This window comes from Diabrotica undecimpunctata, chromosome 4 (genome assembly GCF_040954645.1).
Source record: "Diabrotica undecimpunctata isolate CICGRU chromosome 4, icDiaUnde3, whole genome shotgun sequence".
NCBI classification, from domain to species: domain Eukaryota; kingdom Metazoa; phylum Arthropoda; class Insecta; order Coleoptera; family Chrysomelidae; genus Diabrotica; species Diabrotica undecimpunctata.
Genome location: NC_092806.1, coordinates 25,499 through 602,214, shown reverse-complemented (window position 1 = coordinate 602,214; position 576,716 = coordinate 25,499). Strand labels below are relative to the sequence as shown.

At 32.5% G+C, this 576,716-nt stretch overlaps 1 protein-coding gene across 1 annotated transcript; it reads left to right on the top strand.

Moving 5' to 3' along the window:
- The first annotated feature begins 236,966 nt into the window (after positions 1 to 236,966).
- On the top strand, positions 236,967 to 557,741 carry LOC140438043 (uncharacterized). Its single transcript, XM_072527757.1, has 18 exons — positions 236,967 to 236,982; positions 237,203 to 237,265; positions 349,586 to 349,620; positions 409,789 to 410,043; positions 413,593 to 413,768; positions 423,536 to 423,582; positions 449,150 to 449,298; positions 527,209 to 527,370; positions 532,498 to 532,554; positions 534,633 to 534,702; positions 537,079 to 537,427; positions 539,037 to 539,322; positions 541,499 to 541,682; positions 542,420 to 542,571; positions 543,292 to 543,649; positions 546,551 to 546,751; positions 549,404 to 549,730; positions 552,216 to 557,741. The coding sequence occupies exons 1-18, from the start codon at positions 236,967 to 236,969 to the stop codon at positions 552,410 to 552,412; spliced, it is 3,084 nt and encodes a 1,027-aa protein (XP_072383858.1). The 3' UTR covers positions 552,413 to 557,741.
- The last annotated feature ends 18,975 nt before the right edge of the window (positions 557,742 to 576,716 follow it).

The window sequence follows — 576,716 nt, the reverse complement described above, 5'->3', positions numbered from 1 at the left end:
AAAAATGTTCTATTCCAATTTCTGTTCTGGTTTCAGTTGTCGTATTACAAAGGATAAAGGTTGTTTCCAATCTGCATATATCCACTTCTCTAAAACACCAATCCTTTTCTTGTCAGTTTTTTTTCTGTACCTTCAACTTAGTTCTCTATTTCATTACGTTTTTTTCTTTCGACATGCTTAATAGTTCTAGCTATAACTGAATGTGGTCTTAAGTAGCAGTCCTATGATCTTTAGGTAAGATAAGTATGCTACGATCTCATTAATTTCTAAATCATTGGGGTCTCCTTGTGTTTTCTGAATAAAATTAAGGTGGCGAGGTAGAGTAAATATATGATGATTAGATCGATTGAGAGTAGTGAATCGATGTGAAGAACTGCTATTTGATAACGCTCTCTGTGACGCTTTCTCGTGGCGCTAGTTTTGTGACGCTCACCTCGGAATTTTACTACAGAAAAAAATAAAAAACCCCAGTATAGAAGTTCCGCTTAAAAAAAAATCTCTTAAAATATATACTACTTAATTTATTCCACACTTTCCATATATTCTTTCCCTTGTGTACGTGTCACTTTTCCACATACACATTTTTATTAACTGTGATCCGTTTGCTTAGATTTTTATGATATTCTATCAGTTTTTCTTCTATATTAACAACACTATTTTTCTTCCTTATGGTGTACTACTACGAGCCCCTTCCCATATCAGTTGGCCCACCTATGGAATTTGCAGTTAAGTCGATTACCATAAACCGATTATTTTCTGCATGTTTTTATAAGTTCCCATATTAATTAATATGGCGTTTTTAATAATATTTATTAAAAACATTACCCTTATGGTTTTTTATTTATTTTCAACAATAAAAAAAAACACTTAACCCTGGCTATGCATTCACTTATGTCAACATACGATGATTTTTTGATAATTACGTTAAAATTGAAAAGTAGCTATGGAAAAATTACATCGAAACAAAAATATTGTCAGTTAATCTCAAAATGTATTTTGTAGTATAGAAAAGCTTTTTGTCGTTTGTGGGTTATACAATGGGTCGAGGTAAAGTTATCGATGAGAAATTTGGTTTAATCCAATCCGCGAATATGTTGCAACTGTCACGCTATAGTGTACGAAATTTAGTCAGAAGATACAAAACTACAGTTTCGGTCGTCACAAAACCTAGAAATGTATATGGAATTAAGCGTTGTATGAAGTGACGTTATTGAAAGACACGTTTCTAGATCAACAGTCACTGAAAGGCCCAAAAATTAGGATTTGGTACTTACAAAGTAAGTTTTATAGTTGAAAAAATTAGTACGAACTGTTTTTAATATATTTCATTTTATTTTAGGCTAAGCAAAAGTCACTTTTAACACTACAACAAAATAGACCAAGATGGTCAAAAGAGCATAAAGATTGGACTCAGTCGCAATGAGATTCAATGCAATGGAGTGATGAGTCCACATTTGAAGTGTGTGTTGAAGACAGTAGGAGTCGCGTCATTCGCAGGAAAAATTAAGCTTTTCATCCAGACTGTCTAAAGAGAAAAGTCAAATTTCCTGCAACTGTCATGATCTGGAGCACCATGTCGTCTAAAGGTATGGGAAAGTTATATTTTATCGATGAGATTGTAAACACGGACAAATATTTGAATATTTTAGAAGAATATCTTTTACCGATTATGGAATACCATTTAACATCAGCGAAAGATTTTGTCTCCTAACAGGACGGCGCAGGTTGTTATACCTCACAAAAGAGCTTAAAATGGATTGAAGACCATGGCATACCACCTCTGGAACGGGTTTCTAACAGTCCCGACTTGTCCTCGATAGAGTGGCGCAAAATAAAAAAAGCTTCGAGAAAACATTTTGCAAGGTCCGTCAATAAATTGAAGGACAAATTGCAAGAAATATGAGATTCGTTTACATTAGAATTTTGTCAGAACTTGGAAAAAACTATGCCTCGAAGAATTGTGGATTTCATTAAAAATAAAGTGGATGTAACTCGATAGTAAATTTTTTTTGTTAATATTACATATTCTATGCGTTTTTTTAAATTCATTATTATTCTGTTTAATCAATAGTTTTCATTACGGTATAAAATATTTTCTATAAGTAGGAAATTCAAAAATGTTGACCGATGCATTAAAACTTCTAAAATTTACACTGGCTCTTATTTTGTTCTCTAAAATTTAATTTTCTTATTAATATAACGTTGGGTCAACTGATATGGGAAGTGGCTCGTGTAGGGGGAGTTTTAAGTGTTAAACTTTGAGTTTGTTTCTTTACAGACTAAATTTTTGTTCTCTGGTTTATTAATTAATCAAATTACTCGTTTTGATCTTTTCTTTTGTGTTTTACGTTTATTGATCAGTGTTTCTTTAGTCTCTATTTTAAGTGATTATATCTTATATTAAGTTATAAAGGCGAGTCTAGTTCTAAATTCGACTTTGGATCAAAATCGTTTCAAATACTATCTCGAACGGTGTATATTTTGTTGCTGAATGTACTAAAAAGTTGTAAAAAAAATCTTTGTCGTGATCTCCAAACGCTTGAGCTTTTATAATATTTTATTATAAAAAATTCTTATAATAATCACTTATGATATAGGTCAAATGTACTAAGTGAAGCAATTTTTTTAATGGTTTAAATCCAAGAAAATTTTAGGGACGCTAACAATAAAGTACTGAATGTGTCTTAGTAAGTATTTTAGTTCGAACAGTCTACTATTCGTACGGTTTTTTACTCACGTAAGGCGAGTCCTGTCCTTCATCGTCCCACAAACTAAGTTCTTTAGAGTGAGCTTAACCCATATACGTATATATTGAACATTACCGAACCATAAAGAAAGAACTTTGATGGCCATACCTGACTAAACTGAAAATATATTGGATTAAAATCAAGGGGATATCTCGAAAGGCGCCAGGCACGCGAAAAGAAAAACAAAATGAACTCAGCTTATATACGCTTTAAAGGGGGATTGAAAAACTGAAAGATACAATTATTGTAACGTTCAATTTTTTCCTAGTACCTATACAGTTCATGATTTTGTACGTAACATTATTTGAATATAAAACTTATTACAACTGTACTCACTATTTGATGCTCATTAAAATGCATTGTTTATAAATTATGTATACGGCCATAAAAACTTCTCGTCTCAGATAACTTATATTATAGACTACAAAGTAATAAAGTTAATTTATATACTGATATTGATACGTAGATAATGAAATGTATTTTATAGATCCCAACAAACAGTTTGATGAATTTTTAAAAGTAATAAATCCTTTTTTTATTCTTCTTCATTAAAAGATTTGGCAATTTGTTGCTTCAAACTTAGCTCCATCTTCTCCAATAGGCATCCTACACTTTTCCGTCCTTCTGGTTTGCAATTTAGTTGATTTTCATCAATTAGGTTTACATCTCGTTATAAGACATTCTTTGATAAACTCAGTGATACACAGATATAGAAATAGAAATCTCTAACAAACATTTTGACATTATCGTATTAACTACAGAAGGAATGAGCGTGAGTACAAGAGACATCGCTTGAGAGTAAAATGTAAAAGGTAGTGAAATTATCGTTGGATATACGAAAATGTGTGTAAACAAAATAGTGAAAATGAAACCATAATCCAGAAAATAAAAAATGTAGTAATTACGAAAGACACAACGATAAGGAAAATTTGTATACGAATGTATGTATAGCGGTAACAGGCCATTTAGGCCGATTGCTGGATGGATAATTTCCATCGTTTTCTGTTCTTAGCTATCTGTTTCCAATCTCTGATTCCCATCTCTCTGACAACACTACATCTCTCCATTGCTGTCTTGGTCTTGCCGATGTCTGAGCCATCCTATTCTACGTTTTTTCACTACTTTTGATATTGTAGAGTTAGCATAAAATTGGTACACTTCTTCATTAGTTTGTCTTCTCTATTCTCCCTCTACTACTTTTCCACTAAACATTCTACGAAGTATCTTTCTTTCCCATGATTTCAATCTGTTCTGTATGGTTTTGTTCATAGTCCTTGTCTCGCCAACGTATAGCATTGTGGGTCTAATTATATTTTTCTATACACTTATTTGTGTATTACGAAATATATCTTTGGATTTAATTATTTTGCTCATTGCTCCAGCACATCTGTTGCTCTTGGTCAGCGTTTCTATTAATTTGTTTCTGTTTATTGTATCGTAGGCAGCTTTGTGATTAATGAAAAGTACTTCTGCTGAAATGTTGTATTCATAGCAATTAATCAGGATTTGCTTTAGCATAAATTTAGCACTTTGTATATTACCTCTGACAAGGATATTTCTTTATAGTTTGCGCATTCAGTTTTTCTTTTTTTGTGTATAGGAATTATAATGGACTTATTCCATTCTTGCATTTCTTCGGCATCCCATACTTCTAGTATTAGCTCACTAAGTTGGTTTAATAAAGCCTCTCCTTCATATTTTAGGTTTTCTGGCACAATGCTGCTTTCCTTACTGTACACGAATAAGGCTTATAATAGGATGACGATTGGACATTGGAGTGTTAAAGGGATTTTAAAACAGGAGCATTAAAAACTTAACAGCTACATTGGAAAAATATGAAAGAGATACGTCAGTCATTCAAGAGACAAAACAAAATGAAAATTTCTGCACAGAAATGAAAAATGACATATTTCAAAATGGAGACATAAATGATTCTTCTGTAGTTGGATTTCTGAAAAATTTCCGATTTGTTGATACTTCTTGAAGCAGCCACAAGCAGGTAATAAGCGTAACTAACATGTTGAGGTCGAAGGAAATATTTAAAGCCACAAAAATACGTATATAATTTAATTACGCGAGACCTAGATCATCATCCTCGTGATACAACTTTTCGTGTCCACTGCCGAATATAAGGCTGCCCCATACGCCTTCGCAAAATTTTACTTTACTCAAGTTGCGTCCAGTTCGCTGATTCTCCATCGATCTACTTCTGTCGATCGCGTCGGTGATCCTGCCCGGCTTCTATTTTGCAAATCTCCATTTTAGCTTAAATATTTTGTCCCTGATGTCTTCCATTCCCGTTCTTGTGCGAATCTCTTTGGTCTTAATGCGATATGTAAGATTAATTCCATACCTTTTTCTTAATGTTCAGAGAACCAGTTCCTATTTGTATTTTTTGGATATGGTTGTCTCTGGTCATTATTAAGTCATGATTAAGATATCTGTATTGTGTAACCTCTTCTATGGTATTATTTTATAATTTTATTATTCCTCCAATTACCAAGTTTCTTCCATTCGATTCTATCGTATCAAAAGCCTTCTGGAAATTAATAAAAAATAGTACTAGTGGATGGTTCTATTTTATGGATTTGTCTGTTAAGGTTTTGTGTAATATAAGATGATTATAAGTACCGAAACCTAAGGAAAAACCGCCTTGTTCTATTGATTGATAAAGGCTTAGATTATTTTCTAGTCTACAAGTGATATTTTGGTACACAGTTAATACAAACTTATAGGCGAGAAGGCTTATAAGTCTATAGTTTTCAATTTCCGTTTAGTCTTCATTTTTAGATTGATATTATTAAAGCGTTGGTCCAACCATTTGGAATTATGCTGTCGTATAGACACAAGTTCAATATCCCAAATTTTTTCGAGGAGAACTTCGCTCCCAAGTTAAATAGCTTCCATTACTATACCATCATCCTCATTGCAGATGCCACGGAGGATCCCGATTTGTTCAAAGAATATAAACAACAAAAATGTGAATATAATCGGCAATTACAAAATGCTAAAAAGTCAGCTTACTGTGATTTTATTACTAATTCAAATAATAAACCTAGAGACTGCTGGAAAATAGTAAATTTTGAAAGAAACAAGACAGGATCTAGTTCGGTACAACCTGATCTACCTCCAGATAAAATAAATCACTTTTTTACGACAATTGCAGAGAATATAATTAAATCTCTTTCTACTATTAATGTCGATGTCCTCTTTATGTATAGAAATTGTCCTTCTCCGAACAAGTCCTTCTTTTTCGTCCTGTTGTAGAAGAAGAAGTCTCTCAAATAATAAAGTCTCTTAATAATTCTAATTGACGTTCAGACGTTCACGAAATTAATAGCAAAATTTTAAAATAAACTTACCAAATAGTTTTAACACCTTTCAGTCAATACAGACCCATAAGCATTGTTTCTACTTTTGGTAAAGTAATCAAACTGCAATTATTTTATTTCTATTTTCAGTCAAAATATTACTTAAACAACTCACAATATGGATTCAGAAGCGCTCGTTCTACTACGAACGCGGTATTTAATGTTGTGAGCGAGGTGATTTAGGGGTTTAAACGCGGCATCGCATAGAAATTTCTCTTTGCGACTTGTCGAAGGCTTTTGACTGCGTTTCACACGACATTTTGCTCCACAAATTAAATTACTATGGAATCAGAGGTATCAATCTTAAGTTTAAAACTTCTTATCTATGTGGCAGACACCAGGCGGTAGTGTTTAAAGGTCATCTCTCCGATTTTTTAATCGTAAAACATGGAGTCACACAAGGTTCGGTCTTATGACCTCTTTTGTTTATTATTTAGTTCAACGATTTGCCTAAATTCATATCTCCGTACAAATCCATACAATGCGCAGATGATACGATATGCGTTATATCGGAAAAAAATAATGAGAAAGTTTCTACTAAATCTAACACATGGTTTCCTGCAAACAAACTAAAACTTAACTCTGATTAAATGCAAAATTTGGTTATATCTTCAAGTAATTTAGACAATGATCGAAATAACAAAGAGACTGTTAAACTATTGGAAATAAGTCGGCTTGCCGGCTCATATCTCACTACTAAAGAAAAAGCTATAAGTTCATTGTTTGTTATTCGCCAACAACTAGCAAGGTTTGCCAACTTTGAAACATTAAAAATGACATATTTTCTTTATTCCACTCTCAACTAAACTATATATTAATCATATAGGGTAATTCAACAAATGCACTTCAAATGCACTACTCTGTTGATATTTTAATTTCTAACTGAAATTCACAGAAAATGACCCCATTTAATAAAGAAATCTGATGTCCACGCTCACAATACGCGAAACTGTCACTACCTACGAACAAATCGCTGTAGAATAAGTCTTTTAGAAAAAAAATTCATTAATTATAACTATTAAAATGTTTAACAAAAAGTATTAAACAGCTAAGCTGTAATAGTTTCGAAAAAGTTATAAAAAATATCTTCTGAAACATTGTTTTTACTGCTCAGAAGAATATATTATGACTTATTGCAGAACATCCACTGAACTGCTCACCGTAGCTTTCGACATAAATCTTTTTCTGTTTAATGTGTGTTCTTGTTTGTGATATATTTAAGTTACGTTTGATATTCCTTTTTGATACACTATGCATTTTTTTGACTTACTACAAACAGTATTTGTATTTGTTATGTAGTTAAATAAACTCTAACCCTAACACTAATCTTCTCCGGGTGCTTTCCCATTTTCATTTTTTTTTGAGCGTATGTTTTATTTCGCCCTATTAATCTCTAGTTAGTCTTCTCAATCCTGGTTAACCACTTCCTTCCTTTTTACTATTTCTTCGGATGTGCTCTGTATCTTTCGTTGGCTTTTATTAGGTTCTCGGTAGAATTCTTCCACGGTTGTAAGGGTTTTTATTTCTGTGAGATGTTATTTCACCCTTTATGTTTTTCAGCTTTATAATTTCTTTTCTCTCGCTATTTAGATTTCTTCTCAGAACTTTCATGCTTCCATTTTGATCGATTGTGTGTTATATCTACTCTATATTGTAGTGTCTAATATCATTTTGGATACTTCTGGAGATCTCTTTGTGTATACACCTTATTTCTTAATTTGTTAGGTTGTTGCGATTTAACCGTCTTTGTTGTGTCATTAACGCTTTGATGCGGGAGCAAATTTTATTCTCTTTATCTCGCTTTGAGCAATATTCGTTTATTGCCTTTATCAATGTTTATGTTATTGTCTTGTTTAACTTGTCATTGTCTTCTTTTCTTTATTTTCTAGTGCTTCAGTTACAGTTTTTTCACACTTTTGTGAATTTTCTGGATCTTGCTATGTTTTGCTTATCGGTTTTTTTATGACTCACGACCTTTGCTTTGAAATTTATACGTAAAAACTTAATAAATTTATGGAGCTAGAATTAATTAGATAGCAGCTAGGAATCATATAGGAGGTTTAAAAGAGAAGAATGCAGAGGAACTTAAAAGACAAGGAGACAATCAAAAATAACATTACTCCCCTAGTCACAATCAGATATTAAAATGGACCCGTCACATAGCTAAAGAAGAAAGAATTCTTAAAAAATTAATAGATATTGAGGTTGGTACAAACAAAAAAAATGGTCCTGAAGAAAATCGAAAAAGTGAAGGTACAAAATTAGAAGAACTTAGCACAGGACAAAAAATCTGAATTATCATAGTAAATATGAATGTTTTTAAAAAGATTCTAGTCTCCTTTACTGAAAATTATCGACTCTACTTTAGCAGTGTTTGCATATAAATAAATCTTTTACAATATCGTTTTACAACTGCCTCTCCCTTTATAGAATATGTTCCAATAAACACAAAGTTGCGGCACACTGATTTCTAGATGTCGAGATTTCATTGCGCCAATTTCCACAAACTCAATAAACGAATTGTAAAGAAACTGTAAAGATAAATTAAACTTGTAATCTCGTATCCAGTAATGACACTTATTATCAATCAGGCACAGTAATGCCGCGGAAATCTTTTATTTTAACCGAGATAGACAATAAGGTACATGGTCGGAATGTCATTAAAGGATCTTATTTTGTCGTTTATTGCGACCGAAGCTAATGAAGGAATTTTGCGATGAGTATTATTACAATTAGAGTGAATTTTAGTGTCGTAAAATATAGGATGGAAATTTTAGAAATTAATTTATTATTTTTGGCTTTTAAAGAGCAGAAAAAAATAAAAAACTAAAATGGAATATGGATCGAAAAATTTTTAATTTTTGTTTAAATATAATCTTCCAATAAAATGCTGTTGTTCTTGTACTGTTTTGTATTTATATGCTATGATCTAAAAATATTTTTTTTGTTTATTTCTTTGTTTTCCTCTGGTATTTTGTAAGTATTTGTCCTATGCCGGGTTCTTTTAAATTACTATATTTTTCACTTGCTTATGTGTCGTAATTCTTTTGTGCTTCTTATTTTCTGTTGCTTGCCTATACTCTAAACTCCTTTTTCAATACTCTAATTGATAAATTCTTCTATTCATCAGTCAATTTGTCTATAAATCACCTCTTATAATTAGCTGATCTATTTTGTTGTAAGTGCTAAGTATTTTTATAAGTCATTTGTACAGATCTATTATATATGTAATACTAACAACCACCTTAGCAGAAATACTTGGACGAAGAAATATATATTTCGTGTCATAAAATATCTCCACATAGCAACGAAAATGGTATAGATAAAATCGGGAAAGTATAACGATGCTTCCATACACGAGCTTGTCTAGTAATCTCTCCAGTAGGCAGAACAGTTGTCAGTTTTTAATTTACAACAATTGGTCAAATTGAACTGGAATATGAAAATGAAGCACAACTAACATGTTTTTAATTTGCTGCGAACAATGATAAAAACATTAGCGTTTTTTACAATTCTTTCGATCAATTTTACAATATACCGTAGGTAACAATAATGTATTATCACAAAAATCTAAACATTAAAATTATTTGATTTACCAGGATTGTTAAAATTATGCAATAATTTTTTCGCTTTAGGATAATATTTGACAGATTTATCTTTAGACATTTGACGAAAATGTCTGTAACAATCTCAAAATAATCTAATTCAAAGCCTCTGCGGATCAAAATGGCGAGCCATTTGGTGTCAAGGATAAAAGTATTGAAAAATACAGTCTAAATGAAGAGTTAAACGCCAACGGGATTCGTCGGACATTCTTAGTCGCCGCGATAAACTTTAATAAATAAAACAGGCAATAAGGTCCATCTCAGGACGAAATAAACAGGTGGGATGATGCACTTAGAAAACAAATTCATAAAACCGATATATAAACATTTAACTAAGTAAAACTCACCTTTTAAAATGCCCAAGGTTTGAAGAACATCTTCAATTTAAATATATTATAACTCATTGTTAATTGAATGGAAAGTGTTTTATTAAAATGGCACTATTGGTTATACAGCAGGAGTGTGGCGTTAATAATCGTGACACTTTACATTTTAAATCATAAAACAATCTATCTATACGATAGTACATATTTTCATAATGTAAAATTTTGACCCAAATTAATAATAATGTCCCTGGCGTTACATGTGGGACATCAAAAAATATTTTATTTTTTCGTGCCTTTACTTTGAAATGATATAATAGAATTTAGTATTTTATACTCCATATAGTATATTAAAAATCTCGATATTATTACAGCTTTAGCGATTTTATTATAGTTAATACCAACCTTTGACCTTCTAAAAATCTCTACAAAGTAACAGATTAAATGGCACATTATTTCACAACGTTATTAAACTTAAATCCTTTATCCCACAGGATCATAACAGACAATCATATAACGGTATAAATGTTCTAGTTATATCCTAGAACTGTCTGCGACGATAGTAATAAACTTCTAATAGAGCCGTTTTTTTCTTTTTCGTTCTATTAAAGTCCTCCTCACGTACGAATATAATTCAAATCACATCTCTATTAAGCCAGCTAGACCGAGGCGTCGCAAGCCACAGCCAACGGCGGGAAATCTCTCTTTACCACTCTTCTTAAACTACTCAATAATTCAAAGGAGGTTTTGAACTGGTTCAATAATTAACATATTATATCTTTCACCTTCCTTCTATTAAAGGAATCTCTAAATATAATTTGCGATAAAATTTGTGATATACGTAATACGTCTATTAAACGCATAGTTTAACTATTCTGATAATTATATTACCATAGGTATTTTAGCAATGTATATTTTTCTCTCCACGAATAGTATGTCGGGAAACATTTATATTAATTTTTCTCCTACTTAAAATATCTGTTGTTTGTGGTAACCACAGAACAGTTCTCCCTTATTTACTCTGTAAATCATACCCTTTCGTCTACCTATTATTCTTCTCCCATCTGGTACTTTGTAATGTATATGTTTTCTAAGTTTCATGTAATTCATTCTCTTTACAGATCGCACCCTGTTTATTTTATTAAATTATATAGTATTGGGCCTTCATTTTTCTTATCCGGAATAGAGAACCTAAAATGAGTTGAACTTTTTATGGTATTATTAGCAAAGGACCAAATGAACAACCAAATAACGAAGAGCTTCTGCAATGCCATAAACACCACTTAAAAGCTGCATCTGGTGGACTTAGTAGAAGTTTTAGTAGAAAGCTAAAGGATATCAAGAGTCATAAGATTACAAGAGATTTGTTAAAGAAGTACCACAGAACATATTATATAAGTTGATCTTCATTTCTGATGAACATTTCTGTTAATTTCAAATTTAGTTAAATTAATTTCGGTTCCTAAGCTCATCACCAAAGGTCCTGTAACATTGCAAGTGGAAATTTGCATTGAAATAGATACAATTTTTATAAAATAGCCTCTGCTTCCTTTCTTAATGACGAAGATAATGAGGAAGTTAAAAAGCCAATAATTCCAATTGGAGCAGCATAGACGCAAACAAAGGAGGTGAATGTCTATTAAAATATTTGTTTATTTGTAACATCTACATCTAGTAACATATTTTTAGATTATACAACGACAATGAACGCAGATTTATCACTGCAATTGGTAAAGAGTTTCAGTTTGAAATTAAATCTTAAACGTCTTTTCTATAGACTCACTATTGTTCATCCAAGAATCAGAAATGCCAGATGATGTTTAAAATAGTAAAGAAAGTCGAAATAGTTTCGTTGGTCGAAATACGTTGAAGGATGCAATAATAAACTGTTATGAGGAAGGTTGTCGCATTAGAAACAAAGCAGTTAATAGTATGCATTGGTGGCAAAATCCAAAGACTAGTGCACGGAGAAGCTTCTATAAAGTCAAAAGTTCAGCTAATTGGGAGGACTATAAAAAGGGTATAACAAAATATTACAATAAATTAAAAAGGTCCAAAATAAGAAGATGGAGGTAATTGAGAATGCAAACAGAGATGAAGTTCTTTAAATAAGAAAATAATAAATGCATATAATTACAGAATACATTGGTGTATTAACTGATGACTACCGAATTGTAAGACTCATGGTACATACGATGAAAGCATTCTTAAAATTGATACATGCTAAAATGTATTAAAAAACAAATTTGAACAGGATATCCGCGGAACTCAATTGAGTTGTCGAAATGGTCCCCATGAATTGTTATATGCATTTAATGTTATGTCTCAAACATGTCTAGAGAGGCACAAGGAAAGACAGAAATAGCGCTAAAAAACGAAGGAATTTGTACTGACTAAAAAGTGAGCTTTACCTGAAACACATTATTAAATAAGAAAAAATCAATAACTTTAACCTAAAGTGCTCACAAAGATAAATGAAAAAATAACAATAAAAAGCAGAATAGCTATCTGTTTAGAACAATAGTCTTAAAAATATTTCTCAAAGAAATGTACTTCATGATAAGAAGATCAACATTTTTATAGTTCACTAGCATTTCATACCTTATACTTTAAACATAAAACTTGGCAGTATTCTTACAAAAACCCTTGACCGAAAATGGCGTTAAAAACTCCTTCTTATTCTACGACACATTAAACCCAACTTTCTTCTTAAAACTTTATATTTGCTTTTATAACTGGCGTTTTTACGGCCCCAATATCCGTAGTTATCGAAGTGGAAAAAGCTATCTCTAAATGTTGCATTTAATCTGTTGTTGTTTTTATCACCCTCACCGAAAAGTTGCGCACAAGAGTTGGAGCATTGTCTCTACTTTCTTAAAACTTTTCAGGGGCTGCTAAATAAAATTTACGTAAAGGGGTCAAAGATTTTAATAAAACGGTACAATCAAATCGAAACTTACTTTTTTATTAGTTAAAATAACTGGCTGTAAGTTAAAGAAAAGAAGTTTAAGTTTGTGAAGTTTCTGCCAGCATTAGTTGATGCTTTGTCATAATAAACTTTAAAATGATTTTTCTGGATTAGAGATTTTTTTATTTTGTTATTATACATTATTAATAACATAAAATATGTCTGAAGTTTTCTCAATCGTTTGATCCTTAAAGTTTATGGTTTGATCTTTTCTTAAAAATCTGTACTCCTAATTTATTTTAAAACATTTTAATTTAAAAAGATTTTTACACTTGGGTTGAGATTTATAAATCTTATCTTCTGTATGATGCTAAATGATGCCTTCGCCTTGCACCATGGAGAAGTTATTTTAATCTAGGTCTATGATGTTTCACTACATACTTTCGATCATAAATAGATTTTTTAAACCATCCGACTTCTGTCCGTTTTTTTACTAGTTTTTTTATTGCATTTTTTAATATTTCATATTCATCGACATTAAAATTATCAAAGTAATTGGTCTAGAAACATACAGCCCTACAACAATTTAACGCCTATCCGGCTCACTGCGGGGCCCCGTTGGACGCCCACGTTGTATTGTCAAAAGTTTCTAAAAGGTTTTCCTTTGGAAAAACTTTGCGGCGGGTGCTTTGGGATTTAGGCATGCGAGAGAAGGACGTAAAGAAGTTAGAAAGTTTTTTAGTGGTTGCCATGTAAATACTTGTACGCAGTGTTGATGTAGAGAAGTTGGGATGTCGAATAATGAAAACGTGTCTCATATAAACACTTTATATCGAACGAAAACTTTGGTTTCGAACAAATTATGTTTAATATAAAATGTAAGACAGAAATTTTTGTCTCGCTTAATGTTTATTATAAAATAGGAAGCTTATATCATTGGCAATGTTGGTTTTGTTGAGATGATTTTATCTTTGAGAGCTTTGGAATTTTGCAAAAGTTAAACAAATATAAAAATTCATGTCATAGGTGACTATAATGCAATAATTGAAGAAGGTAGAGGAGATCAATGTCGAGGAAGTTAATTCTTATAGTGTAGGAAGTTTTAATGAACGAAGAAAGAAACTGTTTGAAAGTATGTGAAAGAAATGCGATAATCAGATCAAAAATCTGCTATAAACTGCTCAAACGACTCGTAGATATACTTGTAAATGAACGTTTTATATAACTCTATATAAATACGTATAAACTCTAACACATTGAACAATAACAGGAAGATCGAGCACCGGGAAGAAGTTTTACCATCTTCTGCGATTGGAAGAGAATAGATGGTCCTGTACAGTAGTTGAAGTGTATCTAGTGTGCCAAAATTTCAATATGAAAATATCAAAAAAAAAAAACGAAACCTATGACATTTAATGGTAAATACCTTACAAGACCAAAAAAATTAACGATCATCCACTAGAGCAAATCAATCGCTTCAATATATATGCGGTATTAACGGAACACTAAAAACGAGACAAGAAATTATACAAAGATAAAATTTTACAAGAAAATGGCGTCACCTACTCTGTTTTATGGACCATATAAAATGAAGATAGAAGATAGATAAGAACTATTAATGAGAACATAAAATAATACAGAACAAAATTGAAACAAGTTATAAACAGAATAGGTAGAATTCGAGCAACTAAAGAGGTACAAAAAGTGCTCCTTGAATGAAGTGAAGGTTGGAATTACTGAAATGAAGAAAAATAATTTCTGCAGAATAATTTCTAGTGTGAATCACAGTTTATTTATCTAGTTACAAAGCTGAGCAGGCTTTGAATGCCTAGGGCTATAATACAATAATTATAATACTATATTACAAAACTTATATCAACTATGGTGACTTCTTGTCCAATCATGCTCCCTGCCTACTAAATTAGCTTACTATTCTTCTCCATTCATTCCTGTTTGTTGGTTTTTCTTCTCAATCAATAATTCCCTCTTTTCTGATGTCTTTCTGTAGGCTATCAAACCATCTTTGTTTCGGTCGTCCTTTCCTTCTTTTCGTGATGGGACTTCATTTTAGAATCATCCTTGGTATCCTTTTCCTATCCATTCTCATCACGTGCCCCATCCATCTCACTCTCTGTGTCTTTATGAAGCGACTGATGCTTGGTTCGTTATACAGTTCCTCTGACTCCCTGTTTGTTCGTCGTAACCAACCTTTTACCGTGCTTTTGCCACCATAGATAGCTCTGATCATTCTGATTTCCCATCTTTCCAATTTCTTCGTATTTTCTGTTTTCATTGTCCATACTTAACTACCGTACATCACTGTGGACTTTACTGCTTCTTAGCTTTGTTTTTCTCGATATATTTGGATTTCATTAGTGATGTTAGGTTCCCCTATATATAATATTTTTATTTCCTTTTGCCAACCTGGAATTCAGTTCACATTCTTCCTGGTCTTTCTCTTTTATAATAACCTCTAGATAAGTAAAATAGACTACTCTCTCCAAATTATATTTTGCGTATTCTTTTGTAAATTACCAACTCTGAACTACAGTTAGTGATTTATGTAAGTTTATTTTGCAACACTTTACAATTTGCACTATATATTTTATTAAATAAGATTTGTAGTATATTTAATCTTTACTATTTACAAAAATTATATGAAAAACGACCGAAGATACAATGGTGATGTTATGTTTGACGTTTCTTCATCAACATTTTTTGTATCCCTGAAGTAAGTCCTTTTATTTCGTTAAAATTGATTTTTTTTTTCTAACCGTTGCGTGAATTTACGCTTTTAATATATATTTTACCCTGCCTTTAACCCGCATTTTTGTGTTGCGTAAGGTTTTACATTTAACTCAAACGACGACCCAATTCTTTCCGTGCGATGTGCTGTTTAAACCTGACATACCAAAGGAATCACATTTCATAAATACTTGATGCTTTTTTAGGTTATTTTTCTCATTTCCGCTTTCCTTTTATTTCCCTTTCTTTCGGAACGCTTCATTATCGACTCATAATTAAAGCACCTTAGCCGCTTTGTTATTTAGAAGTTAGGTTTTTTTCCAATTAAAATCAATATGGCAGCAAATTGAATTCTTCTGAACGGGAGAAGATGTAAACTCTAAAAATACACTCTTAAATGGCTGGAAATGGAACACAAAAGGAAAGCTGTTGTTTGAAAATACACTGTGGTTGAGTTTGTGTATTTTTTAATTCGAAAACACAGATTAGGTCAGAAAAAGAGATAAAATGCAGTAAAATGTGTGCAGGTAGTTTTACTCAGTTGTAACGGATTAATATGGTGTTTACAGTCGAAATATTTTATGTAATTCTTCACATCCATCAGTTAATCTTCTTAAAGAAAAGACAGTCTTATACTGCAGTACGTTACTCTTTTAGCTATGTCAGTGTAAGATTGCTACCCTGAATTTTCAATTGCAAAGTAAAAAATTGCCTTATAGAAACAATATAAATCAATCTTAAATGAATTTTTACTATTGCTATTATATCCTAAGATATATTTTATCTGTGAGTTCTGGTCTGCTTGCTTTAGTAAGAGAAAAATACGTAAGGATGAGTTTATAAAAAATTCTGGTATCTCCCGAACAGCTGTGTAGAAACTTATTAATGGTAGACATAACAATAATGCCACTGTTATACATCAAGGCAGTTAGTTCTATTTACCAATTCTGATTATCTGATCTACTGCTGAGAGATTAACAGAGGAACTTGAGCTTTTTCAGTTAACTCTGGATACTATATGGAGATTATACCAGAGAGAAATATTCCGTGTTTTAGTTTTCAGCCAGTGAATTTTTATTTATTGTCATTACATCCAAAGATGTGATCTGTGAGTTCTTGGATTCTTCCCTTAGCTACCTAGACAGCTATTAACTTTTTCAAATCTTAGGGCACTTAATTAAATTATTCACCAATTTAAAACTAAACAAATGACAAATTACTTATGTTTCGAAGATTTTCTAATTTATTCGTTTTTCTAAAATTACCATAAAATATTTCGTACCATGCAATATCCCAGTTGAAATAAAAATGTAAGATTTGATACCAAAACTTTACAAATGAAATTAATTTTACTGTTTTTGATCCTGAACTACAAATGTTACATATTATTAAGAGACTTTTCTGAATTGTTATAAATTTGTAAATCAATATAGGTATGTATATTATTTACTATCCCAAAATTTGGAAATTTTTTTTTATTTTATTATGAATTTCATATTAAAACATATCTAAACACACAAATATATTATAAAAAAATACATGAATACATTTTACAACTTTTTTACACTTTTTAACACTTTTTTAACTGTTGGTGATTTTCACAGCTGTCAAGTGATTTATGTTAAGTTTGGTTTAGCATTTCATCATAAATAGACTTGTCGCCTGTTTAGAAATTATATTTATATTATAATGTCAAAAGATTATCTTTCGAATGAAGTCAATTTAATGTCAATTTATAAAAATCATCTTTGTTTTTCAAAGTTCTATACCTCTAAAAAAACAGCCTTTATAACAAAAATTTATTCTACAGAAAATACGATTTTTTTTTTGAATTGCTGATAAAAATATGCAAACAAGAAGTTGTTTTCCTGTCGGAAGATGCAAAATAATCACTGCAATCATTGAATTTAAAATGCAGCAAAGTAGCAGCCGATATTCCGATGAAACTTCTCAATTTTATGTTACTTCGATTTAAGTGTAGAATCAGCAAGTTTCCGGAATATTTGAATAATTCGTATACAAATGGATAAAATAAGCTCCACTCCTACTCCTACATTTGATTACAGTCTCAAGTTGCACCAAAGTGATTTATATACACTGTAAGTTCACGTTCCATGAGCAGAATCCATAAATTTAAAAGTTCCCGTTTGAAGGAATCTTTTCTTAAAAAGAGAAGCCCGCCCGCAAGCCAAATTATTTGCAGTGTATGTGGATTAAATATGCATAGATCCACAGCTCGCTTCTCGCCGGTTAAAGAGAAGTTCACTTCGGAAACCGCTGAGAACTGTTAACTTTAAGTCGTGGGACGTAGGCCATTCCGTGGACACTATCCATGAATTTCAAATTGCAACACATCAAAGTTAAATCATAATAATGTTACCAATCAAGATTAAACGGACTAGAAAAATTACTAAAATTACATAAATCGTCAATATCACAAAATAAAAAAAAAACAAAATATTTAATTCATTGCAAAATTTAACTAAATTGAAAATTGCGTAACAAAACCTTACGACTTGTTTACGAATCATGTGATACCCAAATATATATAAAAATACTGTAGTTGATTGTACCTAAACGTACTGTACTTTCTTAATTATTGATTAAGAAACTCTTCTACTGAATAATATGGTCTTTTAGATTAATCGGCTTTTCTCAATTTTCCGAAACTTAATGAAAAAAGTTGTAGATTTAAGTTGCAAAGAGAGATGGTTGTATAATTTTTTTGCCGAATATAATATAGATTTTTCTACTAACTCGGTAACTACACATCAAAGATTGACTTTCTGGTGGAGTAGTCATGATTAGGTCTTGCTATAAAAACATGTAGGTGTTTACGAATTAAGCAAACAGTTTCTAGAATATATAAAGAGGTAAAAGTTAAAATCCCGTGATTTTTGAAGTAACTTCTGCAGTGTGTTATTCTACTGAGGCCAAAAAGATATTGCTCTTTTTAGTAATTAAAAAATAACATCAGATTAGGCAGCTGTACTAGAACTCCAAAAAGGAAGGCCATATAGAAGATGAGACTCGAACAAAGAAAAATATGTTATTTTGGAAGATCCTAAATTGATTTCCTTCGAAACAGATCATATCGCATAGCAGGCTGAGGCTAGTTTTTTACATAACAAATCGATATGAAGGGGCCATTTAAGGTTGCTGTCTATAAAAATATCAAGAAATTTTACAGAATCATTGATACTGATCTGGCTGTTATTAAGAAGCAAGGGTTGAAGAGCTCCTTTATAGTATAATTATTTATCAGACAGTACCATTATGGAATAATGCTACTGTCTGATACACGTTAAAAGAGAGTAACTTAGAGTCGGACTAGGTTTAAGTACATCAAAAGTTATAATTGCATGAAGAGTTGCAATATTAGAGTTCCTCCGGGTAATTCTGGTATCATCATCAAAAAGAAGCATTTTTTTTATTTCATTTTAAGCATTTCAGAAAAGTAGAGGACCCAGTACTGAACCTTGTGGTACTCCAAATACAATGCATTTGTGACTAGAGTCAGTATTATCTGCTTTTACTTGTTGTTTCCTATTCCTCAAGATTGGAACCAATTCAAAGAAATACCTCGAATTCCATAGAAATTTAGTTTTTTATCAAAATGTCGTGATTTACACACAAAAAATAGTGGTAGTGCATAGCTTATTATTAAGTGCTTGATAGACTTCATGTAGTACAGTAAATGTACCAGCGATGCTATGTAATACATAGCATCGCTGGTACATTTATTAGATAAAAAGTCGAACTGACTTTGTGATAAAATGTTCGCAAGATGGGGCAACCTGACACAAAACACAGGTTACAAGAAGACCTAGCTCAAATGAAAAATGTATACGTTTTTGTGTAATATCTGTTTGATTTTAAGATCATTGAATATATTCATATTATATTATATTATACGGTATATCGGAATTAAATACCTGCATATCTTTGTATACTAAAGGCAATTTCCAGATAGACCATCTTCTACTTTCAACCTCTCCAATACTGGCCTACGTTTTTACTTGGAGTAAATACTCTGCGGGAATCTTTTTCGGACTCGGCTTCATTTTAAAAAATTCAGCAATGCGAATGTGTATCAATTTCTTGGAATTAATTCAGGGAGTTGCTTCAATTTGCCAACTCAAATACCTCCTTCAATATTCATTTCTACTGAAAGTCGGTCGCGTCTCTGAGTTGGGACGAGATTGGTCGATGAAATATAAAGTAGGAATATATGATATTTATAAAAAATTGAATATACATACATATATACATATATGTATATATATATATATATATATATATATATATATATATATATATATATTGTTGTAGTTCTAAAATAGTTCAGAAATAAAATTAATATTTGTATGCAAAAAAAAATATTTCGGGTTATTTAGAAAGTCACTAAATACTGTTTAAAATGTTAAAAATATTTATACACAGGCTTTTAAAAAATAAAAAATAAATTTCCGTAAAATAATTATTTGAAATCTCGCTTCAAAAGTGAATCCAAAAAATACACTTACAGAACTTTCATCGTTAACAATTTTGCATTTGCAAATAAAATATTTTTTATGATTGAAAATATTGTGTTATCAGATGACAGATGCCCAACCGAGACTCAAATCAGAAGATTTCTTTGCAAATGAAGGAAGTGTGTAACGAAATATTGCAGGGATATTACAATTGTCGAAGTAAGAGTTTTCCATATTATTGAAAAAGTCTTCTAATTTATCCATGATTGAAAATTATTTAGAGGGAAAAGATCATCACCCTATATATTAATACGTTCAGATGTAGCTTTTTATTTCATGCTAAAAAAAAAATTGGTCAAATAACATAATTGCTGGAAAGTTTTCAAAATAACTAGCTGGAATACTAGCTCTATATGGAAGGAATGTTTAAATTTTCTTGTAAAAAGTCAGTGTGTGGTCTGAATCATTTATCCCAAATATCTTTATCATGTGTCCTTTTTAATAATTATTTTATTATCTGTAAATTTCATTCACAAGTAAACATTTGTTTTGATTTGTGTTTATTCCTGATGAATCTAGTTCAAAATTTTAGTCTATTTTAATTTTCAAATGTATTATTATGTTTTCTAAAGCAATTTACTGATGAATTAATTCTATTTGTTGTATTTCATTTTACCAACGTCGTTTTTGACAATACTTAATAATTCATTGGAATGACCTATTAGGCCCCATTTGTGATTGAAAATATTTATGAGCTTTATGCTATATTTTTTCTTTAAAATTTAAATAAATTTTGATCAAAAAAATTAATTATTGTTTTTTCTTTTCTAGGTAAGTTAAATTTCACTGACTCAATGAAATATTTCTGGTAAGTAAAAATCAATAACATATAATAATAAATTTTATTTAACATAAGAAGTGCATTTAGTTACATAGTCATGTAAATCTGTAATGTAAAACACACTATCAATGAAATATATTTTTTCTTTATGTTCTAGCCGTCCTATTAAACTTTTTTCATCTACTCTATTCTAATCGTAACAAACAACAGCGTCGTTTCTTATATCATAGATATAGCACATATTTCCGTGCCAAATCGAGTGAATAGATGCCAATAACCCTTCAGAGATTTTCCTTTAATAACTTCATAAAGCATCCCTCTGATATCTTTTGTTGCCTTTCGGCGTTCTTGTGCTGTCCGGGAAGTTGGTACACTTCTTAGAGAGGACGCATTATCTGCACATTTTGTTAGTCTGGGGGTTTATTTGGCTAATAATTTGGTCACGTCATTTTATACAAAATAAACTCATTACGAAAATGATTTATATTAAGCAAGTGAGCTAATGACATTGAATTAAAAAATATTATATTTACCATAAAATATCAATGACACAAATGTCATAAGAGTTATAATTTACAAACTAAATACTAATTATAAAAGACCAAATACAACTCGTATTTGGGCATACTCGTACCGGTAGAATAAACTAACGATCCTTTTATCCCTATACATTTAAAAGACCAAATTCCCAAATTACAGTTTTATGACTGAGCAGCGAAGTCGCTACCAAAATTACTTTTTGGTATAATTATCTAGACACCTTGGTGCCTTGATACGTGCACTGGAAAATATTTTTTTTTTCGGAAATAATCGTGTCGAAATGTCGTTGGCGTTGATTGAACTTATTTTATGTAAATTTCGAATTTGGTTTTAGTTTTACTGCATTTTTAATATAACTGTGGGATGGTTAATCAACTCTATTTTGCGTTAGATTCCTACGAGTTTTGTTCTTCCTTTTTGATATATTTCTGTTGTTTTAATGAATAGGTCTTCTAGATATCTTAAGCTAGTTTTATTTATAGTCATATCTTAGTTTGGTACTGAATATTTTCACATTTTAAAGATTTTTTAAGAAAAGCGCATAATTTTATGTTTTATGGTAGATAGTACAGAAGTATATGAAAATTGTAGTATGATGCTACGATAGTAATTAATATCAGTATCCATAACGACGTTTTACAAATTTCCACTAAATATTTAGCAGCGAAAAAAACGGCACATAACATGTGGTTAATTACAAAAGACAGAGAAGATCAGAAATACTGCACAAGATGCTGTAGATGTCAAAAAAGCAGTGAAGCCAAAAACTAAAACATGAGACAATAAATGTTAACACATGGGCCAGGGCATAAGCTTTATCAGACCAAGAGAATCAGGAAGAACAATAAAATCCCTAAGAATGGTTGGAAAGTAAAGAGTTAATATCACCCTAATACCGCTAAAATATTGGAAAGATTCTTATTCCAATAACTGAAATTATTGGAATTTAATCCTTGGAAATTTTATTGATTGAAGACATTCCACAGTTTCTTACTGGAGATAATGACCAGTCTTTTATTCAGAGACATTTTTTATAGTTGAAAACTCAATAACACCAACAGAAGTAAAGAAAATCTTAATGGCAATGAAACATGGACCAGCTTCTGAAGCTACAGATTTCCCCTTTGATCTTTTAAAGTATGGACCGGACTCACTTCTGCAACTGCTTGCTTTTTTTGTTTAATTCTTTTTTAAAAGGCAAAGATCTGCCACCTCAATGAAAAACATCATTTGTATTGAACATTCATAAAAAAGGTGACAGAAGAAAGTGTTGCAACTATAGAGGGTTAAGTGTAACAAACTCTCTTTCTAGACTTTACTGCGAAATTATAAGAGAAATAATAGAAAATCAAGTTACAGAAGAGGAGTAGCAAAGTAGATTTTTTGTACTAACAATCTATTTGGCCTAAAATAGCAATCTCAAAAAAAAGCAGAAATTTAATAAGACATATGATATTCGTATATCTATAGAAGCCTATGAAGTGTCAAGGTCAGGAAAAAGTAAAAAAACGACGAAAAATTTTGAAAGAAGAAAACAATAGAAATGGCTTGACAATATGAGATTTTGTATTCAGTTTCAAGGTAATCGGCGCTAAATGTAACTAAATGTCCATATTATAAGTATGTATTTATACTTATAATATGGACTATAAGAATAAGTGTTTGTTCCTATCACAGCGTTTGCTTAATTTCTATTAATCCGCCGTACTAAAATGTGTATCCTTTGTTTTCGAAGTTGAACAGTAAAGAAAACCGTTTTTGAATGCTTTTCTAATGACGATATTTACAGACGTCCCGCGGGAATACTGAAGGTCTGCTAGGATTTTTCTTTAGTGTTGTTATCAGTGTTATCTATCTTTTCCGAGATGGGCTACGATTCAAACCGGGATGTAACTCCAACTTTTTACTTGTTTTCTCTTTATTCTCAAAAGCGTTTTGGTGACTTTCTTTCGTGCTAAAGGTGTTTTTTATTTTTTTTTACGATGCATTCAGTGTGATGATTATAGTTTACTTAATACTATACGTGAGGTGGTTTATATAAACAAGAAAAGGGCATAGAGTATAAGGAAAAGTCGTTCAAAATGCCGGAATGTTGTTGGCGTTTGTTGGGAACGTAAATTGGGTGGAGTATTTAGGCTTTTTTGTTTTTTATTTCATTGTTTTTTTTTTAATTTTATTTATTTAACCTTAAAGAGATCACATTAAAAAAAATAATTCCAATCGAAATAATTTATTTATATCAGAAATTGAATCTCTAGACTATAAAACTGTAATCTTTTGTTTAGTGACAGGGCATAGCCGGATAAGAATGTTAAAATGGCCCCAGGGGAAACTTGACATTAAATTTTGGGGTATTGTTCGGCACAACAAAAGATGAAATTTCACCAAATTTTATTCCAAAATATTGGCACATCGGCACGGAAAATTCAAATTGATTTGAGCGTATGAACATTTTAAACGCATATAAAAAAAATAAAAAAATATGGATGTTTTATTTTTTTATAGGCGTTTAAAAGATATATAATCTCGAAAAAGATATTTGGAATGGATAATCACCAAAACTATTTTCCAGAATTTTTTCAGAATTTTTAAAGTAATAACTGGAATTTTTGGAAAATGAAATGGAATAATAAGACCTATTTGGGAAAAGAGGGGGAAATTGCATTGCAACTATTGCTAACGTATAATTTAAAGTATCTTGAATCATTCGCATAATATAATGAAAGAATCGTTTATCAACTTTTTTTTATTAATTTTGAAATAGATGATGATATTCTCTACAAATTATTCTTTCACGTTTAAGAGAATATATACCAATTCTGTTTCTTTTCATCATCATCATCATTCTGACTTTACAACCGTGCGTGGGTCTTAAGAATTGCTCTCCAGTCGTTCCTATCCATCGCCTCCCTCCGCCAAGAAATTTAGATTGGACAGAATCCAGAGGACATTTTCAGAAGACGACATTTTACTAGAAGTTCTTAAGGTAAAAATTTGCAGGATTTTTCTCGCTTTTACAGGTATTTACTCTGTTAGTATACAGGCGCGAGACAACGTTGCAGATCGGCACTGATTGCCGGTAAGCGAAAATCTGCTTTCACCGCGTTTGTACTCTTATACTTCTAATTAAAGAGACGCCGTTCTAAGAGCCATCAATCGACATTAATATTTTTAATTTGAATCCCGAATGAAATATTTTGGACTCTTCGAATAGGAGTTGTGATGATTTAGAAGACAAAAATTTGATTAGAATCTTCTGTTTTTGGGATATTTCGCCGGTTTGTGTTATATTTTTAGTTAAGTTATTATTCAACTAACTTTTTTTAAAAACTGAAATCAAGATCTTAAGTTAAACTATAGATTTTGCAATTTTTTGCTATTCTGATTCGTAGTTAGTTTTTTTTAATATTCATATATAAAACATTTTCTCTGCGTAGCTATGTTTCTTTGAAATGGTAATGAAACATATTTAATGTGATTTTCTTGTATAAAATACTATTTAAATACGGAGCCAGAAGACTAAAAAAGCGGTTGGAGTGTCGGAAGATTCTTGGCTACGTTTTACATCTTGACATATTTCGCTTCTGAAGTCAACTTTCGTTTCCTTTCAGTTTCGGATTCTGATTTAACAATTTTATTACTTCCTGGTATATCTGGAAAAAATCCCGCAACTTACACGCTTTTCAACTGCACTGTCAAAAGATATTCTAAGTCTGCAATAAAACATGTTTACATATCAAATGCAAAAAAGTTTTTCACAATTTTTGTGGTCCAGCCCATCACATAGATCTGTTGGTAGTCCTCAATATTTTCTTTCAACTGCAGAGGACACTCTATAATCATATTCTTTACAGTTTTGATGGCTCACAACCTTTGTAAAACATATAATAGGGCAGTTTTCTAGTATACAATTTTACACCAGTTTTTTTTATAGTTCTACGTTTTTTATATATTTCATTTTGTATAATGTTTCCCTAACATCAAAATTACTTTCGAATTCAGAAATCTTATACTATATGAGGGAAATATATTTTTCGTTTCGCATATCAGCGCAAAAAATTAGAAATGAAGTTTCCAAATTGAATTTCTCTGAAGCAAGCACAACACATTTCTTAGCACTTAAATCAAGTAACCGCATCAACAGTTTGAAGCTCTACGATGAAGTAAAAGAATTTTCGCAACAATAGCAATTTCTGGCAAACAATGCACAATGGCGTAGAACTAAGTCGTAAATTCTATATTTGGGATTTTAGAGAACATGACATTAATTTTAAGGTCATAATGTACGTGGACATAATGTCTTATTTCGACTTTTTTAAGTTGTTTTTCAGTTACATTTTAGATTTTTCGGAACACAAACGTCACTATTAAAATACAGTCCAACGAAACAAAACCAAGAAAATAAACCAATGACTAAAACAAGATTATATATATATATATATATATATATATATATATATATATATATATATATATATATATCATATCTATAAGATATTTTAAATTATAACATGAATTTTATTAAATGTACAGTGTCATCAACAATAATGTTATTTTAGTATTAATTTTATTTATGTGTATAATCTTTTAATTTCTGTAAGTATTGTAAATCTAAGTGTACGTCAGTGTTTTGAAATGTTTGTTTTTTACAGTTACTCCCGATGAAGCCATCAAATAAATGGCGAAATATTGAGCTTTAGAAAAAACAAAGATTTTTTATTTAATAGACCACATACCCGATATTTCCAACATATTTATATATATATATATATATATATATATATATATATATATATATATATATATATATATATATATAAATATAATATAGATAAATGGCCAAATAGAAATATATCTCAAGAACTAAAGGTAATTGAATCATGAAAATTGAAATAAAAGGGTTTTAAAGAGTGAACTGTTTAATTAAAATATTTTGATCTATTTGCTACTTTCGGCTATAACTTATTTTTTAACTTTAGAAATTTTAGAAATATTCACGTTATTCTGAACATTTTTGTTAATACTCTTTTTGAGTTTTTATATGAAAATAACACTTTTCTACCATTTATATAAATATCAATATCTCTATTGTAATTTTAATAAAAGTTTAAATTCCTTACAAATTTATTAACCACATATAGCTTTATCGTTTACAATTTAAAGCTGCCTTTTTCTTTATACATGGTGCTGGCATAAATCCGGCATCATACATTTTCGCCTAATTCCTTTTGTTAAAAAATGGACCACACTGTAGTTGATTTGTGATTTTAAAAGAATACGTTTCTCATTTTCGATCTATATTAGTATTTCTTATTCCTATCTCTTGCAGTTTTCAAATAAAAAAACTTTATACATTTTTGTCACAAAAAAATTACTTATCAAGCAGCCTAAGGAAGTATTAACAAAACTGTTTAGAATGACGTACTTCACTGGTACATTGTTTATTGTTCACTGCATTACTGCTGCTTATAGTCGAGAGTGGTCCATTTACATCGTCAACCGGGTGACTTCGCGTCTATTATCGAGACAACTAAGGCGATTTTCGATCTCAACGGCTTCTCTGATAATTCTTGGTTTATAAAAATTCTGGGAGCGATACATCAAATTTAAAAAAATTAATTTTGTAACCTATATGAAAATAACGTTGGTCTAGGACTGAAACAATCGAAATTGCGAACGGAAATTGAATATTTATAGATCTGTTTGGATTCTTTCATTAGTTTGGAATTGCATAAACTCCGTGTTGTTCCTTCGGGATTCGTAATTTTTAACTTATTGGACAAAAAATGAAAGTTGTTGGTGAGAAGTAAATTGTGTCCTTAATCCATTTGATTTGAGAATTTTGTTCATTTTCTCAGTGACAATTTGAAGAGAAGGAAGAAAAACTTTCGAATTTTTGTATTTAGGTACTAATATAATACTTCTCTATTTATTTGGCATTTATCCCAATTCCATAATTCGTTTAAACAAATCTGTTCTATTTGCTTCACTTTTTTCTATTTTTGAAGTGCCTGAAGAAGTTCCTAATTTGTTGCAGGAAAATGTATTAATGTAAAAAATTTAAAATATATTTCTTAATAATTTACGAACTAAGAGATGTTTAGACCTTGCCCGGTTTAAAAATGAAGCTTTGTATGAGTTTAAATATTATTGTAAATAGTTTTCTGTAATTATTTCGAAATAATGGACAGGCAAAAGCGTACGGCACTGACAAACACACAAGATTATCAATTACGAATTATCTTTCTCGGAACTCTGGCTGATGCTTTTTCGCAACAAGAAAATGAACTTTGAAAAATTTATTTCGCTGATAGCACAAAGAGTTTGTTGTTTGGAATAGCTGTAAGGTAATATATTAGATGAATATATTAGAAAACGTTTACTACGTTCTGTTAATAATGGAAGAAAATATTAATACTGTAATTGCTACTAAGACATTCCAGATGATATTCTAGAAAAGTTTAGTAAAAAAAAATTGCATAGATAGCGGTAAAAATTTATAAAAAAAATCACTATATTATATTTTGTGTATAATAGTTACTAACGATGAAATAATTAAACAATTCTCGAAGATTTGAATATCTTGGTGTCGAACTATATAGCTATGGAGATATTAAAGAGAGTTCTGAAAGCATACAGACAAAGCATCTTACGTGTTAGGATGTCTAAGGGATGTAATTGGAGAAATAAAGTTCCAAAGCTGAAAGGAAAAGCACGTATTATATCAATCGTGAGGAAGACCAACAATGACTAAAGCGATAGAAACAAAAGGTGTGAAGATCAACAACTGGGAAAATACTAAGAGATAGAATACGGAAAGACTGAATAAGAGATCTTTGTAACATACAAGACATAGTACGTTGGAAAAGACAGAGGAAATGAGAATGAAATCAGCATGTCACTAGAATGGACAGAGAGAGAATAGCCCAAAGAGCAAGAGATTAAAAATCAACAGGCAAGGGACCACTCTACTAAGACTTTTTAAAATGTGGTGGGATAGTTAGCAGTCGCTTCTTGATAGAACCATTGATCAGATAATATCGATGAAGACATGAGATATATGGTAATAAGTACTTGGTGGAGAAAGACCATAAATAGGGTCGACTGAGAGAAATTCTTAAGAAGGCTAGGCTACAACCCTCACAGGGTTGTAAAGCCACTTGGCGGTTGACATCACAGCTAATAGTATAGTACTAATAGTACGAGCTCAAAATTGGTGAAGAACAGACTAAGGAGCAAAATAGTATGATATAAACATTAAGAATGTTTTTTAAGCATTTAGAATGGTAACAGAATATAAAAAACAAAAATACTAAAACTAATAGATTATTGGGAAATCAAGAAGACCAATAGAAGAATAGGAGATAGAAATGTATGCACATAGAAGCTAAAATCGGCTACCGCTTACATATTTTAGGTGCAAAAATATAATGTACTAAAAAAACATAAGAATACTGCGGAAATAAAAAACTGGGCAATATGTTGATGACAATTAAATGATATGAATGTATCCTCTAAGTATTTGAAAATTATGAGAGGTAGATATGATGGAATAACAACTAGTTCTAGAATAGATATTGTCAAGACTAGAATAGATATTGTCAAGAATAGATTTCTTATTATGATAGTAGATGTTGTGTTCAAATTGCGTAAAAGTTGTTATCTCTTAAAACAAGTTTATTTCCTCAATTAATACGCCATACACTACACTTCTATTGCCATTGCTTAGTGTTGCATCTTTAGGAATTTGAAGTGATAATATTTTTTCAAAAATGGTCAAAATTATGTATTTCGCAATTTTTAACGGTATGTTTGCTGCTAATAAAACCTTACATAGGTCTTGATTAAACAAATCACTTGTTTTGTTTTAATGTACTTTCCAATAATTCTTTCAACTAATTTGTATTATAGATCTATAATTTTACCTTCCTCTGGATCCAATAATTGCGATAAATTTGTCTTTATAATACTAAACCATAATATTTATATACTAAACCACTTTCTAATTTTTCTTTATTTCTAAGTTTTTGAAACAAACAAATTCGTTAACTTTACGCTAAAATTTGACTTCCAAAGCTTATTTCCTCAAACCATAAGATACCTTTCAATAAAAAGCCACCCCCGTTGAATCACTTTAAGAACAGAAAAACGCAAACTCCCAAAAACCAAGCGGCGACCCAAACATCAGACTGATTCCATAAAAGTAATACTAAAATGTCCCTACATCTTCTATATTCCTCTGAGGACTCCGTCCTTTGGGAAATCGAATCCAGCAGTCGCGTACAGATCCCCTTCGTGGCCGTCATCTTGTTACCTTTACTTGTCGTCACTTGTCAATACGGTTGGGGATGACGAGGTACCAGTAAAAGGGGATTTGTTCTTACTATTATATTTGGGGTTTTATTAAAAACATAGTAGTCAGATAATGCAGCACATTAATATATTTATCAAATTTATTACATTTATTTATTTATACCTTCAAAATCTCTAAAAAATATTATTTCTAAGTTGTTTTTAAAATCTCAAGAATGTTAATAGTCTTAAAAATGTTCTAGATTATGAGATTATACAAAGCGTCTTAGTTTTGAACCTCTTTCCTATATTAGCACGTTAACAATTCGGTTTACACATGTACTATTGTTATTCTTAAAATAAATTCTTTCAATTTTTCTCTTAATGATATTGCTATTTAACATAGTGTTACACTTGTTTAAAATAACTTTATTTTAACACCAACTTTTTTACAATACTTTAACACAAACGTCAACTGGAAACTACGAAAACTCAAATACCACTTCCTCTTTTTCGCCTTTTTCTATGTGGGATAGATCTTACGAAACTTTCGTAATAATATTTTCAAAATGATATCTCCATTTGGTTGTCAATTATTTTCTGCTGGTAATGACCACATCTCTTTTTCGCTATTGATACAAATTCAACATAATTTTGACATTAAAATAATTGACTTCCACGAGTATACTTTTGATATATTGTTAAAATTCTCTTTTTCTTTCTGCATACTGCTTTTACATTCTCATAATTTATTTTTAATGTGATTAATGTTTTTCCAACATTTACCTTTTATCGTAGACCTACAGCGTGGCTTCTTCCTGAGCATTACAGGAAACAAATAGGTATTGGAAGAAGAAAAGTCACGGCGGATATCTCCCTCAAGTTTCCCATAAGCCGTAGTTATTACTACTACATACTTGAGTTTCAAAAATTTGTGAGCCATAAAGAATTTTATTAGACCATCAAAATATATGTAGATATTTAAGCGACTACCAAAACTTTGGGGAACGACTTTCTAAAAGTTTGCAATTTCGTATTCGGTATCTGATGGTTGTTATTGAAGTATTATTAGTTAGTCATGAAGATTTAAATGATCATAAATTTGTTTTATTTATGGCGCGTTTTTAGTTTTTATTAATGTAAATTACTACAAGTTTTAGTGATAATAAAAACGCTTGTGTGATGCTGAATTTAATCATAATAAAATGCAGGTTTTATTGTTTTGTAGGATCTCAAGTGTCGCATATAAAACTTTAAACGACTTAGATAATGATTAGATGAGAATATATTAGTTGGCGTACATTTATATGTCGGCATATATATATATATATATATATATATATATATATATATATATATATATATATATATATATATATATATATATATATGTGTGTATACACGTTGAAAAGCCATTGGAAGTAGCGTCAGGAAACATATTCTACTATTGAGGAACATCAACGTGTATAACAGGCGGTATTGGATCCTTAATTCGCCCGAGATATAAACGAAGAGTTTTACAAATAACTAGTTTCTCGAATAGAGTAGCTAGCTTAACCTATCAACTATCAAAGAAATATAATATAAAAATGATCACACTGACGAAGAAATAGAGGAACTCTACAGTAACATAACTCAAGCATTAAATAATAATAAAAGTCACTATAAGTATGTAATTGATGACTTTAATGCCAAAGTGGGAAAGAAAAACGGCAACGAACAAGTACTGGGAAGGTGTGGAGTGGGCCTATTCAAATTACAATATTTAAGAAAAAGTTAAACTGAAAATTGACTTTATTTTAACCAAAAAGATTGCTACAGTTACATGACTACATAATACAACAAGATTATATGACCAAATCAACAGCTCTCAAATAATGTAACGAAATCGAAAGATCGCGACAACAAACTGAACATAAAAAACTGTCTAATCAAACCAAATAAATGCTAAAACAAAGAAGGGACATGTTAGTAAGTTGTAAGTAGCAACGTACAGAGAATACAATACACAGAACTTTGTAAGACAATAAGGAAATGTAATAAGGAGGATATAAGAAAATACAATAAAAGATTGGTAGAAAATGCAATCGAAAACAAAAAAAAACTATAGGAAAAGCAATAATCATTGGAAAGAAGCAAATCGTTGTCCTAACAAACGAAAACACCAGAATTACAGACAAAAATAAAATAATACAACTCTGTGACTAAATTTTACAGCGACCTATACAAAGCCCTGAAACACTTGAAGACGCAATAACTAACGAAGAAGATGTATCAGAAGTCCTAGAGCTAAAGAATATCACATGTTCAGGGAAATGTCCCTCGCCAACCCCGATCAACTTGCCCTCTTGAAACAGAATAATCCAAAATTATACTGTTAATGGGATATAAAGAACATGAAATACCGCTAGCATTTTAACCTTTATAGATTTCGAGAAAGCTTTCGATTCTATATATCCCAGGACAGTAATAGAAGCTTTGAACAATCAAGGCATTGACAAACCATATATAGAGATTTTACAAATATATACGGACAATCAAAAGCTAGGGTAAAAATTTAAGAAAACATAGGGATTAGACAAAAAATCAAGGCCAATACTGTAATGCTCAGGATTAAATCTTTAAAATGGCAGTGGGCGGGACGTACAACGAGAAGATGGGACTATGACATAAGGGAACAAGGTGGTACAACATGAAATAGAAAAGCGAATATTAGACAATCGTGGGTAGAAATGCAGGATGACTATGTAAGGGAAGCTACACCATAATCGGTAGAATACGCTGATAATGATGATGATTATGATACACAATACAATAGTACAATATATTTAGCTAGTACCAAAATTGAGCAAGTTGGTCAAATAAATTACCTTGGATATCAGTTAAGCTGCAAAACAGAGAGTCACGGTGAAGTTAGATCCAGAATTGAGCAGGCCAGATCCGCCTACTTTGCTGCTACGTGTTCTTGATCTTACTTTATAGTTTCGAGTCTTGGCCGGAAATAAAAGTGATTTGCACGCCTTGAGGCTTTCGAAATCTGGTACTATAGAAGAATTTTAAAAGTTTTTTGTGCGGTGAACATTCGAAACTCTACAATACTAGAACGTCTTAGCAAGAGGTTATAAAAAGCATCAAAACTAGTACTACATTACTTCTACTGAGATTATAAAAAGCATTATCAAAAGATTGTAGAAAGCTGCAGTACTTTGGACATTATAATGAGAGGTCCCAAATATAGATCTCTTTAAAATATTATGCAAGGGGAAATAGTAAGCAAACGCAGTCTAGAACGAAGATAGACTTCATGGTTAAAGAACTTTTCAGATTGTTATGGTACTGATATGTAGGATGGCATCGAATAAAATTAACATATCTATGATGGTAACCAACGTTCTGAAAGGACATGTTACATGAAGAAGAATATGTAGTTTTAGGTCACAAAATTGGAGAAAAAAACAAAATGATATTATTATTTCGTTCTTTATTGAATACGTTTTGTATATAACTTCATATATATCATCAGTTCATTTAAATAAATCAATGAGCTTACATCCATACAGAAAATTACAAAAAGTAACTTAAAATAATTTACAGCTGTAAAAATATGGAAGTGAAGCATAAATTCATCTCAGGAACCATGGAATCAAACCTAGAGTTTGTTCAAGAACAAAACATATACTTATTATAGGAGTAGCAAAGAAGAGGAGTCTATAAAAAATTGTGTAGAAGAACAGAATACTTTATAACAAGGAGTCCAAAGAGAATCCAAAAACACTGATGTATCGTTAATAGAAGTATAGTATGGCCACGTTCCTTTGAATGAAAGCAAAGAAAAAGTTACCATATTATTCACAAAGCTATCACTTAAAGGCGCACAAAGAAATAGAACTCAACTAATCGTAACTTCAAAATTTAACGATACTTTATCCCATCACCAAACAATTAAGAAATGACACTTCATTTGATTCCAACAAATAATGCAATAATTTCAAAATTGGTAACATACCGGGGTATTACCAGTAGTAATTCGAGTTGACACAATTAATGAAGTATGCAATGCTTTATATACCTCTATTATAAAATTAGATATTAACATCAAAATATCAGATGAGCAGACAGTTTGTGCTAAAACCTATTAACATACTACACCAGTTAAATCTACAGCTCTACTGCCCTGCAGTCATGCAATGAGTAGTGCAGAAGAGATCCGGGCGGATATTTCTTTGTCTTTGTAATTGTAGAATCTGGTTTTCACTATCTAGCACTAAATTGTTAAGAGCAGTAGTAAATAAAGTAAAAATGCTTATGTTAGTATTAACATCCTTATCGGATAGGTATCTTTAGAAGACAGTCTGTATTTTATAATGATATATGGTGTTCGGGGTTTATAGTCTACAGTATGGAGTTGTTTTTTCCTCATCTTTCAACCGGAAGTAACTACGGTAAACATTAAGACAGGCGTGGCTAAAGTCGACTATAACTTTTGTCACTTTTTGTGTTTTTGTAATTTTAAGATTCAATATTGTTCTTATCTTTTAAATATTTTTTGCCCTGTTGCACCTTTCAAAAGGACATTATACTCTCCATTCAGATACGTTTCTCCTCTCAACACGCGTATTTCAAAGTTTTAAAATTGATTTCGAGTTACCCCTGCGAAACCCTTGTCGAACACCTTTAACATCCCCTCAATATAACAAAAGAAATGTAAGCCAGTCAGGGAGAGCCCACTTATCACCATCGCAGTGTTTTATCGGCCACCCATAAATGGAGGTCTACGCTCGATCCGTAGCGAAGTTAGTACAGGCGGGAAAGAAAGCATCAATTGCCATGAAACATGACCGCAATTTGTTCTGATACCCCGTTTTCCTATTTTCTCTACCTTAACGATATCAAATCGGAAAAGAATAGCACGACTCTATTTCACTCTGATTTGTTTGGGAGATGGAAGTTGGCCTTTTCCAAGCGTGGCACGTTGCAAATCTTTCATGATGTTTCATTTAACCGGAAATTGTGAAATACACACCGGATTTTGATCTCGTAACATCCAGGTGTATATTTTATGCTCTTCTAAAGTCTCTATAAAATGCAAGTCGATGTATCCTTACAGCGTTTCGAACAACGAACAAACATCAATATAGAACACATCGTAAATATAAAGTGCTCGTCAAAAGTTAAAGATATTATCTTTAGAATATTAGCTCTAATTCAAAAAGATTTTCAGTAAATAAAAATGCAGATTTTTAATAAATAAGATAAAAATGTAAATTTAAATGCAGAAGCGGTTTAGAAATATTCCAATAAATGACTCAACAGCTTGTGGTACTGAATAAGGGTAATGATTTTACATGAAGTAATTACACCAATACAGTGATTTTTGTATTAAACATTTCAACATGATAATTACTTAAAACAAAAAACGCAAAGTTAGCACTTCCTTCAATGTTTAAGTGATCTTCATAAATTATTTTTAAAGCTTCTATTAATTTACTTGATATACGTCAAAATGTTTATTATAATAAAAAAATTCGGGTGGATAGAAGACGATAATGAATTTAATATTTTCCCATGATGCCCTGGGGAAATTGTAATCACCGAGTCGTAGTGGATGATGAGGAAAACATGGACTACATGACTTTAGAAAACTAAAGAAAGAATATGAAAAATATGGCCTTAATATGAATATGTCAAAGACAGAGTATCTTAAAATAGGAGATGATGAGATGATCCAGAGTTAGAAATTCTTCTTCTTCTTAAAGTGCCCTCTCCTCAATGGAGGTTAACTACTACAATTTTAAACTCTTCTCTATCTTCAGCTGTTCTTATTAGCTGTTCAAAATTTAGCCCTGTCCATTGTCGGATGTTTCTGAGCCACGATAGTCTTTTCTTTCCTAGGCCTCTCTTTCCCTCGATTTTTCCTTTCACTATAAGTTGGGCATATTGGTACTTATTATTTCTCAGTATGTGGCCTAGGTATGTTTTTCTAACTTTTACTGTGTTAAAAAGTTCTCTTTCCTTGCCTATTCTATGCAGCACTTCTTCGTTTGAGTTATGCGATGTCCATGAAATTTTGAGTATTCTCCGGTAGATCCACATTTCAAAGGCCTCCAATTTATTTACGGTTGATGTTTTAAGGGTCCACGTTTCAACTGCATATAGAAGAGTCGACCAGACGTAGCATTTTGATAAACGTAGTCGAATTTCGAGTTTTATTCGAGAATCACAAAGCAGTTTTTTTATTTTTTCGAAAGATTTTCTGGCCTGTTCTATTCTCGATCTTATTTCTAGATCAGGATTTAGGCTGCTATCGATCCAACATCCCTGGTACTTAAATCTATTGACCTTTGTTAGAAATTAGTTAGAAATTAGAAACACAAAAACATGCAATGAATATAAATATCTCAGATCTATTATCTAAAGAAGGCACTACCAAAAGAGACATCAAAAAGAGAACGCAGCAGTTAAAAAAGAGGTAAACATTCTAAACTCTCTACTATGGTCTAAAGATATTAGACAAGAAACGAAATTGACAATCTATCTAACCTTGGTAGAGCCTATTATGACTTATGGGACAGAAGACTGGGAGTGCAATACCAAGACCAAGACCAGGTGTATTGGCGGAAGATCAAGATCAAGACTAAGTCTCGTCTTGTTCTTGCATTTGGGCAACACTACCTTGAATATTCCCTTTGAATTTTGATTTTATATTCTTTTTCTTTTGCAGCGCTGTCAGCCATCTCATTTCCGTGGATGCCGATATATGAGAAGGCACCCATATTATTGTTATTGAAGTCTCTCGGGAAGTGATTGAAAATGTTTTCTAACGAATGAATTGCGGATAAGGAATTCGTTCGTAATACTGTATAAGCTGCAGTGACAGAACAGCCAACTCCATTTGCGTTTCGGGATGCATCGGTTCTTCTTCTCTTCTTCTTTAAGTTCCGCTCCTATCGGAGATCGGAAATCATTCTGGCAATTATAATTTTGTTGGTTACGCGCCTGAATAGTTCAATTGAACTGCATCCAAACCATTCACGGAGATTGCGTAGCCACGAGATTTTACGTCTTCCTACGCTTCTTCTGCCTTTGATTTTATCCTGCATTATATTCCTCAGTAGTTCGTATTTTTCACCTCTCATGAATGTGCCCCAAGTATTCCAATTTCCAGATTTTTATGGAATATAAAACTTCGCATTGTTTTTCTAGTTGATCGAGAACTTTTTCGTTTGTTTTCATGGATGGATATCAATATCAAATATCATGGATGGATCGACCATGCGATCCATCCATGATATTTTCAGAATACGTCGGTAACACCACATTTTGAATGCTTCTAGGTTTTTAATGTTGGATTTTTTAAGTGTCCAAGCTTCAACCCCATACTAAAGGGTGGAGAAAATATAACATCGAAGCATTCTTATTCGGAGCGATATATTGATATCGCGATTACAAAAAAGTTTTCTCATTGTATTAAAAATTCACCGTGCAATTTCAATGCGGCATCTTATTTCTTTTGTCTGATCAGTATCTTCTGTGATCAATGCTCCAAGGTATTTGTACGAAGATATTTGTTCAATTTCTGTATTATCTAGTACTAGTTATATGGCACCTTTATATAACCTGCATCGGTTATAATGCACCTTTTATCAAAGTGGGATGTATTTACAATATCCTTGAAAGCTTGTCGAAAAATGATATTATTTGTTTGTTGCTTATTAAATTTACAAAGGCAAGTATTTATAAAAGGAGGTGTTCTAAACCATAGCAGGGATTCTAATTTTATAGATGCAAGTGTTGGCACACGAGTTGTGGGATCTGTGGGATTGAAAGTATATATCTGGGCGAGTTTATGAGTCCAGGTCTCGGCGAAGTCAGAAGATTAACTACAGGGTTAGTCGGATTCGACGAAATTCTGCTAACATAAGGTGTACAATAGAGACTTTTAGCGCGACTGGATCGAAATTATTACAAGTGGTAAAACCAAGTATAAACGGTGATTTCGAGACAGATTCCCGTTTGAAGAACATCCATCAGATTAGAATTAAGAGCTCGATTGAGAAATACCTCCAATGGGGAAATGTTACGGAGCAAAGTCAGTGAGTATCTAAATGAGTTAAAAAATACTGAGACATATTCGGAACATTTATTTAAGTAATTTAAGACTACAATATTATAAATTTATTTAGTTATATTGACCGATACCCTAATATACGTCATTCCACGATTAAAATAGACAGCAATAAAGCCGAAATTACCGATGCAAGTAAATTTATTAGATCTCCCCTGTTCGATATTGGACACCGATATATTAAACACCTTATTAGGCTACCAAAAGTGACGTTTTTGTGCGCCTCCCAATGGCTCGTCGTTGACCGATCAATAGAGACGTCGTGCTTGGGAAAAGTGTCATGTGAAACAAATAATACAAGTCCGTCAGATCGGTCGGCCGTTCGGCCGGCGGTCAGCTAGCCATATACTCGTACTCGTATTATAAGGCCGGCTGCGGATGCGACATTATCAGAATGAGTAGTATTGTTCTGTTATGTTACTGTTGCATAGCAAGGAGTTAGGAAATTGTTGTCGCCAGGATAAGCGGAAACGCCAGTTTGGTTTGCTAGGAGGATGTATAGTGCTTTAAAAGACAAAGCGTGTGGAGAGTAAAAAGGACCATAACAAAAAATGTTCGCATAATGAATTTCTACAAACAGTATCTTTACATTTCACTCCACGTTTTACTGTACAGTCGAGTCTTGCAGCTTTTGTTTTTGGTCATGTGATTGGGTAGTCGATAATTTATTTTTGTTATATCTGTGAGTACATTTATCAAAATAAAATGAAAGTTTAATATTTTTAAGTCGAACTGATTACAGAATTCCATCAATTGATCTGACCCGTTGATTATTTCTTCTCTGTATTTTCCTACAACTGTGGTATTTTCCTGCAAGGTCATTCTAACTTTAAAATAAGCTACCACTATAATATCTTGATGAAATTTTATATTACTGAAGTAATGTGAAAAGCTACAGTAGCACTGATTTTTGGTTTTTACTCCATTTAGAGCTAATTTTTCTATTGTGGTAGTCTCAGTTTCGAAGAAGTTCTGTTAGATACAAAACTTCTTGTAATACTTTGGGAGTAAAACTACATTTTTTTGTTTTTATGTACCAGTTTTAAGGTGCCAGAAACTCACCTTCTACAATGCTATACACTGCTGAATTCTATTTCTAAAATCTTGGGATCCAGTAGACATTTCTCAGAGTTTTATTAGAATTTGGATATCGGTACCCACTTTTATTTTCACGACCACAAAATTATTGTTTTTTCCCACAGTCTTAAATAACATTCAATAGACTTTTAAATAAATGGTCAGTTTTAATTTGCTTCCTTTGTATAATGCGGTGTCTATGGCTGCTAAGCCATTCAAACCATTTTTACTTAGGATAACCTTTTGTCATTCTTATGAATAATTTTCTTTCCAGTCTATAACTTATGGCAATAGAATCCATAACGAAAATATTAGTCGGGAAATATTTAATTAAAATTGGGAAGTTGTAAGACAAATTAAAGACAAATGAAGAAGCAGCAGTTCTCGTTTATAAAAACAACCAAGTGCAATTTTTATCATAAGGCAACTGAGAGGAATAAAGAAACAAGCGCTCATATGGGTGCACAATAAGAAAATAGGCCCCAGTAAGTGTGTGAAGATTGTGCGATTGTGGGATGTATGTATGGGAGCATTTATTTAAGTATTACGTAACGTAATTTTTAAAGATTTTTGACCCCCCTACCCCCATGTAATTCCACCCCACCCCCTAAATAAAAACGTTTCGTAACACCCAAGTGACCATTTTTATTTAAAAGTAACAATTTCGTTTATTGTCTAAAAAAAAACAAAATTTGTTTTAATTTTTTAATGTTTGTATTTTGATAATGATTTCCCAAGTGGAAATTGAAACGTAAATAAACTTATTTTAAACTTTAATTGTGGCTTATTCCCATTAAAATAATAAAAAAAAATAATATCGAATGCATATATCGCAAGTTAGATACGATGTTTTTCATTAAACTATATGCGTGATAATTCCATTAAAAGAATTGTTTGATCAATTTTGGCACTTGCATTATTCAATGAGTAAATTATTTTGTCCAGTAGTCAAAGCAGCTTTGAAAAAAATTCAATCGCATTACCTTGTATATTTAAATTTTGATATAAATATATATTTTTTCTCATCAAATTTGATATATCGAAAGTTTTTGTTAAAAAGTTTTTGAAATATCATGAAGTAGTTAATAAACAAGTTATTACCAGTTAGTAACTTATTCATAGAATTTTCAATACATATTTAAACATAGAAAGAGCAAACGACGTTCTTATACACCATTAAGAAGGACTAGTGAGATAAATGTGGACAACTAAATCGGACAGCGCCATTCTCTCTTAAAATATACCAGCAGTTTCTCCTTTAACTGCCGAATATGCTGCGAATATAACACCGCCAAAGTGTAGGGCAGTGGCAGAACACAAACATTGAAATTTAGTTGGAAATTTTACTACCACAAGATAATATAATTTGTCCTTCATCGTTCTAAGTTGGCTGTTGATCAAAATTAAACAGCTTTTATAACTACATGAGAGCTGCCACGAAAAGTAAAAATTCTTAGGGAACTCAAATTACGCTATTGTATACACGCTAGTGTCGGTAATAAGCGATCATAAGCCCAAATTTTTGTAATATTCTACTTAAGGATGTTTTACTCGTAAAAACAATCTCTTTAGCCTAGAGCTCATTGATCAACGCTTCACAGGTTAAATGTTTCTATAATAAGTTATTTATTTTAATAAATTACTGTAAAATGTTATGTCCTACCCGTAATTCTCAACAGAAAGTTATTTTACTTACTATCCGGGTACATATAATAGGTATCTTCTATTTCGAATTGTGATTTTATTGCCCTCAGGTAAATCAGTAGTTTTTATTTTTAAACGAGGTCTGCTTTTTCTTGCAGAAGATAAAACAGGATATTTTGTTTCTTTTTCGTATATTCTATACTGTTTTTCTCTCCAATTTAAGTGCAGTTACTACCCTCTAAAACAAAAGTTAAAATATTATCAATATTTTTAATTGAAATTAAAAAAAAAGCAGAAATAAAAGTTCCTAATTATAAATATTTTGTTATATAATAAAGTTGGCAAATAAATAATAATGATATAATATGCTTGTCGTTATTAAAGCTTTATAATAGTGTACATTTGAAAATTATACTCTTTTTACCTCTTAAACAGGTGACAACGGTTCCAACGGTCTCCCTTTTTTTTCTTATTCAGAGCAGATACTCGATTAAATTTAAAACGAGTTTTTGTGAGGTAAAAGTTTTTTCAGGTATAATCTAAAAAAAATCAATAAAATTCTGTCTTTTTGTCATTTATTTCACTTTTTCGGAAATTTAAACAAACCATTTCTTAACTGTGTGAATGAGGTTAACTTTGTATGTAAATTAATAGCGAGATAAAATACACTTACCATAAAATTTTAAACTCTAATATAAAATTAGTTGTTAAAAACAGCTAAAAGCAGTTGTTTGTGAAATATAAATAACTTATAAATGCAAACACCGGACAAAAAACAGTACAAAATTCAAAAAACTGACAGCCACAATAAACAAACCAGAAACGTCACAAATTGTACTTCATCCCCAAGCATCTTATTTGTAGCTATCTCTTTTCTGTAGCTAAGGCTACAGCGTTCATAAAAATAACATGTATCTTTACTAATAACAGGAGGTAGCTGGTTTGTTTTTGCTTTGATACGTGGAAGACAATGATGCTAGATAAAAAGTATGTGTTTTATCTTGCCAAGTATTAATGACGGGTGAAAAAAACATTGACTCGACTGTATATTGAGACGTTACATTGCTTAAGAAGGTATGTCATTCGCCTATCTCTTTGTTGCCGGTTACTTTGTTACAAAATTGCTTCTTAAGATCTCTGGCTGAAGAAAAATACTTGATGATCTTCCCTTTTAATTTAGAATCACACTATTGATTTTTTGTGTTTATTTCTGATATTTTGATCTAGTTTGACAGAAAGGGGTTTATCTAATAATCCATTAAAAACATACTATGTGCTGGTGGAAGGTTAAGAAATGTGCTTAGAACTAGGATCCACTCAAATCAAAAATATTTATAATTTTATCTCGGTGTGAGCGTTGCAAGTGACTGCCGGAATACAAAAGAAATAGGAACTAGAATTGGACAAGGTAATTCAGCAATGCAACTGAATAGCATACCTTGAAATAACCACATCACTAAGAACACGAAAGTTAGGACAGAAAAAAGTTATTCCACATATGACTCAGAACTTTGGGCAATAAAAATAAAAAAGATTTCAAGGATTGATTCTTCGTCATTGGTTTGTGACATTAAATTGCTGATTATTAGCGTCTTAAAAACTATGTTATATAATTTTCACTCGGAATATCCCTTATATTTTTGTCTACATAACTGGAATGCTTTTATTCTTGTCTTTATTTGAAATATTTTTGGGTATTCATCTTTTTTAATACAGCAAAAAAACATTATTCGAAATCTTCCTCATAATCCCTTTCTTGGAAACCCTAACGAACTACGTCACTGTGATTAACAATGCTGCATTGCATTACTGGAGTAACATAAAATTAAATGAACCACGTTAAAGCAGAATTTAATAGTGGCAACTGCGTTGCCACAAAGATTTGAGAATACGAAACTGTGTGCAGGAGTGACTGAAGATATTAAAACCAATACATCATTTTCTTGGCATACGGCAACGGAGCACCGTTGATACGGTAAAATCAGATCGTAAAACTTAAAATCTCTTCTGAAAGGATCGTTATTTTAAAGGCATGTATGATCTTTTTTGTTACTACACGGCAAGAAATTTGGATATGTTAAAATGCTGCGTTGCCACGTGATTTTAATGGAGGATATTTAGGATATTATTGTTCAAATTTTATTTGTGCTTCCGAAACAATTTATAGTGTTTCGTACTTTGTGCTATTAATAAAATGAAAATCGTTTATTTTACACATTTAATCAAATTGCTAAAGTAATTAGATTTATTGATGATGTTGATGTTCTCCTAAATCATCTTTCGCAAATTTGTCTCTTGCACACCTTAGACAGTATCATCTAACATGCATCCAACACAGCGATAGCTCAGTCTTGTCCTCTTGTCCAGGCTTTTAGTGTATTTTCCTCTTCCAATATACTTTTGTTAAAGTTCTTCTTCTTATTGCACCGTCTCCTTTCAAAGGCTGGGGATCCAAATGGCAATTGTAGCTTTAAAAACTGCACTGCAACTGCACGATAGATGTCTGTAGATGACCGATCAAACCATCTCTTTAGTTCTTTCAGCCACGAGTTCTGGCGTCTTCCAACTAATCTTTTGCCTGCACTTTACCTTCCAATATGATTTGGAGTAATTCACATCTTTCACATGTCAACGTATGTCCCAAGTATTGTATTTTTCGCTCTTTTAATTACGCTGAGTAATTCTTTTTGTTTACTCATGCGCCGATGTACCTTACCATTAGTAACTTTTTGTATTCATGGAATTATCAGCATCCGACTGTATATATACATCTTAAAGGTATCTAATATTTTTTCTGTTTCATTCATTGGAGTCCATTGTCCAAGTTTCACAGCCATACAGCAAAAACAGCTGAAAATATTCTGAGCTCTAGACTAACCTTCTAAGACTTCGATTCTTGATAGGATTTCTTTTTTTTTTAATTACACTGGCTGTTTATATTTACCCCCAAATATTTTATGAAAGTTACTTGTTCTATTATTTGTCCTTTGGCGTACAAATGTACGTTTTTTGGTATCTTATGGTATCCTATTTGGTATCTGGAAAATACTAGAATTTTAGTTTTGGAAATATTTAGATGTAAACCGAACATTTCGGTATGAAAAACTACCGCATTTATAATATTTTGTAGTTCTTGTACCTTTGTTGCTATAGGACGGTATCATCAAGGTTATAACCTCCTGTTTAAGCTCTTTACCTCAATTTTTTGTCGTTTTCGTCGTTATTCTGCTTTTTTTTACTTTATTCTTTACTATATTATATTCTTAATTGCTTCTTCACTACGAACTTCTATTACTATATACTAGTAGGTAGAACCAGTGCGTTCTACCACTCCTGACATATGGAGGAAACAACGTAAAATAGATGTTAATGCTTGAAACAAGCTTTATGAATATACTAACAAACGAGCAAGTTCGTAGACGAGCTGGTCTGAAAGATATTATCGAACATATTACCAGGCAAAAATGGAGATGCATGACCAGTTGCAAGAATTAAAGGCGACAGGTGGATCAAAAAAAATTGCTTAAGCAGCCGGAGAAGACCCCAAAGTGATGGACCGACGACCTCTAAAGAATTGTGACCAATTTAAATAACCAAACAGGGTTGATTGATAATTATTATTGTATGTATCTCTATGGAATGACTTGCTTCTGAAGAAGCTATCTTACAAGAATAAGTGTAAGTGTAAGAGTCTCCAAAAAGGAGATTGTCCAAATCCTTAACAGAATTAGTTAGGCGGGACACCAAGGGGCACAAATCTATGATTAATTTTATAGTCACTAATAGAAAAATCCACCCAAAGCAGATTCTAGATATACTTTAAACTCAGCCGACGCAGGGAGTGAACACAAAGCAAGAATAAGAATGAAAATAACAACAAAACATTTTCTGCAGGAAATCACCGAGGAAAAATTCAATGTAGAATCACTGTGGAACGACTCTACAAGAGAAATGTACCAAAGAAGGCTAGCATAGAAGACACAACTGAAACAAATAGACGACATCGAAGATATAAACGTGAGCTGAGAGAAAATTAAAAACAACATTGAAGAAGCAATAACAGAAGCTCTAGGAAAACAAAAGGTCATACTAAACAAAAAAAAAACAACAACAATACACCAAAGTTCAGAAAAGAAATATAAGAGAAATGTAAACTAACAACTTTATCAGAAGAACAATAAGGATTCAGATCCGAAAGATTCTGCGTAGACTCCGTATTTGTATTAAGACAAATCACAGAAAAGGCCATCGAGTCCAATAAACCAGCTTATATATGTTTTATAGACCTGACAAAGGCTTTCGATCGCATCTAAATCGAAGACGTCTTACACCTACTGTATAAAAGAAACATATTAATTAATATTATGAAAACATCTGTGTATAACCATTGTCGTAGTTATCCCTAGCTCACATTACGCATTTATAAACAAAACATGATCATATTGCATTATCCAAATACCAAAGGTATCGGAGGGTCATATTTTCAATTTTTTAAAACCAGTACCCGCAGTTTCCTATTAATGCCCAGCGTGTCGTTCAATTTAGGCGCATTACAAATTCTGAATATAAATTGATGTAATGAATATTATAAATATGTTGCATTATAACGTCGAGCCCTCAACAGGTAGTCGATTTAATTTGAATACAATGAATCTCCAATATAAAAAACAAGCAATCCCTTGCAGGGTGTTTATTTGTTAGCCGGTAAACAGTTTGAAGAGGAAGTCGAGTGGGTAGTTGTTTTAGAAAAATTAAGAAGGCATTTATTAGTTGCTTGGTTCTGGGTGTTCCACACTTTACGTATATGAATAATGAATTTATAATCAAAGAAAAACAACTGTTTACGGTAAGCTTTTGATACGGGTACCATTACAAAGAATAATGCTAATTGATTTTCTTGAATATTCGATAGATGTAATTTTACAAAGATTACTAAATTAATTTGATCGATTGGTTACTCTATTGTATAGTTTTGTCGCGTCATACTTAATCTTTCTATTATTGTCGTATATAATATCATAAGAGAGAAAATTTTCGTGAATTAATTTTGACAGTTAAATCGCGAGACTATTTCACAAGACAATTAATGCACCATATTAACGAAACATAATCTTTATTTATTTGTTAACAATTATAAATGTACAATTATTATAAGCTATAGTAGTTTGCCAATTCTTTTCTACCAAAGCATAATTTTGTGTATCATTAACCTGTAGCATTTGGGAACGCGAAGGTCCAGCTTCATTTGTTGTTTTGAGATTTTCGATTAACTTCCGATCAATCAAGCTGCAGATATGGTCTAAGAGAGGTTGCATTTGAGTGACTCGTTAATTTAATTAACTCCTATTTAGAAACACCTTTCTTGAACAATGCTGACACAGCTGAAGATCGATAAGAATGGTTTGTTATTTTATGTTTTTTTGTGTCTATTCCAATTTTTTTAGCTGACATTTTTGTCCACTTAGATACGGTGTTGATTCTAAGTGGACAGTTTTTTAATCAAGGTCCATCCTTCCAGTTAGAGTGATCGGTAAAAAAGAGTATGTCTGATAAAATCTTTGATCCCATTTTTCCATTAATTTCAAAAATAATCTAACTCGTAAAGAATGCAATCATTCGTCACTGTAATTGGACTACAGATAATGTTTGTTTTATTGGCTGATTTTTACCCTTTGAAAATTCTTCAGAACTATTTGCAGGTTGAGCATGGTAAATATGAATGCACATAGGATGCAATAGAAAACTTATTGGAAGATCCCGCTGCAGATGGGAAATATAGCACTATAATAGATGATTTATTTCGTAAAATGGTAGGACTTATAATATGGGAGCCCATCCCATCCTATACATAATATTATAAGTGCAACCAATAATTTTCCTAGTTTACATGTGAGGTAAAACCTCCTGCACTTATTTTTGATTTACGTTATCTTCTCGCTGTAATTAATTCTTTGCAATATAATACGTCAAAAGACTCTTCTTCGCATCCATAATTTTCTTTCGAGAAATCTACTTCTCAAATATCGCATCTGATTGTGTATAGTTCGTTAGATCAGCAATCCTCGACTTTACGTCATATCGATATAGTTCTCAAGGTGTTACCTAGATGTTAATGACCTTGGCAATAATGTATTTTCTGTTTTATATGTTGCGGTGGTAACGGCGAGTGACTCTTCCAAGACTACGGAGAACTCTTTAATGATGCACATCTCTCTGGACCTCAGGTCCATTCGAACCTTCAATCCATGTTCAAGGACTTTTCTTTGCAAGAGTTACATGATGGGGTGTTTGATGATGACGCTGCCGATACAGCTTCGCGTGGAGTTAATCGCGCAAAAATTCTTGTCGTCTCGTGACAAAGACAATTTTAAACATTTTATCAACTTAGATATTATAGAAATTTAGTATGTGTAGAAGCAACAAAATTTCTTTTTATTTTATCAAATTGAGTATCAGTGTAAACTTATCGTTTTTACTTTATACTCTGACTTTTCGTATAATGATACTAATATCGATGTGCATCCTGACAAAATTATAGGTAATCATTGTAAATTATACATATATATTATGTATTACAAATAACCACAACGTAAAAAAGACATCCAAAAAGTTGCATTGTATTACATTAACAAATTAAAAAAAAACCATACAATCGATACTTACATAATACGCTAGCTGAACTTAACACAAAAGGCACATAAATACACTAACGTTCTAATTCATAGAATTTAAACATTTATGTCAATAAAGTTACTTAAAATTCTTTCAGTTTAATTTTAACATTTAAAAGTATTTAGACATTTTTATTGTTAATAGAATAAAATAAAATATTCTCGAAAACACAAGCGAAACATAAACTCAACTGTCCGTTTAGTGGAAAACCGCCATTAGAGATACGATTATTATGTTTGTATAATTTCTTTTAGCAAATTTAGATTACATGTGATAGGATATATCCATTGGTTTTTTCTTCTTTATTCCCCAAGGCAGTGTTAAGAATATTTTGAATTGCAGTGGACCTAATAAAGTAAATACCTTCTTGGCCTTCTTTATTAAATTCTCTGAATAAAAAATTCTATAAAGCAGTTCTTTTCATTGGATTAATTTTACGAAGTAAAAGATAGTTATTTCGAGCGATCCTCGACAAAAGTAAACGTTGAAGGGAAAATCCTTTACTGAAATAACGGCAAAGCGAAGGAATACAAAGAAGACTATAACCTTGAAAAGGCTTTATATTCGACAAATCGTCAATTCCCTCGCAAAAACTCTGATCTTTCCTTATTCAGAATTGCTCAGTAAAAAGTCGAATGAACTTTTAAACTGTTTCAGAAACGAGTTGGAAAAAGTTGATACAGCGATATTTGACCAACATTTAATAAAAACTTCCTCCTGACAGAAGAACAATGAGTGAAAGAGAAAAAGAGAGGTAGAGAGAAATCTCATTCGAATTCCAAATTACGTTCGTCAGATTGTATTTAGCATACTTCAAATATTACAGGGCTGGCTTTACGATCAGAGCGGGATAGTATGTAGCAAAAGAACTAAAAAAATGTTTTTTTAAGGTTTTGTCTATCTTTTCTTATTTTATCCTTGTGTTATTTATTATTAAGATTATATAGATGTACTAGACATACAGTGTAAAGGCGATTTTAAGATATTAATTGTAGTAGATGAGCTCTGAAATATCAGTCAAAGTAAGGGAAGACGTGGACAGAGGCAATATCTTGTACTATCGCCAGTGTTGTTAAACGTCTACGTCTAACGTCGTAATACAGAATATCAGATTTTGCTATTATTAGAAACCATACATAAATGTGGGAGCAAAATTGTCTGTAAAAGCTTAAAACATTATGTCTTCCAGACAGTCCGAACTCTTTTCTGTAGCACCACGAAGTTTTATTAGAAATTAAATGCTCTGGGCAAAAAACTAGCCGTGGTTCAAGATATTTCTTTATATAAGATATTTAGGTTCTTCAATAATCTACTCTACTGACTAATTAAAGCTAATTAACTAAACCACATGATGATCAGTGTATACCACATGAGAAAAGAAAAAAAAAACGAAATACACTTAATAACCATACTACATCTGCTTTCTATAATTTTTGCCTTTAAAACAAATCTCGTTATATTTCATCTGATAGTTCTTGTTCAAACTTTAAATCTTCCGCTTGATGCCAGTATAGATTAATGATTTGTCCTATAATTCATCGTACAATCCAGCTGTTTTCAATACATGTAGCATTTTTGCATAAATATGTGTCTTCGAAAATTTTCAAAATAAGCAGGCGATGAATGGAACGACATGAAGAATCGAAAATTGCATTACATGGCATATGGGTTCATCTAGGCAAGAACTTTTCATGAATAATCCAAGTTTTAACCTTGTTTAAGCTATGGCGTTTTCAAGGAAAGGGCACCTTTTTTCCTGTGGAGCGAGGGGGTGTGGTAAACGTAAGGATGAATGCGTGTGGATTTATATAGGTGAAGTGCTAAAAAGTTGACGTTTAGAAGATAGCGTATTGTAATAAGGAGCGTACAAGAGGAATTATTGGTAAGCAAAACAAACCAAAGGGAGGTACTTCAAGGTGTTATCAGCCATACTGGGAACGGCTCTTAATTAGCGTTTTTGGCTTGCAGTTGTTAGCTGCGATATTTTATAGGGATTGATTCTATTAAATCAAAATACTCATAAGGAAGTTCGTTTCCAGTGTTATGTAGAAGTTTTGCTGTAGGGAATGGTTCTTTTAGAAACCCTGGTGAGTATTTGTCCTCGGCGATTGCAATGTGTTTTCAGTATTTGTTTGGCTCGGTTGTTCGAGCCTGCTGTAGTGCAAAGGACATACCTCCTGCTGAGGGATATGATTCTGTCTTTAATTGGTGTTACATTGGTTACTTGTTGTATGAGTGCTGACGCGTAGTCTCTGCGATTCCTCGTGCAGAATCTTAGAATTTTCCTTTCAGTGGCCATGATGATATTCATTTGGCAGGTATTAAGTGATGCGTAGATGCATGTCTTGTATTCGATTATGGGTCTTATGCAGGTTATATAGGTGTGCAATAGTGTTTAAGTTGACGTATTGCCCATTTTACCGGACAGCGCTGCCAGGAGTCTAGACCTCTTTCTTACCCTGTCTAGGGTGTTTTGTGTATGTCGGTATTCCAGTTGAGAATTCTGTTAAAATGAACTCCCAAATATGAAACCGAATTTCTGAGAATAAGTTGCTCTCCTAGTCTCGCTTTAGGTAGTTTTGAGCCCTTTCGAATACAGACATTTGTCCACGCACTCCAAGTGGGCCTGACGTGAGAAGCGTAGTGTCGCCAGCATACAGCAGAAGGGTTTCCGATCTATACTGAGGACGGAAGATGTCACTGTTGTAGACTTTGTATAGGGTTGGAGCAAGAATTGAGCCCTATGATATGAGCTTGTGGAGTGAATGGTGAAGATAAAGTGTTGCCAATTTTGGTCGGGATAGTCCGATTGGAGAGATAGGAATTCATTAATTTAACGAAAGTTGTGAGCAGTCCAAAAAAGTTAAGTTTTGCGATCATGCCTGTGTGCTAGACCTGGTCGAATGCTTTCTGAACGTCTAGGAATATGATTATAACGTGTTTTGTTGCTGCTTCAAGCAATTTATGTTGTGTGGAATGTCCAGCCAGTTTTATGAACTGCTTTCTTGTACTCAAAATACAAGTAAATAAAGATATACAAAAGACAGTTAAGATTTGATTTTACGTATAGTGCCTCTACAATTCGCTTAAACGTATTTCGTTGTAGCAGGTACAGCGACTGAGTAGAAGCCCTGATCGTGAAGTCAAATTTTTTTTCTTCATAGGAAGTAATAATAAAATAACTTCATACAGACGCATACTGCGCTATCTGAAAATAAAACAGAAAGTAGAAATCAGAAGATTTCTAGGTATTTGAAACCAAAATTCAGATTTTTGCCTAAATCTGTGCCTTCTACAATTTTCAGAAATCTTCGGATATCCACTTTCTGTTTTATTTTCAGATGGCGCCGTATGCATCTATATAAAATTATTTTATTATTATTTCCTTTGACGGAAAATATTTGACTTTAAATTCAGGGCTTCTGTCCAATTGATTTGGTAAGTCCTGCTAGGACGAAATACTTTAAAGCGTATTGTAGAGACACTGTACGTGAAATCAAATCTTATTTCTTTTCCATATAAATTTTGATTTATATCTCTGACTTCTCATACGAAAGCCACTATATCCAAACTGAGCATTACTTATTAGTTATTCTAATATCCTGTATGGTGTGTATTATTAACCTAATAATAAGGAGTATCCTTAAAATGAGAATTATTAGCACCACAGGCCTTATAAACTTCGATAATCTTGACTAGTTTCTTCCACTTTTTTAGTTCTTTCGTGAACTCCTTCTTTTCTTTCCATGTTCTCCTGCTTGCAGAGCTCTAAGGACTTTTTTGTGTTTTGGTATGCATAAAACAAGTATTAAACCAACCATCTAACTCTTTATGCCCCGATTTTCTATGTAATTTTGAGTCCCTATTAGCTCTACATTTTTTCTTCTGCGCCATTGCCCGGTAATCTACTTTATCACACAAGAAACTTTTCTCAAGATTTCTCTCTCCTAAATTTTTAACTTTTTTTCTTCTTTCTGTATGATTGACTAAGTTTCACATGCATACAACACCTTTGATCAAACTATTTTACCATAATATCGAGTCTTGGCTGCCCTGGATACGTTTTTTGTCTTCAATAGTGCATTTATTGATCCTATTGCTTTGGTACCTTTCAACAACCGTTTATCTATTTCTCTCTCTTCACCTCTTCCATTTTTAATTGTTACTCTAATATACTCCAATTCTGTGACATTCAAATTTATACGTTCTCTCATTCGTCCTTAGAGTAATCCATTTATTTTATTCTGCATTTTCCCTTTTTGTTTCCACATTTGGAAATGATTTTTTCTTGATTTATGGTAGACCATATTTTCTAGCTTTTTCAAATTTTGTGAAGGTAAATTCTATTCTTGAAGGTGTCAGAAATACTAAATCATCTGCAAAACCTATGCACTGTTGTCATTGTATTTGTTCACAATCGTGCCGCTTGTCTGAATCTTAGATTTTTTCATTATTTTTCTAGTACTACATTTTTAATAAGTCTGTTGACAGGATATCTGCCTGTTTCACTGATCTATTGTGTTGATCTATTGCTGATCTATTGTGTTTTATTTCAACGAGAATATCGTTTATTAAGTTTCTCGTTTTTCCATTAGGACAAATCCAAATTATTTAATGTACATTTTTATGATAAAATTGTATAATTGCTATCTTAAAGTTAGGTTTCATTAAAAATTCTGTTAGTTTTTTCATATTTTTTTTATAAAATTTTTTCATTTTTATTAAATTAATATAAATATCTTGTCCTCCTACTTTCGCTTTCATATCTCCCACGATCATTTTAGTGTTATCAGTTGTCATAGAATTTTATGTCAGTTGGCCATAGAATCCCCCAGGTATTTATTTGGTCCACCTATTTTAAAAAGAGTACTTTTTTACGACCTCATTTCCCAGTTGCTTTGTTTCTCGTAAGAACATTATTTCCATTCTATGGAAATCGCGTATTTCATCTAAATTTCTCAATTGTCTTTTCTCGTAGGTCCCATGTTACGTTCCATGTTTCCTCTTTCAATCCATTTTCACTTATCAGAACTTATTGTTCGGTAATCGCTGCACATCTGTGTTTTTTAATTGTGACCAAATTAGACTCAAGCATTTCAGTTGGTAATATCTCCGTGCCATAAATACTGTTTTACTTTTTTACCCTTGTAACATATAGACACTAAATATAACCTTACAAAAATTAAACCTATGTTAGTTTACAGTCCGGTACTGAGAAAAGGCCGCGGAAAACCACTTGAACATTATAAGTCGTCGTGCCGTGGCGTCGGTTTCTGTAATGAAAAGGGTGAATACTAATACGGAAAAAGTTTAGCCGTTACGGGGGTTCTACGCGGACTTTTAACAGTTCTTACCTAATTGCGTTTTTGGTCCCGAATAGCGTAATCGTTTTCTCTCTCACCGACCGCTGAACTACTCTCGTAAAAAAGTTTCATCCGAACTTTCGATCCGGGTTTGTGTGAAATTTGCTAGCACGTGTGATACGGTGTATTGTTGAGCGTGTTAACAGTAATAGTAGTGGTAATTGAAAATACATGTAAAATTTGGAATCGACTATTTTGCTAATTTGTTTGTTTTGAAGTGTGACAGTTTTATGCAAAAATAAAAATTCGTTCAATACATAAACAATATGATTAATTACTTTATCAAAAATCTGCATATATTTGTTCTTTATCGGTTTGGAACAATAGTACGACTGAATTATAAGTGATTTTTGGTGAGATGGCCAAATTTAAAAAAGGAATAATAACTGAAATAGTTACTTTTTTAAATTTTACTTTCCTTCACCATATACACGAAACTATATAGTCACGAAAATGTACATCGAACAAACTAACATATAAGCATATATGTTATAATATAATATAATTGTTTATTTTACATCAAGCATATTTTACATCCTATATTTTTTATCATCTGCATTAATTTTAGATGCTGTACTTTATAGAATGCCTTTTCGAAGTCCACCAAGCATGCAAATATGATTTTCTTTAATCACTGCATTTTTGCAATAGGATATTTAGCGTAAAAAGTGCCTCCTTAGTTCGCATAGCATTTCTAAAACAAAATTGAGTATCTTCGAGATCTTCTTTGCATTTGAGCCTAATTAGGTTGTGAAGTATTCTTAGCAAAATCTTAAAAGTGTGGCTCATTAGGCTAATTAATCAATATGCTGAGTATTTTCTAGCTTTGTGTTTTTTAGGAATTGCGACAAAAGATGGTCTTGAACCAGTATGTGGGAGTCAATGCAGTGTTATATATTACATTAAAAAGTTTTACAAAGTTTTGCTGGGTTACATTCCCTAACTACATTAAACTTTACCGACAAGTATCTCCCTTCAGGTGTTCTTTATACTTTTTTTGGTCTAATCTTCCCAGGAACTTGTAAAGCAGCAATTCTTCCTTAAACCATCAAATCATCCTATCAATCTTAAATTATGGTCTCTCATTTCGGCATCAGTTGCTATCACCCCTAAATTTCTCCTTATATAATAATTCTTGTTGTTTCTGTGTATGTTGAACTGTTCTGACATGAGCTGGTCTTATGACAGTTTTATAGAATTTTTATTTCGCTTCAGTTTCATTGGAATCTTTCGATCATTGAATATTAGCAACTTCTGGAGAAAGTGATTAAAAATTTTAAGAATCTTAAAATTTTAAAAGGAAGGGGTGAAGATTTTTGCAGGTGCAGGGTTTCGAGATCATCGTAAAGCTTTATTTTGGCACTTGGAACACTGATAGAAACTGATAAAAAAAGTAAGTTTACTATTAATTCTCGACTACATGATTATAATACCAAAATCTAGAGATTTCCTTAGACCATAACGTTTTAATAAATGGTAGAGATGTAATATCCTTCATAAAAATAGGTAGGCTTAGATGGGCTGGACATGTGTCAAGAGCAAATGAAAATTACCCACCCAGACGAACTCTATTATCGGTCTCAGTGGGAAATAGGAGTAGAGGCAGACCACAACTGAGATGGAGGGACGGTGTGGACGAGGACGCAAGGAAAATCGGCGCGGCAAATTGGCAACGATTGGCGATGAACAGAAACGACTGGCGAAATAGACTGGGGAAGGTCAAGGCTCAACTAGAGCTGTAGCACCACTGATGATGATGTTAACGTTTTAAACTGTTTTAAAACTTATAAAATTCAGCTGATACTTGTGCAACTATTTTCTGGGCGAATTAAAAATTTAAAATCACTCTTATTAAAATCTAAAATCCGAGTTTTTATCGTAGTATTTTGATTAGACAAAAACCAAATTAATATTCCAATTTAATTAAATACATTCTAATATATAGAAGTGTATTCTTGATTTTCTGGAAAAACCGTATGTCCAATGAAAAGCTTGTAGAACCCTATATAAAACATTGTTTTTAAAAGTTTGGAAGTCTTCCAAACAGTTTAAAATCGTAAGCTTGAATATCTAGGTCACTTAATGCAAAGTGACAACAAATATGAAGCATTACAACAAATATGCACAGATAAACCCGACAGAGAGAGTGTTAAAAGAAAAACAATTGCATAGATGAGGACATGGTTGTAATCAAATATTACAAATCTTGTAAGCGCCAATATTTTTATTCTTTTCCTAGTATTTGTTCTCATTATTTCAAATTAAAATGTTGAGCTCTCTATTGTATTCTTCTTTAATATAGTTATCGAATTATACTTACTCATATTCTACAAACTACTTCAAGGAACTATATTCAGTAATGTTTTTATGATAATAGTCTTTGTTAAAGTACACTATCGGCATCCGACTAATTCCTACTCGACAAGAACTTAGCGACGCTTAGAAATTGGAAATTAATGATCATGAGAGCTGCATAATAACCTCTTACACACATTACGAAAATTATCTAATGTGGTACATTATCGAGAAGTTATCTTAACCAGTGGAACACTTCTCGTAACTAGGGCAAGTAAATCTTAATGATAGTGGTAATGGAATTAGCAGATTTTGAGTACCTATTAGTTTTTCGAATATATAGTACTTTTAGAACCTGAAAGAACAATAAATAACTGAAAAAAATCTATAATGTAACAGCAAGTATTAAAATGTCGAAAAATATATGTGTTACACATTGCGGGGAATACGATACAGTATTCCACAGTTGATTTCCAGTTGTTGTGAACGATTAGGCTTTATTTCCTCGTTCCTTGTTACCTTTGATCACAAACTCTGTAATTTCCCTTGTAATTTAATTTCCTTTGTATCTTTTTTTACTTCAGTTAGGAATGTGAACTATGGTTATATTATTCTTTACTTTACTCTACTTTAAACTTAAAAACGATAGAAAAATGAATACAACAACATTCAAAACAACCAGTACACTGAGATCTTTTCTATCCAAAACCAAACTAAACAGTCAAAGAACTGCATCTATAAAACACCTTGTGAATGCAACAATTTTTATGTGGAAGAAACCGCAAGACCGTTCAAGCGCAAGTGTCAGAATAAAAGAAAAGGAAACACATCAAAAACCAAGACTTCGACAAATCCAGATATGCAAACATGCCTTAGATAATGAACACAGAGAACAGTGGAAAAATCCATCAATAGTCATAAAGGAAACCCATCAACAGAATGTAGCAGATTCTGGTTCCTTGGAAGACATTATTAGCAACATAAGAAAACTAAGAATGTTTTACGGTAACCTAGAACGTATAAATCCTCAAAGATTTACTCATTGCATTTACTTTTCAATCTCAAGATCACCATCTTATTCAAAATGAGTAAGCGAGGTCAAAAATATTTGCAACAAGAGGAAATGACTTCCCTTTCGCTTATATACGAAATTACATCGTTTAAAGTGAACTTAAATATTTTTATTACACATGTTTTAGATTGACAGTCAAAATTTTGCTCTAAATTGTTCATTATTACTACGTGAGACTACTTACTTTCAGGTTTTCACTGATAATGGTTTATTGAATGTCTTGAAAATTGTTATTCGTTTGGATATTATCAGTATTTTATTAATTTTAAAATATGCTCATTATACAAGGTGATTCAATGCAATTCTTGCAGCCGTGGTACAAAGCTGTTTACGACAAAGAGTAACATTTCTTGAGGTGTTGCTTCCACATCTTTGCGTATATGTTCTTTCAAAACCTTATGCAGCAAAATATTATGCAGCACGTTGTCGTTCTCATTGATACACTTAAAATATTTATTTATAAAATCCTAGTCAGGTGGGATAATCTCGAACATTAAGAGCTTGCACAATCTGGATTTTGTATGGATAATACTGGAGAGTTTTATGCAAAATTCAGCTCGTCCCAGATTTAATCTTTGTTGGCGTAGGGATCTTCAGGGAGGCGCGTGTAATAAGGTTTGCCCAGCTTCAATATTTTGCAGTGTGCGAACAGTTCTGACACTGCCAATTTTTTCTGTGATATTTAGCCACTCCTTTCAAAGTTCCTAACCTAGGTCTGAATAGAATTGTCAGACGAAACTGATGCGCGGAGTGGCAAATGGTAGTGTAAATGAAACGCTCGTTTTACACGCACAACACTCATACCATTTTTGTAATAAACTTTCACAACAAATGCGCGTTGTTCAACCGACCGCTTCTCCATGATAACTAAACTCCTCACTTACTAGAACGTTGCTAAATTGTGCCATTTCACTGAATCATCTTGCCGTATATTCACCTTATAAAAAGTTTCTACTTCATTGTAAAAGTAATTACTATTTCATCGAAAATACTTACCTACTAACCTTTTGGCATTAGTACTGCTTCCATTTATACCCCCGTCTTTTCTCTTTCATATCACGATCGGCCTATCTATACCAAATTTGTTGTCTTGATGACAATCTCTGTTTTTTTAATTGCTGTATTCCATACCCCTCCACTCTCACCATATGACTCAATAGTAAGAGATTTATGTTAAGCAATGGACGTTCGATGGACATCGTGAAATAATGTAGCTTATGGACGGTTGAGTAGTGGAGGTAAGCGAAAGAAATATACTGGCAATGTTTAGCATCTTCATATAAGGTCGATTGGATTATCTGAAGAGAAGAAGAATAAAATCTATCATTTGTTGATAAAAAAAATTGACAAACGGAAAAGAAGAAGATTTTTATGGAATTAAAAATGGAAAGGAAGGTAAGTTTAAAGGAGATTTGACATTAAAAGTTAGAGAAGTGTGGTTTGTGGCGGTTGATTGGTAAAAAGTATTATAAACTTGCTACAAAATGCTTTTTTAAACGAAACATGTAAAAATGTTTAGGTAACTACATTATCTTAACTGGATAGTCCATAATAAAATTTATTACTACTTATTTTATTTTATTTATTTACTTTTCACTTACATTCCTGTGTTTTTCTATAAGTTGTTTCTACTTTTTGGCAGGTTTATGGTTTAACTTGCAGTCGTTTTTATTGGAGGAATAGGAAAAAATAGCAGAAAGCAGTCGTACGAGATGGGTCGAATGTTATTTTTTGACATATTTAGGGTATAATTAGCAGTCGACTTTAATGGGAGAACAATTTTCTACCTAGAGCATATTTTTAGAGGATACGGATATAGAATATGACAAATCATATTAACAGAAGACATAACTTGGAATAACTGATGCAAGGTATAAATTGGGGAACTGGATCGACCTAGAACTAGATCCATCATGCAGTTAATTTTTTTGTTATAGTATACATAATACATATATTTCAGTCTGTTTTTACTTTATCTATAAAATTTTGTAGTGTCTTTTTTAATTACTTCCATCCAAATTTATATGTCTGTGCTCTTTGCTGTCACCTGCCATAAATTTTGGATAACAGTAATTCTATTGCCATTTTCAATAACCTCCTTAAGTTTTGGTAGTATATGAACACTCAGTATACTTGCTTGCTTTAAATTATTTTAAAGTTTAGTGAGGATTTGACGTTAGTTTCCGTACAACTTGCGATACATTCTCACCATCAGATTTCAGCAAGATAGAGTGAGAAAGAACACGAGATATCTTCCCGGCAACTTTCAAAACTCAACTCCCTGTGGCTTGTCTAACCTCATCACCCTACACCGCTCCTTTTAGCCACCCTGCGTCCCTTTTGCACCCCGCGAGGCGTAATTCTTCAGAAAGCAGCGCCGCGGAAAATTAGAATAGCATAGATTACTCGAATATGATAACGCGGCATCGTCTCAATGCCGCACGTTTCCTTCGTTTTTATTTCTTTCTATCTCACGTTGCCATGCGATCGCCCGTCTCTGTTCGACTGATATTTAAATACGAGTTAGTGAACAAACAATTCCGTGAGTCGGTTCATTGCGGTTTCATTACTTGGCGAATTAGTTTTAGTGGAATATTTAAACAAGCTCAGGATGGATCCAAATATAGTTCAGAGATTAGTTTTTAAAATAATTAAAGGACTGATTTATTTTGAACATACTTAGAATCACCGAAGAAAGATAAATACACTTCATCTTATTAGAAATATCAACTATAATTTTGTATTGCTAATCCAACGTTTTTAAAATATGAAAAATTAAGAAAAAAACAAAAACAAAAAAAACTTTAACATCGATATTATCAACAGATAACAAAAAATTAAAATTTTAATTATGGTTGGTTGAAACCTAAACCTTCGCAGTTCTATCAAATGTTGCTATGTTTTTAACTACTACAGTAAAATAACTATTAAATGTAAACAAATACAAATACCTATGTATCCTTCAATCTTTTATGATTCAAAATAAATTTTAAAGTTGATTTTATTCTTCTGATATTCAAATTAAACCCGAAATCATTAAAATGCATCAGTAAACAACTGACAATAAATAAAATCCGGAGATCGGATAACTCGTATGCATCACGACTATAAACACACCTTGACTATTTATTATTACGTTGAACATTGATTGGACAAACGGCTGTATAATTTGATAGATAATAAAAATCAAATTCGAAGAGGAATATTGTTTTATAGGGTCAGACGACGCTGTTTATAATGTGCTGGGTGGCGCTTCCATAGAATTTGTCTGGGTTGAAAAAGTTATTAAACGGAATATAAATTTATTTCGGTATTTACGATCTTTAGTAAAACATTCTTGTTATCTACTTTTATAAAATAAAAGTTATATTACGGGTTGTTTTATATTATTCTGTAACATGAGCAATGCAAATCCTATTGAACATCCAAAGATTTTCATATACTTTTGAAAATGAATCTTTATTAGACATGCAGTGTTTTGTTAGAGATAGTGTGTCTTGGGGGATTTGATGTTTAAAGTACAAGATGAAAATGGTTTCATCAACAGGAATGTTGGTGAACAAAGAAACAATGTCAAAACTAACTAGTATATCTGAGGGTGAAATAGAAATGTTTTCCGAAATGGAAAACAATTTTAACAAAGGGCGGGGCGTTTTCGGCCACTGGTTGTAAGAATAAGGCGAGATGTTTTGCCAATTTCTGAGTAAGGTAGTGGTATGCACTTACAGTGGGTCTTAGGGAGACATTGGGCGTATGGATTTTTGACAGGGCGCATATTCTTGGAATTCGGAATAATTTTTCTCTGCGAATTTCACAAGGTTACCAGTGGAAGGGTTATCGGTAACAATTTGGAAAACAAGAACAAAATAATCCTGCTACATTACTCTTATTGAAGATGTTTTGTATATCAATCCATCCATACACATTATCAGATCATAAAAATTTTCAGCTCGCAAAACATGGGAGTTAAGCTCAATTCAGGAACCATTGAACTAAACGTTCATTTATTCTGTGATAGATCATTACCTAATTCAATATTGTGCAATGCCTACATTTGTATGTATCAGTATCGTAAATATAATAATTGATGTAAGGCAAGTAACGAAATGTTTACAAAAATTTTTCTGAAAAAACTTATTAATGAACCAAGGCGTATAATTTGAATGATCTCTTATACCACAGTAAGTTTTTTACATTTAGGAAGGTATATCTCGAAAACTGTAAAAAAATAAAAGATATTTCTTGTTTTTCTTTTTGGTATTTTCTTATTTAGTTTTAGTTTACTTTCTATATATAAGCTATGAATGATGTTCGAGTGTTTGTTTTGTTACAAATGTAGCTAGCGCCAGACGAATTCTATTTAAAAATTCACACATCCGCTTTGAAAGTGAGATCATTTAACTAACGATATTCCCAAACGGCCCTACTATTATTTGAACAAAACAACAGCCCCTGGCAGTCATTCTCGTAGCTTTAATTTCAAATTTTCAAACTGAATACTAAACTACGGTCTTTAGTGACACATCATAGTTCGGTAGTGGTTGGCATCACCTGAAGTCACTCACCTGGCGTATCAAGGAGGTGAAGAGCAGAAGCCCCGGGCTGGGAGCTCTACAAAGGCAAGAGGATGTTGCTGACTTGATGGAATTCGACTTGACAAACTTCCTCGGGAACTGTCTGGAAGGCGATGGCGCGCAACATGCACAGGTATGAACTGGCTCCGGTAATAGAGTGGCCGCTCTGGTATGCCGCATTGTTAAATTAATGGTGTTAAGGCAATTACTTGGTTCGATTGAGCACAAAATGTATTTTATAGCTTAATTGCAAATGAGTTAAAAATATTGTGAATTTTAATTCATTTAATTAATTCTTTATGTTTTTTTTTATTTTTAAAGAAATATTAATTTGTATAGGGTTAAATCAAAATTTATTGTAATGAGACAAATGTTTTAGGTTTTTAACGTTTAACCTAAAAATGTTTACAAATTGACTCTTAAAATTTGCTAGATGGCATACTAAGCCTCGATCTTGTAAGCATTAGTCACGAGTGAATTTTGAGAGGAATTGTTGCATCTTTGAATTGTTATCAATAGAGAGCGGAATATATGCAACACATAAATTACCCGAATATGCGCATATATAATATATACATTAATTATACTAAAACAATCGAGCTATTTTTTATAAATCACCCTCTAATTATAAAAATATAATAGATTTGCCTAAATATGGAAATACATATTAAATTAAGATATTAAAATTAAGAATATAAAATATTATATTAGATCTTATATTATAAATATTTAATTTTTTTGCCTTCTATCACTGCAAAGTGTTGGGACACATAAAAAGCTTGTTCTACATATACTGACGTTATAGAGCAATATGTTAATTTAGGCAGTACAGTAATTTGACAAGTCTTAAGATCTTCAGAAAAATTGCCTTTAAAAATGCGTACACCTGTCCTTAGACAATCGAAGCCCTCATGTTTTCCGAAGACATTTTCTAATTTAATACATGTATTTTCGGGAATTTTTTGACAATTAGCAGAAAAAGTGTTAGCAAGATTAACTGAATCAGTTAATTGTAAATTTCTTTATTGTTGTTATTAAATCTGGGAAAAAACTAAAATTAACTTTCATGAACATAAGTTCTTTATAAATTTGTAAATTACTTAAAAGTTCTTAATTTTGTGTCAATTATTATGATATCAAAATGATTTGAGTAGAAAATTGCTACTTTAATTCATGTTCTCTATCTTGTAATTACGGCCTATGTAGGCAATATTATACCTGGTAATTTTTTTATTGCACACGATAAGGTCTTTTAAAAATACTTTATACGTTTAAAGTTAATTTATTGACTAAATCAAATTTACTTCTAAGGACCTCTCCGACAATTTATGCCATGTAGAAGTGAGGTGTACCATACTTGGATAAAATATTTTCAAATTTTGTCCTATATTTATCGTATTTATAAAAGAGAGCAGAGATTGTTTGCTGAATGAAATGGCTTACAGTAATATTATTGGTTTTTTACAGTTGTTTTGCAACTATTAAATAAGGTTTTCCCGGTTCTTCTTTTTTTTTAAAAACGGATTTTGGAACAGGCCTTTCAAAATACTTTATCCTCAGTTGGCGTTAACTTGAGAAAACACTTAATCAAAGCACTTTTTTGAATAATAGACATATTTATGGTTAAATACCAAACACTTTAAAAACACAAAAGACGATACAACGTTTACTTAAAACAAATGTTTGGCAAAAACTGAAAAAATAAGTAGAACCTTAAAAGTTTGTAGATGCCTTCCACTTGCTACGCTAATAAAATCATCGTTTTCTTGGAAAACACATAACTGTTAAATTGAAATAGCAATGGAAAAATCCAGATAGCTAATGAGCAATATATAATGAGGTTATATGTAAAATAAATTGTTTTTAGCTTAAATATTCAGTGATGTTTGAAGTGCGCTAAAATATTCAATATATGTTGTAACTCTCTGGTTATCAAATCCTGTTCTTTCTGTTAATTCGTTAACGTTGGTGTATTGTTATTGCTGACTTCTTCTTCATATAGTATATTCTTCAGAGTATATACTTCAGAGTATATTTTCTAGTTTTGTATGTAGTTTGAGAAATATTTTCTTTAAATTTTGTTTTTGGTTATTACAGTTACCTAGCAACCCAGGTATGTTCAGTGATTTAATATATTCCTTTTGCCACTACAAAAATTAGGACATTTTGCTTCTTTCGGACTATTATTGTCTTAGTTTATTTTCGTACATCTAATAGACTAAAATTATTTAACATGCTACAAGAACGATGATTTTTAGCAAGAGTTTTGATTTCTCGCCGAATTGTCGCTTTTCAAGCCTAATCCGTTTCTGCATATTGAACGATAGGGAGTTTAAGTACGGGGGCAGAAAGTGTTCTCGCGATAAAGGTTCTATGATGGAAATTTAAACAGGAATCGTCTGAATGGAGCGAATTAAGGGAAAAATTGGAATTTAGAATTGTGATAGGTATCGGCTGCAAGGGACTCTTATTGGAGGCAATTATTTGTCAGCAGTCAAAGACTTATCTGAGTTTTCACAAGAGTTTTGGATAATATAGCCTTCGGAATGTTACAGCAACTATATATATTTTTTAAATTACTTTTTTGACATACGCTTTGTATAGTTTTTATTTTGTAAAACATTTGATTATAAATGTTTTTTGTCTAAATTATTTAATTAGGCAAAAACTAAATAACCAAAAATAATAATTTAATTTAAAGAATGGAAAAGAAAAGTATTTTTGAAGTGTGTAAAATTTATTTCCTAGCCTAGCCCTTTCGGCTTACAAAGCCATCCTCAAAACTATAGTCAAATTTTCAAAAACATCTCTACTAAAGAGAGATTGTAGAAAAGTCCACAGTTTTTCTTTATAAAGGTTGTTACTTCTTAAGAAAAGCACATAAAAGACAGAACATTGGACTCCACAAAAAACACATTAAAAAATTTGTCTATGGTACTGGTGTAAGAACCCGATGATTTGGTTGGAATTGAGGTGGAAAACAGAATCTGTTAGTTCTGTGGTAAATTCACTTTTAAATTAACCGCTTTATTGACTTTATGTCAATCTAAAAGAATACGATAATTTAAATTTAAATTTGATTTAAATCATAACCCATAGTGTACGTAGATTTTTGAAACATAATTTGAACATATTGTCAATTTGAATAATTTCAATTTGTGATACACCACTTCATTTGGCTCTTTCCTGGCTTAAGGATCATAATGATTTCGGCAAACTTCCATATTATTGGAAAGTATAATACGCTTAGCATGCAGTTAAATATAATTGTTAGTAAAGTTGTGCCAAGATGAAATCATAACCTGAGTGCCTAGCCTTTCGTGAGTTTAGTTTGTTTCTAATCAGGAGGGACATGTGACATTAGTTAATTAATTAGTTCTTCCACTTCTTCATCAGGGTCTGCTGGCTCTATTTTAATACGGTTGTTAAGATGTTTAGCCAAGGCGTCCACTTTTTCTCTGTTGGAACAGGCCCATTCTCCATTTGGTTTACGGATGGGAGGGATAGTTGTGTATGGTGTCATAAGCTTATTAGTCGCCTTCCATAATGTCTGGTCATTTGCTGTAAGGTTTATAATGTAATGTTCGAAGGTTTCGTTGTTTGCGGCTTTGATGACTACTCCAAGTTGCCTACGTAGTCTATTGAATATATGTAGACCTATGTTGTTTCTAGATCTTTGCCAGGTTCTCCTCACACGACGTTTTTCAATAATGAGTTGGCGAATGTGCAGGGGGATATTTGTGGTATGTGTTAGTTTGCGTTAATTTAGTGGTGTAGATTGCCATGCCGCTTTTGCACAAGTGTGGTGAAGTATTGAGCTGCTTTATTTATATCATCCGTATTTATCTCACATATGTGTATAATCCGATGAAAGATCATAACTGGATGCTATTAGACAGTTGTTTCTGGACCCTCCTTTGTTTATGTAGTAATCCAGTAGATCTGGAAGTTTTTTGGGGTTACTCCAGTACGTAGTGATTCCGTTGATGTGGCAGTCATAGTTGTTGTTGGTCATTGCTTTTAGAATATTACGAACTTTTGTTGTTGTAAGTCTTAAGCCCTAGTCTGTGTGTTTCGCATTCCAGTCTCCTCCGGCTACGAATTTACTGTTAAGTAATTGGAAGAATGCTTTGTATTTATGTGTGGAGATTGCATATCGAGATGGGCTGTATATTAAAGATATGTTAAAGTGCCATGGCGTGGCATTTACTTGAACGATTGCTGCTTGTATTTTTTCTGTTGCATATTTCGGCAATTCATGATGTGATATGCAGCGGCGGATGATTACCGCCGAGCCACCATAAGCTGTACCATAGGAGTGATATGTGTTGTATGTGGTATAGAGCGGAATATTGAATGCAGTTGGATCGGTAAAGTGAGTGTCTAAAATAAGCAGAACATCGATTTTATTCGGGTTTAAGGAAGTAATTACTTCCTGCTTATGGTGTAGCAGGCCGTTAACGTTCCATGTGGCAACTCTAAGTATCTTTAATAATTGTTTTGGTTAATTATTGCGTTGAGTTTAATATCATACTATTTTAACTCATAAGTTGCGAGAACATCGTTTTGAACTCGTTTAGGAATGTCACTAGTTGTTTGTTCTGTATTAGTTTTAGGTTCTGATTCGTGGTTGGTTTGATGTGCTGTCACGTTTGCATCTGTTCTTTGATCGTTTTGTAGAGTGGTGTTTAGCTGATTTGTTTCTGTACATCCATGTGGGCTGTTGAATGTTGATCTTTGAGGCTGTTGGTTTTCTCTTTTTGGCATATGTCTGTTTTTTAGGACGTAAATGTAGTCCTTATTTTGAGTGAAACTGAGTATGGTCTCTTAAAGCTAAACCTTTTAACATCGACTTCTTGTTGCTTTAATATTAATTTTCAAGTCATTGAAAATGTGATCAAAAGGTTTCTACACCTTATTAAGCGGCTAGTTTCAATTGCTAACTATGTAAGTATTTACCATATGTTTTTTACTTTTACAGTCAACGTTTAACCTTTTTTGTTTTATTATACGAACGTTAAAAATACTTACTTTTAGGATCGTGGTTTTCTGAAGGACGAAAATATTCTGAAATTTGAATCCGTTTGAAAAATCTCAATTTTTTATTGAAACAATTTTTAAATATATACCATTTTACTTTAAAAGTTTTTAACTTTACTGTAAGTTTTTAACTTTACTGTAAGTTTTTTAAACTATGGTATACAACCAACGACTGAGATTTTTGGCTGAGGATCGACCCCCAAGCATGGACGGTCCCCCAAAAGTGGACACTTACAGATTAAAATAAAATGATTAAAATACTGGCAAGTATTTTTTAGAAAGATTGTTATAGACTCATCTACATTTCATTTCTTATTAGTTTTTGGTTCTACTTTGCTTACATTTGATTCACAACTTCATTCTACGGAGTATCACGAATTCTTTTTTTTTTTATTTAATCTGTTATTCTGTTTATCTCCACACAAAACAGAAAAATACAAAGTCCTTTTATATAGCCGAATATGTATTTGTAAGTGTTTTTTTATGTAAGTGTATTAATTCATTTGTGTTTTAAGTGTTTTAATTTAAAAGTGAAAAATATATATTTTTATAACTAATCTATTAGTTTCAAGAAAACATAAATAAGCATTTATTTTTGGTCTGATTTTTGTAGACACAAGCGTCCATTTCTAAAAAACAACCTAACAAATATAACTTTTAACATCACAACTCACTTCAGAAATCATTTTGCTGACTATTCAAAAACCTAGAAATAAAAACGAGTCCTTTTAGACCAAGTTTCCCAAACACGCTTCCGAAAAGCCTTCTCGAAACTTTCCTAACCAAACACCAGAAAGAACTAAGCGAGAAGAAAAATATGCAAAAGTTCGTGTCGAACAATTGTTCCCTAACCTTCGACAAACACAAATTTTCACAATCAATAACTCACGAACTCGCCGTAATGGCAACGGCAGGGACGTATTTCTATTCGCTTGGTCAATTAAAGATTTATTAGCTCGAACGCAAATAATCAAGGGGAGATCGGCATGTTGAAAAATGTCTGAAAGCTCGTATGCGTGTGGAATACTGCTTTATTAACAACCCTTTTTGTGCAATAATAACATTAGTAATTATATTTTTCAAACAAAACTCAAACTCATTCATATACAAATCTATACAAAAGGTAGAATAAAAAAGTAAAGTTTCACTTAAACTGATAAATATCTGCCCACTAATAAGACTATAGCTATTATTTATATTTCTTTTGTTTTGTTAGGCGAATAGCGTTGCCAGATGTTTTTGAGAAAAAATCGGAAAACTCTTTAATTTCTTTTTATTATCCGATAAATATTTAAAAATAAGCCGATAAAAACTTCTAAAAACTAATTTTGTGTATACTTTTTTTTCCTGACGTCATTTTCTCTTTTACCCGATCCTACTGCAGTCAATTAGCTTGGTATTTTCCAGAACCATAGGTTCTGGTCTGTAGCCGCTCTATATTTAGCTTAGGAAGAAACTACTTTTAACAAAGATTTGTTACACGAAATGACATCTTAGAACACAGTCTAACTAGCATTTATAATGAAGAAAATGTACACACAATTCACTTTTTTACAATATTTACAGCAAAATGGTTTCTTTCAGAGTCTAATTATTTCCCATGACGCTAAAATTTCGTTGCAGAAAAGTGTTGGGTATAGGAATTTCACTAGATATTAATACCTTGAAGTTGCCTTTAAGTTGAGAAAAAATACTTTAAAGAGCAGTCAGTTCTTCGTTAATATGTTCAGGGCGAGTACGCTGCATCCATGAGGACACCACTGCTTTATATAAGCTAATATTCTTCGGTAAATATTTTTTTTTGTAAAATATTTTAATTCGTGCGTTGAAAGACAGTTTTTCTTAATGCACTGTGGACTTTCGCGAAGTGAATTTGTCACTTATTTTCTTTGAAATTAAAACTGTAGAAATTCTGTATAATAAGCATAGGGTAGCATTAAAAGCTAAAACTCCAACGAAAACACAAACATAATATGTGATTTAATTCCAAAATTGGTAGAGTAGATCAGACCTTGTAGGGAAATGTGGCCTGAGGAAAAGTAATGAACGGAATAAAAGGATGTTTGATTTTTTCCAAGAACACAATTTATGATAGTTACAAACAAACACATGTTATATATAAATCAATGCGGTCTGTATACTTGGAGAGCTCCTCTAGATAATTCAACACCTGTAATAAGAAATCAGATATTCTTGTCAACAAGAGATAAAGCAAATAAAGGAAAAGCATCAACAAAAAAATTTTAGTATTTGATACGGCTGTTGATAAATAACATTCTATAGATGATAAAGTTCTTCTCATCAAAAACTTTATACACAGGGACTTAAAGTTTTTAATTATTCCTTGGTCTAACGGTTGACAATGTGCTGTAGTATTAGGTGGCAAAAAATTATCGATATGTTAAATAACTAAATATCCGGATGGAATGTTGCGTTGTCTAGGAATAAGAGAATTTTTCTTTTTTGACACATTTGATGCATTTTTCTGTAAAATTTGTGCAGCCAATTTGTCATGATATCTCTGGTCATACAGGCCTTCTTTTTGTAGTACCAGTCGACTTTGGAGTTTATCAACATGAAAATTTTTAAAACATTAAGGATTTTTACTTTTACCAATCACCAAAGGTTTTTCTTTTTCCCCATTTAAATTTGCACACAATAATACGGTTATCCTTTCCTTAGCAGATTTACCCCAATGCACTATTCATTACGAAATGTAAAAGTTTTACTTGGTAAGGCTAGATAATACAGACCAGTCTCGTCAGCGTTATAAATATCTTCAGTAAAATAGCCACTTTATAAATTTGGAAGATTTCTTTACCACTCTAAAAGGTCGTCAAGGTTAACATTTGCGGCTTTTCCAAAAATTGTTTGAAATTTAATGTTATGTCTTAAACAGAACTTGTCAAGCCAACCATTGAAAGCTTTAAAATTCAAATTGAGTTCTTTCGCATCTAAAGTTCTTTCTTTTATGATCGGTCCAGATAATGGAATATTCTTACTTCTCACTTTACAAAATCAATCGTACATAATTAGTATCGATGGCAACATCTTCAGTTTTAATATTCTTTTTTTTTTCTTGAACATTTCCACTTTCGCTATACCACTTTTTTAAATCGGCCTGTTTCTTTAAAATGTAACTTACTTGAGTTTTTCCTATTTGAAACTTTTTGGCCAAAACTCGAACAGTATAATTATTTTTTTTGGATGCTTCTATCACCCATATTTCTTCTTCCACACTTAAAAAGTTTGTTTTAGTCGAAGACACTGTTACTTAGACCAGAATATCGTAACTAAATTAGAAATGTGCACAATGGATGAATAAATTCTTCAATGGGTTTATCCAAATCAAACTAGTAAGTACCTAGTTTTATGAACATAAAGTACTTATATAATTAGTTTTATGGCTGCAATAAGTTATGTACATATTTGGATTTCCGGAACTAAAATTACAATAATTTCTTAGAAAATCTGAAGGTAAATTTTGTCCGTAGTTCTTGGGAAGAAGCTCCGTTGTTCGGAGGTGTCTTCCTATTAACCCACATATGAAATGTTCGGTGACATTAACAGAGGTGTAACATTAGAGAGGTGTTCATTAACAGAAGTTTTACTGTATTATCTACAGTAGACCTCCCTGCGTATAATTCTGCTTATTTTTCCGGTTGTCTATTTATAGTGTCTTCCTTGAAAAGTTCGTTCAAAATTCAGGAATAAATTCTTTCTACCGTTGGTTTTTCCTATATGCCTCCGTAGTTCCTGCTTTTGCGAATAGGTGAAATATAATTTTACATTCTTCTTGAACATCATCTCCGTTTAGACATCTTTTGAATAGTTTTCGGCGCATTTCTAGTAATTTTATGGTGTACTAGTTCTGGATTTATTTCCCTTGGACCTGTAGATTTCTACAGTTTTATTAATTTTACAGCTCTTAATAACTGTACTTCCTAATTTATTTCTTCTTTGTTTTTCATATATAATTAAATATGATAGAATACTAGAAGGTTTTAAGGTAAATCTTTATAAGGGCCCCCGGTAAATTTGAGATTGTTATGGCATAAATATTGATATTACACTTAGTGAACGCTCAAAATAGCAGTTAATGTAAATACCGAAAGGTAAGTAAACATTCGTGTTTATCGGAACCTCGGTTTTCGATAGAGGCTATTAAAATCTGATGGGTCTTTTGTACTTTACGGATTTAGTGGATATTTGTAAACAGAGTAAGTAAAACAAACTGGAGGTGCACAATAACAGATTAAAGGGCAATTTAAGTTAAACCCGTTTCCGAGAACTGCTTAGAGAATGTTACTTTATGTTTAACTCGGTTTATACGAAGGGATTTGCCTGCACTTTAGCAAGCAGTAAAAAAGAGTTAGCAACTTACGGTAATACAAAAATAAAAGAGGAAGCTGTGTGGAAAAGGTTTTATTCTTGATATGTGTATGCAACGTTTATTCGCTACATATTATTTAAGTAGTATTAGATTGCATGAATCAACTAAATAATAGAGGAAACGAAAACTTTATATAACTATATTTTTACATAATAAAGTTGATAGGCATGGTGCGAATGATAGTTCGCATATGATAGTTTGATCCGACGATGGTCGGACCAAATAAAGGAGATGACTGGTTACTCATTCTCCGAAGCAAACAACACGCACAGGAGAGAGATAATTGGACAGAAATAGTCAAACAAATTACATGACGCCACTACATCCTTACCAAGGAGAAAAGATTGAGAAGGAGGAAGGTTGTTAGACTTATTACAAAATTATTACGAAATTATCATATTACAAAAAATGTTGTCAAAGTTTACGGCAGTGAATGTGCTTAACTTAGATCTGTGGTGGTTTCAGAAGAAGGATCCTTACGCATAATCCAACAAGCATGAACGCCTAAGTTTTGAATCATGATGATGTCGTTGGACATGTGCTCAAAATATTTTTAAAAATTATATACCGGAAAATACACAATAAACATTGAGCAAGATATTAGCAACATAATTATAATCACCTTATCAAATTACTTGAAAAATCATTAGCACACTCTATTAGAATTGGACAGATATGGTAAAAAACCATTTTTTTTAAGAAATAAAAAAATACAAAAAAAAAGTATCATACAAAGCTTTGTCCTGTCTAATACTCTGTGTAATGTGTAATCAGAAGAAAAAATCTAGGAAGCTCGAGAAGAACTCACTTTGGGAATAAAAGTAAATGGTTGGCCTATCTGTTATACACGGTTCAACACTATCATAATAGCAATTTATTTATACTTCTCAAGTTTTATAAATAAACAACCGAAATGTTCTCAAACAAACATACAGTCATCCTTTCTTTTATATCGTGTTCTCTATTCCCTGCGGAAGATCTAAATATCCTATAAATCTCAATAATTTCTTTTTACGAGTCTCTTTATACCTACTCATACAATCTGCAACAACCCTTAGGGCACTGTCTTCGCCTTAGGTGAGGCTGACCCTTTAATCGTCTCTGAATGCCATCAGACCCTGCGAAAAGTTGATGAAACGTGACCTTTTTGGCAACTGCCATCAAACTTTTACTGTAACACGATTCTCTGCGAACAGGGATTTTTATAGATTGTGACAATATAACTTATTTCGGGCCTTAGAACATTTTCCTTTCGGCGCAATGGCGTAACCGTCGTAAAATCGCCTAAACAATAATTTTTTATTTAAATAGACGCACAAACATAAAACCGAATGAAATGTTGATAGAAAAGTAGTAGTATATCTATGATGTAATTTAAGAACGGGACTACGATATTTATTTAATATGCATATGCATCAAATAGTGACATTAACTGCAAAATATAGAATAATATTTCAAACCGATGCTGAGTACTTTGATATAAAAAACAAAAAGCTGGGTCGAGATCCTGTCCAGTTCTCTAAGAGTTCCCCTCGCCATATTATGTTCAACTTTCTACTAGTTTACTTGAATTTTCTTAAACTTTGTTTAGCAATATATTATTGTAGTTATCTTAGTACTTCTACCGCGTCTTTCTCCTTTTTATTACAGGATTATAATCATCGTATTGCCATTAAAAAAATCGTTATTAGATCAGTGATATATTGAAGTATCTTTTACTAAAATTAAAATTAAATTAGTATCAGGTGGAAATGTCTAGGTAGATATCTTCATGATAAACCAAAGGTTACTTACTATCCCAAACAAATTTTTGGCACATCTGGACGTCACAAAGAGTAAGGCATTTTGCATACGAGCCCCTTTCCACATCAGATAGCCCAATATAGATCGAAAAAAATCCAATTTTAGAGAACAAAAACAAAAGTCCAGCAAAAACTTTAAAGGTTTTAATTCATTGAGTATCATTTGTGGATTTACATAATTTTAGAAAGTATTTTTTAAATTAATGAAAACGAATAATTAAACACAATAAAAACCAATAAAAAACGCATAGAATATGTAATATTAACAAAAAAGAATGTAAAAGTTATTACTGACTGATATCTCCTTTATTTTTAATTATATCCAAAATTCTTCAAGGCATAATTTTTACAAGGTTCTGACAAAATTTTGGTGTAATTAATCTCATACTTCTGAGGTTAATCCAAATTGAGACTACCCCAACCATTACTGAAGGGCACTAAAATCATAGGTCCGGGTCCCACCGGTAGAGTGGATGTCCTTTACATGCCTGTGTGTCCCGGTGCTTATACCAAGTTGTGCCCAAGTGATCTCTTGCGCTTGAGTACCAGCTTAGACCTGACTTTGGGCGCTTCAAAAGCACTTAACGCTGCTTAACTGTCACAGCAGATGCTCCTGACTGAGCAAGTCCTATATATTATCTCCTAGGCACATACCAGGATTGCAAAGATCATAGCCTGAACGACTGATGCGTGAGGGCCGAGAGCTTGGCCAGATTCAAATCCGATTCTGCCCTCATATACTCCAGCACCTGCCCCCTCGTCCATTCTGGACCCATTCGTAAACTAGGTGAGTCCACTTCAACGAATGAGTGCAGGTTCCATCCAATCATATTATCGGTCAGGAAATTGAAACAAGAATGATGAGAACTCCAATTAGCGGACCATGCTGTCCTATACTATAGAGAGCATAGGACAACAATCGAGGACCTGCCTCCAGATGTCACATTGGCTCATTCGACCATTCATTATCAACCAGTATTCAGAGGTGTTGAGAGGATAGGTTGCCATCATGGCAAAGCCTCAAAAGCCGTTGTGGAAGTGGTCCTCATAGCTCTTGAGATGCAAATGCATGCCAATCGCTGGAGGTACGTCAACTAGGTCTTAACTAAAGCCAGTTAAGCGTGAGGTCACCATATAATGGCCGTCAGTATAAGCTTTGTCATGGATTGATACATCCAATTTAAAATTTTTGATTGCAGACCGAAATGGGCTCTGAAAGCTCTTTTTCACGCCCAGAAACCAGCCACAGCCTTCATGACCTTGGCATCTAGATGTTTCTTTTACGACAGTTTTAAATCCACGATTACTCCTATGTACTTCACTGACTTGAAAAACATTGCTCCGCAAATGATATCACACTCTCAATGAATACTATCTGGGTAAGGTCGTATATTCCTTACTGTAAAACAGACGTTTTTTCGTTATGCTGGAGGGTAAAGTAAGTAGGTGGAGAGTTCAAAAAATGGTCTCTCACAGGGAAGTGTTTTAGCACCAATGCTCTTCAATATATGCACAAACAACCAACCTACGCCGATCGGAACTAAGCACTTCCTTTATGCTGACGATCTTGCAATATGTGTTTAAGGAAATAGTTTTGAAAAAGTGGAGAAGAAACTCGAAACTGCCTTAAAAACAATGACAGCGTACTACCTGCAGAATTTCCTAAGACCCAATCCCTCTAAAACCCAAGTCTGCGCTTTTTACCTTCGCGCAAAGGAAGCCAAGCGAAAACTTCAAATTGCGTGGAATGGTAATACATTAGAATACACAAACCAACCTATATATCTTCAAGTAACTCTGGACCGGTCCCTCAACTACAGACAACATTGCATAAAAACGAGAGCGAAAGTAACAAGTAGAAACAGCATACTTAGAAAGCTAACGGGAAGTAAATGGGGCACACGTCCTGGCGTTTTAGAACAACGGCACAGGCACTGTGTTTCTCAACTGCTGAATAAGCATGCCCCGTTTGGGGCAGGTTACCCACACCAAACAAGTTGATACTGCGCTAAATGAGACCTGCAGAATAGTAACGGGGTACATGAAACCAACACCACTATCAAATCTAAATAAAGCAGCAGGTTTTGCCAAACCCTCAACACGCAGAAGCGTTGAAGAGCACATAGAGAAAATAAAACAAATCGCGGACGAGCGGCATGCCCTATACAAAGCTCGAATACCACGAAAGCGACTTAAATCTAGAAAAAGCTTCCTTCGAACAGTGCAGGATGAACCGCCTGAGTATTTTCCTCTTCCCCAGGTTCAATAGACCAGCCAGTCACCAGACTTTAAAACGTGGAAAACTATGAACAGAATAAGAACGGGAGTCGCTCCAGTAAAATCAAGCATGGCAAAATGAGGAAAAATTGACCAAGATGGTGTGAACTGTGACTGTGGAGAAACACAGAATACGGAACATCTTCTTACATGCAGAAACTGTTCTCATCGATGTACCCTCGAAAATTAATGGCTCGCCAACAAAGATGGAACCGACGTAGCCCGATACTGGACCGAAATTTAATGAATGACATGTCCGGACACGATAAAGTAAAGTAAGTACTGAGTTGAAAACCAATAAAATGTTACCATAGAAGGTAAGCTCACCGGTAGGTCCATTGACAGTTCTCTAAGTGAACATTTACCTTGTCTAGGAATAAATAGAATAAATAGAAATAGAAAAAGAAGAAAACTAGAATATTTGGGTCACATAACCAGAGGAGAAAAATATAAGCTGCTGAGAATTATTATGCAAGGACGGATCCAAGGAAGAAGAAGCATAGGAAGAAGACGCATCTCCTGGCTGAAGAACCTTAGAGAATGGTTTAACTGTAGTTCACTACAACTTTTCAGAGCAGCAGCCAACAAAGTGACCATAGCCGTTATGATATCCAACCTCCGATAGGAGATGGAACTTTAAGAAGAAGAAGGAATAAATACGACTCTATTTTCCTCCATTGTAAACAAATATACCCTACCGCAAACAGGCCCTAAAAATCCTGACCAGTGTGGGGACAATAAAGTACAGGCACTGCTGAATCAGAGTCGGCATAATGCTGTCCTCGTTTGGTGACTTGAAGAGGTCAAAACCCCTAACAGCCATCGCACCTTCGTATACTATTGTTACGATAAATATACTGGCCTAACTTTTATGACTAATTATTCTGTTTTATTGTAGAAATTTCGGTGGAAGTCCAGAACCAAAATTATGGTGAATGAGCCGGCTAAGCTTCTCGATCTTTCGATGCTGTTCTAGTATATCAGGATTTCGTATATAAATACAACATTTTTATATGGAGGGCCGGTTAATTCTCAAGATCCGCGCACGCGAATTTGTCACGTACGGATATAATAAATTATTGTCAGATAAGTTAAAATAAATAAAGAAATAAATTAAATCCGTAAGTGTTATAAATATTGAACCTTTTAATAAATTCACAACACTATACTACCTCCTTCGCCATCCGAAAATCTCCCATTCGCGGGAGCGTGATCGTAGCTAGGACGTTATCATCATCCGTGCCCTCTGGGAAGTGAGCGTCCAAGACAATCCTTAGGACCTTCTCGTCAATGAAAGATAGACTTCCACTGGGAAGACGCACCTGACCCACCCCCGGAGTCGGATCTTTAGAGAGGGCATGATGGAGCTTAGCTACAGTGGACATTACCTCTTAATCAGAGACTTGTACTTCCTCGGAGCCTCCTTAAAGGAGTTTTAGTGGACAGGATGACAAATCCTCTTGGCTTTGTTAATAATTTAACCTTATCAAATATAAATTTTTGAAATGACCCACTGACCAATAACTTTCACGTGTATATTCCATAAGTTTTATTTTTGTTCTGTATTACAAAATTGTTACAATTTAGTCTTAAAAGATAAAACTACCGACAAGTTGCATAAATGATTTTATTATCTTTTTAAATATCCAATTTTTTTTAATGGCTGTTTATTATAGAAAAAAAAGGATGTACAAGCACAGTACTTTCATAAAGGCCACGAGTTTTCCAACAGCTTTTTTTAATTAAAAAGTGTACGACTAGTGTAATGTCGAAAACTGTAGAATGTTTTTCAACAGATACATGGGTTTAAAGTTCTTGGAAATATCTTATAATTTTACTAATAATTTTTGTTAAGACTGACAGTAGTATACTGTAAGTCAAACAAGACTTCCATAGAGATAAATGATTTTCTTTAGAAATATTTTTTTAGAAAGATTTTCCGCTGTTAGAGACCTTAAATTAACATTATAAGAAATACCTAGAAATAAGTAGGTTCCACCGGTAAACAATCTTTCACCTACACTACCAAATCAAAAAAATGTCCAGAAAAAAAAAGAAAATATATAAAAATTACATTGATTTTAAATCACTAAATGGAAATAGGCACTAACACAAGATTTCATCATGTTGAAGAGTGAAAGAAAATCATAAGTTCCGTCCACTATTGTGTTTTGAAGTTATTTATAATTATAATTCGTTTCTAAAAAAAATATATAAATCATAGCAAATTTATCAATTTAACGTTAAGTTAAAAAATCAAAGTGCTCATAAAGTACCAATTTAAGTAATAATTGTTTAAAGTTTTAATTTTTTACACATGGTAAGCTTTGTTTAGCTCCGCTACACTCTGATGAAAAATATAAAAGTGTTCAAAATTTTTGATTTTACGGTTTTCGCTTTTACTACCGCCGACATCGTAAACTTGACACCCTATTTCATCCAAAACGTTTCAAGATCATTCGCATAATCGTTTCCAAAGAAAATTCCGATTGGTATTCATCCAGAGAGTTCGTTAACAATTTCCCAGTCGAACATTCACCTGGCTCTTTCCTTCCTCACATCAAATCCAGAATCCAGACCTCCTACACTTCACCTTCATCTCCGCATACAACTCTCATCGGATCCAGGACCATTTGCATATTTAACCCCATATCTTCCTATATTCCCCCACTTCCGATTTGATGCCTTCTCCTAATGGGTCCATTGACGGTGCTGGAGATCCATCAAGAGGGTTCAGCAATTGTATGGCAACACTTTTATATTTTTAATATATATAAGACACTGTTTTTTATACTTTAATAATAATATTAAAAAAGTAAAGTTTTATTAAAAATAAATTTATCGTAGTGATACTGCTGTTTGCGTATATAGGCCATGAGTTTTAAAACAAAAATGTAACAAGGATAGCATAACCTCTATGAAACAATAATACAAATAAAGCTGCTAGATGCAATTAAAATATTAATTATGACCCATTAGGAGGAGAAAAACAAGATTTAGTAAAGAATTATTCTTTCTCATTCTCCAAACAATCTTTGGAGGAAGACAAAAACAAAGCAAACTTGGTAGGGCAAGCAAATGAGTATATAGAAGAAACCAAATATTACAGCAAAAAACGAGCGCAAAGAGGCAAACAGTTGGAGAAGGAATAAAGGTATGGTTGGAAGCAATACAAAAATACTTGGGAAAATTCACTTAAGAGATTGAAAAAAATGTTTTCTGAAATTTTTAAATTTGAATATTATATTTAAAACTAAATTAAGTAATTTTATTATTTATTTATTTTTTATATTTTAAACAAATTCAATAAATTATTATTTGCTATAAATAATTTGAAAGCCAGGAGTCTACAGTGAGCAATAGTCTAATACATACATCTAAAAAAGGTAGGGTGTGTGTCTTCTTTCGGTGTCGTAGGTTTAGGTTTCTAGAATAATATTTCATTAAACAATAAATATTTAGTTATAAATAATTAAGTTAATATATTTCCTGATTATACCGATGTAATATATTAGCAAAATTAGATTTCATCAAAATTTTAAGTGCCTCGTGGTAAATAATTTAAAGGTAAATACCTTTGTTCCTGGAATATCAAAAATGTTGTGTTTCTAAATGAGACTTTAGAAACTCTTTGAAACAAAATATCCGCAGGTTTAAAGCAATATATCTCGCAAAAAGCATAAAAAAGGTATAAAAGACAGTCGTAAATATATATTTCTGATTGGTCTCTTATTGCAACGTAAACCAAATAATTCTTTGAAAACAGACAATTAGGTTTGTATAGCAGGAAAAATCGATATCAAGATGATACAGTTATCTGGATGTAGTATCATGAAGATAGTCGCAGGTGGCTAATTGACTGGAAAGTATAAAAATTCGAAACTGCGCTTATTGCATCGCTAAGCAAATCGCATGGACATAAAGTTTTACGATTTCCCTCGGAGTCTCTTATGTACGTATTTATTTTATTCTTAGTTTCGATTATCTGGAATGAGTCTGTAGCTACCGAGTTGCAAAAAGATCTTTTAACAGAAAAATTACATTGGCTTAGGTGACAACCCTGAAGAGGAATGTGTTATAACATATATATATATATATATATATATATATATATATATATATATATATATATATATATATATATATATATATTGAATTTGAAATTTCCGCGGGAGCTATATGTGGTTTCAGTTGTTTTCCGGGTTTGACTCCGCGTTAAATATTTTTGGTTTTTAGAAAAACCATTGTTTTGACGACGTTTCGGCAAGGTCACACTTGCCATTGTCAAGTCAGATTCTGCTTCGTCTTGATGTTACAGGCGAACTGATTTCTCGGTCGCTGCACGCTGAGTTTAAATATCTTGTTGCGCTTCTTGTCATTGGTCCTGTGCGCAGAGTGGGCGTGGTCTTCTTCGCTATTTTAATTTTTACGTTTTTCTGCAGAATTGTTTTCCACGTATTTGGGAGTCTTTGGGCATCATCTCTGGTGTTTAAATTTTTCGGATGTTTTTCGATCTCTATGGCTTCTCTGATTACACGTTTGGCCTTATTTTCGATGTTGGCTAGCATTGTTGTTCCATTTAAGTCTATTTTATGTCCTGTGTTTATGACATGTTGTGCTAGGGATGAAGTTTTTTCTTTTCTTTCGATGGCGTTTCGATGTTCTTCGCGTCTAACCTGTATCCTTCGATTTGTTTGTCCGATGTACGATTTATCGCAGTCTTCACACGGGATCCTGTATACGCCTTGATTTTCTAATGCAACTTTTGTTTTTGCTGATGGTAATATGGTTGCTATTTTTCTGTCGGTGTTAAAAATAGTTTCTATTTTGTTTTTTCTTAGAACTCTGCTGATTTTGTCTGTCGTACCCTTTATATAGGGCAGGATAGTTTTACCGACTGGTTTTTCTTCTTTTTCTGGATCTTTGCTGTTGTTTCGGGATTTATGTGCTTTTTCAATCATGAACATGGAGAAACCATTTTTTCTTAGACTTGTTTTGACTTTGTGCATTTCTTCATTCTTATGGTCCTCATCTGCCATGGAACGGGAGAATAACCAACAACTTCCATTCCTAGATGTGTTAGTTATTAAGAAAGAAGATGGAAGCATAGGACATACAGTATACCGAAAACCAACCCATACTGACAGGTACTTACACGCAGACTCACACCATCATCCTGCACAATTAAATTCGGTAATAAAAACCTTAATAACAAGATCTGAGAAACTGGCAGATGAGGACCATAAGAATGAAGAAATGCACAAAGTCAAAACAAGTCTAAGAAAAAATGGTTTCTCCATGTTCATGATTGAAAAAGCACATAAATCCCGAAACAACAGCAAAGATCCAGAAAAAGAAGAAAAACCAGTCGGTAAAACTATCCTGCCCTATATAAAGGGTACGACAGACAAAATCAGCAGAGTTCTAAGAAAAAACAAAATAGAAACTATTTTTAACACCGACAGAAAAATAGCAACCATATTACCATCAGCAAAAACAAAAGTTGCATTAGAAAATCAAGGCGTATACAGGATCCCGTGTGAAGACTGCGATAAATCGTACATCGGACAAACAAATCGAAGGATACAGGTTAGACGCGAAGAACATCGAAACGCCATCGAAAGAAAAGAAAAAACTTCATCCCTAGCACAACATGTCATAAACACAGGACATAAAATAGACTTAAATGGAACAACAATGCTAGCCAACATCGAAAATAAGGCCAAACGTGTAATCAGAGAAGCCATAGAGATCGAAAAACATCCGAAAAATTTAAACACCAGAGATGATGCCCAAAGACTCCCAAATACGTGGAAAACAATTCTGCAGAAAAACGTAAAAATTAAAATAGCGAAGAAGACCACGCCCACTCTGCGCACAGGACCAATGACAAGAAGCGCAACAAGATATTTAAACTCAGCGTGCAGCGACCGAGAAATCAGTTCGCCTGTAACATCAAGACGAAGCAGAATCTGACTTGACAATGGCAAGTGTGACCTTGCCGAAACGTCGTCAAAACAATGGTTTTTCTAAAAACCAAAAATATTTAACGCGGAGTCAAACCCGGAAAACAACTGAAACCATATATATATATATATATATATATATACGGCTTTACTGGAAGCGGTGGCTGATATATTTTATAAAATGAATAAATATAAATATGATGATCTGATATAAATATGATGTTAACTGTAAGAAACTGATCACAAGTTTGAAAATCCCAGTCTGGAAATCTTCTCCATACTTAGTGAGTGAAGAAAGTAGTCTTCTCAGTGAAATTTGAATATCACATAGTAAGTAAGCATCTTGACAATCATGGGCGAAGTAGACTAAGATTCAGCCACTAGATCATTTCATGGATACTTGAAGGCTTTAGAAGAACCATCGGGTTATAGACCAACAAAATGTGTTCACAAACAAAAAACGGAATGAGTTTCTTCAACAAAAGAAATTCCAAAACCTATTAGACTTTCTACGTGTTACATTTTTTTATATTAATGTCAGTTATTCATATGAGGCTGTATTTTTAGTTTTCATAACTACCGCGCTCCCAAGTACGTTATTAGATATTTTAGCGGTAAATTGTATGCCTCCTATATTCGATCTTTTAAGATTACCGCAGACCGTAAGTCTTGGATAAACAATATATTTATAAAACTTCCAAATCTTATAAAATTCTGCTAAGAATATTGTTTAACGATTCGATCCTTAGGATCGCTAATGTCAGAAAAAAAAGCTCTTATAATGTATTGCACTTTTATTATTATTATATACATATTTCCGATAAACTAATCGACTACCTGTGAGGAAATTCCCAAGCAGCGTCGCTGTAAATTCCATATCGAAGTATTCTCCTAATGTGTACGCCTATTATCCGTTGGGCGCCCGTCCTCGAAGCTCCCACGGGATCCTGCTAGTTTCGTCGTCAACCAAGCTACCGCCGATCCATCCGGCTCGATTCTCCTTCAAATCTCTTGCGGGACTAGTATAAATACCGCAACATGTACTGCCTGCTGAAGGGTTTAGAAGTGTGTCGATCGGGGAAGATATGTATATATAATGTACGACTAACAAGACATATTGTTTCGTAAATGGATTTTCGTTCAACAGCTTTTAATAAAGGATATTAATATACACGTAGGTACTCCCAAGGCACAAGGATCAAACGCTACAATACTGAAAAACAAACATATCTGCAAATGTAGGGGTATCAATTTTTTTAACCATATTTAAGTCTACAGTAACTACACATGATTAATACTTAAAATAAATATTTAATAATAACATTAGAATTAATCTTTAAATACAAAAATTCCACGCCGAGATTGGCCATCAAAAGAGCGTATTAATCAAATCTAAAGTATTAACTTGTTTAAATTGTACTAGACAAATTACGGACATATTAATAAAGTATATAAATTGATATTTAAAATTGTTAGAATATAATAACACAAAAGAGTAAGTTTAAAATCTCAATTAATGATTTTTTTGAGATGGCTCTATAAGTTCTGGTATGTTATTCAGAAATAATTTTCGATAGTTCTGGTTGAGGTCGATTGGTCTTCCGAATACAGTGTTTATGAGTAATCTGTCCTCGTATTTGTCTGTATGCTTTTAAGTTCTCCAATTTCCCTCATTTTTTATCTCTGTTCTCTATAAAGCTCCATATTTCCTTTTGTAATCCATAAAAGTCATGTTCCAGATCTTTTAAGAAGCAGTCTCAGTAGTTGTTTTGGTTATTCTTACAAAACCTATATACTGTAAATTCTCTTATAGTTTCCATATAAATGTGGTGTCTTATTATTCATGTATTCCAGATATATGCTTTTTCATTTCTTTGCATTTTTTTTCCTTACCGAACTATAATGTTTTGCTGTGGAATTTCTTATTTGTATTAGTTTTTTTTTTAATTTATTGATAATTAACGTAAACTTAAATCTCCTTTCAAAATAGTTAAAGGCGCTATTACTAATCTAGTTATACAAAAAGGCAGTTTATATCAATTTGTTTGGTTTGTTTCATTTTCATGGCACATCCTAAAAATGTATTCTAGCCGAACGTCGTAATTTGTAAAACGAACTAATAAAGTGGCTTTATCAAATTTAAGGCAGCTTAATGACGTTGAAAACTCGGATTAAAATTATCGTTTAAAATTAATTATCGTAAAGCCAAGATATATGAATAATGATGAATTTAACGGGTAAGCTCCCCTTTTTCAGAGGCAATTAAAGCCCCGCTGGGGTAACTTCATACGACTCTTCTAATTGGTATACAAGTATTAAGAGTTTTAATTCGTAAATTATCACAACACTAAAAAGACACTTAAGAGAATTTATTAAAGGATTATATTTAGCTGCTGGTGTATTTTGCTATAAATTTCCTTATAGTGGGGTAAACACTAATAAATTATTAATAATAGTTTTTAATAAATAAAAATATTTATTCTCCCGTTCTAATATACGTTCGGGAGGTCTCTCATAATTATTACAATTAAACCCAAAGCTAAGATTAATATTATTGGAAAAATTAATATTAAAGTCAAATTAAAAAAAAAGATGACAGAACCAGTTGCCTTCGTTACCATCGACGGTCTAAATAGACCATTCCTCGTCTAAACAAGTGAACAGTGTACAAGTAAAGTGATCTGGGGGCTCAGCAGACTGAGGCCCCGGAAAAACTGTAAAAGACGTCAGATAAGAAGTCGAAAGCTCGGTTTACTCAAATTTTTCGCGTTTCAGGTGATCGAAAACCAGATGATTCTGAAATTAATTTTTCTAGTAATATTATTTTTAGCTTTAAGTTAATTTACAGAAATGTTTGCTACATCAGTGAAATTTGTAATTAAAACTGCAAATAAAATATTCATTTATTCAAACTATGTGAAAAAGTATTTTTGTTATTCGTCTAAGAAGTTTATTCAGTACACTGGAATATTAGACGTTTAGAGAGTTAATTCAAAATATTAAAACTCACATTAGTAAAGTACGAGTATTTTTCTTAGTTTTCTAAATATTGTAAAAAACAGAAAAACGAGTTATCTAGGACATATTTACAGAGGAGAAAAATACAACTTCCTACGACTTATAATGGAAGGGAAAGTGGAAGGAAGAGGAGGTCCGGGAAGAAGAAAATGCTCCTGGTTGAAGAATATAAGAGACTGGACAGGCATGGACACACATTCGATACTAAGAACAGTTGAGCTGTTCTTAGTAAGATAGAGAGCAGTTGGCTGTAGTTATAGCCAACCTTCAGTAATGGAGAAGGCACCTTAAGAAGAAGAGGCAAGATTGACGCAACTAAATTTGTTAAAGGTTTTTATCCAAGTCCACGCATTCTCCTCTGCTTATATTAAAACAATATATGTTACTAGTTTAACTAAGATCTTTGGTCTACATTATTTAGGAATATTTAATATATATGATTTCGTAGTAATTATGACTTCAAAGGGGGCCTTTCTATATTGACGGTGAAGATGGTGAGACATATTTTAAATGTAGATACATTCGTTTTATTCACCTTCACCATTGAATTAACAATCTAAGTGAGTTCTTTATCTGGTTCTATTGTCTAGTTTATATCCTTTCTCAACCCAATCCGTTTCGTAAGCAGATGCCCATCTAGGAAGATATTATAGGTCAATATAAGCGCTACTTATATATTTAGAAATCATCATCCATGCGGTACCCATCATTTAATTTATGATCTTATTCTGTTCTGATCTAACCATTATGTTGCTCGATATTTCTCGCAGTTTATACTAATCCCACCTCCCCTAGTATAAAGATACACAAAGGAGATGTTGTTAAAGTGCCCCTTAGAGTCTCAATAATTTAAAGAAAAGCAACTAAGGATGTATTTGCACCTTGCTTTATTTGAAGGTGACACTTTTGGTCATCAGATCTTATGCGTATGATATTTTTAGTTGGACCACTATGTTGTTCTGAAGTTATTCTCTTGTAGTATCTAAATACTACTATGTTGTAAATTCAATATACCATGTCTGGTTTTAAACCTCACAATTGTTGTATGAGCGCTTCTAGCTGCCGTTAAAATAATTACAGGTATCTTTACTATTTGATCTATTGACCAATGAATCTAGCATCAACAATTAATTTTACAGAGGGCTAAGATAAATACTCCATCCTCATAGTTCAGGACATAATGCCTATAGTTGCTATCTACACATCATTGATCAAATAACACCAGAGAGGAGACCCTCTGTCTCTGGTTACATGCACTGACACTGTATCCCCCAGTAACGTTGTGTACATCCCATTGATTTTCAGCATGCAGTCTGTTCACCTGCACCTTCTAATATACCTTAATATTGTATTCATTTATTACATTCACCTTAAACTTATACTGCACTCTATCGTTAAAACAAAGCAAATAAAAAAGCATCCATATTTTGTCTGAATATTGTAGTTCTTTGGCAAATATACCTACGTTTGAATACTACCTGAATGGTGTCATACTCACTCTTGTGCTGCCGGAATTTTATTTTATTCAGGCGTTTATTTTACCGGAAAAGTCAAAGCGGTGACGCTTTTATATTTTCGAGATAGTTTTAGTGTTTCACAAGCCATATTACGTTTTAATTGCGAGATAAAAGCGGCAATAAAATAGCAAAAACTGGATTTAATATGTAGCTGCTAAAATCGAAAAGATATTATGTATCAAAGATTGTGTTATACAGGTAATAAAATCACTTTAAGTAATGATTATTAATAATTGATAATAAATCAAGCAATAGTCATTTATAGTTCAACATCAATTAAGTTAAATTATGAAGTATAATAAAATATTACAGCTTAGGAATATTTTTTTTTCATTCATTCATAACTGTTGCTTCACTTCTTCTACTACACTTCTAGAAATATATATAAAATAAAATTATTCAAAAGAAACTGGCATGTTTCAAATACTAGCGAAACAAGACAGCGGAAAACAAGAACTGAATAACTACACGATCAGTAATTGTAATGCGAATAAAAGAAAACAACAAAATGAAAACAACATAAAGATGCCAAAATAGATGATAAATGGCTAATCCCTTTAATAAAGAAGTAGAAAAAGACTTTTGTCTTACTACTTTAAAACTCACTAATGCATACTATGACAGAACAAGCAGGCTATCCATAATACCGAAGTTTAAATGCAAAGTAACTAAAACGAAAAAACAACAATACCAAAACAAACAGCGCATTTGTTTCATTATGATTTAACTTACTTTAACAATGGATCAACAAACGTGGTTTCAAGAACAACAGTAAAACTAAAAAACTTTAAGCAACCATCAAACCTAGGCATCACATTATCTAGTTCGAACGGAAAGCTCGAAACTGAAGTGGAGATCAAGTGAATAGAACAAACAGAGCCACAGGCTGCCTGAATGAAACAATATAGAGAAATAAAAATATTAGGCAAGAAATGAAATGCAGAATTTACAAAACAGTCATCAGACCAATAATGACAAACGCGGCACAAACACGACCCGACACAGAGAGGACAAAAAGGATGTTAGAAACAGCAGATATAAAAACACTTGATGGTAAGACACTATGAGACAGAACTATAAGTACAGATATACGACGTAGATGCAAGGTGCAGAACATCGAGAACTGGGTAAGAAAGGGAAGAGTAGAATGGAACGATCATATTATAAGCCGAATGACAACAAATATAGTAGTAAAGACGGGAAGAGACGGTTCCCCAATAGGAGGACGATCAGTAGAAAGACCACGAAAACAATGAAACGACAACTTACTGGATACACATTGAATAACAGATAGAGTCATGTGTATACAAAAGGAGGAAAAAAAAGAAGAATAGCGTACATAATACAAATGTGTTAAGTTGTAATAACGGATAAATTTTGTTGGTGTATTAAAAGTGACTAAAAACAAAAACGGTAACAGCAATTATAAGAATAAAAGGCATGGCAGTTTGCCTGGGTGGAATTACTTTAACCCAGACTATTTTAAATTTTAGACTATTCCGTCAGGTGTGTTCATTCAAGGTACCAGAATAAATGAAATCATCATTAACTCCACCTGGGGCAATTGATGGTTGGATTAAGTTGTTCATTAGCTGTCATTGGAGGTTTCAAGACCAGAAGGGAATCTTCAGGCTAGGTTAGAACCCTATTTGAGTATACAGCAGTGCTTATAGAACTAAGCATGTTCTTTGGATAAAATGAACGGATCTACTGAAGATAACCAATGTAAATAACCGGGCAATGCATAAAAAGAGAATATGATAATAATAATAACTTAGAATATCAAATCCCTGAACATAAAAAGACAAAAACTCATTAAAAACTAACTTATAGACATAGGTACTATCCAAGAAACGAAAAAAAAAAGGAAAAATGCCCAACCATATTTGACAACTAGCCTCAGAGTACTAAAAGAAATTCGATCTGTGGATAGAGTCGCTATATTAATCAATATAAAATTAATCAATACAAAATAAAAGAAAAACATGTTAATACTATAAGAATATATGCACCAAAAAGAGACGAGTATCTTATTTTTCTTCAATGTTTGAATTACCAGCTTTGAGTAACCAGCTAGAAAAACGCTTCTTGATTGTACACCCCTCCAAAATCGTACACGTGTGGACATTACCCTCTGTGGCAATTGGAAGTAATCACAAATTCATAGCAGGGAAAATACGAATGATCAAGTCAATAGACAACAAGAACCGACGACCAGATTCCATTACAAACATACCAGTTAAAAACATCAAGACGACTAAAAAAATCGCTTATACGAAACTAAACTAACAGATCAAGCAAAAAACAGCAAAGGAATCACGATAAACAATTTTTAGGCCAATAGCTACATTTTAAAATAAAAAAGTGGATTATATCCGAGAAGTAATAGATACAATAATTAAAAAGGATTGTGAACTAGATATGAACTAATACGGAGATAAGATATCGTTCAATTTTAGAAGTCACAAAGTTTAAACTGACTGGAGCATTTAAATACAAAGGAATTAGAATCAGGACAAGAATCCGTTAACGTTGTTTTTATGATATAGAAAAGAATATGAAAGCCGTAAAAATCAGATATCGAAGAGGGAAAATAGACAACGGGTAACAACGAAAGAATATTTTAAGACAAATATGAGTGCTAACAGAAAAAGAAGAAGTAAAAGCATACATAAATTGCTGATTTTAGTTAATTCTAAAATTCCACCATTACCTTAATAAGTAATTCTAAAACAGACTTCAGCAGTGATATATCTTTAAAGTCCTTGTCTTGACTTCCTTAAGTGTCCAACCGCAATTTAAACACATCCGAACTATTTTAACGTTCTTATCCCTGGATTTAAAAAATAAACCAACTCCTTAATACCCTTATCAAAACCGGCCAAATACGCAGTAGAATTTCTTTATCCTTTAGTAATTCTCCATTCTCGTCCCTTCTTCTCGGGCCCTTTCAACATCGGCGCGTGCCGTTCTCACAAAGCCCTTTCAACCATCTCGCCACCATCTTGGGATTAGTTTCCAATCGCTTGTCGGTTGTTTTTATGAAGTGCGATTAATTGAACAGAGATAAGATGATAACACGAAATTACATTCCTGACAAAACAACGCATCGCGAAAGCCGGCTTGTCTAGTTTTGGCGGCAATATCGGCTTTGCTCACTTTCGGCGTGGAACTTGGAAAAGGGCCCCTGTTTGAAAAGGCAGCAAGTAGAAAATTACTGAAATGAGGGGGTTACTTTGTGAAAGAACCAAAACAATTTGGAAGTGGCTTAGAAACAATCTAAACAATTTTAAGTTTAGTTTCTTTTTTAGATTATTTCAGATCTTCTTATATTCATTCCATTAATTTATACATAAACAGCACACATATTATATTTTTTTATATACTTTCAAATATTTCTCAACATTATCAATTAGGTTTTCCATAGATCATTAAAAAAATCCTCATTTTCCAAACCTACCCATACAGACACTACCACTTTTACAGCAATTTTGCCGACATATACATACACCGAGCTATTTGGACCTAATGGTGCTTTTAAGTCACTTATGTTTGTGCCTTATCAATTAATATTTTTTGTTCAAAATTCATAATTTCGCACTTAATTTCACTCTCATTAAAATCAAATTTCAATCTGCATACCATCATAATTGTATCATTTTTTCCACACTGTATATTTATTCTGTAAAGAGAGGACGACCACGGAGAAGTTGGCGCAACGATATTGATGAAGCAATGGCGGCAAGAGACTTGGAAGAGGCAACTGCATATGACAGAAAAAGATGGAAATTGGGGGCGGAGAAGCGGCGACAGCCGTAATAAATCCGTTATTATATATATATTTATTCTGTAAATGTAAATTTCTTTACTATACATATATAACTTTTATCACATAGAGATTATTTATTTTAAACCAATTTACGATATACTCTTTAAACTAGCTAGTAGCCATCCACATAGGATTTTCATTTATTTAATTTCCGTTCTCCTTTATTCATTAGCATACAGACATAATTATTTTCAATAAGTAATAGTTTACCTTACCATCAATTTTATCACATTACACACTCTTACCCAAGTTGGTAACGTCATGGCTCAAATGCAGGATCAGACATTGACTCTATTCATGCAATTAACTTGTTTTTGTTAGTTAACAATTTTTACACACAATATTATCATTGGTTTATTATTTGAGTGGTCGCCAAAAATTAAGTTTTAAGTTTTCACTTCTTCCACGACCTAATCAGTCGGCTGTTTCCATTAGTTGGACAAAGTTGTCTCCTCTTTCGAGCAGGGAAGATGTGTTTCTTTCATGTTAAATCTGATAACATCGACCTAGTGTCATTAAGATATTAAAATTCATCATAATTTTGATGTATCGGCTATAGATCACTCGGCTAAAATGTCTAGGTTGCCTTGTTTTGCTGTTGCTGTTTTCTGTTTTAGTTCCTTTTAAAACATCTTCTACTTCTTTTATGTTTATCCCTTCAAGTTCTTGGTCTTCTATATCCATTCTTTCTTTAATTATTGTTTTTATTAAGTGTGTAGTTTACAAGAATAGGAAATGGTGCTGAAATAATATTGACTATCAAGAGAAGAAGGTCAGTTCTTAGGACGTGTGATGAGAGGGCAAAATTCGAGGAAAGCGAAATGTGTGAAGACGAATAATATCGTTTCTTAAGAACTTGAGGGTATGATTTGAATGCAGTAGTGTAGAACTATTTAGAGCGGCAGTCAACAAGGTCCGCATAGCCAACCTTCGATAGAAGATGGAACTTGAATGATTACATTTGTTTGTTTCCTCTCGGTTTCATAAATAGATTTTATAGCCTCTAGAATCGTCCATTATTCATTATATATTTTTCGTTTATTATATTTCCAAATTCTTTCTAGCTTGTCTCTTTTGCTTATTTTATTTTCTTCTTGACAATATTTGGAATTTTTTGTCTACTGTTCTTGATGTTGACGTTTCGTGTTGTTAAATTTTCAAAAAAAAATTTCAAACAATTTTTTTTCCGATTTTTCTTATTTTTGATCACGATACGTACTTCTACTGCGGACGATCTAAAAATGTTAATTTCTCATCCAATATCATTCGTTATCCTCTGTTTCCTAAAGAGATCATTTGTTTTATATTTTTATTTTTTTCTTATTCTTGGTCTTCTAATAGGGACTTACGAAATTTGACAGTTGGTAGCGGCCATATTATTGAAGCTACAGCTGACCATATTCACAGTGTGGTGGATAAATTTGAGTCCACTGGTTCAGTAAACAATCAATAAACAACCCAATATACACGATTTACCGAAAACATTGCTGCTGTCTATGCGAGACTATGCAGAAAAATCCGATACCGTCGATTTCACGTCGCTGGGTGATCTTGGACGCACGTGATTTTGGTCGGGTAGCGATTATATTTTTTTTTTCATATTTTTTTTTAATCGACTTTCTCCAGGTCATGACCGTTAACGGTGAGCGCTACAGGTCGATGATTACCAACTTCTTTTGGTCTGAATTGGGTAATAATGATACCAACGACATGTGATTTCATCAGGACGGCGCTACGTACTACACAGCTTATGCCACATTGGATATTCTCGTTTTGAGTTCGTTAGACTCTTTTTGCGGGTCTACTTGAATAACCTACTAACATTTGGTAGCTAATGGTCTGCGATTTTCCTCACTTTTTTTCTGTTATGGTTCGTTCTTCAATGTTCATCTCTTTCTAGGTATGTCGCTTTCTTTTAACTTTGTATTGCTTTTATTAAGCACTATATTCTCTTTTTCGTTGTGATTTTCTGTTTTTAATTGACAAGTTCTATTTCCAGGTTTTTGTATTTTTATTTCCTTTTGACGATAATGTGTATTTCTTTATTCATAATCTGCTTTACTGTGTACCCTGTAGCTGTTTCTAATATTGCCTTCTTTAGACTGAGTTGTTGTTAGTTCAGATCGTTTTATACGATACTTTTTAAACATTTCTTCTTTTTCCCAATTTCTTTCCCTCTTTTTTGCTATCCTTTGAACTATTCATTTCTATTTTATTTTATTTTTATTTATTTAGATTGTTTTTAAATTCATTAAAAATTTTAAGGCAGACTGCCTTAAAGTTCAGTTCAAGCGTTTTACGCACTCTGCCGCTAGACTATTAAAATTCAGCCCTCTTATTGTATATATATATATATACATATATAGTAAACTCTTAAATATTGGGGAAATCTGCAAGACCTCCAATATTTAAGAGTTTACTATTTATACATATATATATATATATATATATATATATATATATATATATATATATATATATATATATATATATATATATATATATATATTTGGTTTTTAATAATTGTCTCAAGGTTTCTAACGTGACGTTGGTTCTGTCTCTTTTTTCCCGTTATCGTTAATAGATAATTTAGTACCTGATCTATTTCCTAGACTGGTTTTGCGGCTAATTTTAAGTTTATTGATAATGATACATTTGTTTTAGTAATTATGAACTTACAGCTATACATATATACTATGAATTTTAAAATATAAAAAGGCGCATGAGGTATAAATTTAAGCTGATAGTGCTAAGTAATTAAAGACTGAAATTTACCTTTTTAGAAGTCTTTTCTACTATACTAAATCTCTTTTTAGGAATAAAATATCGTTCATATCCCCTTTTATCAACTTTTTATAAAAGATCTGCTAGCTCAACAATTTTTCTTGTCTTTATAAAATATTTTACCATTTTTCACAGCGCTATTCCAAATTTCACAAGAAAACGATATCGTTAAAATCAAAACAACCAGCCAACGGCCCCTATCCGCTAAGTCTTATCATACAGCCCTAACAAGAGTCAACCAATTCGACAAAGCTTCCCTAGCCCTTAGCCCGAACATCGTCATTTTCAAAGCGATATTTCCACCACCGGCTCGCACAAAGCCCTTAGATCGACTCCCTTTGCTGGCCCAAGTCCTTTGTACTTTGTCGCATCTCTGTACTACTGGCCCTTTAAGAATTTCCTCTTCCGATTATAAGAGGATATAAATCGGTTAGCCCGAAATGTATTGGAGCACAATCTGAACAGCACAATTTGATGAAAGTTTAATGATGGTTAATTATTTCTTTTTAATTGATAACGAAAATTCTCATTCAAACCATTTTCTGCTAATGATAACTGTTAGTGCTAATGATAACTGATAAAGCCCGCCACTAACGTTCCAACGACGCAGGACGATTTTGTCAAATGCAATTGCAGTACAATAATGTTGAAAATCAGATGGGAACACACATGTACCGATTTTGCAGTATGAGTTTTACTTTTAAATCAGAAACATGTCAGATAACGATATACTTTTTGCGGCTCCTGCTCTTTGTAAACGAAAAACTACAAGAAAAAAAAAATACAATTGGTTGCTAAAAAGACATACATACTGTCACGTACATTTATTAGAAGAACGGCGATTATATCCAGATAATTTTAATTTCCTTTTGAAACATGTTCGAAAATTATTAATTTTCTTTTTTACCAACTCTTAATTAGTATCCGCTTTCACGTCTTAAAATTTAACAACCAAAATATTTTAAATTTAGCACCCATTATAATTATGATGTCGATTTTATTTTCCAAAGACACTCTTGTTCTTTATAAATGTCAAGGAAATCTCTTAAAAACTTCTATCAAATCTTCTATTAAATTTACTATCCAACCAACTCTGTCGTACTGCTGCAGACTGACTTGTTTGTCTGCCGTCAAATCGCTTCGGTCGAATGGTGCACATACACGATCAAATAACGTTCAATTTTGTATTAATCGACAAAATAAATCGTACTGCGGCGTTGTAACGTGAGCGACGGACTTAACAAAGTCTCAAATCTCGAAGGCGTCAATTCTTTTAATATCGTCCGATTTAAATCTGATCTCATATATGAATGTAGTAAAAGTGATAGCACATACTAATATCACTTTGGTGTTCTTCGACAAATAACGATCATTACACAGTTTTGATAATCGACTCACCATTTGGCCATTCCCATTCTTCTATGTATTTTGGTTTTAGAAGAGCCTGCATTTCTAGTGTAGGATCCTGGATAATTGAAATTGTCAACCATTTCACACTGGTCCGAGGCTCCCATTGTTTCAAGTGAGCTTGAATAATCGACAATCATAATTTTTATTTTTTGTCTATTTATTCTGAGACCACATCTATTGTTTTCGGTAGCCATTAGCTGTAATAGGCTTGACATTTCTTATTCGGATGTATATGGTTATTAGAGTTGTTTCGTCTGTGTATCGAAGGCTTGCGATAGAGATACCAACATTCCATTTGACAAGTGCTTTTTTTATTATACATATATTCTTCATAGAAGTTGAAGATACTTGGTGATAGAATACATCCTTGTCGGATTCTCCTTGTGACTAAAAGGGAGTTTAGAATACATCCTTGTCGGTTGGATTTACGGTTTTTCAGTTATTACTTTGGATTGATTATTCTTTTATAGGCTATTCATTAGAGCTGACAGATGATCAGGAACTCCCATTTAGTATAGAATTTTCTACAAAATTTTCCAGTTTACACAGTCAAATATCTTTTGGTAATCCAGAAAGTAGATGATCATAGAAACTTTGCTTTCCCAAGCTCTTCAATGAATTGCGTCATATTGAGAATTTGCTCCCTGTGTCTTATCCTAAATAAAACTTGCTAATTCTTATGGTATTTGTCAATAGAACTATTTCTGAATGCGACATTTGATAATTTTCAATAGAATTTTACGTAGGTGTGAAATTAGAGAGATGGTTTGGTAGTTACTATATTTTTCAGGCATGTATGAATTTGAATGAACATCACAGTACACCAATCACTGGACAATTTGCCGATTCTCCATATCTGATTGCACTTTCAATTCTTGTTTATCATCCATCACTAAAAAGAAATATTATACGGAGTAAATCTAGATAAGTCGGATAGTAGGAATATCTCCCCAAAGCGTTACATTTTTGAGTCGATATGTTTAAGTTATTTTCTAGGTGTCAGAAACTTGCCCTTCTATCTTTTCCCTCAGTTACATATTATACATTCATTGTACACAATCCATCCATTGGATACATACATTTGTTGTATGAAAATGATTCAACCTAAATTAAGGCTTTCTATTAACAGTAATGATTGTACTAGTACATAAAATACAGCTCGTTTCACATAATCCTATCATTATGCCCTTAAACGTTAAATTTTATATTACACAATTAAGTAACAAACATCTGGTTAACGAAATGTTACAAGTATATAAAATCTGCAACTTTAAAACATTTATATTCTGTAAAGACTGAGTAAAGTGAAGATTTTACGAGATAACTTTTTTATTGGAAGCGTTAACTGCAACACTTTACACGATCATCAGAGTGTCATCTGTTCTATTAAACCGTCATAAATATCTTGCAATAAAGAACACTATATATATATATATATATATATATATATATATATATATATATATATATATATATATATATATATATATATATATATATATATATATATATTGTTATGTTTCTTCTTTCCCAACCAAAGAAAAATAAATAAAAAGATCCATCGAAATAAAATTTCAAGATATCAATATAGACAAATTGTATATTGTAATTTAAGATAAGATTTAGTGTAGATAAGAATAGAAATTTGTTTGGCAAACGACCTGTTTCCGTTGCAAACAAAATTATCAAAAAACCTTTGTTTAGAATTAGAAGACATTTTACCTGTAAGTTAATCTCTTCATTGTTTGTAGAGTCGAGTATTAAATGACCATATTCTAATCTTTTGAAATATGTATAAATGATGTATTGAAAAAAACCAATTTTAAAGTAAGCTATTTAGTTTTCTCCGAAACCGAAATTAGGCTATTCCAATATCATAGTAAACACAATTTAAGCTTTTTGATTGGACGGTCGTTTTTAAATGGGAATTTGGGAGTCGATGATGAGACAGGAGAAGTCAGTCATATTTTGGTCATCGAAAGGAAACAGTCGTGTGTCTCAAGATAGGGTGTGGTTCGTGAGTTTGGATACCGGCGTAACGAAAAGAAGTGAATAGTTTGAAGAAGGAGATAACAAGTAGATTAAAAGAGGTCCTTGTATCTACCGTGGGCATTTTATAAAGTATATGTGAAAGTATTCTTACGGCATCAAGTTGACAAAAGGAGGTCCTGGTGTCATAAATAAGTAGCGGAGTTTGGAGAAGTGAATCAGGTGTTTTTTGTGTAGTCTGAAGGAGGTTTGCAGAGACGTAAAGAAAGAGCCGAGGTGCCAAAGAGGGGAGATCACATCTTTGAGGAGACTGGACTTTTCTGGGTATGTTCCAACATACAACTCAAGAAGAAAATAAACTGTAAGTGTTTGTACAATTGAATTTTATATCTGTGAAGGATCGCGTCGACATCATGGTCATTAGCATTCAAATTTATGAACTGAGGTTTTGTTAGGCTAATCAAAAGTTTAAAGTTTTGTGGTTTCTTTTTTTCAAGTAAAGAAAATTTTAAGTAAAATTGGTTTTTCACGTAATATAAATGTATGTAGCTTTATAATCTTATTATCATAATAATTTGATTTATTTTCTTGTATGCTGATTGATAAGATAACGACAGAATTTAATAATTGTTTTATTCGTTCATATAAAATAAAGAAACGTAAATCTTTGTAATATAATATATTTGTATTATTATCCTTTCTTCTCTGCCCGATAAAAGACAACTAGAAAATCTTTTGAATCCATCGAACACAGGTAATATAAGGATTATTTTACTTTTGATAACAGATAAGTTATAATTTTTTATTGGCTCAATAAACTAAGTTTGAACTCAAAATAAACAATCATAATAATATTATATATATATATATATATATATATATATATATATATATATATATATATATATATATATATATATATAAACAACACAGTTGATTAGGGTTGCAGTCAGAAAATTGGCCGGGATGTTAATGACACACTCTTGTGACTTTTTGTCTAGCTTTCGGAATGGCTTTATTCCTTTTTCAAGACACTGTAATAAGAAAAAAAAAATGTAAATATTTATAAAATATCACAAATTTTCAGTGCAACTTACTAGTCGTTGAGATTATTTATAAAAGGATAGACACTCAACATTATTAACACACATATAAAATATAAAATAGTGGACAAAATACATTTTAAAATTCTTTAAAATTTAGGTACAGATAGTAAAAATTTAGTTAGTCATCTTTTACTGGTGTGTTTTAACTCTGACACATAGAGAACAAATGATTAAAAAGTAATTAGGTGTACTTAATATTAAATTTCTTTTTAAGAAATACTAGAGGCCCATCTTAGGTGATTTTAATTTTTAAACCTGTCTTAATGGTATGCAACATGTTATGCATATAAGTGTAATTTGTGTGGGTACAGGTAGATATTAATTTTATTTTGGATGTTTTTCCAGTAAGTAACAATAAATGTTGCTCAGTTTATCTATGTCATAGATATAATATGATTTTTAATTTCGTAAAGCCTGAAACACACTCTGGCCAAAAACCATTAAGCTCATTTTATTGTCTTACGTTGACCCAGTTGATAATAGGAAAAACAAAAAAGTGAAAACCGAAAGAAGTAAAAATATAATTCCATTAAATTTTATCGCCCGAGAAATTTCGCACGAGCAGGAATTTTTGTAATTTAAAGCTATATATACGTATATTAACTCCATTTTTACATTTTCCAAGGTAGAGACCGGCCTCGCGAAGGATAATTACTTTAGGTCCATAAAGTCCGTCCGTTTCCCAACGGAAAAGCGGCTGTTATTTTTCTGTGGGCATTTATTATAATGGTCTGCTATGGGCGATTCTATTCATTATTTGTCACTGAGTAGAATATGCAACGTTTTGTGGAAAGCACAGATAAGGCAATAACAAAATAAAGAAACCGTACTCATTAAAAATAAATTAGGTTTTATTCGTGTTGCTTAAATAATTAACTTTATTGAATAAGTGTCGTCTCTGTAATAAAAGTCTGACTAATATCCGCTTATCCCGACGAATAAATCAGAGTTTGCATGGTAACCTTCTCAGAAACTTATTATGTGAGCTTCTTAAGTTTGTCACGTTTGAGGATATCCAGTATATGCATTTTTATGTAAGTACAGCAGTATTTCTATCAAACTTTATGTGAAAGATAGCCTAAATGAAAAATAATTAGTGCTATCTGGTTTAAAGAAAATTACTGTGAAACTAAAAATTAAGTGCACCAGGCACACCAAAGGCTGTCATACAAACTGTCTTTTAGACGAATTGATTTATTCATCTCTATTGTATTATCATCTCAATCCACTGTATGTCAACTATTGATTTTGTATGAGCAGAATTAAACTAAAGTGTCGGGCAAAATCAAAACGACGAACCATACAAGTCAAGAATAAACAAGCAGAGCCCTGGCAGATTTATTAAATATATCTACTTTTAATTGTATAAGATTGGGATCGCAGAAACCAGAAATCAGACACTATGTAAAACTTTGATAAATAACATCAGTACTAGACAAGTGGTAATCAAAAACATATGGCTAATGTGTAGACAAACTCACAAATTATTAATTATTCAACGTGCTATAGTGACTTTTCTATAATATACCGTAGTACCATAAATATAAGAATTAATAAGAAGAAAAGCTCTCTACAGTGCCATCCAGTGATCTCATAGACTTTTTAATGTGCCAACAACTTTGGTAAAACTAAATAATGCAAATAAACTGGTATTGAATGACTCTCCAATTCTGTTAGCTATAAGTGAATATATTGTCACTGAAGTTAAACCCAAACTAACAAACTGAACAAGCTTTCAATCTGAAGTTAATGAGAAAAGTAAATTAAATAGAAATTTTGAATAAAATCCTTTATAAAAAGGTATATAAAAAACCCAGTTGGGCTATGTTAAATTGGCAAAACGTTTTCGGAATAAGTATTCCATCATCAGTACCAAGTTGATGATGATGATGGAATACTTATTCCGAAAACGTTTTGCCAATTTAACATAGCCCAACTGGGTTTTTTATATACCTTTTTATAAAGGATTTTATTCAAAATTTTTAATATATGGTATACAGCCAAACACAGGAACTTAGTTTCCTTGTGGATTTTAAATTAAATAGGTTTATCTAAATGATAGAATAATTGGACCCAGAGAGTGAGCTTTATACGGCTACATGGCACCATACATCCTCAATTCAGTAGGAAAATCAGTACGAAATATCTACGTCAAAGTATATATAAGGAGAGGTAATAATTCAGAAAGCAATAAAAGATCGGAAAGTATGACAAAAGACGTAAGCAGCGAAAACTAAAAATAAGCTTAATAGACTTATTACACAACCAACTACAACCAATTACACAACCACTACAAAGAGAAATCACTAAAATTGAAATCAGTCGTATTACAATAAAGTCTGTTAGTAAGTACCTGAGTCAAATGGCCGACGATGATCCACTAATTACACCCGTTAGAATGATATCAAAATTATAAATAAGTCGATTCATCATATACCCTCTTTAAATAAAGGACAGGGGACATAACTTACTTATTCTGAGAACATACTATTGATTACTACGTCAGAACTAAAATAAGTTTTGACATTAATCAAGAGCAACATAAATTCAAAAACAACACCGGATTTAACTTGATCCGTGAATTATTGGAAGAGTTCTTGGGAAAGGCATAGTAAAATACGGTTTTGAAACATGTGAGATCTGTGGCAGACATTTGGGGCTATATAAAAAGGCAATTATAGATATATAGAAAAGATCCAGAATCGAATACTAAGGACTGTTGTAGGTACCTCTTGGTATTGTCGAAACAACGAAAAAGTTAAGTTTATCCTGAATAAAATTTAGACAGTTACCAAAAGACATAAAAATAGTCCACAAACATCCCAATATTGAAGTGCTCCAGCTTCTTGACAACCAACCCCAGATCAGAAGGCTCAAAAAAACTAAACCGTTTGAACTGGTGAACAGTTCATTGTAGCCACAACAAAAAAAGTGAGCCATTTAGGTTCACTTTTTGTGTAAAAAACTACAATTGACCACATATGATATCTAGATTACAAACTTTCTTTTAGGAGTAACAGTCTTATAGGTTAGGTGCATTGATAATACAAAAACTTTTGCATAATTGATAAAAACGTTGTAGCTAATATAATAAATTAATTAATAGTTTTGTGTCTTTTATTAATAATATTAAACTAATCACTTCTTTTTTTTTCAGGTAAGAGCAGCTATAACTACTACAAACAATGTTCGTTGGTAAGTCATCATACTTGTTATAAAATTAGAACGAAATCTTGATTTGTTGTGAACTTTAACAATTTAAAACAGTTTTGTTTCCCATTTCTTCTCTATATTTTCTTCTTTTCAATATCTTCTCTAATATTTAAAAAATAATGTGATTCAGTGCCCTTCGATTTCAGTATAATTTAATATTAGAAACTGTTTAAAAAGCAAAGTAAAGAAACTGTTACCGTTAGATCATCGGGTATCAAATAGAACAAGGCATGCTCCTCCTCAAAATCTATCGATTCCATCGCTTTTCTAATTCCTTCATTTCATTAGGGTAAAGATCTACCTTATTTTCTTCTTTTAGGGGGCTTAAAACTGTGAGGTTTTTGGGGCTATCGTTCGTCAGGCATTCTCAATAGGTGTCCAAACCATTTTAAACCTCTTCTTTCTATTCTATCAATGACCGTTTCTGTAGCATTTATGTTATTTCTTATAAATCCGTTGGTCTTCCTTTCCAGCCTTTATGTTCTAGCACTTCTTCTCATATAATCCATTTCAACTGCCAACAATCTTCTCTTCAGGTCTGCATTAATTCTCCATACTTCAGAGTCAGAGTATTTATACTCCAACAATTAACAAAAAGAAGAATAGCGGTTGGTACCGAAGTACATCTAGCCTTCATCGACCTAGAAAAGGCATATGATACAGTTCCAAGACTTAAATTATGGCAAGCTTTACAACAACTCGGCAGTAGTCCATACCTTTTAGGAATAATCACAGAAGTATACAGGGATAACACTACAATTTTATACTTAGTAAAAGTAATACTTTCCTCATTTTCTATTTATAGTTTTTACTAATTATACTTTTGTAACAACTCTGTAACAATAAACAAAAAATACTTGATTATCTTTTAAATTTTGATAGTAGAGATCGTTTCTTTAATTGTATCCCTATCTGCCTACTGAGCAAGTATCCAAGACTTCTTAGTAAAATGAAATGTCGGAAGAACACCATTGTGACGATGAACTTTGGCTTTTTCTTTAGCGGAGATTTTTTGTGATTTTATATCCGCTTATTCACATTGTATATTAATCGTACATAAAATGTTTATTCTTTTGAAAAACTTTTGTCGTTGGAAATTTAGATTGATAATTAAATTGTATAAGTTAGTTTGAATATCTATTGGTGTGTTTGATTTTCTTAAAGAAACTAGTGGCATCTGATTTTTAATAAAATTCTGTTTATATACGACGGACGGTAATGTTATAACAAGGATAATCAGGATTAAGCGTACGCTTCTACTTTTGGGGGCTTATTAGAAACGTAGCGTTGATGTTCTTTCATTCGCCGTACATTTGAGTACGCTATCCTCTGTCGTCGACAATAAATTTCGTCTTTTAAACCGTGATATTTTTCGCATGGACGCAACCGGATACGAACTATCCGATTCCGCCTTAAAACTGGTCCGTCCCTCACTCCTCTGTACCCTTTTCTGAGTTGTTTGTCGGCATCGCGAGAGAGAGTAAATTAATGCTCATGGTGGGTCCTTTGTTCCACCGTTTTAATGCCAAAACGCGATAATTAACGATGCCGAAGGACTATGGAAAGAGACTTTACTGTTTTCGCATACCGACGTCAAACGACGCTCACCGACTGGTTTCGGCCATATGCCGCTCGCCCGTTCGCCTTTATAGGCTAGTCAAAGTATTCACCAACACAATAGGATATTTGATTAGGTACATAAAACACAACAATTGGCTAGTGACTGATATATCAAGGCACAGTTGTTATAATAAGAATCATGTCATGGATTATATTAACAACCTAGTTCTTAAGAAACTTATCTAAACTTAGGACTTGTAAAAACTTTTGTTTACTTAATGTGTAAGATATTTATACTGTTACTATATTTCCATAAAATTATTGGCTTTTACGATGTTTTCACTTAAATATGGTTTCAATTATTTTGATTACAATTTATTGTGTATACGGTCTCCATATATCCGATTTCGAAATTTCTATTCCTACTTATTTCTATTCTTTTTCCAGTGTTTCCTATTTCATGATTTTTATGTCGTTTTCCATGCCATTCTATCATTCTGTTCTTGGTCTTCTTTTGCTTCCTCGTTAAATTGGGGTCCATCTCACTACTTTTTTTTAGCTTTTCGTCAGTCGTTCTCATAGTATTCCCATTTTTATCTAAAAGTGTTGTGTTGTGGTTTCTTTTTTTGCAGCCCTGCCATTTTAACCTTTTTATGTAGGTTGAATAGGTCGTATTTGTTCTGAAGATCTTCTATTTCTTTACATTTTTTCTCATAGTAAGTTTGTTTTGCCTCTCTTATCATTTTTATGATTTCATTGTTAATGATTTTGTAATTGTGACTGTCTTTGTTCTTAGCTTATCTTCTTTGGCCGATCCTGCCAAGTATTTCGTCGGTCATCCAGTTTTCTCTCTTTCTTATCGCTTCTTTTAATAATTCTTTGCAAAGAACTAGGAGGCAGTTTTTTAATGTTTCCCATTGTTGGTTTATCTTGTAGTTCGTATGTTCGTAGTTCTTGTAGTTAGTATGTAATTTATCAAAATTTTCGTATATTTTCTGTTGAAGTTTGTTTTTTTATATCAGCTTCTGTCAGTTTTCTTACATCTAATTTTGGAGTTCTTTGGGGATTTCTAATACGTTTAAGCATAAGAGTGACATTAGCGGTTAGTGGGTTATGGTTTGATGTGACATCTGCTTCTGGATATATTTTTACCATCGAGTTAGAATCTATGGAGAGGGCATCACGTGACTAAAAACGACCTCACTTCGGCCATATTGTTTTGCCACTTTTGACAGATCGTATATGTTTATTTACTTTTGTTATTTTTCGAATATTTTTAGTTTTATAATACTTTTATAGAAACTGTAATAATATATTGTGATAGTGTATAATAATGGTTTCTTGTTCTCAACGTAGTTGCAGTGGCAGAAGCAATATTAATAAAAAATCTTCAGGAATAAGGTTCTACAGGTTAGTATACAAATATGTAAACAAAGGAATGGCCCGTACTTCAGAGAATAAATTAAGAGTATTTGACTGTATTAATTTATCTTTATGTATAATATATCGTGTTTTTTGTGTTTACCGCGGGATAAATAAATCATAGTTTATTAAAAATGTATTGCACTTTGTAGATTATGATTAAATCTCCTGAATAACTACTCATATTTTTATAGTAGTTTTAATATTATTGAGTCCGGCCATGATCCCACCGCCATATTGGTTTCACAGTTAGCCACGCCTACCTACGCCGTTTTTAATACACACGTTAATATGCTCATAGCTTCTCCATAGATTCTAACTCGATGATTTTTACTGATTTGATGGTATTACGATGTCTCTCTTTAATAATTATAATATAATAGATTTGGTTTCTTACCACTTTTTCCGGTTTATCTGCTGGTGAGAGCCATGTATATAACCGTCTCATAGCTAATTTAAAGAACGTGTTTATGATGATTAGACTTTGTTCTTGCAGAATTGTATTAGACGATCTCCTGTATCGTTACATTCCCCTAGTCCTTGATCTCCCATTATTTTTCCAGCTCTTCTCCTGGCCGACTTTTGCATTAAAATTGCCCATAACTACCGTGATTTCCCTGATCTTTGTAATTTTTACTGCATCTTAAATTTGTTGTTAGAATGTTTCTACTTCATTTTCTGTTGCATCCGTAGTTGTAGCATATTGTTTGATCAAATTTATTTATGTGTATGATGTTCTTATTTGTAGTAGCATCACTCTTTCTAACATTGGGACAAAACCCCTCTATTGATCTGTTGACCTCTGTATCGACAATAATTGCTACTCTACGTCTATGCTGTTTGTCAATATTACTCGAGTAATATAAGGTACCGGTTTCTGTAGAAAGGTATCCTAAGTTAGGTCACCATGTTTCGCTTACAGCTAATATGTTTATATTCATTCTTCTCATTTCTTGAAGGATGTTATGCATTTTATCAGGTTGATACACGCTTTTGACGTTCCACGTACCTATTTTTGCTTTTGATAATTTTACCTTGTTTTGTTTCGATGTTTGACTTCCTGAGTTAGACATTCCATTTCTTATTCATCTTTGCTTTTGCTGCTTTCTTTTTATTTTTTGTCTCCTTCTTAGTCTATATATAAGTATAAGTAGTCTTTCCACATTTTTTTATATTGTTTGGTACATACTCTGTTATGGCCTTCTTCTTCTTCATTCCTCTCGCTCTACTCATTGACGTGTTTTATATTCGATATATGTTAAATTTATTTATTACCCATTCTTGACATTCTGTCATTTTAACAAACATCTTTGACTACAGTGTTGGCTACATCTTTACGTCAAGTACGTGGGAGCGAATTACAAGACGAAAAATACTATTAATAATAAAATTGCGTAGCTCTTAAACAAGCTTTTTTAAAAACAACGTTAATCGTGAAAACTTGCGTGCTTTCTTCAGTTAAGTTTATTGTATAGGATCTATCAACCACTTTTATACGAACATTTGCTTTCTGCCGATCTCGCGAGATGATGTACAGTTGTGTATGTCCAAAAACTGAATTTGGCAAATAAATTCCAACGCCCCGTAGTGCTCTTAAGCTTGTTTTGTTTGTCTTGAGTCTAATTAATTGAAGCTTGAATGAAAGCTCCATTTCTGACTGACACAAATACATTCTAGAGATATCATGATTTCCCGAATAGATTTATCCATCAAAACTACGATTTCAATCACAAGAATTCCCAAAGCCATACTAATTAATATGCCATACCGCATCTCGTTATTCAGTCCTTTTATTGTGAATAGTTTCTCAGTAGCATAGTAATCATTCCAAACTTGACCTGAAGGCGATATGATGGACTAAGACTGCTTAAATACTATTGTTCTTCATAGATAAGGTACTTTAAAAGCAATCATAGGACAGCGAAGCTTTAGTGGGAGCTTCGTTCGTTTTTTATTTCCATAACTCTTAATATTGGAACCAAATCCTACCACATTCAATTGAAGCAACTAACTTTTCGTGTCCGAGACACCAACAACTTAAATTTTATATTTCCAATGGTTAGCAACATAGATGACCCAGTCATTAACTAAAATTAGTCTTCATCTGCGTAGATGTGCTTTATGTTTATTGTTTATACATTTTTTTAGAAATCTTTTCTGATATCTTGGTCAGCTGAGTTTGGTGGTAATATAAGGGTTGAACTGAAAAGTTTTATTTGACGTTACTATATTTACTTTTAAGGGGCGTTTTGGCCACTTATAAATTTAACCAGCTTATTAGCTGTTTGACGCTATTAGTAGATTTGTTTGTTTTTTTTTTTGGAAAAATTTTTAACTCGCCAGGAAAAAACAGTTATAAATCTCATATTATATTGTATCACTATAATTGTTGCTTTAATAATTAGGTCAGATATTTGTCGAATAGTCCTCGTAGAAACCATCGGAAAAACAACAAACTTTAACTGGTCTATAACATGTCTCTTTTGGTAAATTCACCGCGTCCTTCATGACCATCAGACGGTTAGGTTATTTCAGGATGTGGATTTACGATGGCGCTCGACAACAACGAGATATGACTATCTGTTTTTTTGTTTGTCGCCAGCGAGGGTTGTTTATTAGTGTCCATCTTTTTTAGACGTCGCGATGCTGTTGCTTTTTGAGGAATGTGAAGCTTTGAAATATTCGGATTTGAATGGAGCCATTTGATATGGTTAAAGGGTCCATGTTGGACAATGGGACGAATATTTGCGCCCGTTGGATGCGGCGATAAATCAGTGTGAATTGAAATTATTGCAGATGCTTTATATTGAAAGTGGAGATAGTGCAGAAAAATTCAGATTACTTCTACTAAATTATATTGGTTGATTAAATACGTACAAGCAACTAGATCAGCTATCTTGTATGGAAATAAGAATGATTTAATGAACGAGTGGAGTTACAAAAAAACGATGAAATTAAGCATTGATACATTAGCAGAAGTAGAGCGATGGCACGAATTATTAGGTAAAAAAAGTTAAGGATGTTTAACGCCAAGATAATAATCACACATTACGAAGAACATTAACTTTATGGAAGGAAGTCTGGAGAAAGAAGTCTGACTCACAACGTATAATGGTCTTTCAAATCTGGTCGTTCTTAGAATGATGCTTATACCTTGGAAAGTACATCTAGAGGACAAGAAAAAAAAGACTGAAGAAGATTCTAGAGATGCTAAGGCAGTACTACGCTGTGAAGGGGATTGATACTAGATAACCCATAAACGGATAAATGCTAAAGTAATAGTAGTGATCTAGGAACCTTCATTTTTCTTCTGGGTTTGGAATAGGTATTGACATTTGCATTTATTTTGGGCTGGAGTTATTTAATGTTGTCCATTTTGTTCTATGAGTATTTAGTGTGCCCAAAGAAATCTTTTTTGTGGAAATTGTGTTGGATTTACGAGAAAAAAATAGTACGATAATACTGTGATCCAGCATGCATTATTTGTGCATCCAGCGCATTCAGCAAAACTTACATAAATTTGTAATTAGACCACCTTTGAGTACCTAGACTCAACTTAACCTGAGGGAACTCTTCATGGAACATGAAGGAATGGATGGAACTTGGATGGAACATCAAAATTTCTTATCCACAATCAGCAGCACGTTTAAAACTGTTGTAGTTTCACCCTTTAACATCTACAGGAAAAGAAGAACCATAAGTTATTCAGTCATGCCACATTTATGTGCTTTTAATACATATCTTCTTTTAGTTCATCTCGTAATATAATATTAGCAGTTTGGCATACAGTCAAAATCAGTTGCAGATGAAAAGTGAGAAAAATACTTTAAAATTCTCCACGCAAATACAGAAAATTAAAAACAAACAACAGAATGAATCGCTCAAAATGCGCCGATAAACGAACATATTATAGACATGAAAAGAGTACGATCAAGAACAAGGCAAAAGTGTCACACCAAAGGTGATTGAAATGACACGTTTGTTATAGAGTATGATGTTCTACTAAATGGTATTTTTGTAAATTTTCAAAATACACAATTTTTAGATAGTATGTATATTAATAAACTGTTTTAAATACAGTAAATTAATAAAAACGGTCTCATTTACATAATACAACTTTAGTCTCTGATGTACATTTTTTTCAACATCCCTTGTCTACATCCTTTGTCCAATAGGCTGCTATTTTGTCAATATATTGTGGACCCAGTGTATTAAATAGTGACAAAATACTCTCACATTACCCAGCGTCCTCCAAATTGAAACGAAACCGGGGGAATTCATATCCAAATATTTCCTTTTTCTTTACGTGCGCTTCAAGCCCTCGAGACGCAGCAATGGTTATTTAGAAAAAAACAAAGGGCCCAAACATCACAGGGAACAGTTTAGAAAGGCAAACATCCTTGAATCGTAGGAACTTTACACCGTTTTCCTCTCAGGAAGGACGAAGGGGGCCGCGTAAAGGGACTAAGTCGCGTAAAGGGACTAAACAGCCTAAGTCGTTGCCTCACAGATGCTATTTCACACCCTATGTCCTAACACCGCCGAAGAGTAATTTGTGATTTCGACTGGAAGTGGTATTTGCAATAAATTCTGCTCTATTTTTATCTGTTTTTATTTTGCTAGTGGTAAAGGGTGAATCTTATATAAATCCATAATTTTGATGAATATATATATATATATATATGTATATATATATATATATATATATATATATATTATATATATATATATATATATATATATATATATATATATATATATTGATATTGATATTTAATAACTTAATATAAACTTAATAATTTCAAAAAAGGAAGAAATCACTTATGACATTGAGCCAAAAGAGTTGGTTGTGTTCTGAATGTTTCAAGAATCATTGATTTAAAGATGCTTTTTTTTGATAACTTTAATTTAAGGTTCTTTAATTTTAATAGGTGAATTGCAAAACAGGCATATCCACATTTTATTCTGAATATGGATATTATATGTGTATGTACGTACAACAGAATATTTTGCAAACCAGTTATCACTAAGAATTAAAGGTTGTAACTAGTTATCACTTCTCACTCAGTGAGTGAATGAATGCAAAAGAAGGCAAAAAATCCAGCAGCAAGTAAGCAAGCAATAGTTTAATCCAGCATGAGAGAACTTGTTCCTCCCCTTAAGTATGACTTTACGGTAATATAATTTATTGGAGCGAAGCGGATTACCTCATGTAATCAGAAACCACTCTACCCGCCCCGATGATCCAGACCATCCAATTGTCCCTGATAGCGCTCTGAAACATATAAAATCAACATTAATTGTCTTCTTTTGATAGATCTAGACTTTATTATAAAATATGTTTGCTAAAGTTTCTATTTGGATCTTCCGTGCTTCCATCCATGTTACACATCACACCTTAATATCACTCAGCGAATTTAGTTCTGGATTTTTTCTTCATCATATCCAGTACCCTTATTTGTTTTAGGTCTCTAAATAGGAACCGTTCAGCAACGTATCTGGGCACGTTTGCAGCTTCTCTAAGGCAGTCATTGTATGCTGTTTGAAAAAGAATACTTTTTGTTGCTGGAACCTATGTGTTCCCATACAAGAGATGCATGTGTAATTATTGGTAGTATGATGCTGTTTATCAGTCTTAATATTGTTCTGAAGCTATTTTCTTATGGCATTTTAAAGTCATTATTATTTTATTGGGAATAAGCCACAATTGAAGGATAAAAATTTTTAAATTTCAAGTGTGGCTTATTTCCAATAAAATAGTAATTATTAGTCCTAATTTTGTTTTCATAATTAATTTGCGTCTTCGTTGTGTAAGTCTACGTCTGGATCTAAAAAATCTAGTTCAGAAGAAAAAAGAACAGATATCGCGTGTTTACTGTTCAGTATTCAAAGGCGTGTTCACTGAAAGCTGTAGAAGCTACTACTATGAAGTAGAAGACATAATTGAACATATCTCTTTGAACTATTAAAAACGATAGTTTCTTAATATTTCAGTCTATCTGTGAAAAAATCGTCGATTTTACGTAAAAATTGAATGCAGGTTTCTGAAAGTTCTAAAAGCTGTATGAGGGACAGCTGGTGACAAATCATTGAAGACTTTTTTATTCCACTGTTTGTGTTTTCATAAAATTCACTAATTTTCGTATAATTTTATTTTTATTCCTTTAAAATATTTACTTCAAATTTGCGTATTAGAAAGATAAATACAAATAATTCATATTTGACGTACGTTTACAAATCAAGGTGTTCAAACAGACGACAGACAGCCTCAAATTTTCCAGCAAATTATAAGATAGAGTTACAATATTTCCGCGGGGAATGTCTGATAAATATTTAATTATCTAAAACCTAAAATACGATTCACAAGAAGCGGCGCTAGACCAACTGCTTTCGGATTTATAATATAAACAACTGTAGGGCCTGTTACATTCAATTTAATTACTTCATCTTGTCCGTAGATAAAAGCTATTTGATATTTGTTTTCGTTTCCTTAAGCTTGGTGGAGTCTTTTTTGTTATGATTTAGTAGTTCAAGATTTAAAGTTGGTACTTTGCTGTGAGTGACTTCTTATTTTTGAAATATGTACCACGTTTGACAAGATCCCACATTATTATTGTGACGTTTATTTTTACAGCCTTTTACAGTTTTTATTTACAGCCCTTTAATGCTTATTTTAATTTATTTACAGTCGTCTCACGTTAACACAATTAATTTATTAATTTATATAATATTATTTACTTTAATACAATAATTGACTCTCTACAATTAAAATTCCTTTATATAATATGTTTGTCCTGTTATTCTGGAATTACATCGAAGTCTTTCGGTGGTCGGTCGACTAGTTTGACAAGTTTCTAGGGCCCCTAGTGACGTCACAGCACCGCTGTTTAATAATCTCGAATATCTACTTTATCTAAGAGTGTGGAATCATCTAGACAAAACAGTTAGCTTATTCGAACGTTTAGTCACGTCAAATCATCGCTATTAGGATGGGGGTCAGTAGCGTAGCGAGCAGGCTGACGTTGCATTATGTTGTAGGCAATTTGCTCTGTTGGGTAGGTAGCAACGGTAACTCAGTTACTCAACGCAACCAGAGGCGAATACTAACTACCAAGATGGGCATTTGGTCACAGTAACTCAACCACTTAACGCAGCCAGGCGTGAAAACCAAATGCCAGGACAGGGATTCACGTCCAACAGCTCAGAACACTAACGCGTCGAGAGGCGGGGAGTGAATCCCGCGCGTTAAGTAGTTGAGTTACTGTGACCAAATGCCCATCTTGGTAGTTAGTATTTGCCTCTGGTTGCGTTGAGTAACTGAGTTACCGTTGCTAACTACCCATCTTCCTGTCTTTTGTTTTCTTTTTTTCTTTTTTGTTCTCCTGAAGAAGCTACATACAATTGTAGCGAAACGTCGAGATGAACCCACTTTTGGGTCACTCACAAATGACACGGTCCAAACCCGGAAGACGAATAAACTATAATTCTGACTCTGGCCGTGGAAGCCTACGATTTCACTTTAAAATGCTTACAAGCTTTGTAAATGTAAATTTATGGAAGATCCTTAAAATATCCTGGACTGAACATGCACCAAATTAGGAGTTTCTTCCATGGTTCAAAAGCTATAGTTAATTTTTGTTACATAAAAAGAGAAAAACTAGGACCTTCATGGTTCATGCTACAAAAACAGTAGACTAAGAGCTTTTGAAGGTAATTATTAAAGGTAGAGTAGAAAGCAAGAAATCTATTAACATTCGAGCTGCAGAAGATAGATTTGGCCATTGCTTGGCTGAGCTTGTTACCATTCTTTAATGATCATAAAAGTAATGACTATAGATAAATATACTATAAAAAGAAGCAGCACTAAATATAGGCACTTTTGCTGCATTTCACTCCCGCAAAAACAAGTTCGAATTGCTTGGTTGTTTCAGTTTCTTCCTCTGGTGATTGTATAGCAGCCAACTGTGAGCAACCAATTCTTGTTATTCTCTACCTAAAGATGTTTTATCTAACTGATGACCTTATTAGCTTTAAAATCTTGATGCTTGTATTTATTTCTAAAGTACCATCAAACAATAATATTTCGCAGGCGATTGGTCCTTAGTCTATTATAAAATTTGTGTTGATGTTTAAGAAGATAATTTGACTACTCATTTTCTAGGTTTATTATACCGTATAATGATTTTAATTAAGTTAAGTTAAGTTGTGGAAATTTTTTGACTACATCAGCAGGCATTAAAAATATCTTTGATTTTCTTCAACAATTTCTACCGATTATAGTTGGCTCGATTGTTTTTTCCATTATATTCTATTATATTGAGTTTCCAGAATTTTTCTTCCTCTGCTGTATCATATATCATAACATTTTCTTTTTCCAGTTACTGTAACGGCTTCTTCAATCTTATAACTGGCTTTGACCATAACTACGAGATAAGTAATTGGTACAAAATTTATTATTTGACCAAAAAATTCGTCGACAATATCTTTCAAAGTTATTTCTTTGTAGTAGTCTTTCCTGAAGTTTGAGACAAGTAAACGCTGACAATCCTTTATTAGTCTATCGTTCATCCAGATAAGAAACATTGTGACTCCTATTCTCTGTTTTCGAATTTCTCTTAAATATCGCCTTCTTTAACAAACTATTTCTTTTTTTCTCATAAGCACACATTTTCTACAACTTTTCTCCCAAACAAAGTTAAATTCGTGCATAATTTTACAAAATCTGTCTATTGTTATGACTTAGAAAAACGCGTGATTAAAAAATGTGATAATTTATTAAAAATTCAATAATTTTCAAACCGATTATAATAAAAATCTTTTTGTATTATTTTATTTAAAAATTCTATAGATATTTCACTCAGATTGTGTTAAAACGTTCCAAACAGATCCTAATAAACAGTGACCAACCTACTTAACGTACAAGCTATCATAAAAAAACAAATTCGTTTTTATCTAAAAAGCATTTAAGAATATGCGGGGTCTATCATCATAAATTCCAACTTTATGGACTCCACCGGCGGATATTGAACTTTCCAAGCTATTGGTTAACTTCCGATAGTTTCTCGCCAGCAGAGGAAAGAGCATACTTTATTCTAGCCGGTCTACATTAGTTTAAAAAGTCCACCAGTCTCAATTTAAGGTAAACTACTAAAATGAAATATGAGTCTCTACAAGTTTCTGTTCACAATAGCATGTTTGCAAGGGCATTTGGAGTCAGAAGGTATATCGATTTTACTTAACAAACACTCGAGATGATTTACACTCCAAACAGTTTAAAACTGAAAATATTGTATACCAGAATCGTTCGAAAATAACAGTATAATAATTTTGACAAAATATTCTTCTCTTATAAGGGTAGGAAACGCAAAAACATACTTCGCTTAAAAATTATCGTCTCTAATTTTTACAACAATGAATTTAGGCGTAAGTTAATTTAAATTAAAAAAGAAGGCATTAAAGTTATAAGGTAGACAAACATAGCGCAAATAAATAACATTTTAAGCAGATTAGCAGCAGAGGGCTCGACAATTTTTATTTTTAGGACATATTTTATAAATATTTTAGGACATTCTTTAATAAATTGTAACACTCAGATGGTGTGGCCTTTATTCCTAATATCTTATATGGTAAGGGGCAATATCAGACCAGAAAAATTAATAAATAAAAAGCTTTTCTCGTGACACTCTTTTATACATGCATGGAAAAGTGACACAGTTTTATTGAAAAGGCATAGAAAATCCTTGTGAGTTTGTAAGATTGTTTTTGTTAATTTGTTGTTTAATTATTTCAAGAAGAGCGTCAAAAAAATGATTTTTTAAAAATAATCAATAATTTTTTAAAATTGTTTTATGTAAAATTGTATAAAACAATTTAAAATTTAAAATTGAAATTGTCTATGCCAGGAAGCTTTTAACTACAACGTTATTATGCGTAAACTGTAGGTCTACATACATTGTGAAAGCACCAAATCGAAGAGAAAAGCTGATTTTATTAAATTAAATCATTTAACAATTTAAAAATAGTATAAGATATATTTACAAATATTATGTACTGTGATTTTAGGCTTATAAATATTTAAAATATCTCACACGCATCAACATATAGGAAGTTAATTTTTTCTTATTCGAAAGTCGAACGTAGAACCGAGTTAGATGTCATAAATTCAATTTTATAAAAATCGTGATATTTTCGTAAATCAATAAGTAAAGTAAATTGTTTATTTAACCGAATAATTTGTTTAAACAATTAAAAACACGTATTTATTTTGCAAAATTTTTTCTTATTATTATTGGTAGAAAAGGTTGTGAAATGATAAGTAACTTAAATATTTATGCAACTTAAATAATATAAAGTACTGTTTCAAATAAAATCTAGTTTATAGACGGCTTGTGGCTTACTTTTAGAATTTTGTATTATCAATTTATTATAAGCAACATATTTTTTTTTATTATTTTTAAATGTATATTTACAATCTACTCATAAACAGTACATTAAGTAATTAGTAAATATGATGACAATATTGACTTGATTTGGGTACTGTCCAGCGACAGTTCTCCATTTTCACCTATGTAACCAGGTCTTCTAACCAAGTGCTCTTCAGTCTTCGATCCTCCATTGGTGGCTGATATAATTCACCAATAATTTGGCTGTGCTGCGACGAATTAAGAATTTTGGCCTTGTTGGCGTGAAGTGATATGACATCTTTTATGGTTGGTGCTTATGCTGGTGGTCATTGTGGATGGTTGCATTGCTCACATACTAAGGCGTTAGGCTTTTAGTGCTTTTGATTGGAAGGTCTGCAACATTTTTGTGTTTAAAGGCTTGCTACAGCCCCAGAGTTTTACGCCGTAAATCCATATTGGTTTTAGTATGACTTTGTAAAGCAGTATTTTGTTCTCCAATGACTGTTGTGACTTTCTGCCAAGTAACCAATTCATTTGTTTTAATTATATATTGAGCTGAGTTTTTTTGGCTTGTTGTTTCCAGATGAGCTTTCGGCTCACTGCAATCCAAAATATTTAACAACGTCTCTAGCAAGAATGGGGACATTCTTTAGACTAACTTGTTGACAAGTGCGTCTTATTGTTGTAAATGTGATTTGGGCTGATTTTTCATTATTGACTTTACTTTTCCATTTTGTCAAGCAATTATCTAATATATGCAAGTACTTTTGCAGTTTTGTAAATGCTATGTCTGGGTCTTTGTTTGAAACTAAAACGGCTGTATCATCGGCAGAAGTCGCCACTGTAACGTCATCTGTAACAGGTATGTCAGCAGTAAAGATTAGGTACAGGAATGGACCAAGAACACTTACCTGAGGAACTCCGGATTGGATTAAGTAATAGGTTGAGAAATCATTATTGATTTTTACTTGGATCGAACGTTCGTTAATATAGGACTTCAGGATAAGATACATATCGCTAGGCAGTAAAGATTTTAATTTATATAGCAAACCGTTACTATATCAAAACCGACTATATCAAAAGCCTGCTTAATATCGAGAAATACTGACGCCCACATAGTCTTCCCAACTTCAATTTTATTTACTATTCTATGACACTGTTGGATTGTTAAATATTTTTAAAGAAAACTAATTGATGAAGGAAACCACATCTATAAAATGTTAACCCGAATAATTACGACAAGACTAGAGAAAAAGTTAGAGTTCTACCAGCCCCGAGAACAAGCTGGCTTCCTGCTAACGATAACCTGCAAACAGTAAAAACCTTAATAGAAAAGTCGATAGAATATAACAGACCACTGGTACTTATCTTCGTAGACTTTTACAAACCCTTCGACACTGTGGAATTAGACAGCATTATTAACTGCTCTGAACAATAGTAGAAAATATTACCGGCTCACAAAGCTAGTACAAACATTATACCAAAACGCCACAATGCGTGTAAAACTACATGATACCACCAGAGAAATTCATATCAAATGAGGTGTGAGACAGGGCGACACTCTCTCACCTAAATTATTTATAACTGTCCTCGACTACGCCTTTAAAATGCTAAAGTGGGAAAATAGAGGAATAAAAATAGATGGAGAAATGCTCAATCATCTGCGTTTTGCCGACGACATAGTACTTATTACCGAAGATCTGGGTGAAGCACAACAAATGGTACAAGAATGATCACCTGCTACCAGGAAGTGCGAGCCAAGGGTTTGGAAGAAGCTGACGTATTCTTCAACTAGGATATTATGTCTAGATAATCAAAATATATTCTTTTTATTGTTATATCCTACTATTTTATAATGCTATGAATATATATATATATATATATATATATATATATATATATATATATATATATATATATATTAAGAAACGTATAAAAAGTTTAATTTTTAATTTGCATTTTACTCCTCCAAACTAATATATGATGTATTATGTGATTAACAAAAATCTGTTTTGTTAATCTAAAAATAGTTTCTAATTCTGTCTTCGATTTATTGCCAACCGGTAATAAAATATCTACACGCCTTAAAATCGCTTTAATATCTTAGAGCGGGACATAAATTGTACACCTTATTTCTCTGTACCAAAACAATCGGAAGGAAAAGCTCTATAATAAGACCCATGGACTATAAATTTCAGATATTACGACCTTTATTTTCGGAAAACGGAAGAAAAAAGACAGGAAACGACCGACTTCCTGTGGATTGGAGTGTGATGTGTATACGTTATTATGCAAATATCTCGAAAGAGTATAAATAATATGCATGCTGTGGGAAAACTAGATAAGAAAAGCAATTATTTGGTCTGGTGAACGCGTAGATATTATTAATCTCGACAAAAGGAGAGGAAAAGGAAAGAGACAGAAGGACCACAACATTCTGCGGCCTAAGTTTTGACTCTCTTAATCACCTTATCTTTATTATCGTTATGGAATTCCTGTGACTAGGGTAGATTCCAGGACTTGTTTTGGGGAAACGCAAGAAGCATTAGAATTGATGGCTTTGTTAGAAAATACCCAAGTAACATGAAAATTATGGTAGGGATTACAATCGGAAATAAGAAAATTGCAACTTTAACGAGAATATTTGAAAATTCTTAAAATGGAATAGTATTGTAAGTTGGAGCATGACAGAAAATTTTTTTTATTATTATGACAACTCGCAACCAGAAATGGCGAAAACACTTTATTAATGGGTGTTGTTTATTTAACAGCCTTTAAATATTTTGATATTTCTATTTAAAATTTCTTGTCCTGGTTATCCGATGCATTATCATTTTCTTAACTAAAGTACAGATGGGCACAAATAGCTGCAACCTTCAATGTCATTCTATCCGGTATATCGAGGAATGACTATTCAGTTGTTTGAAAATGAGCGAAGTGTAAACATCTATTTAGTTAATTCTTCTTCTTCAGGTTCCTTCTCCTATCGGAGGTTGGAAATCATCATCGCTATTTTAATTTTATTGGCCGCGCTTCTGAATAATTCTAATGAGCTGCAACCGAACCACTCTCTCAAATTTCTTAGCCAGGATATTTTGCGTCGTCCTGGGTTTCTCTTCCCTTGTATCTTCCCTTGCATAATTAATCTAAGTAATACGTACTTCTCGCCCCTCATTATATGACCCAGATATTGAATCTTTCTAATTTTAACAGTTTTTATGACTTCGCATTCTTTCTTCATTCTTTGTAACACCTCCATATTAGTTAATATTGGACACCAATTTAGTTAATATTGGACACCAATTTAGTTAATATTGGACACCAATTTTATTCGGTTTGCAATGTTGCCAGATGACTTCGTAATTCGTGAAATGTTTTTTGTGGAGTTTTGATACCAAAAACTAAAAGGTGAAATAATTTTTTATTAAAATGAATAACCTAAGTGCCGTAAAAAATTAGATTTTGAGTGCACGAGGTCGTAAAATCATTACTCTGTTCTAAAGTTTACGCAAAATCCTCAAAAATACAACTAGATACATGTGATCAAGGTATCTTACAGAGACAGATGTATAGTTTTCATCTTAGCGATCAACAGGTTCTTACAATTAAGAAAACTCATCAGAAATTTGTCATCGAACTGATTTGTGCAGAAAGTAGAGAAGTATGAAAATGGAATTTCATAATCTTGGGTTTCGCTAAAAAAAAACAGTCGACAATAGAAAAATGTTGATAGAAAAACATGTAGTTAGGCATCTTAGGTTGCAATGCCTAAGGAACATTAAGGAAGCTAGAAAAGCAAATAAATTTACGGTGTATACTGACGAGACTTATTTATTAACGAGTCATATTTCCAAAAACCATTGTTTTGACACCAGTAATAATGGACTTCAAAACCCGTGTCAAAAGGGCAACACTTGATTATTGTTGGGACAGGAAATGAAAAAGGTTTTGATCCTGGATTTTATTTGAGGTGGAAGTCGACGTCAAAATCTGGAGACTATCATGATGACATGAACGTAACAAATTATAAAAAATGGTTAAAAGAACAACTTTTAAGTAACTTGCCTCCAAATAGTGTAGTAGTGTTGAATATTGCGCCATGCCACAATACACAGAAAAATATAAATGTCTCATATCCTCATCGAAGAAGTGTGTTATGCAGGAATGGCTTCGAGGAAAAAATCTTCCATATACTGCTTCTATGTTGATCTAAGTCTGATTTGTATAACATAATTTGAGCCCTATTGAAATAGTTTGGGCAGCTTTGAAATTTTATGTGGGAGCCAGAAATGTAGACTTTACATTTACGGCAATACAGCAGCTATCGGACGAATTTTGTCAAATATTTCCCGTTGATAATTGGTAAAAAATAACTGAAAAACTCATCGCAACTGAACGTGAGTTAATATTAAAAGAGCCAATTATTGGGCTAGTTGTGGATAATATGGTTATCAATGTAGACGAATTTTTCAGACAGCGAAGATTTTGAATCAAATTCTAACAGCGAAAACAGCGATTTTGATATTTGTATAAAAACGGGTAAGTATTTTTTTATAAACTTTTACCACTAGCGTTGAAAACAATTTTTTAGCTAAATACTTTAATATTAGCTCTCCAATTTAATAGACTTCTGCTTATTTGAATAAATATGACGAATACTTCACTTAATGATATATTTTATCAATTACCTAATTTTCCTGTCAAAAACAAACCTCTAAAATAATAATCGATTAGGCAACGCTGCATAAATGACCCTCTCTATCGCTTCTCTTGTTTGCAGTTTCATATAAATATGTTCTACTGCAAGTGAGAATTATTTAATTACTAGTTTTCTTGAGATTTCTAAAGTATTTTAATGGATTCGTTGTTTCCTTCTTGTGGTTTAATGAAGCTTAATCGTTAACTTGGTATTTTACTATCTTGTAATATTTCCTCTACAATTTTGTCCCATGCCTACCTGGGTCTTCTTTTTTTTTCTATACTTGTTTGCCAAATCCGCTTTACTTGTCTTGACTCTTTTACACTTTGCAGATGACCCCAAAGACTTGATTATTTATTTCTATAAATTTTAGATTTGAATTTTCTGAGATAAACTTTTAAAGAGATAAAAATAATAAAATAAAAGACATTTATGTTTGTTTATTTTTAGTTTCATTTTTTATTTTCATTGCATAGTATCATATTTGTGTCTTATTATGTTTTTTTATGATTCTTGTCGAGGCCCGACACCACACATACCATCAAATCCAGATACATAAAGGACCTAATAAGTAGTGGTATTTTTTTAATATCACTGTGCGTTATAGTTGTTCATAACTTGCTCAGAAAGATAACAAAATTCAAATAGGTGTAAAACATAAAGTCCCAAGTAAATTTTGTTAATTGACTTTATCGGTAGTCTTTCGTCCATCGGCTCAGGTTACATATAAAAGAGGAATGTAACTTTCCCGCAATTACACAGAATTTATGTAATCTCCTGGTAATTTAAACGGTTCAGAAAGTCGATTTTCGTACAAAATATCTCAATAAAACGACCAATAACGACCTAAAGTCTCCAATAAACACCCCATTACCCTAAATTTTCCAAATGGCACATGACTTAACGTGATATATTCGCTACAATATGCAATCATGTCTTTATATGCGCCGTTCAATCTTCTACGTTATGAATGCTATAAATACGGGCCTAATGGTCACTAAAAACGTTTAACGGTGATTTTCTTTCAAGACATTTTATGTTTATTGAAATGTTTATGCCCTATACAACGAGCGCAGGGACTGCTGCGGTAGGAAAATAAGGATATATTTTATGCAAATCTTTGTAAACGGGATAAAGTACAAGATTCTGAGGGAAGACGATATTCTCGGGAAGTATACGGACGTCGGGCCGCTATCTTTAAACAATTTGTGCGAAACAGGTGTTACTGGTATACTAAAAACGTAAAGTTTATATTATGTTTGTATTAAAAAGTTTGACAAAAGAGAAGTGTTATTAAAAATATTTTGCTTTATGGGGTACTAAAATGAATGGAAATTATTTTTAACGCCGAATCTGACTTTCTTATTTAAAATAAATTATTTTTATTGGCTAATAAATATCGTGAAGTTTAGTATCTGATAGTAAAAACGTTTTACAACGATTGCAAATCGTGTTTTATAATATAGCATTAAATTTAAAACGTTGAGAGCTTGTAAATTTTGATACAGGGTTTGTCCAGTTATACTGCAATACATATAACTCAAGGTTATATGAATCAATTTGCAATGATTGCGACTGAGGTCCAAAAATATTAGAATGCAGTTTTATTTTGATTTAGATCCGAGAGTATTCCTTCTGAAACGAGTAAATGATAAAACCGAAAGCGAATGATATAAAACAAAAGAAATCAGCACTTTTTGAAGAATATCTGTAGCTATAACTTCCTCTAAGTTATCTTTGTGCAATGAGATTGGAAAATCACAGTAAAAAAATTTCCTTTCTTCTGTGTTATTGACTTGCAAAGTGTTCTCAAGGACATCTACTCGTTAGAAAGCTTTTTTCTAACTGAAGTCGGTAAAATGGTAGGGAAAAAGAAAGTTGAGTTACTAGATACTATAATTACTTTGTTCCATTCGTCTCATAGTGTGGTTTCCATAATTGTTATATTAGCATATATGTATGTGTGTCTTTCTTTGCCTTCTTTTCTCGTAGAATTGTTTGTTTTAAAATATTCTTAGTGTTTTCTCCCTGTTTTGGGTGCTTCTCTAATATATGTTTAATTGTTAACTTTTCATCACAGTTGTCACATCTTGGTTCATGTTCATTGGAAAACACATTGCTATTAGTTAATCGCGTATGACGCAGTCGGAGTCGCGTTACTATTACCTGGTCTCTCCGACTTGTTGGTAATTTGGGCCAAAGTTTTGGCGATTATTTACTATCGCGTCACTTGGCCTATGACACTTTCCACTTTTCTTCCCACATATATCACACTTTACATTCAACCGCCGCTTTTACGTCCGTACCCGTAAATGCTTTAATACACTCCGCACTATCACTACTTGCAGCTTCTTTTGCAGCGTTGTCCGCCTCTTCATTTTCTTGAATTTTCAATATGGAATGGTATCCAGAATAATATAATATTATTTCCATTCAGTTCAGCGGTATAAACTTTTTGTTTTATCTTGATGACCAAAGGATTAGTTGGATAGACATATTTAATTGACTGTACGAAACTTCGCATAAATCGCATAAAACGCGTGAAAACTTTTAAATACCTTGGCACCACAATCAATGACCAATCGGATCCACAACAAGAGATAAAAACCCGAATACAAATGGCAAGATAAGCTTTTGTGAAATTCAGACCGCTCCTATGTAATCAAAACCTAAATTTCGAAATACGCTACAGAATGGTCAAGTGCTACATATGGTCCATCTTGCTTTATGGCATGGAAACGTGGACTTTGAAAAAAAAACATCTATCAACAAACTTGAAGCATTTGAAATGTGGTCATTGAGAAGAATGATGCGCATACCTTGGGTGGATAGAGTTCGAAACGATGACGTCCTTAAGAGAGCCGGCGTGGAAAGAGAAGTCTTTGAATTAATTAAAAAACGCAAGATTGGTTACCTTGGGCACATATTGAGAGGAGCAAAATATGAAATACCACAGTTAATCCTACAAGGGAAGATCGAAGGTAGGAGAGGAGCCGGCCGCAAACAATTATCCTGGTTAAGGACTATTAAAGAATGGACAGGAATACACAATACAGGCGAGCTGTGTCACGCCGCCAAGAACAGAATTCTAGTAATGAGATAGTCGCCTACGCACTTTGGTGTATGGCATGTTAAGAAGAAGAATTACGAAACTTAGAGAGTTTGTGAGTATAATATAATTGGTATTATTGGATGCGTTGGCAGCAAGGGTGGCCTGGTATAGAGCATGTAGTTCAGCAAAGTAAATGGAGTAGTCTAAAGGGAGTTTGTATTTATTTGTCGATGTTGGGGTTATGACTACTACAGCACCAGTACCTTCACTTAATTTAGATGCCTCTGTGTGTATATATGTGTTTAATCCTTGTAGTTGTGAAGCATATCATTGAAGGCGGATTTGATTAACTGTGGGTTTGTTGAATGTTTGTTGAAAGAAATGAGGCAAGTTAGGCACTGAGGGTTCTTTATTTGCCATAGAGGAATTGAGGGCGATTGGGAGGGAAAGCATTCTGGGAATGTGTAGTTTAATTGATTTAAGTTGCGTCTAATCCTTGATTAGAAGGGTTTGGCTTATTTATGAAAAGATTTGGGAACTTTTATGTAAAACAATTTTGAATAGTAGGGTTTTTGAGTTAGACCTAAACCTGTTTCTTGTAACCAAAGTTCTAAGTGTTGTATAAAGTTCTGTGTGTGACAAAATATATTTTGTATATTTTTACCTTTGCAAAAAAACTACAAGATCATCCGCGTAGACGCGTGCCTTTATAGGCGATTTTAGATTTTTGAGAATATCATTGATTGCCACTATAAAGAGCGTAGGACTTATAATATATATAATAACCGAGCCTTGAGTAATGCTATTTTCTGGATACATTATATCTGATGTTGTGGTGTTTTTCCTAACTCTAAAAGCTTTATTTTGAAGGAAGTTTTTAATAAAGAAGAGGCAGTAACCTTGGATATTCCAACTATGTAATTTTTTTATTATATAATCGTGCCAAGCTGTATCGAAAGCTTTTGATATGTCAAAGAAAACCGCTATACATTTACTCCTTAGTGCGAAAGTTACTTGTTTTGTATTTTGTTGTTTTAAAAGTCCGAGATTAAAAAAGAATCTATCGTCCGAGCAGTACTAGTGGGCTTTTTATCTGCAAGAGCCTGATGTACATTTAACACAAATTTTACAGTCTTCAAATGCAATTTTGAATGAAACCTTAATTTTAGTATCAATAATTTTAAAACAGCATTTAGATAATTAACTATAAAATTTTTAATTATAAAGAGATCTTTTAATAGAATAAATAAAGTCAAGATCACGCAATGTATTGCATATGTTTTAGATGAACGTAGCCTTTGCTCTATCTTCATTCACTATAAAATCTAATGTGTTTTAAACTTAAAGCATATTAAAGGTATGATGGTGTTCATATAGCAGATTCACTTTTAATGGGACGCTTTAGCATCACCAATCAAAAGGTTTCTTAAATCAATCTCCCCAAACTAACCTTTAAATATGCAACAAAATAGATCCCAGTATTATCTCAAACGCAATTTTCCACTTATTTGATGCTTCTGGAATCTCACCGACTAAGATAACCGTCCTCGTGCATAATTTAGAGCTCCTTATTCTCCTTCGGCTCTAGCCGAGGTCTTCCATTATTAAAAGGACAATTTCGACTTCATTATGTGCCCTTAACGGTATAAGAGATTCAAATTTTCCATCCATTCGACAACGCAACGTTCAGATTCTAGACTTAACCGGGATGTTTCATTTTATGTCACATACACTTGCCTTCCCCGAGGTCTTTATTTTATGGGACTATATATTAAGAGAAAGGAGCTTATTGCGGGCTTTAATGAAACGGGCCTCTATTGTACAGTTTTTAATAGTTTTTTCTTATTTAAGTATTGAATATGTATACAGTATGAGAACATTTTCGTCTGTTTGTATTTTAGTCTTTTCTTATCTTTTTGTAACTATTCTATTTGTTCGAATTTGTCTTCTATAGTCTTCTAATAGAGTAGTTTGCTTCTAGTTGTTCTTACTTACTAGTATTCGTATCCTGATTTTGTCAATTCTTTTTACATGATTGTGCCTTGACCTTCGTTTTAGTCATCCCTACTTGACTATTCGTTGTCAAGTAGTACCAATTTTTCTACTTTATCTTTGGGCTATAAGTTTGGATATCCAAAGCGATGGAGTTAAGAAAAGCTGAGCAAAAATTAAAGCAAAAATCTTAGACCCATCTGGGCGAAAGAAATGTAAATAAAACCAAAGCAAAAGATAAAGGGAATGCAAGAAAATGAAGGCGATTTTGTACAAAGCTACTGGAAAATTCAAGGAAAAGAAAAAGGGTTACTTAAAGTACATGTTAAACAAGACACGACAAGCGTACGAAGATTATAGGAGAATAAGAAATGAAATACATGCACTTATAAAAAGAATAAAAAACAAGCAATGGCAACGCTTCTCAAAAGAATTTGAGCACGATTTTTATGGTTGAGGTGAAGGAACTAATAGACTCGAAAAACTGCTTTGCAATTTAGCACTTAAAAATTGTGTTGTTTCAATTTCACGAATATTGAGAATTATGAAGAAAATCAATTATCTGATACAGAACATGATGAGGAAGAAATATATTTTTAGGGTAAGATTATTTGTTAATCATATTTTTTTACTTTTTTTACGAAAAAAATTTTATATTTATATTTAAGAAATCATATTATAAATTTTATTTGATATCACACCTAAAAATAATATAAAACCCTAGGAGATGAGATCCACCCCGAGCACCAGGTAGCTCGAGGACCATCGGTGTCATAATATGCGTATTCAGCAACCTCGAAAATCTCTGAGTAATTACTTTCGACTGATTTCGAATGAAAATAATCCACCCTGGGCACCAGGTAGCTTGAGGAAGATATTCGTTATCATTTTTATGTTCAACGACCTCGAAAACCCCCCGAGTCATGACCGTCGACTGCTTTGGAATTATATTGACATACTCCAGAAGAAGAGGTCTACTCTGTTCACCAGGTGGCTCAAGGATCATCGTCGTTATCATATTCGTGTTAAGCGATCTCGACAACCCCTGAGTACCAAAATTGAACTCATTTCTGTTGATATTTTCCGAGTTACAAATGTTTAATTTTCTATGCCTTTTGAAAATGCATTTTCATTTCCATTTTACTACCATGAATTTTGTTTCCTGACACTTTCCTAAATAGAATGTAAAAAATTGCATGGCGATTCATCTTACTGCGGCAAATTGTTAGGTTTAGTGCTTCGTTTCTTTACCTAACACCTTTTGTTTACTAAATTCAACACATTAATCTAACAAAAAGAGGTTTAACATTCTTTATGTGTCTAATAGTAAAAAACTAGTAATACAATTAATTTAATGTAACCTCCCTAAAACTTATTGACACCAAATCACAGTACATTTTCGGTAATGCTGATAACAGAAACGAATGGGAATATTCACCGGTATTATAAGAAAAGAACCGCCTTCTTTTTAATACAATTAATGTAATGTAACCTTCCTACAACTTAGTCATACGACGATTATTGATACCAAATTACAGTAGGAACATTTTCGGTAATGCTGATAACAGCAACGAATCGGAATTTTCACAGGTATTATAAGAAATGAACCGCCTTCTTTTTACTTAGCTAATTATCTTTCGATACAAAACAGTGGGTGGACCAATACAGGTATCGTTTAAAACATCGATTTCTTTAATTCGTGTCTAGGTAATTTTGTAAAGTGGATCTTTATAGCGTCCTGAACTAAAAAAAGAACATATTTCTTGAATTTTAATTATTGAAATAATTTATTTTAAACTTAAATACAAGTCATTCTTTTGAAACAACTTTTTTTAATAATAATTTAAAGTTTTCGCTGTAAAAAGATTTTCAATTGTCTTAAACCGTCTAATATTCGGAAGATTCTGGAAAATTGGAACATGTCGGTTAAGTAATTACTATTTAAATGGGAATAAGCCACAATTAAAGGTTAAAGTACGTTTATTGACGTTTCAATTTCCAATTCGAAAATCATTCTCAAAATACTATTTATTTATTTTGAGAACGATTTCCGAAGTGGAAATTGAAACGTCAATAAACGTACTTTAACCTTTAATTGTGGCTTATTCCCATTTAAATAGTAATTACTTTAAAATGCCACAAGAAATTAGCTTCAGAACAATGTCGGTTAAGGTAATAAACTCAAACGGATTATCAATTATTTGTATATCCAGATTTCTATACTTGGCACTCTCCTCGTTACATTTAGCACGCACATTATTGGTTTTAGATCGCTACATTAGTTGAGTATTTTTTGTCTAGTTAGTTTATGTATTATGACATCCCGTCTATTATGTGCTATTGATTGGTCTGTGAATCCAGTACGGTCCCAGTATAGTTTTAAGTTGTCATTTGCAAGCATATTGTCAAAAACATATTGATAATAGGAGAGATGATTAGTTTGGACAAGTCTGGGGAGGAGCACCCCTTTTTCAACAATTTTCTTAAGTACTCCTTTAGTCAACTACTAATGTTACATCCTCTGTGTAAATAATTTTCAATATGTATTTGATTTTACATCCTTCTGGCTCCATTTAAATCGTCCCCGTATATTTAAAAAAATTAGTAGCAGTCCCTGTATATCCGACCAACTTTCCAACAGACTATTTCAATTTTTCTAAAGTCAATTCCAAGTTTGTGCGCCAATGTATACGGTACGAACGGAATTAACTTATATTTTATCTGTCTTAGGAGTAATTTGGCAGGCACACCTGCTGTCCCATTCTAAGGACTCTATTCCTACACCTACAAGGAAGACACGCGTGGACTTAATGAGAAGGGGTTTGCCTGATGGATGAACCACTCTCCATCCGTCGGTCGTTGAATTAGAGTCCGAAGATTGCATTTGAACTACTCTATCTTAGTGGCTTGCATTGTTGCCAAGTCTCTCGATTATATGATTAGAGGAAATAATCCTCCTTAACTATTTTTATAATAGAACATATTTGATGCAGGTTTTCCCTTTTTTATATGAACATAGTTTGCTTATTTTCGAGATTATACTACTGACACTACAATATCAGACTGCTCTGCTAATCATTTTTCTTTAGAGGTGTGATTTGTATGGTTGTTCTTCTTTGTCCTTTTGTTATAATTACTTCTTTATTTCACATATTATGTCTAATATTTGCGTTTGTAGACCGATTTGTTAGTGAATTTTTCTTATCTTTCAAATATTTTCCGTTATTTATGTAGTTTTAATTCAACGAAATATTTACAAGGATATATTAAAAAATTCGTAGATAACTATAGAAGCAAACAAATTTTCACCAAGTACAACTTGGTAAAAATATGAAACTTGGTGAAAACTTAAAAATTAATGTAAAGCTTACAACATTTTAATCAATTATCTAAATAGTTCTATTATACGAAGTGATGTATGAAATATGCTCTCTGTATTACACATTGAGTTCTTGTTTAGTAGCACCAAGCCAAATCTATTAATTTTTCTGCTCTTTTACAATTCTTTAATAAGCAGTTTTCTTGAGTATTATCAGATTTAACTCAAAAAGCTCTCTTGCTTTTGCGATTTCCTCCCTCCTCTATAAGGAATATTCACTCATCCCATATAATCGAAAAGATTCAGTACTAAGATGATTCTTTCAGTGTAATTGAAATGATAAATAAATAACAAAAAATTATTATCTGTTATGTTGGGACGCCTCTCAGATAATTAAGCTTTACCACTACGCTCTTATTATGAGTGATATTGAAACCATAGTCGGTAGAATTTAATAGCTGAAGTATGGGAATGAGTGATTAAGATCACCTAATTGATAACGTTAACGTTTTGGGTTGTGCGTTAGTCTTAAGATTATTACTAGATCAAAGACTTTATTTGCGTATTTAAAATATTCATCTGAGAATTTATTCTACTCATCCTTTTGATAGTTAAAATGGAGCTTTTGAATGGAATCTATAACCACTTGATTTTCGAACAAGAAATAATAGTTGGGATTTAGGTTGGAACTAGTTGCTGGTAAGCAGATGTTGGCCTGTGTGAAAACTTGCATTGTCTTGTTAGATGATAATTTGTTATAGGAATTGATTTTCCAAAAGTTGGTGATGATATTAGGCAAATAAGTGATAATATAATATTAAACATAAGTAAATAACAGTTCTTGTAGAAAATTTTTTTTTTCTACCTTGCTTTCCAGACAAATATTGCGACCTTGTAAGAGTAAATCTACGATTTAACGCTACTTATTTTTCTCCATTGGGCTCTATCTTCACCTGTTCTAAGAAGTTTGCAGAATAAGTTTCCTGCTGAATTCTTAATTTGGTCGGACCATCTAGTTGGTGATCGTCCTCTCGATCTTCTTCCCTAAACGTTTCTCCGGCACCACATATCAAAGGCATCAATTTTCTGGCGCTCGCGTCCGCGAAGAGTCCAAGTCTCTACCCCGTATAGAAATATTGAGAATACAAGGCATTCACCGGTCTCAACTTGATATTTTGAGAGATAGATCTATCTTTCCAAACTTTGGTTTGGCGACTCATCGCATTTTTTGCCATACCAATATTTCTCCGAACTTCTGCTTCCCAGTTGAATGATACTTTTATATGTCTAAAACAGAAACAAAAATGTTGAGGAGTTTTTACAATAAAAAAATTGTTTAAGGTTTACTTTCAATTTTCGACGAGTTTATAAACTTTGATAATTCTTTGTAGCTAGAACTCTGCAAAAATTGTATTGTAAAGATAAAGATTTACTTTTAATACTGACATTTTTTGGTATAGAAACAGAAAACTGGGTTATTATTTTAGTAATATAAAAAACATTTATGAACAAATATACATTAAAAACCACCTAACTAAGAAAAAGATGAGAATTGAAGAGAGAATTAGAAATAGACCCAAAGAAAAACACACAAAAATATGCTACCAAAATATAATTATAGATAGAAAACTATGAAATAAAATTATCATAAAAAATTTTAAAAAAAATTCAACTGGCCAGTAAATGGATACGAAAATACATTCATAAATCAAATGGGAACAGAAAAAATATAAACTTACTAACACAAAGCTTCACACAAAAGAAAGAAAGGAGTAAAAAATATATTAAAAGACGAATTTAACAACAAAATAATAAAATTTAAATCCATAAACTCAAGAATGCAAAATTAAAATTACTAACAGAATTAATCTAGTACAAAATGTACTAGTGTAAGGAACAAAAAAAGTTTTAGAATTTTATGAAGATATGTAATAAACGATAGATAGCGCAATAGAATACGAAAAGATCCAATCATCACACGCATTCAAACATTACAGCAGAGAAAAATAAGGAGAAAAAATGCTAGAATTTTGTATCAACAACGTATTGGTAGGAAAACAATGGAAGACCAAAGGTAGAAAAAATCAATCTAAAAATAATAATAGACTACACAAGATATAAGAAATAAAATCATAAATATAGTAATTGAAATAGAGGCGAAACGAGAAACAGAACAAAATTTATATTTGATCTGATATAAAATCATATTAAAATCTATTGACAATTCCGTTTCCAAACGTTGATAGATGCGTACAAAGTCAGTAACGTCACTGAAACTCCTCGAAACGTGGCGACATGGTTAAATTTACAAAATGAGTTTTCGGTAAAGGAGATTCGTTTCCCCTAAACTAGTTTTGATGTGGATTAAGGAAGTTTGATGCAGTTGAATTGCAAAGGGTTTTCGCCTTGTCTAAGAAATGAAGAGCGGTAATATCTGGCACGAAATGTTCAAATTGAGTTAAGAACAGTAACTGACAGTCAAGAGGTTTACGATCTAGTATATGAACTTGTGTTAACCGTTCTTAATAACGGTTTTACGTTTAGAACTCAAAGCTTTCAGTTGTATTCAACATTTAATCAAAAATACATTTATATAATAATAACCAAAAGATTTACAAAAAAATGATGTTGGTATTTGAAGCTAAGTACAAAAATTTATCTTTATAATTATGCACATTGTGGCTGAACATAAAACACGATATTGTTATTAGCTCGACAAATAAGTAAAGCAAAATTAAACAAAGTACTATCGGCAAAAACAATAAATAAAATTTACATAACGGGATATTATAAGATTTTAACTAATCTATTAACTATGCTTTTCTGACTACTCTTTTTTGAACTAGAAATCCCCGATCTATGTCTCTACAGAAAGCAAAAATTTTCTCCTTTTTTATTCTTTTTAATAGCAAAATAATAACAAAATGGACTAGGGTCCAAAGAGTGGTAATAACCAACTAAAGAGTTGGTTGTATCTAATAAATTTTTCGAGCTGGAAATTTGTATGTTCCTTTAAAAATTCAATCCTTTATCATCGACCTAGGGTCATAATAATCATCTAGTTTATTACTTTAATTAAGGGTAATGTAATGTAAGGGTCATGTGACCTTATTATGTGGCTAATTTTAAATACTATATAGACGTTTTCCATCCATCAAATCCACCTTGGATATTTTTTAAAATTTTGAATAAATTTTATACCATTAACTTAAGAAGTTTTTACTTTATAATAAGTTTTTTAAAACTATGGTACACAGCCAACCACTGGGGATTTCTCTTTTAAGGACATAGATGAAAATTCATTCATTTATTTTTTTTGAATCCTGAGAAAACTTATAAGTATATTTGAAAACCTTAAACGAAGAATGAAAGATTACGTTCTTACCGAGGGCTGAAAGTCCCTGAAATCTTCTATAATGTTCATTTTAATAAGTTACAGGGCTGAAAAACAAGAGAAGATTTAGTTTGATTTTTAATTTCAAATATCTCATTTAAAAGAAACTCTTTGGTTATTCTAAGGGACCTTCGGCTCTTGGTAATAATGCATTCTTTCCTTCTCTGTTTAAATTTTTCAAAAATACTTATTAGTTTACTCAGGATGCGCAAAAAATAAATACATTTAAAACGCATTGAGCATTTTGACAGGCGATATTTTGAGCCTATACCCTTAAATTTTAATATAGAATTTGTTTGTAAACTTTTAAATAAAGGTATAACTCGAGCAACATTGCGAACTGTTCCCCGAGTTCCCAAAAAATAGCAAAAGAAATAAAAAGGAAAAAAATTTACGAACAGGAAGAATTTTCTACGCCTAAAAATAAAATAAAAATATTGAAATGTGTAATAATATACAGGGCATTAGTTCTTCCAGCTTTTTTTTAGTTTATATCTAAAGTCTGAATTCCCCCATATCTTAAATTTAAAATAAAAATTATGTCTAGTAAGTTTCTCTAAGGCGTTTAATTGGATCCGACAAAGCTTTACATCTTGTACAGCAATTATATATGTTAAGTTCTAGAAAAAAATAAAGAACAGGCAAAATTGATAAAAACAACCAAAATACACAATATAGAGCCTTTCTTGTCTTAGCCACCCTTTTAGAACAAAAATAATGTACTGCATCCCTGTCATCGGAACGGCTTGTGTTAGCGTCACCCTCTGTGTTCGAATGATGGATAATACGAGTAAATTCGCCAACTTTTTACTCGCCCCTACCCTCATTATATTATCAAATGTTAATTTCAGATGAGTTGAGTCGTATCTACACCCTTCTTGTTTGTACAGGGATATAGGTATTGAGGCAAGAGTTTTTCGTAGCGGTTGAAATTAGCTGAAGTTGTTTGGAGTTTGCCAAATCCGATTTACTATAGCACAAGGTAATTTAAATATATTGGTAGTACATTTTTTTATATTTGTCTACACACTTTTAGATCAAAAAAGTTTGTTATAACTTTTTCAAAGATAGTGTACATAAATAAAACAATAAAACAATTATTTTTTATATATGTTTAATCGCATTATTAGAAAATAAATATTTACGAAAAAGTGAAACAAGATTGCTACATATTAGTAGAATAAAAAAAAACATTTATAAACAAATCTACATGAACAACGACCTAAGAAAGAGATGAGAATTGAAGAAAAAATTAGGAACAGAACCAAAGCAAAAATGGAAAAGAGAAAAAAGGAAATAAAAATATATGTTAACAATTTCAAGATTTTGTCAATGACCAAATTAAAGAGTATGGGGCTCAATGAATCCCCTGGTCTTATTCCGCTGCCTATATCTATAGGTTCTGTAAGTTTTCCATCTATTCTGACTTCCATTTTGTTGTTTTGGTAGATGTTTTTGATAGTTTTTATACTATTTAGGCGAACTTCTTTATAATACAGAAGATGGATTACATCTTTGAGTTTTACTCTGTCAAATGCTTTCTTTAGGTCAATCAGACACAGAAATGCTGGTCTATTATACTCTAGTGATTTCTTAGTAATATGCTTTATAACGAATATTGCATCTCTACACAATCTTCCACTACGAAAACCCTGTTGTTCATCTGATAAACTTATCCTCCGATTTATTAGCACTTGTAAAGTTTTAGCGTTGTTTATTTGTAAGTTTTAGCGTACTATTTAACAAGTTTATACTTCTGTAGTTTTCTGGCTGTTTTTTATCTCCCTTTTTGTATAGTAGAATTAGTTCGCTCGTTCTCTAATCTTCCGTTGTTTTATTGTGTTTTATAATTTTATTAATTATTAATGTTGTTAATTGTTCTGTCATTGCTGCTCTATAATATTTTAGTAATTCGTTTGGTATCCCGTCTTTGCCTGCTGCTTTACTGTTCTTTAGGTTTTTTTCGTACTTTTTCGTAGTATTTTCCGAACTTCTTGTATATTTAATTAAGTTCTTCATTTGTGGTAATTTCGGGTATTTCCGGTTCTAGCGTCGTTTCTTCTTCTTTTGCATAGAGCTTTTTTAGGTAGTCAATTATCGTATTCTTTTTTATGTGTTTTGGTTCTATTAGTTCCTTTACCTCTGTTCTTTGACCTGTTATGAAGCGCCATATGTCCTTTTGCAGATCGTAAAAATCATGTTCCATTTCTTTCGAAAAGCGTTCCCAGTGATCATTTTTTATTTTTCTTACAAGTGCATGTGCTTCGTTTCTAATTGTCTTGTAATTATGGTATGCCCCTTTTGTTTTGGTTGACACGTATTTCAGGTAAGCTTTTTTCTTTTCTTTACATTTTTCCTTCACTTTTGTACAAAACCATGGAGTTCTTCGCCTTGGGAAGGATTTATTTTTATTTATATTTCTTTCACCAAAAACTTCCTTGGCTGAGCTAATATCGTATAAATCTATATTTATATAAAATCTGTCAAACCATGTCGTTCTTCTACAGGTTACGGCCACAGAACAGTATAAAAAGTATTAAGGGAAGTATTAAACTTTATACAAGACATTCTTAAAAAATAGACTGAATTTTAAAGGCAGAAAAAACAATAAATCCTTACTCGTTGCCTTAAAGAAGAAGTGTATATTTTTATATATTGATATGCTATTGTTAACAACCTCCAATTCTATAGTTGTGGATTTTTTGTACATCAGTTCTATAAGAATTTCTTCAGTTCCACTAGTTTTCTACATTTTTATTGCGTTTTTTAGTCAATCATTTAATAAAAGATTAATTTGAAAAAATATATAATTTAGAGTAATTGTAAAATGTGTTAAACTAGTTCAACAATATTTAAAAGATAACAGACGCGATAAGTTTAATTTTTTTTAAAGATGTCTCAACTACATGTCAAAAGTATTCAGTGTTTCAACTTTATTTTTCATGACAAATAATCTCGCACGTCTTAAACCCTTGTCGTGTTCAATATGCGTGACCTGATCTTCAATATTTTACCTAAAATAAGACACCGTTTCTGTCACGCACCGTTCACTAGATTATTCATACAAAACATTCGTCTGTTTTCACGTCGCGATGCTCATATTATCGCGAAGGGTTTTTCCAACGCGCTTTCAACATCCATTTTCCGCGATGACGTGGCTCCAGTTGGGTTACCATTCAAAGGGACTAAAATATTATTTGGTGAAAGGTGAACGAGTGCTACTGTTTAAATATTTGGAAAGTTCCGAAAAGTGCAGAATTGATCTTTACTAATTAACACAAATAGATAACAAATTTTTGTAAAAACATTTACAAAGCAGTTTATCAACAAAATTCAGTCGTTTATTGACTGATAAGTTACTAATAAAAAAATTTTTAATCAAAATTAATAATTGGACATTCCCATTCTTCTTCTTAAGATGCCGTTCATTTCTGCGTAGGCGTCCACCGTACATGGGCTTTTCAGTTGAGGTGTAAGATAGTCAGGATTCAATTATTCCATTGTTAGCAGCATTGAAAAGGATTTCGCAACTGTGGATTCCTATCCATTGGCGAATATTACGCAGCTATGACTTTTTTTACGTTCTAGACTTCTCTTACCCTCCATATTTTCTTCTAGTACTGTTTGCTGAAAACTGTATCGTTCTTTTTCTATATGTGCCTTAAATATACAGTATTATATATTATTTTAATAGTAATCAGCAAAGAACCAACCAGATGTAAAATATAAATTGATGGCATTAGTATTGTACAAGTAATGGAAATAAAATAACTGGGAATTACATTGTCTAGCTGTGGAGACCTGAACAAAGAAGTGAGAGATCAAGTACAACAAGCAAATAGACTGGTAGGATGCCTTAATAACATTATATGGCGAAACAGATACATTAACACTGATATGAAGTCAAGATGAAGTGTAAGACCAATAATGACATATGCCTCAGAAAAAAGACCCGATACAGCCATAATGGAAAGACTACTGGAAACAGTAGAGATGAGAGTACTGAGAAGAATTACAGGAAATACGCTGAGAGATCAGAAAAAAAGTGAAGACATTAGAAGAAAATATAACGTACAGTCTATAAATGAATGGTCGCTAAATAAAAAAAAAAGAATGAAATAACCACGTAAGCGGAAGTCACCAATCAGCAGAAAAAGTATTGGACGACCGCGCAAAAAATGGAGTGACAACCTTCCATAGAGGTATTAATCCGCCGATGAACAAGCAGAGTTGCTTATAAAGAGGAAGAAGAAGAAGAAGACATATTTTTTTACATAAAGAAAAATTTCCCTTATGTGGAGGTCTACTCTTCTTATACTGCAACATTTCTGATTCTGTTCTTCCATGATATTCCAAGCATTCGGCGCAGACACCATATTTCTAAAACTTCCGTACAAGAAAACAAACCAAAAGTAAAACTTTAGCATCTTGTATCACAGGTTTAAATACAATTTGCGGCCAGTCAGCAATTGAGTAAGTTTCAAAAAAGCATTCATGGCTTCTCTAGGTTTCAACTATCATTTAGCAGACAACCCAAGTATTTGACTGCCTGATTTGTTCGATTTTTTCTCCAGCATATTTCTTCTTCTCCTACATATATCTGCTAACGGCAGTATATTTAGGGGTACTAATTGCGAATTCTATTTCCACAATATTCCAGTCCAGTATTTCAGTCAAGTAGTGGAGTGCCAGTGGAATAATGTGAACCTGCACTGGAATGTACCATTCCAGTGATCAATCCAGGCTAGTTGCTCGTTTGCCCGTTCTAGCGACACCGGACGATATGATAAGTCGAGTCCAGCTGGACTGGATTAACTTGCTGGATTACTGATCTGAAATAATGTGAACCGGCCATAAAGCATATTTGTTACAAAATTAGGTGCTATAATATTAAAAATATTCTTTGTGGTTTGGGATGAAGTGAGGATTTAAAAAAATTCAGATACAATCCATTTTTTTGAAGGTATTATGCTGATTGGTCTATATTTTAGAGATATAGTAACATGCACAAAGAAATAGTCAGAGAATCCTTCGATAGGTCTGTCGATCTGAATAGGTTAAAATAATTATGTATGTTTCGTCAATGACCTATACGTAAGGTTCATCATCAAATCTTACCAAATCGATTTTAATAAAATAAAATATTAACACTAAAATATTATCATTTATCTTAGAACAAACTGTATCACCTCGTTATCGGAATCAATAGTCTTTCTTTTCATTCCTTTAACTTTTTTGCTCATTATTATTATTTTCTTGTATTATTCAAAAAAATTGTCGATTTCTCTGATAATGGCTTTTTTATGGATAACAAAAATGGGAATGTAAAACTTATTCTCTTTTGTAAGTTAATCTTCTTCAGTTTGCAATGTTTTAGTTTTTAAAAATACTTTTTATTTTAGTCCTACCATATATATAACAAAAACCAAAAACTAAATCCAAGTCCAGCACAATCAAATTCATTGTAGACTTTGTTGTAAGTTTGTTTTTTGGCTTTTTTTGTAAGGTTTCGAAATTGCCCAATATAAGCTTGGAATGAATGTATGATCCGGTTTAACAGTTTCCATATTTCAGACCAAATTTATTTAACATATAATATCTCACCAGCAAGATAGTCGCTCCATTCTTATTCTCTTCTGGTTCAAAATTCCTCTAAAATTCTCACATGGTGAAAAAATAACCAAGAAATGCACAATTATTGATTCTATAACTCTCTCTCTATATCTAATATGAATCATAATTTCGTTCATCAAAATTGCTAAGTCAGAGGGGTAATCAAAAGATATTCGTTTCTAATCCTTCACCCAAAAGCGATCGTATTAAAAATAAATAGTATAATTTTTAGACCCATCTATTAATAACAATAATCCACGTACATCAACTCCTTAAATTGTAACTAAAACGAAAAGTATCGTCTCGTTCTTGCACTGAAACTTCAAAATTCATTAAAATGAGGATTAGAGATAATATTTTATTTACCATTATCATTTTACGATGGTTTTATCTTTCTCATAGCGTGTAAAAGTTTCAGCAGATCATGTGTATGAATATAATAGCGTTTTCTAGATAAAACTTCACTTCAAGTAAACGCGAGTTCTTGTTCTAAGAGCTCGGATGAGTTTTTGTTTTATAAACGCTTCTAAGTACCAGGAGTAAGAGGTAGAACTTTTCGGGAAGATTTTTTTTCAAACTTAAAAAGTAGTAGTTAGTAATAACAGTAACTTTTAAGTAAATATGAAGTACACCTTTCATTGGTGGTGAATATATAAGAAGAGGGGAAACGCGCGTGTTTCAACAGTACTAAAAGTCCATTGGTGCATATTTGAAATTCTTGTAGGCTAAATTTCGGTGAAGTTTGAAAATCATAAGGACAAAGTCAACGAAAATTTTACAGATTAAGACACATATATTTAAAATTTGCAAGTAAGGGAGTTTATTTTAAACCTTAAATTTTATTGGTTCTTGACCACTACAGTATGAGATTGTAAAAATTCGTGTTAAGACAATGGAGCGCTCGAACAAGTGGAATTGAATTGGGTTAGAGTTTCTAAATTTAAAAGATTATCATGGCCGCATAATATTTGTTTGGAATACGTCTGTTCAAAAAGAGCTTGGAAAGCTCACTCAGGGAACGAGTTCTTTGGGAAAATATCTTTGAATATAAGCGAAATAATTAGAGGAAATCTAACCAAAACAGACTTTCTACGATGCTGCACATTCTAGTAACTGAAAGGAAGAGTAGCTTTCTTGATCAAATATCTTGAAGAAAATTATTTGTAGGTATATGTCTATAAACCTATTTGAAATTAACTCTTCTTCTGCTTCTTTTTATGTAGACATGCCTCGGTCTGTTTTTTCAATGTGCCTCCAGTAAGTTGTCATTTCATTGTTTTCGTGGTCTTACTATTGGGGAACCGTTCTTGCCGTCTTTACTACTCTAGTTGTTGTCATTCGGTTTATATGATCATTCCATTCTTCTCTTTTATTTCTTACCCCTCCCTAATGTTCTCCAAATTGCATCTCGTTCGTATATCTGTACTTCTAGCTCTGTCCCATTGTGTTTTACCACCAATTTTTCTGTGTTTTTACCTCTGCTGTTTCTAATATTCTTTTTGTTCTCTCTGTGTCAGGTCATGTTTCTGCCGCGTATGATATTATTGGTCTGATGACTGTTTTGAAAATTCTGCCTTTCATTTTTCTCCCGATAATTTTATTTCTCCATATTGTTTCATTCAGGCAACGTGCGGCTCTGTTTGCTCTGTTCACTTGATCTTCCACTTCAGTTTCAATATAGCGTCGGTGCATGATCTTCCCGACCTTGTTGTTCTTCTGCTAGTGTTATTATTACATTCAGTTTTTTTTATCACTTTGGTTGTTAATTTTAGTGTTGTGTTTAAATATTTAATTTCTCTGTCATTTTCTGGATCCGATCTGGTCCTCCGTACTTAATTTCTTTCTTCATTATTCTTCATTATTCTTTATTAACAACATTCACCTTCGTCTTTATAAGCAGTTCTGCTATCTTCGGAAAAATACCAAGGTTGTCACTTCATCTTTTGCGCAGTCGTCCAGTAATTCTTCTGCCGATTGGTGATCTTCTGCTATTTAGTTTACGCTGGCCTCTCCCATTCTGTTTATGTGTGTATTTAATTCTTTTTTTCTATTTATTCCATTCGTTTATACACTGTACGTTACATTTTCTTCTAATGTCTTCACTTTTTTTTCGATCTCTCGTATTTCCTACAATTCTTCTCAATACTCTCATATCTGCCTCGGTGTTCTGGTTGTGTTGGGTCTTATTTCTGAGGCATATTATGTCATTATTGGTCTTACACTGGTTTTATAAATTCTTGAGTTAATCTTAGTTTTAATGTGTCTGTTTCGCCGTGTAGTATTATTCAAGCATCCTGCTAGTCTATTTGCTTTTTATACTTGATCTCTTACTTTTTTATCCAGGTCTCCATAGCTAAACACGTATTTTATTTTCTTGTTCAATACTGATGCCATTAATTTTTATTTTACATCTGGTTGGTTCTTTGCTGATTACTATTGTTTTAGTTTTCTGAGATGAGATTGTCGTATTAAATTTTTTTGCTATTATGTTAAATCTGTGGATCATTCTTTGCAGACTATCTTTATCTTGGGCTATCAATATTGCATCGTCTGCGTAACAGAGTATTTTTACTTCTTTATTCCCCATTCTGTATCCTCTTACTTTTTTAAGGTTTTTGATGATTTCATACATTTTCAAATTGAAGAGCATGAGGCTCAATGAATCCCCTTGTCTTATTCCGCTGCCTACTTCTATAGGTTCTGTAAGTTGTCCATTTATTCTCACTTCCATTTTGTTGTTTTCGTAGATATTTTCAATAGTTTTTATAATATTTAGGGAAATTTCTCTATTATACGGAAGATGGATTACATCTTTGAGTCTTATTCTATCAAATGCTTTCTTTAAGTCAATCAGACACAGAAATGTTGATTTATTATACTCTGGTGATTTCTCAGTAATTTGCTTTATAACGAATATTGCATCTGTACACGATCTTCCACTAAGAAAACGCTGTTGTTCATCTGCTAAACTTATTCTCTGATTCATCAGTTAACAACATTTAATTAACAACAATTAGGTTAACAACTTAGATTAACAACATTACTGGAGAAAATTTGCTAATATTTCTTGAGTTTTCTTGATAAGGTCCATTAATTTTGACATATTTTTAACTAAAATTATTTTGTTAAAAACGCTGCAGTCTTCCTCGCGCCATCTGTTGGAGATCTAAAAACTTAATTTTTCCGGCGTTCACTGGTAAAAATAAATAGGTAGTACAATACTTAGTGGTTATCGAGTAGGAAAATCTTAATAAAACAGAGAATGTGAGGAAGTTATAGAAATACTCGATTATAATATAGAGCTAGAGTTTCTTAAAGTGAAGTGAATTAAATTTTCTTTAAATTTATTGCTGTACCTACTATTTTTACATACTTTATTAATACACTGTCTAAGATCTTGTTTATTATAAATATGTATATTAACTTTATTATTATCGAGTCCATTAAACTGTTTACTATCGATAGACTTCCGCCGCTACAATAAGTTAGAATCGACATATGCAAATTGAATCGATTTCTGTACAAGTTCTAGAGCACTGTACTCACTCTTAAATTTCGTTAGCGTCACCAACAGCATCATTTGTTTTTCAAAGACCATTTGCTTTAGCAGAAACAACTAAAGTTTTCCGTCTGGTAACACCTTTTCCAGGCTCGGACTTTCCTTATTTTTAGTATCTTTAATCGTGATTTTAAGTTATAATGAGTTTCTAAATAATAAAAATAATTAATAATTAATAATAACAGACATTACCAAAAAGCAATTTATTATAAGAGATAATATATTATTATACTTTTGTACAAAAGAAATAGAAAAAGTTTATAGTTGATAAAATTGTTCAAATTTTAAATATTAATTATTACACAAATAATTTGCTTATCTCGGTGCTTTTTTTATAATAGGTAAATTAGAAAAGATCTTTACATACAAAACGCTACTGATTTCGTAGTTCATCATACGCACCAGATTACCAAAGCAGCAATTCCGAATCTAACACAACTTTCAAACACAAAATGCTATTGAAATTAAGCCACGTGTTAAATTTTTAAATAATTGGTATTATTTTTCTTCTCCTTCTTGTTTTCTTAGTCCAAGTATTTGTTTCCTGTTCTGGAATTAAACTTGGCTCAATCTGCTCAAGGAGCGTCCTATACAACTGTTTTCTTTCAGTTTATAATTTACAATTTCTTTAGTTATATTGTCCAGACAAATAATTTAGTGGTGGGAGATAACTGCAACCAAATATAAGATATGGATATCTGTAGAGCTAAGTATAAGAATGCTACATCGTATAAGTCATTGTTAGCTGGAGTCTAAAATACCTGGAACGTAGCAAATGGCACAAGTTATATTGCGTTTTAAAATGGCGCCTGTGATAATTGCAAACACTATAGAAGTATCAGCCTATTGAATCTAACCAGATGACTTCAGATGACAATATTTAAATCTGGACTTTAAACTTAAATGTAAGGAATATGTTTACTTACTGATTTTACGAACAGATTTTGGAACTTCCGTAAGTCCACATCATACACACCATAAATGGGGCTGTACCCAACAAGACAATTATACATATCTAGAAAATCTACGCTTGAAAATTGAATACTAAGGGATACCCTAGACACTTATTGGTGTGTTCTGAACAACGATTTACATGGAGCTTTCGAATCCAATATACTCTAAATAAAACTAAGATAGTCTTTACTACATATGAAAAGAGGCTATACAAACATCATAAACGTAAGCTCTAGCTTCCTGATAACTAACTCCAGAAGCGAAGACATACAAAAACTCAACTTTTTGATTTTGTATAAAACTAACTTATCATTTATACAAAGAAAAAGCCTGTACTATGAATAAAGAATTGCTCTTTTTTTTGTAGCCACAAGAATGTGAGCAGGTAATGAAAAGCAGAATCAGTGCTAGCAGTGTAGTCACAACATATAAGTGAGCAGTGTAGGTTAAAAAACTAGAAGGCAACTTAATTTAGGAAGTTTAGAATGCTGATTAATTTTATAGATTAGGTGCATTTCGATTGTTAATTAAATAAACAATTTAAGATTTCTTCGGAAACTTTGATATCTATAAGATATTAGCATTAGAATGATTTCAATTAAGCTAGCCCGATTCTGATCAAAGACAAACTTCAACGCGTGGCACTATCTCAACCGTCAAGGAGTTGCACTAGAATCGTTTATTTACCCGGGAGGAGATGGCGCCACGCAGCAGATAAAGTAAAATTGATGATGTAAACTCACCCCAATCTGTTAAGGTTGAGGGTTTGTAGTTGAAAAGTGACTAGCATTATCTAAGAAAATGTGATAAAAACGGATGAATGTTTGTGGATTTCGAATGAAATGTCTTGAATTTTTAAAAATGCTTTGAGTTTATAGCGTAGTGTGATGTTGACTACGGTGTTTACAGAGAAAACAGATTTAACTCTACTTATGTTTGATTAAACACAAATCTTGTTTGTGAAAAGAATAAATTGATCTCTACATAAACCAAACCGCCAGTTTGTGAAACCGGAAATATTTATGTTTTAATTTTTTTTATGCAGTTAAAATAATTATAGAAAACAAATTATTTTAGAAAAAAAACATACAGAAGTTAAAACACTTCACCATTGTATTTAGGTAAATAAAAATATATAGTTAAAACTTTTACAAGTGTCGTCAAGATTAATACAGTAGCAGCATAACGTTTTCGATCTAATCAGATCATTTTCAGTGCCTTATCTAACAATGAATTTGTGTCTATGACATCCATATATGGGTTTACATCTTTCCAAAATTAAATTATATGTTGACTTTAGGTCGATGACAATGGATAAATTTAATACTTGAGGAGCTACATGTCTCTCTGCTCGGTTTGTAACACGTGGTTCTTGTCAGTTAAGACGACACAGACTAACTGGCTGAGGTGACAGGAATATAATTTAAGAAGACAGCTAACATGACAAAGTATTGGTGTGTTCCGCGACTAATGTAATTTTTAAAAATTGTAAAATTTTATTTTGTTGTAATAATACCTAATATCTTACTAATGAACCTTTAATTAAAATTGAATCTGTTTAAATGATAGAAATTTTTCCTTTAAATCTGCAAATCTCGCTGCTCATTCGAATCCAGTTGGCACGAGAGAGGCTCCCTTTAACATGAAAGTGCTATTTCAACGATGTAGAGATGTGATTGCGATATTTATGCATACTTTATTGATTACAATAAAGCATTCGATACAGTAACGCACGACAAGCTAATGAAGATATTAACAAATATTGGAATAAACACGTGTGATCTAAGAATTATTAGAAATCTTTACTGAAATTAAACATCGACAGAGACAGGAAAATCCGATGATATCAAAATCAAACATGGGGTCCGACAGGGATGTATACTATCATAATTGCTCTTTAACATACTCTGAGAAAATTTTTCAAGAAGCAGTAGAAGATGTTAAAGCCGGAATTCGAATTAACGGAGAATGTATCAATAACATCAGATACCCAGATGACACGGTGATATTCGCTCACAGTTATGAAGCCCTTCAGGAGTTACTGAATAGAATCACAGAAGTGAGTCAGAGATATGAACTTTCACTGAACATTAAGATAACAAAATGTATGATGATCTCTAAGAAGGAACAGCAAATTGAAAGAATCAGTGAGAATGGTCAATTAATAGAAAGTAAAAACTTACGCCTACCTTGGTACAAACGTCAATGAAAACTGGGACCATTCCCTGAAATTAAAATCTAGGATAGAGAAAGCAAGATCTATATTTCAAAAAATTGCTAAGCTATTCAAATGCCACGATTTCTCAGTACCCATAAAAATCAGGTTACTACGATGTTATATCTTTCCTATACTCTTGTACGGAGGCGAGTCGTGGACTCTCACAGACGCTACCTGTAAGAAAATTAAAGATATCCTATACCGACAACGTTACTAATCAGGACGTTTTATTAAGAATGCAAAAAGCAAAAGAGTTCAACACAACAACCACAAATCTTTTCGGAACCGCAGTTTGCAAAATAAAGATTGCCATGATGGTCGCCAACATCCGAAACGAATAGGCACTACAACAAGAAGAAGAAGAACAATACTAATACAACCTGATCTAGTGACATTAAATAGTGGTAAAACAGTAAAACACTGCGAACACTATAACACTGCAATAAAAACTTTAGTCAAAAGGATATTTTGTTAACAAAAACCGTGCTAAATTCAGATCAAGTATCTGCACGATCTATAGATTTTGCTAGATAATAATTGCCTACATTATCCAATCAGTTTTTATTAAAATTTCTTGTTCCGAATAAGAAGCTTAACGAAGTAGACGTAAGCGTATTTCGGTGGCAAACGTTAACCCAGCTTTAGCCATTCAAACTAATTTCAAAGCGATACTCAGCTAAGATAACCTCAAACTCTTGTTTAAACCGCTTGGCTTGCGATATCCGGAAACCAACCGTGTTCTTGACGTGAAAACACTACAACTACGAACTTATCAGTTAGTGAATATGAGCCAGATAATAGCAAACAAAAGGTTTTCATTAAAGATCCGGGGGACCGCTTCGGTCTTTAACCCTTTCCCTCCATCGGCCGAGTGCGACATACCCTCATCAGTTTATAACTGTACCGACCCGCATTTCGCATCGACTCCGGTTAAATACGAGGAACGTTTAAAAATCGGATGGTTTGCTTTGTTTCTTCGAAAATTGGGTCAAAGTTAGTATCTACAAAAAATAACTATGAAGTAACAGCTTTAACTTTGAAATTAATTAACCAGGAAATTAATAAAAACAAAATGATTACTTCAAAAACTAACAGAATTTTTCGTTAAATACATACTTTACTTTCATATTAGAAGACTTCTCTTGTCATTACATTCCCTTAATATTACACTATAGTATAATGATCATTCAAAGTTATTGTAAAAATCATATAAATATATATCTTAATCTTAATATCGTTTGGGTATAATATACTTATTGAGCCCACTGTGGTTTTGTCTAGCGACGAACCCCCTATCCCAGCTACTGAACTTATCTGACACAGGTTTTAGCATCAAAAATAATAGTACTGTTGTGGTAAAGCTTAATCATCTATTGTATATGGATGATTAAAAACTATTAGCTTCCACTCGAAGCCTCCTAGATCAGATGCTGAAAACAGTAGAATATTTCTATAATGATATTAGTATGCACTTTGGTCTTGACAAGTGCCATGTCTTCAATATAATCAAAGGAAAGGTTCAGCCTGGCGGATTCGATATGCAAAATGGCCAGAACATCGAGGCCATGGGTAAAAAGGATATGTTGATAAAAATGATGTCAAGCTCAAGAAACCATCCAACATCTTACCGGAGGCTGTTAGGCATTTGCTGCAACTGAATATAAGAAAAGGCATGACACAGTAGGAAAGATCCTTCATCAAGGGATAGCCATCAGACCTCCCCAAACAAACCATCTCCCATATTATCAATACGTTCCTGAAAGTATACTTGAGAATGACAACTACAAGCTATACTGGGACCGCATTGTGCTCACAGACCAAACAGTGGCCAGAGATCTCATACTAGTTAATAAACTAAAGAGACAAACAACACTAATTAATGTGGCGATACTCAACAACAATAATCTTCGTGTTAAACAGAACGAAAAGATCGTCTAGTACAGGGATATGGAAATTCAAATACGAAGATAGTGGAGAATGAAAAGTACCCAAACAATACCTATTATTCTCTCTACTACTGGAGTCATTCCGAAGCACCTTCTAGAAAACATAAAAAAGCTAAGTCTGAATGAACATCTCTACAAGACCATGCAGAAAGCTGTACCTGATGAGTGTGATTATCACGGTCACATATTTTTTTTTATTTTAATGAATTAGTACCAAAAACAACCTGCCTCCCCAGACAACTATATTATAACTCATTTTACACTGTTTTTCAGCAAAATAAAAAAAAACAAAGACGTTTCTGACTAAAGATTTTACCCAAATTAAAATTAAAATCAAATTTAAAAAAATTAAATCAAATTTAAAAAAATTAAATCAAATTTGATTTCATTTTAAATTATTTCGTACAGGAATAATTTGTTAGGTTACACATGGGTCAACATTAAGCCTTATTGCAAGTCATATAGACTTGCGAGGAATTATATTGGATGGTTTGTGTCCAAAATGGATATAATATTAGAAAAAGAAAAACAATTTTTCTTGTTTACGAAGCTAGTAGCCATACAAAAATGGCTTATAACATTTCAAAATTAAATAGATTAGGCTTGTCATATAATAATGAATTTGATCTCTCATTACAAGGAAGATACATTGCGAGTCATATAGACTAACTTGTGAGGACTCAGATTGGATGGTATATGTCCAAAAAGGATATTATATCAAAAAAGAACAAGTTTTCTAGTTAACGAAGCTAGTAGCCATAGAAAAATGACTTACAAAAGTTCAAAATTATAATAAGGATAATGGATTAGGCTTGAAATATAATAATAAAATGAGGTCTTAACTGAATCTCTCATTCCAAAGAAGATTGGTTTTTTGTTAAACAGCACAAAGTTGCCCACTTAAGATGGTCGATCTTTTGTTAGAAGATATGTTAGAAGAACTAGCAGATAATAAACTGCTAGAATGTCAAAAACGGGGAAAAAAGAAACCAATTGGAAACAAGGCGTGACTAAAGCCATGAGTGTTAAAAATCTGCAAATATTAGACAAGGTAGACAGAAACAAATGAAGAGGACATAAATCATATAATTTTGATCATATAGCCAGAGGCTATTGTATTACATTTTTTATGCTACGCTCAATTCCACGTCACCTTCACACACTAAGGTTATTTTGAATATAAAAACGTGAGTTACGGCTTCATTTTGCTTTATAAAGAAGTACTATTAGAAAATATAAAGCGTTTTATCGTTAACTATAATTTTTTATTATTTTGCTAAAGTATTTAATAAACCTACAAACTGTAAGCGCCAGTCACGTAACGAGAAAAGCTTGGAAATAGCGCCGTAAATATCAGCGTTAAGGAGCTTTTTTCTTTGTAATCCCAAGCAATATTTAACAACATAATCTGTCGCGTGTTGTCGCAGGGACTGTTAAGGCGTACATACATTATTGTAATTTGGAGTTGGTAATTTCGATAAACGACTACTAACTAACGGTTTCTGTTTCCTCCAATTTACTCAAATCGGTGTTTGTTTAGCGGACGTCGAGTACTTAATAAAAGTAGTGAATTAGTTGTTTTTTTGGAGAAGGTTTTGTTTATTTGGACTTGAAATACCTTCATTTATTCTATTAAAAAAAATAATTTTTTTTACAAAAATACTGGACATTCTTTTAAGATTTAAACAGTAATGGCGGTTGTATGTTACGGGAATTATTCGATAACTGTGTAACTTATACAAATGTAACTTATTACGTTCCGTTTTTGCAAGTCATAAATTCCCGACCATTTACTTCCGCTCATATTACATAAAATTACAATCTGTAGCGTGTGATCTAAAATCATCTAAATTCGATGTCGTTCGATTTCTTAAAAATTCCCAAAGAAGAAGCCACAGTGAGAATGCAGTGTTGGTCTTACGGTGCGCAGCGATGCCGCTCATGTCGGCACAGTGGTAGGTGTGTGGTAGTTTGGCGATAGACTGAAAAATCAGGACCGTACGCGCTTCGTTTTAAAAATCTTTATTCAGTAATTTATATAAGTTGAATAAGAGAATAAACAAAAAAAAAACAAATTAATTCTATAAAAAAGTGCCTGTTTACATAAAATGTCTAAGGTCTCGTAAATACATATATACAAAGGAAATGAAAGTAGCTTACCCTATATGACACGATAAATATATATACTTAAAATACACAAAAATATCATAATTAAAATGTACGTACAATACTAAAAACACAAATGAGCATTAAATATGAGATATTTCTTATTAATTAATACTAATAGCAATCCTTATCTAAATCGTCCTTATCCTTTGAATCATCTTCTATATTTATTATCACCGGTTCAATATCTTCCTGCAAATTTACGTTATTTGAAGCCACATACCTTTTCGATTGAACACGCAATGATAAGGCGGCAGACTCAAAATCTTAATGCCATATTTTTCCGCAATTGTTTCAATTTTGTACTTGTCGTACTCGTCTCTAAATGCGGTTGCAGTATCCAGTAATTCACTTTTTAGGTAATCTTCCTCGAAGTTAATGTTTTTTCGATTAACCAATCCTTAATTTTTCTTCTGTACCATAAATTTTTCGGGAAATTAAATTTGCGGGATTCGTATGACGCGATATCTAAATTGACAACGTTTTATTTGTCTTTCGGCAAGTTTGGAATTAACGTCTTAACCCATTCTTCATAAAGATTCCCATCCATTTCGTCGTCGTAATCAGCGGTTTCCTTCTTGGACAAGAAAGTTAATTTGGCCCATGTAACAAAACCAGTTTCGCTTATAACGAACAAACCGTGGGGCTCTTTGGGTTGAAGCTTTCAGTCCCGTAGAGAATCCTTTTATGAAGGCATCTTGTGGATTCTTGTTCGTTGTGTACCTCCATTCCTTTTTAACTGAAGCAGCTACGTTAGTCGAAGACTTATCGGTATAAACAAGATTTACAGTATCCTTCTTCCTCAATGTTTTATTTGTCTGAGGTACCTGTGGCTATAAGATATGATATCTTTTCTTTCCGTCAATATCGAATCCCGACCTCTTTTAACTTATTCAAAACATATTTCATTTAGTGGCCTAAGCAATGTGGTTTTTGAAAAAACTGGTAGGTCTTTATCATTCTTCACTCTGTTCATTATGCTGTCGAAGGTTGGTGGAATGTTTTCCAAAAAAAAAATATCAACTGTCAATATTTTTTAAGTTTAGATGATAGTTCGATACATTTAACACCTCACGTTTTACTTGCACACTAAGAGTCATCTGTTTGAATTTTGGTCTAATGGCCAGTACCCAAATCGACAAAGAGACATGTTTGCTTTGCGTGGACAATGGGGATTAAAACTGATTCGCTTCTCCTAATAATTTTATAATGATCTTTATTTCCCAAAGAATGTGTTTATAATGAATTGATAAATATAGATAAACTATCGACAATGAGTTTGATATATTTTACTTTTTTTATATTATTTTTGTTCATGTTATTGTTTCGATCGACAATATAACTCTCTTATTTATACATCGATGCACCTGCACTGCAATCTAACTGTGGCTTCTACTATAGTGTTAGGTAAAGACACTAACTGTTAGTTCAAATTAACCCTCTCTTCTATTGTCTCATAACAGAATAGTTTTCTTAACACAAAAATTGCTCCTAAAAAAAGGTACAGGTAAAAACCTATATTTTATAACTTTGGCCTTTGTTTATAAAAAAAATAGGCTCGATATGACAATACTTGGATAAGTATTATGTGCATTAAGTATGTCTTACCTATTACTTAAAGCTATCAGATACCTCCAATAAATTTTCTCGTGAAATCGATCATTTTTTATTTTAGACTGAATTAATCTACGTAAGATATTAGGGGATGAAAAAATTTTGATCAAAATTACAATTTGGAGCTATGCGACTTTGCTTGACTTGACAACACAAGATGCTAAACTAGAAATAATTGCATCATCGAAGTATTCCTTTATTTCTTCCAAACATTTAAAAAAAGATTGTTTAAAACTGTCTTCATACTGAAGACGGTTCAGTATGAAGCTCATCTCCGCTCCGCTTCATATTACAGAGTCATTAGTAATAAGATAATATGTTAATAATCGGATAAACAAATCTTGTCAAAAAAAAAATAACTAAATTAAGTCATAAAACAGATAAAATAGATTGATGAAACTAAACAGTTCTACGGATGTTGAGCATACTTTGTTATTTTGAAAGTTACCCGACTCGTCGTTAGATTAAAGCGCCATTAGACTAACTAACACTTTTTCCTTTGTCTGCTTTAATAGTTTTCAATTTGTACTTAACGATAGTTAATGTCGAAGGCAAAAGAGATCTTCTCTATTTACAGTAAACATTTAACGCTTTGTGTCGGGAGACAAAAGAAGCTCTTAAGAAAATCCTCCAATTAAGACAATTAGTTTGTCCTAGTTTCCTCGAAGCCGTGACAATAAGCCGATTCTTTCGTTTTACTTGATAGTTTTAAGTGTAAAAAAGATCATTCAGTATATTCATTGGTATTACCTTATCTTGAGATTCTTTTTGCGATCTATTATGGAGTTTTTGCACTGATAGTGTTTATATTAGCAAACGAATTACATTACCTATTATTACACAATAAAGCACTATAAAGATGGCAAGAAGCCTAAGTTAAATGTTTATAAATTATATATCAAAACACTATAATAGATGCCACACTTAAGAATCTGTAACCCTTTTTCATTGACTTTTTACCTCTGACTTTTTTTTTGTTCATGAGATTTATACTGTGAGTGAAGATTCTAGTCTCTAGTAGTGTTGTTGATCATTCAGAAAACTTACGGTTGTAAAAAATCTGTCAAAATAGATGGAAACCTTTGGGTTTCTAATAGTCTGGCACAGTTTTTTTACAACTCTTTCGTCTAAGGTTCCCTCAACATTTCCTGTTTCTTTTACAACATAAATGTTTATATCATAAGCATAGCTTGTTTCTTCACTGTAGTTACCTAACTTTTCTGGTGCATTGAAATATATTTTAGCAGCTTTCAGTCTCCCATTCCCAATATATCTCTCATAGCCCTAACATTCTCGTTATAACTCATTATTAGTAAACAACCAATAACAACATCTATATCTCCAGCATCAGTATTTGTAATTGTTTTTTTTGCATGAAAAGCAAGTCTAAGATTTGTGTTTGTGGCAATTAATTTTAGTAAACGTTGAAGAAATATCTACTTTTTAGAAACATGTGTCAAGAACAATCAATATTTGTGTGACCTGTATAAAAACAATCTGGATTGAAAATTATTTTCGTATTTGGATCATTCAAGATTACTGACAAAATTAATATTGTTTGGTTGTTCTGGTACCAATAATTCAGGTTCCTTAGTAATTATATTTGAATCACTAATTTCAACTTACTGTGGTACCCAAAAAAAAGTTCTGCATTAGTTGCTTTAACACAATAACTTTCAACTTTAGAATTTGATGCGTTGTCGTCTGATACGGTACTAGTCTCCCAATCAATTGGCTAATACTCACATTCACTCTGTTGGAATATTTTTGCGGCATTTGACTTTTAGTTCATAAATGTTCTGTTTATTTTTCTGAAAAAATATTTTTCATGACTAAAGGTATTCAAATAGCCCAGTAAAAATTACTAGTGGGATGCATATATCCCACCGGTATAAAAATACGATAATAGCGGTTAAAAATGTTACCTGTCAATATTTATAATAAAGCCTTCCATAAAACCATGCGATTATTTTAATATCGTTGAACAGACACATACAAATGCTTAATTGTAACTGAACAGTAGCGTATTGCATTAACTGCACCATGCAATGTTTGTATGTTATGGCAAGTAAAAACCGTATTGTAGGGAATATCCGGAATAGTTTCTTATACGTAATGAACATTTTAGTATTTTTTAGTCTAATGGGACGTGTATAACCCATAAGGCGTGAAAGGGGTTAAATCTCAAAGCTATAGTATTTCCGAAAAACGTTGAGTACTAGTTGAATGGAGCCAGTTCATAATTGCAAAACTGCGAACTATACTTTTCAAGTAAAATGAGTTATTCAAAAACATTCAGCATGTTTTATCTCCTAGTGAAGGTTTAGCAATAATATTACCATATTATATTTTATATGATAAATATATATTTTGAATTTGGCTGTTGGAAAAATATTGTATACAACTTAGCATAAAGTATATTATTTTCACAGATTAAATTGCCGCAATCTTTTGAAGACTTGTACTGTCAACTTTCCATTTATAAATTATTATTTCTATTCTGAATATAAAAACGATCTTTCCTATATGGATAAAATTTTTATTATTACATCTACAACGTATATTACAGGTAAGAATTTTGACTAAATCGCTCTTGTTATAAACAGTACAGTAAATTATCAAGATAGTAGGTTAAGTTTACCACAAATGGGACTTGGGTGTATTGTAGTTTCCATGAGGTAAATATTTGCAGAATTTACCAATAAGCACATATTCAAAGTTTGTAATTACCAGATATTATCTACTGTGTAAACTTTAGACTTCATAAAGGCAACATGCAAACTGTTTTAACTAAAACTAATTTTATATGAAAATGAACACCGTACAAAATACGCGAAAAAAATCATGAAATACTTTTATATGGTATCAAAACTTTTTAATTAAGTATCTTGTAATATGGTAGTATCTTATGCTGAAATCTGTTATTTATTTTAATTCGTTCTTTGTTCGAGTGTACATTTATGGCTGCTATTATGTTGGTATAAACTGTTTAACACGGAAAACTTATAGAAGTGAATACTCCTTCTCCGTTTGATTTTTTGCAATCCCCGAAATAATATTTATCCCGAATCCCCGTGCAGTGACCTTGCGGTATTACAGTAATATTTATAATATACATATATATGCACTTATTATAAAAATAAAATGACGCCTAACAATCATCATTTTATTTTTTATGACTGTTTTTTTATAACAACTCCGGAACCGCTTGATCAATTTGGCTAATTTTGATTTTGAAATATTTGTAGAAGTACAAGGAAGGTTTCAATGGTGAGAACAGTAAAAACAACAATTTTATTTTCACAAACAGTTATATATACTCCTTTGGATTGACGTCACTAAAACCGTGGATATCTTACGTCTATTTACTTTTTTTACTTTTAACTCGAACGACTGGAGTTCGATGAACGGCTGAGGAGAAATTTAGATTTTTTTTTAATCCATTATAATGAAATATAATGATGATAAAATGATCAATTAATAATATGTTGTAACAAAATTTTTTAAATTTTAACGAACTTAAATGTGTGGTAATTTATAAAAAAATAACAATTCAGTAATAAGCAGACATAAATTAAATGAATCCACATATAGTAATTAAATATAGTAATAACGCGTTATAAAAAGTATTTACTTCTGTCGACACTGCCGAAGTGCCACCCTCCGTTTTTTTTATTCACACATATCTATCATTCCTATTCAATTATTGTTTATAACACCTTCACCATGTTGTCCAACTACTTTGCTGGTTTGTTCTTTGCCTCTTCTACTATGCTAAATTGCTAAAAATTTTTGGTTCCTACCAAAAAAGTTTTGTTCGATTCCAAATTTTAATATTTTTTTATTAAGTTGTTCGAAAAACTAAACTTTTTTTTTAATGTAGTTTTTTTAAAGTAGCTCAATGCTAATTGAACATTATCATCGACCATATTGATTGAAAAACTCCAATCCAAAAAACCTGAACCAAACTGTTAGTAGAAAGATTCGTTGTCCTATAGCCACTTTACCAATAAATTAAAGTAAAAAAATTGCTTTCAAAGGGGTTTTCTAGAGAAAGTACCTTTTTTTTGGGAAAAGGATAAAAAAGTCCAGCATTCACAACGAGAAAAAATTGTTGCAAAAAGTGTTTTGTTAGTTACACAAAAGAGTTAGTTTGTTAGACTTGAATGAACAAAAATTTTAACAATTTTTTTAGTTTGATGTAGTCTTAATATAATTTTGATATTAAAAGATTTTTTTTTGGAGCGACTAAGAGATGGCACTGTAATATATGATACATTTAAATTTACTATTTCATTAAAAAATTAAATTGTTGAGCTGAAATAACTTCATTAGCTGCTGAATATATAGTATTAGAAAAAAACTTAAACGCCGATCCTGCAGCTGATTTGGGAGATTTTTTCTAGCTGATATTTTTACTGGGTTCGCTGTTACGAGCGTTAAATTTTGAATTGCCTTTTTTACTACTTGCGTTTAAAATTCAAAACCGTGTTATTTTAAATTTCGTAAATTATTTCAGGCTTCGTAAAGTAAAATTTAATTAAGTGTTTAAATTTACAGTCTAATTCTGATTAAGTTTCTTTTAGACAAAAAAAAATATTAAGCGGCTGAAAAAATAGTTAATACTGGGCATATTTGTGTATTGAACCATTAGGTTTTTAATAAAAAGAGCAAATTTTTGTTAGAGCATGAGTTTTAGACATGAAAATAGCTACAAGGATATTTTTAGCAGGAAATTTCCAAAATACAGAAGATCGTCAAATCCTATCTCCTTTTTGAATTGTCTGTACATTTTTTATTTATTTTCATTCATCTGTATCTAGCAAATATAATAGGATTATCTATTAGATACATCTGTAGTTTAGTTTTTTCACTCTTCTATTGCCAAGGGGCTAATTTTAGTACTTAAATATTGGAACTTTTCTATTTTCTTACAGAGAAGTATATACTTGATGGTATATTTTATTAAAATATTTAAAATTTATCCAAAAAGATCACGACATCACGAATCTTCAAAACGTTGTCAATACAGTCGAACCATTATCAGTAAAACATTTTAAATTAGTTGAAACTGGCTACCAAAATAGGTGTGAAAACTTTTGAATTATGTGACAATCTTAGTAAATTGTAAATTTATAAGTACACAAGGTCGATGTTATAGAATTTTACATAAAGGGAACGTACATCTTCCCTGCTCGAAAGAAGGATGACTTGTAACCACAATTCTCACGTAACGGCTTTAATATTATTTTTTCATCTCTACCTATGTAGTTTTTGCAATTGTTATGGTTGCCCTTTTTGAACAGTGACATAACTTGTGCGTTTTAACTTTCATTAGGTATTTTCGATTTCAACTAACATTGATTAATATGATGTTGCATTCTTAAATATATTAAAAGGCCACCATACCTTATAAGTTCCAAGCTTATTTGGTATTCTCGGGTTGTTTTACCTCCATATATTATTGCATTGCTATATGGTCAATTCCACATGAAGATTGTTCTTATAACATTATACAATAACTTATATATCATTTATACAATTATTGCTTTTAACATAGATTCTTATTTTTTTTAATTTAATTTGGTTAGTTAATGATTTCCAAGTTTTTTCTTTTCTATCGTTATATTAAAATAAAATATAACGAAACTTTCTAATTGCTTCGATTTAAATATCAAGGTAAATATAAATTAAATAGGTCGACATAAAACTAAAACATAAATATGTATTGTCCATTAACTTATAATTAGACTAATATAAGTTTAACAACTCTCATATGTTATTGTCCGTAACCACCGCAGACACAACAAACTACCCAACTTTGTGGATCCCCAATCAGATAAAGTTCATTAAAATTAATGAAATGCCACATAAAGCGACATTTTGATTAATTCTAGTTTCGCCCATTTTTGATAAACGACTCCTGTACATCTTCACTCTACCGAGAGTGGTTGGTGTTGGTCAATCTAGACGAACATACACGCAGAAAAATAATTCGATAGTTTGGAACTTTTTTTTCGAAACTTGAAAATTGATAATTCAATTATTATAGGTTGGGAAATAGCTTTGACGCAGCCAATTGGTCTACGAGACTAATTTTTAATGTTAGTTTTTATAATTTTCCAAATTAGTCTACAATTTAGAAAAAATATACATATTTAAATGAAAAAGTTTCCCAAGCAGCTTCGACAATACTGCTAAAAGTGATATTGGTTTATATGAGAAGATTTATTTGGTATCATTATAACCTCAGCTATTTTCATAAATTTGGGACATATCCTAATCTAAACACAGCATTAATTAGGTTGATCACTTGTACTATGACTTTACGAGGCAGGTTTTTTAGCAACTCTTCAGTTAATAAATCATATTCTGCTGTTTTCTTTGGATTTATATTTTCTTTTATTTCATCATCTACTTCGTTTGGGGATGTTAGTTTGATTCTATTCTGTCTGATTAAGCTCTAATTCTTCTTTTTAATATGCCTATCCGTTCCGAATGTTGGCGATTATCATGGCAATATTTATCTTATCTGCAGCAGCGCGGAAAAGCTGCACAGATGTTGTATTGAACCAGATTCTGAGGTTCCTTAACCAAGATGTTCTTCTTCTTCCTGGACCTCGTTTTCCAAATATTTTTCCTTGCAGGATGGCTTGAAGGAGAGCATATCTGGATTTATTTCGCATAATATATCTGAAGAACTGTAACTTTCGAGAATTGATGGTGGTCAGTACCTCTCGGTTCTTATTCAACAAGGTCCACGATTCAACACCATAAAAAAGGACAGAGAAGATGTAGCATCGCAGCATTCTTACTTTTATATCAAGAGAGAGGTTGTGACTCTTGAGGAAGGCCCCCATCCGATTGAATGTGGATCTAGCTTTACCGATGCGTGCTCTAATCTCCTGGTTGTTGGTCCATTCTTCATTTATTATGGTGCCAAGGTAGTTGAAGTGCGTCACTCTTTCTACAGGGGATTGGTTGACGTGAAATTGACCTTCTGTTATTCTTTTCTTGCTAATTATCATAAGCTTTGTCTTCTCAACGTTTATATTGAGTCCATATTGTTGACTGTAATACGTAATTTTGTTCATAAGAACTTGTAGGTCTTCTAAGTTGTCCGCAAATACTATGGTGTCATCTGCATATCTTATGTTGTTTAGCCGGTAACCATTTAGTAGAATACCTTTTTCAGTTTCGTGCAAAGCTCTAATAATATTTGATTATTAATTGGGTCTTCATGCGGGTTCGATATATTTTCTAAATATGTGACAAATCTCTCTCTTTTGCTTAATGCTTCTAGCCGAGCTACTGTCTATAACTTTAATGGGTAGAGAATATGTAACTGGTCTTTTTAGCCTTTTTGTTGCTTCGATTAGAAAGTATATATAAGACGAACAATAGGGACAAGAAGGACAGACTTAAAAATAAAGAAATAGGAAACATACTTTGTTCATACTATTGATTGTTTTTATCAATTCAGTTGATAAATCAGATTTATCAACTGATCTTATAAAGAATGAACGTTCTATATTCTTTTTCATATTCTATTCTGTTTTTGGTATACCTCTCGTACCGGATTTTGGTCTTCAACATCAATGATCCGTACTTGATTCTTTGTATTTTGTGATGATTGTGGTAGTTACTGATAATAGGGCGATTTCTCCTTGCCTTCTCCATAATAACATACGGTCAAGCAAAACTTCTTTATTTTTGCCTTCTAGAATTCAAAACTGAAACGGTACAGGATTAATTCCTAAATGACACAGTATGGTACTGCAATCTCTGTTTTAGCTTGTATGCCAGTATACTACAATGTGTTTGAAACTTCCCCAGTTTATGACTTTCTTTGTGACCGTTTAAAATAATAAAAGGTCTTTAACAAAGCAGAAAAAACGTTTATCTACAAGGCAACAAAAATTAAATTGTTCAATTACATATTTCATCTGATTTATCATTTTCTTACTCATTTAATCACACTTATTTTAGATGTTTTTGGAGGTGTTCTCTTTTACAAATCGATTTTACTATTCCTTCCTTCAAATTTATCATAGTCGCGTACGCCCCTGTTATATCTGTCCTTGTGAGACACTAATTTGCATGATGAATATTTATAAAGAGAAAAACCTTCATTAATTTTTATTTGGTCCATTCGGGAGGAATTGTCACTGTGTTAATTCAAAGATGGTCCCTTTAATTTCCCGTAATTCTATTATTCACCAACCGCATATTGTGGCGTCGAGGCAAGGATCTCTTTTTTGTATACTTTGCATTTCAATTGAAGTGAATTTCGGCTGAAAATTTTGATGATCCCGAATGCTCGAATGGTGAGAGATGAAAATTCGGTTTTTATGCAAATCATCGCTCCTATTTTCGTTAACTACGCTGTATACGAGATTGCACAAATTACTTCGTTCCGTATGCTCTACGGCTGGCGGTTATTAGAGCTCTGGGCTAATAATTTTCCCGTGCTATCCATTGCTAGTTATTTTATAGTTATATTTTACAATTTTTGCTGATATTTAATTTTGTGTGTGCGGCTTAAAAAAACGAAATAAAAAAGTTAATCATGTTAACTCTACCGTCTATAAAAGATGGAAAATATCCTCGGGGTGGGAATCCACGGTGTGCATTTTATAACACGATAATTTCTAACAAAAATAATTTATTTTTAGCTAGTATTTGATCTACAAACAGGTTAAGGGTAGTTAGAAGTTTCGGTATCATAAGCTTTCTTTTTCCAATTTTTAAATTACTATACAATCAAAATTACTACGAACCAGACAAGTTAAGAATAAATAAAATTAAATCAAATTAAATAAAAATAAAATTAAAATTAAATAACAGATAGAATAAATAAATAAAAAATAACAAATTTATAAAAAATACACAACATTTGTTAAAAATAAATTATCGATTATTGAATTAAATTCAAATAATATTTTAGTAAGTTTTGACATAAATAGGTTTTTTACAAATATGCCATTAGATATAAGACTTTAAATATAATCAAAACAAAATAACAGAACGATCATACATAGGCAACTAGAACAAGATTAAATTTATTAGTCATAATGGAGACATTGACATTATGTACTGATAATATCTGTTTTTAACTAAATAATAATACCTCACACACCAACAGATATCAAAATTACAAATAAAATCACTACATTAATATTAAAAAGGGAATCATTAAATCCTTGTACGATAGAGCCAAAATTACTTGTTCTAACGAAAATTAGTTCTTAGAGAGTAACATTTGTTAACATATGTTTTATTAAAAAATGATTATTGTTTATCGTTTATAAATAAAGAATTATCGACAATCGACCGAATGGAACAGAACAGCTTAGAACAAGATCCTACAACATACACAGGGAATAATATGAGGAAAATAACAATAATATACATAAAAGAATTATCAGAAACACTTAAAAAAAAGATAGGGAATAAATTCAACATTTTAACAACATTCAAAACAACTAACATATTGAGATCTATTTTATCTAAAACCGTCTACAATGGAAAGAAAAATCAAATAATTATATTTATAAAATACCTTGTGAATGCGATTATTTTTATTTAGGTGCAACATCAAGGTCATTAAATGTTAGAATCAGTGAACATTAATGTTATATTAAAAATATAGAATTTGATAGCTCTCAAAAATCTCTCAAATTATTAAAAAATTTTTTCACCAAGTAACAAAAAACAAAATTTGTTTAATTTACTAATGTTTGTATTTTGAGAACGATTTCCGAAGTGGAAATTGAAACGTCAACAAACTTATCTTAAACTGAAATTGTGGCTTATTCTCAAAAAAAAATAGTATTTTATACGTTTTTGTGAAAGGCTTTTATGCAAGTACTCAAGTTTTTACTGATGATGATAATCCGTTTGAAGGTTTTCCTTATTTTAATGTTCGTTAACAAATATACCAATTATATTTAAGGTTTTTTACTTTGAAGTAAAATTTTTTTAACTGTAGTATACACTCAGATACTAGGAATCATCTCATTTTAATTTAAAAGTAAAAGAAAATCGAATGAACTGAGTTCGTAAATCTTTATATCTAAAATGAAATGACACAAAAAAGAATCTGCAAGAAACTAAAATTTTGACCGATTACATAGTGATACATACACAGTGAATACATTTAGTTTTATGGTTATAGAAACCTTCATAAGACAATGGCGATACCTATTCTCTTATTTGCTTGTGCATTAAATAAAAATATTAAACTTTTAAACATTTATTCAATGAAAATATAAGAAGTCATTCGTTGATTAAAAATAAAAAAAAATGTTTACCGTGCCTTCGGTACTAAATAAACCATCAGAAGCTGCAAAATACTTAAATAGTGACAATAAAGCAAAGAAATAAAGAATAAATTCTATGCATTTCCCGTACTATCTGGATTTCCCGGAAGCATTGGAGCGTAAAATCTCCCAAATACGTGACCCAAGTCCATCATAGCTGCAATTTGTGCACGTTCGGGCATGCACTTCGTGTTTGATTTAGACAAATCCTTTTCGAGGGATATGTACCTGCGGAACGGCGTAGCTTTATGGGTTTTACGGGATTTCACAGGGCGATCGAAATTTTAGATAACATGTGGGAATAGTTGCGGTCGACGCGGAGATTTCATAATGCACAATGGGAGTCGTGTCTGTACCGATCGGAATAGACGACGACGAAATATTGAACGGGATATCATCTTAAAACTCTTTCTATTCAAAGTTTGTATATAGGGACAAAGATTAACGGAAAAATTACAAATTTGCTACAACTCCTTTAATGTAATTAATAGTTTTTATATGTCAGCCTTATAATCACCAATGCCTTGCAATTGCTAGGAATTATGGCTAATGACACGGCGTTTTCTCTTCTCTTCATCATTACTTCTTATCTTTGCGTTTAACTTTTCAGTCCTTAATAATCATTGCTCTTATATCTTTTTCTAGGCATGGCTTTCTTTATCTTACTTCTAGGAAATAGTAATATTCTGCTAGTTATCCTTCTCAGCAAATCTATGTGAGGTCACCTTAGTAAGTGCACGTGGAGAAACTTTATATTGTTGCCTATATTTTCCTCCTATAATTAATTCTTTTAGGATTTTGGCATTTGTTTTTATTATTTTTTTTTTTTTTAATTTCCCGGTTACATTAGGGCCTAGTATATTTCTCATTATTATTCTTATAAATTTCATAATATCTTTCTCTTTTTTTTTGAGGGTTGCTGATTTCATTCCACACAAGTGTACACAACAGGTCTTATTAATGTCTATTCATTATATATGCTTTTTTGCCTTTCAAAATTGTTTCGTCTATTTTTTTTTTCGGGTTTTGCATTGAATCCTTTATTTTAAATTTGTTGGAAGAATTTGGTCGCCTTATTTTCTAGCATCATTTTATCATTCGAGTCAGGATCAAAGCCAGTTATTACCAAACTATTCTTATTTTTTCATTCTCTAATTTATAGGTATACTCTACAGGGTCAATCGTTGATTTTTTTTCAACCTTGCATTTTTTTTGTAGTTTTTTATTTATTAGCATTTAGTCCTTTTAGTGATCGTGTCATATTATTTTTCGTTTCCTGCATATTCTTTTATCCTCCATTTTAGTTAGCTATCTTCAATCATATTTTCCTGATTACATTTGCCAGATTACATTTTATATTCTTTTTTTCCTATTTGATACACATTTACTATGTTTTCACAGAAAGTTTAGCCGGTTTGAAAAAAAAGACTGTGTCACTATGAAGTACCAACCCCCAAGAGTCTAAGAGTTTACATCTATCATCATCTTTTGATGCTGATAATAGTAGTGTCAATTTTGCCCTAATCGGCGGCTGAGTAACCGAAAACACACATATTTCGGACAGAGAGGCATCGATTTAAGTTGATGGCTCTCTGTTTGAAACAAACATCTTTTCTTTAGGGACTTAAGTCAACTAGTCATGTTAGAGTAACTTATATATAGAGTTAGTAAAGTAAATAGGAAGGAAAACTAATATGTGTGCTACCCCTACAGTGAGGTGGCTTCACCACAGTAAAAAAAAAACAGAGGGTGTTCTATTACCCAGGGCACCCAAAGTACCTTTCAAATCATAAGCCTCCCGTAAGTCACACGTTGAGGAGGAGTGGAGCAAAAGCCTGGGGATTAGATAGATACCTCTTTAATAGTGAAGTGTGACCGGTTTGATCTTCGGACATGTGGATGCTACAGTACAATGGTATACACATGTTCCTAGGGGCACGGTTGATCACTGTGTGTGTGTGAATAGTAGCGTGAATTTCGCGAATGAGAAACAAAGAAATCAAAATACTCTGTTGCGCAGCCGATGCAATATTGACAGCCCAAGATGAAGATAGCCTACAAAGACTAGTCCACAGATTTACCATAAGAGCAAAAAATTTAATACGACAATCTGATCTCAGAAAACTAAAACAATAGTAGTCAGCAAAAAACCAACGATATGTAAAATAGAAATTGATGGCATCAGTGATATACAAGTAATGGACATAAAATACCTGGGAATTACACTGTCTAGCTATAGAGACCTGGAAAAAGAAGTAAGAGATTAAGTACAAAAAGCAAAAAATAGACTATCATTAACACTGAGATGAAGTCACGAATTTATAAAGCCAGTGTAAGACCAATAATGACATATGCCTCGGAAACAAGACCTGACACAGTCACAACGCAAAGTCTACTGGAGGCTGCAGAGATGAGAGTACTGAGAAGAATTACGGAAAAGATATTAGAAGAAAATGTAACGTACAATGTATAAATGAATGGACACAAAATAGAAAAAAAGAATGGAATAACCACATAAGCCGAATGGAGAACAGAGGACACCCGTGTCGTCAAAATAGCAAGAGATAAGTCACCACTCGGCAGAAGAAGTATCGGACGACGGCGCAAAAGATGGAGTGACAACCTTCCATACAGGTATTAATCCGCCAATTAACAGATTGCCAGTCAATGCGTTTTCAATGTTAAATAATTAAGGAAGAATAAGAGAATACTTCTTTGTGGGTCAGACTACATCATTATTTTAGTCTTAGTCCTTATTTGTGCTAATTATTGTTGAATCAGATTACAGCGAACCTACAGGGTAACATTACCTGATTCTTAGTATAATATGCTGATGATGCAGAGTTGGTAGGAAATACTTAAAGGGATTGGGAACAAAAACTGAAACAGTGAAGACAAATCTCTTGAGGAAAAAGTTTAAAATTTAACAGTACAAAAACAGCGTACTTAGAAGGTTTATTTAAAGATGAAGTTACTTTAAATAAAATGATAATTTTGGATGGTGAAATGATTTAACAGTTTTAAAGAAGAACTAAAGAAGAACTGGGAGAGACTCTTAGTCAGGATCTGTTGGCAAAGGGAATAAATATTGATATGACCTAACATGGAAGTTTATGAAGAACTGTTAGTAGATTACGATGATATGTTTATTTGCATTACACAATCATAACTTTATCTACACTTTTTCATTTGATTGCACGATTTTTTCTTGATTTTTTTATATGCACTTTTCAAAATTGTATTTATATGTAGCACCTCTCTCTAAGGAAAAAGAGAATAAAACATATACGTTGACCACCCTATATTAAACAGTTTTCTTAACTAACGCTCCTTATCTATATCGTCACGTTCTATTGTCAGCGCCTGCAAAGACCATTTAGTAAATTAATAATATCTGAAAGGCAATAAATATCTGGGTGAGAATGTATCCGAGAAGGCATTCGCGGACATCGTAAGAGATAAAACTTTAAACCGGAAATCGATAAGTTAACAGTAAATTACTCTACCGTTGTAGTTAAAAATTTACTGCTGTACCTAAGCTGAATTTATCTAAAAGCAAAAAAAGGCCAATAAAATCAGGCGGTACATATCCGAAGATAATGTTGCCCTTTTCGAGATTCCTTCAGTTAATTTTTTCTTAAATAAATGTCTGTTCCGTTTTTTCTTTATATACAGGTGTAGAACGCCTAGACCTCAACATACAATGTTTTTTTATATGATCAAATTTTTAACAAATGTTAATGTATTTTTTATCATTGTTTAGAAATATGCTTTATTGTCACTGAAAATTATACAATTTTATGGACAAAACTTACAAAAAGTCAAAAAAATACCCATAAAAATTAAAATTTACTAAAATTACATAAATCGTCATTGTCACAAAATACAACATAATAAACTATACAATCCATTGCAAAATTTAACTAAATTTCAAACTGCATAATAAAACCTTTATACCATAAGAACCATAAAAAACTAGTTTAAGAATAAGTTAAGGTTGCTGCATGTGATACCCAAATATATTATATAAAAATATTTTAGTTGTTTGTACCTAAACGTACTGTAATTTCTTAGTTATTAGTTAAGAAACTCTTTCATCGAATAATATGCTCTTTCACATAGATAGGCTATTGTCAATTTACGCCACTTAAGAGAAGAAGTTGCAGATTTAAGTTGCAAAGAGAGATGGTTGTATAATTTTTTTGCCAAATATAATATAGGTTTTTCTACTAACTTAGTAGACGGGATCGTTAAATACACATCAAAGCTTGAATTTCTGGTGGAGCAGTCATGATTAGGTCTTGCTGAAAATACATGAAGGTGTTTACGAATTAAGCAAACAATTTACAGAATATATAAAAAGGCAAGAGTTAAAATCCCGTGATTTTTAAAGTAGCTTCTGCAATGTGTTAGTCTCATCATTCAATCTTCGCTTATCCACTGCTGGACATAGATCTCCCTCATAATTTTCCATCTATTTCGATCTTGTGCCTCTTGCATCCAATTCCTATGACAACGTTTTAGATCGTCAGTCCAACGTGTTGGTGGACGACCTCTGCTTCGGTAGGTATCATCTCTTGGTCTCCATTCCAGTATCCGCTTTGTCCATCTATTGTCTGTCATTCGAGCCACGTGGCCTGCCCAGTTCCATTTTAGTGTTGCTACTCTCTCTACTGCATCAGCCACTCCTGTTCTTTGTCGTAGCTGGCGATTTGGGATCTTGTCTCGTAGTGAAACGCCCAACATAGCACGCTCCATCGCCCTTTGACACACACGGATCTTTTGAACTGTTCGTGTTAGTCTACTGAAGCCAAAAAGATACCGTATTGCTCTTTTTTGTAATTTAAAAATAACATTAGTTTGGGCAGCCGTACTAGAATTCCAAAAACGAAGGTCATATCGAAGATGAGACTGGAACAAAGAAAAATGTGTTATTTTGGAAGATGTCAAATTAATTTCCTTCGAAACAGATCTTTGCATAGTAGGCTAAGACTAGTTTCTTAGTTAAAAAATTGATATGAAGGGACCATTTAAGGTTGCTGTCTATAAAAATACCAAGAAATTTTATAGAATCAACGATAATGATATGGCTGTTATTAAGAAGCAAGGGTTGAAAAGTCCATTATAGGATAATGCTACTGTCTGATCCACGTTAAAAGAGGGTAAATTAGAGTCAGACCAGGTTTTTATTTTAAGTAGATCAAAAGTTTTAATTGCATGAAGAGTTGCAATATTAGAGTTTCTCCAGGTAATACTGGAGTTGTTTTGTTTAGAGCAGCAAGCTCAAAAATAAAAATAGCCATTATGATTGTCAACCTCCGTAGGGTGACGGCACTCTAAGAAGAAGAAGGTAATACTGGTAATACGTCAGCAAAAAGAAAAAATTTTTCATCGATTTTTAAGTTATTGATGTCATTTATAAAGATAAGGAAAAGTCGAGGACCCAGTACTGAACCTTGTGGCACTCCACATACAATGCTTTTGTGACTAAAGTCAGTATCATTTGCTTTAACCAGTTGTGTCCTATTCCTCAAGTAAGGTTGGAACCAATTCAAAGAAATACCTCAAATTCCTCAGAAATTAAATTTTTTTATCAAATTGCCGTGAATTACACAATCAAAAGCTTTGGCATAATCACAAAAAACAGTGGCAATGTAAAGATTATTGTTTAATGCTTAATAGATCTCATGTAGTACAGGAAACATAGCATCGCTGGTATATTTATTAGATAAAAAGCCGAACTGACTTTGTGATAAAATGTTGTTTTTAACGAGAAAGGACATAAGTGGGGCTTTTATAAGTCTCTCAATAATTTTGGATAGGACTGCTATACAACGATTTCTTTTTCAAAGAAATCGTTTTATATTGTGTTGAATATTATGCTTTCATATTGAATAAAATGAGATATTTGTTTGAAGGAGAAATAAGAACAGGGTTGCATTGAATTTACCAGTGAAACTGAGTTGTGAAGTTAAAACCAATAAAAACTTTACAATTTTTATATATTTGTTAATCGTCATAATTGTACTTACGAAATCCTCTGGCATGGCAAAATTCGTAAGTACAATTATGACGATTTACAAATATGTAAAAATGCAGTTTTGATCACTCCAATATATTAAAGTAATTTTTCAAAATTTTACAGTTGTGTCAATATATTTCCGGAACAGCGATTTACTTTAAAACAGATAACACAGAAAGTAATTTAAAAGAAAGAGACAGTACTTGTACTTCGTTTCTCTCGGTACTCGGTACTCTCTCGTTTACCGAGAAAAAATCTATGGAAAATAGTAAGAGAAAAAGCAATGGACAACAAGATATTAAGAATGATACAAAAAATTTACAATGAGGACAACCATGTCGTAATTAAAAACAATTCAACATCATCACGAAAGGCTCAACAAGGAGTAAAAAGATCAATGTAAAATTTAGAAATCTCAAAAGAAGTATATGCTTACGATTTAAAACTAATTGCAAAAATTAAAAAAGAACTTCATAATATTTACAAAAAAATGTTTACAAAATGCTTCGCCTGTAATAAAATCTGTCATATCCTTCAAATCTGTGCATTTCATAATCGAGTACATACTTTTAGGTACTCGGGCGATATAATGCAGTGTCGTGTAAACTTTAACGTCTTGACGTCCAATTTGTATCGGAACTTAAAATCTAATGGATATTTCTATATCGCATCTCTCTCATATTTTGTAGTTTCGTAAGAACCGTCAAACTCGTGAGGGGAAATACCTTTTGTAATACGTTTCCCAACGACTAAATACAAGCATCCGAAGCAATGGACCATTAAATCTATGCAAAACAACCTAAGCGAGTTCATAAAGTAAATGCAAATAATACGATAAGAGATACAATTTAGTTGTTTCTGTTTGGTCGCACACTTAGTGCAAACAACCTTCACGCATCGGCAATTGCTGCACGAGCTCTATAAATGCTACCGTCGCGCGTCGTTCACTCCTGCTGCCGTCTTAGTCGATGTTGTACAGGAGAAGGCAGACGAAAGAACGGAGGAGAAAAATTTGGTTTGAATAAGATACACTGCTCAAAGAAATAAGAATAAGGCACAGAATAAGAAAGCAGTGTCCGGTGAGTATGTGCAATTGGATGAAATGTATGTTTTAAAATAACAACTAGTGTTAGGACCAGTAAAAAAAGATTAATAAACTTTTTGTGATATAGGGTACATAAGTGCTTATTAGACGTATTTGTTTTGCATTTGTGCTGAATCAAAAACCAATGGCATTCCATAAGCACATTTCTTGATGTTTAATGTAATGCTGACGATGTGATGTTAGCAGGATATATTAAAAGAGAATTGTAGAAAAGATGGAAATACTGTAGGCAGGCCCTATATATCGAAATCGGGATATTAGATAATAAATGTTTAAATGATTATTTAAAATATTACGAACAGGAAATAAATACGATACAACAACAGTTAAAGCAACCAATCCATTGCGATTATTTTCATTCAAAACCAAACCTAATAACATACAGGAGAGATCATTTACATACAAAATACTTTGTGAATGTAATAAGTTTTGTCTGAGTGATTTCCTCTTTTTACATTTTTTTTCCTTTAAGCTTACAGTAACTTTGCTTCTGTAGTTCGTTCAAAGGTCTTGGAATTACTGTAATTTATTTATTTAACACATTTTGTTCCTTCACCAATTTCTCGCATTTCTATTCCAGGTCGGACTTGAAGATTTTGCATTATTACACTCTTCTTACAAAATTGACACCTGTTCTCTTACCTTTTCTATTTCATTTTTACTAATGACTAGTTGCTTCTTCAAATAAATAACTTCAGGTTGTTCATTATCACACACTCACATGTTTTATTTACATTTAAAGATATGCGTTTAGTTAAAGATCATATAGCTGTACTACTCTTTAGTCAGATCCTCGACAATATTTATAACTTGCTAAAAATGATTTACAAAATTTTTCATGAAAATACTAATCGCAACGTAATTGACAACCCGAATATTCGTAAAGATACTATAACCGCCTAATAATTTTTGGATCTAGCTAAGTAGTAGCAAGATCTAAAATAAAATAAAGTAAGGATGTCTCAGGGCGCAGACATTTTTTCATTGTGCTGAATATAATCGGTACACAATGAGGATAGATGAAACTAGATCATTAGTATCTTAGAGACCTTTGAATTTTAAACATTAAAAAAGCAAAAGCGCTATATGTGCATGACATATTAGTTTTTAATTGTCAATCTTTGTATTTATTAAGATACAAAAATATTAAGTGTCCTTTAAGCCATTATTAATTAATGTGCAGATTATCCGTATTTTTGCCATAACTAAGTGCCCACTTAAATGAAATTTCCTATCGTATTAAACGTAGACACAGGATGTTCACCCCACGGACAATGTTAATACCCTTCAAGGTGTACCTACATATTGAAAGTAATTAGACATGGTAGTCGTCGATTATTCTTAATGAGATTGGCGAACCGTGAATGTGGATGAGGAGAGCGACAACCCTTGATTTTCGGCCTAATGATTCGAAACCAACGAGTTGAAAGATTGCGATCGAAAAGGATGCCGCTCGAAGCCATATTGGATGAGCTTGTGCTCATAGCTATCAGCTGTTCGATTTGTTTGCATGCCTAATGAAAAGGGCCTGTGAAAGGTATCGTCTTGAAATAAAAATATAATTGAGGGTTCTGATATTCATTTCATAATTGCTACTAGTAAAATACTAAAAAAAAAAAAAAAAGAATATTATAAGATATAATGGAAAAATTTTTGGAAAAACTATTTACAAACTCAAACTTTGCTGTTAATTTGAGTTTGTTAGATTAATATTTTTTCAACATTTGACGACAATTCACGATTTTCTACCATATGGAAAGAAAATACTGAGTTTAGTTAAGAGGCTCTTTTAGGAACTTCACTGGAAAAATTATTATGAGTATATTTACTGCTAGGGCAAGTAATTAATGATCATTTGTTTCATTTACGGCAATCAGCGTAATGATGGGACAGTAATTTACATTTGTAATATTGGTATTCTTCAAATTTCAGAGAGATACACATTCCAAACATTTCTGAGACATAGTCTTATAATAAATTTCATTGCAATCGCTATTTAATTTGACTTTATCTTTATACGAAATTATCATAATCTTAATCTCTACAATAGTTCGTACTTATCTTCTTATATTTCGTTTTTTTGGTGTTTTCTATAAGACCCATTTTGTTGGCTGCTGCTTTTACTGATATGACTCTTGTTCATCGTTTTTCGGTGTTCCATGATCTGGATATTATCAGTGTTGCACATATTTGTTATATGTATATTGAGCCTGTGGTTGTGATTTGTGAAGTGCATATTTTCTCAACAATTTTTAAAGCATATTTTTGTTAACATTACTAAATCATTTGGTATACCTTGGTCTCTTATTGGAATAAATATCTCATCTTGATTTCTAGTGTTAGGCTTTTGTATGGTTAATTTCCCAAATAAAATTGTAAAATCAAAATGCCAAACATCTTTATATAATTTAGGTAAAGAGAAATTAATCAATTTATTTTACCACCAAATAATAAAATCTTTTACACATTTCAAAAATACTTCCCTTTTCCATCTTTTGATTTTCCGTCTTTTAATTTTATGTTTGTACCAGACAGTACCCTATACAGGTTATTGTAATTTCAGCATTTAGTTAGCCATGTGCCATTGACCTAAGGATGCATAAAAAATTATAGTATGCGAAACCGTTCTTCGGTGGTAGTATAAATTGATTGTGAGTATCTTTATTTCTCTTTACCTAAATTATATAAAGGTCTTTAGCATTTTGATTTTACAATCTTATTTGGGAAACTCTTTAACTAAATTTAAATGAACTTACACAAACAACATATTCAAGAAAAAAATCTTTACAATAGTTAATTCGTCTTCTTTATTCATTTATTTGTAACCTGGCTACCTTTATTACCCATGTGGTTAACGCAAATATTACAAATAAAAACTTTTATCTTACTGCTGCAATATATTAGCAGCTATGAACTTCCATACGGGCCATTACCCATAAAGTATTAACGCCCGCTCAGATTTAGTGTTAAACTGAAAATCTACTTTACAGGTACGTCTCTGTTATTTATTTAGAAGTTTACAGCATTATGCTTAAGGCCTGATGGATGTGTCTCATAGTACGAGAGAAAATTGGCTTTTTCTTTGGCATAATGTACTAAGTTAGTCGTGTAGAACCTGCTATTATGCTTATTATTTATGATAACCTTTAAAAATATGTAGTGCAAATTTAAATGTAAAAGTTTGTTAGTATTTATGTTAGTGATTTTTCTATCAAGGATAGCCATGAGACACTTAACGTCTTTTGAGAATGTTAATCCTTTGAATATTGGAATTTCAATGGACAGCAAATATTGCTTCTGCATAATAAGTTAAGACAATTTCTTGGACCGTTATCGAAGTTCAAAGCTTTCGTTGTGTAAATTTCCATTGTTCGTTCCACTTAATACACTGCACTGAAAGAGAACATTAAAATAAAGCTTATGTCTGCGGCTATACTACGTTCAGTCTCAAGATAAGCTCAAGAACACAGCTATCGGTGGGTATAGAAATCAATTTCTATCCTATGACAAACCGTCATGACACGACACACCCACCGATAGCTGTGTTTTCGAGCTTAGCTTGGGAAGGAACGTAGTATAGGAGAAAAAATCCACCTTGATATATCGAGAAATAAAAATATCGAGAAAAAAAGGAATACTCTCAATTCACTAAACAAAGTTGACTTATATTTGATTCACCATCGTAGTATGTTTGAAAAATTAATTGATAAAGCTAATCCATTTGCGGAACCATTTCTAAGAATTTCTCGAAGGCCAATAGTCCCATCTCTACCTTGCAGTTTCTCAATATCGGATCGAATCGCTAGCAATCGAGGCTGAAACGTGATTTGGAAAGAATCGCTGTCTACTGGGAGCAGATGACAGTTTTATTTTGATGTCGATATTGACGCTAGTTTTGAATTTATTGTAATTTGTTTTGTATTCAGCAGATAATGAGGACTGATTACCGCTTGTTTCGTTTGAAAATGTAAATTTAGAGCCTTTATGCGGTTTAATTACCCGACATTTGTTGTTGTTAAAATTATAATGGGTAGTAATTTGTTCTGTTGTATCATTTATATGTGATTATTAATAAATTGGAATTTTGTATCATCAGTAATGTATTTGTGTACTATCTATCATTTTATATTAAACGAATTTTCGCTTTGCTTACTTTCTTTGATCTTTATTATGGACCTTTTAGTATTACTAAAGAAGGAGTGACGACTTTAACATTCATTTTAAAGACTACAAATTTTTCTGTTATCATATCTCTTCATTTATCTATTAGTTCTATTACCCTTTCCTTTTTCGTTTTAAAAAAAGTTGTCAGTGATTAAAAAATACAAAAGGATGTGGTTCAGTGCGAGATAATAACTCAAGATACGGCACCAAAAAAAAAAAGATGCCTTGAGAACTGACACATTTTTTCTATAGCCAAAGCCACTAAAAAAGAACTTAAAATAATTGTGTTATTTTACAATCTGCCTTTTCATATTTACGAGAAGAAAAAACATCGATGTGGGCGATAAATGCAAGAATGGAACAAAAGAAAAAAATGAAGCCTGCAGAAAGATGCTTACCCGATGAACTAAAACAACTGTAGAGAATTATTAGACAGAGAGAAGAGAAGAAAAGAGGATACACAAATGAAAAAAACGAAACCACCTAAATAATAAAATTAAATATATAGAAAACCTCAACAGAGAGAAAGAATTCACAGTTAACATTAACAAAAAGGAATTCAAGGCAACCACAAGACAATGCAGAAATCAGAATGTCGACCTATTAACAACAAGGAAGGATGTATTGAATAGATGAGTGGAATACTTAAACCAGGCACTTAATATAGAGAAAGAAGAAGAAAACCTAGAAGACGAAAGAGATGAAGTAAGAGGAACAGACGAAAAGAAAGAGGAACCACCAACGATTTTTGAAGTTAAAGATGCAGTTAAAAAGCTAGCCAGAAACAAATCATCCGGAATAGATAATCTTTCAGCTGAACCATATAAAAAAGGTGATACCATAATGGATTTACACTACAGAAAGCTCTCTCCGATGATTGAAATATTGGAATACTGTGCACCATACACAAAAAGGAGATATCTTTGAATGCTTTAACCACAGAGGAATTACGCTTCTAAATGCAGCGTATAAAATATTTTTCACAGTACTATGTCACCGTATGGCAATGCAGAACGGATAGTAAGAAAATACCAGGCTGATTTCAGAGGTAGTAAATCGACAATTCATTAGATTGTAGCCCTGAAACAAATTTTGGAAAAACCTCTGACATATGGCATTTATACTCATCACATATTTATAGACTACAAAGCATTCTTCGACTCTGTAAATTAAAGAGAAATGTTCAAAGCAATGAAAGAGCTAGGAATACCAAATCAGTTAGTAAATTTAACAAAACTAACTCTTGAAAAAGTTAAATGGAGAATACGAATTCAGGAGGAACGGTCTAAACCTTTTAAAACAAAATAACGGGCTACGCCAGGGAGACTCTCTCTCCTGTATACTGTCCAATCTGGCTATGAAAAAAGTAATACGTATGTCACAAATTACAACCACTGGTTCAATATATAATAAATCAGTAAAAATTCTGGCCTATGCATATTATATTAATATTGTTGGGAGAACGGAAAACGTTGTACGAGAGACGAATGTAGCATTAAAAGAATCATCTAAAAAAAATAGACGATACAACTGTAAACTTTATAGAATATACCAGGAACCTGATATCGTAAAACATATTAAGATATGACGTCTGAGGTGGATAGGGCATGTAATGCTGATGGAACAAAATGACCCAGCTAGAAAAACGCTCTATGATAGACCCATTGGTCAGAACAGAAAAGGAAGACCCAGAACAAGGTTCCTTGATAACATCGATATAGACATGAGAAATATGGTAATACTTGCTTGGCGGAGAAAAGCGATGTTTAGGGACGACTGAAGAGAAATTTACAACCTACGCAGGGTTGTAGCCACAATGATGACGAAAACCATCGATGACTGAACTTAAGGAATCAGCTAAATATTGTTGTATGTTTATCATTGCAATAAAAATCAAACAGACAAATTTGTATAGATATTTATAATATTATGTTAAGATAAAAAAAGTGAAGTTAAACGGTTTGAACGAAAAATGCTGTGAAATAAAAGCACTACAAGATTTACATGTTTTATTTAACATACATAAACATATTCTTTACACGATTTTTTAGAAGGGATTTTTAATTAATCAGATCAGATTGGAGTTTCAAAGAACAAGTCCTTTATGTTTAAAGTATTTTTAAATGGTTATTAATATTTTTTTTTCAATCACTCCATGCTACGCCCTAAAAAATAACAATAACACCTCTAGTCTTGATTCTGATGAAATGTTGTCGCAGATGCCGATTTAACAAGCTTGACACTACATCCTGATTGACATCTGAAATTAAAGAGTTTTAATCAACTAAAATGAAATTCTTGATGCGAAAATAATAGTAAACGAAAGCTGTTGAAGAGATTTCCAAACGGAATTTTATGCCAGTTTGAAGGGTAGAGATTCTCATCAGTTTTTGTATCGATGACTGGAATAAAGTAAAAAATCTACAAGTACTTTGTGTGCTTTTGTTCTCTGTGTATAATAATTTTGTAGACGGTTTTTCCGTGAACGTTTTCTATTCTTTACTTTTATTAAAAATTAGTTCATTAGAAATGGACAAACATATAGCAAATACAAATAGACCTATAATATTTTTATGAACAAATAACAAAAATATTCATACTAAACATCAAGAATCAAAAGAACTTTTTTTTAGATTTAGTTGAACTTCCTTTTTTTCCTTTCTGTTTGTAGTTCAGTTCACGGCTTATGTCTCCACTTCTCTATGTTTCGCTAGCTTGGACGCTGGATTAATCCTCCATATGACTGAGTAAATGTGGAAATTTCCCTATAAAGTTTTATCACTGTATCGTTTTTTATCTTGTTCTTTATTGTTCTGTAAATTGTTCCGCATATATACTGAAAACTGTCAATTTTGTGGTCAATATCTTTATCTTTGCTGAAACTTCTGCAAAACACAGCTTATAGAGCTCTAATGGAAGGTACTATATATTTTTAGTGACTTGGTTGTCTACAAAAAATGTTGGTGTTTGGCCTTTTAGAATTAGCCACCACTGAAACCCTGCACAGACCCATTCAACAGGAAATACATAACAAGAGCAATCCCCCAAGAGTGGTTGCTATCCACTGCCGTAACACTACAAAAAACAGCACACGCAACAGAATATTACTAGTACAGAAAATATTCTTGATACGCCATACGTTTAAGATATTCCTGAAAACGATACACGAAAAACTGAGCAAAAAACTGGAAGAAGATATAGATGCTACCCAATTTAGATTCAGAAAGGGATTTTGTATAGGAGAAACACTTTTTCATTTTAATGTGATCACACGAAGATGTTTAGAGATGAATCAGGATCTTTCGGTTTGCTTCAATGTTCGACATGAACTTGAAACTTGTAGAACTACAGGACAAAATAATGTGAACAGTCTAAATATACGTATTATAATAAATTAATCGCTACTAGAATACAGAAACCAAAAATATAAAGATAGGAAGATGAGTTAGATAGCAAAGCTAAGGAACTGCTCTTTAAGGATCCATTTTTACAAGAAAACAATACAGCAAAACGGAAAAATCTTGAATGACATAAAAATCGCAGACGACATCATTATTTTAGCCGACAGTCTAGAATCAATACAATACGAACTAAAAACAAACGTGAGAAAAACTGAGTTTGTGATCATTACAAGGCACCATATACCAGGAAGTCCAGCCATCGAAGGAAAACAAGTAAAAAATAATGAAAATCTGGACACTGCAACTATAACAAATAAAGGAGTTTCAAGTTTTGGAAATGTGGTATGTGGTTGCCAATAAGCTACAAATAACTGTGAGTATAATCTGTGGCTGATTAGAATCTTAATGGTTTGAGCCACGAGAATTCTCTTTTTGACGAGTTGTCTAATAAGGACGGTTCAAATAGGTCTGGTGTCCTCTTGGTGTTACGAATGTCCATCAACCTTACTTAAATTTAACTTGGAAATTCTCCGCTGATTCAGTTACTAACTTATGTAAGTTTAAATGAATTTATTTGAACATAATTGTTGATGTATTAAATCCAATTTTTTTTATAAATATATATCCTATTAAATTGCATGTGTAATGTACCCAAAGAATGTGCATTCATTGGCACTTGTTGACACCGATTTTTTAAGATACCAAAACATCTCACCCAGCCCGCACTCCTTGTGACTTGTTAAAGTTTACAGGGCACTAAAAAGCACAAATAAAATCGATGTAAGGCGATTCATAAAGTTAAAGCCTCGCCCACGTGTCACATTGTATCTGTGACAAAACTGCGGTCACCTATCACAGAGGAATTACAACTGGTCTCGCCACTATCTCATATGAGTTCTTGGAGAATGAAAACCCATCGTTTGTTGTGGTGACAACAAATTTAACAGGACTGGATTAAAATTGGTACGAACGATGGTAAAAAAGACCAAAATATTTTTTTTAACACAACTTTTTTTTTAATAATGTCATATTATACAATTTACAAATATATTTTATATCGTAGTAAAAGTGAAACATTCCTGTACAATGAAAGGAACATAGAATTGGGAAGTGCAGCTTGTCTTACAAAGTATATTTAAAATTTTTTACTAATAGTTGTAGCATAAAATAAATTAGTAAAAACATGCCAATTTTAACATGGTTCAAGATGGAATGTTACAGTTTTACACTTTTTAAAGCAAGTAGCAAACTAAATTTTGAAAAATGTATATTTACAAAATAATGATGCATAAGCGGAACTTGATTAATCTTAGAGCCATAAAAAACAGCAGATGTTAGCTATTAATTTGATCAGGGTAACATGAGTGCTTTCAAAAACTTCAGGGTCATTAGTTGATAAAGTATAGCTATACAATGTATAAGTGGAATACTTTAACCAGGCACTTAATATAAAGGCAGAAGAAGAAAACCTGGAAGACAAAAGAGATGGGGTAAGGGGAACAGACGAGAGGGACGAGGAACCACCAAAGTTAAAGATGCAGTTAAAAACCTAGCCAGAAACAAATCACCTGGAATAGATAATCTCCCAGCTGAACTATATAAAGAATATGGCCATGGTACCATAATGGCATTACAGCAGCTTATAACAGAAATATGGACACAGAAATCGCTCACCAATGATTGGAATATTAGAATACTTTGCACAGCGAAATGCTGCGTATAAAATACCCTAAAGATTGCAACTCTGAAACAAATTTTGGAAAAAACAATGGAATATAACATTGATACTTATCACATATTTATAGACGACAAAGCAGGATACGACTCTGTGAATAGAAGAGAAATGTTCAAAGCAATGAAAGAGCTGTAATACCAAATCTTCTTCTTCTTCAAGTGCCGTCTCCATCAATGGAGGTTAGCGGTTATGGTGGCAAACGTTTGTCTATCTTCAGCTGTTCTTAAGAGTTCCTCAAATCCAAGTCCTGTCCAGTTTCTGATATTACGTAACCAGGACAATTTTTTTCTTCCAATTCCTCGCTTTCCTTCTATTTTGCCTTTTATTATCAACTGAGGGATGTAGTATTTCTCGTTGCGCAACAAATGCCCTAAATAACTGGTTTTTCTTCTTTTGACTGTTCTCAATAGTTCTTTTTCTAAATTGAGTCTCGCTAGTACTTCTTCATTTGTTTTTCGTGCTGTCCAAGGAATTTTTAAAATTCTACGGTACACCCACATTTCAAATGCCTCGATTCTATTCAGGCTCTTTATTTTTAAAGTCCATGTTTCGACTCCGTAGAGAAGAACAGACCAGATAAAACATTTTACAAGTTTTAATCTCAATACCAAATCAGTTGGTAAATTTAACAAAACTATCTCTTAAAAAAGTTGAATGTAGACAGATGGGGGACAGAGAGACCCTCTATCCTGTATACTGTTAAATGTGGCTCTGGAGAAAGTAATACCTGTCACAAATCACAACCACTGATTCAATATATTATAAATCATTGAAAATCCTGGCCTATGCTGATGATATCAATATTATTGAGAAAACGGAAAACCCTGTACGAGAGGCGTATGTAGCATTAAAAGAATCAGCTACAATAATGGGTTTAATAATAAACACCAACAAAACGAACTATATGAAAATAAGCACGCCACCACAAATCCTACGCCCACTTGTTATAGAAAACGACGTCATCGAAGCAGTGAACGAATTTATATACCTGTTTAAATCCACAATTATATCGAGAACTACAAAATAAAACTCTACAAACAATAAAAATGAAAATTTGTTATAGTGTTTCAAAAGGGATGTACTAAGGCGAATCTATGGAGCAGTGAAAGACAGTGGTGTGTAAAAAAGATGATACAAAGCCAGATATAGTCAAACATAGTAAGATGGGACGTCTAAGATGGATAGGGTATGTAATGCGGATGGAACAAAATGACCCAGCTAGAAAAACGCTCCTTGATAGGCCCATTGGTCAGAGAAGAAGAGGAAGACCCAGAGCAAGGTTCCTTGATAACATCGATGAAGACATGAGAAATAAATATCGGAATACGTGCTTGGCGTAGAAAGTCGATAAATAGGGACGACTGGAGAGAAATTCCTAAGGAGACTAGGTTAAGGAGACTAGGACCCACGCAGGGTTGCAAAGCCAGAATGATGATGATGACTTATACGAAAAGATTCAAAATGGGCAATAATACAGGAAGTTAGACAAGGATATATATTGCCACCACTATACTGCAGCATTTCTGTGAAAAATTCCTCGATTTCATGTAAAAATCTTATATAGGTTTTTAAAGGTTCTAAAATGTATATAAGGGAAGGCTGCCGACAAATCCTCAAGACAAACATCTGATTTTGCTATGTTTTTTAACGTGAACAAAATCAGCTGTACTTCTTCAAGGATTTTTTATCAGCTGTGCCTCATATATCTTTTAGAACTTTCAGAAAAGATTTTTCAGTTTTTTTTCTTTTCTTGCCTACTATTATTGACCGCCTACTGTGAAAGTGCAGTAGAAGCTGACTTGTTGCAACTTATTCTTCAGGGTAAGGTATTTGGAAAAAGTAGACTAAAGAGAAGAAAAGCTTGGCTTCAATACTAGAAAAAAAATTTCAACTTCTACAACCAGACTATTCAAATAGCTGTCAGTAAAGTTAGTATAGCCATGTCTGCCAACACTCGGAACGGATAGGCATCGCAAGTAGTAGAACGATTACACTGCAGAAATAAAACTTGAAAATAAAAAATCAACTGCCATATTAGAATAAAAAGAATTTGTTTCGGATTTGAGGTTAGTTCTAGATATACGATTGAATTAATGTTACAAAGAATTGAATTAAGGACTGCCTTGACAGGAGATGGGAAGACTCAACTTCTTTCAGATGTGGCCATATATAAAGTTTCTGAAGATCTTATGAGTGGGTCTGCACTTAATTCGTACAGAAAAATTCAACATGTTACATTCCATCGTCGAAGATAAAATAGACGCCTGAAGTGTGGGAAGTTTTCAGTAGATAATTTTGCAAGTGGTAAGCCTACTTATTGTATGTAACAGTTTTTACATTCAATTATTGTATAAATAGAAAAATAATCCAAATAGTGACTGTTTAAATATTAAAAACGTTAGTATAAGTCGTAGTTCTGGAAACACTCGTAAAGAGCTATTTAACATTTATTGAAGGCTTTGGTAATAGAATAAATTATACTGCACATAATATTTCGTGTTGTACCGACAAGCCCTCCCTGCATCGACATGAGGCATATTTCTCGAAGGCGCCATAAAAACACGTGTAATCCCACTTCTGTATTAACATATGAAACTCGATAATAAAACTCCCAGTCGGTGGTGAAGAGGGACCGGCAGCCGAAAAGAAACAATTGCGTCCTCAGGGAGAGAAAAGGACGTTGCTCGTGTAGCAGGCTTACAGAACGATAGAGAAGGCGAGCGAGATAGTCATGCTGCCGATGTTGGTGCTTTATGTAAATACGGCCTAACGAAACGCAAGCAACCTGCCCTCCTGCCCACTGTTGAGTAAATTTAAACTGCTGTGTGGAAGTACCTACATACACAGAAATAAATGTGAGTTATACTGTGGGTATTTTTAGAAGTCGCTGTGTTTGGGTCAGCTTTTTTAGTGCAAGCTGAAATTAATACTTTGGTATTAAAACGTGTCTATTGTGTTTAGAGAGGAACATTCAAAGTATATTTAAGTAATGGATAATAAAATTAGGATAATGGTTGTGTGTTTCCTAAAAACGTGAATATTTATATTTATGATACAAAATTCGTAATCCTTACAATGCATTACAAGCTGTTTTCTCAACAGCTTCTACGTGCTTTTTGTCATGTTGGTTTTCCACTACTTTTTCTTCTTTATACTCTATCTCCATTTCACAATGTAATTCATTTTTTTATCCCATTTTTACTGCCTTCTTATTTTATATCATCTCTTTTGCTTTATCTCTTAATTTTCTCTTTTTGTCCTTGTGTAAAATCCTCCAACATTCCTATTTTCACGTTTGAATTGTCGTCGGATTATTGACCTTAAATTCTGAGAGCTAAATGTGTAATCATTTTGCTTTAAATTTTTTTGCATGTAATTAAATTTAAAAAATATGTATAACCTAGATAATTTATGACTAAAATGTCACATATTTCTTTCATTATGAACTTGTATTTTTTTTTTTTTTTTTTATTTAAACAAATATACCCGCATCAACCACTAAGGGTTATTAGCGGGGGGACACACACAAACAGTAAGATACATATTGTTGTATAAAAAAAAAATATTTTTTACAATCTGGTATATAGTTTAGTCATTTTAAGATAACTTAATAAAGACTGTAAATTTGACGTTAGTATACTTTTTAAATTATCACTAAGGGCACACGCGATTCTTTCGTTCTGGTACACTGGACACTCAACAATTATATGTTTCACTGACAACTGAGTATTGCACTTGGTACACAACGGAGCAGCCTCCTGGTTGAAGATATGCTTGTGTGTAAGGAAAGTATGTCCTATTCGGAGTCGGTTAATGATGACTTGGTCTTTTCTATTATTTGGTAAGATGAGTTTGGTTCCTACTTGACTTAGACATTCTTTGAGTTTATTAGCAGTGTGATCCCAAGTAGTTTGCCACGCTCTGTATACGTGGGCTTTGATATTTACTTTGTGATCAGTCCAAGGCATTTGATTTATGATAGCAATACTTTGGTCGGTGGTTGCATTGCTTGCCAGAGAGTCCACTTCCTCATTACCACTTATTCCCATATGGGAAGGTACCCAGATAAAGGAAATATCTTTTTGTTGAGTCTGTAGATAAGATAACTCTTCTTTGATCTTGAGAAGTATGGCGTGAGTTGTATATAGCTGTTTTATTCCAAGTAATGCGCTCATTGAATCGGTGATGATAACAAATTTGCTTTCATTGATAGAACAACATTTTTTCACGGCCTGATGAATTGCCGTAAGTTCTCCGGTATATATACAACAATTTGTTGGGATTCGTATGGTAGACTTGACGTTTTCGTAGATGTAGGCTGCAGCATGTCCTTCATGACATTTGGAAGCATCAGTGAAGATTTGATGGGTTGTTGGGTATTTGGATATTACATTTTTATAAGCTTGCTGTATAAGGAAAGGATGTGTGGAATGTTTCGGGAGTTCTTTTAAAGACGTGTCTATTTTTGGATGTTTAATCATCCAAGGAGGAACATTTACATGAATAGGCATAGTAAGACTGAACTGTTCTAAATTAAGACCAATACGTTTTATTCGTTCGGGAAATGGTAGTTTTTTTATTGCAATGTTTCTGTAAAGATCGGACGTTATATTTGTTCTGCAAAGTATTGTTGAGTAGGTTACGTTGCTGTTGTTTGCTGAAATTCTGGCAACGTAATTTAGTGATAGGAGTTGCCTTCGTTGGCTTAAGGACAGTTCATTAGCCAAAACTTGTAAGCTACTTACTGGACTAGTTCTTGTGGCACCTAAAACTAATCTCAAGCACATATTTTGAATGTAGTCAAGTTTTTTTAAAGATGTTTTGTTAGCAGTATCGTAGCATAAACAGCCGTAGTCTAGTTTACTTCGTATTAGTGATCTATATAGAGTAAGTAAGGTTGTTGTATCTGCCCCCCAAGAGGTATTTGACAGCATCTTTAGTAGATTAATTCTGGATTGGCAAGAACGTTGCAGATTGGTGATGTGGGTTTCCCAGTTTAAGTTACGTTCAAAAGAAAGTCCTAAGAAATTTATTTCTTCTGCTTGTTTCAAAACAACTCCATTTAGTGTTAATTGAACATTAGGATAATTTTTTCTTTTGCTAAAAATTAAATAACGTGTCTTTTCTCTAGAGAATATAAAACCCGTGTTTTGCGACCAGCTTTCAATTGTGTGTAAGGTAGTTTGCAGTATATGTGTTCCCAGAGTTACATTGTTTGTTCTTAGATAAATGACTAAGTCATCTGCATATAGGCTAGTAAATACAGGTAGTTTTATTTGATGTATAATACTATTTATTGCAACTAGAAAAAGAGTAGGACTTAGAGTAGATCCTTGTGGAGTGCCGTTTTGAAGTACTCGTCTGGAGGATGTAAATCCATTGGTTCTGACTCGAAAAGTTCGTGTTTCTAGAAAATTCTTAATAAAGGACAACATGTGCCCTTGAACATCCCATTCTTGAAGTGTTTTTAGTATAAGATGTCTCCATGTTGTGTCAAACGCTTTTCTTATGTCAAAAAACACGGCAATAAGTTTTTGGTTGTGCAGAAAGGATTCATGTATACTTGATTCAAGTGTTATTAGATTGTCTGTTGTGGATCTACCCGTACGAAATCCACTTTGTCTGATACTTATTAGGTTATTGTTTTCGAGGTACCATTTAAGACGATAATTAAGGATTTTTTCTAAAAGTTTGCAGGTACAACACGTAAGTGATATTGGACGATAGGAATTTGGATCGTCTTTTGGTTTATTATATTTAAGGATTGGAATTATAGTTGCTTGCGACCATAGATCAGGAAAGTCATGATGAATAAAAATATTATTAAAAATATCAACTAATATTAGCTTTGCATTCAGAGGAAGATTTCGTAAGAAAAGAGGGTGGATATCATCAGGTCCTGGACTCGAATTTTTAGCACTTAAACAAAATTCTAATTCTTGAAGACTTACTGGTTTGTTTATTGGATTGCCACTCTCTGTGATTTGTATATTTGAAGACTCCGTTAGTTTTTTGTGCTCTAGAAAGGATAGGCTGTAATTAGAATCACTAGAATTACGTTCGTATATATCTGCTAGTATTTCTGGAATATCTTCTTTGTTTGAATGCATTTGGTTATTATATGATAGAGTATCTATACCTCGAAAGTATTTTGTACCTTTTATTCTACGGACTTTGTTCCATATGTTGCCTAAGGGAGTGGAAGGATTTATTGAAGAAACGTACTTTTTCCAACTTTCTCGTTTTGCTTTTTTGATTAATTGTCTGCTTTGAGCTCTGAGATTTTTAAACCTTAAAAGGTTTTCGATAGTTTTATGTTTCTTGTAAACGTTAAAAGCGTGTTTAGACAAAGTGAGTGCTTGTGCAATTTCGTTATTCCACCAAGGAACTGGCTGCCTTTGACTCGATTTTGTTTTTCCCACTGCGATTGTTGCTGCAGAAATAATAATGTTATTAAATATTTCCAGGTTTTGGTTTGCGTTATTGGTTAAATTATATTTGTTTGTTTGTTCTTCTATCAGTGTTCGATATAAATTCCAGTCAGCTGACTTTATTTTCCATGTCTGGTGAATTGGAAAAGTTGATTTATCATTAGTGTTTATGGTTATCGTGATAGGGAAGTGATCACTATCATATAAATACCCCAATGTGTCCCAATATAATAAAGGAGCTAGCGACGGACTGCATAAAGAGAGATCTATGGCAGAAAATGTACCATTGTATGAATTGAACCTAGTAGATTTGCCAGTGTTTAGTAAGACTAAATTTAAATTATCAATGAGATTATTTAGGAGATTGCCACATTTGTCGGTTTTGTTACTTCCCCAAGTACTGTTGTGACAGTTAAAATCGCCTAATATTATTTTTGGGTGTGGAATTTGGTTTAAAACATTGCTTAGTTCAGTTATGTCTAAATCAGTAGGATGAGGTAAGTATACATTGCAAATATTGATTTTCATTTTGTGGGTGACTGACACTGCAACTATTTCGAGATTTGTTTGTAGTTGTATTTCAGTTGACTCTATGTCATCCCTTACAAAAATTGCTGTTCCGCCGCTTGAGTGATCTGCAACTCGGTTTCTTAGAAAAGGAACATAATTTTTTAATGTCACACTTTGGTGCTTGAAATGGGTCTCTTCTAGGCATATGACTAAAGGAAGATATTCGTGTATAAGAAGCTTAATGGATTCTATATGTGTAAAATAACCGTTGGGGTTCCACTGTAATATGAATGTGCTTGCCATTAACTCTTTATGTGTTAACTATTTATTGTTGAGAACTTGATTCTTGGTCAGTTTCGTCAGTAGAAGAAGGACTGTTGAAAAGCAGTTTCTTCTTCAATCTGGTGATATTGTTTTTTAAAGTTTTATTTTGTATTTGGGAATATATAAAGTTTAAAATTTCTTTTATTTCTTGGCTTTCATTTGAATAATTTTTAACAATGACTTCAGGATATTTTGAGTGAAGGGAATTTGCCAGAAAATCACATATTTCATGAAAAGTAAGTGTAAAGGAAGGGTTTCTATTTTCAATTTTTTCTTTAATTTGATTTAGAATAATTGAAATATCTTCTTGGGTTTTAGGCTTTTTCTTAGGTTTTTGAGTATCGGGAGGAGGTAGGTCATTTTCAAGAATTTCAGGAGAGGATATTTGTCTTTTAGTTGCAGGAGTAATTTTAGTGCTTTTTCTATCGCTTTCAATTACTAAGGAGTTATCTTGGAATATTTTTGGTTGATTCAAGATTTGTTATTCATTGTTTGTTTGTGAGGAAGTGGTTTGGTCTTTTGTAGCTGATGCGTGATTTTGTATGGTATTGGGTTCTGGTTCCATTAATGTTTCGGTATCTTCTTGGTATTGGTTTCGTGGTTGATCTTGTAGCTGATTATATTTTTCATTGGTAGAGTTATGTATATTCACGTGGTGGTCAGTTTCCATTTGATTAATTGAGTTGCTTGATGATGATAAAGAAGGACAGTCAGAATCTTGATGTCCGACAATCTTGCATCTGGAGCAGTTTAAACCATCTATGGAAATGTATAGTCGATATGATGTATTGTCAAATGAGATTAGAAATGAGTCAGGAATTGATGCATTTTCTAAAGGACTTATGAACATTTGCCTCCTAAAGCTGAGTACGTGGCTGTATTCTGAGTCTTGCATGCCTACTCGTAGAAACGTCATATTGGAGGCGGATTTTATACCCATAGTTTTTAAGTGCTCTTCAATTAAGCTATTAGGTATAGTAGGACATACATTAGATATGATGAGTCTCTGGGCGGGGGTTATAAGTCTTCTTACTTCAATCTGGTTACCATCAATATTTATATATTTGTGGGAGCTAAGAAATTGATCAACTACATATTTAGAGGAGAGGTAGATGCAGATGCGGTTGTTTGATATTTTGGATGCCCAAACAACATTTTTGGGCTGTACTATTGATCCAACAGCTTTTATATATTCGAAAACTTTTATTCCTTGTATGGTTGAAAGTATAATACCTTGGTCTTTTGAAGGATATTTGAAACTATTTAATGCATTGGAGTAAGATATATGTGACGTAGTGGGTATATTTCGTGAGGTAGCAGCTGATTCCGGTTCATCCATCTTCCCGCTGAGAATTTACGTACATTGGCACAGAGGATCTAAAGCCGGACTTGGCCACTTAATAAAATTAAACAGCAGCCTAGCCTAATTACTTGTTAGTAGCAAGAACCAGCAAAAAGTTGTTGTCAATAATCGATAAGTTGAATTGAAATCGATAAAATATTTTGCCTTTTAAACTTCTGATTTTAAGGTTAATAATGCAGTTTTGTACTCACAGAATTCTACGATTTTCAGTACACTGTCACATTTAACTTTGAACAGGATTTTGATTTTAATATTATTCACTATTTACACGTTCAGAACTAAAGAAATAATAGTTTAAATATTTAAATTTTTAAGAGAAACTTTGAAATGCGTCTAAACACTTTGACAGTTTTTTGACCGAACTTGTATTTTATTGAGTTTTACTTCGTTGTATTATTTAGACATTTTATGATTAAGTTCGTTTTATTTCAATTATTAGGAAGTTACGAAATATTAAGAGTATTAAGAATATTAAGAATATTACTTCCGAACCAAAAAGCTTTTTCGGATGACAAATTATGGTTCATATTCCTTATTTATTATTTATAAATTTTAAGTAACAATTAATTTACTTTTTGAAGAATATCTTATTTTTGATTTAATCGAGGCTTTATTTTATCGACTATTTTTTGCTTTACTCGTACAGAGGTAAGCAGGTGAATTTTAATAGTTTGGCTTATGTAATGATTTGATATATTTTAACTATTTTGAGTCCTCTGGTTAAATTTATTGGCTCCTATCTTTGCTATTTAGCTGTATTTAGTATTTCTTGGCTTTTTAGATCAAATTGTTATCCATCAAATCTTACCCAGCCAATGACGCTCCCGACAATGAGCAACAACCTATTCGTAATGCTCGTGTGTACGATCGGCTTATTACCACGTAAAGTCACTCTTTGACCACGTAGGGATAATTATCGTTATTCTTTTTGGCTTCTACCAATGGGGTCTAATCTTCTTCTTCTTGGCCTCAAAATATGAAATTCGAGATGTCGATCAGTAGGAAGACCAAGAAAGAGGTAGATAAACTAAAACAAAACCGATACTTAAGAGATATTTATGGTGGCTAATTGAAGAAGAGCAGCCAAGGAAAGGAATGCTTGAAGATAAATGCTGTCGGAGGCCAGGAGCGACTTAGGCTGTAGCGCCAAAGGAAGGGAAATATTAGTTTTGTCTGATAAATAGTTTTCTATAATATTTGTCATTTATTCTCTCAGTTTGATTTGATATTTACTATTTATTAATACTAAGCAACATTTGATAAGGAATCACCAAAAATCTTAACAGGCAAACAAAATAGATATTGTAACCGTTCAGAAGACCAAGCAAGCAAAAAGGAAGTTCCTGCATAGAAATGAGGAACTAGGTTACAATAGTAAAGCTAGATAACCATTTAGGATGAATACCACCTACCACCAATAAAAATTACCATAGATACTGCCAGGTAGCAAACATAATCAATAGATTATCGCAAATAATACATTCCTGGCTGGTCCCAAAGTAACGAAGAGTCATACCATAGTTTCCTTTAATTTGTCGGTGAGCGTATAGTGGATGAATTGCATTACGCTTTGGATGTCGATGAAAAGCAAAAGTGGACCAAAACTCAATTCTCAAACATCTAGTAGGCACGCATGGTCATTACTGGAAAAACTAGGGAGCAATCTGACACCACGCTATCAAACACACTCGTAAGACAAGATGCTATAACTTACACTCAGTAAAGAAATCTAGGGCAAAAAATGTTAAAGCTCAATTTAATTGATATGAGAACTCAAAATCCTAAAAAAAGACATACCAGAGTTTCCTAAGAACACTAAAATAGCAGAGTCTTCAGGATTCGACAGTGTTCACACTGAATTCCTAATACATTGTATAGTTGGCTAGACTTTTCACGAATATGTTGCAAACTGACAATATTTGCTGTCACTTGCTGTATCTAACAAACTATTAGAGTGTTATATGTAACAGAATTGGTTCAGAATTGTTCCAGGTAATCCCAGTTTAGCCAGGAAAAATTTGTGTTGATCAGTTAGTGTCACTTACTACATATGGAATAATAATGACGTCAGTTTCCTGAAGAACTCAAGAATGGCTTATTATAAAGATCAATATTCGTCCCATTGTTGTGTAACTGTTTGTTTACTGAAGATCTGACGGAAACACAATCAAGATAATAAGATACGCTGACTATTGGGCCTTCACTATTCGCTCCGTGCGTGGCTTTTGTACTAAGCGTTACTTTGGATGCCTTGAGTAATGGGATATCCACTGTTTTACTTTGTGTGGTTAAGCCACCTTATTTTAGAGGTAGATAGACAAGTATTTCTCCCTATCAACTGGTCTTCTAACGTTCTTCCTTGTTTTATTTTTAATGCATTTGTGTTCTATCTCCAGATTTTCTTCTGATAACATTTCTTTTATTTCTTTCATTTCTGGTTTTTCTTTGGTTAATTAGCTGGTTAATTAATTGAAGGAATAAATACGGAAATAATATATATATATATATATATATATATATATATATATATATATATATATATATATCGAGAAAAGGAGTACGACCGTCAATCCAAAATAAACTAAGGTACACTCGAAGAGTGGTGGGTTTTTCGGTCAAAGTGGAGAAATAAAAGACAAAGAAGGTGGCTACTTCATCTATTTATTGAAGACGTTTCGCTTTCTGCTCAAAAAGCATCATCAGTTCATCTAAAAAGAACAATATGAAACCAAAAAACATCCAAGGAGAAATTACAACAAAAGTGTGTTACCTTACAAAGACATGTAGCAGTCAATGATGTTAAAAATATGAAAAAACTTACGAAACTGGACATTCAGAGTTAACGTTGTATAAAATAATTAATTGAAACTAGGTATAGTTTGCAATTTAACAAAATTAGCACAGCAAAAGAACATGTGATAAAAATACATGTATTAAAAAGTTATTATTAAAACTTAAGTAAAAAAAATTATATTTTCACGTGTTTTCGTGGGTGTTAAACTTGTAAATTCATTTATCGGCGAGTCTCAGTAAGCTAAAGACTGGTAACTTCATTTTATCTTATTACTATTATTCTTAATAACTTATAATGTTACCTAAAGTTAAAATTAAAAGCTAATTTATTAAATAAAATTGTTGGAAGTGCATTCGTATGATCTTTTTGGTTCTTTACACTTTAAAATTAACCTTAATGTTTTTTACTTAAGTTTTTATAATAACTTTTTAATACATGTATTTTTATCACATGTTCTTTTGCTGTGCTAATTTTGTTAAATTGCAAACTATACCTAGTTTCAATTAATTATTTTATACAACGGTAACTCTGAATGTCCAGTTTCGTAAGTTTTTCCATATTTTTAACATCATTGACTGCTACATGTCTTTGTAAGGTAACACACTTTTGTTGTAATTTCTCCTTGGATGTTTTTTGGTTTCATATTGTTCTTTTTAGATGAACCGATGATGCTTTCTGAGCAGAAAGCGAAACGTCTTCAATAAATAGATGAAGTAGCCACCTTCTTTGTCTTTTATTTCTCCACTTTGACCGAAAAACCCACCACTCTTCGAGTGTACCTTAGTTTATATATATATATATATATATATATATATATATATATATATATATATAATTGAAAATAATAGAACACTTAAAAAAAACTCACTTTCCTTTTGAATATGGTATATGGTACGAAGATGAAAGGCAGCTTATTATGAGAGTTTCGGCGTCATGGTACTGTAAGAAGATGATGATCGCTATAGATACGTTCAACAAGGAAATCGGCATCTTACACGCTTGACTTCAGATTTTCTCATCTACAGTACTTGTTAGCTACTGCTACAAACTGAATGGAACAAGATATACAAGACACAACTTAACAAAAAGAAGCAAGACAAAAATTAATTTGCAATAATAATGGACAACCAGATGAATGAGGACATCTAAAGAAGATAACGGTGTATTTTTGATCACAGAAGTACAAGAGAGCAAGTGCTAGAACGTAAATGAGAGGATACGTCTCTGTTAAGTAGGGTTAATATTGGTATCATCCGAGAAAGAAACTAGTGAAAAAAGGTAATTAGAGACGCCGACACTTGATAAGGATAATCGCAAAGAGAATGATGATAAATGAAATTTCCTGAACGATATTATCTCGATATTTAACCGCCAGTCGATCTGATGCGATTACAACTTTTTCCGTATCGAGAAATTAGTTTTGTATCGCTCTTCTCGAGAAAAATATAATTAGGCATTTTCCTGAAGCCAGTCTTTTATTTTCAGCAAGAATGTTCGATGTCGATTGGTTAACAGTTAATGTCAGCCGTTATTAGTCATGATCGAGATCGTGTCTATCACATGGGCGATCGACTTAATTTCATTTCGTATTTTCGCTTTCACTTGCCGCCTTTTCGCAGGCAGTGCCTCCGCCGGCAGACATGTTCACGTTTTCCCATCCTTTCTGCCTCTCTCGTTTTCTTGTGAATATTCAATTTTCGATTCGTTTTTGGAGCAGAGCTTTTGGGGAAATCTATTTAGATATTTATTAAAACGTTGCTTGTTTCTATTTGTCGAATAAGTTGCTACTAGATGAAAACTGTGAATATTAACGGAATGTTGATTGTTTGGTTAAATATTTATTTTGTTTTTTATCTAATAAATATAGCAACAAAAATAATCGATGTTTAAAGAATATGACAAATGATGAAGTAAAAAAAATACAGTAGGGAAAGAATTAAAACTATTAAACAAAATACCAAAATATTACAATTATTATCCGAAGTATCCTTAAACAAATATCCTATTCGGTTTATTTATTTATAATATATAGAATTTTATTTTTAATTTTATTCTGTTACTCTTTCTAAGCGCATGATAATTTGTTCTTTGTATGAAAGTTTTTTCTTTATTTTGTAGATAAAGGTTTTTAATCTATAAAAATAAATTATAAAAATAGCACCCACTTATGTCATTAAGAATCAACAATGGATGCAACATAAAGAGAATTTGTAGTATAAACCCAGCAGTTATATAGAAGAGGTCTTAGAAGAAAAAAGTTAATTATATAACAATGGCAGAATTTATGGAGGCTCTTACATAAAAAATAACAAAAAGAAACACTAGTAAAACAATACAGAACTGATCGAAACCCTACGTCAACATGGTGTAGACTGTAAAAATGGGCATATACTAGTTTGCTTCAACGCCAGCGGGTAGATTTTGATACCATACAGAAATGAGTCACAGGTAACGCGCTCCGGCCATATATTTCTTAGAAAAGTTGGTTTAACAATGTCTTTAGTAGGTACACAATGAACAATAATGAATAGCCAGGGTCAGCATAAATCGAGAATGTTGTCTTCATAGAGCAGGTACTTTCATACATTTTATTAATAAAATGTTTAAAAAATATTTCTCAACCTTTGTAGTTACCAAAATACGAAACTACGTCTTACTTAAAATTTTATAACGATATTATCACTAAAGTATTATAATGTTAGAGCTTATATTGTCTTGTTCAATATTTGATTGCGTTTTTCCGTGTCAGAAATTGCAAGTGATATATTTCTTAGAAAAGATTGGTAATTAGTATTTTACCTGGAATTTTTTAATAGGAACTAGGTTTACTTAATCTAAACCTCTTAAAAATGTTTTTATTATTACAAAAATGATATTATATTATATTCTCGCACTAAGCTTATAAACACTTAACATCATATCCTTTGATTTCAGCATACCGGATCCATGTCTCTCACCCACAAATTTTTGATTTCGTGATAATCTACAACATAATAACAAACTACAATAAACACAATTTATCTTCCAGATAATTTCTTATTCGGTACTTTATTTGGCCAATAAATATTTTACATTTTAGGTGTCAGATAAGTTTATTCATATCAGTTGATAGTTCAGATTTCTTTCCTCTATGGCGCTAGGTGTTTAAATCTAAACTAACATAAAGATTTTAATTATTTTGTTTATTAAATCTTATATTAAAATTACAGCAACCAATATTTTTGGAAATTTTTTCAAAAAAATTAGTCGTAGTATTAGCAATATTAATATGTAATTAATAATATTAGTTTTATAAATTAAACGTATCGTTTCAAGAACAAAATATAATTGAAATTTCAGAAAGTTCAGATTTATGTCTTTGATGGCGTAGTTACCCTACCTGATAAACAGTGTGACTTGTCATCCTAGTCTTTTATATAGATAGATACAAAGTTGTGTGAGAATTCTTTTTTAAAACTAAGCAATAATATCTGCTTCACTAGGTTTCTGTTGGTTTTTTTTAAGCTTTTTATTATACTACATTTGGTAGTTGCACTTTTTGACTTGGATCTTGATCTTTTGCGTATAATATATTTTCGAAATATTTTGCTTATCTTCCTAATTTTGCATCAATTCCATCTAATAAGTTTTTCTCTTCATCTTTATACTGTTATTCCTCTTCATATTTGTTATGAAAAATGAGACCAACGAGAAAAAAATTATTCCTTATGGTCTTAAATGGTGCAAGCAAATATACGGACATAGACACCTTTTAATTATTTGAAAAAGCACAAAATAAAGATCCCTTTTGCAGAAATTATCGTCAACATTCAGTTATCGAATACGCACTTTTTTATATATCCCAATATATTAACAATTTGTAATATAATTACAATAAGTAAATTGTCTGACAATATTTAACAATAAAAATATTATTTAAGAAAAAGTGTCGTGTATAAAATTGCCCATTGAGAGTTTTCTGTATATTCTTCTTTTTCTTTTTATTGCGCCGTCTCCTGTCGAAGGTTGGCATTCCAAATGGCAATTGTAGCTTTGGAAACTGCTGCACGAAAGATTTCTATGGATGAGTGGTCAAACCATCTCCTCAGGTATTTCAGCCACGATTCTGGCGTCTTCCAACTGATCTTTTGCCCTACACTTTACCTTTCAATATGATATCTTTCACCTCTGAATACATGACCCAAGTATTGTATTTTTCTCTCTGATTATGGTGAATAATTCTTTTTGTCTACTCATGCGCCGAAGTACTTCACCTTTGGTGACGTTTTGTATCCATGGAATTCTCATCATCCATCTGTATATATAAATTCATAGCCATCTATTCTTTTTTCTGTTTCAGAGTCCATTGTCCAATTTTCACAGCCCTACATCAAAACGGAGAAAACGTAACATTTGATCATTCAAATTCTGAGCTCTCGACTAAGGTCTGATCTTGTAAAAATATTTTTCATGCTCATGAAAGGATACTTCTGGAGGACACTATCCCTTGAGGTTTGTAAATGTCACCTGTGGAGATTTTGTGTCGATGGCTGAATAAGCATTTAAGAAGAAGACATTTTTCCTGTAATGTTTGTGTTTTGTTTGACCATATTATTATTTTTTTCTTTATTGTTTTTTATAGTTTGCGTGAGTCCATTATATTTCTATAACTTAGATACATTTTTGATGACACTTTTAAAATAAAAGTCAATAACAACATAAACATATCTTCCAGGGGAGCTAAGAAAAGACGCAAGTGGAAATATACATGTCGTATAAAATTCATGCAAAAGTGAATTTTGTATTATAGCATACAGCTAAATTTATGTTCTCCTTGTTTAATCAAATATGCGAATGGCAAGTTCGGTTGTTGGCTCCATAAATGTCCCTTTTTCTTTCCCTACGAATGTAAATTTATTGACATTGCCCTATTCTAAACTGTGAAAAATGCTCCGCCGAATTTCATTTCCCGGTTTTTGTTTTGGAAACATGCTAGCTTGTCTTTTGTTTCGCGAGGCGATGTATATTTACATCATTTGAAAATTTAAATAACACCGTTTAAAGTTTTATGAGAACTCGTAAAACGCTGCTGCGATGTTTTGTCAGTATCTTTTTTCAATCAGTTTTACACTTTTTTGTTTTAAGACCATAACTTTATTATAGAACTGTAAAATGTTGCATATTTACAATAAAAAATGAAAATATACGGTGCAAGTTTGTACACAAACATTAATTAACTCGAGTGATTGGTGCTTGAGTGTAATTTGTCATTAGCTCTGATTGGAGAACGCGTTTTCATGATCATGTAGACTGTTGTCTGTGCAAGCAACTTAAATTTTCATCATCATCATTATCTTGGTCTTTATGCCTATGCGGTGTCAGAATATATTTAGTCAGTATAAACTCAAAAATTGTGTCAGCAAAACTTACACGATTTTTCGATAGATGGTGCTAGTTAGGTAAGTCATTGTGTAATATTATTCTCTATTTGCTCGTCCCGCTCACTTGTATAAGCAAGCGCTACCCAGGCACTAGAAACTTCCGTTACAAACTTTTCTGTCATTTCCATTTAGTTTTCCATTTCTAAGATCCACTGCAACGTGTTTTCAAAGAATTCATTAAAAATGACAACTTTTTTTAAAGAGAGTAGCAAAGTTTTAGGAATTAGTCACCTGGTCATTAGCAAAATTTCACATTCAACTATTTTATTCGTTCTAAAGCCATTTCGGCTCAAATTAAATTTATTTATGTTGAAATTTATCAGAGCACATATTATGTATTGAACTGCAGCAGGGTGTGGTTTCACCACCAATCCGATGTTTGATTGAAATAAACTAAACTGTAAATTGATAATGACAAAACGAAATAATAGGCTGGCGGTATGTGTGTTTGCATATTAAACATGTTATTCCTAGCACGCGTTCCAGCACGAAAATTGATTGGGACATTTATCGGATGTATTTAAGTTACTGTTTGATGGAGACAAATATAAATTTGGACAATAAAGCCAATAGAGTTAGGCATCATTGCTGAAAGCTTAATGAGATATAATCTAATTAGATATGTAAAATACAGTTATGTTTCACATGACCAATCATTTATTTTTAATCTACAAAATGAAGGGGACTACATCATATTACTTAAACAGATTTGTCTTTACAAGGAATAAAGAAAAGAATTAAAAAAAAAGAATTAAAGAAAAACTAAAGTAAAGTAAAGTAGATTAGATCATATAAAGCTCCGTGATTAAAATTTAGTGTCAGATAAATGTTAAATTTATTGCACTACAAAACGTTTTTAAACCTATGCTGAAACTCTGAATTCTACGTTTCTGTTTTAAGAAAATCAGTCTCTATAAATGGGCAAAGTCAGCATAATATTTATAAATTTTGAAAGATTGATTAATAAATTATTAGCAAATTCAAAAATCCTAGTGTATTGCACTGTAATATTAAAACAGCTGATGCCATTTATAAAACCTCATAGCCCATATATATATATATAGTTAGGCTTATTCTTTGAAATGCCTCTATAATTCAGTGGCATTTTCGTAACATTGTAACAGGTGTAGATCTTCTCCAAACGCCTATTATATTCAGGGGCAATTATTGAATGATGTGTTCGCTCTTTGGGGGATGGCATTATGCGCGTTTCTCCATGGTTAACCGTTCTCAAGAAAGGTAAACCAGAGAGAAAAGAGCATAACGCCACCCCTACTAATGTAGCATCAACGCAGAAAGGCTTCTTGCAGATCCTATTTTTTAGGATATCCAAGGTCAAAAAACAAGTAAAACCTCCCTAACGTTTTGTCTGTGATTGCTGAGGAGGGAAGTAGCTTAAGGGCTAGGGAACAACCGTCTCTACGAGGGACCCTCTTTGATCTTCGTACATCAGAACATCTTATTCTGGTAATCTCATGTCCGCTGGAGCTGAGGTTTCATTTGTTACGTTTAAGTATTATTTATGTCAAAAATAAACCTAAGATGTTTGTATTGAATTACTTCACTGAAATAAATGAATGATACAATTAACTCCATCAATATTCTCCATAATTATTAATACATTTTAATAACATATTTTTAATTAACTATTATATTATGAAATCGTATTTTGCAAATAGGAACTCTTTATAGTCGCAAAAATTCTCTGTCAGACCACTAATCGATCAAAGCAGGAATTTCGCATGAAGGTATACTTACACAACGATTCCATGACAGCCTTAGAAAATGAAATGGTACAGATACTAGATAACAAAACTAACCCAGCCAAATGTGAGCAATCCACATTCAAAAGTCGTAAAATCTACCCCATTTATAAAATTTCCACATATATATTTGCCGCTGGAAAATCCTCTTTTCTTCTTCTTTTTTCATGTAGATATGATTCTGTGTGTTTTTCAATGTGCCGCCAGTAGTTGTCGTTCCGTTGTTTTCGTGGTCTTCCTACTGATCCCCTTCCTATTGGGAAACCGCCGTTTGCCGTCTTTACTAATCTATTTGTTGTCATTCAGCTTATATGATAGTCCCATTCTACTCTTATATTTCTTGAAGTTCTCCACATTGCATCTACGTTGTATATCTATACTTAAAGCTCTGTCCTATAGTATTTTAACATCAATTTTCTAAAACGTTTTCATCTCTTCTGTTTCAAACATCCTTTTTGTCCTCTCTGACTTAGGTCGTGTTTCTGCGCGTATGTCATTATTAATCTGATGACTGTTTTATAAAATCTACCGTTCATTTCTTTCCCGAAATTTTTATTTCACCATATTGTTTCCTTAGAGCAATAGAGAGCTCATTTAATCTTCCTGTCTTATCCCATTGCCAGTTTCAATAGGGTCAGTTAGTTTTTCTTTTATTTTTAATTTTATTGTATTATTTTGGTGGATATTTTCGTTCGTTTTTGATCATTCCTAGAGATATCTATCTTGCATATAATAAATGGATAACGTCCTTTAATTTAACCCGGCCAGATGCATTCTTAAAGTCCACGATACGTAGATATACCGATTCTCCAATTGCTGGTACCAAATTATCCTCTAGTAGCAAATCAATTCTTTATAAAATGATTCTGTAATCTTTTTTCCCACTAAAAGCAGTTTTGTTTGTTAATCGACGGAACCTCTATTAAATGACTCCATCTTTTGTACAGTTAGCCGAGACTTCTATCGTTTGGTGATTAATCTCTTACTATTTTGACCACTCTTCCATTCTATTTATATGATAAGTCCATGGTTTTTTCCTGTTCATTATCTACTTTAAGGAGAATTATAATTGAAAACTTTTGTATAACCGATAACCACCTTACAAACATTCTTACACAAAAAAAATAAAAGTAGAAAACGTCTTGTAATATAATGTCTTACCTATAGAAGACCTACAACATTTAATCGAAAGTCTAAGTATGAATAGTGCTGAGATGAGAGTTACTATAAACGTTAAAATACCGAAATATATACCAATTACAAAAAGACCACCAAATATACACCACATATTGACAATAAATGATAATGTTGTAGAACAAGTAGAAAAATATCAGTACTTGGGAGGGAACTTTGATGAACGAAACCAATGCATACTTCTTGCAGAAGTAAACAGGTGATCATCATTTATACGAATGAAGGCACTCCTATCATGTAAAAATCTTAATTTGGAAATCAGACTATGTACTATTCGATGTTATATATTTTCAATATTATTTTATGAAGCTGGTTATACCATAGAGTATTAAAAATATTATGGACTGATAGACTTAAAGAAGTACTAGAGAGATTTGGTAAAGAAGCAGAACTACTCACCACCATACAAACGAGTAAACTGGAATACCTAGGCCACGTGGTGAAGGAATTTTGAGATTTAAAATACAAGGAAAGGTTTAAGGAAGAAAATCTGTTGACTAAAAGCAGAATTCTTGTTTGAAAAATCTACGTGATTGGGCACTCTAAGTAAAAGTGTTGTCTTGTTTTGTACCTGTGGACTAGTCTTTGTAGACAATTTAATCTTTATCAAGATTGTTATGGATATCAATATTGTGTCGTCTACATAGTACGGGATTCTAAATCATCATTTCTTTACTTGCTTGGTAAGCCTAAATGCGTGCGTCATTCGCTCAAGCTGTGGCGACCGTTACTGATTAAATTTGAAGACACTGCTAGGCATAGGATACAGTGATACAATTGGGAATTACTAAAAGTTGACTAACTAAAAAATATTCTTAATTCAAACCGAAAGGAAAAATAAATGTATACTATATTTTATTTTATATACTCAATATTTACATATATATTTATGATGTGTCCTACATCTTAACTCCCTATTTATACGTCCTTATGTTATATTGAATGTAAATCTAAAACGACAATTATTATCACTGCAGAATCTGTTTAATCCGTTTATCCAATCAGCATGAACAATAACTTATTATCTTCAAGAATTATCTTCAAAACACCTTTGGGTTACGAAATTCATGAGTGATATTCAAATTTGTATATATGATTCATATACATATGCATATATTATGCATATATAGTGCATGTCGTTATTGCCGTATAATAATTACTTCACCTGAAACCCGCCAAATCCGCTTAATGTGGTAAATTCGATGCTGACGTCATCGCCGCTAATGCTTCTCGCTTATAACAATGGATTATTTAAATCAAGTTCATCTGCTGGATATAATCCGATATCAAAAAAGTATCAACTGCGTAGTATATACCACTGTAATGCTGTTATTGTTGTTTTTGCCCGAATGATTCAGAAATAGTATAGTTTATACAGGGTTTGTTTAAAAAGTGAAGTTTTTATCTTGATTAATTTGAGGGTGGTACTTTTTTGCCGCACGTTTGGTTACCATACCAGATGTCTAGTTTTAAGCCCCAAATATTTCCACAAATGAGTCTAGCTACCATTACTGTAGTCACTACTTTATGAGTTATTCATTCTATCTGCTGAATCCAAGTAAGATTTAACTTACTCTACTTCACTTTACCAGATTTATATTTTAACTATTTACGATTAAATGACCTAATCACTCTCTGATAAATTAGATCGGACTTCTGATAGCTTAATATTGATTTAAAGCTATTCTCTTGTGGCATGTTAAAGTAATTACTATTTAAATGGGAATAAGCCACAATTAAAGGTTAGAGTACGTTTATTGACGTTTCAATTTCCACTTCGGGAATCGTTCTCAAAATACAAATTTACTAATGTTTGTATTTTGAGAACGATTTCCGAAGTGGAAATTGAAACGTAATAAACGTACTTTAACCTTTAATTGTGGCTTTAAATAGTAATTTCTGATAGCTTATACTAATCCCTACATTTGAATTCCATTCTGTAGCTAAAGCTAAAATAATCTCTGACTGACTAATAAAATATAATCCAAAAATGTCTCCTCCGTTTCTTCCAACTGTTCAAGACATTTGTGAACCACCAACTCATTTTCATTTGTAGTATTCATTGCGCTTTTTAAGAACTTACCTTGCACAAGATTTATGACACCTACTGACATTGTTTTGTCAGGATTTCGTTTATTACACCAACAATAAGGACATCGGAAATCATCTGGTAAAACTGATCCACAGATTTTTGAGTACTTTTTTTGAAAATTTCGTTGGAAATGGCTTTATATTGAAATCCAAAAATAATTATCCCAAAATAAAAGTAATCGGGATAGTACCTACTGAAAAAATAATTATATTTTTAAAAAATGCTTCGTTTGTGTGCTTCTCTTTTTTTTTTTCTGACACCGAAAAATAGTACCTAGTATAAAAATTGGTCAATTAATAGTTCAATAAGTTTTGCGATTCGATAAGAAAAAACCCTATTTTATTGGTTTGACACACTCTATTATTTAGTATCGTCTCTCTAAACATCAAGAAACTTGTTCCGACGATATTTCAATTTATGAATTCCATTCTTGGAGTGAGAATATGAGAAAAGCTGCAAAATATGCTTCCTCAGCTGTTATGAGCTCATCATTTGATGCAAAATGCTTTCCAAGGATAAACTTTTTAGGTATTAAAACAGATAGAAGTCACTAGGGGCCAAATGTGGTGAATACGGTGGACACTCCAACAATTTGAACTTTAATTCAGGGATTTTCCACATTGTCAAAATGCTCATACGACACATTCATTGCATTGTCTAGATAAAGAAGCATTTTTTTCTTCCGCAAACCGGATTTTTTTACAAATTTTTTCCTTCAACTGATCTAAAAAATTACGATAATATTCAGAATTTATTGTTATACCTTGTTCAAGTAATCCACAAACAAAAGTTTTTTTGCATCTTAAAAAACTGATGCTAACACTTTATTGGCTGATATCTGATCACGAAATCATTTAAGAGCTAAATAACTAGGTTTACAACATTTCCTCTTGTATTTTGAAAACGTTTAAAATGTTGCCGATAAGTCGCATTCAAATTGATTTATTTCATTGTAGCGAATACGGCACCCATTGTGAACACAGCATTTTGAAACCCAATGATTTAGCTAATATATTACTTACACTGCCCAATGAGATGCCTGGGGCTTCTACTACATATCTTTCAGTCACTCGACAATTTTCCAATAAGATATTTTTTATTTTTTCTACGATATCTGGTGTTGTGACTATTTTTGGACGTCCATGACGTGGATCGTCTTCCAAGATTGTAAGACCACGTTTAAATTCAGCAACTCATCTTTCTACAGTACTAATTGATGGCGAAGGGTCCTTATATACCTTCAACATTCGTTCAGAAATTTTCTTTGCTTTTAAACCTTAAAAAAATAAAAATTCAATCACAATTTTTCCACTATAAAAATTATTGTGACACGTCGATACTTAATGGTTTGTAAACAAAGAATGAATTGACAGATTAAAATAAAACTTCACATACGAAGAGTCTACTTACACAACAAAAAAAAATTGTGTCGGAGATTCATTAAAGTGGACCACAGAATAGTAGACAGAGTAGCAGTAGATAGTGAAGTGAATATTTCAGTATGCTGAGGTTGCTTCCACCATCTACATAGTTAAAAGTAGAAAACAATTACACAAAACGTTAGAGTGACTTTTGTAGATGATATGTGTTATGTAAAAACTAGGTATATACTCAAATACTCTGTCAAAGTACAGACACAAAGCCAAAGTTGTTGCTTTGCTTAAACATGACCAAGATACCAATGACCAACTCTTTTAAAAACTGTGATATCACAGGAAACTCACTTGTCTTTTCAGCATCTTTTTGCTTAAAAGAAGAAATTAAAACCTTCGATATGGCTTGAAATTTAAACAAATTTTAAATAGAATCCGGAACACATTGAATACCAAACAATCAACCCTAATTGCAGTAATCCAAGTAGAATTTTATCAGTTATCAGTTCACAACGCAGGAGCCGAGAACTTATACGTACTCGTACTTATAATACATATAGCAGAGACATATAAAGTAAACAATAATTAATTCAAAATTTGAAACAATACATAATTTAGCGGAGCCCTAAGGGCTCTGCTTTGCGCGTTCTACATGCAAATTTAACTTTATAACCGTCTTCTCGTAAGACGTAATGGATTATTCGTGTATGTGCTTTTAGAATGTCGTAAAACGCACAAATGGGCCAAAAGGCCATAATAGAAGGAAAACTACAGGGAGGAGAGGGAGGCGGAAGTAAAGGGTTGGTTATCTTTTATATATCATCAAGAGTTGTATAATGCGTGCTATAAAACTTTTGATTCTTTAAACAAGGTTTAAAATTAGGTCACCTGTAAATTTTATACGATATAAATAATAATTGAATTAAAGTGAATATGTTTAATTTTGTAATTGAGTAGTTTTTTTATTTTTGACAATTCTTATAGTTAAAAAAAAATGTTAAAATCTTTTATAAAAGGTATATAATTAAAAAACCCTACCGAGGCTATGTCATTAAGACAAAACGTTTTCGGAATCCCTATTCCATCATCAGTGTCCTAAAAAGTATATAACCACTTTAATTAAAAAGAACGTGAAGTTTAAATTTTGACCATGGTTAATACAAAATGTGGTTAATATTTACCAGGTGTACATGTTTTGTGCCACTTAATATCTAGGTAAAAACCCGTTAAAAGTTATAGGTTAGAATTTAGTTTACATTATTCAAACTTATATATTAGGATGTTAAAGTTACCAGTTGATTTTATAACATGGCAACGTACGACTCCACATGAAGTTGCTGGTCCTGAGACAAAGTGATAGTGTGGAATTTACACCATAATAGTATGAGCGCTTGTTGCTTCTGGCGATTCAAAATAAATAAAATGCATGTATAATACACAATGGAAAGGTTAAGCCTGCATTGCCTCTGATGAGCCGCCACCGATCTTAATGCAATTACTATTTTTATTGTAACTAAGTCACAATTTAAGATTAAAATAAGTTTATTTTTGACATTTCGTTTTTGTATTTTAAAAACTACAAAAAAGACTGTCTATTGATGTGTTTGTTCCATTCCTTTTTTTTCTAAATACTCATTCATTTATAATATTGAGAACGTAAGATAACAAGTCAAAATCTACTAGATCAATGAGAAAATAAAAGAATAAAAAAACGAAAACAAGCCATCAATAGAATTGATGAGATTTATGAATCGTAATATTTTATAGGAATTGTATTTATTCTTATTTATCAGTTTGTAAATTTATATTTGGATTTATTAAAATTTACTTTTTAACCAATTTTGCTGCAAATTCGTAGACGTAGGTATTTAAATTTTTTTAGCGCTTTTGTTAAACGCGCTAAATTTTCTGTCAAAAAAAAATATTTTTTGCAGCAATTTACAACCATTTTCAAATCGTTTTTACAAAAGAGATAAATCAACAATGGAAAATTCACGCAGTTAGAATCCCCATTGGTACTAACTGCCGAATCAAGTTCACACATGCGGCACCACCGATTATGTGCAATTTTACAAAATTGCTCATTACAGTTCCGGTAAATAGTAATCACAATGTTGGCGCTGCTAATATTGCCAAAATGTATACAAATGCGTAATTTCACATATATCGCCGAAACAAATGAACGTTCAATAAAACGTATCTGCTAATTAGTTTCCAAATTTGCCGCAATTTTATCGAAATATGTTTACATGAGACTTTGTAGCAGGTATTGGTTTGCGATGTTGCCATATCTTAAGTCCTTATCAACATTTTTTCAAAACTTTTTCAACAACTTTTCAGTGGGCCTAGTTACAAGAGCGTGACAAAAAATATTAAAGTTATTATAAATGTCTATCAAACGGATTTTCTAATAACAATTTTGATAAAAAGTTGAAATTGTTTTAATATATCCTAAAAATTTAAGCTTCAAAGAATCGAGTGCGATCTGTTAAATACCTCGTTCGTTCCTAGTTCGTACGGGAGATTCATTATAAAGATTCTCTGCTTCTGTTCTAGCATCTTGTCTGGCCATGTCATCAAATATGATTTCAAACTGTAACCACACTGACCAACTATAAAAAATAGTACAAACCTAACAAAGTCTTCAGCTTCAAATCTTTGTATGCCACTATTACTAAATGTTATTTGATCATGTACAAGCAATTTTGCAACAGTATTTCTAATTTGTAAACACGTCACTTATTTTTTTGACATTTATTGCAAAAATTCTTTTTCGAAACGAGTTACTTCTGCATTTGCACCTTCATAATAACAAATTCGTATTAAAGTACAAATAACTGCACCTGAAACTCTTCTTCAACTTGGACCAATTCATAATTTCTTTGATATATTTTCAGTTCTTCACGCTGTTACTCTCGATATACCCATATAGTTAGCTACTGATAATTGAATTTATCAAGAAGCAAAAAATATTAATGTCAAAAATAACTGATGGACTGGTGTAACAGCTTTCCACTAAAAATGTGTGGTGAATAATATTTTCTCTATAGACATTATAATAGTAATGATGGTTGGTTTGACTTTTTAATGATTTTTAACCACCAATGTTAATGTGATGACAAATTTTATTATATCGTAATTATATTGCTTACCTTATTGTTACGAAGTTATATTAAAATTTTGATCTGTTTAAATAAAGTCGTAACTTAATCATTTGCCAAAGAAAACCTTACAGAGAAATATAAATCATTATAATATTTTATTCAATTCATTCTTTTACTGTAAACTTTTGAGTGGCGTACGTAGATAAATTCATTTTTGATTAATTTAAACTTGAAGAAAACTGAAATTTACACTTAAAGTGGACTTTTAATTTATTTAATGTTCACTTTGTATATAAGTCATAAACAGAACTATGTATGTAAATATAGTATAAGATGAGACTTCTTAAAATCTTATATTTAATAATATCTTATGATTTTCTGGAGACGTCAATAAGAGGTAACTTGGTATCATGTGCAAAATATAATTTAGTGCGTGACTTCCGATAAGGAATTATAAATGTCAAATAATAAACAACTTATTTCATCTTTTACAGTTTATTTATAAAAAGGCATTTGAAAGACTGAGATAATACAGAAAAAAAAAAACAGTTTCAGAGCAATAAACTCTTTCATCTTTATTGTAAAATATTCTTTTTAAACCGTTTAAAACGACTACATAATATCTAATTGGCAACAGCCGCTTTCGAATGTAGTTATAAATTTATATTGAAAACGCGTTCACGCAAAACTATTTAAAACATGATTACTAAATGAATGTGGTTTTAATTTGCCAATGTATATTGTTCCACAAGGCGTTTAAAACGGGCTTTATTGCGACAGGAACATTTGTATTACTAAAAGCAATAATACAACAAATTGTTTACAGTAGATAAAGTTTTTAACGAGCTTATTTGGACTTTCATTCCTACCACAAAATATAAATTAAGTTTAAAAGTAAGAAAGGATAATAAAAAAGGTACAATTGGTTTTATTACTGGTTCAACTGTAGCACTCTTTCTCTTTTTTTTAGTGGTTAAATAACGTTATATCGTGGACCTGATGATGGTCTGAAGTTTTTGTAGTCCAAAACTTTCATCCTAATTATAATAAAACCAATTGTAGATTATTCTTTCCCTTTTAATTTTTTTCTTTTTTTTTTCTTTCTATTTTTGCATGAATTCGATTTTGAACTAATTCGTTTGGACCCTTATATCTTTAATATCACAGTTAATTCTATAATAAATTTACACAAAAAAAAATGGACTACTTAATTAAAACCGAATTATACCCATATTTCATCTAGTGTTTATGATGTGTGAAAATATGTCTCAACAATTTACACAGATAAAATCCTATTAAAATAATGAACCACGGGTGTTAAAACCATCACGTTACAAAAATCCATAATCTTCTTTCACCGAGCTGGAGGGGCTTTTCTAGACTCAATCCGTACGTTTCATACCTTTATTATCTTTTTTCACTTTTTAATGTTTCCACAAACTTCACATAACGGACCACCGAGCAGCTTCAGCTCAATATGGCGTTTATTTTGCTGCAGCAGTCATATTTTCGAAAAGAAATTGATATATACAGGTCAGAACTAACTCATTTTTTTATTTCATATACCGTCTTTAACAAAATCAAAATTTCATGTAGATTAGGAGACGCTTGCAGACACTCCGTGAAAATTACGTTTGTCATTTCCTATGCCTATATATATTGAGAGAGAGAGAGAGAGAGAGAGAGCGAGAGAGAGAGAAAAAAAATCAAGGATTAAAGAAAAGAAACAAAGAAAATATCTAAGAATATAAGAGAATACATACCATCGTCAGAAGAAAGATAAGAGAAGCCAAAGAGAAACAAAAAACAGAACAATGTCAAGAAATGGAGGAGTATCAGAGTCTATATGATAACTTCAATGTCCATCGAAAGGTAAAGGAAATAGCTGGAAAGTTCCGAAAACGCAACAGCGGAAAAATAACAGATGATGAAAGAAAATAAAAAGAAAGTATGGGAAAAATACTTGTAGAAACTTTTCCATGACCTTTATTGAAGAAAATTCAGGGCCAGAAATCGTATCGGAAGAAATAACGGCAGCCGTCTTGATGAAATTCCTGCAGAATGAACTTATTAGATGCAAAGCAAATAAAAATAATAACTGAAATATTTAATGAAATATACAAGGCTGGAAAAATACCAGTAGAGTGATTCAAATCAGAGTTCGTACCATTGCCCAAAAAACCAGGAGAAAAAGTTTGTGAAGACTATAAAACCATAAGCCTAATGAGACATCTTCTGAAGCTGTTTTTAAAAGTCATCCATAAAAGAATTTACCGCAAATGCGAGGAACAAATTGCGCTCAATCAGTTTTGATTTGTGAACGTCGTTTGTACGAGGGAAGCGTTATTAAGCGTGCAGGTATTGTTTCAGAAATGTAGATATGTCATCTGTGATGTTTTTGCATGCCTGATTAACTACAAGAGGGCTTCATGTCTGACAAGAATCAGACATGAACAAATGATGGAAGTGCTAAAGAGGACAGAGATTGATGGTAAAGACCTAAAAATAATAGCTAACCTATTTGGAACCAATCAGTGGCGCTCCGAATAGATGTAGAATATACAGATCAGGTTAAAATCTTAAGGGAAGTGAAACAGGAGTGCATAATTTGACCAATGATGTACTCAGATGTGATCTGTGCTTGGAGCACATTTTTAAAGAGGCTGTAAAATATATCGATGAAAGCATCTCAATAAATAGAGTCAAACTCAATAACCTGCGGTAGGTAGATAATACAATAGTGTTTTTGCATACCATAGAAGGGCTGAAAATTTTAATCAACGAAATAACGAAAACAAATAGAACATACGGGCTGGACGGACGGATATAAACATCAGCAAAACCAAGCTAATGATCATCAGCAAGGAAATATTCCATATAGCAACCAACAAAGTCATCATAGCCAGAATGATCGCCAACATTCGGAACGGACAGGCACCCCAAGAAGAAGAAGAAAATAAAGGGTTTTGATCAATGTGTACTTCCAGTTCTTATCTAAATTAAATATATCCCTTTAAGACAGAGTTTAAAATCAAAATAGAAAAAAAACTGGTGTTACGGACGCATTTAAAATAATTACAACGCTGAAATGGAACTGGGCAGGATATGTTGCCAAGATCAGAGATGAAAGATGAACTAAGACAATTTTAGAATGGAAATCTAGACACGTTACTTATTGTAATCGAGGACGTCCTCCAACAAGGTGGTCAGACGACATCAAGCGCATCCAACACAACTGGATCCAGGGTGCTCAAGATCGGATGCAATGGAATTATTTACGGAAGGCCTATGTTCAGCTGTGGGCTCAAAACGGATAATGATAATGAAGAATTTGAAATCTTGTTCTGTATCTAAAATGTATGTGAGCACCTTTCTGGCTTCCAAATCCTAAAATCTACTTGACCAGTTTGGTCTCCGGATTGTATATATCGAACCGATGTAAATTACATATAAGGGATTCATGCTTATTATGTATATGTAGAGGTAGAAGGTCTTAATTTACCTTTATGGTTGAAGTAGAATACCATATCGTTATATCGGTTATTCCTACACAACTGGGATTCGGTTAATTGCAGTGACATTTAACATTATTTATATAGGTTTTTCAGAACAATTCATGAAACCTTGGGCGTTTAATTAATTTTTGTTAACGTGGTTTTCCGTCGATAAGTCTATTAAAATATGCTCCTAATGTCTTTCATGATGCAGCCATTTGGTTTTCGAAAATCTTTCATCTGGTGTAATTTGTATACAATCAAAAATGCTTTCCAATCAACAAGTTCTATAAGAGTATTAGTTTATATACTATGTGTTCCTATTATTGGTTTATTAGCTTTTTGGTGTTTTCTATTTTTAACTTTTATAAATGGTTAGTCGCGTATGGTATCTTGAATGCTTTTTATTATTTTTGAACCGACTTGGTTCAGCGTCAGGCAAACCGGTGAGACTATTTCCCTACCGATCACATGCTAAAGCACTCTCCAAGGTTTATAGATGCATTTAATGGATATATTATGGCAAAACAATTGTAAAATTTTTAAATTGAGCCTTAAACTTAAGCTAAAATTGAGCTACTTTTGATATGATTGTGCTATCGAAATAATAGTTATTGAAGTAACCACTGACTCATATAAGACTCAAATTAAAAATGTGTGAAACGCCTTAATATTAAATTCGATTTTCTAGAATAGTTTATAATGGTAAACGCTTTGATGACAAAATAACATTTTAAATACCACTTGCAGTTTAAAAACACGCCTGGTATAAAAGTTTTACTACCCGTGCAGTCTCTCCTAAATGCCCCTCTGGCGGTAATATTTTTCTGCACCTGAAAATTGTCGACTGGACTTCAACCGGATGGAATTAGTGTCGTCTGAAATAAAAAGGAATTTTCAGTTTTACAATTTATTTCTTAGTTTTAATTTGGGATCTTTGTTTGTTTTTTAAAGTTTAAATTAAATTTTTTGTTGGGCTTAGTTCCGGGTTTATTTCCTTAGATGGATAGACTCCATTCAGCTCTAATACGCAATTAAACGAAACAGGATTAGAGCGAAATGTTTTATTGGGTTACGGATGCTTTATTGCTGAATAAACTTTTAATCTGTTTTTCAAAGACTATCTTTTTAAATGGCGTTGGTATATTGCGTGGTTAAAACACTGGTTGACTTGTTAATATGTGAAAAACGAAAAGGTCTATCTACGTAGCAACTCATCGCTAAAGGAAAAATTGGATTGGATTGTCATTATACATAATATGATACAAAAAGGCTATATATAATGCTTACAGTAAACGGATATCATCTATCCAACAGAAATTTGTCCAAGCAGGTTTTATAGATAAACTACATACATAATGCAACATCTATGATAAATTTTAAAAAAAATTTAGAACAGAAAGACAGCCGGATCTAAATTAAATTTTGTTAGACGACCTAGCAGAAAGATTTCATGCGGTGACTTGAATATTAATTACGCTTATACTTGTGCTACCTAATTATCCTTGGTCAATATATTCGAATCGTATGGTTTCACAATGCAAGTTAATTCTCCTAAAAGAATTACTAAAACAATATCTACTATAATTGATTATATTGTCTCAGATTTCTCACCCATTAATGTACGCTCTATAATTATTAATGCACGACTATCTGATCATGAACCAGTATATACCAAGTTTAACACTCTTAACAAACAATCTTAGAAAATCCAACGTTTAGGTAGGATTTTTCTGCTCAGAACTTTCGTAAATTCCAAAATTTCCGCTTGACTTCTGGGTAACACTTTCTCTCTGTGGACGTAGACTTTAATTTCAGTGATTTTTTAGAAAGGTTTGTCTGTATTTTCAATTAGGCATTTCCTTTAAATACAATTAAGTCAAAACGTCACAAACTCTGGATTACCAAAGGTATCCGCATATCAGCCAAGAATATGCGTTCACTACTGTACATTAAGAAATTAACTACTAACGTCTTTATCGCTAAATATATCTCCAAGATACAGGAACCTATCTAAAACTTATCAAAACAGCTAAAAAAATGTACGATCAGAATCGTCTGGAAAGCTCTAAAAATGTTGCAAGAGAAACTTGGTCCATATCCATCTTCGAGATTTTTTTGTCTTCCAATTACTGAAAATCTAAATGAATACTTTGTTATTGTTAGTAAAAATATAACATCCACTATTTTGCCACAACGAGATCCTATTTCCTATCTCTCTAATTCAAGAAAGGTATCAAATTCATACTCTTTAAGACCAGTTGATAATTCTAAACTGATCCAAATAATCATTAGTATCAAAAGCAAATCTTCCTGTAGTACTGATGGACTATCCATTAAAATTTTCTTAAATCTCCCAAAAAATGTGTTGGATGTACTGGTCTTACTAATTAACGATATCTTTCAAAAAGGTATATTTTCAGAGTACCTTAAGACAGCTATTATTATTTCTTTTCATAAGGGTGGTGAAAAATCTAATGTCTGCAACTCTAGACCTATTGCCTTACTACCTGTCCTATCTAAAATTATTGAGAGACTTATAAACGTCTGACTTATGTCCTTTCTCGTTGAAAACAACATTTTATCACAAAGTCAGTTCGCCTCTTTATTCAATTAATGTATCAGCGATGCTGTTTTCTGTACTGCATGAGGTCTATCAAGCACTTAAAAATAATCTTTATAATGCCACTGTTTTTTGTGACTATGCCAAAGCTTTTAAATGTGTAAATCACGACAAAAAACTAAATTTCTACGGAATTCGAGATTCGAGGTTGAATTGGTTCAAATCTTACTTGAGGACTAGGAAACAACTAGTTAGAGCAAATGGTACTGTCTCTAATCACAAAAGTACTGGGTCCTTTACTTTTTCTTATCTTTATAAATGACATCCCTAACTTAAAAGTCGATGGAAAAATTTTTCTTTTTGCTGATGATACCAGTATTAATTGGAGGAACTTTAATATTGCAACTCTTCATGCAATTATAACGTTTGATCTACTTAAAATAAAAACCTGGTAAGACTCTAATTTACTTTCTTTTAATGTGGATAAGACAGTCGCTTTGTCCTGTAAAGGAGCTCTTCAACTCTTGCTTCTTAATAACAGCCAGATCAGTATCGTTAATTCTGTAAAATTTCTTGGTATTTTTGTAGACAGCAACCTTAATTAATGGTCCTTTCATATCAAATTTTTGTTTGTTTGTTTGTTTGTTTGTTAGGTAAAAAACTAGCCTTAGCCTTTTTGGTCTCAGTAGAATAACACATTGCAGTAACTACTTTAAAAATCACGGGATTTTAACTCTTCTCTCTTTATATATTCTAGGAACTGTTTGCTTAACTCGTAAACACCTACTAAAGTTTTTCCAGCAAGACCTAATCCTGACTACTCCACCAGAAATTTAAGCTTTGATGTGTATTTACCGATCCCGTCCACTGAGTTAGTAAAGAAATCTATATTATAGGCGGTTATAGAACCGTCTCCCTTTACATCTTAAATCTTCAACTTCTTTCCTTAAGTTCCGTAAATTGACAAAAGCTATCTATCTGAAAAACCATATTATTCAGAGGAAGAGTTTCTTAACCAATAACTAAGAAATTACAGTACGTTTAGGTACAAGCAACTAAAGTATTTTTATATATTTGCGTATCACATGCCGCGAATTAAACTTATTCGTAAGCTAGTTCGTAAGATTTTATTATGCAATTTGCAATTTAGTTGAATTTTGCAATGGATTGTATATAATTTATTATCTTTTATTTTGTGGTTGTGTTATATTTACGATTTATTTAATTTTAGTAAATTTTAATTGTTATTGTTATTTTTTTTTACTTTTTATAAGCTTCATAAAATTGTTAAATTTTCAGTGACAATTAAGCATATTTCTATTCTATTCTATTCTGTCTAAATAAACACCTGTAGAACTACAAACAGCACCAGAAAATTAACATATCTACGTCAGTACTATAAATAATGATAAACTTGTCAGGATAGACAGCTGGTATGATTTTCTTCGTTTTCTTTAGGTCTTCTATTTTATCTGTGATCCAATCCTTTTTCTTTATTTTGTCTATTTCGTGTTTTAAAACTTGGTTTCTACTGTAATTATGGTGGAATATATAATATTTATCTTTAGTTCAGCTCAAAATATAATATGGTTAGTTCCTACGTCTTCACTCTTTATGTTATTGGCGATAGAATACAATTTCTGAATCCTCTATTAATGATAATATGGTTAATTTAAGTTCTGAGTACCTTGTCATTTGATGACCTGGAGTATAAACCCGATTCAATAATATACGAAACAACAGATCAAATTTTACTTTCTTTGGGAAATGTTTTTGATACAGTATATAGGTGTGCTCAAGTGACTATATAACTCATACCCATAACCCATATTATTTTTATAAAATCTTGACGAAATTAAGACAAGAGAGCATTGATATTTATAATTCGTCAACTTTAAATAAAAAATGTCTTAAGACCGTTGTAATCTTCTGTCACAAAACTGTATGCACAGCCAAATCGAGTTTATTATAGACAAACCACATAAAATTGTTCGTTTAAGGCTACTTTTTATATTATTATGATTGTTCGTAAATGAACAGTTACATAAAAATAATCCTTAATAATTTATGTATTAGAATTTTATATGAAAATTATATAAATGAGATGTACTGCATATTTACTTCATGTTCACTTTTTTGCAGATGTTACAAAGAATCGATTTTCGAAAAAAAAATGCTCATCCTATTAAACCGCTCCATGTTAACGTCGGTAAAAAAACTTCACCAGCTCTTAATCAAGACTCTCCACCAACTCAGTTAACCCCGATCTAGTGGCCGGAGTGGAAATAAAAAAAAAGAAAAATAAAATTTTAAAAAATACGAAACCCAGCTACATGCCACGTATGCAACTGTTAAACGTAACCTCTCTCTAACCTATTTTCCTGCTGCTCCTGAATAATATAATATGTAAAACAACGTTGGAAAAACAATAAAAAGGAATTTAAAGTGGATTCAGTTTCCGTCACAATTTCGCGAACGTTCAGGCCCGGCTTATTACGAAATTTTATAGGTGTTCGTGCTCCTTTATTACTTTTGTTTGTCTCGTTCTTAATATATCTCTGCTGTGGGTGCTGGAAATGACTAAGTAATTCCTTCGCGCCCTAATTTTGTTTTTGTAGAAGGTTTTCGATTGTTTTTTGTATCAATTGAAACATACATTATACATGAGCAATATTTTGACTTTTTGACCACTTTTGTAAGATTTTTACCAAATTTTAGTATATCATTGTATTTAAAAAAGTAGTCTACTTTTATTTTTTAGTGCTCTAGGTGCCCCTGGGACTAAAATATGCCCCTCAAAAGTGTCAAAAATAGCCCTTTTTATACACTCGAAAAAAATTTTAATAACGGGTAAATAAAAGTATTTTTAACCTTTAACTACAGGCGCCCAACCATGAATCTCAAATACGGGCGCGGTGTACTCTATACACCAGTTACAAATAGCTACAGAAACAAAATTTCTTTAATAATAAGAACTATATTAAATTACACAATTTGTGTTTAATCAATAATTAGTTATTATATAATAAAAAATTAAACTAAAAAATAATTCAAAATGGTAAACCAGTGAGGAAAAACGAAAACAGTAATTTATTACATGTTGAAACACCAACCTAAAAAAATATGCGAAAATTTTTTAGTTTTTAACTAGGTAGAAAAATAAACACATACGAGTCTTTATTCACTTTCGTCTTCTTCCTGGTTATTTGAGTTAATACACTCAGGACAAATAATGGTGGAATGTTCTTTGCAAACCATTCTTATGCATGTCTGACACGAAATGGTTGTCACTCTATTTTTACGGCTTTTTCTTCCTGTTTCACTGCAGTAGCTTTATATTTCTTCAGGAATAGTTTTAAATCTAAGGGCAAACTCTGTATTTCAGCTCGTTCTGAAAGGTGTGGTCTCAACAAAGATAAAGATAATTCCTTTAAAAATATCCTTCTATATTTTGAGGATTGTTTATATTTGCAGCATTATACAGGATTTGGCTGTTAATTCGTGCGATGTTTAAGAGCTGAAAAAATCGGCCACCTTTGCGTTCTCCTTGATACCGAGTATGTACCGCACATTTTATCTACTACCGCCAAATATAATCTAAAATTATATTTAGCTTTTTTTTTCTCCGGATCTACTGCAGAATCATTATGTATGGTTTATAACAAAGGCACAGCTTTTTGCAGGGACATATAACACTATAGTTACGTCTTTTTGAAATCCGAAAAGGGACGATTCTACTTTTGGTTCTTTATGTGGTAGGAACTCCAACGGCAGCTCCCGTCTATTTTTCTTTAGTGTGCCAACCATTGTTACTTTATCTTTCAAAAGATCATTGGCCAATGAGTAACTTGTGTACCAACGATGTACAATATTAGCAGGTTTATTTGATTTGCTGTAAGGTCCTTGTGGCTGATTACCACAATACACCTCTAAATTTGTAACATAAAATGTCTGGGCATCACAAAATACAAATACTTTTAACCCATACTTTGCAGGCTTGGACGGGATATACATTTCGTCAATTTTTACTTCTTCTCCTAAACAGTAGTTATTGTTGCAGTTCTCCACAAAACGATCCAGTGTAACTCGAATAGCAGCAAGCTTATCAGTTTCCTTGCGTATCCCTCTACTATTTTTGTCATCAAATCTTAGAGCACCAAGCAAAAATAAAAAGAGTAGTCCGATAAATCCCATAATATTTGTTTTTGTTGTGTCTTTAGCCCGTCTCGGCCGGTTATACTTTATTCGCATATTTGCAGCTTTCTAAACTCTCACCATCGCTCTCGTTATCTGAATCAGAAGACTCTTTATCATTTAGTTCTATCTCCGACTCAGTGTTATAATCGTTGTCTTCTGTAATTTCTTCCTCTTCTTCTGACGAACTAGTATCCTTTTCTCCCCTAACTTCTTCCTCAGGTTCTTCTTCGAACAATGCTTCAGCCATAGCTCTAAGCTCATCTTGCGTGAGACTTTTAGGGTTTCTAACACGCACTCGATCCCTGTAAAAAATATTTCTCCTAAGTTTTCATTTCACATTTTTGTATAAAAAGTACAATGTAACATTTACTACACAGAAAATAACTCAATTGTAGGTAATTTAAAGTTTAACATTCGTTAAATTTACTTACATAACTATGTGCGTGGTGTACTGAAGGCACCGTTCGGGAACTCACTTTGATATTTTTTATCACAACTCAACTATTCGATCAAAAATCACGTATCGACTGCAACAGACAATGGTTGATACTATACTGATAGGTTACGTCGAGCTCCGTAAACACAGAAAATAGTTTTAAGAAACGGCAACCAACTTAACACGCATGGTGTACTGTGTACACCGTAGCCCGTAGCTAAAGGTTAAATATCCATTTAGAAGAAGATTTCACTGACATTTTATCACTCCTTAATACGTCTATTACGATATCTCTTATATTTCCATATCAACGATTATACGTACTTTTTGCTAGTGTTACTTTTCCCTACATACCACAATTTGTATAATTCATGTATTTGTCCAATTTATTCTTTCCATTTTGTCTCTAAGTGCAAGAAATTTGTACTTCAAAGATCCCAAAAGTTAAACCTTTATTAAATAAAAAACATAGGTCACTTAATAGTTGTTGTAATACAGGTATATATAATTAAAATACAAAGAAATATAATTTGTATAATTTTTTTAATTCATTTTTAAAGCCATTACTGGACAACGCACAAATAAAATGTCTGTGGGAGTCGCTGCCTTTCACCTCTTTTTTATGTTTTCTTTTTTAGGGAAAGGGGTAGCTGATATGGGTCGCTCATGTCAACTTGACTTTTTTATTGCTTTGCATTCTTTTTCGGCCTGTTGACCCGACGAAAACAGATCTGTTTTTTAAAACACAAGTGAGTAAATACCTCGTCACACAAATTTTTGCGATACATATGTTATTTGATGTTTAAAAATTTAGATTTTAATTAATTTTTTGTACTTGAATGTTATATGAAACAAAATTCACCTGGATAGTTAAAGGTTTAGAATACTTCCGTTAAAGCCCGTCCTAGGAAGAGATTAATACGTGGAATGAAGTATTGACTAAACAGTTCATAAAACGAATCTTAGGTGTAGTAAAAAAATAATAAACTTCCTCCCTTAGTTGTATAACTACTATAAAATTGCACATTAAGTACATCTTCAATTCAAGTATATGGGTGATATATACCAGAAAAAAAGATTCATTTATCAGTACAAAAAGCTTTGTAATAATCATTACTCGAGGAAATTGACATTCCTTTAATAAAGTTCCCTTGATAAGGCCAACCAAACCTTTTACAGGAAACGTTTTCTGTCGCTAAGCATATTTTTTATAAATCTGGCGATGATTATGATTTATGATAGATCTTACATCGCCACAATATACCTAGTAATATAAAATATAGTAGTGAAGGTAATCAGTGACCACACACGTTATGTGATTGATTAATTTCATATTATTAGGTTATAGGTATTAGGTCGATATAAGATTTATTATAAATTATACCACAGTCAGATTGATAAAAAATAATGTTTATCAAGAATTCCGGTCTGCTAGCAATACATGCGCCATCGCCTTTTAACGTTCAAATTACAGACATCCCCAAAACAACATCAATAAAGTATACCTAAGTCGACCAAGGGGCTCACGTATATAGGAGCAAATCATCAAAATTCTTAGAAGTAACTGAAGATATTCTGACTAAAAATCTAGTAGTTATAGTAGTTGTATGGCTTTCGTGAAAAGAGACTTGTAACCTAACGTCTTCCAAACCAAAGTAACCTGTTTTTATTTATATCAAGATCAAGATATATCAAGATCGTCGTATTCTTTATAAAATTTTCTAAAACTTTTTGGAGAATCGTATAACTCCGCTTTTACTTAACTCATCTCTGCAAGCTAGGCCTGGTCTTTATTAGTAATGAAAAAATTACAAATGGAAAGGCGTTATTTTTTGTTTGTTCAAAATCTCAAAACGATGCAAATAAATTTGTTCAAAATAATTGGATTTTTTAATTACTATTTAACCGTAACACTTCTTTCTTTTTCAGGTAAGGATACTAAAACTTTCAACTTTGGGTAAGTTTTTGCCAATAAAAAAATAAACATAAACTTCAGTACCGATTTATATTAGTTTGTTTTACTTCAAATTGCCTGACAAACGCTAATATAACTTTCGTTATGGGTTTGGTATAACTATGGACAGTATAGTTACTATATACTGATTGAAAATGTAGCAGGTACGTACTTTTTATTAATCAAAAGTAAAATATCAGTTATTTATTCAAGCAACATTTTTTCATGTGGTTTTTATGGTAGCATCTTTTTTGAATAGCGTCATATAGACAAAAGTTTTGCCTTACAATGTGGCGAACAGAAGTGAAATAATATCAAAAAATTTATTTGGAATTTACTATTTTCTCTTGAAGAATTTTTAGTGGGTTTAAAATTATATGTAACCTTAATGTTTTTCAACATACAAATATATTGACAGTATCACAAGAGTGATACTGTCAAACACCGGACAAGGGTCCGGTAAGAAAATACCGACAGTTAGACAAACCAATCAGCTAGAGCTAGAAAGAGCTGTACATAAACTATGCCTAGTTTATAAAAAAAATTATATGAAAAGATAAAAGGTATGTTAGAGGTAAATAATTTATAAGAACAAACATAATAATTGAGGATAATTCTTTAGAACAAATGGGTGATTTAATCTACCCTTGTGTCAGACCTTCGTAAAAGATAATAGACATTAATTATAAAATTTGCAGCACATTGAAGAATAAGACAAGTAGCAATACAGTGATAAAACTTTGTCAGACAATGGTGACAAATAGTGTGTTACATGGTTATGATAACGCAATGAAATATGTAAAACTATCAAAATTAGATTTCTCAAAAGAGTGAATGGCGTTACAAAAATTAATAAAAAAGTTGTTACTAAACTACAAACGGAAAGGAAAAATGAATGTAGGACACCCTTTGAAAAGTTGGATACCAAAACAGAAACAAATGTCTAACCCCTTAAATGAAAAATATAACTCTTCTAGTTCGTATTAGTTCTAGAATATAAAGTATATAGAATTTAGAAAATATAATAAGTGGAATTTTCTCTGTACGGAATTTTATTCTTCAATATTATTGGCACTTTTATGAGCTTTTTTATTAAAAAAACTACTCATGTTAACCGCAACTAGGACCTAACACTCAAAAATAATTTAGAATGAGCATACAGCTACGCAAAGAACCGTCTGGCTGCTGATTTATATCCCTCATGTCGCGAGAGGTCAAAGCAGATAATTCAAAAAGAATAGGAAAGCCGCTTATATATCTCGAGAAATGCCGTAGGACAGGAAATTTTCGGAGACATATCGCCTACTTACATTTGCCGGTCACACGTTGTAGAAAAATCGCGCAAAAGTGTTTTATTGCCCTTTGTCAAGATACTGGCGTGATGCTCGACACCGCGACGGCTATGTTCTTTGTATCGTTGACGGCTGCGAAATGGACCACTTAAGAACTTGAGCCGATTTCTTATTGTTTTATCAATGATTTTTGAAATCTAAATATAAAGCAGTAGGTGTCTTAAAAAATGCAGATAACTAAAGTCGCTTCCTTGAGATACGCAAAATTTCCTGAATGGGAGGAAAAATTATTCTAATAATTTGTGAATCTGTTCATTCATTCGTCAAATTCGCACTGAAAGTTTTCTGTTTTGAAGGGTGTGTAGAAATTTGAAAGAAAGTAATAATTCAAACTATTGTTGCAAAGTTTATGGAACACGAATAACACAAATTATTCTCCTTCTTCTGCTAGCTAAACTACCAGATATCCTTTCATCTTTTAAAAGATCCTGTTAGTGGTCTAGTGCCTATTGATTTTAAACTCTTACTATCTGAAATGGACACTTACTATTTGTGTTACTTGCTAGTATCATTATATTTTTCTTTGTTTTCCTTATCGTACAATATCACGTATTTTAAAAAGCTCTTTTAATTGGTTATTTGATATTCTATCTTGTTCATATTAAATTGATCCTGCTGTATCTGCTGTCATTTATTTGGATACGTGTATATCACATATTTTTCTATTTAGCCCCATTCTCCCAGACAGCATTCTGATACGTAAACTGCTTTATTTGATTGCTTTTTTATTCTTTCTTTAAGGTTTTCGTATCCAGATATTTCTCCCTCCCATATATTCCAGTTTCAAGATTTCTTCAATTAATTTTGTCGTTAATTACTACTTTTCATCTTTTGAGTTCTCGTTCCTCCACTTAAAATTTGGTCTTAGATATTGATATTTTCATATTTTAGTCGCTGTATTAAATATCTATAAATTGTTTGCGGATGTATGCATTTATGTTAGATATGGATTATGTGGATGTTAGATATACTTTCTTCATATATTGCATAAAATCTTAGTATCGTATATAGCGGCGGAGATATTGCTTTCTTAAGTTTGAATAGTAATCCTGGTTGCCAGATCTTATCAAAGGCTTGACTAACATTTACGAAAATGGAGTTGAAAAAGCTCTTTTCCTCGAAGATCTTTTCTACCATCCTATGCACTAATTCAGTTGTATCGTGTTTTTGGCGAAAACCGAACTTATAATTAGGTATAATATTGTTGTTCAGTCTACTTGCAATGACTTTTTCTGCGACTTTGGACATAACTAATAATAGACTGTTGGATCGGTAGGATGTAATCTCATGTGAACGTTTTCCTGTTTTTAAAATCGTAATGATTCTGCTGACATTCATTGTGTAGGAAAGTAGCCTCTTCTTAGTATCGAGTTTATAATTTGTGTTCTTTTCTGGGTAGATTATTTAAAATGTTGGCCGTTATTAGATCATGTCCAGGCGAGTTCTTCGTTTAAAGTTGCCAAATTGGGTGGATGGTTCATTTGATTAGGACTGTCTAAATATTTGTAGATATCATCATCTTCATTTGCTCTATTTGTTAATGGCTGAAATACCTTTTCTAAGTGTTTTGCGAACGCGTCTGCTTTTTCATTATCTGTTTTTAACCATTTTAAATCTTCTATTCTGATATGGTTGATATTCTGGTATGATATGGATAAATTTGGTTTTGTGACCGCTTCAGCTTATTTGTGACCTGTTAGGTGTGAGATTTTCTAGGTAATGTTGGAAATTGGCGTTGCTATGTTGCTTTAGTAGTTATTTTATTTCTCTACACGTTTTGTTCAATTTGATTATGTCTTGAGATGAAAGAGTTTGATGCCATAAGTCTTCGTTTTTTTTAATATTTTTGTTCTTATTATTGTTGGACCTTATGAAACCGTTTTGGTTCAAAGTTAGTTGTGTAGATTTTTTTGTCTATTATTCTTGTAGGATTTCTTTGAAAATATTACAGTCTGTTATTTTATTCGATAGTCATGGAGGTGGACATTTTTCTGATGGATTTGTTGATGATGGATGGAAAAGATATTACCCTTATAATCAAACGAAACCGTCTGCTGTGGACAATAGTAACCCGAGTCCCGGAATTGACCATGATAAACAGGATTTTAACAGCACAGCCGATGGCAATAAGAATACTGGGCAGACCAAGGTTGAGGTGTATGGAAGGAGTTACCCAGAATGCTGAAAAGATCGGTGTTGTCAACCGAAAAATTCACACGAAGGACAGATCAGAATGGTGTGGAAAGCGGGAAAAGTTCAGGGCCCTATAACAGGGCTGGGGATGTCTTAGCGTGGTCGGAGCCCATGGTGCTGTACACCATGATGATGATATTATTTCTACTTCTTTTTATCTAGACATGACTCTGTCTGTTTTACACGGTGTCTGCAGTAAGTTGTCGTTTGCTTGTTTGCTCTATTCACTTGATTTTCCACTTTTGCTTTGAGCTTTCCGTAGCTTGATAATGTGATGCCTGGATATTTAAACTCCATCACTTGTTTTATTATCTGACCTACCAGCTCTAATTTACATATTAGTAAATTTGCTGTCATTACCATGGATTTTGTCTTTTTTTGGAAAATTAACATGGTAAATTTTCTGGCGACTATATTAAATTGGTGCAGCATACGTTGTAAATCATCTTCACTTTGAGAGAGTAGTATTGCGTCGTCAGCATAGCAGATTATTTTAAGTTGTTTTTCTTCCATTTGGTATCCTTTTTTGTTATAACTTTTTTATTATTTTATCCATAATTAAGTTGAACAACATAGGGAACGAGACAGGCAATCTTCCTATCTAATCTAATTGCCAGCTTCAGTAGGATCAGTTATGATGGTGATAATGACGTTAATTAGTGATATTCTGTAGTTTTTTTGGTTTTTCTATTTTAATATTTTGATATACCTGTAGATATTATTTTATAAATAAAATAGTACATATTTCAAAATATCCAATTTTGAAGTGAAATCGTTAAAGATAACTTTCCTGTACAACTTCAACAATTGCTTGGTCATTAGAACGAAAAACAGGGTAACTAGATCTGTTCATTACCCGCTCGACGTAATAGAACAAATATAATGAATAAACAAAAAGCTGAATCCACATACGCGTAGCAGCAGTATGGAAAAGGCATCCGAAGTACGAGCACGAGCGCCAAACTAAATGTAAATAAACAAACTTACCTCAAAAACGAACTTTACATGCTATGTATCACGGCTCTTCTAATTACAAAACGAGCTACAAATATTATTTATTCAACAAGTTCCCCGCATTGGGATTTTAACTTCTACAATTTGCCTACACTAATGCCTGTTCCAGATTAGTTTCCAGGCCAATGTTTTAATTTTCATATGATTTATATTTTTTCTTTTTGGGGCGCTCTTGCAACGCAAGACTAGAAGTTAGTGGGTCGCTTTATTTTATCATTATTTCAAATTTTGATGTTCTAAATTAGTTTTGGGTGCAAGCGAGCAGTTTACGCGTCCCTCGCGGCAGCAAGAATCTCACTTTATATGTGGAAGAGAGTATGCGGATATAATTAAAAATTATAGGGTTTACCTCGAAAGTTTTGATGTTGAAATAAGCAGTCACAAATAATAAGCAAAATGATCAATTAGCTTCTACTCCTACGTCCCCGAACGCTTAGTGCCTCGATGCATTACGTATAAGGCAGCTGATGAGATATGGATAAAATAACTCTAATATATCGACTAAGAGATGAAAAAATCCTACAGAAAACAGATTAGTAATATTTACTGGCAAAAATATGAATACTTCATCCAAATTACGAGAAACCAAGTAGGTTAAAATAAGTAATAAGCAAATAAAAATTTGGACGATTAAACAATGATATACAGTGGAGTAGATTAACGAAATCAACTACGTTGTACCAGAAACACACCTACTGGGTTACCTCGTTTCAAATGGCGTCTCAAAACTTCTATCCCAACTCTTATGGAAATTGAAACATGAGACATCGCCAAGGTCCAAAATAGCAAATTGATCACAAAGGCGCTCATCTTAAAAACGGCAAGTTGGATGGCAACGTATGAGGGGTCGTTAGAGAGAGGGGTGTTTAAGAATTAAAGCTTAAAATTTGGGGGTTACAGGATGGATAAAAAAGGCCGTCTTAGGTTTATAGTGCCTAAACGGCTTAACCTACGATGTTAACGACTCAAACTACGGATGTGCGAGGTGTTACGTGCTAGGATTTAGCGAATAGAATTGGATGATATAGAAAAGTCAAACAACATAATGCCAGAAAGGCATTAGGTACGTGTCTTCCCTCCTACTGGCATGATCATAACGCGTGGGGTATCGTGTGAGAGGGTTAATAAATAATATATGGTGATATAGAAAAACTTAACATGTTGGCGCTCCAAATGGGCATTATATTTACGTTGCCCACGGACTTGCAAGGTAATACGTAATAGGATTTTTGTTGCATTTTCGCGATTTCAAGGTGTTTTACGTGTCATTCTCCTCTTCGTGTCTGTCATCTGACATTTCTTAGTCATCTATATGAATTCTTCTTTCTCATCTGTTGTATGGCTTTTGCATGGCTTCTTATATCTTGTCTATCGTCTGTCATTTCTTAGTTGTCTTTGTACGTAGATCATAGATCATTGTAAAAGGAACGTAGGCGGACGAGTCTAACACCAAATGAAGCCTAGGAAGTAGTCGGGAGAATCTAGCTACTATATTTCAGTAATTATAATATCATACAGATTACCATTGTTGAAACATATCGGAAGAAGGCTGATTATAATACTGCCTAAATGAAATACAGCAAAACAATAAAATTTGATATAAGATCAATGGAAAGAAAAATGGAAGAAGGTAGAATGAAAACTACATGGATAAAAAATGTAGAAAATTATGTGAATAAATTGAAAATAAGAAAGTAAAATTATAAGATCACAAATAAAAAAAAAACGAAAGAAAATATGAATTCAAGCAATGGACCTTTAATCTAGCAGATCTAATCTACTGTACGTTGTTACATATTGAACTACTGAAATTCGTTTTTACAATATATTATTGTGCTATCCCGTACACGTGCATAGACCCACTACACATAACACAGGTAGAGAGTACATATCGCATCATATCCGTTTTAACTTTGAAAAATATGAGCAACATGGGAAAGGCCATTTCCACATTTAATTAGTGAAAGCCGATAGCCTGGACACCTCATTTAATATGCTACGCCATGCATATTCATCCCCGGATGCAAACACACAATTTAGTCTCTGCAATTTATCCACCTGTCACAGTTTCATCTATAAAACAAACACATCCTTTTTACAACCATCCGCGTCCCCTCGTTATGGTCCGCACACGCCACCCCTCACCGAGCTCCATTAAAATAATCGACGCAAAATTAAATGGTCAATAATAAAAAAAATGTCCATTTGGTGGTAATTAAGCTTGCAGTGTCCTGTCCATTTTGTTTTCTTTTCACAACCAATTTGTGCAAAATTTAATGTTATTAACAACAAAATATTGTTACCTTATTCAATTTCAAAAAGGCTGTACAAAACCAAACATGTGCAAAGCTGCCCGTGTACCAGTCGCCCATGTACTAGTCGAAAATTATTAATTAAGGCAACGTCGGTGTCTTTAAGAGGCAATATCATATATAATAGGTGTATCATACAGTGACAATATCACATAGGCGTATCAAAATATTGTCGTTTCTGTCTCCTAGCCTTTAAAAATGTCTCTGGACTAGAAACTTGAGCTACTTTTGCGGATAATTTTAACAAATGAATACTTTGTTATTTTATTACAAATATTTAATAAAAATTTTATATAGGGATATATCAGAGGAGATAGTAGCCCATGTTAAGTTTTTATATAACTTGGAAATCTAATCTTTAATAGTCCAGTTAGTCTTGTTTTTATTTTTCGCAGTTTGGAGATTTACAGTGTCCCATATTTATTTTGCTCCTTTAATAAGATTGTGATTTGTATTTAAATTTTTTTATTTTAAAGCACATTTTGTGTAGTATCAATCATTTTCTCAGAAACAACGCTTGAAGCGAGCGCTGATATCCATTTTAAATAAAATTTGTACCATCTCCACGGTGAAAATGTGTTATCTTTAGTCAGAGGGTTCTATCGACAAACATCGAAATTCATTTTAAAAGTGAGAAGTTCAGCTTTCGTATGAAACTTTTATATTTGGCCACAAATGAAGTCAGTTTCTATCAATTGGTTAAATAAATTAACGTTGCCCAATTTTTGGCATTTTTTACCAGTATCATGAGATCAATGTCACTTCTATTAACCCACGCTATGAAATTTCCATTGCTTGAGCCTAATCTTCAAACCTTATTACATGAAATTTAATTTTTGTGTTTTAACAGCAAATACGGGGTATTTAAAATATACCTAAACATGCTGAATTTAAACTTTCACATTACAAACAATTACACGTCACGAGAAATGCTTTCACGAAGACGGTATTGGGTGTGTATTGTTCCTAATATAATTAAATTTATAAATAATTTTAGTCAATTTTACATTACGGTATTGTGTAACTGAAATTATTTTTAAGCAAGAATTGGGGCCGCATGTAGTAGGTCAAGTTTATCGAGTACACATATCTACAACAAATACCTCTGTTTGCCTTATTGCAAATAATCTCAGTGTGGCTTTGCTTATACATGCAAAATAAAGTTGACCAATCACGTCATAAGGCAAGGAGCTTTATAAAAACGGTAAATAATTATTTGAGTTATGATTTGAGTTTAGAGTTAAGTAAAGCCAATACCTCAGATGTCGAGATGTAGAGATAGACATCGTTACAACGTCAACGAAGTTTTACTTAAAATATTAAAGTTAGTATGTAACATGTGTTACATACTAATTTGTGCTCCTAAATAAAGATGGAAGTACCGATAAGAGTAATGTTTTTTATTATATGTAATATAATATTATAGGTAGTATTTGGAGTTGAAGTGATAATTGGAGTTGAAGTGATTGTGTAATTGAAAATAAAAGCAGTTTTAAACATTTTAGATCGTTTTCAATGCAAAAGTTAAATTTAGCCTTTTTTAGGAATTACTTCAAATGCAAAAAATCTTTTGCAAAACTCAAAACCGAAATTTCATGCTATGTTAAAGATTTTATTGATCTCACAAGAATCGTAAAAACGTTTATTTATTTAACACCTTTATTAAAACTGTATATTTGTCCTAAAATCTACATTATCAGCCAAATTAAGCTTTTAGAGGTTCAGTGGAGTAACTGCTAACCACAAAAATAACAATTGAATTGAAGTTCTCGTTCCGAGATTTCCGATGATACCAATCAATATACCATTTGAATTTAGACGAATTCGATATCCATTTCATCTTGTGGACTGAATATTAAAAATAATTGTTTTTCTCATGGTCAATTCGAGGTAGCCTGTTTAATTTTATGCCAACCATCCTCTTTGTTTATTCTCGCGTCTGACTGGAAAACAAAAAATATAGTATAGTACAAGCCTTTCAATGAAGAAATTCGATATGAGTACAACCAATCCAGCAAATGTTTGCTTTGCTGCCACGTGAATTGGCTTCTTTTTAAACTTTTATTAAACTTAAATAATTTCATCGTAATATAAAAAAGTTAATATAACTGAGCTAATTGCTGAGTTCGCTGGATCAGCTAGTGTATATTAAAAGTGATTATTTCGACCAAACAATTTTTCGTTCCACTGGAAATGAATGCCCATTTACGAGGAGTGCCTCAAAATCTTTTGCTAGCATCTGAAACTTGGCTAAAAATTTAGCTGTTCCAGTTAAAATAGTTTATCCGAAACCAATTTTTTAAAGTTTTCACGTAAACTATTTTTTATTCCATTTCTTCTATTTTAGTATTTAGCCGATTTTAATAAAACTTTTTTTGTTGTGCTCAATTCTTCTTCTAATGTTAACTTGATTAATAAAAATAATGCTTCTTTATATTTTCGCAAAAAATCCTGGTTTTTCATTTTTCCCTCCTATTACTTTAGCGACATATTAAATGATAGATTAATAATTCTATTTCCAACAAACTCATTTCAGCTTTCCAACCAAACGGCATACATAAATCCTCGCCGTAACTAACTCGCATATCTTCAATTTGATTTATGAAAAATAGTCACAGAACAGCCCGATTCATCCATACAAAATAATTACCTAATAATTGAGTCATTCCGGTTGATTTATTTTTTAAAACACGAAATTGTTCCATAGGTCTGTCGACATTTTGTGTGTAGCTAGCTAGTCAACCATAGGCGTAGCATTAGACTACAAACTTGAAAATTAATTGATATTGCAAAAGTGAACAGAATCGATTACGTATCATTTTACATTTTTTACCACAAATGATATAAAAGTTTTATTTAAAAATCCTGTATAGAACGTATATAATTAAAAAGACCCCTTCGTGCTACATCACAACATGTTTTCAGGCTAACAAGTACATCATCAGTGCATTTACCAGGTGTACATGGGTCAAGGTACTAAATATGTGGGTAAAAACCCTTAAACTACAAAATTTGGTGTTTATTACATCTTTAGGATGTAAGGATGATGTTCGGATAAGTTTTTGGGAAGAACCGCGTTGAGAATTTAACATTCAACGTTTCGGCACCCACTGTGAAGTCGTTATTAGAAGGGATATGGCTGCATTCGAGTTTGGGGTCTCAATGTGCCTACTCCTCTCACTCGTGATGTACCAGTATCTTGTTCTCCAAAAATGCGAGAACCGTTAAACGGCACTGAGATCTTAATCTGTCTACTCCTTAGTGTTATATGACTACCGATCTTACCCTGTGTACCTGTTTTATACTCTGAATAGAGTTTTGATGTTTAGAGGGTTAAGAGTTCTACTGATCTTGACAGTGACACCTTTGATAAAAGGTAGAAAGAATTTGGTTTAGTCAGGCGGCAAGGTTTCTTTTTTGGATTAAATGGGGCTTTGATGTTTTTAAATGCTCCTATTGATTTGGGTTTCGTGGTAGCCATTTTGTGAGAGTGTTTGCCTTATTTAATCGACTTCAAATGATCTGTGATTGACGTCGCTCAGTCTTATGGAACGGGACGTGTGTTGATAACTGAATTGAGCTGGGCGGGGTGATTATGTGACTGGCCATTAAGAAAACGGTTTACATGCGCGGTTTTCCGGTACATGGAATAGGAAAAACAGTGAGGTGGATATTTCTGAATAAGAACATCAAGGAATGAGGAAGAGATCTACTCTGTCTTTCCCATCGGGCCAAATGACAAAGGTGTCATCAAGGTATCGTAACCAGCAGGTATTTTTGAGATTTAATGAGGACAGAGCTGTTATTTTGAAATGTAAATATCAGCTATTACGGGCGAGAGGGGGGATTTCATTCGGGTACCTTTGATTTAACGATAGAAATGATTTTGGAATAAAAAGTATTTATTAGACATGCAGTGTTTTATAAGAGATAATGTGTCTTGGAAAATTTGATGTTTAGAGTCCAAGATGGAAATGGTATATTTCATTCAAAATTTCGTGGACAATGTCTCACTATCCCGTCCAATACTTATTTCGTCTGATATTTAATGTATTCTTACATTTGTTCTCTAATTATAATATAAATTCTGGATTATTCTCAAATGTGTATCATAAATATCTTTACTTTCAAGAATATCTATAAGTGTATCGTGGCTTATCCGGCCGAAATCTAGCATATAGTTCTTAGTGTTACATTTAAAGATAACACGGCTTCCCTAGTATCTAACCCGTTTTTGAATCGCAACTGTGTATCACTAATATCAAGTTCCAGCTTCTGGTAGAAGCAATTATGGATGATTTTAAGAAACATCATAAACATCTTTCCCATTTACAAGACTGTTTATTAATAGGAACGTTCTTTCATTAGATTTTGAAGATATTTTAATTAGTGTGGATAGCAGACACTCTTGGGGTATAAAACCAGTTGTACATAGTGTTTACATATGTAATAATATGATTATGGATTAGGTATATAGAAAATTAGTCGGCTTTAGCCACTTTTTTAATTCTAGAAATTTTTATTACGTTTTCTGTTTCTCTTTAAATATCTTTGGCTTTTAGATTTTAGTCTTTATTTTTGTTTTTTATGATGATTATTTTATCCATGATTATTTTATTATCTCTATCTTTAACTAAACTGATCTGACTGTTGTTTTAGATTTCTGTTTCTGTTTGTCTTTGGTTTTTGCTTTTTTGTACATGGTTCTTTTTACTTCTCTGGATAGTTTTTTTTTCACGTTTCTCCATCAATTTAACATCTCTTGTGTTATTTACGCTTTCTTCCCCTTTTTAGTTGGTGTTAGACATTCTTATTTTAGCCTCTATTACATAGATTACAGCACTCTGATTTGAACTAATATTAGATTCATGGTATGTTTTCATATTTTAACAGCATAGCAGTATCAGTCAAAGGTATTTGTTGGTATTGCCTGAGTTGTTATCTATTATTTTGGTTACTGTTTATACACTGGTAGAATTTGCTTGATGTTAATTAGAAAATTTTGACGTATACCGTCGATAGCCACGTACGTTACACAAAAACCATCAACACTGAAACAAGTTTAATAAACAAATCATGGAGAGAACGGAGAAGAAATCATTAATCAGACAAAAGTTTAATTTATCGGCTTTACTTAGGTAATTTACACGGAGTTGCTTGCCGTTCATTAATCAAAAACGATTTATTAATCGGCCTTTGCCGAGCCGGCTTACCCGCCGCCATCTCACCGCCACCAACACCGCGGAACGTGGCCAAATGCCATGCAAGCAGGCGCACACTTTCGGTTTTCACATCCACTATGACAACTACCGAAATTTTCCGAAATGTCGTCTCTAGTACGTGCCGTAAAGTTTATCGGTAATATGCCTCAACATTCAATGCTAGTTGCACTGGTTTAATAAAACTTGGTTTATTATACATCAAATAAAAACAACTCTAACTGAAATTAAACGGGCATATGCAATAAATCAAATATTCAAACTTACAAACAAAAAAATACCTACCGCACAATACAGGGGCATCAATATAAGTTTTCAGATATAGTAAAATAGGCGTAGGAACGCTGAATTTTATACAGGTTCAGAATAAATCTCATTACTCATTTTGAAGTATATTCCAACCAACATTGGTTTGTTTTATTTTTTAGATGGAACTACATCACAATTAATTTTAATGATGATGATAATGATGAATCTGCATTAATAAATTCTTTTGAAAATAAAGATTTAAAGGTACTCGCCTTATAATGGCAGACTACAGGAATCACTGCACTGGGTCACAACTACAGAATCTAGATCTTGGATTCTTGGAGGTCTAGCATGAGAATTAAATTATAGATAACATAAACTGGAAAAGACAAACAGTGAAGGACCTCTAGCAGTAAAGTTTCAAGTGTAGGCAAATTGAAGATTCCTTAGATGGTAGGGAAAAATAATGAAGAAGTAGTAAAGAGGGCAAACAAAGCTAAAGAATTACCAAGGATTGTTAAATACCGGAAAATGTCTTTCCTGGTATATATATTGAGGGAAAATTTATATGGAAAACTGCAACTGGTTCTTAGAGGAAAAATAGGTCGGACAGGTTTAGAAAGAAAGCAGGTTTTTTGGCTAAAAAATATTCGTGAATAGAGATTCAAGCCTTCGCAATAGTGATCACTAATTTTGGATAATTAGAAAGCAATAGGATTTGGAACTAGAAATAATGCTAACGGCGTTATGCTGGAACCAGCGAGACCAGGAATGTATTTTTTAACGAAAAAAGAACAATAGTCGTGAATAGTAAGGGCGGTGGGGTATTAATCTACTTAAAACGGTAACATAAAAGTTATATATATATATATATATATATATATATATATATATATATATATATATATATATATATATATATATATATATATATATATATATGGTTTTCATTACTCTGTCTATCGAAAACTCATACATACCAATCGTTACTTGCATGCCAACTCTCACCACCCACCTTCACAAATTAATTCAGTCAATAATACCCTTGTCTCCAGGTCAATACGCCTTTCCGATGATGCAAGTAGATCCGCTGAGCTCTCTTGTTTAAAACAAGCCCTCATCCAAAACGGTTACCACGAAAATCACATCAATAGGAGCATCCACAGACATCAATCTCCCACTCAATCTCAATCCAAAGACTTATCCTTATCATACAAAAGTTTTTTTTCCTTACATCAAAGGTGTCACTGACAAAATCGACAAAATTTTTAAACCAAGAGGAATAAAAACAGTATTTACCCCCCAACAAAAACTTTCATCTCTTGTCCGATCAATCAAATACAATATTCCAAATGAACAGCACGGAGTTTATGAAATTCCCTGTGCAGACTGTCCCCGATCCTATATAGGCCAAACAAATCGTAGAATTCAAAATAGGATTTATGAACATTCCATTTCTGTTCGCAATTTCGATTCAATTTCAGCTCTCGGTCAACACCATCTTCATACAGGTCACAAAATTGTTTTTGAAAACTCCAGAACCATAGCCCCCATCCGCTTCTATAAACCAAGAATTATCCGAGAAGCCATAGAAATAGAAAAAAGACCAAATTGCCTTAACAAAAGAGATGACGCCATACGGTTACCTTCTACATGGAGACCTCTAATAAAGAAAATATCGCCCCCTCCATCCTCGAATCAAAATCCCACGGTCGGAAATGTTCGCGCCAACTCTCGCGCCCACCCCCACGCTAACCCCCATCTAGGCGACGCCACCATCGACGGTATAAATGAACCGTCTCCTGGTCCCAGCCGTAGTAGTTCAGTGACTAGTGAGTGTAGTAGGGCCCAATAGTGGCCCAATGGATATCGACGCGGTTCAACTCGGAAGACTGGTGAGTTTAATATTAATTTTAAAAATAGTAATAATCTTAGCTCTAGGTTTAATATATATATATATATATATATATATATATATATATATATATATATACATATATATATATATATATATATATATATATATATATATATATATGTATATATATATATATATATATATATATATATATACATATATATATATATATATATATATATATATGTATATATATATATATATACATATATATATACATATATATATATATATATATATATATATATATATATATATATATATATGTATATATATATATATATATACCGGTATTTAGGCGAAGAATAAAATAAAAGTTACATGGATTACGAAGTAATTAAAATTGGCTAGTAGTGTTAAAGACACTGGAATTGATATAAATTTACGAAATAATTTTGAGATACACGACAAGAATGTGAAAAGGCGTTGTAAAAATAGGATTTATCAAACAAAGAACTTTGGAAAATCGACTTGGTATTTGGTCTAGTCTTGTTCCAATTTTTTTTTTGAGTTATTATTGTGTTTTTTTTAATTGTATAATTTTGTATTCTAAATAGGTTACTATAGTTACCTACCGTTTTCTTATAAAATAAAAGTTTTTAAAGTATAGGATATTTCAACGGTGTATTTTATCACAATGATCAGTACGATGCAAAAAGAACTAACATGCCGAAAGCTATTTGGAATATCTACGTAACTGTGTAGTTTCTATCTACAAGAATCTAACGCTTTATTTTTAAACATTTACTACACGAATATGTATTCCCGATTTAGATAACTGCGCTTCTTTTATTTCTGATGTGCAGTTGTAAAGTTAACAATACGGAACAAATGGATAATGTCACTCGACCCATTATTTTCTTAATATACCAATTACAGTATATGAGTGATGTGTATATGTACTACCCTTTTACTTGTATTTAAATTTAAATTTGTGATGTTTTGTCGTATTTCTTCCAACAAACTTGGGAGAAATACATCAAGGGATAAATGAAACATTACCAACTAATTAAAATATACAAATTCTAAAATCAAAGGTGAAACAGACAATTAAAAACTTAAAAAGTGGTAAAGCTCCAGGTCCTGATGAAATTCCAGTTAAAATATTAAAAATCCTGAATGATGAAAATATTGACTATCCAACTAAATTATTTAATAAAATATACCACAACGGTAAATGAACGATTAAAATCTACACCTAGATCCTAAGAATATTAAATTAATCAAAAATCTTTACTATAATCAAAAAACGGTAGTTAGAGTGGAAGATAGTGAGACAAACCATGTAGAAATTCAAAGAGGAGTCAGACGGGGATATGTGCTGTCACCACAATTATTTAGTGTGTACTCCCAACTAATATTTCAGGAGCAACTATGGGAAAGATTTGAAGGTGTAAGGATTGGAGGGAGCATCATTGATAAGGTCCATTCGCTCATCTCGGGCATATTTTGACAGATTCATGGCTGAAAACCTACAACACAAAAGTTCCTAGCTCACAGTATTAACAGCTTAAATAAACTTTTATTACAGACTTCTTTCAGTGAAAAAAGAAGAATTATTATAAATAGTGGAAGTGTATAATAAACCCATAAAATTTTGGTTAGTATATATTTAAAACATATATTTTAGTAAAGTTCTATTTTATTTACTATTTAGTTTGTTTACTATTAATATTGGCTATGAGTACGTGTGCTTGGTTGTATAGTAATTTCGAGCCACTTCTAGTCTGTCAAAAATAACTAACATCGCAAAAAAATAATTACTTAATTCTCTAGACAGTTCGGACTGGTAATAGCGAACCGACTATAATACAAGATCTGTAGACACTACTTCAATCGTAACAGAAAATATAGAAGATTTATGTAGCTATGTAGCTATTTATGCATATTCTTAAAATTTCTTGGACTGCAGAAATCTGAAATGAAGAAATTTTAAGAAAAATTAGACATGGCAGAAAGTTTTTGAATACAATTAAAATAAGATGAAAGACAATAAAATTTAAATGATAAATGGGAGAAATTTTAACACATGTATTTCAGCTTATCAGGCGCTAGGCAATAAAATTGGATTAAGTTCAATCACAAGCATTTGGAAAGTCTAGAGGACTCCGAAACCAACAACTCTCTAAGTAAAAAAAAACATCTGTAGCATGTATCATCATAACATTATTCTAAATATCCACAACATACCAAACTTCTGACAAAACAAACAATTAATCCTATCCTTTGATAACCAGCTATACTAACTTGGGAAAATTCTCAAATTAAATGCACTCCTATACCCTAGAGACATAATATTATAAATTTCCTGTACGGTCTAATGAGCTTAAAAGATGACGCAGTATTTTATTACAAAGCGAAAGTGCAGACAAACATATTCTAACATAATTCCATACTTCCAACAAATTTTCATTTTCGGCTCGAAACCAAATGAAGTTTCTACGGGAAATATAGCTACGCTCGAATGTTTATGTAGAGCTTGTTTATATTTGTAAACTTTATGGGATTTCGTGAGTCTTTAAAACAGGAAGTTTATTCACATACAAAAAATTTGTCATAAAAAACCTATTTAAAAACAAATTATTAATATATCGCTTAACTTCTCTGACAGCAACGCAAATGAGCTCTATGCTGCACGAAGAGCGACCAGGAAAAAAAGAGGACTGATTAATATAAGAATGATAGAGGAAAGATTAAAAACCGTATGAAATAAATGTGAAGAAGAGATAGAGAGAAAGAGAGAGACAGAGAGAGAGAGAGAGAAGTTAGAGGCGACTAGAAATACATGTTTTTTTTTTGTATAACACCTATACACATGTATAAGTACTGCTATCTGGTCAAAAATGACAAATTATCAGTTATTTTCTGATCTAACTTAAATCTTCAATTACTTAAATCTGAGGGCTTATCCTATGGCTTACTCTTATTTTATCTATCAACTAATCCCCTCCAACTAACAGGCAATAACATCACAGCACTATACTCTGCTTTTACACTAACTGTTACACATCTACAATTACTCAAATGATTTGAGTATTCTTCTTAGTTCAGTGTTGTCAAGAAGCTGGATTGCCTTGACATTCACATGACTATGCACCCTCTGCTTGTGATTTGCTTGTTCTCTCGATTACCCAGTTTCCATACCCAGGTCCTGGTGGAGGTTGCTGTTATGGATATACCAAAGAGTATCAACAATGTTCCTGAGTACTTTGTTTTCAAATCTCTGGATAATATGAAGATTACTAGCTTTGGTACAGCCCTAGAGTTGTCACCATACTGGTTTCAGTACTTGCTTGTAATTGGATAATTTATTATGAATGGATAATGTTAGATTTTTTCCAATCAGTCAATACAATTTCTTATATCTAATATCAAGCTCCTCTTATCTTTTTGACATGGACTTTCCAGCGCAGCCTCGTGTCTAGGGTGATGCAAAAGTATTTTGCTGATGGTGCATAAAGAACTTAAGTATCATTTATTCTAACTGGGAAATTTTCTATTTTTTTATTTGTAAGGTTAATCTGTGCAGATTTGTCCTGGTTTAATTTCATTCGCAATTTTCTGGTTCAGGTATGTATTTTGTATGTATGTATTTTTACTGATAGTTGCAACACAGCCGGTGCTTCACTAGTGTCTCCTATCGCTAGTATGGCTTTATCATCCTCGAAGGTGGCAATAGTGTTTTGTTCTAGCTCTGGAATGTCACCCGTATACAATAGGTACAGGATCGAACCTAATACACTCGCTTGTGGCACGCCAGATTTGATCTCCCTTAAATTATTGTACACTTCTTCTTGTTTTACTTTGAAATATCTATCCGCAATATATGATTCTAAGATTTCTGAATACTCTTTAGACATGAACGTTCTTAATTTATAGTTTAAACCCTCATGCCAGACTTTATTAAACGCCTGTGCTATGTTCAAGAAGATTGTAGAGCAGACTTTTTTTCTTCTAATGTTTTTTCTATTATATAGACGTTATTCTGTGAACTTGATCTATAGTGAAATGTTTATTTCTAAAACCAAATTGATGATTTGGTATAAAATTTTTTCTTTATATTATTGGTTTTAATCTTTTTGATTTTTAATGAGAAGTTTTTCAAATAGTTTTGACATCACCGGAAGGAGTGATATTGATAGATAGAATGTCATTCATTAGGAGGTTTACCTGGTTTAGCGATCATTATGACTTCGGCTTCTGTCCAGAGTCTGGGAACATATCTCAATCTAAAAGCAGTATTTACTAGGTGTGTCAGCCTAACTATGGCTTTTCTTGAAAGATTTTTTATTGGCTCTCCTGATATGAGATCATATCCTGGAATTTTCTTAGGATTTATATTCTCCTTTATTTCTGTTGATACTTCTCTAAATAATGTCAACGTCATTGTTTCTTCGGTTTGGAATGGTTCTTCCCATCTTAGTTCTTCACCATGGTTTGAACGTGGTTTCTAAATGATCTGCAAATCGTTCTGCTTTCTGTTCGTTACTTCTAGCCCAAATGACGTTTTCGAACTTGATAGGAAGAGTAGGAATAAGTGTATATTCTGTATCTCCCTTTTTAGTTTCTGCGTAACATTATTTAGAATAGTTTTGTCTCGTGGAACTCTGTATTGCTGCCATTTTTTTCTTAACATACTTTTTTCTCCTATGAGTTATCTGATTTCTTTTGGATAGTTGTTCCCTTTTTTTCTATAAGTTATTGTGGGTATATTTTCGCAAGCGACCCGTTGGATGTTTTTTATAAAAACATTTTTAATGTAGTATTAAATGTTTTACATAAACATTTCTACTAAACTTCTACTGAACTATCAAAAATTTCCAGCTTCATCAAATTCATTTTTTCTGTCTCCAACCAATCAACAAGAAGTATCTACAGTTATAAAAACATTAAAAAATTCAAATTGTTTGGATACTAATGAGCTAAACGCATCTTTTATCAAAAGCACTAGTGAAATAATTACTAAACCTTTAACACATCTCATTAATAGTATTTTTTCAATCGGGATATTCCCAACTTCATTTAAATACTCCAAGATTGTTCCTATTTTTAAAAAGGGCAATCGTGACCTTGTAGACAATTATAGACCAAATTTCCATCGTTTCGATATTCAGTAAAATAATCGAAAAAATTCTGAAGAAGCGTTTTATATCGTACTTCGAAACAAATAATTTTTTTACTAGTTCACAATATGGGTTTAGAAAGGATCGTTCTACAACACATGCACTTTTAGATGTGATGAGTACCATAGTTGATGGCCTTGAGAAGCATAATCACGCTGCCATAACGCTGTGTGATCTTTCAAAGGCCTTCGACTGTATTTTTCATGATATTTTGCTAAAAAAAAACTATATTTTTACGGTATAAGGGGTACTCCTTTGGAACTAATTTCATCGTATCTAAAGGATAGATACTAAGCAGTCTAGTACAGAAATTGTCTCTCTGAATTTAAGCAGATAAAGCATGGAGTTCCACAAGGATCAGCACGGGGCCCTCTATTATTTATAATATATGTTAATGACTTGCCCAATTTCATGGCTCCATTTAAAACAGTTTTATTTGCAGATGACACTACTCTTGTTTTTTCTGATAAAAATCGTTCAGTTTTAGAAACCACGTCTGAGTATGTAAATTCCAATGCACAATCATGGTTTTTAGCAAATAAACTTTAACTAAATGATAAAAAAACTCAAAATTTAATTTTTCGTCTACCGTTTTTTTTTCTTTCGTCTCTGTGAGTGTTGAAAAAAATAATGTCAAATTGTTGGACATAACAGTTGACAACACATTGACTTGGTATAACCATATTGACCATCTCAAAGGTAAACTTTCTAGTACCTTATTTTTACTCAGACAATTAAAACTTGTTACAAGTGTTGATACCTTGAAAATAACGTACTTTTCTCTTTTTCATTCATTTTTAAGCTATGGTGTTATTCTGTGGGGAACCTCTTGCAATGCCCTAACAATATTTAAATTGCAAAAAAAAGCAATAAGAATAATTGCAAAAGTTAGCTATTTAGAATCTTGCAAGCCATTGTTTATTAAATATAAGATAATGCCCTTGCCAACATTATGGATATACAGCGTTAATGTATAAAAACATAAAAACTCTGATACTTTAATTAAACACTCTGACTTACATAACTATAGCACAAGAGATGCACATAACATCATTACAGTTAAGTATCGTTTGAGTAAATCACAAAAAAAACTCAATTGACTATAATATATACAATGTCCTACCTAAGGATTTAAAACAACTTTCAAAGAATAAATTTAAAGTAAGTCTGAAAAGGTACCTTTTGAGATTTACTTTTTACTTTGTTAGTGAATACTTTGATCACTTCAAGGCAGTAACATGAACATGGATGTACTCACTATGTTGGTATATGTCTTATTTTGTATATTTTATGTTTTAATTTAGGTTATGTGCATTAATGTATTTTCATCTCCTATTGTATTTTGTGTATGTTGTATATTTTACTTATACATATATCTTTTTTACTTATACATATAATTGACTTGCTACAAACAAATGTAAAATTTGTAAACGTAGTTAAAAAAAATTTTGAATCATAAAGTGTTAAATCAACAGAAATTAATAATGAATTTTTCCATTTCCAGAAGAAGAAAAGGAGCTTTTAATTTCGTGGGATTTGGGAGAAAAATTATTTTCATTAATTAAATCAAACGTTACCATTAAATATTAAGTAATTTATAGCGGAAGGCAATCTAATTGTCCCCAGAACCATTCCTCAAAAGGCGATTATCCCCCATTTCCGCAATAAAGTTTCGGTAACACCACCGACTATCTGCTAAATTTATTTTTTATTAAATCAGCCACTCCGTTAATGATCTTTTTCGCCGCAGATCTGGACTGATATACGTCGCCTCATTTCACACCACGGCGTTTCAACACTACGTGACTCTTTTACTAAATCTGATATAAGGGATGATACAGATAACAGAAAAATTAATATCTTTGCTTATTTCTCGCTTTTCCCGACAAAAACGGGACTTCCTGCAGAAAATGTCATAAACTTAGCCGTTTGTGCTTTCCGTGGTCATCTTCGAGACTCAATGATGCCAAATAATTACTAAGCAGGACCGTACTTACGAACGTTACAATAAAATTTTATATTTGAGTTTAATATAAAGTAATATTATGGTCTATTTGGTGTTTCTTTTAGACAACATATTACAAGAAAAATACTTACAGAGTGGCTAGAAACTCAGCTATTGTTTGGAGTTATAAAAATGAAACTGGAACATTACACTCATATGAATTTTAGTATGAGGTTTAGAATGAGTTGTTTGCTTCTCTGCAGTAGTCCAAACAAGAAACTACTTTTTATTGGAAGAACATTTATTTTATAATTTTATTTTAAAATGCCACTTTCGAATTTTTTATTATTAATCGTCATTCTTTCTTGTCTAATTCTACTTATTGACTCCATCGTATATTAGATGCGTATTTTGCTTTTTTCAGTTTTTTTTTATCCATTTGCTGTCACCAGCTCATTTAGTTTTTTTTTATTCTATTATCTATTTTTTTCTGTCATACTTTTTACGCGACTATTTCAGAGACCATTTTTAACTGATAAAACGTCATAGCAACGCCACTTCCTCTTTTCCACTTTCGATAAAATTATGACAGATCCGGCATGAAGATGTCTGTTAATTCTATTGTTGTCAGTTTGACAAACGTCATTGAGGCGTAATCAATTCTGGACGGATATAATGAATCCGGACGACAAATCAAGATAAGGATACTAGTCAGATGAAGAAATCAAAAAATTGGTTTCGGAAAATGTCACATTAAACACGCAGAGGTCTAGAAACTCTATTTGGGCCCAATTTTCGGAGTTCTCACAGGTGACATATTTTACACTTGAAAGATTTACTACCATAAAAGTACTAGCAAAAATTCTCGAGGATTATGTCTTTAACATGAATAACGGCAGTGGGGAGACTATAAAGAGTCGTATGTAAAGTCAATGTGGAATACTATAGCAAAAATGGCATAAGAAAAATATTTTACGGAGTACGGCATAAAAATCGACTCTTTCACAGATATATCTTTCAAATGTGCAAGACAAGCAAGAGATACCAAATGGAGGCAGCTTCAAAGTGTCCAAGAAGAAAGAAAACCAAGTTCAAAAGCATTACTAACCGATGAACTAATAAAAATCATTCAAAGCTACGACGCGGAAACACCGAAGGAGCACAAAAAAAATTTTTTTTTTCACCTTTGCTTATTTGAAGTTGCTTGGAGAGGCAATAAGGCCGTAAACTGCCAGATTCACTTTTGCAAAACGAATTTGATCTTATAGTAGAATTTACGGTCCGAATTGAATATAACAGCATTTTTTTTTAAACAAATCAAGGCGGTTCGAAAAGTTTGGCAAGCACAAATAGCTGGTAAGAAATTCATCAAACGAAAATTTTTGCCCAGTAAGATTATTTTTGAAATTCATGGAAAGATTTTACCAGACAGACTCTTTCTTACTGGAAGGATGGATCTTGGTTCAAAAACTGTCCACTTGGAATCAACACTGTATCTGAGACAATAAAACATAAAATAACAAACCATTCTCATCGACCTTCAACTGTGTCAGCCTTGTTCAAGCAAGGTGTATCTGAACAGGAGTTAATTAAATTAACGGGTCACTCAAATGCAAGCTCTCTAAAACCATATTCGCAGCTGGATTCCAGTTACCACCAGAAATTGATCGAAAATCTCAGAACAATAAATGAAGCTGGACCTTCGAGTTCCCAAATACTACAAGTCAATAATACACAAAATCATGCTTTGGTAGAAAAGAATGGGCAAACTACTATAGCTTATAGTAATTGTACATTTAATGTTGTTAACAAATAAATAAAGATTATGTTTCGTGAAATAATTATAATTGTCTCGTGAAATAGTCTTATCGTATATCATTCGAGAGAAAATTATTTACCGGATAAATTTTCTTTTGGTTTTATTCAAGTTTGTTGCCTTTTGGCAGTTTTTTCTTATGAAAATTGCCAGGCAACAAACTTTCATCCCAGTCGAAAATATTGCCGGCAAAATTTGTGAAAGCAACGTATCTCTGTTATAATATATGTGTATTGAAAATACTTTGTTTATTATATACATTAATGAATAACAACGGATGTAACCTCATGTGAATCTGCGGTATAAAAAGTAAAAAGTGGATACAAAATACAAATATTATGATTAAAATTCACTCAGATGAAACAAAACCAAGAAAAACAAACTATCAAGGTCTAAAATAAGATTTTAGCCTGTCACAAACGCGCTCGGTTTTGCCCCAATAAATTAAAAATAAATTATTTGTACCTTAGAAAGTACTGTATGCTAAACCATTCAATTTTTAAGCGACTAGAATTTTTAAATACTTTTAGAAATGTCTGAACACTGAATTTATCTAATAAATTTTTTGTAGCAACTAGCAATAAAAGTAGAACAGGGCGGATATGTAACAAAACTAGAGTAGCGGCAATTGAATTTTCTGTAAGATACGGCTGGTTAAAAATATTTTAATGTATTACCCTTTATTGTATGTATTATTGCAAAATAGCAATAGATACAAAAAAGAGAAGGAAACAAGTATTTTCTTATTTAATGTATTTCAACCACTTAGATTACACTTAGGACCTTCATAATCGTCTGGAAAATCTGTATAACGTAATAAAATAGCACAACAAATTTCATTAAATCGATTCAATCGATCCCGCATAAAAATTTTGCAATTTTGTCTGGAGTCTTTTAATATTTAAGGCAGGAAGTAGTAGCCTTCAATGTTGATAAAAACACAGATAACAGATAGGATACAGAAAACAAGGTTTATTGTAAATTGTATCAAAATATTTGTAACCTAATAGTATTTATAAATATCAATACTTTACTGAAACTAAAAGCTGTAATTCGATATAAAAAATTTTAGTAATGGCATTTTGTGTTGTAAATAGATCAGTTGAAAAGGACTCCTGGCAAACAATAGCAAATTAATCAATGTGTTCACAAGCAGGTGTATAGTTCGGTGAAATAGACCACAAATACACAGGTCGCTCGGGTAAAATCGAAATCGAAAGCATGTTCTAGCGACAAATCTCAATTTGAGCTTTGGTTTATTCCCACCTAGTTTGTACTCTTTCTTTAATTTGTGTATAGGCCAGTGAAACTAGATCAAAAACAGACAGGATGTATGAAATATACCAGCTATACATTTCTTTTTTTTATATTTTCAGCGCAGCAAAATCAAAGATCTTATACTTTAAACCACTTGAAAGCTTTGGACAGAAAAATTAAATGTAAGTAAATATTTTTAAGCATTGAAGCATTTTTATATGTACAAAAGCTATTATTGAAATAAAAAAGAAAAACAATAAACTGGGAACTAATAAACAATACCAGTTTCTTCTTCATTCCAAAGTTAAGGAATTTCTCGCGTATTCCGACACATCAAAGTTTGCTTCATTTTTCAAGTTGCACACAACATTTTTGGTTCCTTTCGGTTTTATAATTTATTACTTATTACTATTACATTTTAAATAATTCTACCATTCCTTTTGATATTTAAAATTCGATCATAACCGAATAAAATTGGGGTCTCTCAACAGTATCGTACGCTGTCTTAAAATCTACGAAGATGTAATGTCGTACTTCGCCATTGTTTCTAATATTTGTCTAATGGACGATATGTGATCAATGGTAGACATATTTGTGAAAAAGCCTCTTTGGCAGAATCCTATTATATTTCAGTATACTGTGCCAATCGTTCGTTGAGTATCAGGTACAAAATTTTGTGTATGGTGTAAAATACAGGTAAGAATTAATCCATACATATTTCGTCTCGTAATTATAGAACGGAAATTGAAGTTTGTGAATGAAGTGTTTATGGTAATATTCAAAAATCATTTATTTAAAAGGTTACACAGTTGTTTTTAATATATGATAATAAAAACGAAATTAAAATTGGAACTAAAAATAAACTCGTTGATGTTATTTCTTAAAACAAGGCACCACACAATGTCACATATCGCAATCAGTACAGTAATATCTTGACTCACTCGCGCTTAACCTTCATAACTAATTTATCTATTGCCTTCTGCCACTCCAGTGTACTGAACTAACATATTCTAGTTGAAAGAGATTTCTTCGCTATGATAGAAATAATATCTCAAAAATACCAGCTGCTAAGTCTAAAGCAGTTAAAAAGCATAGAAGATCTTTTTTTCACACTTCTACCTTTATCTCTTTGGTAATTCTAAGTTGGTTGCGTTATCAAGCTTACTGGAAATTCTAGATGCGATCCAATTGCATCTTTTTTATTATATAGTACGAATGCATTCTACTCAACGTGTTCAAGAAGATCTGGAAACATTTCTTTATATTTCTTGACACGTTTTCTGGTTACAGGATAATCAACAAGATGTTGGTCAACACCACCTATAGTATTGTTATAGTCTCTAACAATCTTATGTTTGCTTATATTCTTTTCTCTCTTTTTCTTTGTAATTTCCGCATTATGCACTGTCGGCAAAACTCAAACCTTCCACTTATTTACTGTTTTTCCCGTCTGACATACCGTAACTTTATTTTTCTTAAGATATTTCTGGGGGAATATCTTTTCTTTGTGTTTTTATAGTTCTTTATATATCTGTTTTAGCTGATAATAAAAGATCAGTTAATACTGGTAAATTACAAAAGGTGTCGGTGATCAAACAGTGACCTTTCAATAGCAAAGGTTTCATTAGTATCATAAAAATACGGCTTAATATTGCTAATCACATTTCATGTTGGGTGTAATGCATAAAAAGCAGAACTATTTATGGTAATATCGTTAAAATACATTGAAACCCAATGAATGTAAAAGGCATGAAGAAAGATGGGAGAAACCTTTTCAACTAAAAGAAGAAATTAGACTAACTACGCTAAAAGAGTGATGGTAGGATTAACGGAAAATAATAACCCGAAGAAAGCTCCAGGTTATGATTAAATTACAGGTGAGCTACTAAAAAATATTCCCCCTAAAGCAATCGTAAAACTAACCAACCTTATTATACAAATCTAATATAAAAATAAGTACAGATAAAAAATAGAATTGTATGAAAGATAAAAAAGAGCTTTATATAAAATATTTAAAAATAAAAATCATGAAATGTGAGTAAGTAAAGTAAAAATGTGAGTGGTAAGAAAATAACAGATAAAAACAATTATGTTACTACAGAAAGGAAAGCACATGTTTAAATCAAAGAACAAGAGTTTTAGAATTAATCTAATTAATTACTAAACGAAGATGCTCCTTAATTTATGGACCAAATAATAGAGAGACAAAACACTTTGCAGAGAACCAGATATAAATGGTCCTGAATGATTCTTGGTAGATCAAAAACTATTCATTATTGTCTGTGTATGTTGATTTGGTCGTTTGAAAGATAGTGATGGTTTGCCCAGTTCGTAGTATAGCTTTCTACAAACGTTGTTCTGTAAACTGCTAGAATTATTCTTAATGCGGTGTTGTGTACAGTATCTAGACATTTTAATATTGAAGGATAAGCAGACCTATATGAAACACATCCGTAATTAATTTTCGAACGAATAAGACTTCTGTATATTTTTAGTAGCATCAGACTATCAGATGCCCAAGGCTTACTTGCCTAAGCATCTTAATAAATTTAAGCCCTTTTTGCATGAAAGACGTTCGATATGATTTTTCCGTTGATGATAGACGTTCGTTGAACATCATACCCAGAAAATTTATATGTGAGGTGTATTTTAGTTTCTGGTTGTATAGAAATATTAATGGTAATTGCAGTTTTATTATGTTTCTTTTTGAAAATAATCTGCAGTTTGTTTTGTTTGGGTAAAAATTGTACCCAGACATTATAGACCAACGTCTAAAGGATGCTATCCATTGATAAAGACTTTGAGCCATAGTGCTAAGATATTTTCCTTAGATAAACACAATCATGTCATCTGCTTAAAGTCTAGCTAAAACTGCTATCTTCTTTTAAGACGTTCATAGCAATTAAAAATATCACTGGGCTAAGAATAGACTTGTTTTATTTAGATGTTGGTTTGTTTTATTTCATTAAATTTTAATTAGGATATTTGTATTTGCTTTATTTAATTTCAAAATTTCTGTTACTTTTTTTACTATTATATGCTTTGGAGGTAAAAGATAAGTTTCTTAACTTAGTATGTAATATAAAAAGACAGGAAAAACCAGATTAATTTTAAATATGATGTGAAACTTCATATCTGTCCGGTTAGTTTAGAAAATTTATTAAATTTTACATTCTCTGATATTGTTACTTTTTAATGTTTGCTTTTTGACCGGGCTATCTGATTTTCTCTCCAATTCGTCTACACCGAGCAAGCGATTCGAACGGAACTCGTTTTTGCATGAATCACACCCTCCAATCCACTTTGGAGCAGGATATATTATTACCCATCGTGTATCGGGTTTCTCGTGAAATCCATACGAAGCGATATTGGCATAGTCCCTGTCAATTCGGTGTATTGGGACAATATCCAAGGGGTTACGCTTCGAAAGATCTCACCGAAGAATAATTATAACATTCACTGGTCGCGGGTTTAATTCTGCCTGATGTTTTCTGTTTAATGAATCTTGTCGTTTAATTAGGCACATAAAAGAGAAAAAATGTGTTTTATTTTGTGGGTATTAATTACGATATTGAGACTGTGAGAAAAATTTTTTGATGTGTAAAGTTTAATAAACTGGTTTTAGTTTTAAGTGTAAAAAGAGTGCCTGTAAATATTTATTGATGTTCTTGCTTTTTATATATAAAAAACCCTATCGTATTCTTCAATTATATATTTTTTGCAAATAAGTATGATTTTGACAGTAAAAACAAATTAGTATAGCTTTCTTATAATTTTATTTTGGTTTGTGGTTTGTACCTTTGTGTAATTTTTTACATAGTTTGTTTTTAGCAAAACAAACTATATTTTTAGACTTTTATAGTATTTTTATTTCTATAATATTGACTTTAATTAATTAAAACCAAAATCTGTTAGAGATAGATTAGATTACTAATTAGAACCTTCAAGAGAAGCAGGTTGTAAACAGACTAAAGGAAGAAATAAATAAAAAACTATAAAATCCAGTCAAAAAGGATATACATATATGAAGAGTATTAGACCAAACAGACAACCATGTCGGAAGCAGCGGAAAAGTGTATAGGAAGAGGGCATATAAAAAGACGGCAAGACTGGTTCGATGAAGAATGTAGGAATGTTTTGGCAAGAAGAAACAGGGCAAAAAACAAAGAGATAAAGAAAATACCTAAAATCCGATCGAAAACTATGTGGCAAGAAGAAGGCAAGTGAAAGGAATTTGCAAAAAAAAGGAATGAGACAAAGGCTTACTTCTAGGTGAAATAACAGAAAAATTAAACACATGGCTGGAACCAACTTTAAATGAAGTCAAAGAAATAATAATAGACCTAAAAAATAACAAAAGTTAGGAGAAAGTAATATCCCAGCTGAGATTTTTAAGGAAGGTAGCGAAATGAAATAAAAAAGGAGTGCGAAAACTATACAGGTATAGCACTATTAGAAGTAGTCTATAAAATACTTGCAAAAATTATTAAAAAAATATTAATAAAATATGATAACAAAGTGATTGGAACACCAGGAAGGTTTTAGATCAGGAAGAACAACTACTGATCAAATAAGTATGTTAAAATTAATGTACAATGTACAAAATAATAGCTACGAACAAAACTTGAGATTACATATATTATTTATAGATTTTAAACAAGCATCTGACTCCCTAAATCGAACGATGTATAGGAGCCCATGGGAACATAGAGGTTTAAAACAAAAGGATCCCCTATCAACGAATTTATTCAACCTAATATTAGAACAAATCGAAAGAAGATTAAATATGAGCACAAACAGCACTATTTTCAATAGCAGCGAACAGTGCATAGCGTACGCGGATGATGCGGTGATACTAACGAGAACAAAAAAACATTTAGAAGAAGTTTTCCAGAAATTTGAAAAGGAAGCGCAAAATATTAACAAATAATATTAAATATATCAAAATGAAAGGAGCAGAGAGACTGTCTATATTTTTGAAAAAGTGTCAAAATTTAAATACTTAGGAGTTATTATAACGAACACGGGAAAAGAAGAAAAAGAGATAGAGAAAAGATTAATAAAGGGAAGCAGAGATAGAGTAAAATTTAAGGAAAAAGGGCCCCAGGACGAAGAAGAATATCCTGGCTTGCTAACCTGAGAGCATGGTATAGAAAGACCTCAATACAGCTATTCCGTATAGCAATCAACAGAGTCATCATAGCCAGAATGATCGCCAACGTTCGGAACGGACAGGCACCCTAAAAAAGCAAGAAGATATAGGGTCACTAAATTCATTACTGAAAGCAAAAAATGTATCAAGAACAACTAATCTGCGAGTCTACGAGACAGTAATCAGACCCACAGTGATGTATGCTAGTGAAACGTGGATTATGAACCAGCAGGAAGAAAAAAATCTGGGAAAGAGATCTGGGAAAGAAAGGTGCTCAGAAAAAACAAAGACGGCAGAGAATATTTGGAAAAGACGAACGAATAAATAAATAATGAGGATGTATGGAAAACTAGCAATTACGGCAAACATACGAGCCCAAAGAGCTAGATGGCTTGGTCACATTATACGAATGCCAGAGCATCAAAATTTTAAAACAATACTGAAGAGGGAGAAATGGGGAAAAAAAAGAAGATGCCGTCCAAAGAAGAAATGGTTAAAGAGTAGTAGCATTAAAGCAAGACTTGTCAGAAATAGGCGTGAGAAATTGGAGAGAGGAAGCAAGTGACCGAAAAAATGGAGGGAAGTAACATTAAATAAGTTTAATAAAATAAGTTTTTAGAAGCCAGAAGCCTATATTATTGACGTTATCTGCTCATTTTCAGCTTATATCAGATAAAATTTTTCATTGCAAATGGTTTTTTAAAGTAATACGTACTCTAACAAAAAAACATTAAAAACTTTTGTTTTTTACACTTTTATAAAATTTATTACAATTTCTTATTACTACAGCTGTTTCGGCAGAGTGCCTTTCTCAGGTGATGTATGGTTACTATGCGTCTACAATTTATAGTCATTAACTAAATAAGTTGAAGAGAGGATAGCTGTTTATCTCAAGTTTGCCATTTATAATTATATCTGTATTTTTTAATTTATTATAAATTTTTTAATTTTTGTTTATAATAAAGATAGTTTAAGGCATTTATTTTGAATATGGAGAATTTGAAATTGGGCATTAAAAGAATGATTATGATCTAGAAGGTGAAGTACGTAAGTAAAATCTCTTTTTCTATTACTGAAAACCCTTTTATGTTCTGTTTTACGTTTGTTAAAGATTCTACCAGTTTGACCGATGTAAGTTTTTGAGCAGTCATCACATGTGTAACACCACTATATAAGTGCTTTTCTTTTGGCTTTTTGCTAATTGCAGCATCTTTAATAATACTGTTCATACGTCTAAAAATTTTACATTCTATTTCATTTTCCATTTATGCATTGATAACTTATTTAACTTCAAGCTACTTAATTTATTTAAAACTTAGTAATCTGTTTTGTCATTGTATCACTCCGAAATTCAAAGCTATATTTTTGTCACAAAAACTCACGAGAATTTTAATTTATTATAAAACAATTTAAATTTGTATAAAATTGTGTCTGGCGCGTGCTTTACCAAAATTTTGTTAATTTGATGTATCATCACATACGCGGGTCGGACGTTTTTCGTCGGTTGTCAGCAGCGAATGTAGAAAATTAAATTTTTTGATGAGGCTGTGACAGTCCGTCCGGCAGGTACTGAATTTGTTTCGGGAGAAAATTTAAAATAAATTGCCTTGCTGGAAATAATTCGTTGTAAATGGCAGACAAGGAACGCGACGGTACAAGACTTGTTTTTTTTTAATAATCGATAAACCAGAAGGCAGTTGTTGGTTTAATCAGACACAGACCTTTGACATTTGAAGATAGGTTTCTTTTACTTCCTTCTACTTTCTTTTGTAATGCCAAAATATGTTAAGGTCTTATCACTTGATGACGTGGTTGAAAAGTAGTTGTACTCTTTGCAGCAGTAAACGGCATCTTAAAAAGGGATGATCAATTCAAAAATTTCAATTCGAATATCTAGTACTAACGGAACTTTTTATTAGTGTTAAAATTTGTAAAGTGGTCATAAAAAATTAATATTATACGACAGAGAAATGATCGATTATACGGGACGTCTCAAAAATAAGACAAATAAAGAAATTAATAAAAACATTGGAACGTGAAAGCATTTTGATTGGTTATAGTCTAGTGATGACAATAAGTTTGTGCAACTCATTCCAGTAATGAAATAAAACCAATATCCTTCTACTCTCATAATCCGTAGTGAAGAAATCGACCCACCACCAAAAAAAAAGGTCAAACAGAAATTGTCGCTCCATGAAAATTCACGATATTGTATCAGCGTTTCATAGACGGCATCAACAGATGTTCCTATCGCGATGTAAAATTTATCGTCAGTTATATTGGCCTTTCGTTCGTTTTGCGTTTAGAACCGCAAATTTTTACCGGAGAAAGAATACCTATAGGGAGTTTTTTATTTGGTTTAGCAAACGAATTTCTGGCCCGAATTAATTCGATAAATTTGTTCTGTAGTCAGCATATTGAACGGAGAGGTAATTAATCAGATGGCATGTATTAGTACCACAATAAAACGGCCAAAAATCGCTTGCTTGTACACAAAAATTAATATTCGTTAATATTGGAGAATGAAATTATAATCAATAAATAAAATATTTACCTCTTTTTCATCTACCATCAATTATGGAACATAATGATGAAAAAGGAAGAGCAAAAGTTTTTGCTTTTGACTTTCCGGTATTTTGGGATTAATTTTTTTTAAATTAACTACTTTCAGTAGACGAAAACAGCAACGAAAATGGACCATGAATTACGGAATCTGGAATATACAGGGAATCCGGAACAAACAACAAGAAATTATGCAGGAATTTGTAAATCGAAAATTAGATATAGCCATTCTTTCTGAGACCAAGAAAAAAGGAAATGGAAGCGAAAAATTAAAAGACTATCTACATTTCTTCTCAGGAGTGGGAAAGGATCAAAGAGCAAGAGCAGGGATATCAATATTTGTACACAAGAAATTTGAAAAATATATTAAATCTTGGGAAGCATACAACGAACGTTTTATTAAAGTGACGGTTCTCCTAAGAGGAACACAAATAACAATTCTGGGGGTATATGCCGTAAATGATGACTACTCAGTGCAAGAAAAGGAAGCTTTTGAAGAAGACTTTAGAAAAATCCTGAACGAAATTCCTAACAGCCATGAGATTATATGCGGAGGAGACCTGAATGCCAGAGTAGGAAAACAAGTTCAAAGTAAAGTGGTAGGCATGCATGGAGAAGAAACTGTTAACAACAACGGAGAAAGACTCATAAATATATGCCAACAATATGAGTTAAAGATTTTGAATGGTTTTTTCGCCCACAAGAACATACATAAATACACCTGGTATCAGCACACAAGAGGTCTAAAATCGATAATAGATTATTTCATAACAAGACAACAAACTAAGTTAAGAGTACAGGACGTAAAGGTGAATAGAGGAGCAGAGTGCGGCTCGGACCACTGCCTGATAATAGGAAAAATATATACACCATTCGTAGACAGGAACCACACAGACATCAACAAAGAACACAGAGAAAAAATAGAGAGAACTACGTACACCTTAGATAATCTAGATAACGAGAGCACACAGTTACTTTACTCCTGGAGACTAACACAAAAACTACAGGAATCACACAGATCAACGACGGATGAATACGAACATATAAAAAACTGCATGAAAGACGCAGCGCTAGAAGCCTTAGGGCCACAGGTACGAAGAGTAGATAAACCATATTGGTGGGATAAAGAAGTGGAAGAAAAGATAAAAAGAAAGAAGGAAGTATATCTACAGTTATTACAACAGGGAGACGAACATACAAAACAACAATATAAAAACTTGAATAAAGAAGTCAAACGAGAAGTGGTTAAAAAGAAAAATAGTACATGGGAACAAAAATGCCAATACCTAGACAACCATATAGGAGGGACAAAGAGCTCTGAAGCCTGGAGAACTATAAAAACGATGAGAACAACGACAAAAAACCAAGTCATAATAAATAGAATACCAGAGAACACATGGGTAGAGCATTTTGAGAACTTATTAACAGAGAGAAGAGAAAGGTTTAAACAGACAAATGAACAAGTGGAAGTAGAAGGAAGAATCGAAATATCAATAGAACAAGTGAGTGAAGCAGTTAAGGGAATGAAATTAAAAAAATCTCCAGGCCCAGGCGGAATACATCCAGAGTTGATTAGGTATGGATCATCAAAACTGTTTGAGATGATCCGAAAATTATTCGAAAGATGCTTAAACGGAGAAGAAGTTCCAGAAGAATGGAGACAATCGTATATCTCTCCAATACACAAGAAAGGCACAAAGATGGATCCTAAAAACTATAGAGGGATCGCAGTGATTGCTACTATAGGCCGACTATACTCAAAAGTACTACGAAACCTGATAGAAAATGATATCAAAGACAAACAACCCGAAGAACAAGCGGGATTTAGGGCCGGACGCTCCACTATGGATAATATCTTCACATTAAAAATTGCAATGGAAAAACGAGTGCAGAGAAATAGAGAAACTCATATAGCTTTAATAGATTTGGAAAAAGCATATGACAGTGTACCGATCTCCCAACTATGGATAGAAATGGGTAACTTGAAAATAAACCCAATTCTTATTAACGCCACTCAAAAATATTACGAACAAAACTTTGCAAGAATTAAAATGGGACAAGAAATCACCTCTCCTTTTCAAACAACAAAAGGACTAAGACAAGGCTGCTGTCTGTCACCCACCTTATTTAAAATCTATTTGGACAGATCCTTAGTGAAATGGGTAAAAAAATGTAGAAACATGGGAATAACGGTGGAAGAAAACAAGCTATATACACTTTTCTTTGCGGATGACCAGGTAGTAATTGCCGAAGACAGCTACGATCTTAGCTATATGGTAAGAAAACTGCAAGAAGAATATGAGGTGGCAGGTCTAAACATGAATATGACAAAATGTGAATATCTCTCAGTGGGAACAGATGAAATATGTGACCTAGTCTTGGAAGACGACAAAATCAAAGGCGTGCAATCCTGCAAATATTTGGGGGTCATTTTCAACAAGAAGGGAAATAGCGCAGATGAAATCAGGGAAAGAATAAACAAGGGCAGAGCAGCGACCCGTGCCTTAAACTCTCTTCTCTGGCAAAAAACAATTCGACGAGAAACCAAAAAACACATTTACGGTAGTATAGTCCAAAGTATTACACTTTACGGTTCGGAAGTATGGGACGTCACCAAAGCTAATAGAAATAAACTTTTGACGACAGAAATGGATTATCTGAGACGAAGCTGCGGTAGATCGAAACTGGAGAGAGTTAGAAACGAACAAATAAGAAACGAAATGAAAATGGAGAGAAATATCAATGATGACATAGAAAGAAAACAATTAATCTGGTTCGGACATGTTAAAAGAATGCCAGAGTACAGATGGCCTAGGAGAGTACTGGAATGGATCCCTCCTGAAAGAAGAAAGAGAGGACGACCACGGAGAAGTTGGCGCAACGATATTGATGAAGCAATGGCGGCAAGAGACTTGGAAGAGGCAACTGCATATGACAGAAAAAGATGGAAATTGGGGGCGGAGAAGCGGCGACAGCCGTAATAAATCCGTTATTATATATATATATATACTTTCAAAAGGCCTTGAAAATGAATGTACTATATGGTGATGCCCAACATCAAATTAAAAATGTAAAATTAATACTATAAATTTTTATTTTTAAAGTGAATTACTGAAAAAAAAATTTGATCTTCATTAAGATTATTTTTAAAATCAACAATCAATTTTTATTATTAAGCATTTATTTTTATATGTGTATCTCAAGCCTTTACTACAATCTGACGTATACAGAAAAATAATATCCCAACCTCATCACCCACAAGTAAATAAAATGCTAAAACTCTTCAAATTTTTTATATTCATTGTTTTTTTTACATAAAAGTTTCTTCAAACAGTTTTACAGATTTCCAATTACAGTTGTCCTTAAAATATTTACCCCTTAAGCAGAATAAAATTCCCCAAAAGAAAAAGTTAGAAAACTAAGAGTCTGAAATACTAAGCAAACAGCCGGATGGATCTCCTTTTATAATAATGAAAATTAAACAGCATTTTTCTGGTACTTGGATCCCTTCGAAGATAATTTAAAGAATAATTAAATATCTTTGCAAAATATATAAAAAAAAATCGGGCTATATTATTACTTCAAAGAGTTCTTATACACTTGAAACTGCTTTAATTTTATTTCTTGGATTTCACAAGAGAGTTAATTTCTTGTTTGTTAAGAAGATTTCGTTTAAGTTGGATGTTGTTTAAATGTGACACGCTTCGGGCATTTTTCGGATTTCCGGTGAACTCTGTACGAATGTTGCATTTACAAACTTTTTTGTTAATTCCCTTGTGAAGGAACTATACAGGTTGTTACAAAATGCTTAGTCTCGAATTCGTTTGTTTACCAAAAGATATAGATTTGATACTGGTTTAAGACGGCGTAGGGGTATAACTGTCGCATAGATGGCGTCCCGAATAAAAAATATATATAATTTAGAAACTATTAATCTAAACATCATCGGTCCAAATTTAGTCTCAATCAAACTATTCATTTGCAAGTTATAGAAGTTTAAGTGACCATATTTTGCAATTTTCAAAACGGGAGAATAATTTTATTTTCTGTCCTCACAAATCATTACTTCCTGATGAAGAAAACTTTTATGTTGATGTCTTGATAAGTAATATTTTAAACATATCCTCGGATCTAAAGAGCTATCAGACAAGCCTATCTAAAAAATCACTGAAATTATAGTCCACGTCCACAGAGGGAAAGTACCACCCAGAAGTTAAGCACAAATTTTTGGAATTTACGAAAGTTCTGAGCGGAAAAAATCCTATCTAAACTTTGGGTTTTCGAGGATTGTTTGTTTAGAGTGTTAAACTTGGTATATACTGCTTCATGATCAGATAGTCCTGCATTAATAATTTTAGAGCGTACATCAAGGGGTGAGAAATCGTCTAACAAATTTAACAGGTTCTGAAAAAATAGTTACGTGGACGAATCAGGTGATTTATAAATGCAAGAATGTATAGATTAAGATTCTTGTTATAAACCAATGAAAACTCAAAAAATAATTCATTTAATAGAAAGTCATATTTTTTTATAGAAGAGAAATCATTATTTGTAAAAAGACTTCGGGTGCCACCATGAGATGAACTTGGACGATCATAACTAGAAATTATGGTATATTTTTCTACAAAAAAAGGCTCGTTGACTTTAAGCCAGTGCTCGGTACCCGCAACTATCGGGGAAATCCCAATTCCTCTACATTTACATCCAAACCAAATAATTTTAAAAAAAAAAATCCACAAGGAAAATAATTCCTGTAGCTGGCTGTATACCACGTATAACAAAAGAGGTTAGTCTTTGTATGTGGGTATATTTTATTCTATATTAAATAAAATATACCCACATACAAAGACTAACCTCTTTTTTTAAATAATTTTTTGTCAATATTTTTTCATACTGCATTTATTTTTCAATTTTTTTTTAAATTGTTCTCTGCACATATAGAAGAAACCGCCTATTATCTTCCAACTTATCCGATTTTCTGTACAAGATTTCCATCTCCTAGTAGACATATTTCAACCTTATAATAAATAACTATTTATTTTTCAATTACAATTAAATTTTCTATAAGACATTTTTTCTTTGATAGTATTTTTATTCTTAAATATTATCAGACAATTTACTTACTGTAATTGTATTACAGATTGTAAATATATTGGTATGTTAAATAAAAAAAAACAATGGCAAGTTTTATCTTGACAAAACTTCGTTAAAGAATAGTTGAAATTTCTGAAAATTAGAAATCAATATGAAATTTGGAACTAAAAGATAATTTTGTCTAAGGTTTCACAACCTTCTACTCTCTGGGAACTCCTTCTTTATTAAGTACTCATCACTAAATGTCTCAGGATTTTGTTGTCATTTTTTGTAAATTTTTTCTTTTATTTATTTTTTCTTAGAGTTTATTGAATTACCACCAGGCCCTTTATTTTTAAATTTCCTTTCTGTGGCTTAGAAAATACTTTAATTGCAGTTTCTCTAATAATATTTCTGTAACTTGTGCAGTAGTGCATCCTTTCATGTTGCAGCTGATTTTCTATTTTCTTTTATTGGTTTGTTTTCGCTCCTTACTTTAATGTGCAATATAAAAAACTTTGTTGTTGTCTCAGTTGTAACCTCAAGAACTAGTACTTTACAGTCCTTATATTAACTTATTCGTTTTCTTGTTAAAAATAATCTATTTGAGAATGATCCAATGATTTTCAACATTTTTTCCTTCAAATTAAATATCTTCTCCCTCGCCTTTCACCCTGTTTTACTTATGGAGCACACACAAAATAGGAAGTACCTCTTTACTAACTACTTTTTGCAATGTAAAGCACATGAAAATGTTACTGATTTATACCAAATGTATTTAAATTATCCTTAATCCTTATTCAGGAAAACCAAGTATTTCTCTCATGTACTTAAAAGATAAATACGTCTTTTACTATAAACTAAATCTAAATAATGTTTCGAAAGCTACAGAATTAGTCGGCGGTTCGTCCATCAAGGAATTTAAAGATTTGCATAGAAAGCATCTTAGAAAACTCGTAAAGGATTTCCAGAAAATAATTTCACTTGCAAATTTCCCATTACAAAGACGACCGCCGATAATCCATCTTTTGTGGACAATTTATATGGAGAATATTTCATAACATTCCATAAAAGATCTTAAAAGGCGCAGTAAAATGGATTCTCCTCCTTTGAAAAGGGCATAGGCCGATATGGTCAGGATTTAATACCCTTATACATGCCCTTGCCCAGAGACTTGACGCTACTTTTAGGAAGGGTTTTTATTTTTATTTGCATGACAGGCTTTAACGGGCCGATGGCAATGAACGAGCAGTTAAAATGAGAGTTTGAATCCTATTTTACAGACCTTTATAACTATGTTTATCTGAGGAGGGATTTTGTTGGCACGAAAGTGAAAAACTTTTACACATTTACACGGTGTCCCACTAAGAATCACGGATCTATATCTCAAAGAAAGCCAATTTGTTTCCAAATATTGGCCACTGTCATTACTTGATTACTAATAACTAGAGCTCGGGAAATATGCACTTAAAAAAACCTAAAATATACATGCAAATATTCACAAAAAACAGTTAAAATATGCACTTAAGTATGCTTTTTATGCTTTTATGCATTTAATGCATATATATAAAAAACGTGGTAATACTTGTATCGAAGGTATGTAATTTATTTTATGCTAAAGTCACAAAAAATATTTATTGAGATTTGTATTATCTACATCAATATATTCATTTATTCTTTGATCCATCATCATTCTTTATTATACTAGTATTACAGTTAAAACTACATATTTATTATTTAATGTTTTTTTAAATTTTCTAGAGAAAAATTGTGCCGTCTATCTGATAATAATTGTTTATATGCTGAAAAACTCTTTCTACTTCACATGAAGTTAAAGGAGGATTAAACTTAAAATATTGTATAGTTGGGGGTTCTACTTGTAAAATTAAATTATCTTCACAATTCCCCATCCTTAATATTATTTATTTGAATTATTTTTTGATAGTTCTCATTTTTCTTTAACACTCCGCCGAATTTTGATACACTTTCTTGGTTTCCCCCAAGTTGTTTAATTTTTTCATTTAATGAATTGATAATTTCAATACTTTGGTCTAATGAAGTGTTTCGCTTTTTTAATCTAGTAACTGATTCAGCAATATTTACAAAATTGGTTTAGATACGTGCCAAATTACTTTTTAATAACGATTTTTTTAAAACGTCTACACATTTTTTATAGCACCTGAGCTATCTACATCGAAACTACAAATTACGTCTCTAATTCTCTGAAAATTACCGGTTTAGAAATTTATTTAATTTAACCATGTTCCCCATCTAGTTATTACTGGTTCAGGTGGTAAAGGTACATTAGGTAAACGGCCTTTATACGCCTGTACTCGCTGAGGGGCTTTTAAAAATGTTTTTTTTATATTTGATACAAGGGTATTGACCATTGGACTGTCCTTACAGTTTCTGCTACTCTATTTAAAGCATGTGCTTAACAGGTAACGTGTATCAAATTTGGAAAAAATATCATTAAATGCTGTCTAGCTTTGATCATATATGGCGCAGCATCACTTAACAATAACAAAATTTTTGCAGTTTGTAACGGTTGAGGTAAAAAAAGTTACTCAGACATTCATTTACACATCTACAACTTGTTACATTGTTCGTTTTTTGCAACTATTTAACGGAAACTAAATGTTCGGTGCTACACTCACTCCCGTCTAAACTTCCTATAACCAAATTTGCAATATACGGTCTTTTAACATCAGTCGTATCGTCAACAGATATCCATATTGAATTATTCCCAATTGCAGTTTTAATCGCTTGAACAGTAAAATTGTATGCTAAAATCTACATCTTTTTTCATAGAGTCGTAGCAGAAGGAACTTCATTATTGAAGTACCTTTTTAAAAATTGTTGGAATAATGGTTGGAAAAATTTGTTGGTAAGAAACTTTTGTTTTATTTGTAGTTATGAGCTGCTGAACCGAATCTTGAGGCTTTTATGCATGAGATGCACATTATGCATTGCAGTACACAAATGTTGATCAACCTGAAACTTTTTTTCACATAAAATCTGAAAATTGAAAATAAAAAGTTAACCAATAAACTTGTAGTACTTCGCCACTTTAAAATTAATATAATATAATATTCTAATTTAATTAGGTTTCACTTCTATTAAAATTTTATACAACAAATAAAAGATTTGCAGTATTGGTTTAGAAGATTTTTCAGGTTCTGTAAATATTACTTTCTTTTTCTCCAAGACTTATTTTTGCAAGGCATTTTTAGTTTTAAAACTATATGTAAATTAAAAAACAGGAAATGATAAAGATATCGATAAAAATCATGAAATACTGCGAAGAAACAATAATTAAACACGAATATATTTTTTCAATAAATTTTAAATAGCATGATTTTAAATAGAATGGTAAAGAGAAACAGAATTATTTCACACAACCAACACAACACAAAAAAAAATGATTTAAAATAAGGATCAAATGGTTTTCTTTGTTTAAAAAGGACAAAATTATTCGTGTTCAATGACTTTTTAACTAGCATATTTTGAAAGTAATTGTTTAATCTCTTTATATTTCCAATATTTAAAGGTTTCAAAATTCATTATTTGTTTTGTACACAACGATTTCAAAACAAAATCTCCTAAATACCACTGCTTCCGTTTGATAACTTTTTAATTAATTACAGAAACCCTTTAACGTCTACTACCCCCTTATTGTTAAATAACACCACAAAAGCACACTAAACCAACAACTCTTCTCATTCTTCCTTATTCCTTCATTCATGTCTTTTGCTATTATCGTTAAACAAAATCGCAGACTGTCGAATAAATCCCAAAATAACATCGATGTCTGCCAAAATCGAAGTTTATTCCTTGTTGAAAGGGAAATTAATTTGATTTAGTCTCTCCTTTTATTAGTGCGGCAGCTGCGACGATCCCCTTTCTAGAGAGACCGTCCGTCCGTTTGGATTCTCTTTCGTAGTCTGCATATAAAGCTAGTTTGACGATATATTTTCTTATTTATTAACTGCTTTAGGAAGATTCGCACTATTTGTTATTAGTGAGGGTTATCAGTGTACCGTGCCATACGAAATTAGATGAAAATAGAAATTAGTTTCAATAAAAGTAAAATAATATATAATATATATTAATATATAATAAAGTAAAATATAATATTCATAAAAGTAATGTATTTTTCTGCTATAAAAGAATGTTATTTTTATTCTTTTATGTACCACATTTTAGGCAGAAACGAAAAGCTTTACGTTTTTTATGAGAAGATAGCTCATATTTTGGATATTTTGATTGAATAATTTTAGAGATTTTAGAGATTGTAGAGACGTTTTAAGAGATGATTAAGAGATGATAAGAGCTGTAAAAATCTGTAATCTACTAAGATTATTGATAACAATTATTAGTTATTTTTAAGTATTTATTAAATACATTTTTGCTAATTTCTGCTATTGGCAAGTATTTGTATAAATTTTTTTGAGTGTTAATAAAAGTTTTTTCGGGGTTTATTATTTTATTTTAGTAGAGACGGCATAATTCTTTTAAAGCATTTTATTAAATATATAAACTTTTTTTGCAGATTATGGCAAATAAGTTGATTTTTATGATTTTTGTTTATACTTTTCTACTATTAAAATATTTAGTTTATTTAATCTTGAGTTCCTTTATAAGTTTCAGGTTAAAACTCATTGGTGGCCATTTTGTTTTGAAGTTTGTTTGTTTCTTGTTTATTACCCCCGATGAAGATCTCAAACTGAGTAACGTGGTCTTCGTTAAGTATAAGTGAACAAGAAACTTTTTATTATCTACTTTTCTCAGATTTTTCGTCACAACACACGCGCACAAGCACTATAATATGCTTTTCAATATCATTCAAACTAGTTCAAAACGCTTTGTCCTCTTAAATCTTCTGGGTTTCCCAGTTGTATTGAGGAGCTGGATTGCCTCAATGTTCTCGTGCCATGAAGTCGTTGCAGGTAACTTCCTGCCATCTTCTTAATGAGTATATCCATAGTTTTCACTGATAGGTCCTTACGGAGGTCACTGTTTTACAATGTACCAAGAAATATCTACAATTATTTCCAGTATTTTGTTCTGGAATCTTATTGTTATATTGCTTGATCTAGTACACCCTTATAGGTCAATTCAGGTCTCAATATTTGTTTGTAAAGTAGTAACTTAATATGGATCAACAAAGTGAAATTTCTTTCAACATACCCACTATATTTTTTATATCTTATATTTAATTCTTTCTTTTTTAATAAGTTGAGTCTTTCAGACTTTCGGCAGTCTGAGAAAGAGAAGAAATACCAAAACACAGACCGGGAAGGTCGACCATAGACCAGATATTTGTCCTACGCCAGGTGTTGGAAAAAAATGAGGAATTCAACCGCGATGTACACCAAATCTTCGGACTTTAAACAAGCTTACGATTATGTTAGCAGATTAGCATTGTGGGAGACCATGGTAGAAATGGGAGTACCTGGAAAGCTGGTACGATTAGCACAGCTGAGCACAGAGAACGCTTTCGCACGGATCATAATTAGCAGCACCACGTCGGAGGAATTCCTTATTGACACCGGGATTAGACAAGGAGATCCTCTCGACCCCCTGCTATTTAATTTTGCACTGGAGCATGCGGTAAGGAAAGATCAACCACAACTGACAAACGGATTTGCCGCCCAAGAATCAAAAATAGAATTGGCGTTTGCGGATGACTTGGACAGAATTGCACAATCCACCAGAGATGCAAAAGAAGTTTTCACCCTATTCGAAAACGGAGCCAAGGAAGTTGGTCTGAAGATCAACGAGGAAAAGACCAAGTACATGGTGGTTACGAAGAACCCAAGACCAAGGGTTAGACAAAACGTAACAATCAATGAATACAACTTTGAAGTCGTCAAAGAATTCAAGTACCTGGGAGCGATCATAACATCTGAAAATAAATATGAAAAGGACTTGGCAGCCAGGATCATTGCAGGAATCAGGGCATATTACTCATTAATGACCGTACTTAAATCAAAAATACCCTTAATAGCAGCAAAAATTAGAGTGTACAGGACAATAATTCATCCCACAATAACGTATGGAAGCGAGACATGGACACTGAACTAGCGGGAAACGACAAAATTACTGGTACTGGAAAACAATGATACTGAGGACTATATATGGGCCTTGCAGAGAAGAGATAACAGGAGAATGGAGAAGAAGACACAATGATGAACTCCAGACAGTACATGAAGATGAAAACATAGTAAGCTACATTAAAGCAAACCGAATAAGATGGGCGGGCCATGTACTAAGATCGAGTGACGAAAGACTCCTGAACGCTACATTCTGTTAAAGGCCCGATGGCAGAAGGTCAGTTGTTCGCCCAAGAAAGAGATGGAAGGACGCAGTAGCCAGTGGTCTACGCAGAATGGGAATACAGGAATGCGAAATGGCTGCTCAGGACCGACAACAATGGAGGGAAATAGTTAACGAGGCCTAGACTAACATAGAGTTGTAGAGCCAAATGATAATGATGAGACTTTCAGTGTAGTTTAGAATCTAATGTTATACCTAAATTACCATTATTTGCATATGATACTTTGATATTATTGATCATAACAGGTATGTATTGTATTTTTTGTTCGTAACCCTAATATGAATAGATTCAACTTCATTTAGCCTGATTTTTAATCTTTTTGTCGATTTATAGTGTTGGTTAACTGCTATTTGGACATTGTTGATCTCTACTAGTTTTTTCCTAGTCGTCTCTACTGCTTGGATAGCTGTACGATCAGCAAAAGAGGCAATTATGTTATCTTCCAGTACAATACAGCTATATCACACTTTTGTCACACAGGTATGGGACTGAACCCAACACAGTCTACCTGCTTAATTCTAAATTACCGTTCATTCATGTACAACTAAAAAATTTGTGATTACTGTTTGGGTATAAGAACTTTATGCCAAACTTTATCGAAGGCCTGTGCAGCATTAAGGAAGACAATTGAACAGATTTTCTGTTCTTCTAGCAAACTGTCAATATATTTGTAATTCCGTGAACCTGGCCGATTGTTGAGTGCTTATTACCAAACTCGAATTGATGTGTCAGATTTAGATATTTTGTTTCAATAATAAATTTAATGTACTTGAGGAGAAGTTTCTCAAACAGCTTTGATATTAAAGGAGGCGAAGATATTGGTCTGTATGACGGAATCTTATGTATTGGTTTTCCTGGTTTCGGAATCATAATAATTTCGGCCATTTTCCATGTCATTGGTACATATTTTAACACGAATGTAGCATTAAGTTAAGTTAGCTTAATTTACCTTAAATTAAGAGTAATACCTCTTTGGGGTAGATTTTCAGCAGCTCATCCGTAATTAAATCATAACTCAGAGCTTTCTTTGGGTTAATATTTTCTTTTATTTTTATAAGCACTTCTTTTGGTGTAGTTGGTTGAATTTTTGCCTCTGATTGAGTAGGTTTCTGCCCTCGTTCTTCATTTTCTTAAATATATTTTCTTGATATATAGCAAATAGCACTATTTCTGGCTTAGCTTACATATTAACTCCTGTAAGTAAAAATTAATTAAAACATTCTTTAGTTGTGGATAGTCCTTTTCAGTTGTTAACTTGCACGATTTAGTTTAGTCTTATCTTGAGGAGCCCTGGTTTGTTGCCAAATTTTTCTCAGTTCGCTTTTCCCAATTATCATTTTCCTTACTTCGAATAATTGTTTGCTTTTAACCTAGGTTAATCTCTTAAGGCACGGTGAAGTGCAAAAATAAATTTAAGGAACTGTATTATAACAATTATTCTGTACGAATTTTTATTTTTCAAGCAAAGTTGTAGATCGACATAATTTCGATCCAATAAGGAATCTTTTTAAATAATGAATATTTAACGCATTCAATACTTCCAGGCTTTGCATTTATACAACCTTAATAAGTAATCCTTTAACTCAGATATGTGTTTAGATTTTAACTAAATAGTCTTACGCTGACTACTCTTTTTTAATTCTCGTTGCTGCTTTTACAGAAAGCATATACGTTGCAAAAGAAAGGACTTTTGATAATGATACAACCATCAACCGATTGTCCCCCATACTATATTTAAAAGTATTCCCCTCTTTCCAATTTAAAGAATCCATTAAAATTCGCTGGTGGACTATTTATTCGTGAAATGCATATTAAAAAGGTTTTATTTTTTGTGTTTATGTTTTGGTGGGCTTATAGAATGGGAAGGGAGAGAAAAACTCATACGTTATGTCAGTACTCGTACATACCAACCTAATACAGTTTGTTATTTGCATACAATCTCCCTCTTGGATTGACACATTTTTTTAGTTATAAAGTACACTGATGCGAACTGCAGCAATAAGATAACAAATGTAACATTTTGTCTTCATTGTTTTTCCAATTAAATAATATACAATAAACATTATTTCATTATCATATTTAAGCCATCTTATAAGAGCAAAATACGGTCATCCAAGATACCTCGGGTATCAAAAAGCTTTTTGTGATTTCTTTCCTTATTATCGATCTCTTGATCACCTGGTATGCTGAAATAACTCAAACAACTTCTCTGAATATCACAAGCATCACCACTTTATCCGAGGTGGTCTTTGATGACTGCAGTTCTTGCCGATTTTAAAACCTAATTGATAGTTTTTCTAAAGTCTTTTTTCTCTATCGATTTGTTTTAAATACGTTCAAGAAAGCTTGCTAGTTTTTAACAATGCCTACTGATCTAAATTTTCATCAATCTTGTACTAATTACGTAAAATAAATCATTTTAGAATTCTAATGACTCTCTGCATACCGGAGTTAAATTTTTCCAAGAGTAAATTAGAAAAAGTTAAGTTTATTCTAACGGCGTACAGATTAAATTAGATTAAAGTAGAAATTACAGCACTTAAAGTAACATGGAAAGAAACTGTCGTACTAAACCGATCTCCCATTCGGTATTGTGAGTGCGTAATCGAATAAAAATCAAGGCGAGCCAATATTTGTCGATCCTAATTAAGTAAAACACGAAAGAGGGAAAGTAACAAATCGAGTTTTCTTCAATCTGAAAACTCTAATGACGGAAAAGATTTGTCAAGACTCGTTCAAATCTCCAAAATTGTTCAGCTTTGTTTCCGGGTTAGTTTTAAAACTCCTCCGATTGAGTTTACTTTCATCAATCAAGAGTTCGGTCGGGAGTGAGGTCGATTTTCAAAAGTTTCTTGTCACTTTTTAGTTTATGAAAAGCCATGGACCTGTCTTACTTACTGCGTGTCTCAAATACGGTCGTTGGTAAAAATGTTCATTTATTTTTAGTCCACATGTAACTTTTGAGACGTTTTCTAAATAGCCAATCCAGACTTTAACAAAGCATAAAAATCAAAGAAGTCTATTTAGAATGATTTAAGTTACTTAGAAAAATAACCTGACAAATATACCGTATTATTAAAGTTAACACCATCCGTGAGTTCGCCTCTCGGCCCCTATTGGTCTTAAAACTTACAGAATTCCTCAAAAATCTCATTCTAATAAGTTAACTGGTAATAAGGCCTTACTTGCCGCTATAATTCAATCTAATGGTTTAATTTTAAGAGGATTTCCTGTTCGCAGCCTCGCCATCAGCCACAAGAGTAGAGCGCAAATTTATATTGCATAACGTTACTGGCGGTTTATAAGGTCATGTACTTCTTAATTACCTAATTATGCACAACACATTGTATAGCTGGGCCGTTTCCCGACGATATAATTAAAAGTTATTTCTATAGGTTATGGTGGTATTAGGTCGTCAAAGATTTATAGCAACTTTATGTTACGTTTTCTCTATTAATCTTAATTAAACAATCATTTACTTACTTAAATTTTGAATTGAAATATCGATACAGAAATATTTTAATATTATATCCAAAAAACTAGTCTTAAATAAAGAAAAAGCTCAATAGAGAATTACGAATAAAAAACATAAAAAAAATGTTGTTACAAATTATAGACTGGGAGCGTGGAACACCACAAGCGTTTAAGGAAAAGAAATATAATAGTCAAGCATTTGAAAACGCAAATCTTAATATGTTAATAATTACTTATTGAAACAAAACAGAATTAATAAAATAGAAGCAATGGACAAATAGACATATATCCAGATAGACTAGAGTAGACAAGAATCAAAAAGTTATAAACAAAAATAACTAAAAATTTTCAAATAAAATGAAATTAGAGCAATATTATAGAGAAAAAAATTTATTTTAAATCCTTTATAAAAGGTATATAATAAAATACCCAAACGGGCTGTATACCATGTATCAAAAAATTTTTTATTTCAAATCCTTTCTAGAAGGTATACCTTAAACGGTATATAATAAAATACCCAAACGGGCTATATCACAAATACATTACAGAACGTTTTCTGAATGTAAATTCCATCATCAGTGTAACGAAGTATACATGCTATGAACCACTAAAATATATGGGTAAAAACCCGTTAAATATTATTAATTTATAGATATGTTACATTATATATTATTGCAAATTAGGATGTTCAAGTTACCGTTGGAATTGGTAACATGGAAATGTATGTTATCAACAGGTCCTCGAAGACACTTTGTCTCAGGACCATGTAACCTACGTAAAGCCATACCTTGCCATGTTACCAATTCCAACGGTAACTTGAACATCCTAATTTGCAATAATATATAATGTAACATATCTATAAATTATTAACATTTAACGGGTTTTCACCCATATATTTTAATGGCTCATATCATATATACTTCATTACACTGATGATGAAATTTACATTCAGAAAACGTTCTGTAATGTTTTTGTGATATAGCCCGTTTGGGTATTTTATTATATACCGTTTAAGGTATACCTTTTATAAAGGATTTGAAATAAAAAATTTTGTGGTACATGGTATACAGCCAGCTACAGGAAGTTTTCTAGTGGATTACAATATTAGGTTATAGAGGTTTCTTCAAAGAAAATTTTCACTACAAATTTGTTTAATTTTATTAAGTTTTCTGGGTTTTACAGCGCTCCGAATTTGACCGGGACCTTGACTACTTGTAAGAAAACCATAAAAATGAACAACTAGACGTAGTTTTCTATTATTTGTTTTTTTTTCTATTTAATATCATTTTAAATTATTTTATTATTTTATTACATTACTGTTATCATTAATTTATTATCGACACTTTCCGCCACCATAAAACTTACCCCACCTCGTGTGCTTAAGCCGCATGAAAAAGCACCAATCGACAGAGATAAAGTTTAATAAAAGCATCGTACCAACATTATCGTAAGATTTACTTCTTGATAATAAAAAAAAAACAAAATAAGCTTACTATGCACTCTACAAAACCGATCTATCAGAAGTGGGTTTTGGAATCGACCAGGCTGAATCTGATGCAGATACAGTTATCATCCGTTCTGCGCTTGCGGCATTCTAAGAATGTCGCAACAGAATTTGCTGTTTTTCCACACTTTTTCAGGATGCGACACAACATCAGTAGCTTTTAAGATCAACAAATTTAAATTCATCAAAATTTTCCGCTAGCGGAACAGCATTACTCCTCAATGAGAAAGCCGAACCATTTTTGGTCCACTGACGTTGGCGAACTTATCATCACTTCCGCCAACACAAGATGCAGCTTGTTTCCATAGTCGAGTTTATTACCGGGAGCCATTGCGATCTTGAAGAGTGGGCTCTAAAAAAAGCATGTAAAATTTTGGATACCAATCAAATCTTTCAAAACTCCAGCACTCCCCGAATTTCTGAAATTAATCTTCTGCAGATGCAAGGGAAACTGTGTGGTTACCGAAAAGCAGGCATTAAAGTCTCTGCAGTGTGCCTCAATTGTTCTGGTGAAACCTACAGTAACATCATGGAAATATAAAAATTAATCTAAAAATTCCAGGAAAGGAGACAGATTGGTGTAGGATTGGTCACCTGGCGGACAGGTCTGCCTTCGGAATTCACAAGACACAGTAAATTCTCCTGTCATACAGTCGTCCAGCTGTATGATCGTAGTCGAATTGGAAGGCAACATGACAGATTTGTCCAAGCCTTAAAGCGAAGCCACAGCTAGACGAAAGTTTTGTTTCTTTTAATTAAAAAAGATAAGGTCAGTTAAGAAATACTAAAAATGACTGGTTACAAGTCCAGGTCTTAAACATAAACTACTTAATATGTGGTTTACGTCGTTAAAAATATGTATACTCCTTTTTTAATATTTTTTTATTTACTATTTGGTGTGTTGAAGTGGGTTGTAAAATATTCCACACAAGGTATTCTAACGCTTCTTTCTAAAACTCCAATTGTCTCGTGATGATACGCTGTGGAGTTTACTTGCTCTATTTGCAGCAAGGCGCATATCTCCTTAAATATTTTTGCCATAAATTATGCCAAATATCATTTAATTTACGTCCTTGCCTTAAATAGAAAAAAGTCAAAAAGATTGAGTGGAGTGATTGTAATGGCAATTTTAATTCTTCTCAAATTCCAATTTTCTTTGTTATGTTTATCTTGTAGTATTTTTATATATTTTTTTGCTTTTTGTATTTCATCATTAATTAAGTGATTATTCTCATTGATACTTTTACAATAACTAAATACTTTATATTTTTCTGTGCGCACTCTTGTATCAAGGCTCTTAACGGCGCTCCTAAGGCAATAGTTGATTGAGATTCTTGATATTGTTACGATAAAAATCCTGGCCTAAAAATAACCGTATTATATTATGACTAATGCTGTTCTGTTTTAGAATATACGAGACCTTTCGAATAGCTGGCATAAACTCCAAGTAATAAAAAAAACTGGTTCCATTCGAATCTTCCGGAATTAGGCCTGTCCATTCGAGGCGAAACCAGGTCAATTGAGGTCAAAATCCATGGGATTCTAGAGCAGCTGTTTTCGTATAAATATGGAGGAACTTTTATTTTGAAAACAGAGTTAATTCGGACGACGCGCTCGCGATAAAATGTTACGTTCGCTTTTTAATAAATTATGTATGTTTAGTGAAAATAAATAAATATCAGTCATTGTGCTTTTTAATGAATTAAGATAAGAACAAGACATTATAAATTAAAGACTTAACAATTAATAAATTCACAACAAATGGTGTCAGAGTGAGATCGAACATAAATTAGACTTATAATAATAATACAAGTGAATATAAAATAAATTGTGAAAATGGCTACGATTTATGAGCTGACAGTGACTAATTTAAGAAGACATCTTGAAGACAGAGAATTAGCTTCCACCGGAAAAAAGGCTGAGTTAGTCCAACGACTAAAGAACGCTTTGCTAGAAGAAGGACTAGATCCAGAGACTTATATATTTGAAGACAAACATGATGCTGTCATCTCGTCGATTTCGAAATTGGAGAACAAAGTATCCGGCGACATCGCTTCTTTAGAAAGCAAAGTTTCTAACGAGATTTCTTCTCTGGAAAGCAAAGTCTCTGCTAACATCTCTTCGGAAATCTCTAAAGTCACTTCTGAGATGTCTGCCCTGGACGATAGAATATCTTCGTTAAAAAACCAAGTTGCTGCCGATATGTTGGCCTTCGAAGAAAAGATATGGAAAGAGATGGAAAAGAAGATGGAGGAAACCGGGACAGCAGAGAGAGGAAACAATCCAATTACAGTGGAGATAAAAGAAGACGAGACGAAATGTAAGTTGGAGACACGGCCGAAATTTGAAGGAAGTGGAGGTTCTATTCATGTTAAAGTCCCAACTTTCGACGGAAAATCATCATGGAACAACTACATGAAACAGTTCGAATCAGCCGCAAGAGCAAATGGATGGTCTGAAAAAGAAAAGGCGGTAAACCTGACTATCGCTCTTCGAGGAGATGCCTTAGATGTGCTTCAGACCATAGCAGTAGAGGAGACCGATGATTTCGAACAACTGAAGAAGAGGTTAAATATGCGATATGGCCACGAACATTTGGAGCATGTATATCAGTCGCAGCTTAAAAATCGTAGACAGAAGAAAGATGAGGCTCTTCAAGAATATGAGGTAGATATTGCCAGATTAGTACGATATGCTTATCCAACAGCTCCCGAAGACATGATGGAAAAATTGGCCGTTCAAACGTTTATTGATGGTCTTCGTGATCATGAAATGCAGAGAACACTACGATTAGCTCGTCACAAGACGCTGGTTGATGTTTTATCCGCCGCCCTCGAATACGAGTCAGCTACGCAGGCCTCTGGCGGTTACAATAAAGTTAGGACTGTAAAAGAGGAAGGAGATGAAGATAAACTTGACCAGCTCTTTAATTTGATGAAAAGGATGACATGCAAGAAAAAGAAGACCATAAAATCAAGAAACTCACCATCAGGAAAACCAGAACGAGTCAACTTTAGGGGGGCAGCTTCGACCCGGAACTCTTCCAAAGACCCTCTCATACTAATAGCTTCTTTGAAATGTCGTGAAGATAGTGTATATGTAGATGGAGAAATAAATGGTAAAAGACATACGTTGTTGGTGGATACCGGAGCGACCAGAACCATTATACGTCCAACAGTTATAAACAGCCGTAAGAAACTGTTACCAACGAGGTTGCGACTTCGGACCGCTACAGGTGAAAATGCCAACATTCATGGAGAAATCCAGGTACAATTGGGAGTTGGAGCAGAAAAGTTCGTCCATACTGTTATAGTTGCTGACATCGAAGAGGATGTTATATTAGGAATGGACGTAATGAATATGCATGGATTCCAATTGGATTTTAAGAATAAGGTAATCAAAGTTGGCAACGAAGAGGTATTTCTCCATCCACATAATGACAACACTGTGCAAGCAGCCATTACAGAAGATACAGTCGTGCCTGCGAGAAGCGAAACGATCATAGTAGCGCGACTACAGGGAATTGTAGACGAAGGGACACCTGTTATGATGGAGCCTTGGAACCACGACGATGAGGTTGGCCGTGGAATCATAATTGGAAAGGAATTGGTGACTTCGGCCAAAGAAATTCCTGTGAGACTTATCAATGTCAACGACTACCCAGTGACCATCAAGAAAGAGACAAAGGTAGGAACTTGTGTACCTGTGACATCCATAATCCGTCAGGCGACAACATCTGATAATTCCAACGACAAATTCGACCAAATGGTTGCAGTTGCAGGACAGTCTCTAAATCAGATGGAGAAAAGGAAATTAAGGGAATTTCTTCGGCAGTATCGTGATATTTTCGTACCGAAAGGAGGAAAGACGGGAAGAACTACCGTTGTTAAGCATAAAATTGATACTGGTAATGCTAAGCCAATTCGTCAAACAGCTCGACGATTACCACAGGCGAAGAGAGAGGAAGCTGAAACGATTGTTCAGGAAATGAAGAAAGACGGGGTGATAGAACCTTCTACGAGCCCATGGGTCTCTCCGGTGGTCCTGGTTAAGAAGAAAGACGGAACGACGAGGTTCTGTGTGGATTACCGTTTGCTGAACAACGTTACCAAGAAAGATAGTTACCCTCTGCCTCGGATCGATGACACATTGGACACATTGGCTGGAAGTAAATTGTTTTCTACTTTGGATTTGAAGTCTGGATACTGGCAGGTAGAAATGGACCCAGTAGATAAAGAAAAGACAGCCTTCACCACAGGATCTGGATTGTGGCAATTCAACGTTATGCCATTTGGACTTTGTAATGCTCCTGCGACATTTGAGAGGCTTATGGAAAATGTGTTGAGAGGGTTATCTTGGAAAACATGCCTGGTTTATTTAGATGACATAATCGTCTTGGGGAAGACATTCGAAGATCATTTGAGGAATTTAGAAAACGTTTTTAATCGACTTAAAGCTGCCCAATTGATGCTAAACCCCAAGAAGTGCCAGCTATTTCAAGGTAAAGTCAATTATCTGGGTCATATAGTCAGTAAAGAAGGAGTGGCCGTGGATAAGGGAAAAATCGATTCCATTAAGGAATGGCCAAAACCAACTGACAAACATCAAGTGAGAAGTTTTCTTGGACTATGTACTTACTACCGGAGGTTTATTAAGAAGTTTGCAGATATCGCTAAGCCATTAACGCGACTTACAGAGGAAGCAAGAGAATACCGCTGGGATATAGACTGCCAAAATGCCTTTGAAACGTTGAAAAAGCATTTAATAACAGCACCAATTTTGGGGTATCCACTGCCAGAAGGAGAGTTCATCTTAGATACGGATGCAAGTAACGTGGGAATTGGAGGAGTGCTGTCTCAGATTCAAGGAGGACAGGAACGAGTCCTCGGATATTTTAGTAAAGTCCTTTCAAAACCTGAGCGGAATTATTGCGTCACGAGAAGAGAACTTCTGGCAGTAGTGAAATCAGTAGAGCACTTCTATCAATACCTCTATGGAAGGAAGTTTTTAATCCGAACCGACCATGCCGCCCTTAAGTGGTTGATGCAGTTTAAGAATCCAGAGGGTCAGATAGCCAGGTGGATCGAACGACTCCAAGAATACGATTTTAAGATTGAGCACCGAGCCGGAGTTAGCCACAGAAACGCTGATTCTCTTTCCAGAAGGCCATGCCCAGCAGAGTGTCCTCACTGCAACAAAACGGAATCCAAGGAAGCAGCAGTGCTAAGAACGACGATTGTCAACGACGACTGGACGCCTACTAAGATAAGGGAAGAACAAGAGAGAGATCCAGTTATACAGAAAATCCGAAAATGGAAAGAGGAAAACCGTCGACCACCTTGGCAGGAAATATCAAACCTATGCTCAGTAGTTAAGACGTATTGGGCCCAGTGGGACTCATTTATCATCGAAGATGGCTTGCTTAAACGAGTCCTGGAAAATGATGACGGTTCAGAGAAGAGAAGACAGTTGGTGATCCCAAAGAGCAGAATAGCCGAAGTACTTCGTCAGTTACACGACAGTCCATCGGGAGGGCATTTTGGTGTAAGGAAAACCCTTCAGCGAATTCGGGAACGGTTTTATTGGATGAACAGTTCCGACGACGTAAAAGACTGGTGTAAGAAATGTACTATTTGTGCTACGAGTAACGGGCCTCACCGGAAAAGGAGAGCTCCTATGAGACAATATAATGTTGGAAGCCCGTTTGAAAGAATAGCTTTGGACATTGCAGGGCCATTTCCAGAAAGTGAAAATGGGGGCAAGTACATGTTGGTAGTAATGGATTACTTCACTAAGTGGGTCGAGATTTACGCACTTCCAGACCAGAAGGCCGCCACCGTTGCAGATAAGTTGATCCAAGAATATATCAGCCGATTTGGAGTGCCTTTGGAGATCCATAGTGACCAAGGCAGGAACTTCGAAAGTGATCTATTCCAAGGAATATGTGATAGACTTGGCATGAAGAAAACAAGAACTACCGCGTATCATCCGCAATCGGATGGTATGGTAGAACGAATGAATAGGACAGTTGGCAAGTATTTGACAAAGATGGTGTCCGATCATCAGCGAGACTGGGACCAATACCTTCCGTTCTTCACGATGGCCTACAGATCTGCTGTTAACGAATCAACGGGCCAGACACCAGCCAGAGTCCTATTCGGACGCGAAATGCGACTACCTTGTGATCTAGAATTTGGGTGTCGACCTGGAGAAGATGTAGCAGGTGAAGATTATGTGATCGAATTACGAAGAAGAATGGACGATGTACATGAGTTGGTCCGTTCCCACCTTCAGATCGCTAGCGACCGAATGAAGAAACGGTACGATACACAAGCCGAAAAGGGTTGCTTTAAGAAGAACGACAAAGTATGGCTGTATAATCCCAAGAAGCGAAAAGGTTGTTCTCCCAAATTGCAGCAGTTTTGGGAAGGTCCATACCTCATTATGGAGAAGATCAACGATGTCATCTACCGAATAAGCAAGATTCCGAAGGGAAAGCCGATGATAGTACACCATAACCGGTTGGCGTCTTTCGAAGGTGACCACAACGTAGATGAAGAAGTGGAAGTAAACCAAGTCCAAGATGTGTCTGACCTCACGTTTGAGGAATTCATGGGTGCCTATGGAGGTACCGGTAAAGCGAGACATGGTGTTACCACTGAAGAAAAGCAAGATCTACTCGCGCTCCCCGATGACTACTCGCTGGCCCTTACCATCCCGGCCAGTATCAAAGACGCACCAGGGTTGGCATCCGTCTTTCGAAGGAAGTTTGGTCGAGTTGCAGAACTTCAATGCCAAGTGCCAGCTCCCGGTAAAACCTTGAAACTCCAAGATGCATCACGTTACCTTTTCTACCTGGTAACAAAAGACACTGCCCGTGACCAACCTACCTACCGAGATGTATGGGAAGCCTTACTTCAATTGAGAGGGCACGTACTAGAGTCCGACGTGCAAAAGTTAGCCATGCCAAAGTTGGAGTGCCGCCAATTAGATTGGAGGGTTATCCGAAATATGGTGGAGGAGATCTTCAAAGACACCGAAGTCCAGGTGTTAGTCTGTTGCAATCCGCATAGTTACTGGTGCGGAGAGAAAACCGTCCCTTGTCATTTTTATACAACTGGAAGTTGTAAAAGAGGGTCCAGTTGCCGATACCAGCATACAGTTCCGGTTCCAGTCCCGACAAGGTTCCAGGAGGAACCATCTTTTAAGAGGGGGGCAATGTTACGATAAAAATCCTGGCCTAAAAATAACCGTATTATATTATGACTAATGCTGTTCTGTTTTAGAATATACGAGACCTTTCGAATAGCTGGCATAAACTCCAAGTAATAAAAAAAACTGGTTCCATTCGAATCTTCCGGAATTAGGCCTGTCCATTCGAGGCGAAACCAGGTCAATTGAGGTCAAAATCCATGGGATTCTAGAGCAGCTGTTTTCGTATAAATATGGAGGAACTTTTATTTTGAAAACAGAGTTAATTCGGACGACGCGCTCGCGATAAAATGTTACGTTCGCTTTTTAATAAATTATGTATGTTTAGTGAAAATAAATAAATATCAGTCATTGTGCTTTTTAATGAATTAAGATAAGAACAAGACATTATAAATTAAAGACTTAACAATTAATAAATTCACAACAATATGTTTAAAAATGTTCTTTTTCCATTATTATTTTACTTCATACTTTTGTTTTGCCTTTGTATTTATCTTCAAAAATAGTTCTGTTATTAGATCATATGGTGAATTTAGTGTGCCTGGTGTAATGAGTAAATTAACTGTAATACTAATAACTAATTTGTTAGTATTCTATTTCTATTTCTACTTTAACTTTTAGTGTTTTGTAAACATTATCATTGTTGATGCTACAAACCTTACAGTGATTAATTAGCATTACTTTTTCCAGTGGTTTGCACCGATATTCATTGTTCTTTTTTGCAAAAAAAAAATCATAATATAAACAAATATATGCAGTTTTAACTTTTTTTCGCTAATTTTGTATTTTATATTTTGTAAACCAACCTATCAAACGGATCTTTAATAGGTTTATAAAACCCATATTTTACATAAACGAAAAAGATTAATATTCAAATTTAACACGACAAAAAAATCAGCATTTCCCATTTACAACAATTTACAGGAAAAATAATCACCAACAAAAATTCATAAAAGGCAAACCAATCACCTCTAATTGAAAAAATGTCATCAAAAATTTACGTAAAATTCTATGAACAATATTTTTCTCGCGTTGCAATTGCAAAAAAAAATAGTAAACAACGGGATGGGAGGCTGATTGTTAAAATTGGGAGTGCGTATGTAACCGAGACAATTATATTTTAGCAGTTTAGGTCGTGGATCCTAAATTTGTATCCAAAACGAATGTTTTGATAATCTGTTTTTTAAGATAATTTTTCTTAGCTGACAATCCTTTCCTTATGAGTATTCATTTTTATTTCTGCAGTCTCATACTAAAACTTCTTTATTCTTTACAATAGATATATTTTTCATACAATTAATGATTACGAAATTTTGGGTTTGTGCTTCTTATCTAAATGTACATACACGAGACACAATTCTTGATTTCTTTCGTTATTTTTTCTTGCTTAGTCCATTATGTTGTTGCTTTATCTGCTTTGATTTGCCCATAGCTGGAACAAACTAAGAACAACAAATTACTTTTGAATTAGAATTGAACATTTTAATATTTGAAAGGATAAATTCTTTGTAAAAGGCTAAGATTAAATAAACCGACAGTGATCTATATTTTGAGAAAATATTGTGAATAGTTGTTAATAAATAATTATAAAAGTAGGTGTATACATATTTTCATTTACTTATTTTAGGGACTCAATATTTTCATAATATTGATCAATAAAAAATGGATTAATTAACCTTTTTCAAGAGATATTGGTGCTATTAATTTAATAATAGTTGTATCGGATTCCAAAATGAAAAATATTCACATATTGGGTTGTGAGATTCTTTTAATAATTGTAAAATACATTCAATTGTATATAAAAAAGACTCAGACTAAGTATACAAAATATCCAGAGTGTAGACGGAATTTTTAAAACTTCTATATAATATATGGAATATTAAGTTTAAAATCTGACAATTTCATGATACTTCTTAGATATGTTTTTCTAGGTACCCACCAGGTAGGAAAAAATAATTATGTATTATTGATAGAAAGTTTAAATAGAGATAATAGAAATGTTTTTTTACAGGGAGATTCTTATTATAAAGAAAAGCCATTTTTTAGAAGTCCACTAAACAATCCAATTTCTATAATGAATTTCATATTAGAACCAGATATGTAACGGAACTTTTTATGTATGGAAGAGAAGGTTTAGGTACTATTTCATCTAGTGGAAGTGGCTGTTAGATTGAAAAGATTCAACCGTTCTAATCTACAGCAACATTCTACCAGTATAACCTAGCAAGAGATCGAGTTGCTAAGTGAACACATTACTGAACTTTTTGAAGTTAAATATGTTTGAGCTAACCTTGTATAATATTTTAGTGTTATGGAAAAACCTGAGAAGAATTATTAAACATGTATTATTTTTTGATTCGTTACTAAATGTTTCTTCACATAATTTAATTTATTCCCTCCACCACAAATTGTATAATTAAAAAAGATATTAAAACATTATTATGATTTCTCTGACAATTAATTAAATATTGTTGTGTTTCTAAATAAATTTTACATTTATCTTACAGATAAGTAACCGCAAAATAATTTGACGTGAAAAGTCGGGTACAAGCCAAATCCAAGAAGTACCTATCAGGAAGCGTCTCCAACTGAACTGAACAAAATGCAGCTTTTATACATGTTACGCAACACATTTAATTCCACATTTACAACTATCGGTGTTGCAAAACTCGAATAAAATTTACTGAAACTTATCGAATGAGGAGGCAGTGCCAATTGTGATTCAGAAGTGTTTAAAAAGCGAGCACGGTTCTTCTAAATAATCAAATAACCCAATAAATATTAAGAAAATATTATATTTTTGAGACAACAGAAATATAAAGAGGAAAAACATGAAAACAAAAGGGGAATTTTAAGTAAAAAGTTGTTATAAAAACTGATATACTCAGATTAAAACACAAAGTCATAAATTTTTAGTATAAATTAAAACACAGACGATATCTCTATAATTTATAAGATCGGACAAATTGAAATGCTTGAGAAAATTTGATTGACGTATAAATGGATATCCTAAATACTAATAAATTTTATAAAGTATTAGAAAAGAGTTAGTCCAAATTCATAAATAACCGTTTTTATCATATACTGATACAATACATAATTTTCTCATACATAGCCGAATCGTCAGTTAAGTAGCCACTTCCTCTAAAACATAGTACCCAATCCTTGTTGGTTTAATACATAAAATAGTCCAATAAATGACATGTAATGAATTTGTGCTAGTATAGAAAGATATAGACTACGTTTGTTATTCATGGCGCATCTATAAAATGAGTTAGGCCATCAAAAGCAGTAAAATCCGTTACGTTTGCAGAATAAAACACATGCATGAGGATGGTAAACGACGAGCGTAGCGTAGCGTTGTGTGTATTATTTAAAAATAGTTATAGTTTATTCTCAATGAAAAACTGTTTTGTGTTTAATTGAAAACAAATTGTGAAATTTCACTAAAATCAAAATTTATAGAAGAACGCCTTTTTATGGCATAGTTTTTCGTGGACTACTTGTCAGATAACTTTTAATAATTTGAAATAAATCAGAATTGCCTCAGGACTATTCGTAAAAAGTATTTTTCTAAGTGTTGAGTGTATTTCTAACTCGGTTCAGTGTGTTTCTTCCTATTTAATTGGCAGTAATTAGAAAAAGATATAATTTTTAAGCTAGTTAAATCATACCTCTAAGTAATTTGTGCTTTGTGCTGTTAGGGACCTTAGTTATCGTAGATATGTGCCAATCTATGACATCTAAGTACAATTATAGAAACTTCTTGGCTGGAAAATGGTTTCGTCCAATGAAAAGCATAAATGTTTCCATTAGTTATAGGTTTATCCCCGAACTCTCCGAAATTATGTTCTCAAATAAAACCAAAACTGACCAGAATAAACAATGACCATTTTTTCGAAACTTCAGCGGTCAAGTTGAGACCGCTGAATTACCCACACTATTTATACCGATGGATCCAAATATATTACTACAGCATACTTATTCACTTCACACTTATTCATCAATATCTGTGCCTTTTTTGTCCTTCGGATTCTTCTTCCAATTAGTGGCCCAGAATAACCAATTTTTAATTTTTAAAATGATTTTAAAATTTTTGTACTTTGTACATAAAGTATCAGAGATGTATGTAACAAACAATTTTCTGGCAGATTGTGAAAATTATATGTCAAGTTTTGTCATAAAGAGTTATAAAGATGACGACTAGTACGCGTGGTAGTATAAGTCCTGACAATATTTTACATCATCAGAGTCTTATTTTCAAGTGCAAAATAGTACACAGTAATATGGAATTTGTTTGTAAGATAAACATAACCTCTTATAAAAGACAACAACTACAATAAAGGAAAACAATGATAATTAAAGCCGTTTGAGCTGATTTTTCAATCCCAAGATTTTAGAGTTATACGACTTACCAACTTATCCGCCCAAAAGTCGTTGGCACTCCGTCCCTATCTACGTTAGCCATTCAACAAGATGTTTTAAGTCTTGTATTATGTGAAGGTGGAGAATTGAATTTTAGCTTCATCGAGATTAAAACCTTTGGGCATTTCAAAATGTTTGCAGAGCTTTAGAGATCGAGGAAATCCATAATGCAATAAAAATGTTTTTGATATTTTTATTTATTTAATCCATAAGTTGCTAAAAAGAGTGATAATATTCTACATTAAGAAGATACATTTGCAAGAAGCATTATAATTTGAAATCGAATCCAGATTTCACTGCTTATACAAACTTTAATATCAAACATAAAATGCAATTTTTAATACAGACTTTTTATCTTAAAATTATCCACGAAAAGTAATTTTTAAGCAACTATTAGAAACGTTTAACATTGTTATAAATTAGATTTGAAAATTCGTCGTGTCGTGCAACTTTTTCCCCTAAATTACAAAATCTCGGTTTACGTTTGTTTTATTACCTTCGAGAAGTAAAAACCGTCTAGAAAACGTCTCTGGAAAATTAGCAACATCCATTTTAAGAACTTCTTGCACCGACGAAAAATTATTCATACCGTCGTTTTTCTCTTGTCGGAGCCGCGGGCCAACGAAGGGGACGAGAAATACTATAGCTAGTTAGAAGTTTTACCAATTAACTGCGTAATTACACGGACGATTTTAGCCGGTAAATCAACCGGCTCAATTTATTTCACGCTTTTATATCTAAGCTACACAGAGCGTTCGTTAAAATTATATAAAATAATATATATATATATATATATATATATATATATATATATATATATATATATATATATATATATATATGCACATTTTCAAATCAAGATTACATAAATTTTACAACAATATAAATAACAATAAATCCAACAGTATCAAGACTACATATACAACTCTCATATATAAAAGGTTTGACATTGACAGGGTCTTTTTTACTCTTTTTGGTTGTTATCGATAATTTATTTATAAGATTAAAAGTGAAACTGGAACAAACCATGAAGTGGAAATATCCAGGAGTGGCTAGTATACCTGTTGAATACAAAGCACGTGGTGTTCGTGTGTATTAAGGTATAAAAAAATTGCTTATTACAAGCTTAAATTTTTATTTTAAGAAGATCTTTTCGGAATAAAATCATTCCATCATCAGTTAAATAAAAAGTTGTTAAAAAACATTGTATGGCCACTTAAAAAAAAACTTTCGAAGGACATCCGTATTAAAATATAATCCTCATGGTTTTATCAAGGTAAATGCAATAGACTTAACTTATTGATTATTGATTATTAAAAACTGAAAAGATCTTCTTAAAATAAAAATTTAAGCTTGTAATAAGCAATTTTTTATATCTTAATACACACGAACACCACGTGCTTTCTATTTATAAGACTTTGGTCAAAATTCAAATCTTTATGACCATTAATTTGTAAGATTTAGTCGCCGAAACATTTTTTTATTTATTTAAAATATTTAAAATAATAAAAGCTAAAAATTTAATGAATTAAAACAAAAAAAAAGTTTCTTTCTAGCGTGGAATTTAGCCCCGCGCAACGAAAAAAAAAGTAAATTGACAAAAATGTAGCCACGGTCTTAGTGACGTCAATTGAAACGAGTGCATATAAATATTTGTATCAGAAAATAAAATTGTTGCTTCTACTATTTTTCTTACAATTTCATCTAATTTTCTCACCTTTAAACCTTCCTTAGACTTAGTCCAATCGATCCAGTCGTTTTTGAATTGTTATAAAAAATAAAATGACATTTGTTAAACGGTATATGGTTTCCCAATAGTCAGTAAGACCTTGTGTCGTGTTTTTGCTGTGTTTTTTATTTAAGAACTCATTACGCTCTCCACTATTTAAATACCTACAATTCTGAAGAAAAAATAGAACAAAAATGCTTTTTAAAATGTCTTACTTGTTCAAAGTATTAAAAATCTTGGTATGTTTGCATCATTTGGCATAAAAATATACAGTTATCTTAGCTGGTGACAAAAAAAGCTGAGTTTCCTTCCGTTTGTGTGTTTTGGACGTCTTACTGTAAACTATTTATTGTTGTCTATTCTGTCGTATTTTGTTGCTCACCAATGTTGTTCTCTTATTAAGTAAAATAAATACAGCTACTGTAAAAATATGCGGAACTCTCGTAAAAACTAACTTACACTTAAAATATTACCCTAATCTTTTAACTTGTTCCAACGCACCTTTGTTCGCGCCCAGTTAAATTTAATTCCCTTTTGATATAAATTAAGGCCACTGTATTTTGCTGATTTATTTCGTTCGTTAGGAAGCTTGCTACTCTACCGACTCTAATCTAAATTAAACACTAAGGAGTCGCTACTTTTATTTATTTAGTACGAATATCAAGGCAATACGAATGCAGGTGATTCCTACTTTCCTCCGCCACATTGTCTGCAAGGATCCAATAATTTAGAATATTTTAAAAAGAATAAATTGTCAAGTTATAGAGTAATTGTCGTTAAGAATGATTAGCATTCATAAAAATGGAATATATCTTCAGACGTCATGGTTTGCAACTTAAAATATTCATAATTATGTTTATGTTTTTTCTACTGTATTGTACGGAGTGTACCTAGACGTTTTTCTGAGGCCTCTTAGACAAATTGAATCTCCTGTAACATATAAATTTGATTAACTATTAAAAAGGCAAAAAAATATGGAAAATAAACAAATTACCGTAAAAAAGTCAATAGGATATTTGCAAGTACATAGAACTGATATGTACAGATACCTTACATATTTTTAAAGGTGATGTAGTCTTAGAACTTTGTCATGAGTAAAAAATTAAAAGTATATTTTACTTCTCTCTTCTTCATCATGCAGAATATCATTATCATCGTTACTGTTCAACGCCTTCAGATTATTGCTTATTTTTTCTCGTATCATCCTATTCTTAGGTGAATTAGTCCCCTTTCTTTTAGTTTTGGTTACAATGTATTGCGTGTTGGTCATGCTAGATTTCTTTATTTGTCTCCATTCCTTCCTGTTTCTGGATTTTTTTTCTATTCTTTTATTTTCATAATTTGTATGTCATCTGATCATTTTGTCCTTGATCTCTCTTGGCTCCTGTTTTTGATTCAGGTCAACAATCTCGTAATTTTTTTGATGATATCTTTTGCTGGTCTACAACATGATATGTATTATCCATTCCAATTGTTGTGATTTATTCATTCTCACTATATTTTCGATTTCCTTTCGACTATGTTTCTAACTTTTCTTTTTTATGTCTTTATTTCTTTTAAATCGCCTTTGCTTTCATATCCTAGGATTATTCCTTACTATTTTTTTCAAGTTATCTTCTTTTTCTTCTTCTTTTTTGTTCACCACTATTGTTTCCATCGCATATTTGTTAACTGGTCGCATCAGTACTTTTTATATCGTTATTTTTGTCTCTTCGCTTAGTTTTCTATTTTATTGATCTTTCTATTCTCACGATTTGTCTCCCACAATTCTTTCCTAAATTATTTATTTTGCAGTTGATACCATGGGCACTTCGAATAGGTATTTGAATGTTGTTATTTTTTTTTTAATTTTAAAACTACAGTTGTTCCTTCATAATCCGACAGGTATGGGACTTTTATTTGGTAAAATGCTACCCAGATTACTATGCAAATAAAACACCAATTGCGGCTAACTAAAACATGGTTTATTAAAAGAAATATGGAAGCCAATTTAAATGTACATACAGTATGTAAATAATAACTTATAAACATTATACATACTAATAACTAAATACCGCAACTAGAGTAGATTAATTATGGACGTATGTAAATACATATGTACTCTGCTCACACTTTAAAGAAATCTTTGATTGTCTTTTGCTTTTTCTTTTTAGAATCTCATTCTCATATGCTCTCTTCTCGCATCAACGCATCAAACTGTTTGCAGCTAATATAGCATGATCACAGTTGACGTTGAAAGATTTTTCATCCTGGCTTCCTGGGTTACGTGTTCATCAGATTCTGTCATTTCTTTAATTATTTCTTTATCTGTTAAGTCAGCATTGAGATTGTCATCTAAAATCCACTCTTGTAAAGCTTCTCTTGATTCTGATGAACTGGTCATATTGTTGCAAATTTGAAGGGCAGCATCTCGTACAACTTGCATAGGTTGGTCATTGGATTCTTTATTAACTTCTATTGGAAGGAGTGGGTTGTTGGGCCAAATATTCTTCTACGATTTAATCAGTGTATTAGGCTTGATTTGCTGCCAGCCAAACGCAGCATTAATAAATCGCATCTTTGATTTTAAAATTTTTCAATATTTAAGTGATGTCAGCTTTAGGTCGACTTACAATATACACAAGGAGTTGTTTCTTATAGTGTGCTTTGAGAGTTTTAATAACATTTTGATCCATAAGCTGAATCAATGCAGTGTTATTTTTCGGTATGTATATATATTGGCTCGATCTATTCATCGGCAGTTTCGATTTTTAATTCGTCCTTATCAGGATGTCCCGGAGCATCGTCTAACAAGAGAAGGGCTTTCACTGGCAGTTTCTTTTTTCTTAGCTCATTTTTAACTTGTGAACAAAGCTGTTCTTGTACCAATCCAGAAAAACTTATTTTGTCACCCAGGCATGACTTTACCACATATACGTAATTGGTAGCTTTTCAATTTTAACATGAATTTGAAGGCACGAAGTTTTTTGGACTTACCTACGATTAGCAATTTTATTTTGTGAGATCCTAATGCATTCGAGTATAACATGAGAGTAAGACGTTCTTTCTGAAGTTTTCTACCAAAAATTTTTTTTCGTCTGAAGTGACAGATGTCTTTATTGGAATTTGCCGCCAGTTTGGCCGGTTTCATCAGCGTTAAAGTTGTTCAGAAATTAGGTCCAATTCGGTGATATCTGTGCTCAAATTCTGAATAAATTTAGATAACTTAGACTCATCTGCACTTAACTTCTCTTCACTCATCTGCAAAAATCGTACTCCGTACCGTTTTTTGAAGTTTTCGAACCAACCTTGACTAGCCCGAAAATCTGTTTTCTTTGTTAATTCCTGATAAAAAAAACTGAACTTTATTTTTTAAAATGTCACCTGAAATAGGAGCTTGTCTGCTTCGTTGTTGTTGAAACCAGATGTTCCGAGCTTCTTCAACATCAGGAAATTTACTCACTTTAAGGGTTTTTCTGTCCTTAGAATCATTCTCTACAGATTTCATAAATTTTTCAATTTTGTATTTGTTTTTCATATATCGTACACTGTAGCTTGTCCAATATCATAGAATCTAGATATCGCAGTCGGAGTTTCACCACACTAGCATTTCTTAATAATATTTCATTTATCTTTTAGAGTCAGCGTTTTAATTAAATAAAAGTGTGGTACTACCTACTTATTATTGTATCTAAAACCCCTAGCGAACCGAACTGCTCACGGAAAACACATGAAATAAAGCATCCGGTAAGAATGAAACTCATGTCGCGACAGATTTCAGTCCTTGACGGGAAGTGCGTCGGACTACCGAGCGGGTCGGATTGCAAAACGTGGGAGTATCAAAAGTGTAATGTATTACGAATAATAGACAGTTTGCTTATCTTATATCACATTGTTTGATCATACTTAATATTTTTTTTTTATTTTTCAATATTTGACAATCACCAGTTTCGAGACATCCCAAACAACAAATTCAGCTGCTTAATACGTTCGGGACCCATTTTCAAGTACTAGCAGTAACAACACTCCTTACGTTTAGTAGCAATGCCGTCTCGTAGTATCACGGAACAAATATGACCTCCCTCAAGAATTCCTTACGTTTTAATATTTGGAAAGAAAACAAGAAAATTGCTGCTCCGTCCACCGGGAGGACATTAAGGGCGCTTTCTTTTGTGAACTGCGTTTAACCCGCTATGGGAATATTAAATTTGAATTTTATTCTATGTGCAAGTGTAATGTTTTGGAAAAGAAAGAACTGAAAGAGTTTATTGTGTAAGGAGAAGCAGAGGCGCGGATATAACGAGAGTGCTTCGAGGTTAATATACTTCGCTGATGGAATATTAAATACTGAATATAATTTTGCTTATAATTTAGTAACGTTAACGTTTTTTCATTATTTGTAGATTTTTAATTACTAATTCTTCTTGAAATTTGTCACAAATGCATTTAGAAATAGTTTATCTGACGTTTCGACTGAAAATTGTACAGAAGCCTCCACAAATAAATAATCCACCCTGATATAACAATCTAAAAAAATTATAACAAATTTCTCACAAAATATGATATTTGGGTCCTATATTAAAATTTGCTAAATTAAAGGACTCTAAAAATACTTTTTCCTTTTCTTGCATCCCTTATGGCTATAAAGGATATTGGATTCGTAACCATATTATCCACACCTTCCGGTTTTCAGCAATTTTTTTCCTATGTTATCGGCTCTCTTAATCCAGACTTTATAAACTTTGTTTCATCGACTTCTTTCTAGGCCTACTTCGTTTTCCTCTTCCTTCTCTTGTTCTGTATCACTTTTTCTATTTTTATCGTCTATGTGTGTATATTATTGTTGTCTTCAAGTTGTTTGTTCTGCTTTTTACACTTTTAAATATTTTTTATGCTATGGTTAAAAGTTTAAATATTGAAAAGTCAAATACAGTTTATAGTGAACAGCTAGATCTATTGAAAACTGATTTTTAAAGAGAAATAACCGTAACAGCTGGGAGTACTGAAATTAAAGAGAAACTTAAAACAAATAAATACAGTCACAGCTACAATAAATGAAATTTTAAATAAATATGATACTATAAAAGAGGAAATTGAAGATGTCAACAATTTAATTAAATGAATGAGAAGGAACTGACATAAAATCAGTTGAGGATTTCTTAAAATCAAAAAATAAAATTGGGGAGATGGAACCGATAGATTTTAAACCTGCTGATGAAAGTTTAAGTGAAATAGAATCTCTTGGGCAAAGCGGAGAAAACAAAGATACAGAACCAATGGAAACTGATCAATTCGAGCGAGAGTCAATATAAGAATGTTTGACAAGAGACTTGACACTTCAAAAGGTAAACGGAAAACTAACCATTAGTCTAATACACAAGCTAATACCAATAGTAAGAGAACCCAATTCAGGAAAGATAACTAGAGCACGTAAAAGGTAAAAAACTTGCCTTTCTTTACCGGAAAATTTGCCGAAAAAATCCGAAGTAATTTGTAAATGTCAAATCTTTGCCGACGAAGTATACGACCAATTTAAAATCAAGAAATGACTATTGGTCTGGGGTAAAGACATTAGGACGTTTTATTGAGAATGCAAAAACAAAAAGACTTGTTAACCAAAATAAAAAACAGCCAAAAACGAATACCTCGGTCACATCATGAGGAACAGCGAAATATATGAATTGCTGCAACCAATTTTACAAGGAAAAGTAAGAGGAAAGCGGGAACTAGGTAGACAAAGGATTTTCTGACTGAAAAATCTACGTACGTGGTTTAACACAACAACCACAAATCTTTTAGACTGGATAGGCACTTCAAAAAATTATAAGAGAACCCGTCAACAAAAATAAATAGCATTGCCATTCATCGACAACTGAACAGCTCATAGACATATTCCTTCACTTTCTACACTGAAGATTGAATACGCCTCACCTTATACAACGCCAAAGCTGCAGCCACTTGACTTAGAAATTATAATAAAATTTAAATTTAGCACAGAGATGGTTAAATTTTTAATTAACCAAAATCGAAGATGATGATCTTTTGCGAAAGATCAACATTCTTCAGGCAATTATTTTTAAAAAAATATATTGGGACGATGTGTCTGCGACAACTGTGAGTAATTGTTCTACTTTTTGTGGATTACGAAACAATTTAGTCACAGAAGAAAAAGAAAATTAACCACAAGATTTTGCTCCTGACTGGACAAATCGTACAATGCATTTAGTCGTCCCCAGTCTTCAGTTCGAAGAATTTGTTGCTGATGATTTGGAGGATCTAGTTTTTGCCACAATAGTGACGGAAGTAAAAGTGCTCAAGGAACATTTAGGAAATGGTGAAAATCTTGAAAACAGTAGTCATCTACCTATTATGCCTACTACAAAATAAGCCAGAAGTGCTGAAGAGATGTTGAGATTGTTTTAGAAGGATGTTAGGGAGTTCGGCCAAAAATCTTTGGGCATTAGAATGCTGTTGCAAATGCAATGAATTCACGTAAGCAAAAATTTCAACAATCTACAATTCCCAGTTTTATAAAAAATAAATTATTAAAAGTGTTTTTATGTTAAAATGGTGACTTTAAAAGTAGTTTTTAAAACATGTACACAATTGTACAAAACTAATATGATGTACATATATTGAGAAATCCTTATACGTAGCAATTAAAATATATCTATTTTTATCTACTCTTAATAACTCGAATTAAAATCTTGATAACTAGAATTTTCGATAAGTTACAAATTAATGTCTGTGGCCCCGAAAAGTTCAAGTTATCGATAGTCGACTGTATTATATTTTTTAAAGTGTTCAATTTTCACTGACTTACATATGCATAGGCATCACTATTACATTGTATATTTGCACATTAGTCTCTAGGATCAGTTATCTTTTTCCTTAAATTCTTTTGCAAAAGTGTTTGCTTTCGTTTGGTTTTTTCTACGAACCTATATCTATCAATGTTTTGAAAAAGCCCTTGACCGGATTTATAGGTAGATACGAACTATTTGAAATTATCGAGAAAAAGTATTTACAATACAGCTGATTTAAGCAAATCATAATATGTGCACTAATACATCCAGTCGATGTCATAAAATTTGACCAACAAAAGATAAAATGAGTACCGGCTGTTTATTGTATTCCAATTTTTTTTATCATACTTTGTTTTTCTTTGTAATTTTAGCTTATACTTCTGTATAAATAATTTTATTATAAAAACTTAAAATCGTCGTTTTGTAAACATTGTTGCCCCTTTTACATAACATGACAAAGATTAGCTTATTTTAAAAATGATGTTTAGTCATGGTGTGATCTCTAAATCGCATTTCTTCCTAATGACACTGAATTCAATAAATCTTAGTTTAAACTCAAAATACTACAGTCCTATCGAGATTACTAGCCCATCTGATAAAAAAAATAGCAAAATATTTATTAAAACTGGTGTGAACCCTGATTTTATTTAATTTTCTAACCTCATAAAAATAATTTAATAGGAACATCCAAGAATATTTTTATAAGTGAACTTAATGAATTGACTGAGACTGTTACTTATGACACACAGTCTGTTTACTTCACAGTAGGCACATTCATTGACGTTACAAAAACTTTCGTTTATATGAGTACTCAATATGAATAGAAAAAATGTTATTATTCGTGACAAGGACATTTCTCACGCTGAAAAGGTATTGTGCTTATATATTGTTTACTTTAAACACCGAGCACGTTTAAAAAAAGTAATATTTTTTATATTATGATTGAACTGATTCCTTAAACATCTTACAAATTCCTACAAAAATCTATCCATTAATCATTCGTTTTAATACCAGAGAAGTCATCGTCTACTTAATATTCCTAATATTCATCTTCGTCGATCCCTGGGAGACCCCACTTATATTTTTCATTAAAGAAAGGTCGATTGCCGATTGAAAAATCAACCATTGGTCCTTCGGTGCAAATGAGAGCAGTTGAAATTGCACAAAGATGATTAATTACAGTTTTATGTAAATTTCTCGGAAGGCGAAATGCATCGGCTGGATTGGAAAAGCTTTTCGACGGACGGGAGATGAGGACTTTTCGGAAAGCCTTGAATATTTATGTATAAACCATAGTGGCAAATTATTCGTGTATCAATATTTCAAGTAAAAGTAATTGAAATTTGCAATATAGGCTTATTCGTAAATGATAAATAATAGAAGTGAAAGAAAATAATAAAAGAAAGGCTTTTCGGCGTTATCTGATCCATAATTTAAATCCTTGTATTATTGCATTGTAATTCTCTTTCATGTCATTTTTCTTCTGTTCACGTTCTTTGGAAGTTTTTAATTCCCTTCATCAACGTTTTTTCGGTCTTTCTTTCATTTGTCTTTCGTTCTAGTATTTACTTTGACAGTGTAGGCTTTTCCATTCGTTGTATATGGACACACTATCCACTACTATGTCTTCTATTCAGATGCTGTCCCTGAACTTATCAGTTCTAATAGTGTCCCTCTCGAAATTCTCAATGTTTCCTAGTTGCATCAATATCCGTAGCTTCTATTTTTTGTTTGTTTGTTTCTATTAGTTTCACAATCATATGACATTATTTTCACAATAGCGTCACAAGCAAACTTTGTCTTCTTCATTATATCTTTATCCCAGAGAATTCCGTTAAATTATCCTATAGGTTTCTTGGCTTATACTATTTTGGTGGACATTCTAAATTGTCTGTATCTTTTCTATTAAACAATGTTATTTTGGTATATCCTTCTGGTGTTCTTATACAAGATTGGCTATGCCTGTTCCAAGAGTAAGATATTTATTGTTTTTTATTTCTGATATAATCTTCTGAAGTATATAGAGATAGATAATATTTAGTACTATGTACCAATCATAGCACTTTTTTCTAATTATGCAATGATTTTGCTATACATATTTTAAAGTGTTTCCATAGCCTTTTCATCGCAACATATTCAGATGATAAGATGTTTTCCATTTTAATTCGAAATATAGATAAATTATATATCTCATTGATAGATCCATTGGGCAGAAAAAAATAGGACTACTCAGAAAAATAATTGCTTTTAATATCGAACAAGATATGAGAAACATAGAAGTGCATGATTCACGGAAGAAGACGATGGATAGGCAAGACTAGGGAAAAATTATTGAGCAGGCTAGAGCTACATAAGGTTGTAATGAAAGAACTATTGTATAGGTTTTGTAGTACATTTGTAAGCATGTGATTTATATTTGTATCCCCAAGTAGTTCCCAAAGTTTTTTTGGTGCTGTATTATAGAGCTATCGTAGATAAAGAATTACGTGTATATCTTGACTTTTTGCCTTCTGTTTCTATAATCTGCTTTAAGCAAAATACGTCATAACTACATAATTGTGAACCCGAAGTTAACGTTGTTCCTCCTTCTGGAGTTGTTGTATTCTTTAAATACAATACTAGATATAGAAATCCTAGAACAAATAATTGCTCAATAAGTGATGGATTCGACCGTAAGTTGATGGAAATTTATTTTTTATAACTAAAGCACTAAAAACTTGGTCTGAAAAACTTCCACAAAATTTAATATAATATCTTATTACTACAGATGTTTCGGCAGAGTGACTTTCTCAAGTGATCTATTTTTGGTGTGTGTTTACACTTTATAGTCTTTAACTGAATCGGTTGTGGAAGAGAAGACTGTTGTTGGTCATTCAGAATTATGTCTGTATATTTTAATTTGTTAATTTTCATAGATTCTAATAAAGATAGCTTAAGGCTTTTATTTTGGATGTGAGGAATTTGAAATTCGTCATTAAAATAATAATTCTGTTTTTCTATTATAGAAAGCCCTTTTATGTTCTGCTATACGTTTATTAAAAGTTCTACCAGTTTGACCGATGTATATTTAGCTATATGTATATTGAGCTTACACCTCAATAAAGTATCGTTGGTGCACTTTTAGACACTGAAGATGTATTTAACAATAGTATGAGGCCTACATAAAGCACTTTACAAGAAAACTAATAAACTATCACGAGATAAATGGCGTCAATTTGGAACGATGGGATAATCTTATTATATTGCAGACGGTAGTGTGATAGTTGCACCTAAAAATTACCTGGTGCCATTTCCATTTCAATAGATTGCCTTGGATTATATTAATTAGAGGAATGATGTAACTTGTTTATTTTCTGATGTGTTAGCATTGAAATCTTCTTCTTTAGACCTTCTTTGTATTTTTAATTGTTTCTCTCTTCAAATACTGTTTTAATTATTGCCTTTTTAACTTGTTGATTCCATTGTCTTATTATTTTTTGTTTTTATTTTATCTTTTTTTCGCACGTACTTCCTCGCATTTTCTTGTTTTATTTTTTTCGAATCAACTACATACTGAGTAGTTCGATCCCTATCCTCAAGCACCCATGTGTACATCTGATTTTTAAATTCTTAATAATAATACTTAAAACTATTATTGTATTAGATCTCACATTCAGCTTTTTATATGTCCTAGGAATAATTCTCCACATATCATTTTTCTGCATAAGTATGTTTTCCTTACATACCCCAAATATTATTCAAATTAATTTTACCACTAAACAATCTTAAGCATTTTCCAAATAACGCCAACGAATGTTTCGGCTAAACAAAGCCGGCATTTCAATTTGTAAAGCCTTGTTGGTAATTTAGAATTCCATAATAAGACTCCAGTTTTGTTCTCCTCGTGGAATTAGGTTGTAGTTTTACTCTTCTGAAAAGCTAGCTAGAACTTTAACTCGCGTATTCTCTGGTGTTTCTAGTATACGAGCCGAAATTACTTGTAATGCAAATTGTGGTAGTTAGTCACTATTCCTTAGCTTCGCTTTATATCAAAACTTTTTCGATAAAGTTTACGTAAGTGCGTCTGCTTACATTGGTTGTGTCATTTTGTTGTACATAGTTTGGATTTGTGTTAGAATATGCTTTTTCTAAAAAACGTACCAAATAGAAATATATTTTGTCGTAAACGTTAAAGGTTTATGCAATAAATAGAACGCATTTCTTAATAGTCTTCTTACTCGAATAGTTCGTCATGTCGGTTGTCTAAAATTTTTATTTTTTATATATTTATTGTAATATATAATGTACTTAATAAGTACATGGAATAACTAGTAAATATGAGGTAAGGGGAAAGGCTTACCTGTAAGGACCCACGTATCAATTTTTAATTGTAACTTCATTTGTAATTTAGTGTCCATATTTATTTGCTGTTATCATTTCATTTACATATCGATAAATTTTTGACAAAACATCGTAAGCGACAAATCACATATTTTTAGGCTTCTCTAATGAAAAAATGCAACACTTCGCAAAATTTGCTAGCGCTACTCCAGAACAACCTATTCTTCTAATAACTGATAACCATTGCACTCATTACTCTTTAGCTTCGTACAGTTTTTGTCGAAATTCTGGCATCCATTTATTATCACTCCCGCCCCACACATCTCATAAAACGCAGCCTCTGGATGTAACTTTTTACAAGGCATTAAAAACAGCTGACCATAAAGAATGTGATAAGTAGATAAAGAGCACAAATTTTGAAAAAATTAAAGATAGTGATATAGCCGTTTTTTTTTAATGCTTACAATAGGATTACCTCTACAGAGAAGGCTTTAAATCTATTCAAAACTACCGGAATATTCCCCATCAATCGTAATGCATTTTATGAGAAAGGTTGTCATTCAATCAATAAAAAAATACTGAAGATGGGTCCAATAATGGCTCCAGAAAATTTACTATTTACTAGGAAAACACCCCATATTTCACAAGCAATAGAATCCAGACATAAGTCTTCTTGTCATTGAAATTATATTATAAAATTCTTTCGATTTTGAATTTAGGTTAGATTGGAAGAAGTTGCTGAAGACAACTTAAGCGACGATGATGATAAAACTCTAGAAATTAGGAAAAAAACGGAAAATACGTCTTTCCAAGTTGTGTCCAGTTGCAGTTTTTCATCTTTGAACTTTACAGTAAAAACATTCACAAATATTAACATCTACTCCATTAAAAGCTAAACTCGAAATTAAAAAGCAAAAAATAGGAGAAAAATATTAAGAAATTACAAAAGGTTGCAATAAAAGTTGCAAATGAAGGAAAAACTCTAGTTGAAAAGAGAAAAGAAGGTGATGAAATCTGTACCATTTGTGAACAATTTGAACATGATATTGACATTTGGTGAGGTTCTTGTGCAACTTGTCCCATGCTGACTGTACTGGTGCTAAAAAAGCCTGAGTGTATATTTGTGACCCATGGTCAGTGTAAAATAATGTTTAAATAATAAAATAAATGTATTTCCAAATAAGTATTAGTGCTTGGTCGATTTTGCCGTAAATTATGATCGATACTATCATCCTGGTCGAAATAACCCAATTTTTTTCCTCTTTCTATAAAGTAGTTATAAAAAAATATATTTGTTTGTTTGCAAAACCAATTTGAAAAACTCCTAATGCATAAAGTAAAAAACCACATAGACCCGTGGTCATCTTATTACAAAGATTACTACTCGAAATTTTGAACAGCGCTTAAGTGGTCGATATTCCCCTACTCTCCCCTATGTAACATATGATATTTTATCGGACTTTGTCTATCGCAATATTTGGTTGAAGCTTGTTGCTTGTGATAAGCATTGATATTTTAGAGGTATCAGATCTATAAATGAATAGTCATAAATAACGTATATTGACAAAAAAAAAATTTTTTAATAACAAAAATCGATAAAGAAAAATAAAATTAAGTAGGTATTAATTCTCTATGCCACTGTGGTCTTCTTCATTAGTTTCTGCCAATTCGTCAGGAATTTAATTTTTATAAACTTATTTGTTATAGTGTTTTTAAGAACCATCACATTAATTTTAAAACTAGTCAGTAATTTTTAAATAAAACCATTTATTTATTATTTACTAAATTCCAGTTATTTATATAAAACCACTTTCAGCATTCTAGTTTTATCGGTGTGTAAACAAAACCTCGTCTACTTAGATTATACAAATTACTTATATCGCAATAGTAAAAGAAAACCTCCTTTTATACCAGTTACACTAGTTTTTAAATAAAACTATTTATTATTTAATAAATTCCAGGTATTTGTATACAACTATACAATTATCGGTATCACAAAAAAACCTATCTACTTGGAGCATGCCTACAAATTACTCATATCACAATTATTATTGGTGCTAAAATATAACTTGTTTTCGACTGTACTGATAAAAATAACCAATCATGCTAGTAAAAGAAAACCTCCTTCTTTTTTGCTAACTAATTAAAATATTAATACAGTACGGTGGGTTGATCAAATAAATACATTTGGGTTACCGCCTTTTTGAAGGAGTGTTTAGTGTGATCTTAAAATTTCAGAGCTTTTATATTCATTCCGGGATATATATATATATATATATATACTTATATATATATATATATATATATATATATATATATATATATACTTATATATATATATATATATATATATATATATATATATAATATAGATATATATATATATATATATATATATATATATATATATATATTCACTTCTACTAAAAATTCATTTTTTTAAGAGCGTTGTTAAAACTTAATGTTGTGTTATTGTAGGAAATACGATAATTTTATGCAAAAAAAATCAGTAAAAAAGTGTAATATTAACAACCGTTTGCCTTTTACTATCTAATAGTTATATACATTTTATTAAGCAATATTTAAGATACAGGGTGACAATTATTTGAAAACGTGCAATAAAGTCACCCACTACTAAGACTTTTTTCTTTGATGAATATCTTGATATATGAATAACTTAAGTATCTTAGAATTAAAAAATAATAATGACAAAAATCGTCAAAAAAATTAAATTTAGGAGGTATTAATAATTTTCTGTATCACTGTGATCTTCTTCATTAGTTTCGGTCGATTTATTAGTAATTTCACTTTTATAACTTAAAACTCTTCATATTTCTGCACAAACTACTGTGGTATGACATGTTTCCGACATAAGTCCATAAGTTTATTGAACTTAGGATCCGAAATTGCTAAAAGCTTGCTATGTAGCTTTCCTAGTTTCTCTACGGGAATTTTTGATTATCTTTCTGTAGTAACATAATAAACAAAGTAAACGTTAATGATCTTTTTTATCATTCATAAGTGACCGCATTAGATGGAAATATAACTAATATTTTACGGTTAACTATTCTTATAAATGGTGAGATATTGTGCTAATTGAAGTTAAATACTAATACCTAACTTTTCTACGCAGTCACACACATTCTAACTACTCTATTGAATTTTGTGAACCTTGGGACATTAGTTATCATTGTGACAATTTTTTAATACAACGTTTTAAAGACATTTGTGTTAGATGGTTTGCTAAATACCCATAGTTCCATGTAATAATGTTCAGATTGGTTTCAGTACAGTCTTGTAAATGGTTCTTTTTATTTTAGAATTGGATTACTACGATTTTTTATTTATTAGCTAGCTTTGTTCTATGGTCTTTCCCTTTGACTTTTGGAGTCAAATTATATGTATTGTGTGGTGCAAGCACTGCACTCATGTCACAGTGACTTTCGCTTGCTATATTAATCTTCCTTTTTAAGGTTTTTTCAAGTATTTCAATTAAATCTTTAATAATACTAGATATATTTGTCCAAATTATATTAATACGCCCTTTTATGCTCCAGTTACATTTTTTTACTATTTTTACCCTACATAACCTTTTTTCCTCTCCTTTAACATTTATCATTTGATTTTTAGCTTCTTAGTGTATAGCGCCAACAACTTAAGTCTTTACCTTAAAAATTCCACTGTGTATTACATTCACTAACATTGTAACATTTTTTTTTATTGTCATGAAAAAATCGATTTAAGAAAGATTTTATCTGCTTTTGTAGGTCAAAAGTTGATTTGCTCTTTTCCGAAAAAAAGTGTTAACAACAGTTCTATCTAGTAATACTGCTAGTTCCAACATATCATCTTCAACAACATTTTTGATACCAAAACCTAGTCATTCACATATCGATTGAAATTTTCGTTTCGTATTGACCCAAGTGTATATTAAAATCACCTTCTATTACGGCTTTTAGAAGAATCATACACAATATTTTTGTAAATGTTTGGTTTTTAAAACTTACCAAACATAGTAAATGCATTCTATGTAACCCATTTATTTCCACAGCCCTACTAAACTACTAAATGATACAAACAATTTCCCATGTAAAAGAAACTGCTTATTCACTCTGCTCGAATAAATACCTGTTTATTTTTAGTTTTTCGCTCCACACTTTTGCTGTATATGTAGATTGGAGCCTGTTTCGGAATGAATAAGTAAATATATACTCGGTATACACTTCTTCATGCTGTTTTACAGACGTAACGGCAGAAAAGAGGACAGAATTTTAGATTTTGGGTGTAAATATTGACGGAAGTATTCATAACTAGCTGAATAACAAAAACCTACTGAAATAAATAAATAAAATGTCAGTTACATAGGGGGTGTCGTAAAATTTAAATGGAGAAAAAGTACACAGGAATAAAAAAATCAATCAATATATATATTAATAAAATGAGCTGAAAATCATCTTAGTGTCGTCATTATCCTCATCATTTTATTAGTCTTCATTTCTATGTGGAAAAAGCTCCAAAACAAAACTATACAGAATGTAAAAGGAATAGTTGAAAATAGAAAATCAGAATAAAAAATGAAACTTTCGATAAATTGGTCACAGTAAACTTTAAGACTAAGACTGAATGTGTAAAAGAAAGTTTTTCTTCCTGTTTTTGTAGGACATGAACATGTTTATTCTATCATCCTAGCTCTTGCGGATGCTAATATTCAGTTGTTATACCACTTCTTTGGGAGCCTTGTGGTCTTATTTGTATTGGGTTTATTTGTTTTTGCCCATTTAGCGATTCTCTCTGGGTCCATTCTGAGTCACCACCCCATGAGTTTCTCCTAATGTATCCTCATTTCTGTTGTTTTCATTAATCTTTTTGTAAGCGACTTTGCAGCTTATTTTTCCGCAGCGTATGTGAGTACTGGTAATACACAAATGTCTTATATATATATATATATATATATATATATATATATATATATATATATATATATATATATATATATATATATATATATATATATATATGTATATATATATATATATATATATATATATATATATATATATATATTAAACTTAGAGCTAAGATTAATATTATTATAAAAATTAATATTAAACTCACCAGTCTTCCGGGTTGAACCGCGTCGATATCCATTTTGCCAAGCTTTCGACATCCTCTCTGATGTCTTCTTCAGGGCTTCAGTGTCTGGGGGCTCGGGAGACTGAGACCTCGGAAGCCCTGAAGAAGACATCAGAGAGGATGTCGAAAGCTTGGCAAAATGGATATCGACGCGGTTCAACCCGGAAGACTGGTGAGTTTAATATTAATTTTTATAATAATATTAATCTTAGCTCTAAGTTTAATTGTACTAACCGCGGAAATCTTTCCGAACATATATATATATATATATATATATATATATATATATATATATATATATATATATATATATATGTATATATATATATATAATATATAAATATATAATATATATATATATATATATATATATATATATATATATATATATGTGTATATTCGGATTTTGGTCTTTATGGTCATATTTTTGTTCTCCCATACGATATTTGTTAAGTATCCAGATATTCTGGCTGACTTTTTGACTTGTTTTTTCATTCGCTCTTTGCGGCATATCTATCATTTAATACATCTATTTTGAGGTAGTTGAAATTCAATAGTTCATCATCATTATCATTCTGGCTTTACAACCCTGCGTCCTAACCTCCTCAAGAATTTCTCTACAGTCGTCCCTATTCATCACCTTCCTCCGCCAAGCGCGTATTCCCATATTTCTCATGTCTTCATCAATGTTATCAAGTAACCTTGTTCTGGGTCTTCCTCTTCTTCTCTGACCAATGGATCTATCAAGGAACGTTTTTCTAGCTGGGTCATTTTGTTCCATTCGCATTACATGCCCTATCCTCAGACATCCCATCTCACCTCAGACGTCCTATCTTAATATGTTTTACGATGTCTGGTTTCTGGTATATTCTATAAAGTTCGAAGTTGTATCGTCTTCTCTACACTCCATTGTCAGTCACTGCTCTATAGATTCGCCTTAGTACTTTCTTTCGTAACGTCCTAACATGTTTTCATGACTTTTTGTTAGAGTCCAAGTCTCTGAACCATATGTTAGGACTGGGCTTATTATTGTTTTGTAGAGATTTATTTTTGTATTTCTCGTTATAATTGTGAATTTAAGGAGCAGATTCAACCCAAAATAGCATCGGTTAGCGTTTTATCTCTGCGGCAGTAATATTTTCAGTAATAAGAAGCGCTCCCAGGTATACAAATTCATTCTCTGCTTCAATTACGTCGTTTTCTATAATAAGTGGTCGTAAGATTTGTGGTTGGTTACTTATTTTCATATAATTGATGGATTCGACCATTACTTGATGGAAATTCATTTTATGTAACAATAAAACACTGAAAACTTTTTTTTCAAAACTTCCAAAAAATTTATTCTAAACTCTAATCACCACAGCTTTAAGTGATCTATTTTTGGCATGCGTTTACACTTTATAGTCTCTAATGACATAGGATGAGGAGGGGAGAACTGTTTGTCTCAAGTTGGTCATTCAAAATTATATCTGTGTTTTTTAATTCGTTGATTTCCATAGATTCTAACAAAGACAGCTTAAGGCCTTTATTTTGAATGTGAAGAATTTTAAATTCGTCATTAAAAGAATGATTACGATCTAGAAGGTGAAGTGCGTATGTAGAATCTGTTTTTCTATTATTGAAAGCCTTTTATGTTCTGCTATTTGTTTATTAAAATTTCTACCACTTTAACCGATGTATATTTAACTTTTTGGGCAGTCGCCACATTTAAGTTTGTACACACCACTGTGTAAGTATGTTTTATTTTGGCTCTTGTTGTTTTTAATATATTTGCCTAAGTTGTTATTTGTTCTGGAAGCTGGTGTTATTCTTTTCTTTTTTATGTGTTTGGCTATTTTTGTTGATATTTTGCCTGTATATGTAATCGAGCAGAAGGTACTGGGGTTTTTCTCTGGTGGTGGAAATACTAATTTCAGGGCTTTCTTGTGTAGTTTTGGATTTACCATTTTATTAGTTGTTTGTTCGTTGTATCCATTATTTACTGCTATTTGCTTAATGATATTTAATTGTGTCTCAAAATTTTCATATACTTCGTTCGGTTGGTGTTTATTATTAAACCTATTTTTGTAGCTGGTTCTTTTAATGCTACATACGCTTCTAGTAGAACGTTCTCCGTTCTCCCAACAACAGTGATATCACTATTCAATTCTTTTCGCAGTCGCTTTTGTATTTCTCACTTCTGTTGCAATCTATCTGGTTGTTAGACCATTCGAAGAGAACTATGTGGCCTTATGGACGTCTATTTTAGAGAAAAAATTTGAGCTTATTATCATTCCCTTGCTGGCAGCGAAGTCTATTATAAGTAAGTCTATTATAGTAAGCTTTCATTTTCATAAGTTGTATCATGGAAGCTATGCTTAACTAGTATTCTTATATATTTGGTTTCTTTTTCAATCTTGGCATTGATGTCTCCGATTATTATTTTAATATCATTTTTAGTGACTTATTGAATGCGGTGTCTGGATGTTGATAAAACTTTTCTTTTTCTTCTAGATCTTTTGCGTCAGTAGCGTAATGAATGTTGGAAATTTTAATATTAAAGGACTTTTCATTAATATCATTAATATCAATACAAATATTAGTTATATTAGATTGTTGGATTTATTGAATACTACTCGCAGTATTATTAAGTGATTATGTTTAACAGTTTAAATGGCTAAATAGATATACAACCTAGGGCAATAAAAATAATCATAATAATGCATTAACTTTAAATTTAAATACAATTTACTATCATTTTACTGCTCGTATCCCTATTTCAAATACAACTTTGAGCGTTCATGGTTTCTTCAATTCGACTACCACGCTACCGGCCAAGTTTTATGTATTCTGTAGCCTACACAGGAACGAGGATTTTAAATTTGGTTTATGACTCGCCCGCGCTGAAACTTTTTCAACTGAAAATACTGTATAAACATAAATATTATGTCCCCTAAGAATATGTTAAAGTTTAATATTATGATAGAAAACAGAGAATGCAATGACTAAGGAACAAATATTTTGCTGATATGTAATGTAATACAGGGGTATTAAAAAGACTACTAAATGAAAGTAAGTGCCATTGCTGCTTTATCTGTTAAAGTTCGTATAAATACATAGTAAAGTTCAAATATCATGTTATTTGCGTGTATATGTATGGTGGGTATGTATAGCAAGAAAGAAGGCATTAGATAAACATATGATAAGAGATTGCTGATTTTAACTAATATTAAGATGGATTAAGATCCTATGATTGAGACATTTGAAAAAAGATATCTTAAAAATATTCGTTTATATCCAAACTCTATATGATTACGATATCAACTCAGAATTGTAATTCATTCAATGGACATTGACGACGACTACACCATTAACATGTCATATTTTTTAAATAATTACATAACTTCCGCAGCAGACTTGTTTAGATGGTTCTATATTAGTTTACTAATTTCTAGCAATTTTCGTAGGTCCCGAACATCTTAAACCGTACGAAATATGCAGAGAGTAAGTAATAACAATTTGGAAAGGTTTGCAATTGTCTAAATACCGACTGTTTACGTCATCTAATAACATTTGACATCTGGCGCACAATATTTCGTGTAATATTCGGCGCTATTATCACATGATAGCACAGATGGTTTCTATTGTTTAATTTTATTAGCTCTAGTAGGTCTGAGGCGGTTACGAAGGCAAAGAGAGAGTCTTTTCACGTCGGAGTACAAAGAGATCGTTAGGGCATAAAATGATTTTGACAATTTATCTACAAACACTCATTATACGACAAATATTTTTATACTGTGTTAAACAATTTAAATGAAATTGGAATGGAAATGGAAATCCATTATGGTAAAGCTTTTCGGGTATTTTTATAGCTATATATAATAATTATGATTAATAATGAAAGTATGTATTATGTACTGATATAATGATATATTAATAATGAAAATATTTACTAAAGTAGGTTATTGAAATTATAACTGACATAATAAAGCTGCAGCTTTATTATGTTTAAATATATTTGATTTATTAAACCAAACATCCATAGAGAAGTTAAAAAAAATGTGTTACCTTACAAAGACATGTAGCAGTCAATGATATTAAAAATATGAAAAAGCTTACGAAACTGGACATTTAGAGTTAAAGTTGTATAAAACAATTAATTGAAACTAGGTATAGTTTGCAATTTAACAAAATTAGCACAGCAAAAGAACATGTGATAAACATACATGTATATAAAAAAGTTATTATAAAAACTTAAGTAAAAAACATTAAGGTTTATTTTATAGTGTAAAGAACTAGAAAGATCATGAGAAGGCACTTCCAAAATATATAATAAATAAATAAATTAAAATAAATTGTTGGAAGTGCATTCTCATGATCTTTCTAGTTCTTTACACTATAAAATAAACCTTAATGTTTTTTACTTAAGTTTTTATAATAACTTTTTTATATACATGTATCTTTATCACGTGTTCTTTTGCTGTGCTAATTTCGTTAAATTGCAAACTATACCTAGTTTCAATTAATTGTTTTATACAACTTTAACTCTAAATATCCAGTTTCGTAAGCTTTTTCATATTTTTAACATCATTGACTGCTACATGTCTTTGTAAGGTAACACACTTTTTTTAAACTTCTCTATGGATGTTTGGTTTCATATTGTTCTTTTTAGATGAACTGATGATGATTTCTGAGCAGAAAGCGAAACGTCTTCAATAAATAGATGAAGTAGCCACCTTCTTTGTCTTTTATTTCTCCACTTTGACCGAAAAACCCACCACTCTTCGAGTGTACCTTAGTTTATATATATAGAAGATTTGTAATTATAGCAAGAAATGTTTTAAGCCGTACATCGTAAAGAAATTACGCATTACACAGCATGCCTCGTGTTTACTTCCATATTTATGTTAACATCCCCAACTATCATTATATTTTCATATTTTTTATAGACAAAATCAATTAATGACAATAATTTATATTTTCAGAACGATTTCCGAAGTGGAAATTGAAACATCGACAATAATTATTTAGCTATAAATTAGTTCAACATTGAATCAAAACAATATGTTTTTTATTTTTGTTATTACAATTTAGGGGAATAATTTTATCATACCAAACATGAGAATCTGTAGAATAGCAGCTAATATTATGAACAATATGTCGCAATTATAAACACGTAGGATCCTTTCATGCATGAACAGTTGGCGGCTAACCTCAAAACGTAGCCGGAATCCCATTTTGGCCAGTTTCGTTTCCAAATTGGGTCATCTGGACACTTTTAAACTGCAATTTTGGCTAAACACTGGCCCAATTCCGTCGGAGGTATACTTATGTGGCAGTTTCGGACTTATTCAGCGCAGTTTAGGGGGATCAGCGTCATTGGAAAGCCGTAAAATGGCCGCATTACAACATGGCCGGTATCAACTTCCAGACCATTTCCGTTCTTTCGGACCGAAGAGATATGGAAATGGGGAATAATAACTTTCTGGGATGCGACACGGAGTACTTGAAATACAATGATTGGTGATTTTATGAGGGTAGTAAAAATTCATATGGTTCCAGTGAACTTAGAAATGACTGATACACTCAGTTTGAGCTCTATAAAATATCTTTTTTTATTATTTTACTCTATTTTACAAGAAAATAAAAATTGTATAAAAATCCTTTAATAAACATAATTTTTAATTATTTGATATATAAATATGAATTTATTTTTAAGAATGAGCCAACTGAAGTATCAGTGATTTCTGATGAGCTAGCAAAATTGAAAGAAAAATCTACTAATTGAACTAATTGAAAAAGATTGTGTACTTTACACCATGCATAATATACTTAACAGAGTTTTTCAAATACAAAAACATTAGTTTTTTCAGGAAACGACTGACAGGTGGCGCGTGAAATATCAACTAAATCAGATTTTCTATTTAAAAGTAGACGAATGCATTTCCTCTCAATTCTAGCTCCATTATCCTATACGTGTTTCGAGGTTTCACCTCTCATCAGGGTTTTTATTTCCTTATTTATCGAATTCCCTTCTTATCTATATGAGAGTTATTATTTTGTATATAATCCACATATTTGTCCCTTTTTAGGTAGTTTTAAATTTTCTCTTGTCCCAAATTAAATAGCTTGTTGAATTTTGTCCCACTTCTTCATCTATGTTTTGTTATTTCCAGTGATTTTTCCATTTGTGCTTTTCCTATTGATCGGGTACATTTTTAAGGTCTTCAATCTTATATTGTGGCGTTCCAACGCTGGTCTTTTTGTCTAGCAATGTGACCCGAACAGCTCTATTCGAGTTTAAAAATTTGTGTTGTGTATCCTCGACATTTGTTTTTGATCTTACCCAGTCGCTATTAGTTGTTTGTCTAACAATACCCTTTTCATTGCCTTTTCCATTATTCTTTCTTTTGTCGCTAGTTTGTTCATATTTGCCTTAAAGTCCAGGTTTGACATCTATATGTCCTGATAGGAAGAGTATCCAACTGAGTTTTCCAAATTCTTCCCATGCCACTGTCGCTCTTCTAGTAATTTCTGAACTTTGGTTCTCTTTGTAAAATTTCAGAATTTGGCCGACGTAGATATATTCTTGGATTTGTTCTCATTTTATTGCCATTTATAGATATGTCTGAGATTTTCTGTGTTTGTCTTTGTCTTATTCATTTTTAGGCCGACGTATTGGAAGCTGTCTGTAAGTTCCTCCACCATAGTTTGTAGTTCCTCGAATGTACCCGCCATATTCACGATGTCGTCAGCGAGGTGGTTTAATTTGTTGGACAGTAACGTTGATGCCGTATGTTGATCAATTTGTAGTTTTAAAGACGTCTTCAAGGGCTAGATTAAACTCTCTCTTAAAGATACGTTTTATTAACGACTAAATACTCATAGGTATTTTTATGATGTGAGCATGATTATGATAGGGATTTCAAGAGGAATATTACGGTCAGGAGATTTTAATGTCAGAATCGGCGGAGAAGGCAATAACACATTATGAACAAGTATGGTAAATATGTTGTCAATAGAAACGCAAATATACACGGAGAAATGATACAGGAGGGCAAAAATTGATCATTTGTATACGTAGTAGCAAAACAGATTCCAAATCTGTAATTTCAAGGCGTAAGAGTGCTTAAGGGACCGACATATAACCAGGGTTCTTAAGTTGATAGAGAAAAAAAAAGGATTAGATAGTGTACTATAGACGAAAGAAAGTCCAATGGAAGATAAAAAGAAAAATTTTTAGTTTAAAAAAATCAAACAAAAAATACAGTTTAAGGAATTTGGGAAAGAAACTACACGAACATACACAACTACCTAGAAGGAGAAAAATAATTACTCAAAGCTAAAGAGTTACAAAAAAATAGTCGCACGATCACACTAAAAGATGTTTTAGAGTTTAGAAAGGAAAATACACAAAACCTATGAGCAGAAGAATCGCCAATAAGTATATCAAAAACAGGAATGCAAAAAGATGTAGATTCTTAAAAAAATGAAAGAGCCACTGAAAGGATCAGAAATATTATGAAAGTAAGAGACGCAGACGCAATAATCGATTAAATAAAAGACAAACAGTTAATTTGGTTTGGTCATGTACAAAACGTTGAAAAATGTTTATAACTATGATATTTGGCATATCAGTGCTTTCAAATTGCAACTAGAATGTGTTTATTTTATTTATGTATAATCGTCATAATTTTATTTAAAATATATTTTGTTACCCGTGTTGTAATTCCAAAGCTCTGTGCATGTCAATAGAAATGCAAAAATGTAACAAATACGCAATATACACGTACGGATATGCATAAATATAGTTTTAATTTGCATACAACATTCAGCAGTCAATCGTTTTAAATGTAGCGACCATGAAACGAAAAATTTCCTCGTTTTTATGGAAATCATTTGACGGCACAGAACTTCGAATCGATATTTACATTTAACAGGTTACAACTAAACTACCTAGTTCGTTATTTATCACCGCTCACAACTCACAAACAAACTATAAAGCCGCTCACTTAAAAAATCATTTATCATTTATCATTCATGCTACACAAAATATTTTTGTAGAGTAGTGTTTGTTTTTATTGTCAGGTGGATTTTGTTTGCCTTGTTTGGCTTTTAGCTAATAGTTATCGGCATAGGCGCATCTGTATACTTGGACAGGGTTTACGTAAATTATTAAATACTGGATATTGCTATTACATATAAGGATCTTAATGTTGTAAATCGTTAATATTAAATTATCACATAAGTGTACACCAATTCTCCATTATGCTCCGTGCAAATTTTTAATTGAGCGTAATTGTTTATGTCAGAACTATAGAGATAACTGGTTAATTAACTTTAGTTACAGTTAAGAATTTTTATAGTTTATTCGTCTTCCGGGTTTGGACCGTGTCATTTGTGAGTGACCCAAAAGTGGGTTCATCTCGACGTTTCGCTACAATTGTATGTAGCTTCTTCAGGAGAACAAAAAAGAAAGAAAAAGAAACAAAAGACAGGAAGATGGGTAGTTAGCAACGGTAACTCAGTTACTCAACGCAACCAGAGGCGAATACTAACTACCAAGATGGGCATTTGGTCACAGTAACTCAACTACTCAACGCAGCCAGAGGTGAAAACCAAATGCCAGGACAGGGATTCACGTCCAACAGCTCAGAACACTAACGCGTCGAGAGGCAGGGAGTGAATCCGACGATTACTCCGCTACCGCTCTATTTATAGTCGCGGTGACCTGTCGTGTCGGGACGTATCGGCACACTCCGTGGCGCGAACGTCAAGAAGCGCGCGCTGGCCAATCATGTGGCTGCATCGTGGTAGCGGGACCGGACGGCGGCTCTAGACTGGGATTCCAGATGGGAGACAAGTAGTATCCTTCCTCTCGATTGATATTATGTGGATTTTTTCGGATCTCTAGAGATTCGCGGATTTTCCTGGAATAAAAGAAGGGGCTCTTAGAAATAATATGAGTTTTTTCGAACAATATGGAATGACCGGTTTCTTGGCAGTGTTCTGCAACTGCAGAATGGGAGAAAAGACCTGATCGAATGCATCTTTGATGCTCTTGAATCCGAGTTTTGACGGAACGACCAGTTTCGCCAATATACACTTGTCCACATGAACAAGGAATAGAATAGACACCACAGGAAGATAGGGGCGGTAATGGGTCTTTAGGAGAGGGTAGATATTGTGAGATTTTCTTGGGTGGTCGAAAAGTAGTCCTGATACCTTCCTTGCGAAGAATTTTGCCAATCCTATCAGTGACACTTCGAATATACGGAAGAAAAGCCACAGGAGTATTACCCGAAGATTCTGAATTTGTCGTCCTAGGGTGTAAAGGGGGATGTAGATGTCGGTGTGTAATATTTTGAATTGTGGACTTGGAGTAACCGTTGGCGACAAGGGTTTTTTGCAGATGGCCAAGTTCTTCTCTAAGGTTGTCAGGTTCAGAAATCGAAATGGCCCGATGGATGAGAGAGTTGATCACAGAATTCTTTTGGGCAGGATGGTGGTGTGATGAAGCATGTAGGTAACGATTCGTGTGAGTCTTTTTTCTCTAGAGTCTAGAGTCTAGAAAAAAGACTCACACGAATCGTTACCTACATGCTTCATCACACCACCATCCTGCCCAAAAGAATTCTGTGATCAACTCTCTCATCCATCGGGCCATTTCGATTTCTGAACCTGACAACCTTAGAGAAGAACTTGGCCATCTGCAAAAAACCCTTGTCGCCAACGGTTACTCCAAGTCCACAATTCAAAATATTACACACCGACATCTACATCCCCCTTTACACCCTAGGACGACAAATTCAGAATCTTCGGGTAATACTCCTGTGGCTTTTCTTCCGTATATTCGAAGTGTCACTGATAGGATTGGCAAAATTCTTCGCAAGGAAGGTATCAGGACTACTTTTCGACCACCCAAGAAAATCTCACAATATCTACCCTCTCCTAAAGACCCATTACCGCCCCTATCTTCCTGTGGTGTCTATTCTATTCCTTGTTCATGTGGACAAGTGTATATTGGCGAAACTGGTCGTTCCGTCAAAACTCGGATTCAAGAGCATCAAAGATGCATTCGATCAGGTCTTTTCTCCCATTCTGCAGTTGCAGAACACTGCCAAGAAACCGGTCATTCCATATTGTTCGAAAAAACTCATATTATTTCTAAGAGCCCCTTCTTTTATTCCAGGAAAATCCGCGAATCTCTAGAGATCCGAAAAAATCCACATAATATCAATCGAGAGGAAGGATACTACTTGTCTCCCATCTGGAATCCCAGTCTAGAGCCGCCGTCCGGTCCCGCTACCACGATGCAGCCACATGATTGGCCAGCGCGCGCTTCTTGACGTTCGCGCCACGGAGTGTGCCGATACGTCCCGACACGACAGGTCACCGCGACTATAAATAGAGCGGTAGCGGAGTAATCGTCGGATTCACTCCCTGCCTCTCGACGCGTTAGTGTTCTGAGCTGTTGGACGTGAATCCCTGTCCTGGCATTTGGTTTTCACCTCTGGCTGCGTTGAGTAGTTGAGTTACTGTGACCAAATGCCCATCTTGGTAGTTAGTATTCGCCTCTGGTTGCGTTGAGTAACTGAGTTACCGTTGCTAACTACCCATCTTCCTGTCTTTTGTTTCTTTTTCTTTCTTTTTTGTTCTCCTGAAGAAGCTACATACAATTGTAGCGAAACGTCGAGATGAACCCACTTTTGGGTCACTCACAAATGACACGGTCCAAACCCGGAAGACGAATAAACTATAATTCTGACTCTGGCCGTGGAAGCCTACGATTTCATTTAAGAATTTTTACTTTAAAACACACTGATGACCTTGGCAGGACCACAGTTCTATTTATGAAACGACGCGTCTTTTCGCCTCCCCTACGCAAGAGGTAAAGCTTCTAAGCCAAGAAAATGCGAGAGAGATAGTCAAACTCTGGGTTTTCAGCCTTATTTATGTCATAAAAAATCAAAAACACTTGCAAGTTCATTGATTAGGGTTTAAATTAATAATTTTTCACGTACATCTAGTTCTCAGTTTGTAATTTGTATAAAATATGTGAAGATGTCCATTTAAACGCAAGAAATTTAAAGATAACTCACAATGAAATAAGTTACCAAAAAAAAGTTTATATGTGTAAAATATTGCTTCTTCTTCTTCTCCTTTTTATATAGACATGACTGTCTGTTTTTCAATGTGCCTCCAGGAATTTGTTGTTCTATCGTTTTCATGGTCTTGTCTTCCTACTGATCGTCTTCCTATTGGAGAACCGTCTCTTGCCGTCTCAACTAATCTATTTGTTATCATTCGACTTATATGGTCGTTTCATTCTACTCTTCTATTTCTTACCCAGTGTTTGATGTTCTCCACCTTGCATCTACGTCGTATATCTGTACTTCTAGCTTTCTCTAATGTTGTGTTATTATCGATTTTTTTAAGTGTTTTTATCTCTGCTGTTTGTAATATCCTTTTTGTCTTCTCTGTGCCAGTCTTGTTTCTCCCGATTATGTCATTATTAGTCTGTTGACTGTTTTGTAAATTCTGTCTTTAGATAATGTGATGCCTAGATGTTTATCTAGGTATTACTTGTTCTATTATCCAACATTCCAGCTCCAATTTACATCTTAGTAAATTTGCTGTTGTATGTATGCATTTTGTCTTTTTTATGGAAATTACCATGGTCAATTTTCTGGCGGTTATATCAAATTGGTGCAGCATACGTTGTAAATCATCTTCACTTTGAGAGAGTAGTATGGCGTCGTCTGTATAGCAGATTATTTTAAGTTGTTTTTTTCCCATTTGGCATCCTTTTTTAGGTCTTACTTTTTTTCGGTCAGGTTGAACAATAGAGGGCTCAGGTAATCTCTCTGTCTTATCCTATTGCCAGCTTTAATAAGATCGGTTAGTTTTTCTTCTACTTTTACTATTATTGTGTTGTTTTGGTAGATATTTTCGATCGGTTTGATTATTCCTAGAGGTATCTCTCTTGCGTGCAGTAAGTGGATAACGTCTTTTAATTTGACCTGGTCAAATGCCTTCTTAAGGTCCACGAAACATAGATATGCCGGTTTGTTGTATTCTAATGATTTTTCTTTCTCTTGCCTCATTATAAATATTCCGTCGGTACATGATCTTCCCGACCTTAAACCTTGTTGTTCTTCTGCTAGTGTCATAATTTCATTCAGTTTGTTTGTTATCACTTTGGTTGTTAATTTTAGTGTTATGGTTATGATTAATAAATTAATTCCTCTGTAATTTTCCCGTTCCGATTTGTCTTCCTTTTTTAAGAGAGTTATTAGGATGCTTGATCTCCATTCTTGAGGAATTCTGTTTTGTTCTATTATTTTTTGGATTAGTTTTAATAGTTGTTTGGTCAGATCTGGTTCTCCGTACTTTAGGAGTTCGTTCGGTATTCTGTCCTCTCCTGGTAATTTTCTATTTTTTAATTTTCTTAATGCTTCCTTTACCTCTTCCTCCTCAATATTTATTTCTTTGTTTGTCGGTCACCTCTGGTGTTGGTGGTTCATTATCGTTACCTTTAGCAAATAGGGATTAAAAGTAGTCTGCCCATGTTTCTTTCTGAATTTCTTTCATTTTTATTAGTTCGTTTCTTTCTTTTCTTTTTTCTCTGATCATTCTCCATATTTTTTTGTGTTCCGTAGAAGTCGTGTTCCATCTGTATTGAGAAACTCTGCCAGTGTTCCCTTTTTATTTGTCTAAAGTATTTGTTTCTTTTTTGATTCGTTTATAGTGGTTGTATGCCTGTTGTGTTTGTTGTGTTCTGTATTGTAAAACGGTGTGTGGTCTGTACTTTTGTATGTATGTGAAACTTGGACTTTAAACGCCGATATCATGAATAAAATTGAGGCGTTTGAGATGTGGTTGTATCGAAGGATACTAAAAATTCCATGGACTAGCAGAACCAAAAACGAAGAAGTTCTTCGCAGAATGGGACATCAACGAACTCTATTAAATATTATTAAGAGGCGTAAACTAGAATATCTTGGACATATAATCAGAGGATCTAGATATGAGTTCCTTCGGCTAATTCTAAACGGTAAAATCGAAGGAAAGAAATGGATAGAACGGAAGAAACTCTCTTGGTTGAGGAATTTGCGGCAGTGGACAGGTTTGACAGCGGACCAATTGCTACACGTAGCGCAAGACCGAGATCAGTATAACAATATTATAAGCATGGTATTCGCTGACGTTCCGTAGGGATATGGCACTCTAAGAAGAAGAAGTATTGTAAAAAAGCTTTCTTCTTTTTTTTATCTTCACTTCGTCTCTAAACCATGGTGGTTTCTTTTTTGATATATTAGTGTGCGTTACTTTCCTCTCTCCAAGTGATTCTGTTGCTGCGTTAATTATGTTCAATTGATTTTCAGAGGTTATGCTTGCCATCGGGTTCTTTTATTTGACGAATAGTTGGAACACGTTTGGTCCAATATATCCACTCCACTCTTAGTAGAATTGTAAAGCAATATAATATCTGGTTTACGTGCAGTGATATCGCATATGTTATCATAGTGTTGTGAAAATACAAGAATAACTGTTTTTCCCCTTTTTGGAACGTAAGACAACATTGTAATATTTTTGGTGAATACAAAAATACATGATCCAATATCCCTTTTTCGGTTTGTTAGGAACTCTTTAGGACTTTCTCTTTAAATTTTTTTAAAGTCAAATCTCTTTTCTTCAATCAGGGACACAACTTTATAAAGGAAAACTAGTTATCTGCAGTACTATTTCTGTCGCTTTGTTCGATTGTCGATTTGCAGAGGGCGTATCACAGACTATGTTGGTACACTAAAAATCGACCTTACACTTTCAGGAATTTAGACACGGTATCACATTTTAAATTATACCAAGTCAACTGTTTAAAATGTATTTTTGGTACACTTTTTGTAATCTTGTGCCAAGTGTATTTGAAATACTCTATTTTTTGCACTGCCAGTCAGTATTTTATCTCTTTTTGATATTTATTTTAAAATACAAGGCTAAAAGAAATTGCCCGTGTTGGATGTAAGTTGCGGTTGCAGGTTAACTTGTATGAGTCAACGGAAGTCTGTATACGGGATAGCAAATTGGGTTTTCGCTTTGTGTTTAAGGTAGGGTGGAAGATGGGGAGACAGACATGGGACGAACGCGTTATGAATTCTAATCGTTTTCCCCGATCGTCGTATTTTGAAGGGGTCAGGAGGTAAAAGTATAGTAGTTTAGAAGTTTGATGCTGCAAGTGAAAACTTTTGTCAATGTAGTTAATGGTGATCTACAGTCAAAACATTAAAAAACTGTTAAATAAATAAACAAATGTAACATTTTGTGATAACGATGTTTGAGTGACTGTGAAATTTTATAATGTGGCAATAATTATTCCAAAAACTGATTTTTAGCTGTCTTTTGTTCTTTCTATCAAGTTTTTGAACTTCCTTTTGTTTCTATTATTAGTAATACATCATCAGTACATATATCTACAGTTTTTAAAAACATGTTCCAAAAGCTAAGTGCATAGTGGATTCTCTAATTTTTTGTAAACTATTATTAATAATTTTTAGCATATATACATATATTTCATTTAATCGGCTAATATTTCCAGACTTAGGATTCGTATTTGTTATTATCGCCTTTTTTTACAGTAATATAATATTTTTTTGGTTTTCTTCTGTTGCTTTTGTATTCTTTGATATTGTGATCGCCTATCCAAGTTCCTCCATTGTTATATGGTCAGTTCCATATAAAGCTTGTTTTTTGACCGTTGTTTCCAGCTGCTATCGTAATATTCAGGTATGGTTATATACAACTTTAATGTAAATCAAAAACTATAGAAAAACTTACTGAATTCAGTAACATTTCGTAAATGAAAGAAGTTCAAATACATGAAATTAACAACACCTCGAAGCCGGTTTAAGAGAACGATTTCTTTTTCGCTTCTTTTACCACTTTTCTACTAACAACTCTTAATTTTTTATATTGGAAAAGATGTGGTTTTCTGATTTCTTGTGTTTTATTTCTTTTATATCTATTGAACGCTTGGTGAGTTTTTTTTCTAACATATTGACAGTGATTGTTTCATCATATTATTCCTATATAATTTCTTATTTTATTTTATTATTTTTTTTTTTTTCGATAAAATGATATACCTACTTCAAAAAAATTATATGTATAAAGAATACGAATATATAAATAATTCAATTCGTTCCTCACAAACTGTATAAATGGTGACTAATCGTCTATTTCTGTATTCGATCTAGTATCACGTAGAGTTTCTTGTTAGTTTTCAACATTTATAACTATGGGAAAATGATTCATTAAATACAATAATTATGTACTAGCTTATAAAGTTATATTTTGTACTAAAGAAGGAGCGGCAAGAGATAAGTCAACACAAAGAAGTGTTTTAAAAGGAAAGAATAAAATCTTGTTCTATCATTAAGCAGAGTTATATTTTGTTCTATCTGTTAGATCCCCAAATTGGACTTTGTCCATTTAGGATTTCCATTATAATCTTACGCTATGAAATTTAATCTATATATTATGAGTTAGCTCTATTAATAATGCTGTTAGTAATAATAATCTAACTTTTGAATTTAATTCGAATCCGCAGTTTTTTGGCCATCTCTACAACACCCTCATACTATCAACAGTATATTCTAAAAATTCAACCTATTATTAATAATTTATTATAAAAACTTTATTCTAATAATTCAGTTGATTGAATGACGTCACAGCTTGAGGGCAAATATTTATCTAACTTTTTAATTTCTCATAAAACAATTATTTCTTCAACAACAAAATTTTATTATTATACACTGCACATTTAAGCCACTTAATACTACTACACATACAACTCAATACCATTTTTTTTGAAAACAATAGCTTGCTTTCTGTATTGCAAATTAAGAGTACTGGTAACTGATGAGTACGTTTTTTAGGTGTTGGTGGTGAAATAGAGCTCATTTCTTGAGATAATTTGGAATCATTATTATCTATTTAAATAAATTTTTAAACTAGGTATTTATTAGATCCTCTCATCCTCTCATTAAATCCCTCCCTTTTCAGTCTTAATGCGCTGGAGGGAGTGTAGTGGACGGCTTAGTATCTATTACATCGTGGCTAGGTCTTTTTTAACTTGCTGTGATCTGGTCAATCCATCTTGTTAAAGATCTTCCTTGTGGTCGTCATGACACTTTATGCTCCAAGATATTTTAATTGCTGCAGTTGGACTTTGCCGGAGAGTTCCTTCCTGATCTTAAGTTCTGTTAGAATTGAAATATTTGTACTATGCTCGATCCATGGCATTTGCAATTTTCTAAAGAACATTTTAATGGCACCCATCTTTCTACTTTTTAGGAGTTGACAAATCTCATTTTGGGGATTTTTAAAATATTCTGATATTTCCATGGTTTGATCATCTTTCAAATAGCGATTTTGGCTAAATCATATCTACGTTTTATCTTCTCCTGGAGTATCCTTGTGTTTGTGATGAATGATACCAGATATAAGTAAGAGTTTACAACAACAAACTGCCTAATTTTGGTTAAGACGAAAACAAGAGTTTCCAGGGAATATTCAGATACAGAAGCAGTGTCAGTGCATAACACTAAAACTTCTGTATATGCAATATCGACCTTAGATCTTTTAACATAGGCTGGTACATGGTGTACTAAATTACTATCATTTTGTGAATGTTTTAAATAATTTAAATTCTTTATTGCCAGCCGATTTCTATGAGTCAGTGTATAATAGATAGCAGAAGCACACAGGGCTTATATAATTGTGTTAGATTGACGGTCCTATATTTGTCATTGGTAGTGGCAGATCTAGATATTTGATTTGGAAGGGAAACTTCCAACTTGTAAGTCATACTAAAATAAAGATGTACTAAAGATGTTGATAAAAACAAAGATGGTCGATGAACGAACGTTTGACTAAACAAGAAAAAGGCACAGAAATAACTTTGATGAATGCTTGTACAAGGGCGACTATGTCCAACATATTTGCATTGACTATATAAGAGATTTGAAGAAATACCTGTTGAGGGGTGGCTGACAGGGAGAGATGCATATAGTTCACAACACGCTATCGAAGTCCAAGCATTAGATTTTTGTTAATTTTTAAATTATAATAAGCTTATTTTGTTTTAATAAATTATTGCTTACACATACGTGAATTTTTTAAGATATTTCAACCCTGGTAGCCAATGAGAAGGATATGGTCTCGACTTATTTGGTATATTTTAGTGATGACAAAAGTATACAGTTCCAATTTTATATAAGGTTATTTACCGGCCAAGAAGTATGTATTTAACTAAAGCGTTTTCATTTTACTTTAAAGCTTCATATCCATCATTAACCCAAAAACTTGACACATAAATTATGAAGTATTCAACTTTTGCCAAACGGTGACAATAACCGTTGATATCTCGGCCCGACATATATGACTGAAATTTCTGCATCAAGTTAACTAAAGTGAGCTAATTTCCATAGTGCTTTACCAACTAACACTCTCACACTAAATAGAGATACAGCGTAGAGAATGAGGGACAAAATGGTGGGAAATCCAACTCTGAATAATAGCGAAACGTCTTAGTTCACTAAGATGAAAGATTAGTGGCTTAAAACGAATTCATAATAGAAATGATGTTAGTCGGAGATAAGTTTAATAATAATAGAGCAGATTTATATGGCCTTAAAATGGAAAAAAAATCGACAAACGTATGAAAAGAATTGAGAGCATATTCAAGATATACACCATTTTTTATATACTTTCGAGGGCTTTAAATGGAATTAATCGTCTGAATTATAAAACACCTTAGTTAATATTTTATTTTTATTTTTTTACTTGTAAATAGTTTCTCTTTTGTGCTGATAATAATTTATGATATGTGACAAGTTACGGTTTTTATATTTACAATCATATACATTTCATGTTTTTACTATTTTAATTAATTAACCAGAGATAAGTTTATATTCCACGCTACATTTTACACAAAAACAGTTTCTAAGTAAACTAGTGACTAGTCAGGGAGATCTGCTGTCCTCGTTAAGGATAATTTAAATATAAATGCAGATAAAACAAATTATATGGTATTTTCTCAGCAAAAACGACAAAAGCGAAGCATGGACACTAAAAAAAATATGAAATTAATATATTACTGGTGTGGGAATGTAAAATCCTTTAAGTTTTAAATGACCCCTGCAGAAATAAATGACAGATAATCGAGTTGTAGATACAACAATGAATTATATACTCTGATCTAAAAGTAAATCTAGTAAATTTTACTAAAAAGCCAATAAACTAAGATTCACATGTGATGCGATCCTAGAATAATTAACCTATGAACAATGTGTTTTGGACAAAACGGTATGGAATAAGAGCTGTAGGACGTGCTAGAATAAGAGGAAAAGATGTAGTAAGGGGGGATCTGGACAAAATGGAGGTGGGATAATGATACAGTCTGACCTTCATAGATTTGCACTTTACATTGCGCAATTTGCGAAGTATATTATAAAACGGAGGCAACAGAAAATGGGCATAAGCCAACGTTCTAACGAAGAAAAAAATAGATACACGTCTTGATGGGTAAACCTCTACATGGGCTACATTTCAATGAAATTAGCTGAGACTATGTCGGCAATTTGGCTTCAAACTATTGGTTAACATCAAGAGACGTTTCTTGAAAAAGATCGTTTCCTTTTCACCATTCAGGATCAGGTTATTCAAACAAAAATGACATTTTTCCCCTGTTCACTTCGCTGTTGCAAAAATTTTTATTATAATAATTATCTTTTTCTGGGATTATTATAAAACTATAATTCATAAATCCAATATATTTTATATTAATAGTAATACACAAACTAGCAATTAACGGTTTGATACTAAGATAGGAAGACATTAATAAACCAAAAAGGACTTTCCATTGAACATCCCCATTAAAATCTCACTAACTAATAGTTATTTTATGGATCTATCTATTAGGGCTGAAAATAGGGACTGGTGTCGGTCGGAGTTTATAAACAGACGTATGGATGGACGCAAGGCGTCGTGGAGCGGTATATCTATGGAGGCGGTGAATTGGTGGTAGTGCGAATTTGAACGCCATTAACGTTAACAGCAGCGCGTGTGTCTGTCCTCTGGGGAGATAAATCTGGCCATTCTCCCTTTGAATGGTAGACGCATTCGTAATTGACGGTGTCGTGACTCATCAAGGGCGTTGTGGGAAAGAAAAGGAAAAAACTTATAAGTGGGTATAGAAGTTGCTCAGAAACTGTAGAAATGTTGTAATTGAAACATTCTTTACTAAAAGGGCAGTTTGTTTCAACCAAACCTTCTGTAATAATTATGTAGTAATTTTCCAGTTTATAGGCTCTTGTCTACATTATTTTCTCCACAATTCTTTTCATTTTGCGATAAACGACGAAGATTGTCAAAGACAATTGTTCAACTCGGGCATGTTCATATGCAAAATTTTTAAAATAATTTCGCATAATGTTGGGACTGTATCAGTAGGTGTGGTTCAAAATCATTAGAAGAGGAAAATAAAAGTTATACATAGAATATTTGAATCAAGTTTATAAATTACCAATATTAATGTCATATATATTCGCATACGGGTAGTTGTCATATAAGCAGTTTGTCAATAGCGGTATTCACACGCGGTGGTTTCTCGTATGGGTTATAATCTGCTCTTCGAGGTTTACTACTCACGCGTATACACTGTTACTGTTTTTTTAGCCATCGTTCACTAAGAGATAATTCAAGAACGTCTATCTTCTACGGGAACCAAATTAAGAGAGGTCGATACAAGCATTTGTTCTCTACGGGCAAGAGATGCAAAAAAATACGTCTATTTGCTATGGGCACCAAAATCAGAAAGCGCGAAGAACACGTTTGTTGTCTACGGGAGCCAAAATTAAAGGGTGAGATTTTTCATTTGCATTACCTAAGGATATTTGTACTTGGGTAGGGGTAAAATAGGTAGGAGGAATTATTACTAAGAAGTACTTAGGTAATGATTAGAAATTGAGCGTGGTAACTTAGGATTTGATACAGCGAAAAATATAGTATTGTTTTTCGCATGTGAAGAATTGAAAAGTCATGTCGTAGCGGTCTGAGTATACTTCAGAAAGGCTGATTCACAACATACGCACTGCAGTAATGCGAAATACATATATATCCTTTTAGACGAAACGAAACCCCAAAAAAATGCAATTAAAGGAGCGCCTCCTTATTTAAACCCTTTCCAAGTATTTAGATGCGCCTATGGTAATACTTATTCGCTACTAGTAGCTCTTTGTTGGTAAAGATAATAACAAAAGGTTTACTTGTTCCTAAATTACTAACAAATGTTAGTAACTTTTACACACTTCTCGAGATTTTTATTATTAGCTATTCTTTTCAGTACTAAAAACAGTTTTGAATAATAACGGACAAAGAAAAAACCACTATATACCTACGAACCATAAAAAATAATTAAAAAATTTAAGAAATCTTGGGAAGAAAATGTCCGCATGGGTAACATAATGAATTTAAAGTAAAATAACCATGATTATACGTAAATCATTTAATTAAATTTAGAATAATATTTTATGACAATGCTTATCTTTTTGTTTATTATTTTTCTGTCATTTATATTTATATTTTTCTGTATGTTTCATATGAAACATCTCTTTACAAAATTTTAGCTTCTTGAATATTGTGTAGTTAACCTATTAACATTTTCATTTTTTTTCTGTTTTTTGCCGTAAGAGAATTACTAGGAGATTTGACATTATGAGTTCGTTGGGTTAATCGTCTAACCTTTGCTGGTTTACTGGGAAATACTGAAAATATGGCAATATCCACAAAAGAATTGGAGTTATCATTTAGAACAAATTTGTATATTTTTTTTTGTATGTTTTTTTTTTATTTGCATCGATAATTAATTTCGTCCTTTTTGATTGGAATTTCTACTTTTGTAAGTTTTCAAAGATCAGTTAATTATTCAAGTATACATCAAACTTCATACAAAGTTTTTTTTAAGTATGTTTATGAAAATGTCTTTTTGGTTAATATTTTAATTAAATATAGATACCATTAATTTGTTGTCTACAGTTAAATTTTCAACAGCATCGAGGGATTATTAATCATTACTTTCATTGGTTTAAACTTCACAGCTTTAAACACAGCTTATGTACTTGACAACAATTAGTTAATTTTTATGGATTGTTTATTTATATTTTAAATGATGTCGCCAGATAAAAAACCATAAAATGGCCTTTGAATATTTCTAAAAGCCAGCAAATTTGTACTTGGGCATTTTTTTGCATTTTGTCATAATAAATAAATTGCTTATTGTCTCAAATTTAAAAATTTTCACTAATTGTGCCATTAACTGTAGATCTTTGTCTTTTATTTCGTCATCTATGCAGTCGTGGCACATTCAAGTACTTAGCATAACCTGTTTTTCAGATGTTTTAAATTTACCAAGTGCTTAAAATCGTCTGCTATTTCCAAAAAAGAGGAATAGTGCCAAAGAGTAACATTTAGACCGAATTTATGCTACTTTTTAACTCTTTCCTTATATCCTTCCTATAAGTATAAACTGCAGTATTAAATATCTGCGAACTTTTATTAAACGCCTAAAATATATCTAACTCCGACTAAAATAAAAACTTCTTTGGTCTTAATATCGTCTACTAGAACTGGGTTGTTTGCCCCAGTTAAAGATAAATGTTTTACCAACATTAGATCTTTATTACCTCTTCCAACCATCTATAGATACTTAACAGCTTATACTGTTGGACCCTACCAAATACTTATTTAAAATCTATGAAGCAGACTAATTCTGTAATTCATGTCTTTAACAAAATTGTTTTTCTTCTATTTTGTATCTCATTTAAATTCAATTCTATTGCAAATTACCCTGAGAAACAATGTGAAAGAGTGACTTATGAGACTAATTAGTTCAGACTACCGAAAGTAACCCTAGAATTTAACGAGAAAGTGAAGAATGAACAGCAAAACGAAGTTGGTGACTATATCTGGTAATAGCACAAAATATTTTCATTTAAAAAATGCTGGTGATTAGTTTATCTATCTGAGATGATCAGTTTATGAATCTCCAAATGATGCCGGTTACACATGATATCTCAGAGGGTCGTATAATTTTGTGGGGGGCTATATAAAAAATTTTTACACGCCCGTCAAATTTTACCCGCGAAATTCTTGTTTCTGATTTTTTAGTTTAAAATTGTGTGAAGGAGGGACAAAGTAAAATGTATCGAACTGTAGCTCTTATGAAAAATTGGTTGATTCTTAAAAGCAAAAGAGGGATCAAAGGCAAGTTTGGTCAATCGATTAAATTTAATATAAAGAATACAAAAGGGGAAAGCCAACAGCAAAAAATCGTCCCGTTTTCAACCCTTATCTGAACATAACAAAATGTAAACAAGTCGTTTACACCTGAACTAACAAAGAAACAACACCATGTTGCCACATCCCGGCGGTTATCCTTCCGCAATTCATAATTTTGCCCGAAGGGCACGTGAGGCACGTCCATCGCAAAGCCACGCAGTTCATTTAAATGGTTCTCGTTATCGCCTTTGGGCCTGTAGTAATTGCTCTGCGTAAATGCCGTTTTCCTAACTGACAGACAAATACACATGTACATGTGGTCGGTAGTAAATCATAGCGGTTTTGCCTTTGCTTCTTTTTATAAAACAGAATTAATAATATGCCGCCAATGAATATTTCTTTTTGTTTTGTTCGATAGTTTTCTTTAACGTGTTGCACACTGCATTTTAATTAAAATTATACCTTTCGACAAGTGAATATTTTTTAAGGTCCCAATCTGACGAAGTTTTAATTTCTGAATTTAGTAAAATATTATTTTATAACTACAATTGATTATTTATTTATTTATTTATTTTATTTATTGATATGACAAGAATGCAGCGTTAAAGAAATATGCAATCTATAAAATTACAAATATAAATAAAGTAAGTACGCACTTATTTATCACAATTTTGAATTTTATTATTTTAGCGGTTCAAATAGTACCTAAAACATTTAAGGTAATTGATTAGAATTTACGAGAAGTCAGTGGACATTAGCATGCACGAGGAGACGATTTGTATCCTTCACCAATTATTTTTTTCGCTCTTTGTCCTTTATACCTCATTTTTTGAGTGCATGCAATTTGTACTCTTTCTTTTTTTAGCAGATCTGCTAACTTCTCACTCTTTTAATGTAAACAATAAATAGTTAAAAATAAACAAAACTGAATGGACCAATACCACTGGATTGTTTAATCAAAATTATAGCTACTTAATTTTGTCAGATACTTGTTCTTTGTGGTGTCGTAAGTCTTTCAAAGACGATTAATGTGACGAAGTATGTGGTTACTTAAAAAAATTCATTAAATTATAGTACTATTTATTATTAATATGATTGAGATAAAAATGGATGTACGCAGAGGATATAAAATAGGCAATGCAGGCGTAAAATTACTCTTATACAGATAATACCTGGTAACATGGAATAAAAACGACATTCGTAGGATCTTACATCAAAAGGAAAAAGAAGATCAATGTTACGTAAAGCAAAAGATAGGAAAAACTTATTTATTGTTCAAAAATACTTTTTGAAAACTTCTGCTATTATTCATTCCTTTTATTTCCAATAAATAAAAGAAAACCTTGGATAAATATTCAAAAATTTATCGCTGTTATTTCATTGGGCATATTCTAAATTATATAAAAATCGTATTCTCACAAAAGCTACCCCTAGTCGGTATTAACCAAACCATTTATCTGAAAATGAATGATCATTTCTATCTGTCGGTAATGGCTATTATCCATTAATCCCCAATAGGTCGCCATTATTTTAGGACAGTGGAAGGAATCAGAAAGGATATTAACTGATGATTCTATTAACAAAGTAGAGCTTTTTATATGACAAACGATGTATTTTTAGAATCAACCTAAAGTCTATGAAGCAGTTTTTTTTTATTTCTTTGGTAACAAAATAATATAGCCAATTTGTTTGTTATTTTTTATATTGTTTGTTTATATATTTATCTATGTCAGCTTCTTCTCTTCTTAAGGTGTTGTACATTTCTGCGTAAGCGTCTATCGTACATTCTCTCGTCAGATGAGATGTTATATAGTCAGAATTAAATTATTATATTTTTCGCAACATTTTCCTTCTAATTCTAGTTACTGAAAAGTGTATTGTTATTCTCTTAATATGTACCCAGAATATGTAGTCTTTTTACTTTTTAAATAATAAAAAAGTCTTCTAAAAGACTGACGCACTGAAACAAAAATCGAAGAACGAATTAAATGGAAAATAATGAAAGGCTCACTAAACTTACTACTCTGGTCAAAAACTATCTCTAAAAAGAAAAAGGTACGGCTATATAATATAATATAATAGTATTTTTAAAAGTGTTGTACTTTATGGAAACAAAACCTAGCAACTTACTAAGAGAAATGAACAAACTGTTCACTCCTTGTTCTGGAAATTGATTTTTGGTGAAGATTAGCAGGTATATCGAGATGATAAACGTAGCAAATAAAAGAATAAGATAAATCATGGACAAAATAGCCACAAGCATCGAAGAAATACAAAAAAGCAGCTTATTTGGAACGTACATGTACAGAGAATGACAAACCATCGCCTATCGAAGATAATATTGGATTGGCAGCCACCTGAGCGAAAAAAAAAACGAAAAAGGACCGAAAACAACGTAGCTAATGGTGTCCAAAAGGCACTGTCAGAGATAGATCTACGACCAAAAGACTGGGTCGATAGACCTAAATAAAGACTGGGAACCAGAAGGCACAGGACTCTATAAACCAGATATTATATCTATAAAAAGTTTCCTATCCTGACGGCCCGCTCTGCTTAATAATTGACGGTCGTTCACTAGATCAATTGAGCCATTTAAGTTATCTAGTGAGTTACACAAGTTTTGAGAAAAATAAAGACACTAGTCACAAAATTGGCAGGTTTGAGTATAGATTCTGGTGCGTAAAGTACGTTAAATTACATTTTTGTAATATAAATTTACTAAGAAAGCAATGTTATAGCGCTTTATTTCTTCTTTTTTACGTGCCATCTCAGCGACGAAGGTTGGCAATCATCACTGCTATTCTAACTTTTGACACTACAGCCCGAAAAAGTTCAGTTGAGCTGCATCCAAATCATTCTCTGAGTTTTCTCAGCCAGGACATTCTTCTTCTACCTATGCTGCGCTTTCCTTGAATCTTTCCCTGCATTATTAGTTTTAGGAATTCATATCTGTCCACGTGTTATATGACCCAGATATTGTAGTTTTCTTATTTTGATGGAATCCAGTATCTTCCTGCTGTTCTCTATTCTTCTTAGTACTTCTCCATTTTTTATTCTGTCTGTCCAGGAGATGTTCAGCATTCTTCGATATGTCCACATTTTAAATGCTTTAAATTTATTGTAGATCTGTAGTATTTTCTGCTATTAGTATTATATCGTCAGCATATCTAATTTTACGTATGGGTAAGCCATTTATTTGTATGCCAGCTACTTCATCTTCTAGTGCTTTTTTGAATATGTCGTCCTGAGTATGCATTAATCAGTGATCGCCACAAGACACAGCCCTGTCTACACCTCTTTTGATTTTTATTTTATTAGTTTTTAAATTATTTATTTTTATGACAGCTTCTTGTTCATTATACGGAATATTTATTATTCTTATATCCCGTGGGTCGATGTTCTTTGTTCCCAGTAAAGTTGATAACGGATTATGTTTCACTGTATCGAATGCCTTGTTATATTCTAGGAAGCAGACATAGCTGTCCTGGTTTACATGTAAACATCTCCTGTGTATTAGCACATTTGCTGCATATAATGCTTCTCTGGTTCATTGAGCATTTCTAAATCCGAACCGAGTTTGTCCAATGTCTTGCTCTAACTTTGTATATATTCTACGATGAATAATCTTTAGAAATACTTTTAGTATGTGGCACATTGGGCTGATGGTACGGTAATCGCAACATTGTCTGGCGTTTTTTTTTTCGGTATAGTCGCGAATGTTGATAGAAGCCGTTTGTTAGGTAATATACCTATTCTGTATTATGATATTAAATAATTCGACAATAACATGTATATTGCAGTCCGCGATAAGCGATAACTGTTTCCCAGTTTTCATTTCTTTAATTGTGTGTTTTACTTCACTTTCTGTTATTTATGGTCCAGTCTCTTCAATGAAATATTCGTTATCTATTTTGTATCGTTTGTCGTAAAACAGCTGTTCTATATAGTTTGCCCATACCATCAATTTGTTTTCTGTTTCCATTACTGTGTCTCCCTTCTCATCAACTAGTATATTTTGTTTGTATTCTGGTCTTCTAGTTAATTATTTTATTTTTCTGTGTAAATTAAAGCTGTCATGTTTATTTTGTAGCATTTCCATTTCATCACATTTTTCTTTTAAATTTTCTTTTGCTATTCGAATTGGTCGCCGTATTTCGTTTTGTGTTTGCTGGTACAATGATTTTTGTCCTTATTTACTCTTCTTTTGTTCATCAAGTTTAGTATTTCGTCCGTCATCCTATCTATTTCCTTTCTTTGGTTTTGCGTAGATACTTTTTTGAAGGTTCTATTAAGTCAGCCTTTATTCAGTCAAAGTTTTATACAGCAAAAAAATTTAATAATTTTAAAATCAAACATATCACTTAAAATCATATCATATCAGCGAATGACATCTGAAACTATTTTCTTGCGATATATTTTACGCTGAATGTTTTATAGATGAGAATAAACGAAATGACTGTTGGTAACGGATCGGACCTGTCGTTTCCACCTCTAATTTTTTACGCGATTTATCTGACTCATCCCGCAAATCCATAAAATTTATGGACCAATTGCAAAAATTGTCCAAAGATTAAGGTCTTTCATTTTTCGTCAATCTTATCAAACAAGTCAGTCTTTTCAATATAAATGTATATCGGAATGGAAAGAGCCGATTGCGGGAATTGTTGGCGAATGAATGAAAGGTCAATGCTGATTAATGGATAATGGAGAAATGAAGAGATTTCGTTCGTTCCGTCGTTGGTCGGGTCGAGTAATGGTGGATTCGTGGTTTATTGACACGGAGCGTGACGAAAAAGTGGACTAGAGACACCAGTGGATTTATGAAACTTATATACGCACTCACAGATGTATCATTGGGAATTACCGAAGGGAACATTTATAATTCGGTAAGAGTTTTAGCGGATTTTCGATAATTATTCAATATCTATTTAATAAATAAAGATGATACATTGCCACCAATAAATATTTCAATAATAATAAATATTATAATAAATAATATTCAAGCAGTAATGTATCTTTTAATCGAAGTGGATTAATCCAATGAACTCTTAATAAAATGAGTGATAAAAATTTATGAAATAAATGGAAGATTTCAGATAGTAACATAGATATATAATACATAATAGACTATTTGCTGCAGTACATAACCGTTCCCTCAATACGACAAAGTAAAAAAAACTGGCGCAAAGCAGTCCCTGCATCTTTATCATTAAGGACATGTGGTCAAACAATCTGGCCTATGAGAAAGATATGCAGGCAGTGCTTTGCATCAGTTTTCTCTGTCGCATTGAGGGAACGGTTATGTAGTGAAGCAATCAGTCTATTTGTATTATATGTCTATGGACAGTACTTTAATTTGTTTTAACCCACATAACAACACAATAAAAGTAAAAGTGGAAGAAGAACTAACCGACCCTATTGAAGCTGGTAATGGAATAAGACAGGGAGATTCCCTGACTCCTCTATTGTTCAACGTGATTATGGATGAAATAAAAAAAAGTAAGAATTAAAAAGGATGCCAAATAAGAGAAAAACAACTTCAAATAATCTACTCTGCAAACAACGCAATACTACTCTCCCCAAGTAAAGACGATTTACAACGTATGCTGCACCAATTTAATATAACCGCCAGAAAATTTAACATGCTAATTTCCCCAAAAATAGACAAAATGCATGATTACAACAGCAAATTTAAAAGTAAATTGGAGCTGGAAGGTCAAATAATAGAATAAGTGATGGAGTTTAAATATCTATGCATCACATTATCTATCTACGGAAAGCTCGAAAATGAAGTAGAAGATCAAGTGAATAGAGCCAGCAGACCCGCAGACTGCCTGAATGAAACAATAGGGAGGAATTAAAATATATAAAACAGAATTTAAAAAACAGTCATCAGACCAATAACGACATACGCGACCGAAACACGACCTCACACAGAGAGGACAAAAAGGATGTTAAAAACAGCAGAGATGAAAAAACTTGAAAAGTTGATGGCAAGATAATATAGGACAGAGCTAGAATCCCAGATATACGACGTAGATGCAAGGTGGAGAACATCAGGAACTGAGTAAAAAATAGAAGAGTAGAATGGAACGATCATATAAGCCGAATGATATCAAATAAAGTAGTAAAGATGCCAAGAGACAGTGTGCCAATAGGAAGACGATTAGTAGGAAGACCATGAAAATGATGGAACAACAACTTACTAAAGGCAGATTAAAAAACAAGTAGCGTCATGTCTACATAAAAAGAAGAAGAAGATAATCTAAAAGAAATCAAACAAAAGCATGCACTTATTTTTTTTCTTCTTCTTTTTTTTTCATTTTTAGTTTAGTTTTTTAGTCAATTAGTTCTTTGTTCGGCATCATAATTTATTCCTTGTTTTCATGGGGTAATCAAAACTCCTGTCTTTCGTTTGTAAATTTAAAATTTGTTTAGTTACTCTATTTTGATCCGTTCTTATTATAAGTTAACCAAAAGGGGACCTGATAAACTTTGAAGAACTAATAAAAAAGTAGAGAACGAGTATAGACCTCAGGAAAGGATGAAGTAACTGCCGATATGTTCTTCAAATACGGAGGATCAGTATTAATTAAGCACTTGCAAAAGTTACGGAAAGAAGTATTGGAGATAATATATATATATATATATATATATATATATATATATATATATATATATATATATATATATATATCACAAAAAAATAGGTAACGACATAGGAGAATATCATTGCAGATTTTGGAAAGGACGCAGCCCAGTTGATCAAATTTTGCTGCTGTGTTAAATATCAGAAAGCTACGAATATGGGAAATCTACAGTGGCCCTATTCATTAACTTTAAACAGAGCTTTTGACAGAGTCAACCGGAAAGAAATATACAACCTACTATGTGAAATAATAATTAGTGAAAAATTAGAAAAAATGATAAAAGTGACACTCAGATAAACAGAGAATAGGATTAAAATAAATAATGGAAAAGAAACAGATAAGTTTAAATTAGGTAAGAGAATGCGGACAGGGAACCACTGTCGTCACTGTTATTTAGGATCCTTCTTAATATTATCGTTAAAGAAGCCGGAAACAACAGGACATGACTTATATATCAACGAAAGCACCAATGCCTAGCATTCGCCGAAGATATAGTACTGATAGCGTAGAAGTGAACAAGAATGAAAAGAAATCTTTAAAAACTAGAAGCGAGAAAGAAAGACATATATATATATATATATATATATATATATATATATATATATATATATATATATATATATATATATATATATATATATATATATATATAAAAACGAAGAAACGAAGACCCAATATAAGGAATGACAGAACAAAAATTCGTACAAGGACAACACCTGACAATAATCACAGACGGAAAAATATAAAAATTCAAAGCAGACGTAAGGTTCCAATATCTTCATTAACCAATAACATTCACCAGGAGACCAAATATAATAGAAGAGATCCAAACTAGAATTATGGATGTTTATATCTCTGCACTAAACAAGTTATTCAAAAGTAAAATCATATCTAGAAAGGGTAAGATAAATACAGTGATAATACCTATAGCATTTTATACCAGTAAAACATGCATTATGTCAAGATATGCTCTAAGTGTGGGAAAATATTCCTAACGAAAATATTTAAAGGAAAGCTATGGAATGGAATGTGGATAAATGAATAAATATAGAACTAGAAAAGATGTATGGAGAACCAACTATCGCAGAACTCAAAAATCAAAGAGATTGAGATGGTTGGAACATATACAAAGGATGCCAAACACGAGACTTTCCGAAAGAATACCAACGGGGGGAATAGGACGAAAGAAAAAGAAAAGTAGACCGAAAACCAGTCGGATTCATGTTTTTATTTGTGTGTATTAATTTATTTGTATATCTGTCCATATTTTGTTACCCCACTCTTTTGTTCTGTATTGATCTGTCTTTACATTTTTTGTACGATCAAACATTATTTTAGGGACTAGCATTTTGTCACTTAAATATTGTTTGTATCCCGCCACTGGAAGGTAGATATCTTGGGATATAAACTTTAAAATTTTTAACGAAAAGAACATCACTGATCCTTTTTGTTTAATTATTTTTACCCTAAAAACGACCTTTTATACTAAAACAAAATTACGATTAAGTTCTACCTCATAATTTTTTTAATCTACCACCTCTTTGAAAAGTTTCGTCATTTTTTCTTTACGAAAGAGATGGATGGTGGTTAATAATTGATGGTTGGAAAAACAACAGGAGTAAATAGATACTAAAGACAAACCCTTGGGTGTCCATAAATAACCTCTGCCAAATTATTTTTTAACCGTTCTTTCTTTGCCTCTCTACTTGGTATTTTGATGCAGAGGCGCCAACAAAGAGTTTTTTAGCTATTAAATTAATATATTTTTTTAAAATGGTTAAAAACGTTCCAGATTACACAGGTATCTATTACACTTAGTATCAAATATCTGTGTCTTAAAATCTTTCAGTAGATTAAATTGTTTGACTGATGTACTCTTCAGACGAGGAAGATATTATGTCTAGTAATTTTTTAGTCTTTTTTTTTTCCAATTTTTTCAATTTATTTACGATTTTTAATATAAGTTACCATAATAAATAGCTTTCTTATCCAGTTTGTTGTACAGTACAAGTGACATATGATAATTTCCTATTGTTTCATAGATAAAACAAAACAAAAATAATTTTTGATATGGGTCTAGGATCAAACTTCTATATACTTGGAAAGCCCCATTTGATGATGGCAGCTGCCTTGGGTCTTCAAGAAACCAAATAGATTATATACTTGTTAGTGGACGCTTTGTTAAACTTAAACAACATATCACATAACACAAAAGTGACTGTAATGTAAGAAAAAACTCTTCTGCCTTAGTAGACCACCACTTGCAAGTCAGGACGTAACTTTGACTTTAATAATGTAAAAATCTTGGAACAAGCTGATAATTATAAAATTGACTATCTCTTGAAATGGTACACATTAACAAAACTCCTGAATGTATCAATTATAACACTGACACCAACCATTTAAGTAACATTTACTGCAACATACTAAACAATATATGATATGATAGACCCTAACCCTTAAAAACAAACTCGTTTAATTAAAAAAACAAACTTCATCTTCTAGTAACTCTACCTACAAAATTTATTCCATTTCTCAATATCAATATTACAATAACTGACTACGTACTATCAATTACATTTTTTAGATCAATTTAACGTGATCCTTTTCTTTCTTATTCCTCTACTATTAATTGCATCTTTCCACACTATAATATCAATAATACTGTTTTAATAATTGTTTACTTTAACTTGTTCACTAATAATTGTCCAATATAAGAATTCAGTCCATAAACTATAACGTATTGCGGTTACCATAACTCCTACATAAATTAAAATCAAGCAAATATCATTTAGATATGTTAACAAAATTTAAATTTTTACACTTTTAGTTGTAAGTATTGATATATTTACTTTGTTTATATCCAATAATTATTCTAATAAATTTACAGTTTTCTCCTGAGGAAGTCATAAAATCGTGACGAAATATTGAGGCCTTGAACTTGAACAAATTTTTAGAGTTTTAGAGAGTTTTATTTCCTACAGACCGATTGCTGATACTATAAATCAACATATATACATATTATATTATATAGTAGTAAAAAATAAGTAGATCTGATGACCCACAAGATACGTTCATGATTTTGCTTGATTTTTCTTAGGTTTTTGCGTAATTTAAATATGGTAATGACGGCAGTCCATGAATAACTGAGGGACTTCGGGGTGCGATTACGTTTAAGCGCACGGCTAAGGGAGATTCGGGACTAAAACTCGAAATTTAATTAATTTTTAATCTTCATTGGATGGTATCTTTGATTAAACATAATACTGGGATGCCAGAAATATTGCTGGTTTCTGCTTACTGCTACAGATTTCTGATTTGGTTTTAGAACGTGGAATTCTGTTGTTTTTCAGAAGTATGGTAATTAGATTAGGATTTCTGGCTTAGTTGATTATTAAAAATTAATTTTGGGTTTTGGCAGGTGCCTCAAACTTGGAGTCTTTTAAGATTTATGGTTTTTTAAAGGATTTATAAATCCGATAAAGGGTGTAGAAAAAATGGATAGACTCATCAAGGAAATCTGCACAACTATAAAACTTTTTAAAAAAGCCTGTAGGAATAGTTTTAATGTACATACTTTAATATTTTCTATATACAATGATTATGATTATGATTATAAATCTGAGTTAAGTTAACTTTTCTCCACGTTTTATTACCATTAAAATTTTTACCGAATTATATACAGTTGTATACTCTGACAAGCTTCATTGTATTTTGTGAAAATAATAAATTATGTCGATTTTTATTTCAAACAGGACACCATTTAACAATATAGATATCTGTCAATTGTCACATAGCTTTATTCTAGTACAACACACCATTACTTTTTAACAGTAGCACACAATCAATATTGCCAAATAATAGCGTGGACCCTTTTGAAGGGCCTACATATGTACGTCTTAAGGCAAGTCTATCCGAGATAAACCTTTTCCAAGCATAGGCTCCCAAGTTCATAGCACAACAAACCGACTTCTTCTATAACCAATAGAAGAGTTCCTTCTACAACTTATAGAAGAGTTCTGCAATCTACTGAGTACTGTTACTATTCCTGGAGAGTTTAAATTAAATAATAAATGGTAATACTAAACTTCTCGGGAATTTTGGCATCGAAAACAGGATTGATCGAGGAAAAAATCGCTGAAGTGTTGCACCAACTTTGTTTAAATCAATCAAGTTCCAAACCAACCACAACCACAGTATCTGCTGAAGATGAAATACAAAACTAAAACTGCAGAGTAAAGACTATTTGATAAACGTTAACTTGCTAAACAGACACTAAATTCCAAACCGAAAGCAACAAGAAATGTATAATGCCTCATGAAAAGAAGGAGCGAAATTTGATGCTTAAGTAAATAACAAATATGTGATTAACCAGGAATAAAAAAGAAGATCATAAATTGGTACTGGCAAATTTTTTATTCAAAATCCTTGCTTATTACGAAAAAAGCCACCAAAATACTTTGAAAAAGTAAACATGGAGTGCCCAGAAGATTGGACTACCAAATAGTTAAATAAAAAAATTTGAAGTAGAAGTTTAAGATTAAAAGTAAAAAAATGTAAACAAGATATGGGCAAAAATAGAATATCACAAATACAAGCTGCAAAAGAGGAAAGTTATGTAGGAAGGTGTGGTTTATCCTAGAAACCAGAGATTTAGCATATAGATAAAAGAGCTTCTAGGCCCAATCCAAGAACAAGAAGAAAGAAGATGGTGTGCATGTCCTTGCGCAAGTTGGTGATATATCGCTTGATCTGGAACCATCCGCTTTTCTTTATTTTTCCACAATATTATTCCTTTATATCTTATTGAACTATAGAGAACCATAAATTTCAATAAAACTTTTTCAATCAAGCTACTTTTACTACACGCTTATGAGCGACAGACAGCTAAAAAGTTCAAAATGAAAAAGAAAATCAATTAAACAATGTTTTAAGCGGTAGTCGCGATGAGGAAAGTGCTAATAAAAATAAATGGGATTCCAAATATTCTGGAAGAAAAGTAATAAAAGTCGACATACTATGTAAATGTATTGAAATCGTCCTCTTAGAACTCCACTCCGGGTGGCGGTTCCCGGATTTTAAGATAACTAATGTAAATACAAAATTTGGAGTTTCCCTTCACGTCGCTTTTGTTAGACGGGGGCAATAATTCTTTAACGGTGAAAAGTTTTTCTTTAATTTAGGACAAAAATAATTAATACAAATAAAAAAAAACAAAGCAAGTGCACAAATACGCCAATGTCTAGCTTTAGCATCTTTGTTTGTTGTTAAATATTTTGTTACATTTTATAAAAATTTCGTATTCTGCATATCTTATAATTATAATATTTGCAATCTTATAATTATTGCAAAATGTATTCTTTTATCAGTTTCTATTCTTTCTTAGGCAGTTTTTAAAAGTGTAATTGCAGGTTTTTTATTAGGCTTAGTATTGTCTTTGAAGGTTTTATTCTCTTCGACCATTTGTATTTGTTGAAATCATCAACAATTATATTTTTATTTTACAAATAATTTTATTTTACATTTTATTTGTGACCTATAGAGAGAGGGGGGGAGAGAGAGATACAACTTTAAACTAAGTAACTTATTTTAATCTGACAAAAAGCAATTTATAAATAACGCATTAGTTATTCCGATTTTGTTCCAGAAAATATGAAGATAGATTTCAATGAGTTTTAAATGACTGTTTACGAACGTGCCACTTGTATTAGGTTTTCAGAAGAAGTGGTACCGAAATATCAGTAGTCACAATTGAATGATGACGAAAAGGAAAAATTAAAGATGTTAAACAAATTGCTCAGCGAAAAAGGGTGTTATGTTCGAGTTTAGTAAACCGGACATAGAAGAAAAGTTTTTACCACTGCCATCAATGTTTATTTTGAACGAATTTTTTATAATTTTCTTTTATTCGTGTTTCCGTAATATTTTGTCGTATATAATATAAGAGAGAAAATTTTGCCTGCAATATTTTTGACTGGTATCATTCTCTCGAATGATATTCGACTAGACTATTTCACGAGACCATTAATGCAGCATATTAACGAAACATAGTCTTTATTTATTTGTTAATAATATTAAATTGAATAGTGTAGTTTGCCCATTCTTGTCTGCCACAGCAGAGTTTTGTGTACTATTGACCTGTAGCATTTGAAAACTCGAAGGTCCAGCTTAGTTTGTTGATCTGAGATTTCCGATCAACCTGGTGGTGACTGGAATCCAGCTGCAAATATGGTTTTAGAGAGCTTGCATTCTCCTGTTCAGAAACACCTTGCTTGAGCAAGGCTCACACAGCTGAAGATCGATGAGAATAGTTTGTTATTTTATGTTTTTTTGTTTTGTGTCTATTCCAATTTTTTCAGCTGACATTTTTGTCCACTTAGATACGGTGTTGAGTCCAAGTGGACAGTTTTTGAACCAAGATCCATCCTTCCAGTTGGGGTGAACAGTAAGAAAAAGTCTGTCTGATCTTTGGTCCCCTTTTTTCATTAATTTCAAAAATAATCTAACTGGGCATAAATTTTCGTTTGATAAATTTCTTACTAGCCATTTGCTGCTTGCCAAACTTTTCGAATCGCTTTGATTTGTTTTGGAAAAAATGCTTTCATAACATCAAATTCCTTCTGGAAAAAGTAAATCTTACAGTTTAGGGCCTCATTGCCTCTCTAAACAAGTTCAAATGAGCAAAGGTAAAAAAAAACTTTTTTGTGCTCGATCGGGGGTTTCCTCGTCGTAGCCTTGGATGATTTTTAATAGTTCTTTGGTGGATAATGCTTATGAACTAAGTTTTCTTTTTTCTTAAACATTTTGAAGCTACCTCCGCTTGATATCTCTGGCTAATTTTGCACATTTGAAGGATATATTTGTGAAAGGGTCGATTTTTATGCCCTACTCCGTAAAATAGTTTTCTTGTAGCATTTTTGCTGTAGTATTCCACATCGACTTTACAGACGACCCCTTGTAGTCTTCGCCATTGCCTTTTTTCATGCTAAAGACATAATCCTCGAGAATTTTTGTTAAACTCCGAAAATTGGTTCCAAATAGAGCTTCTGGACCTGTGCCTGTTCAATGGGACATTTTCCGAAACCAATTTTTTGACTTGTTCACCTGACTGGCATCCAAATATTAATTTTTTGTCTGGATTCATTATATCTGTCCAAAATTGATTACACCTCAATGACGTTTGTCTAACTGACAACAATAGAATTACCAGACACCTTCGAAACGTGGCGTTGCTATGACTTTTTACCAGTTAAAAATAGCCTAATGAAATAGTCCACTCTACTTTTTTTTGTAAAAACAAATTTTTAGAAATCATAACTGTCTATAGTATATGTAAACACTCCTGTCAAGTGACAACAAATGTCATCGCCCCCCCAAGAGTTAAATACCACTAAAAAATCTATATTAGTTAAAAAACGATGGAGAGTGCTGTATACACCGACGGATCATCAATTTAAGAGTAGTACCCGAAGAGCTTTTAAAAAACGTACCCCAAAACGAGTAAGAGGAACTACAGAAAAGTATAAAATGTTCGTCCAACACATAAAAAGATGCAAAACCTTAACTTCAACTCCGATAAAAGACAACAAAAAAAATATTGCATCGGATTCTAATAAGAAAGATATCAACAATTGGTTGGAGGTAATCTTTACAGAACAGAAGATACTGAGTCGAGGTGAGGACAGTGATATAAGTGAAGATAACGAATCTTCAATTGATAACAAATTAAAGCATGGCAATAAATTTAACAATAACATTGTGAAAAGTAAAGAAAATATTGATACTGTCGATTTGGATAGTTTATAACAAATATTACAAGAAATACTAATGTTATATACTTTTTGTTAAATAAAATGTTTTATCTGTAAAATATATTGTGGATATTTAACATATTATCTTTTTAATGGAATAAGTTGTTGAAAGCAGAACAGGTTAACTTAACATTCCTTTCAGAATTCACCTTTTGGCAATCTGTAGTAGAATAACTTTTTGCAGAGTTAGGCTTTTACTTTTGAAATAGCTTGAAACTTGACATTACAATGATAAAACAAATATTTGAATACTGACAACTGTCATAACATTAAGAATACTAAATTATACTATATTTAAGTACCCTTTAAACAAAATATTGCAAATATTTAGGATTATTTTTAATACTAGCTTGTTTACGAGTAGATTGAAAATCTGAAGTCCCCAATCTGGGTTTATGATTTTCAGCAGGTACTTGATTCGGTTCTTAAACAGACAAATTTTTCATCTGTTATTAATTCACTAGTGGGATTCTCTAGTGTATTGTTTGACCTTTCATTTTTATCTTCATCGTTATCGTGATTCACCTTTAGGAGCTAATTGTTTCCTTACAACTGTACTTTTCTTTCCATTTGGATATTGTATTAAGACGTAATCTGAACTGGCTTCTAAAAGATCAACATCTTAAACTAAAGGGTTAAACCTACTTATTTGTACAAATTTTCTTAGTAATACTTTGTCTGAATCTTAAAGCCATCAAGGAATAGAAATTCCTCTAGTTGATCTTCGTTGATAAGTTAACAAACGTTCATCGGGTATACAATTGGTTGCTGTACACAGTATCTGGCATCTGGCACAACAGTTTCCCGTTTCGTGATGTCTAAATCTTTCGTTTTTAATGCTAGATTCACTACTTTTCATGTAACTTTATTGTATCTTTCGATTTGTCCATTTCCTTCAGGATTATATGGTGGTTTGACTTAAAGATATTTTTTTATAGCGTAAAAAATTAAGAAATTCTTGTGAAGTAAAGCTACTTTCCCTGTCAGAAATTATATATGCCAACATTCTATATAAATGTATTAAATATAAACATGGAAAAGCCCATGGAAATCTTAAAAATTCATCACTGATTGCATATAAACATTTCTAGAAGAACTGGGCATTGGACCTTTAAAGTCTGGGTTTATATTTTTGCACAGATTGGAGAAGAGGTAATTACTTAATTAATTTCATCTATAGAATAAGCTAAATTTTTAATTTCCAGAAAATGGTGCAGACGACAAAGGATGCGATAAATCTGAATGTAATAATTGATATAACTTATTTGTATTATTGCATATTCTTAATAGTGCATCAACTGCATCATTAACCTTTCCTGGACGATAGATAATATCTTCATTAAAACAAAAAAGCTCAAAACACCAACGAATATTTTTTTATTTTTGATTTTATTTATATGGTTTGTATTAAACATGAATAAAACTGATTTTTTATTTGTGATTAGTTAGAATAGCGTTCCTACCAGATAATTTTTTTATTTATTGCTTCTTTTTTAATTGCAAATGGCATGAAAGCTTCATTGGCATGAAGCTTTCATGCCAATGTTTAAATTCTTTGGCGGAAGTTTGAGAGTTTGGTTCAGCTCTAGTTTATTTGTTCCAAAGTACTTCTTCATTGTATATTTATGCGAATAAAATTATAGTAAAATACCTTTTTGCAGAATTAGGCTTTTATTCGCATAGAACTTGACATCGGAATGACAAAACAATTATTTAAATGCTGACAACTGTCACATCATCCATAACACTGTCACAATATTGTTTAAAAAAATTATAATAAAATATAGGCATTTGAAAAAGAAGAGCCGCCTTCACATCAAATGGTTTTTATGGTAACGGGAAAATTGACAGCAGTAAAATTTATGACGTTTATTTATAAACTAGAAAATTTTCATCATTTAGCAGATATGCAATTAAGAAGCAAAATAAGTAAATCTAGAATTTTAATTACAACCAATTCTCCAACCAATGGTCCATGGGTAGTTCTGAAGCGCCTTACGGATTCCCAAATACAACAGTTTACCAAAAGATCTTCAATCATTTCCAAGAGCCGACCGAAAAGAATTAAAAAACCTCCAAAGAGATATGTGCATTTTGCTAACCCAATTGTAAACAATTCTGTAATTAGTTCAACCACCACAAAAGAATCGAATGCACAAGAAACTAGCCACGAATTACTGAAAATTGATTGTAAAGAAAGTCATAATTATAGTTTAGTTAATTTGTCAAATCTAGAGAATCATTTAATTGGCTTGGAGAACAAATCCGACACTACGCCAACTGAAGATCGTTACGTAGATCCTAAATGTGGAAAGCCAAACAAAACAAACTCTTTTCAAAAGGGGCCGTGGGTAGTCCTGGAACGTCTTTTAGAATCAGAACAAGAATTTCTAACCAAAAAATCTTCGGTAATTTCCAACAGCAGACCAGAAACCATGAAAATAATTTCAAGGACATACAACAGTTATGCTAATCCAACTAGAAGCAATGTTAATTCAATAATTACACAACAAAATGTACCAAAAGATTGCCAGAAATATCAAGTAGTTAAAGAAGTAGAAGTTTGTAATTTAACGTCTGTATCTAATCCAGTAGATAGTTTAGAGAGCTCAAAAGCCAATTTTTATGTAACGTCGGCAAGTATTCAAGTTCCTGATACAGACGTTGATCCCAGAGAATATAAATCCTTTGTCAATCCCCTTATCAATAAAGTAGCGGTCAGTTCTACTCGTACAGATGAAATAGGTCTTCATAGAAATTCACGAAAGATTGTACGTTTTAGAACATTAAGTTCCGAAGAAGATTTAAGTGTTCCGGTAATGTTAGCAACGTCATTCATTACAAGAAGCCCTTCTAATAATTCTATCGCTTGTACTAGTATTAGCTACGATTACGAGGACAGTTTAAATTTAGATGTAAAGAATTCAGATATTAAAAGCTCTACTTTTGAAGATGGTACCACTGATACAGAGAGTAGGGGGGAATTCGATGTGAACGATGGTGTTTCTGAAAATCCTTTAGAAGATGATACCACTTTTACGGAATGTAAAGGGGAATTCGATGTGAACGATAATATTTCTGAAAATCCACAGGTTGATGATGTGATCGAACCATCGCAGGTACAACAAATGAATGCCAACCATTCAGCGCCACCGCCTAATCAAGAACAACCACGACGGAATCAACAGCAAGTTAAAATTCCAAACATAAAGTTTGTGGCAGATACTGTTTATATGAATAATTATTTTTTTAATTATGTTAATCAATAAATGTGATTTAGTTGACTTTAAAATTAATAGTTTCTCTTGTTTTTAGCTGCCATATCCTTGTTGTAGTCTTCTTATTGGAAATCAGCATGGCTATTGTTGACTGCCGCTCTAAATAGTTCTGCACTATTGCATTTAAACCATTCTTTAATACCCTTTCTTAATCCAAATTGTGTGCCACTAATTTCATATTCAAGAGTTTTAACAATTCTGCTTTGTATTATTGTTAAAAATGTTTTAAGTGTGTGACCTAGCTCTTCTGTAATCTGAGTAGATTGTTGCACTTGACTTTTTAAGAATTGCTACAAAGGTAAATTGCAGCTATTATCTGGGGATTGTGGCAGTCTGACGAATTAGATTAAAGATATCAACAATTACATCAATAACATCTTAATTATCGAATTTGAGTAATTCATAAGTCCAGTAGCTTAAACATCTTTTGTGTTTTTGGTAGCATAGATACTTTTTCTCGTAATATTGGAGGTCTAGTATTCTCTGTGGTGTCTAATGACAGTTATTCTATTTTGTCATTAAATACTAGTTAAATATCATTTTTAAGGATATTCATTTATGTGCTATTTGTAGAATCTGTTACTTCTTTGATTTTTTGTGTAAATTAAAGGTATCATACTTTTTATCCAGATCTTCTATTTTCTTGCATCTGTCGAAGAGCCATCTCTCTTCTGTCTTTGGTATTTTCTTTTTGACGTTTCCTTGAATTTCGTTATATTTTGTTTCGTTTCTTTCGCTCTTTCATATTATCGCTTTTTGAACATACGATGAACTTTATATAACATATAAAGCCATCAGAAAGATCGGAACGTCTATGGTCAATCTAGAACTCGCTGATTTTTCCCTTTCTCCAGATTGGATATGTATATTACCATTGGAAATAAAAGCAAAAAGGCTATAAGTAATATTATTTAAAAAGTAAAATCAATAAACAAATTAAAAATACATAAATATTCAGAGGTAATTTCTTAGCTTTACGGCAATGAAGTACTCTACCTTGTGTCGGTGTTCCACCCACAGCTGTTCACCAAAAAATGTTTTACAAATGTTTTCCTCTCCCTTCCTTTGCCGCTGGGACCATCATTTCTAACCCTAGATAAGATAAGGACCTCTTCAAAGGGGCTATCAGCCGGGACTGCTGTACCCTCGTTTTGGTAGAGGTCTTACTCCTCTATCTCTTCCTTTTTATCCGCGCTTGGGACCAGCTACAACTCAGTTTTGTAGTACCTTTGCTTCCATAATTTAAATAAACAAAATAGTGGGGAAATTGGTCAGTAGATCCTTAGGGTATCAGGATCTTTTCTTAGTTTTAAATTCGCTATTACCTTTGTTTTACGACATAGTTTTAGAATTTTATAAGAGGTGTATGTACGGTCACTAAAGGACAGCAGTCACTTTAGTTCTAGAGCAAAAATGTTCAATCTGATTTGTAGATATGTTGAGATTAATTCCTTAATGTTAAATAGTAACGCAAAAAAGTTAGATCCCTATAAGAGTTGTTTATTTATGTAGAGCATGATTATTTTTGTATTTTGTTGATGCTTTCAATGTAATAAAAGTTTGTATGATACCTATTTTGCGGTAACGTTACCCAACCCCTTCGTTCTGTAGAATCTGCGCTAGCTTGTTTATTATGGTTTTACACTAAACAAAATATAGAGGATTTTAAAATATTAGGAGTAATGTTGAAACTTTTAACTTGAATATATAAACGTAAAAAAAACTTTAAAAACAAAACACTCATAATTTTTAAATAAAATAAATCTAAACAGAACATTTATCTCTAAGCATAAGTAATACAATACACAAACACTTTTATTTCCTCTTTATGTATTTTTGTTTTCTTTAAAGCATCTCTGATATTTATACACATGCTTCTTAGATTTGTCACACTCAACTTTATTTACAGAGAGCCCCAAGAAAAATCCGCGAGCCCTTAGGCCCTTCGGGATTTTGAATTACAACTATGATAACGAGGGATATTGTGGGCTTTTGTGGCTTTTGTATGCGAAACTCGGCTTCGGAATTTCCCAGGTGGCATTACCAGAAAGAGATCTACAAAAATTGGAATGTAGCTCGCTTCTGGGACGACGAGTTGGAAAACTGGATACTTCATATAGGATTGAAATTTATAATCCAGAAACTAAATAAAGAAATGAATATGATATTAGAGAAACGGAAGAGAATGCTTTCTTTTAACTTTATGATTATGTTTTACTAAAACATTATGTTTAATTTAAGAAGAAGATAGTTATATAAGGAGGATTTTACTTATACATGACAGTTAAATTAGTGATAATGCGTTTTTGCAATTCAAGGAAGTTTTAAAGGAAGTTTTTCTGATAAATTTATTTTATTATTTACTATAAGTAATGCGTTAAGTGTTTCCAAGAGTTTATTAATTAATATGTATGGTCACATTTATTTTGATTATTATCCGAAAGACCTGTCCTATAAAGATTTCCATCGTTGTGCAAACAAAGTCGAGTGTGACAAATCCAAGTGTACAAATAGAAAAAAGAAAATGCAATAGCAGAGAGGCAGTCGAAGGAATCGAGTATAAAAGCAACCACTTGCCGAAAAAGCCCTGAATAAATCTGGCCCTCGTTTCGGCCATAAGGACATGGGAAAATGGTGGAATTGTCGTCTGCCTTCGGTCGGGCCTCTGAGACCCAAGCAAACAAATATTTTACAAGAGAGATTGGAACAGATGGTTTCGCTTTAGTTTACGGATTCTACAAGTTGAAATATGCCGGAGTGCTTTTCCGAAGTTGAAAGGATATATCTTACTTTCCAACAATGTCATATCTCACGAATCTTGAAGGATATACGTGGCACGTCCAAAATATTCACAAAAATTATGCTGGTACCATTGTACTTTGTTAATACAAAAAACGACTTATTTAACTTAATATACTAAGCAAATGCTATTTTGTTACTTTCTAAATAATTAATTTCAAAATAAAAAGAGCAAAACATTATTAGAATTGTATTTATACGAAATACAAAAGTTACCTTATTGCTGATATTGCCTTCTCCATTAAACCACCACTCGTGCCACTCATATTGATAACCTTCCACCATAATGCTACTCTAACGATAGTTTTCTACTATTCCAAATAATCATTATCAGTATTATCTAGCCTCAGACGACCGCTGCTGAACATACGTCTCTCGCATACTTTTCCGTTTAGTGCGATTTTGCGCCATCTGAATAAAATTTGTAATCACTCTATTTATCCAACTCCATCCTCTTTCTGTTCTTCTCCTCTGTTTCTACTGCTTGTATTCGGGGTCTCTATTTCAAAATTTCAAAATGGAGCACATTTGAGTGTTTTAAAAATTAATTATAAAAATAAAAATAAAGTCACTAATATCCAAATCAAAACGGAACATAGAGATTAATCATTAGTTACATCTTCCTAAGACAAAATGAAACTCTGGAGAACTCCTCGCTTTATAGCTATGTAAATCCTATCAGGTTGCAATATAATAATTGTATCTTCTTTTTCTTCTGCTTGAAGATCATGATCCTGTTTATTCTATCATTCCAGCTTCTGATGCCCAGCTGTCATACCACTTCTTAGGGTATCCTAAGTCCATTCTGTCGACATAATATCTTCATTTGCGGCGTAGTGCTCTTCCACCTCACCACATTCTGGACTCTGGTTTCTTTTAATCTATCCTTATTAGTCATTATACCTGTAAGGACAACAACCAATCAATAATAATCTTTTTTAATTTCTCCGTCATTAAAGTTAATTCTGAGATTACCTATTGAGTGCCTGTTTCCTCTCTAAATATATTGGGAACAATTTATATATTATTCACACCTGCCTTGAAAACGATTAAATATTATTCTCTCAAATATCTTTGCACCGTGGGTGATTAAGAATATAATACCGTGCAAATTATTGCTTTATGCTTCTTTGAAAGACTTATATATGTAGATGTTAGCCAATCTTGTGGTAAAGTGATCATTTCATACATGCTATTAAAAAGGTAAGTTAATTTTTTGATTCGTCACCGGTTCTTTGAGCTTTTTTTTTATATATATATAGATGGCAGGCTGCTAACCTAACCCTACAACCCTCCTCCTTTATCCTGGCTTGGGACCGGCAACATCACCCACCATGCTACTCGATCCACCTAGTGGGCAATGTAGTCGGAGTTGAATGGAAACTGAATACTTGCGAATAAAACTATCAAGCTACGGAAAAGTGGAAGAAGTACAAAAACAAGTGAACATGGCAAACAGAGCAGCAGGATGTCTCAATAACACAATCTGGAGAAACAAATACATCACAACGGAAACGAAAACCAGGATATATAAATCAACAATAAGACAGATAATGACGTACACAGCGGAAACAAGAGCAGATACGGCGAAAACACAAAGACTACTGGAAACAACAGAAATGAAAGTCTTACGAAAAATAACAAACCAAACTCTAAGAGACAGAGTAAGAAGTGAGAAAATACGAGCGAGATGTGGTATAGAGGAAATAAACGCGTGGACCAAACGAAGAAAAGTGGAATGGAATCAACACATCGAAAGAATGACAGAAAATAGAATAGTACGAATAGCAAGAGACAAATCGCCAAATGGAAGAAGATCATTGGGACGACCGCGGAAAAGATGGTCAGACAATGTCAATTGAGGCTAAAAACCGAAGTAAAACAGGCATTAAGCCTATGTTATTAGATCCTCTGCAGGTGCTTTGTTGCCTTTTTTTTTCTTCGAGGATAACTGGCTTAACTTCTATGATTAACTAAGTACAGTCAGTTATTGATCTATATAACAATAAAACTCTAAAAACCTTTAATTTCAATACTTAAACAAAATTTACAGCTGTTTAGGCAGAGTGCCCTTCTCAACTGATCTATTTTTGGTATGTGTTTACACTTTATAGTCGGAATAGGTTAAGGAGGGGAGAACTGTTTGTCTCAAGTTGGTCATTCAGAATTATGTTTGTGTTTTTAAATTTGTTAATTTTCATAAATTGTAATAAAGATAGCTTAGGGCCTTTATTTTGGATATGAAGAATTTGAGTTTCGTCATTAAAAGAATGATTGTGATCTAGAAAGTGCGTATGTAGAATCTGTTTTTCTATTATTGATAGCGTCTCTTATATTATGCTATACGTTTGTTAAAAATTCATCAGTTTGACCGATTTAAGTTTTTGGGCAGTCGCCACATTTAAGTTTGTACACACCACTGTGTAATTGTTTTTTATTTTGACTCTTGTTGTTTTTAATATATTTGCCTAGGTTGTTATTGGTTCTAAAAGCTGGTGTTATTACTTTTTTATGTGTTTGGCTATTTTTGTTGATATTTTGCCTGTATATGTTATCAAGCAGAAGGTACTGGTGTTTTCTTGTTATATAAATTTCCGTCAAGCAACGGTCGAATCCATCATTATTGATCTCTGTCTATGTGTGGCTATCTTCTATTTTTTTATCGTCATATAGATTTTTCAAATATTGTTTATATATTTTTTTTTTGTTGTTCAGCTTCTACTTGTATTGCGTTGTTTTTATTTATCAGTTCAGATAAATATATAGGTTTCCATAGTGTAGCCACGTCTTTGATCGTCATGTGTAATTCTCTATTTTTATGTTTCATTTGTAAATCTTCTACCTCTTTACAATTGTATAAAATTAACAATTGCCTCGGTACCGATTATAAGTAGTTGGTTTATTTATATTTCTTTCATTGTTACTAACCTACATTCACAAACATTTAATTCCAAATGAGAAAAGCTTTATTCTTCCGCGAGGCTCGCAACTTCATTTAAATAAGAATAAGATTCCCACATCAAAGAAAAGCTGTCGATGTTTTGTCAATAGTATTAAAAAGCGAAGATCTTTAGATAGAAGAATAGCGAGCAAGTGTCCTTGAATCCCCGAATAAAGAGAGAAAGAAATTCTGGCAATATCGCTCCCAATTGGCACCTGAGGCGAACTCCTTAGAGCGCTTTTATTTCGTGCCGTACAGAGCCGGCTACGTAACGGTATTAAACTACCGACTGGTACTTTAAAATTACATTTACAAGCCTGCCCTAAGAATTAAGAAAGATATTTCATTAGATTAGATACCCGAAATGCTTTAGAACAAAATTTTAACTAGAAATCCGAATGAAAACACTACATGCATTGTGTTTGTAAATACCTGATAACAGTATAAAATATTGACATTTTGAAAAGATTGTAATAGCCAACAAGATAAGAAGAATCCGAAATATTATATCAGAGAAAATACACAAAAAAACAGCAAAAGAGAAAAGCTGAGAAGAATTTGGAAATGAAATAAACGAAAAATATACAACAGAAAAAATGATATTTTTAGCCTACTACATGTATATATATTATATGAGGGTATAAAAGCAAATTGTGCCAAGTAACATACATCTGTCAAAATTGTCAGGAGACATGAAAAACTATTACAGAGGACTCCTGCGATGGAGTTCTCTGCTTTTGAGTTTGCTGTTTGATTTACTTGTATTCTAATATAATGTTTTATTAGAAGAATACAAAATAAAAAATATTTGAACTGTAGTTTCAGTATAAAATTGGTTTTATTTATGGATAGGGCGAGATTTGCAACAAAATTTAGCAACCTTGGATTGGAAATTCCCAAAAAATTCGGAACAACGTGTTTTTTTAAACTTCGTTTAATAAATTATTTTAAACATTATACTCTCATTACTTAAAACGTATTTATTTGTTCATAATTACATAATTATTGTTATAAAATTAAAAATAATATAGACTCATACAAATAAACTTATTTAAAAACAACAAATTTCAGACCCAGTTGTTTCTTCTGGAGATAATTCTTCACATAACTCATTTATCAATAGTTGTGGATTACTCGTCATTATTTAGAAAAAAATTTATGGCATCTTTATAAAACTTCAAATCGGAATTTTCTTGCCAATCAGTTCCATAATGCGTTTTTAATAGTTTGGCAACACTTTCGGCCTTCTTTTCTGACTTACTCCGCCAGTTTCAAATTTGTTAGATTTAATCGAACGAATGTGTTTTCCCTTTTTACAAATTCCCTTTTAATTACCAATGGAAGTATTATATTATACTTCACCCTGAACTTCAATTTTATTATCATTTCGCTTCAAAATCCTAAAGCGTTCGCACTGTTGAAATTGAAAGTGCCAAGCTCCTGGTGGATTAATAGATTCTGATACTGATTAGTTTTCTGACGTCATAAAACGGTGTCCTACAATTGGGAATATTAGTTCAATTAAGCGAATATTATCAGGCGCCTTTTTATGGAGAAAACTTGCAAGCATACCGTACATTGTAATATTTTTATTCTAAGCTAGACAGCCATTTGCACAAATAAAAATTTTTTTAACATCCTTGAAAAATTTGTGTTTTAATAATCTATGGATCAACGCTAAATTTATAATACTTAAATTTTTTAGCAACTCGAAATCGGTCCATGGATAAGCTAAAATTATGTCAGAGTTAAGTTTCATATTAAGTAAGATTTACAATTAAAAAATTGTAAAAATTATATTGGGAAGAGAAGTGAGTTCTCAGATCAGGTTACTTCGGAAGAGCTAAGTTTTTTTGACAATCCATTGAAAAAACTTCCCTCTCGCTGCTGTTGGATTTAAAAATTTCGTAAAAGGCCTTTGCTTTAAGTTTATGTAATTTCTATAAAACATTAAGTTCCTTTTTTGGCTCCTAATCTTTTGCCTTCCTTATCTCTTTTTTATATATCAAAGAGAGCATGCGTCTGTGTTTGGCGTTTCAAAACCTATATTATAGTGCTCTGCAAAAAATGAACAAATAATGTTTCTTAACCATAAGAGAGCTATCCACTGATGTAATGTAAAGTTTAAAGAGCTTTCTTACATTAGATCTTATTATAAGATAACATGATAGATAAGTTTTTTTCTTTACTTGACTCCTGCAGTAATGAGATTGCAGACATTTCAAACTCTTAATAAAATTACTCATACCTATTTTTTTTATTCATTCTTTTCTAAAAAGCGGTCGCCCCCTCGTTTTTCTGATGGAATTATTTCCTCAAAAAAAAATCGCTTTACCACATCCAATCCATTCGTTTTTTTTGGTAATCTATAATTTATTAATTGCTGTTTTTGAGAAATTAAGCCGTTTACTTCCTTCTTTGCTCGGCTTCTTCTCTGCAGTGTCTTAGCCTCACATTAATACGAAAGCATCTTATTTAAGTTTTGATGGAACTTCATAAAATATTTTATGAACAAATTTCAGATCTCTTATAGTTAATAAATTGCACTTTAAGAACTTATTTGTACGAACACATCTTGGTTTTTTAGGAAAACCATTAGACGACTATCTAAAAAAACATTATTAGTTTGAATTATTCGAACATTAGCTCGTTCTCTGGGCTTACCTATTTTTCATATCTTTACGATTATTTTCCGGCTACATTCTGAGTCATTTTTTCTATAGAGATATCAATATTCTCATTATCCTTTAAAAAAATAACATCCAAACAACACTAAGAATATTTTATGGTTGGAAGCTGCCACATGCCACTTCGCGGGAACGGATAAATCACGTGTTAGTCCAAACGTTTCGCCATTGGTTAGCAAATATTTTTTTTTGGACAAGGCAAACGAATGATAATACAAACATTTTTGCCTTAACTCACTTTTAGGTGAAGTCTGTCTATTTAAAAGTCATTCTCTATTTTTATAAGAAACGTTACATTTCTGTGAATATCAACAATGAAATTGGAAAACCATGTCTATATTGGCCTTGTCTTAGTCAGAAAGAAAACCCTATGCTTCCATAGTATCAAAAGTCTTTTAATGGACTACGAAAGTCATACAGAGTGGGATGCTGAATAGTTAAAAGTTAGTAATACTCACTGCCCAGCACTTTTGACGATAACCACATTTTCTGTCATTGTTTACGCAATGCATTCGAAAACGCACTAAAATCACAGCACTCTAAATCCAACAGAAGCAGCAGACACTGATTCGCAAAATTCTGATGACACACAATATCTTGTAGATGTATATCTTGATTTACAATATATTGTAGATTCTACCCTCTTCTACAGAATCTCTTGACATGAGATTCAATTACTTGTCAGAGTTTTAGAAAAACAAGACATTGAAATAGAGGTGGTTGTCAATACAATGTAGTTTAATATAAACATTCTCTTAGTAACTCTTAGAAAGAGTCTGAGAGTAATTCTATATTTTTCACAAAAATTAATGTTTGTATAGATAACAATCAAAAAGAAATTCAAGAAAAGCACTATTTTTTTTTATTTCACGAATTCTTTAAACCATTTCAGGATTTTAAATCAAAAGGTCAAAAACAAAAAAATGTTTTCATCAAATCAGAATTATCCGATGTTGACGATCATCATTGCGAAGGCTTCTCGATGGTTTACCAAATGGAAAGATTTTCCTCCGATTGCGATTTGAGTTCATTCACGAAAATTGTTTAACCAAGAAGCCGGGTTTCTTCCTACACTTCTACGGCCTTCTATTTTGCCTTTAAAAATGAGTTATAGTATTCTATATCGATTTGTACTGATTACATGCATGATTACATGTCCCAGATAAGATATTTTTAGGTGTTTAACAGTCTTCTTCAGATATCTTCTGTCCAAGATATCTTTAGCATTTGTCTATGAATATACATTTCCAATGCTTTAATTCTGTTTATGTTTGATACGTAGAGTGTTCACACTTCTGCTCCATACAAAAGTAATGACTAAATATAGCACTAAACCATTCTTTGTTATAGTTCTAAACTAAGATGATTATTGCAAAGAAATGTCTATTTTGATATGAGTAATTTTAGTCATGGTTATTCCGCGATACATTTATATGTCTGGATCGAGTTGGTCCATTTTGACAGTTCCCAAATATGTATTTTTGTCAACTTTTGTAACTTGGACTCCATTTAATTGACGCTCCGCATCTGGATGTGGGTTACGACTAAAAACTAAAAATTTGATTTTGTTTGAGTTTATTTTAATGGCCATTTCCTCTCCTAGTTTGTGAATACTGTCAAGCAGAATTTGGAGACCTTCAATATTTTCTGACAGAACGTTTTCTTTACTACAATGCGTTGTGTTTTTTTTTTCAATGTATTAAATGTCTCAATACGGAGAATTTTTTTTTTTGATAAAAGGAAGTCATATTGCGGAATACTGGAGTAAAATACCCAAGTAAATATTACTCTAATAAAATTAATCAGTACGGACCTGCACGCAACCTTTCTTGATGGCATTCTTTGCTATGTTGTTGGCTCTTTCGGGTATACAGAATAAGAATAAAGTAGAAAAAGTGTTTACAGATCCATTCCGAAGGATTACATTTGACATCGTCGTTGGCGAAAATGACGCCTATATGAATGCGGGTGGTGATCTCACGCCATTCACTCAAAGTAGATCAAAATAGTGTAGGAATATCTACTGTACATCTAAGAATTAAGATGGTTAAAATTCAATATAAAATTTTAAAGAAATATAATACAAGTCATTTTTTTAATAAAAAAAACCACCGTCTACAAGTTTAAAAAAAGAGACCGATCATTATTCCTGGATATTGGAGTAATATTTTAAACATTATAGTAACTATAAAGTTGCTAAGTTTCATTAATTAAAATACAAAATCTTTACTTCAATAAAACCTAAAGAATTTTAAAATTTAGACAAAAAAACCGAAAATTAACTACAAAATGTACCAAATTACTATCAAGAAATTTTCAACAAACTTAACTTCTTTTCAACAGCTCCAGACTATTTTTGACCTATCCGATAGTTCGGAAAATTAAATACCAAGAACGGATTTTGTATAAGGAAATTTTAAAGTCAATATTAGAAGTCGTGGGAAGTTAGTTCATGTAACAAAAAGAACGAAAGTTTACGGCAGATGCTGCGATGTTTTTGAATTCTTGTTGAAAAATACTTCCAAAAATAAGTATCGATTATATTAAACGTTCATCGGAGAAATTACTTAAATTTAGATATTATATACGGAATTTGGTGTTGTTTTTTAGTTATCAACAATTTAGTGTGAATAAATGTTCACCATTAAAAGAGTAAGGATTTGATATAAAATTATGTTTTGTCCTTTAAAACTTTTAAAAAATATTCAAAATCGCGCATTCTAAAAGTTGTTAAATTAATTCGTTGTCCCGAAAACTGCAAAATAAGGCAAAAGTATTATTTGTTTGTAATTATTGTAAAAACCAACCTACATATTTGTTTTTACGTTCAAACTTGCGGCCTTTGGTTCTTAACAAAACCTTTAAACTTTCAGATTGATCTATTAGTTACTTTTTTTTAACTTTTTTGTTTAATAACATTAGTCAGAAAATAATAAACACGTGCTAATTATATGGGTATCACTTGAAAAAGAAAGAGTTGTACCATTAATATCTACCCTAAAAGAGAAAAACAATGAGCGAGTTATTCGTTTTATCTATTACACTGTATATCACTGTATAATTGTTCGAAATTTTTATTTCTATGTTTTTTCACCCTCAATTCTCTTCAATTCACAGTTTAGATTACCAATTTGTAGTTAAGTAAATCGGATGGTGGTAATTGCAATTCGGATCCTTCGTGTTTTTTTTTGTAGGAGTTTTCCATCCCTTGGTTGATATATTCCAGTTGCAGTATAGGTACCTAAAACTCACCCTTTATACTCTCTCGTCAGTAACATAATGTATATCCAATGCATTCAGTGATCCTGCAACACTTTTCGGTAGTTTTCGGGAACATAAGTAGACATTTCTCACAGTTTTGTTACAGCAATTTTTAAAGGCAAAGGAAAGGACTAAGGTAAATTCTTATTATACCCAGAAATAATTCATTTCTTATAAGTGGTGTTGCAGGTTGTAAATAAAGTAAATCATTATATAAAAATAACTGTGTTCTACCAAGTAGTTTTTAAAGAATTTTAGTATGTCCTTATTCGCTTATTTTGCCCCCTTATTCTCGTTCATTGACCATTACTTGCAGGATCAAATTCTTTTGATGAATAATAGTAGTTATTGTTAAAAAAGAATTCATATTTTTTGTCGTCTTTCGTTATTCTTTAATCTATAAAATTAGCATCTAGGAAGTTTAAAATAATTTTCTTTGTCGTACTACCCCTCTCAATATAAAACTCACAGCGTCGTATTGCGACACATACGGAAAGAGCATTAAAGTCTCATCACGTTTGTGGGGTGCATTTCCTGCAGCATGACGAAAAGGGGCCCCCTTTCTTCCATTTTGTATGAATTTTGTCAGCAGGAGGCAGCAGGAAAATATCATTGCACGCCAGTTTCAATTCTACATGAAGGATTCACTTTTTCAATTTGCCTTCCGTGCATCATGCAATGCCTCGCAAATAGAAAGTGCACGTGTCTAGGATTTTTTACATATTTTACTTTTATCGTTGCCCGGGCTGTAATGAAATTTGGAGGTGGTTCGTAAATGTTTTATCTGCTAATTTATTTAAGTAGGTAGGTACATGTTTTTGAGTAAAATGTATTGAAAATATAATTTTTCGCCCTACAGTACTTTTTTTTTAATACATATAAAGTCAAACTGATAGTCAAAAATCAGTAGCGACTCTCACGCGAAAACTAGCAAATAATTTAAAAAATTTGAAATTAAACATAAAAATTAAAAATGGATAGCAGTTTAGAAACTAACACTCCCAAAAGGGAGTCAGAAATTGGCGAATTGGCCTTTATTAAAAGCATATCTATGTCCAAAGAAATTACTACACCTTAATGGAACACACAATAGATGATTCTATTGATGTATTATAAACCCATTTCTATCAATAATATACCTCTGCTATCAATCAGATAGGCAAAACAAAAATTTTGAAAAAAACTTCTGTTCAATGGGAAATGCAGAGTGTAATAAAATTATTAAACAATATAAAAACTCTTCCTCTTCTTCTTCCTTTTTATAAGCAATTCTGCTTGTTCATTGGCGGATTAATACCTCCATGGAAGGTTGTCACTCCATCTTTTGCGGGGTCGTCCGACACTTTTTCTGCCGATTGGTGATTTATCTTTTGCTATTTTGACAACACGGATTTCCATCTATTGTAATTAGTTCTATGCCTATAAGCACTGTATGGGAGAATGTTTGAAAAAAATCTGGATGCAACAATTATAAGACAGTCCCGTTCGTATACAGAAACAAACATATATTATCATCTAGAATTGATATTGCCAGCCAATTCGAAAAAAACACCAGTAACAAAATGTACTCCACAAATTATTTTGATATAGAAACACAAAGAGAAGAACAAGTAATAGATTTCAACGATATAGAGTTTAATCCTATAAACATAGCGTTTACAATAGCTGAACTAAATTACCCCTATGTACCGCTAAAAGTCTGTACTAGAAAAAATTTGTAAGTATAATCCAAACTTTGTAAAAACCGTATGTCTAAACGAAAGGAGGTTAAATTGAAGCAGTAACTGTAATACTCAGAAAATAATTAATATCTAAAGTCTTATTGAACAAAATAAATGATAAAGAATAAAGAATGGTCATTCACTAGTAGACAAATGCGTTACTCAGCAATTTAGATTTTGGAGATTGTTTAAAAGAAACTATCCATTTTAATTTTAATTAGTTTGCTAATGAGTTGTATATTTTTATTTTTTGATATGTAGATGAATGTATTCAATTACAGACCAACAAACAGCATGTAGGAATCTTCTCTTTTCCATGTTCAATAATTTTACATGATTTAATTTTTGAATAGGTTTTAAGTCTACATCATAGACCAAACATCATAATAACCTTCATTGTGATAAGATTAAATTTTCTGACCTTTCATGTACGACAGGCAGTAGTGTCTGTCATAAATTGTTTTAAAAGAAGACCGAAGATAATATCATTTTCTTTTTTGTCAATTGTTTTAGTTAATAACATGTCTCAATATGACTTCGTTTCTTAATATAAAAAAGAGTAATCATTAAAAGAGACTATTTGTCGGCAGTACATTGTGCAACTAGTTCTTCCTATTTTGTCATGTAATACTATACTCAGTATTGTGATATTAATTTTTGGTTTATATGTTTTGCAAAAAAAAACATTTCTTGTACCGAATATGATATTATTTCCTAAAAAAATTATGGAACTCTAAAAATATTTGTAAAACGACTATTTATAGCTCTTATATTACCAAATAAACAACAGCATATTGCGTTGTTTGTTTATAAAACGACCAAACGTTAGAAATAACAACTCGTCGAGGAGATCTACTCCACAAGTGTTTTTCAATAAGATAAAGTTGCCAACGGGTCATCCATCATAACTCCACGACAGATAAACATCTGTTGTCCTCTTTGTAAACGATCCAGTTTTCTTTTTCGTTCTATTATTTTTCGATTATAACATAATTGATTTTTAGATACGATCTAAATGCTCACCGAAACTTTTACAACAAATAAAGACAGAATCACTTTATATTTTTTTGTTAGAAAATTCTGAATGATGAAAATTAAACTTTAAAATAACATTCTAGAGATATAATGACCTTACTGTATCTTTATACGTCTTTTTTAATGTGTTTATTCTTTCCTGCAAAGGTAAAATAGTATATGTGAAAATAAACGATTTTTGCATTTGCCGCCGAAACTGGGTTATTTTTCTGCCCTTTTTTATGCAATTTTATTTTCTTATTGTTGGACGTATCTTGGAATATTCTAACATGACTTATTTGTAAATATTTGTACAATCATTATCTATTATAGTTGGACAAACAAAATGAATTTCTACTTTAACTGATCTCAAAGATGACAATGATTGATAATGATTTCCTGATACAATTTTAACAATACATGAAATTTATTCGCTTCTGCTATAGATATATCAAAATAAAAATCCAAAATACACTATTTTGGATAAAAACTGCGTCTTTAACTTGAAGAATTAATAATGGTTTTTCTTTACTCTCATCTCTTCCTATTACCTCATCTCTTTCATCTTCCAGGTTTTCTTCTTCTTCCTCTATACGAAATATCTGATTAAAGTATTCCACACATCGATTGATTTTTTGTTGTTGTTTGGCTTCCTCACCCTGTTGGTGATGTTTTTCGAGTACCGTTCTGCAACTTTTGCATCTTTTAGATATTGTATATTCCACATCCTTTTAAATATTTTATTTTCTTCGCTAATTTTTAAAATTCTATTCTTCAATGTTGAAATTACTAGGCAATGATCTGAGTCCGTGTTCTTATCTTGAATCTATTAAGACGCAATCAGAACAACTTTCTCTTCCATCAGGGAGGTGCAGGTTACTTTATGTATATCTATATATTACACAAAAATCAGGGGATAATAATAATTATAAACATAACTGCAATACTGAAGCTATAAACTAAATAACACTTATTAGCTGCACAAAAATACAAGAAACAACATTAATGCTAAGATACGAAGCTTAAAAGGAGAGTATCGGATACACAGCAGCGACATGAAAAAAGACCTATATGGAGCAGAAAGAAAAGCTTGGACAATACTTAAAAGTAGAAAATACGAAATAATGAATATAAAAATCCAAGCAAAGTAGAAACCGAACAATATATATCTAAATAAAAAAACTTTACAATGTTGTACAGAAGCTGAAGAAAAATAAAGTGATGATGGTAAAAAGTACAAAGTAACGTGCAAGATCAATAATGCCATATACTATGGAAAAGAGATTCGATGCAACAGAACCAAGAGTATATGAAGAATGTCAGAAATGAGAGCTTTGCTATTTCATTCATCTGGCATTTGTGTTACTTAAATAATTATTTTATTAACTAAACTATGCAGTAATTATATTCATGTTTTACTTAAAAAAATAGCATATGTTATCATTTTATTATAACAAAGAAAAAAATATAATATTTTAACGAGTTTATCGTCTACACAATTCACTGCTGTACGTTAATCTCTTGTTTAAATTATTACAAGTCTTCCGTAATTAAAATAGCGTACATAGTGTTCCTAATTACGCCTGGAACGGAAAGCCACTGATAGCATACAACCTCGAGCTTCATCAGTTTATTGTTCTACTATTACGCGAAATACCATCGCGATAATCGTATTTTCTTCATGTCAAGTCGTCTCTTAATAACAGAACTTAATATCGTAGAACGAACCCGGACATCCTGTGAACATCCCCGACTAATGCCTATGCGTTTCGCAACGAGAGGGATGATGCACTGGATGCACTTTATGAGAGTGACACGCCGTCGACATGTAGACATGACGTGAATGTAATTACGGAGCCCTTATGGAAGACCGACTCAGGATCGGCTTCCTTTGACGAAGCAACAAAAAGATTTTCTTTTTATTTCGTCGGTGCACGTTTTGTTTCTCTTTTGCTTAGAGCACAAGTATATCTAAGATGTTGTTCAATGTTGTCGTTCAAATCATAAGTTTTTTTTTGGGGCTGTGCTCAAGAGTGTCTACGTATCAAAAAGTACCTATTCAATTTGGAAAATTCTTATTTTTAAAATATTAAACTAAACCAATTGTTCTGTTTCGAAGCTATTGTCTTGTGGGATCTTCATAAAATTTACTATTTTTATTAATCAGATAAAATTAAATTATGTATATTGATAATGGTCAATTAAATTCATAATAAATATAGTATATAACACAGAAATGCCAGAAAAGGATAGTTTCAGAACCATATTGGAGTTTATGGTTAGTTTGATGTACATAGTAGTTATGATCTCAATTGTATGCAGTACTCGTTAATTTATTTCTTTGGTTTCTTTCATATAGGCTAAAAATATCTTTGATTAACTTATTTATTTTAATAGATTTTCGTATAACACCGGTCCTGTATTGTAACTAGAAATATTTGCAAGGGTCGTAGCATCGCAGTTTACTTGTAGATTTCGCGTGGTTTTGTAAAAAGTGTGCAATTTTATGCATCACATTTTTATCCGTGGACTACATATTACTTGGCACTGGAAAATTTTCTAGAGGCACATATCTGACATGTGAAATATTAAACCCCTTAAGAGATGTACTTTCTTTATTCCTATTTCCTGTAACCCATTTTGCCCCGTGTAACTAGATTTAAAATGTTTTTAAATCTGAACATGCACTTACAGGGTGACAATTTAAAAAATTTCCTTTAGTCTTGTACATTGCATAAGGAATTAGAAGGAAAAGTAAATTTTTGGGTAGCTTAGGTAAATATTTTTTGCCCATCAGCTAAAAATACTTGTTTGAAGCTTCTTTTAGTTGAAATAGTTTGATAACGTCTGGGCATCGTTGTAACTTATGAATAAGAGGAAAAAAATATGATCTGAAACGAATTATGTTAATAATTTTTCAAAATATTTTTCATTGTGCTCTAATGCTTTAAGCAATAATAAAATCTGTTTTCGAATCCCCGTCCAACATTTTAACAAACTTCACATAAAATTTGACGGCATACTACTACAATTCGTCTTTTGAATTTAATAATACCGTCCAGTTGTGTTTTATTTGCAACAAATTTGAGATATCCCCAAAAAAATTAGTCTAGCCGATTTAACTCAGGTGATCTCGTATGCCCTTAAATTGCTCACATTCTTCCAATCCTGTTGTTTTAAAATCTTTCATCTAACACTGTCGGAGAATCCTGCTGGAAATATAAAAGATAAATAAAAACCGAACAATCGCAATTATTGAAAAAACCGGACCACACATTACCTTTTGTGGATGGTACATATGATTTTTTTAAATAATTTGCGGGTGTTTGTCACTTCAATATTAAAAATTTCTCATATAAAATTCTTAACCGAGTCCTAATGTTATTACCTGTGTTACATATTGACTACAGAAGAATAATGGAGATTGGTCTGAGAACAGAAATTTATAATTTGTGTTGTTCGATCGAAGATTGCACGAGAAGTAGTTTAAACCATACTCCAATAAGACAATAGTTTCATAATGTTGTCATAGAGCTAATTTCTTTAAAGTTAGCAACGTTAATTTTTTAGTTATTTTCTCCCATGATATGCTCATTTAGTCCCTTTGAGCCCTCCTGTTTAAAACAAGCCCTCATCCAGAACGGTTACAGCAAAAATCACATCAATAAGAGCATCCACAGACATAAATCTCCCACTCTTAACCTGCCTTTCTGATTTTTCATATTATGTAAGGGAATGAATAAAAACGGTGAAAACTTTTTAAAGTGTCCTCACTCTGTATAAATATGCTATTTAAATATGACATATTCCTTATTATTAATTTTTAAGTATGTAACACATTTTTCAAAAGAGTTGTTTTCAATTTTCCCTGCATCGATCTTACTTGCACATTCTAAAACGGGTATAAAAGGCTTTGTTGATCTGTTTTAGCCATTTCTGCAAACACATTTATGTTAAATTATTTTTTATTCTGAAAAATGATTTTCGCATTTGTATAAATCTATATAATTATCAATACATGGAATACTTCTAAAAAAAATGTGTTGTAATAACTAGCTTTTGGTGCTTTAATCAGTGCATGCAGTTTTGTGAAAATGAATCCCTTTATGGATTTTATGAACTTTTTCATCAGTTATTTTATTGTTTGCAGTTCTTTATTGATTCCAGAGTATACACAAAACCCTACTTGTTATATTGATTTGTGGAAGCCGGCTTTTTATACGTGTTTTTTGTAATTCTAGTAAACAGTAAATAGAAACACTTTTAAAAAATTGTTTTTGAATTTGTGTCGTTAATATATTTTTTTTATTGCAGGTACGAACTACTTCCATGCCAGAGTTTCCGTGTTGGTATGTTTAATATAAATTATCTTGATATTACGAAGTATTTAACCATGAACTTTAATTTATACATGAAATACAAACACTTTTAATTAAAATATTGTTTAAAAAATACTTTAAAATATTAATTAGTACAAAAATTATAAATTTTTATCCTTATCATACATACATCGTAATAATACTATAAAGCACTATTTACTTTCCAAGTAAATAGTGCTAAAGTTAAGACATTAGTCTAGACATTACCCTACTTTTTTGATGTACTCCTTACCCAAATTAACCAGCATCCAAGTTTCATCAATATCCCAAAGCTTTTTCATTATGTATACTAGTTTACTTTTTATCACGGAGATCTACAAACAAAATATGTAGCTCTGCATCATATACCAAGCAAATGTCTATTACTTGACGCATAAGAAATATGTGACCGTATACCAGTATCGCTGGAACCATTATCGCTAAAGAGAAATAAATCCCCAGGCATTGATTAAATGCCAGGTGAAATACTACAGTTATTAGGTGACACATATCATCGATTCTATCTGTGTCGCTGTTTGAAATTTAGGAAAATGGCCATCTGATTGGTGTACCTCAATTTATATCCCGCTTCACAAAAAAGTAACTACTACCTGATTTGAAAACTGCCGCACACTGTCACTAATAACACATGCTAGTAAAATATCGTTGAATGTCATCAAAAACAGATTAAAAACCTACATTAGTCTACATTAACAAATACCTCAGGAACAAGCGAGGTTTGTAAAGGGAAAATGTACACGGGAACAAATCCTGAACCCAAGACAACTCATTGAAAAGTCTAGAGAATTTCAAGTACCTATGATTGTAATATGCTTCTTTGACTACCAAAACCTGGTGAAAAATCTGTACCAGTCCAATATAGCAACAGTATGACTAGATCAGAAGTTCTCAAACCAATTCAAGACCAAGAGAGGTGTTAGACAAGGATACGTGTTATCACATGTCTTATTTAACATTATATATTGTGAACATGTCATGAGGATGGCCTTAGATCGATGAGCCGGTGGAGTAACAGTGGCTGGTAGGAAAATCTCCAATTCAAGATTTGCTGATGACACTACACTTATAGCAGCAAATAATCAAGACATGTTTAATCTCCTGCGAAGAGTTGAGTACGAAAGCAATAAAGTTGGCCTAAAAATCAATAAAGCTAAGACAAAAATAATGGTGGTAGACATATTCCACATTATTTAACTGACTAACATGTTACAGGAATACCAGATAGTGGACAGTTTTGTCTATCTCGGTCCTAGTATAACTAAGGATGCCAACTGTGAAGCAGAAGTTCGGAGACGTATTGGTATGGCAAAAAATGCGATGAGTTACAGAACTAAAGTTTGGAATGACAGATCTATCTCTCAAAATATCAAGATGAGACTGGTGAATGCCCTTGTATTCTCAATATTTCTATACGGGGCAGAGACTTGGACTCTTCGCGAAAGCAAGCGCCAAAAAATTGATGCCTTTGAGATGTGGTACTGAAGAAGAATGCTGCTTATACCTTGGACAGCTCATAGGACAAACATTTTCATTCTAAATCAACTCGAGATTAAAAAAGGCTGTCCACAATATGTCTGCAACGTATTCGGCAATTTTTTGGTCACGTGGTTCGCAGAAGTGACGATAGTTTGGTGAGATTAATTTTTTCTGAAAACATTCTGGGGAGAAAATCAAGAGGACGATCACCAACTAAATGGTCCGACCAAATTAAGAATTCAGCTGGAAACTCATTCTTCGAAGATCTCAGAGCAGCTGAAGATAGAGAGCAATGGAGAAAAATTGTTAGGAATATTGGAAGAAATCACGATCCTCAGAAATTAAGCAAAAACCTTATAATATCTTCCGTATATACAAACAAACTTCTTGTTAATATACTAGTGAAAACATATGTCTCTCTAATCTGTGAGTAGTTTACTCACGTTAATTGATTGCCTTTCTAATGTATTGAAAACATTTCACTCTCAATTCCTCGGGCATTTCTTCATTGTTTCAGATATCGCATTATTCAAAAAGATCTGCTACCTTTGATATTGTCCAGGAACGTTTCCCGTACATAATGCAAGCCCAATCAGCAAGTCTACTGTTAAAATTAGATCCTCTTGGTATTTGAAATAGTCAGTCTTCGAAAAAATCAGTCACCACCTTTTCCTTTCGACAAATTATTTCTCTTTTGTCTTTATAGGAATTAGTCCTTGTTAAAATCAGTGAGTCGCCTCCTTTACCAGGCTGTAAAACTTCTTATTCATTATGTTTGTTTAGGTTTTTTTTATTTCCTTAATGTGCTGTCTCAATAAGTTTTCTTTTATATCGGAGGAGCCTATTTGATACTCCCATTGCGTTCGTGTACGTATCACTGTTTTATCTTGTATCTGTGTGCAGCATTGCTTATCGTTAACGTTTTTGAATTAATCATTAGACCATTCTAAAATACTTTCTTTTATTTACTCCTATTACCTCGAAGTTACTTCGATCTTTATGTATTATGTAATGTATATTTCGTATTTTTCAGTACAGTGCTTTTCAGATAAAACTATCCACCTTAAATAACTTGAACTTCTAATTTTTAGGAATAGCTCAAAAACAAGTCAATTAATATTTGAAGGGGGAGAATGCACCCCCTCACCCCTTGTATCACCCCTTTATCCCTTTTTTTATTTTATATTTGGTTTCTACTTTTTGAACTGATTTAAAAAATGTATAATATATTCGGCTTGAAGTGATTAGTTTATGTGATAGAAAATTTTTCTTTGTTAACACTTGCAAGAAATAATCGAAATTGTGAGTTTATACTACAAAAATAATAATTGTGCAAGACCTGCTGCTAGAATTTTTAATGAAGCACACCACAATAGACATCTAACTATGTCTATGACATGTAATTATGTATATATAAATATGTGATTGAACTGATGCAGAAGTTTAGAGCAACAGGGCCAGTTTGCAATAAAAAACATAACCGGCGGAGGCAGGTAAATAACGAATCAATCCAAGTAGCCGTCTTAGGGCAAGTTAACTTAGAGGCTGAGCAATCACAATCACTGTTAACAATATTCAGAGCAATCGGTGTTTCACCTTCTACAGCCTTCCGAATCTTCCATAAATTTAAGCCCCATCCATTTAAAATTAAATTGGTACAAGATTAATAATCCATAATTGTTGGTGGTTTTATTTCAACATGATGAAGCTTCTCCACACTTTGGTCTACCTGCGACAATTTTTAAACGTAACTTTCCCCGCTCCTTAGATAGGTAGAAGAGGACAGATAATGGATTGGCCACCTAGGTCACCGGATTTAACACCCCTATACTTCTGCCTATGGGGGTATTTAAAAACAAAAATTTATGCTACTCGACCAGAATCTCTGGATGATTGACGACAAAGAATAGAGGATAAAAAATGTCGACAATTAAATGCAGACGTTGTCAGCAATATCAGAGAAGAATTTTAAAATATATTGTACTAATGAATGAAAGTGAATGGAAGTAATTTTGAACAATTATTATAAACATTTTTTGTAGTAAATTGTTTATTCTAAATGTTTGTAATAAAATTGTTAAAAAAATATTTTTTTTCAATCCAGTTTTCTTGATTACCTATGTATTTATTTTTTTCATAAACATCACTTTAAGCATCATGTGTTATACAGTTTTGAAATTAGTACAGAGGGGTGAATCCAAATATCAAATAAAAAAAGTAAAAGTAATTTAAAAAAATTAAGGAATGATATGGTTCAAATAGTAATTGACGTATTTTTCCGCTTTTCCTAAAAAGAAAAGAAGTTCAAAAGATATTTAAGGTAGACAGTTTTATCTAAAAAGCACTGTATATTTCTTTTATGCTTTCATATGTTCGCAATTTTCTATAATTATTCCTCTGTTGTCTTCTATTTTACGTTTATATGCCGCTAAAACTTATGTTGTCACTCACAACGTTTTGAAAATGCTCCACTTATGCTTTTGACACATATTAAGACTGATTCAAGTCTAAAATTCACAAGGAAACTTAGGCATATCGGCTATGTGCTAGACGACGGAATACAATTAAAAAGAAATTTATCCTGAAAGTTGCTTCAACCAAGCAAGCAACAATTTGGAATGAAGTATGCTCAAGAAGAGCGGAGACATCGAACTTTGTAATTGCCCCGAAAACACACTTTACTCCTTAAAGTTTGTAATTTCCGGACCAACTATTTACGTAAGTTTTAGCCCGACCGACGGCAGTTAACCATCTCAATTACAAAGTTTTTGCTTAAAAACTTTTGCGGTATTAGTTACTAAGAAAGACCAACACGACAAATTAGGTTTCAAATAAACGAGCCTGTCTGCATTTAACATTAGTATTCATTTTATTAATCTCTTAATGATCCAGACGATTTTTGGGTAAAAAAAATTCTTATCAAAAAGGGTAATTTTTAATCCATAATGGATTTCAGTATAATGCAACTATAGACGGGTAATGCACGCTCATTAGATTTCTTCCTCTAAAAAAATTAATACAAGAGATAAAGCACGACCTATATGTAGCGAAAGTAAGAGTTTGTGATCTTCTTCTTTTATATTTCATTATTTAATCATTTTTTGCCTGTTCTGGTATCAAACTTCATCCTATCTTTTTAAAGAGTGTCACATAGGTCTTCTTTCTATGATGTGTAATTTCTTATTTGTTTAGTCAGTTTATTTTTATCTATTCCGTCTATATGTTATTTCCATTTTGTTATGAATTCTATTATTTCCGGCATTCCACATGCCGGAAAAATCTAATTTCGATAGCTTGAATTCTGGAGTTACTTCTTTGCATCATTACCCACCTTTTTTATTCCAATATACCTAGTAGAAGAGTTAAGGTATTACCAAGGGAATAACACTTTAATATTGTCATAAGTATATGAATATACAGCAGTTCATCAAGTTTTAACACAAGAATTAAATTATTATTTCCTTGATAGGTTTGACTAATTCAAAGACTAATAATGTTTTGTTTTTAATTTTTTTATATTTTTTTTTAAACTCTTTTTTTTTTATTTAAAACATTTATTCCACATCAATATACTAATTTGCGTCCCACTTCTTTAAACTATCTGAGAAATACGTTTTTTCGAGGTCTGCAAAGTAAGCTGTCGTGACGACGATGACCTTCTTATACGACTTAATTTTCTGCCCGGCGAGTGCCTTTTTCAAGTTTGAAAACAAAAATAAGGCGCAATGGGTCAAATCTGAAGAATACGGTGAATGGGCAAAAGTTTGAAGCCCTATTCGACCAATTTCGCGATGGCGACGGTAAAGGTATGAGCCGGTACGATGTCATGATGGAAGAGCACTTTTTTTTGCCAAATAAGGTCTATTTTCTCTAATTCGACGTTGAATCGGCCTAATAATTCGGCGTAGTAGGGCCCTGTGACCTATTTGCCCTTCTCCAAATAGTCGATGTAGATTATCTATTGTAAATCCCACAAAATGATGGTCACCACCTTTCCGGCTGATAGGACAATCTTCACTTCTTCGAAGCACGTTCCCTGGTACCATCCACTGTTTCGACTGTTTCAGGGTCTCTGGTGTCCAGTGAATCCATGTTTCGTCGACGTTTACGAAACGACGTAGAAACTTCTTCGGATTACGCTGAAATACAATCAAACACTGTTGTCCGGTGTGAAAAAAGGCGGCACCCATCGCGGGGATAGCTTTCTCATGCCCAAAATTTTATACAGCATATGACATACGCGGTCTTTTGAGATTCCTACTGTCTCAGCTATCTCGCGCACCTCTAGTCGGCGGACTGTCAATACGAGATCGTGGATTTTTGTCAGGTTATCCTCCGTGGTAGCTATTTTCGGAGCACCGAGGCGTGACTCATCAAAAACTACGTGTGACCAGATTAAAACTTATTATACCAATTTTTGACGATTGCCTGCGAAGAAGAAGGGGAACAATTTCCCTTCCAAAAACAAGAATTGAATCAGTGACCGATATAGCTCTTTTTGAATTTTTCTAAAATCCACGAACAGGCCCGCTGTCACACGCGCTCAAAATAAAACTACGAGTCCGATTCGACTAAAATTTTGACAGTAGCCGTCGACAATAATGTTCTACACGATAGTAGATTTCTCTTGAGATAGTGATTCTATCGGGCGGTGAGGCTTAGTACTTATCGGACTGCCTACGTACAGTGAGTTTCATAGAAATAGTTAACGAAAGCTGATATGCCTTTCCGAATGTCAAATATTTTTAAAATTCCACAAAAAAGTGTATCTTATTCTATAATCCATAGTCAAGCCCTAACAATACTTTATAATGGCGTTGAAATCGGGATAAAATACATGACTACAATAATTTTTTCGTTCATTTGAAGTAGATTGTCGAAACATAAAAACTGATTTAAAAATCCCCCTTTTAATAACATTAGGAAAATCTCTTCGATTTTATTCCATTCGTATCGTTCTGGATTTTTATTTCCCTCTCGTATTTAATTTTCGTCCCGAAAATCCCGCCAATATTTCCAATATAAGATAAGAGTCTCAAAATCCGTTAAATAATTCACGTTTTTGTCGCACGACCGAATTTTCGAGAGAAAATCCCATTAAAAATTATTATTTGAGCATGCAGCGGGTGCACCGATTAAAAATAATCGCTCCAAAGCTTCAGCTGCCATTTTTCTCTGACGATTACGAGCTGAAAATTGGGAAAACACATAAAAAAAGTGGAAAAACCAGACGTTTATTTAACGAATTACCGACGGCTTGTTTTGGTGTCCGGTCGCGTGTAGTTTTGTGCATTTTTATTCTATTTCTGTTTTTAGCTTAAAGCCACTTATCTTTGCAATGCTCGTTTAAACGACTAACTGACTGCGAGGCTCACTCTTGGGTGTTTCTTCCTGCTTACTAAAGTTGCTTCTTAAACAAAAAATCTTAGCCTCTTCATAATTATTTTTTTTTGTTGATAGATAAAATAATTCAACTAGTGTAAGATGAGAGGTTTTTAACAATGTTCTTAAGTAGTTCGAAGGTTTTTTTCAATTTTTTTTAGACTTTATAATGACACCCTATGAAGTCTTTGGGTATACATTGTCATTCTTGCAATGGTATTCTATTTCAGTCTTCTGTTCAAAACAATACCATATGTACCTTTTATCAATATATTGAACCATGGAAAACCAAATATATCTGCTGTATAAAATTAAAGTTACATAAAAAACAAGATTATACCATATAATTATCAATATAAATAAAAGTAGATCATATGATCCTAATGTCCTCTTGGTTCCTATGAATTTATTAAAAAAGCTGTCTCTATTCAATAAAATATCCAAAACAAAAATTCACTCCGAATCTCTAGCTCTAGACATATCTTTTGTCTTCAATAAAACAAAACTAAACTGTAGGTTGTTTCACCTTATGCTGCTTCTACATACATATGCGGCCTCGCCTCAAATAATTCTTAAATTTAAAGAAAAACTTACAAATTGTGGATTTGAAGATCTCTACTTACAATTACGTATTATGGTGCCACAAACAAATTCACAAACTTTCTTTCACGATTCACTACTTCATCTCTCAACGTAAAAACACTTTTTTTGAAGGTATACTTCTATACGCACGGCCGGCGTTGGGAATTTGCATGAGAGTGAATCTGTGAAACCATTACATATGTAAGATAATGAGTAAGAGAGAGACAGAAGATATATTTTCTCTCTCTTCCTCTCTCGAGAATAAAAATATTCCTTTTGTATATATATATTTAATATTATATATATTATATATACAGGGTGGTCCTTAAGTAATTGTACAAACAGAAACCGTAGATTCTGCACTTTAAAATATTACGATTTAAGCCAACTTGCTTTAATAAAATGTTGATATTAAGAAAGATACAGGGTGTTAAAGTGAAAATTTAAAATTTTATTTTTCGCTATAACTTTTACGTTTGTAAATATTTTTATACAAAAATTTACAGTTGGATGCTTTTGAGTAGGATAAATTGTAATTTTATACATACTTTAATGTAACTAATAGAGGGCGCCACATATGCCACGTGTGTGGCATAAATTTGCGCTTAACTTTTCTGTTCTTTAAGTTAGCTCTATTTGTGTTAAAAAATATTAAAGATACATTATTTTTACAAAGAAAAAGTATACTTGTTAGTAACCTCAAAATTTAACCGTTTTCGAGATAATCGCGTTTTATAAGTCAGCTGCATAATAATTCTTAGTTTGATATTTGCGCAGTAAAGCACTGAATACCTGCAAATAAGTATAATTCATAGTTTATTGTTATTAAAACATCTCAAAGATGATAATGTTATATTACAAAATGCTTTGGTATGGGTGCTAAAAGTCATATTGGAGAAAAGATTCTTCATCTTCTTCTTTAGGTGCCGTGTCCGTATTCAGACGTTGGCCGTCATCATGTTTACAATTTCCATTTTCTACTGCTTCTTAAGTTTTTATAATGGCGTTGTATTAATTTTTCTCTATTGTAAAATGCTGAAAACCCAAAATATGTGGTTTATGGAAGATGGTATACCACCACATTCTAGAGAAAAGGCAGTTAGACATACTTAAAAACTTTTCTGAACGTTGGATTGGTCGTGGTAGTCATATTCCTTGGCAATGTGGTTAGATATTGATATAATTATTTAATTCATAAAATATCCGAAAAGAATACTTATTATTCATTACGTAAATTGTTTACCATTTTTATTAGGACAAATAGAAACTAGAACACAAGTATTGAATAACACATATGTGTCTTGTTTCATATTACTTTTGCTACAAATCTACCTTAAAGACTCAGCATGTTTACAAAAACATCATCGTTGGCCTAATAACCGATATTGTTATAAATATAGTAAACACACAGGCAATTTATTTAAGCATAATATTAGTTCGTTAGTAAATCATAATAGTCCATTTTTTCGAGATGTAATTATAGTTACTCGTAAGCTGTAACGTAATCATACAAATAAGTAATGTCATCGATAGGTTATTCCGTGTGTATATAAGTAACCAATGAACGAGATACATCACAGTTTAATACGTGATTTAAGCTCTGCGACGATTAAGATGTAGTTCCATAATATACCATAAGATTTGGATATGTATCCAAAAGAATATATTCATCCATTATATATTATAGCCATTACGTAGCCCAGAATTTAATCCTCTTGATTTTGGTGTATGGGGCGCATTAAAACAACGTATCTATAAGAATCCCATAAACATTCGCAACCAACTATGGGAAGAAATAAATTCTGCAGCAGTTTTTTTAGAACCAATGATGCTATTTAATATGAGACGATCTTTTATGGAATATATTGACAAATGAATTAGAGAAAATGGTGGACATATCGAACACTTACTTTGACAAAAAGTTGTGTTATTTAGTTTAACTATTTCTTAATTTGGGTTTTAAACAAAATGTTTTAATTATGACTTTAATTTAACATAAAACGTAAAATGTTTGATGTAAAATCCTTTTATTCTGTTATTTTGTCAAATCCTGTTATTAATTATCCTGCTAATTTATTTATTTTATTTAATATTTCGTTAACTATTAACTTTATTTAAAGGTATTTTATACCAAAATTTAAAAGTATTAATGTTTTTGTCTATTTTTTCTTCGTTGCCTGGAGTAATTGCCTTAAATCAGAATTATGCAGCTGATTTGTAAAATGCGATTATCCCGAAAACTGTTGAGTTTTGAAGTTATTAACAAGTATACCTTTTTTTTGTTAAAATAATGTATCTTTAAGATTTTTTTGTCCCAGATACAGGTAACTTAAAGGACAAAAAAGTTAAGTGCAAATTTATACCACATATGTGGTATATGTGGCGCCCTCTATCAGTTACATCAAAGTGTGTATCAAATTATAATTTCTTATACTTAAAAGTACCCAGTTGTAAATTTTTATACATAAAACTTTACAAACATAAAAGTTATAGCGAAAAATAAAATTTTTAATTTGCACTTTAACACCCTGTATCTTTCCTAATATCAACATTTTATTAAAGCAATTTGGCTTAAATCGTAATATTTTAAAGTGTAGAATCTACTGTTTCTTTTTGTACAAATACTTAAGGACCACCCTGTATAATATTGTATATATATAATATTATATATAATATAATATGTATTAATATTATTATTTATGTGATATGTTTTGTATTATTTAAAATTAAACGTTTATAATTATTTTAGGCTTTTGTATTTCAAAATAATCACTGTTTTACCGAGAACTGTCAATTTTGAAATCCGTTAGTGTCATGTCTAATTGGCAAATCCTTTACGTGTTTGGTTCATACGCTGGTAGTTGTGAGTTCGAATCCCAATTATGAAGTTCCTTTTTTATTTTTGAAATATTTAAAAACCTCACGTTAACCTCACATAATCCGAGTTGTTGGTTTTTTATTTTTATCTTCGTAAAGTAAGTTATGTATATTGGCAGTTTTAAATACCTATGAATATTACATTTTAATTTATATTGTATTATTATATTGAATGATGTTGCAGTGTATTTCTTGTATTGTAATTTTTATATTAATAACAAAATAAACAATGAATTTTACTGCAAAGTATGTGTAAAATTTTTTTTTGCATTCAACTCCTTTTATAAATATATAAAAATAAAAATATATATTTTCATTAAAATATTGATACAATCCTTCATTTACTATACTCCTATTACAGGTCAAATATTTATATACAGCAAACGATGCACCATATACCTATATAACTAATTATTTTTCTCTTTCTGCTCTCTCTTACCTATAGCATTACATATGTAATAATTGTGCAGATTGACTCGTATATAAATTTTTAACGGCGAACGCATGTATATAAGTATAACTTCTACCGGCAGTCCCACTGGACTGCCACACCCGTTTTTTCTTATCACAGGAACAATATTTCGCTTGTAGTTCTATCCTTGACTCCTCTCTTTTTTTCTTTCTCCAAAAAAGCAAACTAATTTCCCTTTCCTCTTCCTTCTCAAAATCTCTCTCTAACCAATTAAATCACTCAAAACAAACATATCTTACCATCTCCTCTTGGTCAAAAAACCCATAACGACCTTTCATCGTTTTAAGTGGAATAGACAGCTTTCATTTTTACACAATTTACATTACGTGGAAACTGGAGTTCAATTTTATATTACACAAATCCTTCCTTTCTAAGCCTATATATATATATATATATATATATATATATATATATATATATATATATATATATATATATATATATATATATATATATATATATATATATATATATTCGTTTGATTTTTGATTAGTATTACAAGAAACAACAAAAATGAGATACGAGGACGAGATGAAACAGTGTCCGAGTGTCCGAGTATAAAGTAATATTTAAAAAATGTTATATTTGGCGGACAATAAATAGCAGATAATCGGGCATTATGAATCTTCGACCGACACTGATGTGGTTTGAATGTTAACTTTACTAATTTTATTTAGTTATTTCTTATAATATAGACCAAAAATTAATAGAATTCAGATACGGCAACATTGAAGAAATATACTAGCATATAAAGGCGAGTATAAAACAAGTTGCATTCAAAGCCCTTGGAGAGAAAGAAAGAACATATAACAAAAAATAAACAACACTATTATGAAATAAATGAGAATAATTGAAGAAAAAAAGCAACTATACAGAAAATGGCTGACTGGAAGAACTATTACAAGGAACTGTTAACAGAACATACACCACAATTTATTGGAAAATAAAACATAAACAATATATATATATATATATATATATATATATATATATATATATATATATATTTCTTATAATAATTGCCGTACCTCCATAGGCTTTACCTAATGGATGTTGAGTTACATTAGTTGAATATTTGGGAATATAAAAATAGCTCTTATTAGTCATGTGTGTTTCGAAAATTAACATTACATCTATATTATGAAAGGAAAGATAGTGCCTTGATGTGATTAATGATTAGAACCAACCCAATTTTTGTGCGTTTATACGGTTTCTTCATTCTGCATTACAACAATATTTACATTGGAATTCTAGTTAAAAGTAAATTTACAGAATCAAAATTGATACAGGTAAAGACACCTGTTCTAAATAATTAGCCCTCTTAATGACATAAAAGTGTATACCAGACATTGTGTATGCAATTTAAAAACAAAACCCCTGCGGTATCCTTTGAAAACCATTTACATTTTTTTTGCTTCCCATTTTTTTTAATTCGAGGGTTCCTTTGAATAGTGAGCGAAAATTTAATGCATAAATTTGCCGCATTTGAACAATGCAAACATAAAAAGGGTCCATTATTAGGTCCATTATACGTACATATGTGGTTTCAGGTAATGTGCAGTGTAATTGAATGGATTCTGAATAAAAAACAAATCGAGTTTTAATTGTGCGCCAGTGTTTTCATATAATGCCATTAAGCGATATTATTTTGCAGCGGCTTGTTAATCGAATTTTATTAAAATTTTCACGTATACCGTATCACACAAAGGTATATTATATGTACAGGTTGTCCAACTGCAATGTATTAAAAATAAAAATTAAAATAACAAAGCGGGTGTCCTCAGTTCCTCTACCTTCCTTATAATAAGCAATATTGTGCGTTTTTCTTCGGTTATTCGTCAATTAATTGATTATTACCTTGATTTTTAGTACCTCATTATACTCTAGTTGCTCAAAAATCAATGTACTTAATTTTTTTATACATATATAAAATGAGTACTTATTTACTTTATAAATTGCGTGAGTAAAAATATATAAAAAACGTGGCAATATATTAAAGGTGCTGGCTATTAAAGGTAAATGCTAATTTTGAAACTCCAAAGAAGATGCAAAAAGTTTACCACTTTTAATGCCTGGCTTTCCCCTAAAAGCCCCCCTGCGTAGGTAAAGAAGAAGGGAAAAAATAGTTTTACGAAGAGTGTGTACGCCTTAGAAAGAAATGTTTTAAATAAAAGATATAGCTGAGATAATTTTGAATAAAAATGTTTACTTGTACTTTTTCTGTAGAATGAACCGTTCTCTCAGAAATAACTCTTGAAACGACGTGATTTTCATCAACATCAAAATCAATTTTAAATAAAATTTATATCAATTCGACTGTAAGAATTCGATATCTTTTGATCAGAGTATGCTATGGACAAAAATCAAAACTTGTTTTATATCATAAATATTTTTTAGTAATATATCTACATAAAAATAAAATGACTCACGAATGTTGAAGCATTAGTTACTAATTTTTATTTTATATAGCATATTATTTAAAACTCTTTGCGTTAGCAATTTCTAAAATAAAGATTAAATCCTTAAGGAACAAATTCATTTCGCGTGTTTTGCGCAGTTGAATTTGGCTTCTTCAAAGCATGACCTAACAAATCATTTCACGCACATGAAATCCCCCCAACTACCCAAAAATTACTTGAATACTAGCTAACTTTACGCAGAGCCGAGTGGATGTTGATTAGCACTCGATTTCCCCTTTTATTCCTGCACTCGCCTATTAACAACCCTTTTCTTATTATAACAGAATAGAAGGACATTGTTCCCTACCTAAATTTTAACCCTTTAATATGGTATTTACCCTTCTAGAATCTGACCAACTGGCCGACGTTTCATCTCGATATTATTGCGGAGGTTAACCTAAAAAGATACCGCGGTAATTGGGTTCGTCTTTGATGGTTACTGATCAAAGGTAAAAGTTACATTATTTGAATTTTTGATGGAAACAAAATATGACAATATTCGTTAAAGTTGTAAGATGTTTACAGGATTTATTTTCATGTGAGTACTTTTTCTGCAATTTAGTTTTCTTTTAACACTGAATTCGTACAAGCTTTACTACAATATATCCATCAAGTGTAGGGAAATTAGTGTTAAAGTAAACAGAGACTAAACCAAATTGTTAGTCTGTACTCGTAAAATTTATATCTAAAACTCAAATTCGATGGACTATAATTTAAAATTATTTATAAATCTGCAACTTTTGGAAACATTATATTCCATGACAAAAAGAAAAAACGGAATATTGTACTTGGAAGATACGTTTCTACGTGGGTAAATCAAGAAAATGGTTAGAGGCAGAATGATGCAGGAGGTAAAAATAAATCAATACATTTAGACTTGTAATGTGCTTCCTTAGTGTGATCTGCTTTGCAATGATATTTAATTGTGAAGTTAGAGTTACAATTATGTAAGTCCTTGTGAAAAAGAAAGAAGTAAGTCATTAAAAATGCGCTGACAACTTGGAATTTACAAAGTATGTTCCAAGCAGGAAAAACTACTGATATTGTACAAAAAACTTATCTAATGCAAATACACATTTCTGGCATCTCGTAGGAGAAAATCAGTATCACTAGACCCAGAAGTTTAGTGAATGTTCTTTATGTTATATCGGTTTAATCGATCTATATCAATAAGTTTTATGTTTATTATCTTTTTGCCTTGTATATATCCTTAATATTTTTCTATTTATCGAGAAATGAGAAAGCTGTATATCAAAAATATTACCATTTGAATCCCATTGCAAAGGTTGTAATGCCCCTCCACCAAAACGTTCATAACAATGGGGCTGAATTAAAAAGTTCCATTAGACATGAATAAATAAGTAAAAATAAAACAAAACAACTTAAAAAGGAAAGCCACTCGAAAAATTACAAGTCCGTCGTGAATATACGAACTTAGAAAGTGCCCTTTGGCAAGACCTAATGACCGTGTACTCGCCACTTGAGACGGTAGGTGGATTACAACTAAAAAATAATAAAAATTTTATGCGGAAACGAGGAAGGCTTCTTGACAAGTTTTCGAGCTAAAAAATTTTATAGAAATCTGCCACTTTAGCGGTCAAATCTCCAGACGTAGCGTGGCACTGAAATTTTGTTGCTTATAAAGCCTCATTCCTTTGTACTTCGGATAATGCGAGAATACTTATAGCTTGAAGTAGTCACTTGGAAAAGCAGAATGGTATGTTTTCTTTTATTTTGTATATGGACACTTTGTGATATATAGGTTTATATCGCTTGTTTAGTTATTCAGTTTTTATCCATTCTCTTTAACTGCTATTTTTTTAATTTGTAGTTCCTTTATTGCAAGGATATGAAGAATCTATCAATTAAAACTGAATACTTTCGTTTTCAACACTTCCACAAAATTTATTATAATTTATTATCAATACAGCTGTTTCGGCAAAGTGCCTTTCTCAAGTGATCTATTTTTGGTGTACGTTTACACTTTATAGTCTTTTTGAATAAAATCCTTTATAAAAAGGTATATAAAAAACCCAGTTGGGCTATGTTGCATTGACAAAACGTTTTCGGAATAAATATTCCATCATCAGTGTCAAGTTGACACTTGACACTGATGATGGAATATTTATTCCGAAAACGTTTTGTCAATGCAACATAGCCCAACTGGGTTTTTTATATACCTTTTTATAAAGGATTTTATTCAAAATTTTTAATATATGGTATACAGCCAAATACAGGAACTTTGTTTCCTTGTGGATTTTATAGTCTTTATTTTGGAAAAGTTAAGGGGGGAGAACTGTTTGTCTCAAGTTGGTCGTTCAGAATTACGTCTGTATATTTTAATTTATTAATTTTTATAAATACTTTAAAGATAGCTTAAGGCCTTTACTAGAATTAGAGTTAAAATTAAAATAATATATATTTTTTTATTATTGAGAGTCCTTTTATGTTTTGCTCTACGTTTGTTATAAGTTCTACCAGTTTGGCCGATGTAAGTATTTGGGCAGTCGCCACATTTAAGTTTGTATACACCACTGTGTAAGTGCTTTTTCTTTTTATTCTTTTTTTTCTTAATATATTTACCTAAGTTGTTGTTTGTTCCAAAACCTAGTGTTATTTCTTTCTTTTTTATGTTTTTGGCGATTTTTTTTGACATTTTGCCTCTATATTTAATCAAGCAAAAGGTACTGGGTTTTTTCTCTGGTGGTGGAATTACTAATTTCAGGGCTTTCTTATGTAGTTTTTTATTTAAAATTTTATTTATTGTTTGTTCGTTGTACCCATTGTTTATTGGTATTTGCTTAATGCTATTTAATCTAGAAGTTGTTTTTTTTACATGGGAATTTCTATCAATCTTTGTAACATGTTACGGTATGCTGCTAATTTCCCATTATAATTTTTAATTTTCTTAATTTTTATAAAATCGCACCGTAAATAATTTTATTTTCTGCAAAAGTTCTTATGAAGGGATCTTCTGAAAATTATATTCACATAGATGTAGAAAAGACTTTTAGATAAAAGACTTAGAGTAAAATCGGTAAGATAGTTTCGAAACAAATTCAGATTTCTGCTTTAATCTGGAGCCTTCTAAAAATTGCAAGACATGACCAGACGATGATAAAGGTGTTAAAGAAGACATGGGGAATCTAAAATTTGCATTCCACGACATGTCTATTCATCTAGGCAGAAATCCTAACGAATTTGTTTCTCGTACTCATACAGAGTAGATCCGAAGAAAATGAAAAAGACAGAAAAGATTTTATTTCACGTTCAAAGCGTCTATGTATCTATTGATACGTATTTCGCTTTAATAAAGCTCATCAGAATAGTTATTCATAGCCGTTCTTAACGTGAAAAATAAAATTCTCTGTCTTATTAGAAGTAACAATAACATGACTTCGTTATGGACGCAATAGCGACATCTGATAGAAAAATCGGTAAGATAGTTTCGAAACAAATTCAGATTTCTGCTTTAATCTGGAGCCTTCTAAAAATTGCAAGACATGACCAGACGATGATAAAGGTGTTAAAGAAGACATGGGGAATCTAAAATTTGCATTCCACGACATGTCTATTCATCTAGGCAGAAATCCTAACGAATTTGTTTCTCGTACTCATACAGAGTAGATCCGAAGAAAATGAAAAAGACAGAAAAGATTTTATTTCACGTTCAAAGCGTCTATGTATCTATTGATACGTATTTCGCTTTAATAAAGCTCATCAGAATAGTTATTCATAGCCGTTCTTAACGTGAAAAATAAAATTCTCTGTCTTATTAGAAGTAACAATAACATGACTTCGTTATGGACGCAATAGCGACATCTGATAGAAAAATCGGTAAGATAGTTTCGAAACAAATTCAGATTTCTGCTTTAATCTGGAGCCTTCTAAAAATTGCAAGACATGACCAGACGATGATAAAGGTGTTAAAGAAGACATGGGGAATCTAAAATTTGCATTCCACGACATGTCTATTCATCTAGGCAGAAATCCTAACGAATTTGTTTCTCGTACTCATACAGAGTAGATCCGAAGAAAATGAAAAAGACAGAAAAGATTTTATTTCACGTTCAAAGCGTCTATGTATCTATTGATACGTATTTCGCTTTAATAAAGCTCATCAGAATAGTTATTCATAGCCGTTCTTAACGTGAAAAATAAAATTCTCTGTCTTATTAGAAGTAACAATAACATGACTTCGTTATGGACGCAATAGCGACATCTGATAGAAAAATCGGTAAGATAGTTTCGAAACAAATTCAGATTTCTGCTTTAATCTGGAGCCTTCTAAAAATTGCAAGACATGACCAGACGATGATAAAGGTGTTAAAGAAGACATGGGGAATCTAAAATTTGCATTCCACGACGTGACGTGAAATAAAATCCTTTCTGTCTTTTTCATTTTCTTCGGATCTACTCTGTATGAGTACGAGAAACAAATTCGTTAGGATTTCTGCCTAGATGAATAGACATGTCGTGGAATGCAAATTTTAGATTCCCCATGTCTTCTTTAACACCTTTATCATCGTCTGGTCATGTCTTGCAATTTTTAGAAGGCTCCAGATTAAAGCAGAAATCTGAATTTGTTTCGAAACTATCTTACCGATTTTTCTTTAACACCTTTATCATCGTCTGGTCATGTCTTGCAATTTTTAGAAGGCTCCAGATTAAAGCAGAAATCTGAATTTGTTTCGAAACTATCTTACCGATTTTTCTATCAGATGTCGCTATTGCGTCCATAACGAAGTCATGTTATTGTTACTTCTAATAAGACAGAGAATTTTATTTTTCACGTTAAGAACGGCTATGAATAACTATTCTGATGAGCTTTATTAAAGCGAAATACGTATCAATAGATACATAGACGCTTTGAACGTGAAATAAAATCTTTTCTGTCTTTTTCATTTTCTTCGGATCTACTCTGTATGAGTACGAGAAACAAATTCGTTAGGATTTCTGCCTAGATGAATAGACATGTCGTGGAATGCAAATTTTAGATTCCCCATGTCTTCTTTAACACCTTTATCATCGTCTGGTCATGTCTTGCAATTTTTAGAAGGCTCCAGATTAAAGCAGAAATCTGAATTTGTTTCGAAACTATCTTACCGATTTTTCTATCAGATGTCGCTATTGCGTCCATAACGAAGTCATGTTATTGTTACTTCTAATAAGACAGAGAATTTTATTTTTCACGTTAAGAACGGCTATGAATAACTATTCTGATGAGCTTTATTAAAGCGAAATACGTATCAATAGATACATAGACGCTTTGAACGTGAAATAAAATCTTTTCTGTCTTTTTCATTTTCTTCGGATCTACTCTGTATGAGTACGAGAAACAAATTCGTTAGGATTTCTGCCTAGATGAATAGACATGTCGTGGAATGCAAATTTTAGATTCCCCATGTCTTCTTTAACACCTTTATCATCGTCTGGTCATGTCTTGCAATTTTTAGAAGGCTCCAGATTAAAGCAGAAATCTGAATTTGTTTCGAAACTATCTTACCGATTTTTCTATCAGATGTCGCTATTGCGTCCATAACGAAGTCATGTTATTGTTACTTCTAATAAGACAGAGAATTTTATTTTTCACGTTAAGAACGGCTATGAATAACTATTCTGATGAGCTTTATTAAAGCGAAATACGTATCAATAGATACATAGACGCTTTGAACGTGAAATAAAATCTTTTCTGTCTTTTTCATTTTCTTCGGATCTACTCTGTATGAGTACGAGAAACAAATTCGTTAGGATTTCTGCCTAGATGAATAGACATGTCGTGGAATGCAAATTTTAGATTCCCCATGTCTTCTTTAACACCTTTATCATCGTCTGGTCATGTCTTGCAATTTTTAGAAGGCTCCAGATTAAAGCAGAAATCTGAATTTGTTTCGAAACTATCTTACCGATTTTTCTATCAGATGTCGCTATTGCGTCCATAACGAAGTCATGTTATTGTTACTTCTAATAAGACAGAGAATTTTATTTTTCACGTTAAGAACGGCTATGAATAACTATTCTGATGAGCTTTATTAAAGCGAAATACGTATCAATAGATACATAGACGCTTTGAACGTGAAATAAAATCTTTTCTGTCTTTTTCATTTTCTTCGGATCTACTCTGTATGAGTACGAGAAACAAATTCGTTAGGATTTCTGCCTAGATGAATAGACATGTCGTGGAATGCAAATTTTAGATTCCCCATGTCTTCTTTAACACCTTTATCATCGTCTGGTCATGTCTTGCAATTTTTAGAAGGCTCCAGATTAAAGCAGAAATCTGAATTTGTTTCGAAACTATCTTACCGATTTTTCTATCAGATGTCGCTATTGCGTCCATAACGAAGTCATGTTATTGTTACTTCTAATAAGACAGAGAATTTTATTTTTCACGTTAAGAACGGCTATGAATAACTATTCTGATGAGCTTTATTAAAGCGAAATACGTATCAATAGATACATAGACGCTTTGAACGTGAAATAAAATCTTTTCTGTCTTTTTCATTTTCATTTACTTAGAGTAAACTCTCGTGACAAATGTTTCCGAAATATGCAAGGAACCTATTTGTGATCACCTTTTCTTTGATACTTCAACCAATACTATTAGTTAGTTACAGTTCAATTAGTTTTAATTACTATCCCCTTTAATTAATATTAAATTTATATTTTAATGAGTATTCCATTTATTCTTAACTTGAAAAAGATAAATGTTCAAAATGGTAAAAACAAAGCTCTTTTTTATGATCGTTATTTTATTTTTCACAACAATTTACATAATATTTAAAATCGGCACGTTCAGCACTTTCTTTTTATTGCTACTCAATAAATACACTCTTATACGTTATTGTTTGTTCTGATTTCGCTGTATTCTTAATTTCGTGGAAGTTACACAAAATACTCAAGGATTGCAAGCGGGACTTTTCTAGAGGGTCATTAGCTGAAAGATGCGTGACCCGAAAACAGAAACAAACTCGATTCAATCATAGATTAAATACTAAACTTTTCCCCTTGGAGGAGATCAGATGCGTGCGAAGAAAAAAAATCATGAGTCATTCTTTTCGGATTTTTCTTATATTTGATGTTATCTGCAGTTAGAAATATGCAACAATCAATAACTAACATAATTGGGAGAATATAAAATAGTTGTATGGAGATTACAAATACATATGAAAAAAAGTCAAAAGTCTGGTCATTAATTTTAAGACACAGAATTTTTAGGTAGATTTATTAGGCATTCTTTTTACTTGTCAGACTTGTCCATATTAGTTGGACTTTCCGTTATCTCCGCTGGTAGTTAAGAGTATATTACAAGACGTTTGACTTTATACGCCCCTTTTTAGCGAACCAATTATTCAAAACTTAGTTTATGAATTTCGATTATTTTATTTGAAGTTTTATTGTTTAGCTTCACCACTAATAATTGTTTATACCAAATGTGTGTATACATAGTATGTATACTAATCTAAACTGTACCCGTATCAATGACTATAAACTGTCGAGACACGTTAATTAAAAATAAAAAATGAGTAACTATAGTACGCAAAAATGGTCGACATTATTTTTACTTGATACACATTCAGTCATTTGCCGAACTGATATATATTATAAATCAGACTGCACGATTTTGAAATGTAATATCAGTCAAAACTATGCTTAAAAAATTACACAGGTTAGAGACATACAGACACAACAATTTTTGGTAGAACCCCTACTCAGAGTGACATGTGTGTTTCAATGGAACAGTGGGACATACAGGTCCGAAGATCAAACCGGTCACACTCCGTAATAGAGTGGTACCTATCTGACCCCCAAGCTATAACCAACCACCCCTCCCCATCGCAGAACATAACGAATAAGGAGGCATTGTACTGAAAGTTACTTTGGATGCCCTGGGTAATGGGACATCCTCTGTTTTACTTTTTGTGTTATAGTATTTCTGTGAATACTTGTGTTAGAAAAACTTAGAATAGCATCTCCCACACAAAGGTATCTATCTATCTATCTATCTATCTATCTATCTATCTATATATATATATATATATATATATACATATATATATATATATATATATATATATATATATATATATATATATATATATATATGAGAGGGATTGATAATCTAAAAGGGTTTATGTGGCCTACAAGTACACGTCAATTAAGCTGAAATATATGGCACGACAAATCTCTGAGGACAAAAACGATTATCGTCAATTAACTTCCCGATTTTTAGGCACAAATCGTCACCAGTAACTTGCTTTTAACAGTTTTAAAATACATACCAAATGAATTGTTGTTTTGGCGATGAAATGTGCTTTTAACTGCAATTCTTACTAAACAGGAACTATTTTGCTTTTAGAGTTTAATAGTAACTTGTAGAATCCATGAACAATTTAAAGTTACGTTTTGTAAAGAGACTGCTTTTAACTTTATTTTTTGTCCTATGTTTTATAAGGAGCTGAATACTTTTATTTTCCTTCGTTTACCAATTGCATTGTTTTCAATAAGGGTAAAGATTTTGCGAGACTTTTGTCAATGCTTTTATACATTCTCCATTTTATTTAATCTCTAAACCAAATAGATTTTTTATGTAATGGAACATGATCGAAAAAAAGATATTACAGTCAGTAACACTCGATTCCGAATAACACTTAGAGGAACAGGTGCGAACTTTTGAAGAACATAGTGGTTTTCGTTTCAAACGCTCATGTACTTGTAATATATTTTCTATAAAACAGCTCTCATAGAAAAACAATAGTAGGACGAAGTGGTCTACATTCGACGTATAATCCTTCAGAAACCAAACATAAATGTAGTTTATTGAACTGAAAAGGAAACATACCTCTTCCCTGCTCGAAAGGGTGGTCAACATTGTAAAACTAGTGGTAACAGCCGACTCATTAGGCCAAGGTGGAAGTAAAAATTTTGTTAAAATTGACAGGTCCTCAAGAGAGCGGAGAGGGTATTTTTTAAACAACCAAAGAATCCAATCCAAAGAATCCAATTGTACAATATTATATACAAGATTTTGATTCCTTTTCTTGTTTACCTTTGCTTATTTACTTATAGGTCAAAAAAGTCACGGAAGAAACGATCTACTTAGATAAACCACTTAACTTTAGGTTACACTAGGAGATTAATTTGGGATAATACACCAACTATTTAGAGGAGCTGAAAATTATAATTAATATTGCCATATTGATCTCCACCTTTGAAGAAATTAGAAATTGAAAACAGAGTCGATATAAGCAAACAAAGATAATATTTCGATAACGAAATCAGCCAAGGAAAAATGCAGTGATTTGAAAAAAGACCAGCAAGTATCACAAGTATTTGCAAAGAACAAAAAATATAAAAAAATTGGTGATGATTTACGTAAAACATAAAACAAGTGAGAAGACTAGAACATGATATCTCGTTAAATCATTTATGAACAATAACGAATGTAACACTATGAAATTCTGTGGTCTTTCTACCAAAAATCGGTCGTCGTAGTCGGCACGCCACTGGGATCGGTCTATTGGTAAAAGAAGAGGTAGTTGGCCGATCGGAGTAGCTTCGATTTTTTCTTCTGTCGGAAACAGAACAAAAAAGCGAAAATCTCTGTGGCCAATCTTTTTGCAGAAGTGAAACTAGATGTGAATGCGAGATGAACTTTTCTTAATGGCAAAACGGAACAAAAGAGAATTTTTGGTTAAGCTTTGGATATAAAAGATTGTCTTGTTTATTTATGTATGCAGGATAGTAACAAAAACGTGTATTTCATTTATTTATTTAATTGTTAACATCCCCAGGCCACAGAGACATAGGGCTAACTTAGCGTTCGTATTAAAATCTTAGATTTATAAAATATTACATTTACAAATAATATTATGCTTATAATTTCTCCATTGCTTCTGTGAATTTTTTTTTGCAAATTCCCCGTGCCAGCTTCATGTTTTTTAAATCTACTAATTTGATTTTTATTGAATCGCCCTTCATACACTGTACATTTTTTGCGTTGTCATCTGTTGCATTATTTTCATACAAGTCTTATATTTAGTACCATTGTTATTATTCTATTGTTTGTCATTCTCTCTCTCTCTCCCTCTCTCTCTCTCTCTCTCTCTTTATACAGAAAGCGAAACGTCTTCAATAAATAGATGAAGTAGCCACCTTCTTTGTCTTTTATTTCTCCACTTTGACCGAAAAACCCACCACTTCTCGAGTGTTCCTTAGTTTATATATACATATATATATATATATATATATATATATATATATATATATATATATATATATATATATATATATATATATATATATATATATATATATATATATATATATATCTAAACAATCTTAACTTAACCATAAATTTGCTTTTATGTACGATGTAATTTTAATTACCTTATAGATTGTTTCATGACGAAAAAGATTTTGCGAAAGTGTAATGTTGAAAGGCGAGGAATATCATGACTGCGCAATCTTAGGGAGTGGTTTGATTTCTCATCTAACCAACGTTTAAGAGCACCAGTGAATGAAATTCATTCACTTCGTTCAATGAAATGATGCCCACCTTTAACAGAAAATGACACCTTAAGAAGAAGACAGATTGTTTTTATAGCTAAAATTGTTCTTTTCTATCCTACCATTGACACCTCCGTATATGACACTTTTTTTTCTGTCATCTCTTGTTTTAATTGTCGTTTATCCCTATTTCTACAGCTTTTCGATTAAAAATTTTTCTTAAAATTGGTTCGTGAAAATAACAACAAGAAATAAGGTCAAACGTCCATATCCATTTTCATTCACCGTCTAGTTTTTGCTGATGATCTTACCATAATAGCAAAGAAATTATGAAGAAGAAACATACTTAGACCATTCCACATAAGATATCAACAAATATAGTATATTGAGGATAAATAAAATATATATTATGGTTTTAGAGTTAGGGAAAATTTATTTGAAAATATAAAACATATTGCCTTTTTTGATATTGTAACGTTTCAGCGTCTCAAAACAGTCACTCTTATCGACAAAAAAACTTGCTCTCTCAAGAAAAATGGCAGCCCATGCATTTTCATCAGGCATAACACATACATTAAGCCGAAAAGTAGAGAAATAGGCTTTTAGAAGGTGTTTTATACTGTCGCCGTGCATTATAGAATAAAATATGGTCGTTGCAAACTTCTCGCTCGGCTATATTTTTAGGAAAAATCAAAGTTTTTCCATGTAGAGTGAGAGAGAAGGTGGGGTAAAAAACATTCGTGTAATATCTTAAATTGCTTTCAAGAAAGTTCGTACGACGGGGAATTCTAGGCGAGCTAAAGTTTTACAAAAACATATTGCCCGCGAACTGGGAATTTTTATTGTTGTACAGGTTATTTGGCAAAGTTATAAAAATATTAAAAGAGTGGAGCAACATAAGGCTTACCGCTTTATAGATCGTTATTTGTATACGAGATGTATGAGATACTGCAGGGTAACATTCCATGGTGCTTAACAAAAGCTGATTATGTAGTGTTAGTAGAAAATATTAACAGGTATACATAAAAATTTGTAGACTTGAGGTGAACATGTAAGATTAAATCCACACTCAGGAAAATTTGGAATTAAATTATATAAATAACTACAAACAATTAAAATTATAACTTTTAGAACTTCCTCTTCTTTTTATAAACAAGTCTGCTTGTGCATTGCCGGATTGGTACCTCTATGGAAGGTTATTAGTCCATCTTTTTTTGTCCATTTATTTTCATTTTCATCTTGGTAATTTTGTAGACATAATAAATTTTATGATGTTCAAGAGAACTTTCCGATTATAAAGAAGATGGATGATATCTTTAGTCTTACTCTGTCGAATGGTATACTCCTATACTATACTCTAAATAATTCCTTGGTAATTTAATTTACGACGAATACTATATCTATCTGCTAATCTTATAGTCTAATTTATTCGATCTTACAATATTAGTTGTAAGTTTCAGTTTGTAATATAACAGGTTGGTGCGTCTGTTATTTTGTGCTTTTAGTAGTATTATTTATATTACTAGTACTCTATATATATAGTATTATATATATAGAGTACTACAACTGATCGTCCAAGGGAAAATAGACAGCAGAAGGGGTCCAGGGAGGAGAAGACACTCGTGGCTCCAAAACTTGCGGCAATGGTTCGGATTGTCATTTGCTGAACTATTCAGATCTGCCGCAAACAAAGTCAGAATAGCCATGTTGATTGCCAACGTTCGGAACGGACAAGGCACATGAAGAAGAAGAAGTATTATTTCGCTATTTCGCTAGTTCTGCATTCATCAGGTGTATATTGTGATTTTTAATTTTGGTAATTAGTGCTGTTAGTGGTTCTGTAATTGCTGTGTCACAATATTTCAGCAGTTCGTCTGATATTCAATCTTTACTTACAGCTTTTCTATTCTTTAGCTTTTAAGCGGTTTTTTTCCCTCGTGCTTTTCGTTTGTGCTTATTTCTGGTCTTTTCGGTTCTAACATCATTTGTTGTCTCTATACATATAGCTGCTTAAAGTAGGCAATCTATGTATCAATGTGTTTGGGGTGTTAGTTCATTTACAGCTTTTTTTTTAAGTTCTTTTAAGGCCCAGGTTATCCCACCCCACCAATTTTTAAAAATTAATTTTTTTCACAGATTCGAAATAGGTTTCTTAATTTCCATATACTCGTTTTTCTCTTTCTTGGATTTGAAAACATCATTGGATCTTTTGTGTTCCTAGGCGAAATCTTATTTAAATGGTGTTAGTAGGGTGTTAGTCTAGCTATAACTTCTTATTTCTTTATCGGAGCTTAGGACCGGCAACAGTTCTCTTTAGCTAGTCAATTTGTTCAAAATCACTTCAGAAAGAATTAGTTTTAGATTTAAAATCGGAAAAAACTTTTGGTTTTTTACTTTAAAATTGTCTAGACAGATCTATTTCGATAATTTTCTTTTAGATTTTGGATAAGAAGCTGACTGGCTCTGTAACTAAAAACCTATGGAAAAAATCCAAACTTAATCAATCCGCAATGTCATATGTTACGTTATAGAACTTGTAAATAAAGCAGTTGTTTCTATCGTAATGAAACTTTTATTAAGCATTTTTATATAATGATCAGCCTAAACTTTTGGAAAATTTCCCAATTTCACATACCGCCTGACCTATTTCCGTTTGAAAAGTTTCTCGACAACGAAGCGGTAACAGCTAATCCTCTACATGCTCGCTAAATACCTGACGAAGCTAAAGAAACAAAAAGAAAGCAGCGGAGTTTGGAGGCAAGAAGACAATAACGTAGAAGACGGTTGAGACATGTACGATTCCTTATTACCGGTTTGCTGTCAGTTTTCGTGCGAAATGGGGGAAATTAGGAAGTCAGTTCGTGTTCGTTCGACGCACGTGCCTTCTACTACTTCACTTTTCTCCTCGATACTTCTCAGTAGTTCTGAGTAGACATTTACAGAGTATCGACTTTTAGAACTCTCTTTTCTGATGTGTTTTGGGTATTGGGGTATTAGTCAATGCGAGTGCTTTTATTGATTTTACTTAATATATGGGTTAGCGGCTCTGATATAAACTTGGAACAAGAAAAAGGAATTAGATAACCCAATATATAATAAATAAGTCTCTTGAGTCTTTAACATTAGTTTTAAAAATACATTATAAAAAACTTTAACAAATGTCAATAAACTATTTTTTAAAATAAACAAAATATTATTGAAATGTTTCTTATATATGTATATGAATATTATTACTGCTAGTCTAAATGATCTTTTCAATTTATTTTTAATTAAGTTTGTAGGCTTATCATATCTTTATATAGACTAGAATTACGCAGAGATTCTTCTTAGGGTGTCTGTCCGTTGCGAACGTTGGCGATCATTCTGGCTATGATGACTTTGTTGATTGCTATACGGAATACCTGTATTGAGGTCTTTCTATACAATGCTCTCAGATTAGCAAGCCATGATATTCTTCTTTGTCCTGGGGCCCTTTTTCTTGCCTTGATCTGCCTTGATTTCTCATTATATGTCCCATGTACTGCAGCTTACGGCCCTTCACGATGTTGACCAAATTCGCGATTGTGTTCATCCTCCATAGTACTTCTTCATTGGTGATTTTGTCTTTCCATGGTATCTTTATGATCCTTCTGTATAACCATAGCTTAAAATCCTGAAGTTTTAATAGAGTTTCCGTCTTCAATGTCCACGTTTCTACTCCGTACAGAAGCACTGAGTACACGTAATAGTTAAGGAGCCTTATGTTTGTTTCTAGGGTGAGATCATGGCTCTTGAATATAGAGATCATAGTCAAGACTGCACTTTTGCCTTTCGGATGTGACATTTAATAATCTTGGGCATTGTCCCAGGACTCATTGATTATAGTTACCAAGTAGTTGTACTGTGAGATACGTTCAATTCTCATTTGGTTCACATACAGATTTGATCGAGTTGTGTTTTCTTTGCTGATAATCATTAGCTTGGTTTAGCTGGTGTTTATATCCAGTCCATGTGTTCTACTTGTTTCCGTTATTTTGTTCATTAAATTTTGCGCAATACCTTTTATGGTATTGGAAAACACTACTGTATCATCTGCATACTGCAGGTAATTAAGGTTGACTCCATTTATTGAGACGCCTTTATCAATATCTTTTAGAGCCTCTTCAAAAATGTGCTCTGAATACAGATTGAATATCAGTGGTGAAATTATGCACACCTGTCTTACTCTACTTAAGATTTTGACCTGATCTGTATATTCTCCATTTATTCGGAGCACTGATGATTGATTCTAATACAGGCCAGCCATTATTTTTAGGTCTCTTTCGTCAATCCCTGTCCTCTTCAGCACTTCCATCATTTGCTCATAACTGACTCTATCGAAAGCCTTCTTGTAGTCAATCAGGCATGAAAAACATACAACGGACATATCTTCATTTCTGAAACAATACCTGCACGCTAAATAAAGTTTGCCTAGTACCAATGGCGTTCAGAAATCCAAACTGATTGGGCGGAATTTGTTCCTCGGGTAAATTTTTTGTGGATGACTTTAAAAAAACAGCTCCAGCAGATGGCTCATTAGACTTATGGTCCTATAGTCTTTACAAACTTCTGCTCCTGGTTTTTTGGGCAGTGGTACGAACTCCGATTTGAGCCACTCTACTGGCAGTTTTCCTGCCGTGTATATTTCATTAAATATTTCAGTTATTATTTTTATTTGTTCTGCATCTAATAGCTTCAGCAGTTCTGCAGGAATTTCATCAAGTCCCGGTACCTTTCCATCCTTCATTTGCCTGACGGCTGTCGTTATTACTTCTGGTATAATTTCGGGACCTGAATTTTCTTCAATGGTGGTTTCTTGTATAAACAGATAAGCAAAGAGATAAGCACAAAATATATTGCCAGACAAAACTAACAAAGAAAAAAATAGTAATATTATGAACATATATTATATATCATATATTATATGAACGAATATTAGTGGAATACAAGAACAAATTTGGATCGTAAAAGTTAACAATTAATTTCATATACAGGGTGTTTCATTAATAATTGGAAATATTTTAACTGTAGATTCCTGGGCTCAAAATATTAAGATATAACCCATTATACTTAAATAAAATGTGGCTCGTTACCCACCATCGATTTTAGCACCTTCGCGACGATTATTTAATGCTATCTCAAATACTGGTTCAGTGTAGGCATTAAACAACATCGGTGACATAACACATGCCTGTCTGACACCAAGCTTATAGAATATAAATATGCTTTATTATCACTGAAAATTGTACAGTTTGATGGACAAAGCTTACAAAAAGTAAAAAAAAAATAATATTAACAATTTAAAATTGACTAAAATTACATAAATCGTGAATATCACAAAATAAAATATAATAGAATATACAATCCATTGCAAATTTAACTAAATTGCAAATTGCATAATAAAACCTTACGAACTAGTTTACGAATAAGTTTAAATTGCTGCATGTGATACCCAAATATATATAAAAATACTTTTAGTTGCTTGTACCTAAACGTACTGTAATTTCTTAGTTAATCGTTAAGAAACTTTTCCACTGAGTAGTATGGTCTTTCAGATAGATAGGCTTTTGTTAATTCCCGGAACTTAAGGAAAGAAGTTATAGATTTAAGTTGCAAAAGGAGATGGTTGTATGATTTGGTTGCCAAATATAATATAGATTTCTTTACTAACTCAGTGGACGGATTCGGCAAATACACATCAAAGGTTGAATTTCTGGTGGAGAAGTCATAATTAGGTCTTGCTGAAAAAAAAATGTAGGTGTTTATGAATTAAGCAAACAGTTTCTAAAATATATAAAGAAGGAAAAGTTAAAATCCCGTGATTTTTGAAGTAGCTTCTGCAATGTGTTATTCTACTGAGGACAAAAAGGTACCGTATTGCTCTTTTTTGTAATTTAAAAATATCATCAGATTGGGCAGCTATACTAGAATCCCAGAAAGGAAGGCCATACTAGAAGATGAGACTCGAACAAAGAAAAATATGTTATTTTAAAAGATGCTAAATTGATTTGCTTTGAAACAGATCTTATTGTATAGCAGGCTCAGGCTAGTTTCTTACTTAACAAATCGATATGAAGGGACCATTTAAGGTTTCTGTCTATAAAAATTACAGTTCTAAAATCGTTCATTGACTGTTATATAATCAATTTAATTTCTTAATAATAATCTACGTTTTGGTAGACAAAATCATGTATTTATAATTACTCATATTAAAACTTTATCCCTCTGATACAACCGGAAGTTGCATGCATGCAAATAAATTTGTAAAAATATTCCCTAGCAATAAATACAAATTTCGCTAGGTGAATTTCTCATATATTTAATAAAAGTAAACATCAAGCAATGACAAAATCCAGGCGGGCTGGAATTGTGATCCAGAAAAATAGGAAGATAATACCCTTAAGCCTTAAGGGAATATATACGTTCAGCTTATTCAGCTCTGGCACAGTTATGCTTCTGTCCCTAATAAACATGGAGATTATTATTTCAAATGAGTTTAACGTTTTATGGGCTATAATAACCTAGTATAACGGCAAATAGAAAAGAAGGGAGATGTAGTAAAATATAGAAAGCGGTTGTGGAATGAGTCGTTCGTTTTAGCTTCCGACAATTCCAACAAAAGCTGAAATATAGAGCTCTGAGAATCTGAGTCTTCTATGTTCCGCTAAATTCCGTCTCGGACGGTTGGGTCATTTTGTTAACAGAACAAGTTTGTTTGATAATGATGTTCGGAATGAAATAAAATAGTTTATTATGCAATTTTTGTATTTAATCTGTTAATAAAAGATGCTTACACTTGTCTTTTTTTTTTAGGTGTCCTCTTACTGTCAAAATTTGAGAATTAGCGTAATTTTGGTTACTTATTTCTCTTGTAGTTACATTAAGCAATTTAAAACATTTGATTGATTTCTGACCAACTATACGCAATTTTGCTTCCTTTGATTTAACGTTTGTGGCACATATAATTTAAATCGTTATTTGAACCATTATATTAATTGTTGAGTGCCGTTTGTTTCTTCTAGTGTCTTCACACGAACATAAAGTGAGCTTCCGTATTTGTATTAAATTTTTTTTCTATTAGTTGTTTTAATCAAAACACCATAAACTAATAATAGTATTTTATAAAACTCTTCAGATAAACTAAGAGTGCTAGTTAGTGATATGTTTCTATAGTCGTACCAAAATATTATTTAAGTGTTAATTAATTTACACCACCAAAACCATTTTTAATGTTCGTAATTCTTGCAAAGGTTTTATGTTTGTTCTTTCTCCCTGTACACTTTATGTGTCAATGATCATAGTCGTTCTCCATAACATTTATCGTTTACCATGTGATCAGTCTGAAATGCTGAGGCGTGTAATAAACCTTTTAGTATATTAATTGTTTTACCTTTGACAAGAGGATTCTGGAAGATATAGGACAATAGGGTACTTTTTTTCGAGGTGTCCTGTTTTACAATCGTTGTTTTTCTGAACTTCAGAGGCCAATGTTTCAACTTTTTGTATTTATCGCCATAAAACGGATGCCTCTGTTGCCGAATTCATCTCCAAAAGTAGTAGGGGTTATTTTACTTCCCGTAATAGGACTGGTACTGAGAAACTTCTGATAAGTTTCCAAGAAGTTGCTACCTGGTTCATCAAAAGACGAACCTATAACCAAAATTATGGATTAAATACATAGTCAATATATCGATCTGTCCTACATTCCTTAATTTTTAATAATATCAAGAATTCAATCCACAAGAGAATTTACACTGTAACTGTAGTAATAATATCAAATAATGAAGATATATATATATATATATATATATATATATATATATATATATATATATATATATATAATAGGATTTATGAACATTCCATTTCTGTTCGCAATTCCGATTCAATTTCAGCTCTCGGTCAACACCATCTTCATACAGGTCACAAAATTGATTTCGAAAACTCCAGAACCATAGCCCCCATCCGCTTTTATAAACCAAGAATTATCCGAGAAGCCATAGAAATAGAAAAAAGACCAAATTGCCTTAATAAAAGAGATGACGCCATACGATTACCTTCTACATGGAGACCTCTCATAAACAAAATATCGCCCCCTCCATCTTCGAATCAAAATCCCACTGTCGGAAATGTTCGCGCCAACTCTCGCGCCAATCCCCACCCTAACCCCCACCTAGGCCACGTCACCATCGACGGTATAAATGAACCGTCCCCTGGTCCCAGTCGTAGTAGTGAACTAGAAGTGACTAGTGAGTGTAGTAGTGTCTGGGGGCTCGGGAGACTGAGACCTCGGAAGCCCTGAAGAAGACATCAGAGAGGATGTCGAAAGCTCGGCAAAATGGATATCGACGCGGTTCAACCCGGAAGACTGGTGAGTTTAATATTAATTTTTATAATAGTATTAATCTTAGCTCTAAGTTTAATATATATATATATATATATATATATATATATATATATATATATATATATATATATATATATATATATATATATATATATATATATATATATATATATATATATATATATATATATATATATATATATATATATATATATATATATATAATATAATATAAATAATAAAGATGACCTGCAACGGAATGGACCACGCTTTGGAAGCTAACGCAGAAAAGTTAAACCTCCTAAAAGTTGGAGAGCTAGCAGTTAACACCGCAAATACTACTGAAACAGACCGGAAACAACAGGCCTTAAGGTATAACATACGAAGAAAAATCAGAAGAACTGTAGTCGAAAAATCAAGTACTTTTTTTTGACGTCCTAATTACCAAACGCAAAGATGTCTCCCGGGGATATACTGCCTATCACAAACCAACCCATTTAGACATGTATCTAAGCGCTCTCTCTAATGACCATCAAGCTCAAATACAAGGAATTGCCGAGGCTCTTATTGCAAGATCCTTACAACTAGGCTATGCTTTTAACAGATAACAAAAACGTATAAAAAAATCATTTTTCTATCAAGAAAAATGACTAAAGTACAACATTAAGTTAAAAACCAGGAGACTACGGCCTAGTTGGACGAATCCTGCTTAAATACGAGGGTCAACGCTAAGAAATACCAAGACTTACTTTTTACTATCGAAAACATAAATTTATGGTATACCATGCCATAAATTAATGACTAAAAAGATATAGGGCAGTACGATCGACAACATAAGTACAAGGTATGTTCAACAGCAAGTGATGGCGTACTGGAGTTAACACCCGACGTGGAGGTCACTAATCAAAATGTTTGACACTTTAATTAAAAAAAAGAAGATGTGCATCTCAAATTTAACAAGTTACTGAGTCCAGAGCCAACACGAACTCCGCAAGTCTTTCACGTATATTTATATATATAATATCTCGATGTTGAAAAGATCGTTTTGCAATTTTCGTTTAATTTTTTTTTCCTATAAATGGGCTAACCTAGTATCATTATCATTTACGCAACTGCAGTGTCTATTTCTTTTGTTATAGTCCCTTTGTTTAGTTGTAGAAGTGATCGTATTAGAAATAAAACATATTTCTGATCGACTCTATCGATTTGTTTTTAATTTGTCAATAAAAATTTGTATTTGTATGGACAAAATTAATTTGTATTATTTAACTTTTTTGAAGTCAAAAGTATACCCCAAGTTCTAAAACGCGTGATCTTTCTTAAAACATTAATAATAATGTGAATAGCATACAAATCTGAAAGGAGCATTTTTGATGAGCTTGTAATATTTGATCTGTTCTGTAAATTTAGATATTTTAAATATATGCACATATTATACAAATTCGATGATAAAGTCTTAAGCATTGTTAAAACATTAAAGTGATTTTAAAGGCTTCCGAGTAAAGCTCAAAATAAAAATATATATCACAAACAAACTGCCAACGGCTGGCGTTTCTGCAATGGGCCGATTTGACTGTAGCGTTGCTTAACGTGAATGGTAAACCTCAACATCCTCGAGACTACTTTTATTCGTCTGAGGTTTTTAGATTGGGTTAGCTCAATTCCTTTTTACTTCTTTCCACTTACAATATATATACTTTGAGTATTTTCTTTCTGTAAAACCTGGATTTTAAAAATATCCTTTAGATATTGAAAGGCTCCGACGAAACTCTCCATTAAGTAGGAGGATTTATGTTAGGTATAAAAATAACTTTTATAAATATAATATATCAATAATTCTATCTATGCATATATACTATATATATATATATATATATATATATATATATATATATATATATATATATAATGGCATGTAATGTCATGTCTTGCAACACAGGAACAAAATAGGTATATCAATGGAAGGCAACCATATATACCACATAACTGCAGCCAAGTTAGAAAAGGAGCATGTTAACTTGGAACAGGATCACTATAGAAGCAATGCGACCAATTTGTGGCATTAGAGTTATAAGACCCTGATGATTTCCAGGGCAAGCACTAAACCGCTACAGCTACCTGAGGAAAGGAATGCCAAACGTTGAAACATTTAAAACAAATAGAAAGGGTTAATGCGAATGAATAATAAAAGTAAAGTGTAATGGTATGTTTCGCAAAACAGAAAAACAGAAAACAAAATAGTTACATCAATGGAAAGCAACCGTATATACGTATTTCTAACTATTGGTGGTCTTCAGTACGGTGTAGCCAAGTTAGAAGGGGACCATGTTAACTTGGGAAAAGATCACTACAGTTAATATGCTTCGTTTCTAACTTGGCTGCACCATACTGAAGACGACCAATAGTCAGAAATACGTATATACGGTTGCCTTCCATTGATATACCTATTTTGTTTTTTTCCTGTTTTGCGAGACATGCCAGTAACTTTTTCTTTTATTATTCACTTGCACTAACCTTTTCTATTATATATATATATATATATATATATATATACATATATATATATATATATATATATATATATATATATATATATATATATATATATATATATATATATATATATATATATATATATATGGTAATATATATGTATATATATAAAATATATATAATAAAATATCTCTGCTAATACTGGATGGACCTTTTAATTGGTACTGGTATATTTTCTTGTACAATTCTATCTAAAGAAATTTATGTAGGTATTTAGTATTTCTGAATAAATTTCTAATGTACTGAAAATGATAAAGTCGGTTTAATACATACTTTAAAAAATTGTTTTTCACCTCCGCATATGCTTTAAGCTTCAGACATCAAAATTCATTGTTACGGTGCAGCAAAATTCAGCTAATTGACAAAACCGAACGTTTCGTCTTTATTGTCCCTTTGCGACTGCTGTTTGTGTACAAAAAAGCGTTTTACAAACAAGCAGCACACAAGACGGCGCGATGCTTCAAAGCGTCTCGACGTAGCCATCGCATCCAATTACAAAAACGCGCCGTTGGGAAGCGACATGTACCTACACGTTTTAGAGGATCATACTATGTCATCTCTTTCACAAGAAAATCCTTGTTTATATTGGGATTATCCTACGTGAACAAATCAGATTCAGACTTGGTGCTTGTCTGACGAATGAAACAGTTCAGGACTTTTAAAATTGTAAGTCGTCATTCAAGTTTAAAAAAATTTACATATTTATCATCTATACGTTGTAGTGTAATGTACTGCTACAGTGACGTTAAAAGATGCTTTCTTTGTATTATTTTGAACTATTTTCTTTATTTTTTATAGTCGAGAGTCTGGTCCATTAGAGGTCAGTCCATCTTTTTACTATAACTACGTCTTTACCATTTATTTACTAGGCATTTCTAATATTTTTTTTACAAATTTCCTGACGATATCGTTTTGCTCTATTTATTTTCTAAAGTACTTTTTTTTTGCTATTCAGACTTTTCTTTAATAACAATTCAGTTTTCCAGTCCTACTCTATTCCAGTCATCAGAGACCAAAATGCCACTGGATCTCTAAAAAATATAGGAACAAGCTAAATTTGGCATAGCATTTGGCATTTTGGCATCAATATGGCAATTAAAATATGCTAAACATATGCCTAAAAATAGTTAAACTTTCGCATTAGAAACTATCTACATCATTTGTTTAAATTTGTTTTTTTTTTTTCGATTAATGTTAACTTCATTTTCGTCAAACTTTAAAAATTGTGGAAGAAAACTGCGCTCTTCACCTTTAAAATGCATTTTGATTTTTGTTGATAAAGACTATCAAAAGATATAGAATCTTTACCGTTGTATCGATACTGAAAACCGCTTACTCCGTACCTGTGTCCTGTAGTTAAAAGAAGGCAAACGCCTTGCTAACAAATTGGGATGTAGACAATGAAAGCTGTAAGAGGCGTTATTTTCACTGAAAGACGTATTTTAGCTATAAATTATATTTTCCATGACTTGATTTGTGAAATGCTACTTTGGAAACTTTAATCAACAAAAAAGATACTGCTGCTGCGAAAGGGGTTGTAAGTATATGTAGGCATAGGAATAATAATTTTGCTAAATAAAGCTCACAATTATATTTTTATAGCCAAACAGTAAAATCTCGGATTGTATGTAACTGATTGAAGTATTTGTTATATTAATGGAGATATTGTTTATGAATAAATTTGACCTTTTTCTTCAAATTAGAAATTCTAGTGAAACTCATTTTCGTTTCACTGAATTATGGCATTTGCAACGCAGAATAATTAAATCCTGGAGTAAGTGATTCTCTATCTAAAATTTAAACATTTAAATTATCCATCGTGAATTAATTGTGCCCAAATGAATCGCTTTTTACAGACTAAAATCACGCCATTCCACTGATTTCAAAAAACCTCGTCGAATATCGTAGTTATATTTTCCAATAATTTCCATTCCATATAAAAGTACATATTTGTTTTAAATTGGCTGGTACGCATTCATAATAAACATACATGAATTTAAATGAACCAGCATAATTCCGGATCAAAGCGAAATATGCGGATTTGTCTCAATATCCACTTTTTTATGGAACTCTGCGCTCTTTGTGTATCGTATATTTAGATTCGTATGACGGTTTAGATAAAGGTTTTATTTTAGCTAGAAATTAGAAAAGTAGTATTAACAAGACCTGGGATAGGTCGGAAAATGTATGAGTAACTGCTACGATGATTTTTTGTTCTATTAGCACAAAATTGTCGTCCACGACACGAAAGTCACTTTGAAGTGTATGGCTTTATTTTATATTTAAACTAAACTAAAGCCAAGAACACTGCAATATATACAGATTCGATGTCCTCCATCGACTCGATTAAGAATATAAATTCCGAACATCCATTAGTTCATGGCATACATGAAGCAACAAACTGCCCCACTTCTTCTGGAACAAACATAACATTAATCTGGATTCCTTCACATGTTGGCATTTGAGGTAATAAGACTGCTGATACTGCTGCAAAAAAAGCAATTACAACAAAGTACAAATCAAAAAGTCCTGGCAAAACCAATGGAAGAATTTAACCTCGACATTACACAAAATATAACCTACCATCGAAACTTTTCAACTATCTAACTTTAGTAGAAGAGACAAATTAAGCGTTCGCAGGATAACAATTGATCACACACGACTAACACATGGACACCTGATGGCTTCGGAGATATCACCTGTCTGTGAAAAGTGTAGCGAATCATTACCCGTTCAACATATTCTTACACAGGGTGTCAAATACGAGCAAGAACAAAAAAATACTCCATACAAAGTTTTACAAAAATGTGATCTTCAGCAAATTAGAACTTGTTCAGAATGTACTAGATTTCCTTCGACAATAAGAACTGAAGCAAGTCATATCAGGTATATTTGAGACTTTTTGGAATTTCTATAATTGTTTGCGGAGTCGAATATCAATATTCAAACAATAATCGTTAACAGTTTTTTACTTATTGGAAATAAATTAAGCATTTCAACTTGTATTTCGAAAGAACTAGATTTTTCAGTTTGGAGTATTAAGGTTTTTGTTTATAATCGATTCACTATCACTCCCATTGGATTTACTACTTTTACTTCCAGATCTAACAATAAATTCATGGCCTGAACTGTCATTTTCAAGACTGATAATCATTTGATCCACTGCTGTAGTATCTATCGTTGACTCCAAATCAAGAAGTTCTTTTTCAAATTTGAGGGCATGCAAACCTACAAAACATATGCAACAAAAGAAAGAAAGTAGGAGAGATAAAGGACTAATAAAAATAGGCTGGGTCGACAGCCTATTTAATTTTGAATTTCGTCGGGGTCTGATGCTCTAGCACTTTTAGAAATTTTAACCCAATTAGTACGTCACATTTGTCGAATGGGGATGCCAGGAACTGCCTGGGAACGCGTTCATGGAAAAGAACAGCGGTAAATAGAGATGGTTGGAGAAGCCTGTTGAAGGAGGCCAAGGCCCGATTTGGGCTGTAGCGCCATTGGATGGATGGAGTACGTCACATTTATGAATGGATCATTAGTGTGATTACTAGTTGTTTAAAATCATAAATTCATTGCTAAATTGGAAGTAATAGACGATATCAACAATAATAAAGGCGGTACTAATAGTATCATCCCACCAGGAAAACAACTATTATTTTAATTCGTAAATGTAAAGAAGGTGTTTGTTACTAATTGATTTTTAAGCACTTCCTTTTTATTTTTAGATCTTTTTTTTATTTATTTATGCCACAACCTCATAGGGTCGTTAAAGTTGTACAATTTAAAGTTTAACAATTTATTTAGTACATTTATGGAATATAAGTATGATGTCAAATTTTTCATATCAGTTCCGTCACTTAATATTGCCTGTAAGGTATTTTGTAATTTATATTGAAGTCTCTCCATGCAATATAAAGGACATTCCAGTAAAATATGGCGAACACTGAGCACAATATCACATACGTAGCACTGTGTTTTTAATTCACTCTCCAGCAGATGTTTATGGGTGATGGCGGTTTGGCCTATTCTCAAACGAGATAGGATGGTTTGATGTATACGCTTATTTGGGGTTGATTTCCAAGGTAATATAGAATGTTTTACTTCTCGTAGTTTAGATGTTGAGTGATTCCACTTGGTCTGCCAATCATTGATTATTAAGTTGTAATTATAGGTTTTATATCTAGATGTGGAATGCTTCTGATTTCTACAGCTTGCGGACTCGAGATTGCTAGTTTTACCAAGGAATCTACTTCTTCATTACCAGCAATTCCGACATGGGAAGGAATACATACAAAGTTCAGATTTATGTTCATAGTCTGCAGGTGGCTTAATGCTGATCTAATAAGTAGTAGACTTGGATGGCTAGGATATAAGTTATTTAGGGAAATTACAGAACTTAGGGAATCCGTAATAATGACAGGGTTTCTGATACTATTTTCTACCACACAATTTATTGCATTGAGAATAGCGGTTAACTCGGCTGAGTCAATGGATGTTAATTTAAAGAATTTCATTAATATTTTTGTTTTATTAGACATAAATGCTGCTCCCACTCCATCTATAGTTTTATAGGCATCGGTATATATAAGATTATGGTTACTGTATGTCATGAGTTCTTGGAGGACATATTGATATAATGCTTTGGGATGGTTATTTGCTTTTTTATATATGGAGACTTTGGTATTGATAGATGGGATGGGAACAGTCCAAGGGGGAACAGTGTTAATATATGGTATACAATAGGTATCTGGAAATTTGAATTCAAGTTCATTGAGGTATCTATTTACCCTTTCATAAAAAGGAAGGTCAAGCCTAGCATGTGTTTTAAAGATATTCCTAAAACGGTCTGAATTTATATAGTGGTTAACAGGATTAATAGGATTTGCCTGTGTTGATGCCGCATATGTTAGTAAAAGTTGTTTTATATAGGATATATTTTCACAACCACATACACACCTTAAAGATTATTTATTCTTCTTCTTTCTCTTTCTGCTTGTTTATGGGCAGACTAATACCTCTTTGTAAGGTTGTCACTCCATCTTTTGCACGGTCGCCCGATACTTCTTCTGCCGATTGGTGACTTATCTCTTGCTATTTTGATGACACGGGTCTCCTTCATTCTGCTTATGTGGTTATTCCATTCTTTTTTTTTATTTTGTGTAAATTCATTTATACACTTTACGTTACATTTTCTTCTAATGTCCTTACTTATCTTTCGATCTAATAGCGTAATTCCTGTAATTCTTCTTAGTACTCTCATCTCTACCGTTTTCATTAGCTTTTGCATTGTGGCTATGTCTGGTCTTTTGTAATGGCCTTGTAATTATGGTATGCTTCTTGTGTTTTGGTTGACATGTATTTCAGGTAAGCTTTTTTCTTTTCTTTACATTTTTCCTTCACTTCTATGCAAAACCATGGAGTTCTTCGCCTTGGGAACAATTTATGTTTATTTATGTTTCTTTCACCAAGAAGTTCATTGGCCCAGCTTTCTTCCATTCCATCACTTTCTGTAACATAGGTGTTCCTGCTTTTTTCGGTTATTCTTTTTTGGAATAGGTATCTTGTGGAGTCATCTTGTAAATTTTCGACTTTTATCTTTGTCATGTATTCTGGTGTTTTGTTATCACATATATGTGATTTCATTCGTTTCAAGTTTTAAGTTTTTTATTACTGTTATTAAATCTAAAGCATTTAATTTGGATTAATTACAATTAATTTTCAACACAATCACAATGTCCTGTAATATGGGTTGCCTGGTTTTACACAAACTAAAGTGAATGACTACAGCTAAACTACCGTGTAGTAGCCAAGCATACCAATCTCCTGATGAAGTTTATACTTATGTCTAATTTAATTTGACTTTTGTTTAAATATATTCCAAGGAAAATACCCCAAGTATTATATATAATAATAATTATATATATATATATATATATATATATATATATATATATATATATATATATATATATATATATATATATATATATATATGTTCGGAAAGATTTCCGCGGTTAGTACAATTAAACTTAGAGCTAAGATTAATATTATTATAAAAATTAATATTAAACTCACCAGTCTTCCGGGTTGAACCGCGTCGATATCCATTTTGCCGAGCTTTCGACATCCTCTCTGATGTCTTCTTCAGGGCTTCCGAGGTCTCAGTCTCCCGAGCCCCCAGACACTACTACACTCACTAGTCACTTCTAGTTCACTCAGTAGTGAACTAGTGTAGTGAACTAGTGAGTGAACTAGAAGTGACTAGTGAGTGTAGTAGTGTCTGGGGGCTCGGGAGACTGAGACCTCGGAAGCCCTGAAGAAGACATCAGAGAGGATGTCGAAAGCTCGGCAAAATGGATATCGACGCGGTTCAACCCGGAAGACTGGTGAGTTTAATATTAATTTTTATAATAATATTAATCTTAGCTCTAAGTTTAATATATATATATATATATATATACACAAATTACTAGTTTGAAAGATAGAAAGGAGGTACTTAGACGGCTGAATCAATAAATGTTAGTGGTCAATATTGGGCCACATTATGAAATACACTAAAAATATGAACTTTTTTATCTCATTAAGATAATAATTAGGAAAATCGGTTACATCAGTATTTAGAGAGGCTGTTAATAAAGCTATAATTACGAATAATACAATCGACTGTATATTCAACAATAGGTAATGGTCATGGAACTAGAAGAAGAAGATATAGAGGCAGAATTTAAACGATTCAAATTCAGTACGACGAAAAACTTGAGAACATTAAAAAAAAAGGAAAGATGGACGATCTAGTCAAATAATACGACAAAAGCAAAGCGTGTCCTGGAGCATGATAAGAAAAGCAATAGGAGGTAGAGTCTAGGATCAAGATAATAAAAAATACATTTAATAAAACAATTGTCTACTTTTCAGTCACTTTGATATGTGTGTTATTATTTTGCTACTTATTCAAAATAGTGGCAAATTGATTGAATATACTATAGTATCCTTACCTCTATATTTCCAAATATCAAAAGATATTTTGTTTTAGTTTAGGGTAAAGGAACAGTACAAGATTATTATATTAGTCATATAAGTTGCTGTCGTTGTACATTGAAATAATAAGCGGATCGAAACCAAATTATCGGAGGGAAGCAACAAATTAAAAGATTAGATTCTAATATATAATAAAAGGTTTATTCAGGACAAAATTAGTAGAAAAAATGAGCCAGAACATAAAAGTAAATGCTAATATTATTACAGATGCTGTAATACAAGGTGTAAACTAAAATTTTTGCAGAAATAATAGAAGAGATCAATATATTTGTGCACTTAAACCATTTGTTGTCGAAACATTTATACCGAAAATTGTATCTAAGAAATAAGATTCGACCGTTCATCTGGCGACCTAAAACATTCATTTACTGTGTAATTTGTTTTTAATTTTCGAGAACGCAACAAAAACCATAAGGTGACATATCAGGACTGTATGCAGCACACCTCTATTAAAACGATATTTTTCAATTACAATAAATGCTTGTATACTATTCAGCATTGACGACTCGATCATTCTCTAACTAAATTGTGGCAACATGCTTTTTTATCCAAAAAAACTGGCTACTATTTGTTTTGTTTTGGCTCGACTAGATACACTCATATTTGCGGTCGTTTGTTCGTTTTGGGCTTAGAGTAATATACCTATGTTTCATTACCACTTATGGAAGGGATTCCATAGCAAATTTGAGATGCCTCCATTAAATTATAGAAAAATCGTCCAATTTTAAGAAATGCAACAAACAGTTGTTTGCATTTGACTAGCCATAAATAAATGAATCAATATTTTCTGGGACAGAGCAGTAAAAAACCAAGACGAACTTTATTGACGTATTTTGCAATATGTCACAAAACATGTCAAAATTTTTTCCTAGCTGGCTCTGTGCAAAATTACGCCTAGAAATACTTGGAAAAACATTACAAAAGCATTTTGAGTCTTATATTTTGGAGCAAAAGTGAGCTTGGGGAAATAATTGAAAAAACGAAAGAGATTTAACTGTAGAACAATGTTTATTTTTTAAGTAACCAGTTGTTTATATATTTAATAATGAAATTTTTCGAATGAGATATCGAATCTGGAAAATAATAAATTTAATATTTATTTAGTAAATTTTTAACGTATATAATCGTGTGCAATGGCAGAATAATTATATATATTATTTCAAACAAAATTCACTTTGTTTTTAATACGGAGTGCAAATACCAACTAATGGAAACATTGAAAAAGGCAAATAAAAAAAATACAAATCGATTATATAAATAACATAAATGTAAATTCGATTGAATTGTGTGCAAATAAATAGTTTATTTTATATTGTTTGGTTTTGTGCTACGACCTAATCGACGCGTTTTGAGTAGGATATGTTATGATTACGGAATTTATAAAAACACGGGATTTATTTGCGTCGGATATTAATAACTGTAGTCTGTTTAATTTTTATTAATCCGTCAATCTCGCCATCACCCAGAACGTGTATAATTTCTTTAAAAATAGTAATTTTTACCGAAGCATGGTGTTTTTGTTTTTCATAATTTTCAATATCTGTTTCAATGTCTATAAAAGTGGTTGAAAGCTATTTTATTAGTTATAAATGCTGTAAATTTTCTAGCTTAGATTTTTTTTACATAATGATTTATAATGAAACGAGGTAATACACTGATCAAAAGATATAAAATATTTCCGTCGAGTTTATACAAATTTTATTTACAATTGATTTCGCGCGCGTAACACATTTAAAATCGCCGGTCGCTGCAAAGTGGCCAAATACAAATTAGTGGTAAATAGATTTTTTATGTTTTCCGTCCCTGCGAGGCATGGTTTTACTAGGAAGTCAGGGGATGTGAGTGGTAAAGTTTATTGCATCTTTTTTGTGGTTCCAAAATTTACATTCTCAGCAAAATTCATCTTTTTTGTATGATTTTTAGACGTTTAGTGGCATTTTCATCTCTGACGGCTGGAGTCATAGTTATTTTCTGGGAACCGTACCATACATCTTTTATAAGTCGATGAATGCCATGTCGACAGGTTTATTTTTCCATGTTTTTCTCAATTAATCGTTGGAGCGTATATATGTGGTTTATACAGGACCTTTCTGCAATAAATCCTGTATAATCGTCTTCGATTTTATTTAAGATTGATTTTTCTATTTTTTCTTAGAGTATTTTTCCATATAATCGGCTCATAAATGGTATCACACTATCGACAACTAGTATCGACAACACTATCACACTATTGACAAAAATGAGCTGATTCCAAAAAAGTATAATACTTGGGGTATAATGGATATAATTTGAAACATATACGCTTAGAAAATTTATTATTTATTATCAATTACAAAAAATTAACCTACTACTAGTTTTTAGTGAAATATAATTAGTTTTAGTAACGTTCAATAACAAACTAGTACAATAATTGTATTAATTCGTGAATGTGCTGTATTAGTGCTTAGAATTAATTTGAAGTAGAAATAGATGTGAGTGTAAAGCAAAGAATTGAAATACTCATGATGATTGGGTATGGAGACTAATCGTGAACTCAAATGGAAGTGTGTAATTTATTTAATGATAAATATCCTGAAAGACCCATAACGCAGCCAACAGAGAAAGTAAGATTGTAAAATTGAATTTGTACAACGTTTAGGTTACTGTTAAATACAACAAGGGCTACAATTCAAACATTTAAGATTAAGTCGTGTATTAATTACTGGATTACTTTCAAGTTATGTGTTATTATTTATTTTTTAATTTAATAGTATTAGAAATCAATAAAAATTAATTTTCTATGCGCATATCTTTCAAATTATATCCGTTAGATACTCAGTATTATACTTCTTTGGAATCAGCTCATTTTTATCGATCTAAAAATGTCCTAAAATACAGGGTGTTGTTGTTTAAAAAAGAGCCGATGACGTCATTACCTTAATGTGTATCACCTTGTATAATGAAATTTTACTGTAAAATGTAGAACATTCAACTAAAAAATCAGCGGGCTTTAGATTTTTTTAAAAAGGCTTTTCATTTGGGAAATATCGAATGTATTCCATACTTTACGGACACACTGTATATATCATGCAATTTTACTCTAGAAAAGAAACGAAGTCACTTTATATAAAACAACCCTAAATAAATCAAGCTCGGAAAACCGACTCGCTTGTTAAAATCTCCCAATCTTCTAAAGGAATAAATATGACACCACACTTATTTTTCAATTTGCAATTTGGCACAGCCCAAAGAGAGTTATTTAATTTGATAGTGGCGGTTTTGGTCGTTGGAAAGGATTCAAAGCGCTAAACAACACCAAAGAGTAAAATACAAACAAAAACTGGAGCAGATTGTAACTGACACTTAACATTATTTATACAACTGTCTGCTACAATATATAGATGTGCCGTTCGGTAGAAACTACTAACTTTTATGACTTATATTATGACTTATAACTTAACTAGAAACTTTTATGTTTATTTCTTTTTATTTAATAAATACCAATAAGATGCTTGAAAACATTACAATCTGATCAAATCAACCAATATAATCAATCAATTTTTTTTCTAACCTAAATTATTAGTAAAAACTTAAAACTGAGGACAAATTCACTAGTGTCAATAATTAGGTTCTGTTAATTTATTGCACAAATAATAACCTCTTCTATATATTATATTATACTAAAATTTACTTTATTAAAAATTGTATCTATAGTATTTTTCAGATAAAAATGCGTGCACGTCACAATTTATATAAAGTGAACGTCAACCTTGTGTTCAAATTTTCCTAACACAGCTATTAATACGAAACTCATACGGAACTGCTCGATCTTTCATAGGCGTCAACATGGTATAATAATCAGAAAAATGTAATCATCATTATAATGGAAATTTTAGAATTATATTGATTAAATAACCAAAAACATTTGTTATTATTAATAATATAAATTTTATGAAATAACTCTATAAGTCTAATATTCTACAAAATAATAATTTTAATTAAATATATTAGACAATTGTACGCAACTGATACCTGAATACTTCAAATTTTTTAACAGTTCAGCGTGTGGCAAAATTGTTTTAAAAGGTTGCCGCTTTTTTAGAGTAAGAATTTTGTTTATGTTTTGATTTCTTACACAATTTGATATACACAATATAATAATAGATTAATAGCTTAAAAATTAATTATGGTCGTGTATTGTGATTGTGATACGCCAAAACAACTAAATAGTCTGTAGAAAGCTGATAAGCTTTCATATAAGATAGATTATTTTGAACAAGAAATAATGGCGGGACGTTTTTACTATTAATGCTCTAAAAGTGGTAAGTTTAAAATTTAAAATATATAATTTTGTATTAAAATATGTTCTTATGTATTTTAGCGTGTTGTAGTAATCTTAAAACTAAGTGTATTAACTGTTAATATAATAGTTTGACAAATAGTTGACATTTTAAAAATTGGTCACTTACTTACTATTCTGATGTTTTGGCAACGCTGTGGGTTCTGACGCCGTAAATCTTGAATGACGTGCACGCATCTTTATATGAAAAATACTGTACTGTTTGATTATCGTAAGAGAGAAAATTTTGCCGGCAATATTTTCGATTGGTATGAAAGTTTGTTGCCCGGCAAATTTTCGCGAATTAAATTTTGACAGTTAAATTACGAGACTTCAGTCAAGTGATTTTGTCAAAATTTCATAAGCGAAAATTGCCAAAAGGCAACAAACTTGAATAAAACCAGAAGAAAATTTTGCCGGTAAATAATTTTCTCTCAAATGATATTCGACAAGACTATTTTAGGAGACAATGAATGCACCATATCAACGAAACATACTCTTTATTTATTTGTTAACAATATTAAATGTACAATTATTATAAGCTGTAGAAGTTTGCCCATTCTTTTCTACCAAAGCATGATTTTGTGTATTATTGGCCTGTAGCATTTGGGAACTCGAAGGTCCAGCTTCATTTGTTGTTCTGAGGTTTTCGATCAACTTCTGGTGATCATATCATAAAAATCTCCCATAACATCAAATTTCTTCCGGAAAAAGTGAATCTTGCAGTTTACGGCTTCATTGTCTCTCCAAGCAAGTTAAAATGAGCGAAGGTGAAAAAACTTTTTTTGTGCTCCATCGAGGTTTTCTCATCGTAGCCTTGGATGATTTTTAATTGTTTTTCGGTGGATAATGCTTTTGAACTGAGTTTTCTTTTATCTTGAACACTTTGAAGCTGCCCCTGCTTGGTATCTCTGGCCAATCTTGCACATAGAGACAGCAAAAAAACTAAATTAACTGGATACAGTACTGTACTTTGGTATTTAAATCAATGAAAACTTAAAAAAAACTGAGTCATTTATTGCTTAACTTGGAATAGGGGCTTTCCTGCCACGTGCAATGGATTGGCAGTAGATAACTTCCTATCTTTTATATTTGTATCAATTTTTGACTGAACTTCACAAAAAAATTTACTAGTGTAACTTAAGAATAACGGTACATAACCCAGATTAATTGTTATTTTATATATTTCCGTTTATTTGTGTAGTGTATAGTCGTTCTCCTCTTATTGTACCTGGAAACTGGAGCTGAATAAATGTTTATGTAAAACCAAGTTAAGCCTTACACCTTGTAGTTAATAAATTTGGAATAGTTTAAATACATACCTAATCTAGAACGCCCCAGGCGGCTCTTATTAATTACCGAGTATGTAGTTTGCTACGTGAGAGTACGTTAGCGTAGCCTGGATCCTAAGTTATATGTATTAAATGAAAACAATATCGCTAATGAAATATATTCTGTCAGAGTGAACGCAAACTATGAACCACTTTGCATTATAGTGTTGTTCGAAGAATGTTATCTACTATACTTCTCTTTTGTTTAAATCATATCGAGAGTTATGTTTACGTAGCTTCTCAAACCAAATCAATAGTCAATCATACTAGGATTACACAAGTTTCATGATTAGTTTAGCTTATTATAAAATAACATTTCAAATATCATTTGTTTGTGTTTTGTGTTTATAAATAAGTGCTATCTCTTTTATCTTCTTATGTAGATTAAAACTATCGTGTTTCCTGTGAAGTGTATATATGTCCTTGCACTGTTCATTTACCCATTTTTCTTTGGCTTCTTTAATTTGTCTTTGATTTTCACCTGTATGCTGGTATGCTTTATAGGAACTAACAGACAACTTGACCAATCTTATAAGTTTTCTAGATTTAAACATTATCAGACTTGAAAACAAACATTAGTTTTCCGTATTTTATAAATCTATTCATACTGACACGACTGTACACAATTTTTCATTCCATCCTACACAACATAAATTGGCAACATATCATAGCATGTTACATAGACTAATAGAAATTTGCATTTCAAAAAACAACTTCTAGATAAAATTAATTATTATTAGAAAAATAGCAGTAAACAATGGCTACAACGGATAGACAATAAACAAAATTTTAAACCAAAAACTGAACAAGAAAGCCCTAAGATTAGTCGTTTCCGAAAGAAAGAAAAAACCCAGTACTTTCTGTTTGATTATATATACAGGCAAGATATCATCAAAATTAGCAAAACACATAAACAAGAAAAGAATAATGTCAGCTTTCAGAACAAACAAGAACTTAAGCAAATATATTAAGAACAACAAGAGCCAAAAGAAAAAGTACACAGTGGGGTATACAGACTTACATGTGGCGACTTTCAAAAAATTTACATCGGTCAAACGGGTAGAACCTTTAACAAACGGATAGCAGAACACAAAAGGACTTTTAATAGCAGAAATATAGATTCTACTTACGCATTTCACCTTCTAGATCACAATCAATGTTTTAAATTTTCAGGAAAAAAGTTTTCAGTGTTTTATTGTTTGATAAAATGAACTTTCGTCAAGTAACGGTCGAATGTATCGCTGATGTATAATTTCTTAATTTCAGATGTATTACATATCTGTTTTCACAACTAAGTATGAAGTGATGTTTTTAATAGTTTATGTGCTATGGAAACTGGAATATACAATAAATAAATTACATCTTTGAATCTTACTCTAGCAAATATTTTTTCAAATTGAACACACTTTAAAATACTGCACTAATATACTCAACAATTTCAATAATTCAATTTTTATAATAAAATCCAGTTTTTCTAATCAAATCAATGAGGAAGGGTTTTCATCTCTGCTGCTCTGTTTGCTATATTCACTTGATGTTTCACTTGTTCCATTATCTGTCCCTCCAGCTCCAATTTACACCTTAGTAGATTTGCTGTTATAACCATGCAATTTGATTTTTCTATCCATAATTGCGTCTAATTTATGTAACTGATATCTCAACAATTAAATTAACTGATCTGGTAATCTTTGTTGTAGACACTGGATAACATCGGGAAAACTTCAGACGATCAAGAAGTCTGAATAACTAATTTTCATGACCAAACACACCTTGTTTCCTCAAGCCACAATTAACAATCAATCTATCCCAATAAAGAATATAGTCAAATATTGGGATATATATATATATATATATATATATATATATATATATATATATATATATATATATATATAAAATAAAATAAAAGTACTTATCTTCAATGGTAATTTGTAAGCTTTGTTTAAAATCTGTGTCGATTATGTTGAAAATGTAAACAAAATTAATTATTAGAAACTGAAACAATAATAAAAGGATTTCTCTAATTGCTTGGTAAGTATTATTGATAAGTTTTAAATAAATATACAAAAAAATTCCGAACAATATAACACTTCACGTTTGTTTAAACAAGTAATTGAAATGAAAGGTGTAAGTGCTCCTTGCCATTTATGTAAAAAGTTCCGATGCAAATGAATTCTTGTTACAATCAGTAGCATATGGCCATATGTTCATACTTTTATTATGGCATCCATCAATCATTTATTTTATATAAATTTAGTCATTGTTAACACGTTAACATCCACTGCGTCTGAAAATTTGGTCCCACAAGCAACCCTTGGTAGTATTTTATAATCTAATTCGTTAAGAATAAGAAAGCAAATAGACATCGGGTCTGATCGCAACCTACTGGTAGCTCAAGTAAGAGTCACACTGGAAAAATTAAAGACCACAGTTAGATTAACGAAGTAAACCTTGACGCCCTGAAGGACAACAACTAAAGTGTTCTACTATATACATAACTTAACCAAAAAAATACAACAATTTAAAAACTACAAACAAATTGCAGATATAAATAATATTTGGACAAATATCAGGGATACAACCAAAGAAACTACATTAGAAATCCTAGGAAAAGCAAATAAACAGAAAGGAAAAGATTAAAACTCATTTAAAGCAGTTTAAGAACAATAAAGTCGTATCCATCAAAAAAAACTCAAAAAATCAGGGAACAGTAAATAAATCAGAATATAAAGTAACGTAAAAAACCAACACTAATAAATATTCTAATGATAATCCTTCAATAGAAGTAGTAATTCTCAAGTGATCAAAATTTGCATTAATAGAAAAAAAAAGAACAAGAAGTGTAAGCAACGTAATGTGCTTGATATATTTCTTTGTGTTCTAGATTTTGATACTTACTGTTTTCTTCTGGGTTTTACCTTTCATGTTAATAGTTAAATAAAACGATTTCATCCCTTATTTTCGCATTCGCGGTTTTGTTTATAATTCCCAAACAGTTGTTGGAAAAATTACAACACAACCGTGAAATTAAAACAACTTTATATGCACATTTCGATGCAACTTACAAAAAACGCCGCACTACAAAACTTCCCTGCTATAATACGTAATGAATAGGCGAACCACCGTATAAACATCATTTCCGAAATAAACAAAAACTTGCAGACATTCATCAGCAGCGTCAGCGATGTCAGAAATAGTGAGAACTGCTGTTCTATGCGATGCTTTTTAAGAGCGTCATTAGGCTCTGGATGTCTTTTAATCTCGAATTCGACGTGACTTCATTTTAATTAATAGCAAGTACTTTTATTTGGTCTTATTACATAGGGAAGAGAGGACGAGTGAATGGGGTGGATAATTTATTAAAGCAACTAAATGTCATCATATTTTATAACACCGTCAAAATAAATTAATGTGAATAATATGCTTAATATTACTGTGTTCTAATTTTAATTTTGAATCTTTTAATCAGATTTTCTGTAAACTTCTTCGTTTTAGTATTTATTCTATAGCTTCGTGAGTTCCTTTACGAAAATTTCTATTTTCGTCTCTTATCCATATAATCTACACTCGATTTGGAAATGCATGACATTGCATCGTTATGACAGAAAATAACAACGTTGTTTCAAAGCCGAAATATTATAAATATCGCCACCTTCTCGTAGTTCAATCGTCTTAAATAATTGAAACAAAATTTGATACATTTCTCCCTATCTATTGCAACTATAATCAATCTACTTAATTTTTTCTATGTACCTCCTATTTAAGGCTAGGACGACAACATAATAATATTTTAATCTCTTGTACAACTTTCATAACAAATAAGTCACTTTTGGAGAGTCGCTGAACTTTTTGCGTTAAGTCGTCTTCTGAAATCGATCTGCGTATAAAACCACCGTAATTATAGTTTGGCAATTTATTTGTTGGAAAAGCTCGAGTTTGTATTCTATTTTTTACTCCTATCTGACAGATAGTTATTTGAGAGAAAAACATTTATTTATAAAATAAAATGTGCCCGTCTTTTCACGTCAAATTATGTTGCGGTTACTTATCTGCAAAATAAATGTAAAATTTACTTCGGAACACACCAATATTAAATAAATTTTTAAAGAAATCACTATACTGTTTTAATATCTCTTTTGGTTATATAATTTAAGGTGGCAGGAATAAATTAAATTATGTAAAGAAAAATCTAATAACGAATAAAAGATAATACATGTTTAATGATTCTTCTCAGGTTTTTCGATAACACTAAAATATTATATAAGGTTAGCTCAAACATCTTCAACTTTAAAAAGTTCAGTAATGTCTTTATTTAGCAATTCATCTTCAAAATTGTCTTAATTTTAATCTCTCACTAGGTTATACTCGTAGAATGTTGCTGTAGATTAGAACGATGGAATCTTTTCAACCTTACAGCCACTTCCACTAGATGAAATAGTACCTAAACGTTCTTTTCCGCGCATAAAAAGTTCTGTTGCATATCTGGTTCTGATATGAAATTTATTATAGAAATTAGATTGTTTAGTGGACTTCTTAAAAATGGCTTTACTTTATAATCAGAATCTCCTTGTAAGAACCCATTTCTATCATCTTCATTTAAACTTCTTATCAAGTATACAAAATTATTTATTTGTACCTGGTAGGTACCTAGAAAAGCATATCAACGAATTATCACGAAATTTCCAAAATTTAAAATCAATATTTCATAATATATTACATAGAAGATTTATTGAAAGTTTTGAAAATTCGCTACTACACTCCAATATTCTGGATATTTTGTATACTGACTCTGAGTCTTTTTTATATAATATAGTTGAATGTATTTTATAATTACTAAAAGAATCTGACAACCTAGGCACTATGTGCATATTTTTTATTTTGGAATCCGATATTACTATCTTCTTCAATCAATAGCACCAATATCTCTTGAAAGGGTTAATTAATCAATTTTTTAAATATTAATATTATGAACATATTGAATCCTTGAACTAAGTAAATGAAAATATGTATACACGTACTTTTATAATCATTTATTAACAACAATTTACAATATTTTCTCAGAATATAGATCCCTGTCCCTTTTAAAAGAGTCTTTATTATTACAAAAATTTAAAATGTTTAATTCTGCATCAAATAAGATATTCTCGCACTAAGTTTATAAACATTAAACATCATACTGATCATACTCTCCGATTTCATTAAATATTTTATCATCCATGTCTCTAACCTACATTAAACAAGAATGTTTGCAATACACTACAATAAACGCACTTTATTTTCTAGATAAATGTTTATTCATTACTTTATTTGGCAAATCAATATTTTATATTTTGTTTGTCAGATAATTTTAAATTATTTTATCTGTCAATTTATATGTTCAAATTTCTTTCCTAGGGGACGCTAGAATTTTAAATCTAAACTAACATAAAATTTTAAATTATTTTGTATTAATTCGTACCTTAAAAATATTAATAATATTATTTATTAATTATATGAATATGTTTTTAATATTTTTTGTATTATTAATTAAACGTATCGTTTCAAAAACAAAATATGATTGAAATGTCTAATATTGGTAGTTCAGATTTCTATCCTAGATAGCATTGTTAGTTTACTGGACAAACGGTGTAACTTATCATTATAGCCTTTTATATAGGTAGATGTGTTTTATTTTTAATAATTTTTGTTTTATTTTAATGTGTCATCTATCTGATGATATTTTTCAGTTTCACATTAGTTTTTACACCATGTTGCAAGTTGCGCTAAGCACATTTAAAGATTTTATCTGACTATAGATTAAACAACAGTGTGCATAACACACAACCCTGCCTGACTCCCTATAATCTTACACTATTCGCCCAGCGACAGTGACCGTAAGTATTCGTATGAATACTAATGGTCGCTGTTTGTGACCTGTTTTGATGTTTTTTTTTAGTGTGTTCTTCTGTTATATGACATATTATTTTTAAACAATTTTCATATTTATATACCATTGTTTTCATGTAATATTTTACTAAGGTGCTTATTTAATTCTTCTATTTGTTTTCTGTTATTATTTGTTATATTTATTTTTGTTTTTTTTTGTTTGGAATTTCTGAAATTTCTTTTGAGCTTGACTTTAATGTCAGCTATTATGAGGATTGTGGTCTGAACACATATCTGCACAAGGAAATGTCAATATTCTGTTGACACTATTTTTGAATCTCTTGTTTACTAAAAAATAATCCTAGTACATTACTAGGTAATGTACTGGAAAACAAAGATTAAAATATTTTATCAGATATAGATACAATTAAACTACCGCATTGATAATAAAATGATAAGAGCAATTAGAACTTACCAGTTTATCTGGTATTATGTCATATTTTGTTAATAATCGATATTTTTAAAAGTACATGTCTTGTCCACATTTCTACCACTACTATACTGTAGTAAGTTATTTATCTTTTCCGGAGTTCAACCATCCACAGTCGAACAGTATTTTATGAAAAACTTTGTTTTCATTCAAACTTCATCAAAATTTTTTCACATTCAGTTTTAATGAAAATTTGTGCGAAAAACCTAATTAGATTCATGAATATTTTGTCGAATAGCTGCTAAAGTTGGTAGGTCACAAGAAGGTTAAAATCTCTTAGTATAAATCAACAATGCATTCCTAAGCCGTGTTCCCCTTTCAACTTACAAAATGGGTGCCGTTTAGTGCATCACTCATTCACGTGTTGTGTATTTTCCGGTTGACGGGAACCTCTCCGCCATTTGCATTGTTGATATCACAGCCGGATGAATTTGTATGAATAGAGAAACAGCAGAGCAGATTCTGCTTTTCTGCATTCACAGACAGACACGGCGTGCAGGATGCTTACTTCGTCTTAAAAGGACTCTTCGTGGACGTGTTTAAAGTGATGAAGTAGTTAATTTATGACGAATAGATTCACGCAGAAAAGTTATGGATAAAAAGTATATCTAGTAGTGTTCCTAATTAGTAAAAAAAATATTCAGACACCATAAAAACACCTTTGTGCCAAAGGATATTTTTAAAAATCTCTATTTGGTTTATTTTCTTTTAGAAATTTTATATTTTCTAATAACAGGACGCTTAGCTTAATTGTTTAAAATCGTGGACTAGCTTACGTAGTTGTTGAATCGTTTTAGTCCTAGTTTAAAATATACAGCGTGGAAATCATGGTTTAAATATATAATTATAAAAGAGAATTAATTTACCATAATAGCTGTATGTATTACTTTTTGTAATATACAAAAAGGAAGCAAGACAGTTCTTGCCTATGCTTTATACAGATTAAAATTAAAACAAAAGTTAAAGTGAAAAATTTGCATAAATACAACGAATTAATAAACAAATAGTGCTTCTTCTCTGTGGTGGTTAGTTACCTTTACCAAAAAGGCTTAGAGTTTCACGGGGGACACAGGAAAGTGGGACATGCTATTGTCCCGTCCCGCCTCACGCACTTTTTCACTTGTCCCGTCTCGCATCCCGTCTCGCAGCTATTTTCGCTGCCCCGGCCCGCACCCTGCCCCGTGTCTTGCAGGACGTCCCACTGTCCCACAGAGCTGCCTTATAATATATTTTCTAAATAAGTAAATACATTTTTATAATATTGGTATAAAGACAAATTTAATATTTACATTTTTTTATGAGCTAATTTTGTTTTTACAAATTGCTGAAAAATCGCTTACTTTCTTATTTTAAATGGTATGTTGAAATTTTATGAGTAGTTTTCTTAATAACGATTATCGATATTTTTAAAAATAAATGTACCTACTTTACTCTTCATGAAATTCATATTTTGTAACAAACTGCGTATACAACTGAGAAAACTTAATATCTGATGGTTGTATTTTAGGTTTCAGAGCATACAGAACTTTATAAAGAATAACTTTTTTTATAAAACTAAATATAAAAAAAGTCTCATTTGGTGCAGACTTAATTGGATTGGACAGATCCACTCTTTATAAAATAGAATCACAAGCCACACTTGAACATAAATACTTACTTCAAAAATATTATTACAAGTATTCTTTAATTAAGTAAATTTTAAAAAATTTTATCTTTTGTCCATGACTGGATCCTCGTTGAGCTGGTTTCTTTGTTCTCTCGTGGTCAAGCAGACCCTGTAGAAGAGCCATTCTGCTGAGACAAACGTAGCTGGAATTGATAGGATATTTCTGTCTTCTCATTCTTCTGCTAGATATCGATCCAGTTCGTCGTCAAGGTGCATCCTTTTCTTGTACAGTGACAAAATTTTGAGATCTTCGTCGCCACTAGAAGATCCAGAACAAGATCCATCTTTCTTGTTGCTTCCAGGTTGAAGTGGTTTTATATAATTCTCTGAGTTTTGTCTGTGTTTCTTGTTTCAAGAAACGGCCCCATTCCGATAAATTGAAAGCTTCCAATTTGTGGCGGAGAACTATTAGTAAAGAAATACAGTACACCCAATTTGTTTTATTGTAGTATTTGATAATCTTATTTCTTGCTGCTATAAGAGTTTTTCAAATTGACTACCTCGTCATTTTTTTGCTCAGTATTAATTTCTAATATTTTTTTGTTGAGGTAGTCGAGTAATAAATTGATGTACATTACCACATTGGGAAGTGGTAAGTGGATACTTTTCTCCTCCTAGTAAGTTTGTAACTTTTTTGCAGTTTTTTAAGAAACCTTCTATTGGTTTTATTTAATCCTATTCTAATTTTTGAATTCTTAATGGTGCTAATTTTGAATTACTGCCACAAAAGAAAGTAACGGAAAGAAAGTTCATTAAAGCGTACATCGTAATAAATCAAAAATAATTTTTAAATTTTCTGTTAAATAATTGTTAAATTATGTTTTATCAATATGAATTATTAAATCAGAAAACCCTTTTAGTTTTTTTAAATATGTTTACTTTGCACATATAATGCAGATACTTATATAACTGTAATAATTACCAAATCATTCCGATAATAATAAAAGTGCGGTTTTGCTGGAGATGTGGGACATCCGCGGGACAAAGTGCAAGTCCCATTTTGTGTTTCGTCTCGCAGAAAAAATCGCTGTCCCGTGCAAGGGAACAAAAGAGGCTGCTATAGAGAGTTGTCAATAATTCTTGTTGTCGATAATTATTGGATAAAAAAAAGTAAATTGAACACAAATTATTAAAGTATTATATCTCCAAAGCCTGTTGAGCTGAACTGTGCATAATCTATTTACTCTGTTATTCAGTCTATTAACTTCTTCCAGAATTTACCTTTCACTAGCTTGTATTACATGTTTTAAATAAGTTTACTACTTACTATTAAACACTCTGTATTGCTTCTTACTTCAGCTATGTAATCCAATACATATTTTAACCTGGTTCCTTTTCGACGTATTTGTATGGATTATACAATTTTAGATCTGACCATGTCCCTACAATCAAATAAATAATATTTCTTCGGCAAGTTTATCAGTTTTCGTTATTATTGAATTTTTTGATTTGATTATTTATTCTAAACTGATACAGTTAACGTAATAGTTTCTCTAATTTTGACGCAATATGTAACACATTTTATAGTTTTCATCATCATCATTTTCATCATCATCATATAGTTTGACATCATCAAATTTTTTTCAGCGTTTTAATACTTAAAATGAACTTTTTTGTATAGCATTTCCTACTAAATTCTTTGTACATATGTAAATCATACTAATACAACAAAATAGTTAAAAAGTATTGTATTTGTAGGTAAGTTTTACTTAGAAATCTTGTAAGAAATTTGTTCTTTTCGAAATTTCTTCGTAATTGATTTTTAGTATCTTTTTTCTCAGAAAAGACATAAATTCGCGTTGTAGGGAGAAATATCAAGAAGTTCGTAGAACTAATAACGTCTTATGTACGCGTAGTCATAAATAACTCAACAAAATAGTCCCTTACAATTATTTTCTTGAGGAGTTCGGACAACTTCGTAAAATGTAGTTCTGTTGAAAGATGCTTAAATTTCCCTCGAGACTCAGAAGCGTAACATGGGAAATCGTGTGGGGGGAGGAAGATCATTTACCAAACATCCCTCTGTGGTCTTAGACTAAATATTAATCTTGGTTTAAAAGTATTCTATGTATCGGATACGTATGTAATAATTTCTTGTAAATTACAGTCGCAGTTATATTTTTTTTATAAAAACAAATGAACTGGATATGATTAATTATAGTTAAAGTACTTGAACCTTTATGAAGAATTGCGTGGTTTCAATTTAAACTAGTCTTAGGGTTTTTAACAAATAATAATTAAATCTTTTATTACATATAAGGGCTATTTATATTCAGATTATTTCAGGGAATCCCAAACCTAGAATCTACTGAAGGAAAAGTCAATTTCAACAGCAGACAAGTAACTCAACAGTAAAGAACTGACTAATATTTACCAAAACGAAATGAAAATTAACTTTTTTACTTCTAAAACAGTCCAAAACGAGACAAAAAAATATTAATCTAAAAAAAGCACCTGGATTCGATCTAATAATAGGAAAAATATTCAAACAGCTTCTAAAGAAAGCTATAATATATAAGACTGCCTATACTATCAAAACCATTTAAAAAACCATTGCCAAAAAGATTAAAACCAGTAATAAACAAAAGAGATCTCATGCTATCTCATCAGTTCGGTTTCAGGGAAAGTTATTCGTTATTAAATACATAGTATAACTAACTTAATACAGTATCGTGTCGAAAGCCGTAGAAGACAATTGTTTTGATATTGCTTTCGGTGCGAGTTTGAAAGTGATCGCTATTGTGTTATTTTGTGAATTTGTTTAGTGCAAATTAGGTCTATAATTTGGTATTCCAAAAAACCTATTTATGGAAGAATACGCTATTGCAGGTCATAGACCGCCCGATGAATTACATTCTGAAAACACTTCTGAAAAAACTAATATGGATGATAACAGGTCTGTAAATACTTTAATTGATTTTGAAAACCGGTATAAACCCAGCGATAAGGCCCTATTCTTTGTATATATTGAACACAAAAATATCGGTAGGTTATTTTCAATGAAGGTAGGACATTTTTTATTAAATGATTCGTCCATTAAAAATGATGTACTTGCTATAAAAACAGTTGGCATTAATAGGGTAAAAGTCATTTTTAAAACTTATTCTATAGCAAATAAAATAAGTAATCATGATTTAATAAATAAAAATGGTCTTATAGCTTATATTCCAAAATTTTATACACATAGAAAGGGCACAGTCCGTATGGTTGATACTTTCTTAAGATAATACACACACACACACATACACACACACAAACTGACTTAATAGAAAGAGTACTGGAATAGAGTAAAGCATAAGGGTCTTTAATAAACTAAAATAAGTACTGCCAAAACACACTGCTCTTAATTATGAAAATCTTACATTTTAAACAGATTCTTTAAGTCAAACAATAGTAAAGTAGGAAGAGACCTATTCTGGTCTAAAATAAATCAAAACACTTATCGTGTATTTAATTCTAAAAAAATGTTATTTTTTTAGATTACTATGCGACTTGTTACACTGTTAGTGACATATATTCGTTCATTGTCCACCAAATAAAACATAATAAGCTCTGTATTTTTTTTTGTTAAAATATACTTTGTAGTACAAGTGAAGTAAAAAAACGCGTGACGTAATCTATTAATTTTTTTTCTCTATCTCAGGCATATATTTCTAGTTTCTATTATGTATTTTATTTTTTTCTTTTAATATCCTAACCACTCAGAACGTCAATGGCGCTACACTAACACCTCGTTCCTTCAACCCTAACCGCCTTAATTGGTTGCCAAGAGAGAAGTAAACTTTGTTTAAGGTACTTTAATGTTACGGAAATGACGTTGATATGAGTCTTTTGTAACTTATCTAAATGTTACTCCGGCTACGTCCTATTACCTTTCACTATTTTCTTTATGCGTTAACGGGATCTTTATATAAGTGCCAAAACTTTTGTTCAAGTTTTATTATTCTCCGTGAAGTTTTAGGTCTGTACGTAGTGAAAAATTTGCATGATTTCAGGAATCACGAGGAAAACCTTTAGGTGAAAAGTTGTGACACTCTATTCTCCACACTATTTATCTTGTTTCAGTTTTTTTGCATTTGGCTTAAATAATTTGTTATGTAAAAAATACACACATTTTGAATTTTATAAGTGACTTTTTATATTATTTTTTCTTCGTTTTTCTTTTGACATTATAACATGTAATGGAATAAATAAAAAAATGTTATACAACAAAATAATAGGTAAGATATGGATAATTCAAGATTTTTACCATTGTTTAGTGTTGTAAAATAAGTGGAAACAATATTGTTTACTATTGTTGAAGAGCCTTTAATAAGATGAATGAAATGAAGTGTAAGGTGACAACTGCCTTTATAACAGGATCCTTTAATAAAGTACAAAATACTTTATGTCTAAAAAAGAGTTATTGCTAACATGTTAAAGAAATCTCTTATTTTGCATATTTGAGTTACATATATGAAATCATTCCTAAACTTTTCTTCTGCTTATATTTTCAGGATATGTTTGGAATTTTATCGCTTCACGAATTTTTCTGAAATAGTAATATTAATTTTTAGACAAAGTATAGGTTTTTTCTAACATTATCTTACATATTCTTACAATATCTTGAATCTTGGCTTGGCACCCTTCTGCTACTAAAGAATAATAAAAAAGACCAGAAACCAGAATCATAAAAGCAAAACGATTTGTTGTAAATTTTGTGTTTCAAGTAATTCTATTATATTATTATTAACAATCGAATATTTTTTCTAGGAAGGCGAGCGTGGTTACCTTGAAGGCCTAGCGTCACGATACGCAGACTTATTTAGCACTCATTATGTAGACGTACTAGGTCATCTCGAAGATCTGAGGAGGATAGAATGGACGGAAACGTCTCCGAAGGAGCGGAAGGTGACGACTCCTGTTACTCCACCTGGTACGTACAGTCCGACGGGGAGGGGGACGCCGGTTTCGGGGGTGCTTACTACTTCTATGTCACAGCCCATTTACGTACCTGGAAAATATTCGGTAAGTATAACAACAATTTTTCATACTATTTACTATTTTTTTTTGGGTAGTAGATACAATTTTAGTTTAAAAACGTTTATTTTGACGTTTCGGTTTTCACTTTGGAAATCGTTCTTAAAACAGAAAAAATAAACAATTTTTGTTTTGTCAGTTGGTAATACAGAAATTTCTTCTAATAAATTAATTTTATTTGATTCATTAATATTGACAATTCAGGCATATATTAGACATTTTAAAATAGATGACTTTAGAAGACTATTGTCAATATTTTTGAGGTTCGCTCTTGAAACGACTTTGTCTGAAGATAGTAAAATTCTCTCGTTAGTGATTTTATTGTAAATCATGAAGAAAAACCAGAAAAAAAAACTCGTGATCACTTTTGTAAAAGTTTTAAATAATATTCGATGGAATAAATAGCCAATTGTACTGTATCTTAATTTTAATGTTAATACTTCAGAATTAAATGAAATACTGCAGAATTTGTGACGTAACTTAAAACAAAAGAACACTTGAGAAATTATTTAGACAAATATTGTCTCATTGTATATGAATTGGAGAGACTACCAATAAATTCTGTTCACAAACTATTCTGAGCATTTTTCTGAAGACCTCACGAGTTAATTTACCGTTAGCGACTACTGAAACACTTCATTACTTTTCTCCAAAAGATTTTTGCAAAGACGAGCGACTCGGTAATATAATGGCCCATAAGATACGAAACGCGATAGAGAAGCAGTTGAGCATTACTCTCTGCTCTGCACTTTACTGTATCTGTAAAATAATTTACTTTGTAACATTAATGAAGAGAAGGAATTCATCTAATGAGTTTTGCTCGACGATAAATTACGTTTAAGATGGAGGTCAGTGATAAAACGCTTACGGTGTCATAAACAAGGGTCAGTGAGGTTGTCAATAAGATTTCTCGTTTAGGAAAGTTACGTTTTTATTGCAGATGAATTGTGTTTCGAAGCGAGATGTTATACAGAGCATGTCAACTGCAGAAGTCATTTTGAAATTAAGATTTAGAAAAAATATATATACTATAAAGCATACCTACTGGGTATTTTATTTTAGGGGTAGAGAATTTTAAAATGAAATAAAACAAAGACATTTGTGTTAAAATTGACATGAAATATACTTTCTTTAATAGATAATCTTTGGGCATTATAATTTAAATATGATATTTGGCATATAACCACCATGGCTGACTGACCAATTTTCGATGACCTTTTGCATAATTTGTGGCCGCATATAGGTAATAACGCCCCAAATCTTGTCCTCCAAGTGGTTAATCGTTTTAGACTTATCAACATATCGACATATCCCTACAGAAAATAGTCTATCGGTGTTAAATCGCATGATCTTGAAGGTAATTCACGGGTCCGAAACGTGAAACTATGCGGTTACCAAACGTTTTCTTCAATAAATCAATTGTGGCACAAACTTTGTGACATGCTTCACCCTCTTGTTGAAACCACACCCCTATACATCATGTTTGTTCAATTGAAGAATTATAATGTTAAATGGGTTGGTGGTTAGATAAGGTGCCTTTTGGTTCTTAGTTAATTGAATCCATAATAAAAGGTAGTAGTATTCACTATATTGTCTTATTAATTTTTATCTAGTAATGAATGTTAATTAAACTTTTGCCGTGATAAATGACTCGTGGAATGCAAATTGTAGATTCCCTTGTCGACTTATTATTCATCAATGTCTGCTTTGCAATTTGCAGTACTAAAAATTTGAAGTAGGAAATATTAGGATTTTTAATGTTATTTGTATTATATTTTAAGACTGTTTTTCGTTTTAATACTTAAGGGTTAAAACCCTACAACAAAATGAAAAAGTTAGTAAGCGTAGCTCTATCACCGTTGATTGTCGTTTTTGAAAAAGTACGGACCAATAATTCCACCAGCCCATAAATCACACCAGTTTTCTAGATGTAAATGGTTTCTCAACATACACTTTAGGATTGTCTTCACTACAACTATTGCAGTTTTGTTTGTTGGCATAGTCACTCAACCAAAAGTGAGCTTCATCGCTAAACAAAATTCGCTTGTGAAAATCGGGATCAACTGCAATCTTATTTTGGGCCCATTCACCGAAACTATCTTTTTTAGGTGATTGTGGTACTTTAATTCTCGTACAAGTTGGTTTTTCCGCAAAACCTTCCATAAAGTGGTTGGACACATATCCAACTTCTCTCTCACGATGCGATGGCGGATAGACTGATTTGAGTCTTTCGCTATGCTGCGCTCTACAGCAGCAACCACTTATTCTATATACACTGTTCGATGTCTCTGTGGATGCGTTTGAGAACGAATAATTTAAATATTATTCAGAATGCGTTCTGAAGGTCTCTGTTATCAATGCTGACTTATGAATAACACATTACTAATTTATCAATTTAAATAATAAATTAGATTTTGAATTGGATTATGAAAAAACACTTTTGATCAAGTTATGACGATCTTGTTATAGGCTTTCGCTTCTTTAACGTAACTCCTTTTTTTAACGAGACGAGTGCAGAAAAAGTGTTCGAGTAGACAATAGACTTTTTTGTCGCTGCGTTTGTTCCTGATTTTCTTCGGGATTTTTTTTTTCGTTAGTCATTAGAATTTTATTTGGACGTTTGTTAAGAATTGCGTAGAGGCAAGCTCTGTACTCGATAATTGGCCTAATGAACATTTTGTAATGTGCAGTAGACTACGCGAGTTAGTGCTCTCCACTTTATCTTTTAGGACTGTTAAAAGATTAAAAGGGCACTTTTCACTCTGTCAAGGAAGTTTTTAATGTTAATGTTGCAGTTGAGTGTTGTTATAAATTCAAAGCCAAAATAGGACTTAGAAAACTCAGTTAAACTTGGTGGAATTTTTCAATCAGGTCTGGTTTAAAAAATACTGAAAAATAGTCAATAAATTACTGACGACGAGTATAAATCAAAAAACCATACTCAAAATAGAAATAGAGAAGTTATATTATGTTAGACTATATTTATTAATCTCTTAAAAAACATCCTCTTATTTTGATATCTCTATCTCCTTTTAATGTTCTTTAGCATGTTTTTCGTTTTTTTCATTCAGCTTTGACCAAATTAAAAATGAGTTTAAAATATTTCATAAAAAATAATAAATTAAAAAAAATATTTCAAGTAGGTAATAAATTTCAGATCATTCAGTAAATAAAATTAGATTGAAATTTACGGAAAGTGCAAATGTTTAGTTTAATTAAATTAATGTTTGTTCTAAAACCTTCCAATACTTTTCAAAAGTTTTTACTACAGAAATGAGTTAAAACAGTTTGACAGGAGACTTACTACAAATTATATCCTTTTAATTTGTTTACATTTCCAAATGTTATTAATAAATCTTGAAAGTTTAGTTAATTAAAAAGTATTTTTTAGGATTATTTGTTATAAACGACTATTGGCATGAATCATCAAAAGTTTATCTTTAACAGCGTAATTTATTATAACTATTTTGTAAGTCTTTAGAAGCAAATGGGTTCTTCATCAAATTTACTAATGTATTGTTTTATCTTTTCTTACAGCCCTCTAGTTGTTTGAGCGACAAAGAAGAAGATGAAATATACGGTTTTGGTTACGGGGTATTTGCCTCTCAAATAGCTAGGCAACAGCAACAACGATTAGTCGGCCAGCAACAGAATCAACAGACCGCAACCAGCCATCAACCCCTCCTAGTTCAGCAGCACCATAACTATCAAACGTAAGTGTATTCATTATTCGCATTCACTTTCTTATTTATTCATTATCAAATAATTAATGTTTTTAAGAATATTTAGTTTTAGCTTAAAATTATTTAAAATTATTAGATCAGATGATCAGGGAAAATGTGGACAGCTTTAGGAGGGACAGAAACAAATTGGCTAACAGATTTATTTAATAGATTTATGGAAGAGGGACAAATGACAGACTCATGGAGAAGCAGAATATACAGGGTGGTCCTTAAGTAATTGTACAAAAAGAAACAGTAGATTCTACACTTTAAAATATTAAGATTTAAGCCAAATTGTTTTAATTTGGCTTAAAGATGATATTAAGAAAGATACAGGGTGTTACAGTGAAAATTTAAAATTTTATTTTTCGCTGCAACTTTCATGTTTGTAAACATTTATGCATAAACATTTACAACTGGGTACTTTTAAATATAAGAAATTAAAATTTGATTCACACTTTGATGTAGATCATAGAGGGCGCCACATATGCCACATATATGTGGCATACATTTGCACTTAAGTTTTTTGCTCTTTGAGTTATCTGTATTTGTGATAAAAAATATTAAAGATACATTATTTTAACAACAAAAAGGTATACCTGTTAATAACTTCAAAACTCAACAGTTTTCAAGATAATCTCATTTTACAAATCAGCTGCATAATTGTGATTTAAGGCAATTACTCCAGGCAACGAAGGAAAAATACCTTTAACAAAAATTAATAGTTAACGAATTAATAAATAAAATAAATATATCAGCAGGATAATTAATAATAGGATTTGACAAAAAACAAAATAATAGGATTTTACATCAAACATTTTACGTTTTATGCTAAATTAAAGTCATAATCAAAACATTTTGTTTACAAACCAAATTAAGTAAATTAGTAGTTAAACTAAATAACATAACTTTTCGTCAAAGTAATTGTTCAATATGTCCACCATTTTTTTTTAATTCATTTGTCAATATATTCCATAAAAGATCGTCTCGTATTAAATAGCATCATTGGTTCTAAAAAAACTGCTGCAGTATTTATTTCTTCCCATAGTTGGTTGCGAATGTTTATAGGATTCTTATAGACATGTTGTTTTAATACGACCCGTACACCAAAATCAAGCGGATTAAATTCTGGGCTACGTGGTGGCTATAATGTATAATGGATGAATATATTCTTTTGGATACATATCCAATTCTTATGGTATATTATGGAACTACATCTTATTTATCGTAGAGTTTAAATAATGTATTAAACTGTGATATACCTTATTCATTGGTTACTTATATACACACACGGAATAACCTATGGATGACATTACTGATTTATGTGATTACGTTACAGCTTATGAGTAACTATAATTACATCTCGAACAAATGGACTATTATGATTAACTAACGAACTAATATTATGCTGAACTAAATTGCCTGTGTGTTGACTATATTTATAACAATATCGGTTATTAGGCCAACGATGATGGTTTTGTAAAAATGCTGAGTCTTTAAGGTTAGATTTGTAACAAAAGTATTATGAAACAGGACACATAATTAAGTCTTATTCAATACCTGTGCGTTAGGTTCTAATTGTCCTAACTCTTCGGTACACGGGTGATACTTTGATATACGTAAGAACGGGTTGGGTCTGAGAAGCCCAAAAATTAAACTATGAATTTTTTATGTTTAATTTTGTAACAACAGATTTGCGTTGCATATATTAGAACTGCTGCTAAAGACAACTTACATACATTAAAAGAAAATGAACTTCTATTATAATACTAAAATTAAAAATATAAAAGAAATTGCGTACTACAATATGACCGATGTTTAAAAAACACCTTGTATATAACTCATTCAGTCATTTTATCAATTCATATGCGACAAACAAGTACGATATGTTTCAAGCAAATAAATTTGTTACAATAGTGACACAGGTATCGAGTTTTACGATCTCTACAAAAAGCACACCGCCCCCTTTTATTTTGCAAGGTGCTTGTACTGGTCCAACACCACTGAGTTTAGCAGCAAGCTCTTTTATATCTAGTGTCAAATGAGAAGATTGAGCTCTTTCTTTTATATTGTTCATTACTAACTGAAGACCTAGCTTTTAAACGGACAAGAACCTAGAACAACATGTTTTTTAGTTTTGGTATATAGGACAATATCGTCATAACTTTGGTAAATCAAAACATAGTTGATTTTGGCGGTGTATTGTTCAATAAAAATTCGGTTGGCATATGCCTTTTGATTTTCCGTAGGGTGCCTATAATTGTTAGACTATGATTTGTCAGTAAGTGTTGTGCGACTTTAATTTATGTACACCAATTGTCCATTGTGACATTCCGGTTGGATTTGGAGATTGGTTTGCAAAGACGCTCAACCACATCGTAGACTGCAGAACTAATAGAATATGGATCTGGTGGTTGTGTACCGATATAGATTGCTAATTGATAAGTATAGAAAGTGCGAGAATCCACCAAACAATATACCTTCATACCGTATCGGTCCAGTTTGTTTAAAAGGTATATTCTAAAACTACAGCTTAAGCCTAAAAGCATCTCATCGATAGTGACATATTGGCCAATGGTATAATATTTTTGAAAATTTTCAACTATATCCTCGAATACGACTCTAACTGCTGCAAGCTTGTCTACTTGTTTCCGTTCATCCCTTGTACGAATATCATCTAGGCGTAAGCACTTCATAAGAAATCCAGCGACAGAAAAGGGAAATTGTAAACATTCTGACGGCCAACGTCTAAATACGGACACGGCACCTAAAGAAGAAGATGAAGGTTATTTTCTGCAATAAGACATTTGGCAGCCATAACATAAATTTTGTAATGTTACTTTATCATCTTTGAGTTGTTTTAATAAGAATAAACTATGAATTATGCTTATCCACAGGTATTCAGTGCTTTACCACACAAATATCACAACTAAGAATTATTATGCAGTTGACTTATAAAATGCGATTATCTCGAAAACATTTAAATTTTGAGGTTACTAACAGGTATACCGTTTCTTTGTAAAAATAATGTATCTTTAATATTGTTTAACACAAATAGAGCTAACTTAAAGAGCAAAAAAATTAATCGCAAATCTATGCCACACATGTGGCATATGTGGCGCCCTCTCTCAGTTACATTAAAGTATGTATAAAATTATAATTTATCCTACTTAAAAGCATCCAATTATAAATTTTTGTCCAAAAATATTTACAAACGTAAAAGTTACAGCGAAAAATAAAATTTTAAATTTCCACTTTAACAACGTGTATCTTTCTTAACATCAACATTTTATTAAAGCAAGTTGGCTTAAATCGTAATAGTTTAAAGTGTAGAATCTATGGTTTCTGTTTATACAATTACTTAAGGATCACCTTGTATATACCTGTTTACAAAAACAAGACATATATACAACACTGCACAAGTTATAGGGCCATAAAACTACTTAGTCACACCATGAAAATATAAGAGAGAATAATTGATAAACAGATACATAAAGAAACCGAAATATTAGGTAATCAGTTTAGTTTTATGCAAGGCAGATCAACAACGTTTCTTAGCAGGTTCAAAGACTTTGAAAATAGCAAAGTGGCGTTAGCTTTTGTTGAAAAACGACTCTAATATTGATATTACCAGTTTTAAAATTCAGTTGCTGGATTGAGCTGTGAAGCTCAAAATTCGAGTGAGGAGTGAGTTGTAAGTTTGCAGCACAAGTGGTCTGCTTTGAAAGAGCTGAAGCGGAAAGACGTGTTAATTTTAAACACCTGGAATTGTATGACTGACTCATACGATCTACTGAAGAAGCTAGCGTTTGTTGTTCTTTCCTTATTTGGGTTTGCACATTTACGCAAACAATTACTTTCAAGCTAGAACTTTATCAAGAGAAAATAATTAAGAAATCGACTTATCTTGAGATCTTTGATATTTATATTGATATTGATACTTCAATTTTGTTTTAGTTCTGGAGTTAATTAACTAGTTTATTCGTGATATCACTGTTCATATCGTTAATTAAGACACTGTATATTTTTTTATTTTGTAAGTGTTTTATGGAATATGTGTTCAAAATTCAGAAATGGATCTTACTTTTCTAAAGATGTTGTTACGGACTGTTCTTCCGCATTGGCCGGGAGCAAATCTCAAAATTTTGATTATTAAAGTTACAAAGCTGATCGCATTACATGTATAATAGTGATATTCTCTAATAATTAGAATTAATCGAAATTGTGTCCGTTTTATAGAGAGGACCGCCCAATGCGATTATCATTATGTGTAACAGCGTGATGGAAATCGCTAGAATCCATATATAATTAATAGGCAGGATACTATTACAATAACTAGGTTACCAGAATCCAATTGCAAAGCTTTGGGACGGAATAGACGCCTAATTTAGATTACTGGTATATATATGTTATAGCCGAGATGTAATATATGCGATAAAGATGCTCTCAACGAATTTGCCACAGTGGGTAATGAATTGTAGTACAGTTTACGGAGGGTGAATTCGATATAAACTCAAGCGTTTCTAAGTAACAAAACTTAAGTTTAACAGCAAAACACATTTTGTAATTAAAATAAGGAAGAGCTTTATACAAATTCTGCATCTGAATTACATAATATAAACTACATTGTATTAATGAATTCTCTAAATAGATAAAAACATATTTTGTCAGATTTTCTTTAATCGATCTAGAAAAGTATAGATTACCTAGTAAGTTCAAAGCGGTTTATATAAGCATAAGCAAATAATATTAATCTAAAAACTAAATAAATAACTTCATTCAAAAGAATAATTTCCCTAGCTTCATACGTCCTTTTGAAGGTGTGTTGAATAAGAAGACAAGAATTCTGGCTAGAAAAATAACAAATTTCCACAATATTGGTTTGGTTTCCGCAGAGAAATAACACAAAAATTTGTATTATTAATAAAAAATACAATAAATAAAATGCGCCCCAGTCACTTCCAACATATTATCTTAATAAAGTGTTTCTAGTCAACATACCAGCAGAAATACTTAAATTTGTCTGTTAAACGTTTGTAATCCTCTTCCATACCCTACTGACACAGATATGGCAATAACGCATTCTAGCTGAAAAATGGGTTATAGTAATTACATGCCACATACACAAGAAAGGAAACGAGCTTGACTGTTCCAGCTTTAGAAGTATTTCTCTTCTTGATACGAAATATATGGAGTTGTCTCAAATATTGCACGAACGGTTGGTAGATTTCGGTGAGAATTTTCAATCTGTATTCGGAGCATATTTTCGAAGAGGATCTAAAAGATATTGATCAGGGCATCTCACTAAATGGAGTCAAGCTCAATAACCTGCGGTATGCAGATGATACAATAGTGATTTTTAATACCTTAGAAGGGTTGCAAAACTTAATGAACACAATAACGGAAACAAATAGAATATATGGACTGGATATAAACACCAGCAAAACCAAGCTAATGATCATCAGCTAGGAAAACGTAACTGGAGCAAATCTGTATGTGAACCAAATGAGCATTGAACGTGTTTCACAGTACAACTACTTGAGAACTATGATCAATGAGTCGTGGGAGAATATCCAAGAGATTAAATGTCGCATCGGAAAGGCAAAAAGTGCATTTCTGACTATGAGCTCTGTGTTCAAGAGACATGACCTCACACTAGAAACAAACATAAGGCTCCTTAAATGTTAAGTGTATTCAGTGCTTCTGTACGGAGTAGAAACGTGGACGGAAACGTAAAAACGTGGTGTAAAGAAGTACTACGGAGGATGAACATAACCGCGGATTTGGTCAACATCGTGGCAGATGGCAGAAATCAAGGCAGATACGAGCTATACTAATGCATGGTATAGAAAGACCTCAACATAGCTATTCCGTATAGCAACCAAGAAAGTCATCATTGCCAGAATGATCGCCAACGTTCGGAACAGATAGGCAACCTAAGAAGAACGTAAATAATTCTACAAATAATGGCTTTCACGCAAATCAAAAATACAACAGAAAGAGCGGACTTATGGTTAGTATATAGAGAACTAAATAAATACCTGCATTGTCAATAATTCGACAAAACAACTTAGGGATGGAACATGAAACAGAATCAGTAAAAGAATTCTGTTACTTGGGGTCATAAGTGGACTATAAAATAACTACTTTGGCATAGGCCCAAGCAAAAAATATGTTAAGCGCAACCAAATGTAAACTTTATAAAATGACATTATGCCTATTGCTCACAGATCGCAGACACGGGTAATGACGACGCTAGTGCAGAGGTTGTTGCCAATGTTCGAGAGAAAAGTACTGAGGACGTTGGCACAACTAACACGGCACTATGGGGGAAGGGATATAATTTTGCACTCTATAGATTTTTTGATGATGAAGATATTATTGAAACTAATTGAAAAAACCCGTATGAGATTAGTGGATCACGTGGTGCGAGTGGATGGACATGATCCTGTTAAAATAACTATGCTAAACAAGCCAATCGAAAAAAGAAGACCTAGGCCTAGATGAAGAAGATTTGAAAAAGATTTTAGTGTGGGGAAGGAGAAGACAGGTAATCGACAGGGAAGGATGTTTTGAGATAGGCTAAGGCTCACGAAAGGCTTTAACGCCATTTGATGACTACGCTGAAAGTATTTCTAGTGGTGACTTTTGGTCTTGTGGTGCTTCTATGTTAAAGAAGTATTTGGGATTAGCGTGGTTTTCTTTATAGTATTTAAACATATGCTCTAAGAAATCTTTGGCTTTTTCTGCTATATTATGGAAGTCCTTTGTACTGCTATAGTCAGATCATCAGCATATGGATAGCGTCTTGCTTTGTTATTGTCTGGTCATTTGTCTATACCTTGAACAAAGCAGGAGAAATTATGCTTATTTCTCAATTTACTTTTCTTCCCTTGTAGTTTAAAGTAGAAGTTTGGACAAAGTTGTGGAAACAGATAAATAATTCTGGACTATTCTACTACTTATAAAAAAAATGTTTAACCATTGTCAATATTGAGTTTTTCTAGACTTACGTTTGCAAATAAATCTCACATTTTGTGAGCGAGAACTGCTGACGGATTTTTAACAACGAAACGAATCACCAATCGAATTTATAAAATGCAAGAAAATATCTGTTTGGAAAGTTTTCTAATTCGAAATTGAATTTCTGAAGTTTTAAGAGATAATCTCGTTTAGAAACGCTATGAGTTCTGTACAGAGGATCGATAAGGGACGTGAAGTGAAATAATGCCGTTGTGGCACATACCGAAACACTCGACACGAAGAGCCCGCTGCTGGAGGTATCGAAAAGTTTTTATTTCATCTTCGGCGAACACCCCTATACACTCGGCGCTAGAGAATAGTACAAAACAAACTAAACTTTAACTTTGGTTTTCTATATATAGTTTTAATCCTAGATAACAGACGAAAGAGCATGTGATGATTTTAATTTAAAGAAACTGCTTTTATGGATCTAAGTTTCTATGACTTTTTGTTTTGTTACATTTTGCGCGTTACTATTACTTATTTATTACTTTCGAGACATTACATATTATGCTGACTCAATTTTAAGACCCCAAAAAGATGCAAAAAAGTTTACCACTTTTACCCCAAGGCTTTCCCCAAAGCCTTGGAAAGCTCCTCACAGGAAAAAATGGATTTAGCAAAAATTTGTACGCCGTTGAAAAAATTGTTTCAAATAAAAAATAATATTTTTAATAATATTTTATAATAATAGCTGAGATGATTTTGAACAAAAATGATTGTTTACTAGCACTTTTTGTGTAGAATGAATTGTTGTCTCAGAAACAAAGCTTGAAGCGACCGGGATGTCAGGTATGCGCGCGAAATCAATTCAAAATAAAATTTGTATCAATTCGACGATGAAAATTCGATATCTTTTGATAGAGCTATTGACAAAAATCAAAATGTGTTTTAAAGGCGAAAAGTGCAGCTTTCTTATACAATTTTTTCCATATTGCCTCAAATGAAGTAAGTTTCTATAAAGGTGTGAAATAAATAAACGCTTAGCGATTTTTACCATTTTTTATGATTCAAAATATTTCTCAGTATAGTTGCTAGAACTTAAATTAAAATGTTTCCTTAAAAATTATTTGTCTCTAAGAAGAGGGTGAATTAAAGTATATTTAATAACCAGTCTGTTACGTCAAGTAGGTAGGAAAAACTTTTTTTTACTGCAGGTTAGGGGACCAATGACGTCAATTGCAATAATTTGCCACAAAAACTCTGCTTTCATCCGATTTCCTACCAAACAAATTTGAGAAACGTTTAGAGATATCTGAGACTTATCAAGAACGGACGTATTTAAGGACACCTTTTGTCATTTTTGGCCAGTAAAATTTTTATTTGAGCCTAGATAAAGTTCTTAAATAGCTAGATGACCACAGGTAGGGAGGTCATGACAATATTTTGGAATGTCCTATTTTTGTGGAGAAGGTACTAATATTTTAAATTTCATTTCTTTAGATTTAAAAGGTTATTAGGAAGATACATATTTGTAAACATATTTTTTTTTCTACTTTCTATTAAGGGAAGTTATCGGCATTAGCTAAAATTTTGGAATATAAGTTATCGTATTAAAATTCGATTCTATGTAGTTAACAGCAGGAGAGGCTATTTTAGGACTTACTGAGTGTTCGAGTAGAGGAATTGGAGACATCTGATATTTTGGAAAAGGATCTGAAAGGATCCTTTTAGGTAAATGAGAGTAAAATTATGTTGATTTAATAGCCCAACAGCACAGACGACGAGAGGGATTTTTAAGGGTAGTCAGCCAGAAAAGAGAATAGTGATCAGCTATTATTACGAATTTAGAGCCTACGGCTCTGAAAATAAAAGAGAGATGTTCAGAGCAATGAAACGGCTAGAAGTACCAAATCAATTGGTACAATTAATAAAACTAATTCTTGAAAAATTTTGATCGTAGAGAATTGTTACCAGCGATCAAACCGAGAAATTTGAGTGAGGATTTTAAAAATTCACATTGGCCTACTTTAGTATAAAAGTTTATATCTTTAACTTTAGAAGGAAAATGTGTTCTTCAAAGTTTGAGGCACAAACAATGATTTCGTCAAGACAAAAAAAATTAATAGCTCAAATCAGGTCCAAAGATTGTGTCGACTAGACATTGTAGCGTTTGTGCTAAGTACTAAAAGGCATAATGTAAATAAAATAATCCTCGGCCTTTTACAGCCAAAGCAGTTTTTTTACGCGACGATTTTTCTAAAATGATTTGCCAGAAAGTTTTTTTGAGGTCAATTGATATAAATTTAATTTTACACCAAGTAAGAAAAAAAGATTCGATCGATATTCATGGGTACATATCATGTTTAATGACATCGTTTAAACTGCGACCATCGAAGCGATAACGATATTCATAATTATCGGCACTGGAGCTTAAGAAATTGAAGGTAGATTAGAGATAGTTGAGTCGGTAGAAATAATGTGTCATCTAAGTTTGATTCTTATAGAAGGCAACTGGAGGTAGCTTCATTTTTAAATTTTTTTTCAGTTGGATTCTCTGGATCCGGAATTAAGAGTTGCAATCTTAAACCAAGTTGAGGGTGTACCACACGCCGATTTTTGCCGCTTATAGGCGTAGCCCCAAGAACTGTTTTGATGAAATATAGTTACATTGAATATACTTTACGTTAAAGACTAGGTCATGAAGACTTAATATTTATATGTAACTTTTTATTTTGTTAATACAAAGTTAGGTTTTATAATCGGAAGGATAAAATGAGTTATTTTTGTTTTAGGTGTCTCAGTCCAAGATCTGCGTATTTTTACGAATTCCCTCCAAATGGTAAGTATTTTCATTAGTTGACTAAATAGGTTAGTTAGGTATTTTTATGTATTTTGTTAAACGTTACTCAAAGGTTTAAATATAAAATTACAAATATGTGAATTTTCGTACATTGTTTGGCATTTATACAGAAAGAAATATTATAGCTATAGTAGGCTTGTCTTCCCAAAGAAGTTCCAAATTTGCCAATATATGAAGTTGGTTAGTTTTAAACGCCGACATTTTTAAAATTAATGTCCGGCGCATATAATATAATAAAATATACTTTGAAAGATCATCATGAACCATATTTTAATATACAACCTAAAACTGTAGTTATATAAAAAATATCACACTTAGAATTTATAGTGATATTATTATATTTCAAAAAACAGCCAAAATTGTCATAAATAATCTCTCTGACATCTCCAGAGGAGGAAAATGCAGTAGACCGCTAATTAAAATGACACATACGTTCGTTGGATGCTCTAATGCTTAGGTGCCGTTCTGTATGTGATTAAATGTGAATCACTTCAAGTTTCGTGACGGTTAGTACTTGTATAAATAATAATAATGGACATATTTACACTCAACATACACAAATAGCGCGCATATTGTATGTTTTTCTTTTTAATGCGAGCGTAGGTTGTGCTTCTGCATGACAATGGGTCGTTACTGTACGATATTCAGTTCGTAATTAATGGTCATTTCTGATTATTATTTGTCATGTTTACTAATTTGGAGCTTGCATTACTTTTAGTAGTTTCTGCTTTATTTTATAGGTCATTTCATCGGAGGGGGCAAAACATAAGATATTTCTGTTAATATTATTTTCGCTTGATGCTTCTGTTTTCTTAATCCCCATCTTATTTTATTTTTCTTGTACTATTTTCTTTTCAATACATGTTATGAAATCCCCCCACCCTTTCATTAATTATTTATAACCAGCTATTGATGTGTGTAGTGTATTTGGTAACTTTTTACACTTTTTTTTTGTAGCAAATATACTTTTAATGTTTTCTCATCTCGTGGGTGATATTAAATTGTTGATTTCTTTCACAGATTCGGTATTCGAATTATTCTATCTTTGTGATTCATTCATTCTTTGCACTGCACCTTCCAGTCTTTTAAATTCATTATTCTTATTATCATCTTCTAAATCGTCTAGCCATCTTCTTCTACACCTGGGCCATAGTGATATAAAGTGTGGCGTCTCTGTATATGTGTCCTAACCATTGTAAGTGAAGACATATATATATATATATATATATATATATATATATATAATATATATATATATATATATATATATATATAACTATAACTATAACTATATTTTCCCATCTTATTTCTTGTATCAGCGATGTCTATCATGTATTTTTTTACTCTCTTGCTCCATCTTTACAGTCCAGTTAAGTTCTTAATATTTTATGTTGCTATTTTTTTAGTATCTGTATCTGTAGAGTGGGGAGGACGAGTCAAACAGCACTTAGGCCACAATTGACCCCATTATGCATCCACCCAGGGAGCTGAAGTGCTTAGTTCATTGTCTATCCTTCCATTTCTAGGAAGGTGAACAAGCCTCTAGAGGACTTCCTATGTCCCTTATGTGGCAGGTGTGGATCAGGGCTCGCCGAATCCGTACTCTCGTATTAATGATAACTCCGGGCATTCTCATAGAACATGCTCTATAGTTTCGTCTTCTCGTTCACATCTCCTGCATAGAGGTGTGTCTACTAGCCCCAGTGGATCAAGCTGTTTGCTTAGTTGACAATGATCAGTTAAGAAATTAACTGTCAAGCGTAGGTTTTTCCTGGTCATTGACAAGCACTTCTTTAATGCTGATTTTTCAAGGTTACTTAGTGTTACTGGGGCATGTCCTTTTTCCCGTCTTTTAAGTTTGCGTGAGGGAGTAACATTTTTTTCTATTTGTTTTATATTCTATTTGTTTATTGCTAGTTTTTTAGATTCATGTTCATCGCTATTTTATTTACAAATGTATGATCTTTCTTACTACACTTTTATACTGTCTCCTCTAGTGTTTCCTGTATGCTGTCTTTACTCGTTTATCTGCGCATCTAATAATTTTTGCTTCTTGTCAAATTTTTATTTGGATTTCCGTATCACTCTTATATTCACCGTCAGTGTCGATATATATATATATATATATATATATATATATATATATATATATATATATATATATATATATATATATGTATATATATATATATATATATATATATATATATATATATATATATATATATATATATATATATATATATATATATCTGCTGATCTTTAATTTCTTTCAACCCATATTTGTTTTTGAGGATTTTTAATTTTTCTTCAAAGTTTTTCATCTGTATAATGCCCTTTTGTGGTCATATTTTCCTTATTTTTAGAATTTTGGCTTCCACTTTTAGTTTATGTTGAAAGAATTTGGTCTGCCCATCTATTAATATCGTTTTATCTTCCGAATATAGATCAAAGCCAGTTTTTACCAAATTCTTCTTATTTCTTTCGTTCTCTAGTTGCGCTACTCTGTTTCTTAAGTTTATATTTTCCCTCTTTTTTATCCATCTTCTTCCCTATTTCTTCCATTTTGTATTTTAGTTCCTTATTTTTCTTTTTTATATCTTCGTTATATTTTTCTTAATTCTTTAAGCTCTTTAGGCAGTGTAGACAGCCTCTGTTCATCTTTTATTTCTTGGGCATCTTTAGTTAGTTTTTTTACATTCTCGATAAGTTTTTCTAACATTTTTAGTGGTAGATCCATTTTATTTTCCCTCAGATTTTTTCCACTTTTACCACTTCACCGTTTTTTTGGCTATTATCCATATCATATTTGTTATCGTCACTACCCATTGTTAGTTTCAGCGCGTTCTAGTTCCTGTAGTTTCTGCAGCCCCGCGAAAGCGCCAAAAAACTAATCTTTCTGTCGGATCTCTATTCGCTATCAGCGCTACAATTAATACTTTCTTTTTACTTTAATTTCCGAAATAAATATATTTTATTTGAAAACCGGCAACGTCGTAAATAATTTTGGCGTACTCCGCCTGCTTCAATCACCGTTATCAGCTTACCAAATACTTTTATCGCTGAGAGCTATATTTACCTGATTTTTCACAGTTTACAATTATGGATTTATCACTCACTATATTCAGTATAACCGGGAATTTTTATCACTACTCTGTTGAAAATTTTAAAATATTTTTTGTTGTGTGTCGCGAAAATCGGAATTATTACGGACATAAACTATAAAGAGTTCATTTTCATTTACACCAACGTTGTCGTCCAAACTTTATGATTAGTATTTAAATATTATTTTTATTAATTGACCAGAAAATAAATCGGACAATTTAAGTGTTCCAAAGAAGCAATTAAATATTCATTAACTCTTATAATAGCCAATGTCTTCGAAAGAATGCTGCGACTTCTTTGCTACTTTTGTAAATTAGTTTTTATATTTTGTTGTTGATTCGTTATCATATTCTTTTTGAGGAACTATGTAGTTGAGGACATCAATAGCCATTACCTCTCTATGGACAGGCATAGTTGTACAACAGGATCGAGAAACAACAGAAAACTGATGTGTCCATGTCCGTATGCACAAATCGACAAGTGGAATTACTCCAGGTTTTCAGTGTATTTGTCGCTGAGTTTGTTGCTTAAAGTTCTTAGGAAGGCAAGTTAGGTTGATTTTGGAGTGTCTGATGTCTAGTAACTCGATAAAGTATTATGCCCAAGGTTGTTTTCAACTTAGGTCCTTAATAGTATTCGAGGTACCTAATCGAATCGCTGAAATGAAGCCAGCTTCCCGTAGTCTAAGATTCATTCATTTTCCCGGTTGTTGTAAGGTAGCCGCTAAGTTTTGGGTGTGTAAAGAGCATTAGTTGTGTTTTATTTGGACTAGGTATCACTCTTTATCTGATGCATGATCTGTTGACTTGATTTAAGTACATTTAGGCTTTGAGCGTATCTTTTTAAGGATCGTTAAGGATTTGAAACGCAGCAAAGTCTGAAGGCAGCGTTGGTTTCGAAAGGATAATACAGCAGACTATAATTTTAATGTGAAAGTAATATCATCTACTAATCAGGAAATCTACACCACTTGAGGACAAATTAAATATATTCAGTATTCAATTCTAATTTTACTTTTAGTGTTTACTTTATCTCTACGCGTTTTTAAAAATAAATTCATTAGTTTTATTACTATTATAGATAATATAGATATATTGTTAATACGCTAATATTTTGCTGGTTGCCTTGTTTTATACAAACTCGACGCTGGAGTAGTAATTTTAAAAAATTTTAAACGGTGTGTAAAGATTATTAAAACATTAAAAAAAGGGAAAAGCAATCTTTCAAGCAGTTGATACCTTTAGAGATTAACAGCAAGCTGAAGTAGCTTTATCCACGCGTAGGACGAAATGGATTTATCGGCACTACTATCGACAAGTAATTTTACAGGTTCCTCTAATCCTCGAGATGTTAAGAATAAACTAAAGTAAGAACACAGAAAGTGTGTAGTATTAATCGTTTTCTGAGTTGCTGAAGGCGTACGCGATATATCACAGTCTTTCATCATTGAATCTTTGTACAAGTGTAGGTAATCAACTGCAGTCAATGCTCAAAGTACGGAGTGATTCATGGTCTTCTGTCGCTGATAATAACGTAAGAAACATTTTATTTATCCACATATCTAAACGAACTACTGATATTTATCTTCGTTAGCTACAGAAATAACTACCTACATTGATTCCAATTAAACGAAATCGTTTATTAATATTCGATCGAGAAAATCACAACATTTTTTTTAGTGTTCACATGATGAAGTAAGTAGCTGATTATAAACGAGCTATTAAAAAAACAAGGAGAAAAGAGTGGAGCAAGTGCTTTGATAAAAATTTTACAAGCGGTTTTTACAATATAATATGACTTCTTTTTATAGTCTTAAAGCATAATCCAAAATATAGGAACCATCAAAATAATGATTTGTATCAAAAAATAAAATATATTTTCATATACTTGTTACAATGAACATTCAAATTTCTGTAGTCTCTAGAGGAATATTATCATATATTTTAATACATACGTCAGCCTTTTTAATTAAACAATAACTTGATACTAGTAACCTTTTTATCAATGTAGCAGCAATGATATTTATATTACCTTCGTAACTATTAAAATTTACTACCCAACTTTAACTTCAATGTATCCATCATTCCTTTCTAAATAGGTGATTGTTCTTCCAATAAATCCATTAATGATATTTTTAATTTCATTGGTGAAATAACTTCATCTAGTCTTCGTCTTTTATTTCTATTTCAATATTGTCAACATTTCGAAGTTAACGTAAACTTTTGTTTAAGTGTCGCTATATAAAAATAAATTCAGGGAGGTAAGGTCTGGTGACGTTGAAGGCCAAAGAAGGTCTATATAGCGTTAAAATTATAAAGGATAAAACCTCGAACATTTCTTTGACGATGACGTATTCCAACATTATATTGGTACCATCTTTGTTATTTTTCAATCAATAACATATTGCATTATCATGTCCGTACCTTTTTTGTTGTTTTCCAATTAATGATAAGTAAAATACATTTAATATCAGTATATGCTCCAAATGTAAGTAAGAACGAAAAAAAACTGAAGTCTTCTACAATACATTACAAGATCAGCTGAATATAATTAATATACATGAAACAATTATAATATTAGGTTACTTAAACGTAAGAATAGGGAACGAAGATTCAGAAGGAATAAAACGAAGAGAAAATAAATCGAAATGGAGAAACACTAATTAGTTTCTGCGACAAGAACATCTTGAGTATAAATGGCACATTCTTTCCACATAATTCACAACACCTTTGTGATTATTTGTGATGTTCACAAACACCCAAGGACATGGATCAATTGTAGATTATATAATAACGAGCAAGCAAATACACCCTAAACAGGTATTCGATAGCAAAACATTAACATCACGTACATTACCCTCAAAATGTACGGAAAAAAATAAATATGGAGACCTTAGAAGACAAAACAACTGGATGACTATATCAAAAAAGATAAAACGAAAAATTTGAAGAAAATGGCATATTAGAAGAAAATAGAGTAGATTAAAGATGGGAAACAATAAAAAAAAGAACATAATAACCACTGCTAAAGAACGCATGGGAACACGGAAAATTAATGTAAATGGTGAAAGGAAGATCACATCATGGTTCACTAACGAAATAAAACCTTTAGCCTACGAAAGACAAAAAGCCCTACAGCCCAAATCGATCCTTGGTCTCCTCCAAACTATGCCTCCAACTTTGCCGGTCTCGTGCCGATTTTCTCCATGTTCTCACATCTAGCCAGTGTGTGATAAAATAACATTCTACCAACCCATAAATTTTTAATCAAAAAAGAATCATCGCCAACCTGCAGAAACTTTTCTCTCCCATTGACGGTGAAGCATATTCTGATTGATGACCAGTACTACGAAGAAAAAACAAGAAAATATGGAATCTCAGATGACATCAAAATCACCTTAACGGTAAACACCGAACGTGTATTAAATTATTTAAAAGATTTTTGTTTATATAAATATATTTAATGTAAATAAATCGAACTCCTGTGTACCGTAACTACGGAAAACAAAAAGCGTATATCCATTATTAAAGTATGATAGGTAAGAGACCCACAAATTACTAGCACTATGTAACCACACGGAATAATATCAACTCGAAAATAAGAATTCTAGAGAGTGCATACTGGTCTAATTCTACATGGAAAGTGTGGAAGATAATGAAGGGAAGTAAAAGTATATTAACGAGTATAACAACATAAACAGTTTACAAAGAGAACGATGGAAAAAGTATATACATAGAACAGCTTTACAAGGACTTAGATAGAAAGATCAATGAAGAAGATGGAGAGGCAGAAGACAAGATGGTTACAATAATGGAAGAAGAGATGATAAAGAATATAAGAAAATTAAAAAGCCAAAAAGCCCAGGTCCGGGTACGGTTACGAATAAACTACTAGAATATGGAGGAAGAACAGTAACAGAAAATATTAAGAAACTATTCCAAAATATCCATGCATGCCAAAGGAACGAAAATTAAGTAAAACGGTCCCTATATACAAAAAAGGGACAAAAATGACCCATCTAGCTATCGAATTATTACGTTGCTTGACACAAGTTTGAAATTATTGAGTAAGATACTTGCTGAGAAAATAATTGAAAAGTATCTAATATGCGAAGAGCGACAAGGATTTTGGTTTAACTGATCAACTGTTATTGCCATATTCATAATAAAACAAATATAAGATGTGATTGAACTGTTACAAGAGATACTATAACAGCCACTATATTACAGATAATAAAGGACATTAACTCTGATAACTAAATAAAAATTAAAATTTGAACCGCATTAACGAAGGAAGTCAATATTCCATCAGCTATAAGACAGGGTGATATCTTGAGCACGTTATTGCTTAACTTGATAATATGTTTGTTTGATAGTTTGTTTCCAAATAAAGTATTTTGCAAACATCTACGAAGCAACCCACAAATAAGATAATAAAGTAGCGTACGTCTCAGGATGCCTACGAGACGTAATATGGAGAAATAAATACATGAAGATATAAGAAAAAACATGCATATTTAAGACTTGTGTACGACCGATATTAAGCTATGCTATAGAAACAAGAGCATAAACAACATTTACAAATAAAATCTTAAGAACAACAGAGATGAAAAAGCTGAGGACGATAGCAGGTAAAACTTTAAGAGACAGAATCCCCAATAGACAGATCAGAGACATGTGCATGATATTGTCAGATGGGAACGCCATAGAAGAGGAGAATAGAACCAACGCATTAAGGGAATGGAAAGAGAGAAACTTGGAGAGAAATATGGAGAGATAACTGGCAGTCAACATCGCAAATACTGTAAATCAGACTGGAATCAACAGGCAAGATCATGTAATGATACCACGCACTTAAGAATTAATAACGAACAGCAATGTGTTAACAAACTTGGCAACAAACAATTGCGAAAACTATACAGGTACCACTGAATGAAATTTACAAAACAGATTTCAAAATTATTCACAATAAATTAAAAACATATTACAGAAGCCATTATAGGAGAAAAACGTTTTTTCAATGATTTATTAATTGTTAATATTTTTTTAAACTTTTCAATCTTGGGCCACCATTCGTCCAAATTTTCTATGAGTTGCAATAATCTTCTACAAATAATTTTTTCTTAGTTGTTACGTAGATTTTCCAGTCGCTTTTCATAGTAGAACAATGTTAATAGCAAAATTCACAAATATGAGAAAACATTAGGCGTGTTAATATTTTATCAGGATTTTGTTGGTCTCATGATTCATTTCAAACTTTGATAGTTTCGAATAACGTATAATTTGTGCCGTATGTTTTATACCAATTAAACGACTAACAAATAATTCAGTGATTAAGTTAAGCCTTCTTCCTTGTTTAGACGCTAACCCGGTTACAGCAACCGACATTTTAATAGAGAATATAATGAAACAGACAGCCGGAAAAGAGTCGTGGGATTATCTTGATATTTATTCTGCTTATGGTGTATAAACGCGATAGTCTGGGCTATTTCGTTTCTTCAAACAAAGCATCGTTAATTATTCAAACAAAGTGGAAAACAGAAAGAACTACTAATACAATGCTCCATTTTCAATTTATAGAGTTTAATAAATTGAGTACTTAACTACATTGTTCTAAAGAAATCCATGCTTTTATTTAATAAAAAAACTATTCCAGTTTTAGAAAATTTAGTATTGATACTTTTCTTATAAGGTACTTTGAGATTGTAAATCAGTAATTCTTATCGTACAATAAAACACTGAAAACTTTTGTTTTCAGTACTATCACAAAATGTATTTTAAATTGTTTTCACTACAGCTGTTTCGGCCAGAGTGCCTTTCTCAAATTTTCTATTTTTGGTATGTGTTTACACTTTATAGTATTTAACTGAACAAATTGAGGAGGGAGAACTGTTTTACTCAAGTTGGTCTTTCAGATTTATATCTGTATTTTTTAATTTGTTGATTAATGCTTGGATTAAATAATGGTTGGATTTGTAATATCTAGAACTAGAACAAAAGTTTCTGTAGGAGGAAAACTAGGAAAACGGTTTTTAACGTCAAATGAAATTAATTTTGAGTTGTTGGGTAATTGAAAATGTTTTATTTTATTAACTAGTTCTATTGTATTTTTTACGCTTAATTGAGGTGAAAATTTAGTGTGTTCTAAAATAATCTCTAACCTTTTTTTTGATAGTTTATATGACAGAACTGTATAAAAAGAAACTACAGGTCTTATTGGGTGATCAGGTTTATGTAATTTAATGAAAGAGTATAATTTAGGAGGCTGTAGATTCATAATGTTAAGGTATTTCTGTTCTAATAAATTTAATATTGATTTTCTAACACTAGTTTAATTTGTTTTTGGTACTGTTCCCTCGGATCTTTGTTTATTGTTTCAATGTTTTGATTATTTAAAAAATTCTATTGTTTTGTTATTATATATTATTTTATTTATAGTAATAGTAGTGTTACTTTTGTCTGCTTTTGTAAACACTTTGTTGTTTTCTATTGACTTATTTTTAATTGAAATGACTATTTTTAATTGAAATGTTTTATTCTCTTTGTAACAGAACTTTCTAGTTTCACTACAATTAATAATTATTATCTATTTTGAGCACTTCCGTACACTGATTGCCATGTCTTGTCATTTATTTATTATATAAGTTGTCATTATCACTTTAATCTTCTTATAACGTGTGATAAGCTGGTAGATATTTAGGTAGTTTTTTGTTAATCTACAAAAAGATTAAATGAATTGGCACAGTTCAAAAATTGCCCATTCCTATAAATTGAAAGAAGTAGACTTTTTCCTTACTATATATATTTTCTTCGTATATAACGACTATTAACAGCAAATTTCTTACAATTGTTTTAGCATATTTATAAATATAATATGTTACAGATAATTTAAGGAAAACGTTGGTTCCTGATGATAAAACTTAATGTTTTATTTCGCAGCAATTAAGCAGTTCATCAATTAGCAAATAAAGAGGTGATGTGCATTCAAGTCGATCCTCTTGTGTCCTGACCGGAATTCCGTCGCGTTTAATCAAATTAGCAGTACTGGAAATACGTAACAGCACCAAAGGCTCCGTCCTAATGTAATTTCCAAATTAGCTACTACGCATGCATACGGAATTCCTTAATGGATTGCGACCCTTGCAGCCTCCGCGGGTGACGAAAAGTGGTACAGCCATTTCGCTTTTTTCTCTATGAATATTTTATAAGAATGAATATTGAAATGGGTACACTATAAAAAATTACTTTGGAAAGAAACCGCTGTTTCTGGATAAATGTTGAAAAACCTGATGCAGATTATAGTTAAGTTAGGAAACAATAACAATTAATTTAAAGTTGTTCTTTTTTCTTTTTACAAAATCAACAAACATTATTTTTATTTGCGTCGACCAGGAATAAGAAAAATAATATTAGAATTATACAAAATCATTTGTATATTGGGGGGGTCAATCATATCAACAAAATCATATACAAAATTGGGGGTCTATGAAATGAAAATGGAGTTCAATGACAAGAAATTTTAAAGAGGACAAGAAAAAAGGTAAAATTGATATACTAGCGTATATAAGTTTTTTACCTGCAATAATACTAACCTTATTTTATATTAACATAAAGTGGTAGTTAAATTAAAGTAAATCAATATCATTTTGCTTGAGAGTTCCGGAGAAAAGTCAGTACTACATTATTTTTATAAAACATTACCCGTAGTTTTATACTCGTTTTTAGGAGAGATGAAAAAGACTTGAGTTACTAGTAGTTTAATATCCAAATCATGTCCAATTAAACATGTTTTTCTCAATGGCTTTGTGAACTGTCTGCAACAAAGTTTGTAGCAATGATTCTATGAAGTCACCTAAGCTGGAAGATCATGGGAGCAGATTTTGATAAAACAGATAAAGATTTAAAATATTTTTAAACACTTAAAGGAAACTTCAGAAGAGACCCACGTTAGACGAAATGTTTGCACTTCGACGTCACAAAGAAACGATAATGGTTTCCGTGCGTCTTACAATGTCTCTTTAGCAAAATCCTGAAAACCGCATACTATCGGAAAACAGTTAATTTCTCCAGCCGTTGAAGAGTTTTTGGAAGCGATTCTACAAAAATTTGCATCTGATAACATTAAAACAATTCTTTAAGCAACAACACAGTTCATGAGAAAGGCTTTAAAAAAGACAGTTAAACACATAATATTCAAAGATGAATAGGTCTCACTTTAAGAGCATTTCAGTATTACATTTGAAATCTGATACGTCTAAAGGGGCTATATGTCTAAAAAGAAAAGTTTTTCAAGATAATTATGTATACTCCCTATCCTATCCCTATGGTGCTGAAACAATTACTATGCCAAAAAAGAATATAGAAAAATACATATAATGCAGAAAAAGATGCGGGAAATAACTCAAAAGGACTGAGTTCCAAATTCAGTGATCAGGAATAAGACGGAGGTGCGAGACGCTGTTGGGGGTATTATGCATCTAAAATGAATGTGTTCGAACATGCTGGTAGATTAGCGGTTAAGCGGTATGCAAAAAGATAGTGGAATTTTAGACACAAAGCGTACAGAAGTAGAGGTACCCCGTATGTAGACCAACGACATAAAGAGAACTGCCGGAAACTGGATAAAAAGGACACAAGATAGAGAGGAGTGAAAAAAACTTAAAGGCTAAGTTCGGCGATGGATAATTTCGGATTTTTAAATAGATTTTTTTTACGGCACTGTATTTTGCTACTATGATAATGTACACTAAGATTATGTCACTCAAATTTAAATATAATACTGCAACTTTGTCTTCCCACTTTGTATTTCGATCCAAATTTAAAATGTCGAAAGATATATCTGCTCTTAGAAGGACTACTGCTCGAATATTTTCCTTTTCAGTTTGAGTATGTTGTTATTAATTGAAATTACCTGCACTTGACGTCGACTCTGTTATATCTTATTTAATTTGTTTAGTTTATTCGTATAAGTTCTCCTGTACACACATTTCATAGTTTTGTTGGATTTAAATTTTATTATATAAAAAATAATTTAAACAAATGTATTCTCTTGGATTATACTACAGGAACTAAAATAAGGTTTTACTTTTATTTGCCTAGTTTATGAATTTTATTACTTTAACGACAAACAACGTTGCTACATTATATTATAAAAGTAACTGAAATAACTTCAAGGTGTTTTAAACGTATTTTATTTCCCTTAAGAGTGTGTTTTAAAAAATCAAATCCCGAAGGAAGGCTTATTCTAAGACACGGTTTAATTGCATTTTTTTTATGCGTTTTTACCAAATCACATGCAGAAAGGAAGAAGAATTGCAAAAGTCGCATGAAAAAATTTATCAAAATGTTTAAACCCTGGAATGAAGAAGAAGGAAAAGCGAAGTTATAAGAAATGAAATAACTTTCTAATATCTGTAATCAGTATTTTATTTTCGTGTTTCTCCTCCCGGTATAAAGATTGAAATCGCGCTGACATTTTGCTGCCCTATTGCTTACATGTTACTATTTTTCTTTTCGGTCGACATCCCTAACGACACAATCTTTCATCTTTTGACAAAATTCCGATCGAAACAAAAGACCAAAACCACTCTAATTGATATAAAAAGCTTGGCAGATTCTTATCGTTTATAACTGGTAACAGAACAGAAGGTTAAAAGCTGAAATGCGATCTGCAAAAACTCAAAACTTCACGAAATGTCGAAGTTGCGAGAGACAAAGCCACAGAATCACTCAATTCTTCTATAATTCACTCAGGTCCGTATTATATTTATTTATGTGCAACTGTAAATTTATTAAAAAGTATTCGACGATGAAAATTTATTTTGATATTGGATCATAATAGAAATAATTATGTTAATTAGTTATTGAAGAAATGAAGATACTTCTTGGACAAAAATATAACAAATAATTAAACCCTTCATAATCTGAGAAGAAAGACAAACGATCAAGCAAAATAATTTTAAATTTGAGACCATGCAATTACAAAAGTCAAAGAGGACGACGATATTTTTTAAGATGGTCAGATGATAAAACAAAACATACTAACCAAGTATGTAAACGAACCAAGGACAGATAACAATGAAGGATATATTAGGAGCTCTATGTCCAAAGGTGTATATTATGATCTGGTTAGATATATTGCTTTAGAGGTCAATGAGCTAATTACCTTAGCTTATTTCTAAGCTTTCTAGATAAAATGTCTTTTATTTATTAAATTTTTAATGTTTTCTTATCTTTGATCCTGTCTGCCTGAACGGCTCAATAAAGATATAACCAAATTATTTACGGAAATTTCTTATTCATAAGATTCTTCGTCTTCTAGATTTGTTTGTCTCTATTTTACCCCGCATAATCAGCTTAAGCAGAGCATATCTTTCTCCTCTCTTTGGTTATATAATTAGTAAGTTTGGATATATAATAAGTAATTCTTTCCGTTTCATGGTCTCTTTTGTTTCATTAGCTTTAGCGTTATTCCTAGATATTACTCGCTGTACAATAGAATCATTCATTTTTAATGTTAGACTGTTATTGTCAGCACATTAATTTTTTGTGTCCGAGCCATGACATTTTTTTACGTAGTAGACGTCTCTTACCCTATATATTTTCTGCTGGTACTAGATACTAAAAAGTGGATCTTACATTAATGTCTCCTAAATACGCAATTTTCTTACTTTTTACATAATCAAAAAGTTTCACATCCTGGAGGCCCGCTTTTCTTAAAACTGCCTCATTTCTGATTAGTAATTTTTATCAAACTAAGAAACCATGGTTATGATAAAAATCTTCTTTAAAAGTTTGAGTAATAACTGAAATATACCTAATAAACCCTCCTCCTAAAATTGTGTAAAAATGAACACTATAGCATTGTATTTTACTTACTTTAAATTATTTTAAAGCAATATGCAACTTTCAACTTTTATATAGATATCTTTAAGTACACTAAAGCAGGGAAGCAACCCTACCCACGCAAGTCATGCTTTACTTAGAACTCTTCACTGAGAGTAAACATGTCTCATCCCTTTATCCTTCCAAAATCTAGTTACGTTTTTCCTATCCCTCCTTGATGAAGGACAGCAGCGATCATCAGTACCAGCTTAAGGCGCAAAGGACATGAGCCTGGATCGGCTTGAAACTGGACTACCACAACCATGACTGGAGCAGTTAAAATGGTTGTGGTACTGCGATAGGAAATTCATTCATAATGGCACTCACATACTATAAGAAAATGTATACTGATCATGGTCCTCTGATACCAAAACACGGCAGAAAAAGACAAGAACACATGGCTTCCCAGGCCGTTATCCAGCGGCAATAGAAAATAAATAAGAATAAAATCAAGCCAGTGGATCTGGCCCAACTTTATGCGCCTACAGAGAACAGTAGTAGAGATGACACAGAGAAATTTTATGATGATATTGTTATGTTTTTATTAATTCTAATTTATTGTTTTTTTATTTACTATTAAAGGTTTTATTTATAACACTCACAAAATTTATTAAAGTCTATTACTAATTTATCTTACACGAACAATTATACAACTGATTATAATACGGGCGTTACATTTTAAGCGCGGCGCGATATTTAAATGCCGTTATCTAGAAGGATCTGGCGATGAGTCGATGCCCTTCCACCCCTTAGACGGCAAAGTGACTCATAGACTGGTCTTTCGGCGAAGGGACTAGAGGTTTCTGTCGGCGGGTAAACAAGTCATGAAACTGAGCGCCGAAATGACTAGAACAGAAAAGATATTAGCAATAAATTAATATGTTTACAGTTTTGAGTCATATGACACGTCATTATTTATGGTAACAATATAAAGATGGAAATCATCATAAAATTTCTGACAATAAAGACATTATTATAATAATTGGGGACCTTAATGTCAAAGTAAGAAAAGGTAAACAAGAAAACATCGTTGGCAATTTCTGACCTGGACAACATAATGACAGAGGAGATCGTTTCGTAGAATTCTGCGAAGAACAGATTTTATGTGTGGTAAATACATTCTTCAAACTACCCAAGCGTCATCCATACACTTAGAAAATACCAGTAGATACCAAAGAGAAGATCATAAGAAATTATGCTCAGGGATGTCAATAGAGACACAAAAATCGCATGAACCAAGAAAAAATAGGTAAAAAAGAAAAAATAAAAATAAAAAAAAGGTGTGGCAGTCCAGTGGGACTGCCGGTAGAAGTTATACTTCTATACACGCGTTCGCCGTTAAAAATGTGCATCGTTTGCTGTATATAAACATTTGACCTGTAATATGAGTATAGTAAATGAAGGATTGTATCAATATTTGAATGAAAATATATATTTTTATTTTTATATATGTATAAAAGGAGTTGAATGCAAAAACAAAATTTACATATAACATTCATTGTTTATTTTGGTACTGATAATATAAAAATTACAATACAATAAATACAATGCAACATAATTCAAAATAATAATACAATATAAATTAAAATGTAATATTCATAAGTATTTAAAACTGCCAATATACATAACTTACTTTACGAAGATAAAAATAAAAAACCAACAACTCGGATTATGTTGTAAATTTTCATTTTGTTTTAAAATTTATGTTTTTTGCGTATATTACATATATTTAATAAGATTAACGTGAGGTTTTTGAATATTTCAAAAATAAAAAAGGAAATTCATAATTGGGATTCGAACTCACAACCACCAGCGTATGAACCAAACACATAAAGGATTTGCCAATTAGACGTGACACTAACGGATTTCAAAATTGACAGTTCTCGGTAAAACAGTGATTATTTTGAAATACAAAACATATCACATAAATAATACTATTAATATATATTATATTATATATATTATTATATATATTTATATACAATATTATATATATAATATATATACTATTAAATACAAAAGGAACATTTTTATTCTCGAGAGAGGAAGAGAGAGAAAATATATCTTCTGTCTCTCTCTTACTCATTATCTTACATATGTAATGGTTTCACAGATTCACTCTCATGCAAATTTCCAACGCCGACCGTGCGTATAGAAGTATAACTTCAAAAATTACAATAAATCCCTTAATGCAGCCCTGGTAGAAGCCACATAATCTGATTTTTTTTGTTGTCTTTTTGCTTTCCGTTTGCTGATGCTTCGAATTGCGAAATGAAAATTAATCCTTGGAAATACATTTGGAAAGCTGTATTCAAATATTTGATATGTGAAGTGGAAATTTTAGTATATTTCCTTTTCTTCTAAATGAGATTTCGTCGATTACTGAAAAACATTTAATACAAGAATGGTAACGATAAAACATTGATAAAGTCCAAACCATTCTTTTCTGTTTTATTTGTAACAATTTAAGTTATGGTAAATAAAAAGCCATTTTGGTTAAATTGTACTCGTATAGCTGTATAAAAACTAGTTGTTCTGCTGTTGTAAGAAACAATCTTCGCGTTTCATTTTTGTTTTCGTTCCATTTTGGATGTAAGTTTGTCCAAGTAATAAATGAGGCTACCCCAGCCACGTCTAAAATATTCATTAAAATGCAAAAGGTCAACGGTTAGTTCGTCTTTTGCACATATATTTATGAACTATTGGGTCTAGCGTTCCGACACCACATTTTGTACTATTATAATAGAGTATCATATCTGGTCTTTTGTCAACATTATCTGCACAGTAAGCATTGTGATGCATGGTAGACAGGACTAGGACACTTATTTTTTTTTTCGGAACGTAAGAGACAAGAGATGCTTTCAGAGTGAATCCGAAAATTGAAGATTTCTCTAAACGGTTCTTGTTTGGTAGAAATTCCCGAGAAACAAATATCTTATTTTTATTTTCACTGTTTTCACAAGAGTTATTGAATTTGCCAGTAATTCATGTGCAAGAGCAAGATCAGTGAAATAGTTATCGCAAGGCACATTTCTGTTGGAATTATTGAGATGCAAGACCTTTGGCTATTGTATTTCCGTTTTTTCCTGTATATGGTATTCCACCTAAAGGGTAATATATTTTCCAGTCACAGGCCCACCATATTTTTATACCATACTTATCTGGCTTTGAAGACATATACCGCTTGAAAGGACATATACCTCGATACGGAACAAGTTACTCATTTACCGTTATGTTTTTTCCTGGGAAATAGTATTTCTGAAAGTTTTGGTTGACTTGATTTCACACATCGTCTATTGCTGCTAATTTATTGTTTCTTCTTCGTTCAGACCTCGTGTCCTTATCGTCAAATCGAACAAATCTTAGCAAATTTTTGAATCGTTTTAATCCCATGGTAGCTTTAAATATAGTAGGTCCATAAAACTTACTCCAAAGTATATCTACATTATGGATGTTGGCACTCAGTTGCCCTGCAGTTAGTAGTACTCCAATAAAGGCATGTAGCTATGTAGAGTCGCAATATTTTCAGTTCTCTGGCATTGAAAATAACTCTGAAAGATGATCTTCAATTTCAGAGTCATTTTTAATGCCACCTACTTCAGGAAATTCATCATTATCGGAATCCTTTAAATTATTAGCAATATCTTGCAGTTCTGCAGCTGATAATGGTTTTAGGGACATTTTATTCGCATTATCTACTTTCACTATAATTCAATATAATTCTAGGAGCTTAGTTGTTGACACTTACATCGATATCAAACGACTGATAGCATTATTTATTTTAAAATATGTATAGGTACCTACCTAACAATATTATTGCATTGTAACAATCATTATCAGTTTTTAAAATTCATTTAAAATAGACATTACAAGTATTGTAAGCATGTCTTTGATGTTCACATCAAAGAGATATTTACATTGTTTGTTACACGTTTAGACTTTATTATTGGATTTCCGGAATCATACAAGTCGTTTAGGTAATCCACAAAACACATTACCTGACTGCCAGATTAACTTAGTTAACAAAGATTTAGACTTTAGGAATAAATACAAATAGGGTCCGACCGTCTCGTGTTGCCCCTTTACGTGACAAAATTCTTTCGACTCAATAATTTCAAAAATGATAATAAATATTTTGAATAGCTCATGACTATGTGAAAGGTAACATACTTCTAAACAAATTCAGTGATGCATAAAATTCAATAAAAAAATTTTAAGGTTAACCGTTTATTGATTTATGTTGCGGGGTTTTGCTTATATAATTAATAAGGGCAATGGTTTTGCAATTGCTACACACAGTTAGTGACCGTTTTTCATGAATAGGGATAAGGTTGATTCGCACCACTTAGGAGGTCATTCACCTGAGATCCATATCACGTTATATATATCCACGATTACATCTTTGCCCATTTTTGGGACTGATGCATCTTTTGAAATGTCTTTGTATAATTCTGAGCAGTAATTTTTCTAGGTTTCTCCAATGCTGTCTACATCGATTTTTACTTCTTCATTATGATCTTAAATGGCTTGAACTGGTGTCTTGAACTCTCGATTTTGCATACTTCTCAAGTTCTTGATACATGTTATCTGTGTTTTCTAAATTGTGTATTCTAAAAAGAATTAGTTTTGACTAATAGGATATAACTAAGTATTTTTATATTCTGTCCACCCATGCTAACTTACTGTTGAATCTTAGACCAAAAACATCAATATTCTTTCTTCTGTGTTAAAGCAATCTAAAGTTTGTGATTGGTTTATCATTGGGTGAATATGATAAAGGGAGATATATCATTAAAAATTTATTTTTATAACCAATTTTCCAGCATACAAAGTAATAATTGTAGGATTTGTGAGCACTTAAGTTAATCAATTGTTTTATGAAACAATAGATAAATAATAGCGCAGAAACCGTAAAGACAAAGCAGTATCTGATAATGAGCCGTATAAAACACTCAATCTAGTAAGTCGAAACACGTAACAGCGATTCGCCATCATGACTGTATATTAATTCGGCGTGTTTATATATCCAAAGCATTTATGACCTACGTACACGTTTCTCAATTAATCTCCGGGATGTTTATTAACGGGAAGTGGTCGTTCTATTGCAACTTATTGCGCGAGAAGCTCGTTTCCTCAAGATTTACGGTGAGAAAACATACAGGAAGCACGAAAAGCCCTTGGGTGTGCTCGATGAACATTTGCAAGATATTTTGCGAACCGAAATGATATTTTGGTTGAAATATGAAAAAAATTATTAATAACTTCATTAGATTCATTCATAATTTAAAAATTGGATGATATATTGATTTAAAATTGATTTTTTACATACAGTTTTCTAAATAAAACGCAAAATATGAAATAATTTTTCATTTTGACTTCCAGAGTAAAAACTCGCAGAAAAATTGGAGACCCTATCAATTGCAAACTGTTATCGTTTATGTTGCAAAGAAAATAAAAATCACCTAATGTTTTAAAACACCCGAACACTCAGATTCATCAAAATTTTGACGAAACAACCTACTTATTTTTCTTCTTCTTATTTTTTTATGTGGACATGACTCTATCTGTTTTTCGATGTGCCTCCAGTAAGTTGTCGTTCCATCGTGTTCGTGATTTTCCTACTGATCGTCTTGCTAATGGGAAACCATATCTTGCAGTCTTTACTATTTATTATCATTCGACTTATATGATCGTTCTATTATACTCTTCTATTTCTTACCCGTCCTTGATGTTCTCCACCTTGCATCTACATCGTAGATCTGTACTTCTAGCTCTGTCCCATAATGTTTTTGATTTTTTAAAGTGTTTTCATATCTGCTGTTTGGTCATGTCATTATTGGTCTGATGACTGTTTTGTAAATTCTGCCTTTCATTTCTTTTCCAATATCCTTATTTTTCCGTATTGTTTCATTCAGGCAACCTGCGTCTCTGTTTTCTCTACTTACTTGATCTTCCACTTTTGTGTCGAGCTTTCCGTAGCTAGATAATGTGATGGTTAGATATTTAAACTTCATCACTTGTTCTATTATCTGGCCTTCCAGCTCCAATTTACATCTTAGTAAATTGCTGTTGTAACTATGCATTTTGTCTTTTTTGAGGAAATTTACATGTTAAATTTTCTGGCGGTTATATTGGTGCAGCATATGTCTTTTGTTAAAAATGACAAGTCGTGAAACGTCTAAATCATATTTAATTAATTTATTAATCTTATAACGGTACATTGAATACTATTCACATATTTTCGTTTCTTTTTAACATCTATACAGCATATTATTGTCTTAATTATTGAATGAATTTCCACCAAGTCACGATCAAATCCATCAACCAATTTAAAATTACCGCTATTGATTTTTTTTTATGTTTTTGACGATTACTTTTAAAAACACACTTTACCAAAGCTTAGTGATCTAATCTCTCTTTTGTTATCTAAACCCCAAAGGGATTAAACCGCCTACCTAACGCCGCCGATTTTTAAATTCAATTAAAAACTCGCTTAATGAATCGATGGGTTGCTGACAATAAGGCGCGCACCTTTTTCGAGTAGAAAAATCAAAATTGATTACTGTAATTAAGAAGTTTCCAAATTAAAAGTTGCTGGCGCAAAACTTAGCCTCTATCTTAATTATAGCGCCCATATTGTAAATTTTCCTTTACGGAATTTTAATATTTATTAATTACTTCGCCCAATGCCTAATTATACGCGAGAAGAGGAATTTTCGATGGATTTATAAAATCGAACTTCCCTTAAGGGTAAAACAACTTACAGAATCTGATGAGTTAGGGTAGTCTCCCTATGTTTCGTTTTTGTTGCTCGCTTTATTTGTCATATTATTATCGTTACTTCTAATACCGTAATATTATTTGATATTTGATCCATTTATTTTCTCTAATTGGAGATAATCCCAGCAACAAAAGTTTTGTTGAAACAAAAAATTTCGAATACTTGGTATTTCGTAAAAAAAAGCGTGTATACAAACAGTCGAAAATACGTAAATTAATTGTTTAACAAACAATATTAATTATTTAATTTCTTAATTAAAACTCCAAAGAAAATATTTATGTATGCTATAAAAACATCTCTGTAAAATATTTTTTAAATCTTATTCCAAAAATATTTGTATGCGCACATCGAAATTTACATTGTAGGAAGTTTACTAAAAATATTCACCCACACTAATAAATAATTTTTTAAGCTTTTATTTATTTACTTTTTTTTAACAAAACGTTTGATATTTTTTATATTATAATTGTGAAAATATTTGTTTTTTTGTTTGGTTTTTTATATATCCTTATTATACAAACTTCTTCTAGATTCTCGATTTTTTCGTTTTTATTCGTCAATGATTAGTAATTCTTTAAGATACATTATGTAAAATCTAAGATTAGAACGTTTACCTTTTTTTCGTCCATGCTGGTTGGTATATCCTGTGAAAGGTTGTCTTACAAGCAGTGGCGGTTCGTGCTAATTTAAAAGAGTGTTTATCTTTCCTTTGTTTTAAATTTTAGTCCCTGATTCTGGTTATTCTTCCTACCAAAATTATGCACTCTTCATTAAATCATTATTCTGTTGCTGTTTTCTGTAATATAAACATTTGTGTTGCTGTTTGTATATTCTCTTACCGTTCTTCGAAAGTTATCTCTTGATTTTGCTCCTTTAATTTGTAATTTATTTTATCTTTGTTTTGTATTTTTTTATTTTTTTGCAATATTTTTAAAACTAGTTCATAAGAATGTAGCTTCTTCGTGGTTTTGTTTCTTTTTTAACATTTTTTTAGCATTTTGCAAAATATAAATGTTACCATTGATGAAACCAATAAATCATTAAACCAGTTAAAAAGCAGAAGATTACTTTATCCTGGTCACCAGGATCAAATAACTGTCAAAAAAAATGTCAAAAGAACTGCTTAAAAATAAATATAGAATACACTAAGTATCGGGAAAGATACATTTATAACCGTATTTAAAAATACTGTGTTTGTTTAAAAAATCCGTTTAATAATCCCACAAAAAATAATAAAGTAATTAAATGCGAATATTGCTTTGAGCAGCTGTTACCTGGTGTGTATTAATTATAATGATAATGGAAAATAGAAAATGAATTAATTATTTTCCTCTATAATGAACGCGATGAAATTTCATTTATATAGAAACGAATGTCGCCATTATGAATGTGGATGACTAAAAAAGTGTTATTCGGTAGAAAACACAAACAATTCAACATGGCGCCAGTGCCACGCTACAGGAAATGAAAAAGTTTAAATTAATGTTGAAAATTTAGTTTTAGACTTGTTTTAGGTATCGCATATAAATAACAATGAAAAACGAAAGGCCGGAAAAATTACAGGCTATGTTAAATATGAATTGGATGTGGAAGATATACACTAGTTACTTATATCATTTTAATTTGATTGATTGTTTAATCATTTATAAGATTTAAAATAATAAAAGACAAAAAAGTAATGAATTACATAAAAAAATTCTTTAATGGAGAATTGAACCCCAGTCCTCTACGTACAACGTAAAAAAGTCAATCTTAAGTAATTTTAGCTGTTTGTATGGAAAAATAAAATTGTTGATTCTAATATTTTCCTTAAAATTTCATCATATTGCTCACATCTTAAACCTTCCTTGGACTTCTACAAATATTTTAAGTTCATGTAAGTTTTAATTGACTCATCAATTATACAGGATAAATATTTCTTTTAATTAAACCTTGATGTGTTTAAAGCTATAATAAACGGTATATTCGTATATAAAAACGGTAAGAGAAAAAAGTATACCAAAATGATAAATTTTTAAGGTAAAATGTTGCAGAAAAAATTATTTTTTTCGCTTATATGCGTAAGGCAACTACAACCAAGCCGCAGTCGCGTGATGATCACCTAAGAATAACGAATGGTGGAACTATCAAACCATGATTCGTCGTACGTCCTCTAAGTCACATTACAATAAACGTTTATTTATAATTTTTTTCTAACAGCTTACACATTACACAAGTTGGAGGCACAGGACGATAAGAATCTGCTTTGTTTGGTGACATATTAGTTTTTAAGATGGGTATAGTTATAGCTATTTTCCATAATTTGGGAAATTAATGTTTAGTCCGTATACAATTATTTATTCTTAGTAATATTTCTACAGCTTCCTTAGGTATGTATTTGAGAAAAGAAGCTGGGATACGAAAAAAACATTTTACTCTGGGCTTTTGTGGTAAAATAATTTACTATTAAAATTAGATGTCAAAAACTATTAGTAGTTGGTAGATATAATAGTTAAAGTACAAAAGAGCTAAAGGAAACATAAAAATTGTGGTATGGAGGAAAAAAAGCAAACGCAAAGATATATAGTTAGCATAATGACCAATTAACATTGTAATGTAGTGGTTTTACAGATATGCTGTTTATTTTAATTTAGAAATAGTGTTTTTTTTATATTCACGATTGATTTCGGTGCAATATTATTGATAATTTTATAAGGTAGAATAATGTTTATATAAATTCTTCAAATTTTCTTCATAACGTATGATTCTATTCGTAAAACACATCTTTCACTCAAATTTGGTAAATTAATTTGACTAAATATCATTACATTCTGAAAATCTAACTCTTTTAAGTGATCTGGTATTAATTATACAGTTATTAAATTGAAATTTTAGTACCAATGTTATTCAAATATGATAACTATTCTATTTTTAAAATGTCTGTATCTAGAATTCGAAATATCAAATGATAAATTAAAAAGCTGTGTTTTTAGCGAAAGATAATAACAAAACTTTAAAATAATTGTTTTACAAGAGGTAGAAAACAATTTTGAATGATTTTTCTATTATTTTCTTATTCTGAATAAATCTTTTACTTTACATTTGCGTAACCCAACAGTCGCTGTTGTTGTTTTCACACTGAATTTACCATTCATCCTCACTGTTCTTTTAACCCTTCATATTTGTTGTTTAGCATTAATCTGTTGGAGAGTAGAGGTCCCTTTTAAATTAATTAAAACGACGACTCTGACATCATTTGTTACGTTATTATTCTGGTCATTTAACAAACTTTGGGCAGTGACTAAAAATTTGCTGTTTAATATTAAAATGTCATAGAAATCGGGGTACAATTGGCGATATGGAATAAAATTAATTTAATCAAATATTCACGAAGCATTAATTATTAGTGTAACTGTAGAGTATATGAAAACTTTATAACGTTGGTAAATAAAACTTTTCTATTGAAGTGTGGAAAATCGCATATTTAGATTTAACTAACTTTCTATATGGACCAATGGATCCCAAGGTTGAAGAATCCTTATTAGTGTAGGCTTTTGAAAAATTTATGTTTGAATGGTATTGATCGCCATGAGATAATACAGAATTATTAAGTTTCAATGTTAAAAAATTAACGAAGAAATAATACTCATTTTCACAACATAAAATCTAAATTGAACCATTGAATATTACGTTTTGGAGTCTGTCTGGGGGAAAGTTAGATAGATATTGTGCTGTGTAGAAAAAGTCAGCTTAAAGAGGTTACCAACTGTAAAGTGATCAAGGGTAAGTGTGTAGCTAGTTAACACCGACAAGTGATAGTGGATATTGAGATAAAGTTAAGGCGGAAAGGAAAGCAAGTACGATATCAGCAAGTAAAGTGGTGGAAGTTAAATGATAAGGATTTGGCAAGAGTCTGTAAGAGTAGAGTGCTGGAAAAGCCGAGGAAAATATACGTTGAACGACTGGTATGAAGCCAACAATATAGTTGTGGTGCGAGTGGGAAAGGAAGTGTTAGGAAAAACATCTGGTCAAGGGCCTTCTAGAGATAAAGAAACTTGGTAGTGGAATAATGAAGTACAAAAAAAGGTTAGATAGAAGAAAGAGCTATGACAGATAAAAAAAAAAGGAAGTGATGTTTGTCTAGTGTGGTCCATATTTAATCTGGTTTCAGATATTGATTTGTTTAATTTTTCATAGTGTTTTTTCTTGAAAGTTTTTAAATTAGTTTATATTTTAACGACTAGCAGGTTATCTTCTGTTTTTATGTCAGATTCATAATAAGTTTTCACTCTCCTAAGTTTCTAAAACATTTATTTATCAAAATCTATTTGGTTTCTTGCTGGTTTTGTAGTAACGTACGTTAAGAGGTACTTGCTACCCATGTGAACAGTTTACGCTCTAACAGCTTAAATCATAAATGACATCATTTCTGGATATTAACAAAATCTTAACAAACCTTTAAATTTATCATATATTATTATCCAAAGTTTAACCATTTAAGTTGAGTATGATAGGTTTCCGATATGGGATAAAATTGAAAGGATAGCCGTATTAATATGAAAAGTCTATGACGAGACTCGAATAAATGCAATTTAAAAAAAAAACTAAACATAAATTGTATGGTAATGGCGAGATAAGATGGGGTTGAAAATGAGCCCTATAAGGATGCCTATACACTTAATAGTAGATATTCAAGTAGTTGGATCATAATGCTATTTACAAAATCTACAATTTTTTCTGTTTTTATAATATACGTAATTTGGATAATTATTAATGTTATCATAATTTTTTGTTTCAGAGCAAAACTACACAAACACAAGCAAAAAGCGTACGACGTTTTCGAGGTTTCTTCGCGGTCTCAAGACGTCACATAGAAAAGAAAAGCATGGGGGCAGTTCTCCGAGGCACGGACGAGCTGCTGCTGCTGCTAGGGGAGTCCCACAGAGGGTAAGTTATCTTTTTTTTTAAATATATATTTATAGAATCAATTAACACCAAAGTATAACATTTTTATCCAGAGTATCGGTCACTGCTGTTTTGTTTTACACATAGATTTTACTGTAATAATGAGTCTTGTCTTATTTCATGTTTGTTTTTAAGTAATTCGAAAACAGTATTGTCTCTTATTGCAAAAAATTAATTATTCAGTGTCAAAATATTAAATCTTAAAATATCTGAATGACTTTGCAAAACGTCTGAAGTTCACTTTTTGTCTACAATTTAAGGACTTTGTTTTACGGACATACATAACTGCCTTCTCTACTTTTTCATTGTGTAGCTATTGTCACTTTTCATTATATTATAATAATATAATAATGTAGTATAATATACTGTTGACTTTTCTTATTTCATTGCATTTGTTCATCGACATAGTCCTTTCAATTTTGCTAAGCTTTTTGGCACCTATCAATACCACGCTTGAATAGATCATAACATAGGAAGTGTTGTTGGTCTGGAATGTTATAGAGTCATATATTCTTATAAAGTCACGTGACTGTTCATTACTACGATCTATATCAAGTCGTTACGTATTAAGTAAAAATTTTACGTCATACGTCAAAGTAACGTGTAAAAGATCACGTTATATATCATCTTTTATTTCAAATGTCACATCTCTACATTAAATATTACGCTTTATATAAAAACGTCTTATTATGTTGATTGCGAAATATCTACAGAAGAAGTATAGACAGCTGTAATTGCTATGAATATTTGTGGATATTTGACATGAGGCCTGACATGGAACGTGCCATTTTACGTGAAATATGACAACTTACTATGAAGTTTTGAAAATAATATGTGATATTTTTATTACTGTTCTATTTTTTAATGTAAAGAATTTATTTTTTTAAGTGAAACTTTTGCAAAACTGGAACTTTTAATACTTGGTACATAAAGAATTGTGAATTGTACAAAAACTGAAAGCAATGATCACATTAAGCTTTTCGCCGATTTGTATAACTTACAAGTAATAACATCCAGACTACTATAATCTTGTAGTGGAATATCAAATAGTGGCAGACATATCTCGGGAAACCTCTTCTGTCGAGTTTCTCCTCTCGGGAAGTTTCCGGGTCTACTTTTAATTTGAATTTTGTAAAAGGTGACACATCTGAAGTCGACACCAGACGACCTGCGAGACGTGTATAGTGCCGCACGGTAAATAAAATTGCATTACTGTCAAAGACGTTCCAAGAATAGTAAGTCCGAGCTGAAAAGACGAGGGAGAAGGACGCGCCCGGGGCACAGAAGCGGGCTGATGTTTGAATTTTCTTATATAGATATTAAAAGGTTTTACTTCTTTTGTACTTGGCGTTATTTTTTAGAGAAAAACGTTAGAATATTTAACGACACTAGAACAGATTTAATATTTTATATACGGATATAGAAAATTGTATATATGTTAGGGGATTTAAACAACTAAAGTCGCTTTCCCACTTTCCTGCACTCTAAACATTTCCACTACAGGGCAGTCTTGAGATTATCTTTTACGTCTTTTCCACGGATTCTAAATATTTTACCAGATCATCTACTTTCTTCCATCCATAGAAGATATCCAAACTACTTCTTCTCCTACTTTCTATGCTATCAGTTTACTACTTGTCTATGGCATTTAATCTATCTCTGATGGCCTTATTAGCAATTATGTCACGCCTCAATATTTGTGCAATCCTTTAAAGATAGTCCATCTCGACTACATCTTTATCTTTGCTTTAACATTTAAAGTCTTGCTTTCAAAGAGTCTTTATTCTTTATATGTTCCATATAGTCTTCTTAGTATAAATTCCAGAATATAGAAGTCCTGCGCAACGATAGCTGAAGTAGGTGCCGCTAACTGGTATTCCCATACCGGCACGGCTGCGTCTCCATTGATATTCTTCTTCTTCAAGTGCCATCTCCGCGGGGGAGGTCGGCAATCATCATAGCTATTCGGACTTTTGAGACGGCTGCTCTGAAAAGTTCATTTGATGTACATTCGTACCACTCCCTTAGGTTGCGCAGCCATGACATTCTACGCCTCCTTATGCTTCTGTTTCCTTGGATCTTTTCCTGCATAATCAGTTGGAGCAAGGTGTATTTCTCTCCACGTGTAATATGTCCGAGATATTCCAATTTTCTTGTTTTAATTATATTTAAAACTTCTATTTCTTTATTCATCCTTCTCAGAACCTCTTTGTTTGTGATGTGTTCTGTCCACGATATTTTCAGAATTCTTCTGTACACCCACAGCTCGAATGATTTCAGTTTTTTCATTGATGTCGCATTCAAGGTCCAAGATTCCATTCCATAAATAAAGTCGAAAAAACATAGCACCTCGCCAACCTAACTCCTAGTTCTAATTGTTCATAGCACTCTTCTCATTTTGTTGAAAATTGCTCTAGCCTTCTCTATTCTGATTTTGATCTCCTGAGTGTAATCATTTGTGGAATTAATCATTGTTCCCAGATATGCATATTTGTCCACTTGTTCGACGTTCGTTCCGTTTATTAGAAGATTCTCGTTATTTCTTTGAGTTTTCGATATTCTCATAAATTTCGTCTTCTTGACATTCATTGCTAGACCAAACTCTTTTCCATATTCCGCTATTCTGGTCACCAGTCTCTGAAGATCTTCAATATTTTCGGCTAAGATCACAGTGTCGTCCGCATATCTAATGTTGTTAATGGGAACTCCATTTACCTTTATTCCAGCTGTTTCACCCTCAAGAGCGTTTTTCAGGATCTCTTCGGAGTAGGCGTTAAAAAGAATTGGCGACAATACGCATTCCTGTCTCACTACACATCTTATTTCAATTTATTCTGACAGCTGTTCGTTAACACGTATTTTTGCTCGCTGTTTGTAGTATAAATTTGATATAATCCTAAGGTCGTTGTAGTCAGTCTTCTTTGATTTCAGGACATTCATTAATTGTTTATGTCATACTGATATTAAACTTTGTCTAAATAAATACTAAGAATACAGAAGATAGATTTTATCCTTGTCCTATAGTTGGAAATATAAATTTTGATAGCATTTTATTCATACGAATATAGGGCTTGTTTCTGTATATTTCCTACAAAATATTAATTATCTCTTGTTCAATTTTAACTTTGTATTAAGCTTCCCACAATTTTGACCTTACCTACGTTATCATACGCCTTTTCTTAGTCTACAATGATGACGAGCGTTTCTTTTCATCGTATCTCGCTTTTATAAAATTTTTTAAACAATAAAGAAATTATCAACACAGGACCTCCCGAATCTGATATCATTTTGGTCTTTATTTATTTTCAGTGTCGTTGCCATTTTAAGTCTGTTTTTTATTATCTCATAAAAGAGTTTACTAAGAGTCCTGTTAACCAACAATCTTCTGTAGTTTACCGGATCACTTTATTTTTTCTTTCTTGTATGATAAAGTTAAATATAATATTACTCATTGGTCTGGTATCTTACATTTTTATATTGTCGTTAAATTATTCTAGGTTCTAGAATACTGCCATTTTTCATATCAATTACAGCTGTCCATACTCGTTCTGCAGATATTTCCTAGTGAACATCATATTCTAATGAATTTCTCTTGTACATATTCCCATTTTCTGTCAATAGCTTTTCATAATAAGATGATAATAATAATAGAAAGTTTCGTAGAACTATTGGTTGACATTAGGAAAGATGTTTCACTAGACTGAGAGTTTCCTACTTGCCTTTCAGATATGGATGCCAAGCCCAAGAAACCATCTAATATCTCACTGGGGGCTGACAGGAGTTTGTCGGTACTAATTATAAAGAACGCCGATAAACCAACCATCAATATTGTAGTCGCAAGTCTTCTTCTTCTTCTAATGGCGCTACAACCCTTTGTGAGTCTTGGCCTGCTTAACAATGTTCTTCCATTCTGCCCTGTCGGATACTTTCCTTCGCCACTGCCTGATGTTCATGGTTTTAAGATCCCTCTCTACGTCGTCTATCCATCTTTTACGGGGCCTTCCTCTTGTTCTGAGTCGCAAGTACTTTCTAAAAATATCGTACAAACACTGGCCAGTAGTTTTAGCAGGAAGTGCTTTTCAAAATAAGATTTCTTCCGTGATACCGTCATCCGCTTCAAAGTGCACGAATAATACAAACTGTGCACAACAAAGCAAAATGTTAAATTTTTTTTAATTTTTCGACTACTTGTTCTGGAATATCCTTGGTCATATCGTTTATTCTGCATAAAATAGTATTGTCAGAAAGTGGTATATTTTTTAATTTGTTTGCCTCCTGCTTACTGACCTACTATACCAAGTGCTGATGGCAACTATATCAAGTGCTGATGGCAAAATAAGATTTTCGTGGTTATTTTATGTGGTTTCCCTGCTTTAGCAACTCGATAGGCGACGTTGTAGCTAGCTTATAATGTTGCCTCGTTGACACTGGATGCCTGAAATAAAACAAACAATATAAATATTAATAGTCTCTAAGTGAATAATGAATAGCCAATAAAAATTGACAACGCGAAACTTTTGCACACCGAAATTAGGTATAATCAAAAGTAAAAAACAAAAAAATATATCACTAAAAATCACTAAACATCAACAGTAAAAATACCAACAATTAGAATGGAGTCGCCTTAAGCTTATCGCCTTTGATAATGTTAAGCACGAGAAACTATTAGAAATCTTACAAAAACTAAACATTAATTATCAAAATGTTCAAATAATACCAAGATTATAGTGGGATCAATCGGCAGGAATAAAACTCGAAGGCTCGTCAGAGGAAATAAATATTCAGAAAGGTGTACGACTGGAATGTATTCTCTCGCCAATACTCAGAATATATTTTCCGTGAAGCATTGGGAGATGAGTCAGCTGGAATATTGATAAATGAAGTTCTTGTCAACAACATCAGATACGCTGACGATACGGCTATAATAGCTAACAATTTCGGAGACCTCCATAGGCTCTTCGATAAAGTATCTATGGTTTGTATGACACATGGTTTACATATCAACATCAAGAATACCAAAATCATGGTGATATCAAAAAAAGTTTACAATAATTGCGGACAATTAGTCTCTAATGGACAGGCCATTGAGTTAGTTTCTTTGTACAAATATCTTGCCAGAGATTAACTTATCCATTCTAAACTAAGAAGAAGAGCAATAGCAAAGTTTTCATATTTCGGTTTATGTAATTTTATAATGGTATACAGATCTGATTGAGCATGTAATGCAGGAAAAGGAAAATGTATCATTTTATCTTTGCTAATTGTTTATTTATTTATTTATTCTGTAATTATTGTTGTTTATCCAATTTGCATTCTTAATCCTTTTTTCATCCCTTTTTTTTAAGTTTATGTACTTCATTCTTGTACAGTTTTTCGGTACTGGAATTGAATTATCTATTTGCTATTCGATTCTTTGTTTTTGTTATTTGTGTGATATTAACATCATACGAATAAATGTAGAAAAATAAAATCCAGACAATACCTCTCCGACGAAATGTAAACGTAATAAAAAACCAGCGGAAAGTCCATAAAACACAACTTACGATATAAAATTTAAAGTATGAACCAAGTTTTACTTAAGTCCTCGTAATCGTATGCCGGATCTGTTGAGGGGCTGCAGGAAATGCCAAGATAACATACGTGCGGTGCAATAAAATATGTAAATGCTCTATTTGCCCCTTTTCGGTGAAATTACTGGCGGGTTCTGAGTAATTTCGCCCCCGTTCATAGTGATTGTTATTCTCGATGCTTTCTGGCAACACCCCTCTTTCAATTCCAGAGAAGGACTTGATCGGTAAAGTGACAGATATGACTAATAATGATTGGAGGCAAACTAATATGTGAAAGTTTATCTAAACACAAACAGTGGACATTAACAATAGGCTAGAGCACAAATATTTGATTTTAAAGGTATATTAAATTGTATATATGTATATATACTATTGGCTCGCAACGTTAGATCCGGAATCGACATAGTTGCCTGGCGTTCACATCAACATGCTGCTCTGCATCCAATAGTTTTCAATAAACGGGAAGAAACTATTAATTAAAAAATATTGAAAAAAAATTTCGGGTACATATTGATTTGTATAGGCTGTAGTATTATCCCATCACCCATTAAAAAATAAAAATTTGTAAAATCACAGAAGTCATTGCAAAATTAAACAAATAAAAGCACGGGTTTAAGACTAAAATATTTACCTAAAAAGACCAACAGACTAACACTATTATATTTTTAACGTTATTATAAGAATTGGTTACTTTTCTATCATGTGGAAAGTGGCTAACATAATTCTGGTGCCAAAAACTAGCAAAGACCCTAACGAGGTATTATCGTTCCGTCCAATAAGTCTTTTACCAACTTTCGCAAAGCTTTTCGAAAAAATATAGATAGATAGATCCTTTTTACTTAATCATGGCGAAACTTGCACTCCTCTATATCCGATCTCAGCACAAGTATATTTACTGTACAGAGCTGACATCTTTGTCACATAATACTACGATTGCTACGTATGAAGATGATACCGTCATAATGGCCACTCATGTGATTCCACGATTAGCATCCAGAAATTTGAATAACCATTTTAACCAATTAGAAAATTGGTTGAAACTATGGCATGTCAAAATAAATAATACTAAATTCACTCACATCACCTTCACATTAAAAAAAAAGAACTGCTCTCAGGTATCTATAAGCCGAAAATTACTACCTGCTGGATATAATGATATCAAATATCTGAGTATTCACATAGATAATCACCTAAATTGGGGAAAACATATATGGTCCAAACGACTGCAACTAGGCATGCATTACAAAAAAAAATGTACTGGTTTATGAATCGAAAGTCAGGTTTAAGTATCCAAAACAAACTTCTTCTCTATAAGATAATACTATGACCGGCATGAATGTACGGGATTTAAATCTGGGGAACTGCCAGTAATACACACTTGCAAAGACTACAAATATTTCAATACCAAATGATGTTATTTATCATGACCTGAATGCTAAAACCATCGCTTAGTATACAAACTACTTTCAGAGACTATCATTTCATCCAAATTCACTTGCCAGCGACCTTTTAACTCCACCACTGCTTAGAAGACTTAAAAGGTTGGATACTCCAGAATCCTCTAGAGTCTAAATCTCTTCACCGCTGGAAACTAAATAGAAGTTTGTTTAAATTGTTAATAGTTGTTTGTATAAAGTCAGTTAATAAAGTTAGTAAAAAAAATTTGGTAATGTAAACTAAATATAATAGGTAAAGAGTGCTCACCACTGCTGGATGTAGCTCCCACTGTGTTACATTTTAAACATATTGTGAATTGTTATATTGATAATAGATTACAACAAATAAAGTTAAAAAAAATTCCCCGTAAAAATAATGAAAAGCAGTGACTAAAATCCCAATAGGCGTAACGTCATTATTATTGTTTAGACACCTTTAATAAATTTTTTTTCGATCTATTCAGATCGACGCCTATCACCTCAACTGAAAGGTTTTCGAAATAATAGGTTTATAAAATAATATTGATTTTATCGTTATTAATGTTGAAATGCAGTATATCCCTCAAATTTCACTTAATGACAAAGCTCCTGAAAGGCTAAATGGATATTAACGAATATACTAAAATCCAAAAGTCCTTTTCGATTTAATGTATATTTGTGGGCAAGCTTTTTCAGTTATGAAATCCATTTTGCACTTAAAGTTGAAAAGTATTGAATTGAATCAAATAATAAAAAAATGGTTAAATGAATGCAATGTCATATTTCTAAAAGGTTTCATATTTACTTATTTACTATTTTTATTAGAATCTCGTAACTAATATTGCCACTATCATATTCAGATGGGAAAAGAGTGGTCTTATGTTTAATTCAGCGTTTAGTTCAATATGTAGGACAAAAAGGCTTTAGTAACAATTTAATAATTATAATAGCACATTTGTAAAGATACTACTTTTCCATTCGTCTAGCATATGTATCACTTCTATGAAAAGAAATAAACGAGTTAGCTTACTTGCCCTTGTATCGCATATATCATGCATTACTTTAATCTTAATATATTTGGAAAATATGAAAATTTTGATACTTTATAGAGAGCCTAAATAACATTTTTCAATTCAGTAAAGTCCATTCCTGATCACACACCCCTTACCACCTCTCTGCTTCTACGAAAAAGCCCCGTAAATTCTTCACTTACTTATTCTTCTGCAGTTCTTATCACAGAGCGATTAGAAAAGAGTAAAAATTTGCTTGGAGTGATTAATTGCAAGGTATTTGCATCAAATTGTACTTCTCTGTTAGGAAGCAATAGAAGTTTTTAATTTAAATCGAAATACAGGGGCTCAAAATTGCGATGAAAAATGCAATTAAGAAGGGTTCGTTTTTATTAAATGCGATCGACAATGAAGGATAAAAACTGATATAAAACCCCTCAAGCATTAGTCATTATTTTTTTCAAGGAAGAAGATGTTAAGTTATCGTTTATATAAAGATCTTATCGGGATATTACTGGATGTCCGAAAAGTACTTAAAATACGATCTAATGTTTTCGGATTTAGCAAAGGAGAAAAACATTTAGTTTACTAATTAAAATGTAGTGGTGCTGGCGTCTTTACTATTTGTTTAACATACAGGGTAATATTCAGATTGCATTTATAAATCAGGTGATTTATAAATGCAAAGAATGTATAAATTAAGATTCTTGTTATAAACCAATGAGAATTCAAAATAGAATTCATTCAACAGAAAGTCATATTTTGTTATAGGAGACAAATCATTATTTGTAGAAAGAATTAGGGTGCAACTATAAGCTGAACTTGAACAATCAATTGTAGTACATTTTTCTACAAAAAAAAAAGGCTCGTTAACTTTAAGTCAGTACTCGATAACCGCAACTATCGGGGGAAATCCTGATTCCTCTAGAAACAAAAATAATTCATCTGAGCGTCTTCTAACCTTTTTCTCCTCCCCCTAAAGAATCTTCTTTTTTTGTATTTATATATTTTTCCGTGAGTTGCCTTATAATGAAAATTGCGTCTGTTATTGATCTGCTTAAGTAAATCCCAACTATTTTTCAAATATCTCGGTTTCTACACTTATCCGGTTATAAGTTACTTTCTTTCATATTTTTATGGTGTAACTTAGTATATTTATCTTCCTTTAGTGTAGGTAATATTGAATATCTGCTTTGATTCTATATGTAGCTACTAATATGCTACTTCTTCATTTAAATATATTCAGTGAACATTAAAAAGTATTTGTTTGATATTTGCATACCTAAAATTCTTAATTATTATGTTGAAAAGTTTTATTCCAAATTATTTTTCCTAAAGAAACATATTTAATAGCGTACAATACACAAAATTCGCAAGCTCCTAATTGCAGCAGTTTTTACAAAATCCCTTTGATGTCACCGATGCAAAAAATGTGGAGAAAAAAGTTGTAGAAGACGATGAAGCTCGTCCTGTGATCTTGGCTAATTAACAAAAGAGTTCATTAAATGACGATGGCGTCCTTTTTGCAGATTAACAGGAATCGACAAAGAAATTCATTAAAAACATCACAACTAGGAAAAACAAAAATTTCGGACCAACACCGCTCACGCTTCTGACACGGCATACTGCAATCTCCAAAGAAGGATCTCCGTACTATCTTTCCTGCTATCGCTCATTCGCGGATTAGCAGCGACGTAGGATATTTTTTCTATATTTGTTTACTTAAATTTTAAGACTTAAACCAGCTCGTTTATGTGTAGTGTTAGTTAGGTAATGCTTTTAATTAGGAAATACGATATAGCAAATCGTCTTGTTAAAAATAAATAAACAGAAACAAAATTAAAACATATTTCTTACTGATACCGTGACATCCAAAATATCTCTCAGGTGTTTAGGAGAAGTACAGTGTTCAAGGTTTCCATTACAATATTAATTGCTCATTTTTCTGGAAGCATCATATGGGGCATATTAAGCAGATTACGTTTCACTAGTATAAAACGCGTTAAAGTTTACATGAATTGTAAACAAATTAAGTTGCAGAAAATTAATTCTTCTATGTTAAAAAGTGCCATCCCCCTCGGTGTTTTCCTATTTTTTAAAGAAGTAAACTAATTTGGGTGTGACCTGTACATCAACTGACTTGCGCCAAATAAAAACAATAGATAATTATCAATGTTTTCAATGAGAAATTTCTTCAGGAAATTGTCGAAAAGGTAGCGTCAGCAGTTAAAGAAAAATTTTTGAAACGGTTTTCTGCTCAAAGAAATGAAATTCATTTACTACGTTGCATAACTCTCGAACTGCAGAAGAATAACTTAGTTTTGCACAGATCGCAGCAACAGTCACTGTGACACTACGCAATATAAATGTGCGCATAATGGAAATAAAAGCTGAAAATGGTGAAGATCGTTGTTCTAAATTAATGAACCAGTTTAATAATAAATTAAAAATAAATTTAAAATAGCGACTTAAAAAAAGTGCTATCGTGTTAATGATACGAATCCTGGTAATAAGCCGGCTGCAGTGTTTAACAGCTCTTCTAATCGTACTAAAAGATAAAAATCATCTAAAAAAACTCAGGTATATTAATTAAACAAGATTTGTCAAAATCGCGTTTATTGTTACTTAAACAAGCCATTAAAGCTTTTTCATTTAAAAATGCCTAGGTGTCTTTACAGAAGTGTGTATGTGAGATCTTTATTTATCATTTATCACATAAATAACCATAAAAGCCATAGTTTAAACTATTTTGAATTAAGTGACAAAATAGTATTGTGATAAAGTTTTGATTTAGTTCAGTTGAGTAGCCCTGAACTAGACTTGTGCCAAACTAGAACACGAGAGAGATTATTTTTTTATGTTATTGATTGTAAACTTGTATTCTCTTAAAGTTGTATTATCTAATCATAAAGGAAAACAATAATATTTATTTTTAAGTTTCATATTGGACTTGGATCCAATGCAATCGGTAGAAGCTGTTCTTCCTATCGTTTCTTGTATCCTTTCCTTAGCAATTTATGACTAGTCCTTGTTCGTCTAATTTTACACCTATTTTCCTTTAAAATTATATTCTATTATTACAGTTAGCTTTTCATTTATTTATTTCACTTACAGTATCGGTATCTAAAATAAATGTCCCAATATTAAGGTTATGTATCCTTCAGCTTTACTGCTTACCTCATTAAGAGCAATAATGTCCCATTTTTTTAAGAAGTTCTTCTTGCAGTTATATAATTTTTTCTCCTAGGTAAGATATGTAGTTATGTTATGTGTTAAGATGCAGTGCTTTTCTAGTCTGGATACTTTTAGTAACCTTAGTTATTTGCCTAATCCGATTGCTAACTGGGCAGCTAAATATCTGGGCAAAATATAATTACTAGCAGCTAGAAGAACTGTTCAACTATTTACTAGAGTAGAGTTGTATTTAGTGGATTTTACCAATTTTAGCATGAACATCAAATATAATTAGCACTTACAAAAAGTATATTTTTAAAAACATCGTAAAAATCTTGACACTTCTACTTGTACGACACTGCTATTTCATTTAAACACGACGAGAAATGTCAAACTAATTAAAAAAGTTGTAAACAACTGGTCCTGTGGCAGTAAGTTTCGACAATGGGCCATTTTCATCTTGCACTTCTAATCAAAAACCTTCGTTTTCCATAATAGTCTTTTGGATTTAGCTACTAACCCAAGTTGAATGTCGAGGCTTATTATTACCCCCTTTCTCGATAAAAGCGGAAAATAATTGCCAAAACAAACAATTGGAAGTATAATTATTAAAAAAAGAGGATACAATGTCTTTTGAAGGGAATATTAAAATGTTTATGGGAGTAAAAGAGACACTAAGTTTTTAAATCAAGTTATTTTATTATTGTTATAATTACCTAATGTAATAATTTGTATTCGTCAAGTATTTTTAACATTTCTATGTTATTGGGTGTTGTTTACTTTTTTTTATACACTAATGTGCCTGCAGCATTCCTGATGTAAAAAAGAATTTTTAGATTAGTTTTGTAGTCCTAAGAGATTTTATTCTTCTTTTCATTTTGCCCTCGTCTAACGAAGGTTGGCAATCAAATCAATTCTTTAAAGGCTTCCCTATCTTTTAGCCAAGATATCTTTTTTCTTCCCAAGTCTTTTCTTCTCTCTACTCTTCCTTGCATGACGAAGAGAGTATTTATCGTTTCAAAGTATGTGGCTCAGATACGATGATTTTCTTATTTTAATTTAGCACTGATTATAAACAAAGATGCCTTACAAGAAAACAGAAGCATAAAAAACAAAAAATACTTTTACGGCGGTATCAAATGTGCAGATTGCCATCGTTTTAAGATTAAGAGAGGAATAAAGAGTAGAAAATAAGAAGGAACGGTAAAAATAAAAATTTTAAAACTAAACTGTAAGAAAACTACTAGATATTGGCCAGAGCATGCACAATATATTATGAGAAAAAGTGCATTGGTTTTTTGACAACTTTCTAACAGAGATTTCAAAGTATTTTGATAAGAAAATACAGTTTTGTGATTTAAAATACACTTTAATTTTCAGTATAGTCTTCCAACAGCAATACAATTGTTCCAACGAAATTGAAATTTATGAATTTCATCCCCGAAGTGAGGGCTGCAAAATACGCTTCCACATCTATTATGATCTCATCATTTGATGAAAAACGCTTTCCATGCATGAATTTTTTTAGGTTTTGACACAAATTAAAGTAGCTAGGGATAAAATCTGCTGAATGCCGTGGATGCTCTAATAATTCAAACTTTAACTGATGGATTTCAGCCATTGTTAATATGCTTATATGACACGATTTTTTGCAGAAGAAAAAACTGAAACCAGTTTTTTCTTCTGCAAACCGTGTTTTTTACACGAATTTTTTTCATGAGCTGGTCTAAAGGTTAAGTAAGCTGCCCTACAGTAATATTCAAAATAAATTTTTTTACCAGTTTGCGAGTAATCTACAAACATAATTCCTTTTGCATCTTTAAAAATTGTTTCTAACACCTTCTTGGTCGATTTCTGGACACGAACTCGTTTCAAACAATCAGGTTTACACTACTCTTAAGCCACTTGGTTTAATTCAGAATAATGGTGATAGACCCAAGTCTCATACATAGTGATAAATCGATATACAAAATCCACTCTATTCATTCGACAACGCTCTAAATGTTGCTGATAAGGTCGCTTTCGGATATGTTTTTGTTACGTTCTTAACGAATGCAGCACCCATTGTCAACAGAGCTAAAACCAAATATTTCATTCACAATATTGCTTACACTGAACAATGAGGTACCTAGTGCTTTAACTAAATCTTTTTACTAAGATCGGTTGTTAAATAAATTGCCTGATTTAAATGAAACTTTACCTAGGTTCGTATAAAGAGTATACAATTTGCGCTAGTAGCAACGCCCTCTCTTATCATACCGCAAAAATTATTGAACAACATGTTATGTTTCAAGGTGTTTTGAATGAAGAAAAGTATTTTATTGATATACGAGTATGATGAAAGTATAATTAAAGCATGAAGCACTCGTTGAAACAATATGTATAGAAAATGTGTACGAAAATGTCATTTGGCATTTTAAATTGAATCTTAGGGAGCTTAACTAATTAAGCTTAAAAGGTTAAGATAGATAGGTCATGTAGAGAGCATGGAACCCTATGACCTAGCAAAAGTCAACCTAATAACACAGGGTGGGAAGGCGGTCCAAGAGACTTCCAAAAATAGGATATATGTAGTACCAAATATAGTAAGACCTAAGAGAACTCAAAGGGACGAAGGCCCATGGTGAATCAGGTGATGGAATTAGCTGGCTATATGAGGACTAATGAAGAAATCATAGAACGAGTAGTATTTTTCTTACACTCTTCCGGTCAATCATGTAATTTTACGGAAAAGGTTGATGCTACTAATACTAACATACTAATTTTTTTATTTTATCTAACATGCAAGTCATGCTAAGAAATTATCTAAATTATCTTATTTTGCACCCCTCTTTCGAAATTTTTTTAACGATTTATTAGCAACAGATTCTTATAAATTAAGAAAAACTTTAAATAACGAGCTCCATGATTATTTCAATCAAAATTAGTTTGTTATATTATGAAAATAAAAAATCAACCCTGATCCTTAGAGTCACGTAATAACTCAATCTATTTCCGGTGTCATTAATTTCCGGTCCCAGCCGTTCCGATGGGCAAGCGACCAACGCCAACGTGATATTTAATCTAATGTCTCTCTTCTGCGTTGACGTGGAAAAATTGTCTTCTGTTCCTCTGGTCGGATGGAAAAATGTAAATTTTTAGTTCCCATTTCATACATGTCTGCCCCACGCTAAAGTTATTAGGAAATCATAGAAAGACAGCTCTATCGAAGAATAGTTATTTGAAAAATGTTATAATATAGATATTCGAGGGAACGTATATGTTTGACATTCAATTTTTGAACTTCATTTTATAGGAAATTTATCAGAATTGCATTTTGGAAGACGACTTAGATATTGGCGGAAAACTACACGAAGGATTTTATTTAGTATATATATATATATATATATATATATATATATATATATATATATATATATATATATATATATATATATATATATTGATACGATTGGGGTTTATAGAAAATAATGTATAAGTTATATACTACATAATATTAGATATAAAAAAATATTTGATTATTTTAAATAAGTTATATACTAGAGAATTTTATAAAAATATATTTATGTGAGGGCATTTTTAAGAAATTAGCATATAATAATTGTAAAAAGTTGTATTTTAGTAATTATAATGTGGTAGATAGATTTAAGTGAGCCATGTGACTAGGCAACCAACTATACAAACTTACTCTCTAAGTGACATTTTAGGAAATATTTACGAATATAAAGTGGGGTTATAATAATATATTGTTTGAATTGTGTATTTTATTAAATTAGAGTGTTAGTTACTAATTTGAATGTTTATTCTGATCTGAAAAGCCTAAATGTCAACAAATTTATCAATGGAACATTAACCAATTCTCCAGAGTGCAGAGTGTGACCATTATTTACAGTCGAACATTCTGGAATAATGATTATGTCGGTGGATAGAACAGATATTTTTTTCGAGAACATCGATATCGAAGAAATAGAACAAATTGGAACATGATCTCTTACCAGATGGTTCTGGAATATAAAAAAGGATATAAATACCCGTGATTTGGATTCAAGATGGCAGTTTTTAGTCAGAAGTCAAGCAGTTTATTATGAAAGTTAGTAGATTAGTTAGTGAAGTCAATTGTTCACAGTTTTAGTAAGTCAGTCAAGCAGTTTAATAAGAAATATGAAAGTTAGTTGGAGATAGTCCAATTGTTTAATATAGTGAGTTAAATGAAGATTAAAAATTATGCATATAATTTAATGCACATTTATAATTATACACAAATAATTATTGAAGATTAAAAAAAAGTATATTGGAAGAAATTAAATTATATTATGGTTGGAGATTAGTATAAATCAACTTATAATAATTGGATATTGGTATATTGAAAAGAAGAATAAATATAAATGCTGTTTGCTGGTTTGGTTGGTGGTGTATAAATGCTGGTGAAGAAAACTATATCTTAAATTGGTAGAAGCTGATAATTGGAAAAAGTAATTTCACAAAAAAACAAGGATAACTGAAGTACGAAGACATTCAGTGGTGATTAGAATCTATATAGTGGAAAACAGTTCATTTAGGCATTCAGTGAAAGAAAGGTACAAAATTTTGTTAATATAATTTAGTTAGTGTCATAACAATTTCAATTTTGAAGATAGTTTGTTTAAATTTTACATTGTCTATAGAATTTAATTAGTTTTATAAGAATATCAATTTAAAGACAGTTTATTTTAAATTTACATTGGCTAAGTTAGATATATATGTGTGTTTCATAATAGTTATAATAAAGATAATTTAAAAAAGTACTTACAAGCTAATTCTTTGAGAACTGCGATAAAAACCCTATATATTATATTATTAAAAATACTCATTGCTCATCATTCAAACAAAAAATACAACATAACAATATATATATATATATATATATATATATATATATATATATATATATATATATATATATATATATATATATATAAAATAAAGTTTTATTTTGAGGTTGCAGTCATTAATAGGGCAGGAAAGTGAAATTCTTTGTTCTTTAATCAAGCTTTCGCAAAATTTATTTGCTTCTTCAGGATATGCTAAAATATGAATTTTAGAAATAAAATAAAATTTCTTAGAAACTGATATTGATAAACTAAGCAATATCTATAATTACATTCTGTCTTACGAAAATTAATACCATAATTTTCTAATATTAGATTTTCTGATCATAAATACTATAATTTCAAAAAATTTAAATATTCATATTTGGCGCCACTTTGTACGTAACCATAATAACAATCAAGAGCTAGTTATCAACAACAAAAAATATAATAAACAGAAACGAGTGTCTTTCTGACATAAATCAAACATCAATGTCATAATGAATTTATACAAAATTAAATAAAATTAAAATATTGTACTTACATAACTATATAATTTTAATAAGTTAAGTTTTGATGTTTTGTCAATTTAAAAATTTAATGGATTAACCTCATGTTGTAAGTTTTTATACTAGTTTTATACAATGTTATTTAATTCTAATTTCATTGTATTTACTGATACCATATTTTAGCATATCCTGAAGAAGCAAATAAATTTTGCGAAAGCTTGATTAAAGAACAAAGAGTTTCACTTTCCTGCCCTATTAATGACTGCAACCTCAAAATATAACTTTATTTTACATAACATATATCTATATATATATATATATATATATATATATATATATATATATATATATGTATATATATGTATATATATATATATGTATATTGTATATATGTATCAACATAAGATTAATATACCTGCTATATAAAAACATAACATTATAACATTTTCTAACAGAACAAAGTTATACCATAAATTTTCAACATGTACAACACTCAGATCAGATGTTCCTAATGTACACTGCGGTTACAGGAATTAAGGAGAAAACTGTTTTTATTTAGTACCAAGAAAATATTTTTAATTCGCTCCAAAGTCCCTGTGAATGTGAAAAAAAAATTAATTTATAATTTGAAATTGCTTCTTCTTAGGCTACAACTCCTCCTGGTTCATGTACCCTCCTCATAAGTCGATTTTTGTCCGAAGCAGTTATTTCTTATCGAAATTAAAATTGACAATCTGCTGCTGCCTGTAACTCTGGTGTTCTCTTAAGAAAGACATAGACAGCCTATCCTCAAATAATTTGAATTCAAAGAAACTTACAATTGTGAGCTTTGGAGATCTCTGCTTGCGCTGCTTACCTGCTACCACAAAACTTAACAAACTCTTCGTTACTACTCATTTTCTTTCACCAACAAAAAAAAATAATATTAATTTTTTCTTAATTTGAGGAATAAACCAAAAATATCTTTTCCCTTTCCAATCTCGCACCGAACTCATTGACTTCTGTTTCTTTTTTCCAAATCCAAACCTCGGTTTCCTTTGTTATCACTTCCTCTTGTCCTATTATACAAACAAAATTTCTACCTATTTCATGTTTTCATCCTAGATTATTTGGAATAACCAAAATCAATTTCTTTTTCAGGTTGAATAGAAACCAATTTACACAACTTTCCTATTTTAAACAATTTATGCAAATATTTCTTACCAATAGTCTGATCTTTCCGACTTATCTACAGTAACAACCGCTTACAAATAAATTTTAATATTAGGAAAATCCCGAAACCGCATTTTTATTTTTAATGTTCCTTGTTTCGTAAAATAATTATACCCCATTTGTCCTCTCAAATCTATTGAGGAATAACAGTACTTGAAATCACTTTAATTACTATAACGCGCTTTCACTTATTCATACATTTATATATTAATTATTCTTATATTTATATATTAATTTTAAAACAGATGCCTGTATATTAAATTTCTTAAAGATTTTTATAAATTTTTAAATTATAACTACACTGATCATTAATAAGTGATCAGTATAGTAGTGTCTGTGGCGCAATGATAATCGACACAGTTCAACCCGGAAGACTGGTAAGTTTAATATTAATTCCTGTAATAGTGTTAATCTTAACTCTAGGGTTATTTATACTAACCGCGTAAATCTTTTGGAGCATAATGGTGCAGAGACATACTCACATAGAAAAAAACGTTTCAAGACTAAGGGTATCGCAAAGAAGACTAGAACCATCAGCAATAGATGCTACGCTGAAAGTCAGTATCAGAAACGAAAATCTACTAACTAAAACTAAGGTTTACATAATATGTCGTAGAAGGGTCTTGTGAACTGAAGTGGAAATAGCTGGCCACTTGGCAAAAATGAGTTATAATCTACTAAAATGATCACGAAGCACAAATAAGCGAAGTGAAAGAGAGGGCAGATAAGTAAAAACTGTCTCAAAAAGACTAAATACGTTGGATACAAACAGAGGAGGCCTATGTCCAGCAATAGATTTAAAAAAGCTGATGACGATTACAATACAGCTGATACGTAAAACTTTTCAACGAATCATTTCACCAGTGTTCACTAACATTATTAGATAATTGTCATAACAAGTCGCAGTAAAATCAATAAAATAGATAAGACAAGAAAAATAATTTAGAAGTGTAATTTTATTTAAATTTGAGGTAAGATGCTTTTTTCAGAGCCGCATGGACAAATTATCTACTGTTTTCATTTTATTACTTTTAATGCTACATCATAATTTCAGAATTACATAATTCGTCCATAGTGCTTATTAGACATTTAAGAGTTCCTTCCATAAAAGTGTCTCGGGTGTTCCGATTACTATTTTTGTTTGCGTTCTTTACAGTTAGGTCAGTTTTATTATTTTATAAATTTTTTGACACATCCTTCATTGCAACTTTCGTCTTAATTTGATAAGAGATGGACTTATGTTAGTTTTTTTTGTTGCTCGTCCTTTGTTATTTTCAATATACTTGCATTCAAAATCATTACTGAATTTTTACCAGTTATAATAATTGTCTTGTTATTCATATTAATAAAATTTTACTTGGTTTTTATCGTCACAAATTATTTTTATATAAGCTTGCCCATTTTTTTTTCTCCTATGAACATGTTCTTCATCTTTTACTTGTTTTAATATAGTTTTTTTTATAACCATTTTAAACAAAATAATTACGACAAATAATTACGAAACTACTTGCAAAATTGATGAAAAAAATATATACAGGGAATAAAGCAAAACATAGAAAAATAGTAAGTAAAATATCGTTAAAGTGCCGCAAAAAAAGCTCGTATAAAAAAATGAAAAAAGATGCTACGAAAAATATAAAATAATAATGTTTTGAAATATTAAAAATATATAAAAATTATATATTATTAAAACGATGTACAAAGCAGAAAAAAAGTGATAGGTATTGAATAATTATCGGAAAGATCTCCGAGCAAAATTTAGTTTAATAATAAAATAATATGTTGTAAGTTATCATTCAAAATATGTATTTTGCTTTTCTAATTATGTAGAAACTCTAAAGAAGGTAAACTTGCCAAAATAATGAAGATTCCGAAGAACAGACAATCCTGTGGCTCTGCGGTATTTGTAATTAGATAACTGACTAATATAACAAACCAGCTTATATATGTTTCATAGAAAAGATCTTTCATATAATATAGCCATTTCCAGCAATAGATACTATACACCAGTACTGTATACCATTAAATATTATAAAATCGATAGGAAACACACATAATAATAAATAGAACTGAAGTGAAATGATAAAAACAAAAAACCAATTAAAATGAACATAACAAGAAAAATACTTTCCCACCATTATTTCCTGATCCAGGTTAGTTATTATATCTTGAGGGGGATATTCAAATTTATCCGTCTTTTTTAAGTTTTTTTTTTGGTATATATTTTGATAAATTCATTATTTGAATATTCAAATTAAATTTATACTTTACATTTAATTCTGTCATCGAAAAGTACGTCCAGCTCAGAAATTTTCCGCGCGATCTGGTTTTTAAAAAATGTAATCAAGGCCTCCTTTGGCATTAAGTAGACGGCTCTTTGATGTAAATTAATTTACTTGTAAGCAATTTAAATTGACAGCCACTTAAAAATCTTGTTCAATTTAGCCAAGAGCAAGGGACGAAACGTTGGGTCTGGGTTTAATGCCATTAAGAAGAAACTGCGTTCAGTTATATTCCTTTTAATTGGAACAATTATGTAAAACGCTTTAATGATCGAAGCTGTTGGTGTAGAAGAATCACAATATTTTGTAACGTTGGACGTACATGAAAATAAGCACATTGTCACGGCCGGAAGTCATCTGCAAAGGGTTTGCACTTCCAAGTGGCTTTATGTCTATCTACTGTTTGCACAAATCGTTCGTATTTATCGCAAATAAATCATTTAAATTTAAAATTTAAAATTTTTAAATTCCTAGTGGATATAAAAACACTGTTCTTCAATATGTTGATATATTAGTTTGGTATATTTTGTATAGACCTATATATTATATAGCCAGGTTTATTTTATGCTTTTAAGTTTGGACATATTGTTGGAATGTTTTAAGCAAAAAGAAGAGTTGAAAAAAAGTATGTTGTCTGTCGATAAACTGAAGTTTTTATTTCACGTCACGTGATCATAGTATGTATATATTATGTATTAACTTTAAACAAAAACCCAGAAAATATCTGAGTTTAATTAAAGAATAAGAGCTAAAAAAAATGACATTAATAAAACCTTATTGAATTTCAAAGTGGCCTTATTACATCTAAATCAACATTATCCCCTAATTTTCTCGTATTCACTAGAGCGTAGTGTAATTGTGAAAGGAACAAAAAACAATAAAAAACATCTAACAAGAAGGCAGCAGCAATAAAAGGCATCGCCGGACTGCGTAAAATAGCAATAAATCAATCAAATGTCTGGAGGCGTTTTGTCGAGAAATAACTTCCGCTAGCTGCTTTCCATTTCCAAGCCGATTCTTCTACGAATTCTCTGAAACTAAAATTAACCACGGACAACTTTTAGCCAGTCTATACACGGTCCTGCCGGATAGTTAATTTTCAACGATTCTACTAAAGCTTTAAATAAATGAAATACTCATGATTAAAATTGAAAGTTTTATTAATGTTGCTTAAAATATATAAATTTCTGCTTAAACTATCAGAATCTTTTATTTTGCACTTTATAATAGTGTTTTATTTGTTTGTATACCGTCTGTTCGTCGCATTAGTGGTCTCGAATGTCACGGGGTATCTATTTTAGTAATCTTCTAGTTAATAGCTAATCTCTAATTAATAGTTAATTGCTATAGTTGTCTTATATGGCATGAAAATATTTATGTTTTTTATTAAATTTTCCACAATAGTTTCTATTCCGGTTCTTTTGCCAATTTTCATTTTTTGGCCTGATATACATTTCTCTTTAGACTTTTAAACATTTGAAACTCTTGGATTATTCGTTCCTGTTGACATAAGTTTGCAGGAAGTTGAACAAACTTTACTTAAGCTACTAATCGATGTTTCACAATTATACACGGTGAAACAATACAAATGCAGAAAATTAAGATTAATGTGAGATTACAAATTAATGAACTTTGTGATTGAACAAAAACCATTTAACGCTGAGTCAAAACCGGAACAACCACAGAAATTTCCCATTCTTTTTCATATTTCTGATTTTATCGTAAAATGTTAGACTACAAAAACCCATTTGCATTGACAGTAGTTTGTTATAAAAATTCTGTTTTTGCTCTGATTTCCTTTTCCAGCAACTAGATATGCGATTTTTCTGTATCTATCGTCAAACTCCAATTCTTATCCTTCAACTTTCTGATCTTATATCTTACATGTCGTATCCATATATTGTTATGTAGTGCCCAAAAAACAAAAAGGAAATATTTTATTTAAAAAATATATGAAAATACTTACGACGTAGTTAAAATCAAACATTCATTTAACCATTGACAACATCTTGTCGTATTCGTATTACCTTTTTCTAACCCTCTTTATCCAAGGCATCTTCTTTTTGTAGATTTTCAGCATTTATCGATCTTATAATGTGCGTGGTATACACCGTTTTTATCTTTCTAGTAGTCCCCAATAAAATATGTTAATAGGCCAAACTTTCTTAATACATGTCCAAACCACTTCAAGTTTAGATTTTTTACTTTTAAGCTTTAACTCAAGATCTTTCTTCGTCATTACTTTTCCTTTAAATTCTTGATATTCTTGCATAAGTTTTTGGTCTGCGAGTGTCTTGCAAAACACCTACCTTCAAAATTGATATGTTAAAATTTAAATAATCTTATATACTAAAACGCTAAGCCCTTTTCTTGTCCACCACTTTACTTAAAAACCATATTAGATAATTAAAATATTTTTTCAGAATATTATTAGTATTACGTATTAGATTGTCAAGATATACTTTTGGTACAAAAATTCACTTCCGGTTTTGAGATGACCGGAAGTTTTAGACCCCACAATGTATATATGGATCGAAAGGTCTCGTCGAGACGAATCTAAATATGTACTTCAGGTTGCGATCCGACGCCGGAAGTGACCCGAAACGCGCATAAAACGTCAAGATAGAGCAAATCTGACACCGGATTCGTGATCAGCATGCAAAATTAACTGCTAAATGATAACATTGTAACAAAAAAACATTGTTTTCGACGATATATTTCGTGATATTTAATACACTTTTTACTTGCATTATTATTGATGAATGTTATGTATATTCTGGCTTATATTGTTTGTATTGATCTCTTAATGTTTCTCGCAAAATAAAAATTTTATTTAAAAAACTCGATGTCGAGTTGGTCCGCTAGTAATATAATGATATAATAATAAAATTTTTGCAATTTTTAAATTAATGGAAAAATCTAAATTTAGTGGGTTGAGATTGATATCAAAAATACTAGCTAATTACTTATCTTTTTTCTGTTCTATAAATATATTTTATGAGTAATATATTTCTAGATACCGAATCAAAGCTGCCATAAATTAAACCTCACAGTTTCAGAAAACTTTTAAACGATTTTTCGAATAGCTATACAATACACCACACCAAGACCCCGTATTTCAACTTTCAACTTTTCAAAGTACAGACTTATCGTAATTATGCAGCTCTTTTTGCTGTAAGTCGGTTTTATCTTCGCAGTAATTACTTTGAAAAAAAAAAAGTAATTTGGAAGCAATGAGTCTGCTTAAACATGAAATAGTTCAAATAGATCGTCTGAAGTGGGCTTTAAGGAAGGGTTGCGAGTAAAAAGGAAATATGTAAATTTTAAAGAGTAACGATGCCGGCTAAAAATCGAAATTTTAAATGTTTGTTCAAATACAGTAATACCAAAATGTGGCTGTATTGATTGTTTTAAAAATAACAAACAAAATAATTAAACGTTACGTGAAACCCCTTTAAAGCAATTGTTTGATTAAATTTGCATTTTACCAGAGTTATATCACAGATTCCTTTATCCGTGTTCTTAGCTTTACTATATATTTAATTTTATGTAGTGTTTAAGAACTTAACATTCTACCTTCTTTCTTCTTTTGTATTATTTTCGCAATCAAGTAGTATCCATCACTTCCTATTTCTGACTCCCTTACAGCTCTCACCTCTATCACTTGTTATCTATACCTTTTCGTATCAGTATAATAATCTTTAATTGAAAATCTAGAGATAGTTTTTCCACACATTACCATACCAATATACACAAAATTTGGTTTGATTTTCCCCGTTCATTTTATTATTTCATGACCCAGATATATATTTCTTGATAGCGCCAAAATGTTTTTTAATGTTTTAATAAATACTTTGTCACTAAAATGTACAAAGTTTCTTGTCTCCTTCAACTTCACTAACCTCCAAAATCTTCCAGTATCAACAAGTTTTAAAGGTGGCAGATGTTGACTTAAAATACTTTTTCAACGATAAAAAATTCACCTTGTTATTGCGTATAAAAAGAAATTTTACCGACGAAATTCCCCAATTTTGTTCCGTTTTTATTCCGGACCGCTTTCGTAAATTGTTTTTGTCTACTGCGAATTTTTACGGCCTGGTACCGAAAGTAAAAAAGTTATAACCTGCTCACATACATAACACGATAAATAAATGCTCCCTTTGTGGTCGAACAAAGGGCATCCTTCACTAGTTTTTGTACGACGGCATTTCAAGAACGAAGCTACACCTTTGAACGAAAAAATAATCAACAACTTTTGCCGAGTAGAAAAGTAGATCTGAAATTTGTAGGTTTTAACGTAAATGGGTTAAAACAAGCTGGTTTTTATGTTTTAGTTGATAGCAATCAGATAGAAGATCTAAGAAAATAGTTAAATTTACTGTACTACTAATGACAAGTACGATATTTTTTTAGACATTTTCAAATTTGTTTCTTTACCTTCACTGCTTAAATTATTATACCAATTTATTTATATGACATTTTGTTTTCTTCTTCTAGTAGTCAGAAAAAAGTAAACATTAGTTATTTTCTAATGTAGCTTACAGAGTAGATGTTAGAAGGTAACTGTTTATTATAACATTAGAAATTTATAACCGCCTGGCGGTAAAGGCTTTTTTGTGCTAAGTTTTCTTAGGTTATATTATAGTTAACCGGTTGTATTGTAGGAGAGTTTGTAGGACTTTTTTGACTTATTCTGACAAACCTTTTGTAGTGTTCAACTAGTAAGGCTTCTAAATATCAAACATTGATATAAATAGTATTGAAATGTATACTGGTGAGTATTTTAAAGGTCTTTAAATATTGCGTATGATATATAATACGCTGAAAAATTGTAGTAACTAATCAATATTGTTTCTGTTTAAAAAAAATGACGAAAAAATATGATCCTAATAATCCCCATACTTTGGCTCAGGAAATTGACTAGTTGAACTAAGTTTAACTCACTTTGTATTATCCAAATGACGGAAATGATTCTGACAGAGATGATGCCATATGTGATGTGGAAGACCAGTTTAATTCCACTTGTCAAAGTATTGGTTGAGGTACACTATCTTAAAGCATGAATGTGCTGTCAAATACAACTGCAACTGAAACTTACGAATCATGTAAAACAGAAGAAGGGACGTTGCAGAAATTTCACAAGAGTCTGAAAATAGAAAAAAATTAATAAAAAGAATTGATAGTAAGTGGGAAAAAAAACAACTGTAAAAAGGAGCCATAAAAGATATTTTCAAAAACAATATAGAACCCCATATACTAATTGAATTGAAACAACCAAATTTGAAGACAATCGATGTGCTTAAATTATTTTTTGATGAAAAATTCATGGACTGTCTTTATAAAGAAATGGTAAAGTATGATTTACAAAAATCCTGCCCTTTTTCTTTGTCCGTTGATAGGTTAAATAAATACTTTGAAATCCTTATTCTCTCTGGATACCACCCATTGCCTGCTAGGAGAATGTATTGAGAATGTCGAGGCGACTGTTACTCACATCTAGTTAGTTATACTATGAGTCCAAACGGATTTAAACAGATTCATATATGTTTACACTTTAACGATAATACGTTGTACCAACAAACCAAGTAGCGATTAAAGTTCAACCCCTAATTGACCATCTAAATAAACGTTTTCATCATTACCTCCAGCCAATCAATGGAAGTTCATTGGCTGACAGCATGCAATGGAACAGTTTATTCGAGGAAACCCCTTGTTAGGGTTACCTTGCAAAATGTCATCCCTATACTGGATGAGATAAATTACAGGGTATCTCGTTAGGATGTTCCGTAACCGAAAAGCTGTGTACAAGGTTTTTACCACAAGAATTTGTTATCTATATTGATATTTTTTTTACATCTTTACCTTTGTTGACAAGGTTAAGAGATTAAAAGATATACTATATAGGCACAATTAGAAAAGACAGAATTGAAAGAGCCCCACTTAAAGAAATAAAAAACAAATTCGTGGAACTTTCCACGTTTTACACAGCGAAGAACATCATCTCTCTCTTATTCGATGGAATGACAATAATGAAGTTACTATGGCAACTAATATTTCAACTCCAAAAATATTTACTATACGAAATTTTAACAGACGGTCCAGACCAGACAGAAAAATTATAGCGGTACCTCAACTAAACTTTGTGCAAATGTATAAGAAGATGGTATAGACTTATTCGATAAGCTAAGAGGTTTACATAGGATTCGAATTCGATCTAAAAAATGGTATTGGGCGATATTTAAAATTTACTTGAATGGGACAATAGTCAACATGTTGCCGAAGAAATTCGTTTGGGTAATGTGAGTATTTTGGTAGATAAAATTGAAAAGCAACGAAGATGCGCAAAATGTGGAAAGTGCACCAAATATCGACGCAATAAATATAATGTAGGACTGTTTGCAATGTTTTGTCAAATATCACTCGTTGTAAAAATTTTAAAGTAAATATTGTTTTATGAAATATTCTGTCCGTTATTGTTCAGCGTATGATATATCATACGTCAAATTAAAGACAGAGAGACAGTAACAAAGAAAAAAAAACGGGTGTGGCAGCAATCATTACATATGTAATTCTATAGGTAAGACATAGCAGAAAGAGAAACAGAATTAATAACAACTTACTAAAAATGAAGGATTGAATCAATATTTTGATGATAATGTATATTTTTATTTTCATATATGTATGAAAGGAGTTGAATGCAAAAATTTTTTACACATACTCTGCAGTAAAATTTATTGTTTATTTTGTTATCAATATAATAATACAATACAAATTAAACTGCAATATTCATAAGTATTTAAAAATGACAATAATATACATAGAAAAAATACACTACAATACAGTGCAACATAATTCCATATTTAATAATACAATACAAATTAAAATGCAATATCCATAAGTATTTAAAAATGACAATAATGTAATAATATTAATAAAAAAGTCCTCCCCCACTAGAAATCGAACCCCGGTCTCCCGCGTGACAGGCGGGGATACTGACTACTACACTACCGAGGACATAACACAAATATATTTCAAAATTGACAGTTCTGGATCATACAGTGATTTATTGAGATTATTATTTTGAAATACAAAACAATAATATAATTATGAACATTTAATAAATAATACAAAACATATCACATAAATAGTAATATTAATAAATATTTTATTATATGTATAATATTATGTGTATATATATCTTTATATAATATATATATATATATATATATATATATATATATATATATATATATATATATATATATATATCGCACACCTAGTTCAATAGAGCCACAAGTGCAAAATACAATAATTTCGAGAAATGAGCAAAACGTTCTGTAGCAAACGAGTTATGCCTTGTAAATAATTTATTATTAGAATGACTGGCTTGAAAATTACAATTTAGTTAGCAAATTATAAAGTTATTCGCTGGATCTTATTAGAATTTATTAAAAATAAAACGTTAATTGTATTTTGATAGTTATGGCGATATTGCATTGTGAAGAAAGTCATGAATAAAACGATACCTAGGAGATACGGCTTCAACATAATACAAAAATCAACTAGTTCTTACAAAAAATATTTTTATTATTATTATTAACAAAGTCCTCATAAAAATTGTGATGAACAGGTATTATTAAGTTTTTATTGCACAGTTCCAAAAGGTGTTGTTTTGTTTTTGAGGATATCGATGGTGGCTTTTTTAAATCGATTACTGCTTCAAGGTTGCTGAGCGCCCCCTTGTCAATGCTTTAAAATGGACCTCTTCGAACTCATCGGCATTATAATCGATTTTATAGAAGAAATTTCCAGAATTGCTTTTGACAACTTTAATAACTTGGATATCATTCCAGACTACCTTTTCATCTTTTTTATTCTTTGTAAAATTTCCTCCAAGTTTTGAATTGAGATCCTTAAAGTCATAAAAGTCTTCTGTTGACATTTCCTTTACATTGTAAGGATTTACCTCTTTTTTTGCAGATTTTATGATGACAGGCAATGATGCAGGAACATAAATGGGACCCATAAATGGGACCTGTTTTAAGCACATATTTTCTTCTTTTGCCTATCAATAGTTGCGTGCATGGCGTCCCCTTCATTTTGGGTATGTCCCACTGTTAACAATTTATGCGTGATTGATTTAATATTAATTTTTGCAATTGCATAGAGATACATGGTAACTATAAATTTATTTTTATTTTACTTAACACAATTGTCACTATAAAATATAACGTCTTTATCATTACAATGAGTTAAAAGATAATCAAACAGACACGTAGCTATTTCGTTTGAGCCGCGGTTAGCGATAGCCTCGTGCCAAAAGTAACAGCAAGCACTGTTTTGTACCATCTAAAAAATTGTAAAGTTGAAGTAGTTCAGGCTGCATTTACAGTAGAAGCTTGAAACATCTCCACAAGGTGTAGGAAGGATCGCCTGCAAATCAAAACAAGCTACCAATACTTGAGAATCATGTTTTGCTCTTGCTACATCTTGTGCTTTTTCTTCTCTGCTTCTAATTTTATTATGGATATGTTTATTATAAGTTTGATCAAGAGTAGCTTGCTGTTCAGCAGAAGAATTTTTATATGATTCACAAACCGCGCACTGATCTTTTTTTGCTGAAAGAAAGTTATGTTAAACTCAGTTTTGAAAATATGCTCGTAAGTGCATTTTTTAGCCACAGGCCTTCCTTCAGTCTCTTCCTGTAGTTTGTAGTACCGATACATTTGTGCTAAAGTAAGTGAACCATCTATGTATTCCTTTGTAGTTTGTGCTCCAAAATAATGTGATTCTACCCTTTGGAAAGAATTTATGTGCTCTCTTATTTTATTTTTCACTGGTCCAGTAACCGTTTCTCGTTTCATAAAATTTCCTCTCTTATCCTTTTCCACAGATCCTTTACCATCTGATTTTCTCCAAGTTGTACTAATAAATTTGTCACCAATATCCAAGGTATTCATAAAAAACTTTTTGTAGACTTTAACTTTTACACCGTGTATTGTTAAAAAATAAGGTATATTCATACCGCGCTTACTGCCTTCAACCGTTCTTCTGTATTTAGTAACCAACTTTTCCAAATGGGAAGCAACAAATTGTCTTTGAAGAGCGTTGTCTTTCAAATTCTAGAAACGTGAATGTATATCATATCTATCAGCATTGCTGAATTTTTGGATGCATTTTGTACGACATTTTTCTCCACATGCTGGTTTTAAAGTCTTCCCACGTTTTTCTTTGTTGCCCACGTACATTAATATTTAATACAGTTCTGTAATTATATTTTAAGCAATGTTAAAAACTGTACTGTTTTGATATTAGTTCACAAACTCCAACAAAAAATAAAATTTTGAAAAGTGTATTATTAGAGAATATAGCTGCTCTATGTAATCATCTTGGCGAGGGTCTGTATGTAGCTTTTCTTGATGTTCAAATGTATTTGCCGTATGATTTGATTGTACGGGTAACGCAACCGGAGTAAGCTAAAAAATTGCATACATTAAGTAAAACCTCACTGTGATTTTTGTTGAAATACAAACCTCCGTCAACACAAGGGGTATGTCATTCATAGCCTCAAAAACCTCTAAATTTTCTCTCAGATTCTCATCATCTTTAATTTGCAAAGCTAGTCCAAGCATTTTTCTTGCCCTTGACATCGTGTTTTATAATAAAGTTAATAATAATATCACTATACAATGTTTTCAGACTTTAAATCAAATAGTTTTACACTAAAAACGTGGATACCTCGTGCATACATAATTGAGAACTGATAAAATCGTACCACTAACTTAACAATGTTTGCAGTTGTGGCCGTATTGAATTACATCGGTTGTATTGTGGCGGAGTGTATTATCGCCACACCTCCTAGTTATGGCCATATTGCATTTCAAAACCCTACAGTGTAATACCGAAGTATCTTACTTTATACTTATCCAAGACAATATTTCAGTTAAGGCTGTATTGCATTAGATGGGGTATTATATAGGCAACCTTTTTAAAGCCCTAACTCAAAATTAGAATTTTTTGCAGTTGTGGCACTATTGAACTAGATGTACGATATATATAATATTAAATTATATATACAGAAGGAACATTTTTATATTCGAGAGAGGAAGAGAGAGAAAATATATCCTCTGTCTCTCTCTTACTCATTATCTTACATATGTAATGGTTTCACAGATTCACTCCCATACAAATTTCCAACGTGGAGCTCGCGTATAGAAGTATAACTTCAAAAACATAAATTTTGCACATTGCTATTAACACAACCTCTCTTTTTTCATTTTGTGATTTTGATTTCGTTTTGATAAAAATTTAATTTTGGTCATTAATGGGTTAATAATATGAAATAAAGGAACATTTTTTTTAAAGTTACATAGTTAAAATGTAGTCCAAATGGATATTTTCTTTTACCGCTGTTTACACAATAAATCTTCATCAAAGGCGTCTCCCAATTTTTAGTTTGCTCCGAGACGAAGCATATGTATATTTAAATACGCTTTTGCAATAGTCGGTTTAAGTCTGCTCACTGAACGGCTTTTATTGGTACTCTTGTTTTAATAATTTCTGCAATGGCGCTTGAACTAATTATGACATAAATCAATGGGTAAATCACGGGATAACTAACGACATAGTAAACTGACCTGAAAATGTTGAAGATAGGGACGTATACACGCAAGACGTGCTAATTTAGACACTGAATTAGCACTTCTAAATTTTATTTCATGTGAAAAAAATATAAATCTCTTCGTGATAACAGCTAACGAGGGTCTAACAAAAGCATTACGTGTAGAGTCGAGATCTATTTGTATATAATATACATAACGTAGCTAGTGAATCGACCCCTGCTGCGAGTATATGATTCTTAATTAATACATTCTTTGTTAGCTGAGAGTTATGTCGTTATTGTGTGCTCTTAAAAATATGAATTTAATGAAAGTAATTAAATAGTTTATTAAATAGTAGATGAAGGTGGAATTCGTAAAGGTAAATAGGTGTAAAGGCTTAAAGTAATTGGTAATATAAGAATTTTTCTGGGTTAATTTGACTTAAGACATGGATTTGAAGTAAACTGACCCTGCTAAAGATTATCTAATAGATAAAGTTCTAATCCATGGCTAATCCATGAATAAAAGGGTGTGCTACAACCAAGTTTGAGTTCTCGGTGAAGTGGTGAAAATGCATGAATTGGCTAATTTTTAGTTGAACCTTCTGATTTCTTGGAATATTTTTGCCACTGGATTCCGCGGATAACATGGTTTTTTTGTAGTAGTCTGACCACCAACTTTTGTAATCAATTACGTCTTCAGTTTTGACCAATACTACATTAAAACAGTTATTTTTACATGAAGTCTTTATCAGCTGTTCATATTCTTTTATGGAGTATGTACGAACTGGTTTTCTAATTTTTCTATTAATCACCGCAAAATCACAGAGTAGGAAGGAATGGTGCCTAATAAGAAAATAATGGTCAATGGTCTTAAATTTTTCGAGCGATAAAGCGGAAAAGAACAGTGTGGTTTTTATTTTGTAATCCACAATCGTCAGAGGAAACATGAAGATATTTTACTCACGGCATGTTCTTTATAAATTACCTCATTAGAAATAAGCAAACTTCATTCGGCCTATTTGTACCGTTACCCTCTTGATATAGGAAAAACGTTGCTTTTCCAGTTTTATTATTGTTAATACAAACAACGTTTACTGTTACTTGGCGAAGATAGAAAACTTCTTGCACCGGAGTTTGTGGCAGTTGAAGGTTCTGCATAAAATCTATACTCATTTTCTTGGCGGCTGCAACTTTCTTTATATTATCGTTTAAACGCGTGCTCTTTATTTTTATTGCAAGCTGCTCACACACACACACAACATGTGTCTACCCGAGGTAGACACATGTGTGTGTGTGTTCCAAATGATAATTCAAAATATTCTTTAAAAACTTTTCTGTAGTATGAATACGTAACAGTGGCATATTCTGGAAATTTTTATGTCAACATTTTGTTCATGAGAGTGATATCTAGTTTCTCATTTAAATAATACTTTTCCTTGCTAGTATAGTGAGCAAACTTTGTGAGATATGATTTAACATACAAACATTAGTAAATTAAACAAATTTTGTTTTTTTTTGTTACTTAGTGAAAAATTCTTCTAATAATTTAATTTTATCTGACTTATCTATATTGACAATTCAGACATACATTATACATTTTTAAGTAGACGACTTTAAAATAATATTGCCAATATTGTTGAGTTGCGTTCCTGGGACGACTTTACTTATAAGATAGTTCATTCGGTTACATGAAATCAACTTTAACTTGAGAATATCTGTCAGAAAAGATCATAGCATGTAATTTGTCTTTAAAAAGACAAACACATGCCATGATGATAGTAAAATTCTCCTGTTAGTGATTCCATAATAAATTATGAGGGAAAAACCAGAAAAAAAAAACCTCATAAATGATATAACATAGAAATTTCTGAAATTATTACCAGAAATTACATTGCCTGGGTACTTTTCTTCCGTTTGTCTCTTAGAAGAAATACAAGTCACGTCACTCGGTTAATTTTTACTCCGTAGAGAAAACAGAAGGCTAATTTACAAACGGTAATTTTTTTTTACTATTAGGGGTGTAAGGAGTATATATAGCTACTACTATTAGCTTGTAAAGACTCACCAAGTTCTTCTCTTGTATATCGTTGCTTAACTTAGCTCAGTTGTTCTAAACAAAATAACACTTTCCGAAATAATGAAAAATCAACTTGCTGGCACACCAAAAGAAATATTTTAAATAGAATTTAGGGAAAATTCAGTAGGTCACACAGAACAAAATCTAATCAAAGAATAAATATACTAAGGAATATAAAACTCCGAGATTATCACTGACTTGTACACACTGTACTTGAAGTAGAACACACAAAAAAAACAGCCGCGCTACAGCCACAGAAAAAAGATAATAAACTGCAATAAAAATTTGTAATGAAGCTATGACCCAAATGTTTCTATTATACATTTTCTGTAGACATTTAAAATAACGAATTGACTTTTTATAAAGAAATGTGACAAGCTTCACACAAAAAGAACATTAAGAAAACAGCTGAATATTTAACGTAATTATTCTAGTATAAAAGTCCCCTGTCACAAGATAGAACCTTAACCAAGTTAATGTTTTATTAAAAGTTTGTTTTTAATTTGGCGACGTCCTCAGAACACGTGCGACATGGAATGAAAAACCTACATTATCATCCTCCACTAATTGAAATGTACTATCCTATTCTAGGCGACTGCATTATTCAGGTAAGATTAAAAGTTACGTTTTTTGCCCGTTTCACCGGTGACGTCAAGGTAGAAAAATTCCAGCCAACAATTCCAAACCGTAATCCAGAAAAATGTGCACATAAAGGAGATCAAAATTGAATTTTAAAGTTAAGCTTTCTACAAAGTTTTCTCGACCAGGAAGAACTTAAGTTTAAAAACTCGAATGAGGTCGTAAAAAATTCTTGCAATTAGTTGGATGTTAACATGCTAACAAGTTAACGTGGTTAAGTGTCAATTAAGATGACCCATTCTATAACTATAGTACGTTTGAATTGAGCAATATTAATAGACAATTAATTATTTTATTTTGTTAGAGAATGTCATTTCGCTAGCTTCTATTCTAGAGTTATCTCTTTCGTCATTAGTCTGTCGTTACACTACACATTCCTATAATTTTAAAGCTAGTGTTGTTTTTATTAACTTTTTCTATTCTATTAATTTCTATTATTTTTTTTAAGGTAAAGTTCGTCTTTCGTGTAACTAATTTTTAATTTGTCTAATAAACTTATGATTGATTCTATACATAAACATATTGTATACATATATTATTTCGATTCTTTTAATATGTTTAACTAGAAAATGGAACCTGAACTCGAGAAAATTTGCTGGCCTATTAATCGATTTGATTCTACCTGTTTGCAAGATATATTTATCATCTCCTACAATTTCCTTTTGTTGAACAATTGCAATGCTGACATTTCTTAACTTCAATTTGTTATTTTTTGGTGGTTTGACGGTTATGATGAACGAATAGATTATTTTGGTGAATGCACAATTTTCTTTCAAAACGTAGGTCTATATCAATCTAAAGGTGTAGAAAAAGTTTGTATTTTTTGTATATTTATTATAAAATTACGACGAACTTACTTGAGTTTTGCTGAATATGAATATGAAATGTTTTTGTTATAAAATATAGAAGATTGTGGCGAACGAACCTTTAATTTGGTGAATGCACCTAAATATATATATAGCCACTAATCTATTGCTGTAGAGATAAATGCCGATTGCACTGTTGCATTTGCTAAATAGATATTTTTATATGTATTAAAAAAGTAAATAGCTTATCAATAATTAGTATAGCGTTATCTTGGTATTTTTATACCTTTTTATAAAGAAAATGTTTGACTTTCCTCGTTTGACTAAGAATGTAGTCAGTCGTACATTATTATACATTAAAGCAAAATGATTTCCTATGTACGAAGCAAAGGTTACAAACCTGTGAGGTGCAAACTACATGGTTAGATAAATCTTAAATAGGGGCACTGCACCTACTTTTATTATTTTTTATTATTTATTCATGGCCAAACAGTCAGAGATAGCACGCTAGCAACAGCTAAAAATATCGAATAAAATTCAGAACTGGCAGGTATCGGAGGACATCTCTATGTCTGACCACCGCTGGCTAACACATACTATTAGTCTGGAAAAAAGCCTTATCTTTCGACCCTAGGAGGACGGATGTAGAACTCTACAACCGACACTTAGAAGATGCTCTGCTGAATAAAAAGGCTTCAACTGCAGAAACTGATAACTGATACAAAATTGGAAATGTATACGGTATCTATCCAAAACAAGATAATCTATGCTATATAATATGTCCTTATCGGACAGGATTTTTTATATCTATATATATATATATATATATATATATATATATATATATATATATATATATATATATATATATATATATATATATATACATAAAATCCTGTCCGATAAGGATGGTCCAGAAAATTCACAAAACCAACTCTTGGTGGTACACTGAACTGGAACGCCTTAGGAAGGCAATAACAGTAAGAATTAAACCTCAGATAGTTTATAAAGTCTGCTGACAAAGACAAAGAGCTGCTTGAAGAGTCTACTTTAAGGAAATTGAAGATTTGCTGCAGTCTTTCAGGAAGGATTTTAGGAAGATAGAAGCAATACTTCCAAAAATACACTTCCCTGGTTCTAGTGCCTTAACAGCACCAAACCGGACGGAATAAACAATCATATCCTCACTGGACGACTGATATCTCACCAGAACAATGATTAATGAGGCAAAAGTAAGAACCATATTGTGCTTTACCCCTTTCAAGTCACCTAGGCCTGACGGCATATACAGCCCTACTACGGTGGGGACTGGATATCGTTTTGCCACACCTTGTGGGAATATTCAGAGCCTCTTTTGCTCTGATATATATCCCTAGGAAGTGAAGAGAGGTACTTGTAGTCTTTATACCAAAACCAGGTAGGATGGACTACACCCTACCAAAGGCTTTCCGACGAATTAGCCTAACATAATTTCTCTTAAAATTGGTAGAAATGCTACGCGAGAGGTACATAAGTGATTAAGTTCTTGTTCATAACCCATTTTAATAAAATCAGCATGCGTATACTTCGGAAAGATCTACCGATTTTGCATTACATCAAATAGTGAAAAAAATTGAAAGGTCGCTTGGTAATAAAGAATTTACCCTAGGTATATTCATAGACATTAAGGGAAAGTTTACTAAAACCACATTCAACCAACCATCACTCAACAGGTCAATGTTAGGAATAATCCCCTGTCCGCGGAAAAATGTATATTCATGGACTAACTCAGCAGCAACGGGTTCTACACAATAGCCTAGGTAGACGATAGAACACTAGAAACGGATAGACATCGAAAGAAAAAAGAAATTGTAACTGTAACAAAAAACTAAAAGACAACAAAAAAAACTAGTGAATACGGTATCATTTCTGAGTTGAAACAAAGTGTTGAAACGCTGCAAGAAGAAATCATTGAATTAATACAGTGTGGATCAAAGAACAAATACGTAAACAGTGGAAATAAGCTATCCTGTACATACTGTCCAAAAAAGAAACTGTAGAATGTAAAATCTACAGGGAAATAAAAAAAACTATATACCTATAAACTTTTGGCCACCTGGACGTATATCAAGCAGGGATCTTTAGATCAAAAAGATCACTAATACATCAAATTTTTACAATAAAGCAAATCTCATCTAGCTCATACGAAGTTAATTTAGCATTAACCTACCACGGCTAGCGCGCGGACAAAATCTCAGCGCCGGTCTAAACTTCTCAATTTTTCAAAAACTACCCACCCTTTTTTCTGGTTTTGAACCTTTATGAGGCAGAACAAGAACGTTAGTAACATCTAATGGACGAATGCCTTCGAGTAGACGACGAGAATGAAAATATTGAATAAGACGATGACAAAGAAGAAAACGGAGAAGAAAATAACATAGAACAAATGGATGAAAATAGTGGTACAGGACAAGAAACTTCTGATACAGAAGGTGCTGAATTGATTGTTTCTGCTGGGCCTTTCTTTCTTGGTAAAGACAGAACTACTAAATTATTGATGAAACATATTCCTTCCAGAAATGTCACAACACGTTCAGAAAACAATTTGGCATTTGCCTGATGGTAAAGAAGTTACCAAAAATTTAAAAGATGAACTAGATATTTGGAAATATTTTTTAACGATACCATGATAAATATTGTTGAATGTACAAACATATTAGACACTCCCAAGAAAACTTTATTCGAGAGAGAAACGCAAAGGGAACAGATGCTTTAGAAATTAGTGCTTTTATTGATTTACTTTATTTGGCATGTGTTTTGAAAAGTGGCAGGTTAATCAAAGACGAACTTTGGAATAAATACGGTACAGGAATTGAGATGTTTTGACTAAAAATGTCCAGGTACCGTTTTAAATATTTACTACAGCACCTAAGGTTTATGATATAGATTCACGTGAGGAAAGAAAACTATTAGATAAATTTTCTCCTATACGAGACATTTTTAAAATTTTTACTTTTAATTGCAAAAACGGCAATAATTATAGTATAAGCAGTTTGAATACGTCACAATAGAGGTTAAAAATTGGAGGCATTTAGAGGTTGATGCGGTTTTAAACAGTATATACCTAATAAACCAAATAAATACAAATTAACAATTTTTGCGCTAGCAGATTCCAGGACCATTTATACCTGCAATTGGGAGCCATATTTGGGGCAACAACCACCAGGTCCTTTTGTTGCAAGTGATTCTCTATCGGAAGTGGTAGAGATTATGTGAGCCTCTAAGAGGAACAAAACGGAACATTACTGCGGACAATTGTTTTTTAAGCATATCGATAATCCAAACCTTGCTTCGTGATTACAAACTTACATTTCTAGGAACGTGTCGCAAGAATAAGAAGGAATTACCCAATGAATTTTCTAAACACATAAGCAGGCCTATTCGATCTAGAATGTTTGCTTTTATGATGATATCACGTTGGTGTCCTATATACCAAAAAGAAATAAAAACGTACTCTAACTGTCTAGTTTACATCATGACGATACAATTGATGAGGATTCCATGAAACCCGAAATGATTATTGACTTCAATTCTACAAAGGGAGGAGTTATGTGCTGCCTATATCTGAGCCAGGAATACTCGACGATGCGATGGCCAATGGTAATTTTTTATTCCATGCTAAATGTAACTGGTGTAAACTCCATGGTCCTGTTCTATTGTAATAATAACAAGATTTGTTTACCACGAAGACAGTTTTTGCACATCCAACCACAGCTTAACGTTCGTGCTTGTCAAGCCAATATACCACGTATCATGTCAGCGAGAATAAAAGAAATCACTAAGGTAGATCCTGTAAATCACCATCGACATATACCAGAAGGTAGTAGAGGCAGATGTGAGTTTTGCTACAGAATAAAAAACAGACCTACCACTCGCAAATGCAAACAATGTGGAAAATTTATGTGTGGTGAACACACTGTCTATACTTGCCCAGATTGTTTTGAGGATAATTTTTTTGAATAGATTTAAAACATATATATTTTCTTAACAAACATTCAACACAAAATGGGACCAGTCGACAGAAATAAGATCACAAATTGAAAAAGCGCGAAACACGTTCAACAATATGAAAAAGTGGTTCACAAGCAAAATCTCAATGGAACTAAAATTAAGACTGGTCAAGTGTTATGTCTTCCCGGTCTTGTTCTATGGAGCAGAGGCATGGACCACAACGGAAGTCACCCTGAAGAAACTAGAATCCTTTAAGCTGTGGATATATCGCCGTATTCTTCGGATATCCTGGACAGACCACATCACTAACGTGGAAGTAATGCAGAGAATAGGCAAAAGCAAAGAAATAATCTTCACCGTAAAGAAACGGAAGCTTGAGTACTTCGGACATGTCATGAAGCATACTAAGTACCGGCTGCTACAGTTAATAGTCCAAGGAAGAATCGACAGTAGGAGAGGACCGGGAAGAAGACGACACTCATGGATGCATAACCTGCGACAATGGTTCGGACTAACATCGACCGAACTGTTCAGAGGTGCCGTAAACAAAGTCAAAATAGCCTTGTTAATAGCCAACGTCCGAAACGGATAGGGCAAAGGAAGAAGAACAAACATTATTACGTTATTTTCTACTCAGTTGTTTTATTTTTTAATAATTTTTCTTCTGAATGTATTCCCGATATTACATATTTTAAAATTTTATAACGTTTTACTTAGAATAAATACTCAAGCTGTATTTTATCATTGTCAAAAAGTTAATTAACATCTACTTAAATCATTTCCGAAGATAGTAGAATAAATTTAAGCCAAAAGGTTTGACAAAATATATGTGGACAAATACTCCCGGCGCCAGCCGCTGTGTCCAGACTATAAGCTCCAGCCGTGGAAAGTTAAATCAGTTCAGCATTTCCGAAAGCATGATTAATTAAATGCTTATTCAGAGATACCAAAAGTAAATTTACATCCGTCGAACAGTTGTAACATTAAGAGAGGTCTACGACAAGGTGACCTTTATAAACTGTATTTTCCAATATAATCTTGGGAGAAAAAGTTACGAGAAAGTAACATCCACACTAAAGATTCGATATATCATTAAATACATCAATGTATAGCATATGCGGATATAGAGAACTTTAAAAGAAGAGAAGAACAACCTATAAATAATTAAAGCAAATATATAGACAACCACAAAAATCGATACTTGCTAAAATTAAAAGATTAAGATGGTTCGGAAACATAGCTAGAATGAAAGAAAAAAGAAATCCCAAAAGAATTAATAAACACTGAAATCTAAAAGGAAAAGAGGACGCCCCTGAAGAAAATGATGGAGGCAGTAAAAGAAGATCTGAAATTGTTGAGTGTATAATATTGGAAAAATCTAGCACAAGACAGAAAGAAATGAAAGAAAACTGTTATAGCCGTGGGCTATAGTTTAGCATATGATTTATATACAAAAATATTTTATACATGTATGGACGAATAAAGCATACACAAAGTACAAAACAGAATATAGATACAATAATTGTAATATAAAAATATAGTTTTATATAAAAACATATTTTTTATATTTATTTACTTAATTATCTTTTTTTATTTACTTTCAATTATTTTAACAATAAAAGACTAAATGTCCCTAAATAAAACAATCTAACTACGCCATGTATAACAAATACTCTACAAAATAAATGAAAATAATATTCCTGTTCACGTAAAAAACTTTTTTATATGAACTAATCGGTACGTTGACCTCGATACTGTCGAAACAATTGAGTATCACTAACATTCCAAGAAATGCACTTGCGCTGCGCACCTAATTTTTGGCACAAGCCATTCATTCGTTTCTTGCGGAAGCTAAGATATAGTTGTTTTTCAGTTTTTGCACCGGCCGGCAGGTTGAAATTTTATTTTAAATTTAAATTATTCGAGTTATTTTATGATATAAAACTATATTAGATGTACTATAAAGTTAATAATATGCTTTGGTTTTTTCGTATAATTATTTTATTTCGAAAAATCTAGTTATAAAAGACATAAATAACTTTAACAAAATGGCATTAATAATGAGTGATTATTTAAATACTCTTTCGATCTTTTAAAAGGTAAGTGGTTAAAATTTATTGTAAAGTATTCTTTGTATTACTATACCTACAATTCTTCTGATATAATTATTTTATTTCAGAAAATCTAGTTATGATAGACAAAATTGTAACAAAATAGCATCAATCATGAGTGATTTTTCCTATTTAAATACTCTTCTAATCTTCTAAAAGGTAAGTGATTAACATTTATTGTAAAATATTCTTTATACTATTATACAATTCTTTTAAATATTTTCTAATTAATATGATTTATTACTGATAATGATAAGAAATATTATGTATATTATAATAAAGCCTAATTTAATATATAAATAAGTTTCAAATTCGCATATTTATACTCGTTGACAAGTTCGGGCGTTGTGTTGAAAATATGTTTTAAAGCAGAACTTCCCACAAAACTCAAATTACAGACTCAGAAAAATTAAAAAAGAATTTTTATTGATTATGATTTACTGTTTTCCAATTGAATTTAATTTTAAATATTAATCACTTCAAATATGGCCACCTGTGGGTAGACTTCTAAACTATGGTTCCGAAAATAAATTGGGCAGATGAAATTAAGTTAATATTATGTCATGTTTTAAGTAAAAATATTGCCAATTTAATTAATAATTGATACTAATGATTATTTATAAACTCGTTAATTTTTAATACATTAATAACTTATTTTATTATTAACATAAAATTTATTACTACTGTGTTTTTGGAGTTATTCCTTGAGTATTGCGTAGTATTTTTAATTGGTTTTTCTCTTCTTGACCACCTGTTTATTTGGGGTATTTGTTTAAATAGAGTCCAAGGATCTTCTTTGACTACTTTTATGAAGACACGACTCTGTTTTTCAATGTACCTCCAGAAAGTTGTCATTCCATCGTTTATTTGATCTTGCTACCGTCTTCCTATTGGGGAACCGTCTCTTGCCGTCTTTACTACTCTATTTGTTGTCATTCGTCTTATATGACCATTCCATTCTACTCTTCTATTTCTTACCCAGTCCTTGATATTCTTTACCTTGCATCTACGTCGTATATGTATACTTCCAGCTCTGTCCCATATTGTGTTTTACTATCAATTTGTCTAAGTTTTTTCGTCTCTGCTGTTTCTAACATCCTTTTTGTCCTCTCTGTATCAGGTCGTGTTTCTGTCGCGTATGTCATTATTGGCGTGATGACTGTTTTGTAAAGTTTGGTCTTTGTTTCTTTCCCGATATTTTTATTTCTCCATATTGTTTCATTCAGGCAACCTGCGGCTCTGTTTGCTCTATTCACTAGATCTTCCACTTATGTGTCGAGCTTTCCGTAGCTAGATAATGTGATGCCTACATATGAAAACACCATCACTTTTTCTATTATCTGACCTCTCAGCTCCAATTTACATCTAAGTGAATTTGCTGTTATAACCATGCATTTTGTCTTATTTGGGGAAAATAATATGTTAAATTTTCATATTAAATTATTGCAGCATACGTTGTAAATCATCTTCACTTTGAGAAAGTAGTATTGCGTCGTTGCATAGCAAATTATTTTAAGTTGTTTTTCTCTTATTTGGTATTCTTTTTTAGTTCAAACTTTTTTTATTACTTCATCCATATTCAGGTAGAACAATTGGGAATCTTTCTTATTCCATTGCCAGTTTTAATAGGGTCAGTTAGTTCCTCCTCTACTTTTACTTTCATTGTGTTGTTTTGGTAGATATTTTCAATCGTTTTGATTATTCCTAGAGGTATCTCTCTTGCGTACAAGTGGATAAAGTCCTTTAATTTGACCTGGTGGAATGCCTTCTTAAGGTCCACGAAACATAGACATGCCGGTTTGTTGTATTCTAATGATTTCTCTTGCACTTTCCTCATCATAAATCGTTGTTCTTCTGCTAGTGTTATAATTTCATTCAGTTTATTTGTTATCACTTTGTTTGTTAATTTTAGTGTTGTGGTTAATAATTTAATTCCTCTGTAATTTTCCGGGTCCGATTTGTCTCCCTTTTTGAAGAGAGGTATTAGGATGCTTGATCTCAATTCTTGAGGATTATATTTTGTTAGTTGTTTTAATTCTTCCAGTTTTTATCTGGATAATAGATACTCTGTTTCCTTTACCTGTTGAATTATTTTGTCTTAAATTATATGCAACAGATGGTGTCTCTTGAAATTACTTAGAATAATTTTCGTTTTTTTTTTTAATATTATGGAAGTTCTATATCCATTCTCGACTTCAACTTTCTTTATAGTTTCATTCATGATCACGTTAAATATGAGATTACCCGAGGAGTTATTTTCGCCACATGCCTATTTCATATGCAATTCCTATTTTTATTCTTTACCTCTCGTCGGTCTTCCATCAGAAACCTCTTTCCCTTTTGTTTATTATTTGAGGATGTAAACATTTCTTTGTTATCTCTCGGTATATTTTGTGTATCTCTTTTAATTCTATTTCTGCGTTACATGTTTCTGTATGACACGTTTCTTCTTTTAGTCGTTTTTGTCATTTTTTAGTTTTGGTCTCTGAATCTAAAACGGATTATAGTATGATTATATGTCAACGACACGTATTTTGTACACAATTTTTGTTCTACGACGTATTTCTTCGTTTGGAATTCGGTCTCTCAGAGATATCCAACATCTGGCGCCCCTTGGCCCTATAAGTTTAGAGAAGCTGCTAATATCCCTTTTAAAACATGAGAATGATGGTGATAGTTCGCCATTTATTTGGGATTCTATATTGGTAGAAGATTTTCTGAATTAATGTTACGTTAGATTCTGTCCTCCATATTTTAGCAGTTCATTAAGTATTCTGTTCTGTCCGGAGCCTTTTCTATTCTTTATTTTCTGGAGGGCTGATTGTATGTCCGCGGTTCGATTTCGATGATCTCATTTATTATTGGGTATCTATCCTGTACAGATCAGTGAAATAATCGATTCTTTCTTCCTTAGGTATTTAATTAGTGTCAACTAGTTCATTCATTTTTGTTTTCTTTGTGATCTGATCCACCTCCACATCTGTAGACCATTAGAATTCTTCCATAAAGGTCTCCCAGTATTGTTATTTTGCTTGTTTTACTAAAGTCAATTTTTCGTTTCTTGTTTTCATGTATTTAGTGTACGATTCTGGAGTTCTGGCTGTTTGGTATTTAAAATAAACCAATGTTTTACATTTTTGTGTAACTTCTGGACAGAACCATGAGGTTTTTCTTATTGTGTTCTAGCTATTGCTATTAACTCTTCTCGTACGAAGAGCTTCACACCATGAAGCATCTTTAATATTTCTTTTTTAGGTTTCCCAACTAAGATCAATTCCGTCTTCCTCCGTTATTGTCATTGCTGTGATTTTTTTCTTTTAATCTCTGCTCATAAAGATCTTTTATTGTATTGTTCCATAGTTTCTCTACATTAATTTTTTCAGCTTTAGCTGTTGGTTTTAATTTTTGTTGTGATATGAATTTTATTCTGATTTTTCCTAAAAGCAGTACCGACAGTTAAATCAGCTGAGTTTAGTGGTTTGACATCCAAATCTTGGAGCGGATGAATGTGTCTGTTTGTAATTGATTGTTGATTTGAGGCTCTGTATATTTGTGAATGTAAATTTGTACTAAGCTTTATGATCACAGAATTAATTCTCTAGTTAAGTACATTTTCGGTTAATCCCTGTTTGACATCTCGATACTCCTTCATTACCAATGCGAGCATTAAAGTCTCCAAGGATAATCATTGGTTGGTTATGTGGTAGTTTATCAATTGTGACTTAAGTTGATTTAGTTGATTTAAGAAAAGTTTCCTATATGCTTTTTATTTATTATCTTCAGGTGCACAAAACCACTGTGTTCATTCAAACAAATTATTTACATATCATTTACATAATTATCTCTCATATTACAGTCTCTGTATCTTAAGCATATCTTATATTATTGCCATAGCAAAACCTTCTTTTGCACCCTCATTCTTTTCCGCTCCACTCTACACTACTATGTATTTCTGATATAGTATTTGGCATTTTCCTGTCTTTTTGGGTTTACATGTCGATTTTATTGTTGATTCTTTTAGTGTTTCTTGATCTTTGCTGTTGAAAGTCTTTAAATTCCATGTGGCGAATCACATTTTTATTTTTCCAATTCATATTCCGTGTTCTCGTTTGTGTTGTCATCGATAAATGAATCCTATTCTGAGGCAAGTGTTTCTGGTTCTATGAGCATTATCATTTTACGAAAAGTAGGGTGCTAATCTGTTACTCCACCTAGTTTAGGACCGGCAACATAACCATTGAGCTACTCGATCCACCCAATGATCATGCAGGCGGAGTTGCTTTATTAAAATTTTTAAATCATCGGGTGATATAGATATAGTCTATTTTTTTTCTTGCTATGTGATCTGAAGAATATTGAAGCGAAAAAAGTATTTGTCACTATAAGTTGCTCCTCAGTTATGAATTTAATTGAACAGTCTTTCTATTCATTACGTTTAACTAGTTCAAAGGGTTCTACAGAGATTCTTCCATACTAGTTATTGGGATATTATTTCTCAAAAACCATTAACCTCATTACTGTTCTCCATTCGTCAGGGTTTCGTATAATATTTTATATTAACTTTTGAATTTGTGTCCTAAGAACGTATGCTCCATGTTGGAGCAGCTTTTGCACATTCCATTTTTTTGTATCCATTTTATTTTCTTTACTGGTGTTTGAAATTCTAGTCCTCAATATTGAGATCGCTAGGCAATGATCTGAGTCTGTTTGCGCCTCTATAACGTCTGCAGTTTATTACGTCTGTTCCATGCCTTGAATCTATTAAGATGTGATCAATCTGACTCATTGTTCTTCCATCAGAAGGGGTCCAGGTTACCTTGGGTATGTTCTTGTGTTCAAAATAGGTGCTAGCGACTGTCATATTGAATGCTGCTACTAAGTTTATCAGTCGTAATCCATTATCGCTATTGATGTTGTTTAAGCTATGCTTTTCTAACGTGGGCATGAAAACTCGCTGTCGTCCTATTCTTGCATTCATGTCACCTAATACAATACTGACAATATATAATTTCGCCTGTTTTATTTAGTGTTTATGGCTATAGCATCTCAGTTTCTTCTTTTAAATAATAGGTACGGAAGTCTATTTTTTAATATGGATGATTTCAATAAGTTTTTTCAGTTCGTTTTTATGTTAATATATGAATTTTCGAATTTATTTTGTTGACATAAAAGTAAGTGCCTTATCTTTTTGTAAATGTTTTAAAGTGCTTTTTGTCCTTCTACCAATTCGTGCGTTTTGTTATTTATTATCTTGTATTCTTAGTATAGATCAGTGGTTCTTAATGATCTGTAACTGGTTTTAGTTGTTCTAATCTGATTATAATCTTTTACTTTCTTTGCTCTTTGTTTGACTGTTTTAGCGACGTTAATATTTTATTTATATAGTTTTCTCTTTTCTTTTATTTTTCTTTAAACTTTTTTCGACCACCACCAGATCCCTTTATTTTCAAACTTTTTTCCTGTAGATTTTTCGAGTACTTTAATTGCAGTATCTCTAATAATATTTTGTATAAAAATTATATACAAATAAAAAAAATATATACAAATTGTATTAAAACTTTCTTTCATATTCCATCACATTTTTCTACTATGTTCGCCTTGAATAGACCTTCTTTTTCATTTTTTAACATCTATTATTGAATTTTTTGTGGTTTTCTTCGATACTTTGGCTTTTTTTGCTTTTTTATTTCGACATCTTCATTTTTATCATCAAATAGTCTATTTAATAATGATTTTACTAACTGTTGTATGTGCTGAGTTGAGTTCTTTCAAAAAAAAAATGTTAACAATTGCTATATCTAAGCACCTTCAGCATAAGTTTCTAGTTCTAAAGCCTACAGTTACTGAGAAAATAGCTACAACAAGAAAAAGAAACATTCAACAAAAAACATGCGAAAACAAACCTGACAACTGAAATAAATATAAAATTTGTTTGTGGTAACTGTTGCAATAAATTAAATTTTTGTAATTAAGCGTAATGTATGGTTTACCGTACATATTTACTTAACGCAACTTTCGATTTTTTAATTTATATTTATACATATCCCATAATTTTCACTAAATACTAAACACTTTAAAAAGCAAATTATTTTTTTATACCACCGCACTGGTTAAATAACCAAAAGAAATTATCGCTGAAAGAAAGAATTTTCAGTCAAAAATGTCTAAAATTGGGATGAATTACCAATAACTGTTTTAAGTAAAAAGTAGCTTACCTATTCCTATAATTGTTATATGTTTCTTTAATTTTCCTATATCCAAAAGCCAATTTTATTATTCAATCTACACCTCCTCTTATACCCGCTGCTAAACACAAATTGCCACTACCCGTTGTACTAGCTGATTGGAAACCATCAGTATAAAATTTGAATTCTACAGATCTTGTCCATTGTTATCAGATGACACATCGTCGATGTGCACTTGGTTACGTTCCTGTAAATTATAAGGTAATAATTTTATTTGTAGAATCTTTTCATTTTAATAACTTAATTTAAAAGTAATTATTATAAAAAATAATAAAGAGCAATAAAAATTTCAAAATAATCGAGTACATTTTCACATCTATCTTTATATTTATTAAGCTCAACAGGCAGGCTTTGGACGCCTAGGGATTTAAATTATTTATACAATTTACAATCATGTAATATTTTTAATGTAATTTAATGTAATTTCAAAATTTGTAACTTTTCATTTCATTTTCATCAAATTTTATCATGTATGCCTACGTTTCTTGATAAACTCTTCCCATACTCTAATATCCTGCGCGTTTCTCCTCCATCCTTCTTCTCCTATTAATATTTTTCTACATTAATAATCCATCTTTATGCCTCATATGCAGGCTGTGTATCGTCTATTATAGTCATATTGACTTATTTTCTGTCCAAATTGTTCTGTTTAATGAATGATTCTTGTAAAGATTTCCTTAAGTTTTCTCTGTTGTATTGTCAGAAATGTTAGGTAATCTCCTAATATTGATGCCCACTTTTGGAAACTGTTTTTCTTATTTTTATCTTCATATTACTGTTTCTATGGTCAGGTTGAAGAACACTGTAGACATCATTCTCTCGGCTCTAGTTTTACTTGAAATTCAACTGATTCAACTAAATATCTAAATCTCCCCTAAATAAAGTAACTTCGTTTTTTGTTGTTCTGAACGTTAATTTAACTAACCGCATAAGCTTTGTTGGTATGCTGAATTTTATCATTGGCTAAGTTTGTCTTATTTTTATTGTGTCATAAAATTGCTTGAAATCTATAAAAACGGCATACAAAGGGATTTTCTGATTATAACAGGTAGTTTGGATTTCTTTCGAAGAGAAAACAAACTTTTAACTGATTTATTACTTCAGAATCCAGCCATTTCAAGGTATTTCTTTTTGTTCTCTTAACATACTTGTTATGCATAGTGTTAGCCTTTACAGCTTAGTTATATAAGGGCAAGAATTAAAAACGCAAAGGAAAGCTGGATGAAAGAACGTTGTGAAGAATTGGAATCACTACAAGAAAAGGGAGATAGCTTTGGACTACTTAAAACGTCAAAGAAATTTCGAGTATATACAAGAAACACCATGAGACTCGCCTGAAGAATGATCAAGGAAACTACGTTCACACCCAGGAAGAACTAACTCAAATCTGGGCAAACTATGCTTCGTCCCTCTTTGCGGATAATAGACCGAATCTGCCAATTACTAACTTACCCACGGAAAATTGATCCGGCCTTCCCATTATTCGCGCCGAGGTGGAGTACGCTATAAAAGTAGCAAAACCAGGCAAGGCCCCTGGATCCGATGGAATTACTACAGAAGCCATAAAACTGTTGGAAGATGATAACATCGACATGCTGGTAACAATTTTCAATGCAATATATAACACCGGCCACATTCTAACGGATTGGCTTTATTCAACCTTTATAATGATCTCTTTATCACAAAGAGCGACAAAATGCAAAGACCACAGACTAATAAGTTTAATGAGCCATTTGCTTAAGGTGTTTCTTTCCATCCTTCACACAAGAATGTTTAGAAATCTGGAAGATCTAAGTGGTGAGACACAATTTGGTTTCAAGAGCGGACTGGGTACACGTGAAGCAGCTTTCTGCTTGAATACACTTGTACAAAACTGCATGGATCAACGAAAGGATATAGTCATAACATTCCTGGATTATGAAAAAGCGTTTGACACCGTAAAACATGACGCAATGATAAAAATGCTACACAACGCTGACATTGATGAGAAAGATATAAGAATTATCCAGAATCTCTATTGGAATCAAAAAGCATGAGTGAGACTGAACAAATCAACCAACACAGAAGAATTTGAAATTTTAAGAGGGGTGCGACAGGGGTGTATTTTGTCTCCTATGCTTTTAAATCTCTATGTGGAGAACATTTATGCAGAGCCACTGGAGGGCTCTGAGTGTGGAATAAAGGTAAACGGTTTCCCGATAAATATCATTCGTTACGCCGACGACACCGCAATAATAACAGACAATGAACATGATATGCAGTTGATGTTAAATAAAATAAACACCGTGGGAAAAATATATGGCTTGAAGATAAATGCTGGAAAAACTAAACGCGTGGCAATAAAAAAAAACTCACTTTTAAGAATACAACCTCAAGTAGATAATGCTCCAATCGATCAAGTGAAAATATTTAAATACTTGGGAATGATGATGAATGACTAATGAGATCCTCAATAAGAACTAAAATGCCGTACCGAACAAGTAAGACAAGCTTTTATCAAATATGAACCGCTACTATGTAACCGCAATCTTTCCTTCAATCTCCGCTACAGGATGGTTAAATGCTATATATGGTTCATATTGCTATACGACATGGAAACATGGACGTTAAGACTACCTTCCATTAATAAGTTGGAGGCCTTCGAAATGTGGACGTTGCGAATAATGTTTCGCATACCATGGACAGATAGGGTGAGAAACGAGGAAGTCTTAAGAAAGGCAAATACTGAGAGAACTACTCAATTTGATCAAGGTACAAAAAATTGGATACCTCGGCCATATTCTAAGAGGAAAAAAATACGCAATCCCTCAACTAATCATCCAGGGAAAGATTGAAGGCAACAGAGGAGTAGGTCGCAAACAAATGTCGTGGCTACGGAACATAACGAACTGGACAGGCATAAATAACACTGGCGATCTTTTGCATGCCGCAAAACACAGACTTCTGGTCTTAAGATAATTCGCCAATGCACTATAGGTGCACGGCACTATAAGAAGAAGATATTGTGTTTCTATGGTTTCTCTTTTCAGATATCTATATACTTCTAAGTTCCTTGCTTTTAACTTGTACCAAAAGTAATCTGTTACATTCCGCACCTATTTCTATATAGTTACAAGGTTTATGTGCTTTCTCCATAACATGGTAAATTTGGTTTATAGTTTTTCTATCATGTTATGATTAAAGATTAAAGCCAGACTAAAATGGAGATGGTCAGGACACATAGCCAGAATGACAGATGGGCGATGGACAAAGAGGTTATTGGAATGGAGGCCAAGGGAAGACAGGAGAAGCGTCGGTCGACCACCTACAAGATAGACTGACGATTTAAGAACACTCAATAAAAACTGGATAAGAGCGGCGCAAGATAGACGGGGTTGGAAACATGAGGAAGATGCCTATGTTCAGCAGTGGAATCTTGAGGCTGGATGATAATCATGTTATGTATTTGCTACATTGTTGGGCGTTCATTACAACCATTTTTTATATTATATATATATATATATATATATATATATATATATATATATATATATATATATATATATATATATATATATATATATATATATATATATATAAATATATATACCTATATATATATGTGTATATATTTATATATGTATAGGTATAGAATTTACGAGTTTTTATATGTTAAGTTTATCGAAAAATCGTTGATTAATTATAAAATGCCATGAATAACTTCAATAATAAACAAGGTATAATAAGACAGCTGCACTTAGGATAAATTTCTTGTATTTCCATAGCAAATTCTTCGTTAGGCAGCAAAATTCCAAGAAAAAAACTAGAAACGTTGCAGTAGACACTAATGAAAGGGAGTGAAGTTTCTTTGCAAGTCCTGCATTTCCGGTATCGCGTTTTCTGTTTTATTTTTTATCCTTTGTTTCAACCTTCAAAACTTCCACGTCTGAGAAGGATGTAGATAGATGAGTTAAGGTTGATGACATGCACTGGGACTTTATTTTTGTTTTTTGTGTTCACTTTTCTCTCGGGCCGTTAAACTCTCGTGATTCAAAAATGATGCTTAAAAACTAAAAAAGGAATTGCATTGTTTTATTTTAAAAGTTAGAGAGGATGCGATATTGTGAAACTGTATACCAGGAGACTTTTATATAAGCGTTGGAGGCGAAAACGTATCTTTCGTAAAATGAGGATTTTCGCAAAATTCTGGCTTTTATGGTTAAGTTAAATAAAATTATTAGAAATTTATAGAGATGCAATAGATGAGAAATTGTGGCGTTCACGTATTTGCTTTAGGAAAAATAGATTATATATGTATATGTATATATATATATATATATATATATATATATATAAACAAGAGAAAAAGAAGAATATGATCTAATGGTAATTCCAGTATTGTGTTGACGTGAGTTTTGTAAATATTCATCTAATATTACACATAGATATTGACATTACAACATAAAAAGAAAGTTAACCAAATACTTTCTTTCACTAAGAGAACACCTTTACGCTTCATTGCCTAGCTCCCATTTTTGGAATTATATTATGATCTTATTATTCATTTTACTGTCGACAAGTAAACATCGTATAGATAGCAAATGAATTAAGCCATAATTAGGCTAATTAAAGTGATTTAAAAACTTCTTGTTAATAAAATTTGAAAGTTTTTACTTGCAAAATTAAAATCCTATTGTGAACATTTATACAAGTTTTATATTCAAAAATAAAAAAGTAAACTGTTAAATTTTTAAATAATCCAGGCACTATTGGACCATAATGTGAGATGTTTTCCTAACCGACAACATCAAGTGAGGCATTACTTAATCAACAAAATCAAATGCTCTTTACTGAGAATCAAGCAAGAAGTAGATGTTATACAACGCATGGTTCCATGAAAACCAAAGAAGAGAAAATCTAAGTATGATCATACAACAAATAAATACACTACAAAAGAAAATGGATAAAGAAAAACAACAGCAAAATGAAGTTATAGAATATCACACTGACGACGAAGAACTAAGTAAAAAAACCGAATGGATTCGAGTTAGAAATGCAATGCAAAAAAAGGAAGGCAAGTGACTTCCATTTAGCTTCATCGCACGTGTTTGAACTATTAGGCGTTTTTCAATGTCGATGGTTTCACGAATAATTTTCAATTGTAAGGAGCGATGGTTTTTGCTTTTTCGAAATCTATTTTGTGGCCTGTTTGAATATGATATTCGGCTAGGGCTGAAGTAGTATCAGAATGTTTTACAGATATAGAATGTGCGTAAATAGGGTTGTGGATTCGTCGGTTTGTCTGTTTTCTATTTATGTACGTGGGCAACTAGAACAAGGTATCTCGTAGACACCATGGTCTTCATTAGGGATTTAGTCTTTTTTGAAAGTGACGAGATTAGAGAACTTGGAGTGAGTAGTGAAAATGTTGTGATGTTTACAGGGTTAAGAGCTCTACTGATCTTGCTAGCGACACCTTTGATAAAAATAAGAAAGATTTTGGGTTGATCAGGCGGCAAGGTTTCTTTTTTGGGTCGAATGGGGATTAGATGTTTTTGAATGCTCCTATTGATTTGGGTTTTGTAGTAGACGTTTTGTACGAGTGTTTGCTTTATTGAATTGATTTCGGAGGATTTGTAATTGTCGTCGCTAAGTCTTATGGAGCGGGAAACAACGAGTGTTGATAACTGAATTGAGTTGGGTGGGCTGATGAGGTGACTGTTAACAGTTTGTATAAGTTTTTTTTGGTACACGGAATAGGAAAAACTGTGAGGTGTGTGTTTCTAAATAAGGACATCAGGAGTAGTAAACACGCTACAAACTCAACTGCTATCGTGAATTAAATATTGGGATGTATTCCATTCACGTGGGAGAGGAACGGATCTAACGGGTCTTTACCATGGGGCCAAATGACAAAGGTATCATCAACGTACCCAAACCAGCAGGTGGGTTAGAGATTTGATCAGGAGAGGGCTGTTGTTTCTAAATGTTCCATGTAGATATTATCTTTTACGGGGGAGAAGGGAAATCCCATTGGGTCACCTTTGATTTAACGATAGAAAGGATTTTGGAATGAATAGTGTGTATTACAAATGCAGTGTTTTATAAGAGATAATGTGTCCTGGGGGATTTGACGTTTCGAGTCCAAGATGGAAATGGTTTCATCAAAAGCAATATTGGTGAATAAAGAAACAATGTCAAAACTAACTAGTATATTTGGGTGTGAACTAGAAATGTTTTAAGAAGATCAATGAAAAAGAAAGATTTTTTGACAAAAAATAAGGCGTTTTCGGCTAATGGTTGTAAAAATAAGGCGAGGTGTTTTGCCAATTTCTGAGTAGGGCAGTTGTATGTACTGACAATGGTTCTTGCATTGGGATTACAGATTTTTGAGAGGCTGTATATTCTTGAAATTTAGGATGATCTTTCTCTGGTATAAAAGATTTTTTGACATCTGGAGGTAGAGTAGACTTCTTTATGATGGATTTGGTCGTTTTTTCTAGATAGGTGGTGGGATCGTTTGAAACGTGTTTTTATTTTGTGGAATTGAGAATTTCGATAATTTTCTCGAAATAATTACAAGAGTTAAGAATAACCGTGGCATTACCTTTGTCTGCCGAAAATATGACAATGTCAGGGTTGTTATAAAGTTCTTTGAGGGCGCGTCTTTCTGAAAGACTGATATTTGACTACTGGGGTTTGGAAATAAAAATAATTCTGGCGACATCTTGTCTGGCAACTTCAGCTTGGTCGGAAGGAAGATGAGAAATAGCCTCTTCAGTTTCACAAATAATTTTTTTAGTTATTTCTGATGTACTCTGCTTCAACAGAAATCCGGGAAAGATGCAATTCATACTCAGACGGTCGGCACCACCTATTTTTGTGACGGTGGATAAAACACGATTTAACAAAATCGGTTTCGATCCTTTTGAACTATTCGAAAAAATTAATATACAAAATTTTTCCAATAAAAGGATGACATAGCTGATATTTTTTACTTATTTTTCAACTTTTGACCGAGAACCTTCCACTATCATAGTGAACTACATTTCTTTACTTAGATAGTAGTATTATATTATGGCCTTGTTGACGTATGCAGTAGAAGATTATCTTGAAGACTACCACTTTAGTTTAGTATAAATTTAGGAATATACCTAATAAATATTGTAGTTTCCAAGATATATTGTCCCGCTTGCGGCATTTCCTTACACCAACTTAAACACCTACCATTCTTTCGCTCGAAGTATACACTAATTGACGCCTCGACAAATGTCTGGGTTGTCGTCTCTTTTTAAAACCTTAGAGGAACACTTGTTTCCGAAGATTAAAGCGCAAAGCTTAACTTTTCTGTTCTTTTTTTCCAACTTGCCCGAGCTTGAATTTTAATAATAAGTGAAAAAGAGTTCGTTTTTCGTTTGACATCCTAAGAGACACACACACAGGTCCGTACTGATATCTTCTCCATAAAGTTGGAAACAAAAACAAAACAAAAGTAAAAAGCAAGACATTTGTAAAGATTTGAAGGGAATCTATTTAGGTAAATTATATTAAAAAAAAATTACTCCTAGGATAGTTCTCAGTTTGTTTTCGATAACTGTCATAAGTACAGGATTCGGATTTTAGTATTTTCTTTAGGATGAAAGAATGCAGCAGTTTTATTGACAAATAACAGAAATAGACCACAAAATGAGTACATATTAAATAGTGTATACAGTCAATAGAAAATATAGTCACAACTGAAAGAATTGAAAGTCCAGAAAATCGTGTAATAAGATTGACACTGATGATTTTATAAAGTGGAAGATAGTTAGAAGATTATACAATTATTCAGTTGCTTACTTTCTATTTGTTATCGTATGTATTTATGTTTTTAAAAGCTATCTTAAATCTTAATATTAAATCTTAAATCTCTTTATGTTTAATGTATCTATAATGATGTATATACTGAATATTTTAATTCTTTTTTTTGCATATTTAAAATTTAGTCATTTCTGACTAATTTCTCAAAAGCACTTCTATTAATCTTATTGTTTGTTTTAGCACATGATCTTGTTATATATTTATTTTATCTATCTTCTAAGTTTTTCCCATTTATTCTTTATTTGAAACCTCCATTGAAGTCTTGTATATCGGGGTGGTGTTATTTATTTTATTTATTTGAATGAGCAGATGTTTTCTCTTATGAATAAAATTAATTATTTTGTGGAACAAAATCAAAGATTCTGTTACAATCATCATCAGTGGCGTTACAGCTCTTTATGAGCCAAAGCCTTCTTCAGAACAATCCTCCATTCGCCCCTGTCTCTGGCAACTCTTCTCCATGCTCTAATTCCGATAGACTTATAACTAAATTATATTAACAAAATTTTGTACCTTTCTTTCACTGAATGCCCAAATGAAAATGTTCTCCAAAATAAAGATTTTAATCACCACTCAATGTCTTCGTTCTCAGCCTCGGTTATCCTTGTTTTTGTGAAATTACTTTTTCCAATTATCAGCTTCCACCAATTTAAAATATTTTTCTTCTAAACTGCATTTATATTTATTCTTCTTTTCAATATACCAATATCCAATCACCAAATATATTATATAATTTTAATTTTCAATTAATACTTCCTTCCATTATCAATCACCATAACATAATTTTTAATCTTCAATAATATTATCTTTATACTGTTTCTTAATCTTCATTGAACTTATTATATTGAACAATTGGACCTTCTGACTGACTATCTTGAACAACTAAATGTGTCTGTCTTCGAACTAACTTTCTTACTAACTAACTGGCCATCTTGAATCAAAATCACCGAGTATGTATACCTTTTCAATCTTCCAGAACCATCTGGCAAGAAATCCTATTCGATTTGTTCCATTTCCTCCATATCTAAATTTTCTGGAATAGTCCATTTCGCAAACAAGCTATCCTCCGTGATCTAGAGAATTCCTTACTTTTCTATCGAGAATTTTATCGACATTTAGGCTTTTCAGATTAGAATATAAACTTAAATCAGTAACTTAAACACTCTAATTTAATAAACTACACATTTTAAACAACATATAACCCTATTTCACATTCGCAAATTATTAATTTCTCTAACTGTCATTTATTCCGATTAGGTATATTTGGTTGCCTAATCACATGGCTCACTTAAATATATTTACAATATTATAATTATTAAAATAAAACTTTTTATATTTATTATATGCTAATTTCTTAAGAATACTCTCATATAAATAATTTTTATAAAATTCTCTAGTATATAACTTATTAAAATAACCAAATATTTTTTATATCGAACATTATCTAGTGTGTAACTTATAAATTATTTTCTTTAAACACTATTTTTCTTTCTCCTATATTCATATCATTTCAATATATTATATATATATATATATATATATATATATATATATATATATATATATATATATATATATATATATATAGATATATATATAACTGTTTTAGATGGTTTGGAGTCAATAAAAGGGTTGAGTTAATATTGGTTAACTATTTTTTATCTCGAGCTTTTAATTGTGTTTACAATTATTATCAAGAGCTGCTAAAAAAGACAAAATATCTTACAAAGTTAAACTAGAAATATATATATATATATATATATATATATATATATATATATATATATATATATATATATATATATATATATATATATATATAGTTGTGCAACTTTTTGTTAAACTGACGACGGTCCTGTTTGACGTTCGGCTAAACGCAGAACATTTAGGTACATTTTTAGGGATCCTGGATTTTTATGAGAACGATTTTGAGGCGTCAGATAAAAGTTCTCATTTTTATAATGGGGTACATACGAAAATATTTCATCGTAGAAACTCTTTTGAAACAATCTAGCTAGATTTTTACAAAGGAAATGTTTTTATCAAGGGATCTTTAAAGGTTTTTAATGATGTTGGGTATACAAAAGGGCTTATGGAACTTACTGAAAATGTAGTTTTTTTATTTGTCGGTGCTACTTATTTTAAACAGTATTGTTTGTTTGTGTTTAATAATATTTGTTTTTATTAATCGTTTGTTATTTACACGCCGATTGTTTCAAACCTGAATATTTGTTGTATTCGAATGTTTTCAATATATTCCAAAAAATTGTGGTATAAATGTAAAATAAATTCGATTTGTTAATTTTATATATTTTATAAGCAGTAGGTTAAATTGTTGCTAAATGTTTTTAATATTATCATCTATTTTTTTGAAAAGCTAACGTCTATTGTGATATGTATTTTCCTTAGTTCAAATAGGTAAAATTTGGATTTAATTAAAATTTGTATTTTCCGCAGTCCATAATGTGTAAAATACATGAGACATCTGGTATTCAACCACAAGTTTTCTAAATCTACGTCATAAAAGATTAGTTTCTTGAGGGACAAGAGTTTAATAAGCATTTCCAAAGAACTTGCAGTCGTCTATTGCTAATATGCAAATAAAAACAGTAATCTCGAGTACAAAACAAAGTTATGTGTAATTAATTTCTTTATGTAATGTTGAAAGAGCTTAAAATGATTGTTGCTTGTCTTTGTACTTAGCTTACGATGGGCCTGCATACTTCCGTCTGAGTTTCAATAAAGGACGAAAGGAGTAGGAAATTAACATCTCGTACAATATGCGCGGGAAAACTTAAGACTTTGCATTCGCTTTTGTCTTTGTTCTTTGTACATAGAATATCTTATATATTAAATACTGAATAGACTGGTCAACAGTATCAAGAATATAATGTTTGTCGAAAAATAATCATTAGGTGGTTTTTTTATTTCTTTTAGTGCATAATTTAAATAGTAAATAAATACTTAGTCGTAAAATAAATTACGTATATATGTATGTGTATTTCTAATTTTACTATAAAAGTGTAAATGTCCTTTGAATTGACTTCAAAATTCAGACGTCAACTATTAAAAACTCGTTTCACCTTTGGCCATGTATAGTGGCCAAGAGTATTTAAAAAAAAAATACATGCGCAACTCTTTTTAAAGGCCAGTAGGAGAGACAATCGTCTCAAACCAATGAAACAATGAAATAAGACAGGTATGCTCCAATTAAAATTAGGGATGCGAAAGATTTGAAAACGTGAGCCGTGCAGCCTAAGGATGCGCCCCTGCGGTAGATGTATAGAAAGGTATTCTTGCTATATTTTCATGAATACACAAAGCGGGCAAAAAACTCCACTTAAAAGACGTCTTGTTTACTTAACATCTGGCCTTAAAGGACGCCAAAATAAATCTACCTAAATCTTAATGTTTGTATATTATGTATACATAAAACCAAACACTTATTGTTATTTAACAGACTACCAAAGTTTTTAAAAGAGAGCTTAAATTAAAGAACTTATTTCAACATAATGGTAAGCTACAATGTTACCGAATTCTATTTTATTGCATTATGAATATAAAGAAACCTATATTAACCTACAGAAAAATTATTGAGTGATTATTGCAGTAGATAGCGGAGTTATTGCTGAATCGTGTTATTCTAATGACCTGTTTCTGTTCACCTTTTCGCGTAAAACGTGCTAAGCCACATGAAAATGGCGTCGACTTAACGTACACGTGCTGAACTAAGTGCAGTTTTTAGCGAAAATAGCAGTTTAAATGTAACTTTTATTGACGATAGGGATGATAGTGTAGCAGACAAAGACTATAGGCCTAGCAGCGATGATTTTTCGTCTAAATGTAGTGAGGTAGTCATTTTTTCTTATTTTTTTGGCTTACCATATTTTTGTAAAAATATATTTCATTTACATTATAATGGAAAATATGGTATGTCATGTGGCTTATCGAGTTATTAGTATAAAAATTTTGGAATATTCATAAATTCTAGAGTCCAATACAGCCATGTCTTTTGTATTCTAGGATAAATTGCAGGAACTCTCACCAATGGTTTTCGGAGGTAACCAGGTAAATCCAAAGAAGGAAAAACCATCCAGATGGAGACAAAGAAATGAGGAAAATTGTTATTGACTTTTATTGATGAAAGAAAAAGAAGCCGTAATTTGGGACAAGAGTATGCTTCGAAAAAAACTAAGACAATTTTTAATTAACGTGCAGTTGGCGAGCCATGTAGTTGTAAAAATAAATGTAGGGAGAAACTGAACGTAATCGTGAACATTTATTTAAGAAATTTTGCGAGTTGGGCTCATTCGACCTTCAAAACAGTTATCTCTTTAGGAGTATCAGAATCAAAAATAAGAATAGGTCGTATAAAAAAAAACAGAAAAGTAACATTTCTAGAAGAAAATATACTGCTGAATATTTGGTTAATGTAGAAGATGAGGAGATTACAGTATGCAACACTGAATTCCTAAGCGTGTATGGTGTTCAAAAATCTCATGGAAGAATTGAGAATATTTTTAAAATAAAGTCAAACGGAGCTATCGTTCATATTCCTGATATGAGAGGTAAGCACAAAAACAGACCCAATCAACTTTCAGAGGAACAGCTTCAGTTAGTAAAAGCTCATATTGAATCTTTTCCTAAATACCAAAGTCACTACAACAGATACAAAAATATAAAGAAGGAATATCTAAACTGCGATATGACAATTACAGGACTGTATATATATTTTTATGTGCCCTGGTGTGGAGAACTGAATTTTACGCCAGTTAAAGAAAGTGCATAGAGAAAAATATTTTGTACTTAATATTTATAACATAAGGTTTAAACTACCTCGATCGGATACTTGCAAGACGGTCATTAAAAAAGACAGCAGAAGACGGTAATAATACAGATCAAGAAAAAGAGTTAACTACTTTATTGAATTTAGACTATATGTCTATCAGCACGAGCTATATGCTCGTGCTGATGCAATGCACACTTTTTTCTAAAAACTAAAAAAAACCAATGTATTACAAACAAGTTAAAATTAGTAATCTCGTTTGACTTAAGCCAAAGTATGCCTCTGCCAAAATTAACCACTGGTCCTACATTTTACTGTAGAAAAATTTGGCTTTATAACTTAGAGTAAGATAATCAGTAACAAGTTACAAGTCGTTATGAATAGCTCGTTGTTTTTACCTATAACTGTCCAGGTCAGAACAAGAAAAGGCAATTAATGGCTTTTTGGTTACAGTTAGTCAAGGAACAGAAATGTAAACAAATAACACATCATCTTCTGGTAAGTGGTTAGCTTTTATACGATCAGACCGGGATTTTGCTTAAATTGAGAAACGCCAGAGAAACTGTGCCCCAGTGATTTATTCGCCAAAAGGTTGGGCAGATATTATTATGAAAGCAAATAAAAAGAATCTTTTTGTTGTTACGCAGATGACACAGAATGATTTTTACAGTTTTGAACCTCTTCTTACTAATGTTAATAAAAACGTACGTTTTCCTAACAAGCAGACCTGTAACAATAGAGTTGGTCAATATTAAAAAAAAATACAAAGAACCTCTGAAAATTGCAAAAAATAAAATAAAAAATATAAAAATCTTATTACCTTCTGCCTAAATATTCCGACAGTATACCATACTTTTTATAATCAGCTAAAAGAACCTACTGACAATAATAATAAAGAAGTGGAAATTGTAGATATATACTTTTATTATTTTTTTTTTCAAGGTAGTGTTACGATTTTTTTAAATCGAAGAACATGTTAAGCCACATTTTTTTTTTAAATAAACTTCATTTTTTTTATAAATATGTTTTTTTTCTGTAAAATAATAAATGTTTGTGCATTTTAATGACTAACACAATCAAATAATAAGAGTTATGGTTTTCTAAAGTTAACTCAATATTTTTATGATTTTTTTTTAATTTTAAACCTGAATATCTCAGTTTTCTTATTTTGTGGCTTACCATTATGTGGCAATAAGGTCTTCAATTACACTTTTTCCCACTCCGTTTTAAATCATTTCAAAGAAATAAATGGGCACTTGCTTCCTGGTCTACAAGCGTGAGCTAGAGCTGTTAGTTTCTGTCAAGAACTTGGGAAACTATTACTGGAAAAATAGGGAAGCGTTACGGGTAGTTTCATTTGAATATACTTCGTTAGAGAGTGCGATTTTCTGCATGTGTTGCGACAAAGAATCTGCGGCGGAGTATTGTATGTCTCCATTCCTATTAGGCAAATGGCCACGTTGTATTGCTTGAAATTGCTTTGTGTGCCGAGATAATCCGATACTACGCTACATTCTGCAGATTCTTCTAAATAAATATGCAGACAATGTTCAATAATGTTTCCTATCGCCGTAAATATTGTGTATATTCTGAATAAAAGTTCCTGATTTTTTAAAGCGCTTTGTTGCCAGCGGGGATCTCTTAAAAAAAAAAGAAAACATTTGATTAGAACGAAAATGTATAAAAATTTATTTTAATAAACAGTACTTGAAAAATTCATCATATTTTTATTTGCATTTGAAAACGCACGTGAAAAAAAAAGAAAATCATTACACTAACATTATTCAACGTTTTCAGAATGAAGTGCTGAGAAATCAATAAATACTCATTGGTGCATTATAAACGAACATTGATAAGGAATTGGGCGGGAATAAATCGTTTACTAAGGAAATCAGAAGATATTAAGAAGCATGAAAAAAGGCTTCATCAGCATACCAATATTTATAGAGGCTCTTCAGTTACTAAATAACAGGATCTTAACAAGAACGTTCACGAGAACGAAGCCTTTTATCTAATTTAACTTCCAGCGTTAGATATTAAAGCAGATACAGTGCGTAAAGTTACTCATGTTGGTAACTAATGCAGTAATTTATGTTTCTCCTGAAATAAGAGGAGACCATTGGGTAAACCTTAAAACGTAAAATAATATTCTGGTAATCTAAAATGTAGTCACTACAAACGATTCATTCGTGCATTTTTTATTTTCATTTAGGTTAAGCTTAATTGGTGAATTTTATAATTCATTTGTTACTTCTAGTAATAACAATTTTATCTTCATTTTCTTAATTCAGGCGCCACAAATTTATCTCTGGCACTTGATCATAAGACCTTTGTACCATACCCTGTTTTTTTATTACTCCATTGAGTTACCTGGCTTTAACGACAGTTTGCTTATTGGTAGTTTTTGGATCTGTTCTCGTTCAATTCTCCTCGTATCACTAAGCACATTGCAATAGAATAGGATGTGTATGGTAGTATCTTCTTTCATTTCGCATTTTCTACGTCATGGTTCACAAAGGAAAGAAACAATACAAGAAGAATGGAATAAGATTAACATGTGAAACGGCTAAAAGAGTGAGAGGAATTAAAAAACATTACAGAAAACAGCTTTGATTTTATGAAGAATGTAACTATACGTGTACTATACTCAAAGAAGAAAAAGAAAAAGGTGCGAAAAATTTGAAGAAGAACAAAGAAAGCCAGGCTAAATATTTAAAAAAAAGGAGATACAAAAACGACTAAATACTAAAAATAGAGAAAGACTTCAATCAGGGTTATACTAGAGCTACATGTAAATTCCTGCAACAAGTCAAAGAGGGATATAAACTGCGCACTAATCTTTATAAAAATAGCGAAGGACAAATAGTATCGGTGAGTATCCAGAGTAATAAATAAACATCCCCATCTACGGGATAGGAAATAATGGATGTCATTAAAGCACTAAAGAATAATAAAGCCCCACGTATTGACAACATACCAGCTAAAATACCAGCTAAAATTCTCAAAATTGGAGAACGCACGCTGATAGATTGATTCCATAAAGTTATAATAGACGTATACAACACAGAAACAATTCCAGGAGACTAGATAAAGCAATTATATGCCCAATTGACAAAAAGGAAGGCAAAATTAATGTTTGTTAACAAAGTATACTTCCCTCTGTTGCAGGTGTTTGGATCCAAAGATATCCTTAGGGAAGTAATGTTTAAAATATATAAAATCATTATACGACCAATAGCAACATATGGCGCAGAAATGTGGATTACGGTAGAAAAAACAATAAACCGTATTGTGGAGGATATTGGGATCCATCTGCGACAATGGTATGTGGCGAATAAAGTTATATCGATTAATTAATTATTAATTACAAAGAATCTTCTATAGCAAATTACGCAAAAATACAAAGATTGCGCTGGGCAGGTCACCTTATAAGATAAGATAATAACAGAACACTTAGTAGAAAGATTAATGGAACACTATGGTGGCCACTTCGGCCAGTATGAAGACCAAGGAATATATGGATAGACTAAATGAGAACCGATGCTAAAGAAACATAGATTTTAGGGCCTGACTTACACTGTAGCGCCATTGGAGCGATCCGACTCTTGGACCAGCTTTATTGGTTGCTTATCCAAATATTATAAGACTAGAGAGTAAATTAAAATCTAATCAATCCAGTGGCCCACTGAATCAAAAATTATTTACGATTACCAAGATTTGAGAATTGGGTACGAGAAAGCAGGAGGAGGAATATGTTCAGTCATGAAGTATTGCAACTGATACTATTTTACCTATTTTAGTTTTTTTAAGGTTTGATCGTAAATTTATATATTTATAATATACATATTGTATTTGGTAAGTTATTGAGGTTAAATTAAAAAATGAACAATATTTAAAATTCTGCTATTATTGACTGCTTCTAATATTTTCTGGTACTTTTGTGGGAGAATATATTTAAAAGAGGGTTAACCAGAAAAGATAATTTCACCTTTCGTTGTATCTGCCGGGCAATCTTAGCGTTATCGTCAAGGAGATTAAAAACTCCTGAAAAATTCACTGGGGTTGAAAAAGTAGATTAATTGCATGCAATTTACATGAAATAATCTTAATCATTCTTGACTCGAATTCTTAAACTTTTTCACAGAAGCAATTTGGAAGTTGAAGTTGATTTTGGGACATAGTAAATTGGAAAATTTCGTGTTACATTATTTCTGTCGGGGTGTCGTATTGAAATATTTTTTATGAAAAAACATCGGAACTCTGATTGCCAAAATAATGACGGCAAAAATAGTAAATCTATTTTAGTTTTGTATGAAATATGAAATCAATAATATTTTTAGTAAAATGAAGAGGTTTTATCTCTGTCCTGTCTGTTACTAGTTTGTCTTTCTCCTTTATCACTGTTTCAATTATAGTATTCACGACATTTCAATCGATCTTGCTACGAAACATCAATTTACTTAAACCGAAGTACTTAAAACCAAAATAATTTAGCCTGTGAACGCTTGTATTATTCTTCTCCGCTTTCTTTCTATTTTTTTCTATTTATTCGTACTTAACTCAATGCTTCACTTAATAATAATTGTACAAACCATTTTCTGGGTTTGGTTACTGTTAAAGATTTCACAAATAAAAACTGACATTAAAATATAGCATGTTAAAATTGAACTGTCTTAATACCTTCGTTACAGTAATAAGATAAAACAAGTAAAATTACTCCAAATGTAGAAAATAACAAGAAAAGAAACCTTAGAGAAATGATCTTTCATTACATTACTAAATCACCTTATTAATTCATCAAAGAAATATCAAAATATAGATCAGTTGCAATAATTTTTTATGTTCTCTCTTAAACGAACACGCCTCTTTACCGACCAGCTTTTAATTCCCCTGTTACAATACAGTAACGCATTGATTAGTGATCAGTGTAGTAGTGACTAAGACCTCGGAAGCCCTGAAGAAGACATCGAGGAGGATACCGAAAGCTCGGAGCAATGATAACCGACGCGGTACAACCCTGAAGACTATTGAGTTTAATAATAATTCCTGTAATAGTATTAATCTTAGCTCTAAGTTTAATTGTACTAACCGCGGAAACCTTTCAAAACATGCGAAGAAATGAAATCTAAAATAATTGTTTCAGAAAATAAAGAGGCTTTAACTGAACAGAAGATTGAGAAATCTCTAATCGTGCAAAATTTAGCTATATAAACAGAAGAAAAACTACAGTTTTAAAATTTGATATGCTCATTACAAGAAAATTGCTCGATAAAAGCGGATGAGCTTGGTTAAATAGTTAAAATGCAACATGGCATAAATACTACAGACTATTATCGATTAATCAAGCCTCAAGAATCCTCCCATTGGCCAAATAGCAAGCTAACATCATTTTAGAAGAGATGAGAGAGAGAGAAGGTGTAAGTAAGTAGCTTAAGCGTATTGAACTGGAAGAGGAAAACGAGTCTTTTAGACTCTCCACTGGCTTTTCGTTTGTAATTTATTATTAATCCATTTCATTTCATTTTGTCAGCCATAATTAGCCACAAACATTTACATTTGGACATAGATCTAATATTCGTTCCTACATGTTTTTTTTTTCTGGATAATTTGCATCCATCTTGGTCCATCATCTTGTTTTGTCTGACCATCTATATTGTGATATTCCCCTTTGTCGTTGGCGTATACACGGTTATTATTCAAGAATGAATTTGTTCACTATGTATTCTTTCTGTTTCAGTCTATGGCCATCAAATTTTCCATTTGAATTTTGATGGTTGAGATAAAACATCTGTTACTTTTATTTGATTACGAATGCAGATATTAATTGTTCTATTTGAGAGTTTAATACTCAGTATCTGCCTTACACGTTTGCTAAGTCGTTCTTCTTGACACGTCTACACGTTTACATTTCTTAGTGTTATTAGATCGTCCAAAAATCCTACCAATTCTAATAATCACTTCAAGTGTTTTTGTGTCCCTCTGCTAGAACTTGTGTTTAATAGACCGAAATCTCAAAGAAAAATGCTGAAAAGGCAGTCGATTGTAAAGTGCGAATATACATAGAAAAGAAGTATTTATAAACCACCGCTCGGAAGTATAAGTGGCTTCTCCAATATAATAAAATCGAGAGGTCTAATCGCGGAGGCATCTGAGTAAATAACACGCACCGCGAGCTCGCCAGCCAGTATGAAGTGGCTGGCAAGCAAAAGAGGAAGAGGCCAATGAGTGTACCACTCGAGACGTGCTGAAACAAAAGGAGGCCGTGACATTGGCGTCCCTGGCGTCCTTGTTTGTCGAATACCTACGTGGCGTCAATGCACAATATAGATGGCGAGGGATATAAACTATTACACGTTGCCAAGATTTATAGTTAAAAATATATTTAAAGGTTTAGGATACTGACAAACCTTGAAAAATAATAAGAGGCAAATTAGAGGAGGATAACACATTGACAACAATAATACACAAACAACATTTATTTTAAACTAGATAATGATTTTACAAGCAAAATTAATATATAATACATTCCTGATACACATCAACAATACAGAAGAATCTAGAAAATTCACTATGGAAAAAGAAAACAACAGTTCCTCCTTCCTTTTGTGGATGTGCTAATCATAAAAGAGAACAAAGGATATTTAACCAAAATTTAGAGAAAACCAACCCACAACACATGTTTAAATTATCACTTAAACCACAACGTAAGCATAAAAAAATGAAATTACCAAATCATTGTATGATACCTAAAGCCTAAAATACCTGCTGTAATGAAAATGCATTTTAGGAAGAGAAAGTCTTCCAAAAAAAGTTTTGACAAAATATTACTACTCATTATCATTTATAAACAGAGAATTTCACCAGATTGAAGAAAATAAAGAAAAAACATCACAAGCAACCCAGAACGACAAAAAGAAATGCATGCTGATAAAAATACCATTTGTAAACGGCTTATCATTATTAAAAATTAAAAAGGATAAGAAATAATTACATTACAACAACATTCCAAACAACCAATTTACTGCGACGTATCCTTTTTAAAACCAAACCTAACTACAAACAAAAAAGATCAAAGAACTGTATTTACAAAATACCCTGTGAATGCAACAATTTCTATGTGGGAGAAACCAAAAGACCACTTGGTGTCAGGATAAACAAGCATGAAACATACATAAAGATCAGAGACTTCGACAAATATCATATGCGAACATGCCTGTGATAACGGATCCTACTATTAAATTATCCTACTTTTAAAAAAATGTATAGCAAACTCATCTGCAGAATGTAGCATGCTTTGGTGGTAAATACTAAAAGAAGAAGTCAACAACAAGAACATACCAACAACCAACAATAGATTAATAAAAAGTCTGAGACGCAATACATATGTAACACACAATACACAAAATATGACTACATAAACACACATTACGCACACGCATAATACACAAACAAATAATTAAAAAACACACAAAAAACAGTCAGAATTTGATATTCCGCGTGTCCAAACACTACCCTTAGGTTTTTTTAATTAAAAACAGGTCATTGCCTACAATATCGTGGCCAAGTAAGTTAACTGTTAGTTTTGAAAAAACATAACCTACCAAAGACTTTGTGGGTTATACATTTTTACAGGTGGTGTTTTGACATAAACGCTATACTTAAAAGTTTGACGTTCTTTTTGCAAGACTCCATCTTTGATTTTTTATATAATTGCATTTCTTGCCCTTCCATGATTCTAATCACATCCCAAACGTTGTAATCCGCCAAGTTGTTCAGACTTGAAAAGATCAACAACGACCAGAGTGGGTTTTTTGGTGATTTATATAAAGATAACGAATAGAAAAATAAAATATCAGAACAATTTTTTAAAGGCCACTTAATGTAGACTGTCCATTCTACATTTTCAGAAAAAAATGTAAAATATTAAGCGGATTTGGCATCAAGGAGTTAACAATTTGTGACCTTCGTCGCCTAGATTTCATTGAATCTAAATTTACCGCTTAGAAAATGCCGGATCCAAAGAGCTAATTTGGTTTCCACTCCGGTGTTAGATAGGTAAATTGATTGTGTTGTGTATTCAGGTTTAGCTACCTCCATTGAAAATTATTGTTTAGGTGAATCTGAAATTAGGACAGATGGAGATGCTGCGATAAAGCCCCTTAGTGATTTCCTTATGTACCAATTATCCCTGAGGCAGGCGTATGTTTGATTTTAAAATTTAAACTTTAATTGGAACAGGCTGAGTTTGTATTCATTGGAAAGATCGTGGGAAATTTTAAACAGCTAAAATATTTTCAAATTCATACTTTCAGATAAGACACTTTCAAATTATTTGAGCTATATGCAAAATAAAGTAAGATATATGAGGCGTATCGTCATTAAAGAACCAGAATCGCCCAAGTGCCAAAAAGGTAATTTTTCAGGAGCAAGTAAAAACTAATTAATTAGAAAAGTTATCAATAAAATTACACGATATTGATCTAATGAATTAAGTTCTTGATTGTTTAAAAGGGTATATCATTATTTTAGCGAAATTACATAATTGCAGTTTGTTTTGTAAGGGTAGCGTATTTTGGCAGGGTGGGTTTTAGGTGGTATTTTGTATAATAAATTTATAAAAAAGTAAGATAGGCGGTTTTGTGTCCTACATAATAAATAAACAACTTACAAAATTAAGGAGGTATTTATTAGTTAAACAGAAAATAACGTTGATAATGAAAAAGATTTTTTAACTATTTTGACCATGTGGCAGAACATGAACTAGCTGGTTCTATATTAGTGCCATCCCTTTCAGGATCATTAGTTCTATTTGTAGGAGTCTTCTCTAATTCAATGTCTTCAGGTTCAATTTCAGATACAATTTCTTTTCGGATATACTACAGTTCAAATAAACAGATAATACTAATGCTAATACTAATTAGCTGGCTCATTTTCCTTTTTAAATATACTACAAACCAAAGAAACGATTTTTAATTCAGCAAATCATTTTGATGCATTTTCGATATAGATTTCTTTATTGTGTATGGTTAAAATTTCCTTGTCTAACGAAAAATTTGCAGATGTTGAAGCTTCCGGAGATAAGAACAGTAATTTAGGAGTTTTTTGATCCTTAATATTATAACTTTTACGACCTTTCTTCATATTTGATTGATATTCGTCAAATGCAGTTATTAGTTCGGCATGCGAGAAAAGGCCATCGTAATCCTCTATTTTGTCAGATTACTGACTATCTTCTAGTTCCCTGTCCATATTATCTGAAATAAAAACAAACAAAAAATATTTGTTTATTTTTAATTAACTCATATAAAATAAGTTTATGCATTGTGAGATATATAGAAGAACATTATTCTAAATAATATGCCAAGAACTAATATAATATAAATTATAAAAACAAAAATTTACGCTGATGTAATAATTTGTCTTCATTGGATTATTAATTTTACTTAAATAAATACCGCTTATCTACTTGAATCTTGATACGTATGTGATGTCAGTTACAAAGAACAATACCGCCTAACTCCATGGTTAAGTTTTAGTACAATTTTTACAAATAAACTTTGTTATTATGAGGATATTTTATTAACATGTTGTTAATCAACTAGCTAAGAACTAAGTTAAATATATTTCACTAATTAAACATACCTTTTTCGCTTTTAATTTGGCACAAAACACGGAGCGATACAACCTTACCTTAATATTATACTTGTTTGACAAGAGAATGGGGGTATTTTTAACAGAACGTACATAGACGGTATTAAAATAGCGTCACTGGAGGGCGTGTCGGTTGTCGAAATTAGACAGTTTTCAAGACAAATGACTTAGAAGAGATGTATCTATGCAAAGGAACTATAAAGTACATTTGGAGAAAAATGTCACTTAGGCGGTTTTAGTTCTTCGGCGACGATATGTAGAATGGAGTAAAGTAGAATTAAACGTTTTATTAACTATTAAACCGAAACATGTGTCAATAGTAGAAACATTTAAAACAATGTATATAGAAACATTTATTTTGATTTTGGATGCATAATTTTATATTTTTACTCATAAAAGATAATACTGATGCTACTATTCTTAAAATTTATTTGTTAGCACCGGAATACTTGCAAAAATATTAAAAAAAAAACAGAACTATTTAAAGTAAACATATCAATTTTCAATAATTACTAATAATTATAAAGTTAGACCCCCATTACAGCCCAATTATTGCAAACTTTTCGCTGCCCTGCAAGGATCTATTGAAATATTGAACATAGAAATGGACTAATAAATTACTTAAAGGCCCATAGTTTACAGTTTAGTTTATCTGAAATACTAAACACAAAATAAATTCTCTTGCGGTCCATATGCCGCTGATTTATATCTACTTGAGCAGTCCCGTAAAGGGATCCAGCGAAAGTTATTCAAACGCTGCAAATAACGGTACATTACCATTTATTTCCCACCCGCCCAGAACTTCCCAGACTAAGTAATGTTAAGGGGTTAAGGTGGCAACTTTCAAGATAAATTCTCCGAGAATGCGTTAGAGTAAATGCGGTCAATTTGCATAAGATAATGACGCGCACCATAACCGCACCTTAGGTTCTGTTAGGTACGTAAGCAGCCGTTTTCCGGAGACATTTGCGAATATCCAACAATTTTAGATTAAGATTAAGCTGGAAAACAACATTTAAATCGTATGGTAGCTTCTTTGATGTCATCCTAACCGCAGATAATGTGATTATTTTCAGGCCTACGAGCTTATCTTATGTGGAAAGTTGTTCTAAAGAAACGAGAAAATTAAACGGAATTCCAGATTTAAATTAGATTCATTAATCCAAATAGTTAATACGGCTACACCCTATATAAATAAATAAATATATCTACTATATATACGTATACATTTGTATATATATATATATATATATATATATATATATATATATATATATATATATATATATATATATAGAGAGAGAGAGAGAGAGAGAGAGAGATTTGCAAATTTGGACTTTTGTATGTTTAATTGATTTTTTTTTATTGATTTATTTAATGTCGTCCGAACCACTGAGGTTATAAACGACAACAATGAAAAATACATATATTAAAACAAAGAAAGGTAAATATTAATTACATACTAACATGGAAGAAGATTTATATATGTAATTTGTGATACAGACTAGATTTTAATTTAAATATCATTTATGCCTACAGCCAGTAAAAACTTTATAATATTGTTTAGAGTTTAGATACTTGTTGTCTCTAAGAAGCTCGCCTATGTCGCTAGGAAGGTTGAGTTTACTTCTCGTTTCCTGGAAAATTAGACATTCGGATAAAATATGTTTTACTGTACTGTTGGTTTGACACTGGTTGCAGTATAGAGGATTGTTTTTATTGTCTTCAAACATTTGTTTTAATGGTTGCATTTCATCGTGAATGGATTTTTCCGGTTTTAATTTCTTATGTTTGCGTTTTTGAAATGTGGGTTGTTTTTGGAGGTGGTGTAGACTCTGACATTTGTCGTTTAATGGAAATCGTTGAAGTTTCTTGGGCTACCGTTTCAGATGCTTTCATCGATTCCGTATTCTGTTTATTTCTTTCTTTGGTATTTACATTGATATTTTAATTAACTAAAGATGCGCTTATGTTTTGACAAGATTCATCATTAGACGCTAGAGTGTTGGCGGTTTCTGTGCATTGGGTGAAATTCTTTAATGAAGTTTGCTCGTTATGTGGTAAAAGTGGGCATACTACAGCTAAGTGACCTGATTGTTTACAAGAAAAACATTCAAGGTTGTCGCTTGCTAAGAAAATTCTATATGATGTATTGTCGAAATTTATTATGAAAGAAGCTGGTAATGTTGCATTATTTTCTAAAGGAGTAATATACGTTTGTCGGCGAAAACTGAGAATATGACTAAATTCTGGGCGAGACGCGTTTATTTTAAGAAACTTGATAGGTGATAATAGATTTAGACCTAGCTTTATGATTAGCTCTACTTCTAAGATAAAATGTGGTATGCTGGCACATACATTGGATAAAACAATTCTTTGACTTGGAGTGATTATTTTGCGGGCAGTGAGAATTTGATTGTTGACTTTAATTGAACCATAATCTTTTAAGAAGTTATCTACTTGTTCTTTTGAAGATAAGTAAATGCATATTCTATTTTGCGAAATCTGTGAGGCGAAAATAATATCTTTAGGATTTACAATACTGCCCAAGGCTATTAGATACTCTTCAATTTTTAGGTCGTCGATGGAAGTAAATAAGATGACTTGCTGTTTATCGGGAAATTTGGATGATGTTTGATTTTTTGTTGTAATTGATGCGTATGATTGGGAATTGTATTGAGTTGAATTACTAGGTATGGAAGGTTCAGAGGAGTGTTGGGGACATGGTCCCTGGATTTTTGTTTTCCATTATTTGAACGCCACATTAATAATTTAAATTGTGGGTGAGTGCGGTACTGTTCACCAGACGAACTTGTTTTGATATTTCAACTAAACAAAACTTCGAAAAATGATGGGTGTTTTTCGATTGACAATAAATGCTTAAATATATGTAAACAAACTTTGTTTACTTACTGGTTTTTGCAGATTCAACCGTTGATCCTAGATGAATTTGATTATAACACTGTTTTTGCCCAATGAAAACTAATTAACTCGAATAGGATTTTGATTTTACTACTATTCACTATTTACAGGTTCAGAATTTAAGAAATAATCGTTTAAATATTTAAATTTTTAGCAGAAACTTTGAAACGCGTCTATAGACTTTGACAGTTGTTTGACGTTTTCTTAATTGATTTAATATGCCTTAGGCTTAATTTTGCAAAACCAAATAAATTAATTTTAATTAGAATTTGATTTGAGGGCTCCTTTTATCGTTAATTATAATAACTGGATTTAAAGTATTCTTTAATCAGTTGCCTTTGAGAAAAGGATGGACAATAAGAAAATAAACCGAATAATTTTAATAATTAATATTTATTTAATTAATAATTTTATGACACTAAACTATTAAATAATTTATTAAAACAAATTCAACAAAATATTCAAGTCAATTTTACAATTACTCAAAATCATATATCATATTCGTTAATCCGCATAAAAGCTTTTAAAATATTTGAAATACTTAATAATTATTATGATCCTTATTAATTGTTGAGCAGTGTATAAAATCTTATATAATTAAATAAATTATAGAAATTCATATTTTTCATTTTCTAAAGTATGATAAGCACCCAAGATTATCTTCAACCTATTGTTGCTCGTTTCTCTTCGATTTTAATTCCTGAATATTTTTCTTAATAGTATTTTTTATATTCCTAAAAAGCACTGGATATCTTGCAGAATTTTATATTATCCCGAAAAAAATAATATTATTCCATACAACCCAAAAACGTCTAAATTGTGATTTACGCTACGAACTTTTTATGTTGCTGTATATTACCTACAACCGAATGAATATAATAGCTGGGAACAAATTGACCGTAAACTTTCTTTTATCCAGAAAGTACTAAAACACCTCCTTTGTTGGGGATCTTTCCCCCAAAAAATATTTTTAAGAAACACATGGGCGTCGGTATCGGTCTGATGTGGGGATTTAAAACTATTCTAAAAATATTTTATTTTGTTAACTTCTGTTAACGAACACCACTCCACAAAAATCAAACCTCTGCTGAACAGACAGTTTTTAGGTCACCAAACATTTCATATATGGGTAAATGGGAAGACACCTCTAAACAACGACTCCGGACAAAATTTGTCTTCAGTTTTTTTAAGAAATTATTATAGTTTTACCTGAAAACCACGGACAGTCAAGTAAAGGCAATTAAAAGATTAAAATTGTAGCTTAAGAATTTTAAATAAATATGTTGTAGTCATTAACCCTACGTCATTAATCGTACGTAATAAAACGCTTAATACTCTTAACACGTAAAATTTACGTATATTGAATTAACAAATCTAAGAACACTGGTAAATTAACAAAATATTTGTTGCAAACAGAAATACACAAAAAACTCTTACTGATAACATATTCAATAACAGTTTAGAAACTGCTTAATTTAGTGTTCTCTGCAAACAGGTTTTTTGCATTTCGGCAATAAGTGGTTGTCATTTGTTTAATTGTTGTGGGGCAGATTGAGCAATACTTCCTTGGACCTTTTTGGTTTTCTGTTACGACTTCGGGAGTATCTTCTTTTTCCAAGACCTCATAAATAATTTTTTTTTATTCACAGCTCAATTTTTTATTTTCTAAGCTACTTGTCTGGTGAGGTTCATTAAGTTTTTTATGAAGCTCCATTATAAACTGGTTACTTTGTAAGGGTTTTCCACCTTGAGTAAAAACGTTATGCCAATAAACACCGTAGGCATTGATGCAAGCCATATTGATCATACTATAAAATATGCACATCGGCCATCTTTTGGTCTTGCGGTTCGCACAAATATTTGAACACATTTGGTCAAACGTATCGTTTGCTCCTTTCGTGGAATTATACGACATTATCATTTCGGGTTTTTTTGTATTTGTGTTAACTGTTCCCTTGTACAAAACCTGGAAGATGATTTGCCATTGTCAACCTTTTGCGAAAGTCATAGAATTTATTTTTTGAACTACCTAAAGATTTATGGAGGCCTATTGACGGAAACTATTAAAGTAAACTTAGCTAGTTGTGTTATTGACTTTAAAGAAAACGAACAGGTGTCTAATGTTTCCGACAATGAGAGTGACAATGAACTAGAACTGTAAGTAATTTAAATGATTTTTACATAAAATTAGAAGAATTATTATTATAAATTAAATGAATTATTTTCATGTAATTTAATTTTAAATTGTTTTAAAAATAATGTTCAAAATAAAAACAAGCCAAAATTGATGATTTTTTTAAGAAGTACATTAGTATTTTATATGTTTTATTTGTGTATATGCTTTTGCAAATATATACGAAAATGTATAATTAATGATCAAGCTAATCAAAACCTCTTTTTTATTTCAATCAATTAAGCGATAACTCTAGACAATGGACAACTCTACACAACGGACGATTATTTTCCCTGTTGCTGTCCGTTATGGAGACGTTCCCTAATTTTTAAATTGTTGTCTACTGAAACAGTTCTTTGTTCAAAAGTTAAATTTTTGTTACAAATTACTTAAACAGTTTATTTCGTTTGTATTTACGTTATTATAATAATAAAAGTTTAAAGAGAAGTAAAATTTTAAGTTTATATTTTAAAAATGCAAGTGTTCCACTTTTCGTGCCGATGAATGTATATCTATTTCATTAAAATTTCATTAGACATATCTTATTTTATAAGGCAGAGAATATACTAAAGCCAACGAAAGAAGTTTAAGCCCCTTCCTGGACCCTTACAGTACCTACACCTAAACCGTAACACCATTAACCTCCAAAAACAAAAAAATGCAAAGTAGTATAAATTAAAAGCCCTCTTTCTTATTTTAATACGACCTCTCTTCACGAAACATCTGATGGATTTAATGAACCTACTACGGCTCACAGCCCATTTACCATTTTTGCGTTCATTCCATTTCCTAAATTCACCTCTCAGAGGAAAGACAATGGTCATATCCTGTGACCCAAATAATACGAACAATAAATTCATCAGTCAGTTAGCAGTTCTGCACGAGACTTAAAAGTGGCTCATAAATATCATTGAAGCTGTTGGCATATTCACCGATAATTCGAACAAATGGGGTTATTTTTGATTTTATGCCTTGTCATACACAGTGATCGGCGAATTGATAAAAATTAATAAATAAGGAGTGTACATTGCTAAAGTCTTAATAATTAATTTTCATAAAGAAATTAATAGTTCACGAATTTTTTTATTGTAGATTTATCTAAAATGAAATGAACGTCGATCAGTTTTTATTGATCCTCACAATGGAAACGAGAGAGTTTTGTCTTAGCTTGGAAATCAAGAATATACAAATATTTGGTCTGGTATATCCTGACCCTTCACATACCATAAAAAAAATAGAGGCTATTATAAGATGTAATTTTGTGAGTTAATCACTTTTTCTTTTATAACATGACTTTATTTAGTACTCTAACACTACCGAAATATAATCTAATTGTATCAACCACGTACTATAATAAAATATGTCACGTCAGGTCATTCTTCTTCACTTTACAGCCACAGAATACCATAAAAAGCATTTATACTTTACACCCTCTCTTATAAAAAAAATAGTTTTTATTAAACACTACATCTAAGGCAGTTACTACTTTTTGTTTATTTACCTTCCACAATCTGTATCCTGCATTTGTATATCCTACTATCATCACTTTTTCTAATTTAATCTAATCTAAATGTATGCTGCAACCATTATCGCTTTATTTCAGAATGGTTTTGTCATATAAGCTTCTTCTATTATTAGTCTTGCTTTGTCAATTAAACTGAGTATAATGAAAAAATTTGTTTTTCATTATATTCTATGGTATAGGTGTAGTGTACCACCTATGTAATATAGTAACCTATCCATGTACCATTCTTTCTATGTAACTGTCTAATCGTATTTGAAATATATTCTCCCCCATTACCGCATTTTAAAATTGCAATATTTTTGTTGAATTATGACTCTATGTATTCATGTATTTTCCAGGTCCATTTTCCAGGACTTGAACCATTTTATTGTTTACAAGGTCTTTTAGTTTTTGGTGACAAATAAGTTCTAACCTTTTATGATAGATAATTATCTATTATGATAGAAATTTTGCATTTATTTTTAATATTTAGTTTATATGAGATTTTATATAACCTATTTCTGTGACCTAAGTCTACTAAATAATGTGCATTATAGCAAGATACTTATTCTTGATATAAATGACTGTAACATTTTACATTTCTAGTCGTCGAACTGATATAGGTTACGCCTTAATTTTTGGAACAAAAAAGATATTTTAATGTTACATACTACCTCATAATTTTCCACATCAATATTTTTAACTACCTACTGCTGTATAATTTGGATTATTAAGTTCTACATATTCATTAAAATAGGCTTTATAATCTATTAAGTGATTTGTACATCCTGAATCTGTTTAAAACAAGATTTGTCTTTTTTGTATATATTTGTACATTCTTTTTCTGATGGCAACTGTGGTCTCCCATTTGTGTAATTTTCTTGTTTTGAAGATCTCACTCGTTTTAGGTGAATACTACCTCATCTCGTTCCTCTAAAACTATTATCTCTAAAACTTCCTTTTATTTGGCCATTTATCCATAATAAATCCTCTTTATTTATCCTACAATCCTTTTGCATATGCCCTAACTGGTGACATCTGTAACAAACTATCATTTTCATGAAAAATCTTGTTGGTTTTCCACGTTTTGTAGTACTGGATGAAGATGCTTTTTTTCCTACCACTTCTGCTGTAAGCATTTTCTTTGCCGATTTAATTGATACATACTAAATCTTCGTTCTTGATTTATGCTTCCGTTGCTTTCGTCTCGGTACATCATTAATCGCACTAGAAAACAGTTTCAAATCATCTGCTTCTTTTAATTTCATTGATATTGGTTTCTTTCTCAAAATCATCTGGCCAGGTTGCTCTTTTTTCATATCCTCCTTACAAAACATGCCTTGTATTATAAGCTCTTGATTTACCTCGAAGAACCTTTAATTGATTATCATATCAAGCTGTATCTTTCTGTTTGGCTGCTAACTCTTGAGCCTGATCTGTATAATTACTTTCATTGAACTAATATTAATCCATTTTCGACTACTTTTTCCTCCAAAATAACTTTAATTCTATATTTTCTTACTAAATAATTGATGTCATTCAAATGCTCAATATTAAATCTATTGTACTTGCCATATTTTATATCTATAGATCTGGAACTATAACCTGTAGTTTTGTGAACTAAACACTTGCACATTACTTAATTTTATTTAATACTGTAATACTTCAGAAATACATATTCAAATTTTATTAACCATGTGCTTGTTGACTTATTACATTTTTCTACATAGCCTATAATATATCTGTATATAAAATTTGTCATGTCACGTCATTATTCTTTACTTTACGGCTACAGAATACCATAAAAAGGATTAAGAATTACACTTTACATAAGATGATACCATTGAAATTATTAATTTAGTCCATAGTTTGGGCAATTGTTGTTTGTTACGGCATCATATCTATTTATGCTCGTCTTATACTTCTGCCTTTTTTTATAATTTAGTATCTGTTCTCATTTATCGAGTTGATATACAGCTCTTGTCCAACGTCTATATTTTTTTAACTAGTAGTGTCTTGTAGTGTCTCACACACTTTTGGAAAATCTGTAACTGTTAGATCCTAAGGTAAATTTGCTATCTTATTATTATCTGAATGGGTGGGTGTAGTAACGTATGACTCTGAAGTTAACTGTAAATATGATTCTCAATATATCACTATACAATATATACTTCACATTCCTTATGCCCCCCAGTTTTATTAATTAATTATAATTAAGATATAACTCAATGTGCAATACAACAATAGTTATCGGTGTAAGTGTGGTTTGTACCCTACAAAAAGAATGAGTAAACACTCTCAGTTTTATAAATTCCACCAACTTTATTTTTAAAACCAACATTTTTATTTTTACAATTGCCCTTGACCATTAACAAAACTGAAATTATCTGATTCGTTATGCGACAAAAATAAAAAGAAACTATTTATTTAGGCAAATTTCCATGAAAATCTCGGAAAGTCTAGACCTGGAATGTGCGCTTCGTTACCAATCATAAATATTCATTTTAATGCGTCTGTATTGTTTCAGGTCGACACGCCGGACAGCGTCCTCCAGAGCGGTTTGGGTCTAACGGATCTGGGTCAACATGCAGTGCTCCGGTCCATGGTGGATCCACGAGACTACGATAGGCTTAGGAATTTACAACTTAACGGCGGCACTCCCAATACCTTTGAAGAGACTATTTATAGGGTAAGTTTTACTTTAAAATGCCTCAAATGGAAAATATATATTTATATGATATCCTTATAAAAAAATTCAATTAAATTCACATTATTTTTATAGAATTTTTCCTATACTCTTACAACGAAATAAATTTTAATTCAACCCTCGGGCGGGCGCGCTTTTAAAAATCACATGAGTGGGCGCGCTAAGGCACTATGCCGCAAGCAGAAAAAGGTCTGTTATTTTTGATATCCTCTTTGCTACCTTTCTTATAAATAAGAATTATGTTTGCTGTATTCCAATGGTATGCATCTTGATCTTAGGCAGTTCGTAAATGTCTGCTAAGATTTTCCAGTTTTTTCGGAGCGTAAGCAGATCGACGTTATGCTATCTATTCTTGATGTTTTACCGCTTTTTATGTTTGTAATTGTCGATATATATAAATATATATACATGTATATTATATATGTATATATATATATATACAAACCAAACAACGCAGTTTATTAGGGCTGCAGTCAGAAAGTTTGGCCGGGATGTTACAGAAACACTCTTTTGACTTTTGGTCTAGCTTTCGGAATGTTTTATTCCCTTTTCAAGACATAGTCGTTGAGATTATTTATATAAAGCTATGACACTCAACATTAGTAACATACATATAAAATATAACATATAAAATAATGAACAAAATACGTTTTAAAATTTAGTTAATGATAGTAAAACTTCGTTTGTGACATCTTTTAATGGTGTGTTTTAACTGATCCATAGAGAACGTTCTCTCTATGGATATGGCCTGGTAGATTTACAAAAGTTTTCTTGCATTTCATTATTTTGTGCAAATCCTTCAGTAGATCGCAGCTTCGAGGTAGACCGCGTACTATAGTAGAAGCTTTTTTTAATCTAGATAATTTAAATTTAACTTTAATAAAAAATCAAAAAAGAATATTAGAAATATATGGGTAAATATGAATAGTACATTCAAGAACAGTGGTGGGTCCAACGCACCCTAGTTGGTTAAGTAAGTAAAACATGTTGCTCGGATAAGGGTTAAGTGATTATCTTTCTAATTTTGCAGACAAATATACCGACGACAAGTTAGTAAAAAGAGCGGTGGACTTACAAGAAAATTTAATGAATTTGTTAAAGCTGACGATTGTTTTCGTACATAGCATTTACAAAAGGATTATAACACACAGATTATTTTAAGCGTATCTTCGGTAACACTTTTAATGAATATTATTTGGGTAAGCGATATTTTTGAATAAAGTTTTTATTACATTTCTGTAAAATAAATTGAATGCATCGTAAGCTGTTTTAGAACATATTTATAAAAATTAAAATGTATGTTTGATTTAGGATTTACTTAAAAAAAATAATGAAATTTAGACAAATATATTAATCGCCATTTTGACACGTTACATTATTTTTCTTTATTTATATTCGACAGAGGAAACGTTTATAATGTTATTGTGACAATTGTGATGTTCTAAATCGTTACTAAATCGCAAAATCGAAATTCCAAAGCCGCGAAGCCATTCTCGACGATTAGTCATCAGGAAAGTTTAGACACACAAACTAACCAATCTCGATCGAAGGTACAGCATCAAATTGCAATTTCCAAAGAGTTGATATAAAATAAATCCGGAAATATAACAGAAATAAAAAGGAATGCGTAGTTTCTAAACTGAGGTCTCTATGAGTATCCCTACCGGCGTCGTAAAAACCCAGCAGAGTAAAGTAATAAAAACCGAAAAATCCCATCGCCTTCGCCGAATCTTAGTGACATTTTGATTTAGGCGGCTGCAACGGCGCAGGGGGAAGCGGTGAAAGAATCGCAAGTCTAGATCCCGAATCGGGCAGGACTGTTTCTCCTTTTTCGGTTAAAAATATCAACGGCGTTAATTATTGGAGGGTTAAGACAATTGCTATCAATAATCTTGACCAGAAAGAAAAAATCTGATTACCGTATATGTAAACACTGTCTTGAAACATATGCTGAAAAAAACTACAATAGTTAAGGTAATTAAACATATCAACCAAAGATCTAAGTAAAGCTTCCTCACTTCATAAGTAGACAATGATTGACGCCTATGCAAACGATGGTCTCACATTGAGTTCCTTTATTAAAAAGGAGCTTTCAGAAATTTTCAAACTCATTTAAACACACCAGAAGTTTTGCTAAATCTAAAACTGTACGTAATTGTCTCACACAATATGAATATTAAAAAAAAACAACGTCTTTTGCATCGTAGACCAGGCTGTATCTTTTGGTATGTGTTTAGGGTTGGGCAAATCGTATATGTTTCTATTTTGTGTTTTAATCGCTTCGAAATATTATTAGAAATGATAAATTCAATATGCGAATACTTCAACGGCGGGCTGAAACAATTTATAAAAAAAAAACTAGAAAAATTCAATTTTTTCTTCTTTTTGTTGCTATATCTCGGGAGCTATGCATTTTAGAAAAATTTTTTAAATTTAAAAAAGTTTTACAATTAAATTTCCTTCAAGATAAAGTTGATCGAAAGTGAAAAAAAAATTAATATTATTATTATTTAAAATCAGCAATGATTAGCAATTAGATCAGCAATTACTCAACCATAAATCCTACGACCATTTCTTATAGAAAACGACGTCATCGAAGCAGTGAACGAATTGAATAATTCTAATTCAATAAAATAATCCTATTGCAGAGATAAACCGCAGAAAATTAAAATACCTAATTAAATATTAAATATAATTAACGTTTGCAATAATAGTATATATTTTTTCAATTTACAATCTAATTATTTTCTAAGTGATGAATTAGATTTTAACCACATTATTTGGATTAACTCTATTTTCGAGGTAGTATTTTAGATAATATCTACGTACATTATCAAATAAATGTCATATTAAAGTCCAAGACCCATGTTTTACTATAAATTTTTTTGACGATTTTCTTCTTCTTATATTTTTTACAATTCAATTTTGCAATATATTACAATTCAATTTTGCCGATTTGATTTGAATACTTTCGTAAATAATAATATTAATCCAGAGTTTCTAATCAGCTCTCACAGTCACCTTTTTTCAGTACATAATAAATAAATTTAATAGGTGGAAGTATACACATGTAACATGTGTGTAGTTTTGTCTTCGTAAAACCATAGTTGTTGTTAATCTATAAACCAGCCTTTTTTTGCTCTTATATGTTTAATTTTCTTATTACTTTGTCTGCAATCATCTGCCGTCCGTGGAAACCGTTTCTGTATTAGTTATGTTGGGTTTCAATTTATTTCTTAATTTAAGATTGGTCGTAACCCAGAGATTTTATAAACGCGTCCCTTTTTCCAGCTTCCATAGAAGGTTTCCACATGGGAGAAAGCAAACTGGATAAGCAAACATCGTTGCGTGTTGGAAAGACCGACGGTGGCTGGCTCGCCGGCTGGTTAGCTGCACTAACGTCGGCCCTGATAAACTTTACGGTTCTAGGGCCGAGATAGAATACTACCGTCTGGGGAATTTTAAGTGACCGTCTGAAAGATGACCGCCGAGTGTAAATATGGCCGCTTGAGGTGATCAACGTTGATGAGGTGATTCCGATAACGAGCCCCGATTGTTTTCTGCTTCTTCGAGATATGCTACACTCGACTAGTCAGTCGTATGGGTTTCGACGGTGATTTGTTGGTGCTATTTCGCTCTAGGAAATATTATAGCCAATCCAATAATGTTACGCTCGAGAGACATTCGGCCTACAAAATGGTGTAAGAGGTTAAAAAACTACGGTGATATCTTTCTTGGCTTACAGGGCAATCTGAGTAGTTTTTCTTTAGAAGAGAAGAAGAAAATAATTATTTATAAAGGTTATTATCTATGTAAATCAGTATACTCTAGAAAATCAGATCCTTTATATATGTATCTAAGGATAATCGCTCTAGAAAGCTTTTTCTGTTGGCACAGGTCTAGTATGGTAACCATAACTTGGCAATTTGAACAGAATTTGGAAATTTAATAGATTAGAATAACGCAATCTTACACACAATTTTATGGATTAGCCAAAATTTGTTTTAAAATAGAATAAAATAGAAATATCCTTATTTACAAGAATCGATTGACAATAAAATACGATATTTGAATGACACCGAATAAAGTGATGAAAATAATCAATTCAAAACGCTTGCTCACAAACGTAATAAAGAGAGTAAAAACAAAATATTTCGACCATATAATTATAGGATCCAAATACTACCTATTTCGCCTCATAATGGAAATGGAAAATACAATAAAAGAAAGGAAATTGCAATATCTCGGACATGTGATGAGAGGTGAAAGATACAACATCTTGAGACTCATAATTCAAGGTAAAGTAGACGGTAGGAAGAAGACACATTTCATGGTTGAACAACTTCAGAGAGTGGTTTGGTTGCAGCTCAAGGCAATTGTTCAGAGCAGCTGCCTCGAAGGTAAGAATAGCCATGATGATTTCCAATCTTCGTCGTGGAGTTGTCAGTTAAAGAAGAATAAAAAGGCAAAACTAGAATCAGGGCAAATAAAAAAAGAGAAAACTATTAGGTAATTAAAAACGATGGTCAAAAACAGAAATGTATGGAAAAATGGGTAAAAGAAAAATTGGAATCTCAAAGTAATGCCTGAGGTAGGATGGGATATGAGAAAAAAAATTAGAAGTATTTATTCATCGACTACAGCTAAATATAAAGCATAAAATAGCACTAGAAAAAGAAAAAGCTTAGAAAGACTTATTTTACGATAACCAGTGGGACGTTTGTCAAAATCTGAAAATATTTTAATACTGATGCACCCCTTCGAGCATAGAGACTTGTGCGATCCTGTATGTATATGGCTGTATTACGATGGTATACATCTTAGATACCTAATCCTGAACTAACATCTCACCTGAAAATAAAAGAAGAAACAAATGTCTTTAAAACTTTGTAAGTCTAATTGAGTTTTCGTAAACTTTAAAAAGAACCATTCACTTTGCCACATTCAAACTATTTCGACCTTTTTATAACATTCTTTTATTTCTTTAACAGGACAAATTTATAAATACTAATTATAATTTTTCTCAGTGTGTTAGGGTCCTTTTCAAAACAGATAATAAAAAGTTTGCTTTATTTTTCCGATTATAACTTCAAGTTTTCTTTGTTTCAGCTCAAGCTGCAGGAGGCTATGAAAAAGCGGGAAAAGTTTACGAAAGAACACGAGGAGGTAAAGTTTTCGATAAATTAAGTAGTCTTTAAAAAAGATCACACAAATATTGTAAACTCGTCTATTAAATATATACGGATCTATAAGTTATTAGGGGAAATATTTTTTAAATCAATTTTTGTGGTATGTTTATATTATGTAATGTTGTTACCATTAAGATCCAGGTTTCAGGCGTCTAGACAGTTAAATTATATTAAATAAGTGATGGATTCGACCGTTACTTGATGGAAATTCATTTTATATAACAATAAAACACTGAAAACCTTTGTTTTCAAAACCTCCACAAAATTTATTATAACATCTTATCACTACAGTTGTTTCGGCAGAGTGCCGAAACTGTCATTTCTCAAGTGATCTATTTTTGGATCTGTTTACAATTTATAGTCTTTAACGAAATAGATTAAGTAGAGAAAAACTGTTGTCTCTAGTTGGTCATTCAGAATTATGTCTGTGTTTTTTAATTTGTTAATTTTCATATACTCTAATAAAGATAGCTTAAGGCCTTTATTTAGGATGTGAAGTATTTGAAATTCGTTATTTAAAGAATGATTATGATCTAGAAGGTGAAGTGTATATGTAAAATATTTTTTCCTATTATCGAAAGCCCTTTTATACGTTTGTTAAATGTTTTACCAGTTTGAACGATGTAAGTTTTTGGGCAGTTGCCACATTTAAGTTTGTATACACCACTGTGTAAGTTCTTTTTATTTTGGCTCTTGTTGTTTTTAATATATTTGCCTAAGTTGTTGTTTGTTCTAAAAGCTGGTGTTATTCATTTCTTCTTTATGTGTTTAGCTATTTTTGTTGTTATTTTGCCTGTATATGTAATCGAGCAGAAGGTACTGGTTTTTTTATCTGGTGGTGGTACTAATTTCAGGGCTTTCTTGTGTAGTTTTCGATTTAAAATTTCATTAATTGTTTTTTTGTCGTACCCATTCTTTACTGCTATTTGCTTAATGATATTTAATTATGTCTCAAATTTGTATTTTGACATCGGAATTTCTATTAATCTATGTAAAATGCTACGATAGGCTGCCAGTTTATGTTGTGTGGGATGGGATGATGAATTGTGTATAGTCGTGTCAGTATGGGTAGGTTTATGAAATACGGAGAACTCATGTTTATTTTTAAGTCTGATGAATTTTAAATCTAAAAAATTAATAAATTAATTTTGTTCTGTTTTTATTGTGAATTCAATATGACTATGGAGTAAATTGATATACGATAAACATTGGTCAAGTTGTCTGTTAGTTCCTGTAAAACATACCAGTACATCGTCTACGTATCTCCACCAATATAAAAACTGTTTGAATACGGGATGTTTTCAAATCTTTATCTCTAGATGTTCCATAAAAATATCTGATAGCAAACTGGTAACCCTAAAATAATGTGATAATAACAAATATATTCTCTAAAATATTCTGAAGCTACACTATCTTCAAATTGTAAGTAGTTCAGTTTTTCTTCTTGTCAAATTAGTCTCGTTTTAACTTAGTGAAAAGCCCTTTTGAAATCTACAACTATGCGCATAGCAATATTTTGTTAGTGACTTGTTCATTATAGTTATTCTACGGTTGACATTTCTTTATTAAATCGATGTTGGTAATTTACCACTAAATTTTTGGTGTGTACTTTAAGCCTTGCTTCTGTCTTTTAGTGACATCGTTACTCCAGGGACTATATTAAAGGAGAACTTGCCTGATTTTCTCTATGACTTTTTCATTTCTAAATCGTTCTTTTACAGTTGATTACAAGGTACTAAGCCTTTGTGGACATGATAGTAGAATTTGTTAACATAGCTTGATTTTATTTCTATTACATCCGACTTATTTGTCAAAAGCTGTGGATATTGCTCAAAGTTTTGTAGTCTACCAATATAAATATTGTAGCGAAAGATGTCTCATATTTTGTACATTGGGTAAATTATTTTTTTGTTGAACCATTTGGACTCTCTATTTTACAAATGCATGTTATTAGCTGTAAACCTTACCTTCTTAAGAGTATTTTGTCACTTTTTATATATGTCGCAGTAATTTTGTTATTTATTTTATATAAAGGTAAAATTTTTTTTTTTTCAGATATTGAGGGACATCAAACAGGGTTTGCTACAGCTTGGAAAAGAGGGCATTAGAGGACCATTATCTGGAGGTAGGCAATGTATACATAAATATTTACTTTAGTTGTTTTACCGTGAATTTGGAGTAAAAAGTTATTTTATTAAGCAAATCATTAAAGTGTTGGTAAAACTATAAGGTGAATATTAAGAATTTGAACATTAAGGTGAAACAGCACCGAAATTTTTACTATTACTAATTTGGAAAGCGCGTAATACACCAGGGATTTAAAGTTAGCTCTTTTTTGGTCAATTCGACATAAAGATCAACATTAAGGAAATGAATTTAAAAATCTATGAGTTATTTTAAAATTATCTACCATGGCATTAATAATTGTTCGTAACGTAATAAAATTTATTGTTATATTAGATTGCTCTATTTTAAACTACTCGCATTTCATTTGAATATTTAAAGCTCATTCAGGTAGAAAATTATTTATATCCCGATCATTATTTCTTGGCTCTAATGTTTTTTCCACTAATAATGATGGAAATAGTTTTAAACTGTCGCTTGATTTATTCATGATGCTTTTGTAATTGTATATTTCTCTTTATGTATTTAGCAATCGAAGCACATTTTGTATTATACGCTAATTGTTGAATATTGGAATATGTTTTCTATACGGTATTTATTTATTAATAACCGACATTAGAACTTTTTTTAGGTTAAGTCACTTTTTATTCTAAGCAAAGTGAATATCGTTAAGCTCTTCAGAAAAAAATTAATTATTAAGTTACTTTTATTGTCTTTGAGTCGTCATTTAATAAGAGACAAACTGCACTGCTACATGATGAACATGGTAAAGTAATATTTGAAGTTTAAGATACAATTAATGAATGGGAAAATTTCATTACGAACCTATTAGAAGACGATAGGATTAGTTCACCTTCGAATATTACTAACTGCGACGGACCCCTAATAACACACTCTGCGGCAAATCAAGCCATGCGATCATCAAAAAATGGCAAAGCGAGAGATCTTAATGAAATTGCAAGTGAAATATACAAGCTTATACATACTAGCAATGTTTTAGAGTCTATAACTTTGTTTTGCAATACGATTTATACCAGCGGACTAAATGGTTGGCCAATTCATTGTTTATTGCTCTACCTAGTAAGACAATAGCAAAAACCTGTGTTGATTATAGAACCATCAGTTTGTTAAGTAATGTATTAAAAATTTTTTTAAAGGTAATACATGGTCGTATCTATAACAAATGCGAGGAATACCTAGGTGACACACAGTTTGGTTTCCTTAACGGGTTTGGAACGAGAGAAGCATTATTTGAGATTAATATATTTGCTTAAAGATGTCGTGATATATCTGTAGACATGTACTGGTATTTTATTGTCTTCCAAAAGGCATTTGATCGTGTTAAACACTCTATAATGATTGATGTTCTAAGATACATTAGCTTGAATGGCAGAAACGTTTGCATAATTACAAATTTGTATTGGAATCAAATAACGTCAGTTTTAGTAGCATTTGGAATCACAGGCTCTTAATATTAAAAATGGACTATGGCAGGGATGCCTCTTGTCGCCCCTGATTATTAACATTTACTACGAAAGAATTTTCAGCAATGCAGTTTCTGAAAAACAAGAATGAATAATTATGGATGTTGAAGTCATCAATAATTTGCGATATGTTTATTACAAACATTAGTTGATAGTGTCTTTGGGAATCTGCCCTCTTTATGTTTAAAACGCGATTTGATTTTTGTCGATAGGACACTCTCATCAGAAGATATCGAATTTTTATCGTCGATTTGATGCAAATTTTATTTAAAAAATTGATTTCGCGCGCGTAACTGACATTTAAAATCATTGGTTTCAAGAGTTATTTCTGATAAAGCGGTTCATTCTACACGAAAAGAACTAATTAATAAACATTTTTTTTTCAAAATTTTCTTAGCAAAATTTCAGTGCTATGTAGGCATAAAAAAGGTCTGAAGTTTATCAGCATTACTCAGCAATGAAGTGAAGATGTTTTAATTACATTGTAGGGCTAACGAATATCCTCTTTTCAATGACTAAAAATGGCGTAACCTTAAATAGTCTAGGTGTCTTTTTCTGGGACGTCTTGTGTTGTCGGTTATCTAACACATCTAAGTCGTCTGTGTCAATTCTCATCTTTCGTTCGTGTTCTTTTTTTTCTATGTCGGCTTCCTTTTGTTACTCTACGGGTAGTACTACTCTACTTTACGAGGTAGAGTCACCAGTGGAATGGTATTGAAAAATATACAAAGTGTTTTCATTATTACCAGTTTTTATAGAAAATAGGATTATTGTAGAACATTAAGTGTACAGTAATATAAAGAATACTGGTTTATTTAGGTATCACATTATATTTAATATTATGTCATAATTCCCTTTTTCTTAGTGTTACATTTAAATTGTATATATTTCAGATGATACGTACATGTACGACGAAGAGGTACGCATGCTAGCCCCAGTCCCGCATTACGCAGACCCTCTTAACCGTCCCGCCCATTGGTACGACGAACCACCATACGAATCGGACCCTGAAGACTTTCTCATGGGTTGTAGTGAAGGACCATCTGCCACCATACAAAACGGAAGGGTGTGCTTCACGCTAAATACTCGACAAGATTCCAGAGGAGAAGGAGTAATATCATTGAGAAGCGCGGGCGATATTTCACTGCCTAGGGAATCGCAAGCTGGATTGGGAATTGCGCCCCGAAGAGGATTGATTCTTCCTTCGCAAGCTGGATATCCACCGGCAATAATTCCTTTAAGGTATACAAATTTTTTGTATTTTACTTAGTATTTTAGGTTTTTTCTCAAAACTTAGTAACTGTTGTATTTTTAAGTCCTTTACATCTGCCTCAATCATTACATTAATAGCGTTATGATTTGAAGCTAAGGAGAGCGTTATGGGGAACACTCTGGAAAAGTAAATGCGAAGAGTTCAAGAAATATATGGGGTCATCTAGATCAAGAGAAGCATGAAAAACGGTAAAAAAAACCTGAGAACAGAAAAGAAGTGAGTAGAATAGATTTAGTAAAAGAAAGATCTTGGATCGAACATTACTTACAACTTCTGACTAAAACAAGAATGCAATTCACGAACAACATATGAAGTGAAATACGATAAAGACGATGAAATAACAGTATAGGAAGTCAAAGATGCAATACGAAATCTAAAAAATCGAAAAGCATGCGGACCGTAAGGTATACCGAACGAATTATTAAAACACAGTCCACAAGTATGGCTGGAATTACCATGTTTTTACCTTATTCTATAAAGGACATGACTTATCACCGGAGCGGAGTGAACAAAAGTACATATTAACAACATTTTACTTTACAAAAATGTGGCGGTTAACATTAAAACTTTAAACAAATTAACGAGAGAAATTTCTATTAGTAAGGGTCTAAAACTGCTAAGGTAAGGTGCTGTGTACCACCTACACTGTTTAAAATATATCTGAATGAGGCGCTCTCAGTGTGGAGAAGAAAATGCTGCAAACATGGGCATTCCAATCGAAGAGAAGAGATTGGACATGATACACTTCGCTGACGACCAAGCCATTCGTGCTGAATACGAGAGTGATATCGACTATATGCTTAAAAAACTGGAAGAAGAGTACACCAAGTTGGGCTTTACAATTAATATACAAAAAAAACCGAGTATCTAGTTACAGGAGAAAAACCAGAAAGCCTACAAATTGAAGTGGGAAGTATAAAATCGGAGAATATAAAAATTAAACGAGAAGTATAGCAAGGTTACATTCTCTCTGCATTACCATTCAACTTGTGTTCGGAAGTTATCATGCAAAACCTATTGAACAACGAAACAGCTGGCGTTATAGTAAACGGAATTACTATCAATAATTTTAGGTATGCAGATGAGACCGTGTTAATGACAGAAAATATTGAAAACTTGCAGAGAACGGTTCAAAATTTTTATACGGCAAGTTTACATTATGGTCTGAATATGAACTTGGATAAAACTAAGTTTTTAATCTTAACCAAAAGGGAAAATCCAGGGAGATTTTAGGAAAGCGTAGCGTTGAAAGGCGACGAATATCATGACTGCTCAATCTCAGAGAGTGGTTAATGACTTGTTTAACCAGTTTTTAAGGGCAAAAGTAAAGAGTTCAAGTGATCATAAAAATCTTCTAAAGAAGGCGGCATTTTAAAAAGATCCACGTATATAGGCATTTCGGATGGTATCGAAGCCCTGTTTTAGTGATAAATATATTTTTTCAATGCAGAAGTGTAGAAGCCTCATGCATTCGTTTTTTAACTACAACTTTTTTATTTGAACAGGTATTGTTTTTCTCTAGTTTTTATTTAATGCACAGCTAAACCGCCAAAATATTTACCCCCTTTATGTTTTTAGGTCTTCTAGGGATATCGAAAGTGGTGATTACGCAGGCTCCGACGTGCAAAGTGTTAGTTCGAGGCTGTCGACGTTGTCCGTAGATACTAGTAGGTCTGAACACCATGAATTAGGTCAAATTATTTCTCCTCAGTATTATACGCAATTAGAAGGAAAAATAAGACATTTTAGGAAAATTAGCGGGTATTCTAGGAGCGAGGATGGAATGTCGCCTAGTCAAAGTTCAGATTACGAGGATCAGGAGGATTTTAGTAATTGTAGCCAGCAGATAGCAACTGTACATGTGGTGAGTTTTGAATAAATTATAATATTTCAATAACCGTAATCGGGCGATTCATGATGAACACATTAAAACATGAATTTAAACTTACTGTTTAATTTATTTTTACTTTTATTCACTTTTATTTATTTTGTTTGATAATACAGCTTTAAAATAAATGTCAAATAAAACTGTCAAAGTTCGTAACGACTCTATTGTTGAAGATGTATCTGTTCAATTGGCTTCATTTATTCAATCTGAGAGAACTATTAAAATGGTGTGGTGGGTAAATTCCACTGTAGAGTCCACTGGTTCACTAAACAATCAACAAACATAAGATCTGACAAAAATATCGTCGCATTCCGTGAGATTATGCAGTAGAATCCGAAGCAGTCGATTTCACCTTCATTCACAAGAACTGTGAGTGACTGTGAATAAGTCGACTCTCGACTATAATTTTTTGAATTGTAAAATTTTAAGTATACTAAGAATACTGCACTATTTTGTTTAAAATATGTTCTAATAGTATACGGGCATAGCTACTTGTTAACAATACTGAATTATAAATACTTGCTATATGACCCGTTGAAATAATGCAAAAATATTTTGTTTAATTAAATTCTCACTATGAAATTTTCAATAATTTTATGATATTTTACCATTAAATATAAAACAAAAATAAAATACGCACATATTCATGAATTTGTTCACGTTTTATTACTTTCTCTAATGAAATATCTGCATATCTATAATTATTTGGAGTACTTGTATTTTTTACATACACACTGCAATACAGAAACTAATTTAATTGTTTAATTTAATGAAAATTTGTAGTATGTATATGTATTCGGTTAGTCCCATTTTACACTTTATATGTTTATTACACACTTAGGATGTTATTTACATCTGATAATTCAATGTAAAATAAGAAAAACTACACAGTTTAAAAAAAAGGCATCTCTACTAATGTAATGTTTGTTATAAATTTTTTCTGTTTTTTTTTTCCTGACTTTTTATTTATGTAGCAAAGACCTTTCCTTTTGCTTTTTCTTTTTATGTGGCTTTTGCAGCTGCTTTTTCCAATGAGATCTCCAACTGTTGTTTGTACGGTGACGAAGTTATAAGTTTTGATTTAGCAGGCTTTCTTCCTCGGTTGGCTCGTTTTAATAGCTATTGAAAGTGATATGTGAAATAGAGAAATAACTTTATCAGTTTTTGCTACGTGTTTTCTTGAACAGCTAAGAGAATCAATATTTTTGCTGCATCCCGGTTGCAACTATACGGTTGTCGATTTTGGTGATACCATGTCTATTGTCGATTTTGGTAATTCAACAATCTTGGCTACAAAGTCGCTTGAATAATTAAATAGATATTTTTCTTCCCTTCTTCCCGGTTGAGACTCGATATCGTTTAAATTTTTTTTTCAGATTTTGGTGGTTCATCATTGGGTTCACTATAGTTCTCTAATGAAGCGGGACTACAGTTCTTTGCTGCTTTATCTTTTACTGCAATTAAATCTACTTCAGAAAACACGTTTCTATTAAAGAGCCAAATTCCAGTGACCTTGAAGCGTTTAACTGCATTTTACCAAGCAATTTTTCCAAATCATACTGAATTAAAGCTCGTTAATTTTCCCCCAAGCCTTACACGAATTTCTTTGCTATAATATATTTGAAAAGCGCCTATAATTTTTTTATCTAAGGGCTAGAGTGAGCTTCTGAGTTGTGTGAGGTGGCAATGAAATGATAACTACATGATTTTCTCTAGCCAACCTAATAGTGTCTTAATTGCGGGTGTGGCTGTAATGCCCATCCAGTACGAAAAGAACTGCCGACTCTTTACTTGGTTTAATAAATTTAAGAAAATGCTGAAACCATTGACTAAAACTGTTCTGTTGAATCCAACCGCTAGGATGAACTTTATAAATTGATCCAGCTGAGGTCGTTTCTATTTTTCCTAGAAAAAAATTAACATTGATAGAATATATTGACCTCCAGCACTTATAGAAACAATTAGTGTTACCATTGATCCACGCTCTGCTGATGTTACTGCAGCGAGTTAATATGTTTCTATATCTGAGATAAAAATATTTAATTCTTATATATAAATTTCATGATTAAAGACTAGAAATTTTGCACTTTCTAGTTTTTTTTTTAAATATTACTTTTGTAAGTTAGTTAATCATAAAAGTTTTTAATTGCAGTCTAGTGACGGCCGATCTGCTGGCGTATCCGGCTTAGTAGGAAAAGTAAGAGGGCTTCGAGAAGACGTCCAAAGGAAAATTTCTAGGTTAAAAAACGACAACGTTGACCAACAACGCATTCCTGATCAAAGTTTCCAATGCTCAGCTAGTTCGGTGGAAAGCTTGCCTAGTGGGTCAGGATCAAGTAAGTATTTTGCTATTTGCTGTATGTATATACTCTAAATTTGTTATATATTTTTTAAATGTTTTAATTTCTATAAATACCTAAGAATTTAAGGTTGAATTACACCAAATTAAATAAGTATATTGGATAAAACCAACTATTATAATTAGGCAATTAAAAGAAATCATTTTTCGAATTTTCGAATGTAGATTGTTTAAATTCGGGGATTTTTTACTTTTCTGTGACTTTCATCAAAATTAATTTAACTGTTTTTATTTAATCTTGTATACATCACATATGTAGGCACGGTTTTGGGGCATTTACACAAAAGGTTTTTATCTAATAAATATAGAACTAGTTGGTTAGTCAATAAAAGCCGTACAAAATGAATGGATATGGTTGTAAATATAAGAGCAAATCGATTGGCATAGCTCATTCATAAATTATTGTCAGCAAAAAAATGAAGCCACTCTCATTGAACATTTTAGACCAGGCCAGCTGAGAGGAAAGGGCGTCGGTCTAGAACTTCTTAGAAAGAAACTTCTAACAAGAATTAGACATGCATCGGCAATTGGCAACTCATCTAAGATGCTTCAATAAGGTGCATCTTAAGGTGTACCTTTACACTACACGTATTCTAGGTTTGACCCCTTGCTTTCTTTTGAAAGCCAAATTTATTTCTTATTGAAATATTTTCATTTCTTGTTAGTTTTTATTAGTTGTCTTTATTATCTACTAATAAACTTCCCTGTTTTTAGGTACGCAAGCACTGGTACGAGCCGGTAGTAACCATAGTTCGATATCAAATGAAGAACCGGATCCAAGTCCAACGGATCAGATTGTGGGACGAGCTAGAGCTTTGGTGGATCATACTCCAAGCCCGTACGATACGGAGGCATTAAAATTTAAGGTAAGCAAAAACCGTTTTTACGTTCTTGAGTGAGAATATGTATATCCATATTAAAAAATAACTATCAAAAAACAAAGAATATCGAATTTACAGTTTTTTTTATAAACTAGATCAAAATAGATATAATATACTGTTTTTTAATTTCGTACTGAACTCACATACAATGAAGGCTGGTATCAGGGAAACAGGAGTCAGGGATGCATTGTATTTGCCAATATTTGGTGTAATTGTGCGATTTAATAAAACTATAAAAAAACAAGTGAATGGCCACGAAAGAGAGAATAATATCTCCGCACGCTTATAATTATTCCTAAGTAAAAGAGGAAAATTACAGAGGTTGCCTGTATACCATAGTTAAAAAAAACTTACAGAGATTGATACAGACGTTTAAAATACATGACAATAATAGTTAATTGTAATGATAAAATGACACGAGGTCAATGGTATAAAATTTCACATAAAGGGAATATACATGATTTTTACACCTAGTTTCGTAGTTAGTTTCAACTACTTTTAAATGTTTCACTGATGATGGTCCTACTGGACCGAAAACGTTTTGAACAATTGCAATCCGTTTAATGCCATTTTGTCTAACATATGACATAAATATCTCTCTATTCTATTTAATTTTCCGAAATTAGAAGTAAAGTTTAAGTATTATTGCAGTATTACATAGTAATTGTATCTATTCCTCATTCTAACATTTTTTTGGTATTTCAGGCTGGTGATATTATAGATATAGTTTCAATGAATCCAAGTGGGCAATGGAGGGGTATCTGCAGAGGCAAAAAGGGCACTTTTAAATTTATCAATGTAGAACTATTATCCGAACGATCAGTGAAATCAAAAAGAGATATGAAATGGCATCGCAACATTAAAGGCAAGCCTGTGTCTGTGGAGGATTTGTTAAAGAAAATCGGTCTACACGACTATATTTCTGTATTTATATTGAACGGTTACGAAGATTTAGAATTGTTTAAGGAATTGGAACCCAGTGACTTAGATTATTTGGGGATAGTGAATACGGATCACAGAGCTAAGTTATTGACTGCTGTGCAGCTCCTTCATGAGTTGGATTGTAAGTATATCTTTAGCTTTAGTGTATGTATGATTTATGTAAGTAACTTGTTGATTTCCAATAACTCGGTGCAGTAAGTCTCGAGTTGAATTGCGTTTATAAAATTCGCAGAAGGCGATGAAATTAGCAGTCAGTAAAGATGTAGCCTTATTTTAATGAATATTGTAACCAATCAGCCATTAATCGAATCTATTCCGAAATCTGAATAGGTTTTTTAATATTGTTTGTTCCTGTTACTGAGGAATTAGCCACTTTAACCTAGGTAAAACCAAAAGCTGGAAGATGTGACGCAAGTTTAATTTAAGTAAAAATATATTCAAATAAAATAACAAAAATAAAATTTACTTATATACAATATGTAAAATAAACATGAAAAGGCGAATCCTCGTAAATAAAATCCACGGTCAGACGTTAATGTCGGTGAACGGAAAATAAATGTTAGCGGCGTTCGTATGGGTAAGACAAACGACGATCTTTAGTCAATACACGAAAACCGTGGATCAATACTCGACTGATGTGAGGACACAAAGCGATGAATCAATACTCGATCAGAGTTGGGGGAAAGGGCGGTGGTCTATGATCAGTACTCAGAGACCCAGAGGTAGAAGCTCTTACCAGATCAATACGATGAATCGAACTTAGTTCTCTGTTATTTAATTACAGGGTTTAATACTTCTTCCGGTGTAGTGGTAGATTGTTGGTGGGAGTGCCGGTGTGGTGGTAGAAGAGTTGATAAAAATGCTGAAAATAATTGTATATTAAAACTGCATTTTATTTCAAGATGTTGGTAAATACCTTTGTTTTATAGTTATAAATTGTAAACGAACATGTTTGTAAACACGACAATACTGACCGCCGCCAAGGTTTGTGACGCAATATTTTAGTACTCCTAGTCGGTACTCGTATTTATATTTCTTCAGAGATCTGCTTGTTTATTATGTTTATGTACAGAGGTCAGTGTCGATGGTCATGACTCAAAGTATTAATATTTACGAATTAGAAACTATTAATTAATTATATTATATTGTAAGGTTTTTGGTTAATATTTAAGGATGATTTAAGTCACTCCATGGGTATACAGAGAGAGGACCACATCATTACAAAGACCAGGAATTAAGAGTAAATATAATAATAATTTGATATTCTTACCTCACAAATTCACGAACAACAAATAATACCAATCACACAGAAGAACTAACCGATCCTATCAAAGCTGGCAATGGGATGAGACAGGGAGATTGCCTGAGTCCTCTATTGTTCAACCTGATTATGGATGAAATAATAAAAAAGTAAGAACTAAAAAAGAATACCAAATGAGAGAAAAACAACTTAAAATAATCTGCTATGCAGACGACGCAATACTACTCTCTCAAAGTGAAGATGATTTACAACGTATGCAGCACCAATTTAATATAACTGCCACAAAATTTAACATGTTTATTTCCCAAAAAAAAAAAACAAAATGCATAGTTACAACAACAAATTTACTAAGATGTAAAAATTGGAGCTGGAAGATAATAAGTGATGGAGTTTAAATATCTAGGCATCACATTATGTAGCTCCGGAAAGCTCGAAACGGAAATAAAAGATCAAGTGAATAGAGCAAACAGAGCTGCAGGCTACCTGAATGAAACAATATGGAGAAATAAAAATATCAGAAAATAAACGAAAGGCAGAATTTACAAAACAGACATTAGATCAATAATGACATACGCAGCAGAAACAAGACCTGACAAAGAGAGGACAAAAAGATGTTAGAAACAGCAGAGATCAAAACAGAAAAATTGATGGTAAGGCACTATGGGACAGAGCTAGAAGTACAGATATACGACATAGATACAAGGTGGTGCATCAAGAACTGGGTAAGAAATAGAAGAGTAGAATGGAACGAGCATATAAGCCGAATGACAACAAATAGAGTAGTAAAGACGGCAAGAGACGGTTCTTCAATAGGAATACGATCAGTAGGAAGACCACAAAAACGATGGAACGACAACTTACTGAAGGCACATTGAAAAACAGAGTCATGTCTATATAAAAAGAAAAAGACACATAATGAATGTTCATAACCAAAACTCCTTAGTTACTCTTTCTTCTTCTTCCTATGCCGTCCCTATTAACGGAGGTTGGCGACCACATTTTTAAAAGCTTCTCTGTCTTTTGCAACGTGGAATAATTCATCTACAGTCATGTTTGTCCAGTCTCGAATATTTCGCAGTCTTGACTTCCTCTTTCTACCTATTCCCTTTTTGCCATCGACTCTACCCTGCATGATGACCTGCAGAAGACTATATTTATTATTTCTTAGTATGTGTCCAAGGTATGCAGTCTTGCGTACTTTTATCGTTCTCAACAATTTTTTGTCTCGACCTGTCCTTCTCAGCACTTCCTACTCTTTCTACAGTTACTCTTTAAACAATTAAAAAAACCAATATTTCCAACTTCTCAGGGAACAAATAGGTACACACAAAATAGAAATGTTTGGAAAGGCTGTCAAAGCCCCGCTCATTGTGACGTCAGACTTAGATAGTCTATTGATCTGGGATCATGAAATGAACTCGGGATCTTTGTGCATGGTTCAAGCTTCCAATCTTCCCCATTTTGCTCAGTCTGCCGACAGTCCCACGAGGTGTTGTAATAATTTTATATTTTTGAGTGTTTACTTGAAAAATTTATGAATTGTTTGCAAATTTAAGTCCATTTTCAAAAGTGTATTGCAAGAATACTTACATAACGTCACAAGATTTACAAGTGAGCTCACTATTAGCATGTATAGAAGTAAGGGCAATGCCTTAAGAAAAAATAAAGATATAAAAAGTACCAAAAATCTAATTTGATATAACAAACAATACAAAACAAATTTTGTTTTAAATAAAATAAACAATTAGTTACGTTTTGTAGCAGGCAGTGAGGGAGATATCGCAGGATCGAGCAGCGAGTGCGACGAACATAGAGGGCTCACGCGCGATACCGAAAACTCCCCTTTTGGACGACGTCAATTTCCCCGAGATTCAGGCTGTTACGACGCTTCTGTAAAAAGTACGCGGCAAGTCCAGCAGCATATTTCACCACAAGGAGAATCAGATACTAGTGATAGTGCAGGTATGTCCATTATATCATCTAATATTTACATTCGTGTGATATAAAAACAAAAGTAACGATACTTATACTGTATTACTAATACGTTTTGTTATTTTCTCAACAAACGCAAATATGATGCAATAAAAAACAATATTGTTCACGTTTATAGATATTATAATAAACAATTTTTTTTCGTTTTAAATACTGGCACAATATTGATAATACAAAACTTATCTAATTGAACCCGCACTTAATTACCACCTCAGTTTAACAAGACAGCTAATAGTATATAGTTTTATTTGGCCAATTTTTCCAAAATGTGCGCTAGCAGTGACTTAACACATTTGATTTTGGATCCATTGTAATGATTTATTATTTTTTGATGGAATATTTAAGAATATGTGATTTTCTGTGGAAATTTTTTGTGGAATTGTTTGAGTCATTATATATTATATTACTTGCAGTGATAAAAGTATTCCGCTCCGTATGCAACAAGCTTTTACATATTTAATATCGAAAAAACAACAACTATTAAACACGAAATTTTTAAACTAGAATTATAGAAAAAATATGCACAAGTACCTATTTTATAGACTACTTCTAATAGTGGTATATGTACATCCATAGTTTTGATTTGTTTGGCTTAGATCATTAAACTCTTTTGTTGTTTGTTTTGAACTGTTTTCTATCCATCATTTTCGTTACTAACCTCTTCTGTTTGTTGATATTGTTGTCGTACGTCATATGAAAGTGGCAAGCCTGGAATATGTTTGTCATTTGGTTTTGTGTGAATCAGTACATTTCGACTATTTGTATCGTGTGGCACAGCTGGCGTATTTACCTCATCATTTTCTGCTACAAACGTATACTTTTATCCTCGTCAGTAAAGACCACATCATTTTTGTTGCAAACTTCTGTTGTGTTTGATTTTGATGACTGTTGTAGAGATTGAGGAAAATTGGCAGAAATTGCGTTTTATTTACTAACCTCAGTTTTTCGTTTTTTGGTTGTATTTTCCAACTTCTGCTCCAATTCAAACACCTTTTCATGAAGGTCATTAATTTCATCCAGGTTCATCACCGAGACGCTTAGCAGTTCATGATTTTGGGTATAGAGCTTCAATTTATCCATGATTGATATGCTGACGTTGTCTTATCAATAGGCGTATACAATTTCTTTTATTTCCTGAACCATAAAGCCCAGGGTCACCACAATGCACTTGCTGTGAAAATATTTCTGGCACTTCATACATCCAACGCAGTTTTTGCCTTTTCTATCACATATTTTACAGAAAACTTAAACTGTTTCAAGAGATGTCGTCAAATCAATCTCACTTTCTGCCATGTTGTCAAGCTCAAGCTCATGTATTAGATATTTTTTACAGAGAAGGCTTACTCTCAAGTTATATATTTGGTCTGATATTGGTTGAAAATCTACCACTGCTTTGTTTACTTTTTCGGACACCATGAATCCCACTCCAAAATATCTCTTGGTTCACAACTCTACTGCATATTTTTCCATATTTGGTCTCTAAAGTTTTTTAAAGCTCCATGCTCATAAGTAGCTCTTATATTCCATGTCCCAATTTTTATTATTTCCTAGGATCGTTGCCGTTCTTTTGTGCATATTTTACATGGTTGTATTTCTTTTATTTGCTGTTTCGGTATCATACCTTCCCATTTATTTTTCTTCTACTAGTTTTTTAGCAATTTTACTTTGGTATTTTCTTTTAGTTGTTGTTTTTTCTCATTCCACCATTCCTTCTCATTCATGATCAACTTCTTAATTCTAAAAATAAAGTATATTTACTTACACTCTGTCGCATACACTTCATAATAGGCTTTTGTTGACAGTAGGTTTGAAGTAAAATGGTACTACAAATAAGCTATAGGCTCGTATTTGCCATTCCTGGTGATATTTGATTAATACACATAATTAAAAAACATTTTTATTTTACAGGCATACCATTTAAAATCATATCTCCAAATTATGATCATTTTTTTCATTATTTCAAATTAACATTTTGTTCATTCATATGCCATTTTTTTACTAAGTACATATGTTAGGTTAAAAATACCAAAGAAAGTCTAGATATTGAAAAAAAAAAGAAATACAAAAATAAAGAAAAAAGTTCCTTAATTATCAAATCAATTTTTTTAATCAATTACATTATTGTATTATTATGATATTATTATGTACGGACAGGAAAAACCAAGCGTTGTCATTGTGTAGTATGTCAACGTGATACATGTTCTAAATCATTTAAAGACAATAAATATTATTTTATAAATTTTTCAAAGCGTTTATTTCTTTATAAACGTTATTTCTTTATTAAAAACTATTTAATAAATATTTTTGTATAATAAACCAATATATGACGTATAATATTATTTTATTAAAATTAGTAGTAGTTTTTGTGGATAGCTGATGCTGGGGTTTTCATTTCGAAAAGAATAAGCAAATTAAAATATTGATGTTTAAATAGACAGTGAATAAAAAAAACTTTAACTCTTTGATATGATATTTTGTACATGGTTAGTTGGTGTTTTGTCAAAATCAAAAGCACTGCTAGCTGTCCGAGTGTTAAAAAATATCTAATAATTGTACTGCAAATATTTGTATTAAAAATTGTACAAAATTATTTCAAAGCCTATAATTAACAAAATGTTTTAGGTTTCAGCGACAACAGAAACAACTTGGACTCTGTCGTCGAACAATGCAACAACGAAATCCTGGCCAGAGTGAAACAGGCCCAGAAAAACTTGATAAACCTCAAGGAAGAACTGTCATATCAACCGAACATACCTAATTCCGCCAGCATTGAGCTGCAGCTGCTACAGCAGAACAAACCAAAAGACTCTTATGTAAGTGTCCACGGACAAACCTCTTTAATAGATCCGTGTCGCAAAACGGCCGCCGGTCGGTCGATGAGCGGCAGTGCTAGAAAAAATTTAGAAGAGACGGAAGAACCCAAGTTGCCCATGGAGAAATACGCGCAAAGTAAGAGTCAACAATGAAGGTAGAAGTAGGGGTTGTGGTACACTTTTATTTGTAGTATTTTTCACTCTAGTCACTTTAGTTTTCAGTGGTAGTAATGGGTAAGTTTTAATAAATTAAATAAGTTAACAGACCCAATTAAAACTAAATTTCAGAAATGCTTCATTTTACTGATATATTTACGTAACAGTGTTTGTTTACTTATGATCGTCTAGTTGCCATCTGTACCGTTTTCAAATCTTCTTAAATCCATCGGAAAAGAGCCTTAAGTCACTGAGTGCGCAGAATTACTATGTTTTTCCGTTATTAAATCAGTGTACTCACTCGTGTGAGTTGCTTTTTAAAAAGTTTTAATCAAAGAAAGTTCTAACAGTCCACTGGAATCTTCAATTTACACCACTTACTGCATCATTTTTTATTCACAAAAAAAGTTTCAGGTAAATATTTGTTTCTGCATGAGATTTTTGTAATAATGCCGTTCCTGTACTCTTCGGGGCTCAGGTGATATATTCAGCAGTCCACGGATTTTACCGCAGTGAGACAAACTATTCACATATCTGATCTATGTGTCACTGTTCGTCCTATGTACAAAAAAACGATAAAAGAAAAATAAAAACAAAAACAAGAAAATTCCATTTTTAGGAATTTACATATACCAAGATATACATTATTTTATTTAGTTATGATACAGCACGCCATCCATAACATTTCTAGATCATCTATTACATTACAACCAGCTGTTTAAAAATTCTATTTACGATTTAAAGCCGATTTTTGCTTAAACAAATAATTTCTGCAGGTATTTCCCTTTTATGAAACAATTGTTTGACGTAATACCTTAAAATTAAAGTAATTATGAAGAGGACAAACATGCTAAGATATGTGCATAAAGCTTTTTCATAACGTTCTCTGTATCGAATATCCCGAAGTTTATCGTCCGTTTTAGATAATTACAGTTTTGGATGATTACAGGCCAGTTACAGTTCCTAATATGCTGGGCAAAATTTATGAAAAATGTATATACAAAAAAATGTTTAGTTTCCTTAGTAAATACAATACATTATGTTCCAACCAACATAGATTTCTGCCTGGAATATCAACAGGCTACCACAGAATTACTTAATTTCATTCACGTCAAAATAGATCAGGAAGATTTTGTGGGACACTTTAATCTCTCAAAAGCATTTGATACCAGAAACGTAAGAATTACTATAGAAAAGTTAAAAAATCTTGGTTTTAGGGGCCAGTTCTCATTATGGCTGTCATTCTAGGATCCTCGTTAAACTTAGTGACTCACGATCAGATTATGGTAATATTAATATTGGGGTTCCTCAGGGTTCAATATTGGGGCCATTAATTAGTTAGTGATATGCCCAGATATGTCAGTTCAAAATAACATATTTATGTATGCAGATGACACAACTATTGCTACATCTGCTTCAAGTGCAGAGGAATTAACTGTTCAACTGAATGTTATATCAGAAAATTTTACAGAGTGGTGTAAAAAAATGCTTTTATTGTTAATGCTAAAAATAAACACAAGCATGCAATTCTACTATAGATCAAAATCAAGTTACCAGTTTTCTTTAAAAGTAAATAATAGCCTGGTTCATTCTATAACTTCCACTACGTTTGTATCTTGATAGATACATGAGCTGGGAATCTCAAATTAATCATGTTTGCAAAATAATAAATAGTAGGTAGTTATTACACAATATTGCAATTAACAAGTTTTAAGTTTTCTTAAAATGGAATAGTTATTGAATGTTTACTATGCAATTGTTTATTCTCGCTTGGTCTTCAATATAAATCTTGGGGTAATGCTGTGAATACTACAAGAGTGTTTGTCTTTCAGAAAAGGATAATTCGGCTAATTTTTAATTTACCATACAGGCAGTTTTAATAGGTATTTTAACAAGACCTTCTATATATATTTTTAAATGTATACTACTTGTAAAAGCCAATATAACTACTTTTTATTTAAAGTCTGATTATCACCAGTAGGTACTCAACTAGGCAAAATGACTTTATCAGAGTACCAAAACAATACAGCACGATTTGAAAAATCCCAGTATTAAATCTAAAACAAATTTAAATAAAATTCGTGGTAAATTAAAATGTTTTCTATTGCAAAATTGTTTCTACGGTGTAAGTGAATATCTGGGACTTTTTGTCTTTTAATTCTAAAATTGTAATGTTTTACTAATATTTATATTTTTTACTCAAATTGTCCTATATCATGTAAATGATCTTTCAGAATGAATAAAAATTATTATTATATTATTATTATCCCGTTTCATGGAAATTAACTAAAATTTTAATTGAGAATACTTTATTTTGACCGTAAGCAAAACGTCTAAATAAACAAATAATATTCAATTAAAATTGTAGTTTATTCGCATGAAACAAAGTAGATAACATAGATAACTCCTTGCTTTTGTTTTCACCCGTTTTGACAAGTTTTAATAAAATATGTAATAATTTTCAGGTGGAACGAACAACAGCGACGTAGGACTAGAATCTGGCAACGTCAACGTTTTAGGAAGAAGCTGTCTGAGTGAAAAATCAAGTGACTCTGGCGTAAGTAGCAGCTCTCTGTCTTCTTCGAATACCAAGGAAACGCCACGACCCGTCCTTAACATGATTGACAACGCGACCGCCCAAGCTAACTTTAAGAAGACATAGCCCCAGCAAAAATTGTTGTTTCAAACTAAGTTCAGGAAATAATGTCAATTCTATATTTGTTATATATCTGTTATGGTAGTGGATTAAATCCGGGAATTATGTGTCTGACGTCTTAATAGTAATAACTGGACTGAAGTAATAATTTTGATAAAACAAAATGTACTTTGAAATGTCATAGAGATTTCACTTTACTCTTTAGGTCCCGACCCTGACTAATAAAATTATTTGTAAGCAAAATTCAAGTTTACTTATTAACAGTTGTACTTTGGATACTCTTCATTTAATCCAAATATCGTTCTTTTCTTTTTGAATAGAACAGAGAATTTGGCGTTTAAGAAGCTCCTCTATCGCTAAAATTCGAATTCGCTGGTGCGTAACCTGACCGCAGTATCCCAGAGCCCAGCGGTGGATTGTGAGATAAACCATTAGCCAGGTGTCAAAATATGTTTGAAAAGTGGAAAAGCTGAAAAAAAACGTTTTTTTTTGTATGCTTCAAAAAATATTTCAATTTATAAGATCTATTTTCACTAATATCAAAAAACCCCAAAAATCTTTTTGTTATCTGACCAATGTTGTTAACAAAACTGATTGCTAAAACACACTGTGATTTTTCGATAATATCAGTACCTATGATTATACACTGGCGACAATATAGGTACAAACGAAAAAGAAGGAAGGCCACAAATGCGATGGTCAGAGATGATTTGAAGAAACACGCAAGCCCGAAGTGGATACAAACTGCCTACCATAGAGAGACGTGGAAGAAGGAAGAGGAGGCCTATGTCCAAAATTGGACAGCAAGGGCTGTATAGATCGATAGATAGAGATCAGTACCTAGTATCGTCCGCTAGAGCACACCTATTTTTATTATTATGATCCTGGATTTCCTAATCGTATTTAACTGCAAAATTAAAAATTTCTTTCAAAATATTTGAAGAATTCTAACTTTTTTACACCTAAGCATTTGTTTAAACGTTCTGTCGAATATTCATGTTTTTTTTAACACTAGCTGATACATTTTTCAAATCTGAATATCTCTGACTCACCGAAACATTTGGTCCAAATTTGAAAGCAGTGGACAAAACCAACAAAAAAGTGAATTTCTAAAATAACTACCGCATAACAATTTATGGTTTTCATACCGTATTGTTTTAAACTATCTCGAAAATGGTCAATTATCCTTCTTATCTGTGGATAAAATTTGTAAGTTTGGCAAAGGCCGCTCATTACAGTAATTTCTAACGTTTCCTGATTTTGGCGCCTAGAAAAAGGTATCTCAATCAAACTGCATATTTTATATAGGTACGTTTAGTACCGCGAAGCCCGAATGAAGCCGAATGATCGCCTTTCGAAAGAACTGACTAACCGTGTTGCTCGGGTTTGTTCCTACCTAAATGTAAGAGAGAGAGAGAGAGATAGAGAGAGAGAGAGAGAGAGAAATATAGATGTTTATTCTATTCTAAAACATTTGAAGCGCCTCTTTTCTACGAGGGGCCCAAAATAGTTACTTCTGAGAGAATGAACTAAAATTTCTGAGAGAGTATAAAAAATAGCTTTTTTATTTTAAATATGTATTTATAAATCACAATCTTGAAATAAGTAATTTATAATAATAAATAATTTATTGTTGTACATTTAAAGATGTTACCTTGCCTACCCCGACGGGCCGCCCCTGCTTTAGTGTACAGAAGACATAGGACGGATGCACTAATTTTCCTTAGTTCAGAATAAGCATCTTCCTGCTTAATCCTTAAGTATCTCTGACAAATATGAAATTTAGATCTTTGAGTATTGGACAGAAGGAGCCATTTTTATCTTATTCTCCAATCCTTCGTGCCAGACCTTGTCGAAGGCCTGTGCTAGGTCTAAAAATAATGCTGAGCTGAGCCGAGATAACTTTATACAAAATGATTTTGTGTAAACTGCCGAATTTTGGCGGTTAGAGGATTTGCCGTAATGTGTTGGCAATTAATTGCAACGCAATTAAAATCAACATTTCACCTTTTGTCTGTTATTTTCAAGACCGTGCTTTACCTGATGTGTATAAATTGTAAGTCATTATCCCATTCGCCTCAAATTTTGACAGATAATGTTTCAAGATTGGTGCTTGGTCTACATCATACTAATTGTTTATTTTTAGGGTTATTTATACGTCAGAGTCGAAACTTATCGAATGATGTGAATAAACAAAATTTTCGAGGTTTTTCCACTACAGCTTATGTTATTAGCGCAAAAATTAAATTGTATAGTAGGTTTATTTTACATTTTGGCCTCTATTGACTTTAATTATGTCAGTCGAGAAAGTCTGCTTAATCTATGTTGCCAATTAAACTGAAATTTAACATAAATTTTAAGATTCAATTGTGGAAGATTTAAACACAACAAAAACGTTGAAGAAAGTTTACTCAAATATTTTTGCATAAAAAATCGAATTTAAAAATTAATGTACTGGGGGTTCCGTTGGAAAGTATATAATTATATATCAAATTTATGAAATAAGGAAAAATATAATTTTTGTGGACATTGGAGGCATCTGTATCTTTTTGAGTGAAAATGTAATATATACTATTTTATTTATCATATTATTTTCATATTAGAAAAGAAATTGTTCTGGACAACACAAATCGATTAGCAATAACTACGATCTAATAAGAAGGAGTGTTATTTTTTAATGAATTTAGGATCTAAAATTATTGATATGTATAGGTAGAATAAATTGTCCCCTATATACAAACCCCTTCATTTTTTTTACTGTTAGTCTGACCAACAAGTAATTGTTAAAATTTCTGTTTAATCAGTTTGTAATTGTGCTAATCCACAATGCAGTGAAAAAATATTATTTTAATTCGAATGTATTTTTATTACACATAAAACGATCAAGCAAAGCAATAAATCTCTTTTAAAATGCCCTTTAAGGGAGTTTTTCGTTTTTAGTAGGTGTACACAAATCAAATAATAGGTAAATTGAATATAAAGTGTCATTTTTGACAGAAATGTTAACTGTTGATGAAAGGTCAACGGCCCTTGTCAAGGACGGGCAGAACGACTTTTAGCTTACTCAGTAGTGACAGTTACACCTTATATACTGATTTGTATTAAATTATACAGATAAAATAGACTTTTATTAATATCAAAGAAAGCATATTGTCACTTAACCTAAAACTAGGCACCCCTGACCATCTTCGACATCCGTCATGATTATGTCATGTTCTCGCAAGGTGAGTTCCGTTATTCACAACATATACAAGATTATTTATCTTCTTAGTGACCAGGTAGAGTCCCTCCCAGGGCCTCTGCAACTTAAGATTTAGACTTTTCTTTCTCATTGGTTGGTAGAGATACACTGCTCACCTTCCTTGAAGCTAATCTGAGTCGACTTCTCATCGGACCTAACCTTCATCAGGTCACTGGTGGGTTGCAGCTTATTTCTGGCGAAATCATGTACCTGAACCAGTCCATCTTTTAGGCCATTGACACACTCGAGAAGTATCCCTTGGTCAGCGTCTCTGTCTGGTAGGTTGCCATGTAGGAGGTCGATGAGAATCTTCATCTCTCGACCAGTCAGTAGCATTGCTAGAGTGTAACCAGCTACTTTACGTATTTTATGAGCTTCGGTAGGCTGATAGAGACATAGTCACCAGTCCTTTGAGCCCACATAAAAACGTAAAAGACTTTGGCAATAATTGTTGTTACAATCAAGGGGATTAAAAATGGTGAACTTATTTTTTTGAAAATACTGAAATATGTTTTTATAGGTAACGGGCTTTGCGTTCTTATATTGGACAAAATCAACAATATAAGTAGCTGACATAAGTCACTCTAATAACATAAATAAAAATTTTTTGTGTATTCAATAATATTTATTGTATTGGGGGTATATATTCACGAAGAGTTAGAGAGGATCTTTAAGCCATAGACTGAAATTGCCGGAGAAAAATCTTCAGCACCGAGCATATACGATTTAAAGGAGCATTCGTCACAAAGAAACCAAGAGCAACGAAGGACTGCGCACCAAATAAGAACATAGTATGATGATAGAACCATTTGTGAATATATGAAGATTAATAAATAAACAAAGGTTTTTCGAATGATATTCGTAATCTAAACCCAAAACAATGATACAGACTTATTAGGATATATTAAATATTAATTACGTTGTTGGTCGGGTAAAATCTTAAACCTAAAATAAATTTTGCTTGGCACTAAATGTCATATTACTATCAAAAAGTGTGCCAATCACTATACTATGTACTGCCAATCAAACGCATTTTAGAAATAGCTTTAGATTTTATTTACTTTGATATATTTAAACAAGAGAGACCCATTTTGCATTCAATAGCATAATAACTTATCAAAAACATGAAAACACTCTGAAAAGTATTTGTAGCGGATAACGCCTAGAGTTTTCTGTAAGTCAATGCAGGACCAAAATTCGCCATAATATCATACCATTACAAGTAAAACCATTTGTAATTTTAATTTAAAGTTTTAACTTTTTAATACTTGTTTATTAACCAGAGTTCTGATTCCTTTCTGTACTTTTGTAACTGTAAATTTTTCTATTTTGTTATTTACTACGTAAAATATTACTCCCAATGTAAAATTGCACAGTAAAAGTTTAATTGACATTGAAAGCATCATGGTCTCTCTTGAATTGAATGTTTTACACTTTGATATCACATTTTATTAAATATCTAGGCGGTCAATTCACATTAAATCTGGCTCTAGTGAGTCTTTAGCCTGATATCTACTTGATAAGTACATTATATATGCATATATATGCATATATGTGCATACATATATATGCAAATACCTGTCTGTAGAATGTTACAATTTTCCACCTCCGTACTTTTTAAACTATATCGTTATACTTAAACAATTATACATTTGCGTGCACATCCTTCTGTATTAAAAATTCAGTTAATGTGAATTGCCCGTAACTATGGACTGTTGTAAAAAGCAATTTTTTAAACTTAATATATCGATTAAATGTTGATAAACGTGATAGCAAATAAAAATTAAAAACTTCGTTTATTCTTAATATATTTAGAAAAAATATATGTACATAGGGTAAAAACACTGTAAATGCTGTACATACATGAACCCTTATCAAAATCTGCAACTAGTCCATGAATTTTTTTTGTATATAAGATGCTTTAAAGGTAGTTGCAAAATTCGACTTTTATTTTTTACTATTGACTGGATTATGTGTATTTCTTCATACGCATATCGATCTGTTGTACATGTTTACTACTTGTAATTAGAAAGTGTTATATATGTCAGTCAATAAAATAGACAAATTTATTAAATAAAAATTATTGAAAATCTTTATTAGTGTTTGTTATTTAATCTCTAATTCAAACTGATGAAAAATACTTTCTTTGGTAATGGATGTAACGGAGGATGCAATAGCACTAATCCAAGAACCTTGGATAATTAAGACCAAAATAACTAGCCTTAGCAGTCTAAACGGTCAAATTTTCAGCTTACCAAGCAACCAACAACCGAGAACAGCAATATATCGCTGTCCTGGTGGAACAATGCCACAACTACAAATGTGTAACTTTTCAGGAGAGCCAAAAATATAAAATTATTTTACTTAATACCGCATGCAATGAAACATAATGAAGTTACTGGATTAGTACTGCAGTTATACTTAGCCACCGTGATATACTGTAACTCTATTACACATTCGAAATGAATTCTTAATTTTTCATCCATAAATTTGAACCCCAATTGCAAATACGTCATTGTTTCCACAAAATAATTGAGGCAACAATGACGTAAGTGCAATTGGAGATCAAATTAAGGGATGAAAAATTAAGAATTTAGAATTTAGTTTTAGAAAGAAAAATTTAGAATTTAGTTTAAACACAAAAAGTCATTGAAAAAGTTTATTAAACAAATCAAAAATAGTAGTAAAAGCAAACAATTTTAATAAAAAGGAAATTAAAAATAAAATTGAAATTGCAAAAAAAGTATCAACGAAAAATTTAATCGTAAAAGGCGTTACAAAATCTAGGAATTATATATTTTGAAACTAACTGTTTCTAATCTTTTAGTTTGTCATCACCTAAAGGAATTTTTGAAGAGTAAGCCCTACGCAGCTGGCATTTATGTAAAAACAATTCCGACGAACTCCGACCCCTTCTTTTTTGGCAAACATCAACTTTCGTCCACGTTGATTGTTTATAACTTTTTTTATATAGGAAGTAATCTTTCCCTTTTAAGCTTTGAAGTAGCATTACTTCAGTTATTTTCGACGAAAGACGAGGAAGTCACGACCTTCCTCGTCTTTGGTAAAATTTAGTCCTATTTCATTGTACGGTGCTTTTACATAGTTAATCTCAGTGAAATCCATTTCTTTAAAAATCCTATATTAAATTCGCTGTTGAAAATACTAGAATAAAAATCGTATGTTGCTGACTCTTCTTCTTTTGCTTCTTTTCGTTCCTTTATATAGTTCCTGCGAAGTTCCGCAATAATTAAACCACCGTCTATGTATTGCCTCGAAGAATCACTTCCAAGATAGTGACTTTCAATTCGTGGAATTGAATTTATATGGCTACGAACACAATCCAACATTTTGTTACTTATTTTCTTGTGACTCTCGTGCTTCCCTCGTTTATCTTCTGTTATAAAAGTTTTTTTTTTTTTTTTTACTTGAAACTGCTTTAATTATATAGCGAATAGCTCTTTCAGTTATTTCAAAAGTATTAATGAGAAACGTTTTACATAACCGTTCTTGTTTTCCCTTGCCTGTAATGAAAAATGCACAATTTGTATTTCTGGAAGTGGTAGAAATACGTCGGTAGCTCTTAAGTGGCTGAATACAAGAAGCCAAAATATCTCGCTGTCTTTGCAAGGACCCTAATGCCCAATACTCTTAAACTGTGTCTCAGCTTTTCAGATACCCTATTTGGACATTGCAAACGGCATTTGTCGGTAGACACAAGTCCCATTTTTTAGCAGCTACATGTTTTTCTGTTCTAGAAGTATACCACTGTCCAGAATTCTTTAGTCTGTTCCTCTTTTCTTTCAACCAATTATCCACAATCCTTTGTCTTTTTTACCTTTCTTGACTAAGAGAGCATTACCAAGTGTTGGTGTTTGGCGATCTTGGTGTATATTTTACATACATAAAATGCACTTAGGTCAATGTTGCCACACAATAAGGAGAAATCTAGATGAAAAATGACAAAGAATATAGTTACTTAATGTTTACAACGTATTTGTGAAAAAACCTTAGGCCAACAATAACATAAAATACAATTGCGTCAATGTAGCACCAAAGGTACAAGCACACACTCCACCTATCGAAGCACAACATACATTCTGTCCTTGTTTCTCCGAGATCGGCTGATTTTTCAAATATGACGTATCTGCTTCCTCGTGGCTAAAAGCTGAACATCACGTCTGACAGTGATCTGACGAATTGGGTAACCAAGTTTGGACTCAATGACGATATAAACTGATTTTCGATAAATTTGCAGTTACGTAAATGTTCCACCGGAACAGCGATATTATGTTCACAGAAAAATCAAAGCCTCCCCCATGGCACAGTTTTGCACCTCGGACGTAACTGCGCTTAAAGTGAAATGCCCATGGGGAAAGGGCAAAAATAGAGTTAGTTAATACTAGCATCGGTCTACCTACCCTCAGATGCAGCCACCCTACCACCAACAAAGGAAATGGAAGATCTGGTCTCCTTCTTTATGTGCCGTCTTCTACCAAAGGTTGGCGACCATCAAACGATAGGTTTCTCTGTTTTGTGCCGTATGTATTACGTTCGCAGGTAAGATCGGGTTGTAAGTGAAGAGATGAAAGGAAGCCGGCCTCTTGTGACTAGCGCGGGTCACACTAGACCGGCCCCGTACTGGTGGACGGAAGAGATAAAAGGTAAGCGTGATCGATGCCTGCGTTTACGCAGGCAATTACAGCGAAAGAGGCGAGGAAGAAGGCGTGAGGATGAGATAAGGAATTTGGAAGAGTTGCACACCGATTGCAGGAGACAACTGACCCGCATGATACGCAGGGAGAAGAGAAGATCCTGGAAGGATCTGTGTGAACGGATAGACGGCGATATCTTTGGACGAAGATACAAAATAGCTATGAGGCACTCTCGGGCGTACTCTCCCTATGACATGCCCCTTGACAAAAAGCTGAGGCTTGTCCGGGAATTATTGCCGGCTGGCAGGGGGTATGTGATCAGGAGATACCTCGGAGTTCCCAGGGAGCTTGATGTGTGCTTCTCCATAGACGAGCTGAAGGACACGTTGGGTGGCCTGAAAGTCGGTCGGGCTCCTGGACTTGATGGCGTAACCGCGGAAGCGGTAAAGCGCGTCGGCCGAATGGAGCCCGAGTGGCTTTTGGGGTACATGAATGCGCTAATCTGTCGACAGATCTTTCCGGGATCTTAAAAAATGGCGAAGTTAGTTCTTGTCCCAAAAGAGAACCAGCAGCCGAAAAGTATCGGCCGGTCTGTCTCCTTCAAACGCTGGAAAAACTGTATGAGAGTTTGATTAGAATGAGAGTAGACAGACTGATTGAGAAAAGCGATGGGCTTTCGCCACAGCAGTACGGGTTTAGACGGAATAGGTCGACTGTGGGTGCAGTGGTGGGGGTGTTTCGGGCGGAGGGGCGATGCTAGGTTAGGTTAGGTTAGGTTAGGTTAGGTTAGGTTAGGTTAGGTTAGGTTAGGTTAGGTTAGGTTAGGTTAGGTTAGGTTAGGTTAGGTTGGAGGGATCTGGAGGACAAACTAAACGACGACCTCTATGGAGATGGGTACAAAATCGTCATGAAGCACTTCGATGCCTACCCTCTCTACACTATGCCACTCGCGGACAAGATGGCTCTGGTAACAGAGCTGTTTCCGTCCGGCGGCTGGCATGGGGTGGAGTGGGAGGCCGAAGATGCGGGACGGATTGTTCCCTTCTCCCTTGAGGAACTCGCTGTTGCCAGTGGGGCCCTTAAGGCCGGAAAGGCTCCCGGGCCAGATGCGATACCGCCTGAGGCGGTCAAGCACCTGGAACGATTGGAGCCTGACTGGCTTTTGGGCCACATGAACGCATTGCTTGTCCACCAGATTTTTCCGGCTTCCTGGAAGCTCTCAAAGCTGGTGTTGATTCCCAAAACCGGGGGGAAACACCGGCCGATTTGCCTTCTTTCGTGCCTCGGAAAGTTGTACGAGAGATTGCTGAGAGCAAGAATCGAAGAGGTGATAGAGAGGTCTGGAGGGTTGTCCCCAGACCAGTATGGCTTCGTCGCGGGTAAAAGTACGACTGAGTGTGTGCTGGCGGTGTTTCGGGCCTTGGAGGGTAGCGGCAGCAAGTGGGCTGCTTTGCTTCTCTTCGACGTCAGGAACGCCTTCAACAGCATAAAGTGGTCCCACGTGATGAGCTCCTTGAGCGGACGGAATTGTCCAAAATATCTGAGGAATATCGTCGCTGACTACCTGTCGGAGCGAAAGCTCGTGGTCGAGGGTCCAGTTGTAACCGACGTTACGGCCGGGGTCCCCCAGGGGTCTGTCCTTGGTCCGACGCTGTGGAATCTGGCATATGACGGGGTCATGCGCCGCGAATATGGTGAGGGGTGTACCCCTTTCGCATTCGCGGATGACCTCGCTGTGTTGGTCACGGCCCGGGACAAGGACGAACTCCTGCATAGGGGATATATGGCCTCAAACGTCGTGAGCGACTGGATGGGCGACCATGACCTGGAACTTGCGACGGGGAAGACCGAGGCGATCGTCCTCAGAGGCCCTAGGGACAGGACGGGAGTGGTCTTTCGCTGCGCCGGGGTTGATGTGGTCCCCAAAGCCTCTGTCAGGTATTTGGGGGTGAATATCCACTCCAACGGACGGTGGGGGGAGCACGTCCGTGTGGTCGCACACAAGGCCGCTCAGAGAGTGGCTGCGCTGAGCCGGTTGATGCCCAACATCGGTGGTCCTAAACCCGAAAGGAGGAGGGTACTACATGGTGTTGTGCATTCGACCGTCCTCTATGCAGCCCCAGTCTGGTATAGGGCGATGGAAACATCGTCCTACCGAGAGTGCTTGATACGCGTGGATAGGACTAGCCTGCTACGTGTAGCATGTGCCTATAGGACTGTGTCTGCGGCGGCCCTGTGGGCGATCACGGGATGTGTTCCCCTGCACCTGATGGTACTAGAGAGGGAGCGGCTACATCGGAGTCGCCCTGACGAGGCCGAAGAGCGAGCCCACACGTTGCTCATGTGGCAGCGGGAGTGGGATGCAACGGTGGATGTTGCACAGTGGACGAAGTCCCTGATACCGAACCTTAGCAGGTGGCTGACCTGTAAGCACCGGCGTCTAGATTATTATCTGACGCAGGTGCTTACGGGACACGGTTGCTTCCGCAGCTACCTGCACAGGTTCGGGAGAGCAGCCTCTGAGGCATGCCCTTACGGGGATGGCTCGGACAGTGTGTCGCATACGCTGTTGGATTGCGTCCGTTTCACGCGGGAACGTAATCGCCTGGAACTGGAGCTGGGTCATCGCCTCGAGTCCGTGACCAGTCTTGTGGACATTATGCTCTCGGACTCGAGGCGATGGAACAGCATTCACGGTTTCGTCAGGGCGATTCTGCGGAAAAAAGAAGAAGAGGAGAGATTGCCCCCCGGGGGGGGATGAGCGTCGGCGAAAAAGTTATATATATGTATCTGTTTTATCTTATTCTTATATTTTGTTTACTTTTGTTATTTTATTTATACACATAGTTTTAGGAATTTTTATTCATTTTATCTTTACACACATCTCTTTTATTTATTTATTTACTTATTTTATTACTTTTACCTTTTACTTTAATTTTTACCCAATATATTATACAATAATTTTATTCTATTTATTTATTTATACATTTTATTTCTTTATATTATATATTTACACCTACAGATATATGTTGTGCTGTACGAATATGTATGTGTGTTGTATATGTATGTTGTATATGTGCGTGTTGTATATGTAACCTAAGAGGGGTATTGCCCAGTTAAATCTGGGCATATACCCAGAGAGTTTGAAAGAGGAATTACTTCGAGCGTGCGTGGTCTTTTCCAGAACGTCGAGTGATCCCTCCATAGTAAAGACAGGTGATATGTACCCGTCAGGGGTACACCTTATTGATACCTTGCAGACTGTGTGTTAGAGTGAGTAATTTTCTGCATAGAGGTGACATAAGTCTGGGAGGCGCCAAAGAGAGAAAAGTCCCAACAGGGTGGTCCCATTTGGCGCTCTCTGGAGAATATGGGGTGGTGGTTTTAGCTGGTAACGAGCCTGTCATTGGACCCTGTGGCTCGAGTCCCGCACTGTTCTGCGGAGCCTTCAGCTCTGCAGTTCGGACATAAAGTCTTTCCACCACTTTGAGCAAGCAAAAAAAAAAAAAAAAAAAAAAAAAAAAAAGGTTAGGTTAGGTTAGGTTAGGTTAGGTTAGGTTAGGTTAGGTTAGGTTAGGTTAGGTTAGGTTAGGTTAGGTTAGGTTAGGTTAGGTTAGGTTAGGTTAGGTTAGGTTAGGTTAGGTTAGGTTAGGTTAGGTTAGGTTAGGTTAGGTTAGGTTAGGTTAGGTTAGGTTAGGTTAGGTTAGGTTAGCTTAGGTTAGGTTAGGTTAGGTTAGGTTAGGTTAGGTTAGGTTAGGTTAGGTTAGGTTAGATTAGATTAGGTTAGGTTAGGTTAGGTTAGGTTAGGTTAGGTTAGGTTAGGTTAGATTAGGTTAGGTTAGGTTAGGTTAGGTTAGGTTAGGTTAGGTTAGGTTAGGTTAGGTTAGGTTAGGTTAGGTTAGGTTAGGTTAGGTTAGGTTAGGTTAGGTTAGGTTAGGTTAGGTTAGGTTAGGTTAGGTTAGGTTAGGTTAGGTTAGGTTAGGTTAGGTTAGGTTAGGTTAGGTTAGGTTAGGTTAGGTTAGGTTAGGTTAGGTTAGGTTCCGTGCCCTGGAGAGTTCGTGCGGTGGAGGCAGGACTTGGTTCAGCCCAAATCCACCTTTCGGCCTTTCCAGGATGGGTTAAATCCTACCCGACACGGCGCGTCCTGATGGCTGATAAGGTGTCTCCATAGGAGTTGGCCTGTCTCGCGACTCATGTCCCTTGTGGGATTGTAAGAGTGGCGAGACCGACCAAACCTTATGGATAGGCAATGAATAAGGGAGTCATATACCCCCGAATAGTTGCCCGCGGATCAAAGGGATATGACGGTGTGGGGGAGGCAGCCATGCTGATCATTGGACTCGAGGGATTACGCGCCACGCAACTCACAGCGGTTGCGGGGGGCGGGATTCGTCGTAGTCACTGCGTCCGACTCTACTGTGCGATAGAGTCGTGTATTGGGTCGCTCGGGTGCGCCCCCTAGAGGCTTGGCGAAAGCCGGCCCTCTGTGGGGCGCGCGCGAGCGACTTAGCATAGTAGAGGAATAAACCTCAATAAAAAATTCCCAACCGTATGGTGTTATGCGAACCGTGCCAAGGGGTGAAAGGCCAGAGGGTTAGATGGTCTCGAACGGTGCCCCTAGTCGGTCAGGCAACCTTCTGGGGTAACTTAGCCACCCTCACGGTAAGGGCGCACTGCCGTGGGGCGTTAGTTGTTTCGGCCCTACTCGTGGGATTAGTAATGGAAAAAAATGCTAATGTAAAGGTAGTAAGTGAGATGAAAAAGGCGGAGGAACTGGCAGCGTTTTCGAGGTCTACCAAGACCCCGAATTCGCCCAGGAAAGAATCAGCTGTAGAGGGCGCGTTCGGAGGAGCGCCCCTTGCGTTTGACCACACCTCCACTCTGGAGGTAGCTGAGGCCACTGCCCTCGATAAAGAGTGGCAGGTGGCTGGCACAAAAAAGAGAAAGAAGGCGACGAGCTCGGGGGGGGAAACAACACCTTCGCCTCCGAAGAAGAAAGCGGGACTTCGGTCCTTAGAGGAGGAAGTTAAGTCAATGAGGGAGAAGGTTGCTCGGCTTGCACGTTTAGTGCAAGCCAACGCAAACACAAAAAAGGAGATCAAGATGATCTCCAGGGAGCTGGAAAGGAGCGCTGACCGTGTTCAGCGCTCCTTGAAGGAGGAAAAGAAGAGGGAGGCTATGCCAGCCGCTGAGTCGACATTCCCCCCAAGAAAAGTGCTAGGCTGCACCGTCAGTACACAGACGGCAGCGGTGCAATGTGGGCCCTCGGTCGGCGTCCAGGTTGGCCTGGACACAGAACGGGAGGCCAAAGAGAGGGCTGCCTGCATTCGTGAACGAATGCTGGCAGCAGTTACCGGCACGGCGGAGGAGGTCATGGACCTCATCTCCGAAGACTGGCCCGAAGAGCTCTTCACGGTGTCGAGGGGGAGCGATGTCGGGCTCTATGATTCACCCGGGGACGTAGCGGTCCTTATTACTAAGGACGCTGCCGACGCGGAGGTGGTGGCGAGGCTAAGGGAGAAATACCCAGATCTGCCTGGTGCCGCCGCTCCCGCTCGCGAAGGGGGAGCCGTGGGGTCTGTCATCGCCAGGTTCGACGCCGTCGAAGAGGACGGTAGACGGGAGTGCGCCGAGAGGTGGGCCCACAAGCTCATCCCCTCGGAAAGCGATGAACCTGCGGCAGTCAGGTTTTTGAAAGTTGTTTCAATGCTTGTCTGCCGCATGGAGAAACATGGGCGCAAGAACGTGGGGCTGCATGCTCCGGCAGTTCTTGGTGCAGAGGTCACCAGGAAGCTGGTGGAGTGTGCGGCCCTGGGCAAAGACGTGACAGTTACTGTCCACGGCAACAGTGGGAAGACGGCCACGGAGGGACCGCTCCGGTCCACAAAGGGGATTGTCCTCATACACAAAGAGCAGGGTAGGTCATATGCCGATCTGCTTAAGGGGCTGTCGAATGACTTAAATGGCAAGACTGAATGTGTGGTCACTCGTGTGAGGAGAACGAGAGAGGAAGGAGTCGTCCTCGAAGTAGAGGGCGGCAGAGAGATGGCTGAGAAGGTCAGGAGAGCCATCTCCACCGGCGGCTCTGGCGCGGTCAAATCGGCCGTCGCGAAGGGCGGCAGCCGGATGAGGGAGGTTCTCCTGACCGGTCTGAATCAGATCACCACGCCGGAGGACGTGGTGAAGAGCGTAAATGAATTTGCAGGTAACAGTGTTGCCTGCGAATTAAGAGGGCTTCGGCTTTCACGTGGGGGCGGCTTCGTCACCGTGGAAGTTGAAGAGAGAGTGGCCACACGGCTGATTGAGTGTGGCAAGCTCCGGGTGGGTTTTGTTACCTGCCGAGCTAGAGAGAAAGTACAGCTCGATCGGTGCTACAGATGCCAAGCATTTGGGCATCGAAAGAGCGAATGCAAGATGGACGCGAGAAAGGGTTGTAGGAGATGCGGCAAAGATGGCCATGTCTCCTACGATTGCAAAGAAAAAGAAAAATTCTGTGTGACGTGTATGCGGGGGGGCCACTCGAGCGACAGTCGAGCGTGTCCAGTGTTTAGACGTCTGGTGGATGAGGCTAGGGGTACGTCCGTTGGGGCGGCCCGGAGACCAGCGTGACTCTCTGTTCGAGATGGCGACCACACGTCTTCCCCGACTGAGGGTCCTCCAAACCAACGTGGGCACGGCGAGATTGGCACACGATCTCGCTGTGGGCTTCGCTGCGACAGGTGAATATGACGTCCTTGTCGCGGCGGAGCCGAATCCCACGTTGGTGAGGAGCCGAGGCTGGTTTGTTGATAGCCTGGGCGGTGTCGGTGTGTTTATCCGGAACCGTCAATTGAGAGTACATGGTATCGAATCCCACTGGGGTTTCGTGAATATAAGGTTTGAGAACTTGAGTCTCCTTTGTTGCTATATCTCGCCGAATATAACAACAGAGGAATATGGAAGAAGGCTGGATGAGATAGTCGGCGTGATTATTGGTGAGAGGCCGAGAGAGGTGTTAGTGATAGGGGACCTAAACGCGAAATCGGCGGCGTGGGGATCCCCGGTCACTGATGACCGAGGGCAAATGTGGATGGACTGCCTGGGGGCCCTGGATCTGGTAGTATTAAATACTGGCCAGGAGCCCACGTTTGTGAGAGGCGGTTCTGGTACGCACATTGACGTCTCCTGTGGCTCCCACGAGGTAGCTCGGCACGTAAGTGACTGGGCGGTCTTAGCGGAGTACACTGGCACCAATCATAGGTACATCGCCTTCACGGTGGACGGCACTCCTGATAAGGATATGTCTACCCGGCGGGGGGGATGCAGGTATGATTGGAGCGTGTATAAGGGTGTTACGCAATGGGAAATAGCGATGGCTCGAGCCCTACCACCATCAGTGGAGGGACTCGAGCGTGTGGTGAAAGCCGGCTTGAGAGAGAGCAGGTACAGTACCTTGGGTGCTGACCGTCGTGTGCCTTATTGGTGGAATGACTGCATTGCCCGAATGAGGAAAGAATGCCTGGCCCTGCGTCGCAGAATGACCAGAGCAAGAGTGAGAGAGAGCGAACGAGTGTATCTGGAGTTGCTTGCCGAACACCGAGCTCGAAAGAGGGCAATGAAGGATCTTATCCGAAGGGAGAAGAAGAGATGCTGGAGGGATCTGGAGGACAAACTAAACGACGATCTCTATGGAGATGGGTACAAAATCGTCATGAAGCACTTCGATGCCTACCCTCTCTACACTATGCCACTCGCGGACAAGATGGCTCTGGTAACAGAGCTGTTTCCGTCCGGCGGCTGGCATGGGGTGGAGTGGGAGGCCGAAGATGCGGGACGGATTGTTCCCTTCTCCCTTGAGGAACTCGCTGTTGCCAGTGGGGCCCTTAAGGCCGGAAAGGCTCCCGGGCCAGATGCGATACCGCCTGAGGCGGTCAAGCACCTGGAACGATTGGAGCCTGACTGGCTTTTGGGCCACATGAACGCATTGCTTGTCCGCCAGATTTTTCCGGCTTCCTGGAAGCTCTCAAAGCTGGTGTTGATTCCCAAAACCGGGGGGAAACACCGGCCGATTTGCCTTCTTTCGTGCCTCGGAAAGTTGTACGAGAGATTGCTGAGAGCAAGAATCGAAGAGGTGATAGAGAGGTCTGGAGGGTTGTCCCCAGACCAGTATGGCTTCGTCGCGGGTAAAAGTACAACTGAGTGTGTGCTGGCGGTGTTTCGGGCCTTGGAGGGTAGCGGCAGCAAGTGGGCTGCTTTGCTTCTCTTCGACGTCAGGAACGCCTTCAACAGCATAAAGTGGTCCCACGTGATGAGCTCCTTGAGCGGACGGAATTGTCCAAAATATCTGAGGAATATCGTCGCTGACTACCTGTCGGAGCGAAAGCTCGTGGTCGAGGGTCCAGTTGTAACCGACGTTACGGCCGGGGTCCCCCAGGGGTCTGTCCTTGGTCCGACGCTGTGGAATCTGGCATATGACGGGGTCATGCGCCGCGAATATGGTGAGGGGTGTACCCCTTTCGCATTCGCGGATGACCTCGCTGTGTTGGTCACGGCCCGGGACAAGGACGAACTCCTGCATAGGGGATATATGGCCTCAAACGTCGTGAGCGACTGGATGGGCGACCATGACCTGGAACTTGCGACGGGGAAGACCGAGGCGATCGTCCTCAGAGGCCCTAGGGACAGGACGGGAGTGGTCTTTCGCTGCGCCGGGGTTGATGTGGTCCCCAAAGCCTCTGTCAGGTATTTGGGGGTGAATATCCACTCCAACGGACGGTGGGGGGAGCACGTCCGTGTGGTCGCACACAAGGCCGCTCAGAGAGTGGCTGCGCTGAGCCGGTTGATGCCCAACATCGGTGGTCCTAAACCCGAAAGGAGGAGGGTACTACATGGTGTTGTGCATTCGACCGTCCTCTATGCAGCCCCAGTCTGGTATAGGGCGATGGAAACATCGTCCTACCGAGAGTGCTTGATACGCGTGGATAGGACTAGCCTGCTACGTGTAGCATGTGCCTATAGGACTGTGTCTGCGGCGGCCCTGTGGGCGATCACGGGATGTGTTCCCCTGCACCTGATGGTACTAGAGAGGGAGCGGCTACATCGGAGTCGCCCTGACGAGGCCGAAGAGCGAGCCCACACGTTGCTCATGTGGCAGCGGGAGTGGGATGCAACGGTGGATGTTGCACAGTGGACGAAGTCCCTGATACCGAACCTTAGCAGGTGGCTGACCTGTAAGCACCGGCGTCTAGATTATTATCTGACGCAGGTGCTTACGGGACACGGTTGCTTCCGCAGCTACCTGCACAGGTTCGGGAGAGCAGCCTCTGAGGCCTGCCCTTACGGGGATGGCTCGGACAGTGTGTCGCATACGCTGTTGGATTGCGTCCGTTTCACGCGGGAACGTAATCGCCTGGAACTGGAGCTGGGTCATCGCCTCGAGTCCGTGACCAGTCTTGTGGACATTATGCTCTCGGACTCGAGGCGATGGAACAGCATTCACGGTTTCGTCAGGGCGATTCTGCGGAAAAAAGAAGAAGAGGAGAGATTGCCCCCCGGGGGGGGATGAGCGTCGGCGAAAAAGTTATATATATATATGTATCTGTTTTATCTTGTTCTTATATTTTGTTTACTTTTGTTATTTTATTTATACACATAGTTTTAGGAATTTTTATTCATTTTATCTTTACACACATCTCTTTTATTTATTTATTTACTTATTTTATTACTTTTACCTTTTACTTTAATTTTTTACCCAATATATTATACAATAATTTTATTCTATTTATTTATTTATACATTTTATTTCTTTATATTATATATTTACACCTACAGATATATGTTGTGCTGTACGAATATGTATGTGTGTTGTATATGTATGTTGTATATGTGCGTGTTGTATATGTAACCTAAGAGGGGTATTGCCCAGTTAAATCTGGGCATATACCCAGAGAGTTTGAAAGAGGAATTACTTCGAGCGTGCGTGGTCTTTTCCAGAACGTCGAGTGATCCCTCCATAGTAAAGACAGGTGATATGTACCCGTCAGGGGTACACCTTATTGATACCTTGCAGACTGTGTGTTAGAGTGAGTAATTTTCTGCATAGAGGTGACATAAGTCTGGGAGGCGCCAAAGAGAGAAAAGTCCCAACAGGGTGGTCCCATTTGGCGTTCTCTGGAGAATATGGGGTGGTGGTTTTAGCTGGTAACGAGCCTGTCATTGGACCCTGTGGCTCGAGTCCCGCACTGTTCTGCGGAGCCTTCAGCTCTGCAGTTCGGACATAAAGTCTTTCCACCACTTTGAGCAAGCAAAAAAAAAAAAAAAAAAAAAAGGTTAGGTTAGGTTAGGTTAGGTTAGGTTAGGTTAGGTTAGGTTAGGTTAGGTTAGGTTAGGTTAGGTTAGGTTAGGTTAGGTTAGGTTAGGTTAGGTTAGGTTAGGTTAGGTTAGGTTAGGTTAGGTTAGGTTAGGTTAGGTTAGGTTAGGTTAGGTTAGGTTAGGTTAGGTTAGGTTAGGTTAGGTTAGGTTAGGTTAGGTTAGGTTAGGTTAGGTTAGGTTAGGTTAGGTTAGGTTAGGTTAGGTTAGGTTAGGTTAGGTTAGGTTAGGTTAGGTTAGGTTAGGTTAGGTTAGGTTAGGTTAGGTTAGGTTAGGTTAGGTTAGGTTAGGTTAGGTTAGGTTAGGTTAGGTTAGGTTAGGTTAGGTTAGGTTAGGTTAGGTTAGGTTAGGTTAGGTTAGGTTAGGTTAGGTTAGGTTAGGTTAGGTTAGGTTAGGTTAGGTTAGGTTAGGTTAGGTTAGGTTAGGTTAGGTTAGGTTAGGTTAGGTTAGGTTAGGTTAGGTTAGGTTAGGTTAGGTTAGGTTAGGTTAGGTTAGGTTAGGTTAGGTTAGTGTCGTCTCCGGTGTAATTAATAAACGTATGAAAATCGTGTTAGCAACTTGGTGCAAGTTTCCATGTTTATTAATCTGTCCAACTATTGCGCAATATGGTGTTATATTGCGTAGTTGGCCGGTACGCTCTTATTGTGGCATTATCTTGAAGAGACAATGCCATTTTGGTTTTATTAGGTGGTTGAAATAAAACACATTCTTTCTAAGAAGAAAAAAACTCAGCTTCAGACTCTTAGAAAGAAACAGAGCCCTTCGAGCAAAGTGCTCTAGGGAGCTACCCTACACGGGTAAAACCATGAGTTAGACACTACTTCACTACTTGTCACAACTGACTCGAGATCCGAAAATGTCCCATATTTAAAGATAAATTAACTTTTATATGAAACTTTTTCATTTCTCAACCAATTAAATTTAATTATATGTTCCAGAAGGAAGGGCGATGCACATCGAGATGCGTGATTGGTGGCATCTGATGACATCCCCCCTGCTTTGGAGACTCTGAGGCTGATAAAAAAAGATGATTTTTATTAAAAACTTAAAAAAACAATTTTTTTTACAAATCACATATAGGAAAGAAAAAAAAATGCATAAAATATATCAAATATAACATGAAATATATCAAAATGAATATGTCTATATTGTCAAGTCTACTTACAGTCCTCTAACACTCGCGTACACTCGCGTAGCGCGCACTTACACTGCACAAAAACACTCACAGGCGGTGGTCGGTGTCGTGGACAGCATCTGCAGGTCCATCCTCGACGACGTGCTCCTCTACGCGACGACGTGCTCCTCTACGGCGGCTTCGTCCTCTCTAGCTGTACATTTCCCATCTGCATGTCGCCGGTGTGTCGCAGGCGAGTTTGCCTGACATCTCGGAGTCGTGGTAGAGTTCGTTGAAGGTTGGGCGCCATGTCGTCTCCGGTGTAATTAATAAACGTACGAAAAACTGATTGCAACTTGGTGCAAGTTTCCATGTTTATTAATTTGTCCAACTATTGCGCAATATGGTGTAATATTGCGTAGTTGGCCGGTACGCTCTTATTGTGGCATTATCTTGAAGAGACAATGCCATTGTGGTTTTATTAGGTGGTGGAAATAAAACACATTCTTTCTAAGCTCAGCTTCAGAGTCTTAGAAAGAAACAGAGCCCTTCGAGCAAAGTGCTCTAGGGAGCTACCCTACACGGGTAAAACACACACTGTACACTGTACTGACTTGACTCTACTTGACTCTCTCGAGATCCGAAAATGTCCCATATTTAAAGATAAATTAACTTTTATATGAAACTTTTTCATTTCTCGACCAATTAGATTTAATTATTTGTTCCAGAAGGAAGGGCGAAGCACATCGAGATGCGTGATTGGTGGCATCTGATGACATCCCCCCTGCTTTGGAGACTCTGAGGCTAATAAAAAAAGATGATTTTATTAAAAAACTTAAGAAAACAATTTTTTTTTTTTACAAATCACATGTAGAAAAGAAAAAAAATGCATAAAATATATCAAATATAACATGAAATATATCAAAATGAATATGTCTGTATTGTCAAATTACTTACAAGTCCTCTAACACACACTACACTCGCGTACACTCGCGTAGCGCGCACTTACACTGCACAAAAACACTCACAGACGGTGATCGGTGTTGTGGACAGCATCTGCAGGTCCATCCTCGACGACGTGCTCTCATTCTACGGCGGCTTCGTCCTCTCTAGCTGTACATTTCCCCTCTGCATGTCGCCGGTGTGTCGTAGGCGAGTTTGCCTGGGCCTCCGTGGTGCTCTGGACCACATAATGGTAGGGCAGGCAGTGACTGGCTACTGCGGAGACATCCATTGCATCAGGTACTTAGCATCAAGTAGGCTGGCTCGTCGGAGATGCGGCACATCGACGGTTTCAGGGCTGCAGAAGGTGGATATCGGCATGTTAGTTTGGTGTACTAACATCCGATGCTTCTCCCCGCTGTTTTCTTGAGTGGTTTTGATGCAGGCATCGTGTTGGAACTGTTTGCGATTTTCGATCGCGGAGCATGAGAACTCTAACATCTCGGAGTCGTGGTAGAGTTCGTTGAAGGTTGGGCGCCATGTCGTCTCCGGTGTAATTAATAAACGTATGAAAATCGTGTTAGCAACTTGGTGCAAGTTTCCATGTTTATTAATCTGTCCAACTATTGCGCAATATGGTGTTATATTGCGTAGTTGGCCGGTACGCTCTTATTGTGGCATTATCTTGAAGAGACAATGCCATTTTGGTTTTATTAGGTGGTTGAAATAAAACACATTCTTTCTAAGAAGAAAAAAACTCAGCTTCAGACTCTTAGAAAGAAACAGAGCCCTTCGAGCAAAGTGCTCTAGGGAGCTACCCTACACGGGTAAAACCATGAGTTAGACCCTACTTCACTACTTGTCACAACTGACTCGAGATCCGAAAATGTCCCATATTTAAAGATAAATTAACTTTTATATGAAACTTTTTCATTTCTCAACCAATTAAATTTAATTATATGTTCCAGAAGGAAGGGCGATGCACATCGAGATGCGTGATTGGTGGCATCTGATGACATTAGGTTAGGTTAGGTTAGGTTAGGTTAGGTTAGGTTAGGTTAGGTTAGGTTAGGTTAGGTTAGGTTAGGTTAGGTTAGGTTAGGTTAGGTTAGGTTAGGTTAGGTTAGGTTAGGTTAGGTTAGGTTAGGTTAGGTTAGGTTAGGTTAGGTTAGGTTAGGTTAGGTTAGGTTAGGTTAGGTTAGGTTAGGTTAGGTTAGGTTAGGTTAGGTTAGGTTAGGTTAGGTTAGGTTAGGTTAGGTTAGGTTAGGTTAGGTTAGGTTAGGTTAGGTTAGGTTAGGTTAGGTTAGGTTAGGTTAGGTTAGGTTAGGTTAGGTTAGGTTAGGTTAGGTTAGGTTAGGTTAGGTTAGGTTAGGTTAGGTTAGGTTAGGTTAGGTTAGGTTAGGTTAGGTTAGGTTAGGTTAGGTTAGGTTAGGTTAGGTTAGGTTAGGTTAGGTTAGGTTAGGTTAGGTTAGGTTAGGTTAGGTTAGGTTAGGTTAGGTTAGGTTAGGTTAGGTTAGGTTAGGTTAGGTTAGGTTAGGTTAGGTTAGGTTAGGTTAGGTTAGGTTAGGTTAGGTTAGGTTAGGTTAGGTTAGGTTAGGTTAGGTTAGGTTAGGTTAGGTTAGGTTAGGTTAGGTTAGGTTAGGTTAGGTTAGGTTAGGTTAGGTTAGGTTAGGTTAGGTTAGGTTAGGTTAGGTTAGGTTAGGTTAGGTTAGGTTAGGTTAGGTTAGGTTAGGTTAGGTTAGGTTAGGTTAGGTTAGGTTAGGTTAGGTTAGGTTAGGTTAGGTTAGGTTAGGTTTCCCCGTGTGGGGTACGGGCCTCTTAAGTAGAATATCCCCACAGTGATCCTCCTGCTTGTCGTAAAAGCCGACTAAACGGAGAGGCGGGCATTTTCTTGTCCTGTCGCGGTCGCTAAATTTTGTAAAGCGGGCGCGAGGGGGCAGGCTTATGACTGCTAAGGGAGGTGGGCGTGGTTGGGGACCGGAGTTGGTACGCCCTGCCCCCACCTACGGTCACCTCCCCAAGATGAGAGCAGCCAATTCCAGCTGCTCTGCCATATACCGTCATAGGAGAGGCGGCTGTGTCGGTCATCTAGTTACACTCATTCGTGCTGGTCTTACTGGCATGCATGCGTGCGACTACCGCTGGGAGGAGTAAACCTCATGAAAAAATCCGCAATCTTAAGGTGTTAAGCGACCCGTGCCTATGGGATGAATGGCCTAGCGTCAGATGGTCTCGAACGGAGCCCTCGGGGAGAATGGCATCTTCTCGTTGTATGGTAGCCTTAGCGAGGTAAGGGCGCACTGCCTCGCTGGACGGATATTTCGGCCCTATTCGTGGGAATTAGATGGAATTAGACAAAACAAAAAACAAAACAAAAGATGTTGAAGGAGCGAAAGGTGAGGGCTCGGGAGTGTTCGCTCGGTCTGAGAAGATCGGGCGAACGCCCCCGCGGCCCAAGCGCGTATGCGGTGGGGGTGCTGCGGGTGAGACCTGCAAAACTCCCGTTGGCATGGTAGGGGTCAGAGTGGAGACGGTAAGAGGGGAGATAAGACCGAGTTCTGGGTCCGAAAGTTCTCCAGAGCCGGTCGATTTAGACGACGCAGGCAATAGTTCGGACTGGTCCCAGGTGAGGGGCAAGAGAAAGAGGAGAGCGGAGTCGCCAAAATCGCCGGAGCATCCTCCTGTCAATCTCAATAGGGTTGAGAGGGAGATGTCCCGGTTGAAGGTAGAGTTGGAAAAGGTGTTGAGGTTGACGCAAGTCAACGTCAACACCAAGGTGGAAATCAAGTCCGGTGTGAAAAAGATGAACACCCTGTTCTGCGGGTTGGAGAGGGAGATATCCCGTGCCGGGAATCTCATCTCTTTGGCCAGAGAACAAGGGCATAGTGAAAGAGAGGTAGCAAGGAAGTGTGTGAGTTCGACGGGGACGCAGACGGACGCGTCTCTTGTCGGATGTGCTAAAAGGAATGCAGGTGTGCAGGCTACAATATCTGATGACCTGCAGATGAATGAGAATAGAGCGAACGAAATTCGAAAGAGTTGGGATGAGTGTAAGGGGACTGATGAGATCATGGATCTAGTCAGTCAAGAATGGCCGGAGGGAATCTTTGAGAGAACAAGTATGTGTGAGGGTAGTCTCCTTGAATCCGCTGGTGATGTGGCCGTTGTAATAACCGCGGACACGGCAGATGCCGCCATGATCGGCAAGCTTCGGGAGAGATACCCGCAGCTGCCGGGAGTGCCGGTAATTGGCGACGCCAGCGGAGGAGTAGGAACAATGTTCTCGAGGGTGGGAGTATTGAAAGAGGATGGGCAAGAGGTGTGCACGGAAAAGTGCATATACAAGCTCATCGTTGGAAAGGGAGAGGAGCCTATGGCAGTGAAGTTCCTGTCGGTATGTAAGTTGCTGGGGGAGAAAATGGAAAAGTGTGGTAGAACGAGTGTTGGACTTGCCGCTCCGGCAGCTCTGGGAACTGAGGTGTCCAGAAAGCTTGCGGAGTGGGCGTTCAAAGACAGGAATTTCAAGGTCGTAGTGTTTGGAAAGAGTGGTAAAGAGGCGAGAGTGATGAAGCCCAAGGTGAAAAATGGAGTGGTAATTGTAGAGAAGACGAAGGACAGAACGTATGCCGAACTTCTACAGGGGCTCAGGACGGGCCTGTGTGAAAGGAGTGATATTGTTATCAAGAGAGTGCGTAAAACAAAAGAGCAAGGGGTAGTCCTTGAGCTGGAGGGTGGTAGTGAGGCGGTAGAAAGAGTCAGAGAGGTCGTCGGCTCGATGCCCTCCTGCGTTGCGAAAGTAACGACTAGGGGTGGTACAGCGAGGAGAAAACTTCTCTTGATAGGTATGGATGCGGTAACGACAGCCAAGGACGTCGCTGACGCAATCCAGAGTGGTGCTGGCAGCAATGCGTCATGCGAAGTTCTAGGGATTAGGCCTTCACGAAATGGCTTAAACGCCACTGTGGAGGTCGATGAAAATGTTGCCAATGTGTTGTTGAAAAAGGATCGATT

Excerpts from the sequence above, each read along its gene's own strand:
- LOC140438043 (XM_072527757.1), top strand. Across the intron at positions 349,621-409,788 it reads ATGCCAGAGTTTCCGTGTTG|GAAGGCGAGCGTGGTTACCT; the intron begins GTATGTTTAATA and ends TATTTTTTCTAG. Across the intron at positions 534,703-537,078 it reads TAGAGGACCATTATCTGGAG|ATGATACGTACATGTACGAC; the intron begins GTAGGCAATGTA and ends TATATATTTCAG.